Source organism: Urocitellus parryii (genome assembly GCF_045843805.1).
Source record: "Urocitellus parryii isolate mUroPar1 chromosome 13 unlocalized genomic scaffold, mUroPar1.hap1 SUPER_13_unloc_17, whole genome shotgun sequence".
Taxonomy (NCBI): domain Eukaryota; kingdom Metazoa; phylum Chordata; class Mammalia; order Rodentia; family Sciuridae; genus Urocitellus; species Urocitellus parryii.
In genome coordinates this window covers 61,736-638,451 of record NW_027551769.1, presented here as the reverse complement: position 1 = coordinate 638,451, position 576,716 = coordinate 61,736, and the positions used below count along the sequence as shown (strand labels likewise).

At 37.3% G+C, this 576,716-nt stretch overlaps 1 protein-coding gene across 1 annotated transcript; it reads left to right on the top strand.

Moving 5' to 3' along the window:
• Positions 1–87,677: 87,677 nt before the first annotated feature.
• On the top strand, positions 87,678–88,166 carry LOC144251396 (GTP-binding protein Di-Ras2-like). The gene has a single exon (XM_077794346.1). It carries the CDS (start codon positions 87,678–87,680, stop codon positions 88,164–88,166), a length of 489 nt encoding a protein of 162 aa, XP_077650472.1.
• The last annotated feature ends 488,550 nt before the right edge of the window (positions 88,167–576,716 follow it).

The window sequence follows — 576,716 nt, the reverse complement described above, 5'->3', positions numbered from 1 at the left end:
TCATATTGTTCATTATTTATTTTTAAGGGTTAGGCTCTTCATCTTTCCAACGTCCTGTCCCTTTACCTGTTCTCTTCCTTCCCAGATGGCTTCTAGGTAAGGTGCAGGTAGGGGTCAAAGGACCGGAGGGTATGGGAGATGTCCTTTGGATTCCTGCGGGTCTTGGCTGCAGGCTGACTGAGCTATTCTTGTATGGCCCATGGGTTGGATTCCATTGATGTGCTACTGATTCCCTCTTACCTTTAGATGCACTGGCCCTTCTTGCTGCTTGTTTTAGATGTGGAGTTCTGCACATCGCAACCCCAGTTCCCAATCATTATAGCATGCTCCACTCCTTTGTAGGTCCCCTAGGGAGTACCCACAAAATATGACTCTTTTTTCATGTGTAGATGGGTGATTGAGAACAAGGATCCCTGACTCTGGCTTACCTATTGGTATGGTTTGGATAAGTCCTCCAAATTTTATGGGCTGTTTGTTAGTTGTGTTTGGAGGTGGGACCCTTGAAGAGAGGTTGGGTCTTGAGAGCTCTGAACTCATGAATCCACTTATGGATTAATGGACTACTGGGTCATCACAGAAGTGACTTTTTTCCAAAAGTAAACTCTCTCTGGCCTCCTTGCTCTAACTCACCATAGGATACCCTGTGCCATGTTATGATGTAGCAAGAAAGTCCTCAGCAGATGCTGGTGCCACGTTCTTGGAGTTCCCAGCTTCTAGAACTATGAGTTAAGTAAACCTCCATTCTTTACAAACTACCTAGACTCAGATATTTTGTTATAGCAACAGAAGATGGACTAAGGCTCTTGCCTGGCCATTCCTTCTGCCATTGCTGCTCTTTTGACTTCATGGCATGTGGGTGTGATATCATATCGAGGACTCTGAAGATCTTCAGACCATTTGGATTATCCTTGGAGAATGTGGGTCTTTAGTTTCATGTCTCTCTAGAGGGTTCTCTAGATCAACCTCATCCTCATCTGATTGTCTTCAATGCAGTGGAGCAAGAAAGAATTCTGGCATCTCATTTCCTCACCCTTCCTTAGTCCTTCTCTGTCCCAAACTCCTTGATCTTGCAAGAGTGAGCTTTTTGTGGTCTCATTTTCACTGTGAGGGGATTTCCCTTTTCCTTGCTTGTTGAGAGCCATCCACGGGCTGTATGTGTGAGCTATGTGCATTTGAGCATATGAGGGGACTGGTCTTGTGTTATGTGCTTTGGGGGCTGTGTGATACGTGTGCCTTTTCTCTCGCTCTGCCTTTGATCTCATACAGCACCTGAGATGGGTGTGGCTTTCCAAGATGTCAATCAACCTGCTGACCAGAGGACATCACCAAGCAAGACTCCACCCCTCAAAACCCAATCCCTTGCCTTATTTGGGTAGAATATTCTATGAATGGCTTTCCCCCCATAAATAGGGGGATTTCAGGTGTGCTCTCTCTATTGACTCTTGCTTCCATTGCCCCCTTGCCTTCCAGGGTGGGAGCTGACACCTGAAGTCTCAGAGCCGTCCCTGACCCCCCATGTCTTTTCCTAGGCATGGCATGAGGTGTGATAAGCTTAGTTTTCACGGCCAAAAGGAATTTTCCTAGATGAACTGCATCAGGCTTGCAAGAATTTGGGAATGGAAATAATGAGATGATTAAGAACATAAGAGAAAATAGGATAAACATTTTCACATGCCTTAAAATAACCCCCAATGCATGGGATATTCCAGTAGCTGTGCATTATGATGAAACCAAGTGCATCTTATTAGTAAGGTGGTTGGGGATCATTTTGAGAGCAACTTGAATGTGGGTGAGTTATATAACTTCCCAAGTCCTGAGAAACATGTTTTATCCAACTGCACGATCTCTGCATTGTTTCCATTAGAAAACTCCTTTGATTTTATGTGGATGCTTATTTCTGGTTTCCAGGTGCCTTCACAGAGGTGAAAAGTGTTGCCCACTGATTCAGGTGTAGGGTGAGTATTGAATTTATCGTCCAAGCTGGGACTTTGGAGACTGAAAGTAAGAGGTGTGAATAATTCTTATGGGACTTGGGCATAAAGCAGAAGTGTTCTGGGTAATCTGTCATTTACTGTTGGGGTTTTTAGCCCCCCTCCCCCCCCCTTTCCTCCTGTCCTGTGGGAGAGATGGAGAAAGCACACGCTGATCAGGACAAGCCAAGAAAGAAAAAGGTGGACTTGCTGCCCACACCCAGCCCTCCCTCGCTGGAGGACAATCAGATGCGCCAGGGAGACCAGTCAAAGCAGGATCTCATTTATCCAGGAAGTACACACAGCTAATATAATGCCCAGGAACCAATAAGGATAAAGGTCAGAGGGGTGGTGCAAGTTCACGTGTACACCCATCCCATGGTAGGTAAGGGAAGGCACGAGCTGTCCACGAGGGTGAGGGTGGAAGTGTCCTGGACCTATCCTGGAGGTGGTGTGTTTTTTCCATCACCACCCACAGCACCGCCTCCTGGCTGATCATCTTAGCCACATGTGCGGTCCCTAGACCAGGAAGCAGGCAGCGAGTCAGCAAGCTAGGTTTCCTCTTTTCTGACGCAACATGCCCCACATGTCACATCATGCCCTACAATTTACCTATGACAATTTTTTTTCATTTTAAGTGCATTACTATTCATATATATTTTAAATGTTTTGTGCCAGCCACTAACATCTAATAGGATTTAGGCTCTGTTGATTCAGGAGAGGAGGTAATTTAGAGATGAGATGTTGAATTCCTAGTGTGGTGAAAATCAGGTTCTTGAATCTTATGTTTATGAAACATTATTTTGTAAGATAGGATTACTAGGAACTGCCATCTTAAACTCAATCCATTTTATTTTTATGGACCCATCTATACTTTAACTCACATTTTATACGATGTTTGGAAACATTGAGATTGTAAACAACCAGTCCTAAGAGGTCTCAAGAGGTTCAGCACCCAGCACTGTTTTAAGTGAGTCCCATCCTGGAGTGGACCCCAGTCTGGAGTTTTAGAGAGGCCGGTCGGCAAGGTCTGCACTTTTCTGGAGCCTGGGAGGTCTGCCTCCTCTGTATTATCTGACCTCTGGGCCAGTGGGCCAAGGGCAGCCATATCAGGGCATCTGGGTGGAGTTTGAATAAGTAGGCCCTGGTCTCCATGAGGCTATGAGCACCCCTTCAAGCCCATGGGGGTAGGGAGGGCAAGATGGGGTGGCGACAGGGCTTGTTCCAGGGAAGAACCTCAAAGAGTTAAACAGTCTAAATGTGAATTGTAAACTTATTATATAGCCGTATGTTTCAAGGAAGGAAGTCAGAATATGTTCTCTTTAATTGGTTGTAAGCTTGATTTATATCTTTTAAATATTTAAATACAAAAATATGGCATGAGGCTCCATCTGTGCTCCTGCCGACACGTGCTGCAGTGGGAGAGTCTGTCTTCAGCAGTCGGGATGGAGGGTGCATGAACGGATTTCAATCCATTTTTGAACACAGTTAAAGGTTAGAAGCTTTTTATAACAACTCAAGTACAACTTCTTCTCTTTTTTACACCATTTCTGGGTCTCCCAAACTATATTTACATGAAACTCTTCAATCATTTAAATTTCTCCTAACTTAGAATATCTTCCCTAGTTTTTCTCATACTAATGTTGATTTTCTGTCAAAAGTGTTTCCTCTGATTTTTAGTAAGAAAATTAAAGGGAAAAATGCAAGGCTTATAAATAAATTAATAAAAATAAAATCTTAGAGCATTATAGCACATAGCAATTAAAAATCATATTCCTTTACAAATTCCTTTTACTTATTTCATTAGATACGAATGGCAGATCTATTATTTTTCCTATTTTGTAGTTAGGAGAGGAGAATTTCAAATGAATTATGTAGTTCTCCTAAGGTTCTCAAACTATCAGGTCTTCAGACTAGCTGTACTTACAGGTGGTTTGGCTCCAGGAGAGTCACTAAGTTGAGGGTCCTTTATCGAAAATGCTTGGATTTCAGATTTTTCTAATTTTGATTTATTTGCATGTGTGTTATAGTTTAGATATGTGGTGTCCCCAAAATCTCACGTGAAACAATAAATAATGTTCAGAAGTGAAATGATTATGAGAGCTGTAACCTAATCAGTGCATGAATCCTCTGATATGCATTAACTGGGTGGTAACTGTAGGCAGGTAGGAGTGTGGCTGGAAGAAGTAGGTCACTTTAGGGTTTATGTTTTCTCTGTGCTTTTGGTCGCCGTGTCTGAGCTGCTTTCCTTTATACTGCTTTCTGTCATTATACTCTGCCTCATCTTGAGCCCAGGGCTATGGGCCCAATACTGGACTGAATCTCTGAAACTGTGAGACACACACACAAAAAAAAACATTGTTTCCCTCCTCTAAGTTGTTCTTGTTAGGTCTTTTGGTCACCTCGATGCAAAGCTGACTAAAATGAGCCGATAGAGTAGGATATTTTGGGGATCAGTCTGAACAGGAAATTCATTTATGTCTCATATACACCTCATACACATACTTTGTACAGTATTTTTAAATAATTTTGTGCATTCAAGAAAATTCCCTAGTGTGGAATTTTTCATTTGTGATGTCATGTTGGCTCTCAAAAAAAAATTATGCAACATTTTAAGTAACTTTGTGCACAAAATGAAGTTTCACAATATGGAATTTTCCGTTGGTGATGTCGTGTTGGAATTTAACAGTTTTAAATTCTGGAAGATTTTGTATTTCACATTTTTAGATTAGAGATGCTCAACCTGAGATTTCTCAATCTCAGTTTCTTTATGTACAGAAAGCAATGGCCTTGGGTCAAAGCTGCCTGTAAGGTTCAGGTGGCCCATGTAGTTGAGATCCAATAGATGGGGTGACATCCAAAATCTTGGTAGCTTAAGGCAATAATTTAGAGTTGTCCATGGGTCTCTGGTTTCTCAGTCTTTCATCTAGTAGTCTAGACCGGTCACTTATATGACTACAATTGGCTGGAGACTCACTGTGATGGCCTCACCTGGCTCCCCCCAATCCTTCATCCTATGTGGTCCCACGTGCTAGTAGAAGTACCTAATGTGGGGAGTGCAAAGCCTCTGAGGGACAGCCTCAGGAGCTACCCAGGGTCCCTTGGAGAATGCCAAGGACCCAGTTCACACAGATTCAGGGGGTATGGAAATAGCCTCCACCTCTTGAAGGGAACAGCAGCAAAGACTCTTTGCAAAAAGGTGTGGACCCAGGGAAGCCTGACACACTTGAAGCCATCAAGGCAACAATTCACTACCCACAACCTTCTAAATCTTCTACTCCAAGCCCTGCCAAGGTGCTCAAAGTTTCAACCCAGCGTTGGGTCTAAAGTCATGATCTTGTGATGCAGATTAGGGCTCTTTGGGTCCACCTCCTCTGGGCACAGCTTCCTGGGGAGTGACTCTCATGGTAGGAGAGACAGTGGAGAAGGGGTGGCTTGCTCATGGACTTTGCAGCCTGGGGTATCCATTTTCAATGACTCCAAATGCCAATGCATTTTGTTCCTCTAGCCTTCTCTCCTCCTCACTGGCAAAGTTAAAAATGAGGGCAAATACATGGTTGGTCACCTACTGGGGACCCCTGGATAGACCCTCTCTGGCTAGAAGGGATAGCCACTGAGCTGTAACACTCAAGGTGAAATCACCTGGCTCAGGTGGAGAGCAATTTTAACAAGCCTAAGATCGGATCTGACCATTCTCTTACCTTCTGGGTATAAAAGTTAAACCATCCACATCAAAATCTATCAAGGAAGGCTGCTATCTAATTTGGGAAGGGCCCTTAAAAATTATTTTACAGTTGTGCCCAGTGTCTCAGCTTTAATGCTCACATTAAATACGCAGCTGTATCCATTTGAAATCAGTGCAGAGCCTCATCTGCTTTCCAAGACAGCAGGACTTTCCCTGAGTAGTGCTCAATGGTCACCATTAAAATCTTTCTGTTTCCTTCTGACCCCAAAAACTTAGTGCCTAAGTGCTATGCATGTGGGGATCTCACCACTGAATTGTTTTCTTATCCTTTGGCATTATTTCCAAATGAATTGTATCCTGTAAGCAGAAACCTCAGGAAAAAAATACAAATAAGCAATAAGAGTCTCCTATCTTGATAATCTGAGAAAAGCCTCTATTCAGTTTTCAATTGCTTTAACATGCACAAAACTTCCTGTGTGTCAGAAAGACAATTCCTAGACTCATATGTGTACATATCACCTGCATGTATGCATATGTAATGATATAGAGATACATGATGATGCATACACATTCATGTACAATGATAGAAACAATGAATGATACACTTGTAGTAATGACTGATACACATACATAATGATACACATAAATACATAATTACACATGCAAATTCAGAATTATTAACACACAAATATACATACACAATGACATGCACACATACATACATATGATACATACATACACAGTACCATACTTACACACATGTATGCAAGTATAATACAGACACTTGTACATACATATATATTCAGAGTGATACACATCAACACGTTACAAATATGTAAAGTATATGGCCTCTAGTAGCTTTCAAAATTTTAGTTAGTCATTAGAATCCAACACATACATACTAACATATCCAAATAACTGTACTAATTTCATTTTTAGGATTTAAGACATACCATACTTCTGGTGACCAGCTATTCGGTGTCTAAGATGCACGTGTTTCCTACATGGATATTTGAAAAGGTTGCAACCATTTCAAAAAGGCTATAAAAATAAGTAGGAGTCATCCTTGTGGTAAAGCAATTTAGAGGTGAATTCTACGAGGACTATGCCAAGTTTGTTTCAAAGAGGAAAAGCAACCTTTACTGAGGTAGTTGCTACTGCTCAGGCCAGGGCATTTCCTTACTGTGTTACTGACACAAAATCCTGTGCACATTAGGGATTTTCAGCAGGGTGACAGGGCTCTCACCTGGTGGATCAGCCTCTCACCTGGTGGGTCACAGTTCACACAGATTCAGGGGGTATGGAAATAGCCCCTGAATACTGTGGGGAATACTGAGCCCCTCTGATGTGCCTCTTAATGTTGATCAACATGAATAATTAATTTTTACTGAAACTAAAGCTTAGTGATGTGTGGTTACACTGTAGGGTTAGTGATGTGTGGTGTGGGGTAAAAATATTGTTGTATTGGAGAAAACCCCTTTGGGGCATTTTTCAAATAAAATGCATTTTTAAAATTTGTAGTCCGTTGGCCCCAATACATGAATCCAAGGAGGCAGAGTTCCCCCTTCAAGTAATGAGTGGTGATAACCTAGAAAAAAAAAAGATGTTTTTGATTAACTTTAAACCTTGAAGCTGATTTTCTTGAGCTCCTGGGCAGACAGTCATTTCAAGATCCAGGTTTGGAAAGACAAGAAAGAGATTTCTAATTGGAAGAGCTGCCTTTACATCCTGAATGCAGAGCTGCAGACCTGAATTTGGGTTTTATTGTCCATCTAAGGAAGAAAGAGCTCAGACTATTATAAGGGAAGCCTTCAGAACAGAATTAAAAAAAAAAAAAAAACAAATGAGCCATGTAAAGGGAGGGAGAGAGAGAACTGGGGTGGAAAGAGGCAGATGGCTTCCTGACTGTAACCTGGGGTGGGTGGGCACTGCCTAGGGGATATGGCAAAATCCCATGTCGGTGGGCTCAGGGATTCTGGCTGCTCCTCCTTGTCGCTGAAAACTTGGTCCTTGTCCCTGCCACCCATCCAATAATGAGGACACAGTTTTGAGAATAAGATGCTTAATTGCTTTGCTAGCAAAAGGAGAAACACTGGGGACTTCTGTCCCAAAGGCTGTGATTCTGCCCATCAGCAGGCACCGGGGGCTTTTAAGGAAGTGATTCAAAGCTACAAGTCATTCCCTTGCAGTTGTCAGTCACTTGTTAATTTGGGAGATGACTGTCTGATATCTTCTGGTACCATCCTCGAGTTTGGATGACTTCCTTCCTGAGGTGGGTGTACACTCAGGGACCCATAACTCTGCCCAGAATGGGGAAGAAAGCTAATCCTGTTTCTCCTGAGATTAGGGAGTGGGAGAGATGAGGGAGGAGCAGAGGGAGAGGAAGTGAAAGAAACAGGTGCATTTTTAAATGAGTCGCCGTGGCAGAGCAGCAAGGGCTGTCTACACATTCAAACATAAAGTGGACCACTGTTACATTCGGAGTCCTCAGGGCTCGTTTCTTAGAAACTGAACACACCACTTGGCCATTTTCAGTAAGTCATGAGGGCAAGGTGTGGCCCCCTTTATGGTGGGGGAGCACCGGGGAGCTGCAGGTGGTGGGGAGTGGGCAGATGGGGGCCCTGAGGGGTGGCCACAAGAACAGAGGACACCAGCCTTGACGAGGACTGCTCCCCAGGCACCTGCTGCAGACTGGCTGCTCGCTAGCAAACAGGAAGGCACATTTAAAAGATGAGTGAGTTGTGGGCGATCACTCCAGGAGACTCTGGAAAATAAGGCAGTGTGTTAGCTTTTCACCGCTGTGACCAAAATACCTGATCAGAACAACTTAGTGGGAGGGAAAGGGAGGGGGCAGGGGGTCAGCCAGGATGGTGGGATGTGATGGACATCATTATCCAAAGGACATGAATGAAGACACAAATTGGGTGTCAGCATACTTTATATTCAGAGATTTGAAAAATCGTGAGCACTGGTCTCTGACTCCATTCTCTGTACCTCCATGAAGTAGTTCAACACCACATCCAGTATGCTGGAGGAGGGAACCTTATGTCCTGAATTCTCCCACTTGTCCAGGGGAGAGAAATCAGGAGGGGGTTTTCTTCTCTGTGATGTCGGGAGAGACCAGATGTACTCTGATGACTTTTATACCTCTCATCATGACTGTTTCCCAGGACCCAACAATAGACCAGTTCTTGTAGTAGAGAAGCTGCTTATGTGGTTTGCTTGTTCTTTTCTTTCATAATATAACCAGGAAACCACCAAATGCTCAATGCAAAAATTTAAGCAATAGAAATAACTATAAGTAAGTTATACATATCTGAAACACCTATGCCCCAAAATAAACACCATTGACATCACTCATATCCATTTACATATATATATATATATATATATATATATATATATATATTTATGTAAATGTGTATGCTATTTACATATAGGATATATATGATATTTATATGCATGGGTATCTATATTTATCTATATATATCCATTACAGATATGGACTATTAAGTTAGCTTAACTAACTTAAAATTTAAAAAAAAATAATTAAAAATTTCTTTGTTTCCAAATACTGTGTCCCTTCTATTGTTTGGAAATGTTCTATTTAAACAAGTTTTTGCTCATGGATCATAATGTCTACTCCTTCCACCTTCCTTCTCCTACTTACCCCAACCCATACTAAATTTCCAGTCTGGTAAATATCTTCTCAAAATGTTTGCTCTGCTTACATAATTATAGGCAAATGTATATTTAAATATTTCTTTAAAGAAGAAATTATATAAAAATAAAAAATATGCTTTTGTGTATTGTCTATATTTTTTTTAAGAAATAATAAATCGTGGCCATTGTTCCACTATTGGCTGATTGCCTCTCCCAGGTGCTAAAGTTCTTGACTCTTCCACCAGGAGTGAAAGGGAGCCCTGGTTTCTGTGAATTTACCGTCAGCCTTGATAATCACTCTACCTTCAATGCAGTTCTACCAACAGGACTAGGCAATGACCCACCATTATGATTTAGTTCTACCTCCTCGACTGTGGGTAAGGCTGAGCACCTCTCCAAGCTCACAAGATGACAGGGGTCCCCAGGGTTTGTCCTTTGGGGACCTGCTGGGCTGCTGGACTCTCAGACCTTCCCTCCCCACCTTTGCTCCCTGAGCTTCAGCACCCTGGTCTCAGATTGGAGGTTTTTAAACAGAGGAGGTATGCAATCTGATTGATAATTTCAAGAGTTCACACTTGCTGAGATGAACAGAATGAATTAATGGAGATGACTCACAGGTGTGCTGGTCTCTCGTGAACTGAAGGTGACTTAGGCTCCCTTGGTGAATTTTAATGGACCAATGTTAAGTATTTCATCAAATCTAGTATTTGCTGTTGTATTATTATTCCTGTTTTTCCTATGACTTCTAACCTGTACCTTTTAGCATCTATTGACACTATCACATGAATTTTCTCTCAATTTGACTATATAGTAAATGATGTCACTAGTTTACTAGCATTGAACCATTCATATTTTTCAGTACTGGGGATTGAACCTAGGACCTTGCATGCTCTACTACTGAAGTACATTACCAGCAATTTATTTATATCTCATTTTATTTTAGTTGCCTAGTCTGGCTTCAAACTTGCCATCCTCCTGTCTCAGCCTCCTCAGTAGCTGGCATGACAGGTATGTGTCGCCACACACGGCTCAACATTCTTATATAATTGTTTGTTCTTGCAATTTTGAACTGCTTTTTAAGATGATGGTGGATTATGTTTTTGAACGTTTCATTTATAATTGGAATGGACACATTTTCTTTTTCAGTTTTATTCATATAAGGTAACATAACAATAATTTCTGAAATAGGTTGAAGGACGTTATAATTTTTTTCAGTGATCTTAAATACTTTAAATACTAGTGGAATAATCAATTATTTAAAAGTTGGATAGAATTCAATTATGAAGCTGTATATTCATAATGTCTTTTAAAAATTCATGCACTCTAATTGTATCTCCACTCTTTCTATAAAGATCATTATATTTTCTTCTTCCAATTTACTCTTTTTTTAATAATTGGTAATTGAATTTATTTATTTATTTATTTATTTATTTATTTTTTATTTTTATTGTTGGTTGTTCAAAACATTATATAGTTCTTGGATAGGAAATTTTATTTGTGTTTATATGTAGTCATATATGGTATTCTCTTGTAAATATTTTAATCAACTGTGTCTCTGACAATATCTTTATTTTCATTTCTAAGTTTGTATAATATTTCCTCTTTCTTCTCTCCCTCCATCAGATTCAATTTTCCATTGTGTTGGTCTTTTTAAAAATAGACTTTTGGATTAATTGGTAATACCCACCCTCCCACTACTGGGGATTGAACCAAGAGGAGCTCTACCACGGAGCTACATCCCAGCCTTTTTATATTTTTATTTTGAGGCAAGGTCTTGCTGAGTTGTAGAGCCTAGAACTTGGGATCTTCCTGCATTGGCTTCCCAAGTACCTATTAAAAATATTTTTCATTTCAAATTTATTAATTTTTTACTCTTTATAAACTCCCTCTTCTTGACTTTCCCTTTTTCTTTTGTTTATCTTTGTATTCTTTAGCTTAGCATTGTGTTCTTTTGGGTCCTGCCCCCTTTTGCATTGAGGAAGTCTCGTAAGATTATACATTTGGCCTTGAGTGCAGTTTCATGAGTTATGATATGAAATTTCCTCCCTGTATTGTTTCCTGGTAACTTGTCAAACCCGAAGCCTCCAGGACCTTGGACCTGGTGTGAAACTCCTGCTGAGCCACAAGGGGAAGGCCTGTTTGCTGGTTCTGATTCCTGAGGAATCAGTGACACCCTTACCCCTGGGCTAGATGAGCATTTTGGCCCTGCTTTACCTCTGAGAGACACGCATCCATTTATCTTGAATCATAAATATCTCAGCTCAGTCGGTTTTACATACAAGTCTCACTCTTGCAAGTTTTGGAAGAGCCCTCGGCACAGAGCAACACTCCAAGTGTCATCCACGGGACTTGCCTGGGTGGACATCAAAGACAGACAACTTTCAGGTAATAAAACACATTAAATAGAAAGATAAGCCAATTTTTTTTTTGTATTTTATACACAAATAAAAATTGCTACCTACTTTAGTCCAAGGGGACTGGCCATCAGTTACAGATCCCTTTCCCTTTTCTTTCCCCTTCCAACTCAATGAATTAGTAAGCTCATTGTATTTTCTTCCCTCTCTTTTTTAAGGTTAATTCTGTACTTTTTAACCTTATCATCTTTATTTTTAAAAAGGCTTATTTCCAATTCCATTCCACATAATTAATATAATTAATTAAATCCCATACAATTTTAAAAAATACTGATGATACTAGAGATAATAGATTCATCCTTTTTTGTTTGTTTGATGATAATTGATATCATATGGGATTGAGTACTATATAATACCTTGTGAGGTTTAGTACTATATAATGTATGGCTTATAAAAATAGCTGTATTTTAAAAACACTGGATATTAAAACACCTCTGGAGAGACACACAGAGTTGATGCTTTGATTTTTTTTTAAATTGCAGTTTTACTCTCTCACCTAACTGTGAAAAATTCTAACCTGACTTGATACAGCAAAAAAATAGAAAGGGCCATCTTCCGTTCAGCAATCAAGGCTGTTGAACTAAGTTCCGGCTGTCATTAAAAAGTAATCACAGAACAAAGGAATGCTGAATTCCAGTTTCCATGGAGTTGTGCTCTTTCAAAAGGATAATAGCAAGAAGTTTCTAAGTCTTGCATGCAGGAGAGGCTTCTAAAGAACAAAGGAGCAACATAGCATGCCAGCAGACATTTATTTAAATGTCACTTACACTGGGTAAGGCGAATTGAAGGAGTTCCATTTGAGATAATAAACCAATTTTTGTGAGAGATGATGAAGTAATTAATTATTCAAGGGCGATGGCTTCTCCTTCAACTTCATTTTCAAAGACCACATTTACCCTTAGCTGTTTAAATAAGAAAGAGGGTGCACATTCCATTCACTTGCACTTGCTGAAATAAGAAACTAGCTGTCATTCAATTCAGGAACTCTCAATTCAAGTGTCTGTGATTCTCAAAGCACCTTGTCACCTCGGAGGAGGACCTCTGGGGAGGGGGCAAGGTTCCTGCTCTCCAACTGTAATGATGGTAGTGTTTGGACAGGCTGTAGTCTTGCAAGGTCAGGGAGACACACAGTGGGTGCCTCTTTCAGAAAGGTGCCTTTCCCTAAGCTGACTTGGGCTCTGTGGCCCTGACAGCAGCTCCGGTGTGTGGCTGCACAGAACAGTTCTAGATCAGGAGGCTGTGAGCCACTCACCCCCCACAAGCATCTCAGGCTTGCTTTCAAATGTTCTCCCAAGGACAATCTTGCTAGAGTGGAGTGTTCTTGGGATTGGACTTGATCAGCATTCACATTCCTTCTTGCAGTATCCTGGTAGCACTGCTAGCTGCTGGAGGCTGTGGAGAAGCCCCATGGTGCAGTGGAGAGCCTGCCAAGCTCCACCTTTGGCTTTGCCAGTTGGAATGCCATTGACATCTCCAGGGCTTTGCTCCTCCAAGAGTTATGCTAGATTATTTCTATGTTCTCTCTTAGCTCCAAACACAGGATTTATAGATGATGCGACCCAGGAGGCCTCCTGTTAAGCATGAAAGAACAGGTTGCATTTGTCTGTGTGTCTTTCTTCTAATAACCTTCTGTATTAGGGTCCTCCAGAGAAGTAGAATGAATAAGAGATTCATTCTTGTTTGTTTGTTTATTCATGAGCAGAATTGGCTGACATGATTGTAGAGTCTGACAAATTCCAAGATCTGCAGGATGATTTGGCAAGCCGGCGCCACAGAGGAGGTGATGATGTTGCTCCAGTGAGAAGGTTTTCAGGCTCCAGACCGAAGAAGAGCCCATGTTTCAGTTCAAGTCTAGAAGCAGGGAAACATCTCTAATGCTAGTTCAAAGGGACCCAGGCAGGATGCAAGGTTCTCTCTTACTCTGGGCAGGGTCAATTGCTGTTCTGTGGAGGTCCTCCACTGAATGAATGAGGCCCACCCACTGGGCAGAGCCCTCTGTTTGCTGGGCTACCTTTTCAAAGGCATATCTCACCCAAATACTCCCTTCAATTTTGGAGTGCTGCATCTTCATGCACACTTGATGCAGAAACACACTCAGAATGTTTGACCAAATCCCTGGGCACCCTGTGGCCCCGTCAATTCAGCACCTACAATTCACCAGCACTCCTACCAAAGGGATGACAAAAAAGGACAAACATGAGTGTCAGGTACAGGCTGGGGAGACGGGCAAGATGGCAGTGCATTTCTGGTTGACCCTTGGAGTAGTGAGGGTGGGAGAAACTACAGATCGTCCCTTTGTAGGATAAGGCAGAACAGATGGAGGAGAAGTTCTCTCTGGGGTGTCCCCTAGGAGTAAGAGGTTTGGAAAGGAGAAAACTAAGCAAAAAGAACTTGAAAAAACGTCGAAAGGGTCAGCTTTTTCCAGATTAACGTGGAACATGAGCTCAACTCCAGGAAAAAATCACTAAGAAAAATGGAATGATCTCCTGAGAAAGGGACCAGGAATCAGACCAGGGCTTTGCGCCCCAGAGGAGCTTCCTCCTGGATTCAGCATCTCATGGGGAGATCAGCCTTCTGGGGTCCTTGCTCAGGCTTCTGGGGATGAAGTCTGCCAATTATCTCTCTGCTCAGCATCCCAAGAGCAGTGGCCAGTTTCTTCATTCACAGAGGAAGCCAGGAGGGTCAGAGGAAAACCACAGGAAGGTCCTGTATTGATCAACCATGGCTTTCATTCATAAAAAGTGGTTTTCATAAAAAAAAAAATTCTAGTGACAAACCTGCGCCCCACAGACCCTGGAAGACATGCTGCTCTAGTTTTTATCTCCAACAGGGTGAAGTGCAATGGCATGTGTGAGCTGAAAATCTTTTGACCTCTACTCAAGGTGGCATGTTCGGTCTGGACACTTCTGTGAATTTGGAGGATTAGTTTTGGAAGAGCACGTTAGATTTGAGGAGTTCTGGCATTTGGATGACAGGTACAGAAACACTTGCTGACTTCTCATTACACTTTAATGAGCTTCTGTTTATTTTTCCATTTACTTTGAGACAAGAGCAGGCAATTTTTTTTCTTAAGTTCAACCTCTGTTCCACCTTCCGCTTGACCACCAAGGTCATTTCTATTCCTGCCCCTAAGTCTCTTTGTTCTCATTTTACCTTTTCCATTAATCCACATCCTTCTCATTCTTTAAAGCACTTTTCTCAGGATGCCATTTGTAAGCATGCTTATTCCAGAGTCACCTTTCTGCTTTCACTCCCAGCAGTCCTTGCAATCTCTGGCCCCCTTCCTTGCATCAAACCATCTCAGATGGCATCCCCAGACCACTAAGCCCTCCTGCCTCTACTGGGCAATCTCATCTTCAAGGCAAGAGAGATATCTGAGATTACTTTGTCTTTCCTGGAACTTACCTGATGGACACCAAGGACAACTAGAAACACAGGTGATGAAAACCAGCAAGATTTGTTGCAGAAAAACACTGAATTGATCAGTTTTGAGGTACCCCATCTTAGCCACAATTGACACACTCTGCTTCTCAAAGGAGGTCACATGTCTGCAGCCGGGTTTGTAAGGGTCCGGTGGAGCGTCGGAGGAAGAGACCACAAGAGACCAGCTTCATGCAATAAGCAGGGGGGAGTTTTATTGAACCAACATGCTGGGGCTCCGTGCCCACTCAAGAAAGTAGAGCAGCCCAGAGCCCAGAGCAGAGGCTAAGCAGAGCTTAAGTACACTTTTTGGAGAGGGCGGGGGGCTTTGCATACATTAGAACAAATCATCATGAGGCACGGGAAAATTGAACAACAACTCTGAGACATGATTAGTACATTCGTTGGCGGGAACAGGCTGGGCAGGGGTGATTGGTCACTCCTAAGCGGGGTACATATTCAAACTGATTGGTTTTGGAGCCTGGATGCCTACGTGCCAAGCTACTTAGAGCCCTTAGCTATTAAACAACCAGGGAATCAGTGGAAATATTTACTGGGCAGTTCGGGTATTGTCCTAACAGCTACAGGGATTACAGGTTCCTGGGGTAGCAGAGGAATTTTAACAATACCTGGTCTTTTACTTTTTAGCCCAGGCCTTGCAATTTAGAAACTTTACAATGCCCGGTCTTTTACACTTTAGCTCAGGCAGCTTAGAATCAGCTTAGAAATTTTACCTTTACAGGTTGTTTGGATTCATCTTATCCTGACGACTGGCCACGCAAACTGTGGCAAATTCCTTTACCTCTGAGTAACTTCTTTTTTTTTTTTTTTAAGAGAGAGAGAGAGAGAGAATTTTAATATTTATTTTTTAGTTTTCAGCGGACACAACATCTGTTTGTATGTGGTGCTGAGGATCGAACCCGGGCCGCACACATGCCAGGTGAGCGCGCTACCGCTTGAGCCACATCCCCAGCCCATATCTGGAACTTATTACTTGTAAAAAACAAAATAAGGAATGAACATACTACAGTTTGGACACTTAAATTTTATCGAGATTTTTCACTTTTTACAAAGAGTCGAAACATCATCCCTTTTTGGGAACAATTTAAATTTTGTGTACACAATTTAACGGGATATACTTCTAGCTGTGAAATTACTAGGTCACGGGGTGTGTCGCTTATGCAAAATTTTGCGTAAGTTGGACATGTATAAACCTTGATTCAGTCTGACATGGATAAACCTGCCAAACTCCCACTATAATCAAAGTCATAAACATTTCCATCATCCTCAAAATGGCCTTAGGCTCTTTCTTGATCTCCTCCTCCTGCACTCCCCAGTCCACCCCCGTCTCAGGCTACACTGGATTTGCTTAGCGTTACTGTAAATTAGCTTGTATTTTGTGGCATTTTATAGAAAAGGAATCCTATGGTACAGACACTGGTTTTTATTTTTTGACTGGTTTCTTTGATTCAGCCTCATTAATCTGAGGAACATCCAATCAATAGCCATTGCTTTTTATCTCAGGATGGTATTTCTTTATGTAGATGGAGCAGACTTTGTTTATCCCATTGTCTGCGGTTGGACATTTGGGTTGTTTCCAGTTTGGGCTGTTACACATGAAGTGGCCATGAACATGGACACACAAGTCTTTACATGGATATATGCCTTCATGGCTTTTACTGCATGGATGTTCATTTCCACACCTAGGAATATAGGTGTTGGTTTAAAATTTCAGTGTATCATTTTAGGCTCGGGGTTCCCGTTTTTCCAAAACTCCACATACAGTTAAATTGGCCAGTCTTTTTCATTTTAGCCTTTCTGTGAGGCACACAGTGATATCGCGTTGGGTTATCATTTTCATTTCCTTGAAGACCAATAATATGCAGCATCCTGACATGATCTTGTTTGCCATTCATTCTTTGGTGAGTGAGTAGCGGTTGGAAAAATTTCTGCCTGTGATTCATTGGATTGTTTGTTTTATCATTAGCTTTATTTCTAAACTTTAATTTTGGGGTAATTTGTAGAGGTAGACATAAAGATATTTCTAGTATATTCTTTATGGATGGCAAAATCTTGCCTATCAGACAGTATCACAACCAGGAAATTAATATAAGTATAATAAATCAATCATAATTCCGATGATATCAATTTTAAATATGTGTTAATTTGTGTGAGTTTGAGTGCATGTTTATTTGTATCCTAAGTGTAAATTCATATGACCTGGCCACAGCTAGGATCCAGAGTGGTTCCATCAGGAGGCTCTTCCTGCTACCTTTTCACACCATAACCAACTCCCTACCTTCATCTCTGGCAAGTATTAATTTGGTTTTCCTTCATTGGTCCTATAAAAATATTATATAAATGGAAGGCACACTTATGTAATCTTTCAGGATTGGCTTTGTTCCCTCAATATAATTCTTCTGATATCCTTTCAAATTGTTGTATTTATTGCTGAGCAACATTCCATAGTACTTTTGTCACTCTCAACACTGTTACATTGGGGTTGTTTACAATTTTGGGCTGTTAGAGATAAAACTTCTATGAACCTTTGTGTACTGATTTTAGTGTGAACATATGTTTTAATTTCTTGGGTTAAATGTAATTAAGTGTAATTTTTGGTCATATTACAGGCATATGCTTGATTTTGTAAGAAACTGCTGTACACTTTTTAGCACAGTAGCTCTAACAATTGACATACCGCCCCCTCCGCAGCAAGTTATGGGGGCACCAGTATTATGGATTTGAAGAGGTCTTTATGTATTTTGGACATAAATCCTTGACCAGATATGTGATTGGCAGAACGTTTCTCCCTGCCCGTGGCTTATCTTTGAATTCACTTAACAGTATCTTTCAAAGAGCAGGCATTGTTAATTTTGCAGTGGATCAGCTTGTCATATTTTTTTCTTCCATGGATTGGTTTTGGGTTTTGTATCTAAGAAATCTTGGCCTGACCCAAAGTCATGGAGGTTTCCTTTTCTTTCTTCTAGAAGTGCCATAGCTTTAGGTTTTACATTTATATGTATAAGGTTTTCACTTGATTTTTGTACATGGCGTGGATCAAAGTTCATTTTTCACATGTGTGTATCCAAATATTTTAGCACGTTTTCCTTCCTCCATTAAAATGTTTCTATAACTGTAAAAGTAAAGTGTGTGTATATGTGTGTTTTCTGGGTTCTTTTGTCTGATCCATAGATTTTTGTCTATTTTGCTACTAATACCACATTTACTTGATTAATGTACCTTTTAAATAATTTTTAAAAAATTACATAGTGTGAATATTCCAGCTTTGTGCTTTCCAAAAGCAAAATGGTTTCTCTAGGCCCTCTGAATTTCCATATGAATTTTATCATCAGGTTTGAGAGTTGGTGAAACAAAAAAAAGAAAGAAAAAATATTGTGCAATTTTGATTGGGCTCGACCGAATTTCTAGGTGAATTGAGGGAGAACCCGTCTTTTAACAGTTTGAGTCTTCTGATTCATAAACATGATTGGTTAGAGGTTAAATTTTATCAGGGTTCTATATTTCAGTTTCATTGATTTCTCTGTTGTTTTTCAGCTTGCATTCCCAATGATTTTCATTGATTTTTTTTTCCTTTCTTCTTGCTTTGGGTTTAAAATGCTTTTCTTTTTTCATTTCTTAAGGTAGAAACTGAGATCAGGGATTTGACAATTTTTTTTCTTTTACAAATAAGTCATTTACATATCTATACATATCTTCTTTAATGGCATTCCATGCATATGAATGTGTTTTCATTTTCATTTAATTAAAACATTTGTCATTTTAATTTTGACTTCTTCATTGATATATATTCAAGTTTTTAGGTTTTTTTTTTTTAGTTTTCAAATATTTCATTGCATTCGGATAGCATAACTAGGTATACGTTGAATTATTTTAAAATCAATTAAGACTTCTATGGTCCAAATTACAGTTTACCTTTCTAACCCAATGGTATCTACTTGATGTGGCTGTATCATTTGTACAGAGTTCCCTGGAGATTTAATTATAGGAATTTGGCTGATTATGATATAATTATATGATGATTGATTTCCTGTCCACTTTTTCTGTCAATTGTTGAGAGACAAGTGATAAACTATCTGACTCTAATTATAGATTTATCTGATTTTCCTTGTATTTGTGTCAGTTTTGTCTATGTATTTTGAAACTCTGATAATAGGTGCAATAATATTTAGGATTGTTACACCCTTATGAAGATTTGACCTTTTATCTTATGAAATATAAACCTTTTTATCCATGGTAATAATTTTGTTCTCAAATCTACTTAGATATTACACAGCACTTCAACTTTCTTTAAGATATTGTTAACATGGCATATCTTCTCTGAAAGGGAATATATATACACATACATACATATATATATACACATACTTATGTGTGTGTATATATATGTGTACACTATAAGATTACAGTTAAAGTATAATTACAGAGTGTACATATATTTTGACATTAAGAATTCATGTTTTAAATCACTTTCAGATTACCTTTTTTTTTGTTACTGGCGAGTGAATCCAGGGGCACTCAACTACTGAGCCACATCCCCAACCGTATTTTGTATTTTATTTAGAGACAGGGTCTCACTGAGTTGCTTAGCATCTTGCTTTTGCTGAGGCTGGCTTTGAGCTTATGATTCTCCTGCCTCAGCCTCACAAGCAGCTGGGATGACAGGTGTGTGCCACCGTGCACGGCCGTGATTGCCTGTTTTAAGGAAAACCAAATATTACCAGCTATTTTGGGGAAGAATTTATATGAAAAATATACTTTCTCTTTGAAGTGCTTTATATGCACATATTTATTTTGACTTTTAAACTAAAGAAGATGCATAATTATCTCCCATGGAAAAGCCAAGGGAGACATTGAACTCAATTAAAATAGTTTATAAAATGATGTGCATGGTTTGGAGGGTCTAGTGACTACCTTTTCCCTCCTGTGGTCTTATCGTCAGCAATCATTGTTATTACTGCCTTTTGAAAGCAGTCAGATGGGAAGAGAGAGCCTGCTGAAGATGCTTTTAAGAAGATGATCATACTTCTAAATCTAAAGCCTGTTTGGAGATGGCACTGGAGATTGGCTGCTACCTCTCCTTAAGAGAGATTTGCTGTCTACTCCACTCCCTGGGTATCCCAGAACGCTAGAACTTGTAGGAGGGACTTAGACGGGACCCTGTCTTTATGTGGTTTGTCCCCTCCAGAACTCACGTTGAGATTTGGTCCCAATGTACTAGTGTTGTAGTGGGACTTTAAGAAGAGTGTGCGTCACTGGGGCAGAGTCTTAATGCTGTGCTCCAGGGATGGGTTCATTCTCTCAGGTATGAGTGAGGTCTTACTCAAAGGTCTGCACTAGTTACCTCAAGAATGGTTTGTTATTAAGCAAGGCTGTCCCATATGTTTTGCCTGTTTTGCATGCTCTTGCTTGAACTCTTTTTCTGCCATGCTATGATGCAAAAAAAAGGCCCTCACCAGAAGCCAGGCAGATATTGGTAACAGGACCATGTTCTTATTAGACTTTCCAGCCTTCAAATTTGTGAGCTGAAAATCAACCTCTGTTCTTTATAATAATCTCAGATTCAGAGATTCTGTTATAGCAACAGAAAGTGGATTAAGATAGGTCCTAAGCTGCTGCAGTCTGGCTGGGCACAAAATCACGAGCCACTCACACCTTGTAGATTCAAATAGCAACTCTTTATTCTTGAACTGTCACCGGCACTCTACACACAGGTTCTGGGCAAAATTCATGCTCTCCACTGGGCTCTGAATCCCAAATACTCTCTGAATCCAGGGAGAACTCAACGGGAACTCAAGGAGCGGGTGCCTGGAGGCAGCAGGATATGCCCTATTCCCAGCAGGATACACCTTAAACCTGGAACCGCCCTAAACCCAAGGAGCGCCCTAAACCTGGATCCGCCCTGGTCCTTGGGCAAGGTCACTTTACATGTAATGTCACTGCAAATGACCTGGGTCATGCCATGCGTCATTCCTACTTTGCAATGACTCTCAGCATCTCTCCCCTTTTGATTAATTAAACAACAAGCAATGTGGCTTAAGGACCGTGTCTGGTAGGTTGTCCAATTTAACATATGGTTTTTACCTGTCATGGGAAAAACTGACCTCTAGGCGTCAGCCTCCTGTCTTAGGTTGATACCACTGCAATTGGATCTTACCCGTCACTGACTACCAGTCCAGCATACAGCCATACTTGTGGATAGGCCTATGTACCAGTGGGGGGGTGAGGTTTTTGCCTCACCTCTGTTGGCCCCCAAATTTGGCCTTGATGTCAGTTGGGGGGTGAGGTTCTTTGTCTCACCTCTGTTGCCCCCCAAATTTTAGACCATCACTAGCAGAAGGGAGGAGGATACAGAAATGTCATGACACCAAGCCAATTGATGGCTCCTTTGGAAAAATTGTATCTCTGGTGACACCATCAGCAAAGACATGTCAGCACTACCACAATTCGTTGTACCAAACGATAGTTCACAATGTATACAAGTGATACATAGTCTAGGCAAGTTTTGTAAGTAGTTCAAAGTGGAGGAGTCTATCAATATGTTCATTTCCTCCCTAAGTAAATCGAGTCCTTGATTGAGCATTACTTGTTGAGATATATTCATTGATGCATCAGTTTATAGAGTTTACTGTGATAGCTATCATAGAAGCTGTAGTTTGGTTTTATCTTTGTCTTCACCGGCACTGGGATGAAGTTAGGAATTCTGGCAATGATGTTAAAGAGACATTAACTTGAACAGAATTATTAAATATAATGAAAAGGAAAGGTGAAAGTAAACAAACAGATCTGTTAACCTCCTTTAAAAACAATCCTTAACAGCTGTTTACCTAATTTAAATAAAACCATTTAAATCACGTGAATAAAAAAAATTTGGATCCATTTTTTTATGAGCACTCCTCATATATGATCTATGGACATACACACATATAGACATACAACACAAACCAGAACTGTGTACACATGACATACAACACATAAGACAATAATAAAGGCCTTGTAGCTTTACCAAGGTGAAATCTCCATTGCAATGTTTAAAAACTCCACAGTTAAAAAATAAAACTGATCAGAAAAACATTAACCTAGGTTTGTATGAGCTCAAAAATAAAATAGAACTTTATAATGTGGGAAAATGCAATAATAAAATAGATATTGAAAAAAGTATCTTGGTTAATCACTGTCGAAGATGTAAGAATAGCCAAGCTGGAGCTCTGGATATCAGCTGTTATGGATTTGAGTCAAATCATCTTCTTTTTCTGTAGAAATTGCTTTAGTTAGTCTCTCTGGAATCCAAATCAGCTGCTGTTCTCCCTGTGGAAAAACACAGATGGAACCCCGACCCCAGACAATCACTGGGTCAGGACCTTTCCATTGTCCTGTTAGAATATCCTTCCAGAGTACCTTAGGCTTATGTACATTTTTTTGGATACAAATGTCTTTCTGCAGCACTAAGTCCTGATGAATCCAAATTTAAAAAGTTTAGAGTAAAAAGGGTTATATTAAGTTTATCTTTGGGGGATATATACCCCTTAAAGATTCTTTCAAATTTAACTTTTTTAAAAGCATTTTGCCTTAGTTTTTAGAATTACTTTAGTCCTTTTAATTTTTTGATGTGGTTTTAAACCAATTTTTTTTAGTTTAACATTTTCTAAATTGGCTCTTGTCTGTAAATTTTAACACCCTCATCTGAGACTTTTAATTTCTGCAACACCAGAAATTAAAGTTGATGGGCTTTTTGAAAAAAAAAATACTAATAATTTCCTTGTTTTTTTTATTTTATCCAAAATTTGACTTTAAACTTTTTTACCTTTTTTTATCTTGAATGTCTGTATCTAATAGTTGTCTTAGTTTTTTTGTATATTTTTTATCTGAAATACCTTTATTTGACATTTTTAACCATTTTTATCTTATTTTTATCTTTTAGTTTTTTTCCCCCTAAGGTTTGTACATTTACCCTTAGTTGTTTTTGTTTTCCTCTTAGTTTTTTTGTTTGTTTGTTTTTTATTTTGTGTGTTTAAAATTTTTGTCTTTTTACATCTTTTTTATCTTTTTTTAACTTTCTATACTTTTGTCTTTAAAGTTTTTTACTTCAAATTTTTAATCTTTTTTATCTAAGTATCTTTTATCCTATTATCTTCCCATTTTCATGTTTTTTTAAGTAATGTTTTTAAGATTAACTAGGCTTTGAATGATGCAATCTTTTCTCCTCATGAAGGCATCTTAACCACCTTCAATTTAACCTTTTAAAGCCTTTTGCAACGTACTTTGACATTTTATGACTTTTTACTTTACCACACAAAGATTATCTCATCTAGAAATATTTTTTTAACCTTTCATATTAAAATATATTTCCACATCTTGAATCTTTTTATATCTCTTTTTTCTTTTTTTCGCCATGAAGGTATTTCAACTACCTTCAATTTAACATTTTAAAGCCTTCCAATTATCATCTATACTGTACTTTTAAATGTACTTTTTTTACCATCTACAGCTTTACTCTTTTAAATGAGGCTTAGACTTTGTTTAAATCGCTTAATGTTAGTTTACATGGCTGCCCTTTAACTAAAGGCTTTTTTTTTCCATTAAGAAGCTTTGTCTCAATCTTCCATGAACAAATACCTTTTATTTTTCTTCCTTTCTCAAGCTTTTAAAGTAAGTCTAGTTTCCTCAAAATCTTTTTAAATGGCATTTACAACTTTTTACTTTACCACACAGAGACTATCTCATCTATAAACATTTCTTTTTCTTTTAACCTTCCATATTAAAATATATTTTCACATCTTCAATCTTTAATATCTCTTTTCTAGCTGTTAACCCTTTTTATAAATTTACATTCTGAAACAACTCTTATAAAATTTCTGATTCAGACAAATTACTCCACTTTAATAAGATGAAATACTTTCATTTTTTTATGGTACTAAAACTACACCTGATAGAATCTTAACACTTAGTAACCTTGTTTCAGCAAAGACACAGACACAAGCAATATTCTTTTTTTGAGAGAGAGTGAGAGAGGAGAGAGAAAGAGAGAGAGAGAGAGAGAGAGAGAGAGAGAGAGAGAGAGAGAGAATTTTTAATATTTATTTTGTAGTTCTCAGCAGACACAACATCTTTGTTGGTATGTGGTACTGAGGATCGAACCCGGGTCACACACATGCCAGGTGAGCGCTCTACTGCTTGAGCCACATCCCCAGCCCAGACACAAGCAATATTAAACTTTTTTTCCATTTACCAATTTATGAAAACACACATAATGTTTAAATATATTACCTTATGTAACTTAATAAGTAAAGAGTACTTGATTTTATATTTAGTGGTTGATATTTTAACACTTTAGCTTTGTAAATTAATCAGATGTCTGTAAAAACCAAGAATTTAGACAAATGCAGTAAACAGAACTAGCCATCTCTTTCTTGTTGAAGAAAAATCCTTCTACAGGATACCATGATGGTCCCATTGATATACTTAACAACTCGTCTTTAAAAAGCCATGGGCTGCATTTTTGTACTGTATCAAAATATGCCCTAACTGTTCTTGGTCTTACTGGGGTGCCTCCTTCCTCTAACAATTTCTCTTCCTCGGGGAGAACAACTTCAAACCTTGAGTCAACCATTTCCCCCAGTTTGCCTGAGAAAGTTCTAGGAACAGGCAACTTGAAATAAAAACAAAATAAATCAAAACAAGAACACATTGTTTTTTGAAATGGTCACCCATTCTTTCGCTCTTCCTCAGGGGAGAGCAATTTCACTTACCTCCAAGTTTCAGACGTTCCCTGTACAGGCCACCAAATGCCACAGTCTGGCTGGGCACAAAATCACGAGCCACTCACACCTTGTAGATTCAAACAGCAACTCTTTATTCTCGAACTGTCACCGGCACTTTACATACATGTTCTGGGGAAATCCACGCTTCCACTGGGCTCTGCATCCCAAATACTCTCTCAATCCTGTGAGAACTCAATGGGAACTTAAGGAGCGGGTGCCTGGAGGCAGCAGGATATGCCCTATTCCCAGCAGGATACACCTTAAACCTGGAACCACCCTAAACCCAAGGAGCGCCCTAAACCCTGATCTGCCCTAAACCTGGATCTGCCCTGGTCCTTGAGCAAGTTCACCTTACATGTAATGTCACTGCAAATGTCCTGGGTCATGCCATGTGTCATTCCTACTTGGCAATGGCTCTCAGCACTAAGCCAGTTACACCAGGGAGAGTTGTTCCTGATATCAGTTTTTCACTCCTTAAGAACATGTATTTATTAATTCATATAGAATTTAAAGGAAGTTTATGTATACAGGAAGCAAGGGCAAGTTCTGTTTCCAAGGTCATTGAGTCCTCTTTTCCACCAGGTTAGCCTTGACTGATTGGAGAATTCCTATATGTAAACATTTACATGATAAACAGGAGACACTGCTTTGCGTATATTGATTGATTCCTCCTAAGGAGCTTGGGCAATTGTAATTTTGTTTGCATCTCAAAGGTTAAAAAAAGAGTCTGAGGCTTAAGTAGACAAAGGCCTTGTCCAAACCACAGTACTTTCTAATGGCAGGGCTCATGACATTTTTCTTGAATCAGCCACACACCCAGCTTTGGGTTGGACAAAGCTCTTCAAGACATTGATCAAAGGGGCCGGGTGACACTGTCATGCACGATAAGGAAATAATACAGTCATTTATGAGCTTGCAGTAACAGGGACTTTGCTTTTAAATGGTTCTCAAGAGATCAAAGAGAAGGGTATTAATAGCTTTGCCACAGAGCGTGATGCCCTCGTGACCTCCAGGGCTCAGAGAGCAGCTCCGCACACAGTCAGCAGTGCCCTGTGTAGACAGGGCTCAGAGAGCAGCTCCGCACACAGTCAGCAGTGCCCTGTGTAGACAGCTCCACACACAGTCAGCAGTGCCCTGTGCAGACTGCTCCGGGTCTCTGGACAGTTAGTCTGTGGTTCCAGGAGCGCTCCCATCCAGCTTGCTGAATTCCACCTCAAGTCTGATTCTTCCTGTGAGAAAAAGAGAGGTCATAAGTGACTTGGAATTGTTTGAGAAACTCTGAGCTCTTCCAGGAGGGGTGGAGTTGGTGTGGGAAGGGTGGGGATGTGAGGAAGACGGCTTAAAGAGCACCCAAAGGTGTTTGTGGTCAGCTTTCCATCACTATAACAAATACCCGGGCTGGGGATGTGGCTCAAGCCGTAGCGTGCTCGCCTGGCATGCGTGCGGCCCGGGTTCGATCCTCAGCACCACATACCAACAAAGATATTGTGTCCGCCGAGAACTAAAAAAAAAATAAATATTAAAAATTCTCTCTCCTCCCTCACTCTCTCTTTAAAAAAAAAAAAAAAAACAAATACCCGAGTAATCAACTTAAAAAGAGGAATGGTTTATTCTGGCTCACAGTTCCAGAGGTGTCAGTCCCTGTGCCTGTGGTGGCACAGCACGTCATGGCAGGAGCCCATGGCAGAGGAAGCTGCTGGCTTCCTGGTGCCTGGGAAGGGAAAGAGGCTGGGAACTCAATATGCCCTTCAAGAGCACAGCCCAATTTCCTAACCTCCTCCCACTAGGCCCCACCCACTAAAGGGCCCACTGTCTCCTAGTAGCACCAGAGGTTGGGGATCAAATGTTCAACATGTGTACTTTTGTAGAAAATTCACAATCCAAACTATTGCAGTGAGTTCATGTTTTGGAGGTCCCTTGACTAAAAGCAGTAGAATTGTACCATCATGATTACTTTTTAAATTAAATTTTAACATTCACATATCTTAAATATTAAAAAAAAATCGATCAAGTTTAGACATATACATATCTGTATGGGTATTGATTGATTGTACCTATCATCTATCTCCCTGTTTATGTATTTGTTATGAATCCTAACATCTATTTTATCTGTCAATCATCTATTAGATCTATCATCTATTTTATCCATCATCTATCTTATTTAATGATCTATGCTTCAGGGCTGCTTTATCCCAAACCGTCAGCCCCCCTGGGATGGTCTGGTCCTGGGGCTAGGAACAGGGTGTGCTTGCGGTTTAGCAATTAGATTTGCTGGGGTCTGACATGGCCACACAGTTAGTAGCCAGGAGGTTTTGTAGTGCCTCATTGTGACTCACCTGCTCAGGATAAGAAAGACAGTGGCAGCACCTTCTAGGCCCATAAGTGACCTGAAGTGGCCACAACTGCTGGGACTGCAGAGGCAGCCTGGAGTCCAAGCCAGTGAAATACAACTCTTTTTGTCACTCCCCTTCCTCCTGGTTTTGACTTTTTCCCCCTTTATTACTTTTTCCCAGCTTTTATTTTTTGTTGATGATAATTAATATGTAATAAAAAGGACACAAAGTACAGAATTTAGTAAGCATGGACATGTGTATGTACCTGTGAAATCATCAGCACAAACAAGATAGTAGACAGACACCCTTTCCCCCAGAGTGTCCCAGAATCCCTTAGTAATCCCTTTCTCGAATCCCTTAGTCTCTGCTTCCTCTCTTCCTCCACATTTTTCCCTACTCACACCCTTCAAGCAACCACTGGTCTCCTTGTGTCACTACAAATTAATTTGTACTTTCCAGAGTTTTATATAAATGGGATCATACACTATGCACTATTCTTTGGCTGGTTTCTCTCATGGAGCCCAGTTATACTGAGACACATCCAGGGCTGTGGTTTGTAGCAAGAGCTTATCCCTCCTTACTGCTGGGAAGTATTCTGTTGTGTGTTCATAGCATAATTTCTTTATCCATTTACAGGGAACACACATCTGGGTTGTCCCCAACTTTTGACTGTTACAATAAAGCTACCATGGATGTTCAGGTACAAGTCTTTGTGTGGAAATGCTTTCGTTTCTCTTGGCCAAATAACTTTAGGAGTGGAATGGCTCCTAATGTGGTATGTTTTAATTTTTTTTTCTTTAACAAATTGTCCAACTGTTTCCTGAATTAGTTGTGCTATTTTCTGTTTTCATAAGTATCATATGAGGTTTGCAGATGCTCTACATCCTAACCAGCACATGGTTGGACAGTTTTGAAAATTTTAGTGCTCACTCTAATAGGATACAGGCATATCTCCTTGCAATTTTAATTTTTAATTTCCTAATGCTGTTAAACATCTTTTGTGGGCTATTTGACATCTGTGTATTTTATTTGATGAAATGTCTGTTCAAATTTTTTCTACATTTTTTAAAGAAGTTTTTTCTTATTATTGAGTTTTGAGAGTTTTTTAAATAGTTTTTCATTCCAGAATACCCAATAGATACCAAAATTTTGGAGTACTCAAGTCCCTCATATAAAATAGTGCAGTATTTGCATATAATATCTACATTTTCCTGCAGACATTAAATCATCTCTAGATTATTCAGAATACCTAGTACAATGCTAATGTTACATAAGTAGTTGATGTATTGTTCAAAGAATAATGATATGATGTCTGTACAAGTTATATACCGATGCAAAATTTTTCCCCAATATTTTTGATCTATGATTGGTTGAGTCAGTGGATATGGACCCGTGGGCATGGTAGGTCAACTGTATTTCTTTGTTAATTTTATGATTGACTAATAATCTTCAGCTTATCTTTTCATTCTCTTAACTGTCTTTTGAAAAAGATTCAAAATTTCACTTGGCTCATTAACTTTTAAAGGTTTCTCTTTAATAGAGAGAAGGAAGGAAAAGTCATCTGAGCAGTGGGTAGATCTCAGGGATTTGTGTGGTGGAGTCCTCTGCATGGTGATCTATAATGTCTGGCCCGAGTCTGAAAAGCAGAGAGCTTGAAATTTTGGTAACGTGATATATTGGAGAATGGGAAACTCCACAGTCTCCATCCCGATGCTCCAACACTGTGATTTTAATAGCCCAAATCTCTCCCCTTAAAAATAAATGTCCCAAGTCTCATTTCCTATGCTCAACTACATAAAGACCAGTGCATTAATTTTGGAAAGACAATGTTGGTTCATTTTCAAATCAGTAAACGCAGAGAAATGTTAAATATTCAAATGGCTGACATTAGAACTGATTTGAATTTAGTTGTTATTTGATATTTTGGAGGGAAATCATTGCCACCCAAGAGACTCATATACAAAAGGGGAACTTATTTTAGGACACCCAGAATCTGTCCTTGTGGAGATTTCTGGTAAGTGCTGATTGGTCTCCATGGCAGTCTTCAGACTTCAAGAAAAGGGGTCAATGGAAAAGGGACAGAATATTCCCAGGCTCCCTTTTTGAATGTGCTTTAATCCACTTTAACAGCCTCTCTCCAAGCTGTGCACAACCAGTGTCATTGATGGCTCGGGCCCTTTCATGCCGATTTACAGATGGGATATAAATTCTTTAGACCATGTGTGCACAGCTTACTTCAAAATCAAATCAAATGTGTCTATGTATGTATCCATATCTCATGAAAAAAATATGTGACTTAACTGGCAGTTATGAAAAACCAAAAGCAAATTTATGGAGTTCTAGGAGAATTTTAAAAAGCACATTTTTTTGAACTGCAGACTTCTTTTCCCAAGGATTAGGAGTGTAGCTCAGAGGCAGAGTGCTTACCTAGTATGAGAGAAGGCCTGGGTTTCATCTCCCACAAAGAAAAATAAAAATAAATAAAAAGCAATACTTCCTTTTTGCCTTAATTTTTTTTTTTTTTTTTTTTTTTTTTTTTTTTTTTTTTTTTTTTTTTTTTTTTTTTTGCTGTTCCTACTGAGGTGATCTCTTGACCTGCATTCAAGGAAAGTTAGAGAATAGCTGTTATTGTGCAACCCTCTGTTCATTTCTGTGGAATAAAATAATTCTGAATTTTCCCAGTTCCTCTGTTTCTGATGATGAATCAAGAAACTTTGAAAAATCCGTCTTTCTTTCTCAGAAACTTACTGAAGCCCTTCCAAAATTTCAACATTATTATCAGAGTAAAAACTTTTCTGCCTTTTTCTCTTTCCCTTCTTCTCTCCTCCTTCCTTTTTTACCTTTATTCTTTCTCTCTCCCTTGTTTCCTTCTCTTTCCTTTCTCCCTCCCTCATTTCCTTCCTTCCTTCCTTCCTTCCTTCCTTCCTTCCTTCCTTCCTTCCTTTCTTCCTTTCATCAGACATTTTCTAATCTATGTGTGACAATATGTGCTGAGTAGAGTTCACATAGTTGGACTCATGTTCCAGGTTACATGCAATCAATTACATTACTCCTCCTGGCATGTTCAGGTTCATTAGGAGTGTTTCCAGGATGTAAAAGCCTTGGTCATCAATGGGACAAGACCCTGCAAATGTACCAGCTCAGGCATACAAGTTGGCTAAGAAATGGTGCCAAGGCCATCAGGAAAGTCTGAGAATGAACTCCAGTCCAAGTTGAGGAATCTACTTGGGAAAATGACCAATAGGGTCAAGTTCATTTACCTTTTTATTCCTCAGAAGAGAGTAAAATTCTCAGTATCATGGAATATCTTGACATAGTCATCTTCAATGCCTGCAAATAGGGGAGAATTCATGCAACAGATTCTCTGGTAGAAAGGATAGCTAGGAAAGGAAGCAGGAAGTGGGCTTGGTGTGGAAAAGAACATGGTGGAGAGGAAGGTTGCCTGGAGTTGACCTTGCTTCTTCTCCTATGCCCTCTTTCTCTTCTTAAATCTTCTGTTTGTATCATTAGATCCACTCTCTTCTTTGTGCTCTAGGCCTGACCTTCAAGGAGTGCTTCGGTGGTCTCCCTGGTCCTCTGGAATATGCATATCCATAAAAGTGGAGTCCTGGCAAGACCTCAGAGGGAGAAGGGCCTGCAGAGAGGCAGGTCTGCCTTCCTACCCACTGCTATCCTTCCTGTACGGTCACTTCAAGCTGGCTGTGCCCCTTCTCAAAGGCCTCAACTAAGCCACAGTGGCCTTTCTCACACCACTCTCTTCTTCTGGGTCTGGTATCTCCTCCCTCTGGAGGTAGCACCAGATTTAGGGACGGTGAGGGCCCCACACTATCTTTCTGTAGTGTGCTGTGCTACACTTTGTGGTTTCCCTACATCTACTTGCCTTTTTGCAAATCATCTCTTTATTAAATTGTTTTCAAATTACTCAATTTGAGAGTACCCCGTTGCCCCTGTCAGGACCCTAACTATTATCTGTTAGGCTCCATTCTCGCTTTCTTCTGGGGTTTATCTATATCCCCAGTCCTGTAAAGCACCAACTGTACACACGGTGAGTGAATGGAAAGCCTGAAGAATGGTTTGGAGAAAGTGTTCAAAGTTCTAGTGGAAAAAAAACACGCCAGGTTTGACAATTTCACAAAACCTAAGTTGAATTTATAAGTCTGAAATTCTATCCATGCACCTGGAGCAAGTCACTTCCCAGTCCCTCAACTCTCAACAGTGGTTCTTGTTCTTTCTCTACCGCAGACATAGCCTAGAACTTGAAGGACTCTCAGTGTAAGAAGCCAGACAGAGTAGATGCTGACACAGAGAAAAGCAGGAAAGGGGAGGTGGCTGGGCCTGGCCAATCAGTAAAGTGAATCACTCAGGAGCAAGGGATTGGTGGAGAGGTGAACGCTTGATCCAATCAGAGCCAGGGATGCAAATAATTGGAGTCTCTGGAGCCACGGGGGGGGGGGGCGGAGCCATCAAAGATGTTAGAGTGGCTGAGGGGCCAGGATGGGCTACCACAGCAGTATCTGCTAGAGTGAGGCCAAGATAAACTGAGACGAGTGAAAGATATGGAAAAGGAGAAGGGGAAGAAGGTAGAGCAGAAAAGAATGAGTGTCAGTGAGAAACCAAAGTCCCAACAAACGTGTATCTGGCCCTTTTTCCTGCACCAGGCCATATTAGAGGAATCCACAGTTCTCTTTGTGATAAACATAGTGAAGGGTGTGTAACCTGTATGCCCAGATCGCACAGGAGATGTAAATACCAGTACCTGAGGATCTGTCTGACCTTACATATGATATTCTGCATGCACATAATAGGTGGGCAAAATGTCATTTATGGTTTTAAGTCAATTCTTGGTGGGAGTCCCAATACTCAGTTGACTAGGCTGGACAGCAACAGCATAGACTTAAATTTGGTGACACACTTCCATATTAGTTTAAAAATCATCCAATATGGCAGAAAATTGTACCAAAGCAATGGTGCCTATTTTCCTCTTCCCAGAAACCTTGCAGAATTTATGTCCTGCCATTTTAAAGCAAAATGGAAAGAAAATAATAGCAGTGCTTTTAACATTCAGGAAATTAACATTTCACTACTTCCTAGGTTAAAATTTGCTCCATTTTAAGCCTCACCTCAGGAAATTGTCCTACAATTTTGGCAAAAGGAATACAGAAGCACAGTTCCTAAAATCAACTCATGATGCATATGCCAATTCATTTGCTCCCAACTGTTTGATTCACCTTGGGCTGGGGGGTAAAGAAAACCCTATTCTAAATATTCCTATTAAAAACTTTTAAGGTCAACTCCTCAAATTCAGATTTATTTTTTCATTTGTAAAATGAGAAACTTAAATCATATGACCTCCTCAAGGATCCCACCAGCTTAGACATTTGAGGCTTTTGGGGTCACACCACTGAAGTGGAGCCTATTCCAGAGAGATATTCCAGACAGATACATCTGATATTGTCTTTTTCTCACTATGTTTAAGTAAATGAAAGGTGTACCTTGGATAAATGTCCCTCTTCGTACATTTGGAGGAACCACATTCTCAACTGCTGCCAGGTGTTCCATTGTACTACATGCCTGGTTTCGTTTTATTTATTTATTTATTTATCCATTTATTTATTTATTTATTTACATTTGTAGATGGACAGAATGCCTTTATTTTATTTGTTTATTTTTAATGTGGTCGTGAGGATAGAACCCAGGGCCTCATGCATGCTAGGTAAGCACTCTCCTACTGAGCTACAGCCCCAGTCCTCCATGCATATTTGAATAAGAAACCACCTTTGTTGGCTGTGGGATAAGAAATGGAAGTTTTTCAGTGGATGTGGAATTTCAGTTTGAAAAGATAAAAAATGTTCTGGAGAGCAATGCTAATGGTGATTGCATGATACTGTAAATGTACTTATGCCACTGAACTGAACACTTAAAAATAGTTAAAAGAATGTTTTTTTTTCTTTTCTTTTTTGTAGTACTGGAGATTGAACCCATGGGCACTCTCTCTCTCTCTGAGTTACTGTAACCACCCAAACTCAGCATGATGGCCCACACCTGTAATCCTAGTGATTTGGGAGATTGAGGCAGGAGGATCACAAGTTCAAAGCCAACCTCAGCAACTTAGCAAGGCCCTATCTCAAAATAAAACATAAAAAGTGCTGGTGAAGGGAGGTGGCTCAGTGGTTCAATAACTGGCACCAAAACCCCCCAAAACCTGTAACCTCCCTACTCTATACCTTTCTGAGGATTCTTGTTGCACATTTTCCTACAGCCATGTTCATTCAATACACTGTGCAGTTTACTTACTTATCAGTTTGATGTTGTGTTTTATCCACAAGAATATAAACTCCTGTTCTTTATTGTTCCAAAAGTTAAGCCAAGTGTGTGAATCAATACCTGTTCCATAGTAGGTGCTTATTAAATATTACATGCTCCTTCCTCGAGTTTTATGTATTTACTACCTCTTCTGTCCTCATAGCTTATTTTTATGTTCAGGACTATGTTTAGTGGCCTTAACAATCAGTTGACTGTGCTGGTTTTTGTTTTTGCTTTTTACGAAGAGAGTGAATGGACTGCAAACATTCTGAAATAAAAACGACCATGTTTGGTGAACATTATCATCTGCCTACAAATATGCTAGCAATTTTACAAAAAGTCCTTGATCCATGATCATCCATTCCAACTATCATTTTATTTCTCCAAACTTCTTTTGAACATAATTCTTTACTTTCTACAACTACCACTACTTCCTGGCCTCTAGTTACCTTCTGTTATGGTTTAGATGTGGTGTCCCTCAAAAGCTCACATATGAAACAGTGCAAGAAGATTTGGAGGAGAAATGATTGGGGTAGAGACTTAACCTAATCACTGAATTAACCCTTGATGGGATTAACTGGGTGGTGACTGGAGGCAAGTCGGGTGTGGCTGGAGGAAGTGGTTCACTGGGGGGCCAGGACATGGGGTATATATTTGTAACTGGTGAGTGTTAGCTCTCTTCTTTCTGATCATCATGTGTTCTTCTTCCCTCTGCCATACTCTTCCGCCATGTTGCAACTGGCTGTATATGGACTGATACCTCTGAAATCCTGAGCCCTTAAATAAACTTTTTCTCCTCTACAATTGTTCTGGTTGGGTCTTTAAGTCTCAGCAGCAGAAAAGCTAAAGAAAACACTTTATATGGGTATTTCTCATCTCCTGGCTCCCCTCCTCCCCGGCCCCAGCACTTCCAGGGAAGTCTGTCTTCTCTTGGTTCCCATGTGTGATGCTCCCCTGATTTTCCTTGCCAACTCACAGGCCACTCAGTTTCTGTTTTGCCTTATCTTCTCTCCCTAACCTCTTAGTGTTGGAGCTCCTGAGAGTGTGAATCTGGGTCTTCTAATAATTTCTCTATACCCCTTTTTTCATCAATCTCTATAGATTTAAATAACAACCTTGTATTACTGACTTTAAAGTATTCATCCACCTCTGAGCTGAAAACTGGAAACCACATCAGCAGAGTCAATGCATGCTTTGCCCTTCCATGTGGGCCTTGACACATAGCTGGATTGTCAGATATCTCTCACAGAACCTTTCAGTTTTGCATCTGAAATCTCATGTCCCATTTTTTCCTCCCATCAATAAAGGATCACCTCCTCTCAGTTCTAAAGAGAAAAACCTGGCATAGCCAGGCACAGTGGCACACACCTGTAATCCTAGCATCTCAGGAGGCTGAGGCAGGAGGATCATAAGTTCAAAGCCAATGTCAGCAATTTGGTGAGACCCTAAGCAACTTAGTGAGAACCGGTCTCTAAATAAAAAATAAAAAAGGATAAGATGTGGCTCAGAGGTTGAGAATTCCTAGGTTCAAACTCTGATACCAAAACCAAAACCAAGGAAACAAGCAAAAAACTGGCAGTAACACCCATTTCTACTGCTTGAATGAGGCATCTGTACTTCTAACAGATGTATGACTGTGCCCAGATTCCAGGCACCAGGACCTCTGCTGGATTCCATCTTCAGTATGATCAGTCCCTCTCATTACTTCTGTCCCTGTCATCATCAGTACTCAATGCTTCTGGCCTCTCTCCAATCCAGGCACCACCCAGCAGCAGAATGCTCATTTTATAGTAAAATTTAGTAGGTCATATTTTTTTCTGTTTGAAATACTTCTGAATGTTTCAAAGTAAACTCAGAGGGAAAAAAAAGAACTTTGGACCTAGATCTTCCAGGCCCCTCTCTCCATATCTCCCCAGTATTCTTGTGTTACTTTCCTCCTGGCTCATGACCATCCAGATACCGTAATTTCCATTTAGTTCCTTCACCATTTCTTTGTGGCTCATGGAATTCACACATACTTTTCCGTCTCTCAGAACCACTTGTATCTTTCTTTGCAATTCCAGTTTTTCCATAACTTCAGATCTTGGTTTCAATCTTCACCCATCTTCAGGATGCTCTCTCCTCTGGTTAGCACACCCCACCACACAGACCCCCAACATTAACCCTTCATTGTTCCTTCCTTTTATAACACATATGGTCACCTGCCATTGTTCCATTTTTCTATGGGGGTTTCACTGCTGGTCTTTGGCTCTGTAACACACATCATCTTTGAAGGGCTGTGGCTGAGTCTCTGTCCCTCTCTGAATCACCAGCGTCTAATGTAGAGAGGGCACCTACTCGATATTTATGCAATGAATAACAGTGGACAAACACGTTACTGTCAGAAAATGTGAATTGAACTCTCCGTTGAGTTTTGCATTTTAGAAACAGCAATAGTTTTTCGTAACTTAAATCTTTTAAAAGACAACAGTAGCACAAAAGCAGCAGTTATAATGTTCTCTCTTTACCCAGAAGAGCACCAAAGTTTTAGATTGTAAGAAACAATGAACATAATTTAAGGTAGGAAAGGGGGAAAAAAAGGGAAGAAACCCAGCAAAACACCCGGTAGGTTGAGTTATTTGTGAAGAGATTTTCAATAATTCTATTTGAAATTATAATGATCTCCTCCACTAGCCAGGATTGTAATGTTCATGATTATGTGAAGCATGCTTGATAGTTACTGACACTTGTATAAACATGGATGTTAAAGTGCATAATGTAAAAGAGACAGATTAATGTTTCTCTGATACATTCACTCAAAATGGTACTGCTACAAGAAGGATGGGTCTTGAAGATACTAGGCTAAATGGAAGAAAGTGGACACACAGGGGCAAATCCTGTGTGAGTCCCCTCAGCTGAGGCACTGAGAGTGTCAAAATCTTGAGATGGAAAGTAGAATTGAGAAGACAAGGGCTTGGGGGAGTAGGTGGGGGGATTAATGTCTAATGGGGACAGTTTCAGTTTTTGCAAGATGAAAAAAACTCTAGAGATGGATGGTAGTCATGATTGCACAGTGACATGGATGTTCTTTATTGCCACTGAATTGTCTACCAAAAGTAGTCAAGATGACAAATTTCCCGTTATGTAAATTCTGTAATAAAAAGTACCTGTCCCCAAATGATTCTGGCTTCATTCTTCATTCTTTAATCTTGCTTTCCTTTATTGCATTGTGGATATTCATGTAACTCAGCTTGAATCTTTTCTGGAACTAAATATGGAAGGTATTTTTTTAAAAGTCACATTTAAAGGAATGGAAAGGTAAATGAGACCTTTATGGATGAAAGTAGCCAGATGTCACACAGAGAAGCCTGTCATGCTTGGTTGGGACTCCTATTTCTGTGACAAAGGATGTTTTTGGCAAGAGTGCTGGGTTCTTTTCACAAAACGATGACCCAACTGTTCTATTATGTTAACGAGAAGCTACTAAAGCTGAAGGTCCCATGTGAGGTGGGAGGGCTGTAATTCAGGAAAGCTGGTTCTAACTGTTGGGTTGTGGGGGGGAGGGACATATTCTATTTATCTTTGTGTCATATCTGAGGCCTATCTCTGTGCTTTGCTTATAGTAAACCTCAATAAAATTTGTCACTTGATAAGCAGTTCTGTATCTCAATGGCACATATGCTGATTTTTGCAGACCAGGTGATAAAAGATTTAGTCAGCAGTTAATACAGCTAATGTCAATCAGAATTATTTTCCCATCTTGATTTGCTTAGATCTAAAATATCCCTCAAAGGCTTGGGTGTTTAAGGCTGGGTCCCTAGCTTGGTGATATGGGGGCAACTTTAGGAGGTGGGACTTAAAGGGAGGTCCTTAGGTCATTGGGGACATGTACTTGGTGGAGACAGTGGGGACCCAGCCCCTCCTCATCTCTCTCTTTTATTCCTGGTCAGGAGGTGGGTGGTTTTGTTCTGCCACATCCTCCCACCATGATGCACTGTCTCACCACAAACTCAAAAGCAACAGAGCTACATGTCCATGAACTGGAACCTCAAAATGGGGCCAAAATAAACCTTTTCTCTTTATAAGTTGATGGCCTCACATGTTTGTTACAGTCAAAAGGCTGATGAGTGCATCATCCTAGGCTGTCCTGTCTAGATGGCTTTAGGTACAGAGGGAGGGACTTTAAGGATGGAGAAATATGCTAGTGGTCACAATAGTGAGGCCTAAGGATGTGCACACACTCCCTGCCCTGCAGGGACACCCAGTCAAGCATCCTCCTCAGTCTGGTCTCTCCTCTCTGTGGGCCACACCCCAGCCAGTAGCAGAAAATCTAAGCACTGCAGTCAGTATCCATGTGGCTCCCACTCACATGCCTTAAAACCCTTGGACTCTGGCATCTTTGTGACAGTGTGTCCTCCTTGATGGCTTAGTCTCCTCTACCCCCATTTCTCCCTTTGGATTATTGCAAAGCTGTTTGGACAGCATTGCTCAGACATAAAATGGCTTTGACTCTGTGTAAATGCAAGATCCGTGCACAAAGACATCCTCTGCATTTTTATCATGAGTTCATAGCAATGAAGATTGTATTGCTTCCATGAAAATTCAATCCTTAAGGGAACATACGGTTGCTGATTAGCTCCAGGTTGATCCAGAGACCATGCATCTAACACTGCATGTTTAAGAAAAGCAAACACACAGCGTGGTGGAGACATGCTAGGGAGAGAATTTTCCCCCTTGTCCAGGTGCTTTTCCTAATGAATGTCACTCCTGGTGTCCCACAAGCTTCTTCTGAGAAGGATGTGAACTCCATGAATGGGTCACAGCCTGACTGTTGTGAAAGACAACACTGGGATGTTTTCCTTGGTTGAAAGTAAAATAGGGATTGTTTTGATGCCTTCTGATTTTCTTTTGGAAAATTGCTTAGGGACCAATGGCTGCTGGTTCTTTAAACCAGGTCTTGAACCACGATTGCTGGCATTTTTAAGTGGCTTCTTTGATTTCCTTTCCTCTCTGTTGGGCCATGCTGTGCCACCTGTGACCCTCACCATAGCTGCTTCCCCTCGGGAGGCAAGGGGCTTAAGAGGCTGCCAGGCTCAGGCCTCCAGGTAGCAGGAGGCTCCGTGGAGCCATCTGAAGATGCACAGCATCTTTGAAAAGTGCAATGTCCTCTTTAAAAGCCAGTGAGTGTGCAAATGGAAATTGAGATAATGAACATACAGGGGAAATAGCAAAACCTGAGGGGCAGCCACTCAGGGCTAGCGGAGCGGTGCTGATTCACATTGGAGAATCGACAGGCATCTTGCAAAGTTGAAATGTGAAAGAGAAGGAGGATTAACTGTCGGGTCCTAAAAGGGGATGAAAGGCTATCAGAAAATCAGAACCGCATTTGCAAAGGCCAATACCATGAAAGAAGGGCTGGGTGAACTCTGGGGAAGCAGTTTCCTGCACAGAGTGCCAAGAAGTGAAGCCTGAGGAACAATGATATTTGCTTTCATTTACTGAATTTTTACCAGGGGGCAGGTTTCTTGGATTGTGTCATGCAATCTTTACAAAATCCCTGGGGATTGTGATTATTATCTATTTCCATTTTACAGATAAGAAAAGTGAGACTCAGTGAGGTTAAGAAATACTCCCCAAGGTCACATAGCTGGTTAGTGGTTGTGCTTGGCCTCATTCCTGGGCACCACACTGCAGGTGATTAGCCACTAGCTATAGGGAGGGAAAGGGCAGAGCCTGCAGGTAGCATGAGCAGAAGGCAAGGAAGGGTTTCCATGTTCGTAAGATGGGACTTTGGAGCTATTAAGTAAAATGAGGGTTACTTGACAGCAGGTTACTTGAACCACGATAGTTGATCTAACAACCTAAATGTGATTAACAGGAAGGTAGCATATACAGTGTGGATACACTGAATGCATGTCCCAAGCAGGATGGAGCAGGATTAATCAAAATGTCATCATACTACTCAGGATAGCACACGATCTAAAACTTAAAAATTGCTTATTTCTGGATTTTTTCATTGAATATTTTCGGGTCAACGTCAAACACAGGTAAATGAAATCTCAGAAAGTAAACTGCAGATCAGGGAGATCCTTTATTTCCATTTTACAGTTGAGGAAAAAGAGGCACTAAGAGTCAGATTCCTGGCCCACATCAATAAAGACACGTACCACACACACACACCATAAAATTGTCACACACACAGCAAATACATATTACACACACACACACACACACCATGCAGATAACACCTGTGCAAACACTGCACACTTCCAATACAGACTGTACACACAACACAGGTCACACACACATCACATACCAATATGTCATACATATCACATACGTACATACCATACATCACACCCATATAGAGCCCATGGTGTGCACACCACATACATCACACCACATCCACATGATATGCATCGCATATCATCACATAAACATCACATACAAACCCTAAACATAACCCATATTACACAACCACACATACACACACACACTTCACACACATCACATGCACACTATTTACACACACCTCTCACACACCATACACATACATATAGATCACAGACACATCATATATATCCCCACACAGAGACTACACATATGTCATGTGCAGACCACACACATGATATACCCCAACCCACATACAAACCACATATATGTATACAAACCACACAACATCAGATATGTGTCACATGCCACACACAGTATTCACATACACACACACCATACATCACACCCATATATAGTCCATAGTGCATAGAACTTATACATCATATACATATACCATACATATCATATAACATTCATACCACACACATCACATACCCAAACTGCACAACTACACATCACATACTCCACACACATCACATGCACATTTTACACACAAACCCCTCACACTTCATAAATACACAGACCACAGAAACATCACATACCCACACAGACTACATATGTCACAAGCAGACCACACACACACCACATGCCACACACTCCACATACAAACCACACATGTGTATATAAACCACACACCATATACACACTACATACCATGCACTATACACACATACACAACACATATGTCATAATACGATGCACAAACACCACACACATCACATACACTGTAAACAACTATACACCACAAATCATAGATACATATACCACACACTCATCTTATATAGACAACACACGTACACCTCAACACAAAATGTGCACTATACATGTCCTCCACAAGTTTACCACACATATGTCATATTCATAGCATACATACACACAGAGTTGGATATACCACCCACATATACACACATACCCCACACACCTCACATAAACACCACACCCAACACTTACACATCAAATGCAGACCCCAAACACACACCACAGACTTTCCATACATGCACCACAGAATCCAAACTCATACACACACACCATGCCAACACTCATTATACACCACACATACCATATACACACCACATGCACATCACACACAAGCACATCACACATCACACCCACAACGAACATACCATAGCTATAGTTACCATACACCTATTGTGCAGGCCTCACACATACGGACACATGTACACACCAGACTATCACATACATAGTACACCATACATATACACCGAACACAGACTCATACCACACACACCACACACCACATATTCAAACACAAATCACACATGTCACATATACCCCACATACACAGAGCACACACATCACACCACTACACACACATGCCAAACACATATCACACACAGAGCACACTCAGAAACCTGCCATACATCACATCCACATCACACATCAGGCACACCATACGTATACCACATACACACACCACATACACACAGGCCACATGCAAACCACACACACACCACATATGCAGCACATCACAAATAACACACAGAGAGCACACACTCTCTATATACAACACACATAACCACATAATACACATCACACATGCCACGTACACACGTCACACAGACACCACATAACACACATAACACATACTACATACACATGACACACAGACACTAAACATGCATCACACACAGCCATTCGGCACGTGGTCTACCACGTGTCATTTGAGTGACCTCTGCCATCGCATTTCACAAGGAGCCCAGTCTTCTGCTTTCCTTCCCGTAAGTGTGTGGTTCAGGAAGTGGGTCTAGAGAGTCAGGGGATTCTCAACCCCCCCCCAATTTCTTTCTCTGAAATCCCAGCCCTTGAAGGTGACCTGAATGTAACCGACTTTCCTGTCTTCACAAAAGTGCCCGCTGATGGGTGGGTGCATCTACTTATTCTGGGAAACCCATGGGACCACAGAAAACACTTCTCTGTTCAGACAATAAAGGTTTGACCCTGCCATGTCACCCTGGGCAGAGGAAGGAGATCTATCCACTGCAGCCATAAGTCGATTGATTTAATATGAAAATTAGTTAAAGTGAGTTGCATCATAGTTCTTGGTGGTACAATATAGCTGTATAACTGAAGGGAATGAATTATGATTTAGAAAGGCATTTTATAGCACACAGGTAAAATAATTTACTGATACACACACATATGTATACATATATACACATATACACATATATGTAAATATATATATACACACACACACACATATATATATATATATATTTTTTCCCCCTATCAGAGATTGAACCCAGGGTTGCTTAACCACCAAGCCACATCCCTAGCCTTTTTCTTTTCTTTTTTTTTTTTTTTTAATTTAGTGACAGGGTCTCACTAAATTGCTGAGGCTGGTTTTGAACTTGAGTTCCTCCTGCCTCAGCCTCCTGAGCTGCTAGGATTACAGGTGTGCAACATGATGCCCAGCTTTAAATCAGACATGAAAAGTTTTGTTGTTTTTTTGAAGAAAGGCCTTGCATTATATGAGAGTGTACAATTCTAATAGAATGAAATCTACCCCTGCATAAATTTCTTAAAATGATAATCATATGTTAGGGCAATTTATGGTATAGCATGGTGACTATGGTTATTAAAAAATTGAAATTTTTGGAGGGTATATTTTCAGTATTCTTAACACACAAAAAAAGGTAATGATGTTAGGTGACAGATGCTAATTATTTTGATGGTGGAAATTGTTTTGCAATGTATAGTATATTAAAACATCATGTTTTTTTAAAGAGAGAGAGAGAATTTTAATATTTATTTTTTTAGTTTTTGGCGGACACAACATCTTTGTTTGTATGTGGTGCTGAGGATCGAACCTGGGCTACCGCTTGAGCCGCATCTCCAGCCTCCAAAACATCATGTTGTATGCCTTAAATATATAGAATATTTGTCAATTATACTGCTATAAAGCTGTAGAAAGTGATAATCTCAGCCGAGGTGACTGCTAATTTAAATTTTTTAACATTGTCATTTGTCTATGAAAATAGTCCAATTACATAAATTAATTGATTTATTCAATTTTTTTACTTTTACCAAATTACCATGTTTCAGTATGAAAATTGTCCATTTTACTGTTAGAAGCTGGTAAAAATTACAGCTTAGGTTTGACTTGAAGTAGAAACTCTTGGTTTTTAATATGACAAACATTTTCAACTCAGAAAAAAAAAATCTTGTTTTCTTAAGCTTAAGCAGGTTGCATGCCTAGTCCGAATTTGATAGCCTATTTCCATTGCAACAGTGGTTTAAAACCATGGGTCTCCTTTAATTCTTAGTCAAAAGCATTTATGATACATAGAATCTTTTCTTTTCATGTTGCATTTTTCTTATTGTTGGGTAATGGGAAAACCCAGGAAGTACTCTGTGCTCCCCTTTAGGATGAATGGTTTTCTTCCATCCTGGTCCTGAGGTGCTATTGGCTACACAGAAGAATCCATGTAGTCCTGGAAGAGAGTTGCTGTCACCATCTTGGAATCTGTGCCTTTGAAATGTGGCTTCTCACATCAACTAACATCTTCAATTTCAAAAATGAAAATGGTTCTATTTCTTAGCAGTTCAATTTGCTAGGGACCCAGAAGTGGGGACTGTGGCCTGAGACTTTCAGTATTAGCAGCATTTTAACATTATTTATGCCCTGTCAAGGAGATTTGTTCTTTTAAAGAGCCAATAATGAACAGAATTAATGAATAGAAATAGCTTATTCTTTACACAGGTCAATGTTCTAGTGTTTCTTTTGAAACCCTTGCCTCAGGGAAGAGGTCCTAAAAGAATAGTCATGGAAATGGAGAAGTAGGTCTCGTATTCCTGTATTTATAGAGTCTCTTAATAATCTCATGAAATCACCATAATATCCTCAATTTTATCTCAAGATCCTTTTGGCTGTACACATTACCCAGCTCTGCTCGACTACTTATAATAGCTCATTGGGTGGCAGAGGGGCTTAGAGAAATTGATATTTCTGAATATCATTTCTGCCAAAATAAGATCAAATGTAATTTGAGAGTTGTTTTCATGCAGTGAGTTAACTCTACCTCTTGGAAGCTGGGTGGCTTTGGGCAAGTCACTTAACTTCTCTGTACCTGATTTTCATAGAAGTAAAATTAGTTGCTAATGGTAGCTTCCTTGTAGAGCTTTTGTGACATGGGGGAGGGGGGGAGTACTCAGAACAATTCCTGTGCAAAGCAGGATTTAGAAGATGAGCTATTTCTCTTTTCATTGCACTCAGCTATTTCCATGAAAGGTTTTCTGAAGCAGCTACCAATACTGTGAGCTCTCCCTCTGGGGTCTTCATTAACTGCCCACAATGCCTTGTACTGAAGCCCAAAACTTGTGTAGGAATCAAAAGCAAGGCACACAGATGCCAGTCGGGGCTGGAGAGGAGGGAGACAGCCTGCTCATCTCCCAAATCCCCAAATCCTGACTCTGTCATCTGGACACTGGCTGAAGGCATTCTTGTAACCCTGGGATTTTTGCCTGCTGCTAATGTCAGCTAAGCCTTTCAAAGCCACCTATAACAAAGGAGACAGAGAAGGATAGAAATGCTTCAGAACTGAACATTCACTGAAGGGAAGTGCCAAAGGCTCATCTTTGCAAGTACACAACATCAAAATAACAATCTCAAAGAATCTCAGCGCTGGGCCGTGTTTCCAGGTCCTAGTACCGCTCACGGTGTGTATTAAACAACTCCATTCTTTCTGCTCAAGCAACCCTCCAGATCCACAGCATACCCCTGCCACTGGAAAGCATGCAGATGGCGATCGGGTTCTGTCATTCCAGTCATTTCCATTAGTGTGGATCTGGAATGCTAATTAGCTTTACAAAGATTCCTGTTTTTTCAAAGCAGAGTTTTTAAAAAAAGTGTTTAATGTGGCCTATTAGTAGGATGGTGATGGAGTGCTCTTTAAAACCTCTACTTATGCAAAATCATTGACAAAATTTCACAGGATAAGGCTCGGGAAGGAGGAGACACAGGGCAGATGTGTGTAGGGGGTCCAGCAGGCTGCAGGTGGGGGCAGGACAGACATGCCAAAAGGAGCCCACAGCTCAAATACCTGAGATGGTTGCTGCCAGCAAGACTTTGCCCTGCCTGGGCCCAGAGCTATGGACACTTCTGTTTCAATTGGTGAGCCTTGGCTTCTGATCTTTGATCATAAAGCAGCAGCAAACATTACCATAATTGCTGCTTATCCCCCTGAGATGTGTTTTCTTGTGACACACAAGACATTACTTAAATTTATTTTAGCGTGTTCTGTGGCAATTGCTATGTAACTGGAAGGTGGCATTATTGGCTTGTAGAGCAATACAATTGCTGTGTGTATTCTCTGTAAAGAAATCGTGAAGGAAATGGGTATGGGTGTCATGGGCCATTAATAATAAATGAGGCAAAAGGAATCTACTGTGTACATTTGCACATAATCACTAATGTGCCCTAGCAATTGTGTGTGTGTGTGTGTGTGTGTGTGTGTGTGTGTGTGATTGCCTTTCTATACTAGAAATTTCTGTGTAACAGTCCTTGCAAATCTGGATTCCAGAGCCTGTCTCAGTATAATAATCTTGACTTAGGACAAAATGTTTCTCTTCCCTGGATCTCACTTTTCTCATTGGTAAAGTAAGAACTAGATGGATTCTAAGGCCTTGGGAGGCCCAGAGCTAGTGCAGTAGGGGAGGTCCTGTCTGCCCACCCATCCATGCAGAAACCCAGACTCATTCCAACAGTCAGCAGGGTTCACAGCCTGCCTGCAATCGTAAAGGATTTCTTTATCAAAATCATAGCTTTAACACATTTCCTTTCTGAAAAAAAAAAAAAAAAAAACACTCTGAGTGGAAATTGCAGTGCATACATTCTAACAAATCATTCTAGAACCGAGGCTTTAATAAACAGAAGCAAATGTGCCCCAAGGCTAGATAGAGCCTGGATGATGTTGTTGAATGGCTCATATCCATAAATGGCAGTGGCTAGCTCCCTGTGCTTTGCTGCGGGCTTCTTACCTGGAAAAGGTGTAGGCGGTCTCCTGACCTCATCCAGTCAGTTGATCCCTTCTACTCTAAAAGAGATGGACTGGAGACCCTGAGTGCTTAGTGCATTGGCCCCCAGAATTCTTGGCTTTGCAGATCAGAAGGAGAGACCCAACCCTTTGCCTCCTGCTGAGTTGAGTCTCTTCTCTGACTTCCAGCTGTCCACCAGGCTTTAAGCATGACCACACTTTTTCCTAGAGCCTTAAGAAAAGGTGTAGAAAGCACCTGTTTCACCTCCTGATTTGGAGATCAGAGAGTAAGTCCTGAGCTGAACGACTAGATTAAGATGTCTTAAAGGATGGGGTTGGATGGTGCATGGATTCAGCTTGACCTGACTGCAGCCGTCTTGAGTTGCAACCACCGTGATTGTCCCTGCGTAGCACTAGTGGGTTTTGCCTACAGTTTCACAGCATCCTACAGACAAGCCATTGGAGTGGCTTATGGACCCTTGTACTGTAAGCACCCAGAATGTGCCTGACTCTGATTGTTGAGATAAACCAGTACATTCTGGTTCAGATGAAGTCATCTTTTGGCCTGATTTTTTTTATAGGACCCCTTCCTCTGCCCAAATAATAGGGATTCGCTAGTTTGGCTGTCACCCAAGACGACCATGCTTTTGTCAGTAAGTCCTTCATTATTGCACTCTGTGCAAATCCTGTCTCTTTCTGCCTCTCTGTTGATCTCACAGCATCTTGGATCCAGTTCTCATACGCCCCTGGTCATATAAGCCATTAGCTCAATGACGGGAAAAGCTGACTCAAACATGTGGCTTAGATGGGCAGCCGTTGCAACCATGATGCTCAGGTCTGCATGAGGCAGGTGGACTTGGTACACTGGGACACAATGTGAGCCCTCATGATTGCATGGCTGGGGTAGGGGGGGACCCAAAGGTGCAGAATCAAGGTTTCTCAGAGAACCTATGACACAGAATCTCTCTGGAGTCTACCAGAAGGGGCTGCAGCTGTGAGATGGGCAACAGTCCTCCGTGAAGAAATAGGAGCCCAGGAAAAGAGCTAAAGGTATTCTTCTGACCTCAGTACCACCCCAAGTCCTGTTGCGCCCACCTCTTGGATTTCCTCCAACCTGGTCCAGCTGCTCCTAGCTCTCCTGAAACAGGGGACTCTAGCGTCTGTACCTTGACGTTTGTGTGTGGCATCAATGTGATGCTCTGTGTTTGGTGCACAAAGATTCCCCGAGTGGTTTATCCTCCTTTCCCATCTGTCTTGCCTGGATCACCACCTTGCATGGCCTCTTGAACACACACCTGCTCTCTCGTGCATCTCTGGACCCTGTGCGTCTTGACTGACCCTGGTGGTCTTCACCTTGGGGTTGTGGACAGCAAATGACCGGTTTGCTTGAGCAATTATAAAAAAGGAATGAGTTAATCATTAGAGTTTATAGGTCATTAAACTTATTTACATTTATTGAAATAACAAGTATGTTTCATTTAACTTCTACCATTTATGATTTTTGTTGGAAATCATCTGTTTTTATATTTTTTGCTGTTTGTTTGTTTTATATGTGTGCTTGAACCTGTCCAAGTCCTTTCTGAACATTTGGAAGTCACCTGTACTTTTAACTTCTTTTGATTAATGGTTCTCTTTACAAAATCAAAGCAAGCTTCAATTTCTTGAGTTGTAACTCAAGACGTCTGGCAATGGTTTCTGACTCTATTAAGATTAAGAATAAGTTGGGTTCAGTGGCACACGCCTGTAATCCCAGCAGTTCAGGAGGCTGAGGCAGGAGGATGGCAAGGTCAAAGCCAGCCTCAGTAACTTAGCTAGGTCCTAAGCAACTCAGTGAGACCCTGTCTCTAAATAAAATACAAAATAGGGCTGGGTATGTGGCTCAGTGGTCAAGTGCCCCTGAATTCAATCCCACAAACAAAAACAAACAAAAAGATTATGAATAATTCCAAGAATTGTACCATTTGTTTCTCCCCACCATGCCTGCATTTTACTTAATTTATGAATTTTTATGTAACTTGAGATATTTTATCACCGTTTTTATGATATTATGTAATATCATTTCCCATACCCTTTATCTCCATCTCTAGTGCCTGGTATGAACCACAGTTTTCCTGTTTATATCCTAGTTCTTTGAAGTTCCTCCTTTCTCTCAGCCCCCTTCAAGAAGGATCCATGCTAGCTAGTATTTGAGTCTTTCTTGCATAAAAGTTTGATTTGTGTTATTCCCTTTGTGTGGATTTAGGGCATGTAATGTGGGGATAATATTCTGGGTTTAATTTTTTTCTTTTCCTAAAGCTCCTGTACCATGTGTTCCCATTTCCTTTGTGAAATGCTGCAAGTGGAGCCAGTCTGTGGCCCCGAGTGTTCACATTCCAGGTGGTATTATCCTTGCAGGAGCAGGTAGACCCAGGTACCCATCAGGTAAGCAGGCTTTTCATAGCTAAAGGGGTCTCACCTTTAACAGTGCCTGTTCCAGGTTGATTTTTCTGGATCTACCTTTCCTTGAACTTCTTGTGTCCTTTGTAGATAGAGATTTTGATTGTTTCAGATAAGAATTTTTTTCCATTATATTTTTAACAGCTGTTGTTTTCTGTTCTATTTTTCTAGAAACACTTATTACCTCTATGTTAGTGTTCCATGATCTTATCTTCCAGATTTATGATTTTTTTTTTTTTTTTTTATGTTGGCGGGCATGCTTTTAGTGTCAGGAAAAATAAAACCAATGAAAAAATGACTAAGTGCAGTCACACGTGTGACTCAAAAAGTTCTCTGAATTCTTCCAAATTCCATTCATGGTGCATCTTCTCTCCCTTTGCCTCTCTTCTGTAGGAGCAGGCCCAGTGGCTTTTATTCCTTGTACCCTGCTCAAGCGTGGTCCAGAGGAGAGCTGTCAGTGCTGAATTTAGATGGAGAAGGTGTCAGGTAAAGGGAGACCTGATCCTCCAGGGCTGGGCCCTTCCTTCTGTGTCTTCCAGTGCAGCCCTCTGTATCCTTACACCCACTGTAATTCAGAAGAGGACAAAGTGGGGCCCTCTATTTTTCTCTCCTGGACAACTTTGGAGAAGCAATTCCAATCATAATCACAAATTATTTAGTGGGTACGGTTTCAATTTTGGATAATGAAAAGGTTCTAGAGAAAGATAGTAGTGATGTTTTCATAGCAATGTGAATGTATTTAATTCTACTTAATTATATGCTTGCAACGTTTAAAAGAATAGACTTTGTATTTTGTAGGTTTGACTAGAGGAAAATTATTTTTAAAACTTCATGCTGAATTAAATACACAATCTCTGTAAACGTTGTCACTACAACAGATACCTCATCACAATCTCCAGAATGTTATTCAAGAAAAATGCATGTGTGGCGTTTTGTAGGAAAACTAATCTCACCTAATGCACTTTTTACTTCATCCAAGTAGCCTTAAACAAGTCAAGTCATGTACGACATAATGATGTTTCAGTTGACAATGGACCACACGTACAATGTTGGGTCCATGACATTGTATCAGGGCTAAAAACCTCCTTATCACCTAATGACATTGTAGCACAATGCATGGCTTCTGATTGTGGCAATGATGGTGCTGCCAGTCCACATAGAAGCCTAGCACATCCAAAATGTCCAGCACGTAATACTTGATAATGACAATAAATGACTGATACTGGATTGCATATTAATAATACACTTTTTATTGTTAAAGTGTTCTCATACTTACATAAAATAATCTACTTTCTTTTTATAAAAAATGATTGCTGTAAAATAGCATGTCACATGAAGCTGGCAGCAGCCCCAGACACCTCCTGTTTCCTAGGTCTCTTGATTTTGCATCAAGAGGCCATGTCGAGCCACTGACCTATACCATGTAGGTTTGTGTGAGTGACTCTGTGACATTCTCACAATGACACAATCACCTGACAAAGCCGTTCTCAGGCTGTATCCTTCAGGATGTGAAGAATAATCAAATCTCAGGATGTGATTAGGTGACACATGACCATATTTGGAGCTCTGATAATGGTAGCATATATATATGTATGTGTGTGTGTGTGTGTGTGTATATAAATTTATATAAATTATATTTTTATTGTGAATTGACTTTTATCATCATATTATGTCCTTCTTGATCTCTTGTAACAGTTTTTGATCCAAAGTTTACTTTCCTTACAATAGTGAAGCTTCTCCTGCTCTCTTGGCTACTATTTTCATGGAGTTTTATTTCACTTTGAATGTTCATTTGTCATTAAACCTGAAGTGAATATTTTGAAGAAACACATAAATTGAGTTTTGTGTTTTTGTTCATTCTGGAAATCTATGTTTTATTTTTGTTTGGTATGGGGAGTTTAAAAGTAAAATTGCTGATAAGACAGCACTCGCCACTACCATTGTGTTATTTTTTTCCTATTTATATTATAGTTTCCCTCCCCACCACCATTCATTTTCTTCCTGTTGCCATCTTTTTCTTTTAGTTGATTTTTAAAAGATTTTTTTTAGTTGTAGATGGACACATACCTTTATGTTATTTGTTTTCATTTTTTTTTAATGTGTGCCAGAGATAGAACCCAGTGCTCCTCTGCTACTGAGCCACAATCCCAGCCTCTGCTTTTTAGTTGATTATTTAGTTACAAAACTTGCCACTAATTTTCTTCTCATTTCCATTTGTGCATATTTTGAAAATATTTTCTTTGTGCTTACCATAAGGATTACATTTAATATCCTAAAGTTACACTAATCTCTTTCAAACCGATAACAATTCCAGCTGCATACAAAGAAAACTCCTCTTTTTTGCTCCCTCTGTTATTGATGTCATCAATTACAGCTTCACATATTTTACCCACTTCATGTTATACCTATTAATATTGATCTATAATTTAATTTCATGCCCTTATATTTTAAATGCTGTAAAAATAAGACGTGGAATTAAGAATCAAAATTACAATTATATATATTTAGTATTCTCAGGTATTTGTCTTACTGGGTATTTTTATATTTTTGTATATCATCTTCATTTCATCCTTTCATTTCAGTTTGAAGGATTACCATTTGTTATCTTTTTTCCTCCCTGTGGTATCAGGAATTGAACCTGGAGGAACTTAACCACTGAGTCACATACCCAGCCTGTTTATTTTTATTATTATTTTTTAAACATTTGGGGGGACAGGTACCAGGGATTGAACTCAGGGGCACTTGACCACTGAGCCACAGCCTCAGCTTTAGTTTGTATTTTATTCAGAGACAGGGTCTCACTGAGTTGCTTAGGGCTTCTCTAAGTTGCTGAGGCCATCCTCCTTCTTCAACCTCCCAAACTGCTGAGATTACAGATGTGCACCACCATGCCCGGCTACCTTTTTCTTCTTTTATTTGGATTCTCCCTAAATTGCTTAGGGTTTCTCATAGAGTGGTGTTTCAGTCAGTTTTGCACTCCTGTGACCAAAAGACATGGCAAGAACACTGTAGAGGATGAAACGTTTATTTGAGGCTCATGGTTTCAGAGGTCTCAGTCCATGGATGGCAGACTCCCTTGCTCTGTGACAGAGGTGAGGCAGAACATCATGATGGAAGGGCATGGCACAGGAAAGCAGCTCAGGACATGGCAATCAGGAAGCAGAGAGAGACTCTGGCTGGCACAAAATACATACCCAAAAGGCATGTCCCCTGTGATCCCCCTACTCCAGCCACACCCTGCCTGCCTACAGTTGCCCACCACTTAATCCCAGAGGATTAACAAACACTCTCTCTTCCTTCTGTAACTCCTAGATGCATAGATATTTCTGCTTGGGGAATACCCCATAAGTCTCTTAGGCTCTGTTTAGTTTTCATTATTTGTTTTCCTTTATGTTCCCAAGACTTTATAACTTCAAATGACCAGTGACCAGTCTTCAGGTTTGTTGGATCTTTCTTCCACCTCTTCTATTCTGTTAAGTCCTTCCAGTAAATTTTCCAATTTAGTTATTGTATTTTTTAGTTCCAGAATTTCTGTGTGGTTATATACTCTCTCTTGATTTGAGTCACAATTTTGTCCACAAGCCACTTTCTTGATTTCCTTTAATTCTGTGACCAAGTTTTGCTTTGACTCTTTGATTATGCATGAGACCATGTACTTAAAATTTTTGTACAATAAATCCTAAGCCTATGTTTCTTTAGTGTCTGTTTCTGGAGACAGCGTGTTCCACAGAATGGGTTTGTTTTTCTGTTTCATGGTGTGCTTTGTGATTTTTGCTGTCGTTGTTAAAAATTGGTGATTTGAAAACAACGATAAAAAAGAAAACCAGCCATCTTTCTCAATTTTTGCAGACTGTCTCTGTACAGGGAATATCTTCAATAATTAGCCTGGTAGGAAGGCTGAAGGTCGTCTCCAGTGCTTCTGGGCATACATTTCCCCTAGGACTGTCTGTGTGCTTTCCCCTCAATCCCCTCACGTATGTGACTGCTTGTAAATGTCTTCATTTCCCCAGAGTCTCTCTTGTGCCTCTTTCCTAACCTTAAATGTACTACTGTGGTCCTTTGCTTACAATTTCAGGCTGCCAATACCCACAAGTTTGATGTTCTCCTGAAATTTCCAGGTATTGAAGCACACAACACTCCTTTGAGCATCCCCTGACTTACTATTCAAACTTTCCACCATTCCTATGTCATCCCTGTCAGTCAAGACAGAAATCTGTTCTTTGGGTAGCTGCCAGACTAGGAAGAATCTTGCAAAGAAGTTCCATTCTTTTCTCCTGTCCCAGTGGAGGTGCCCAGAATTGACTGGCTTTCTGTAGACTGTATGGGGGAGAGGAGGGGAAAAATAAGCAGAAACATGCAATTTTGATCATTCTTTCTCTTGATGGACCTTTCCCTTGGTTGCTGCAGATCCTCGACTGTTTTCTGGAGCTCCCACAGAGCTATTTCACTCAGGGGTTGTTTGCTGAATGTTTCTGTAGAAAAGTGAGGACCTGGCCTTTCTCATTTGCTAACTTGCTCATGGTCTTTTGAAACTTACAGAGTTTTAAGTAGATTCTTAATTGGTTTAGGAGTTGGGCAGGTAGGAGGGTGATATCCATGTGCTCACCCCCCCTTAATTTTTAAAAACCTGACCTGCTGGTGATTGAGGCAGTCATGAAGCCTACTTTCATACAGCTTACAGGATACAGGCGAAGACAGAGGTAAAGGGCCATGGCTGGTAAACAGAATGGAGGCCTAACTGTGATCTGGACCACAAAGCTAGTAACTGGAAGCTAGTAACTGGAAGCTAGTAACTGGGCAATGGGTGGTGTCTTAGAGAGTCCAGGTTGAGATTCTAGAGTTCCGTAGGCTGTGTGACCTCAACAATAGCAATTTAATTCTCACAGTCCTCAAAGCTGGGAATTCCAAAAGTAAGGCTCCGTCCGGTGAGAGATCTCTTCCTGGTTAGTAGATGGCTGTCTTCCTATGCGGCCTCGGATGGTTGGGGAAAAGACCTCTGTTGTCTCTTTCTCTTCATTCTTGGGCGCTCATCTTATCATGGGGGTTCCATCCCTATGACCTATTTATCCCCTTCCCAAAGGCCCCTTGTCCAAATACCATCACATGGGGGATCCAGGCTTCAACATATGAATTTGAGGGGTGGATGGAAATACTCAGTCCATCCCAGGAGATGAATCAATTTCTAGGGATGCCATACCACAACAAAGCAGCACAAACTATGGGGCTTTAAGAAATAGTATCACAATCAGGCATAATGGTGCACACCTGTTAACCCAGAGGCTCGGGAGGCTGAGGCAGGAGAATTACAAGTTCAAAGCCAGCCTCAGCAACTTAGTGAGACCCTATCTCAAAATAAAAAAAAAATAAATAAAAAGGGGGTCTGGAGATGCGGCTCACTGGTCAATCACCCCTGGGTTCAATGCCGGGTACCCAAACAAATAACCAAACAAACCCCCAAACAAACCTGTTTCCAAATAAAGTCACATTTGAAGTTTCCAAGAGCTTGTACCTCACCCCTCTCTTCTGGATGACAACAATTCAAGCAGAAGCAGCAAGCAATACCTGACATAAGACAGTCACGGAAGGCCTCTCTGCAGACCTGGTACTTTGAGGTCTAAGCTAGAGGGGAAAGAACTCAGTGGAGCCACCGTGGCCAGGTAAACACACTCAGCTGAGGAGCAGCATGTTCAGCAGCCCCTGTGGGAGGGGCTGGGTAAGTCTGCAGATGTGAAAGGAAGCCAGAGGACCTAGATGAACGAGGAGACATGGCAAGCAGATGGATTAGGAGAGCCTTGGAAGCTAGATAAAGGTGTGGGCCTGATTCTGAAAATTCTGGGATGTCACTGTGCTCTGCTTTTCCTGGCTGCTTGGGGAAGAGGCTGAGATCAGTGGGTGAAGGGAGACCACTCAGGCTGATCCAGTGATAACCTCCAGTCTTTCTGATTCTTCTGGGGACGCAAATGAAAAGGAGAGAAAGCCTTTTTTTTTTTTAATTGTTGTTCCGGGTAATGCAGTTGGAAGTGATCTGACAGAGAGGGAGAGGAGACGACGCTGAGGAGACACAGACGCTTACAAAGAGGCAGCCACGTTGGCGTCTTGCCAAGGAGAGGTGTCTCCGTGGGAGTGGCAGAAGAGTGGGGCGCCTGAAGCCAGCATGCCTTGGTGATGTGGCCAACGGTGTGATGCAGCAAAGGGTCACCAGGGACGAGGAGACCATGGGGATAAGAGAAGTTGGGTGCATTGTTCCGGTGGCCCTGGATCCGGTGGAGAAGACCACCAGACCCAAGGATGGGCAGATGATGACAAGACAAAGAAGAGGTAGCACTTTCCTGCTGGGAGGGGAGGATATGACCCAGAAGAGACCATTCATGAGGGTGAAGGAGAGCTCTGCTGGAGATGCTGCAGGACAGGCAGGGACCTGGAGAACAGGCCACTTCTGATTAGGGAAAGTGTTTGGTGGACCCTTCAAATGTCAGAGGGATTTGATGAATAAGTAAAGCATTGCAGAGGGTACAGCGATGTCTTGGGGGAGTAAACAAGAGGGGTGTGTTGAGCTGGACCCAGGGGTGTGTAGGGCCTTGTAGGTATACAGAGTTGCATTTCATGTATATAATCATCAGTATGTTTGCTAATATTTTGAGTGGACCATGAGAACTAGGTCAACCTTACATAAGTCTACAATGAGAAACTCTGAGATTACAGAGAACAGATGTCAGCTTTAGCATCTGTGGAGCTTGGGTAAGCTGCAAAGATTAAGAACAGATAGCTAGCACATGGTGCCTCCTCGCTAATGGGATACACCAGGCACCAAAGGAGGAGAGGAAGAAGAGAACCGAGAAGCTCAATAGACTTAAAAGCAGTTAGTGTATGTAGAGAGCCTCAAAGGGTAATTAGAAATACAGAATCAAGATGAAAATCAGTGGAATAACAAAGAATCTTCTCTTCTTTGCAAAGAGACCTAGCTCTGAGGTTCTTCATTTGCAACAAACTGATCCATCTGCAAATCACTGTAGGTTTCTGTCTCCCACCCCCACGGCCATCAGTCAGGACTGAGCTCATTGCCCAGATTGGCTGGAGGAGTATTTCTACAGGAATCTTTCACTAACTTCTTCCCTGGGCATTGTCCTCTGCTGAAGATACTGTCCCTGATTGCAAACACACCTACAGTGAGAAATTCCGGGGGTGCTCCCAAGCTGTATCCGAAGAGAGCTCTTCTTTGAGGGACAGTGAATTCATGGACAAAACTCTAAGCAAAGCTTCATTTTTCTTCCTACTTTTTGGAAGAAGGCTCTATGGGTTTAGACCTGGGCTTCCTTTCTCCAAACTCTGCAAAGCTTTTTGCCATTGAAGGCTGAGATCTTAATTTGCAGGGTCTGGATCCTCTGGGGATTAAGCCAGAATGATCTTATGGGACAGAATATGGGAACTGGAGTTCAAGGCAAAGAGAGACCTGGGCCACCCCAGGGAAGGGAACATCTGGATTGCTGGAAATGGGGTGTCCCCAGGGGAGCAGAATCCTGAGCTCCACCCTTACATGGTAGCATCTTAGAAGAGATGGCTGCATAGACCGGTGAGGAATGATTGTGATACTGGAAGAATCTGCCACATCTTCACTACAAGAAACACTACCGGGGGTGGCCTGAATTACTCCCCTGAGCAAACTCTATCAAGATGGTATCTTTTTGATAACTTTAAAGGAAATATGTTAACATGGCATTTGTCAAAAATATAAGTCATACAAAGACACATCTTGGGCAATGGATTTCAAAACTGTACTGTGCATTAGAATCACAATTATTTGCAAAATATTGCAGAATGCTGGGCTCCACCTTCAGAATGTCTAAGTCAGTAGGTCCAGGGTAGAGGTGAAATGTGCATTTCTGCCAACTCTCTCCAGTTCTGATACTGCTGGTCCCCAGACCATTCATTGTCTTAGTGGAAGAAAGGCAGCAACACTCCTGGTGAACACAGTCCTGAGGTATCTTTTCATCCATTACATGTTCACTTGCTCAGAGGCCAAGGGGTGGGGCTCCCACTTTCTCCCTCAGTTTGTGCCCCTGACATCAGCATTTGGTTCTGACTGGTACTCTGTGGCCCCAGGACATAAATGGAACCGCCATCCCTGACATGGACTGATGGGGAAGCGGGGATGATATGGAAGTTTGGGGGTTGGGCAGTTTGTGCCATGCACAAAGATGTCTAGCAGAGGGCAGGGTTGGGACTGGGACTCAACCCATACCCCTTCCCCTAAAGCTGGGCACCTAGAGTGGGTTGCACCTGCCCAAGAAAGTTATTCGCACCAAAGGGCCCTCTGCCCCTCAAAGCATGCACTGTCTGGTGTGGTGAGGGATAGCCTCCATCCAGAGAGGGGGCCTCTTTTAATCTGATCAAAAGCCAAATGTAAGCTGGCATGGTTCTAAGAGCAAAGTGGGAACCTGGCTGAAGGAGGCTCTTCTCACAACCACCCAAAGGCCCTAGGGCAGGTGTAAGTCTGTGAAGGACAGGCCTGCTTCAAAACCAGTCACACAGGATTGACTGGCTGAGCCAGTTTTTATTTGCCTTAGAAAAGGGAGTAGTTATGCTTCTTCCATTTGGGCAGTGAGAATCCCATTACTATTTGCTACCAGGTTCCGCATCATCTCACCTGGGGCCTAGCTCACCTGGATCCTGCTCTCAGCAACGTTGCCTGGCACTGTGCCCCAGGCCTAGTGAATCCGAGAATCTGAACGTGTGGCCTAGCCCCCCTCCCAACCCAGGTGACTCAGTTGAGGCTAACATTTGAAAGACATTAGTATGGAGCTCTTCCCCATCTCACAGGCCTAGAAATCTCCTGAGAGTGTTGTTAAAGTCAGATTCCAAGATCCATTTCCATGGTGGGGTTTAAAAGTCTGTTGTCTTAATGAGTTTGGGGTAAGGTGATGCTGCAGACCCATAGCTCCGCTTTGAGTATAAGGTTCTACATTAGTGCAATGCTTCTGGGCCTTGACTTCTGTCTTCCTCCAGGCTGCTCTAACAAAAAACCATAGACTGGGTAGCTTATAAACAACAGAAATTCATTGCTCATAGTTCCAGAGGCTGGGACATACAAGAGCTAAGAACTTGAGACTCCATGTTTGGTGAAGGTTTATTTCCCAGTTCAAAGATAGTGCCTGATGGTTGTGCCCTCAAGTGGGGCAAGAAAGAGGTGGTTCCCTGGGCCCTCTTTTAGGAGGGCACTAATCTGTACCCTCCCAAAGGCTGTCATTGGTGATTAGGTTTCTCAGGGTCTGATTTTCAGTGTATGAATTCAGACCATGGCAACCTCACCTATAATCATGATCTTACATATGGATGCTTGGGTCCCACCCACAGGGGTTCTGATCCAATTGTGTCATGGACTGGGCTGGAAATTAATCCTGGCTTTAAAATTTATTTACAGCTCCCCTGCTGATCCTAATGTGTAGCCAGATGTTAGAGGCTCCTAGTCTACAAGCAAATGGGGCAGGCTCTTAGGAGGACATAAGTTAAGGGGAAGAGAAAGGAGGAATTTGGGAACAATCTGCTCCTCTGGCTGATGAAAGCTTAGGGCTCCCAGCAAATGACAAAGAGGCCAGGGACATCATTTCAAGTGAGTTGTTTCTTGTTTAAAGGGTCTCTGGGGGCCCTTGCTTCACATTCTCAGAACAAATCATGATGCTGTACAGCAAACGGCTGGATTCTTTTGCTTGTGGGATTTGCAGAACAGAAGGGCTCCCTTCAGCTCCAGGTCTTTGTTCTCCAGTTCGATGCTGGAAAGGCCTTCTTTGCTGCACCCCTCCCCTGACTCAGGCAATGGCAAGGCCCTACTGAGGTGGATGGCGCAAGGCGTCCATCCTCTGGAGGAGCGCAGTATGTTTCTGGGAATGGGCTGATTTGTTTTTGTATTCCTTTAATAAGTATAGTTGTGATTTCTCATATGACCATTAAGTATGAAGGAAAAATCATGACTTTCCCAATTAATGCAACTACTTCTAAAGCATAGATCTGTTTGCTCTAAATGCTATGATTCAGCTGTGGAGTGTAAATTGTTAATGTCTAATGAAAAACTCCCTGTATTCCTGTCAAGGAAGCTTTTGAGAAATTAAATTAAAATCTAGAGAAGATAAATTAGTGCTTAGTACTGGACAACTTGTTCTTGTTCCTGTGCACAATGGTTTGTGCTCTTACTTTTGTTTGATTAAAAGTAATAACAAATCAACCACTTGCCGTAACCATGGCACCGGTTCCAGTCAGTAAGTCAAGAAACAATAGTCAAGGTATAGGCCAATAGTTTGGGACATTTGTAACTATTATTAAAAGTTAACTAAGCAGAAACAGCTCAAAACAAAACGCGAACTGAAAGTACAAATGCTTGCTTATGCATAAGTCAAAATACATTCTTCTATTCTAATTGTAACTACGTAATATTTTGTTTCTTTGAATAATGATTACTGTTTTGTAACCACAAAGTACTGTAAGCCTGCCAAAATGAAAAGTATATATGATCAACTTCACAAGTAAAGATTGGGATCAACACCTTCACTTTGGTGTCTGTGTTGTTTCTCCACCCCCTCTTTCGCCGACTCCTCACCATCCGTTCGTCTCCTGAGACCCCCTGTTGGAGCTGGTCTCCGACACTTCTTGCCTTCAATATTTTCATCTTTTTAATCTTTTCACCCTCCTCTGTTTGGTCTTCAAATTCCATTTTATCATTTAACCCCATAACCTACATTTTGGTTGTCATGGAAAAACAACATCCTGCCTTGTTAGCTTGGATGTTGTTTCAGATCTCAGAAACAGTAGCAGGCAGTGTCCAGACCCATGGTCAGCATATGCAGACCGTCCCCTGGGAGGGCTTTCCTGAAGAGAGGGCACATGGCAGGGGGTGGGGGACCCTGTTTTCAGACATCATTAAAATAGGGGTAGATGTGTTGACAGTAGTCTTAAATGACTTTGGTAAAAAATGGTGTATCTTTATTTACATATTCCAGTGGCCATAAACCCAAGGCCAGAATTATGCTAACCTAGTGCACAAAATAAATCTTTTTTGAATGATAAATAGTAAAATGCACAATTCTTCAGCAAGATTTTTTTAAAAAACACGTACCTTTCTTGTGGATAGCAGGGCAGAAATTTACTTTGGAAATGCACTTCAAAGACTAATGCTGTTGGAAATTACAAAGGAAGTCAAAAGGGTGTCAGAACAGGTAAGTTAAACCGAATTGAAAGGACAAGAAAATGTGGATTTTGCTCAATTCTCCTAGTGCATTTGATATTTCAAAAGAACGAACAATATAAGTGGGAGAAGAAATCTTCATCTTTGAGGCTTAAATTTAATATGGATCGATGTTATTGTCAAACATTTTTAAAGATGCCTGTATAGAATTGTTAACCATAAATCTTTTTTTTTTTTTTTTTTTTTTTTTTTGCTGATTCACCTCTTTTTGATCAGTGTGGTTCTTTGACAAAATTGTTTATCAATGTCAGAAAAATAAATGTGCTTATTTCCTTGAAACGTTCATGTAAAAACCCCTCAGTGAAAAAGCAATTCTATTCCAAGATTGCAAATGGCGGTTTTGGACATCGGATCCTATTAAATTAGAGTCTATTAATCTGTGCTGTCTGGTTGGCTAGGGAGCAGGGTATTTCATCTGGCTCGAAAATGAGAAGGTTTTTAATTTAGTATCTGCAAACTGAAAGAAAGTCTTATGTGGTTAGCAGTGATTCTAGCTGGGCAGGCAAACAATCTAAAACAAAAGAATAGGGTGTCCTTTCAATGAAATTATTTTAATTCATTGAATTTTCAGAAAATTCCAGTCCTCGCCGTCGATTCCAGGAGCATGCAGTAGGTGGCACCTACAAGCTCTTTTGGAGGCGAGCAGGCGCCATTGAAGCAGGAGCAGCTGCCGCTGCAGCATTGGCACGACTCAAGAGATTGAGGAGGGAGAAGGAGGCAGGGAGGCCGGGAGGAGGAACGTGCAAGGGTGGTGACGCGCGAGCCGGCGGGCTCGGGCCAGCGCAGGTGCGGGGCTGCTGTAGCGGCGCAGGGCGCAGGGCGCAGGGCGCAGTGGGGAGAGCAGCTGGCAGCATCCTCAGGGCTGCGGGCGGGAGCGCAGGGCTCCAGCCTCGGAAGGAGCCGCACCGGCTCACCAGGCGCTGCCTGTCCTGCGCGAGCTGAGCCCGAGGAAGCTCTGAGCCGAGTTGTGCTCTTCTCCAGGTAACCGATGTCTCCCGTGGCTTCCCTGCACCCTCGCGGGGCTACCGGGGCTCGGGCGTTAGCCACTGAAGCGGGATCACCACTCTCCGGGTGGGCCAGTCAGTCTTTAAATACTGAAGTTGGGTAGTGGGGAAAGCAAGCTGCGTTTCTGCAAAAGTAAAAGGAAATTCTATATCTTGCACATTGTTGGGGATTCCTTGCAAAACAGGAGTTATCGTGTTTTGTTTTTTTTTTTTTTTTTTAAATTCTGTGGTTGCAGGTGTTTCTGTTGTTGGAAGTTGATTTTAATGCATTTACAGAAAGTCATCCAAAGATGCGATCCCAAGTGAGAAAAATGCAAAAGCACGTTAAAGGCGGGGCGTTGGATTCAGCATGTTTTCATTCTGGACCACTTCGTGTCCCTGGCTGGGACCTGTCTAAATATTTTATTATGTGTCTTTAAAAAGAAAATGCTCCAAGGTATCTACTGGTGTTTTTCCTTGTTGTAAGAGCTGAGGATAGGCAAGGCGCTGCATCTAGCCCTTAGTTGTAAGACTGTGATTTCCCCTCAGATGACGGTGACTGCCCACAGCTCCAGGCTCCCCTGCAAGTATTGCTGGCTCTTCCCAGCGTGGGCATCTCTACACATCATCCGCTTGGGAATACAGTGTCCCTTGGCTCCTTTAAAAACTCCAATTCGCATACTGGGGAGGTTTGAGAGACTTTTTGAGCTAGAAGCTTGGGAATCATCTGCTCCATCCTTGAACGGTGGAATTCAGGGCTTAAGGGACAGTGACACAGCTGGTCTTCCTTAGGAATTTGTTTCGCATACTGACCCCTATTATCTTTTAAATGGCCCCCTGTGCTTGTGAGAAGCTAGTCTAGCATATCAGAACTTTCCTGGTTTGACATTAAAAACAAAACACCCCCCACCCTCCAAAAAAAGCCCAACTTTTAAAAATATCACTTTAACGGATATTTTCTAGATAGCAATAAAAGGTTGGAGAGTTTTACATTCCAAATCAGTCCAAATGTACTTGGTTTCCAGCGGCATTTGGATTTGAAGAGGTGGAGTGGGAGGGAGAGAAAAGAGAAAGATAAAATTAGAATAAATGTAATGAATTTGTAGGGGAATCATACTATTTTTCCCCCCTGGTTGTTGCCTGAAATTGCAAATTGTCCACAATGCTGTCTATCCTATCTCTGGCTATGCAGGCAGCCCTGTGAGCTAAAGGAAGGCTTTCAGTTCATCTTAGAGAAATAGAAGACACAACGACAAGGAAATCTTTCCATCCTATTTAAAAGATGACATTTAATTTGGTAATGAGGGTGATGTTCCCTGGTGAACACAGGAAAGGAGGTGGGGAGGAGAAGGGAGTTTGCTTTCTCTGTACCAAAGCAAGCACAGAATTGCTGCTCAGCCCTGCTATCCTGCAGATGGGAGTTATATGTTCATGGTTCATACAGAAGCCTTCAGAATCTTTCCTCATTACTTCTTTAATAGAGTTGTTCCTAAGAAGAGATGCAACCACAGTGAACACTAAGCTCAAGGAGTACTCTTTAGCAACTGGCTAGAGACCCAGCATCTCAGCAAAGCCATTTCATCCTGAGAGACGGCTGTTTTCCCCATCCAGCAGTAAATGACACCCATCTCAATGAGCAATTAAAACCTTTGAAAAATCACACAAGTTATTAAGAAGAAATTATACTGGTTATGATAAAACTATCATATCATTCTTCTAATTTGGGGGCCATGATTGATCTATTAGAAATCAATCTATTGATTCAGGCAAAAATCATCATTTCCCCAAGATGAATGCAGTACATTTGTGCACCAAAGAATTTCTTTGTGACCAAGGGGAGCATTTGGTTGTCTTGGGTGAGAAGGTTGCCAGCCAGAGATTTTAAGAGAAAATTTTGCTCATGTTGGCCCGTAACTTAGAATTCATATAATCATTGTTGTCTATTTTCCCTTACAAGGTGGACTGGATCTTTCTATTGATCGTCTATCTTTCTGGTATGAGTATTAACTATGGATAGGTGTCTCTTTCAGGGATGAACTGATTTATATATTACTTGGTTTCGGTAATGATTTTTTTTTTTTTTTTTTTTTTTGCAGGAAACAGCTGCTCTAAGGGAGAAGATGATGGTTTTCATGTTGTCCAAATTGTTGATGTTCCTTTAAAAACTTAAGTTTATTAACAAGTGCATATATATTTGAGCATAATCTTAAAATTATTTAACTGCTTTCAAATAATGCTTTAGTTTTTATTGTGTGGCTTGCAAGTCTCCTCATTGATCAGGTAAGAAGAAGTCTTTAAAACAATCGTCAGAACAAATATACTCTCATTCTCTTGTTTGCTCTTGCCACTAGCAAATTCTGGAAATAGATTTCTTATATCCCTTTTCTCAGTGCAGTGAACTGTTTCCCTATAAACCAGTGCTGTCCAATAGAAAATGTGTGAGCCACGTGAATAACTGAATGAGTCCTGTTAGTTACATTAGAAAAGTAAAAAGAATAAGGTGAAATTAATTTAAACAATATATCTCCTTTAACCCAGTACATCAAAAATAACCATTTAAACATGTAGTCAAAGGCTGGGGCTGGGGCTCAGTGGTAGAGCGCTTGCCTAGCACTCCGGAGGCACTGGGTTTGATCCTCAACTCCACATAAAAATGAAAAAAAGATATTGTGTCCACCTACCCCTTTGTCCTTAAAAAAAAAATAAGATGTAGTCAATACAAAATACCTGTAAGATATTATCTTTTATTTTCTTCCTCCATGCTCAGTCTCATTGCTTAGGAAGTCTTGGTTTGGATTAGCCAGACTTGCTTCAAGTCCTCAATAGCCCGTGTGGTCGTGGCTGCTCTGTTGACCAGCTACAGACTGCTAACAGTTGACAAAGCAATTGAAAAGCTAAAATGTTAGGGCCATTGTCAATTAAACACCCTCAAATATACAGATGGTGTCCAATTAATGAGAGACTTGTGTCCTTTCCTTTGCACAAACTTGAGCCTCTTATTTTACTTCTTTACCGGTAAAACAAGAGGGCAAGGTCAAATACTTAGATTCTATGAAAAATATCCAGTGGACAGATTTGTGGTCCAATCTGCCTAAAGACTAGAGGGCTGTGTTATACACACAGAGGAGACAGGTGCACCTGATCATTGCCAATTTTTACCACGTGACACCCCCTCCCCCCCCACCCCCCCACCCCCCCACCCCCGTTAGCTCCGGGCCATCTCTGGTGACAGAGTTCAACAACCAAGCCCCAGCCCCATTAGGGATCACTCAATTTTCAATTTAAATTCTTTTACTGGGGAAGTAGCAGCAAACCTGTCGTAAAGCTAATAAAAAACTGGTGTGCTATCATGGACCTTGTGATTAGATCCACTTCACAGATCTTTTAGTAATGTCCTTACTGGCATGAGTATTTTCAATGCTTGCATCTATTTATTTTGACACCATGGAATAAAGACTAGTGAAATGTAACGGTTTATGATCGAGCCATGAATACTGCATTCTTGAAACACAGAAACTAATAACTTTCATGGAAAGATGTCAATTTCTTCTCGATTCTCTGGATAGCCACCATGATCAATGAGTGCTGGAGGGTGGACAGTGTTTCCATTACAGGGCTCTCTGTCTAAGAAATCATGATAGGAAATTAATGGAGAGCAGTACTTTGTGCAAAAGAATCTTGGTCAGAATTGTTCTAAAGTTAATTAATTAATGTCGGGAAAGTGATCTTATTTTTTGAGGAAATAAGAGAATGCAAGATCTTTCTCATAGGTCTTTCCACAGTAAACACACACAGTAAACACAGTAAACACACACACATGCACACTACATACCCCATGCACACTACATACCCCATGCACACTACATACCCCATGCACACTACATACCCCATGCACACTACATACCACATACACACTACCTATCACAAAAACACTACACACTACACATCACACACACCACATACACCTTACACACTACATACACCCACACGTACTACAGACCCACATGCACACATAAAAAAAACTAAGTTCTCTAAAAGGATCCAGGCCCTCATCAGTGTTCAGATGAAGTAGCTCTTGGAAGGGAAGTTTTTCTTCCTTGGTCACTCTTAGATTTCAGTTGTTTTATTGGAGCACCTCTGTGACTTTGGAGTCTGGGGACTTATCTGCAGATACAAACTAAATTATGTACTGAGCAAAGAGGGGAAAATGATCCCATTCCGAGTCTCTGCATCCAGGACAAATCCAGGTGGAATTCAATCAACTCTCTATTTCATTGAAAACCTACCCTCATTACAAGTCCACCTCAATGCCATTTTGCTGTTCTGAATAAACTTGAACTCATCTCGCTAGGCTCACCCCATACCCCCACTACCTCAGTATGCACACACTGGAGATCCATGGGTTGTCTCATTCCTTCCTTCCTACAAAATAGTTCCTGAGACTTAGAGGTGTCAATGGAAGAATCCCTTGGGACTTCTAGAATGCTCTTTACCTGTACCTATTGGGGCCTCTAAGGACTTCACTGGGTTCTTCATGAAGAATGAATGGTGCTTACAGCCGACTTAGAGGCGGGGGATGGGCAATGGTTGATCAATAGGAATGAGGTTACAGTTAGAAAGGAGCAAGAAGGCTTGGCTATGGTGTGCCGGTGCACAGTTTTCTTGACTAACGATAAGAGTCATGAACTGCACGTTTCAAGAAGTAGCAGAAAGTATTTTGAAAGTTTTTACCCTAGAGAAATGATGAATATTGAGGAGAGAGGGATGTATAACCTGATCTAAACATTAAATGATTTAGCAGAGCATCACATTACCCCGTTAATATGAATAATTTTAATCTTTGTATCAGTTAAAAAATTTATTAAAATCGGAAACAGAATGAATGGGAGGAGAAGACAAAGTGTAAAATATTACCACCATTTAGTAAGGTCTTTATGAATGTTTGCAAGTGAAGAGAAAGTTGGAACTGTTGGTTGATAGAAATGACTCAGTGACCTAGATTTGAAGAGAACCCAAATTTCCCAGAATATCATGACACTCAAGTGTGGCTTTTTGTTTTAATTTTTAAGATAAACTTACAGAGGACACCCTGTGAATCTCTTCTTTATTCTTCCATTCTTATAAATGTTTGTTTAAATGGACATGTACCACAATTTCAAGATGCAAAAATAAATCAGGTTGTTGAAGCAAATATTTAACATAATGCATGAAAATGATGTAAATATGGAAGAAACTTCAGTGATCTCAGGGTTGGGAAGAATTTTCTGAGGAGGATCCTAAACTAGGATACTAAAAAAGGGCAAATGTGTTAAATTGGAAGAAAATAACAACTAACATAAAAGTACAGATAATTGTAACATATTTGAGATGAGGTCTGATGGATCTCAAATTTTGTGGTCCTTGGAGTCACCTGAGACTAGGGGCTGGGATGTAGCTCAGTGGTAGAGCTCTTGCCTAGCATGCTTGAGGTCCTGGGTTTGATCCCCAGCACTGTGGAAAACCATACAAACCCCCGAAGCTCTGATTTGGCAGGTCTAATCCAGTGGGGCCCAGCATGTCTAACAAGGTTCCTGATGATGGTAATAATGCTGGGCTGCCGAGCATACTGTGTGAGCCACAGTCTTTAATACCATGTCAGATGAATATCATCCTTGCAGAATAATAGACAAGTGAGCAGGGTACAGGAACATGCAGGTTTCAAAGACACGGCTACTTTGAACATATGGAAAGATGCTTCATGTCCTAGTAGTAAGTGCAATTAAATCAGTAATGAGAAACAGACATCTTGTCACATGAGAAAGGATCAAAGAGTTTGATGTGTGCCAGGTCAGGTGTGAGGAGACAGACAGAACGCATGAACTATGGAGGGATAGGTGGTGGAGAAATCAGTGGTCGTTTTTGGAGTGCAAAGGGTAATCCATATTAGATTTAAAATGTAGGTCCACTCATAGGAATTTCTCCTGCAGACTCCAACACTTGATGAGATACTTGTGATAAGGCTGTTGGTTGAGCCAACGGTGTCCCTCCAGGAGTCCCAGTGCAGCTGACACAAAGCACAATATGGTCTAAATGCACTCAGGGAGAAATCTATATGCAACACTGTAGGTGAGATACTCCCATTGGTGGGTCTCTCTCTCTCTCTCTCTCTCTCTCTCTCTCTCTCTCTCTCTCTGACCAAATGGTTGTCAATAGATGTCATTCTGACCGTATGCCCTTGTGTTAATGCCTGATCACAATGCTGGTCCCTTCCAGTGGCCGCTCAATTTGTTATTCACACAGGACCTGTTTGACCTCAGCTTTCCTTTTTCTATCTGATTTATGGCTGGTTACTATTACTGGAGATTGAGAAAAAAAATCACTTTAAGTTGCCACTTTGGATTAATGTGAAGCCATGAGCCCATTATGTCAACATTAGAAAAACACTTTTTTTTTTCTTTTAACTTTTTCATTTCCAAACGTGAAGTAGTGTTGGTTTTTGCATTGGCAACCATTTTGTGATATTTTCTTTCTTACAGTGACATTCTGAGATCTTTCATGAGAGTTCCATCTCTGTCCTTTAGAACAATTCCAGATTTCATGGAAGCCATTCTGTTCTGGAAACAAACCATGTTTAGGGCTAAGGCTTCTTATGTTACTACCCCAGGACAGCCAGTGTGACCCAAACCTCTTAGTTGTGACTTGTACTAATAGAAACCATCCTATTTAGGAGAATTCTTGGCTCATTTTTATAATATACACACATTCACCTACATACCTACCTTCCTTAGAAAATGCTTGAATACTCATCAGCTCAGATGAAGGAGCCCTTGGAGGCCAAAGCTCTCCTTCCTCTGTCATCTACCTGGCAAGAATACTAAACATCAGTCCGACTTCAATCTCAGTCTCCTGTGGTCTGGCCTTTGTAAGATTTATCAGGACACTTTTGCCTCTGGTGTTAGGGCTACACTAAAATAATGATTTAGCATAACTCAAGTTTTCCTCCAAACGTGTTACTACATTTGCTGTGATTATTTGGAGTTTGGCTTTGGGTGTGGCCCTTTTATGAAGCATCTAAAATAGTTTTTTTGAAGGAGTCAGAAAAAATCCACAGTTATCCATTAGAAGCTGCTTAAAATCATCACTGCAGTTTTCAAATGAATAGGATGTAGACGTGAAAGTGGCAAAAGTATAAGTCAGTATGAAAAGCTTTCTCAGCATCTGGAACCCTCCCAGGGCTGCTTGTTTGGATTGGCATGTGGCCCTTCTCGGATCTGCCGTGCCTCTGTGTGATTATATGTTATTGAAGATTTTTCTGCAAATACCCTGCACGACGCATAGCATTCCTCCAATGGTTTTTCTGTTTCCGTCAAAACCGGCCTTGTTTTTCTACTCTCCTGAGCTTTTATGTCTTTCTCCTCCTTGTCGTCCTTCCGTGTTTGGCCTTGAACTTGAGCTGAAGGGCAGGTTCCATCACAGAATGGCTGTGCGATAACTGGCAGCTACTTTAACCATCCAGAATCTGTTTCCTCATTTGTAGAAGGGGGCTACCAGTCCCTAGGTCAAAAGGCATTTCCAAGATATGTTTATCTTGAAACTCAGGTTTTTGCTACTCAGGGAAGATTCTTGGTGGTTTGGGTGTTTGCTGTCTGGTCAGCATTTCAGTGGCTCCTTTCTGAATCTGAGATTTATCCTTCTCCTCTATGACCTGGCAGGAATCCCAGTGTCTAATAGGTGTACTCTGCATCTTCAGGGAATTCTGGACTCTAGCCTCGGCCCCTCTTAACCTGCCCAGTGCTCACACTTGCAAATTAATCTGAACATATTGATTTTTTCCCCTTACATTCTCTCTTTTAGTTGGACCCACAAGGACTCCGTTATCCATCTGGTTAACCCCTTATTCCTTTTCTTGCCAACGCCCTTGCTCTGGGCTTTGAGCGTCTCTCTCTCCGTGGTGGGTCCTGATTATCATTTTGAATAGGAAAGCCTAGGCCTCACTTGATATTTTTGTCTTTCTCACCTTGAGCTGTTCATCTCTGCAAAGTTTCCAGATGCCTCGGCCTCCCCTAGGAGGCTGCGGAGGAAGGCTACTCGGGGACCAAGGGCTGTAAGATGCTGTTGGTCAGTGGTCTAGACATATTGGTAGCTTGGCCACTTTGCAGCACATATTACAAAGCTGCATAATAACTACAGAGTGGACTGAAATATTCTCCCATTCCACCAGGCTCCTTCTTGGATTTTCTTCTCTACCCCTTGAGGACAGTTCAGCTTCCTGCCCAGTGGTGTGGTCCAAATACCTCTAGCTGGGTCCACCTGTCACTCACTGTTTCCCACCAATGAGTAATGACCAGTCACAGTGTCGCTGGTGTAGTTATTTACTATACTGTTCTTTTTATCATTATTTTAGATTATAGTCCTACTCCTTAGAAAAACTGCCGTACACAGTACCCCATGTCTTGCCAGCAGTGCCCTCTTGCATGCCCCTTGTTTACGTCGTCTTTGGATTTATCAAGAGGCCAAGTTGCATGATGGGCCCCTTCCATCCTGGTTTGCGTAACACGCTGTATGACATTCACATGAGGAGACTGCCTAAGGATGGCTTCTAAACTTCCCCCTTGTTAAGTGACACATGACAGTCTCATCCAACTTATTCAGCTCTATACGATGGAAACATTCCCTTTCCTTGATCCTTCTTCTCCATCCAGTTGCTGTTGATGTCTAAGCTGACTTACTTTTTCACTACATGGTGGCCAGAATACCCCACCCCCATGGTGGCTCATTGTCCTCTGAAGCCCCATGTGACATTAGCTAGGATTCTTTTGCAGCCTCACCTCGGGTCGCTACCCTTTCTCTGACCACTATGGTCACTTTCCTCTCCTTCCAGTGTCTGGAAGGTTCCCTACCATCTCCCTCCACGGGGCCTGCCCAGGGCATGGTCTGGCTTTGTTAATCCTTCCCCACCAGAGGCATGAAGGGACATCAGCAGGGGTGGCCCTGTCCTACTGTGGAAATGGCAGCAGGGTCTGCACTAGGACTCTGCGGTGACAGGTGAGCGCTCTCTCCCTGCCCACCAGGCATCCCCAACTCCCACAGGTGCATGAAGGATGTCACAGCAAAGAAGAGACAAAGCCAGAGATTAAAGCCAGAGTGACACATGACAATCTCATCAACCCCACCCCCCATAGTTTTTGCCCAAGGCAAGTGCATCAGAAATAAAATGCAGATTCAGTCAGACACTGAGCAATTATTTTGCATACTTCCTATGGGCCAGATAAGCCTGGGTGGGGGTGGGGGGGAGACGGCAATAGCCATCAATGGAATGGGTAAGAAACCCAATGGGTATGCTTTTACATAGTGGAAAGAAACACAAACCTTTTTTATTTTTTTTTTTAAGTAAATTTTCAAATGGTAGGTCAGAAAGGGGATTGTGTTCAGGAGAAAATAAAGTGAAGATAGCTATAAACGACCACACTTGGAGTTGGGGTTGTAAATGGAGACAGGCTGGTCAGGGGCATTCTACAGACAAGGTGGGTGTTCCAACACTGACCCGTGGACCTCGGTGGGAACAGTGATAGAAGGAGCAGTGCATGCAAAGATCCCTAGACAGGAGTGTGTTAGGTGTGTCCAGGAGGCAAGAGAAGTGTGGCTGGAATGAAGTGAGCTAGAGACCAAAGAGTGGGAATTTGGGGGTGTTTAGAGAGTGGGCAAAACCCTTTGGCTGTTATACCCAGGAAGACTGGACAGCTGGGGGGAGGATTTGAGCATATGTATGAGTGTTCTGAAACCTAGGGTGAGAGTTGATGGAGCTGCTCAGGGCTTGGGCAGATGCTGCAGGTAAGAGATGAGGAGTTTGGAGAGTCTGTGGATCATGCAAGAGGTGGGTGGTGATGTTAAGAGCTCAGTTTTGCAAGGTTACATTTGGAATATCTCTTCAGCACCCAGAGATGTCAAGGAGAGAGAAGGTGGTCAAGGGTCTGCAGTTTAGGGAGGAGGACATGGCCATAGGTGTAAGGTTGGGAGTTGTTGGCAGATGGGTGACATTTAAAGTAGTGGAACCAGATGGTACCACTGACCAACTGGACAGTAGAGAAGGGAGGTGTAACCAGGATGGAGATGCAAGACTATCTGGTGATGAATGGTGGTGTGGATCTCCCTCTCTGGCTGCCATCCTGGCACAAGTCAGTCTAGGTACACCTCAGAACTCGCTGCTGGGTCCTCAAACTGAAATTTCACAATGGAGGTCAAAATCCATCATTTCCCTGCGTGAAACCCTCTGGAACCTTCCCTTCTTTCTCAGAGGGAAAGCTGACTTCTGGCTCACGTTTCAAAGCTCTGCAGGGTCCACCTGTCCGTGCTCATCCCTGCTCCACCACATGGTTGACCTCATCTGTTTTGCTTCCATTGGAGAATGCCACCACAGGACTCAGCGTCTGGGACAGCACCTGTGTTTGCATTTGATGTTTCCTCTGCCAGGGGAGCTACCTCACAGATCCCCACAGGGCTCACATGCCACCTCTCTAAAATCTTTGCTGAAATATCACCTTCTCAGGGCGTCCTTTCCTGACTTCTCAATGCCTCGGAAGCTCACAACATATTCTTGAAATGTAATGGAATGATATTGCATTCATGTGTTTTAACCGGATGGATCCACTGAGAAATCTTGCATTTAGAAGACCTTTATGATGATTAAAATGTTTGATTTTCAAGCTTTTAATTGTGCTATAAGAAAGTTTCTTAAAAATACATTTGAATTATTTGAGGCAAAATCATGTAAAATTGCTCCCTTGGTATCTGAGAGGAGTTGTTTCAAGATGCCCCACAAATAGCAAATCTGCAGATTTTCAAATTCCTTATATAAAATTTAGTATTTGCATATAGCCTATGCATATCCTCTTCTGCTTTAAATCATCTCTAGATTACTTATAATACCTAGTACAACATAAATGCAGCATAATAGTTGTTATATTGTCTATTAAATAATGACAAGAAAATAAAAGTCAGAAAATAATGATAAGAAAATAAACTTGTTCAGAACAGATAATTTTTCTTCTAAAGATTTATTTTTGGGAGAGTACTGGGGATTGAACTCAGGGGCACTCAACCACTGAGCCACATCCCCAGCCCTACTTTGTATTTCATTTAGAGACAGGGTCTCACTGTTGCTTAGTGCCTTATTTTTGCTGAGGCTTCCCGAGCCCCTGGGATTACAGGCATGCGCCACCATGTTCACACTTTTCTAAAGATTTTTGATCAAAGATTGATTGACTCCATGCATATAGAACTCATGGACATAGAGCCAACTGTAATGGTGGAATCATTAGGCATCTGTCTTCAAAAATGCTCTATGGGATGATTGATTTTCTAAAGCAGGTACTGTGCCTGTCATGTTTAAAATGTTACCATTATATTGTAAGGATGGAGGAAGTATGCTTATTTTGCAAAATATCTGCTCTGTGGCATGCTACTAAAAGCCTCCTGTCAAATGGAAAATGCTAATAAATTTAGAACAGTTGTTCTTTCCATAAAAGCAAAATGTAGAACTTGATATCAGTTCTACAACTTTCATTTCTTTGCTGCAAAATAACTAGTGAACCTCCTAGGGTAGCAATTATTTCTATTATATCTTAAAGTTCTTATTTTTTATTTCAAAAACAAAATATGCAAATGCTTGATATCTAGTTGCTCCTGCCTACTTCGGCTTCAATTTCTTTGCTGCAATAATATACACACTTTGCTGAGTGATACAGCCAAGTATTCACCTTGATTCTGTGCCTCTCATGTTAATAGACGCCTTTGTGTAGTTTTGAATTTCAGTGGACGTTGCCATACTGGGAATATTTATTCTCAAATAATTTCTCAAAAGACTGTGTTTTTATTTTGCTTCTTTTATGGAGGGGGAGGAGCCCTGGGGACTGAACTCAGGGGTAGTCGATCACTGAACCACATCCCCAGCCCTATTTTGTATTTTATTTAGAGTCTCACTGAGTCGCTTAGGGCCTGGCTTTTGCTGAGGCTGGATTTGAATTCACGATCCTCCTGCCTCAGTCTCCTGAGCTGCTAGTATTTTGCTTCTTTAAAGAGTTCATTTACTCTTTCTGGCACAACTTTCCTCCTGTTAGCAAGTGTGTGTGTGTGTGCACACACACATGTGTATTTTTTGCAGCGAATCATATGTGCCAAATGTTTTCCATGAGTCCAGCTTTGGGTTGGAAGGCAGTGATGTGCTGATGACGGAGGCCAACAGTCCCTGCGGAGAGACTGCAGAAGTCTGTACACAAGTAAGTGCTGAGAGAAGGTTTTATAAACCAGAATATCGGTTACTGAAAGAGAATCATTCTAGTAAATAGCAGATGAGCTGAGATATGTTTAAAACATTTGTACTTCTACCCAACTGTCAAGCAATTCTCTCCCTTATTTTGGTTTCTTTGTACCTTCAGCATTTTGGTATTTTTTCCCTATACATTTTCCTGTAGCATTTTAAGAAAGGAATGAATTTGAGCTTGTCACAGTACATTCTGGCGTGTTATTTTATATATTTCACAGTAGCAGGAAAATATTTTTTCCCCCCAGTGGTTTGTGGCTTTTGGTTTTTCCTTATCGATAACAAAAATCAAAAAAGAAGATTCTGGGCATTCTTTAGAAACCTAGGTTAGTTTAAATTTTGTGGCACTTTGGATTAAGTGTTATGTGTTACTAAACCTTGTTGAAAGGCGTACAGGGCTTTGTATTCATGGTCTTGAACAGTGCACACCAAGAGGCATAAAATATGAGCAAGCTAGTAGTTTTATGTTTTCTAGCAAAATCACAATTTAAATGAGTAAATAGACACAGGTGAATTAATTTATATATTTCAATGAGACATATGCTGTATTATCATTTCGACGGGTAATGGCTTCACGTGATCATTCACACGATCAAATCAGAAAATTCATGCCAAGATGTAGTGTGCATTTTAATTGGTCTTCTTTAGTAACTAGATTTTGGTGGTGGAGGTGGGGGCTTGTCAGATCTGATTAGATCTTCATGGTTTTTCTGGGTGCTGTAGACAGAGGAGGAGCCATCTGCCGACAGTTACTGTTTGCTGTTACTGCCAACTGTGCTGACACTGAGCATCCTCTGTCATCCATAGTTCTGTCATGGCTAAAATGTGCTCACACACAGAATTTGCCATTTTAACCACTTTCAGGTGCACAGTCTGGTGTCATTAAGTATCTTCACAAAGTTGGGTGGCCATCACCATCATCCAGAATTCCTCATCCTCCAAAATGCAGACTCCACACTCAATAAGTAACAACTACCCTCCCCCTTCCCCTAGTCCCCAGCCACCTCATTCTGCTTTCTGTCTCTCTGAATTAGATCGCTACCTCCTATATGTGGACTCATATAGTACATGTCTTATGGCGACTGGCTTCTGTCACTTGACATTGATTTTAAGTTCCATTCATTGTGTAACTACATGTCAGAATTTCTTTCCAAGGCTGAATATGTATGTGCTGAATTTTATTCACCCATTCATCTGTCCATAGATATTTGGGCTGCGTCAACCTCCAGGCTATGGTGAACAATGCAGCTGTGTACACGGGTGTATGAATAATCCCTCAGAGTCCCTATTTTCAGTAATGTTGGGTTATACCCACAAGTGGAATTGCTAGAGCCTATGGTAATTATATGTTAAATTTTCCCACAGAGGTTGTGCCATTTTTGAGTTCCACCATCCATGCAAGAGGGTTTTGATTTCCATACTTTTGTTAACATTTGTGATTTTCTTTTTATTCTTTTTTTTTTTAAAGAGAGAGTGAGAGAGGAGAGAGAGAGAGAGAGAGAGAGAGAGAGAGAGAGAGAGAGAGAATTTTTAATGTTTATTTTTTAGTTCTCGGCAGACACAACATCTTTGTTGGTATGTGGTGCTGAGGATTGAACCCGGGCCGCACACATGCCAGGCGAGTGCATCACCGCTTGAGCCACATCCCCAGCCCCTCTTTTTATTCTTAATAGTCATTCTGAGTGGGTATGAAGCATATTTCATTATGATTTTAATTTGCATTTCCTTAATGATTAATGGTGTTGAATATCTTTTCATGTGCTTGTTGGCCATTTATGTATCTTCTTTAGAAAAAGCCTATGCAAGTTATTTGCCCCTGTTTTATTTGGTTTGTCTTTCTATGATGCATTTGCATGTGCCTTTATATATTATGGATACTAGATCCTTTTGAGATATATGATATTTTCGCCTGTAGATTCTCTTTTAACTTTTTTTGGGGGGTGGGTGGCAGTTCTGGGGATTGAACTCGGGGGCACTCAACCACTGAGCCACATCCTCAGCTCTATTTTCTATTTTATTTATAGACAGGGTCTCACCGTGTTGCTTATCACCTGGCTTTTGCTGAGGCGGGTTTTGAACTCATGATCCTCCTGCCTCAGCCCCCTGAGCTGCTGGGATTACGATTATGCACCACTGCAACTGGCTTATTTAACTTTTTTGATAATATTCTTTGTTGCACAAATGTTTTTAATTTGAAGAAGGTTGAATTTATCTACTCATATAGAATTGCAAGAGGTCTTGAATAGCTAAAACAATCTCAAAAAAGGACAAAGTTGGAGAACTTTGACTTCCAAATTTCAAAAACCTACTGCAAAGCAAAGCTACAACTAAAAAAACAAAAACAAAAAAGTGTATTTTGGCATATATGTAGAAATGTAGACCTGTGGGACAGAATTAAAAATCTGAAAGCAAACCTTCTTATTTACAGTTGATTGATTTTTAGCAAGGATCCTAGACCATTTAATGGGGAAAAAATTGTCTCTCGGAGAACAAATGAAAACCTGGGTATCCACAGTTAAGAATGAAGTTATTCACACAAGAATAACTCAAGGTGTATCAGTGACCTACATATAGAAACTAAAACCGTAAAACTCTTAGAAGAAACAGGTGTGAATCTTCACAACCTGGGATTTGGAAATGGATTTTTAACATGGTATTAAGAGAATGAGCAATACAATTTTTCATGATATTTTTTAAATTGTTTTTAGTCAATTGCCCATTTTGTAAGTCTTGTATTTTGCTGACACTAGAAATCAACCTATCCAGGCACACATACCGGTAGCCCTGTGTTCCAATCTGCTGGCCGTGAAGGGGGCACCTGAGCTGGGTACAGTGTCCTCCCAGTCACCATGACCAGGCTGTGTACCTCCTCCACAGGTGCAGAGGCTGGTGCCCAGGGAGACTTTACTCTTTAGTTTTCATTTCCCTCCAGGGATTAGCATGCTGCACTGGTATTGGTCCTTAACCAGAGCGACCTTAATATTTATTATGTACATGATTTTCATTCCCCATACCCACATGGAAATAAAAGCAATAAAACAGAAATCATCCCAACATAATTAGGCTCAGGGCAGTCTTAAAAATATCTCTAAGAACAATTTCTGTGGTCCCTGGCCATCCAGGGACCTAATTTCATCCTAAATGAAGTTGTTTCAAATAAACATCAGCGAATCTTAAGCTGTGAGCTTATTGGTCTCTTGGAAATGAAACTCCTAAAAATCATTTATTCCACTTCTTCTATTCCAAGAAGTAACCTGTTTCTTTCCACTTGATCATTCTTTCCAATATTATGCATCTTATAATGAGCACCTGAGACCCCCTGGCTATGTCCACCACTTCTTTACCTGGGGGTCAGGGGATGGGCTGTCTCCAAATATCATAAAACAAGATTCCTGAGAGAGGATTTTGCATTTCTGGAGAAAGATGAACCATAGGCATTGGCTTTTACTATTACATATCTTTTACTATCAGAAAGAGATCTCCCACTGTCAAACAAATCTTTCACGTTTAGGTTCAGCTAAGAAAGTAGATGAAACAAACTTTTATTTAAACTGAGCTTCTAAAAATATACAAAAGTGTATGCCTTACCTAGAGAGGTATATCTTACTAGAGAATTTAAACCCTTTTGAAAATTATTTCTTAATTACTTGGAAAGGTATCCTGCTTCATGTTGTAATATCAGAAATTGTCCTTTCTTTGACTTAACTGACTCATTCACTTTGTATTATTAATAGCTTAAATGACATTTCAATCTATTAAATAGTTTAGCTAGTTTAACTCTACCTGTGGAATTTGTTTCAAGTTAATAATTATTCAGTGTTATGATCTGGAGAAAGTATTATGGGCAACCAGGGTAATAGCTGATCAGAGATTATCTATGTACCCATGAAAACATGCTCCTCTAAGCTCAGGATACAGAGGGGTGTTTGGGGCAGGAAAGTACACCAAATTTTCAGGCATTTCCAAATGTTTACTTTTAAAGGGTGAATTCTTCTGCTCTTTAATTTTTCTCTGCTTTCAACTATAGTCATCATTGATATCTACGGGGTTCCAGGAAACACAACCTCCCACCACCAGCAGAACAAATCTTAAAGATGCTCAAGTCTGGGATAAGGAATAGTTTTGCATATAACTTATACTTCTACTTTAAATAATCACTAGACTGCTTACAATGCCTCAGGTAATGTGAACACTATAAGGCATCATTTAGGGAATACTCACAAGAAAATGTCTTTACGTGTTCAATAATGACAGCACTTCTTTTTCAGAATAATTTTGATCGTGGTTGGTTCAATCTGCAGGTGTGGAATGCACCAATACAGAGGACTGACTATATTTGCTTTTTATTAAACAGGTCTAATGCTGGGTACAATACAGAGAACAATGACTGTGGGTGTGTTTCACCTGAGGTCTTCCTTGTATCTTATTCACATGGACCTAAGTTTCTTCAAAGGATGTTTGAGTGAGAACCTTTCGTGACCCAGAAAATCAAGATATATTTTCCCTAGAATCTGAATCCTTAGTGTCCAGGATAGCCCCTCACCTGATTTTCATTATTAAAAAGTTCTGAATTCTTTATTGACATGCATTTTTATATCAGTTGATCGTGGGGATGGGTAGAGTATCTCCTTTCCTCGTTCCTTCCGTTCCTCTCCCTGTCTGTGCGTACGCTTTTTAGAAGTGCAAGGAACTGCAGTGACAGTCCCACCAAGTGTTAAGAAGAGAGAAATGAATCTCTGCATCTAAAGTTGTCCAGACAGCTTTCCTATGAGGGGGAGGGCTGTGGTCAACAGACCAGTGCACTCAAGAGAATTCATTGTCACACCTCCGTAGCTAGGATGGTGTTTTCCTAGATCCAGTTGAAATCCAGAGACCAACAGGCATTTGGGGAAACCAACAAAGTGATGGAGAAGAATCCCAATGAACAGAGCCAGAGAGATCTTAGATAAGGTAGGAGAACAGGAGCAGCCAATTTCAGTGAGCATTCTCATTCAAATTCAGTGTGGTATCACAGTTGTTCCTAAGATAAGAAAGTGCTTCTATGAAAAAGCAAAAAAAAAAAAATGGCACAAGAAAGGTTACTGAAAATATAAGGGAGAAGCTTCTAGAGGAATCAAGAATAGAAACCATCAACCTATCATCTAACAGAAGCTATAGAAAGAAAAGATACAGGGGTGGAAATGATGTCATGTTGAGAGAGAGAAGAAAATTTCCCTGAGATGCAGACGAAAACCAGGGTTTTTTTGCCCTTTCTGCCCCCTCCCCTCCAAACAAAGTTCAAAAGCAATTCTAGATATACGATTATTAAGTGGTATAACTTCAAGGTGAGATAAGTGAGGACCCTAACTTTTTTGAAGAGAAGGAAAAAAATTCATAATTTCTTGCAAAGGAAAGAGAATCATACTGACTCTGGATTTCATGATCAAAACGCTGGATGCTGAAGTCAAAAATAAAATAACCCTTAAAATCTGAAGAAGAAAGAATTTGAATTTAGTTTGGCTATATTTCTGAATTTTATCTATCCAGTGAGCGGGCACACACTCATATTTTAATAACATCTGTATTAGTTCATTATTCATTACTATAATGTAATACCTGAGGCAGACTACTTTATAAAGAAAAAGAAGTTTATTCCGGCTCATGGTTCTTGAGGAGCATGGTCAAGGGGGGCTGTATCTGGTCCATGTCCTAAGGTGGCACAGGGCAGAACATGGCAAGAGACAGGGAGCGGGTGATCGGGTGTGTGTTCACGTCTGTCTCCTTACAGATTCAATCCTGGGGTTCCACCTTAATGACTTTATCTAATACTAACAAATTTCTTAAAAAAAAAAGCCCCACCTCTAAACACTTAATCAGATTAGGTTTCTACTCTCTCAGTGACTCCGATCAGGGTGTAAATTTCAGTATATGAACCCTGGAGGGACACGGAAATCATACCCAAGTCATAGAACGTCTACAGTGATTTGCCAGAAATGTCTATACCAACACATTCAATGGATTCAAGGAAACAGACAAATTGAGGTTTTTAAAATTGCCAACAGAGAATTATTTTAGGGAAAAGATAATCCATAAAAAGTGTGAAATAAAGTGTTACAGACAGAAAATTGCCCTTCAATTAGAAAAGCTCGATGGAAGAAGTTTACCTTTTCTCTCCTGAGGACTCCAATCTGCTGTTCACTTTGTTAGTGAAAAATACTTTTAAGATTCGATGAAAGCCACTGCCGACAGGATTCAGAAACGACCTGCAGACAAAGCACAGGAGGCTGATCTCAGACTCTGGAACAGCCGTGCACAGTGGCACACACCTGTACTCCCAGTCGCTCAGGGAGGCTGAGGCCGGAGGACTGCACTTTCAAAAGGCAGCCTCGGCAATTCAACAAGGCCCTGAGCAGCTTAGCCAGACCCTGTCTCAAAATGAAAAATAAAAATGGGTTGGGGGATGCGGTTCAGTGGTTAAGTGATCCTGGATTCGATCCCTAGTACCATAAATAAATAAATATAAAATTTAGAATAAATTGCAATATTGTCTCTCAAAACTTAATGATTGGTATATACTTTAAAATATAGCATAACTACCAAAACATCAGATAATGAACCACAAAATAGTTTGGGTGTATCTCCTAGAACTCCTGTGTTGGAGGTTTGATCCCTAAGGTCATATGTTAATGGTATGTGGAGGTGACATTGGGAGGTAGTTAGGATTAGATTAGGTCAGGAGGATGAGGCCCCCATGATAACATCGGTGGCTTTAGAAGAAGAAAAGAGCCTAAGCCAGCACACTTACTGTGTGGCTATATGATGCTCTGAGCTCCCTCAGGGTGATGCAGAACCCTCACCAGCATGAAGGCCCTCCCCAGATACAGCCCCTTGGATCTCCAAGCTGAGTTAACTTTCTTTCTTTCTTTCTTTCTTTCTTTCTTTCTTTCTTTCTTTCTTTCTTTCTTTCTTTCTTTCTTTCTCTCTCTCTCTCTCTCTCTCTCTCTCTCTCTCTCTCTCTCTCTCTCTCTTTTTGTATTAGACATTGAACTCATGGTTGCTTAACCACTGAGCCATATCCCCAGCCTTTGTTTTTAAAATATATTTTACTTAGAGTCAGGGTCTTGCTGAGTTACTTTAGGGCCTCACTAGATTGCTGAGGCTGGCTTCAAACTCAAAATCCTCCTGCCTCAGCCTCCAAAACCACTGGTAATACAGGCATGCAACCATCATGCCTGGCTAACTTTTAAAAAAATATTTTTTTTTAATTTTATTGGCTTTTTAAATTTATACATGGCAGTAGAATCTATTTTGATATAATCATAACCATCTTGGAATAGATCTTATTTTAACTAGGACCCCTGTCTTGTGGATGTACACAATTGGTAAGATTCACTTTGGTATATTTATATGTGTACCTAGAAAAGTTGTGTCAGATTCATTCTACTGACCCCAGTTAACTTTTATTCTTTATAAATTATCCTGTCTCTGATATTCAGTTAAGGCCACAGAAAACAGAATAAGACATGAGGTAATGTAATTTGTTAATTTCATAAATATGGTCTCAAATCATTAAGTCAGGACATTAAGATTTATTCAAGTCATGAGCGCATGATTTAAAATCATAAGGTCAGATGCCAGAAAAGGAGAATGGTTTCAATCTTTCTAACAGCGGTTGTTTCTGAGAAGACAGAGTGGGGTCATCTAAAGAAAGGGCCTGGGTTTCGACAAAAGAACATTTTATAATTTCCTTACATATTGGTAATCAAGTGCATGCACTGTTATTTCTTGCTTGTTTTGAAGTTTACCAGTTGTCGGTGGTTATTAAACATAGATCACTGCGGCTTTCTCCTGCTCTGCTGGTAAGCTGAGTGGTCTGGGTGGGTCTGGGAAGGTTTAATGTAAGCATCCTGGGCTGCTGCCGCCACTCTCTCCTTCCTGCTGTCTTTGAGGACAGGCCTGCCAAGCACACCCTGGACCCCAGTGACCTGCCACCTTCCGGATGTGCTTCATGATTACCCACCACCAACTCTATATAGAACTTTCCTGCTCCTCTGGTCTCTACCTGACCCTTCACCCATTAATTGTCCTTCCCCCCGGTTCCTTAATCTCCAGGTCTCAAGAAAGAGAAATCTACATTTCTTATCTAGTTACTAGCAATCTCTTCAACTTTCATCATTGCCACACCCTGAGCAATAGGATTTACCTCTTCCCGACCCCACTGTATCATTTATAGGAAACCTTGCTCATCTTCCTTTAGCTCCTGTGTTTCCAACCCAAAACTTTGCTTCCCATTTCTTTCATTTTTTGATCCCTGACCTCATTTTCCTCAAATTGTGGGAGATGGAGAACAGATCCTATTTGACTCCTCAGTTTTTTATGATTTTTTTTCTTTCAAATTTTGAGATTTTGTTTCTGTGATCATTTTAAATGAATCACATCATTCAGGATCATCAAGGTAATGACCTTATATAAGAGCCCATAGTGGCATCTGTTGACCTCTCACCCGTGTGGAGGTGCTCAGCATATCTAGTGCCCGGAAGGTCAGGTTCAATAAGGGGTTGAGGTGGTGTCTTTTACATTGCCCTTGGGTATTTGTGGATGTTTTCATTCAGGGTTATCATTTCTCATGGCATGGATGTGATGGAGCCCATGCTTTCTATTGTGAATATTTGGGATGTTCCCAATATCTGGCTATTAGGAATAAAGCTAAGCCTCTTACTTTTAATATGTTATTTTTTCACACAGAGATCCTTGACCTGTTATTACAGGCAATAAACTCTTGCTTCTCTTTTAAATCAACAGCTATATGGCAATATAACTCTCCCAATTAAAATGTACACCTCAGTAGTTTTTAGCATATTCGCACAGTTTTGACATTATTGCCACAATTAATGTTGAGACATCTTCACTGCCAAAGAATCCCTGTACCCACTAATGATCACTTTCCATTTCTCCCCAGTGCCTGTCTACTGTATGTCTAGGCAGCCACAAATACACCTCTGTTTCTGTGTTAGCCAGCTTTCTGTCACTATAACAAAAATACCTGAGATACTTCACTTATCATGAGAAAAGGTTTATTTTGACTCACTGTTTTAGAGGTTTTCAGTCCAGGATTGACCCCTTTGCTTTGGGCCTTTGGTGGCATATTGTGGCAAGAGTAGCAAAACTTCAGCTCATGGCTGTGGAGTGAGACAGAAAGAGACCCGGGTCTCCTTTGAGAAAGCACCCCCAATGACCCAAAGGTCTCCCGTCAGGTTCCACCATCTCCCAGTGGCATCCCTCTGGGAAATAAGCCTTTCCCACATGGATCTTTGGAGAATACTTAGATTTAAGTCACAGCAGACTCTATAAATTTACAATTGTGCATATTTCATATAAGAGGGTTCAAATATGTGTGTGTGTTTTGGTTAACATTTCTTTCATCTGCACTAATGTTTTCAAGGTTTAGCCACGTTGTAGCCTGAATGAGAACTTCATTCCTTTTTATTTGCAGTGATATTTCCTTGTTATATTGTATTTCACTTATCCACCAAGTTGATGGATATTTGTATTGTTTCTACTTTTTGGCTACTGTGAATAACATTGCTGTGAGCATTCATGTATAAGTTCTTGCATAACCATATGTTTTCATTTCTTATGGGTGTGTACCTAGGACGGGGATTTCTGAGTTGCATGATAATTTTATGTTGACCTTTTTAAGGTACTGATAGAATGTCTTCCAAAGAAGCATGACTATTTTGCATCTTGACTAGCAATGCCACAGGGTTCCAGTTTCTTCACATCCCTACTAATATTTGATGGTGTCTGTTTTTGTTATTGTATATTGCAGCCATCTGAGTGGGTATGAGGTCGTATTTTGATAAGCTTTAAATTTGTTTATGTTGCATTTTCCTAATGACTAGTGATGTTGAGAATTTTGCCATATGCCTTCATATATTTTTTTTCTGAAGAAATGACTATTCAACTCTTTTCCCCACTTCTTAATTGGGTTCCTTGGTTGTTGAATTACAGAAATTGTACTGGAATTAATCCCATTTCAGATACATGATTCAAAAAACGTTCTCCCATCCTGTGGGTTTCCTTTCTTGATAGTGTTGTTTAATTCTGCCAAAGTCAAATTTGCCTGGTTTTAATCTTATTGCTCACCAATGTAGTGTCACATCTATAATATACTTTTTTTAAAAAGACAGTATGAGAGTTGTTATCATAGTAATGATATTTAGCGTTCACAGTTATGGGCTTGATTCAGTACCACCAGAAAAGTCACTTCATCCTTTTCCCATTTCCTGACGTTTGTAAAGGAGCATTCGTGTGTCTATCTGTAGGGCTGTTGTTAGTGTTAAAAGATACATGCAAGGCACAGTGAACCATTATTCCTGGAACATAGTGTGTGCGCAATAAAAATCACTATTGTTAATAATATCATCACCGAATATTTGGAAAGTTCACTTGGGAAGCGTGTAAGAAGCTGATTAGTTTTATGGGGCTGAAATATTAATGGTAGTTTAAGTTTAGCACAAAGAAGAAAAAAACATTATTTAATCCAACATCATAAAGATTTATGCCTGTGTTTTCTTCAAAGAGTTTTTTAGCTTAGGTATTTGATCCGTTTGGTGTCACTTCATTATATGGTGTGAGGGAGGGCTCCAGCATCATTCTTCTGCGTGCGGACATCCAGAACATTTGTTGAAAGGGCTATTCTTTCTCCATTGAGATTCCTTGGGAGCTTTGTCAAAATCAATTGATTATTTCTGGACTCTGGATTCTATTCTAGGCCTCTCTATATCAATACTGTGCCAGTACCACGCTGTGTTGACTATTTTAGCCTTGTAGTGAGTGAATTCAAAGCACAAATTCTCTAGCATTTTTCTTTCATTTGTCTCCAACACAAAACTTTTGGTTTTGTTGATTTTTCCCTATTCTTTAATGATTCTGTAAATCTAATCTAACTTAGACTGTAATCTAAGTGTTCCTTGGATTCGGTTTGCTCTTTCTTCCTTACAGTTTTAAGGTGGAGGGTCAGGATTCTGACTGGAGGTCTGTGTTCTTTCTCCATAAGGTGCTGGTAGCTGCGATTCCCCTCTGGAGGGTGTTCCTACCTCCTGCTCCCTTGACTTCTTGTCGTCTTCTTGCTCATTTTCCTCCCTTTCCATCTTCCTGCTCCTTGGTGACCCTTCTCTGCTTGATCCTTCCTGAAAGAAGCCAGATAACCTGTGGCTGGGGCTTGTACTGAGTGCCTAGTGGTACAGTCTCGCACACCCTCCCTCCACAGCAGCCCCTGTGAAGAAGGAGGGCTTATCATCTCCACTTTATCATTCATGCAACTCAAATGCAGAAAGTTTAAGTAACTCGATGAGTTCTTTTAATAGTACAAATCAGATTTGGCATTTGCTCTTCTCCTTCCACTCTCTCCCTGGGGGAGTTCTGTAGGTTTTAGTGCTATTTTTGTATGGATGACATCCCTGTATCTATCATTAGCTTGTAGATCTCTGCTGAGCTTCTAAACGAAAGCCCCATTACCTACCAGATGTCTCCCCCCCTGCCCTGCAAGCCGGACCCCTCTGCAGCTCCTTCCTGGCCACTACCTTGTCTGAAAACCTCCTTCCCATGTCTGCCCTTTGAGTAATAATGCTGGCTCCTTCAGACCGACTCCCAGATGCCAGTTTATGCCAACTTCCTGCCCTGAGATGAATGTCAGTGTTATTTCCTGTATTTGATCCTTTCCATAAAATCCTTTCTTCTGACGGACATGCTTCTCATTCCCCAGCCATCTGGTGAGTTGCCTCCTGGGCTCCAGGCAGAATTCGATGCCCCACTAAGTTCTTCTTGAGTCCTTGTTTGTAATTTCATGATAGCATCCTCCACATGGGGTGTAATGTTTCCATTCTTGAGGTTTTCTGCTATCTACTGCTAGAAGGTGAGCATTGAGGTTGCATAGTGTGTAGAAGGTATTGCAGAAAGCTTGTGAAATACATGAATAGTTCTAAGGTAAGGGAATATTATTTACAGCTGGAATAAGACTTGTTTGAGACAGAGGTCATTGCAGAGTTATTGCCCCAGATCTCCCTTGCACATTAAACATTAGTCCCACCAGGGACATTATTCCTGATATCCCAGGTCTGATCAGGTGGTTCCTTTAGATCTCTCTTTTGCAGAACTAGATATATATATATATATATATATATATATATATATATATATATATATATATATATATCACTCAGGATTGTGGTGCTCAGGATTGAACCCAAGACTTTGTGCATGCAAGGCAAGCACCCTACCAACTGAGCTATATCCCCAGCCTGTGATGTACGTTTTTAAATATTTGTGAAGTTATATTTTTTATTCCATCTGCTCCACTTGATTCTGAACTCTATAAGTAGTCACTGCATAGGTCTCGCTTCTGCACAGTTGTCTCCTGTTCCCTCATCCAGAGCCTGGCCTGTAGCCAAAGCTCAATTGATATTTATCTGGACAAATGAAAAACAGTCACCATGATTCTTTTTATGTTTAGTAGTTGCTATCTCTATTTTAGTTGCTAGTTTTATTATGGAGCTGCCTTAGCACAAAAAAGGAATGCTCACATATTCAGCAAACTCATAAAAAAAGCAAATCCCATGGACCCAGAGATCTTTGGGTGATATTGGGATTTGGGGCTTGTTAGGATGGGTTTTCTTCCAGCTAGATTCTTGGACTCAGTTCTGGAGTTAAATAAGCATAATACTAAACAAGTCTGAGAAAACCAGCTTCCAAGCCTCACTTGGAGAATACAGAGAGGACCTTCCAATCAGGTTCCATGTGACACTGATTTTTTTTTTTTAGATTTAACTTATATGACAATTTATTTCATTTGTCCCAACCCTACACTCTTGGGTTGATCTTGATTATTTCATGAGCATTGAATACACTTCATCAAACTCTTCAGCAGGCTCTCTTTTAGTCTTTTCTTGTTAATGAACTTCCTGACATTTTTCTATTTCTTCTTTTATCATAGATGCTTCTGCAGTTTCTTTGTAGGTCTAGGATTCCAAAGTATGCACAAGAACAACTGAGGATTTGATGGAGTTAATTTGTAGGCAGATGTGCGTGTTGAAAGCAGAAGAAGGGAGGTTGCAGTCTGGACTTTGATCTGACATTCTGTCTGCCAGGAGATTATATATATATTCATTGCCTAAACCCATTTCCTCCCATTGTTAATTATGTTTAATAATTTTTACTGGACTCTGAAAATGATTTTGCTCAGCAATGCTTATTATTATTCCATAATTACTCTAGGAATAGAAAGGGGAAAATGAGTACAATGCTTGTCTGCAGAAATGAATGGATTCCAGGATTCACATTAGGTTTACCTCTCTGTTTTAGTTTAAAAAATGTGAATATTGCTTATTTCTCTGTTTTTTGCATATTATGTCCTTCCTTGCCAAAGAGGAGACAGGATAAAAGATATTTGATGGTTTATAAATGAAAAAAACACATGTAAAATTCCCATGGACCAGGGGTCAGGTTTGTGATGGAAGGAACGTCCATTCTACTCAGTTTTAATGACTGCTAATAATTTTCATGACAGCGAGCCTGGTGATATTCCATTCCTTGTGATTCTTAAAAATAAAACACATCATTTTAGGTTTGATGAATAAAACGACTATCTAAGTTTCTTAGTTAACTTTTAAGTCTTTCTACATGGTGGTGATAGTCTCTGCTTGAGTAATGCCCAGGACACCATGACCAGCCCTTCTACAGACAGCCTGTGGCTAGCCTGGCATCCATAGTGCCTTGGTTGGTGGCCCAGTCTTGTTCCTCGCTGGCTGAATCACACTGTCGTCCTGAGCCCTTCTGTGTTTCCAGTTTCAACATTACACATCAGAAATAGTGACACCAGCTTCTTCAAGGTGGTAGGATTTCATGAGTTAACATGAACTTTAAATAAATATTAAAAGCTTCCTCATTCCTCCCTCCAAATATTAAAAAAAAATCACACATGCTGTGTGTGTGTGTGTGTGTGTGTGTGTGTGTGTGTGTGTCTTCAGGGTATTGGTGAATTTCTCATCTCCCCCCATTGCCTATCTTTGATTCTGTCCCTCTTGGGATGACTCTGCATCTTCTTCTTTTTTTTAATTTCTTACATATCTGACAATAGTGGAGTGCATTACAATCATAATTATCCATTCACAACACCATTTTTTGTAACTCTGTATATAAAATATGTTCACTCCAAATTATGCCATTATACATGAGCTCTTTATTATTATTATTATTATTATTATTATTATTATTATTATTATTATTTTGCATTACAATTCTTAATACACCTTTAGACCACATTTTACCATATCTCTGATTGTATATAAGGTATGTTGACACCAAACTCACATCTTCATACATGTATTTTGTATAATGATGAGGGTCTCTTTCCACCACCCATGCTATTCTCCTTCGCCCCCCTTCCCTCCCACCCCTCTTCCCGATCTAGAAGACTCTGCCTCTTCTCCTTGAGCAGAGGGTCTGTGTGTGATGAAAGTTGCTCAGAGTCAAGATCCAAGAAGGAGAAACAGACTGGTTCCAGTTTAGCTCCTGCACAGATGGGCTGCCCTCTGGGTGACTGAGGATTGGCCAGATTTATTGAATTTAGAATTGTGGATGTTTCTAAATTAAATATGTTCTTGGGCTGGGAGAGTGAAAGCAGAGTCAAAAAGAAAGCAAAGTCATACTTTTCAAAGTCGATTTTTTAAAAAAAATTCAAATAAATTCATTCTCTCCACATCTGGTTCCTTTGCCAGGTGTCCCCGGTTGGATGGTGGGAACCCTGCAGCAACATGCCTGAGCAGAGCAACGACTACCGGGTGGCCATGTTTGGGGCTGGGGGCGTTGGCAAGAGCTCCCTGGTCCTGCGGTTTGTGAAGGGCACCTTCCGGGAGAGCTACATCCCCATGGTGGAAGACACCTACTGGCAGGTGATCAGCTGCGACAAGAGCATCTGTACCCTGCAGATCACCGACACCACCGGGAGCCATGAGTTCCCAGCCATGCAGAGCCTGTCCATCTCCAAGGGGCACACCTTCATCCTGGTGTACTCCATCACCAGCCGGCAGTCCCTGGAGGAGCTCAAGCCCATCTACGAGCAGATCTGCGAGATCAAAGGGGACATGGAGAGCATCCCCATCATGCTGGTGGGCAACAAGTGTGACGAGAGCCCCAGCCGCGAGGTGCAGAGCAGCGAGTCGGAGGCCCTGGCACGCTCCTGGAAGTGCGCCTTCATGGAGACCTCTGCCAAGCTCAACCACAACGTCAAGGAGCTCTTCTAGGAGCTGCTCAACCTGGAGAAGCGCAGGACCATGAGCCTCCAGATCGACGGCAAAAAGAGCAAGCAGCAGAAGAGGAAAGAAAAGCTCAAGGGCAAGTGCGTGGTCATGTGAACGCCCTGGCCACGGAAGGAGCCTCTGCCGTCCCCCTGGCCTCGCCCCTTCCCCACACCACGTGAACCCATTGTCCGGGCAGCATGTCCGATGCCCACATGTTAGAACATGGCACCTGACCGAGGCCCGCCCTAGTGTCCTGAAGAAGGCATTCCATACCCCCCACAATAATAATAAGCCACCCTTCTGTGGAGTCACGGAGTTTGCCAGGTGGTGACATCGAAAGCCAGCACGCTCAGCATCCCAGGGAACTGAGAGAGGTGACGGTCATTTATGAGGGTGGCTTCTGCCATGAGGAGGTAGGAAGACTAAGACCCTTCAAAGCAGGAGAAGCTGGGAAGGCTGAATGTCATCTACCTGCACGAGAGAGAGCCAGAGCTACTGGCACCAACTCCAAACCAGCCATTTCTCTCTGCTCAGAAGTCAATTACATCTTTGGGGGGAGGAGGGAACCATCAGGCAGAGTTTGTGGGAAAACCAGTTGGTCCAAAGTGAACCACGGTGGCTCCCTTCCATAGATTTTTAACTGTATTAAAGATAAAGTAATCCAGCCTTCCTCAAAGGATGTGCATTCTCAGTTAATTCCCACCCGATCCTACCCTAAGGGGATGTATTCACCTCCTATAGACCTAGTGAGCAAGTGCCATGTTAACTTACTACTTATTATTTATTTTCACCTATCAGGATGAGTTCACTAATAGCACATTGCTGTGTCAGAAGTTCTTCAGTTTTTGAGTAAAGGTATTGTGACATTATTTTTCAAACATTGCAATAATGTTCCTGTGTTATACTTTGAGGGTTTTAGAATGTGAAGTTTCTTTCCTTTCGCCCATGAGGGCTATAACTTCTACCCCTCAGATTTTAAATTCAAGCAAATAAAGTAGCTATTTTTAGAATAAAAAATTCCCCTGGCCCCTCCAAGATTTTTGTTTTCCTCTTCAATAACTTGATCTGTACCCAGCTGGGTAACAGCCAACAAAGGCCATCCAGTGACCAGAAGCACATCATTTTTCTAAGTGACGTGAACATGTATATGCTACACTTTGCACATTCATGAAATATTTTGCAACAGAAGTTGTTCACTGCGTTTTGGATGACATATCCAAATCAGGACTGTATTCCTGGACAATGCATTTAATCAATAGCAAACTCTTGCATGTTCTATTACACACATCCTTAAAGACCTGTTCAATGCAGTGTCCACCCTAGAAACCATGGTCCTCTTCTCTTAATGATTGTGTGTGCATCCTTAATACTTCAAACCAAATTCCAGCCACTGTAGTTCCTGCAGGAGACATGGGAGGTGATGGTGTCTGTAGTCAGGCTAGCTGTTCTGTCCTGGGCAGAGCCTACTCAGCTTAACCGTTCTGCCATGGTGGTTGGGCTCTGCTTCTTGAGAAATTCCCACAAAGCCTGAGTTTTCCTGTTTTAGTTGGCAGAATGCATGCCTGCCCCAACTGATGGATCATCCTCTTGGACATCTGGGTAGGCAGCAGTGCACGCTTCTTGCAGACAGGGTCTTCCTGGATGTTGGGCATCAGTGCCAACCCCAGGCAGCACTTCCCAGCTGGAGATGTTACACAAACTACCTTCTGCACCTGCTATTTTGATGACCCTTTCTATGCAGGGTTTCCTGTCACAGCCACATAGACACCTTCATCCTCCAAAGCATGCTTGGGCTCTCAGTATTTCCTAGTTTCCTTTAGTCCTTTCTTATTCAGTTCTCTTATCTGGTCTCATCTGGGGCTCTACCAGTGAGTCTCCCTGGTGATGTATTTAGTGTGTAGGAGGTGCCTTCAAGAACCTCTTGGCTTCACGGTCTTACCATCTCTTTGGGATTCTAGAAAAGAATTCCCTTGTCTTTACCTGGGGAAATGATCATGCTGAGAAAGGAAGGGAGCCAGCAGGGAGCACAGATCATTGGGGCATTTCTAGGCCCTCTATAAATGCTTCATACAGGTGCCTTCCAAAGGCCATTCCATAGTATTCCATCACATTCCCAATGAGATCTCGTTGTTGGATATTCTGGAACATGTTTTTCAACATGTCCCTACATAGTTTTTCCTATTCTCAGAGATTATTAGTTTGTCACCCGAATGTGAAGGAAATGGAAGAAGTTACAGAACTTTATGGCCAACGGGGATTGTCTAGAGTTGGGTGTGTTCTTTCTAACAGTAAACCATGATCTTTGCCACCAGCTGTCATGTTAATAAGGCGTTTATTGTGAATGCTTCCTGCCAAGTGTCCCATTTCCAATTCCCACCCAAAATGAGTCAGGATTTCTTTCCTTGGAAGCCAATTTCTCCATGTTTGAGTGCTTGGGGCTTCATCAATTTGAGGAGCTTATAATTATTGACAATCTGACCTCATTCAAGATACACTCCATTCCTTTGTTCTTTGCCTGGGGGTCTATAGGGTAGGTAGGAAGGAAGCCTTCATCCTGGGGCTCCATTCTACCATCTTTTTTGTGAACCCAACTGAGGATGTTGATGGTTATATCATCCTTGTCTTTCAGGAGCTCCCCAACTGACTTGGAACTTGAGGGGTTAGTAGCACTGAGCAGGTGGATTTCAACATGTGTTTGTTCCCATCCTCAAATATGGAGTGGTGATTCCTGAGAATATGTCCTACACTGCACATGGGTACAAACGTTTTTTAACCCAGTCCTAGAAAGTTATAAAACTCAAAATATTGCTTTGAAGATGGCACTGTGGGATTATGCATGGGGCTCCATGAGTTCCCTTCTGTCTCCACTGGTCCCCTCTCCATCCAGTGACAAGCCATTGGCATGCATACAATGCAGCAAGACCAACACAAGAGCAATATTGAATTGTTCACTCTATCTAAAATTATGTATATTATATAGTTTATCTTCCTGCATTTTTGAAATATTAAAGTAGTAAACTGTACATATCTGTAAGCTAGTATATTTGTTTCACTGTTTGTCATATTTAAGAAAGGCTCATTCTTTGTAGAACCAAAAATGTACTCAATACTTTAAAAAATCACTCTGTGATACTTTTTTTCTCCCCCAAATTTGTAATGTGTTGCACCTACATAAGCTCTCTGGAAATATCCATAACGAATGGGACACATGTGAATTCCTGAAGATATCTTGGAATTCAGTAGCCCACAGATCGTCTGTAGACAAAGTATTTGCAGAGCATGACTTTTATAGGTGTGGGATATCAATATGTATATTTATATTAAGGTGTATCTATTGTTACAATTCCATTCTCTTATATTTTATTTACTCTGCAGGTCTAAAAATCACCCTTGCATACAAGTTTCTAGTTGCAGCAATGTTCTGAAAATCATGGAACATATTACAATAAAGTTTCAGATAATGACACCCTGGCTGGGAGGTGCTGATGTCTCTTGTCCGTGAGTGTGTGGTGGATGTGTGATGGTCTTCACTGGCTGCAGATATGTATGCTGGCCAGCTTTTGATGGGATGTCTTGGGAGACCTTGGGAATGGGGAAGTCCTGCTGATCCCTGTCACTGGGTGGAAATGAAGCTGATGTTCCAGGCACTCCAGGCTATGAAATGAGTTTGTGATAGAAAACCTACGTACCTTCTGCCAGGTGGGTGAGACTCAATCAAGAGGAGCTTAATGATCATAAAGCGTTTGAAGGGGTCTTGTCATATAGTGAGCTTTCAATGGTGACAAAGGAAACCAGTAGCTCACAGGACTCTACCTGGAAAGTTCACTGCAGTGTGAAAATCAATCTATGCAAGTAAAGAAACCACCAGCAACTTTCCATTTCTTGAGGCCTCTCGCCTGCCACTCCCTACTCCAGTCTGTGTCTCTTTTCAATTCTTATCCCCCCTCCCCCGTCAGTGTTGCTACATTATTCAGAGTTTCCTGTTTATGCAAGATAATTACAATTAGCAGGTCCCATTAGGCCCCATTAAAGGACATTCTGGTACTTATTAAACTTTAATGTGCAAATGAAGCACTCAGGGCTGGGATTCAGAAACCTCTGAGACAGGTGGGGGTGGGACCTGGGATTCTGCATTTCTGGCTCTTCTACAGGCCCACAGACTGCTCCTTTTCCTTTTTTTCCTTTTCCCAAATGAGAACATTTTTTCCATATTTTTATTGGTGTATTATAGTTGAACATGATGGTGAAATTTGTTGTTACATATTCGTACACACACTCCACATGTTAAAAGAATTTGGCCAATATCATTTCTCTTTCCTTCCCTTCGCTTCTCCCTTTCTTTCCTCTGCTGATCTTTGAATTTTTAGGGAGATGGCCCCCTGCAACACATGCACACATCTTTCTTTTTTTTTTTTTTCATTGATTTTAAAAAAATAAACCACAGTGGAATGCATTACAATTCTTATTACATATATACAGCACAATTTTTCATATCTCTGCTTGTATATGAAGTATGTTGATACCAATTTGTGTCTCCATACATGTACTTTGGATGATGATGTCCATCACATTCCACCATCCTTGCTAGCCCCCTGCCCCTTCCCTTCCCCACCCACCCCTCTACCCCATCTAGAATTCATCTATTCCTCCCATGTTTCCCCTCCCTACCCTCCTATGAGTCAGCCTCCTTAGATCAGAGAAAGCATTCAGCATTTGTTTTTGGGGTGGATTGGCTAACTTCACTTAGCATTACCTTCTCCAGTGCCATCCATTTACCTGTAAATGACATGATTTTATTCTCTTTTATTGCTGAGTAAAATCTGGTTGGGTATATATGCCACATTTTTTTATCCATTCATCCAATTGAAGGGCATGTAGGTTGGCTCCACAGTTTAGCTATTGTGAATTGTGCTGCTATAACCATTGATGTGGTGTGTCCCTGTAGTATGCTGTTTTAAAGGTCTTTGGGTATAGACCACAGAGAGGGATAGCTGGGTCAAATGGTGGTTCCATTCCCAGATTTCCAAGGATTCCTACCTAGCTTCCACATGAGAGAGACAATGTACACCCCTTAACCTTCTGGTTTGGCTTATTTCACTTTTATCTTCTCAAGTTCATCTATTTCCCTGCAAGTGATATAATTTTATTTTTCTTTATGGCTAAATAAAACTCCATGGTGTATCTATACCACCTTTTCTTCAACCATACATCTGTTGATGGACCCCTAGGCTGGTCCTATAGTTCAGCTATTGGGAATTATGTTTCTCTAAACAGGGGTATGCTTGGATTGCTTTAGTATGATGCCTTTAAACTCTTTAGGATAAATACTGAGTTTATTTTTGCTGGGCATAAACCTCTCTCTAGGAGCAAGGCTATAATCTACTTGTTTTCCAATTTTGCTGCACTTTGAAATCACCTGGAGAAGTTTGGCTGACTCCTGATTCTCAAACCCCTCTCCAGAAATTATGATAGAGCAGCTCAGAAATGTGGCATCTCTCAGGGTATTTAAAGGCCCCAGGTAATTATGGAATCAAGTTTAAGAACAGCTGCTATTAGCCCAAGTTAATTGGAAATGCTGGCCAACTCCCTAACCCTCCTGGGGTAGTGTGAGGGAGGGGTTGCTTGCAAACCAAGTTCCCTCTCAGTGAATATTTTCCAGGTAGCACATTGGTGGTATCTGTGTGAGGCTGTTGGTCTCCTCTATTACAGTAGGTCCCAATGTTGTCACTGAGAGAAAATGGTAATTCAGGCATAGAGTTGGCACCCACCTGTGTGTGCTACCTGGGAGGAACTACTTCAGTGTCTTGGATCGGAGCTGCCACAGCTGTCTACAGTGTCCAACCCTCACACTGACCTAGTCTCAGTCTGGTGCATGCACCATTCTTAGCAGGGACTCAAGTTCCTTTGGCTCCTGAGAATACAGAAGACCCAGCTGCAGTGCTACCTTGCAGCTGGGGACTATGTCTGCCTGGTTCCTTTGACTCAAGGTACTAGCTCTGCCCAGCCAATGTGCTTCCTCACACGGGGCCATGAACGTTCAGGCTTTAATATTTTCCCATTTCTGGATTGTTCTCACTTTACCTCTTCATTAACTTTTTCTTAAGTAAAAGAGGTTTTTATCCATCCTGTTCTATCCCAAGTCTCCACGGGCCCCAAAGAGGCAGGCATCTGTCTGACATTTTAGTACCACTTCCATTGCCAAAGTACCCTAGTTATCATAAGACTTCGGTCCTTATTGGTTTCCCTTTATAACTCCTTAGTCTCTTTGCCACAAGCAACATGGAAGGGGTTAGTTTACGTCACAGTGTACTATTACTCAGCCATAAATGGATGGATCTGGAGACTATCACACTAAGTGAAATAGACCAATCCCCCCAATCCAAAAGTGGATTGTTTTCTGTTAGGTAGAAGCTAACCCACAAAGTGTGTTTGTGTGGAGAATAGACTTTCAGTGCCTTAGATAAAGGGGAATGAAGGGAAGGGAGGAGGGACAGGAAAAGGACAGACAGGGGAATGAATCTGTTGTGACTTTCCTATGTTCATATATGAAGACCCCAGAGTGAATCTCACCCTCATGGGCATCCACAAGAAATGAACTTAAAAAATTCCTCTGGGTAAATGGTAGAAAGATCAATAGAGGAAGGAAGCAGAGGGTGAGAAAGGAAAGGAGACTGGAGAGGTACTGATGTCAGAAAAAGAATAATGTGTATTCCATGCTGGTATAATTACGTCCAAATGGATTCTCTTGTCATGTATAATTAAGCAATACAATAAGAAAAAAGGAAACCCACATTTTCCCACTGAACATCTGTAGGCACCATTCTATTTTTTTTTTTTTTTTTTGGTACTGGGGATTGAAATCAGGGGCACTCGACCACTGAACCACCTCCCCAGCCCCCCGTTTTTTGTATTTTATTTAGATGCAAAGTCTCTTTTTTGAGTTGCTTAGTGCTTTGCCATAGCTGAGGCTGGCTTTGAACTCCTGCGATCCTCCTGTCTCAGCCTCCCAACATGCTAGGATTATAGGCATGGGCCACTGCCCCCAGCAGCACCATTCTTAATGAGTGTAAGATAAAAGAGAAATAAAGTAGAAGTGAAATCTCTTCTTAATTCTAGCAAAAGTTCTAGACGGCCTTGTACATGCAAGGCAAGGACTCTTCCAACTGAGCTATATCCCAGCCCCTGCAATCTTGTTAACAACAAATACACACTGGCATTTAAGAAGTTCCTTTCAAAGTGCTCATCATGACTTAATGTGTTCTTGCTGTGCACACATGCTTCAGCACAACAAGAAAACAGCCCCAAAGTCGGGCACTACAGAATACCCGTCTCACTCCCATTACAATGTTAGGATACACATCAGGAACTCAGAGTCGGCTGGGAGATGGGCCTCCACACCTCTGGTTCATATTCTCAAAGACTGGTATTTCTCTTCTTGTCAACTTTCACCTTTTAAAATTCGAATAAGAAATGAATAAAGAAAATCTTTACAATATAAATAAATGAAGTACTGTAAAGGATGAACTTATCAAATGTTTGTAGTGTTTTTTTTACTCCTGTTTGACAGACATATTTTTTAAAAAATATTTTCCATTTTAATCCAACTTTATTTCTTTATTTGCAATGCTAGGGATCCACAGCCTTGCACATGATAGGCAAATGTCCTACCACTGAGCAACATTCTCTTTTTCTTTTATTGTGATGGAACAAGGCAGGGCAGGGCAGAGAGTTTGGGGTAATTCCAGTGGGCTCTGAGATTTGAGGGCTGTCCCTACTTGTTGTCTGTCAGCTGGCCCTTAGCTGATGGGGGCAGGGAGAATCTGGTTTAGGAGGTGGGTGGGCTAGATGGGAGGTGGGTAGGTTTTGGATTGTTCAGTTTGCATATGAAAGGTGCGCTTTTAGGGATGTCCTTAACTGTTCCTAGTAACTGACTCATCCTGAGAGGGGCATCCCTCCAAATTAGCAAAGTCCCAGGTGTCAAGACTCCTGAAATGCAGGAAATAGGGAGGCATGATTTATAGACTGTGGATCTCTCCCATGCCCAGGATGGCCACGTGTCATGAGAGGGTGGAGTGGCTCAGTCATCATTTCCCCAACATGTTACAATTTCCCAAACTTGTTGGAGAAATAAAGGAAGGTCATAGCATAAAGAATGCAAAATCGCAGGCAAACGCTGATAAACACAGGGGCTGGGAAACACCTTCTAAAGTCGAAGGAAGCTGCGCACAGTGGCACATGTCTGTAATCCCAGCTGCTTGGGAGGCTGAGGCAGGAGGATCACGAGTTCAAAGCCAGGCTCAGCAACTTAGTGAGGCCCTAAGCAACTCAGTGAGACCCTGTTTCTGAATAAAATATTAAAAAAGGGCTGGGGATGTGGCTCAGGGTTAAGAACCCCTGGGTTTAATTCCTGGCATCAAAATAAACACATAAATTTGAATGAAATAAATGACCATGTCTTGAGTCCCTTTTGAGTCTCTCAGGCTCTTTGGCTGGCATCACCGGAAACATGAAAACAGGGTCCACTGAGAAGCCCCATCCCCCATCTTAGTGTCCTGGAATGTGACAGAATAATCAACCTCTGACACAGTTCGCAGTTGGCTCTTATTCCTCTGAGTCAGAGTTTTCTGATAGGTAGAAATGGAGGACCAGTAAGAGACCCTGACCATTCAATGAAATCCAGTATGTTTGAGATAGATCAGGAGACTCCATGGTTCCTAGAATACACAGTGTCCTCCACACACAGGGCTTTCCCTGTTCAGCTGGACCATGCTTTTCTTGATCACAGGGCATCCCGGGGTCCCAGTCCTCCATGCAGGGGGTCTTTAAGTGTGCAGACTCTTGGCTGTCCAGTGTGAAGGGGGGTGGAGGCATTCCCACACCCAGAGATGCTCATCCTCACTTCTATTCACTCCCTTGGTCCCTGGCGGTCAGGGGCCAGTTCCCACTGGGTCACAAGAACTGATTTGTTTCCCAAGTCCTCAATCAGTAACTTGAAATGGGCCTTGGCCAGAATATTTCCATCTTGAAAAAGACTCTACGCCTGGGTCTTCTCTCTCATTCTGGGAGCTGTATGTTATAAACATACATCACACACTACTGCTCACAGTGGGTGCAGAGTGTTATTTCTCCTTCTCTCTGTGTCCTTCTCTGCATCCTTCCTTTTCTGGTTCATCGTGATCCACCTTCATTCTCCTGTCACCCAGAGTCTTCTTCCCTGGTCTCCCCAGGCATCTGTTACCACCATGGTGTTAAACTCATCATTAGGAAATTATGCATTTGCAAGCCATATAATGGTGTCTTAGTAGCAGACCACATATATGATCATTATCTTATGATTATGATAGGGAGACATAGAAGGGCTGGGGCCCTCAGGGCAAGATGGCCCATGGGGATATTGGGGTGGGGCCAGAACCAAGGAGCATGGAGAGAGTCTTCTGAGGAGGTCAACTTCCTGCTGGGTGAAATTGCTCATGGACACAGAGAGTCTTCTGAGGAGGTCAACTTCCTGCTGGGTGAAATTGCTCATGGACACAAGCAGGGGATCCCATCAGACAGACACTTTGGTGCTCCTAAGTGGGGAATCCAGAAGAAAAACTAAAACAGACTCATGGTCAGAGGGGGCACTGCTCAAGAATGGAGGACATAAGGAAAGGAGGAAATTCCAGAAACCATAAAAAGAACAGGCCAAACCCCCCACTGGACTCCCAGCTCTAGGCCCTTCTCTTTGGAGAAGTCTGTCTCTGTGGCTCTTGCAGAAACCCTGCTGCTTGCTTGCTAACTTTGTGTTTCAGTCAGCTTGTTCTTTTGCTGCTGTGATTAAAGACCTGCCCAGCACAATTGTAGAGGAGGAAAAGTTTATCTGAGGACCCACAGTTTCAGAAGTCTTAGTTCATAGAAGGCAGGCTCCATTCCTCAGGGCTCCAGGTGAGGCTGAACTTAAAGGCCAGAGAGTGTGGCAGAGGGAAGCAGCTCACATGATGATCAGGAAGTAGAGAGACTCCACTGTCCAGATACAAAAATGTATACCTACAAGCCACGCCCCAATTCCCACCCCCTGCAGCCACACCCACCACTTCAGTTACCTCTCAGTTAATCCCTATCTGGGAAACATGAAAACAGGGTCCACTGAGAAGCCCCATCCCCCATCTTAGTGTCCTGGAATGTGACAGAATAATCAACCTCTGACACAGTTCGCAGTTGGCTCTTATTCCTCTGAGTCAGAGTTTTCTGATAGGTAGAAATGGAGGACCAGTAAGAGACCCTGACCATTAAGACCAGTAAGAGACCCTGACCATTCAATGAAATCCAGTCATTTCGCTTCTGAACCTTCTTGCATAGTCTCACATGTGAGCTTTTGGGGACACCTCACACCCAAACCCTAACACTCTGTCCTGTTCTTTAATTTTTTGCTGAACAGATGCAATAAACCCAGCACCCCTAGATGGTAAAACAGAACTGAAAATTTCCTATTTCACAGTGACAGGGTAGCTGTCATAACATCATAGCACAACACACTTCTCATTGCTTGTGGTGATTCTGGTGTAACCAGTCTTACTGAGATGCCAGTTATATTAAGTACAGCACATGTGATTACATATGGTGCACACTTGACATGAGGACAACAGGCTTTGGGCTTGTGTAAGCATGCGCAGTGATGTGCAAATAAGGATGACGAGATCATTTAGCAAAGCCCTTCCTAGAAGTTATCCCCCTTTTTTTTTAAAGGCCACAGGACTGTAATTTTGAGAGCCAGTAACCACATGATGAATATTCATGGGCATTTTGGAAATATTCTTAGAAGTATTTAAAAGACACATAAAATATTGTTTAACCCAAATGGCCCCATGCCTAGAGATACCCTTTGCATCCTTAATTAGTAGAAGATTGGTAAAAATTTAAAAGTCTGACACAGCACAGAGCACTGTGTGCCACTGAACCATAAGTGATTTTTGCAAGAGCCATCCCGAGGCTCTGTCAGTGACTTAATTATCAAAGAAAACTTAAATTGGGTTCACAAAGTCAAGAAAGTGTGTTCTATAGACGATGCATTTTAATGGAAAAGTTTTTCTGGGTAGAGCTCAAATGAAGTCAGGAAATTAAATTACCTGGAACACTCAATTAATTGAAGACTCCTCTTAATTGAGATTTTTCTTTTGTCCATCACATTTAAAACAGAAAGCTTTGTAGTGTCTTTAGAGTAGGGCTGTTGGCTTCTGCTGTAGGTTTCAGGTAGAGAGAATGATGTCAAAGCCATCAAGAGCTATGATTGACAGCAGATTGCAATGCCACTTTCCTCACTTAACTGGGAGTGATGGTCATGTCACTAGGATTAAATGAGACTGCAGATAGGTAACAGATCTGGCATGGTGTTGGCTTGTAGTACACACTCCCTGCTCTGCAGCAGTGATCATATCCATTCAAGGAGAGTGGGGGCCTGGGCAGGATATGGGAGAGCGCCTTTAGTACCCTACCTCCTGCAAACCTCCACTCTTTCTTTCTTTTCTAATTGTAACGCCACACTTTCTACTAATTAAGGAGGATTGAACTAAAATATGGAGTTTAGGATTGCTGTGCTATAAACATTCTTTTTTCGGTTACATTTTTCACTGTTTCCTTCCACACTCTTTCAGAATCCACTGTCGCTTTCATTCACGCACACTCAGAATAGCTGCTTTCAGGAACTGCTAAATAGAGCCGGTTCAAAATTGCCATTTTTACCCTTCCTTTGACAGATTTTTTTTTTTTTTAACATTCTGAGTTCTTTGTGAGGGGTTGGCAGTGGGCTCCTGCTCCCTCTTCCTGAGGCAGATCTCGTGACTCCTCATGAAATCAGGAGGACTGCCAGGCTGGCTGGGGCCACTGGCCATCTTGCTGGGGGCCAGGGTCTCCATGAAAGGTAGGACCCCCTCCAAGAAGCATCCTGACAGTGATGGGCACTGGGCACCCACCTCCTGAAACCTGTGCTCATGGGCACATGACAGAAACCCACAGGCCAAGGGCTTCAGCAAGATTTTCTATGGGGGTGCCTGGTTTCTGTTTTCGCAACTAAAAGGCTCAGGGGTCACTCCGGTTGAACTGGGCTGACTGGGCTGCATGAAATAACCACACAGGAGACACAAAGACCGTTTTCTTTGGGGCCGCTGGGACGGCTCCTCTTAAGGGTCCGCAGGAAGAGAGAGCGCGAGAGCAGGCTCTGACCCCTTTTATTGAGAGAAGCTATTCAAATAAGGCCAGGGTTCAGGTTTCAGGGGGCTTAGTCTATCTTCATGATGTCCACTGTCAGCAGGTTGACTGACACCTGGGTAGGCCACACCCAAGGGCTCAGTAAGAGAAGGGGACACACACACAAGGCACTTCCATGGAAAATTCTTTCCTAAACAGGGCAAGGGGTTATATTACAAAGGAACAGGTACATGTGGCTTCACCCATGGGCTGCAGCAAGACACACCCATGCAGGAGACACCGACCCTCGGACCCAAGAAGGGTGGGGAGAGCTCTGCCACATTTCTACTACTGAGCGCCACAGCACCCAGCGGGGGAGGGGAGTGTGACTCAGTCACGTGTAAGGGTGGTCTCCCACAGGGGTTATTAGAAAGTCTTTGGGAAATATGCCAGGGATTTGGGGGATTTCTCTGGACTTTTCCACCTTGGTTACTTGCAAAGATGGTCGCTGTAGCACTGGCAGCTGAGCCACAGCAGGGGGAGAAAGAGCATCCGAGCTCCATTAGTCCTTTACAGAAGCCTTCTAGAAGCCCTGCCTGATAACTTGCATTTATGTTTCATTGCCTGGCTCTACGTGGCAGGACATCCTCTCTACAGCAAATGCAGAGAAGTGGGAACACCTCTTATAGCACTGGAAACACTGCTGTCCTCAATGAACCAGGATTCTGGAAGGACAGGAAAAAGGGGACGTGGGAGTGGTCTCTTTGTTATCCACGTTGTCCTGATGCAAAATGTGCATTCTCCATACCACAGGCTCTGCATTTCGGGATCAAACTTGTTAAAAAAAAAATTACATCTGAACCCAACATGAACAGACTATCATCATGATTCCCTTAAGAATACAGTACAACAACCATTTACATAGCATTTGTGTTGAATTAGGCATAAATTATCCAGAGATGATTTAAAGTATCGGGGCAGGTGTAGGTTATAAGCAAATACCATACCACTTCATGGAAGAGACTGGAGTATCCATGGAGCTTGGTGCCTGCCGGGGTCCTGGAGCCCACAGAAACCAAAAGATAACTGTCTTTTAATCACCTACCAAATAAAACTGAAGATCTGGGGCAACTAAAGATGATGGCATCATAGAAGGTGTCTCACCTCTTACACTGCCCCATTGCTAGCTGTTTAAATAGTCCCATCAATTCTTCAAGAAGCCCCACCCCTACGCACACGAAAGGGGTTTGACTTCTGAACTTTGCCCCCTTCTTCTCTCACCCATAGCAGTTACCCCAAACTCCACAATCCCCTCCAAACAGTACTTCTCTACCGCGAGCCATGAATGCGTAACTTTGAAAAAAAAAGAGATTGGGAAAACTGATTGGAGTTCGGCCCTATTTACAATTTAATGTTGCCTACTGTGTATACCTACAGAACTTGACTTCGTAAGCTCATGACGTTTCTGCAACTTAAAAGCCAAATTCCACAGTAGTTTTTAAAAAGCCATTGCACTATCCATTAATATCAAATTAGCATAATAAGTTCAATGGGACGCAGGTATTTTTTTTTCCCTCTATAGCTGCTCTCAGTGGAATGTAACTCTGATGGCTCAGAGTCTGAAAATGTGTGGTGTCTGTGGAAGACGATGCTATGCGCCGGCTCAATCTGTCATTCCATCTCTCTCTTTGGGTCATTGCAAAAATCATTATTTCACAGTACAGCAGATGCCACTTGGCCTCCATTTCTTTCTCCCTTAATGATAAATAAAGTTGATTTTGGTACCAGTGGTAACATAGATACAAAGGCAGCTTCAAGGCAAGATGTCATTCATGTCAGGTGACCGTCCTGTTGTTCCCCATAATGCTTAACTCCTCTATTTCCCCTCTACCTTCCCACCAAATTTTACTTCTAGGTGCCACCTGAAATAAGAAACTTCCAAAATTCCTGGAAACCTTAGAAACACAATTTTTGCCTGCTTTGGTTTAAGAATCTCAGGTACACCCTGTAATCAGCAAAGGGCAGGTGAGAGTGGGAGGTGAGTCCTTTCGGTAGCATAAAAATGTCTCTCATGCTATTAAGGTAACAGAACAGCTCAATTGGGCTGTGACCGTGTGTTTGGCCTTGAGCATTAGTTGATCACCTTTACTGAGTAGAAAGTATTTGCACAGCATTCACATAAAGGAAAGGAGAAAGGAAAAATCTGATTCTCTCTTCTCTAGAGCCAAGTCTAAGGACAGTTTAGGAGGGCAGATCTCACCTGAGTACCTGACCTTGTTATATCAGGTAGCAATGAATTCAAAGGTCTCTTAGTGCATTCTTATTATTTTGCCATATAATCTGACCCCAGAATCTCTCAACTCAAATTTCCTGAGAAACTTATTGCCACACATCATCCCAGCATCCTGTATGTGTTGAGGGTTTCTGCTAAAAAGTAAGAGAGGAAAGACAAAGAAATGTTATGGAGGTATTGTGGAATCACTTGTATTTGCTTGTGTTTTGGACAAATTGCATGTTTACTGCACTGATTCTGATAGGACCTTCTCTCACCCACCAGAAAGAAACAGGCCCCTGGCTAAGGGTCACTTACTGCATCCCTAAGTACCCCTGGCCATATGAGGCATTGATTGTCCACATTCATCTCGTTTACCTGTGGTGTAGAGTTGCTCTTATCCCTAGATACCTCTTGGATGAATTTCCTCTTCTGGCTACTCCTCTGTTCATTGAATCAAGGCAGCTCTTGGCTTAGCATCAGAAATAATCCTGGAAATAAGTCAGAAAATTGTTCTGCAGAAGCACACTTCTCACTTGTATTAGTGAGGATCTGCTATATTATGTGGTGATAACAAATAGCACCAGGATCTCAGTAACATAAAACAGCAAAATTTTACTTCCTATCCTGCTACTTGTCCTCTGTGCCCAAGTTAGGGTTCTCTGTCCAGCTGGAGTAAGGACATTAATATAGCTATTTCCCTCTGGAACGAAAGGGACACATTTTTTCTGCCTACAACTTGTTGGCCAGAATTAGTCATCGGTGTTCCCTCAAGCTCAAAGGAGTCAAGAAATATAGGTCTAACATATTCCCAGAGGGAGAAAGATAGTAAGGAAGGAATGTGCTGAAAATAGTCCATAAATCCAGCATTCTAGCTGGAGCGAGGGACCAGCAGGCTGCAAAAACTGCACAGCACTTGTGAAGTCAGTGGGTCAGCTTTCTCCCGAGAACAGAACTACTGGATTCTGAGATAGATAGACAGACAGACAGGGAGAGAGAGAGAGATTGATTAAGAAACTGACTCAAGCTGGGTGCAGTGGTGCACACCTGTAATCCCAGCAGCTAGGGAGGTTGAGGCAGGAGGATCACGAGTTCAAAGCCGGCCTCAAAATAAAATATTAAAAAGAAACCTCAGGATGTGGGTCAATGCTTTAGTGCTGCTGGGTCCAATCCCTGTCACAGAGGTTGAAAAGAGTCACCGTGGGATCAGGGTGACCAAAAATACAGCCTTCAGTAAGTCCTGATTGAACTGTTTTAGGCTCTCTGTGGGTCTATGGGTATAAAACCAGAGTCCAAAGAGCTGAAGAATCTGGATTCTGATGTTCAAGGGAAACCCACCCCACTCAGGAAGAAAGAAGACGGGGGGGGGGAGGAGAAGAAAGAGGAGGAGGAGGAGGAGGAGAAAAAGCTCTTTTCCTTCTGATTTTTTTTTTTTTGAGACAGGGTGTCACTAAGTCAACTAGGGCCTCACCAAGTTGCTGAGGCTGGCTTTGAACCTGCAGTCCTTCTTCCTCTGCCATTCAGAGGCTGGGATTGCAGGTGTGTGCCATTGTGTGGCACTGCAACTGGCTCATGCTTTTTATTTCACAGTTAATAGTAAATAATAAGGAATGTGGACCAAATGATCTGGCTCTAGGTAAGAGATGGGGGATCATGGACCTCTGTGCCATTAGACACTGGGTTTGATGGAGGACCCTCGAGGTTCACAGCAGATGATGTGTGTGTCTTATGAAGGAAATACAAGAGGGAGTATGTGACCACAAGATCAGAGGGCGGAGAGAGTCTTCGGGAGGGACTGTGGCCCCGAGGAATGACCAGGAACAAGAATTCCCAAACACACATCCAGGAACAAGAATTCCCAAACAACCTCTATATTAAAATGACAGGTGTCTTACATTAGGTTTTGTGCTCAACCCTCGAAAAACCAGGAGCCAATGGCGATTCTCCTTCACTTCCCAAGAAGAACCCCCACCAGGTTGTTCTTGTCCTTGGAGCCAGGATCCGTGAAGTAATGGGACCTTCCCCAGGTGGGTGGCCACCTACAGAGGGAAACATGGATGGCCTCACCAACATGGGGTCCTATTTGTGCCAAGTTGGTCTGGGACTGGTGGCCTCTCAGCCTCATTTCTGAACCATCTCTGTTGTGGAAGGAGGAAACTCTTTTTTCTCTTTGTAATCTTTCCTACCTCCCTGCAACAGCAGAGACCCTGTTAAAAAGGAGGGAAATACCCTCCGGGAGAGACAGTGGACAGAGACGGAGACCCCACGCTTCCTGCATGGGCGCCAACCTTCATGCTAAGCAAATCCATCCTTTTCATTGACATCTATCAGACTTTCAATGGCTTCACAAAGAAATGACTCCGTGAACACTTGACGTCAGCAATGAATAAGGAACATGTTTTAGAATCGAAAGACCTAGACCTAGAAATTGCACTTTTTGGCACTTATCCCAGACAAATGAAGTTATTTTCATGAAGAAACTTGTACATAAATATACAAAACAACTGTAACAGCTCCAAACTAAAACTCACCCGAATGTTCTTCAGTAGGCTACTGGTTATTGGAACCATCCTGCTCTCATCTCACGGAATATGACTCAGCAGTAAAAAGGGTGATCATTCCACACAATAAATGGGGCGCACCCTAAAGAAATAGTGCTACGTGATAAAAGTCAATCTCAGAAAGGCCTTGAAAGACCTAAGGTATATACTTCTAAGGTCATATGGCTGACCAATTTCAAAATCATTTTAGTATGCTAATTAATTAAACCAAAGTGCATCACCATGTTTTTGCAATGCCATGTTAATGGTAGGGCTCTGCTGTAGGTTCACAGATCCCAAGCGTCAGCTGTCAGTTCCCCCAAAAGAGATCACTAATACCATTCCTGTTGACCAAGCCAGGCTGCCTTTATGAACTGCATTGTAGCACAGGGGTAAGCCACCAAAATGGTGACAGGGTCAGAAAAAAGGGACCTACAGGGTTTTAGGAACCGGGATGGGTGGATTAAAGGTAGCATTTTAAAAGCAGAACTGGTGGGGGCTGAGGGTAGCCTCTGCCAATAACCTAGGTGGGCGTGTACAGTGAGATCAGGGTCCTAAAGAAAGCACTGACAGTCTAAGGTGTGGGTCTTGAGAAGCTATTTTACTAATGGCTTTTGCCTGGTTTCAGTATTGTTTAGCTCAAAAGTGGGAAATGTCTTTGTGCTATATGTGTTTAGCATAAGGACAAGAAAATAGCTTTGACCTGAAAGTGTCTGAGGACAAGAACAGCTAAGCGGTGGCTTTCATGAGTAGCAAGCAACTCCTTGCATCCTTCATTAGTAGGGGGCAGGCCTGGGCCTCTGTAGGCAACCAAGGTCCAAGAGGGACAGGGCACCGTGGTGTTCTGCTGCCCTGCGGGGATTACACATGCGCATCTGTCAGGAACCGGTACTGCGTCAGTCAAGCAGGGCGACTGGTCTTCAGAGTGCCCTCAACCCTTGCCCATCTGTGCTTTTACTTGGCTGTTTTGATGAGGCTGTTTTGATGGCTTTGTTAAAAAAAAATTGAGTGAAAGCACATCACAGTGGGGACTTCCTGCTTAGAATAAAAAAGAAAAATTTTATGGGCATCAAAAATAGAAAGTGTGAGAAGAATTGAGACAATATTTTGCATGAATCACCGATGACATCGACTACAGTTGCATGACCGTTTGGGGTTCCCTGGAGCATGACATTCACCCTCAGAGGAGACAGGATATGCCTGTTCTGGGGAGATACAGTGCTGCTCAGCACCCTGCTCCTAGGGCTCTCTAATGGCCACTGGTGAACTCTGCTCGTCACTGATGACCAAATGTGTGGCCACTAAGGCTTCTTACATTTGACTCTCACATCATGTCAAGACCCATTTTAGGTAAGTAGTGAACAGTGCTCACTGCGCAGGACCAAAGTACTCCAAGCCCAGGACCAAAGTAGAGATCTTTGGCCAGCTAGTATTTTTATCAATCATATGTTATTAATTTGTGCTATATTACTAAGATGCTTTATTTGGCTCTACGACTGCTTTTGGTTACTAAATGACTTTTAGAAAAAAAAAACACTTTAATGTTAGCACCCAGTAGCAATATAAAAAGCAGGAAATGTTGATTTTGCCATGATTGTTCTCAAGTCTGAAGATAATGATGGTATGGAAGGAAGATATTGACAGAAAGAGCTCACAGGAGTGTTTACTCATAAGGCTATGATTTGAACTTTTTTCCCTCTCCAAACTCATGTTGAAATTTTATTGCCAGCATAAAAATAAGAAGTATAGACACTGAAGAGGTGATTCAACCATGGAGGATCCACCCTCATAGGCAAGGTCTGTGCTATTTTAAAAGCTCAGATTTAGTTCTCTCTTGCCTTTCTGTCTTTCCTCATGTGATTATACGACCAGATGCTAAACTCTGGTGGACCTCCCAGTCTCCAGAACTGTGGGCCAATATATTTCTATTCATTGTAAATTACCCAGTCTCAGGCATTATGTTATAGCAGCACAAACAGACTAAGACATTCAATTTGAGAATTCCATTTCCTCTTAATGTGCCTGTTTTCCTTTCTGCTAAGCAATAGCTGGCAGCTTCTAAAATGGCTCCCGATGATCTCAACCTCCTGGTATTTGCACCCTGTGTATTCCTTTCCCTGTGAGTGAGACTTGGACCCAGTGACTTGCACAGTATGGGAAAAGTGATGGGTGTCACCTCTGAGAATAGTTATAGAAGATTCCAATTCCATCTTGCTCATACTCTCTCTATGGCTCTTTATTTGCTCACCCCGATTCACCCAGTCTGCCATATGTGGCTGCCCTATGGAGACACGAATGTAAGGAACCGAGGGCCACCTCACCCCAAGAGTAGGTAAGCGATGTAGGCCTCCAGTCCAACAGCCTGTGAGAAATAATCCAACCCACCACTCTGACGGTCAGCACAGAAGCAGAATTTGAGGCAACCTCAATCAGAGCTTTGTGAACAACCTTGACCCAAAGCTGAATCATGTCTGAGTTTCTGATCCACAGAAACTGTGAGATGATACACATTGTTTTGATCTTCTTGATTTTGTAGTTCTTGGTTATGCAGCAATGGATAACCAAATACTGGCTGATTGTTAACCGATTGCAGATTCTACCATCAATAAATACATTTTTAGCTTATGTACATTCTCCCCAAACGATAGTCCTTTTTCCCTGTCTGAAAAGGGAAGTCTTACTTGGGTACGATGGTATTTTCACAGCGTGGAAAATAATACAACTGCAAAAATATCTCTTTGTGTTTCACAGCCTTATTGAAGAGTATAAAATTATTAGCCTTGGAAAGACAGGTCTGTGATTTACGTCTGTAATTCAGAGAACATTTTGTCTTGCTTATTATGTTGGTTCTGGTTGATGGAGTTAGATTCCACATGGAATGTTCTGAAGGGTGGCAGAAAAGACCCTCTGTCCACTGGATTTAAAAATGGGACCGAAGACAAATATTCCCAGAATAGGTCATTTAAACGATTTCAATTTACACATGATCTATAGTGGAGAATTTTTTGGGTGAGTCTCATTTGGTACAAGAAGAGTCCATGGATACAATAAGATTCTAGAAAGGAAACAGAAAAGAGGGAAAGAAGAGTTGAGGGAAGAAAATGGACTCTAAAGAAAGCTGATTTCTCTTCTAGACTGCCTCAGGCTTGGCCACTGTTCAGGGGAGTCAATGCAGCCGTGTGTCTGGGCGCAGTGACCAGACTCTGTGTTGGGATTTCGAACTTACCAATCCGTGGCAAACTGCTCAATGAGCCTTTTTGCTTGAACATCCATTTGCTACCGATAGCAAAAGCCCCATTACAAACAAAAGGCCACATCATTTGAGAATGTTCTAAAAAGCTTTAGTAACCTTGCCTTGTATATGGCACAATATCCTCTGTACCCCTTGAGGGATCTACAGTGAAGACTGTAAGAAATCTAAGCATCGTGTTCAATGCATGCAGTGGGCTACCACCAGCTGTCACTCAAATTATAGCCTTATTACCCACCATTCAATCTGGTTCCTACAGAGTGTATCTTTCCTCAGGGAATACAAAAATGTACATTCTAATTAAAGAATAATTATCCATCATGTGAGGAAGGGCAGCCGCCATCTTGCTTCTATAGCCTCACCACACCCGAGGCTACCTTTGTACTCCCACCTGGTTGTCTCATAGGATGTATGGCATTTTGATGGAAATATAAGAAGTTTGCCAAACCTTTCCATTTTGAGTTAAAAAAAATAAAATCTAAAACATACAGAGTCATTGAAATATGGTCAAGTTTGATGTGTCAGCACTTCAATGTTTTACTGAAATGGATGCTTTTCAGGTCAAGCACATTTTGGTTGATGGTTTGCAACAATCTTAGGGTCACACAGCCATTAAGAGCCAGAGTTTAATACCAGTGATGTCACCCTTTGACTCCTGGTGACTAAGCTCTCCTTACCTCCTTCTGCTTTTCCTATGTCCTGCCCAACTCTCCTTTTGATAACCCAGTCCTAATACTCATTAAGGTATATATATATTTTTAATTGAGTGATGTTTGGAAGCTTCACTTCATTTTTAGCTTGGTGTTTGGTGTCTGATCAACAGGTAGATTGAGGTCCAAACGCACAGGATGATTGGTGTCAAGAAGTCAAGGCAGTGCTATCCTTTGAGCATGCAGTCGGGGCCTGAGGGTGCACTGATGTCTCTGAGTCCTTCTGTTTTCCATCTGGGTAATATACCTTCCATTTATAATTCATTTTTAATTTAAATGAAAATCATTTCCAACTGCTCAGATGTTAGTGTGAGAAAATGGTACACAACTGTCTGAAAGAGAAAAATTGCCTAGGAAATGGACTAGTATCCTCAGGGCCAGTTCTGCTTTTAGAGAAGGATGGAAATGTGGATGACCACGGCAGGGCACCCAGAGGCATTGGTGAGGATGGAGCATTTCCAGGCTTTTCTGCTATTTCACTCAACCTCGGTGGCTGCGTCCCTAAACCAACCCCATTCCTGTTTCTCTTGTGATTTTTCACTTCAACTGTTATCTAAGGGCTGAACTTGGGGAAAGAGCAGTTTGCAGGTTGCACAGACTCAACCCACAGCCAGAGACTGATTAACTCTAATGAGAGCATAAACAATGCAGTTAACCCAGGAGAGCAGGAACACATCTAAAAACAGAGCAAGAGATATCCTCAGGGTGTACTTCCTCCCTCCTTCTGGTTATTCCGGTGAAGGTGCACAGGGGGCCATGCATAAAACCGAGTAGGAGGAGAGAATGTGAAATGTGCCCCATGGTGTATGTAGTCTATATTGGGATAGGAATCTCTGACTAGAAGAATAGACAGTTTGTCATAAAACCAGCTCTAAGTAAATTACAAAGAAAGAGTCAAAACTATAGATCTGAAAGTTGACTAAATTCTAGGCAAAATCAATAAACTGTGAATTATCACTTAGAATATCTCTAATGGATTTCTTCATGAGCAAAAAATATACATGGAGAAGAAAAATGTTTACATATATTTTTATTCTGTTTCTTTTCTATAAAGAAACAGAAATGAGGTTTGTCTTGAAATTTATGGCATGAAAATACTGTTCAAAATATGGAACAGAGCTTATAAATAAGAGAAAAAAATAAGTATAAGGAGACACGTAAATTGTGTAAGCTCCATTAACTGTATCAGTCAATGATTTATTCTGTTTAGTGTTCTACTGTTCAACAAATAATGTCAGTAGAGAAATCAGCAATAGTGGAATTAGAATATAGAAAACTAATGATAAAGAGAAATGACATTCAATAAATATTGTTTCATTTTTTAAGTTTCTAATAGAAAATATTATAAAAATGTTCACATTAGAAAAAGCTCTTAGAAGAAAAAGTATCAAGTTCTTAATATAAAAAAAACATATCAATCAAAGTAGCTTCTTATTTACCAGCATAAACCAAGAGTCACCGAGCATTAAAGGAAAGAGAAAGACTATGATTTAATTTAATTTAAAAACATACATACATAAAAAAACATACAAAAAAAGTTTTTCTAGAAGAAAGAAAGAGTCATTTAGCTGGAAAATGGGAGAAATGCTTAACCTAATTCGAGTTAGCATCTTCAGAGAGATGTGAAAGGTCTGGTTTTATCACTAAAATGAAAAGAGACTACTACAGAAAAAAAAAAAAAAAAACTGTAGAGTAATGAAGTACTTTTAGAAATTAAAATGTTGCCCAACAGATAATGTTAATAAAAGTGCTGAGCTATTAAAAGAAAACAGCCAGAGATAGAATCAAGGATCTGGAAAATGTTGCAAAGCTCCCCAGAGTTGTTAAAGGAAAAAGAAAGAACGAAACAATGAAAAAGAAGAGTTTAGAGACATAGTTGCCTTCCTTCAGGAATGCAGTGTGACTGGCAGGGCCTCTGATAGAAGGTTCTAGAAGGAGAAATAATAACAAGAAGAACAAGTAAACAAGAAAAACAAAGGATAGCATCAAAGACTAACAGTGAGAGTGATAGCAATGTTAAATACAATAAAGCAAAATGTTTCGCATGTTATTGAGAAAGACAAATTAATAAAAACAGAAAAGACCCTCACCTGACCATTTCTAATACAATTTTAACTCAACATATAAAAAGGTAATCTAAAAGGTGACTTGAAAAGCAGTAAAAAAAAAATAGATATAGAAGACATAGAATCATTAGGATTCTATAAATTTCTTTTTCCTTTTTTGAACAGGGGATTGAACCCAGAGGTTTTGAACCACGAAACCACATCTCAGCCCTTTTTATAATTTTATTTTGAGGCAGGGTCTCACTAAGTTGCTTAGGGCCTTGCTAAGTGGCTGAGGCTGGCCTTGAACTCATGATCCTTCTGCCTCAGCCTCCTGAACCACTGGGGTTACAGGCATGTGCCACCATGACTGGCCTAAGATTTCTATTCAGCACAAATAGATGCTGAAAAATAAATGTATACACTTATCCATCAATTTAAAAATTTTAAATTAAAAAAATAACACAATGACTCTTCCTTCCTCCCTCCCTCCCTCCCTCCCTCCCTTCCTTCCTTCCTTCCTTCCTTCCTTCCTTTATCTCTCTCTCTCTCTCTTTCTCAGCTATGTATCTCTCATCTATCAATCTATCCATCATCTATCTCTCTTATCTTCTGTCTATAGCCACCCATCTATTTATTCAGTGTGAAAATTATAGATTCTCATTAATAGAATTAATTTTATAGTTTTTATTTTTTTAAGTTTTTTTTGGTTTGTCAAAACTTTTTTTTAATTATTGGTTGTTCAAAATATTTTTTTATTATTGGTTGTTCAAAGCTCTTGACATATCACATTTCATACATTTGATTCAAGTGGGTTATGAACTCCCATTTTTACCCCGTATAGTATACAGATTGCAGTATCACATCGATTACACATCCACGTTTTTACATATTGCCATACTAGTGTCTGTTGTATTCTGCTGCCTTTCCTATCCTCTACTATCATCTTCTCTCTCTACCCCATCTACTGTAATTCATTTCTCCCCCTTGTTTTTTTTTCCCTTTCCCCTCACATCCTCTTATATGTAATTTTGTATAACAATGAGGGTCTCCTTCCATTTCCATGCAATTTCCCAATGTGCTCCAAATAATGTCCATTGCAGCTCCCTCCTCCTATGTTTTCTTCTTTTATCGTTTAAAACTCATTTGTGGAAGAAACTGGGTTGACCGTAGATGGCCCTGGGTGTCATTTAATACGCTCCCCTGTCTCGTGCATTTCTTGTAATTAGGTAATGGTGTTCTGGATGACACAGCAGATCCAGGTTTGAGTCTGGGGAGGAGTATTTCCTCAGCGATGGTGCATCTTCCCTTCCTCTGTCCTTATTTCCTCCCGCCCTCCTCTGGGGGGTGCAGGTATATATCTTGTTCCAGTATCTACCTCCTGAGATACCAGTGTGGCTACATGTTCCAAAAACTGAGCACCGGTATCGCGAAAGAAACACTTTCAAATTGTCTTTCTAAAAACAAATGAAATTTAAAAGGCAAATTGATATGAAATGAGAGAATGACTTTCAAGGCAGCAGCACTGTAAACCACAGATCAAGGCCTCATGGTGACAAGAATCTCAGCCAGCGAGGCCACAAATGACTCCCACAGGCAACTGGGCCACAGGAAGCCTCACAGAGTTGAGCACAACTTCTCCTTTTCCTGGCCGAGGATCAAGGAACCAAGCATCTACACATGTGACAGAAGACGGACACCAGTTAAATTGACAACTACAGAATCAGCCCAAGAGAGGAAGGGGCTGAGGAGTAGGGACACTTCCTTTCCTGGTCCTCAAACTGCCTCACAGAACAGCAGGCAGTGAGGGCAAGGGCACTGGGGCCCGGAACCTGAGGACCCACATGATGGCTGGTGCCACGAGTGTTTGACAGAATCCAGGGCAGAGATGAAAAGGCCTTGGAGAGACTCGAGGGGGACATTCACCAAGCTGAATGTAAAATGACCTCACTACGGTGAGGCAAAATGGTCATCACTGATGTGTGGGTGACCTGGATTCTCCTCTGCCCAGATGGATCAATGTCCTGTGGCTGCTGTAACAACTCATCAGAAATCTCACAGCCTCAATAACGCCAATTTGGTTTTGGATCGGCAGGGAGAATGTTTCCTGCTCTTTTTCATCTTGGGAAAGTCTTCTGTGTTCCTGGGCTCGAGGTCTTCTCCTCTCATCCCTACAACCTGCGGATTCTGTTACTATTACTGTTGGGGTGGCCGGTGGAAGTCCAGGACCTTGGTGTCCTGAATAAAGGACTGAGCCAGACACACAGAGGTGACAGGTGAAGTACAGATTTATTGAAGGTGAAGACAGATAGCACTCTGTCAGCTAGAGCAGAGGGGGCCCAGCGAGAGAGAGGCTCGAGGTCCCTGTCCAGAAATGAGGGTCTTCCATCCTGAGCTGTGGGGCGGTCTCTTCCCTACATGGACCTGACCCTATTTGCTCCCATTGGTTGCTTTACAATATGTGATTAGAATATTTTCCTATCTCTCCCCCCATTGGCTACTTTATGAAACCTTATTAGAATACTGACCACTTTACCCTCATTAGTCATTTTAAAATCTGAACCTGTGGTGGGAGTTGCCATGGTGATAGTCCTCAGTGGTGGGAGTTGTCCTGGTCATGGATTTATTATCAACAGGGACAGGACTCCTCTCCTTGTCCTCCAGCAGCTTCTTTCTAATGTCCTATCTCTGCCATCTTGGTATCCTGAACTCCTACCTAATATTACCACCTCTTCTATCTCCACTCTGAGCCCCTGCCTCTCTCTTATAAGGCCCCAAGCGGTTCCCTAGGGCCCACCTGGATCATCTGGGATCATCGCTCCCTCTTGAGCTCTTTGATTTTAATCACATCTGCAAAATGGGCTTCTTCTTTACTTGTCCCCACGTGGCTGTCCAGGCTAACCTTGGTTCCAGGAGCAGTAGGAGATAAGCAGGAATATAGTCACTGTGAGGTGGCTTTGATAGCAGCAAAAAGTATGAGAGAGGACTGATGCTGGTTAGTAGTGGAATAGAGAAACAAAATGTGCTGTGTTCTTAAGGTGGAGAAACACAGAGCAATTAAAAGGAATAAGTAATACAAATGCACAAAAATCTACCCATACAGCTCAGAAGCTATAAAACCCAAAAAGGAAGTTACATATAGTATCATTTATTTAGATTACTTTATGAATAAAATTATATATATATATATATATATATATATATATATATATATATATATATGTGTGTGTGTGTGTGTGTGTGTGTGTGTGTGTGTGTGTGTGTTTAAACATATCATAGTGGATTAGGAGGATGAGGGCCAGGGTTAGCAAACTCATAGCCATTACTATGCGTACCACTAACTCATGCTGACTGCTGACGCCTGACTCTGGCTCATGTGTTTCCTGTGCATCCTTCTTGGTTCGTTGGGAGGATGCACAAAAATCCAAATATGAATTTCCCTGTGTGGAGAGAGTAAAATGGGTCTTGGAACAATTGACAAAGGTCTTAACAGCATTTTTTATGGTGTTTTATTTTTAACTTTAGAAATGTGGAAGTATAACATGGCTTTATAAAACAGGTACAATTTATTGAGTTAATCGCTCAATGGATCATTACAAAATTAACCAAACTGGTTACAACCAGATCAAGAAGTTAAACATTCCCAGATTCCAGGGCCTTCAGTGTACCCCTCCTCATCAGAACCATTTAGGCCTCCTTTCTAATGCTAGAAATTCCATTTGCTTGATTTCAAACAATTTGTAAATAGAATCATGGCACACATGTTCCTTGGTATCTGGGTTCTGTCGCTTAACATTGTGTTTGTAAGATTAGCTCATAGTGTCCTTGCAACTGTATTTCATACATTTTCAGTGCTAAGTAGTATTCCAACATAGAAACATTTTACAATCTATTTATTCATTTTGTTCCTGATAGATGTTTGGGCTGCTTCCAATTTTGGCTACCATAAAGATTCTCATATATGTCTTTTGGTGTACACATGCACATGTTTCTCTTTGATAAATACTTAAACTTGGAATATCTGGGTTCCAGGCTATAGTTAGGGTCAACGTTAATAGTTTCCAAAAGTAAATGTACCCATGAACATACCCATTATTAATGAGGATGTATTTTTTTCCCTTAAAGTGAAACAATTCAAATACATTAGATACATAAAATTTCTGAAATATTGTTGAAAATGAGGGCAGAGGAATTTGAGCAGGTAAATAACTAATTTTTATTTTTTTTCAGAGATATGTTTGAACAGAGGGAGAAAGATGTCCATGCAGGGTCACCTAAAATTCAAGGTCCTCCAATAGTTAATACATGAGATCCAGAATGTAAGTGCAAGGAATCAGCTCTGGTGGGAGGAAGGACACTTTTGTTATCCAACAGGCGTTTTTAGACCTAAAACAGACGCTCAGATTTTGAGGGGTGCAGGCAGGTGAGTGGCTGGATCCCACTTCTCTTTTCTCAATGAATTAGGAGGAGACATTGAGGATGGGAGGAAGCCAGTTTGAGGATAATGGGGCACAGAGCTGACTTAAATTAAAGCCACCCCAGCTCTGTGAGCGAAAATGCATGCAATGACAAAATAAGTGAGTAATATTCTTGTAACAAGGAAATAGACATTTGAAGTTCATGGTTTGCTCAGAGTGAATATGCCTGGCCACAGGGAGTCAGGAACCGGGGCTCTGCTCCTCTGTGACCCAGCATCATATCCTTCTGGGTCTCAGAAGAGCAAGGAGCATGACCACTCAGGAGCAGGTGTGGGTTAGGGTCCTAGTTCTCAGGTTTGTCCTGATGCTGAGAGAGGGGAGTGTGGATCCTCCATATGGATGCAGTAAAATGGAAAGGACCCTGTGCACGATTCATGTCTTCCTCGAATAGGCGGATCACACTCAAACCGTGTCCCAGGGACAGAACTAATGCCCCTTTGTGTCCCAAGCTCTCCAGCCTAAATTTCTGCTCTGACTGTTTGAGTAACCCAAGGGGCATTTTTAACTTAAGAAATGTGGAAGTACAACAGGCAGACTTTAACAGTCAGATGCATTTTAAATTTGGGCTCCCTTTGAGCTGTTTTCTTCCGGGCAGACCCATGTACCTGAAATATCAAGATGTCACCTCTGTGGAGCTCTCAGATCTTTTGTTTGTCTGTTTTCCTGAAGGACATGCAGACAATGGGCAGGAGTGGGGATGAGAGGCTCTTTCCCGGGTCTTGGTCCCAAAGTCAAGTCGCCTTACTTAACTGAAGAACATAATCGTCCTGTTTTCTTCAGTATATTTTATAGTTCCACCTTTTGAACTTGAAGTTGGAAAAATAGTTTGCTTTTTCAATGTTCTAAAGACCTGATTTTCTGGATTCTTTTGATTGCAACCTGGGTAATGCTTCCCTAAGTTTCTTTCTTTCTCCTTGGAACTCGATCAATGCAGAGAGTGAACGCCATTGCAGTCGGTTTAGGTGACATTTTCCAGACCCTTTTCGGAAGCCCCAAGCTTGGTGGTGACTGTGGAGGAGCCTTGTCTGCTCATAGCCCCTTATCTGGAACTCAGCTCCCTGCTGCATGGAGGTCCATGGGCAGCCCGGAATCTAGCCTGGCCATCTGTGCAAGGAGAAGAAACATTCTGCAAACCCCAAGCTGATTTCTGCCACAATATCATCTCAGCAAGCCCTTAGAGAAATACAGCAAGAAAGGCAGGCAGGGGCTGTGTGATTATGAATTTAAAAGGAAGTGGCTCAAACTGGCTGCAGGATGTTCTTCTCCAATTTCTGGTTACTGGGTTTCAGGACTGAAGAAACTAGAGAATTATTGTAACCAGAGTGAGGTATTTGGGCCAGATGATTAAAACAAGGGGAGAAAAGACAGTAGTGATGTTAGATGATTTAGGTGAGTGAAAATACTGATGAAGCAAGGAATCCAAATTGGAAAACCAGGGGAAAGGAGGTAGGAATGGTGGCTAGATAGATAGTGGGTCAACGAATTGGGGTTCTTGACATGTTGAAAAATTATCAGGGTTGTTTCAAAGGGGCCAGGTTGTGAGGTTTTGTAGTCACTGTGACCCACGGAGAATACAATGGAAAAGTAAATATTTGTTTTGTTCTAAGTGAAAATATCAACAAATAGGCAATGGTGTCAAATGCACTCACTCACCCCAGGGATGCTGAATATCTGCAAATTTGTTGGGATTAAGAGGATCCCGTGATTCTGATAGGGTGGAGGAATGGTGGAAATGGATACTACTGACTCAAGCAAACTGCAGAAGGGGTGGAAATTACTTCCACAGGAAGAGGGGTTCCAGTGAGCAGGTGGTTTTACCGTTTAGTTGTTCTTGCTCTTATTTTTGGTTTGTGTTTAGGGGGAAGGATAATCTGGAAGTATCAGTGGGACACTGACCAGAAACTCTACAGTGATAGCAGGTTCCTTCTTAGGTGAAAGGCAGGAGGGGAGAGAGACTTTTAGAGAAGATGTTGAGAAGGTAGTAGGGTCATTGCTTGAATGTGGATCAAAATTCTAATATGCATAGCAAGAAACACTAAGGAATGAGGGGAGGTGGAGGTTGGGGTCAGAAGAGGGGCTGGTAGGCCAGGTGGACAGAGCCTGGGTCACGCTGGCGTTCTGGTTTTGATCTGGAATGACCCTTACAAACTCATGTGTAACTAGTAATGCAGCATGTTCAGAGGTGATAGGATTGGACCGTGAGGACTCTGATTCCATAGTAGATTAATCCATTTGGTGGATTAATGATTTGAATGCATTGCTAGGACTTGGTGAAAACAATAGGCAAGTGGGACATGGCTGTAGAGACGACATGTATCCGTGGCTCCTTCCTGTCTCTCTCAGCTTCCCAACTGCAAGAGGCTAATAAGTTTTCCTCTTTTCCAAAGTACCACAATGTGTCCTGGGGAATTTTCCCTACCCATTGAAAGAAGATGTTCTACTCTGAGTTCAGTTAGATTCTCTTTTGTTTAAATTGCCTCTGTGGCGTCCACCCTCTAAGATGGACCTCAGTGATTCTTACCTACCTCTTAGGAATTCACATCCTGCATAATCTCTTCCCTTCCATTTGAGTTGGCCTGGTGGACACTGTTCTGATAGACAGAACTTGGCAGAAGTGATAGGTGATCACTTTGAGATTAGCATATAAAAGACTGCTTTTCACATGTGGTTGTGGTTCTTTCTCTCCTGTCTCTCTCTCTCTCTCTTTCTTTTTTCTTTTTCCCCCATGATACTATGGGGATTAAACCCAGGGGCACTTTACCACTGAGCTACATCCCTAGCTTTTATTTTTATTTTTTTTAAATTTGAGACAGAGTCTCACTAAAGTGCCAAGGCTGACCTTGAACTTGCAATCCTTCTGCCTCAGCCTCCTGCATCACTGGGATTTCAGGTGTGCTGGTGTATGTCTGACTTTCTCTCTCCCTTCCCTCATTCTGTCTGGGAAGTCCAGCTGCCACATCATGAGGCAATTGTTAGAGAGGCCTTACTGGTTAAGGAATGAGGTAAGCCATGACATGTAAATGAGCTAGGTAACTGCACCCTCATGAGAAATCTCAGACCAGAGGTCATGACCAGTCTATGTCATGACCAGTTTCCTTACCCTCAGAAATGAAGAGAAAATGAATGGCTGTTTAAGTTGCTCATTGTTGGGCAATTCGTTCTGTAGCAATAGAAAATTAGTATATGATAGTAGTCAGTTTTATGTCACTATGATGAAATACCTGAAACAGGTTATTTATAATATAAAGAGAGGTTGATTTTGGTTCATGAGTCTGGAGGGCCAAGTCCAAGATGAAGTGGTTCCTTCTGGTTTCAGCTTCCGGCAGAGGCCACACATTTTGGCATGAGTATGTCACAGCTAGTGTTCAGATCTCAAATCTCAAGCCAGAATTGAAGGAGAGAGTGAGAAGGAGGGCTGGGGTCCCACAATCCCCTTTGAAGACATGGACTCAGTAACTGAAAGACCTCTCCCAAGTCTGCACTTCCTAAAAGTTCTGTCACCTCTCAACAGAACTGTCCTGGGAACCTAGCTTTTAACACATGGGCCTTTGGGGATGCTTATCCAACCCAAAGCATTTACCAGACCTGATTCTAAGAATTTTGGTGGGGTGGGATGGAAAGGGAAGAAGGAAAGGCAGGGGGAGTGGCATATTTCATCCCAATACTAAGAAAATGAAATGATAAGTGGAAATCTGATTACAGTTCTACTTCTAATGGATAATGACAACTTTCTGTGTCTGCTAGTTTCTTCAGGGTTATAATAACACAGGATTCTTTGGGCCATGAAATGACTCTCTAGAAGATTCTATGAGACTTAAGAGGTCATCACATTTGCATTGTCTTAAAAGGCAGGGAGTTAGGCGTATGGAGCATGTGCAGAAGCCCGATCACAGTTGTATAACAGGGAAGGAACTGTTGGATTTCACGGTGACCCAGAAAGAAGAATGATTATTAGTTCTGCAGAATGAGACTGAAAATTGGAGTAGGAGCCACTCTGTGTTCAACCCCATAGTTTATAGTGTGGGTTCTGCGTTTGGCTGAGTCTACTGCAGAGTCAGGAGCAGGGAGTTCATTGGCCATATTTTTCATTTCAGAAATAATTGCTCTGGCATTTACATGGAGAGTGGATTTAAAGAGAGAAAATCAAGGCACGTTGTATCATAGAGAATCCCAAATCCTTGGTAGCATAGAAAAGCAACAATGCATTCTGAGGAGCAGGGGCTCAGGGAGAGGAGTAGTCCTGATAGAGAAAGGGACCCTCTTTCAGAAAGAGGGATGGCAAGTGGGGGTTAAGCATGATGGCCAACGGCAGGAGGTGCTGGAGTTCAACCCTCAAACATCCTCTTGAGCTACAAAGGCAGGACTGACCACACCTCACTGTAGTACGACCACCTGCCCCCCACTTCAGAGTTAGGTTCTTTAGATGTGGCCTCAGTGCCGATTGCCAATATCCTCATCTATGGTAGGTGGCTGGTCACGTGCTCCTGTCGTCGAATTCATAGAGATATTTGTTAGGCAGAGAATGAGTCTCCCGGAAAATCCATTCTGAAGAAGAATAAGCTTTGATTAATAATAATGTTACAGAGACGTGGCAGACTCCAAGGGGACCTCACCAATGGCTAGAGAAACTGCTGATAGGAGCTGGAGATACCAGGTCCATGTGCTCACCAAGGGAACTTGTTTGAGCTAAAAATAATAAACCTGAAGCATCATTTGTTTACAAGCAGTGTGAAGGATACCAGGGCATCCTAAGCCTCCAGACAATAAATAATATGGATCAGTAATCTAAGCTAAGAATGAGAAAGTTCTGTGACTCTGGAATTAGGAGATGGGAATCACAATTCAGCAGTTAATATTTTTAAAGAAATAGGAGTATACATGTGTACCCAGTTCTCAATCTGGTTTGGTACCAGGTGCATAGCCTTTATGGAAGTGAGGGATTTAGGAAATAGAGTAGAAATTTATGCTTGCTTTTCTGCTAGAGGCTGCCCAGATACCTTGGCTTACGAGCCCACTTCACTGTGATCTCTACTTTTATTGACAGATGCCTTCCAATGACTCTGACGCGCTCCTGCCTCTCTCTTGTGAGCGCCTTTGGATTGCACTGGGCCCAGCTGGGCAATCCAAGTATATTTGGTTTCTGATATTATGACAATCTACCTGAGAAAATTAACTTCAAGGAGAAAAGATTATTTGACTCCTGGGTTCAGAGGTTGCAGTTCCTAGTAGCTAATGCTTCTGGGCCCGTGGAAGCACAGTGCATCATGGTGGGAAGCATGTGGCAGGGGAAACATTTTTACTACGTGACAGCCAGGAAGCAAAGAGTGAGACAGGGATCCAAATAGTGCCACCAAGGACCTGCCCCCAGTAACCTGATTTCCTTCCATGAAGCCCCCCTTCTCCCAGTCGCACCCTAAGCCAGCAACCAAGCCTTAAGCTCATGGGCCTCTGAGAGGCCCTTCAGATCCAAACCCAAACACCAGGACCTTCCCTCTATCTCAAAATCCCTAATCACATCTGCAGAGTCTGTTTTACCACGTAGAATAACATATTCCAAGGATCCAGGAATTAGGGGACACCCTTAGGGATCATTATTTGCCCAACCACAGCAGGAATGCTTGGGATTCAACACTACAAAGTGAGTCTGAGGCCTGCCTCCCCTCTTATTATGCATTGGAACCTGGAAGGACTCTCACCTCCTGTTAGCCTCTGGTTTCCGACCTGTGAAACAGAGATGGCATTGATGCTTGTTCTACCTCCTTCCATGGGTTGAAATGACCTCATTAAGCGTTCATGAAACCTGTGTAAAACATGCTGCACAAAAAAATGGAAACCAGTATATAAAACTCCTTAGCACTCTGCCCGGAGTGTATGGTAGATCCATCAATAGCTGGGGCACAGCAGCCGGCTGGCCAGAAATGAACCTGATATTCAGATGAAACTGATCACGTGACATAATCATGGTCTCCTGAAGCCTGTGGTTGGCCTTCAGTTCAGGGAGAGGCCACAATGCTGACTTTGAAGAGTTAGAAAGGGGCTCTGACCCAAGGCATGTAACAGTCTCTAGCCACAATAAGTGGAGAGGAAATGGGTCCTCTCCAAAGTCTCCAGAGGGCACACCTGTTGACACTTTGTTTTGAGTCTGGGGAGGCCCTGGTCAGGTGTTTAAGTCACAGTGCTCTAAGATAGTAAATGTGAAGGTGTTCGCCCTCTTTGGTGGCAAATTGTTACAGAGTCAATAGAAACATATACAGGATGAATCCTTAGAGTTTGGTCCTATGGACCAACCATCCTTTCTCTGGGTAGGATTTCTTCTCTTTTCTTTTTTTATTTGATACTGAGGATTGAACTCAGGGGCACTTAGCCACTCAGCCACACTGGTAGCCCTTTTTTGCCTTTTAGTTACAGACAGGTTCTCAGTGAGTTGCTGAGGGCCTCACTAAGTTGGGGAGGCTGGCTTTGAACTCACAATTCTCCTGCCTCAGCTTCCCGAGCTGCTGGTATTACAAGTCCAATTTCTGGGTGAGATTTCTAACTGCCCTTCCTCCATCTCATTCCCCATCTACCCATCTATAGCAATGAAGTCTGAGTTCAACTTTACCCTAAGCACTTGTTGATCTTATTTTTACTTTTTAAAATTTATGACTGACACATAATAATTGTACATGTTTATGGGATTCAGTATGATATTTTAATATAATATTCATTATGTAATGATGAAATCAGAGTAATCAGCATACTCACAGCCTCAAACATTGATCATTTCTTTTTGGTGAGAACATTTGAGATGCTCTGTTTTAGCTGTTAGCTGTAGTCACTCCACACGTGGTAGAACACCAGACCTTATGGCTCCTGTCTAATGGTAGCATCATACCTGTTAGTCAATCTCTCCCTCCCATCCTCTCTTCCCCCATTCTCCCCAACCTCTGATGAGCAATATTCTGTTTATTATTTTTATGAGATCATCATTTTTAGATTCTGCATGGAAGTGAGATCCTGTCGCATGTGCCTGGATTATTTCACTTAATATAATGTCTCTGGGTTCAGCCATGCAGTTGCAGATGAAGATTTCTTTCATTTTTACAGTGGAACTGTATTTTGCTATGTATGTATACCACATTTTCCTCATCTGTTCATCCACCAGTGAACAGTTAGGCTGATCCATCTCTTAGTCAGTGCAGGAGTCCTGGAGTAAACATGAGAGGCAGCTATCTTTGTGACCTACTGTCAGTCTGAGTTCTCGACGTTTAGGTCTCTTGGTGGGGGCTTCCCATCCCCCACATCTCTCCATCTCTCTTCCCTATTCCAGTGAGCTCATCTTACAAAACTGTTCCCTGTGCTAAGTATATTATCACCCTGTCACTACAGTCTGTTCCTGTCTGGTGGAGGTTCCAATCACAAGACATGCTTGGCAATATGGAGCCAGGTGGGGGTCCTGGTGCCATACAAATGAAGACCAGAGCTGTTGGAGAATCTGGCACAGCTATACCATGACTGGAAGAGGTGGGGGGGTGACAGGTTCCTTCAGCCCAGGGATCTATGAGTTCCACAGCTGAGCTTTGCTAGCCAGGAGCCCCTTTTCCCAGCTCTATTCAGTCTCCTCTGGGCAGGTGCAGGGCTCCAGGCCACCTCTAACAGCCACCCTTCTTGCTTTCAATTCCCTGAGCATGGCCTGCCGCTGCCCACCTCCTGGCAGCACCCTGCAGAGGGACTGGCACCCCACCTGTGTGCATCCTCCCAGAGTCACACACGACACCATGTCCCATCACAGCCACCTTCCCCATGTGGCCTTTGGATTTCCCTGCCATCGCTGCCTTGCTCTTCCACCAAGACAGGAAGCCCACACTCCCCGGCTGGGACCTCGAACCTGTGATGCAACCTGACATCTCCCATTTCACAGCTTCTAGTGTTTCCTGGAAACCATCCAAGTGATGAGAAGCCTGTGGCTTCATCTTTGCCGCCCAGATCTGTCTCTTCTGAGGTTGATCTGTGCTCTCCCCTATTCCAGAGTTATTCAGGAAGAGACAGAAGTTTTAACTGTATGAGACAAAGTTCGATAAGACCTTAAAGTAAGAAGCTTGTAGCCCTGAGAGCCTCAGGGAGGAACAGCCTAACTTACCCATTATCTTGCCAGTTCTTTATCGTTCCTCTTGTCAAAATACTGAAATGATTGCCAGTTAAATGAAATGAAACTGTGACTATCATAAGAAAACTCTATAACACAAAACAGATTCATGTTCACTAATAGAAGTGACTCTAAATTATTTAAAGAATAGAATAGGCACTCCAAAGTATGACAACACTTTGTTAGAGCCAAATAGGTACTCAGATTGCATTATGACCAGGAAAATGAGAATTTATGGCTGTTCCATCTAGTTGTATTGCCAGGTAGACGCATTTAATGGGCATTAGTTTTCTGGAAACATATGTGTGTGTATGTGTGTGTGTGTGTGTGTGTGTGTGTGTGTGTGTGTGTATCCATAACATCTATTATCCATCGATCTATTTATTGTTTAGATATTAGATATCCTTCAAAAGTTGGGTGAGAAGAGACAATGCAGGAAGGTTAGAGGTGAAATGATTGGGTTGTGAGAGCCTTGACCCAAACATGAATTAATTCCCTGATGAAATTAACTGTAACTGAAGGCAGGTAGGGTGTGTGGAGGAGGTGAGTATTTGGGATGGTGCCTTTGTCATGGGGAGGAGAACTCTCTCTTTGATGCCTGGGTGCCATGTCTCCATCTGCTTTCTTCCACCAGACACTTCTGCCAGGATGAGCTGCCCCACTTTGAGCCCAGAGCAATGCAGTCGACCATCTATGGACGAAACCTCTGAAACTGTGAGCCCCCCAAATAAAGTTTTCCTCCTCTAATTGTCCTTGTGAGGTCTTTTGGTCACAGCATGAAAAAGCTGATACACACAAACACACACACATATTTATGTTACAGTATATGTGTGTGTGTATAATACAATATATTACACTATGTATATACACACACACATTTATGTTAGAATTTATGTTAGAGTATATTTACAGTGTGTGTGTGTGTGTGTGTGTGTGTGTGTGTGTGTGTGTATCTGGATTTCGCTGCTGTGACCAAAAGGCCTGATAAGGACTATACACACACAAACACACACACATACACACACACACACACTCTCTCTCTCTCTCTCTCTCTCTCTCTCTCTCTCTCTCTCTCTCTCTCTCTCCCTCTTGCCCTAATTAGAAGAACTCAGGGTTACAATCTTTGCAACTGGCTTATATTAAAATTTGGGTGGGCAAAGGGAAGGGCTACAGTTAAAATGTCTTCAATTCGATCTTACATTCCAATTAAGGCTTAAAATTATATTCTGAAAATGGACCACCACACTTTCTATTTCTTACACCTAGAGGATTTTTTCAGCAATTATTGTTCCAGAGCATGAACTTATTTGCATTTCTGAATGTTGGCAAAAAAATCGAATGAGATCTCTGTAGAAACCAACTGTGTAAAAATTTATATTGGAACTTAGCTTTCAATCCCTGTCACGAGTCAGAGGCAAAAATCAATGTGTTTTTATTAAGGTTGGGGTGATACAAAGACAAGGCAGTTGGAAGAGATAATTGATGTTATAAAGCAAAAGCTGGAAAATTTGCTTGGAGTAATTTTAAAGAACTGAAGGGCATCTAGGCTGGTTCCACAGTCTTGCTATCGTGAATTGAGCTGCTATGAACATCGATGTAGCAGTGTCCCTGTAGCATGCTCTTGTTAGGGCTTTAGGGAATAGACCGAGAAGTGGAATAGCTGGGTCGAATGGTGGTTCCATTCCCAGCTTTCCGAGAAATCTCCATACTGCTTTCCAAATTGGCTGCACCAATTTGCAGTCCCACCAGCAATGAACAAGAGTCCCCTTTTCCCCGCATCCTCTCCAGCACTTATTGTTGTTTGACTTCCTAATGGCTGCCAGTCTTACTGGAGTGAGATGGTATCTTAGGGTAGTTTTGATTTGCATTTCTCTGACTGCTAGCGATGGTGAGCATTTTTTCATGTACGTGTTGATTGATTGTATGTCCTCCTCTGAGAAGTGTCTGTTCAGGTCCTTGGCCCATTTATTGATTGGGTTATTTGTTATCTTATTGTCTAATTTTTTTGAGTTCTTTGTATATTCTGGTTATTAGGGCTCTATCTGAAGTGTGTGGAGTAAAGACCATACTATGGAGTATTATTCTGCATTAAAAAATGACAAAATCATAGAATTTGGAGGGAAATGGATGGCATTAGAGCAGATTATGCTAAGTGAAGCTAGTCAATCTTTAAAAAACAAATACCAAATGACTCCTTTGATATAAGGGGAGTAAACAAGGACAGGGTAGGGACGAAGAGCTTGAGAAGAATATTTACAGTAAACAGGGATGAGAGGTGGGAGGGAAAGGGAGTGAGAAGGGAAATTGCATGGAAATGGAAGGCGATCCTCAGGGATATACAAAATGTCATACAAGAGGAAAGGAGGGGTAAGACAAGATAATACAAATGGAAGAAATGATTTACAGTAGAAGGGGTAGAGAGAGAAAAGGGGAGGGGAGGGGAGGGGAGGGGGCATAGTAGAGAATAGGACAGACATCAGAATACATCAGACACTAGAAAGGCAATATGTCAATCAATGGAAGGGAAATTGATGTGATACAGCAATTTGTATAAGGGGTAAAAGGGGGAGTTCATAATCCACGTGAATCAAACCGTGTAATATGATGTATTAAGAACTATGTAATGTTATGAACGACCAAAAAAAAAAAAAAAAGAACTGAAGCTTTTTAATTTATCCTGTGAAAATGGGAAGACATCTACATGTAGGTGGAAAATGAATAGACATCATTATTGAAAAGGTTTAGGAAGATTAAATTAACAATGATCCCTACTGTGATAAGATATCTCCTTCTGCCAAGGCTTATTTGGAAAACATGATCTACTCTTTAATGCAATCACGGAAAAGGTATGGAGAGATGCTTTAGGAAAACTTTACTGCACTAATCCTACTACAGTTTTCGCTACAACATCAGCTGAGCAAATGGTCTCATCTTTGATGATGAATAGTCTCACGACCCTGGGAAAGTTAATTAACCTTTCAGAATCTAGAATTGTCTCTGGCACATTGCCACCTTTCAATAAGCAGAGCTCCTTCTCCTTTGCGGCCTCATTAATCTCAAAGAATTTCCACTTCTTTTGGAAAGAACAAGAAGCACCTGCAGTTCAAGAATGGCAAACCATCTTTATCACACGTCAGCTTCACCAGACAATGAACTGAGGGGGCGAGAACACGTTGCCAAGTCCGTCCTTTCTCTTGCTTCAGGAGGGACCAGTTGGCTTTAGCACTGTTTGTGCTCTGGTTAGGTGCTTCTCTGTGCTGATAGTGAAGTGTCTCTGAAGCCTGGGCTCCAGACACTGAGTTTAAGGCCTGCTGTTGCACATTAAGTCCTTTCCATGATAGACTAAAACAATAAATGAACTTCAGGGGGCAAAGATGGCCGAGAACCACAGAAAGGCTGAGCCATTTCACATTAGGGTTTTTTTCTTGGACAAAATCTTCTGAGTCTTCATGCTTTTGTATCTCCTTTTAATTAATATGGCTGAAAGGATGTTTCTCAAATTGATTTCTCTTACGTTAGTAAAGTTAGATTTTTTTTTTCGTGGTAAATAAAGTAGTGCTAATTTTCTTAATTTTAGAAGAAGCAGAAGTAGAAAAGAATATATCCAAGATTTCCACACTTTTTCCTGAACCATGGCAGACACCATGGAGAAGGAGGAAAGGGGTGCTCCTCTGCCTGATGATGGGATTTTCAGGCCAAGCACAGCTTCTTGGAGCACAGAGGCAAAATCAAGAGCAGAGGTGGGTGGGAGGGGCTGCCGCTCTCAGGGTTGGAACCTCAGCTCTCTTATAGGGCAGCTGGGATGCAGCTGGATGTAGCAGGCGCTCAGCAGGTGCTCTTGGAAAGAGGGGCTGCACAACCCATCTACTAGAGTTGGGATCTGGAATGTTCTCCAGAGGCCCCTGGGTTCAAAGCCTGGTCTTCATGGTGGCATTCACAGGAAGTAGTAGAACTTTTAAGGGCCTGGTGAGCCGTCTTAGGTTATTGGAGACATGCACTTTATAGGGACTGTAGGATGGGCATCTGCTCCTCTTTCTCTTTTGCTCGTGGCTGGTGATGAGGCAGGTGAGCAGTTCTGCTCCTGCCATGATCTGATGCGCTGGCTCATCACAGGCCTAATGCAAGAGGTTAATCAGTCATGGATTGGAAACTCCAACACTGTGAGCCCCAATAAACCTTTTCTCTTTATGGATTGATGATCTCAGGCCTTCTGTTATATCGACAAAAAGATGACCAACAACCAACCCTCAGAGATGGGAACTGCCAAGTCAGCCATGGACCCACAGGTGTTGAATTTTATGAATGTGTGTGAGATGATGAAAATCCATTGACAGAGACCTTGACCACTAAAGCCTCAGCTATTAAGGGGGCTTTAAGCAAGGTCCTGAGTATGATTTGAAGCTGGTTATTTCTTAGGCAAAGAGGAGAGGCAAGACGAGAGTCGGATCTGGGTGAGGGTCTGGACTGGTACAGTACATGGAAAGGAGATGTTCCAAAAGCAATCATAGGATTTGGTGATTGACAAGTGGGAGATATGAGGCTGTAAGGAAGAAGCAGGACTTTGGAGCCCTGGAGGGTATCTAGTGCTCAAGAGTACACAGCCTTTATAAAACAAGTCTCATTAACATCCATGCATTAGGTCAGCACAATTTAGGTTTGAGTTAGAGTATGATTGGCTGAGAGTTCTGTGCTCCTAAATCAACAATATGTATCCAATAAATGAGGCATTTTTAAAAAGAAATATAAATAAAACACAGCTATGTATTAATTGGTTAATGAAGATATAACTAGAACCACCCAGGAACCTAACCCTGAAGCTCCCCTTTGGGAACAGTGGCTCACCATTTGCTCAGTGCCCATGGAAACTCATGACTATTACAGATAATGAGAAGGAACTCTGTTACAGTTGTTTAATTCTTTGCTCATGATCATATATTTAGATGTGTTCAAAAATTGAGCCTGGTCGGCCTAGTGTTTGAGTGACAGTAAATTGCATCCAGACCATAAACAAATAAGGTCACAAAAACAGGTTTTGGGGTGCTCTGTTTTTGTCTATAAAAGACTGGGGATCAACCATGTGCAGTGGTACCTGCCTGTAATCCTAGCAAGTGGAGAGAGTGAGGCAAGAGGATGGTGAGTTCAAAGCCAGCTTCAGCAATGGCAAGGCACTAAGAAGCTCAGTGAGACACTGTGTCTAAATAAAATACAAACAGGGCTGTGGATGTGTCTCAGTGGTCATGTGCCCCTGAGTTCAATTCCCAGTAAGAAAAAAAAAATAAAAACATTGGGTATCAGACCCCTGGGTATTCACCATAGAGTCCCAGGAACACAGATGAATGAATTAATAAATGGATAAAAACATTATAAAAATATTTAGATGTGTTCACTGCAACTAAACAAACAAAGGAATACACTTATGTTTGTGCAATAATGAGCAAATATTTCCGTGGGATGAATACTGTCACGAGTTGTCCATGGGCTGTGTGTGTGAACTGTTGAACACAGTAGCCAAATGAGGGCACAGGCCTGGCACTGCAGGCTCCCTGTGAGGGAGTCATGGTGAGATGCAGGTTCACCTCCTCTCTAGCTCTGCCTAAGATCCTACACAGCACCTGAGATGACTTCGACTTGCCAAGCTGTGGATCATTCTGCTGACCACGAGACATCACCAAGAAAGACTCCACCCTTGAACCTTGAAACCTTATCCCTGCCTCTGATGCCCCCCACTATAAAATAATGGAAACTCAGGCTCATGTTCTCTTTCCAGCACTCTTTCCCTATTCTTTTACAAGCAAAACAGAGTGGACAGCGCCATGCCAAGTCTACCTATTTTCAAACTTTTGAATTTTTGCTAACCTGATGGACAGAATAGAGTGCTTTAAGTTTTCATTTTTTTGATAACTAGTGGCCATGAGTAGTTTTCCAATGTTATATTTAACTACTAGTTTTTTTTTTGTTTGAATATTTTGTTTTTTTGCTGCTGTCCATTTCTTCCTTTAGTTGATGACTTTCTAACTTCTTGATTTACAATACATTGTTTGCATGGTAGGAATACTAACACTTGTTAATTTGTTACCCAGATTCTTTGTCTTTGGACTATTTCTGAGTTTTATGTTGTGGTGTAAGTTCTATAGTTTGGATCTTAGCTGCTCCCCGAGGCCCGTGGCTTGGTCCCCAGGGAGGTGTTATCAGGAGATGGTGGTAGCATTAGGAGGTGGAGCATAATGGAAGAAGTTAGGTCACTGGGAGTGTGTCCTTAAAGGTGATATTGAGACTGTGACCCCTTCACCCCACCTTATAAGATGATAAGTTTTTTTCCATCACACACTACTACCATGACATTCTGCCTAACCTCAGGCCTCAAAGAGGCAAACTGACCATGAAATGAAACCTCTAAAACTGTGAGCCAAACCAAAACTTTCTTCCTTTTAAGTTGTTTTTCCCCCTTCAGGTATTTTGTTACAGTAACAGAAAGCTGACTAACAAGCACACACTACCATTAGTATCTGGCACACCCATGAGGAGCCTCTAATTCTCTAAAACCATGAGCCAAATGTAAACTTTCCTATTTGTATCTTAATCATCCCAGGTATTTTGTTATAATGATGGAAACTGACTCACACTGTGTGTGTGTGTGTGTGTGTGTGTGTGTGTGTGTGTGTGTATTTCACTTCTTCAACTCTGTTGTTGTTATCTTAATGGATTTATGCTTAGGAAAGCTACATGTCCCTAAGATTTTAAAAATATACATCCTCCTGCCTCAGCCTCCTGAGCCTCTGAGATTCCAGGAGATTCCAGGCGTGCACCACCGCACCCAGCTCATTTGATAACTTTAGTTTAACATTTAAATCTTTTAGCTATGGTTTAGGTCTCATACAAAGCAAGAATCTATTTTCTTTCAAACAGAATTTTATCCCAAAGTATAAACTCTCTGATTTTCATTGGTTTCCTAGTTACCATTTAAATCTCTGCTATTGAGTTTATCAGGGTGATTTAAATACTCTCTTATACTGCTCCTTTCTCATGTTGACAGTTTCCATGGCTCATCTTTACCTTGGCTTGCAATACCCTCTTCTTGAAAAAACAAAAACCCCAAAAAACAGTGTCAGTGATTAAGGTACTAAAACTCTCCCCAGTCGGCTTCACAAACAGAAAGACTTTAAGAGCCTGTTTGGGTTAATAGAGAACTACCTGGGATTCTGCATAAGGCTCTGCTGAATCTCTGGCAAACAGTGGCTTCAAGGCTGTCCTGAAGCAGATCCCCGGATTCCTCTTGGTCTCACATCCCTTATTCTCACCCAGTTCCCTGGCCTAGCACAAGCTGCGTGAAGGCTCGGGAAAACAGGATCATTGTCACCGTTGGCCATGGCGACTTGGTGCCCCACTGAACCAGAGGCCCCGAGTTCCAGCCTCACCGAGCTCACTGGTCCTGATGAAGGTCGAGAAGTCCCTCCATGCTCTCTTTTACTTAGCCCGGGCTCATTTGTGGGGCAGTTCACACAAGATGATGACAAATGTTTCTATCAATACCTACTTCCGTGATGAAGGGAGAGGAATAGCGGAGTGTCCTGGCCACTTGGGGAATTAAGGCACAGAGGGACAGGAATCATTGCTGGTGTCCGACACAGGTAAACACTGATAAAGGAAATATGAAAGGTGAATGTCCTTGCTGACCAGAAGAGAGGACCATTCTCCATTAGCATCCATCAGATCCTCATTACGAGTAGATAACATGAAAACAAAGGTGTGCAGAGCCCTGACCTTCACCCTGCACACACACCTGCAAGATCCAAGCCTGCTTCCTTCCACCTCACTTTCCTTTGCTCAGGACTCCTTATCTTGCCTCCACACACCGTCACCTCCTCTATGGGTCAGATGCCTCAGTGCCCAAAGCAGAGCATGGATTTCAGTCAACAGAAACAGAGAATTCAGGGTTGAAGAGAAAAGAATAGTGGTGGATAACCTACCGTGTGGAGCTCGGGCAAGAAAAAGAGAAGTCAGTTCGGAAACTTCCAGAACCTAGAATTAGACATGTCTTCAGAGACAAAGCAAGTGTTTGGGGGGAGTCTCAGGAAGGATAAAGCTGGTAAAGGTAACCAGCAGGCTTTGGAATCTGTATGCATTCTGGATTTGGGGGGATATCATTTCCAAGTCTGGGAGACAAGGACCCCAACTCTGGAGGAAGTTGGTTAGTTACTAGGAAGAAGGGGACACCCCTCCCATTTGAATAATAGCTGGGGTCATTTGTTGCCACCTATGTCAGAAAGCAACTCATGCCATGGTTAGGCAGGAGCTTCACTCCAGGGAAGGAAAGCTTGGAGCCTAAGACTGCAATTGAGGAAACAGAGGCCTCAAGCACCCTTCCATCACTTCGGAGAGGGATGTGCGAGTTCTATGGTTTGACCTTAGCAAGGTTGAATGAAACTGTCCCCTCCCTCCTTAGAGAACATCAGAGAAAAGGGCTCTAGCAAGCTGTGCTGATTTTATTTCTTCAAAATATAGACAACAGCATTCAACCCCAAATTCCACCCAGTTAGAGGGACTGATCAGCAACCTGTGAAAAAAACAGATGCAAATCCAAACGCCACATTACCCGCTCTGATGCACTCAGCTGTCACCAAGGTGCTGTGTGAAAATAATGATTTCCAAACACATCACAGAAAACATTTCTTGGCTCTGCAGAGCAGTGTCTGACACTTGCCATCAAGTACTTACTTGGCTAAATTTGGAGGAAGAAGGTCTTGGAATAGGAATAAAGTCCTTTTGGGTCCACAAATTAGAAATTAAGAACCACATTTGTGAAAAAAATAAAGAAAATTCTTCCCAATTTACATAAACTTGTAAATTCAGCATGTAGTTAGCATGTATGTAAATATGCATATGTGTAGCTATATGTTTTTAAGTATTTATAGTTTCATTGTCAGGATCATCTGGTCAACCTCATGAGCAGGTGGAGAGGAGGCATGAACATGGGGGACCAGGCCAGGAATACTCTCTCCAGGTTATGAAATCAAGTGTTATGGGTTGAGTTATCAGGTATCCCCAAAAAGCACATTTGGGAAATAATGCAAGAATGTTCAGAGATGAGATGATTAGGTCTCAGTAGCCTTGACCTAATTATCAAATTCATCCACTGATATAGATTCACTAAGGCATAACTGTAGCCAGGTAGAGTGTGACCGGAGGAGATAGGTCACTGGGGCGTGCCTTTGGGGGGTGTATTTTGTCCCTGCAGAGAGGCAATCTCTTTCTCCTTCCTGGCCACCATGTCCTGAGCTGCCTTCCTCTGCCACAGTCTTCTGCCATGATATTCTGCCTCACCTTGGGTCCAGAGCTATGGAGTCAGCCAATCATGGACTGAGCTAAAATAAACTTTTCCTCCTATATGTTGTTTTTCTCAGGTCTTCTGGTCACAGTGACAGGCAATTGGACTAAAACAACAAGTCTGGAAAACAAGAGTGACTCCTGAAGATACGCAGGTCCCAATGACTGGAACCTGTGAATGTTACATATACAGTCAAAGGGATTTTTGCAGATGTGAGTACATTATGGATTCTGATCTAGTGCTGGAGAGATTATCCTGATTCATCCTGATGGTGTTGGCATAATTCCAGCCATCGTCCTTTCCCCCACCCCCCACTTCATGAATACTGTTCTTATTCCCAAGAAAAAAGTAACTAGCCTGAGATAAAACCTCCCAACCTGGAGACATGTCAGTCTCCCCCTGTTCCCTCACTGAGAGAGAGGAGACAGCTTACCGGCCCCTGAGATGGGAACATGCTGGTTTCCCTGTTCTCTCCTTGAGAAGGTAAAGGTACATGCCAGTTTCTCTGTTTCCTCTCTGAGAAACAGGAAAACTGCCTGTCTCTGTTCTCAAGAAACAAACTTGTCTTCTACATCTAAGATCAGAGAATGCTTACTATGTCAGTCAAGACTAAACCCGCCCCTAACACAGGGCCCTGATTCTAGCCTATAAAGATGACATTCAAGGGGGAGTGGCTGCTGCTGTCCCCCTCTCTGTGCAGGGCAGCCTTGTCAGGCTTTTGAAAATAAACCCACTTCTTGTCCCAGGTGTGTGTTTGATCAGTCCTGTGCCACTCTTCTTTCAGATGGGACCACGTGTGATCACAAGCATCCGCATAAGAGAACGGTAAAGGGAAATTTGACTACGGAAGTAGAAGAGAGAAGCAAGAAGTTGGGAGGATGCAAAGAGAAGGTCAAAAGCCAGAGAATGCAGGTGGCCTCCAGGTGCAAGAAAGGGCAAGGAAACAGTCTCTAGAAGGAACCAATCTTGACGGCACCTTGATTTTTATACAGTGAAATAGATTTTGGAGTCCCCGGTTACAGATCGGCAGGAGAACGGGCAGTTGTTGAAAGCCACCAATTTTGTATGTGATGGTAACAGTCAAAGGAAACAACTATGCCAAAGAAGTCATAGAAATTGTTTTTTCTAAACGTGAATCTGATGCAAAAGCAGATAATATTCAGAATATCAGAGACTGGCAATTCATTTATAAGACTCACTTTTACAATCCAAACCTTTTGAGATTTAATAGGATGAAAACCCACCATGCATCATCATCACCATTATTATCATTGTCATTATTATTATTATAGTGAGCACTTGTGACTTGGCCTCTTCCAATCATGGGGAAGCATCCTCAAACCTAGCCCCCAGCTCTGCACTCACCAGGATGAGATCAAGTTTCTCCACCAGGCACAGAAAGGGAGGACCATGCAATTGTGCTCACAAGTAGGGTAACAAACCACTCAGGGCACCTAATGCAGCCCAAGACAAGGCATGGGAGATTGGTGACACAGGCTGAGCAGGCCTTGGGACTGGGGCCCAGCAATTCTGCTACCTGGCTTCACCTTCCTCACTGGTCAACATCTTTTTTCTTAGGTTTTTATTTTCTTCTGCAATAGCAGCTTTGTGATTGGTCCTTTTCCCAGGAGGCGATACCACTCCTAAAGTAGACGTGCATTTCAAGTGGAATTCCTCTTCTATTCTGACAACCATTTTCAGGAAAATTGAAAATTGATTAATATAGCTGCTTTGAGGAGAGAATTTTAAATAAACTACTCTTTTAAATCATTTGAGCGGGCTGGGGATGTGGCTCAAGCGGTAGCGCGCTCGCCTGGTATGCATGTGGGCCCGGGTTCGATCCTCAGCACCACATACCAACAAAGATGTTGTGTCTGCCGAGAACTAAAAAGTAAATGTTAAAAATTCTCTCTCTCTCCTCTCTCTCTCTCTAAAAAAAAAAAATTAAAAAAAAAATAAATAAATCATTTGAGCCTCTTTGGCTAATGTGCTTGTAAACCTACAGCCGCTGTCTCAGACCTGGGAGAAGATCAGACAACCCACAGGTCTTCAGAAGAGCGCCTCAGCTAGATCCCATCCCTCAGGGAGAGCACAGGTCAGTTCTCAGGACAAATTAGGAACTTGATACTGCAGTTCCTCAGAGGCACACAGACATATGGAGGGTCTAATAAGGCCCCCAGGTTCGACATTATCTCTAACATTTGGTTAGCGTTCTTCATAGTATAATTTAGAGTTGAATATTATTAAGTCACCTTAAAGTCATCTCAGTTACAGGAAATAAGCAATGTTTTCTAATCCACTAATCTTGAATCATCTCTCAATGTATCTGAGAATCAATCTGTCTACGCATCTGTCTGTCTATCTATCTACCTACCTACCTACCTACCTGTCCATCATCTCAGGTATCTACCAAAATACTATCTATCAGCTCTTCATCTTTCAAATATCTTTCTACTGGCCATCTGTCCATCTATTTGCTATTGGTTGTAGGACATGCCTATAACCATGGATGGATGCCACCCTGAGTTTATGATGGCAGGACTGAGGATAAGGTCATGATGATGTCCTGTTTCTCCCCTTTAGGCGTCAGTTAATGAATTTTAGAAGGATCTGCCTTCTTAACAGGTTATTTGGTTTCATCTGGTGGTCTAATATGTACTTTGCACCTATTCTTAATTAACTAATGCCCAGATTTTGTATTTGGTTTTCATTTCTGGGATTTATTGTTTTCTACATATTACAATGTGGTCATGATTTTTTTGTTTTCTTTTTAATTTCATTATTTTTATGTAGATGTACTATTGGCACATCTTTATGGAGCACAGTATACATGATTTAATATAGGTATACATTGTGTAATGATCCCATTAGGGTAATAAGCACTTCCATTCCCTCAAACACAAATCATTTCAATGTGGTGGGGATTTTTATACTCTTCTACATATTTTGAAATATAATGACTTCCAGTTCCATCCATATTGCTGCAAATGACAAGATTTCATTATTTTTTATGGCTGAATAATATTACACTGTGTCTATAAACCACATTTTAAAGAAAACATATAGGAAAATGTGGAATCCATAAAGGACATTTCAATAATGTGCAAGCCCTTGCAACTTTCACCTGGGTCATGAATACCTCTTATATTCTTGAACAACCTGTTTTTTCAAAAACCACCACTACCTTCCACTTTCATGTCTGTCACTGTCTTTCAGTTTTAGCTTTCTGGCCCAGGTAAGCACTGGGGACCCCAAAGCTTACTTTGCTTGTTTTCAGACTTTATGTAAGTGGAGACTGTGTGATTTCTTCCACTCAAGATTGATCCACATACTGTGCTGTGAGCATTGTAAGATCATTGCTTGCCACCACACACTCCAAGGCTAGCCCGTCAAAGGATTCGTTGTTCTAGTGCTGATGGGTATTTCTTTTGTTTCCATTTGGAACTACGAGGGATGATTCAGGTTGACATATTCTTGAATTTTTCTTTGGATCTTTGGTCCTACATTTTTTTTAAGTACATCTTTAGAAATGGAAGGGCAGTTTCAGATTTTCTAGGTGATGTTGACAGTTTTCCAAAGTCATTGTACCAACTCCAGTTTCTGAACATCTTTCCTGACAAGTGGTATGACTAGTCTCTTCCATTTGACTCATACTCTCAGTATAGAATGCTGTCATATTTTGGATTTTATTTGTAGTTCTTTATGTACTTTTATGTACTGCTTTATGTACTTTTTTATTTGTACTTCTTTAATGAACAATCAGTTTGAATCTATATATGCATATGGTGTGTGTGTGTGTGTGTGTGTGTGTGTGTGTGTGTGTATCAGGGACTGAATAATTCAGGATGCTTAACCACTGAGCCACATCCCCAGCCCTTTTAAGAAAAATTATTTAGAGACAGGGTCTAAGTTGCGTAGGCCTCACTAAGTTGCTGAAGCTGACTTTGAACTTGTGATCCTCCTACCTCAGCCTCCCAAGCCACTGGATTATAGGCATGTGCCAACACACTTGGCTTTGACTATTTTCTGAATATCTTCTTGTTTAACTCTTTATTTTATTGTATTGTATTTTTTCAATGGCAACACAGTAAAATTTACTTCCTGGAGTATGGTTCTGTGCATTCTGCATATGGATTTGTATAACCACCACCATAACCAGGATACAGATTGTCTCATATTGTGAAAACATTTCTACATATCACCCCTTTATAGTGACATCTGCCTCTCACAAATAACTCCTGGGAACCCTGGATCTACTTTCTATAAGAATAGTTTTTATCTTTTTCATAATGTTATATATTCAGCTATTCTTTTTTTTGCTGGATGCATCCAAGATTTTTCTTTGTCCATAATCCCCACCTATTTGTGTTCAGTATGTCTGAAATGTCTGAAATGGAAATTTTAAAAAAAAATTAAAAATTTTTTTTCAGCTCCTAAGTTCTTTAAGTGTGTGGTTTTTGACCAAATGCTCACAGGTAGCTACTCCTTATCCTCTGTTTTGTCTTTACTAAACATTAGTGTGACTTCCCATTTCCCATCAGGCCCTTGAGCACTTCTTGCCCTCAAACAAGCACAGAAATAAGGGGAATCCCCCCCCAAACATCATCTTCTCCTGATAATCAGTTGACTCTCTTCCCATCATCCCCCCTGGTTATTTCCTGTTGCTCATCCAATGTCATCTCCACAGATTCTGCTTACCTCTGCCTGCTCCCTCCTTTACGTCTTTTTCTATGTGATTTTGAGACATCACAGACTTCTGAGACTGGTGTGTTCTCCCTATTGCAATAATCTTTCTAATTAAAACCCTGCCTTACATGAATTCATGGCTTGCCTTTTCTTTCTTTTTTTTCCTACAAATTTGGGGAGTCTTTAAGTAATATTTCTTTAAGCATTTCCCTGCCCCCCATATGCATTGTTTGTTTTCTGTTTCTGAAATGCCTTTGTCTTGAACACTCAGCTTTTTGGTATGCACCATAAATCCTTAAGGTTCTGTCCCCTTCTTTTGTTTCATCCTTTGCTCTCTTTTGCACAGATTGGGTCATTTCTATCTTCATAATTCCCAATTGTTTCCTCTCATGTCCATTCTGCTGCTCTTGAGATCTTTTAGTGAATATTTTATTTTGCTATTGCATTTTTCATCTGTAAAATTTCCCTGTCTGTTTTTTTAACACTTTCTACTTTTTTCTTCCTGTGATTTTTCTAGCTGTCCATTCATTTCAAATGTGTTTGCTCTTCCATCTTGGAGCATGGTTATAAGGGTTGTCCACACAGTGTGATGAGAGCCTTCTCTTGACTTTCCTTCTCTCTGTGATTCCTGTGGTTCTCTCCGGTCCCTGAAGCCTTCTTTCCTTGTGTTGTCACCATTGGTTAGGCTTCCTCATTTTCCCACACTATTGCTGTGGCTTTCTTCATCCCAGGGCAGGCACTCAGAGGACAGAATGAGAAGAAAGAACAGGAAGGATTTGCCACACACTCTTGGGATTGCAATTCTCTAGTTATAGGAACAAATTTCTCCTCCCTCATTTTTGGGACCATGCCTGGTTGCCATGGCTATTAGTGCTGCTGCTGTGGCCATGGTGTAGCCTGAGGACTGGCTGCAGAGAAGGGAAAAATGAGAAGAGAGGCGTGTCTGTTCTTTGACCAGCGGTTGTCCATTCTCCTGCTTCCTAGAGCAGAAAGAGGGCTTCTCTTACAGCTCATCTGTCCACATCAAGTGCACATGTAAGGGTTTCAGTCTGTCTTTGGAGTCCCATTAAGGTGACACTGGAAGAAAAGAAAATGATAAAAAACACCCTTGGTTTGGTGGACATTTGAACATTCTCCCCTCCTGGAATCAGTACCAGATTTCATTCTTGGTGAAACATCTGTTCAAGTCTTTTGTATATGTTTTCCATTGGATTCTCTCTCTCTCTCTCTCTCTCTCTCATTTTTTAACTTAAAAATAATTCTGTAAGCTGAGTGTGGTGGCACATGCCTGAAATCCCAGTAGCTTTGGAGGCTGAGGCAAGAGAATGGCAAGTTCAAGCCAGCCTCAGCAACTTGGGCCCTAAGCAACTCAGCAAGACCCCCTCTCAAAATAAAAAAACAAAAAGGGCTGGAGCTGTGCCTAGTGGTTAAGCATCCTTGGGTTCAAGCCCTGCTACAAAAAGAAAAAAAATTCCATGTAAGATGGTTCCTGTTAATTTTTAATGACTCCTTGGAGTGCCACACTTCTCAAACACTCAGATTGATATCACAGGATTTTCTCCTTATATTCCTGAACCCCTTCCACTTTTAGAGGGATTATTTTTGAGATAGATCTGGTTTAAAAAAATGGAAATTATATATCTTTTAATATTGAAGCAGGAAAGTGAGAGTCCCCTTAAGGAGACAGAAGATAATGGTACCAGGAAATTGACACTGGCTTGTTACTACACTGATGCCCTACATCCAGGTTTTGCACAGCCTCTCGGGGAGTGGGGGGCAATGGAAATGTGGATCTCATCAGCTAGAGATGTTTATATGTCTCTATATAGTACTTATATCAAACTGCTTGACATGAAAACACTGTAAAATTAAAGTTCATACATCTATTACACTTTTATAATCTTAAGCAGATACATAGGTAGATAGAAGGACCCATGTTTTCATCATAGCTTGAAAAAATAATTTAAAATATCTCTGATGTTCAATTGGAGGCCAACAAAAATTATTGTGCTTGTTTATGTGATTGATGATTAAGATAGATCGTCATCTGATTCCTAGATATTTATGAGTTTATCATTTTTAGCAAAATTTAGAAAACAATAACCAAATACATGGTCCTTATCTAGTGTCTTCTCCAGTGGATTCAATAATATTTTTTCCATAGTATTGCTCCAGGGCAAACTGTATAAAAATTGCACCAGTTTCTCTCTTATTTGAAGGACATTATAACCTTAAAAGCATCATTTTTGTATGTCTCCAGCACTCAGGAAAAACTTCTTTTTTCTTGAGATTATAACATGTGTAATCAAGTTCATCAACTGTACTACTATATATATTATAAATCACATAAAATAACATGTCAGGAGGGTTATTATTTGTAATATCCAGTATTCTTAGGTCTAAATACCTACTTTTTATAGCAGTAGATAACACATGTGTGGTATATTCATGGTGATGATGTCAATACTAGATTAGTCACTTAAGAGTATTTTAATTCAGGACAAAATGTGGACATTTTCCTTCCTAATCTGCTTAAAGTGGACAGAGCAATTATGATGTATGATAGAATTCTCCACCTGGTAATCCTGGTTGCCATGGTGATGACCGTGTGGGCAAGAAGCACTGTGACTCACTTTATTTTCTCTGCTTGACTTCATTATCTCTGAGGGGAAGAATGTGCATCTGGCCAAGGATTGCCTTTCAGGCCCCTTTGTATCTCCAGACCTGCCAGTTAGGAGGGAGATATGAACAGTGTGAAGTTGCCTTATTAAACACGATTTCTGCACATAAAAGGAGGGGGTAATCTGTTTTGTTAAAACACAATCTGCAACAAAACAAAGAAAATCTGATTTTCCATCATGGAGACAACATGATTATTGTGGTCCAGCTACTGAGGCATGATTAATACTCTGCGCTTGATGATAAAAATCAAAACAAATGTGCACTATTTGGTTCTGCGCCATGTCTCAGCCACTACTGCAATTGTGAAGTGAAAGAAAAAAAAACGTTTCATTGATCAATCTAAAACCACTTTGATTCTCTGGAGGTGAGTTTTTAAAAAATATTTAAATGCTTTAATTTTTATTTATTTTTATTTATTTTTATTTATTTTTGGTACTAGGGGTTGAACTCAGGGGCACTCGACCACTGAGCCACATCCTCAGCCCTAATTTGTATTTTATTTAGAGACAGGGTCTCACTGAGTTGCTTAATGCCTCACTTCTGCTGAGGCTGCCTTTGAACTCTCAATCTTCCACAATAATCATGTTGTCTCCAAGCTGCTGGGATTGTAGGCATGCGCCTCTATGCCTGGCTGAGTTATATATTTCTAAAACATCATTATCAGTTAAGAGATGTGCAGATAATTTGAAGTTATGATTCAATGCCTGGATGCTTTATCTGACTGCTCTGAGACCTTCAGAATATTACTTAATGACTCAGTGGCTTGATTGTATCATAGTTAAAAAGAAAAATATGTAATATTAATATTATATTGTATTTAAAAAGAAAAATATATAAATATATAATAGTAAATATATAATAGTAAAAGTACATAATGGTAAAATTGGAATGAGAAATATATGTGAAAATATGTTAGTATATAGTAGTTTCCCTTTCTACAGGAATGCATTTCAAGACTCTCGTGGATACCTGAAATTAGTACCTACATATACTGCAGATAGTACCTATCTCTACACTATGGTTTTCTTCTTACGTGTGCACACCTATGATAAAGTTTAATTTACAAACTAAACAAGGAAATTCATGCTAAAATATAATAATAAAATATAATAATCATAAAATATATATTGTAGTAAAAGTTATTTCAAACTTATGAATAATATGCTTCTGGAAGTTTCCATTTAGTATTTTCAGACTGCAGTTGACCACAGGTAGCTGTGGAAAGTGAACCCACATGGGTATACAATTACAGTACTTCATAATCCTTCACTGAATATTTGCTATCGTCATCCTTATTGAGTATCTCAGCGCCCTGTGTAAGGCAGCTCCATTTCTCTAGGGTCCCGAAATGCTTGAGGTCTCCTAACTCTTGTCTGAATCTCCCCTTGGATTAAGAATGGGAATGACAGCAACAGGCCCCAAGTTTCTCACTTAGGTGGAGTTGCTGTGCTCAACACTGAGATGAGGGCTTTCTGGATTAATGATGACTGGAAATTTCCCCCTGGGGACTGTCCCCAAATCAGCTTGGCAGGCCCCTTGGCCTTAGGCTAAGCAGCCTTCCTATTCCAACTGATCAGCATGTGAGATGATTGGCTACTGCTTCTACTCTTTCACCTCTGATAAGAAGCAGGACTCACGTGGGAAGAAAGAAAACCATTTAAGGATCCTCTCAAAAGATCATCTTTGTTTTTTAAAAGACTTAACATTTAATTGATCTATCTTCTTGAATCCCTGCCGAAAGAAACAAAATGTAAAAATGTCCCAATAGACTCCTGGAATTCAGGGATCTGATTTCTATGTGAAAATGATAAAGGAGATGATTTTTTTTGGTAGTATGTGTTTTGTTATGAGATATTTTTCAATTCTAGGTGTTGGATTTTTACATTTCCACTTATCATGTGTTTTGTTATGAGATATTTTAAAATCACAGGTGTTGGATTCTTACATTTCCACTTCTAATATGGTTCAAGACCACCAAGGACTTTCTGAATCATACCTATTTAGTGTTTGAGCTGCATTTTCATGACACTGTGACTTTATCCTTCTGTGGTAATGAAATAAGAGAGGATAGAACATTCAGCTCAGATCCCCGGGATGTGCCCCAACAAAACAGAGAGCTGGGGCAGGGACATGGTGTTTCAGCTGACACAGACTGACTGGGAAATAGAGAAACACACTTGGTAAAATTTACCAGGTGAGTCTAATCCAATGACTCAGAAGATTCCAGAAAGGCCGAATTCATCAAAGTTTGATCATTCTTGAGGATTTCCCCGTGATGTTTTCTTTATTAGTCTCATGATGTTTTTCTTCTTTTTTTTTTTTTTTGGTGGGCCTTACCTTGTCAGTAAAGTCTTAGTTTGTGGAAGTTGTCAGACTCGCAATGGCAGATTGGAAGACAGCTGTCTGTCTGCATCAGTGGTCTCTGTGGAGTCGACCAAGCCCTTGAGTGGAAAAACTGGAAAAGAATGTTGTCCATACTCAATGTGTCCAGACTTTTCTTTCTTGTCATTATTCCCTAAATATTACAACTGTTTATGTGGCATTTGCATTATATTTAAGTGTTTTATAAGTAATCTGGAGAAGATTTAGAATGTATGGGAGGAGGTACATAGATTATATGTAAATACTGCATCATTTTATAAAAGAAAAGAGACTTAAAAGTCCACAGATTTGGATATCTGCAGGAGGTCCTAGAACTCTGTGCACACAGACACAGCTGTACTTCAAGATTCTAATTTTCATTTGAAAGCTCCAATGTCACTATTGGCAACAGAAAAAAGTCAATTATTTTTCCTGAGTTGACAGGTTCACTTTGTTCATTTTTAAGAAAATGTCTGAAAAATCCAAGTCTGTTTAACCATAGCTTGCCTGTCGGTAGCTCTAGCCAGCACAAATGGTGTTCCATGAGGAACATGACTAATTCGGCCACAAACTCCAATAAGAATTGCATGTGTGATTTCCTTGAGGTTATTCTCTTACCTACACAGGGCAGACCAGGCCTGTGGGCACCCCTCCTCCCATCACACACAAAATGGAAGAGATGTGTTCCTCTGGGTAACAATGTATGAAATTAATCCATTTTCCTGTTTCATCAAGAGCATTCCTTTTGTATATCAGGGATTGAACTCGGGGACACTAGACCACTGAGCCACATCCCCAGCCTTATTTTGTATTTTCTTTATAGACAGGGTCTCACTGAGTTTCTTAGCGCTTTGCTATTGCTGAGGCTGGCTTTGAACTTTAGATCCTCCTGCCTCAGCCTCCTGAGCTGCTGGGATTATAGGTATACACCACAGCACCTGGCTCATCAAGGGCTTTCTTAAGCATCAAGGCCACTTGTTTCCCTAGGAGCACGTGGGTGTGGTGAATGCAAAGAGCACTTAATACTTGTACCACTGATGTAAATATCAATGCAACAAGAAAAGCAATTGGCAATTGGTGTCATTGTAAAAATAGTCTGGACCCCATTAACTTCTTGAAAGGGTCTAGGGAACCTCTGGGGTCCACAGATCATACTTTCAGAACTGGAAATTTAGCTCATTTTCCCTATCCACTGAATATTAAGGCTCTAGCTACATAATTAAACAAATTTGCATATATGATGGTAATGTTTAAGATTAAGTTACTGAAGATCTTAAAGAGAAAATTATCATCATGTGCTGGGACACATCAAAATTGAAAGAGCAATATTTAATTACTTTTAAATAAGTAAATGATTTCAAATGAACACCTCATATAGATTGAGCTGTGTGAGACAGTGATGAATCTTCTAGATTAAAAAACTAGAACATCACAGGATGACCACAAAAATTTCCAGGATTCATGTTATAGCGTGACAGAATAATTATAAATATGACAAAAACAATTTTCCTCCCTCAAGCTTCTCAATGATTATTAGTGTATCCAAGGTAACAATATTATAATTATTCTTTAATGTCCAATTTGACAAATTATATTTTCAAAATATCCATGTCACGTCAGTATTCTTTTCCTATTGAAAGATTGCCCATTAAATTACTAAAGAAAATGCATGATTGTGATTGCAACTCCAAATTTGTCTAAGTCTCACAGGAGGAATCAAAGAATATGGGCTGATGGTCATGTTTTACAAAATAGCTCTGTTTATACTAGTGTCACAGAATTTCTTGAGCAACTTATCCTTCCTCTTTTTTGAAACAACTGTCTATTGGAAGCTTTCCTTGTTTTTCTTCAAAGACAATGAACACTTCTCTCTGAACTTCAGAGATCTAGAGCTTGAAAAGTCCTTAATTAAATTCAATTTCTTTGTTATTTGACTATGAATTTTAAAAAAAAATTCCTACCCTAGACAATTTTGTCATTTCATATTCTCTCAGAATATTATCCATCTCATCTAGGTTTGCTATATCTACTTGTTTAAAACATTCTTTTAAATGATATACCTGTGATTTCCCCTTTCACTCAGAAGTATGCTTCTTCAAGTCTACTTAATTGAGCAGTCTTTCTGGGGCTTTGTTTATATTTTCAAAGAAATAGTTTTAGCTTTTGGTAGTTTTTTCTATTAGGTGGTTGGTCTTCTTTTTCTTTTTCTTTTTTTTTTTTTAAGATGGACACATCTTTATTTATTTTTATGTGGTGCTGAAGATCGAACTTAGTGCCCCACATGCACAAGGCAAGTGCTCTACCCTGAGCCACAACCCCAGCCCCTACACGGTTGTTCTTTAATCCAGTGATTTATTTCTCTTTCTTTCTTATTTACTTTATGGTAAGCATTTTTCTTTTGTTTTCTTTCTTTCTTTTTCTTCTTTTTGGTACCAGGGATTGAACTCAGGGGCTCTTAATCACTGAGCCACATCTCCAGCCCATTTTATTTTTATTATTTCTTTTTACTTTTGAGACAGGTGTTTGCTAAGTTTCTTAGGGCCTTGCTTATTTGCTGAGTCTGGCTTTGAGCTTTAGATTCTCCTGCCTCGGTTTCCTGAGTTACTAAAATTATAGGCATGCACCACTACACCCAGCTTATGGTATGATTTTTGTTTAAATGAGTTCTTTTTCCTAACTTAAATTCTTGGTATTTGACATCTTTGCTCTTCTGAGTTAAAATCATGGACTTTCCCTTTACAATCACTCTGAATACTCATGGGTCCTGGTTTAACATACATATTGTCATTGAATTGTAGTCATATCAGAAGGTAACACTTTTATTTTCCACTAAACAGGTCATGCATATTTAAGTTTCAAACACATGATCACACAGAAATCGAATGCTAACACTTTTTCAGTCTTATTTAAGAAAGCTGCACCTAACTTAAGGTCAGGAAGCTATCTTATCTGAAAGTTTCACAGTTTTACCATTTTCCTTCATGCCTTTAATCCATGTGGAATTTGTCTGTGCATGCTTTAAGGTAGGAATCATTCAATTTCTTCCCCGTGGACACAGAGTTGTGTTGAAGAGACTGTGGTGTCTCCACTGTATCAACAGGAAGTGCCACTGTATGTGACATCAGTTTTTATGATGTTTATTAAGATTGACTTATTTGACTACCTCTGCCCAAATACTATGAAACCTTAATTATTATAATTTGTTATAATTATAAAATGAGTTTTGACATGTTAGAACTAGCCCCCCTAGATTGTTTTTATTAGGTAAACAGTTAATATTCCTGGTCCTTTGCATTTCCACATAAAATTTTTAGAATCAGTTTATCATATAACATGCACAAAAGTAGAATTTTTTTCATTGAAGCACAATTTGGGAAAAAATAATTTATTGAAATAGTATTCCAATCTATGAACTTTAGGTGCCTTCTGACTTAGTCTGTTGTACTATTTCTCAGTGAGACAGAGGCAGCCGTGAAACCCTCCACTATGAGAGAGCAGAGAAGCCACCCCAGTCCCATGTTCTAATGCGTTTTCTTTCACAAGGTGACCACTGCTCAGTGTCATTGCTGGCTGTTAACAATGCATTCCCCATGGATCCAATCTTCAGAACAGTTGGCAGTTTCTGACTTTGGGTGCATTGCAATGGGCTGAAGCTCTCAGGCTAAGAAGGCACATGTCCAATACACACCAGTGCTACATTAGCCCAGTGAGATGTCTCCAGAACAGATCTGTTGGTGAATTAGCCAAGCAGTCCTGGTGTTTGTGGTATGACAGAGTTTCCCTACTTCCACCATAATTAGACCTCGACTGGTCTCCCTACCACACACATACCTACTGAGATACACGTTGGTTTTGTGTTTCTGATCTGAACCCCAAAGAACAATTTGATGATTTTGCTCTGAACTGAAAATTCCAGATTAGTGAACTTTGGCAGTACATTACTGGGGCTGGTGGTCAGTTGGAACATCTCCAAACACCTTCAGACACCTTGAAACCATCCAAAGCCATTAGTATGAGATCAACTTACAAAGGATAGAGAACTTGGACTAGAACAAAAACTTGGCATTTTTTTCTTTTTTCTTTTTGATTTTTTTAAAAAATAAAAGCATAATGTATTACAATTCTTATTGCATGTATACAGCACAATTTTTTATATCTCTGTATATAAAGTATGTTGACTCCAATTCGAGTCTTCATACATATACTTTGGATGATAATGTTCATCACATTCCACCATCCTTGCTAATCCCCTGCCTCCTCCTTTTCCCTCCCACCCCTCTTCCCTATCTAGAATTCATCTATTCCTCCCATGTGCCCCCTCCCTACCCACTATGAGCCAGCCTCCTTATATCAGAGAAAACCTTCGGCATTTGTTTTAGGGGGATTGGCTACTTCACTTAGCATTATTTTCTCCAACACCACCCATTTACCAGCAAATTCCATGATTCTATTCTCTTATTGCTGAGTAAAATTCCATTGTATTACTGATTGCTGTCACGATAGACAGCATATTCAGGGACTGCTAGAGAGATGCTTAGAATTATGGCATTGAGTTTCTTATTTAAAACAAGATGCACAAGGCAGGTCTACCTACCAAACCTTCCAATTGGATTTATTGACTTTTGGGGTATAAAATTCTGAAAGGGAATCAACTGCTACAGAATTGCCATATTTGTCAACATTTCCCCCCCAGAGTGACTCATTACCATGAGAAGTCTGTTGCTTAATGCCATCTGGTGATGAACATTTTGGCAACATTTTCCAGAATATTCGATAAGGCCACTGTGAAGAAAGCAGTGTTCTGTGGCTGTCAGTAGGGTTGCTACAGTGCTTCACCTGATGGTGACATCACGGCATTGCTGCTTCTCTTATTATACAAAGGGTAGAACTTCAGAAAGGAAGTTGTCTCCTGTTTAAATTTGTCAGTTGAAGGGTAATGCACGGTGTTATGTTGGCATGGCAAAAGTTATGTTTGGTGGGTAATGTCTAGAATTTATTGATTTTGTGATTTAGTTCAACTTTTACATCTGTTAAATTTGACAATAATAAAGATTTGATAATTTGAAGGCAATTTGTTTTTGAATGAATCATACTAATATTTTTTTTCACTCCTATTCAGAGCAGCAAAAGCCATGTTCAGATCAAGGAAAGAATGAACCCATCATTTGAGGAAGATGAGCCCCGTACAATAGAGAACAAAGAAAGAAGATGCTCTTATACCTGCTTTTCTTCCTTACAAGAGCAAATGCACATTTCCTTTGGTGTTGAAAACAGCAAGCCCTAGTTCCCTAACACATGAATAACTTAGCATGTGGCAGAGACATTTGAATAGCTCCTAGCCAAAACTGCTTTGACATCCACAGGAGATTCAGTAAGATCACACTGCAGAGCAAAAATAAATAAATAAATAAATCTTACTGGCCGAGCTGACATTTACTGAAGATTTCCCTCATGGCTGCAACAGAAATTGACTGAGCCCTGTGCCAAAATCCAGAGTGAGTGCCCGGGGTGCTCACTGCTTTCTGCTCTTCGATTTTCTTCTTCTAAAAACACCAGAATGCTTCTTGCCCAATTTGTAACGTTAAAAGGATATCCAGAAATACTAATACTTGATCATAGTATAATGGCTGAAATTGATTGAGCATTGGACATATGTGTTTGAAGATCAATTAGGATAATTCATGTGATGATCTTAAGTACAGTAGAGCATATGTTGAATCAACATGAGGGCGTCTGTGCTTCTTGGCCCTCAGGGATGCTAACAATGAGTGTCCAGGGAAAAATGAAGTTATGTTTTATCACCTTCGTTTTATTTCCTTTAAAATGACCTCCACTTCAGGTACAGGCCCTCTTGACCATCTACAGTGGGACATTCTTGGGTCCACATATGGCTTTGTTTATGCTGGGCTCAGATTCCTGCTTCAGGTTCTACTCCCTGAGTCAGATCCATTCTGGATTCTTGTCCCACTTCCTTCTGACCATCAGCTTGACCTGGTGATTCCTGTTCATGTTGGCTCCTTTCCTAGCTTTGTCTGATTGACAGCATTCATGCTTTTCAGAATCTAGACTCTTTGTGTGACCCACAGGGACACATGGTACAGGAGTGGGGGACAACATTGCTTTTGCTCTTTCTTACAGGTTGGAGGCTAGGAAAAAGCCAGATATATAATTGACGATCAAACTCACTGAGTCATTACGGAATTTCAATTTTTAAAGTCTCCTTTTATCACAATTATGAACTTCATACATCTTTCAAATTAGCTGTCTTTGAAGTGACTATGTTATTTCACACATTTGGGAAAGAACCTTTTCAGGTTCCATTTTAAGTATTATTCATGTTTTCATCGGTTTTTCAGCCAGCTACCCTGAAAGTCACAGTATCTGAATCACAGTGAGGTGCTCAATTTCTTTCTTCTTTTTTTCCCCTAATACAACAACACAGAAGATTCACTTGGGGGAATCTTACAAAAAAAGAGGAAGGCTGGAGATGAAGCTCAGGGGCAGAGCACTTGCATAGCAGGCAAGGGTCCTGGGTCCCATCCTTAGTACCACGAAAAAATAAAGAAAATAAAATGAAATAAGATGCTTACTATTTAGCTCCATCCTCACCCAAGGGCTTTCTGTTGAGAGAAGCAAACGAGTTCATGAGAAATCAATGCACTGGTGGCTTAGGATTCCATTCCTGGAGGACACTTGTCAGAGTCTCCATATTTTAATTGTTATCTGCTTCATTAGCCAATGAAACAAGCAACTATTACACACTAGACACCAAAAAAAGATGCCAGCACATCTAGAAAAATCATCTGTGTCAATGTGAAGGATAGAGTCAACTTCCTGAAGAAATAGGAACTGCATTTCAGTATTGTAATCCATAGTAAAAATATAAACATCTCAACATAACGGTCAAAATATTTTAACTTCATAGAAGAGTGCATGTGAACGTATAGTGAGCAGGAAAAGGTATCAGAAAATGAAAATAAAAACCAAAGTGATATTATAATTTCAAACCAAACAGACTAGCTGAAACACAAAGAGGCTCACAGCATCAAATATTGTTGACCATATGGAACAACTAGAACTTTAAATGTAAGATATTCAACATTTTGGAAAATTCTTTCTAAAAATGTAAATCATACATCTGCCCTCAGATGCAGCAATTCTGCTAAGGTAGTTACCCAAGAGGGATAGAAATATATATTCTTGTACAAGGATGTTTATAGTTAGCTTCAAGCTGGAAAGAACACAAATGTCCATCAACTTGAGGGTGTTTAAATTACTTGTAATAGAATACTACCCAGTAATGCAAAAGTTGAACTACTGGGGCACACAATCATATGACTGAATCCCCCCTCCCAAAACTTTGTATTATGCAAAAAAAGTAGTAAAAATATATTTCTACTCATTTGAAGTTCAAAAGCACAAAACTTAATCTGTAGTAATCAGAATCCTTAGTGATTGTCTTGTAGAAAAAGGGTGGTTTGGGATTGAGTAAAAATGGGCTGATGGTAGCTTTAGAAGGTAATGGGAATATTCCTTATTTGGTGTGAGTTGGTTACATAAATAGATATTTTTTTAAAAAACTCATTGAATTGTACACACAAGTCTTCTGGATTTCCCTATACAATTTTTTCCCTCGATAAAATTATTTAAAACACATGAGCTAACATATGAAAAAGATGTATGCATCACACCTCACTTAGAAGATACACAGATATTATCTAGAGAAAGTACAAATTTTACACAGAAGTTACATAGAAGTCAGTTTTCTACTATCTTCCATAGTCTGCTTCACAGAATCATGACATTAATCTCTAGTCATTAAAACTAATTACATGTTTTTCACATTGTGCAAAAGTGAAGGTTACCATTACAACAAAATATTTGGACTCAAGTAGAATAATAATCTGTCTTCACTCATGTGATTCCCAAAGTGATACTTCTGATTGGCAGGTCAGCCTCTTCCAGGTGGTCTTTCAGGGACCCAGGCTCCTCCCGCTGTGGCACCATCATTTTTACCACTTGTAACATTACATGTTGGCTCTGTGCCAGCCACGGGAAGGGAAAGCAGCTTGGGGATTCATGCCTGGCAGGCTTTCAGGTGTCAGATTGGAAGGAGCACACACCACGTCTACTCACATTCTGTTTTCCAGAACACAGGCCCATGGCCACATCAAATTGCAAAGGAAAAATGGAATGCAATCTAGCTGTGCGATCGGAGAGAGAGTAAGTCTAATGAACAGCTAATCTGTCACATCTAAGAAGAGCTCTGTGCGCAGGAGAGATTTCTGTTTCTACCTCGTTTGCTTCCTCCTTCCTTTTTCAGTTTCCACTGGGGAAAATGTTCAAAGGATTTCTTGTGCAAATCTGAATACTGAGTGCTTATTATTTAATCCTAAATGCATTGAGAACCAAATTGCCGGGCATATGCATGAAGCCCTCGCATTCTACATTTTCTGGCTACAAGTGTTTGAGAAAATGACTTCCTGTCTATGGCCCAGAGAGTCCAGGGGGACCTCAGTGAAATAAAAAGATGCCCGTGAATCTACATGACATCTAAGTAAGCATTGTCTTGCAGATAATGTAAATGCCATGTTTCACACATTTGGGTTCTACTATTTTTCAGGAATGGTAGCACATGCTAGTTAATGCCCAAGTTAATTGATAGAGATGTTTTTGACTGTTTTTTGTCACTATTCATTCTTTCAATGGCACTTTAGTCTTTATTCTAGAATGGGATTCTTAGGTCCAAATATTTGGAAATCATTTTATTCTAGATTATTAGCAAAGCTAAAGCCAACACAACACAGTGTTTCAAGACATGGATTGGTTCAGATTTTAAAAAAGCCAATCAGATTAATCCTGATTATATGTGTAATTATAATGCAAAAATTATATAATTAAAATAATAACAGTAATGGAAGGAGAACAGTAGAGTAGAGAATGGGGGTCTGGGGAGGGAGGAAGGAGGGCAAAGGAAGGTACCCAGAATGAGATTGATCCAATTATGCCATGTGAATGTGTGAGTAGGGTGTAATGAATCCCAGTATTTTTTAGTTGTAATGTACCAATAAAAAAGGTGGGTCTTGGCCTGGGAATACAGTTCAGTTGGTAGAGTGCTTGCCTGGCATGATCAAGGCACCTGGGTTTGCATCCCCAGGAACACACACACACACACACACACACACACACACACACACAAAAGTGGATCTTAGGGAGACTTTTAAAAAAGAAGACAATCAGATTAGTTCCCAGCATTAAAATCTTTTGAATTTCTTAAACTCTTAACACAATTATTTTTCTAAAAAGCTTTTTTATTTTTTATTTATTTTTTTGTCCCAAGAATTAAAAGACATCAAAGCAAATCTCCTGCTGGGAAACAAACCTCCAGTCATTGAGCATGAAGTTCCAAGACAATGAGATCTCTGATATAGTCCCAGCCTTGTCCTGTGGCAAGGTCTCTTTTGAGGAATATGCCTCTCTGCTTATCCCTTACCACCCTGCATTTCTTTATCAACCTTTGAGCCTGTCACATGCACTATGCATCTGCCCCACTAGACTTCTCAAGATGACCTCTAAACCTCACTCTCCACCTGATTCTGCCTCCTCTTTTGCACAACATCAGCTCCACCCACTAGCTGGCAGATCTTTACAATTAGTGTCTAGAATTTTATCCTTCATCTTAGTAACTCTCTGTAGGAATACAGTTTCACGGGCCTTATTCGCCTCTGCAGAAGCAGAACCGTTTCTGCTCTACAAGTGAACAGGAGGCAAAGTCAGAAAGTCAAGAAGACTCATCTTGCTACCCAGGGTCCAGCCATTTCTTTACTTGAGTAGACAAGGAGATGGTGCCCAGCAGTTAGAATTAAAAAGGAAATGCCTATCTTCTTTTGTGTTTGGAAGAAAATAGGACAAATTGCTTTTGCTTTTTTAGTTGTAAATAAGTGCACTCTTAGAAGTCTGGCATCTTTATGGAATTAAAGAACCCGTTGACAAGGCAGAACAAAAGACATCATGAGGTAAGTAAATGAACTGAGAAGAGACATTCCAAGACCCTGGGTACCAGGCAGTGGAGGGACAGACTGCTCTCATGGCCAGTATATGATGCTCAGAGCCAGGTGGCAGCCTTGGAACAAAAGAGCAATATGGATGTCAAATGGACCTGTCTTGGGGTATGACATTATTGAACGGAGAGCTCAAGTTCTCCTTCAAAACATACTTCAAGACGGGCCTCCCACACAATTCCTGTTTATGTGAAATAAACGTAATTGAAATCACGTTCTAATTTTACGAAGTCCAAAATATAGTATATAATAAAAGTCACAAACTGTCTCATCATCCTTGGACATAAAGTCCCTTAAAAAGGGTTTAAAATGTTAAAAAGCCTTTCATGTCAGACTCTTGGCAGCTTATGGCCACCAACGTCATTAGCCTGTCTGTTTGACTCTAAATGAATTACTCCAGCATAGAAGCTGATTTTGTGGCCTGGGGTGGAAATGAGAAAATGCAAAAGCGTCAATAACAACGTTCAATAAACAAGATGCTGACATGAAATGGCTCCTCGCATCTTTGCTAAGTTACCTCCTAAAACTCAGGGCAGATCTCCTCTTCCAAGAGCTGGGTCCTCTTTTGCATCTACAAACAGATTTGGGGAGAACAAAACATGCTCATGTCTGTCACTTTAATTAGTGTCTCTGGAGTGTGGCTTCCTGCCTGAGGCGCTGGCCAGACCCTGCCAAGCCCTACAGGGACACTCAGAAAAACCTTGTTTACAACCCAGCGTGGCTCTTGTGCCTAGCTATTCTATGGTATTACAGAGAAGGACTCATCAGCTCCTTTCTGTGGGAGTGGGAATCATTTGATATGCAGTGAGAAATTCACCCAAACTAATCTTGGAGTGTGGAATCCTCATGTTTATGATTATGGTTGTTGAAATTCTTTCCCAGGGCAATCGCATGATCTCAAATTAATGTGCCACACTTACACATGCTTTCAGTCGTGGTTGTTAGATTATCTGTTGCTGGGTGTCCTCCTCAGTACATTTTCCTTCTCCTGGTGGCAGGATTCACCTCCCAGCCGTGGATGTGAGACCCACTGGGCCCTGGGACCTTTTCCAGAACTTCTCTGGTGCCGTGGGGAGAGAGGCAGGGTGTAACCCTGGCTGCAGCCCAGGATGGAAAGCCGGTGGAGCTGGGTCGTGGTCCTTCCTGAAGATAAAGGAAACTGGAAAGACAGAGCCAAAGGGGAGGGGGGGAGCAGAGCCAACAGGTGGGAGCACTGGGGCTTTGGTGGGATAGCGCTGTTGCCAAGGAAATGTTGGGGAACAGACAGATGAGGATGATGGGAACACGAGGTTAAGGGGACAATTCTATAAAATGGGCCCGCTGTGCTGACACCCACAGGCTTTGTTTTCCAAGAAGCCATTTATCTGCAGCCGTGCCTGGTCTAAGTGGACAGGATAAGTCACATTCCTCAGCAGACTGTGTTCGCTGCAGGAGAAATGTAGGCCCAAGATAATGTCCATGGGAAGAATCCAGAAGATTTTTGTGACCAGATCCTGAAACTCTGGGAGGAAAGGTAGTTCCTCCCAACGATAAAATCTGCAAGAACGTATGGTTAAGAATCCAAGTAGAACTGGTCAGCATGGGCAGCTGATCTAGAGTCGCCCTGTCATGGGGACTTGAGAGTCTGATGTCACCTGCTGTCCATCCAAAGTCAAGAGGTTGACTTGGGTAGGACTCCAGGACTCTCGGGTCACTTCTCTAGAATAAAACTGGGGTGTAGGAGGGGAACTTTCTCTCTCTCCTCTCTCAGAGGACCCACTCTATCTTGAGGGTGTCCCCTTCCCCTTTTCCTATCAATTCAATAAACCCATTCCTGTTACTCTGAGTGACGTGTCTGGAATCTTTCTGACTTAATCACAAGAAGAGGCATTTGAAGAGGGTCTTCATGGTGCTTCAGTTTCTCAGAAGGCCCTAGCTCCAGAACAGGAGGAATCCCCTTCCTGAAGTATGGTTTCTTCGGGGACCATCCCTCTCCATTTGGACTGGGTGTCCTTGTGTGCCATCTCCCTCGATTCAGGAGTCCAAAGCCGACTGGGGTTTAGAGAGGAAGTATCCTTACCAAGTCCTTTTTTATTTTTCTAGTTGAGAGATAATATTTGTACAGATTTAAAAGATACAGTATGATAACTTGAAAGAGGCCTATAATGTGTCATGTTCAAATTAGGGTGATAAGCATTTCTCTCTCCTTGAATAGCAATCATTTCTATGTGTCAGGAACTTTTGTTCTTTAATTTTCTGCTTATTTTGAAACATACCATGGACTGTTGTGGGCAATAGTTACCCTACAGGGCTATAGGAAAACAGTAGTAGTTTCTCCTGTTTGTGTTTTGAAGCCTCTTATCGAATCTCTTTCTTTTCCTTCACTCTTCTCAGTCTCCTGTGACAATTATTCCACTCTATCTATGAGATCAACTATTTAGGGTCCTTGAGTAAGTATAATATGGGTATTTCTGTACTTGGCTTCTTTCAGTTTGCTTAATGTCCTCTAGGTCTGTTCATGTTGCTGCAAACTAGAGGGCTTGTCTTCTTTATGACTGAAAAACACTCCTTTGTGAGTGTGTGCCACGTTTTCTTTATCCATCCGTCCATTGAGAGGTCCCTCAGTTGATTCTTGGCTACTGTGAATAACACTGTAATAAACATGGGCATGCAGGTGTCTCTTTGGTACGCTGATACCATTTCCTTTATATGTTTACCCCAGTAGTGAAACTGCTGGATCTTATGACAGTTCAGATTTTAGCTTTTCAATGAACCTCCAAACGGTTCTCCACAGTGGCTGGGCTAATTTACATGACTACCAGCAGTGCATAAGAGTTCCTCATTCTCTGATGCCCACCAGCATCTGTTATTTTCTTTCTTTTTGATAAAAGCCATCCTGACAAGTGTGACATTTTGATTTGCATTTCCCTGATGATGACTGATGTCGAGAATCTTCATATATTTGTTGGCTATTTATCTTTTGATAAATGTCTACCCGTATCATTAGCCCATTTTCTAATTGGATTTTTTTTTTGTGGTTGGGTTTTTTGAGTCCTTTATATATCCCTCAAAGTCTTTCTGTGTGTCTTATCTCCATAGTTTCTATCTCTACTTGTTTAATGATTATTAGAAAGAACCAGCTGCTCATAATAATGGAGTATTTGCATAAAGCTACTCCTGTCTCCATATCCATATCCATCTCACTCTTTTTGTTCTTTGATTTTATTGAGACAAAATCACTGTCAAATTGGATGGTGTTTGATTTGTTTCAATGCTTTTATTCATCACAAAATAAAATTTGGAATCTTTTCCTATGTGAGACCTAGAAAAAAATAACACTAATTTTTGAACACCATAGGCCAACTCTATTTTTCTTGGAAAACTACTGAGTAGTTATTGCTTTGCGGAATGGTCGGTTTATATTTTCCCTTAGGCTCAATGGTTCTGGGTATAGACATAAAGAAGTGATTCCTCACACACCCAGGAAACACCAGAACTGTTCTCTGCCTAGTGACTTCACAACACAACGCACTTTCACACTGCCACCCACTTCCGGATAGGGAGAAAGGAGAAGCTTTGTGAATGACAGCTATGAATTGAAGTGACTTGAAATTATCCTTTGGAGATCTGTGTTAGAAATCCCAAAGTCAGAAATTAGTTTTGCCAGACGGTTGGATTACCGGGCTGTGCTGTCTGGCCTCAGCAGATTTCTTTTGACTTTCTGAGCTTGTGTTTCTTTAGTCATAAGTTGGAGATCATAGAAATTGTCTGACTTTTGTGAGGGTTAAAGACTGTCATCAACATGCATCATGCCAGTGTGTTAGTAAATTGTCAATCTCTTTTCTGTTGCTAAAACTAGATTTCATAGACTGGGAAATTTGTGAAGAATAGAGGTTTATTGAACTCACATTATGGAGACTGGGAGGTTCAAGTTCATGGCTCCAGTACCTGCTTGACCTCTGGCGAGAGCCCTCTTGCTACAATGTGGCATCGCGAGGGCATCCCACAGTGAGTTGGAGCAGGTATGGTAGTTTGGGTGTCTCTTCCTCTTCTGGTAAAGCTACCTTGGGGATGACATTATTAACCATGAAATTTGGGGAACACATTCAAACTATAGCATTAGTGAGGAAATACAAAACACTGTTGCTATTATCTTCCTCCATTTGTTCACGGCCTCCAGGTCCTCCATATGCATTTCACCAGTTCTTTGATGATCCCATTCTTATGATGTTGGGATTAGAGACTGTGGACACTTTTCTAATCCTCCAAACAGGTGGGAAGCCATATCTATCAGGGAGATAGTAAAATGGAAAGGGACACAGGAGAATAGAGGTGCATGCTTAGGTCCTAAAAAGTAGTCATGGATGGCTAATTCAGAGAAGGGCACGGGGAACATCTCCAGGTGGGGCTTACCTGCCCCCAGGGAGGGCTGAATGGGCTGTATGAGGGTCACAAAGTCTTGCACGTGTTCAGAACTTCACTGAGACTTCCCCTTGCCAACTCCTCCTGCAGCATCAACAAATAGTTCATATCTCTGTAACGATTTGGCTCTGAAGTGTCCCCCACAGGCTCACATATTGAAGGCTAGGTTCCCAGTGCTGCTAGGTTCCGAGCTGGAGCTCTGGGGAAGTGGCTGGATCATGAGGGCTCTGACTCATTAGTGAATTAATCCACTGGTAGCTGAATGGACGCCAGGGAGGCAGTGGAAATGGGGAAGTTGTTGCAGAAAGCAGGTTGCTGTGGGCACTCCCCGGAAAGGTATTTCTTGTCCCCAGGCCTTTCTTGTTCTCCTCTCTCTGCTTCCTGTCTGCTAGGAGCTGAACAGCTTTCTTCCTCCAAGCCTTTCACCATGATGTGCTGCCTCACTCCGGGCCCAAAGCAATGGAGCCTGCCAACCATGAACTGAAACCTCTGAAATTGTGAGACAAAACAAATCTTTACTCCTCTAAGTTGTTTTTCTCAGGTATTTGTCATAGCAGCAAAACGCTGACTAACACAAGATGCTAACACTAAGATCTGGAAGTTATGCCATGTCATGAAGTCTTCAGGCCCCTGACATGCATGGTAGGCTGGCCAGTGCACTGCAGAACTTGTCCAGGAGGGGAACCAGGATCTCAGAGAGAACCAAGGGAATGTAGTAAAGGACTTAGACTAATGTATTTAGAGATCTAGGTGAAACTGCCATGTTTTCCAAAAAACAATATGACCAGAATTAACTTCAGGGGTTAGAAAATCTTAAGATAAATTCTAGAAGTGATTCAAGAACTCACCTGAAAACAATCAGGTACAGATAAGTGGGTGATTACTGGGAACTCTTTAGGAAACAGCAGCTTCGTAAGGGTTGGAGATGTTGTCATAGTTTGGAGAATTTGTATTCCATCCCCAGTAACACACACACACACACACACACACACACACACACACACTCACAAACACACGTACACGTATGTGTGCACATACACACACAAAATGTGCTGCTCCCTAATCTATAGCACGAAGAGAGTTGGTCATTTCAATTTCAAATAAGTTTGCCAAATGATAATAATGAGTTTATATTATATGAAAAAAGAGTAAAATCTTAATTAGGGATGTAAAAATGACATAAAGACATGAACATAATGATCATATTTCTGATACTTCCATTCAATCTGGCAATTCTCCCTGAATCAGTACATTGAATGTAATTCTGATCACGATTTCAATGACATTTTTACAGAACTTGACAAGCTCATTTTAAAGGTCATGTGAAGGAGGAACTATCATAGATCAGCGCTAACTCAGTGATTGGATAAAAGGCCTGAGGTGTACCAGGCCCAGCAGACATCTTAACAAATAATGAAATGAAGAAGACCAGAAATGCGAAGATAATTAATAAATGTATAACTCAGGGGACCACATGGAGAATTCAGACAGACAGACACATACACACCCACTGTGGCCAACCTATGGACATCAGGATGTGTTAATTTAAAGAGGAACACATGGGAAAGAATGGAGGGGTGCACATGCCCCTGACATGGGCTCCTGAGGGGATACGAAACTGGAATAACCCAAACATCTAAGTGTTTGGATCTCTCATACAGAGGCATTGTTTAATGGACTATGGAATTTCAGATGTTCTTTTGAACATTCTGAAAGTCTTGTGTGGTCTTCTGTTTTACTAATTTGTTTAGCTGTTAAATTTGTTTTGTGAAATGGAAGAAAGAACTTAGAATGCCAAGACTTTCCCCTTGGACTAAGACTTCCCCTTTGAACAACTGTGTTGGAATCCTGGCTGCAAACCTTCCTGACTTTGGGATCCTGGGTGAGTTATTTAAGCTCTTTGGATCCCAGGTTCCTCACCTGGGAAATTGGAGACAATACTACTCTAAGAAGGTGGAGATGAGACAGGCCGGGTGCAGGACAGGAGAAGCTCCTTAGGAATGTCAGTGTGACACAGAATGAGGTCCAGCATGTGTAGAAGGCATGGGGTTGGTGGCTGATGTCAAGAGGAATAGTTTAAATTTCAGATGATCCCTCAAACAATGAGAAGCATTGGAAAACTTCTGTGTCACAAAAATTTATCATCAAATTTATCCATTGAAAAGATTCCCTTGGCAGATCAAACTTATTGTGTTATAATTTATTACATTTTATAATTTAATTCTATGCTGTAAAATTAAATCTATTCCATACTACACCAAAAGTCTGAGTTAATAGTCAATATGAGCACTCATGTATAAAATGATATACACTTTTAAAAGCCTGCTTGTGAAGCATAATTGACAATTACCTTACCCAAGAATATATTTGGGGGCTCACTCAGTCAATTTAGAAGAGTTGAGTTTTGCAGCCCACCTAATTGCTTGTGAGACAGGATATCAAACAGAAATTCCGCTGTCAAACAGAAAAATCAGCTTCCCAGGCAGCTCAGAAAAATCTTTGGAATTCAAACTTATGACCTTGGGACACTTGAGTTTCCAAATTATATGTTTATTTTGTACTTTGTTACCATTATTATTTCTTAGTTCACTATTTTTATTATTCTAATTTTAATTTTTATTTTACTATATGAAGAATTATTTTAAGAAGCACCTCATCACTCCAGACAGAATGGCAAATATCAAGAATACAAGCAACAATAAATGTTGGTGAGGATGTGGGGTGAAGGTACTCTCATATATTGCTGTTAGGACTGCAAATTGGTATAATCACTATGGAAGCCTGTGTGGCGATTCCTCAGAAAACTTGGAATGGAACCACCATTTGACCCAGTTATCCCACTCTTCAGTTTATACACAAAGGACTTAAAATTAGCATACTGCAGTGACGCAGCCACACCAATGTTTATTGCAGCACAATTCACAATTTTTAGCTTATGGAACTATCCCAGGTGCCCTTCAACAGATGAATGGATAAAGAGAATGTGGTAGATATCACAATGCAATATTACTCAGCAAGAAGAAGAAGAAAATTATGACATTTGCAGGTAAATGGATGGAGCTGGAGCATACCATGCGGGGGGTGGGGAATAAGCCAATTCCCTAAAAACGATATGCATATGCTAATTCACAATAAGGGGTGGAGCTACGGAAAAATAAAGGTATTTTGGATTAGAGAGAGGGGAGTGGAGGGAGAGGAGGTGATATGAGGGTTGAAAGGATTATGGACTGAATGGGACATTATTATTTTATGTGTATATGTGACTATACGACCAGTGTGTTTCTACAATGTGTACAATTGGAAGAATGAGAAGTATACTCCATTTATGTATGATGTGTATGCATTCAACTGTCATGTATAACTAATTGGAAAAAATTAAAATAAAAAACAAGTACATATGTATACATATTTAATTTAGATATATAAGCACAAACCTAAGCTTCTGAATAGAATTAGAATAAGTGGTACTGAATTGCTTCCTATGGCATCAGAGAGTGAATAGAGAATTTTAATGCACATTTAAGATTTTGACAGCATATATATTTAAATTGCACATAAAGCTGGTCTCTGAATGCAGCGTAAAAGCTTTAAGAAGACACCCTTCCTAATGTGTCTGTTTTCTACTTATTTTAAATAAATATATGTAAGTCTTGTGACTTACAGGGTGTTATACAGGCTGCATTTATTTTCAGTGACTCTTACTTCCTCTGCCTTTGACATTTCAATCTTTCCAAAACATTTGTCAGATAGGTCGAGAAAAACAACTCTCTTTTACAATCCTAGGGAGAGAAAAATATCTGCTAAAAAAAATGTTGGTGGAATTGGATATTTGTCTTCAGAAAGTAAACAGAGATATATTAATGTAACTATTGAACTAAGGGAATCAATAAGGTGAGGTGAATTGAGTACTTTGCTCATAATTTTGATGCTAAGACAGAGAAAAACAGATGTCCATACCATAGAGAATTCTATAATTGTTTGAAAACACATTTTCCAGTTGTTTTCAAAGAGTGAATGGATACATTATAAAGAATATAATGCAAGTATTTATATTAGAGGAAACAAATATTTGTCTTAAATTAGAACTAAAATGTTCATTAAAACTCAGCTCATTTTCTGACACAAGTTATAATCTTGTGGGTGTGAAATAGCTTGGGCCAGAGACCTGGATGAAGAGATTTCTTCTGCCTAGAAAAAAAGTAAAAAAATATAGCTTTTTTTTTAAATTTTGTGAAATTGAATGATATTCAGGAATTACCAAATTCAGTCATTGAAGTTTTCCATTTCTGTGAAGTACTGGCTTTTAAATGACCATAACCATTACAGGATATTGGAAGTGATCGTTACATTTTTAATAGTTATTTTTAATCTTCCAACCATGAGTCTTATTAATGTACTTTAAATAGGGAAATTTAAACAATATTAATGGAATGTTTGCAAATTTACAGTTAATATATAGAATATTTTAAAAACTGGCCTGACCAAACCCCAGTGACTCCCACCCCTCTCTTCAAGTGCCCCCTTCCTCTTCCTAGCCCTCTTGCCTATTTGGGACTTCATACATGCTTTCTGTGTATAGAATGAGTGACAGAGAAGAGCTCTGTGGTTATTGGTTTAGCCCTCGGTTCCAGTGTCAAGTGAGATGGGAGCATCTGTGTTTTCCACCAATTAAAGATTACTACCACCCACATCCCCCCCAGCCAGGAGCTGGGAATGGGGTTCCCCTTGGTGGAATGGTGTCGCGACCCCTTGCCCGCAAGGAAGACGCAACTCAGGAATCTTCTTTCAGCAGTTTATTCAGGTCCTTGATACTTTTTCTTCTTTCAGCTGTTTATTTAGGCCTTTGTTTTGACATGTCTTTTAGCTTCTACTGCTACTCCTACTACTACTTCTACTGCTACTCCTACTGCCACTACTACTACTGCTACTCCTACTGCCACTACTACTACTGCTACTCCTACTGCCACTACTCCTACTCCCGTGTGCCCCAGCCTTAATAAAGCAGATAAAGCCCCAATGCACAACTGCCACGTGGACTTTTCTCATAGGGTGCCAAGTCACAGCGTGCCAACTCATTCTGATAAGGAGTTGTTTGTCACAGACTACAGGGGAAACCAGCGCCATCTTGTAATGGCGGCCACAGTTCACAGAAACGGCTCACCACAGTTCCCCCTTTTTTGTTTTATTACGACAATACAGGCGAGAGTAGAGGTCCTATCCCACTGTGCAGAAGTGGCTGCATAGTATGGCCCAGCCTTAAGGAGGGCCCTTCCCCAAACCTGAGGCCATATCAGCCGACGCCTTTTTTCGTGGGGCGGGGCGTGGACGTCAAACCCGCATGCAATAGGACATGCTCCCCTTGAGGTCCACTCAAGTGGATCACTCAAGTGCAGTGCCTTGCCTCGCATCCTGTATCGTGACGATGGTAGACGAAGGGGGACAGCTGAGGCTGAACTGTGGCTGTTTAGAAATACGATGACCAACAAGTTGGCAGCACCCTGAAAGAAAGGCATGGACAGCAGAAAGGGGGAGAAATTCGGTCGTGACATCTGCCATTGTTAGATAAAGGCCAAGACGTTCCCGTGGAATACATGTGTCTCAGGCGGAAAAACAGGAGGCCTAGTGAGCTGGCCACTTCGACATGCAGAACAAAGAATTGGGGGCTGGGCCCCCAGGGGCCAGGGAAGGCCTGCTACCAGCAAGTTCCCCTCTTTTGTTTATTGCATGTCAAAGGGAATCAAGTAGCCCCTGTCTTAGGTCGTCCACCGCCCCTGCACTGCTTACCCGTCTCTGGGGAGGCCCCATTCCCCTGTCTTAGGTTGCAGTGCAAGCGTGGAAGTTGCCCGTCACTGGGTACTACAAGATCAGCTCAGCGTGTTGTGGCCAACAGGACATTGTCATGGTAACCGCCTCCATAAACAGGACCCATGACCATCACCATCAAATGGCAGGTGTAGTTGAACCGTAAGATTAGTTAGTAAAGATCCTAGTGCAGAAAGGCAGGGAGGAGAGGTATGCACAGAGGAAAGATATAGTAGAAGTTCCAGCATTAGAAGAGTGACAAAAGAAGGACATGTCGATCCCAGTGCAATGTTATAATAACTTGGGGTGCAACGACGATGTCAAAGGTTTATTGTTTAAGATGCGCAAGCCAGACCTGTGGCGAGTTGCCATTTTCTAAAGCAGCAAGAGCTTGTATGATCATAGCCTTATTGTGAGCACTGCGGGCCTTGAGGCGACAGAGAAACCACAAGCAGAGAATCACACCAAAGCAACACATAGTACCAAAAATGTCTACTCCCACCCACTCCTTAAAAAAGGAAAAGGCAGAAGATATCCAAAATATCCAAGTGGTGAATTGACTCAAGGTCACTGGATCGACATGGGTGCTATTCAAAACAGCAATCTGAGTTAGTTGAGACTGGATCAAGTTTTCTGCTTCCATGGACCAGGTTCCGGATAGATACTCTCCAATGATGCATGAGGCATTTCTGGAATCATAAAATCTGACAGAGGTTATACATAAATGTGCTCCTTGATCAATACAACCCAAATGTACTAGGTCAGACAATTCCTCAACTTGAACTTGAAGTAACTCTATCCTTTGATTAGCAGCCAAAATCCCAGATAAAATGTGTTGATTAATTCTACTTTGAGATTTAGAAATTACTTGATTGTATTTTTACTTAAAAGCAAATTTATAGTAAACACATTTATCTCAAATATCTGTAACTGAAAAGGCAGAGTATCTGATAAATGTAAATATAAAACATAAATTATGGGTTTTCTGTTGAAGAAAAACAATTAGGCAAATATATATTATCTAATTAATTAGGCATGTACTAATTAATTTATAGATTAACAAATATAGGTTATCTAAATATCTAAAAAATATATATATATATTAAGAATAAGAACATGACTTATAATTGTATTAACTTTATGTAACCACGTGGTCTTAAAATATTTGGATCCATTTAAATTTATTTTTAACTAGGAGTGCACTCTTCTATGTGACGTCACTTGATGTAACTGAAATAAGATCCTTGAGTATACATTTTTATTTTTATAGTTAGCAATGAAAATAAGGATTTTTTGGTCATCACAGGAACTTTGCCGGCTTGTTCCTGTGGCGAGCAAATGCATCCTCATAACCTTCAAAATTAAAAGTAAAATATAAAGAAGCATATTTGATATCTCTCATCAATAGAACATTATTCAGTAACACAACTATAGAGAAAAAGTCAGGTTATTTAACTTAGAATTAGCTTAAATTTAGGACTGTAACATAGAAACCTGTGGAATTAAATTTTGTCTGAAAAAGATATCTTTCATTAGCATTTACAGGTAGGCATTTTTTTAAAAATACAGGCTCTGAGCAGCTCCGGTAGAAACCTGAAACACAGCAGTACAGGTTAGTGGCTGGAAAGCGGGACCAGAAGTCCTGTCTGAGTGACTGTGGAAGAACCAATCAGAAGCCCGCAAAAGTGTGGGAGGTGGGACCAGGAAGCAGCTATGCCGGCCAGGCACCCCATGGTTACCATGGTGATGCAAACAACATGGAGTCTGGTGCCCATTTTCAGGGCAAAAGTTCTCCAAGTTTTCTTAGCCGATTGTATTTTGTTTGATTTTGTCTGCATTTTCCCCCGCCTGGCCAAGATCTTACTGCGGTAGCAGCTTGTTCTGTCTCTGCGACCTGCGGTTGCAGTTGTACATCCTGTACTTCCTGGCATTCCCCTAGGGAGTCTACAGATAGAAAGGGGTTGGTCCGTGGGAGGTGACGAAGTCGCCCACTCCCCGGGGTACCATTCCGTCCCTGGATTGCCCCATACACCTAGGCTTCCGGGGCCCGGGCCGGGCCCCTGTTTCCGTTTTGAGGGCAGCAGCCAGAACCTGTCCTGTAATATGAGCTCCATCAATATCCTTACAAGCTCGAATCATGTCATCAACACTCTTTTCTCTGGTAGATTTAATGGCATTTTGGCAATAGGAATTTGCATATTTAAGAGCCAATTGCTTAATGACCGGCATGGCTTGTTCCAAGTTAGGGAATATTTTTTCTGCTACCTGTATCAATCAGGCAAGGAAGTCAGAATAAGGCTCAGAGGGTCCTTGAGCAATTTTTGAAATTTTTGTTTTAGCATTTGAAATAAGTAGAGCCTTCCAAGCCTAAATGGCTGCTGTAGCTATCTGAGCATAGACCCCAGGATTATAATTAATTTGTTGATTTATGATAGCATATTGTCCCAAGCCTGTTAACATTTCAAGGTTATGCCGTGGGAAGCCGGCGTCCTGATTGACTCGGGCTAGCTCGCGACACCTCTCTTGATTTTCACTTTTCCACAACAAAAAATCCCCTCCGGACAACACAGCCATGCAAAGCTGTTGCCAGTCACTAGGTGTCAGCTGATTGGCAGAGAAAGACTCGAAGAGAGTCAATGTAAAGGGGGCATGGGATCCGTAATTAGTAACTGCCTCCTTTAGTTGTTTAATATCCGTAAAGGCTAAAGGAACATGTACTCTGGCCGGCTGTCCATCGGCATCCAAGTTTTCAATTACTGGGAAGTTTGGGCCGTCTTAGGCTGCCACTGAACATCCCCCAGCCTTCTGGGGTTGTCCTTGTCCCAATCGGGGTTATAAGGAGGGAGCGTCACAGCATCAGGGCCGTAGGTGCTTTAAATCTTGACTTTTCCAATTGACCCTCCAGTTCCTCTATCTCCCTTTCCAGTTCTTTTTCCTGCCAGCTGTTACCATGGAGCCCAGTTAGTAACTCCCTTATCTTAAAAATGTAGTCAGCACTGTGAAGCCCAGCTCAAGGCCAGAGGCCTTGTTACATATTTTTGTGAAAAACTAGTAAGGGAGTGTCCAGTGCCTGGAATGCTGATTTTTTTCAGACAGTAGCCAAATAAAACAGGGCAACATGAAAATAGGAAGTTTTATCTATATTGAACTTTTTTGTAGAGATTCTTTTGCTGAAAGTCCTAAAATAAGCCATGGTGAATATTCTGGAGAAGGTCAATTAAGACTTTTCTGTGGGCCTGATAGGGAGGGGGAAGATGAGAAGGCGGGGTTGAGAGCTGCTAGGGTGGATCTAATTCCTCAGAACTGTCCGAGCTACTTGTGTCCTTGGGAGTTTTTAACTCAGTCAAGTCCGGATAGAGCCTTCTCCTCTGTTTAACTTCAGACTCCCTTATCTTTTCACCACTCTTACTCCTAATACTTTCTGCTACCTCGCTATGTGACCCCTCCGATTTTTCTTCATGCAATTGCTCAAGAACGGCCTGACCCTCGCTCACAGCTTTCTGGCATTTACCATCCATTATACATCCTCTAATTAACTTCCAAAGTAGTATAACACCATCCTTCAAGATACCCTGCTCACGAGCGAAATCCAGGTCCTTCCCTAATTTGTCCCAGCTGGGAATCGTCAGACTCCCTGAAAAAACAAACCAAAGAGCTACAGAGTCAGTCTCTTCTAAAAACCTCTGTAATGTGCTCTGCTTCACTTTAAGTTCCTTAGAATGCAGCAGCCCATCCAAGGCCAGCAAAATTGGGCTTGAGGAGTTAACACCCATAATGTTTTCAAAACTATGAAGAAAGTGAAAGTAGAAAGCCCTGCTCTCTCTTTATCTACAGAGGAGCGTACTATTTTATTTTATTTTTGCTCTCTCTTTATCTACCGAGGAGCTGCCCCGCTTTAATCGCGGATCCCATTTACCTGGGACTTATTCCCGCTCTCTCTTTATTTACAGAGGAGCGTCTTATTTATTTATTTATTTTTTCCCCGATCTCTCTTTATCTACAGAGGACACAACAACAAAAGAAACACAAAAAACAAAAGCGAAATGACACAACAAAAGAAACACAGAAAACAAAAGTGAAAGTACACAGTGCAGCTGCAATAAATATGAGGCTCTCTCTTTCTTTGTAGAGGAGCTGACCCCGCTTTGGACGCGGATCCCACTCACTGGGACTATCCCTGCTTTGATCGCAGATCCCACTTACCTGGGACTAACCGGTGCACCACCCCTGACTGACTGAAAGTTCTGGTTCCCGGGTCTCGGCGCCACTTGTCGCGACCCCTTGCCCGCAAGGAAGACGCAACTCAGGAATCTTCTTTCAGCAGTTTATTCAGGTCCTTGATACTTTTTCTTCTTTCAGCTGTTTATTTAGGCCTTTGTTTTGACATGTCTTTTAGCTTCTACTGCTACTCCTACTACTACTTCTACTGCTACTCCTACTGCCACTACTACTACTGCTACTCCTACTGCCACTACTACTACTGCTACTCCTACTGCCACTACTACTACTGCTACTCCTACTGCCACTACTACTACTGCTACTCCTACTGCCACTACTCCTACTCCCGTGTGCCCCAGCCTTAATAAAGCAGATAAAGCCCCAATGCACAACTGCCACGTGGACTTTTCTCATAGGGTGCCAAGTCACAGCGTGCCAACTCATTCTGATAAGGAGTTGTTTGTCACAGACTACAGGGGAAACCAGCGCCATCTTGTAATGGCGGCCACAGTTCACAGAAACGGCTCACCACAGAATGGGCTGAGAAATAAAATCCAGGAAAAATAGAACAGCAGAAAAAAAAATCAAAGAACACAGAAAGTAGTTTCAAAAGCAGGAGCCGGCCAGACAGCTTATGACACAAAGGATCCCGGACTGTTTTATTTATGTGGGAAGACATTAAAGAAATTCCCTGGAAAGTTCTTCCCCAAAACAGGTTAAAGGTGGGGCCAGGTGGGCTGCTCTGTTCCTCAGGAGTTATGCCCATCTCAGGTGCTATACAGGGGCCTCTCTAGCAGAGGGGAGGGGAAGGTCTGTCACCCTGGGAGAGTCACGGCAAGTTCCCAGGGCCAGACCTAGTCCCTCTCTGGCTACCACGCTGGGAGAAGGGCCTCCTGGAGTTCACGGATGGCTTCCTGCAGGTTACCTTCCCATCATGCTCCTGGAGCCCAGGTCAAGTGGGAGGATACGTGCTTGACTTCCCTGGAAGCGGTGAGGTGGCCCTGGGTCCCTGTGTTTCCCTGGCTTTGCCCTCCAGTGTCCAAGAGCTGAGGCCCAGGACAAGAGGAGCAGAGGTGCTAATCCACTCTCTGCCATTTTTCTTTGTGTCAGGGGAGTCACTTTATGAATGAATCTCATCAGTAGGTTCCTGTGCCCCCCTTGCTCTAGTTCCTGTGTGCGTTGGCCTAGTGGGAAGGGCTGGAGGGAGAATGGGGGGCAACAGGAAGGAGAAATCAGGGTACAGATTCTTCCAGCACTTTCTCTACAGGGATTCTGTGAAAGGAAGAGTATTCCAATGTTTGGTAAGATGGCGAGGAAGACTTTATTCAGAATAGAACCATTGCAGTGAGTGTCAAGGCTGTTGCAACAGGGAGAAGAGATCAGGGTCAAAGCTAAATACTGTAAACATGGGAGTCCAGGAGCAGGGTGGAGGAGTCCATGGGTGAAAAGTGACTAAGAGGAGCCCACTATGCTAAACTGGCACATCTGCATTCTCAGAATTAGGCAAGAATGACCAGACATCACTCAGGGAGAGGTATGGGTTGAGGATCCCAAAGGAATATGGGGATCAGAAAATGGGAGTGCGAGGCTTCTCTGTAAATTGGGTTCTTCTTAATACTAGACTCTCTAGAAAAGGACATGGAAGTCCAAGGACAAGGCCTAGTTGAGGAGGGGGCCCAGGAGCCAGGGCTGGTCAAGGCCATGTTTCTGTGGGTGTCCTCTCCTTCAACTACAAAATTTGTTTTATGTCAGAAGAACCCCCTGGGCAAGAGGTTTGGGGTGGCTCCCTGCTAGGATGCATACCTCCTATTTAATTTTCCATAAGTTTGACTAAAGCTTGGTAAAGAGTGTCCTTTGAGAGCACTATCAGTTTTCAACTGAGACTTGATAATGTGATTAGCTGATACCATTTCTTCCATGGGTCTCTCTCTCTCTCTCTCTCTCTCTCTCTCTCTCTCTCTCTCTCTCTCTCTCTCTCTCTCTCTTTCTCTCAAAGCTCCAACCAGGCAACCTCTGTCCCTTGCCCAATATACAAATATGCCTCACATTCATGGCTTGTAGTTCCTAAAACTATACCTCCCATTCTTCCCTCTCCACTCTCTTCTTTTTGTTCAGACATTAATTCTAATGCCATTTAACAAACGAACTCCCCTCCCAAATATTTTCTCAACCAACATTTCTTCTTTGCATTGATCACAATCTGAAACTCTATCCTTCAGACATGTGTTTACTGGAATGGTGAGGGTTCTGTTGCAGACAGCAAAGTTTACTGAACCACGTTTAATCAGAGAGAGTTTATTTTATTTATTTTTTATATCTTGCATGATTTGGATTACTGAATATCAAAGATTCTCAGATGATCTATGTACCACTGCATACTCCAGGCCTCCGGTGATAACTGCTATATTCTAAGTGTGCAACAACTTTTAGTGGCATAAGTGAATTCCAAAAATAGATTTTATTTTTTATTTACACAAAATGAACATGCCATATGTTCTGTATGTGCTTCTAGTGTTCTTTAATCATATGTCTTAGAAAAATTTTCCTATATCAGCATGGATAGATTTACTATACTACTTTTTAATGTGGCATGGAACAATCATTACATAATTATTCATGCTATTTAAAACCAGCTTCCTCTTATTAATTTGTCTTCAATGGTTTCAATTGTTTAATGTTGAATTCATGATATAATAATAATAATAATAAAAAAAAACTGGAACACATACACTGTCAAGCAGGACCCTAAGGTAAATTTCTGTCTGGGAAATCGATATCTTAGAGTATGTGGATACATAAAAATTTAGATAATATTGTCTAGTTTCTTTTAAAGAAACTGAACTCTCAGTGAAAATAACAGAGAGCCTAGTTCTCCACATTTTTTGTAGCAAAATACTATAAAAGCATAAAAAAATCACCATTTTATCTATTTATATTTTAACACCAATGGCAGTAAGTGCATTCAGAATACTGTGCAGCCCTCAGCTCCACGTGGTTTGAGGTTTTCATGACCCCAAGTGGAACCCCAATACTCATGAAGCAGTCCTGCATTCTCTGCAGCCTTTGGCAACCAGTGAACTTTCACAATCGGCTCCAGGTACAGTGGCAGGATCCATCAGCCTGGAAGAACCTTTTTCTCACAAGCCAATTTCCCCGCTAACCAGCAACATGAATTTTAATCCTAGAGACTGGTTCTGCCCACATTTCTGCTTTACACAAATGGAATCACAGAGAATCATGCACTTGAATGTCTGGCTTCTTTCATTCAAATTCATATTTGGAGATTCAACTTTAGTATGGTGAATCTTATGATTTTTGTACTTTTCCTTTCTGTATAGCATTCTACTGAGTGAACACCTCATGGATTATTTAGTTTAGACATTTGGATAGTTTCCAGAGCAGTGTTGCTATGTTGACTTTGTTTAGCATGGAATTACTAGGTTATAATGTATGCATATAATATGTTTTAATAGAGAATTCCAAAAAATTTTACAATGAGGCTGTACTAATTTATACACCCACCAGCTGTGTACATGAGTTCAATGAGCCTGCATCTTTGAAGATGCTTCATATTATCAGTCTTTCTATTTTAGTCATTATGTTGGTTAAGTTGTGATAACTATCAAGTTTTAATTTGCGTTTTCTTGATGAGATGTGAGATATTCACATTGTTACATATTTATTGGCCATTTAGATGTGACTATGTGAAAAGTACCTATTCAATTTTCTTGTCTATTTTTCCATGTGTCTTTTGTTCTTATTGATTTTAGGAACTCTTCCAATATTATTTCCCTTGTTAGATATTTTCTTTTTTTTTTTTTTTTTTTTAGTTTGCAAAATATTTATTTTTGTTTACACATTTTTTTTGGTTGTTCATAACATTACATAGTTCTTAATACATCATATTACACGGTTTGATTCAAGTGGATTATGAACTCCCGCATTTACCCCGCATACAAATTGCTGTATCACCTCAGTTACCCTTCCATTGATTGACATATTGCCTTTCTAGTGTCTGATGTATTCTGCTGTCTGTCCTATTGTCTACTATCCCCCCTCCCCTCCCCTCCCCTCCCCTTTTCTCTCTCTACCCCTTCTACTGTAAATCATTTCTTCCATTTGTATTCTCTTGTCTTACCCCTCCTTTCCTCTTATATGACATTTTGTATAAGCCTGAGGATCGCCTTCCATTTCCATGCAATTTCCCTTCTCACTCCCTTTCCCTCCCACCTCTCATCCCTGTTTACTGTAAATATTCTTCTCAAGCTCTTCGTCCCTACCCTGTCCTTGTTTACACCCCTTATATCAAAGGAGTCATTTGGTATTTGTTTTTTAAAGATTGACTAGCTTCACTTAGCATAATCTGCTCTAATGCCATCCATTTCCCTCCAAATTCTATGATTTTGTCATTTTTTAATGCAGAGTAATACTCCATAGTGTATAAATGCCACATTTTTTTTATCCATTCATCTATTGAAGGGCATCTAGGCTGGTTCCACAGTCTTGCTATCGTGAATTGAGCTGCTATGAACATCGATGTAGCAGTGTCCCTGTAGCATGCTCTTGTTAGGGTTTTAGGGAATAGACCGAGAAGGGGAATAGCAGGGTCAAATGGTGGTTCCATTCCCAGCTTTCCGAGAAATCTCCATACTGCTTTCCAAATTGGCTGCACCAATTTGCAGTCCCACCAGCAATGAACAAGAGTGCCCTTTTCCCCACATCCTCACCAGCACTTATTGTTGTCTGACTTCCTAATGGCTGCCAGTCTTACTGGAGTGAGATGGTATCTTAGGGTAGTTTTGATTTGCATTTCTCTGACTGCTAGCGATGGTGAGCATTTTTTCATGTACTTGTTGATTGATTGTATGTCCTCCTCTGAGAAGTGTCTGTTCAGGTCCTTGGCCCATTTATTGATTGGGTTATTTGTTATCTTATTGTCTAATTTTTTGAGTTCTTTGTATATTCTGGATATTAGGGCTCTATCTGAAGTGTGTGGAGTAAAGATTTGTTCCCAGGATGTAGGCTCCCTGTTTATCTCTCTTATTGTTTCTTTTGCTGAGAAAAAACTTTTTAGTTTGAGTAAGTCCCATTTGTTGATTCTATTTGTTAACTCTAGCGCTATGGGTGTCCTATTGAGGAATTAGATATTTTCAATGTAAATATTTTTTTTCACTGTTTTCACTGTTCTATGGTACTTTTTGATATAATCTTTGAGCTTACAATTCTCTCTCTCTCTCTCTCTCTCTCTCTCTCTCTCTATATATATATATATATATATATATATGTCATAAATAAAAGAATTGAAACTATATGTGTGTATATATAATATACATATAAATATCACCATAAATAAACAATATATTACATTCTGTTATCATATATAAAAAACCAGAATGAATTTTTAAAAAAGAAACAATATTTTGGTATATATGTATACATGGTGTACATATGTGTATATACATATATATATATATATGTGTGTGTGTGTGTGTATGTGTGTATATATATATGTGCCATATATATACACACACACATACGTGTATATATCCTATTAAGAAAGCCATTTACCTAATCTAAGGCATGGTGTTAATTTTTTCATGGCCTGTTATATTAAGATCCCCAGCCCTACATTCTCTAATTACCTTTTCATTATGGTGTGAGGGAGGAATGGAGAACTGATGTTTTCATGTTGATATCTGGTGGGATCAGCATCATTTGCTGGATAGGCCATTGCTCTCCACACCTCTGTGAGTTCATAAAGGTGACACTGTCACTGGTGATTCCAATGGAGTCGGCTTCAGAGACCACTCTGTCCTTTTGTCTAGTGTGTGAACTCTTGCATGAAACCACACTGATTTTGCTCACATTAACCTTATAAAAATCTAATTATCTCTATAAAAGTGCTTGATAAATCACTTGATGAACTTTGTTCTTCTTCGAGTAGAAACGAAACAGGATCTAGAGACAAACCATTATGAGTAATCAGAGGCTATACAGCAAGTTCTCTGTATATAAAGTCAAATATAAAAATTTAGTTTCAACTAAGCAAGAAGCTGGAAAAAAAATCTAACCTCTGCAATATCTCTACACTGAAAACTAAGCTAATTAGAGAAATTAGAGCAAACATACATATGAAGGGAAGTACCACATTAGAGCCTGAAAGTCTAAGGATCATAAAGGGGTGTCTTCTTCCATGTTGATCAATAGATTAAGTTCAATTCTATTAAAAAATTCTAAAAGTCGGTGCACATATATGTGGAATCAGACAAATTAAGACTAAAACTCATAGGAAATACAAATGAGGAATCAACAATTCAAGACAGTAAGATAATTTTTATTGCCCTTTTGAACTTATGTTTATTTTGAAGATTTATTTTATATCTTTAAGTTTTTGCTATTTCATGGTTTTGTATTGTTGTGGCCTTATTGTCATTAAACTATTTTACACAATAGTCCCACTGGGCACGTATCCATATTGTGAAAGACTAGAGACTTCAGTGGAAAGTATCTCCATCTGGTAACCATCCCCAACCTCAATATATATGTATATTTGAGGATTTGAGGGGGGAATAAGTAAAGGAATATCTGATGATTTTCTTAGGATCTTAAATTATTGCTTTGTCTTTTGGGGTCAATTGTGTTAATAATTATTTTTTTCTTTAGAATTTCATCCATTTTTATTTAGATTTTCATTGTGTTTATACCAAGATTCATAAATCATGATTCTTTCATTTTGTTGGTTTCTGTGATTGTGATTTGCTTTTACAAATTCTCACTTGGATTTGTTTGTTTCCTCTTAAATTAGATAAACTTGATTATCTTTTGGGGAAAAAATGACATTGTTCAAGATATGAGCTCTAGAGTAGGTAAGCCATTTTCTGTTTTGGGGAGACCTGCCTGTCTTGAAGTATTGACTACTCTTTGGCATTTCCCATGAATTTTAGTCTTTGCTTAGCCCAGCTGCCCGATACACAGTCACATTGGCACGTAATATGCCACAGCTGTCCTGAGTCTGGGAGGAACATCTTTGAAAGTTCAGGGAACCACAAGAAGCGTGTGAGTCGCCCCTGTAAGAACTCACTTCTGTTCCTGCCCACCGATGAGGACCGTGAGGGTCAATGTTTTACTGACACCTGTGCCACTGAAGCATCAGGCTTTCTTCTCTGCCCCCAGGGACCTCAGGATTCCCAAGGGGCCCCACCTGTGGAGATTGCACCACCTCCCAATGGTGCCGACATTCCAGATCCAAAGGACAGCATCCCGAAACCCATGCCCTCGTTTATAGGCCTGTCCTTGCCACAGTTGTGATTTTTGTGGTTTGAAATCAACCACAGTTTAATAATATTACTATAATGCCATGAAGAGTGAAGTGTTTTTTTTGGGGGGAGAGGTTACATTCAGTGACTTTTATTGCCATCTCTTTTTATATTTATTTTACTCTATTATCAGTTATTGTTAATCTTCTACTGTTTCCAATTCTAAAACTTCATCATAGGTTTGTCGATAGGGAAAAACATAGTATCTATTGTTGTGGCACCTTCTTTCTCTACAGAAAAAAGTCTTCACTGGGCTTCTCCAGAAACCTTCCCCAGGGCTGATTTTGGGACTGTCAGCAAAAGAGTCTCTGCAAAAGAGTTCAATGTAGATAAACTTCCTATTTTCGTGTCGCCCTGTTTTACTTGGCCACTGGCCGGGAAGGGAAGAAATCAGCACTCCAATGTGCTGGACACCCCTTAACTAGTTTTTCACAAACATGTATCCAGTATAGTAGTTTGTAGAAATGTGTAAACAAGGCCTCTGGCCTTGAGCTAGGCTTCACAGAGATGTCTACATTTCTAAGATGAGAGAAGTTACTAGTTGGACTCCATGGTAACAGCTGGCAGGGGAGGAAAGAAAGGGGAGGAGAAGCTCTCCCCTTCTCAGGTGCTGTCCTTGAAGGGTTAACTTGCCCAGAACAGCGAAAGAAAAAGCTGCTTTATGTGAACTTCTGCAGACTGTGAACTTCTGAGCCCTCCCCTGACATGCTGGGTATAAAACTCTGAAACTCCCTGAACTTGGGGTTCAGGGGATTAATTGATTACAGCAAAAGCCTTGCCCTCTGCACCTGGCTGCAGCCAAATTAAACTGTTTCCTGCTCTCTTCGGTGCCTTCCCTCGTTTGCCCCTACAACATCTATAGTATCTGGTGCTGATGTTTTAGGAATCCTTTGGGGGTCGGGGAGTACATCCCCCAGAGATTGGGGGTGGGGGACACTGTAGGTGACTCTAGAAAGAGCTTGAGTTTTCTTAACTGAGGGTGTCTGTCAAGTTTGGCTTTACCTTGTTTTGAACTCATTCTATACTTTTTAAAAACATTTTTACTTTCATTATCACTGCTGTGTATTTAAAAGTTTTAAATTAAAAGTCTATTTAATATTTAATTTTATTTCATTCATGAGAAAGGGATGATCTGAGGCAGGAGGGTCTCAAGTTCAAAGCCTGCTTCAGCAAAAGGGAGGAACTAAGCAATTCAGGGAGACCCTGTCTCTAAATAAAATACAGAATAGGGCTGGGGAGGTGGTTCAGTGGTTGAGTGACCCTGAGTTGAATCCCTGGTGAAAGAAAGAAAGAAAAAAAGAAAGAAAGAAAGAAAGAAAGAAAGAAAGAAAGAAAGAAAGAAAGAAAGAAAGAAAGAAAGAAAGGAAGGAAGGAAGGAAGGAAGGAAGATGACCTGTATGGTACCAGAATTTTCTTTGGATCACAGTTTGAACACAACTAGTAAGATTCCACATCTTATTTTCCTTGTATTTCCTCATTTTTTTTCTCCTTCACAACCATTTTGTACAGGTTTAACAAAATACTTCTTTTAACGATTACTTTTTATCATCTCCCATAGCCATCAGTGAATGTTGTTGCTGGTTTCAATTTTCTTTTTTAACTTGAGATTTTTTGCTCGTGGTCAACTTGGCTACATTTCTCAACATTTCACAGTTGCTTCAGACACACATATTACTGTGTGACTTCTCTGTCTTATCTGTGTCTGCCTGACATGTGGGCCCATGATGGCCAGGCTGTAAGTTCTCTCTCTGACACCATTTCTGTCCCTTGCCTGTTGGATCTCTTGGGCCTGTAGAGTTATCTCTGTATGGCTTTGTCGTTGAGGACAGCTTTTATCAGGGTTTCTTTCCCTCTTTGTTTGTCTAACAACCTTTGCTTTGAATCCAAGATTATCAGGTATAATTCAAACCCTACTTTTATTTAGCTGTGATTTCCTGTTTAATCTTTCTGGATCCTTTTACTTAAAAACTTTGTAAACTGTCTATTGGAAATAGCATACTCTTGCATATGGGTCATTTTTTCATTATTATATTATATATATTTTTAATATTATATTATATTCAAATTTAGTATTAACTAAATTTACATATATACTTTTATGTACAATTGTTTATATGTTGGTTTTTTGGTTCTTTTTTTCCCCCTAATGATCCTTCCTTTGCCAATCAAGTCCCTTCACCCATGAAGAGAAATCATGACAACTTGGTCTTCATCCTCCAGATTTCTCACACCTGCATTTACCTGTAACTGTTTCCATGTCTGAATCTATATCCACATCTCTCCCTACACCTGCCTCAACACCTGAGGGTGTCATGCAGCCCAGGGCCAGGCGCCTGAGTGTTGAGCACTGGGTCCTTCCAGATTCTCCTCATTAATTTCTCAAATATTTGAGGAAGTTCAATGCTCTCGAGACAAGTTGTAAAAAAGTCAAGTCTGCTTTAAAACTGGGTTTTAGTGGGATGGTTGACCTAAATGACTTGGTCTATTGTTATTAGATACTTGATGTTCATTTCATATTAATTTTTGTAAAATTAACATGTATGAAAAGCAGTCTTTATATCCTTCCTGCTTGTTTATTTCTTATTTTTTTGTCTTCTGAAACATTGTCTAGTTCTGCAGTGTATATGTATACATTTTTATCTATGATTGTGTTCTGTATATATGTATATGCATATGTGTGTAGGTATGTGTATGTGTGTATGTGTGTGTGCATGACAACATTCTATTTTAGGTATATTCTTGTACATTTTTAAAGTTTTGCTGTTCTTGTAAATATAATGTACAAATGCATACAGTAGTTTCCTCTTTATTTGCAGGGGATATGTTTCAAAACCCCAAGTGGATGTCTGAAATTCCAGATAGTGCCCAAGCACCTACACACACACACACACACACACACACAATATTTTTCCTATGAATATGTATTTAAGATAAAACCACATTTATAAATCAGATGTAGTTAAATATTAACAACAATAATTAGCAATAATTGATAAAATAGAACCATTACAGTATAGCAATATATGGTAGTGAAAGTTATATGACACTTAGAAATAATTTATTTCTGGAATATTTCATTTATTATCTTCAAATTTTAGCTGACTGTAACTGAAACTGTGGAAAGTGAAACTGAGATCAGGCAACTACTGTGTACACGTTTCTTTTTCTATTTGCTTATTGGGAGAAAGCACCATGCTATGGTGGAATAATATAAAACGTACACTTGGTCTTTGTCCTGATTTCCTGGTGTAGTACTGCTAAAACATGTGTAACTTCCTGGGTGATGGGGATGAGGGAAGCTTCATGGTTACTCAGGACTAGCCCCTTTAACCCCCTGGATAGTTTTAGAATGGGGGCTGGTTGCTGGAGGAATCCACCCTGCCAAGCCTCCTGGGAGGAGAGAGGGGCGGGACAATCCAGTCAATCACCATTTGCCAAAGGATTCGTCAGTCCTGTCTATATTATGAAACTGCCATGGAAACCGTAGGCCATGGGGTTCCGAGAGCTTTGGGGTTGGTGAACACATCCACTTGTCAGGAGTGTGGCACATCCCAGCTCCACAGAACAGATCCTTGGGACCCTTCTGGACCCAACTTGTCATCTGGCTCTTATGTACATCCTGACTAATAGACTTTATGGTTAAAGCAGCAAATGCAGGTAAAATGTTCCCCTGAGATAGGTAGGCCTTGACCCCACGTTATCAAACACCAAGAGAGAATTGGGAGAACCAGGTCAGGCAGAAGCTGTGGGTAACCGAGGACCTACTACTTGCAACTGGTATCTGAAGTGGGGTTAGTTCTGTGAGCCTGAGCTATGGGGTCTGTACCAGCTATGGGGAGTGTCAGAATTGAATCAGATTGTTCAGTTTGGATCTACAGAAAACTGGATGATTGCTTGGTGTGGAAAACTCACATCCTTGATGTCAGTTGTGCTTGGTGGATAGAAATTAGATTATAGTAGCATGGTGAGCACTTAGGGACCTTCATTTATGTTCACCAAACTTGTTTATTTTACCTGGAGTGTCTTGGCTTATCTGGGATACTCTCATATCAACAGCAAAGAGAATTAAGATTCCCCCTTGTATTCCAATGTTTGTATAAGCTCTATAATTTTGGTCTTGTATTATTAGAACTGCTCAATGTTGAAAACTGCTGGGTGCCCTGAGATTGAGTCAGTTTTGAAGAAATATTTAGGATACTATTGACTCCTGGCTTTTAAAACATATTATCGTCATTTTCATGTAAATTTCTTCAATTCTCAGTGCTAATGTTTTCTTTAGAATTTTTATAGCTGTATTTGTGATTTTTCTGTCCCACCTTTTTATTTTAGAATTATAGTTATGCTGACTTTTTAAAAAGAATTAGAAGTGTCCTGTGTCTTTCCTGTGCTAACATCCACAACTTGAGCTGGTGAGTGGAATCAGTGGGCTTCATCCTTTTGTTAAGGGAAATTCTCTCTCTCTCTTTCTATCTCTCTCTCTTTTTTTTTTTTTTTTTGGTACCAGGAATTGAACCTGGGGCACTTTACCACTGAGCCACATCCACAGCCCCCTTTTTATATTTTATCTAGGGACAGGGTCTCGCTGAGTTGCTTAGGGCCTTCCTAAGTTGAGCTTTGAACTAGAGATCTTCCTGACTCAGCCTCCCAAGCTTCTGGGATGACAGGCATGTGCTCCTGCGCCTTGCTCTTTATTTTTCCCTCAGTGAAAATTGGTCTTCCTTTTGGTTCACTTTCTGCAGTTTACATTTTTAGAGTAAGTCATCTCTTTCCTCCAATTTTGAAACATCGAAAAATATTGCCTCTGGAAAAAAGGAATCCCTTATGATTTTTCTTACCACCTTTTCCCCCCACCTCCTTTTTAAGATGAGGCCTCTTGTGCCTGATATTGTCATTTTTTACCAACTTCCTTTCTTGTCCATTTGGCTCAGGCAGGGTTAGCCTCTCCTACTCAACTTTATAAAATCCTTTTTTAAAGGACAAGATCATCTGTCACACAATATTGACGTAACATATGTTGTGTCTTAATAGATCACCTTATTTTAAGCCTCCCACCCCCCTTATTTTTCTATTTTTTGCTCTCTGGCTGATCTTTCTTTTTCGGTGTTGTTTTATGTATGAGGACCTGTCCATGTGGGTTGGCCTGTTGGTTATTTGGAAGTCGTATGTTCTGCTTTTGGTTTTCGTAGTTGTTCTTTTTTAACTTTTTCAAGATATACTTAACGCCCTGTTTCTGAATTTAGCACTCTTCCAGAGCCTGTGTTGACTCTGTTATGACTAAGAGAAAATTGCCACTCTTTTACTTCCTCTCTCCTCCCCCTCCACCTACAGACTTTCCTTGGTTCGAACCTTATTTTTAGTTCTGGGGTAGTTCCCTTTCCGCTCCAAGGAATACTCCAAAGGCCCCTTCTGGGCTCAACCTTTCACATCTGGCCACTACGGATGAGGAAATGACAGTCCTTGCATTTCCTGCTTCCTCCCTGATTCTTGCTGGTTTTATGTGGGTTTTCATTTCTTTATGTGAGAAACATAAAGTTGGGTGGCCCATTACCAGGATACAGTATTTAACCTTAAAGGTAAAATCGGGATGTCAGAAAGGCAGTCTGAGGGGAAATCGAGCAGGAGGGAAACTTACACAATAGCACTGCAGCCTACGGATGTGACAGATCCAAAGTCCATGCGCCTAAGAGCCCCTTGACCCTTCCCAGGTGGAGGAAAGAGTGGACCTGACCAATGGAGATGGGAAACTTTCTGTTAAGGAAGAGTAACTCAAAGAAGTAAAATCTGTGTACGTGACAGAATGTGTGCACCCCAAGAAGGCTTTCTTTCCCAGAGGGAGATGGGAACAAGTAAAGGTACATGTCTTTAAATAACCCAATAGGGGACAGTAAAGCCTAGGTGACATTTGGGTAGCCTCTGTACCCCATAGTACTCAGCCAATAAAGAACCAGGAGAAGGACCTTGCACACCAGGAATAAAATACTGGTTGCAACCATCCTGTGGGGCCCTGACTCCCAGGCACCCAATCTTGCAAGACTGTCATTAAGGTCAGTCTCTCTCTCTCTCTCTCTCTCTCTCTCTCTCTCTCTCTCTCTGTCTCTCTGTCTCTCTCTCTCTCTCTCTCTCTCCCTCGTGTCTCTAAGCCCACTCTTTGGGTTTGGGTACGTGAGCATGTTTCTCCAGATAAGTATGTTTCTCACATTTAGGTTCATAAAATGTACCTTCTGGAACTAAATTGTGCTTGGAAATTTTGTCTTCGTTTTATATTTACATGTTTCCCTGAGTGCTGAGACTCCTGTTACTGTCGAGGGGTGCTGGGTTCGTTGTCTCCATGCAGCAAAGAACATAGAGATAGCAAGCAAGAAGTAGGTTTATTGAAAGGAGACAGAGAAACAGAGAGAGATTTCTCTGGAGGAAGGGCCCTTGAGCTGGTCGAGGAGTTTCAGCCTGTTCTTTTTGTGATCTCTGGAATTTCCTCCTTTCCTTATCTTATCCCCTGTCTACACACTCCTCACTATTATTGATCGGTGTCCCCTCTGTCCATGCATCTGTTTTAGTTTTTCTACTGGGTCCTCCGTTTAGGAACATGAGGACAGAAGTATGTGTCTGATTGGGTCCCCCGATTGGGTCCCCCCTCTTGTGTCCACAAGTGCTTTCATTCAGCAGGAGGTTGACCTCCTCAGAAGACCCTCTCCCTGCTCCTTTGTTCTGGCCCTGACCCGAGACTCCTCACTCGCCCTCTTGCCCTGGCTGCCTGAGTCCATCTATATCTCCCTCACTTTGACTGGCAGCTCTTCCATCACTTGAACATCCACATTCAAGCTTTTTTTCTTTTCTTGCAAACATCACACAATGGCAATTGCTGTGGCCTGAATGTTGGCCACCCCTGCCCCTGCCACAAAGTTTAGAGGTTGAATTCCTAACCTCCCTGGTGAGGGTGGTAAACGTTGGCCTATGGGGATGATTAGATCCTGAGGGTAAAGCCCTGATACATGGACATCTCTTAAAGGAGGTCCCAGAGACCTGCCTTAGTCCTTCCACCATGTGAGTTCACAATAAGAAGACCCCATTTAAGAACAAGAGAACTTTTGACAGATGATAAATCTGCCAGTGCCACCGTCTTGGGCCTCCAGCCTTCACAACTGTGAGCAACAAACATCTGTTGTTTGTAAGCCACTGGATTTTGGGATTTTGTTAAGGCAGCCTGAATCACTTCCTGTGTGAGCTCCTGAATCATTTCCTGGGTGAGCTGCTCCATCTCATGACAGCTTTGAATTACAGTTGGCCTGCCCTGGAGGTCCTAAGTCCCCACATCTGTGCTGCAGCCTCTGTAGCCTGTAACCTGGAACACCACTGTTTCCTTGTGCTGATTAGGTGCAGGCTGTCGGCTGTCGTTTTGTTTCTACCCTTGCCCTTGATTGCATGATTGCTTTGTCCTAAGATGTCTGGTTTTTGAGAATTAAATTTAAAAACAAGTTGTCTTTGAAAATGATTTTTTTTTGCAGGTTTGGGGAGATGGTGGTTTACCCTCTAGACTTGCAGCTTTGGTTATTCCTGAGGTTTAGGAAAACCCTTTTATTGTATTTTGAGTACACTCCCCTTTCCTCTGTCGGACCCCAATGCACTGACCACACAGATCTTTGTGTTGGACGTACCTGTTCTTCATCAATGTCATCTCCTCTTTAAATGCCTTCTATCGGATTCCCTTCTTCCTTCTGCATGTGTAAGCTTTCTGGGTCATGAATGATTGGACTTATTATAGTTCCTGCTGTTACATTGATCAAGTACATATTGGAGACGTTTGGATTCAAATTGTTGATCTCAGATGATTTTTTTCTTTCTGGACTAGATCTTTCTGTGTGCAGTTTCATATTATATTTCTATCTGCTACCTTCCCTTCTTTCTTATTTTTTTTAAAATCATTGAAACATTCATTAATTTATGATGCCCAATGTCTGTGGGAACAAGGTTTTTTTTTTTCCATGTTGCTCATGCTTAATGTGGGTCATTCCATCTAAGAAACAGGTCCACCTTGATGCGATGTTAGGAGTCCCTTATGACTTCTCCCCTCCCCTCTGTAACAGTTCCTTAAATGCAGGTGGAGACCCCATGGTAGGACGTTGTGCCCACCAGAGGGAATTCCTGGAAAGTTCTGACTTTGTGATAGCACAGCAGTCCTTCCTTCCTTAAGGTGCTATTGTTAGGATTATTTTATACTGTCTGTACATGTTCAATCAGATGCTATTTTTTTCTGAATATTTTCAATCAGCAGTTGGTTCTATTTACAGATGTGTAACCCAAGGGTATGGCAGGCTTCCTGCATAATCACCAGTGTGGTGGGTATTTGAGTAGAGAAGGAGCACGGCCTCTCCACAATCATTTATTTAATAGTTTTGACAATGCATCTACTTGCTGATAGCCAGCTAGATTATGATATCATATATTATACCCATTCGTTTCTAACCACAAATTGATCCCTCTTACCCATGAATATTCTCTTATGCTTTGTATCTATTAATTATTTTCTAATGGAGAGATACTTTTCCAGCCACTTCTGGGAAAAGGTATTGTTTTCCACTTTGTTTTGAAATTCATATCAGGGATGATTCAAGGTTCTGGAAATGATTTATGGAGAAGATTCTGGCTGCAGCCTTTTCTTAGTGGACATCCCTCCATTTATCTTGTTACCAATGAGACTGCTAATGAGGTCAAAGTCATCCCTTGTCCACAGAGAATCCCATTACAACCTTGTAAAGAGCTCTATGAACAGATGGGCCAATTAATTTTAAAACTAGTGTGGTAGGAGGGTCTAGAGGGAGAAGTTAAGGGTTTTTCTTCAGAAGAGGTCTGTGAACCTGAAACCTCTGAGTTACCAGCTGGTTCTGTGCTCTCCTGGGGATTCTGCTTGACATGACTGCAACCATCTTGAATCATAACCGCCATATTTGCTCCAGAGTCACCCTGGTTGGATCCCCCTCAGTTTCTCAGTACAGTAGAAATAAAGAAAGCCATGACAGTGGTCCGTGGAGCTTTAGGAGAAGACCCAAAGGCTGGCAGTGTCAGGAATGTGCCCAAAGTCTTTGACATTAATCTTGAGTTAAGCCAAATACACTATGGCTTCAACAAGGTCACTTTTGTCCTAACCCATATACCTGCCCCTTCTTCTGACCCAAATCACAAGAATTCCAGTGGTCTTGCTGCTGCCTAGGACCACGATTCTGTCATTAAGTTCCTAATAAATTGTACTCCATGCAATTCTAGATCTGTTTGCCTCCTTCTTGAATCTAGAGGTTCCTTGGGGTCATTTCCATACAATGAGACCGGATTGCTCTGGTACACCTCGGCAAACAAAATGTCATAAAAGAGCTGTTACCCTTGACAAAGTGTTTACATTATCCACATTCATCATTTCATTTAATGCGTATCCCAGACCAGAAAAGAATGGGCTGTGATTGTGTGATGCTGCCCAGGGACACCTGAGGTTGAGGCTGGGTGAGCTCATTCTGTTGTGCCAGAGACAGGGTGTTGCTAACTGGCGTGTCGCTGATACCCACCTGGGTGGGACACACATTTGATCCTGACATGCAAACACTGGATTGAGGAATAAAATAGCTAGTAAGAAGCAGAACTGCTGTACAAAGCCAGGACAGTCTCATTCCAAAACTGGTGATCCCAAACCACTGTGACAGTGCCTGGATTGCTCATGGCTTTTTTTTTTTTTTTTTTTTTTTATCTTTCTTCAGGCTCCAACCTTGAACCACGATAGTTCATCAAAGTAATATTAATGTAATAGATCTGAACTTCGGGTTCTAGGAAAATTATGAGGTTATTTCTTGCAAACATTCACAAATGAGTCATTTTCTTTCTTTGATTAGGTATATATTTATATTTAAGGCCTATTTACAAACGACTTACACTAAGCCCTGTACATGCTCAGTTTTCAAACAGACTCTAAGAAGTGCATTTGCTCTTATTTGCAGAAATCTACTTATATCATAGACAAAGAGATTACGACACCATGTAACAAAGTGTACACTGTCTTGGTGGAGCATACCCTAGTCCTCCCTTGTCTGTGGGAGACATATTCCGAAACCCCTCAGAGCTACCTGAAACTTTAGAGAGTACCAAACCCTATAGATATTTTTTTCCTACAAATACACACTTTTGATTAAATTTAATTTATAAATCGGGCACCATAAGAGTTTGGCAACAATCACTAATGATAAAATAGGAAAGTTATACTGAGATAAAAGTTACATGAGTTTATTTCTCTTTCTCTCTCTCTCTCTCAGGGTTATGTGAACACAAGCTGCGTGGTACCTTCACAGTCTATACATGGGCTGCTAGGTAACTAACATACAGAGCGGATCATGGTTTAAGTGGCAAGTGACAGAGTGCTCGGAAGTCCTTGTCCTTGCCTCTCACAGCTGGAGCCAGTGAGTGTGCTGGCTCCAGGCATCTTCCATCTGGAGAAGGGCCCCTGATTCAAATTTCAACTTTGGTCATTGAATCACATCATTGGATCAGGAAGACTGGTGCTCCTGAGAGAACAGGAGAGAGGAAAGGGGGGGAGGGAGCAAGGTCACGGAGTAACCCAGGAGCCACAGACTGACCCTTCCACCCTCCCTGGGCCCCACCTCTCTCCCTTTGCATTTTGTTTTGTTGGAATGGGTTAGAAGAACACAGCACCATCTTTTGACTGGTGCATCTCTGGGTTTGTGCCCTGGGACAGGCTGCCTGATGGGTACGTAAAGGAAACCTTGGTACTTTCTCCATCCTTTTCAGATGTACCAAATGAAATTCCAGATGGCCCTCTGTCGCCATGGGTTCTGCATCTGTGGATTCAACCAACCATGGATCAAAAATATTTTTTAAAATTTGCATTTGCACTGAACACAATCAGATTTATTTTTCCTTGTCATCCTTCCTGACACAGTCAAACAGCTCTTCAGAAGTCATTTGCACTGTTAGGTATTATGAGGGATGCACAGGTGATTTAAAGTGTATGTACACAGGGTGTGTACAAATGACAGGCCATTTTATAGAAGGGACTTGAGCCTCTGTGGATTTTGGTATCCAGGGAGGCCCCTGGAACCAGGCCTCTGCAGATACCAAGGGATGACCATACTCTCTGCTGAGTATCAATGAGCCAGTGGAATATCACTTCTTCCTTCCCCTGCAGGCAGACATCACGACTTTAGTTGTAAAACTGTTTATTGAGCTTGTCACATGCAGTAGATATTGTGCTGGATTCTGAAAATTAGCAAGGCAGATTTCTTAGAGCTTATGGTCAAATGGTGGAGAAACATCAGACCTTCCCGTCATGCATGACACACACTCCATAGTCCTCCTGTGACATTCTGACCTGGTTCCTTCTGACCTGACCTCCACTCCTGCTGCTCTGAATCTCACTCCCTGCCACACCCACAGTCCTCCTTCTCCTCCTGGTCTGTCCAAGCTCCTTGCTGCCCAGGATGCTGGCTTGAGGCTTCTTCCTCCTGCTGTGTTTTGAGTAGGACCATTCCAGGACTCACACCTTGATCCTTCAGGTTCACCTCAAGAGGTCATTTCCCAAGAAGATAGTCCTCAGTTTCTAAGGTTTTCTGCTTATCTCTTTTAACAGATCCATTTGCCATCTGAGACTGCAATAGGATTTCATCTGTTTACTTGTTTTCTCTCTATCTTCTCCGTGGTTACCTTCCTGGGGAAGTCTCTTCATCTTGTAGTCCCAGTCCTGGAATAACTCATAAAGGAAGCACTTGATGTTGACTTGATAAATGGATTAAATAAATGAAAATATCTGTCCCAGTCTATTTTCTGTTGCTAAAACAGAATACTCGAGACTGGGTAAATTATAATCAAAAGAGGTTTATTCTGGCTCACAGTTCTGGAGGCTGGGAAGTTCAAAGTTGGGCAATCACATAGGATGCGGGTCTCGGGCTGCTTTGGTGAAAAAGTTGAAGGACTAGCAGGTGTGTCGGTGGGGACAGGCAAAATACAAGTGGCTGCTTTGTTTTATAAAACCTTCTCTTAGGGTAACTAATTCATACCTAGAAGAAGAGCACCAATCTCTCTTAATGACCTAATCACTTTAAAAAGTCCCACTATCCCTCATCTTTAAAGGCTATGTTGAAGACTAACTTTCAACATAAGTTTTGTTTTTGTTTTTTTTTTTTTCAGGTTTTTAAAATAATTTTTATTTTTAAAAGTAAATTGTACATTACAGGGGGAAAAAAAAAACACAAGCAAAGAACAAAGTCATCCAGTCACAAGAAGCTTAGTTGGACGTGTCCCTCTAGGTTGTGTGCATATATACACAATATCCCATTTTGTGTGATTGAGATTGTGGTGTGTATTATGCTTTTCCACACATTATGAATATTCACCAATTCAAAATCCTGAAGCTACATGAGTATTTTTTGATAACCAAGAATACACCAACTCAATCTGTTATCCTTTCTTGGGGACAAAAATTTCACTGAAGACAGAAATGGCAACAGGCCTCTAGATAGACATATTGGCAGAGTTACAACTAAAACAATTCATTCCCTTAATGCTCAATGTAAAATGAAACAGCAACAGAATACACCAAGCTTGTTAATCATTAACAGATTTCTACTACTAAAATATTAGCAAGAATGCATGTTCCCAGTGAATTAAAATATTCCTATAGTACAGCCAGAAGATGCACACACACCAGTGGCTCACATCAAAATGTAAATTTTTTGAGCACTTGCTTCCATCTTTCTGTGTGTCTCCCTGTGCCCCTCTGCTGCCAGCCTAATGAACAAGTCCTGATACACAATGCCCAGAGATAAAACAATTCCATGTCCAAGATGTATCTTTTCTATTAATTATAACAAAAAGATATTTACAAGTTGGCTAATTCACTAGCACTACTTTTTATGACTGTCACCTCAAGCATCTAGAAAGCTTAAATATTGTGAAATGAAGTATGAACTTTGTGCACAAAAACACAATTTACCAAAAACGTACATATAGATATATGGTTATAATCTAAACCTGTCTTCCAAATATGGAGACTTTAACAAAGAGCACTTCCCCTCCCCCTTCCTCTTCACCACTCCAGTGACTAAATTCAGGTCTATCCCTAGCTCCAAGAGCTGGATTAACAAGGGTCACTCTCAGAAGACGGTTCTTTCTAAAAGCTAACAAAAGGACATTTATATAGGGATTATTTTGCTATTGTTAACAAACTTTGGGCATTAGGACTTATCCTTTAATACCCAGCAAGATTAACTAAAATGCACATATAACAATGGCTAGACAATCTGAACTAATCTAAAGGGCACCCATTGCTTCTCTATGCATACTTTCTCCTTCCCCTACCCCAGACCCAGTGAACCTTCAACCTACCCTCCAAGACATCAAGTTCAACAATTCCATTCCCCTAAATGGCAACCATTCCTAAGTAGTAACAAAACATACTTAAAGGGCATTACTTTAGCTCTCTACTTTTCCCATGTGTTGTGCACTTTTCAACATCTAGAAACACTAGATGTTCCCAACAAGGACTTAAGTTTCCAACTATACATACAGTAGCACTGAATAAACTGCAACACTTACTTAACAAAGGCTATACTTTGAAGCAAAACTCCCCCCCCACACCCCATTTTTTAAAGGCTAGAATTTGAAAGTGTCTTCCAAACAGTTAACATTCTGGCCTAGAACCCTTCCCCTTCTAGTCTTATCAACCAATAGGTCAGTATATGCATCTGTAATGCTTAGAGATGACTTTTAACAAATTTCACTTTCTAAGTGGTTTTAATTAGTCTTTCCTATGAATTTAACAACATGTACTCGGTATGTTAGTTTACTAACTCTACTTTTGTCATACACTGGCAACCTCTTTAGCATCTAGATAGACTAGATGTAAATTAGGACTCATTTGTCCTTTATATACACTATTTACACAGAATAATAAAACAAAACCCACAAATATAAGGGACAATGGTCAATTCTACTTCACAGAAAATACACTGGTATAAAGCCCTTTATCTTTTCCTTCTTCCTCTCTGAACCAGCACAGATATAATATGTACTGTTCAGAGAAGTGTTTTGATCATTCCATTTCCAAAAGACAGTTATTTCCTCATGAATTTTTTAAAAAAAGATATATAACAAAATGTTTTATTTACTACCTCTACTTTTAACATACTTTGTGCACTTCTAAACATCTAGAAAGACTAGATGTTTCAAATAAGGACTTAAGTTTGTCCACTATGTACATAGTAGTGTTAAATAAACTACACACATGTAACAATGGTTATATCTGAAAGTGTCTTCTAAGTAGGATCATTCTGGCCTAGAATCCTTCATTTCTTCTACTTCTTTCTCCTGTTGTCACATGTGTCACATCTGAGTGCCACATGATATGTTACAATTTCACTTCCAAAAGTCCTTTTTAGAAGACTGCCTTTCTATGAATTTTAACACAAAGTGTACAAAATGTGTGAGTTTACTAACTCTACTTTTGTCATACATTGGCAACCTCTTTAATATCTAGAGACTAGATATTATAAAATTAGGACTCCTTTGTCCAGTATATATACAATATATACAGTACAGCAAAGTTAAATGAAATGCACGGTACAAGGCAATGGGTAAGCTGAAGTTTTCTAGCACACACTAACAATGTTAAACACCTTTTGCAACTTCTTCCCTCCCACCTCCCTCAACCCAATCAACAAGTACAACAGACAGTATTCTGTTAAGAGGTGGTTTAACAATTCCAAACACAATATTTCTCATCAGTTTTTAAAAGCTATTTACAAAAAGTTTCAATTCTACTACTTTTACTTTTAAATATATCAAGCACTTCTAAATATATAGAAGGACTAGATATTCCACATAAGACCCTGTCCACTTTTCACACAGCACTGGTAAATAAAATTGCACACGTAGCAATGGTTAAATATGAGGTATCTTCTAATATGACCATTTTGTCCTTGAACCTCTCCCTCCTCATTACCTTCTATTTTCAGTCCAGTGGACAAGTACAGGCATATGTAACACTTAGAGATGGTCGAACAAATCCATATCCAAAAGTCTTTTTACAGAGGACAAGCTTTCCTATGAATTTCAACAAAAAATGTACAAAATGTTCTAATTTTACTAACTACTTGGTCATACACTGGCAACCTCTTTAACATCTAGAGACAAGATGTTGCAAAATTGGGACTTATTTGTCCATTATATACACTATATACACAGCAAAAACAAAATGCACAAAACATAGAAAACTGATGTCTGAAAATGTCCAAATATGAACACACTAACCTTTTGCAATTGCTTCCCTCCCACCTCCTCCACATCACTGAGCAAATACAGACAGTACTATACCGCTCACAAAGGTGGTTTAATAGTTCCATTCCCAAAAGACTATTTCATATGAATTTTAGCAAAAAGATATTTACAAAGTGATATTTTACTACCTCTACGTTTAACATACATCGGGCACTTCTAAACATCTAGACAAGACTAGATGTTTCAAGTAAGGACTCAATTTGTCCACTATGTACATGACAGTCTTGAATACACTGGACATATGTAACAATAGTTCTAATTTGAAAATGTCTTCAAAATATGAGCATTCTGGCCCTTCACTGACCCAGTGGGCTATAATGCTCAAATTTTCAGAAGACAATCTTTCCTAGGAATTTTAACACAAAATATTCAAAACTGGTTTACTAATTCTACTTGTCATACACTGGCAACCTCTTTAACATCTAGAAAGGTTAGATGTAGATTAGGAGGACTCATTTGTCCTTTATATACACTATGTACACAGCAAAGTAAAACAAAACCCATAGACAACTCTTGGCTCTCAGTAAGCACACTGGCACGGTGCTCCCCAGGACCAGCACACAACTGTACTATTCAACAGGGGTTTGGCTATTGCACCCCCCCCCGGAAAAAAAGAAACCATTTCATAAGAATTTTAACAAAAGAAATTTACAAAATGTGTCATATATTTTAACACTTCTACTTTTAACATATATCAGGCACTTTAGAACATCTAGAAAACCTAGATTTTTTTTTTAAAAAGTATTTAGCATTTTCAACGATATATACACTAATGAGGAATAAAATGCACACACACGCAAAACAATGGTTATTATATGAAAAATGTCTTTTACGTAAAGCCAGTCTGGCACAGGACCTCCTTCTCATAGTCTCCTCCATGTCCAACAACCCACTGAACAAACGTGGACAAGTGTCGCTCCTAGAGGTGGTCTAACAAATTCATTTCAAAGTCACTTCCAGAAGACATTTCTGATTTTTTCAAACAAACGGACATTTACAAGGCGTTATTTTCTAACTCTATCATACGTCAGGCATCCTCTTTACAAATTTAGAATGTCCAGATGCAACACAAGTTTTAAAAGGTTGGGGGGCAAGTTGAGAGCAGCTTTTTCATATTATATACACAGGCCTTTTACAAAGGGCCAGGAAATCTTCCCAAAGGGTGGCGGCGTTTCCAACTGGGTAGATGCGGCTTGTGACTCTACCGTTTCTCTCTTTGGTAGAACGAACACCAACCGCCCGGGCCGCTAACCGTTCCACCCGTCGCCGTCTTCCGGGGCTTCGCTCACCTTCCAGGACGGTTCCGGTCTTTGTTGGCCGAGACAAGGTGCGGTCTCCAGGAGCCGGCACTGAGCGCTCACGGGGAGTCCTGGTCTGTGCGGCTCAGCTGTCCAACGCGTGGTCGAGCTTTCAGACGTCCATCCTCCTTCTTGGGATCTTTAAGCCCCTGCCGGCCTCCGCGGCGTTCGGGCGGCCGCCATTCTTCTCGCCACATGCCACGCCCGCCGCCACCCAAAGGCGCCACGTCCCGGGTGGCGGCTTCAGCTGGGACGGGCACGATTGAGCCAGGAGACCCGGTAGCCCTCAGGGTCCGGGGCCCGACAGGTCGCTGCCGCCATCAGGTCATCCATCTGGGTGGCAGGCTCACCGGTCCTTCACAGCCAGGGCCAGCCAGTGGGCACTCGCAGCAGGAGCTCCGGGGATCTGCAGGAGAGGCCGCGTCCTGTCCTCGGGCCCCCCAGCGCACCAGCCGGCCTGGGGCCGGGGGCCCCAAAGGGCCCGGGGGAGCAGGCCGCACTCCCCTTTCTCACCACGCTCTCTGCCGGAACTCTCAACATAAGTTTTGGATGGGACAAACCACATCCAGACCCAAGGCAGTGCTTCTTAGAAATGCACTTGACTGAAGTTTCAGAAAACACATTCTTAGACACCAAAAAAAAAAAAAAAAAAATGAAGGTTTATGTTTTTCATGACATAAAAGCTTAGGGATAGGTTTTTGTTAGAGCATGTAATTTCTGATATCTCTGCATATCTCTGATTTGTGATCAGATGCAATGTGAAATGATGCAATTTCTGATTGTTCAGCTTTTCTTTGTGATCTCAGCCTCCGTAGTTGTTCCTGTCATTTGTTTCTGCATGATAAGCCACTCCAAGAGTTATTCCTTCACACTAACAGCAATTTATTATTTTTATAATTGCTTTTTGTTTGTTGTAATGAGTTATACATGACAATAGAATGAACCTCATTCATAAATGGAGTATAACTTCTTATTCTTCTGGTTGTATGTGATGCAGAGTTACTCTGGTTGTATAATCATATATTCACCTAGGGTAATAATGTCTGAATCATTCTACTATCCTTCCTACCCTCTCACCCCCACCTCCCTTAACTCTCTTCTGCCTAATCCGAAGTACCTCTATTCTTAATTAGCCATCCCCCCATTTATTCTGTTTCTATTTCTTTGGGTTGAATTCAGTGGGGCCAAAGGACTTAAAATCAGCATACTACAGGGACACAGCCACCTCAATGTTTATAGAAGAACAATTCGCAATAGCTAAACTGTGGAGCCAACTTAGATGCCCGTCTGTGGATGAATGGATAAAAAATGTGGCATATATACACAATGGGATATTACTCAGCACTAAAAGATAATAAAATCATGGCATTTGCAGGTAAATGGATGGAGCTGGAGAAGATAATGCTAAGTGAATTCAGCCAATCCCCCAAAAAACAAATGCCCAATGTTTTCCTAATATAAGGAGACTGACTCATAGTGGGGCAGATAGGGGGAGCATGGGAGGAATAGATGAATTCTAGATAGGGCAGAGGGGTGGGAGGAGAAGGGAGGGGGCAGGGGATATGCAAGGATGGTGGATTGTGATGGACACCATTAACCAAAGTACATATATGAAGACTCGGATTGAGTGTCAACCTGCTTTATATACAACCAGAGATATGAAAAATTGTGGTATGTATGTGTAATAAGAATTGTAATGCAAAAAAAAACCCACAATGTACATGTATAACAACATGAATTGGCATGAACACACTTTATATACAAAGATATGAAAAATTGTGCTCTATATGTGTAATAAGAATTTTAATACATTCTGCTGTCATATATTTTAAAAAATAAAACCAATTAAAAAAAGAAAAAAAAGAATTCAATGGGGTTGCTCTCCTGTGGAATCTCTTAAATAGTGCAGTACTTGAAAGCAATGGATTCAATGTAAGAAGACACAACTCAGGGAGTTAAAAGGCCAGCTCAAGTCCTTTGATATTCTGCAAAAGCATGATTTATAGTATATGATTATAAAAATATCTTTTAAAATTTATCTTCTGGAACAAGTTTTTCTCTTGCTTTTGATGAAAATATGTGCGAATCCATAAGTTTGTTCTCTCTTGGTTAACACAAAATCTTTTGATCAATAATTAAGATTGTTAGTATTGTGGAACTCTAAGCACTGGTTCTGCTGTTGGTGGAACAATTCACATCTTTCTGTGAAAGAGGAAGGCTTTATTTTCTCTGCACTAATTTAGAACTTCTACTGCTCTATGGAAATACAGAAAAGAAAGAAAAGTTTTTATCTAATTGATATTGTCATAATTGGACCCCAGCTCTCTGGGAGATGTTTTAAACTAATTGCATCCCTCATAATTGTTTTTAATGGTTCTTCAAATCAGCATGGTTGCTGTATAACAAAACATCCAAGAACTTAATGTTTTAAAGTAACCATGATTTAATATATCTCATGACTGTCTGTTTCAGCAACTTGGGCAATAATCAACTTGGTAATTCTGCAGCTCATTTGGCATGGATTGTGGTCAGTCTTTATTTGCCACATCGCTGGTGATCTACCTGAGGTGGTGTCTGAGTCAGTTTAATGTGGCTATAACAAAATACCTGAGCCTGGATACATTGATTACAAAAAGAGGTTTATTTGATTCACGGTTTTGGAGGCTGAAAATTTAAGATCAGATGGGCCCCATATGTTCAGTTACTTTTGAGGGCTTTATGGCTACATTACCACAGTATGACAGCCAGGAGCATGCCAATGAGAGATCGTATCATGAAGAAGGAAACAGGCAAGCAAGTCAAGGAAGGCAAAGTCATTCCATGGCAGCCCACTCTCCAGTAACCAGCCCAGTCCTGGGATACCTGAGCCACTCCTGGAAGACTGGGGTTGATCTGCTCCGAGGGTGGAAGACCTAAATGAACACCAATGACTTAAGTTTCACACCAGACCCACCATCTCTCTGTCCTGCCCTTCTGGGGACCAAGGACCAACAAATGAGCCTTTGGGGGAAGTGCTTATACCCTATCAGACCCTAGCAGGTGGCCTCTCACTTGCAGCTCTTGGCTTGAGAAATGCGCACTATTGGGGCTCATCCTTCACTTCCTGGGCCCCAGACATCCTGCAGAATCTCTGCTACAATCTGACCGTTCTCTGCTGCACCTGGTGGGCAGCACCCGTGACAACCTGAGGTGGCCACTCACACAGAACAGGAGTCACACCTCGTACCCTCACTCCTTCCCCAAGGTGGCCATTCCCCCTGGCCTTCTCGCTGGTCACCCTCTGGGCCTTCTGGGACTCTTCCTGTTTCCCACGTTGGAGTCAAGGTACAGGCTACAAGGAAGACTTAGGCTGGAGTGTGGGGGCTCTTCCACCTTCCTCCTGGGTGGAGCAGGGGAAAGCTCAGCCTTGGCCTAGGTTTCTCTCCTCTCTCAGCCCATCCAGCCTCCTTCAGAGGCAGAAGTGGTAGGCTCAGTCTAGACACATCTGGTTCCCGTTAACCCAATTTTGCAGCTCATTTGTCTTGATCAGCTTTAAAATGATGCATCTATTGCTGTTGTGCCTTACCAAAAGCAAAGATTCCCATTGAGTTTTTATTAGTTTTTGTTGAAAAATTATGTATATGGCCGTTTTGCTAAAGTTAGAACTAATAAGAAAATGGTGTAGCTTGTTTGATAGTCACGATTTGATGAAGGCAGGAATATTTGGGCTACATACACACATGGCACTTTTTATAACCTCCTAAGCTAGTACTTAACACTCATGGTGGGTGGAGCACGATGCATGTTCTATAAATACACAGCGCAGGGTACGTTTCAGATAGGCCTTTGCAACATACTGAGATTGAATTATTGCATCTGACACTACTAGCTTCGTTATCTCAGATCTTGTCATTTATTTTAACTTTCTCTGCAATGTTTTAACTTTTCTCATACACAAAATTGGAAAAATAATGCACAGTAAGGTTTACATAAGACAGACATACAAAAAGTATTACAGTACTTGACACTTTCTCCTAAATGGGGCAAGAGTGATAATGACTGAACATATTGGATTCACTTTTTACACATTAACCGTTAGAAACGACTTTACATATCTTTCTCAGAAAATTATGCCCTGAGATGACATTCCATCATATTTCACGTGAAACCTTGTTGCTGAATTACCTTGCAGACTTAATTAGATGTTTTGTGTCGAGTTGCCCCAACTGTCCATCAAACTCTTGGCGTTTATATTTTAATTATATCATTTTGATAGTCAAACATTTGAGGAGAACTAATCTATGAGAGGAATGGTGCCGTTTTTGAACATTCAAAGGTCACATTAGCAAAATGAGTTCAAACTGTTTAATTTTCCAAAACCTTACAGCCAAAAAAAAATCACAGTTCTTCAGTAATAACGGTGCCTCATCATGGTTCACCAAGTGTAAGAAGCGATGAAGTCTTGTCTAATTTAAAACCAGCAGCAATTTTTGCCTCAAGTGACCCAACTCCATCCAAGAAGACACATTGAGTCCACAGGGTGTGAAGTCACATTGTAGTGTGGACATAGCTGCTCTACATTACAAAGAAAATCAGCTCATGTGGGTCTCAGGGGAGCATGGGGTTGCAGCACACCTGTAAGTCCAAATTATGAGTCATTTATTCATTTAAAAAATTCACCAATGGGTAGATTCACTCAGTCAAAAGAGATTGGCAGTAACATGTCTTGGTGGAAAGAGCTTGGGTTGGATGTAGGAAGATACGACTCTTCATCTCAACGCTACAATATATCAGTATGAAATTACAACATAGCCTGTTTTGTTTTTTTTTCAATTCTGAGGCTCAGTTTATTTTACTATAAATTGAGTCACTAATTATCTATGGTATTGCTAAGAGGACTCCGTGTATCAATCAGTGATTTCTACCAGAGGTAATTCCAACTCTTAGCAGAAGTTTGGAAATTGACTAGCAAAGGTGGCCTGGAATTGTACTTTCCCTTTGACATTAAGAATCCTTCAAAATCTGGCATATCTATTCCATACTCTAGAAAACCATCATCTGTCCAAATTACTGTGAAATGTTCTAGTGGAAATAATGGGATGAAACCATGAGTTTAGAGTTTTTGCCCCATTTCATATATAAAAATGATGCTTTGACATGATTATGATGTGCTGAACTTTCCAGAAATGAATCTACCATAAAAGTTAAGGGGAAGATCTTTCTGCTGGGTACTTGGAGTCATTCATTATTTTGGAAGAGCATTCTGCACTGAGAATGTTATTGCTGGTAATGTTATTGCTGGAATCATCAATAAATTCCATGTTATGAATATGCATTTGTAGCAGTCATGTTTACAGTGGTTCTTTGTAAACATATAAATATGCAAATTTAGCCCTCATTTAAAAATGTCAAATATAAGAATAAAATGCCCAATAATGCTCAGTTCGATATTTAATATTGACAGCACCCCAATATTTACCCTTCAAAAACAAAGTAAGTGCATAAACTAGGTAAATATCTTTCTCCAAAAAAATGCACAGAAAATGTCAAATATGTATCACTCTTCTAAGATGTCAATAAATTATTTGAAAAAGGTATTAACACAACTTGACATAGTGAAGCACTTTGGGATTTGAAAGCAAAATATTTTATTACATCTTGGGTGAAATCAATGCAAAAATAAAGTCAAATGTGGCAAACTATGTAGTACTAGAGAAAAATCATCCTATTTTCTGAGTAATTATTTACACAAAGATGGGAAGAATTCTAAGATAAGGCATTATTTTTCCCATTTCACGGAGCAATGCCAATGTTTGAGAAGAATTTTGAGGTAGAAAACATTTGAAATAGGACCCTAGAATGACCCTCTCGTAAGTAAAATTTCCATATAGGTAAATAAATATCTCAGGGGACAGTGAAGTTTTACAGCTTGCATATGTCAAACTTGTCAGGAATGAAAAGTCACAGATGAAATATTTTCAGAATCACTGGTGATGGATATAAAGGAGTTTCTAACTTCCTGAACCTTTTGGTATTTATAAAAATAGTCATTCCTCAGTGTTGTGGCCCCAGCTGCACAGGGAGCTGAGGGAGGCCCTCAGAAAAGCCACGCAGGTGTGTGAGCAATTGTTGGCCCCTGCTCAACAACACTCAGGTGCCAAGAATGGCAGCGAAAGAGCCTTCAGTTGGCATAGGGGTGCACCCATGGATGATAGATTATTTCAGGGACTTTGCAGTGATACCAAAGAGGTATTTAAAAGCCACATTCTAGAGCCCGGGAAGTCATTCCTTCGAGGAGAATGTATTTAAAAAGATCTTCTTCATCTTTGATGCTATTGAATAGCTTTCAAATTTATTAATGGAAAAATTATAGGGTGAAACTGAAATATTGAGAGCATGCAGGACACATTTTAAGATACTAAAAATATGAAGTGAGTGAATCCTCCCTAAATTGTAAGAAAATAGAGATAATTCAAAGAGGGTTATATTTAAATAAGTTTATTACCCATAATCTTGCTCATTCAAAATTTCTTAGGGGTACCCAGAATGGGTTTTCTTTTTTGTTTGGTACTGGGTACTGAACTCAGGGGCACTTGACCATTGAGCCACATCCCCAGCCCTATTTTGTATTGTATTTTGAGACAGGGTCTCACTGAGTTGCTTAGTGACTCGCTGTTGCTGAAGCTGGCTTTGAACTCCTTATGCTCCTGCCTCAGCCTCCCAAGCCACTGAGATTACAGGCATGCACCACCATGCCCCACCAGAAAGGTTTTAACTTGTGAATATATTCTTCATCATTAGAATATATTAGTTTAGAATATATAAAGAATTGTTTTAAAGCTCTCTCTCTCCATGTAATATGCCAGACCAGAGTACTAATCTATTTTAAAACCAAAAAATGTGTTAACCATTTGCAGGAAGCTATATAAATTTAAAAGACAAAAAAAAAAAAAGATTTCGAGACTAAAATATCTTTTGATTTATATAGTTAGAAAATATTTTGTATTTAAGATTTTCACATCCACTCGTTTGGAAAGAAACAAAATTACTTATTTAGTCCCATTCCAACTCTGTATAATACTAAAGATGGGTTTAGTGCAGTAGGTGGTTACTAAAGAAAAAAAAAGGCAATTGAATCAATTGTAACATGGTAATTGCAATATGGCAGACTATGCAATATGGTAAGAAGAGGGATTCGAGGGTCTTTATATCAGATGGAGAGTAAAATACTACCAATAATGAAAATGCATGGAACGTGGGTATCTTGGCGGATTTCACCAACAAGAAATCTTTAAAGGCATTTCCTTTAAAGGTATTTAAAGGCACACACACACAGTTCCATAGCGCGAGAATGGGAGTTATGTGTCTTGAAAAGGGAATATTGGCTCCAAGAGGTCACCATTATTCACGTGTCCTTCTCTTACCTGTCCTCCCAGGCTTCCCGTACCAGTTCTTCATACACTTTTCACTCTTTCTTTCTTTCTCCTTTTCTCTCTGTCACTCACAGAGGGATACAGTCCCCCAAATGTGAATATAAATCAAGATAAGTAAAAGGAGCACACCTCAGCCTATTTAGAGTACAGAAAACCAAAGACAACAAAACCTGGAAGAAAATAAAACACCTTGCACACATAGAAACAAGGAAGAAAACTGCAGCAAAGATAGGAGTAGGCTGAACTATAGAAGAGCTTTGAAATGTTTCCTTAGCAGCCTAAACCTCGAGGTTCAGAAATATCTCCTTCCAAAATGAAGGAGAGAGTATCAGTGTCTAGATGGTGGAAGAGAAGGTTCCCAGCCATAGTCTCTTGAAAACACCAATTTGGATGATGAAGCCTTTGCAAGAGCGAGGTGGAGGTACTCTGGTGGGGCACAAAAGGAAAAGATTCTGTATTTAAGAAGGGTAAGAGGAAGCAGTTTTACATTGGTTTTGTTTTTCTACTCCAATAGGAGAGAGAGAGTCCCACACTGAGAAGGATCCCTTTGGTGTCTGATTTATCAAGTGAAGTAAAGAGAGACAGAGGCAAATACACCTTCCCATCAACTCAGGGTGCTACCTGAGAGGACCACTTCTGTCTCACCTCATGTGGATCACAGGGGAATGGGCATCAGTATAAGGCCAGCTAGGAACAGGGCAAAGGAGAAGGAGCTCGCAGGGACTGCTACGCAAATCATGGTAGAAGGTCTACGCTCCCAGCAGTGGTCCTGATCAACCAAGACCCTTGTCAGGATTTGGCTACATTAAGGAGTCCAACCCACCTGACCTGGCCGAGGAGTGCCACCAACTAGCTGTGTCCAACAGCAGAGGCCAGCCAGTCGTCTCACCCAGCTAGAGAACACAGCAGGCTTCCCTGCCCAACTGCAGAGCTCAGCCACAAGTTCCTTCACCAGGTCCTCTGGTGCTACCAGGTGGTCTGCACAGCACCCAAGGTGGGGTCAATGCTGCGAGCCTCTCCCTGCTGAAGGCAGTTTGTAAAGACTGGAAGAGGTGACCACCTCCTCAAATCCACAAGGGCAAGGACACAAAGATCAGGAAGATTTGAGGATGATGTTATGGTTTAGATATGAGGTGTCCCACCAAAGCTCCTGTGGAAGACAATGCAAGAAAGCACAGAGATGAAATGATGAGGTTACAAGAGCTTTAATCTAGTCAGTGCATTAATCCTCCAAAAGTGATCAACTGGGTGGTAAGGATAGGCAGGTAGGGTGTGGCTGCGGAGGTGGGTCATCTGGGGTTGTGCATTTCAGGGTGTGCATTTTGTGAGCTGAGCTTAGTCTCTCTCTGCTTTCTCTTGTCCTGTCCTGAGCTGCTTTCATCTGCCACACCCTTCCACCATGCTGTTCTGTCTCATCTCTGGCCCAGAGCCATGGAATTGGCCATTATGGACTGAAACCATGAGCACCAAATCAACTTTTCCTCCTCTATGTTGTTCTCCCCAGTTCTTTAGGTTTCAGCAGCAAAAAGCTAACTAAACCCATCATTAGATTAGAAAAGGTTTTCATATATATATATATATATATATATATATATATATATATATATATATATATATGACAGTAGAATGTATTCTGGCAAATTATACATACATAGCATATAACTTATTCTATTTAGGATCCCACTCTATTGTTGTACATGATGTGACCTTACTCTGATTGTGTATTAAAATACAAGGCTGGGAAAGTTAGATCTGATTAATTCTACCGTCTTCTCTATTTGCCTCCCCCTTTTCTTCCCTTTGCTTTCCTTTGTCTACTCCAGTGGATTTCTATTATTCCCTTCCCCAACATCTCTTGTTTTGGATTAGCATCCAGAAATCAGAGAAAACTTTCAGGCTTTGATTTTGGGGGGGGGGGTTGGCTTATTCGCTTAGCGATGATATTTTCCAATTCCATCAATTTACCAGCAGATGCTATTATTTCATTCTTTATATGGCTGAATAATATTCCTTTGTTTATATATACCACATTTTCTTTATCCATTCATCTATTGAAGGGTACCTAGGTTGTTTCCATAGGTTGTCTACTGTGAGTTGAGCTGCTATAAACTACAATGTGGCTGCATCACTGTAGTATTCTATTTTTAAGTTCTTTTGGGTAGAAACCAAGGAGTGGGATAACTGGGTCAAACGGTGCTTCCATTCCAAGTTTTCTAAGACATCTCCATGTTGCTTTCCATAGTGATTGCACCAATATGCAGTCCCACCAAAAATGCATGAGAGTACCTTTATCCCACCATCCTTGCAAACATTTATTGTTGCTTTTACTCTTGATAATTGCCATTCTGACTGGAGTGAGATGAAATCTAAGTGTAGTTTTGATTTGCAATTCTCTAATTGCTGGAGATGGTGAACATTTTTTCATGTAAGTTTTGACCATTCGTTTTACTTCCGTGGAAGTGTTTGTTTAGTTCCTTTGCCCATTACTTGATTGAATTATTTATTTTTCTGGTATTAAGTTTTTTGAATTCTTTATATATCCTGGAAATTAATGACTTATCTGAGGTTCTGGTGGTAAAAGTTTTCTCCCATTCTGTGGGATATCTGTTCACATTCTTGATTGTTTCTTTTGCTGTAAAGAAGCTTTTTGGTTTGATACAATCCCATTTATTGAGTCTTGATTTTACTTCTTGCCCTTTAGGAGTCTGGTTGAGGAGGTCATTTCCTAAGCTGACATGTGGAGAGTTGGGCCTACTTTTTCCTCCAGTAAGTGCAGGGTCTCTGGTCTAATGCCTATGACGTCCTTGATCCACTTTGAGTTGACTTTTATGCAGGGTGAGAGATAGGGGTTCAATTTTGTTCTGTTACATATGGATTTCCAGTTTTCCCAGCACCATTTGTTAAAGAGGTTATCTTTTCTCAATGTATGTTTTTGGTGCTTTTGTCTATATGAAATAACTATGTGGGTGTGTCTCTGTGTCTTCTATTCTGTTCCATTGGTCTTCATGTCTGTTTTGTTGCAATGGCTCTATAGTATAATTTAACGTCTTGTGATGCCTCCTGCTTCACTCTTCTTGCTAAGGATTGAGTTGGCTATTCTCGCTCTCTTATTTTTCCAAATAAATTTCATGATTCCTTTTTCTATTTCTGAGAAGAACGTCATTGGGATCTCAATAGGAGCTGCATTAAATCTGAATAGCACTTTTGGTAGTATGGCCATTTGATAATATTAATTCTGCCTATCCAGGAACATGAAAAATCTTTCCATTTTCTAAGGGTTTTCTTTATACAGAATTTCACCTAATAAATGCAAAAGAAATAATGGAATTAGAAGATCAGCATTTTGCTAGGACTGGTTGATATAAAATTATATGTTGGGAAGATCAGATCAACACATCTCAATGTTCTGTTTAGCTTAGCATTAATAGAAGTAAGATGTTAAAAAGATTAAATTCCTCCTAATGAATCCTATGGGAGGTTCATAACACCATCTATAAAACATTTAACCTGGATTAATCATAACTCTGTGTCTGACCACCAACATATAGGACACACAAATCAGAAAGAAGAACACATTGAATGATTTCACAAAAAAACAACCCAAGATGCAGCATGTGAGGTTTCTCAGTAAAATTTTTTAGATTCTCCTCCAAACTCCCCCAAAAGCAAATGGAAAAAAAAAGAACATATAAGAACTAAGTCCAATTTATGGTCGTGGTTTATATTATAATTTAAACAATTTCACTATGAAAATGTTTTTAAGCTAATCAGGTAAGTTGAGTATGGAATGTGTATTCAGCAATGTGAAGGAATATTTAATCTTATCAGAGGTGATGGCAGCCTGGTGGCCCTCCAACAGGAAGCGTATGCCAGTTGTGTGTGGGGAAGTGTCTACCGCTCCATGGCACGATGCCTAGAGTTGGGTTTGAAATGTTCCACAACATTTTTACAATATCTTGAAACAAAAGGGAGAAGATCAATGAAAGGAAACCATCATGAGTGGATAATTGTTGAAGTCAGATCATGGATAGGAGAGGTTATCCCACCAAAGTATCCGTTTTTTGGTATGTTTGAAATTTTTAGCATGGGAGACTTACAAAGTAGCTTTGATGCTGCTGGACAGACACAGGAACTCTGACTTGGTGACAGTAGAAAGGAAATTGTCAGGTGAGAGAACACGTGGGCAAGGGTTTTATTAGGGCTTCTCCCAGGAGAAGGGAGATAGGGCACTGACCAATGTCAGGGTGGATGGCCCCCAGCAGAGGGAGAGCTTTGGTTTTATTCTTTTGAAAGGGATGTTTGCCAGGGGACGAAGGTTCAGGAAAGTAAAAATGTTTTAGGTGCATTTCACCAGTGTGTTTTCTTTTCCCATTGTGACACCTTAACTCTGAGGCTGTCAGTCATCCTGGAGCCAAATGTGAGTCTTTCCTACGCCACATTCTGTAGAGACTTTTGATGTGATAACCAAGGATAAGTCCCTGGGGGCTGAGGGCACGCAGAGGTGGGGAATCAAAGAGAACTCAATGATGGCAGGCAACAGGTCAAGAACCCTGGGAATTCACTATTTTGGGCTCTTCAGCAGCTTTTTATCCTTTACACTGTTGGTTCCTGGACAGTCAAGTAACAGCACCCTGGCCCTAAGGAGGGCCCTGGCTCTGAGGCTGAGGAGGTGGTGTAAAGGCGCTGGTAAGGGACAGGCTGGCTTTTAATACCCTATGGACTATGATTTATGGTGGGAGAGAAGAGGGGAAAAGACAGTTCTTTAATGGACGTAGGGTCATGAGGCGGGCAGTATATTTGCCCTTCTTTGGTGGTCTCTGTTTTAGCTTCTAAAATATGTTTGACTTTTTATAATGTGATATTTTCCAGAAACACAAAAATGAAAAACTACTTGTGTTTATGAAGTTAAATTAATACAAGGTATGTTCCTTTCCTAAGGCAGCATCTTTTTTCCCCAGAACCTTGGAGCAATGGAAATACCATGCTCAACCACAAAAGTTGCCCAGTGCTGATATGAGTAACATGAACACAAGAGGAAGACAAGGGAGGAAAATAACAAAGGAGAGGTATGAAGGAGAGAGAATCATTGATTACCATTTTTTATCTTTCAAAAATCATCATTCTAGTAATGTGAGAATGTAGCTATTTTAACATCTTCAAAATTGTTATGTTGTCCAGCAGTTATTATGTTGCCTATCAAAAACCTCTTGCAAAACAATTTTGAATTTGGTGATTATTTTATGAAACACTCTGCAACAAGCACTTGGATTGATGTTAACAACAAGACATGGTGTACCAGCCAGGTGTGGTGGCGCACATCTGTAATTTCAGCAGCTCAGGAGGCTGAGGCAGGAGGATTACATGTTCAAAGCCAGCCTCAGGATTGGTGAAGTGCCAAGCAGCTCAGTGAGAGCCTGTCTCTAAATAAAATACAAAATATGGCTGAGGATGTGGCTCAGTGGTGGAGTGCCCCTGAGTTCAATTCCCAGTACCAAAATAAAACAAAAAAGGTATTGTATACCACACAACTATCCAGGTCACAGAAGTACCCTCAGAGCTAGAAATTACTTACCACAACATTGACACTGACCTGAACAGAAAGATGGACATCCAAATGCACAGCAGGTCAGGTCCCTGGTGAGAACGGCAGGGTATTTGCATTTAACCTATGCCATCCTCCCATGCACTTTAGATCATCTCCAGATGACCTCGAATACCTAACAGAATGAAAAGATCCTGCTGATGACCGCCACACTGTGTGGTTTAGGGAGTAATCACAGGAGATGGCCATGCGCACACATTTCAGCACAGATGCAATCGTTTCTAAATGTTCTCTGTATGACATTGGCTAAATCCTGCCATGTTGCCGAAGCTGTGGATACAAAGGACCGGCTGTCTGCTGAGCCACTTAATCTGAGGATTCCTTAATTGGATTTCTCCAAAGCTGAGTTCCCATGTTTAAGACTGTTGCGAGGCCACCAGTGGGAACTGGCCCAGTCCCCTGCTGACTCACTGGGAGCGTGCCACACACTCTACAGCCCTGGGTGTGCCCCTTTTTTCTTTCTTTCTTTTTTTTATTGGTTGTTCAAAACATTACAAAGCTCTTGACACATCATATCATATTTCATACATTTGATTCAAGTGGGTTATGAACTTCATTTTTACCCCATATACAGATGGAAGCATCACATCGGTTACACATCCACATTTTTACACACTGCCATACTAGCGTCTGTTGGATTCTGTTGCCCTTCCTGTCCTCTACTATCCCCCCTCCCCTCCCAAGTACACACTCGTGTGTCGGGAAGGCTGCTGTGTTGAGTGGACCACTTCAGCCCTGGGCATGATCGACCAGGAAAGGTGGGCGGCAGGTCAAGGCCAGCTGCACCCCTGGGCTCCTCGTGGGCTGATGCCGTGGGCTCAAGTCCCACCTGGCATCCAGCAGACCTTGCTGCCACTATGGAAATGCTTGTCACCTATGTCTGACACAGAGCCACAAGTCACGTGTGGCCGCAGGCCCTGCACATGTGGCTGGCATGACTGGAGAACTTAATTTTCATATTTATTTAATTTTAAGTAATTGAAATATAAATGGCTCCATGTGGAATCTCCATGGGGGAAGTCAGAGAGAGGCCTTCTGTACACACCTGGGCAACAGGCAGTGCCCTCCCTGAGACCAGGGCGGTGGGGACTGCAGGTCATGAGGGTATCACATAAACATACCCCAGGAATAGTATCTGGGTGGCCCAGATACCTCTCCCTTCCAGAAATTTCTCCTACTTGGGCCAAATTTGGAGGCTCTACTGTTTTATTTATTTATTTTTTTAATTAAAAGGATGGTTACATTTTTCTCCAAATATCTAGTTTATTATATCCAAAGCTTCTCTAAAACTATTAGAAAGGAACTTTGAGAGGACCCAGAACATGCAAAGAAGGTATCCTTCTAGAAGTACAAATCTACAAAAATGTCCAGGGCATGGTCCCCAACTGGATGCTTTAAAAGTATACAATAGAGGTCAAAAATCATGTGACAAAGGTTTTAGGGCTTCAAAGTAAAAGTCATGGTATGGGGAAGGGTGTCCCTGTCCAAGGACTAGGGATGGGAGTGGGGAACATACACTCTCTCTCTTCCTCCTTCAACCTAACTTACTAATTCCCCAACACATGATCAGCTTACAGAAAGCTTGCTTCAAAGTCAGGAGACCCTGTTGGGCAACCGCCATTCTGTTGCTGTGACACTCCCATAACGTGTCTTAAATTCATGTGACTCATACACAACCCCTTTTTTCAAACCCCAGGTAACCCACAGCTATCTATCCCCGATTTTCTGCACTTGACCATGAACATTTTGCAGAGGGCCTGTTCTTCACAAGCTATTGGTCTCTGTGCTTTGCAGGGAGCTCCTCAGAGCCTGACAACAATCCCAGGGGCATTTATTTTTAGCCTCCTTTTGCAGGTGAGGTAGCAAGAGCTTAGGCAACTTCAAGCAAAGTCTGTGCCCCACGTCCAGGGACCTGGTCTGCTTGCGCCAACTACACTCCCTCAGAGAGGACTCTTGGAACTGCGCTTTTGGGACTGGACGTTTATGGGACAAAGCCATAGTCCTAGGGATTTCCTTACAAAGTGCATGGTGTGAGCTCTGGGTCTGTCCTGGGTGAGTGTGTACAGTGTGGATGGAGGCAGTCATGGCTGGGAGGTGACAGCACAGTTCAGATGGGCCACACAAGAGCAGCCTTCAGGTTACGTCTACGGTAGCCTGCAAGACCCAGATGCCAAGCCATAGCCACCAAGAGACCAAACATAGCCCAAATTCTCAACCAGAAGTGAGGCTGTTTGTATCCTTCTCATGGGAAAAAAAAAAAAACAGTTCACATTAGCAGGCACATGACACACGGTCTGATAGTGACTAATTGCAGTGGGTTACATAAATCCTGAGGATGGAGGCGATTCCAATCATCCTGTGCAGACAATGGCATGGAGGTGGGTGCACACATTCCTTCTCTGAGTTATTTGATGTGCATCCCCTCCTCCAAGTGTGCTATTCACTTGCCGGGAGGGCACTGATAACACTCGAAAGCCTTCCTCTCCAAATTCTGCAGACTGACAGACTTATAATGCAAGTTCCCGTGCAGTGAGACCTCCACAATAGTGCATGAGTTCTCTCTTTCTCTGTATCTCTGTCTCTCTCACACACACATGCATTAAATAGGGAGAGACTACTTCATTCTGTCCCATGATCAAAGGCACACACCATTGCCATTATACATGGCAACCAAGTTGATTCCAGTCTGGTGGGAACCTCCTTCCAAGATGTGCTTGTGTGCTATGAAATCCTACTAACTAGTTCTATCACGGGATGGGCTGGGAGGCTGTACCCTGGGCCGCCCCAGCATTATTGGTGGAGGGCCTCTGCATCAGGATTGAGACAGGCTCCTAGGGTCATGGTGTGTAAATATGTTTGAGAATCAGGGCTGCCACCTGAGCTCACTCCTCACTACAAGGCAGAATCGCCCCAACAGTCATGATGGGAGTTTCCAAATAAGTTTTCTTTCTTCTCTCTCATATTATTCATCCCCCACCCCCAAGCAAACCCTATTTTATTTTTTTCTAATTTGAAAAAGACACACACTCACCTTCTTTGCAAAGACACAGAGTAAAAATGCATATTTCACTTTTTTTTCTCCAGACCAAGTCTACTCCTCAGATGAATGCTGCTCTCTCTTAGGTACTCATGTTTCCAGATTGTTCTACGCACACACACACACACACACACACACACACACACACACACTGACTCTCATATTTGCATAGTTGGATATGCACTGTTATGTGGTAAATGAAAATCCAATGTCAATTGCATCATTATGTGCCGGCATGAGTTTTGAAATATATAGAGTGACATGTGACAACCTGCTTTTTCACTAATATAGTTTTAATATCATTATAATTTGGTGTCAAGATACAAATTAATATCTATATTTATAAAAAGACTGCAGAGATTATAATGCATGGACAGGTTATAATTTATTTAACCAGGTCCCTTCCTGATAGCTATTTTTTTCCTGTTTTTTTTTTTTTTGCTATTACAGAAGTAAATGTTGCAATGCATTACTGTATGCATACATAAAAATTTCCCCACTTTTGTTAATATGTATGTGCAATAAGTTCCCAAAGGTGAAATTGTTGAGTCAAAGTACTTGTGAACTTGTGAGTTTCATCCAAAGCTGTTACCAAGTGGCCCTGCGGATTCTCCCTTATGTTCTTTGTCCTATTGATTCAAAAGAACTTATTACATATTAAAGCTATTGGAGCTCTATCATAAGCACTGAAAATAAATGTATCTTACAGGGGTTTTTTTTACTGATTTTCTTTTTTCTTTTGCATAAGGGTTTTATTTTAGGAAGTCATTCTTATAAGTCTTTATCTATTGTGAATTCCTATGTCTATCATATGTAGAACGACCTCTTTACTCCACAATATGATTATACTGTTCACCTAAGTTTTAGTAGTTTTATGATTTCATTTAGATATACTTATTTTTTAATTCTATTTTATTGGTTCTTTAATTATATATGACAATAGAATCCATTTTGATAAAATTATGTAAGCATAGATACATTTTCTAATTAGGACCCCATTCTTGTGGGTGGGCATGGTGGTGGGGCTCATGTAGGTATTTTCATAGGTTTCATAGGAAAGTTAGGTTAGATGCTTTTCTACTGTCTTTCCTATTCCTATCTCCTCTCCCTTCTTTTCCTTCCCTTTTGTCTAATCTATGGAACTTCTCTTCTCCCCGCCCCCTTTTATTGTGGGTTAGCTTTCAAATATCAGTAAAAACATTTGACCTTTGTTTTGGGGGGACTGGCCTATTTCTCTTAGCATGATAGTCTCCGGATTCATCCATTTACTGGAAAATGTCATAAAGTCATTCTTCTGTATGGCTGAGTCATATTCCACTATGTCTATATAACCACAATTTCTTTATCTAATCATCTGTTCATGGACATCTAGATTGGTTCCATAAAATTCAGTTTAGAATGTATTGTAGTCTCAAGAGCAAAGTTTTATTTTACAAATGATTAGCCAGCTTTCCTTGTATCATTTATTCAAAACCCTGACCTCCCTCCCTGACAGATGTGGAATGATTCCCTGCTCTGTACTGATTTCTGCATGCAATTCGAGTCTCTTGCTCTTCTCTCCGTGACAGTTTTGACTTCTGCTCTTGTGCTCGCCCATCTACCATTCATCATGCTCCTGCCCCTGTCTCATTTTCTTTTTTAAAAAAGCTTTTCCAATCTACACACAGGAAGCACTGTACATGAAGTACTTCAGCCTGCTTGGCTGTGGTTTGGTTTTGACAGGTACCATGCTCTAGAACCCTCTGTGTATCGAGCCTATTCAGGTGGCTAGGGAGAGACTACTCTGGGGCCCTTGGTGGCACCACAGGAGAGACACCAAGAGAAAGGCCAGACTGATGGATCAAACTGTGTCCACCCCCAAGTTCCTTAAATTCAAATGTTGAAATCCTAAACCCCAGAACTTCATATTGGATTTTTACTTGGAGATGGGGTCTCCATAGAGGTGATTAAATTAGGATGAGGTCCCTAGGAGGAGCCCCAATCCAACATGAATAGTATCCTTATGCAAAAGGTAAACTTGGCCAGAGAGAGACACGCCTGGGAGAAAATGGCCTGTGAATATGAAAACAGCCATCTATAAGCCTGGCAAGAGAGGCCTGGGACAGACTCTTCCTCATACCTCTCAGAAGGAACCACCCTGCCAGCACCTTGATCTTGAACTTCTTGACCTCCAGAACACTGAGACCAACACATGCTGCTGCATAATCCAGCCAGCACGGGGTGCTTTGTTACAGCAGCCCTGAGCAAACTAATAAACCATTCCTCTATGAATGGGAACTGACCATTTCCAGAGTTTACTTAAAAGAATTAAACTAGAAAGAATTTCTTGCATATAAGTTTTTGCAGAAAATGTTGTTCCTTCAGGGAGACTGTCCTTCACAAATATTCACCTTCTGCTTCCCTTATAGAAGGTGTCCTTCTCCCCAAAAAACAAGATGTCCTTTCTTGCCTGGGTCATCAAAAACCCACCTGCATCACAAAAGTTTCCATAACTAAATGGAAATGAGTCTCAAATTTCTTTTTTCCTCCCATTTTATTCCAATGCTGCAGAAGACCTAGTTCTCCTTCCCAGCCCAAAAGGTAGTGATGAAGTCAGGCAGAACCAATTCTACCCCTTTGAGGGACAGCCACAGATACTACATTAGTCAGCTTTGCATCACTATACCAAAATACCTGACACAGCCTACCGAGGGGTTAAAAAAAAAAAAGGTTGACTTGGCTCAGTTTTGGAGATTCAAGGTCATGGTGCCTGAATCAGTTTGGTTCTGGAGAGGAACAATGGCCAGAGTTCACTGGAGAAAGCAGTCCCATCATGAGCCAGGAAGCAGAGAGAGGGAGGATCCAGGGTCACCCCCTTTGCAACAAGCCTCTTGTGAGAACTCATGAGAGAAATATCATCAGTCAGAATAGGGTACCAGCGACCCCAGCGCCTCCTACCAGTTTCCATTTCTTAAAGATTCCATGGCACCTCCACAAACCACCAAGCTCAGACTGGAACCTATCATCCCAGGGACCTCGGGGGGGCAACCAAGCCATCTCCCAACCAGAGTGGACATGAAGGTGTGCTGGAAAGTGACAGAGCGGGTGACTGCACAGTGTACCTTTCCAAGAGCTTCCCACAGGAGGCCAGTTCACTCTGACGGGGGTTTGGAAGTGAACTCAGTCTCTGTGGAAGGGGGACAGCTGTGCAAATGTATCCAATGTGCTCATATTTACCAGTCACAGGGCCAGAGGTTTTAACAATTTCTTATGAAATTTGCTTAATTGCTCAACACAAAGCTAGAGCAATCAGAGCAAGTTTTCTGTCACTAGTGTGTGAAGAGTGAGGCCGACATATCTTATGCCAAGCTCAGGTCATCCCTCTGCCCTTTCAAGATTCCTTTAGTTAGCAGGGCGCAGTGGTTATAATCCCAACAGCTTGGAAGGCTGAGGCGGGAGGATTGTGAGTTCAAAGCCAGCCTCAGCAAAAGGCTGGTGCTCAGCAAAAAGCTAGGTGCTCAACATCTCAGTGAGACCCTGCCTCTAAGAACTCTGGGGGTGAGGTTGGCCTCCCAGCAGCATGGCTTAGTGAGTCTCATTGCCTCTAAACAGGTCAAACTAGATGGTTCCCATGATCCCTGTCACCTCCCACATCCTCTGCATCTTTAGTTGAGCTTCTAGAAGTCTCGGACTTGCGCTGTCCTAATTAGCAACATGGCTGTCACGGGGACTTTCCTCTTAGACTTCCTGAGTGGGCTACAGGATCAAAGGGTGCCGGGTTAAGACCACAGAAGCCATCAGCATTTGGGGAACTCAACACCAAGGCCTGGGATGCACCCTCCCCTGCTCTAGCAAGTCTCTTCTCTTTCCTGCTCTCTGGGCCTACCCCCCACTCCCGCCAACAGCCATGGCCATCAGCTGACCAGAGTCACTAAGAAAAGGAAGTGGTGGACTTCTGCCTCCAGCCCAGGCAGCCACTGTAAATGCAGAGAAAGGAAAGAAATGACACCCAGAGCACTTGGCAGAAAATACAGCCATCAGTGTGCTGGGGTGCTAAGGACGCAGGCCGCCAGTGGCGGGGACACCCATGGAGAAGACAGGCTGCTGCTCAGGAGACCTCTACCCCCAGAGCAGGCAGGCAGCAGGGGGCACAGAGCAAGGAAGCAGAAGAGGGCCTGCAGGGAGAAGTGCCCTCAGGCAGCCAGGCCGTCCCCAGCTCCCTGGCTCCTAAAAGTTCCTCTAAAGGGAAGGATGTCAATCAAGTTCAGGTGGCTTAGACAGGAAGGGCCTGGTCTACAGGCTCACGCTGCCCCATGTGTGTCCATGTCTTATCCTGTTTCTGTCTCATGTGGGACAGGATGCAAGATGGTACTATCACAGATGCAGCCTCAAAATACCCAGGGTACCTTGAAAAACAGACCAGTGTGCAACCTGGAAATGCCAAACAGGACAGGTCAGGAAAGCTGGGGCCACCAGGGAGAGACACCCAATGGGCAAACAGATGGACAAGGAGATGGAGCTCATGGGCAGGAGAGAACGTCTGTACCGCCACGCATGACCAAAACCATGTGCATGTCCCGTGTCATTTAATAAAAACAAAGTCTTAACTGCATTCCTTGGAAAGGAACCGCCCACTTGCTAAAGAAAAAAAAAAAAAAAAAACAAACTCCAACAGTGGCCTGAATGAAGGACAGGACCAACAGCTGTCTGGGGATAAAGATGACCCAGATGGCGCATGCGGATAGCAAAGGAGAAGAAAAGAAAGAAAAGAAAACATGTATGACTTAAAACATCAAAAATTAGGACAGAGAATCTAAATGCCTCTCAATAAGCTACATATTTTTAACTTGGTGGAAAAAATTAAAATAATCCCAGGCATGGAGCTGTCAGTCAGAGAGCAGTGAAGGTATCATGAACACACCTAACATGGGAGCTGTTGCAAATCAATATATGTATCCACATATGTACATGAACACACAGAACAAGGCTTGGGAGGACAGGTACCAAACTGCTTTCCCACCGTGGGACTGGAGGGCAGAGGTCAGGGTGCCCCTGTTGTTGTTGGCATTTGAATTCTTCCCTTTCCACATGTACCAGTGTGTAGTTGAAAACTTTCCAGAATGAGAAATGCAGAGAGTTCTCCCCTCTTCGAGATCAAAGAAGCTCACTTTCAAAGTTGTGGCTGTTCCTCTGAAACCTTCTCTGGGAATACAGTTATTAGCCTCCATCCAAGACTGTGGGGGCAGATCCCCAAATTCCCTGCCTCCCCCACTAGGGCTGCAACAGGTCAGTCAATCCTGACCACAGCCAGGGACCAGGCACTGCCTCTGGTATCAGAACAAAACCCCCCTCTGGGAACATTCCATTCAAGAGTAGCTTAAAAATCTAGAATGGGGGATTTGAACACAATGAGACGTTGACCCCCAACTCTCAACCACCATCTGTAAAAGTCTTCAATAAACGTGAGTTTGAGACATGATGTTAATCAATGATCTCAAGCATTCTTAGCACTTAAGATAAAAACAGCCTCAGCATTCTTCCTCTGCCCAAGCAAATCCAAAAGACTTGTGAAGGAGCAGCAAGAGGTCACTCTGTGTTTCCAGAAGGGGCTGCAGAAGCCCCAGGCCCCCAAGATGCCCTAGGGCAGGTGCACTGCGTGATCTCAGAAGTCCTTCTGAAGGATCTATATACACATCACCTGCATGAATGCCCTGCAGGAGCTCACCACATGGCTCCCTGCTTGCTCAACTCCACTCCACCCAGTGTTGCTCACACGTGAGCAGAGACAGCTCACACTACACAGCATCCGCATTAGGAAGCAGGGAAATCGAGGCAAAGACCAAGTCTCTGGCTAAAGGCTCATGGTCTCCCTAGAAAAAATACAAATTCTCCTCATTCATATAATAAAACATCGGGGCAGGAACAAATACAGTGGTGAGAAGGATACTGATTTAAAATATAGATGTTTCACTGCTCCATGAGAAGTCAAAAAGATCTTTCATCAATCATAATTCAAAATATCTCCTGACAGCAGAAATCACAAAAACTCTACACAGTGAAAAATAAATAGGTGAACCAACAAATGCAGAAACACAGAGTTGAAGGAAATGTGTTCAACAATTATGGGAATGGATTTATAAGAGGTAAAATGTAAATGGAAGTTTTTAAGATGCATTTGAATACTCCAAAAGGCAAAACAAAGAGTGCAATAAACAACTGGCAGAAAATACATGCAGTCAACAAGTTTCCCAAGGTACTCATGTACAGCAAAACCAGAGCCACTGTCAGAATAGAGCAGAAGAATTTCCCAGAAAAAGAGAAAGAAAATAAAACTGAGAGATTACTTGGTTTATCTGATTATGGAAAACTCTGTCAAGAGGGATATCCACTTTTATTCTCAGAGAATTGAGAAGAAAATTATCATAGGAACAGTGCAAACTAAGAAAAACCCCAAACAGATCAAAGTTCTGATGCAGAAAAAAACAAAAACGGGTATAAGAAAGAAAATGTGATTATACTATATGCTGTATCCCTCTGTTTATTGTTGCTATAACAAAATTCTTGAATCTGGGTATTTGATGAAAAAAAAAGAAACTAGCTTAGCTTATGCTCTGGGGCTGAAAATACAAGATAAGGTGGCTCCATCTGTTTGGTTTCTGGTAAGGGCCCTAATGGCTACATCACAACATGGCAGATAGTATCATGGAGGGAAACCATGGAAGAAGAAGGGATCACATGATAAGACAGAAAGTCAGAAAACTTCAGGGGCCAGACTTGCTTTTTTACAACAACCCACTCTCTTGGGAAATAATGGGGGTTCCATAAGAGCTATATTAATCCCTTCTGAGGGTAGTGACCCCAAATACCTAACCACCTACTACTCACTATTCCCCTACCTCTCAACACTGCCACACTGGGGGGGGAGCCTCTAGCACATGAAGCTTTGTGGGACGCACTCAGGCCATATCCTAAGCACAACATACACCTGGTTGTTGAACTGCAGAAGCTGCTACCCCTCATGGCTGCAGCAGGGAACCTAGGTGTGAGAAGACAGTGGCTTCTGGCCTGGCATGCTGAGTGGATGATGCTGTTATCTGTGTGCAGACTGTACTACTAGAGGCATAATAAAGCAAACACCCAAAAGCTTTTAAACCTCAAATAATACAATACTTATCCTGGGACGATATGGGAAGAGGGTAGAAGGTGACAGGTGATCTAAGACCAGCGACTCCTCAATTCTCAGGCTGGAAAGTCAGCACACTGTTTGCACTTGACACATTAAAAAAATAACAATAGTAAAAATAACAAATACACTGAGTTTAAGGAAATAAGGAGAATTCTAGGAGAATTCTAGTTCAAAAAATTGAGAAGCTTGTTTTTGACAAGCCGAGCTCATGGATAGAAAGAATAAAAGAGGAAGTTATTAAATATCTAAATTAAACAAAAAAGGTAAATTAGCCCAGGGCACATCCAACATGTCCATGGAAAATCAATGGGAACTGATAGATGCCATAAAGTATCATATTGATGGAGATAGAATGAGGATTTATCAGTGAAGTCAAACAGATGGAGGGAGGCAAGATTCAGTCACATGTACATTCAATGATTTTATAGTTAGGCAGAGCCCAAATAAGTCAATCTCTCTTTAAATTGCCGATTTCTGTACATCTCTGCCCTGGGCCATCTATGTCCCCATTTACAGTACCTAGGGTTAGGGCCTCAGTCACCTGGACCCCAGTCTGACCCCCTCCTGCAGACCTGCTTCTGGCCTGCTTGGTCTTCACAGGAGTCACAGCATCTCTGAAGGCCCCACTGTGTCCCCACACCTGTGTTCCCTGCCCAGTCCTGGGGTACAGCTGTGGGGATCGCAGCCTCTCAGCCTCAGGATTCAGGACCAGCATCTGGGGGAAGCACCCTCCTTGTTCCCCCAGAGAATATCTATCAGAAAAGCTCAAGCACCTACCGGGTGAGGTGAGGAATAGTGCCATCACCAAGATTCCTAATTGTCTCCACCTTTACCTCCACCATCGGCTTTGGCCAACCTCCAGAAATAAAGACGTGATTTCCAAGAAATAAAAGAAGAACGAGAGCAACACTTCTGATTTGTTAAACACACTGTAACATAACTGAAATATTCTCTCTCTGGGTAGTTTTGGACTTTGGATAAATTTGATTGTATTTAACATTCCAACTCAAGGACCTTTCAAGTGATACAGGGTAAAAGTTACAAACTTGATTCTTAAAGTTAAAAAAAAAAGAAAGAAAAGAAAGAAAGAAAGAAAGAAAGAAGGAACAAAGAAAGAAAAAAAAGAAGGAAGGAAGGAAGGAAGGAAGGAAGGAAGGAAGGAAGGAAGGAAGGAAGGAAGGAAGGAAGATCAAATGGATAAAAGCTAACTTTTGTCAGTTATAAGCAAATAGAAAAATTTCCTGATAACAAAATATCAAAATTATGCACTTTACTAAAATTCAATTAGCCTAATTATTATTTTAATCTTTTCCAAATCTTTCAGTAGTAAAATTCCCATCTCCTGATGTTCAAATCCAACCTGTTCAACCTGCAATATTTATAATATATTTATAATAATATATATAGGTGAGATATATGTATGAAAACAGAAATCTAAGTAAGATTTGAAGGCCAGAAGGGCATTGGGCCCTTGATTGGGATACTTACCTTTGAATTACATTCTGCACAGATGTCTCAGAAAAATCCATATACAATGGCATAGGACCTTGTACCTTGGATGATTGAATGTACTAGAGAACATCCAGTCAAAAAGGGATAGTAGGTGGGACTAGGGAGATAGTGTGTAGGTTTAGGAAGAAGAGTGAGTATAAAATTTGGACCAAAAGTTCTTTAGCAATAGGGTGTCCGTTAGAGATTGAATGTAAGCATCAGCACATGTGAAGAGTCAGTCACAATGATGAACTGGGGAAAATATGTAGGAAAGCAGATATCAATAGAGACATGAGGAAATCAGGCAAAGTATAAAGTGAGTGATAGGATTAGACATTTTCAACAGGGTTGAGGTTGAATATATAATCTTAGGAAGAAACAAATGTGTAGTCAGCAATAGGATTGACATTTGAGAGCATTAGGCAACCTGGACAAGGATGTTTTTAGTAATCCATGCTCACTTTCCAATTAGGCTTTGGTGCAATCATAAGTGTGACCTTTGCATTTTGTGTCCAGAATATCACTGTGATAAAATGTATATGTACATCAGGAGACATGAGTATTTCTTCCACCATTTCTGGGAGCAATATGTTGAAGATGTATAAATTAGCATTTGGGGGTACAAATAGGTGTACCCTGGGCCTATGAATATAGAGATAATGCATGAATAGACCATACTGTGAATAAATAATATAACTGGTTCCAAATTAAAGAATGGATTGAATTGATATCTGAAAATATATAGGAAATCTTATATTGATACACAATCATTCATTCCAACCAGTTATACATCTCATGGTAATATTAGGGTTATGGTTTACCATGAAGGGTGTGTGAGTTTTGCTTCAAAAGTGATTATGGAAATCGAAAATAATGTGTTTGGAAAGAAGTCTCATGAAAAATCCACTCAAGAAACATGGAGGAATACATGTGTTCTGAAGCAGGAATTGATTGAAAGTGAACCAAATGCCTAGAAATTTGTGAACTTGAGGATGAAATATATATCCTATGATGTGCATCAATTGAAGAAATAGTAATGTACCAGCGTTGAATAAAAATGAACATCAAAATACACATCATGTCCCATAGGAATCTACTAGCATTGATGTTAAACTGGGTCAGTTACTGTAGAAATATTAAGATTTCTATGCACCATTCACTGAAGTTAGTTTTCAGTACTAGGAAACAAATATGTATTTCAGTGGATGAATATTTCTGAGAATAATCTTGTGAAAAGTTGATATAAATCCACATACATGAACATGAATGAATTTAGGGAGTGTATAATAAGACACACATATTTCATATATATATATATATATATATATATACATATATATGTACACAAAACACACACACACAGACATTCAAAAGTAGAAATATATATGCCAATCAAAATTCATCATGAAATATATATCATCCACAGATCCAAAAATATTTATTTTACTGAACATGGATTTATGTATCATGTTGTTCAAGTAGGAAGCTCACCCGTATGTTGAATTTTCAGTTCCAACAGCTTTTAGGAGCAGTGACCTCTTCTCACAATTTCTATCTGCCAAGTCAGCCACCTCACAAGAATGTACGTGGGATACCAGGTAGGATTCTATATGTGCATGTAAAAATACATGTGCTGAAGGGTCTACAGAGAAACGGAGACAGGAATTCACATATTTGTTAACTGTAAAAGCACATGGATAACTATTTCTATTAATTTGGACTAGATTTATAACACCTACCCTTTATAATGCAAAAGGCAAGTCCAACTATACACCATGCCTCCTCTGAACTGCTTGTATTTCTATTCTGTTTGGGTTATTTTTCTCCATCATATATATTATTTGTAGTCAGAGTCTAGTAGGGTATGTGTTAGTGTCAGGGATTCAGTATTTCGAATGGAAAATAGGAAAATGAATCCAATGTGTATGCAAATATGTGCTACACAAAACTCTTCCCACTCTCATCCAGAACAATGCCTCAATATTACCTTGGCCCCAAGTAAGACGCAATTCGAGGAGAAGAGTTAGAAAAGCTGTGAATACATATGTGGAATGGAAGATGCTCAGGAGTTCACAACCTTGGAGGTGGTAGAGGAGTTTCCATAAGTAAGGGACAGGGTCAACTCTCCACAAACATGGAGCTCTGATGTCCTAAAGACTTCTTGAGAAACTGTCTCTGAGTTTGGGCACTTGAAATATATGTTGTTGTCAGGAGTTTTAGCTTCCTTTGTAGTGAGACCATCAAAGCTGGGTCTGAATCTAAGTGACCTGGAGGACATGGTTTCTGATTTTCCAATGAACATGAGGCAGAAGTGCTGAATTCTCTCTTTGTAGGTAAACTGTGCCCACTGGGGGCTATGTGTCTCCCCGTGTGGACTGTGAAGCCATTTCGTCATCCTCCACTTTTTGTGGTGTTTCTTGCTGCTGCACTGGGAGTTTGGTTTTTGGTTCATGAAATGCAAGGAGTTCAACTGGGACACCGTGCTGGAGGGAGTTCTGTCACGTGTGGTGGGTCAGGGTCCTAGGAGAATGCACCAACCAGTCTTCTGTCCCACAGAGCTTGCCCCCTTGTCCATAGCAACCTGATCGGAACATTGCTCTGAAACCTTTCCATATGACAAGATGCCTTTACATATAAGGATCTGCTGGCTGCACCATGTCAGTCACAAGCCATTTGGAAGCCAATGTCAGATCCACATGGCCCCACCACAGATGTTTTATCACACACCTGCACACCACTGCTCTAGGCCCAGTACTCAGCAGGCCCCAACTTACTGGCATCTCTGTTCTACACCATTTTCATGAAACCCAGTCAATCAAGGCCCTGTCTGGTACACTCCTGATCAGCAGCAGGACATCCAAAGGTTCTCCAGTGCCACCTGGTGATGGGAACTTCAAAGATTTCATGGTATTTATCTAGCCATTTTTAAAGGATGAATTTGGAGGCACTGTGGGTTTCCATTCATTCAGGAACCATTAAATGGTAAGGAAGCTCATTTCAATGAAAGCTCTGGAGAACTCTCACAAACAAGGCTTCCCAAAGAGTGGCCAAAAGGTCACATGAAGCCAGGCCAATTGAAGTCTACCATGTGAGGTCCATGTGTGTTTTGACTCGCAACTACGGCTGCCAGGTCTTTAAGCATAAAATCAAGTGATAACCTGGCTGAGATTCCCAGTGCTCTGTGGAAAGCCACCCTGGGCCTAGATCTCAGTTTCCAAGGGCGACTCTCATGCGTGGCCTCCTAAAATCCCAACACAATTCATGGCAATACTTCTCTGAGGTCAGTTCCAGAACTCAGTCTCAAAGGGGAATCACACCAGACTTCAAGCCCAGATGGACCCAGTCATCTCTTCCAACCGCCACACAAATGACCACAATTCAAACCAAAACACTGCCACATGGCCCTCATCTTCTTCCATATAGACACTCCTCATAACCTCTGGCTGCAGGTTTCCATGAGGGGCGCAGCCCAAGACAGTGTCCACAATAAGCTCCCTTGCCCCTCATTTGCCTAATGTCAGGGTGGCCTGCACACCCTTCCTGTGAACCAGGAGTGATCAAATAGGCCTGCCTTGAATACTGCTCTGCTTCTCCATTTTGAGGCCTACTGACTGTCGGGTATAGATTCTTTGTGTGAATTGGAGTCATGAGAAAACCCAAGTACCTATGGGCGAGCCTCTGCAGGGCTTTGAAGAACTCACTTGACCCAAAGGATCCCTATTCTCACTTGATGGAGGTCAGGAACCTTACAGAGGGAGGCGAGAGACTTCATCCACAATGACTGCTTTTTTGCCATTTTGGCTTTGGATGCACACATGGGATCTTTCTTGAGATCCATCAGGTGCTGACACTGACAATCTAAGCCACAGCCTCACACAGGGCCAAGAGGCTGATTCAGACACATCCCTTTGCAAAGCAATTAAGCAAAGAGCCACAGGTGATGCCCCTTCATTTCCATTTGGAAACTGTTTTCTTCAGGCTTCACAAAGGGGTGCCCTGAGGCAAAGACCTTCCTGACATTCAGGGCAACATTGATGCGGCTGTGTCACTGTAGTGTGCTGATTTTAAGTCTTTGGGATATAAAGTGAGGAGTGGTATAGCTGGGTCAAATGGTGGTTCCATTTTGAGGGTAGGATGGATAGTAGAATGAATCTGACATTATTATCCTGTGTGCATATTAGGGTAATAATATGTGTGTGATTCTTCATCATAAACTAGCAGAAGAATGAGAATTTATACTCCATTTATGTATGATGTGTCAAAATGCATTCTACTGTCATGTATAACTAATCAGAACAAAAAAATTGCATTCTAAAATTTGAATTATCTTGATAATACTTTACATATCAAAATTTAGCCCATCTGAACTCATGGACAAAACAAGATGACTTTAAAAATTAAAATTTATGTTATTTTGTTCCTTTTACCTATAATTGGGACTTAAAAATGTGAAAGAATATTTTTAAAAAAACAAAGGCAGGTCTTCCTTCTGTACTTTTTATCATATAGATCAGTTTCTTAAATAGAGTAGGCATTCAAAAGTATTTATGTAATAAATGAATATCCTACAAGGTACAGTCTCTCTAACCACTCTCATATTTTTATTTATCTATGGATATAACAATCTCAAACACATTAAGGGAAACTGACCAATATTAGCAACACAAAAAGGAACATTAATGCTAACTTATAATTGTGCAAACTCAAAGTAATCCACAATTTAATTATAAAGCATTATTAAATGAGTCAAAGTCATTCTATAAATAAATTTTAAAATGCAGTGCTTTTCTAAAGCTTGTTGCTATCATGTGTAAAAACTGGGAAAAAGACGAAATCCTATTTTTAAAATTCTTCACATTAATTAATGAACATATAAACAATTCATGCCAGCACCTCAGACAAGTATTGCTCTTGGGAAACTGGGGCACATTTCAGTAACAAGAGTTAAAAGTAGGAAGCACTGTGTTGATATGGAAAACTTATTCTAAATTCTATTTCTCCAGAGAATAGTATTTAAGCAGAACCTGAAACAGAAGTGAACTTTGAAGCCAACTTTCCCTTGTAAGGTAAATATAATCCTTTCAGTATTGTGAGATGGTTTGGATCCTGGTCCCAAATTGTTCCCAGGCAACCTGCTCTTCCGGGTGCTGTCCTCACCTCCTTCCATACCATCCTCTACTGCAAAGGGAAGGACAGGTATCTTAATGCTCTCCCACTTCACAGTGAAGCTGCTCCAAATTCATTCTAAACAAGGAATCTAATCCCAGAACTCACAATCCTGTGTATCCAAAGCAGTATTTCACCTTTCCCTGAGGTTTTTGCTTTTGGGGTGGGGGGTCTCAACTTCTGTGTAAAACACCCCACAACAACAACAAAAACATTTTTTTTTCTTTTCCAAGAGAAGTCTTAAGCATTAGACATCAGGAAGATAGTATCCTTAGTTTGTTTAGTTTTGAGATAAAGGCCTTTCTCTGACACTGAAATTACATGTGCAGGCTAAACCTAACAATTTAGTTATATTATTATAGCAACTAAAAGGCACTGTGACACTCATTTATTGTTTTTGTTTTTGGCTCCATCAATGACATCCTTGCTACCTTTTCAGTGTCTTTGTATCTAACATATATTTCTGTTTAGAGATGGATGTCTCTAACCTGAAGACAAGTCTTCCATGGTGAAAACACAGTCCAAAACACACTCATTATTTTCTTCTACCAACTCCCTGTCCTTTCAGATGGCTGCAACCCAGTGGAGAGCTATCTATCACTGGACCTTCCATCTCCTCACCCCATTACAATACTGCAAATTTCAACTATGTGACATCTACACAATGTTTTTAGAAACTACCTTTTTTTTTCTATTTAACTTCTATGAATTTAGTTTATGATCTCATTACTTTTTTTCTCTTTTGTAATACTGGGAATTGATCCCAGGGGTACTGTACCAGTGAGCTACATTCCCAGCCATTTTTTATTTTATTTTGAGACAGTGTCTCATTAAATTGCCCAGGCTGGCCTTGAACTTGTGGTCCACCTGCTTGGGTCTCCAAAGTTTCTTGGATCAGACATGTGCAATGTGCCCAGCATGATCTCATTACTTTAACAAATAATAATAACAATTGTTCATTGTATTACTTTGCTAGTGTTGCCATAACAAAATACTAAAGACTGGAAGGCTCAAGTAACAGAAATGCATTTCCTCACAGTCCTGGAAGCTAGAAGTCTGAGATTAAGGTGCCAGTAGGGTTGATTTCTTCCTGAGTCTTTCCTTCCTTACTCAACACGTGGCCAACTTCTCCCTTTGTTATTATATGGTTATACGTGTGTGTGTGGGGGGGGGGGTGGTTGTAATCTACTTTTATTAAAAGTCACCAGTCATATTGGATCAGAGCCTATTCAATGACTTCATTTTATCTTAATTATCTGTATAAAGACTCCCATGTTCAAATACAGTTTGAGGAATTGGTACTGGGACTTCAACATATGAAATTTGTTGATACACAACTGAGTTCACAACACTCATGTTTTCTCTATAGCATGTTTTCAACTCAGAATACCCTTTTTTCCAGAAAATTTTGATAATTTGTAAAAATACCGTTCCACAGTCACAGATACATCCTTAAAGTATGTCTCTGCAGAATCCACAGCATGATTGTTCCATGTTAAGGTCCTGCTTCCAGGTCCTCTACAATTCATATTTCAGTTTTCAAGTCCCCCCCTCCACCCCCACAATTCCAGTGCAGTTAGTCATTTTGTATTGCTGTATTCGTAGGCATCTATTTCCAACTTCCATTGCTTCCACTTTGCTTTTTTTCTCTCCAAGAATGTCACTGTCCTTCAAAAATTGAATTACTTGTTAGTTTACTTGAGTGCCACCTTTCTTCAACCTCATACACACCCTTACAAACAATTCAGTTCCAGATTTGCAGAGCCACGTAGCTCATTTATCTAAGTCTCCTGTTTCATTTATCTTCTCTGCTAGCTTCCTAGATCACTAAATTCCAAGTGTCCCTCAAAGGAGGACCCCATCACTTCATGAATGCTGAAGAAGTCATTTGTTGAGTTAATTAAATTCAGTTGGTTTGACATCAATTATTTTGGAGATTAATATGATTAAAATATCATAAATAATTTAGCTTATTCTTGCTTTCAACTTATAGACATGGCAAAAATCACGGCTTAATGATTAAGATGTAGTAATCGTTATTTTGATTGATTTTTTTTTCTTCCCAAAATAGCATACAAGTTTCACTTGAAACAACTATTTTGTGTGTATGTGTGTGTGTGTGTGTGTGTGTGTGTGTGTCTGTAAAATGTCTTTATTTATTTTTGGTGACATTTGTGAAAACCTGGAGAAATAGTCTTATTATTATCCATCTTATGATTTGGAAAAATGTAGGGTCCATTTGCAGTGATTGGTTGGCCTAATATTTTGTAAGATCTGGTTTCAAGATATTTTTAAGTAATTTCTTACCTATTTTCCACTCTACCAACCCCAAAGCTTATTTTGTATTTGACATAAAAATCTTAGGATTTTCCTTTCATATATCCCTGTCCTTGAGCAACCTTAACTGACTTGAGTCTCTAAAAGCTGTATATTTACCTAGGCCAAATGTAGTCCATGATTTGATTAGAATGACTGGAAAGTCAACTAATCACTTTCTCATTTTTTCACATTAGAGACAGCCATGTGGCCTGGTTCTGGCCAGTGTCTGCAAGATGAAGCCTTCTATGGTGTTAGGGGTAAGTATTTTGGATACGTAGAAACAGTTAGGGGAGGCTCTACTCTTTTTCCCCTTCCAACTTCCCTCTCCCTGCATGATGTCTCAGCTGGGTTGCCATTTATCATCATGAGGAAAAGGCCAAGAAAACTTCATAGATGCTAGCCCTCCACAAATGTTGATGGCATCCTACAATGCCTGAAACACCTCCAGTGGCCACCCACTTGGAATTAATCTCTATTTGTTCAAGCAAATGTAAATTTGAGTTGCTTGTTACTTATAGTTGAGAGCATTTAAAACAGAAATAGAAAGCATATCAGCTGACAATTTTGAGTTTTCCACAAAAAAGAAACTCTCTGGCCATCAAACATCTTCGCAAATCAAAATTCAGTTATGAATTCACAAATCCATTTCCCGATGTCAAAAGGAGGCAAAGGAGAAAGAGCTGGCTGTTTTCACATAGATGAATCACCACAAGGGAATCTATGTAATGCCCATTCTTTATGGTTGAATGGCAGTATTTTTCTTTTACCCCAGGGATTAACTGTTTTATGTGCATTTAAAAAGGAGGAAAGCTACATTGCAAACAAGAATGAAAGGAGGGACTTTGTGATAGCCTTCACTTACATCTTCTTATAATCTGCTTCATATGGATGAAGCATAGAATGACAAAGAATGTGGAGGTCCAGCTGCATTTTTTTCTTTTCATTTGACCCTCCCTGGGCAAAAAAAAAAAAAAAAAAATAGTAAATGTGATCCATACTTGGTAGTAATCCCATTCATTTCCTACAGAAACTCAGGAAGCTTGGGCTGCCTCTCTTCAGCTCATTATCAGAGCAATTAAAATCAGCTGTTGCAATGCTGCTTTTAGGTTTTAGATTCTGTAATTTGTGTATCCCAAGGCATGATTCATTTTTATGAAGAGATTTTGATTCCAGTCCTGCTGAGTTTTTAAAGAGTTTTAATTAAACACTCTTTGGGGAGTTTTTCCTTGATCTGCTGGATTCAAGATTCTTTAGTAAATAACCTCCTAGGATTATTTTGGGTGGGGATAATTTATCTTTAATTTTAATGCCCTAATTTAATTTTAATGACCTATATTATACATATACTGAAACCCCAGGAGAGTAATCTCATTAAATAAATACAAAATTGCATATAGTATTGTAAAGGTAAAATTTCTAAGCTGATTCTAAGTTGCAAAAGTCTGAGTTAAAGTGTAAAAGACCGGGTATTGTAAGGTTTCTAAATTACAAGGCCTGGGCTAAAAAAGTAAAGACTAGGTATTGTTACAATTCCTCTGCTACCCCCGGAACCTGTAACCCCTGTAGCTGTGAGGACAATGCTGGAACTGCCCAGTAAATATCTCCATTGATTCCCTGGTTGTTTAATAGCTAAGGGTTCCAAGTAGCTTGGCACGTAAGCATCTATGCTCCAAAACCAATCAGTTTAAATGTGTACCCCGCTTAGGAGGGACCAATCACCCCTGCCCAGACTGTTCCGGCCAGTGAATGTACTAATCCTGTCTCGGAGTTGTTGTTCAATTTTCCCGTGCCTCATGATGATTTGTTCTGATGTATGCAAAGCCCACCGCCTTCTCCAAAAAGTGTACTTAAGCTCTGCTTAACCTCTGCTCTGGGCTCTGGGCTGTTCTCCCTTCTTGAGTGAGCACGGAGCCCCAGCGCGCTGGAATGGATCTCCAATAAATCCCCTTTTGCCAATTGCATGGAGCCAGTCTCTTGTGTGGTCTCTTTCTCCGACGCTCTGCTGGACCCTTACAGTATAATGAAAACAACAGATTGTTAAAATAGGTATGCAAATTATTAAACCTGCAGGCTTTATTTATATTCATCCAAAGCTAAAAAGTCCTTACATGGGATAATATTGCTGCTTTTTTGAGTAATAGACATCCCCAATGTTTAGGGCTAAATTAAAGGGTTCCATTTTACCTACAAAGTGTACTCATAAAATGCACAAAATAATTACATTTCCGGAGGGTGCCAAATTTAAGACAGAATGATCTTTCTACAGAAGCCTAAGGGCCTTTGCAGGATTAGCAATTTGTCTTGATAGAAAGCAGTCCAAGGGAAGGAATTAGGGGAAATAAGTTGGAGGAGATGAGCTTGAGAACTTTTTATATGAAATAAACACAGAGGTCCTACGGCATTTAGAGTTTGTGATATTTGTGTGGGAAAACCAGTGGATCCCAATCAAACTTTGGTATTGTAATTGTTTTACCAAGGTTTGCAAGGAAAGCAGAATAGTATTAACATGAAGTCATAATTTGAAGCAGGTCATCTCCTCACATCCCCATTCCTGAGTAGAAAAGCATTATTAACTAATTGAATTATATATTTATCTTTCATCAAAAAGATTAACCTATCAGTCAATTACTCCTTAGTAAGGATGACAGAAATCAGCTGGTTCTTCCTGTCTCTTCCTGAGTACATCTTTGGAAGTTCTGAAACATTATTCTGTCTGCTTTTCATGTCATTAATTTTTGTTCAGCTTAAAATTTTCAGCTTGTGTATTATTTTTTTCCCAGAAGCTTTGATAGCTTGCCCACATGTTAATTAGTTCTCTTTTTTCTTGGGACTCTTTCTTTTACATCAATGCACTTTATCTCACAATGCATTTAGTCATGGTCTGATGTGTATGTTTTCTCCCCTAAGAGAGAATATAGCAAGAACAAATACTATTTTTTTAAGGCTCATGAGGGCAGAACCATGTCTGTTGTGTTCACTGCTGGGTCCTCGGATCCCAGCCCAGTTTTGGCATTGTAGAAGTGTTCAAGAAATATCAGTAGTAAAGATCTCAGGTTGCCTTTCTCAGCATAGAGCCTGGGAACCAGCCCTGCTATTCTTCAAACAGTAAAACACGTATTTCACAGAGGAGACAAATGTGAAAATTGGAAAGCTTCCCAAACCTGAAAAAAAGGAGGATGGTAAAGAATTGCGTCTATTTCATAGTATTGCTGAGGGTCATACTGGTTGTTAATAATCTTTCCCACTGAAAATACGCATTTTTTTGTTGTTGTTGTTCCTACAGGTGGGCAATGCTAATCACTGCAATGGATTTGAACTCCATATACTACATTTATCATTTTAACCAAAGAACTAATCTAAAATGAATATAGATAAGTAAAACGATGAAAAGGGATATAGAGAGAAAAATAAATAGATATAGATATGTATGTGCATATACATATCTATACATATGTATTTAAATATTCTACAGTACCTTATAACTGTCTCTCTCTGAGTGATGAAAGAATTATTTCTTTAAAAACATACCTTATATATAATCCTAGATATGATAAATTGTGGTATAAAGGTGTATTAAGAATTGTAATACAAAAATAAATAAATAAATTTAAAAAATCTTTCTGTAACAAGGAAAGGAACTCTGGAAGAGGGAAGGAAACAGAATAGCTAGGTGGTGGCAGATGTCCTTGGTCTTATCACAAACTTTCTAGACCCCATCAATGAATAGAAATGATCTTGCTAACAGCCAGTTGCAACATTCATAGGAATAATATAATTAGTTCAAAAGACTTCTAGAAATATGTCTTTCAGTCACTATCAGCTCTTTGGTATAAGAATTGTTTGAAATTCCCCCACATCTTTGTAATTATGAGAAAAATGGTCTAGACTAGAGGTCTACCACTACCAAATGATTCCTATTCATAAGCTAAGCATACACAATAGGCTGGCTTCCTCAACAGCAATACTGCTGGGAGAACAAATTGGTTCAAGAAATTACAAGAACAACAAATAAGCCGGTCAGGCGCTTCAAGGTAATCAATTTAGTTGTATTGCTTTTTGCTGTGACTCTGAAGAAAGCTAATTTAATCTCTGAAAATAGTATCTTGCTGCCTGGAATTGGTACCCACCAGATTCAAATAAACTATTCCATGAACTTGAAGTTGCCCTTGACAGAAAGAAGGACACACTCAGCTCCAAGCCATTAGGGAAGGTATTGTTTCACACAGCCAGACAGCCAGGCAAAGTGATCCTCGGAGGAAACCTTTTACAAAAAAACATTTTGCATTTCCCTTTCCCCACACATCAGTAGCTTCAACATAGCTATATTTGGATTGTTTCTCTTTATTCCTTTTTAGCACTTTTATCATGCTTTTGGAAACAATATTTTGGGGTTTTTTAAGAAGCAGGAATAGTTAATGAAGATGTGGCTATAAAGCCAGGCAGCCCAGGGTTCAAACCTGTGTTTATTGGCTACTTCTTAAGTGTGTGTGTGTGTGTGTGTGTGTGTGTTTGAGAGAGAGAGAGAGAGAGAGAGAGAGAGAGACAGAGAGAGAGAGACAGAGAGAAATCTTCAGCCAACCACTTGTCCACATGACCTCTGTTTTCACAGCTGTTAAAAAAAGAAGAGGACTGAGCAGTAACAATAATGTCACCTCTCAGAACCATTGTGAGGATTGAGTGAGGTACAATGGAAAATGCCTAGCATAGGCCAGGCTTATCATATAGACTAAAGAAAATGATCTCGCTCCTTTCACTCTCTTTTCACCTTTTCCTTATCCCCTCCTTCTCTTCTCCATCTCCCAAGGACCAGACTTAGTGGGAGTTGGTTGCCCAGGACTCCTGGAAAGCCCTCTGCCTGTCAGGCACCTCTGCATGCTGCTGCCTGATACAAGACACAGCACCTTCAGCTATTGAGACCATTTACCCACCTTTCAGTTTATATTAGAATGTAAATGTTCCTGGAGGGGTGGGAAGCATTAATTCATGTCTAATTGCTTATTTATACTTTTGGCTCTTCTTCAATTTTAAGAATTTACTGTGAGCAGATTTTCTGAAGGAGAACATAGAAAGACTTTGGCTTTGAGGAGCAAAGATGTGTGAAGGAAACACAAGAAGGGAGGGGAGAAGGATAAAGGACGAAGAGATGAAGATTTCAAAAACCCAGGAATTGAATGGAGCAGATTAAATTCCATGCATATATGATTATGTCAAAATGAATTTAAGGCTTATGTATAACTATAATGTACTAATAAAAGCATTTTTTAAAAAGTTGCCTGCATCAGTCAGTCTACTGAGCCAATCTACCTGGAACTTGCCAATTCTTTGGTAAATCAAGTTGCATGCTTCATAAATTGCCAATTGTTAGCTTTTCATGTTTTTTTCCTAAGCTTTTGGCATGGTGGATTGAACCCAGTTGTATTCTACCACTGAGATACAGCCCCAATTCTCATTCTCCTCCTCCTCCTCCTCCTCCTCCTCCTCCTCCTCCTCCTCCTCCTCCTTCTTTTTCTTCATATTATTATTATTTTGAGACAGGATATTTCTAAATTTTCCAGGCTACCCATGAACTTGTAATCATTTTGCTTCAACCTCCCAAGTAGCTGGGATTATAGGCAAGTGCCACCATACCTAGCTCTAAACTTAAATAATAATAATAATAATAATAATAATAATAATAATAATAATAGAAATGGAAGGCATTCATAAATTTCCTTCTTTCATGAGGCTGACCATAAATAGTAGTAAATGGTTAACATTTATGGGATACCTGTATCTACCATCCACCAGACAGTTCCCATGTCTAATCTAAAGAAGCTGTCTGAGGGTGCTACCCTGAAGGACTGCATGATATGAGCTCTTGAAGCTCTTTACTATGGAGCTCATGTTCCTAAGTTATTGTGTTTGTCTGTCATCGTTTTTCTGTGAGGAAGGCAGAGTACTGTATTTGACTCCAACATAAGTGAAGTATAGTAGACACAAAGGGAGTGTGAGTAGGAAAGTAGTAGGGAAGTTCAGTGCAAATGAGTGGTTTCCAAGACCCCATGGAACAGGCTGAGGACAAAGTGCCCCCTGAGAGTTGCCAGACAGGAACAGAACAGCAAAATAGCACCCTTTAATTTTTTAATTTAAGTTCCTATAAATTCCTCATGGCAACAGTAACCATTAATAAAAGTATGTTGTCTGTTTTCATGATCTCCAATGGCACTTTTATCATAATTTGGGTGGAAATAAGAAAAAAGAATACAATAAACTAAGGGATACATTATGAAATTTTTGTACATTATGTAACTAGAGACAACTTCACAACCATTTAGGCATCTGATAGTGATGATGTATTTATCTTCTCATTATTTTTTTCTAATCTCAATTCATAAAACTGTAGCTTCAACTAGAAGGGAAGCCCTACTCTTTCTGTAATGCAAACAGAGTACTACAGAGTGATGAGCCTCAAAGCAGGGTACGTTGAATCCCTCTGGACCAAACCATATGGATATAAAAATAACTAAGAGTTGTATCCAAACATATTTTTAAATCCTTGGTTTGATTTATCTGCTTATGTTAAAACTGAGCTATATTAACATCAAATTAAATATTGTCCTGAATATTTTATGTTCTCTTGAAGACATTTTCCCTAGCAATTAATAATGAGCAATGGTAGAAGGCAACTGAATATATTTCAGCATTTCCCATCTTGCATCTAGTAGGTAATATATGATTTGTAGATGCATGGGAAGTGGGGACTTGTTCTGATAATATAAGTTTGAGAGAAAGACTTGACAAAGCCAAACAGCTTTTCAATAATACTCAATGTCTTTAGTATATGATGAGTGGAAATGTTCAAGAGGGAAACTGAACATACACTTTTTCTTAAAACTATGTGTAGAACCATTTTTCTGCAGAGAAGTTTTGCAGGGATTAGGGTTTCATGAGTACACTCTATGTCACATGAGCTTGGGATTCATATAGAAAGGAATATCTGTTACAGCTCAGAAGAGCTGTATGCCCTTGAGAGAATTATTGAAACACTTTAAGTTTCATTGTCCTAGCCCCAGTGTCCTGAAGTTGACAAAAAATCTTTAAGTTAAAAAACACCGGGGAAAACTGAATCATATTCTTGTCATTCAAATGCATCACAACAAGTGCAAAATTCACTGATATCACTGTAGCATCTATTCTTCCCTCAGAAAATTTAGTAAAACAAAGAAAAACATAATAAAATCTTTGGACACCTGCTACTTTACAGAAATGTGTGCAGTCTTTTGCCTTGTCTGGAATCTCATTTTCATCAACAGCTTTTGGTTGCTAAAATTTTAACTCTCACTTGATGAGCAATTTTGCACTGACTAGAACAGATTTTTTTTCTGGAAACAAACATAGGGTGGACTATTGTAGACTTGTTCATAGAATTTGATCTGACTTACCATTTTAAATTTCATGCTTTTCATCTTTTTTCTAAGAGCTAAGAGTTATCATTTTCTTGACTATTTTCTCTTATCTCTTCTACTATCTAGATCAGTATTGTCCAGTAGAAATAAAGTAGGAACCAGGAGTGGGTGCCACACATGGAATTTTAAATTTTCTAAAAACCAAATTATATTGACAGAATTATGTTATATGTATGCACAATATATCACAATGAATCTCAGTATTATACGTAATTATGAGACAGCAATAAAAAATCAGAAAAAGAAAAAAAAAACATAAAAAGTTTCTTTACAAAAACCAAAGTTAATTTTTGAACTTACTTTTAGCAATATATCTTATTTAAGTGAATATGTTTATAATATTACTACTTAGACACGTAATCAATATATAAAATTACTAATGAGATATTTTCTATTTTTTGTATATTTGGGTTGATTATACTTAATTCAAAAATTCCAAAATCTAAAGTGCTCCAAAATACAAAACTACTTGAGCACTAACCTGATGCTTAGAAAGTCTGAGGCTTGAAAGCCTTTGATTTTTGAATCAGAGATACTCAGCAAGGAAAATATAGACAAATATAACAAAAATATTTTAAAAACGTCAAAATCTGAAACATTTCCTTTCTTGAGGCATTACAGCAACAGTACACCCAGCTTGTACAAATATTTGAAACCAAAGGTTCATTTTCCACACCTGGCACACCTCATTTGGATAACCACATTTCAAGTGCTGTGGCTATTAGATAGCACAAGTCTAATTAGCAGTCAGAATTCTTTGGGGGACCATTTTTCTGCACAGGTACAATGCATTTATCACTTCAGAGCAATAGTATGTCCAAGTAAGAACAGAAAAAAAATTATGAGGTGGATACAGGGTGATCTATAGGCTCATTCAATAGCTAAATACCTTAAACTCACACAAGATCTGTGGCATACGGGATCAAATTATTATTACATGTCATGAAGCACCAGAACCAATCATGATAGTCAAACCACAAAATAAGGGGTCATTATAATTGTTCTGCAATTGAAAAAGCTATGAATGATTTGAAATTTTTACACGATTAAATTTCACACACACACACACACACACACACACCAATTGAGTACCTAAAACTTGGCCATACCTTAACATTCTAGAAAAAATGTGTGATATGAATGATCCAATTTTCTGCACAGTGTATCTATGTATGTTTGTTCATACATACATATATCTGTATTTATAACTATACTATATTTTTAACTATACAGTATATCCAACTACATATACATACACACACATGTGCTTGTATGTATGCTATAAATCCCCTATATTTTAAAGGGTGAGTTGGATGATGATTGTTATTTCTGTTCTGTTTATTTTATTTTATTTTTTTTTTTCAGAGTAGAAATTAGAAATTTATTAAAGGACAGAAGAAAAGACTTCTCCCGGAGGAAGAAGGGGACCCAAAAGGTGGAATCCAGTTAGCGGGCAATGTGTTCCCCTTTTTATAGGTTTGGTGATGGAATGTAGGTGGGAAGGGTTTGGGACAAAGAAGTAATCTGGTCATTTCCGAGTCAAGTTTGCTGTTCATTAACATTTCTTTGGGATGGGCTATCTCCCAATCTGTTGGGGGCTGTATCCTGGGCTTCATTAACACTTCTTTGGGATGGGCTGTCTTCAAATCTGTTGGGGGATGTTCATTAACATTTCTTCCAGGTGGACTTTGGCCTAGGGCCTTTTCGGAACTTTATTAACACTCCATGAGTTGTCCTGTTTTCCCTGAGTCATTCCCAGCATGGCCTCCATTTTAGATTTCACTCGATATTAGACCCGATTTACCTAACTACACTGACTACCTAACTTTAAATCTGGCTTCATTCCCCCCTCTAATTTGGGAAGCTCCTTACTGCTGTAAGGAATGGGGGCGAAGATCTTTCTGGCTTCTTCAGGCTGACAAAAGGGGCGATGTTGGGGCAAGCAGTTTGGAGTCCCCTTTTAAAAATCGGGTCTATCGAGTGGTCCATGATAGGCTGGAGGGCCATTTGAGTGATGGGCGGTCTATAAGAGAAACAAGAATTCATTAATATTGTAACCATATTGATGCAGCAATAAATACCACAGCACAGGAATATGCCAATAAGTATGATACCAAAGACAGAGACTAACAATGTTTTCCACCAGGAAGTACCAAGAACCAGAAGCTAAGATATTGACTCCATGACAAAGTTGCTGAGGACATGGCTTTTATCTGAGTATGTAAATTCTTAAGGATATTTGTCACATTGTCAGAAATGTCAGGGATATAAACACAACAACTAACATCTAGGGTTACAGATATCTTTTCCTTAAGATATAGTTTAATAATTTAATATCATCTGATCTTGCAAAATCCTTTTACTAGTTTGACCTCTGTGTCTAATAGAGAAATCTTTAATTCTGTTACTTAGGGCTGGATACTCATACTAGCAAACATCAAGCCTGCCTGTGTAGGTTAGGAATATCTGTGGGCCTTAAAGTAAAACTACTCTAACAGTCCCTTTGACAGTTATCAGGCATTTCTGTCTAAGAATCTTTTTTGTAGCCTCCAGTCTACTTATTTTTGGAAGTCACATTTAACTATTATTATCATTTAAAATGTCCAGGAATAGCTGTGTTTTGGCTCTTTAACTGTCTTTGCTAAGTGTTTAAGATGAAGTAAGTCAAACTGACTTCTGTTACTACCTATTTAACAGTCAGCTGAATCTCTCCTGGGAGTCCTCTGGAACTTCACAGCAGCTTCTCAGTTCTGCTAGTGCCATTTGCGCTAGGATGGGTTCAGGCCTTGCTTGACCATGTGGCTTCCCTCAGAAGCATCAGGGATGTCTCCCTCTTTGATGAACCTCCTCTTTACAGCAAATGCACTGATTGGCTTTCTGTCCTCCACTGGTCTCATTAATCTCCCTGATCAGGAGGTTATGTGGCCTAGAGTTGCAGAGCTCTTTGGAGAAGTACCCTATCCCTGATTCAGACTGACTCAGAGGGCAAGAGCCAAATATTGGTTTTCTTGGCCCTTTAATTTAACTTTTATTTTAAAACTTAATCTTAAACATCTAGCAAATAAGTTTCAGCAGCCTTATACTAAGTACTGGGCTTTAGTACCTATCTCTCTATCTTGTAGGTGATAACTTCTTATCTTAAGTTAACCCAGGGTGTGAGTCCTTAAAGCAGTACCTCTTTAAAACATTAACAGGCAATCTTTAGACCATCTAAAAGCAAACTACAAAACAAAACTAACTAGGATAAAAACATATTTAGTTTACATAATAGCTACCTTGAATTTTGGCAAAGTTATACATTATAATCCCCTGTTTGAGGTCCTGGCAATCGTGACAAAAAAACAACTTTTGGACACAACCTTAAATGCACTGAAATCTAGTCTACTTCTTTCATAGTCACTTTCACATGAAATGGGACATAGAGCCTTATCTCAAGTAAGGCAGGGCTCATCATAAGTCTTAAATGCTATAGCTCTGAAGCTGATCTTTGCTTTTTGGACATCATTTTACCAAGCCTACATAAATTGTTGTGAACTTGAGCAAACATAACATAATGTCACATCTAAAACAAGAATTAAAGAAAGGCTGAAAGCTTTTAACCTTTTGTAGAAAAGTAGCAAAGTACTTTTGTGTTTTGCAATAAAACCTTTACATAGATTAGGCTCTCATTAACTTAAAAATACATTTAAATTGTATCTCAGTGTAAGAAGTAACATGGAACTTTACATAACTTATTGATAACAAGTTCAGTTATAGAACACAAATGATATAAATAAACTTCCAACACGTTTTTTTAAGCCTAAAATTACCATACAATTTTAGAACACCAGTTTGATATAATGTTCTTTCTAAAGCTTCTACCTTACAGACTTGTATACCTGGAATATATGAACACAAAAAATGGCACCAATTACATTGATGTTTTTATATTAACCAAGTTTAACTTTTAAAGAAATAACCTAGCACAATTCTCTAAAACAACAGCACTTGTTCAACTAGCTGTTTAATTTTTGATTATTTGTTCAAAAACTTACAACTTGCATAGACCTTCTTTATATCACTTACTTAAACCCTCTTAATTGCTTAATCATATAGACTCTTATCCAGAAACACACTTTCCCTCTATTAAATCCATACCTAGAACCTTCTAGTTTTTCTTTTTATCTGTTAACCTCCTTCTGTTCATATTTTGAAACAATTCCTGCAAACCTTTGAATCTAAGCAGATTACTTCATAGACATCAACATTTTATTAGGGCCTTTTTGAACACCTAGAAAAACTTATAAGCTAAATTTAAGACCTCCTTTTTTATCTATTTACCAAATTTAAATTGAGCCATTTGAACCATGTGAATCAAAGATATTTGGATCCATTTTTAATTTTTTTTGTGAGCGCTCCTCATCTGTCATTTGTCAGTCACTGCATGATATATGGACATACACATAGACATATCGACATACAACATGTAACACAAGTGTAACACATAACACAATGGTGAAGGCCTTGTAGATTTCTCAGGTGAAATCTCATTGCAATGTTTTTTAAAAAAAACCCAGTTGATCAAAAATAGAACTTATCAGAAAAACATTAACTTGTCTGTAGGAACAAAATCATGAGCTCAAAAAAACATAGAATCTAAGAAAAGGCAAAAGTCCTTAAAAAATTGACCGGCCAGTAATTAGTAAATGTCATACAATTTACTTCTTGATTTGGTCTAGTTTGAGTTTAGGTAAAAAAGACACTTTTACCCCTTTTTTTTTCTTGGGCCTGAGCTCCTAGCTGCTTCTGTTTGCATACCAACTTAAGTCCTGGCTGAGGTCTGGAAGGACCTGGGGAAACTGGAATTCTGACCAGAAACCACATGCCTGAGGCACTTTAACCATAAGTCACAATTTATCTTCCTATGTTAGAAAAACTTGGTCACACAACTGAAAATAGGATCCTCCTTGATAATATAAAAGCCACTATCAGAAGAAGTTCCTTCAGGATCATTAAGCTGCTTTCTTTCTGAAGTTCCTAAAGTAGTATTAAGTTACATTAAATCACCTGGAAAAAATCCACACACTACCATGTATATCTAAATTAAGTTTTGAAAATTTCCAAGACTGTTGCTAATTAATGTCATTTCAATAAGCCAGACCAATGTTTTAATTTAACACTTTTTTCCTAAATCTTACACACAGAGAGAAACAGATACCAAATCATAATTTACTATCCTTGCCTAAATCAATGCACTGTATACCTAGTGAAATCTCCTTAGGCTACCCAGTTCAAAAAATGATGAAAAAAAATAAAACTGAATGATTGGGAGTTACTTGCTAACTTGGAAGTAGAGTTTTTTTTAATTTTCCATCCTAAGTATTTAAGTTCTCTGGCATGAATTATCTGATGTCACAAACTAAACAGTTACTTAACCCTAACTTTTAACTGTAAGATTATGCAATGCTTCAAACTCATTTAGATACCAGATGAAACATCATTTAGACACACATTTAACCTAGATTATCCCCAAGAAACAATCTATAATAACCTTTAAAATAGACCAGATAAGAAAATACCTCTCTAGGTTTTGAACTTCCATTTAATTATGACTCCTATCAGTGGCACCTTAGATTTCCCATGAGTGGACCAGATGTTCTCACATAGGGGCAACTATAGGTGTAAAATCAAGGGTCTCAGTGTGACTGATTTTACTGCATTTGGGTGGAGTAATCCTTACAGTGTAGAGAAAGAATGAGGAAATTTCCCCAAAGCGAAAAAGGCTCTGGCAGCTGCTGGGAATTCCTCAGTTTCCCTTTCACTTGCAAGATTAGCTCCTTTGGATAGATCCAATCCTAGGCAATCTGCATATCTCTTAACCTTCCAGTAGAGTCAGTTTTTATCTGCCTTAGGTCTTGAAGGGGGAAGGGTGTATGTACTTTGATCAGCCCAAATTTTCTGATTCTTTTCCTCAGTGAGTCCAAGATATCATAGCTAAGTATCACTTTTTGGTGATGGGCTATTGTAGGGCACTAAAAGTTTCTGTCTTTTGAGGTTCTGAATGATCTTCATTAAACCCTTTTTTGCCTCTGGGCGTAAGGGGTATTGTCTCTGATGTGGAAAGACAGAAGGGTCCTTTAAAACTATTTTGATAGGAACTGCACTTTTTGCCCGTCTAATTTTGCCTTCAGTAGCCCACACTTTAGGGTTTATATCACATTCTAATAAAGGCAGACATAATGGTCCTCTTGGTCTTAAATTCAGTTTGAAGTTTTGAAAGTATGTCTCTTCCCAATAAGGGGCTAGGACATTCTGGGACTATCAGAAATGCATGAGAAAACATCACCCCGTCCCACTCACAACTCAGTGGGGGAGTAAGCCTTCTGGTAAAAGGCCGTCCAGACACCCCTTGTATGGTTTAAGTATTAGAGGAAAGAGGTCCAGGATAAGAGGTGAGCACAGAATAACTGGCGCCAGTATCTAAAAGGAAGTTGACCTTTTGGCTCCCTATGAAGAAGCATGCCCAGCATGCCCAGGGCTCACATGCGGTGATAGGAGTCACGGGAGCCAAGGTTGAGCTTGGGCCCCGTCGTCAGGCATGTGTAGAGGGATCTGACTTCAAGGACTTACGTCCCTGGGGACAGTCATTCTTCCAGTGATTGCCTTGACATTTAGGGCAGGGCCGTGGAGGTGGACGCTTGGCCTTTGGGCAATTCCGTTTGAAATGTCCTTCCTCTCCACATTGGAAACAAGTCCCTCTTGTGGATTGAGGAGCATTTCGTCCTCCTGCACCCTGGGAGCTTACTCCTCTGCGAGCAAATACCAGCGTTTCAGTTTTCTTTCTGTCTCTAAGCTCTTTCTCCTTTTTTTCCTCTATATCTCTATTGTAGAAAACCAAAGTAGCAATTTGGAGGATGTTATCTAGAGATTGATCAGGGCCACATGCCAATTTTTGTAACTTCCTCCGGATGTCTGGGGCTGACTGAGTGATAAATTTGTCCTTTAAAAGTAGTTGGCCCTCTGTGGATTCAGGATCCACGGTGGTATGTTTTCTTATTGCCTCTTTGAGTTTCTCCATGAAAAGAGCAGGGCTTTCCTGGGGGCCCTGAATAATTTCTGAAATATTAGAATAGTTAATGGGCCTTTGTTTGATTCTCCTAAGGGCTTCAAGGATCAATACCTGAAAATATCTAATTTTCCAAGCGTCTTGCTCATCATTTGGGTCCCACTCAGGATCATTTCTGGGAACTGCCTGTGCTCCAGTTGGGTAATTAGGTTTTATGGCAGATACCATGGCTAAGTCTACTTTACACTGTTGGCATAATTTAGGATTTTCCCTTAGAGCAAAGAAAACCTGAACATATGGCACCTCACACCATTTTTCTTTCTTTTTGCAAAATTTATCAAGTTGTAAAATAGTATTAAAATTGATACTTCCCTCTGGTGGCCAGGTTTTTCCATCAGGGAGTTTGTATTGAGGCCAGACCTGGCGGCAGAAGAAAATGAGGCGCTTTTTCTTGAGTGTTTGAGGGTCAAATTTATCCCAATTTTTCAATACGCAGGCAAGTGGCGTACCTGACGTATTAGAGAGTGAGGCTCCCATCTGAGTGTGGAGAGAAAAAAACAGAACTCAGGCGCCCGAGCCGGAGAAAACTGTTGATCTCCCTAATACTTGAGCCTCCTAAACGGTCCAGAAAACCCGTCTCTCACCTGGCTTTGCCAAGGGGTTTCTGGTCCCCTTTAGCAAAGTGCTAGGGTCTCAGTTTTGCCCTGTGCCAGAGACCCTGGGAGGATTCAGACTTAAGGGCCTTACTGCTTTCCTCCCGACCACTAAAATCCTTTGTGTGCTCTTTTGTCATCCTTGCTCTGTAGATTAGCAGATTACCGGAGGAGTTGATTCTAAAAAAAAATGCCTCTCTTGGTAGCTTAAGGAACACAGCTCATTTTAAACATTGGGCGGTAAAACAGACTAGTGATAGTTACCTATGCACCTTAGGGAACCTGGGCAGATCTTACTAATTATTCTATGCCTTTCTCTCAGCCTTACAACCTGAATTGCTGACGTTTCTGACCCATGAAGGAAGGGGAGCATCCAGGAGGGATTGGATGCGGGGTTGGGAGTGTTGCATGGCCCATACGGAGGCAAATGTGATTGGGGCTTTCCCTCAATGCCGTTCATCTACCGATCACCTTAGATACCCCTGGGGGCTGTCGGAAGGGGGCTCAAGAGAAAGGAACCTTAAGAATTCGTCTGAGAGTAGCCCAGACCTGAATTCCTCAGTTGTTCCAAACTCCTTCCTCCACCTCCACGCATCCGAGGCAGATCGGGATTCCGGACACTGTGTACTCACGCCAATTGCTCTCCGGGCCTCAGACAGAAAAGTTGGAAGCGGCTTTGGCAGAACCCAACATGCCTGCTCTGTACCGAACAGGTGATTGAGAGCTGCCTAGGCCGAGAAACCTCTCACCCGAGTCTTGTAGAGTGGCGGCTGCACTAGTTGCGTTTAAGTAGCCGACGGGTGCCCACCTTACCCTCCAGAAAGAAAGAGAGAAAGATGCACCTCAAACAGACATGGGGTGCGTGTACTTACCTCGGTGTAGAATCTCGGTATGGGACCTCCAATATGTTACCGCTGTTGACCGGTGATGAGTTCTTGCTCCCCGATGTTGAAGAATAACACCAAAGAAGCACGCCGAGGCAAGGTCAGAGTAGAAATTAGAAATTTATTAAAGGACAGAAGAAAAGACTTCTCCCGGAGGAAGAAGGGGACCCAAAAGGTGGAATCCCTGTTCTGTTTATTTTTAAGTAATAGGCACAATTTATCTTTGATGAAAAGAAAGGTATAACATATTATTGTGAATGGTGATAGCTAAAATGAGCTATTCACTGTTTGAAAGACACTGGTCTACAAATGTATTATTTCACTCAATTCTTATAGTATTAAGTGTGTAGGAACATGGGCAACTGAAACAGAATACATTTAAGAAATTTAAGGGCTGGGGTTATGGCTCAGTGGGAGAGCATCTGCCTTGTACATGTGAAGCACTGGGTTCAATCCTCAGCAACACATAAAAATAAATAAATAAAATAAAGTTATTGTCTCCATCTACAACTAAAAAAAATTTTAAAAAAAGAAATTAGTAAATGTTATACAAACTAAAAATGGAAGAGTTATGATTTGTTTGTTTGAAATGGGGTTTTATTTTGTCAGCTGGTCTTGAGTAGGTAGGCTCAAGTGATCTTGCTCTAGCCTTCTGAGTAGCTGGGAGCACAACCGTTTGCCAACATTCCAAGCTTAGAAGAGTCATCATTTGAACTCAGGAATCACTGCTCAATCAAGAAGTAAACTCTTTAATTTAAGTGAATGATGTTCTAACATTCTTTTTTTAGATGACAATTTGTAGCTCACCAAAATCCCATACTGACTAGCAATGCCCATATTTCTTATTATTTTAAATGTCTAGAGATCTTAATAGAACTTTGTGAATATATAGTTTTATACTTTGCATAGACTTTCATTTTACTTTATTCCAAGATACATCAATGACAAAGCTCAACTACAGAATAGGGTGCCTCTTATCTGCATCATTCCACTGAGGGCTAGTATTCAGCTTTAATGTTGATATTTTGTGGTCTGGCAACTCTTGAGGCATGACAAATACCTTTCTCCTTTGAATTGCAAATAACTATATTTGGACTTGCTTCTTCATATAATTTTTATTAGTCCTCTTTATTTCTCTCTTGGATTGAAACTTTAAAATAATAAAATCTCTTTTTAATAATATCTAAATATTTGTTTTAGAAATACAAAAGAGTTTGAATTACTAGTAGTTGTACATAAACCAGTTGAATCAACTAGGCAAGTAAATAGCCCATAAATTTCTCATCAACCCAGTTGGGATTGATGCCGGGGAGATTTTTTTCCTTGGGACACCAGAATACACACTATAAAGTGAAAACTATCTTCATTTTTATACCTCTCCCTTTTCCCCTAAAATCTATTATAAAAATAATTGACAAATAATAACTGTGTGTGTATATGAATACTTATATGTGATACAATACGATGTTTTAAAATAAGTGCACATTGTATGATGGCTAAATCAAGCTGGTTCACATGTATCAGCTCACATATTTATCATTCTTTTATGGTGAGAATACTTTAAATCTGGTATCTTAATGATTTTTCAATTACATAATCCAATGTTATTAACTATACTCACCATATACAGTCCATCTTTGGACTTATTTTTTGTGACTGAAATTTTGTACCTTTTGACTATTATATTCTCAGTTCATGGTAACCACTCCCTACTCTCTGCTTCTATGACTTCAGTTTCTTTCGATTGCACAGGTAAATGAGATCACACACACACTCTCCTCTTGCTTATCCTTACTAGCATTCACCCTAAAGAGTAATGTAAGCAGTAGGATGACTTTTGAAATTCTGCCAGTTTGATTTAAATTGATTTAAATCAATTCACATGAGATATAAATCACATATGTTACAGTGTATTACATAAAGTTTGAGGCTTCATAAATCTATACATACCCGATGTGCATTTGTGGAATGTTTGTCTGAATTGCTTATAAGTTCATAGGGAGATTGAACCATCCTTTGATCTCTCCTGGGTTTGATCTTGATTTCATGAATGCATCCTTGATATATAGACAAATATTTAGGCACAAATCTTGAGTCATGTATAGTTTTTTTTATACTTCCAAAATACTATTTCTATAAATATTCAGTAATTTCATAGTCTATATGCTCAATTCTAAATGAGAAAGTTGAGGGTCTGAGAATTTATGTGACTTGATAGATGTTATATATTGAACCAAGGTAAAAGTGAACCTCATTTAGGAGGTTCCTGCTATTCCATGTAAAAATGGGTCGAGTTCCTATTACTATTACCATATGAATGAGACCTAAAGAAATATTGTGTGGTGGGAGATCATTTACAATAATAAAGAAAATTACTTTGAAAGTAAGAAATTATAATTTGCATGTTGAATTATACAACTGAACTTAAATAAAATCTGAAATTGTATTGAACCTTAAAAACTACAGTATGTCTTCATACAACATACAAAATAAGAAGGAATTTTTTGAAGCATAATAATGAAAATACTTTCTGTCTGTTTAGTCATTCCTTTGTAGTGATTACAAAATAAGGAAATCTAAAAGACAGACAGACCCATACCTTCCCAATTCTATATTCACTGTCACAATAATAAAGGATGAGCAAAAATGCTCAAAAGGGGCTCATGATCACTAAGTGATTCCACTTTTAGCACAAACTTCATGACTTCTCAAGTGGTGTAGGATGATAATCAGCTTTCTCAGAAGTATAGCAAGCTCTTCTCCAAGAATGGAAACAGTATTGGTGGATGGGCTAGGTTCCAGAGACTCCCTTTCTGAAGTTCTCACTTTAGCTGTCTCAGGGCTTTTCACTGGCCTAAATAATTTATGGAAAAGTATGGGTCATTGGCTAAAATTTTTACACAAAAGCAGATGTCCCAGAAACCTTATTATGAATCAGTCAGAAAAAGAAAAAATAATTTACATCTTCTTTTTTTCATATGCATCTTCCCCCCTCATCCAATCTCCTTTGAATGTTTTTGCCCAGGAGAGGCAGAATACCCATTTAAAAGAGTAGATATTTATTTTATGCATTCAGAAAAATTATACTTTAAATATCTAGATTGGGGGGGCATTAGTATATTATGGAGTTTCTACTGTACTAGTAAGCATTAGTATTACTTTTGGACTCCAGTTGAAGGATGCCAATTAATTTTTGAATGATTTCACATACACACAGTCATTTGTATTTTATTTGCAAAATTTAGTCCATCTGAAAATTACACTTTAACACCTGTATCCTAAACTCTTGTACTTTAATGGTGATCCAAGGATCAGAAGCATTAGCATTATCATGGAGCCTCTTATAGATGCAGAATCTCAGATGCCACCCCAGATTTATTTAATTAGAATCTGCATTTTAAAAATATCCTCAGGAGATCCATGTGTACATCATTCAAGTTTGAGGGGCACTGGCTAAAGCCTCAGAATTCAGTATTTGTTTATGAACTGTCTTGTTTTCTTTGGCAGTAGTTTAAGTTTTTCTTCAGCTTCTGAAGAATGGACTAGATATTCATTCAAATACATAAAATTATTGGGGAAAAAACAGAAGAAAAGAAACACCTTGTCAAGGTAAAAATAAAGCCTGAAAACACTATGTCTTTTGATTATTTCCTAACATTTTAATTTGCTGTCAGATTCCTCCAACAGGCACAGCCTTAGTATAACTTTCACCTGTGGAGACCAAACCCCATCATATCAGGTGGATTCATTTACATTCAATAAATACAAGAGGTAATTATCTGCTTGGAAAATGATCCATGATCTTGGTTATTCCTTTTCTCTCTAAATTTAGATATTTCATATCTTTTTGTCACTCTCAGCAGCAGGCAGGACAACAGGGAGTTGAAAATAATAAGCCATTCTGCTTTTCTTTAGTAATTTTGCTAAAGGATTTGTAAGTTGAGAACATTAGTTAAAAATAAAGTCTATAGATTTTATTTTACCATGCAACATTTATCACTGACAAATGATTAGCTGTTTTAAGTTTCTACTTGGTATACATATTAAAAATATTTTTGTGATTTGAAAGAATTAACAGGATTTCTAGCCGAATCAGGTGAATTATTTAGACACTGAGGAATGTTGGTTTTGAGGATTATATTTTTAGAAAAGCCTTATTTTTAAAGACTTTAAAAGTAAAATCAGATATAACAACAGCTTTCAGAGCCCACTAAGGTAGAAATTAAACTTTAAAAGAGTATATGAAGGGCTGGGGATGTGGCTCAAGTGGTATGGAGCTCACCTGGCATGCGTGTGGCCTGGGTTCCATCCTCAGCACCACATACAAATAAAGATGTTGTGTCCACCGAAAAATAAAAAATAAATATTAAAAAATTATCTCTTTAAAAAAAGACTATATGATTAACTTATAGCTACTTTATCAATTCATGAATCAGGTAAGCCTCATGTAGAAAATGTACTTTTCCAAAATGCATAAATTGAAACACATTGACACATAGACAATGGTAACATTATATATTGTCACAGGTCATGAAATTCCTAGAATGCATCTATACTGCCTTGCTGTTCTATTTTGTTCCTCAAGATTTCACAAATTAGCCATAGGACTAGATTTTGAAAGCTTTAAGAAGTAAGATTCACAGTTATAACACATGCCAAATTTCTCTGAACATCATGTAGAAGTTAATGATCACATTTCAATATGGAATAAGCTGAGCCTGGGTCAACTTACTTGATGTGCCAGAAGCCAGATTGATATCATCCATCAATTTATGATGAGCTTCAGGGAAGCTTACATACAAAGGAGAGTTATATATCATCAGAATCTTGACATTAAAAACAGTAGAGAAAAAAATGACAAAAGAAAGAGGAAGGATAATTAAGGGAGAAAACCTGTTCTATATACATAGATATTTTTTTTAAAAAAAGCAATATACATTTATTGTAACATGACTTAGCTTACCATGTATTTTCTAGTGCTTTAGAAACAGGTTAAGGTGGTTTAGGAAACATCAAAAAAAAACTGTTTTAAAAATAATTTATAAAAGAAAAAAACACTTCAGTTTAATATAGTGTTAGAAATTCTAGCCAGAGCAATTAGGTTAGAAAAGGAAATTAAAGGGATAAAAATAGGAAATGAGGAAGTCACTATTTGCAGATGATATGATCCTACACCTAGAAGACCCAATCACCTCCACCAAAAGTCTGCTAGAGCTAATGAAGAAATGTGACCAAGTATCAGGTTACAAAACCAATAGCTTTTCTATATACCAAGAAATCAGGAAAACAGTTCAATTCACAGTAGCCTCAGAAAACAAACAAACAAACAAACAAACAAACAAACCTAGGGATAAATCTAATCAAGGAGGTGAAAGACAATTAAAACTATAAAATATTGAATAAAGAAATTGAAGAAGACCTCAGACAATAGAAAGACATCCCATGTTCATGCATAGGTAGAATTAATATTGTCAAAATGGTCATACTACTAAAAGCAATATACAGGTTCATAACAAACCCCATCAAAATACCAATGACATTGTTTACAGAACTAAGAAAAAAAACAGTCTTCAAATTCATTTGGAAGAATAAAAGACCCAGAATAGCAAAAGCAATTCTAAGCCAGAAAAGTAATGCTGGTAGCATCACAATAGCTAACGATAGTATAATAGCAGATTATACTATAGGACTATAGTTACAAAAACTGTATATTACTGGCATAAAAACAGGCACATAGACCAGTGGTACAGAATAGAAGACATAGACAAACCCACACATCTACAGTCATCTGAACCTGGACAAAAGTTCCAAATACAAACATTGGAGAAAAAACAGCCTTTTTAAAAAGAGGTGCAGGGAAAACTAGTTATTCATATGTAGAAGAATGAAACTAGATTCTTATCTCTTGCTCTACCCAAAAGTCAACGCAAAATGGATCAAGGACCTAGGAATTATGCCACAACTATGTAACTTCTAGAAGAAAACATAAGATCAATACTCCAGCATAAGGATCCAGGCAATGACTTTCTCAATAGGAACCCTAAAGCTCAGGAAATAATGGCAATAGTTAATAAATGGAATGGCATGAAATTAAAAAGTTTCTGCACAGCAAAGGAAACAATTAGGAATGTAAAGACAGAACCTACAGAATGGGAGAAAATCTTTGCTAGCTACACTTTTGACAGAGGATTAATATCTAGAATACATGAACCACTTAAAAAATTTTACACCAAAAATCAAATCACCCAATTAATAAATGGGAAAATGAATTAAACAGGCACTTCTCAAAAGAAGGATTGCAAATGCCCAAAAATATATGAAAAGATTTTCAACATCATTAGCAATTAGGGAAATGCAAATCAAAGCTACACTGAGATTTCATCTCTACACCAGTCAAAATCAAGTATACAAATAATAATAATAATAATAAATGCTGGAGAGAATGAGAATGTGGGAGGAAAAGGAACACTTCTACACTGTTGGTGGGATTGTAAATTAGTACAACCACTATGGAAATCTGTATGGAGTTTCCTCAAAAGGGTAGACACAGAACCACCATATAACCCAGGTATACCAAAAGGGAGATAGAAAATAAACAAAAGACATAGTGTTTTTAGGCTTTATTTTTACCTTGGCAAGGTATTTATTTTCTTCTGTTTTTTTTTTCCAAGTAATTTTATGTATTTGAATGAATATCTAGGTCATTCACCAGAAGCTGGAGAAAAAACTTATGCTACTGCCAAAGAAAAGAAGACAGTTTAAAAATTTATACTACTGCCAAAGAAAACAAGGCAGTATATATGTTAAGTTATTAAAGTCAGCACATTATAGAAATACATGCGTGTCCACTTCTAGCAGCACAACTCACAATAGCCAAGCAATGGAACCAGCCTAGGTGTCCATCAATGGATGAATGAATAAAGAATATATGGTGTATATATACACAATAGAGTTTGAGTCAACTATAAAGAAAAGTAAAATTATGCCATTTGCAGAAAAATGGGTGATGAAACATGAGAGCATTATTAAGTGAAATAAGCCAAACTCAGCAGGTTTCTTACATATAGAAGTTAGAGAGGAAAAAGAAAAAAAATGGGAGGAAGTCTGATTTAAAGTAAAGCACAGGATATATAGCTAGAACTTAAAGTGGGAGATGGAAATTTTAAAATAGAAAGATTATTATGGGTTGGGCATGTGGTAATAATTGTTGGGTTGAAACAGGAACCTGGATAAAAATGTAAGGTTATGATGATATTTTTAAATGGAGTATGGGCCATATAGGGGAGATTCTATTTCTCTAATCAGACCAACATTTTCATTGTAGTTGCTTATTTCCCAGTTATGGACAATTCATCAGGAGGAAGGAGGGAGTGTGAATGATTCACTGTTACACACACTATTCCTGGAAAAACAGGTTTTATGGATCAAAAGATCCAACTACATGAATAAGAAAATCATAATGGCATTGCTGTTTATAGACAATAGTTTATTAATATGGTGTCATTGAAAATGTAATACCTCTATGACCTATACTTTGGCAACGATATAGCAAACTGGAACACTGCTTTGTGGGCTATATAAATGGTGCAACTCTTTTTGGAAACCTATTTTGCAGGATCAAAATACACATGCATAACATACAACCCAGAAATTCCACTCCTTATGATATACTGAACCTAATGTATGTATACAAAACTACAAATACTACATGAACATTTGTTTACTGAGTGGCATATTATCAAGTGTTCACTGCAGCTCTGTTCACAATACCCTCATACTGGAATATGCACATATCCATAAACAGTGAAATGAATAAGTATATTGTGATGTAGCTATTGAGTGCAATATTGTAACCATGAGAAGAAGAATCTACAACCACACAAAACTATATGGAGGAAGCTCAAAAATGAAAGAATCACTGAAAGAAGTTAAATCAAAGAAATTTACACTGTGTAATCCTATTCATACAAAGTTCAAAACTAAGCACACAGATCTTTGCTCTTGGAAATCAGGACAGTGGTTATCTTTGGGTGCCTTAGTGACTGAAAAGGAAGACGAAGATGTGTCCTTGGGAGTGGATAATGTCTTACATCTTGATCTGGGTGATGGCTAGATCAGTAAAAATTGTTGAGTGTATTCTTCTCATTTAGTACCACATTTACAATTCCCACCTGATAATAATTGATCTCATAGAGTGCTAAGGGTTAAATATAAATAACAAATCAAGGGAGTCCCTTACTTTTAACCAACACTGGGAAGACACGATACTTTAAAAAGTCATAAAATTAAAACAAACACAAAGCTTTTAAAAATATTCACTCCAAAATACAAAACAATTCGTCTCCCTAAGCCAGTAACTCTTTTTATCCTTTTCTGGTATTTCTGCATGATGTTTATTTACATCATCTCAGTTCACAGGGACGTATTGTCAGAAGAGAAACCTGATGTTTCTTATCCTAGATTATCTCAACCAAGGATTCAGTAGTCAGCACATACAACAGAAACTGTAAGGAGTCCCTCTTTCTCTTGGTAAGGGAGGGCAGAGGGCAAGAATGTGCCCACCAAAGGCAGTGCCCCTGGCAACTGCACCACCACCTTTGCTCAAGGCATCCTGAGCTTTCTAAGAAGGGGTGAAACACACTTATGGTGGAAAAATACCTCATCATTTTCCAGGAACCAGTCAGACATGAAATGAGAGTAATGAAATGTTGCTGTCTTTCAGTTCATTTGCACATCAGGGCAGCAATACCTCATAGAACCCACAGACGGGAGTGTTCCGTCTAGTAGAACCTAAAGATGGTGGATGAGGTTTCTTCCTTCCTTCCTTTCTTTCCTCTCTTCCTTCCTTTTCTTTCCGTCTTTCTTTTTTCTTTTTGTTATGTTTCTCCTCTCCTAAAGTGACTGCCCTTTCACTAGAGAATGCACTTACGTCATCAAATTAATTTGATTCTTAAACAGGATATAAATCTTCCCTTTGGATGAGAACACTAATCAGGTTCAGCTAATTTTTCATTGTCTATCCAAACACTGTATTGTGCAAAAAGAAAAAAGTTCCTGAAAACTAGGATATTTTACAGAGTTAAACTTCTCCTCCCAGCCAATCCACTTTGTTTCCCTACATAAACAAACCACATCATCATGTTCCTTGAACCATAGCAACTTGCAGTGCATAATCCACAAATCAATTAGAGACAAGTTAATTACCAAAAGGGATCAAGTGACAAGCATTTGAAGCATAATATTTACAGGCATCATGCTAAAAATGTATGTGTTGGAGAAAAGTGTGTTCTGGCTAGCTTTCCTTCTAATGCAGATTTAAAATTTTGTAAGATTCCTTTTGAAAATAAAAAAAATATGTGTTACATAATTACTCTTAGCTATGACATTTATGTTTTGAAGGCAGACATGGATAGATATATATCAAACAACAACAAAAAAGGAGCTACTATAGGGCATACTATTGCTACTGATTTTTAACTTCCAATTTGTTTTTTACTTTAATATATTCTAATACAAAACTGTAGAGAATTACATTAAATAATAAAATATGTATCAAAAATTTCCCCTTCTCTTGCTTTCTTTTGTTCTTCTTCATCCTCCCGTTTTTCCACCTAGTTACAGATTTACAATTTACAGCAGAGGCTAATTCACTCAATAAATTAAAACCTCATCTGACTAAAAATAAAACTAGCAATGAGGTCAATATTCATATGGTTCCACCATTTGGGTACAATTCTGAGTTACAGATGATCTACCTAGACCTGCAAATGTAGTTATTGATGCATTGAATGGATATGTACATAAATTGGTGTTTCCTTGATAAAGACTTCTCTGACTTTTCCAAGAAACACTCTCATCCCTATTTTTTTATGTCTATTGGTTGTAATTTCTTATTTTTTGCCATGATCCACTGGAAGGTAAGCTTTATGAGAGCAGAAACTTCATCCATTTATTTCATTCCTCACTGTGACCCTTATATGAAGAAAATGTTTTCAGGTAGCTAGTAAAGCATCAGTCACAATGATGCGGTAGAGTGGTCTCTAACAGTTGGTGAGCAAGGATGTTTATTATAAGTTGGTTGTTATACCAAATAAGTATTATAATTATACAAACTTAGAGCTAAGCAATTATATTCAAAACAATAGCAATTTATATTCAAAACTCCCTACTTTTTAATAATTTGACCACAGCAGACTATTATTTAAATTTTTGAGGTGATTTACTTGTATTTGATCTATATGTGAAAACACGACTTGTGCTATGTATCTCTTGCCCCAATTCCACACTTAAGTGACCTCTGCAACTTGAAATGGACTGGTGGAGATGTGGGATCATAAATTGGCAAATTCTACAGGCTTATCACAAGAATTGAACAATATATTGTCCACAGTCCACAGGCTATCTCATAGCATCAGTACTTACAAGACAACAGCACAAAGTTCTTTATCTTCCTGTCTAGGCTTGTTCCATGTGCTATCTTGATATTACAGAGCCTACATAATCTGTGTTTTCAGTCTTTCTCTGTTTCTTTTAAAAAATACTTTTTTAGTTGCCAATGGATCTTTTTTATCCATATGTGATGCTGGGAATTGAACCCAATGCCTCAGAAAACCTCCTGGCTGCTCTGATCAGCTGCCCCAGAGCAACATTTGGCAGTAAAACTCAACCATATGACCAATATTTTTGGCCAGATGAAATGAGCCAGATGGAAGTCCATGAAGCAAAATCCAAGGAGGAGACAGAAGCAAGCCACATAAAATCACGGATTAGACCGTAATTGTACCCTCTCCACTTTCCCTTTCCTTTTCTTTCTTTCCTTCTCTCCCTTCCATCCTTTATCCCTTCCTTCTTATTTTTACATAAGAAATATCTTGGAGGGTTGGGCATGTTGCTCACTTGCTAGCATGGCTGAGGCCCTGAGTTCAACAGCACTAACAATAACCCCAAAAGCACAGCTTGTATTCTGATGCTTAAAGGTACTTTCAGCTATTAGTAATTAGATTTGAAGATAATTTAGATAGTTTTAGTACATTTATATTTTAATTTATTACTTCACTGTATTTTCTATATTAAATTACAAGGTGTTCTTTCTTCAGAGAAAGATTTTGAGTGGAACAGAGGAAGGCAACGAGCCTATTAGAATCCAACCTCCCATCATGGAATCCTCTTTGTGGAGTGACAAGAGGGCCTTCTCAGGAAACCCGAGGTAGAAGAGGAACTATGCAGTGGTCCAGGATCTAGGGCAGTTTGCCAGGGTTCATCCTTGGGTACCTTTCTTATGCTCTGCCTAGCTTCCTCACTGGTAAATAGTGACACTGCTAGGCCCACCACCCAGGGCTGCTCTGGAAGATGGCCTGCAGGAGACAGTGTGTGCATAGCACCTGGAACACTGCTTGGTAACACAAAGAAGCTCTTCTTATTCTTTTTTTTTTTTTTTGAAATTTTTTTTATTGTTGGTCGTTCAAAACATTACATAGTTCTTAATACATCATATTTCACAGTTTGATTCAAGTGGGTTATGAACTCCCAATTTTACCCCATATACAGATTGCTGTATCACATCAGTTACCCTTCCATTGATTGACAAATTGCCTTTCTAGTGTCTGATGTATTCTGCTGTCTGTCCTATTCTCTACTATCCCCCCTCCCCTCCCCTCCCCTCCCCTTTTCTCTCTCTACCCCTTCGTGTAAAAAAAAGTGTATTGTAAAATTGCTAATACTAAGTAGAATCTAAATTCTCCTGAAAATATGTTTTCAATTAAAACCTTCTAATCAAAATAGGAATAGGAAAGACAGTAGAATGAATCTTACATAATTTTTCAATGAACACTTAGAAAATATCTAAGTGAACCCCACCATCATGCCCACCCACAAGAATGGAATCCTAATTAGAATAAGATACATCCTACACTTGACTGTAAAATCCATTTTGAAAAAAAATTATGCAAGTGTAGGATGTATAACTAAGAATCAATAAAATAAAATCTTTTAAAAAATGCACCAAAATGTCAATAGTGTTATTTCTGGGTCATGGAAACATTTTTTCCATTCTTTTCCATAATGTTCATATTTTCTACAACTAACAAAGATTACTTTTATAATCAGATAAAATTAAACACATGCTAAAAAAATATCTTGAGTAGTCAAGTTTCTTTTCTTCCACCAGGAATTTTAGGTAGATTAGATTTCAAAGGCCATGGATAAAGACTTTTGAATTCATATTAAATTAAACATGTCTCATAGATATATTTTACATGTTGCTGATATGTGTAAGGGGTAGAGAGAGAAATAAGTGCTGGGAAGCTAGAATGGCATCCACATCATTTAACACCTATGATGATATGATTTAAAATCAAATTAAAAGCAGCATGATATCATCTGCAGAAGCATAAATAGAAAAGCAGCCTGCCTTCCAGAATTGTACCAAAAGTCATGGCTAAGAAAAAGCAAAGCAGAGAAACAAATTAAGCTCTTTATAAATTAAAGAAATCCACTTTGTTCTTGTCTGCAGGGACACTGCCTTCTATGGAAAGAGCTAGATGTTTGCACAGTGTCCCCTGGTGAAGAGAGGGTTTCATAACTACACATTCACCCCAGGGAAGAGGCAAGACCTTCAACTAGCTACCCAGGGCACATGCTTTGCTTTGGTCATCTGAGACAGACATCTGAGCCTCTACAGGATGCAGATGCAACACATAGACTTGATGGCCGACATCTCCACTACTTAACGTTTTTACAGATAATACACAATTGTATTTCTCAACAATATTACTTTAAAGAGAACTCCACAAAATAGGAAATCACCATTTGTTTCTCCCCACTACTTGTGAAACTTTTGCTCTAAATGAACAGCTTTTGACATTTGACAAAAGAAAATTGAATATTAAAATTGAGGACCATAATGAAAAAATATTGTATATTCATCTTAAAAATAGGGAACCTTTTATACAAAATGTTAATATGCATAAAATACCATTTGGAAATGGATTGGTCACCTGCAATTTCACATGATAATCACTAAGAAATTACCATTTGAGTAATATGAGAATTAGGATCATTTTAAAAAAATAAATTTGTTCTTATTAGTTATAAATGGCCATAGAATGCATTTTGACACACCATACATAAATGGAGTATAACTTCTCATTCTTCTGGTTGTTCATGGTATAGAGTTACACAGGTCATGGAGTCATATATGCACATATATCCAGTACATTCTACTATCTTTGTTTTTATGTGTTTCAATTAGCTTCTTAATTAGAAAAAAATACAAATCTTAATTCTATTGATTTGAAATTATAGGGATAACTGATTGGCATGAAGAAACAAATTCTGGATGCTTTCTGCAAAGGGAAAATTTTTACTCTGGAATGTGATTCAATGTGCACAAGAGTAGTTCTGCTTTATTTGATAGGCTGGCTCAAAACAGAGGAGAAAATAGTTTATTCTCACATTTAGTTGAGCAACTGAGAAGTGAGTAGCCCTCCCATTGCCTGCTGTTAATTGCACAGCCTAGTTAATGAGGATATCCTTTATCTCTATTCACTTTCCCATTCAAGCCTGCATACAACAATTTCTGAACCAGGCAAGCAAAAAGTGTGGCTTAGTACAAACTATTATTAAAAAGCAACAACAATTGCCATTCTGATGTGAGTGAGATGGAATCTTGGTGCAGTTTTAATTTGCATTTCTCTAATTGCTAGCAATGTTGAACACTTTTTCATGTATTTGTTGACTGATCATATTTCTTTTTTGTGAAGTGCCTAGTTAGTTTTGCCCATTTATTGATTTTTTATGTTTAGATTTTTGAGTTCTTTATATATCCTGGATATTAATGCTATATCTGAGGTGCAGGTGGCAAAGATTTTCTCCCATTCTATAGATTTCATCTCACTCTAGTAAGAATGGCAATTATCAAGAATATAAGTAACAATAAATGTTTCCAAGGATGTAGGGAAAAAGGTTCACTCATACATTGATGGTGGGAATTCAAATTGGTGCAACCCTCTGGAAAGCAATATGAAAAGATTCCTCAGAAAACCTGAATGAAACCACCATTTGACCCAGTTATCCCTCTTCTCAGTATATACCCAAAAGATTTTAAATCAGCAAACTACAGTGATGGCAGCCACATCGATGTTTACAGCAGTTCAATTCACAATAGCTAATGCTATGGAAACAAGGTAGGTGGCCTTCAACAGATGAATGGATAAAGAAAATGTGGCATATTTATACAATTGAAAAGTAATTAGCCATTAAGAAGAATGAAATTATGGCAGTTGGACAGCAAATGGATGGAACTGGAGACCATCATGCTAAGTGAAATAAGCCAATTCCAAAAAACCAAAGGCTGAATAAGAAACATGGTAGAATGAATTGGACATAACTTTCTATGTTCATATATGAATATACCACCAGTAAAACTTCAACATAATGTAAAACCACAAAAATGGAAAGTTATGTTCTATATATGTATAATATGGCAAAATAAATTTTACTGTCATATATAACTAAAAATAACAAATAAAGAATTTTTTAAAAAATTAAAAATTTTTAAAAATCAATAATAATTCCAAAGCATAGCTGGGAGAGCCCTTCGAGTTTAATGCCCACTAATTTGTCCAAAACCAACCCAAATGTTATATATTGGAAGCTAAACTAATATGCTTCTTGTGCAAATACAGGTTCAAAACAAGTCCCCAAGCAAGGCAAGGTGGCTCACACCTGTAATCCCAGCAGCTCTGGAGGCTAATGAGGCAGGAGGATCATGATTTGAAAGCCAGTCTCTGCAAAAGCTAGACACTAAGTAACTTACTGAGACCTTGTCTCGTAATAAAATAAAATAGAGCTGGGGATATGACTCAGTGGCAAGTGCCTCTGAGTTCAATCCCCAGTACCAGCTCCTCCTCAAAAAAAAAAAAAAAAGTCCAAAAGTACCCAGGATCCTTCTCCTTCTAATCAGTTTGTCATCATGTTCAAATCTACTATTCTCTTGAAATTGTATTATGGCCTCTGCTGAAAGCTTACACTGTTCATTGATAAGCATCTTTGTGTTCATGTAGAAAAACCAACATAAGGCAGTTAAGGAAGGTTGTGTCTGTGTAGGAAGGTAGCCATATATAGAGCTTGGGAAATAGAATTTCACATAAGCAGCTGGGCATTGTGGCAAATGCCTGTAAGCACAGCAACTCAGAAGGCTGAGGCAGGAGGATCACAAGTTCAAATCCAGCCTTAGCAATTTATTGAGACCCTAAGCAACTTGGAAAAGCCCTGTCTCAAAACAAAACAAAATGGATTGGGGATGTGAATCAGTGGTTAAGCATCCCTAGGTTCAATCCTTGCTACAAAAACAAAAAAAAAAAAAAATCATGTAGGCTTGTAAGAGATTAATGTCATCCAATTATATATCTGTCTCAAACATTTTCCCTGGTTTGTGGAAGAGTAATCTATCTCTTTCTTGGAATGAAAATTTTAATCTTTAAAAGTAGGTTGATTAAAATCAGCATACTACTATGATGCAGCCATATCAATGTTTATAGCAGCTCAATTCACAGTAGTTAAACTATGAAAACAACCTACATACCCTTCAACAGATGAATGAACAAAGAAAATGTGGAAAATATATTCAATGGAATATTACTCAGCCATAAAGAAAAAATGAAATTATGGCATTTGCTGGTAAATGGATGAAACTGGAAATTATCATGCTATGTGAAATAAGCCAATCCCCCCAAACCAAAGGCTGAATATTTTCTCTGATATGTAGATGCTAATTCATAATAAGGGAGTTGGTTGGGAAAAAATAAATACTTTGATTTAGACAAAAGGAAATGAAGGGAAGAGAGAGAGAATGGGAATAAAAAAGATTGTAGAATGAATTGGACATTACAATTCTATGTGCATATATGATTACATGACCAATGTAATTCTACATCATGTACAACGAGAAGAATGACAAATTATACTCCAGATATGTAAAATATGTCAAAATACAGTCTTTTGTTGTATATAACTAATTAGAACAAATTAGAAAAATAAAGATACCGCCCCCCCAAAAAAAGTGTTATGTTGATTTCTACCCAGACAGATCTTATGAAGTGTTGCCATGAGTTGTTTGTTTGGGGAGGAGGAAGGGAGGCGACTGTAAGAGATACAAGTTATGCAGTGGGAAAGTGAGACAGTAAAGGAAGAAAAGTCAGTAGAGTTTGCCACAGATACAACTGGGTGGAAACAGATTCAGCAGACTCAGTCTCCCTGGAAATGCTTGGAAGGACCATATCCACATGCCTCGGGGGCTTGTCCACCAACACTCTTGTCCACACACTCTCCAGTGTGTGAAAGTCACCAAGAGGGTGAGATCTCCCACAAACCTGAACAAGCTCTGTCTACCAAAGAAAGCTGTCAGCTGCCTGAGATGGAAAGGTGGCCAAGCACAGAGGAACTATCCACTATGGTAGCTGCAGAGGAACTCTGGGGTGGGTCTAGGGGAAATGAGATGATACTTTGGCCACAAATAGGCTTCTAAAACTTCAGATGCCTGAACTAAACCACCCCACCATGAAGCCTACTCCTCCCTCATCTTCTCCTGTCTCAGCCAATAAAAAGCATAAATTTTCAATTTTCTAAGTTCATCATCAAATAGTATCAGTTCCATTTTCAAATTGTAGCCAGAATCTGGTCACTGAACTATGAAAATGCCCAAGTCAACCATTGTCTTTCACTGATCGACTTTCTCTGCTTGTACTTTTATTCCAAGATATCCTTCACAGAGCACTCAGAGGGACCAGTTAAAAATGTACATCACTGTTATACCACCATTTATCATATCTCTGTTTTAAGAATTGTATGCAAAAAAAAAAAAAAATAAGAGAGCTCATGTATAATGGCATAATGTGGCGTGAACATACTTTATATACAGAGTTAAGAAAAATTGTGCTGTGAATGAATAATTATGAATGTAATGCACTCCACTATTGTCATATATGTAAGAAATTTAAAAAAAAGACAGAGAAAAAAATAAAATGTACATCACCGGCTGGGGTTGTAACTCAGTGGTAGAGTGCTCGCCTCACATGAATGAGGCACTGGGTTCGATGCTCAGCACTACATAAAAATGAAATAAAGTTATTGTGTCCATCTACAACTAAAAACGTATTAAAAAGGAAAAGAAAATGTACATCACTCCTCTGCTTAAATCCTACTACTCATTTCCACTTCGCTTGGGATAAAAATCCAACCCCTTACTATTACAAATGCCCTCACTGTTCCTGCAACCCCCACCTCTTTGCCTTCTCTTCTCCCATTTGCTCACTCGCTATAGTCACACTGGTCTTCCTGTTCCTTGAACACAGTGTGCCTGTTCTTGCCCCAGGGCCTTTGCATTTTTCTATTGCTTCATTCTGAAACACTTTTCCTTTGGATATCTGCATGGATCCATCATTTTATTAAGCTTTACATGATCAATTTAACAATTACCTATTCTGATCATTTAATCTGAACTCAGAGTCTCATTATTATTTCTTTATCCTGCACTATTTTTTTCATAGAACTTATCATCTTCAAATACCATATGTTTTATATGTTTGCATATTTCATATATTTCCTACACTCTTCCTTATAAAAAACATGAAGAGCATTTAGTAGAGAGACTGCTTTGTTCATTGCTGTTTTACAAGCAACAAAAATAGGGCCTACACCTGGGAGAGGTTCAATTTATACATTTGCCATGTGACTGAATTTACTGGTCGGAGAGCCATGTTAAGTAAATATTGTTACTTGTTAATCAAACATTTACTAACTACTGTGATTAGTATTGTTCAATAAGAAGGTGAAGCATCGGCCACTCTTCAGAAGAATGAATATCCAAGGTGTGGTAAAATCAGCAGCCTTCAGAGGGAGATTATAAAACAGTTGGAGTCACAAAAAGGGAGGGTACTGCAGTTGATACCAGACTCCAAGGATCTTTGCTGCATTAGGAATGGGGACTTTAGTCCATTTAGAAGGAGGAGTCTAATGTTAGTGTAACAATTAGATATATGGTTGAAAGAATTCACCTATGAGCCTTCTAGGCCTAGAGATATCTTTGTGGGAAGTTTTTTGTTGTTGTTGTTTGGTATCAGGGATTGAGCCCAGGGTGTTTAACCAAATGAGCCACATATCCACCCCTTTTATTGTAATATTTTATTTTCAGACAGACTCTCCCTGAGTTGCTTAGGGCCTCACTAAGTTGCGAAGGCTGGCTTTGAACTTGTGATTCTCCTTCCTCAGTCTCTAGAGCCTCTGGAATTATAAGCATGTGCCACGTACCTACCTACAGAAAGGTTTTTAATTCTGTACAATCTGTATAATGGATACAGGTCCAGTATGATTTTCAACTTTTTCTGGGATCAGATTTATAATAAAAGACAGCATATAGGGCTGGGTTTATGGCTCAGAGGTGGAGTGCTTGCCTAGCATGGATGAGGCACTGAGTTTGGTCTCCAGCACCACATTAAAAAAAATGAAATAAACAAAATAAAGGTATTGTGTCCATCTAAAACTAAACGTACTTAAAAAAAAAGACAATATATGATAAGTAAGTTGAGTTCATTTCAGGAAGGCAAATCTGTTTTAACATTCAAAAAAGTAAATCTATGTAGTTCATCACACTTACAAGAATAAAGTAGAAAAATGCACATGCTTATCTTAAGATATGCAAAAAAATTACATAAAATACAACAATTCATTGGGAGGGTGAAGAAATGTTCTTGCCAACTGTGAATACGGGAAATACTTTCTTAATCCAATAAACAAAAAATATATACCAAAAAAAGTGGCATGTCATCAAGGTTTCTGAATAAGAGAATGTAATAATACTTTGATTATATTCAGAAGAACTTGAGAAGGAAAGATTGAAGACTGGGAGACAAGGTCTTTAAATTTTCCCTTTTCAAATCTTCATTTTCCATAATATCTAAGTCACTGGTGCATGTACTACTGGGTGCATCCTTTCAACATGAGCTTTCAACTACTGTTGTTTAGCTAGCTTTTTGTTGCTGCAACCAAAAGACCTGACAAGAACAATTGTAAGGAGCAAGTTTATTTGGCACTCATGGTTTCAGAAGTCTCAGTCCATAGAAAGCACCTCCATTTCTCGGGGCTTGAGGTGAATCAGAACATCATAGCGGAAGAGTGTGGTGGAGGATAGTGGCTCAAGACATCACACCAAGAGCAGAGAAAGACAGAATCCCCTCACTAGCTCCTCCAGCCACATCCTACCTGTCTATAGATACCATCCAGATGATCCGTATCAGTGGATCAATGCACTGATTGTGTTAAGGCTCTCACTCATTTCACCTCTAAACTTTCTTGCACTGTCTCACACATGAGCTTTTGGGGAACACCTCACATTCAAACCATGACAACTGTGTTATTATTTCTTTTTCATACTTAGTACAACTTTTGACCTCACTGTGGATGTTCCCTTCCATACTTTGCTTAGCTGAAACAAATATCTGCTCGTGGCATCTCTGGAGTCAAAGGTGAACCTACTACAGGTGTGTAAAGCTCTGATCTATTTTCCCTCATGTTGTCAGAGAACTAATAACAAAAGTACTGCGCAAAGATGAGGCTGGACATGACTATGCTGTGGGTTATCAGTGAGAACCAGGCCTGAATCAATGGGAATAAACTTGTTAAAGGCATCTGTGGAGATCAGCAAGGATTCACTAGCTGGTTTCTCATCTGGAGTATAGTGCATGTTGCAGTCTTCCTTTTCTCTGAAGGAAGGCTGTGGAGAAAAAGAGTGCTGTCCTCTCAATGTTCTACTGGGCTCTGAACTTCCTCAGACTGTGAATCCCTGGGGCTGTCCTGCTCAACAGGAGCTAAATAAAGGCATTAAATAAATCCCACAAATTTCTTAGAAGACAGACTCCTAGGAACTTTCCTTATTTTGCTCTAAATTCTGCTTTATTTCATGTAATGAATATTTAATTATGTTTTGTTCCAGAAAAGATTTAAAGCTTCTCTATTTCCTTTGGTAATTAACCTAGATAAGCCAAAATCATCCATTTCTTCACCTAACCAATGGATGATAATAGATAATGCTTGCATTTCTCACAGCTTTAATTGTACCTTGGTATGTTTGAAACCATTTCACATACATAAATTGGCAATTATCACTTGAGGATATAAACTATCAAGCTTTAGAATGTCCAATGTATACCTGTAAAAATTCCAAATGATAGATTGAATCTATCAGTTTACATTATAAACCAACTGAATCAAAATTTAAAAAGGAAAAGAAAAAGGTGTAGAGAGAAGTTCAAGTACTAAGAGTTGTTTGTTGGGATTATTAGTTGTGAAGTAAACACATGTATAAGATTCTTAATTTTCTTTTTTTTTATTTTTAATATTTATTTTTTAGTTCTCGGCGGACACAACATCTTTGTTGGTATGTGGTGCTGAGGATCGAACCCGGGCCGCACACACTCCAGGCGAGCGTGCTACCAGTTGAGCCACATCCCCAGCCCAAGATTCTCAATTTTCTAGTCACCAGGGATTAAAGCACTAAGGAACCCAGCAAGTACAAAGTGAATTAAGAAAAAAAAAAAAAACATTGCTTATAGCTCCAACTTTGTGCATTTGTTCATTCTATGTTGACAAACGCAAAAGGAAAAAGCTTTACATATTTAGAAGATAATTCATGCTGCTTAAAATATCACCAGAGAAGCTGATTTAGTGACAAATTTTTTCTTTGAGCCACATTTCTGTGGTATTTGTGCAGATATTATTTATGGGATTTCTTTTCATGTTTTATGCAGGTCATTTCTAAGGAATTCTGTGTTCAAAGCAAAAGCCAGCTTAGCATCCTTGGGTCTCCTGCTACATGTCTCTAGCTCCTCTTCACATAACTCCACAATAGGGAAAAGTAAGGTCAGATGGCAGATTTTAAAGAGAATGGGGGTGGGGTGGGGGCTAATATGTCCTGCTTTACCATCATCCTGGGAATGAGTGCACAGGGAAGTTCTATGTTAAATGTCAGTACATAGCCCTTTCCAGTACATTCTCACTCTCCTGTTCTTTCTTTGGGCCTTCTTATACCCCTGTGCTTAGCAACTCAGCCCAATGTAGAACTCAAGATAAGCACTCCATTCTGGGGCTCAAGGAAACCCTCATGATGTGTCTACTTAACAATCAAGAATTCATTAAATGGATTTTCTGATGCATAAAATAATTTTCCTATAACCTACTGACCTCTACTAGTACTTACCTAAGTATCATATCAGCACAAGTACTTTAAGAATGCTGAAAAAAATTTATGTTTAAATAATATTTATTTTTAGGACTATATAAATGATAAATATTCATAAAATGGAGAAATTGCAGAAAATTAAAATGAAGAAGAAAATTTTTAAAAAGTTACCAATACTTGAGGAAATGTCTTTATGCATCTAATTTTAACATTCTATTGATATTTTAGTACATACAATTTTGGATTTTGCTTTACACTTCATGTTTTACTACAAGCAGTTTCCCTATCATTCAATGTTTTAGAAAATACTATTTTTTGGTGGTTGATAAAATTATACTGGTTCAGCCTAATGATATATATTTAAACTCTAGTTTATATAGATGTTTATAACATATCTAGATTCTCAATATTATTTTGGGTGAATATCTTTGGACATAAATATTTTTTTAAAATTACAAGTTACTTCTGGAATCTAAATGCCTATAAGTAGAATTAGTAAAGAGAAAAAGTATTTTTGAGACTTCAGACTCCTGATGATTTTTTAATCATTTTTTCCTGAAATAAAAACCTATAATTAGTTAAAAAATAATGACAAGAGTACATTTATATGCCTGATTTTAACTTTTAAAAATTTTTAGCAAAAAATTCCAAATCTCTTGCTATGTACTACAAAAAGAACCTTCATTACATGAAAATTAGTCAGATCCTAGAGCAATATGAAAATAATTCTTCTCTTATAAGATGAAAAAAAATTCCCACCACTTAAAAACCTATTTTGACCATATTTTATGAAAAGGTCAAAAGCAATAAAAAAGAAAGACATGTGGTTATTATTATAGCAACACAAAGATGGTCAACCACTTCAAGTTCTTGTGGCCAGTGAGGTCACAGGAGGTGCAGGCCAGCATTTCAGACAAATTATTCCCATTAAGGTCACACTGCTCTACTTGAGATGTCATTTTTTAAAAAAAAATAATTGTAATACTCTGCAAATGATTCTTGAATTTAAAATATCCCTTTGTGCCCTCTAGTAATTCATGAAAACATTTGAAAAGTTTCTAACCTACTTTTAAACTTCAGAATTGAACACCCTTACACTCCTTTTTATACCAAATGCTTTATCTGTATCCAAAGGTGGTAAACATACACCTTGTTATAAAATATTTAAAGTTTACTTAAAATGTTTCACTTCAAAGAGAGCTAAAGCAAGTGTTTGGGAACTAACACAGGGCGAATCCTGCCCCCGCCCCCCCCAGGCCCCGCCTTTTCTAACAATTTTCTATTAGGACACACCGTGCTTATTCATTACATATTGCCTATGGGTAACTGAATTTCCTCTTCAACACCAGAGTCTAGTAGTTACTGTCAAGACCTTATGGCCTGAAAAGGCTAAAATATTTACTATATGGCTCTTCATAGAAAGAAATCTGCTGACTCCTAGAGAATCTTTTGATAATTTTAGAAGTCAGGACATTTTAGGATGCCCTTTAATTTCATTAATTTCCATCATCCACTAGGATACTAGTTAAAATAAAGATAGTTGTGGGTTAGTGAATTAACTTCATTTTAAAAGTACCAACTTTGTTCTTGCTTGATGAAACACATGTGATCCTTGATCCTTAATTTTTGTATTTCTACTCAGTGAGATAATATCCACCCCATACCCCACAGGTCTCCACACTGATCTGATTCTATTCAGGAAGATATAATAAGATCAAACCTTTTTATCCATGAAGAGCAGGACAGGAAGAGATTTTGTGTCTTGTGTGCTAACTCCCTGTGTTAGTTAGCTTTGCATTAAGATAATTAATAAAAAGAATAATAAAGACAAAATGTTTATTTTGGACTATAGCATTGGAGATTTGTGACTGGTTGGCCTCATTGTTTTGTGCAAGACAGCACATTATGGTGGGAATACATGGTAGAACACAATCACTCACCTCATCACTAGGAATTAAAAGAGAGAAAAAGAGAGGTGAAGGATCTGGTGTGGCACAATCCTTTTAAAACATGCACCTTCAATGATCTTCAATGACACCATCTCTTAGAGGTTTTACCACCTCCCAATCCCACCACTCTAGGTATCATGACCTTAACATATAAGGGAGACATTCCAGAGTCAAATGATAACACTCATCTATTTTTGATTAAGTAGAACTGGAATTATAAGATGATGAGTGCACCAAGCCCTCTTCCACTTCACACAATTACTAGTAAAGCATGCAATTACTTTTACAAACACATACAGTCTTTCTGGAATAAAGTAAACATGTCATTTATAATTAATATGACATTAGTGTTTATGCTTGAGTAAAATGTAACACAACCATTTCCTTTATGTACTAATGAAAGCACAGAGCACAATAACAAGGTCATAGCTCTATATGGGCAACTTGATAGGCTACCTTCCTTCCCCCAGTACAAGTCTCACACTTTCCTAAGCTCCTCTGATCTTATTCTCACTTTTGTATATCCAAGAGCTTTGTTGAAATTTCCTACTCCCTATTTGAAAAAGGTTGATATACAGTTCAAAAGAGCTTTTTCTCATATGGTTTCCAGGAAATGGATCTATTCCATTGCTAACTTAAAATTTGATTTCTGTTTTAAAATGGCTAAAGCATACTTTTTTTTCAAATATACACATCATCAATAACTTGGCGAGAAATCTTGCACAACAATTGGAGAAAACAGAAAACCTCAGCGTTAGAAAAATGAATGAACAGAGGTTTTGGTTCATTTATTTTTCCTCATGCAGAGGCATCTCTGTCCTGTGCCATGTACTCATGGCCATTGCAGATAGTACACTTGGAGTGGACAGTTGCTGCCCTGCTCAGATTTACAGTCTCTCAGCACATGCTCTGTTCTTTACTCTTCTCATTTTCCCTTCCCCCAATCCAATCCTCTCCCTTATACCAGATGCAGAAATCATTTAAACACAAGCCAAAATACTAGCACTGCAAAGATTTGTTCTACAGAATCCCATGCTTAAAACCTGGGACTCAAACAACTTAAACCCACAATGCTACTTTCCAAATACTTGCAATAACAACAAAAATTTGTACAGTGATTCACATAATCTTTGCATACTCAATTTTAGAAACAGTTGAAATAAAACTCAGGAAAAAGTGACACCATACCTCTTAGTATTTCATAAGAAAAAACAAATACTTCCAAACTTACCTGCAAAAGAAAAGAAAATAGAGCAATAAATTTCACATCAGAGTGCATTTATCATCAGAAATATAGCAATTATAAATCAATCCCTAATATTTTCTACAAATGAAGTTTTTTTGTTGTTGTTGTAGATATTAACAGGGATGGCAGTGATATTTTCCAATGGCCAATTTTTACTGTGTATATCTTCCTTTTACAAATGTAATCTGGTAATAGAAGAGTTTATAGAATAAAAATGTAAATGATTTTTAGACCCAGAAAATCTATGCATTACAAGTCATATTTTTGGAAGTTAAATAAAACTATGGAAAACAAAAGTGTTTGGAGTAGGCTGACTTGGGTTTAAATTTCAGTTCTTCCGTAGCCTTGGTAACTGAAATCAACTCATACCCAGTGAACCTCAGTATTCTCAGCTGTACAATGGAGACATTATATTTTCCTAACTGGAATATTGCCAGCCTAAAATGAGGTCATTAAGTGGCATGTTGTAGAAGTTACATTAATTTCCTTCTCGCCTTCCTGAAAGCTTTCTGCTGGAGGATAGATGTTTATAGTATGTTTACAAAGCATAGGAGAGCTTTAAGGAATTTAAAATTGATAGAAAAGACAGACAAGGTCCACATTTCCCTGTCTTTTTCATGGCTTGACGAGGTTGGTTTATACAAACTATTAGTCATATTCTAAATGCTGGGTGATTTATTTTCTGATGTAAGTTACAGCATTGCACTCAGAGGTCAGGCAATTAACTGAGAGCACAGCAATCTGTGACATGGCCTATAGCCCACATATTCACATTGTGTCCCCTATTAAGTCCCCTTCACTGTTTCACAGCACACTTCCTACCTTCTAGTCATTCCTGGAGAACAACAAGTGTGTTCTAGGGGAATTTGCATCCTCTGTTCCCTCTGGCCTTGGATTCACAATGATCACTCTGATCTTTTCAGATCTTGCTCAAACAGACCATTCTCAATAAGAGTTGTCCTGATATCTCTATTGAACCTCTGACTACACTTTTAGCCTTGACTTTTAACTCCCTTCCTTTGTACTACTTTCCCCTAGTACTTAGAGCACCCTAGCGTATTACACAGAGAAGCAGAAATCTCAGTGTTTTTATTTTTTTTTAATTAATGAGCACCAGGACCTGCAACAATGCCTAGCTAAGTAGAAAGTATTCAAATACTACCTGCTTAAGGAATGCATAAAATATATAGAAGAGAAAAAATAAACATAAAAAACTTACACATTACAAGTGTCTTATAAAATACATTTATTTATTTTTATATTTATATATTTATATTATACAAATAAATATTTACCTATTTATTACACATATGAGTATTTCATGTTGAACTAAAATCTTTTTTTTATTTTTTTTGAATGGGAAATAAAAGCAAGACTTTATTTTCATATTCTGCATTATGGACAAAAGTAAATACTTCAACTATAATCGCTCTTACCCTTTCTGGGCACAATTCCTATTTGTAAATCATCTCATCTACATTTTTATCATTCTTTTTTTTTTATTGGTCGTTCATAACATTACATAGTTCTTAATACATCATATTACACAGTTTGATTCACGTGGATTATGAACTCCCCCTTTTACCCCATATACAAATTGCTGTATCATCAGTTTCCCTTCCATTGCTTGACATATTGCCTTTCTAGTGTCTGATGTATTCTGCTGTCTGTCCTATTCTCTACTATACCCCCTCCCCTCCCCTCCCCTCCCCTCCCCTTTTCTTTCTCTACCCCTTCTACTGTAAATCATTTCTTCCATTTGTATTATCTTGTCTTGCCCCTCCTTTCCTCTTATATGACATTTTGTATAACCCTGAGGATCGCCTTCCATTTCCATGCAATTTCCCTTCTCACTCCCTTTCCCTCCCACCTCTCATCCCTGTTTAATGTAAATCTTCTTCTCAAGCTCTTCGTCCCTACCCTGTACTTGTTTACTCCCCTTATATCAAAGGAGTCATTTGGTATTTGTTTTTTAAAGATTGACTAGCTTCACTTAGCATAATCTGCTCTAATGCCATCCATTTCCCTCCAAATTCTATGATTTTGTCATTTTTTAATGCAGAATAATACTCCATAGTATATAAATGCCACATTTTTTTTTATCCATTCATCTATTGAAGGGCATCTAGGCTGGTTCCACAGTCTTGCTATCGTGAATTGAGCTGCTATGAACATCGATGTAGCAGTGTCCCTGTAGCATGCTCTTGTTAGGGCTTTAGGGAATAGACCGAGAAGGGGAATAGCTGGGTCGAATGGTGGTTCCATTCCCAGCTTTCCGAGAAATCTCCATACTGCTTTCCAAATTGGCTGCACCAATTTGCAGTCCCACCAGCAATGAACAAGAGTGCCCTTTTCCCCACATCCTCTCCAGCACTTATTGTTGTTTGACTTCCTAATGGCTGCCAGTCTTACTGGAGTGAGATGGTATCTTAGGGTAGTTTTGATTTGCATTTCTCTGACTGCTAGCGATGGTGAGCATTTTTTCATGTACTTGTTGATTGATTGTATGTCCTCCTCTGAGAAGTGTCTGTTCAGGTCCTTGGCCCATTTATTGATTGGGTTATTTGTTATCTTATTGTCTAATTTTTTGAGTTCTTTGTATATTCTGGTTATTAGGGCTCTATCTGAAGTGTGTGGAGTAAAGATTTGTTCCCAGGATGTAGGCTCCCTGTTTATCTCTCTTATTGTTTCTTTTGCTGAGAAAAAACTTTTTAGTTTGAGTAAGTCCCATTTGTTGATTCTATTTGTTAACTCTAGCGCTATGGGTGTCCTATTGAGGAATTTGGAGCCCGACCCCACAGCATGTAGGTCGTAGCCAACTTTTTCTTCTATCAGATGCCATGTCTCTGATTTAATATCAAGCTCCTTGATCCATTTTGAGTTAACTTTTGTGCATGGCGAGAGATAGGGATTCAGATTCATTTTGGTGCAAATGGATTTCCAGTTTTCCCAGCACCATTTGTTGAAGATGCTATCTTTCCTCCATTGCATGCTTTTAGCCCCTTTATCAAAAATAAGATAGTTGTAGTTTTGTGGATTGGTTACTGTGTCCTCAATTCTGTACCATTGGTCCACCCGCCTGTTTTGGTACCAGTACCATGCTGTTTTTGTTACTATTGCTCTGTAGTATAGTTTGAAGTCTGGTATCGCTATACCGCCTGATTCACACTTCCTGCTTAGTATTGTTTTTGCTATTCTGGGTCTTTTATTATTCCATATGAATTTCATGATTCTTTTATCGATTTCTACAAGATATGCTGTTGGGATTTTGATTGGCATTGCATTGAACTTATATAGGACTTTTGGTAATATCGCCATTTTGATGATGTTAGTTCTGCCTATCCATGAGCAGGGTATATTTTTCCATCTTCTAAGGTCTTCTTCTATGTCTTTCTTTAGGGTTCTGTAATTTTCATTGTATAAATCTTTCACCTCTTTTGTTAGGTTGATTCCCAAGTATTTTATTTTTTTTGGGGATATTGTGAATGGAGTAGTTGTCCTCATTTCCGTTTCAGAGCATTTGTCGCTCATATACAGGAATGCCTTTGATTTATGAGTGTTGATCTTATATCCTGCCACTTTGCTGAATTCATTTATTAGCTCTAATAGCTTCTTTGTAGACCCTTTTGGGTCTGCTAGGTATAGAATCATATCATCTGCAAATAGTGATAATTTAAGTTCTTCTTTTCCTATTTTTATGCCTTTAATTTCTTTCGTCTGCCTTATTGCTCTGGCCAGTGTTTCGAGGACTATGTTGAACAGAAGTGGTGAGAGAGGGCATCCCTGTCTTGTACCAGATCTTAGAGGGAATGCCTTCAATTTTTCTCCATTCAGAATGATGCTGGCCTGTGGCTTATCATAGATTGCTTTTACAATGTTGAGGTATGATCCAGTTATCCCTAATATTTCTAGAGTTTTGAACATAAAGGGATGCTGTACTTTGTCGAAAGCTTTTTCTGCATCTATCGAGATGATCATATGGTTCTTATTTTTAAGTCTATTGATGTGGTGGATAACATTTATTGATTTCCGTATAATGAACCAACCTTGCATACCAGGGATGAATCCTACTTGATCATGGTGTATAATTTTTTGATATGTATTTGAATCCGATTCGCCAGAATTTTATTGAGGATTTTTGCATCAAGGTTCATTAGAGATATTGGTCTGTAGTTTTCTTTCTTTGAAGTGTCTTTGTCTGGTTTCGGAATCAGGGTAATGTTGGCCTCGTAGAATGAATTTGGAAGTTCTCCCTCTTTTTCTATTTCCTGAAATAGCTTGAAAAGTATTGGTGTTAGTTCCTCTTTAAAGGTTTTGTAAAACTCTGCTGTATACCCATCCAGTCCTGGGCTTTTCTTAGTTGGTAGTCTTTTGATGGTTTCTTCTATTTCCTCTATTGTTATTGGTCTGTTTAGGTTGTCTATATCCTCCTGGCTCAATCTGGGCAGATCATAAGACTCAAGGAATTTATCTATGCCTTCACTATCTTCTATTTTATTGGAGTATAAGGATTCAAAGTAATTTCTGATTATCTTCTGTATTTCTGTAGTGTCTGTTGTGATATTGCCTTTTTCATCCCGTATGCTAGTAATTTGGGTTCTCTCTCTTCTTCTCTTCGTTAGCATGGCTAAGGGTCTGTCAATTTTATTTATTTTTTCAAAGAACCAGCTTTTAGTTTTGTCAATTTTTTCAATTGTTTCTTTTGTTTCAATTTCATTAATTTCAGCTCTGATTTTAATTATTTCTTGCCTTCTACTTCTTTTGCTGTTGTTTTGCTCTTCTTTTTCTAGGATTTTGAGATGAAGTATGAGATCATTTATTTGTTGGTTTTTTCTTTTTTTGAGGAATGAACTCCAAGCAATGAATTTTCCTCTTAGAACTGCTTTCAATGTGTCCCAAAGATTCCAATATGTTGTGTCTGTGTTTTCATTTAACTCTAGGAATTTTTTAATTTCCTCCTTGATGTCTTCTAATACCCATTGATCACTCAGCAACCTATTGTTCATTCTCCAGGTGATGCTTGATTTTTCCTTCCTTCTTTTATCATTGATTTTCAGTTTCATTCCATTATGATCAGACAAGATGCATGGTATTATCTCTACCTCTTTGTATTGTCTAAGAGTTGCCCTGTGACATAGTATATGGTCTATTTTTGAGAAGGTTCCATGTGCTGCTGAGAAAAAAGTGTAGCAACTTGATGTTGGGTGGTATAGTCTATATATGTCAATTAAGTCTAGGTTGTTAATTGTGTTATTGAGTTCTATAGTTTCCTTATTTAACTTTTGTTTGGAAGATCTGTCCAGTGGTGAGAGAGGTGTGTTGAAGTCTCCCATGATTATTGTATGGTGGTCTATTAGACTCTTGAACTTGAGAAGAGTTTGCTTGATGAACACGGCTGCACCATTATTTGGGGCATATATATTTATGATTGTTATGTCTTGTTGGTGTATGGTTCCCTTGAGCAGTATGAAGTGTCCTTCTTTATCCCTTTTGATTAGCTTTGGCTTGAAATCTATTTTATTAGATATGAGTATGGACACTCCTGCTTGTTTCCGTGGTCCATATGAGTGATATGATTTTTCCCAACCTTTCACCTTCAGTCTATGTACATCTTTTCCTATAAAATGCGTCTCCTGTAGACAGCATATTGTTGGGTCTTGTTTTGTGATCCATTCTACTAGCCTGTGTCTCTTAATTGGTGAGATTAAGCCATTAACATTTAGGGTTATTATTGAGATATGGTTTGTTCTTCTATCCATATTTGTTTATTGATGTTACTAAACCTGATTTTTTATCCTCTTTGACTACTTTCCCCCCTTTACTGTCCAACCTCCCATTGTTGGTTATCAATGTTATTTTCCATTTCCTCTTCCTGTAATGTTTTGCCAAGGATTTTTTGAAGAGATGGTTTTCTAGCTGCGAATTCTTTTAACTTTTGTTTATCATGGAAGGTTTTAATTTCATCTTCTAACCTGAAGCTTAATTTCGCCGGATACACGATTCTTGGTTGGAATCCATTTTCTTTAAGCGTTTGAAATATGTTATTCCAGGATCTTCTAGCTTTTAGAGTCTGTGTTGAGAGATCAGCTGTTATCCTGATTGGTTTACCCCTAAATGTAATCTGCTTCCTTTCCCTTGTAGCTTTTAAAATTCTCTCCTTATTCTGTATGTTGGACATCTTCATTATAATGTGTCTAGGTGTGGATCTCTTATGATTTTGCACATTCGGCGTCCTGTAGGCTTCTAGGATTTGGGATTCTGTCTCATTCTTCAAGTCTGGGAAGTTTTCTTGTATTATTTCACTGAATAGATTGCTTAATCCTTTGGTTTGGAGCTCTGTGCCTTCCTGTATCCCAATGACTCTTAAGTTTGGTCTTTTGATATTATCCCATAGCTCTTGAATGTGCTGCTCATGGTTTCTTAGTAGACTTGCTGAGCTATCTATGTTCTTTTCAAGTTGAAATACTCTGTCTTCATTGTCTGATGTTCTATCTTCTAAGTGATCCACTCTGCTGGTAGTATTCTCAATTGAGTTTTTAAGTTGGTTTATTGTTTCCTGCATTTCTAGTATTTCTATTTGTTTGTTTTTTATTACCTCTATCTCCCTGTGAAATTGATCTTTTACTTCCTGGATTTGTTTGTCGATGTGATCTTTCATTGTCTGATTTTGCTGTCTCATGTCTTCCTTGAGACTCCAGATCATCTGAAGCATGTATGTCCTGAGCTCTCTATCTGACATTCCATCTGTTGCAGCTATTACCTCTTCTAAAGTTGAGTTGACCTGCATTGCCTGTGGTCCTTTCTTTCCTTGTCGTTTCATGCCGCTGGCGTTTCTTTCTGCTTGGTGAAATTGTTGTGTCTTTGATATTTTCCCTCTATTTATTTATATTGCTCTTGTATAGTTGGAAAATCACTCTTGCAGGGCAGGTAGTGGTTGTGATCCTCCTCCAATTCGTGTGAACCATCTACCATGCTGGCAGGCCCTAGGTCTGCTTTGCTGGTCGGTCAAAGGTCCACCTACTCAGCAGGCGCCAGGGGCACCTATGTCACTCCATAGGTTGCTGGGCCTAACCTCCCGATGGGTTGCAGGTTCGCCTCATTTGCAGGCTCTGGGGGAGGGGCTGGTTCCGCCCCTCAGCAGGATTTGGGCCCCGCTCTGCTGTTGTTCACAGTCCCCCGCCTACCTGCAGACACTGGGGGAGGGGACGGGCCTAGCCCTCAGCCATCCGCCGGACCTGTCCTAGTGGGTCCGGGCCGAGATCCCTGCAGGCGCGTGTATCTGCTGTCACTTGGCTGGTTGCTGGGCCTGACCCGCCCGCCCGTGGCTTGCAGGTTCGCCTCGCTTGCAGGCACTGGGGGAGGGGCCGGTTCCGCCCCTCAGCAGGCTTTGGGCCCGCTCTGCTGTTGTTCACAGTCCCCCGCCTACCTGCAGACACTGGGGGAGGGGACGGGCCTAGCCCTCAGCTGTCCACCGGACCTGTCCTAGTGGGTCCGGTCTGCGTTCCCTGCAGGTGCGTGTATCTGCTGTCTCTTGGCTGGTTGCTGAGCCTGACCCGCCCGCCCGTGGCTTGCAGGTTCGCCTCGCTTGCAGGCACTGGGGGAGGGGCCGGTTCCGCCCCTCAGCAGGCTTTGGGCCCGCTCTGCTGTTGTTCACAGTCCCCCGCCTACCTGCAGACACTGGGGGAGGGGACGGGCCTAGCCCTCAGCCGTCCGCCGGACCTGTCCTAGTGGGTCCGAGCCGCGATCCTTGCAGGCGCGTGTATCTGCTGTCACTTGGCTGGTTGCTGGGCCTGACCCGCCCGCCCGTGGCTTGCAGGTTCGCCTCGCTTGCAGGCACTGGGGGAGGGGCCGGTTCCGCCCCTCAGCAGGCTTTGGGCCCGCTCTGCTGTTGTTCACAGTCCCCCGCCTACCTGCAGACACTGGGGGAGGGGACGGGCCTTGCCCTCAGCTGTCCACCGGACCTGTCCTAGTGGGTCCGGTCTGCGTTCCCCCCAGGCGCGTGTATCTGCTGTCTCTTGGCTAGTTGCTGGGCCTGACCCGCCCGCCCATGGCTTGCAGGTTCGCCTCGCTTGCAGGCACTGGGGGAGGGGCCGGTTCCGCCCCTCAGCAGGCTTTGGGCCCGCTCTGCTGTTGTTCACAGTCCCCCGCCTACCTGCAGACACTGGGGGAGGGGACGGGCCTTGCCCTCAGCTGTCCACCGGACCTGTCCTAGTGGGTCCGGTCTGCGTTCCCCCCAGGCGCGTGTATCTGCTGTCTCTTGGCTAGTTGCTGGGCCTGACCCGCCCGCCCATGGCTTGCAGGTTCGCCTCGCTTGCAGGCACTGGGGGAGGGGCCGGTTCCGCCCCTCAGCAGGCTTTGGGCCCGCTCTGCTGTTGTTCACAGTCCCCCGCCTACCTGCAGACACTGGGGGAGGGGACGGGCCTAGCCCTCAGCTGTCCACCGGACCTGTCCTAGTGGGTCCGGTCTGCGTTCCCCGCAGGTGCGTGTATCTGCTGTCTCTTGGCTGGTTGCTGAGCCTGACCCGCCCGCCCGTGGCTTGCAGGTTCGCCTCGCTTGCAGGCACTGGGGGAGGGGCCGGTTCCGCCCCTCAGCAGGCTTTGGGCCCCGCTCTGCTGTTGTTCACAGTCCCCCACCTACCTGCAGACACTGGGGGAGGGGACGGGCCTTGCCCTCAGCCGTCCACCGGACCTGTCCTAGTGGGTCCGGGCCGCGATCCCTGCAGGCGCGTGTATCTGCTGTCACTTGGCTGGTTGCTGGGCCTGACCCGCCCGCCCGTGGCTTGCAGGTTCGCCTCGCTTGCAGGCACTGGGGGAGGGGCCGGTTCCGCCCCTCAGCAGGCTTTGGGCCCGCTCTGCTGTTGTTCACGGTCCCCCGCCTACCTGCAGACACTGGGGGAGGGGACGGGCCTAGCCCTCAGCCGTCCGCCGGACCTGTCCTAGTGGGTCCGAGCCGCGATCCCTGCAGGCGCGTGTATCTGCTGTCACTTGGCTGGTTGCTGGGCCTGACCCGCCCGCCCGTGGCTTGCAGGTTCGCCTCGCTTGCAGGCACTGGGGGAGGGGCCGGTTCCGCCCCTCAGCAGGCTTTGGGCCCGCTCTGCTGTTGTTCACAGTCCCCCGCCTACCTGCAGTCACTGGGGGAGGGGACGGGCCTAGCCCTCAGCTGTCCGCCGGACCTGTCCTAGTGGGTCCGAGCCGCGATCCCTGCAGGCGCGTGTATCTGCTGTCACTTGGCTGGTTGCTGGGCCTGACCCGCCCGCCCGTGGCTTGCAGGTTCGCCTCGCTTGCAGGCACTGGGGGAGGGGCCGGTTCCGCCCCTCAGCAGGCTTTGGGCCCCGCTCTGCTGTTGTTCACAGTCCCCCACCTACCTGCAGACACTGGGGGAGGGGACGGGCCTTGCCCTCAGCCGTCCACCGGACCTGTCCTAGTGGGTCCGGGCCGCGATCCCTGCAGGCGCGTGTATCTGCTGTCACTTGGCTGGTTGCTGGGCCTGACCCGCCCGCCCGTGGCTTGCAGGTTCGCCTCGCTTGCAGGCACTGTGGGAGTGGCCGGTTCCGCCCCTCAGCAGGCTTTGGGCCCGCTCTGCTGTTGTTCACAGTCCCCCGCCTACCTGCAGACACTGGGGGAGGGGACGGGCCTAGCCCTCAGCCGTCCACCGGACCTGTCCTAGTGGGTCCGAGCCGCGATCCCTGCAGGCGCGTGTATCTGCTGTCACTTGGCTGGTTGCTCCTAAAATCTTAAGTATAAACAAGTCATTTTACTTTTACTTAAAAATTCTCATGAGGGAAATTGTGGTTGTCCTTAGAGCTGCTGGCTCCATCTTTTCAACTCTCCACCTGTTGGGTACCTGTAGGTACTTCCTAACCCTTTTGTGGTATAAGGGAGCCAAGAGACTGGTTCTGGCCAATGAGTCATGTGTGAACACACACTGAATGGCTGGGGTGAGACCTTCCACCTTTTCTCCTCTTTCCCTCTGCCAGAGGAACTAGCAAAGCCCACAATGGTAAACTCTTTCAGCCTCCTGACTGCAATAAAGAGACTGTAGAAATGCCACATTTTTTAATCCATTCATCCATTGAAGGGCATCTGGGTTGGTTCCACAGTCTAGCTATTGTGAATTGTGCTGCTATGAACATCGATGTGGCAGTATCCCTGGAGTACGCTCTTTTAAGGTCTTCAGGGAATAGACCAAGAAGGGCAATAACTGGGTCAAATGGTGGTTCCATTCCTAGCTTTCCCAGGAAACTCCATACTGGTTTCCAAATTGGCTGAACCAATTTGCAGAGTATTACGCAGCACTAAAAAATGACAAAATCATGGAATGTGCAGGGAAATGGATGGCACTAGAGCAGATTATGCTTAGTGAAGCTAGCCAATCCCTAAAAAACAAATACCAAATGTCTTCTTTGATATAATGAGAGCAACTAAGAATAGAGCAGGGAGGAAGAGCAGGAAGAAAAGATTGACATTAAACAGAGGCACGAGATGGGAGGGAAAGAGAGAGAAAAGGGGAATTGCATGGAAATGGAAAGAGACCCTCATTGTTATAAAAACTACATAAAAGAGGTTGTGAGGGGAATTGGAAGAAAAAATAAGGAGAGAAATGAATTACAGTAGATGGGATAGAAAGAGAAGATGGGGGGAGGGGGATAGTAGAGGACAGGAAAGGTAGCAGAATACAACAGTCACTAGTATGGCATTATGTAAAAATGTGAATGTGTAACCCATGTGATTCTGCAATCTGTATTTGGGGTAAAAATGGGAGTTCATAACTCACTTGAAACTAATGTTTGAAATATGATATGTCAAGAGCTTTGTAAGGTTTTGAACAACCAATAAAAGAAAATTAAAAAAAAGAGACTGTAGAACATAGCTCCCAGTTGAGTATGTATAACATGAGAAAACAAAAGCAAAAATACAACCAACAATCTTTGCTGGTGACAGATTTGGAAGTTGTTAGAACAACTCAATTCACCCATAATGATGGCTAGAGAAATTATGCACATAAAATTTAAAAACTGTAATGAAAGTGTTAAGAAAACACTAAACTAGATATGTGCCCATTATGAATATTCTTTCTCAAATCACTTTGTTTCTGCTGGTACTTAAGTTCTATAATTCTGAATAATTTGCTTATATTTTTTCCTTGATTTTTAAAATTCTTAGACATCTCTTTAGCTCTTGCTGTAATAGATAAACATTTAATTCTCTTATTCTCTGATCAACCTTTCCTTTCTTTCACCTTGTTACATGTCAATTTTAGTTAAATTTGCTGTTCATATATTATTACTCTTTATCATTACTATATAAACGGATATACTACACATGTAATATGGTAAAACTTTAATTTTTCCTTCAGTTAATCATTGCCTTCCCCCCAAAAAAAAATTTTGCTCTCATCTGCCATTCCCCTCGGATGTTTATCAATTTCATTTTCTCCCCTCAGAACTATACCTCAGGGCCTCTACTTTCTCTGTAATTCTGGGCTAGTTGCTTTCTAGGCTTCCTAAAAACCTAACATCCTAAACCTTCTCTCTGTCATCTTCTGTGTTGATTACTAGATCCTAGGACTTCCTCTTTTATCGCTTCCTATTTCTGATGGGTCACATTGTTCAGAAGCTAAAGTGACAAAAGATCAAATAGTATTTAAAACTTTTTTCAGATCTTTCATGACTACAGATGACTTTATTTTGCCTTCAACACTTGTTGATGGTTTGGCTTTCTCCATTGAAAATAAAATTCCCTCCAATTATCAGAAAATTGGATCCGTTTATTCCAGCATCTAAGGCTGTTTATTGTTTGGAAGTTGTTAGAGGCCTAAGACAGGTCCTTTTCATTTTAGATGCCTCCGTGGGTCTGGCTGAGGCCTCCCTGAGACTTCAGTCCTCCTCCTCCTCCCCTTTTGAGCCTGAAAGCACTTCCTCTAAGTGTTGCTCACCAATGTCTCATCTGAGAGCCTGTTCAGGGAACCAATCCTGCAACACAAGCATTGCCTATAGCCTTGTTTCAGCTCGACAGTGTACTAAATCTGTTCCCTCAGAGTTCTGAAGCTTTCTAATAACATTTCCCTACAAAATACATGTTAGGTTCTTCTGTGGTAAGGACTGTGTCACTAATGGGGGCCCCTGTGGGACAGGTGGGGAGGCATACTTCTCTCCTATTCCTGTGCCCTTCAATTTAATTAGAGATAATATGAACACATGTGGCCAATTCACTCCAATTAAATAGAAGAACACATTTTTAGATTATTGGTGCAATAGCTCTTCTCTATGAGCCTGTATGAAAAAACAATTTTACATTAAAAGCAGAAAAATTGATAAGAACATTTCCAAAACTGCTGAATAGAATTCTATTTTTTAAGAGTCCAGTTGAAGAATGAAAAATAATTTTAAAAGGAGCCAAATAATTTAGAAAACATTGACTTGAAAATTTTAAAGAAAAATGCTTTTTAATTATAGAACTTCTAAAAACTTTGAATATATAAATTGGAGTATGATTATCCTAGGAGTTGGGAGAGCATGTGCAGAATGACTGGTTTCCCCCTGCACACCAATAAATATGACAGCACGTCATTAGAAAATTGATGCACAAGCACCTAAAACCAAACTTTATACTACTCAAAGTGCTCCTATAATTCGTACAAGAATTTTTTTTTGCCTTAGCTGTAGAGGTAAAATGAATTGTTAATCACTTGAAGAACAGCATGATTGTACTGAGTAGTGAAATAGGTGAAAGCATGTGAGTGCTTTCTCCATTACATCAAATTGCCTGCTTAATTAAAATTCATCATAATATTTGAATTAAGATCATTTAATATAAAAAGAGAGGTTCTCTCCCAGAATATTCTACAAGTCAACTTCTCATCATCCTGAAATTTGTTCAAGTAATCTGCATATATCGTAGTAGAGAACCAACCCCAGTAGATATTCCGAAAACAAAATTCCATATATAATAATATTTATAGCACATGGTATTTCCTTCTCAGAGATTTAAACATTTTTACTTAGCTTGTTTAAAGATTCTTTGGAATTTTCTTACGATGTTTCAATTTACTTTTGTCAAGATCGGTTGTTCAACTATGGAACCCTTTTGCATGTAGCACCTGTGTATATATATGAACCTAACATTCCACAGAATTCACATTGGGAATTACTGACCTAGGTTACTAGGGTTCTTAATAACAGGAGATGATGAAAACAAACAAACTGCTGCAAATATTAAAGGGGGGGGCTCCAATAATTCTCACCAGAGGAGGTGAATTTTGTGAAGCCACTGATTCTTAATGGGACAGGAAAAGAGAACAAAGAACTTATAGTTCCACAGTATTTATGTAAATAGGGCTAAGCAATGGGTCACAACTTTTTTCCTAAATGTGTCAGTTTCATACTGTCATAGATTCATTTGCCCAAAGCTCTACTGTAATTCCAAAATTCATTTTTTTTAATTTGCAAAAGTTGATATGTTTATGGCATATAACATGATGTTTTGGTATATGCATATATTGTGAAATGATTACATCAAGCTAATTAACAAATGAATTACCTCAGTACCTATGTTTTTGTGATGGGGAACTGAAAATCAGCTATAGTCATCCTGATGTACCATAGATCTCTTTAATTTATTCCTTTTGTATAACTTTAATTTTGTATCTTCTGACCAACAACTCTGTCATCCCCTAGTGTCTGGTAACCTCTAATTTACTCTGTTTCTGTGCATTCAACTCTAGATTCCACATACAAGTGAGATTATGTAGTAGCTACCTTTCTGTACCTGGCTTATTTCATTTAACATAAGGCCTTCCAAGTTCATTTGTGTTGTTTACAACAACAGAATTTCCAATATACACAAAGAACACCAACAAGTTAGTAATAAGAAAACAATCCTAACAAATAATGGGCAAAATATCCCACTCATATGTGGAATCTAAAAATGTCAATTCCATAGAAGTAGAGAGAATCAGAGACTAGAAGATTAGGGAAGCTGGGACTAAGGGGAGCGTCAGTTAAAACACACACACACACACACACACACACAAATTGCAATCTAGAGAAATAAGTTCAAGACATCTATTATTCAAGGAATAAGTATATAAAAAATGAAAGGAAATGTTCAACATCACTAATTATTAGAGAAATGCAAACTAAAACAACACGAGGTACCACCTTATAACTGTTAGAATGACCATTACTTAAAAATGAAATATAACAAGTGTGAATGAGGATGTGGAGAAAAGAGAACTTTTGACCATTGTTGATGGGAATGCACAGTTGTACAGCCATTGTGAAAGATAGTCTGGAGGTTTCTCAAAAATTAAAAGCAGAATCACCATATTATCCAGCAGTCCCACTACTGGGCACATATTCAAAGGAAATGACATCTGTATTTGGAAGAGATACCTGCTCTTTTGTGTTCATTGCAGCCTCATTCACAATAGCCATGACATGAACTTTATCTAAGTCAGAAGATGACAAAAGATGAAAAAGGAAATGTAGTGTATATGTTTGAGTGGGATTAATGGGATCACATCTTAACTCTCACCCACAAATATTTTAGACCTTCACTGTATATTATGTAAAATATAAGAATTAAAACTATAAAGTCTAGAACGGGTTTGTGAATGAACTGCAGGGAAATTGGTAAAGCCCCTGAAATTACATGCAACATTCTATGCATATTTGCATTTTTCAAGAAAGTGGAATCACACATTTAATCAGATATTTAAACCAGCCTGAGAGAACTGCCACTAAAGCTCATTTAGGGAGATAATCTCTAAGGACTTTGCTTCCTTTCCAATTATAATTTTATAAGATTTCTTATGGATGGTGTTATAAGTCAAGTTTATGATATTGGATAACTTATTTTCAGAAACTTTCATTTTGACATATTCAATACATTTAAGAGGCATTGTAGAAGACAAAATTAACTTGTAAATATTATTTTAAACCTGTTTAACTGTATGAAATTTTAGTATACTTTTTCTATTCCACAGCTGGGTCATGGAGAACCACAGTATTCTGAAGACCTTATTTCAGTGCAGAACTCATTTGTCCACAAGATGGCTCTCTATAATTTTGAATATGCGAGTTTCCCAAACCAATTTCTCAAAACTATTTTTAATGTCTTCTCTTCTCTGAAATAATTCATATTAACAGTAGGTGATTCTCTATCATTATTTCACTTCTATGCTCAAATGTCTAGCAATGCTTGACAATGTGTATGCCAGTATTTTTTGAGTGAGTGATGAATGGATGGGCATTTTAGACATTCACAGATTATTTACCAAATTTCTGCTACATTCATAGCCCTACAATATGCATAGTGGTAGATTTAAGAACAAATAAAAGAAGTTAAATTCAAAGAGCAAATCATTATCCCTGTCTCTCAGGGAAGATAAAAATTTTTATATTAAAAATCTTTTGAGGGCTGGGGATGTGGCTCAAGCGGTAGCACGCTCACCTGGCATGCTTGCGGCCGGGGTTCGATCCTCAGCACCACATACCAACAAAGATGTTGTGTTCGCCGAGAACTAAAAAATAAATATTAAAAATTCTCTCTCTCTCTCTCTCTCTCCTCTCTCACTCTCTCTTTAAAAAATTATGTAAATGAAAATTGGTATCAACATATAATAGATATACAAAGAGAAAGAATGATATCAAAGTGGTATTTAATAAGAGAAAAGACTTTGAGTTGATTTGACCTGTAAAAACCTGCAAGGCTTATATGAGAAGAAAGTAAGGATAAGATAGTCTAGCAAGGGCAAATTGCACAAAAGGAGCTTGGAATTTTGTGGTCTCAGAACACAAGAAAATGGCTTCCCTATCTATGAGGCTAGGTGATTTAAAGAGTATGGAGAGTCATTCTGAGGGGAAGAAAAGGAAAGTAATATTTACTAAGGCCATCCTATGACTCATGCTGTGGTTTAATGATCCGCCCATCTTAAAAACATACCTATGTGCCTCCTATTAGAGTGTTGGAACTTGGTGGCATGTTTGGTTTCTTTAAGTAGGTTGACCTTCTCTAAATATTGTTCAAAGTCCCAGCATCAAACACCAGACCAAGTATAGTGTCCTCAGGGAGAAAATCAGAATTAAGAGGTGGGCCTTCAGTAGGTTTTAGAGAAGGCTTAGCTTCTCTGTCTTGAATCTCAGAGTCCTCTCTTGTAGGAAGGTTAACATAGCCCTGGCTGCCCAGTATAGAATAAGAACCAGAAGGAAAACTTCTCACAAGGGCCTGGATTTCAGCAGAGTATCTTGCATGCTAAGTCAATAAATCTAGTTGCATCTTGCTTTGATTTTACAAACAACTTCTTTTTGTCACTAACATCTTGGTTTAAAATTTCTGTTTTGTCTCAACTGTTACACTAAGAAAAGCATGCTTTTTTTAAACATTTGTTTGAATAAAATAGATTAAGTAAAGCAGTACCTGCATAGCTGCATCTACAAAGAATGATAAAGCTAGAAACAAAAGTTGGAAAGACTCCAAGAAAAACATGTGTCTTACATCCTGTCTTACAGTTTTCCATTCCTTTTTTCCTTCCTCACATTTATTTTTATAATTAGAAAAGCAATTTTCTTACTGTCAAAAAACACAGCCACGAATCCGTAAAAATAAACATAAATGCACTGTTTTAGATACATCTCAGATGAGTCATCATGAAAATGTAACCAGTTAATTTGGGTAGATTTTCGTGACTCTATGATGATGAAACACTGCCATTTCAGGTGTGCAATTTGCTCATCAAACTAAGAAGAAAAAGTTTAGATCTTAAGTTTTGTGATGTAGAAAATGAATTATACAATAAAAGACATAGTCTATAATTTGGTCTTCTTCCTGACTTGTCCTTCACTGTTAAACAGTGCTATCATCACAAATTTATATGCCCATGGAGAAGCTCTAGATAGAGTGATTTAAGTTTCACATCTTCTGCACACACAAAAGTCATTTAATGGATTCATTTGCTAAGTATAAGCAATGCAGCACACGGAAAGAAAAGTTAGATCTTGTATTTTTACAAATTCCCAGGTATGTGCTACAAAATACTTTCAAAATAATTTCCTTGTGAAATATATTGTGAATCTAAATTTTAAAACTAATTTGGAATAAGTATGAAATTTCCTCGGTATTTGCACTGTACATCAGCTTATATAAAAGTAAGTCAACTGACTTCTACAGTAAATGTAATTATTTTTAAATTGAAAAAATATATATGAAGAAACAGGTACATAGCATTTACACATGGATTTGGCAATTCATGAGGTTTTTATTATCATTTCCTCTAACTGAGCACCTGCATGTGGTCAATCCTCAATGGACTCTCATTCTACCCCAGGGTATCTTCAAAGTCCCTTTCAGCACAGGACCTTTCTCTTCCTCAAGAAGATCTTCATGCCATTTGCTAAGGGAATATAATTTTCTTTACCTGGACATGTATATATGTGACTAGGAATATCATACGCTTTTTTACTGTGCCCTTCCCTTATCTTCTGTAAGTTTTGCACATATATCTCTGTTGGCTGCCTGGGACATAGTAGGGTTTAACCAAATAAATAAATATGTTATCTCATAGAATCCTTACAACAAACCTGGTATCAAAAATCAAAATTATCTGATTTTATGAGCATCACTATCCTCATTCATAAAACAAAAGTACAATAGTACACCTGATTTTTACTATTGTACTTTTCTTTTATGAAATTAATAATTTTTGAGATTCATTTAATGCCTCCTTTTGAAAACAACTAAATTCAAACAAATAGCAAAATGAGAACCTAAGGAATAGTGACAAAGTCAAACTTCTAAGAAGACATTAGTACACCTGATTAGTACTATTGTACTTTTCTTTTATGAATGAGGATAGTGATGCTCATAAAATCAGATAATTTGCTCAGAATCAGCCATTTAACATCAGAGTTGAATATGAATTTAGTCTGATAGGGCTCCAAAGCCTGGGATGTTCCCTTGCCTAGTACCATCTATGACGCCACAAATGCTTTGTCAGAATATGTAGGACACCTCCTAGTCCCACCCAACCCTCCAAATCCATATTCTCTTCATTACTGGCATAGGAAGGTAAGAACTGACTCTTTTGCACTTGACATGTGCAAATATTTCTAATATATGATACAACTGCCTGCCCTAATGACAGTTTCTTCAACTCTCATCATTTCTACTCTAATAAGAATCAAAATTCTAGATTATTACACTAATGAAGATGAAGTTAATTTTCCACGTACACTCTGACAAAGAAATATATAAATATATAAAATAGTTATTGATACTCTTTGACAATGAAACTATATTCTAATGTATAAGGAGACCTAAGTTTTCAATGATCATATTAGCTAAAATTTGATATTTTAAATGAAATAAGAAAAAATATATCACCTTCTACTCAATTTCAAGCTCCCTAAAGAAAGTATTTTTTTCATAAAAGATCAATATTTCCAGTATTGCAAAATTAATAGTTTTTGAGATTCATTTAATGCCTCCTTTTGAAAACAACTAAATTCAAACCAATAGCAAAATGAGAACCTAAGGAATAGTGATAAAGTCAAACTTCTAAGAAGACATTGGTTACTTCAGAAGCAAAAGAATCAGGGTTGGGGATGTGGGGATGTAACAACGTTCTTGCCCAGCTTGTGTGAGGCAATAGGTTTAATCACCAGTACCATGAAAAAAAATCAAAAGAATCAAGTAGTAGGTTCCATTGACTGAACTCCTACTTCTTGAGAAGAACTGTGCTAAGCATTTTATATAAAATACCTCATTTAATCCTTACAGCAATATGATGGGGTTAGGGTAGGGATTTCAGCCATGGGGCAGTGATTGTTGCGGGGATTGAACTAAGGGGCACTTGTCAATGGAATTATAAGCTTGTGCCACTGTGCTCAGTTCAGCCTTACTTTTGAGGTGAGGAAAAATAGATGAAAGAAAGTTTTACAGCTGCCCAAGTGCTTATAACTTATCATGGAAGAATAGAAATGCAATCCTGGTTATCTACCTCCAAAGTCCATACAGTCCTCTCAGGATTTCGTAGTTTTTTTTTTTTTTTTTTTTTTTTTTACTGGGTATGATGTAGCAAAATATGTGAAAAAGGTGAAAAAGATGGGAAATTAAAAGACATGAATGTTTGTTCAGCTGATTATATGTGTCAGTTAGAGAAACTCACCAGGCAACAGTAAATCAATCACCATATTGCGCAGTCTTTTGTATTAATGGGACTTCAGAGAAGTAAGCTATCTAGGTCAAAGAACTTTTCATGGGGGTTGTTGTGGGGACTTGAAGAACAGGCAAAGCTTTGGATAGGAAGAGCTGAAGGCAGAAACATCTCATATAGGTAAAGTGGGAAAAAGTCACCTTATTGGGGAATCATAAGAATTATGCATTGGGAATTAAAGATAAGTTCAGATGCTTTTAGAAAGAACTTTGAAAGTTAAGAACCAATATGTTAGATCATTCACACATGCCACAAAATCTCTGAATGCATACTACATGGGCCAGGGAAATTTTTAAAAAAGAAAACCCAGAATGCAACAGTCCTTAGGAATTCAGGTCACAATTCTTGAAGCAATTATTGTCAGGGCCCTGCCCATATCCCCTCAGCATTGCTGTGCCTATGGTTTCCCAGTCTAAATGCACACATTATTCCTCTTAAGGCTTGGTTTGTATGCAAATCAGGCTGGAAAGGTAGAAATAAGTGAAGAACAGGAGATGAAGGATCAACTCCTGCTGGTGTTCTCATCCCTTGAGGTAGGACAACACTGAAACAAGTTCTTTATTATTTTCAAGAGGCCCTCAGCAGGACTGCCTGTTATCTGACTATGAATGCTCCCTATATTAGATTTTTTTTTTCTCTTTCTGATCTTACTTCCCTACTCCCCTACTGGTATTTCCTGGAATCACCTCCTAAACATAACCTTTATGTTCAAAACACTAGAAAAACTAGGGATAACAGGAACTTACCTCAACTTTGTAAAAGCTATATATGCTAAACCTCAGGCTAGCATCATCCTAAATGGAGAAAAACTGACAGCATTCCCTCTAAAATCTGGAACAAGACAGGGATGCCCTCTATCACCACTTCTATTCAATTTAGTTCTTGAAGTACTAGCCAGAGCAATTAGACAGACAAAAGAAATTAAAGGCATAAAAATAGGAAAAGAAGAAATTAAATTATCGCTATTTGCAGATGACATGATAATATACTTAACAGACCCAAAAGGGTCTATAAAGAAGCTGCTAGAGTTAATAAATGAATTCAGCAAAGTGGCAGGTTATAAAATCAACAGGCATAAATCAAAGGCATTCCTGTATATCAGCAACAAAACCTCTGAAATGGAAATAAGGAAAACCACTCCATTCACAGTATTCTGTATTCAGTATTTTCTTTAAGGTTGTGGCATTAACATTAACATTAATCTTAAAAACGAGCTGTTACATCAAATACATTGACTTTAGCCAACACACTAAGAACCATTTTTCTGTAATCTCTATCCCCACACACAGTTTATTTAAAATTTGGTGTGAAACGAAAAGCTAATAGGAGCAGGTGGAGACACATGTAATAGTAAAGAATTATGAAATAAAACTAGATTTTACTGTGTTTGCCTCTCCTGTGTGGCCTTGGCCTGGTCTGTGTCCTGGAACAGAGTTCTCCTCTGCTCTGCCCATGGACCATTTCCACAGGGATGCCTAGAAGCACCTCACACTCAGCATGTTCAATTTGAAATTCATTATCTCCTCCCCAGTTTTCTAAGCCACAAGGCTTAGGTCACCCCTGACTTCTTTTTCTCCTGGAATTTCTCCTTTCCCCCATACAGATCAATCTCCACATCCAATGGATTCTACTGTCTAAATAGCTTCTCTGCTGTCCCTTATCTGTACATCTATTATCTTTGCCTGAGTTTAGGTTATGGGCTTCTGAGTCCTCAGTCTCCTTTCACCTCCAATTAATCTGTCCCCCCAATTACCTTTCCAAAACACAAGATTTTATCTGTCCTTTAGAAATTTCACCGTATAGTATATTCAGATAAATTTTCCTTGTATGCTAAAAATGCTGTTCATTACAGCATTGTTTATAATGAAAGAGAACCACATATATTTCAAAAGAAAGGATTAATTATATCCAGAGTCTATAAAATAGTCATTGAAATGTTACTACAGATCTGTAGTGTTCAAACCCATTCTAACTCTTGGTGTTATAATATTGTTTAAGTCTTCGCCAAGAAGATAAATATAAATAAATACATGTTATTTTAATTGTCATTTCTTTGACGATCCGTTACATGTCAGTTTGCTTTCTCAGACATTTTAACTGGCTGGTCACTTTCTGCCTGTGGACTTTGCCTACTTTTACATTGACTTAGTCATCATTCTCTTACTTTTTTGTTTGAACCAGTTTACCTTAAAAGTTGTTTTTTTCCCGCATGGATAATTTTGTCACAGGGCTTAAACAATATTATAACACCAAGAGTTAGAATGGGTTTTGGAAAGCAGACATTAATGGATTGCCACAAAAAGTTGAACACATTTCTGTATAATTACTACAATTAAATATACATTATTTTTGACCTAGTGACTTGTCTAGAAATTAATACTAAGGAAATCTCCAAACAAGTGAACACGGGCAACAAGTTGTAAGCAATGTTAGTTGTTAGTATGCTGGTTGAATGTACTTATGGTTCATCATATTAAGAAATCACTAGTGGACATATAATTGGTGAAGTTTATCTGTATGCATTCGGTGGAAAGAAAAAGAGTAATAAAGTAAATGAAATATGTATACAAGAATTCTTTTTGCATAGAAAAAATATTTGAGTTCATTTTTAGATATATAGAAAGAACTCAGAAAAGGACAATATGACATTTCCCACAAGTTCCCTTTATGGATAAGAGTAAAAATGTAATTTCACATTCTTAAAAATTTTTTAATTAGTTTTAATTAGTTATATATGATAGTAGAATGCACTTCAATACATCATCTATAATGGAATATAATCTCTCATTCTTCTGGTTGCACATGATGTAGAATCACACTGGTCATATAGTTATATATGTCCATAGGGTAATAATGACTGATTCATTCTACTGTCCTTCCTCCCCCCAGACTGCTCCCCGGATTCACTCCCTTCTACTTAATGTAAAGTAACTCTGTTCTTCCCTAGACCCTGCCCCCATTGTAAATTAAAGAAGAACAAAATCATGGCATTTGCTAGTAAATGGAGTAGGAGAATATCATGCTAAGCAAAATAAGCCAATCCCAAAAAAACAAAAGACAAATTTTCACATTTTATTGTATTATACATTTGATTCCACTAAGAAATATTTACTATACTTATAATTAGAACATTGTTACAGAAATAAACAGTAGGCATATATTCTTACTAAAGTTATATAGTTTTCCACATATCTTTTAACACATCCACCAAGGAAAAACTCTAAAAAATACACACTACAAAATGTTAACAGTCATTCTACAATTACAGGTAATCTTTTAAAACATTGTTGTTAGTGTGAATTTTTTTTAATCTCTTTAATTTGTTATAGTCATACAATGAAATACAACTAACAAACCTCCTCTCCTTAAGTAAAAGTCAATATAATAAAAACTATTACTTAATAATAGAAAATAATCTCTAACAATGTTATTCTCAAATGCTGATCACCATAATCAAGTAAATATGGTCACTGTGAATCTTCTATTCCCTGCCATGATAGAGTAAAAGAAGCCTGGTTTATGTTCCCTTGTGGAAAAAAATACTGCAAAACTGGCCAAACATGTGAGACAAGTTTTTGACAGTAGGCGGCAGGTAGCTCTGCACATTGATAAAGAAGAAATGATATGAGGCCTGGGTACAGTGGCCCAGCTCACCACCTGAGAAGGTTTCATGGTCTCTGTACAGGGATGGGTAGGCAAGCCAGAGCCCAGAGTTTCATTGAGATGATGCTGGGAATATGAGGAAATTAATGTAGATAGTTTGCTGGGCCCAGAAAGTCAACTTTGGGAACATCTGCACAGGCTCCCAGTGGAGTCCTCAGCTGACCATTGATCAGCTAGGGGAGGGCAGGAGTTTTAGGAAAAGCCAGGATGACCAAGGGGAACAGTGAACATTTGGTGTGATATATATACATTTACCATCTTGATTTTTTGGACTTCACAAAGGTTATATACATACATCAAATTTACTAAATTGTGCACTTCAAATACATGTAGCTTATTACATGTCACTTTTAACTATTAGAATTTTAAAGAGATTTTGTAAAGAAACACTGGTGCAAATGGACTAATGGGGTAGGGTCTTGCTCAACTTAGTCCTTTTGGTACTAGCACAATGGACTACCATTTGATCCAGTCATCTCACTCCTCAGTTTATATGCAAAGGACTTATAAACAGCATACTACAGGGACACAGCCATATCAATGTTTATAATAGCACAATTCACAGTAGCTAGATTATGGAACCAACCTAGATGCCCTTCTGTAGATGAATGGAGAGGGAAACTTTGGTAGATATACACAATGGAACATCACTCAGTATTAAAAGAGAATAAAATCATGGCATTTGCAGGTAAATGAATGAAGTTGGAGAATACAATGCTAAATGCAGCAAGACAATCCCAAAAAATCAAAAGTCGAATGTTTTCTTTGATATGAGGATGCTGAAGCATAATGGTGATGGCAGAGGAGCATGAGAGGTATGGAGGAACTTTAGATAGGGCAAAGAGGAGGGAGGGGAAAGGAGGGTGAAGGCAGTAGAAATGATGGTGGAATGAGTTAGACATCATTACCCCAAGTACATGTATGGGCCCATGGTCATGCTGCAATGCTCACTCAAGTTTATGTAACAAGAGAGAATCTGAGTAACCTGCTTGTTTACACTGTAACTTAGGTTATTTCAGGGGTTACAGGAAAAATGTCTTACTATTGATATGAAAGCTGACTGAATTTTGGTTTCTTTGTTGATACATGTGCATAAGAGTGTGTGTTGAGTGTGTGTGTGTTAATCAATGAAATGGTGGGAGCTTATCTATCCTTAAAAATCTAAAAGATAATTCATGTTAGTGGCTTAGGAGGCTGAGGTGGGAGGATCAGAAGTTCAAAGCCAGTCTCAGCAACGTAGTGAGGCATCTAGCAACTCAGGAGATGCTGTCCCTAATAAAGTATTTAAAAAAAGGGGGGGGGGGGGCTGGGGATGTGGCTCAGTGGATAAGCACCTCTGGGTTCAATCCCTAGTACCAAAACAACACAAAACAACACAAATACCATATTCTCCCTGAATTGGGTTTTCATTCCATTATTATAAATGCCATTTGATGCTTTAAAATAAACCAAGGGGAACTTTCAAATGATGGGTATGACTTCTTCCTTTGCAGGGTACAATACTGGAAAACAAATGAACATTTAAAGCCTATTAGAGTCCAGCTAATTTCCCCCTCAAAGATTCAATGATTCAAAGAACGTGACAAAATTAATTGTTGGACTGTTTTTTTTTTTTTTTTTTGATGGACTGTATTTTTGGTACTAGGGATTGAACCCAGGGGTTCTTTGCCATTGAGGTACACCCTAATCTTCTTATTTTTATGTTAATACAAGCTTTTACTAAGTTGCTAAGGGTGTCTCTAAGACATTGAACTCCTGCCTCAGCCTCCTGAGTTGTTGAGATTATAGGTATTTGCCATTCTGCTTGGTTAAGAAATTGATATAAAGAAAGTAAGTAGTTTAATATGTGAAATGTTGCTATCAAAAAGAGAATGCATCAAAAAAATTTCCAAGCCAGTCATGGTGGTGCACACTCATAATCCCAGCTGTTCAGGAGGCTGAGGTAGGAGGATCACAAGTTCAAGGCCAGCCTCAGCAACTTAGCAAGACTCTCTCAAAATTGAAAAACAAAAATTTAAAAGGACTAGGGATGTAGTTCAGTGGTAGAGTCCTTGCCTAGCATGCACAAAGACATGGGTTCAATCCCTAGCACTACCTAACACAAAGAGTTCTAAGAAATACCCTCTGAGAAATGTTGCTAAACTCTAGGGATAATATAATATATAATATAATATAATAATATATATATATATATATATATATATATATATATATATATATATATATATATATATATTCTTTTAATAGCTGGAAGGTCAGAGCCCAGGTTCTTTGTTTCCTTGGTACTCAGATTTTCTGTGGTCTAGAAATTTTCCTGTCTACTACTGAAGTGGGTTTATTGTAGATAGAAAGGATGAGGCTCAGGGACCCTCACCTGTATGAGCCTCTTCAAAAGTCAATAGAAATGGTGGGATGACATGCTTATAGGTTTTGGGAAATCTGCAAGAGTGAAATACTTTAGTTGCAGAAGTTTAAGACCTATATCTATTTCCATTCTACTTCCCCTTCGGTCCAAGTGGTTTTAGAGTGATCACTCCAGGTCTTCTGGGGATCCAGCTAACTAGAAGTTGAGTTAAAGATTCATTTAGTTTGGGGTTTGCTGGAATTGCATATTTGTGTTTCTCAGTCTCTTTTAGGTATCTTTAGATTATTGTTAGGAGTTCTTTCATAGGAAAAACTCCCACAAACCCTACTAATGGCCACTGTGCTAGCATTGGGATGATGCAGGCCAAAGGTTATGCTTATACTCCTATGTCTAGTGTTCCAACCACAGGAGTCTATGTGGCATGGAGAAGAAACACTTAAAACATAAGGTAAAACACTGGTATTTGAAGTTCTTCCAAATCTTACAGTTCAAATATGAAAGACTTTTGGTAAAGAGTTTTATGCATTTGACCAAGATTCTAAGAAAGTTTATGAAATAAGCAATAACAAATTGAGAATCTTGATTTAATTTTTCTAAATCACCAGTAATAAAACTTTGGATTATAATTAATCATACTACAGGGAAAACAGCATTATCTTTTTATTCTCAACATAGAAAATATAACCATGGTCAAATGAAGAAGCAATCAGAGAATAAATAGCCCAAAACTATAGAGCTAATAAAACAATATCACAATCATTAAAGAGGTGCATTAAGAAAATTCGTTTCTAAAAGTTAATTTTATAAGTTTTGTGATGCTTGTAGAATCTGTCAGTACATTATATTTGCTATTTTATTTTTTCTGAACCTAGGATGTCATGAATGTTAAGAACAAGCTCTAGCAATGAGCTTATGTCCCTAGCTGACTTGTGATGTATGCGTATGTGTATTTGGCATTCTAAATCAATATTCATTTATTACCTAATATTGCCTCTGTTGCTCCTAAAGTGGGTTCTAATAGTTGTATAAAGCTTCAGGCATCATAAACCCCGGATTCACCCTCTGCCAATCATCATAGTCACCCTGAAATATGAAGAGGAAAATTCTTTCGTATTATAACTAAGTAATAAAAGACATATGAATCTATTATTAACTCCAAACTTTTCTATTCAGCATTGTTAAGGGACTGATTCTTAAAATTTCCCAAGAATATAAACTGGTCAAAATCTATTTCCAAACAATAAATCAACCAACTCTGTATCCTTTGTACTAGATTGCACTTAAATAAAAAATACTAAAATCTGCCTTACAATGCATCTGCTTGATATCATTTACAGGTATAGGAAATAATTGAAGGTAAGACTAAAAAAGTTTGGGTGTTGAGGGTTTACAGAGAAAAAGCATTGTTTTAATATTTTCAATTATGAAAAAAGTAGCATTCAAAAGAAATCAAGTGTAGCAAAATATTATATAAATGCTAGTACACTAAGAAAATTATTTGTTGTTATAAGCTTTGGGGGGACTTTTAATATCCAAATCATATGTTGAAGATTTTGTCCCCAGGGCATAGTGTTCAGAAGCCTGTGGGAGATTAGATCATGAGGACTCTAACTTCATGAATGGATCAATCCCTTTATAGATTCCTAGCTTAATGGGTTTAGGGGGAGGAGCTTTGTTATAAAAGTGAGCTCTCTCTGCTTTCCTGCTGCATGAGATGAACAGCTTTTCCCTACCATGTGCTCTGTGCCATGATATTGTGCCTGATCAGAGGTCTAAAAGCAAATGAGTTAGAAAATCATGGACTTAAACCTCTGAAGTTATGAGCCAAAAAAATTTCCTCCTTATAAATGAATTATTTCAGATATTTTGTCACAGTGATGGAAATCTATCACTGTTGTAGGTGCATAGTTCTCCAGAAATATTTTTAAAAATATTTATATATAACACCAGATTTTCTGTTCCCAGTGCAAAGCAATGTGTTTTGAACACTTGTTTGGCTGAATATTCAAACATATATAAGCTAGGAATGACACTGTAATAGGCTTTATATATTTCTTACAAAAATTGAATAAACTTGTAAATGATATATTCTGCAATTTGATCATTCTTATTTGATTTCATAACTCTCATTACAAAACGCACGCAATCTGACATAATCACAAACTTCAAATCAAAATGGGAGCTTTCATTAAATTTAGCAAGTTACATGAATCATATATGAGAGAAGATAGCTATTATAGAGCTGGTGTTATAGATAACTTCAAATAAGAATTAATTTTAATATTGGTGAATTAAGGACAAAATCAAAATCCAACAACACTTTATGATTTATAATTATAACCAAACCTGTATCCACTAAGGATAGGATTATTATTTTTAAAACTGTGAGCTTACATTCACTGAATATTTGCAGGATTCATGCATTAATTCCTATTTTATATATCTTATTTGTAGCTATATATTTTAAATTTAAATTTGAAATTGTGGACTCACAGATTTTTTTTAAGAAGAATGGTGATTTCAAATATACCTTCAGCTGTTTAAATATCCCTACAAAATGCACAGATTGTGAAACACTTGAAAGAATTAAAATCTGCCTTACAATGCATCTGCTTGAATATCATTTACAGGTATAGGAAATAATTGAAGGTAAGACTAAAGAAGTTTGGGTATTGAGAGTTTACAGAGAAAAAGCATTGTTTTAATATTTCAATTATGAAAAAGTAGTATTCAAAAGAAATCAAGTGTATCAAAATGTGTGTACACTAAGAAAATTATATGTTATACATAAAGATTTAAATTCAAATTAATTTAGAAAATAACATTGCCTTAAAATATTACTTAATGGAACTATTAAATGTAACTTTTTAGTATGATTTCATTTTTGCACATATTTATTTAAAAAAGATCATTATAAAATGAAGTGCAAGTAAACCAGCAATTCCCAACTTCAATCTCATATCTCATAATGCTAATGTAGATATTATTCAGTAGCACATGTGTACCTCTAAAATTAAATGCAAATTATCCATGTGATTATATGCATATATATGGTTCTTATGACAGTGCTGTTAGATGTTCTAGACCCTAAAAGACTTCCAGAATTTAAAAGAATAAAATACATAAACTGGACTATTTTATTTTCCAGATGGAATAGAGTACTTTCACCAAGAAAGAAAAAGAAAATGAGGTTCTAATTGTGTTGGTGATGACCCAACCCCACCCACGAATCACAAGATGGGAGGAAAAAAATATTCCAAGAAGAATTTGATAATTTCAAGAAACAAAGTGCCCAGGAGACATCTTTACTGAACAATTCCCAAAGAGCTCATGTGTGAGCAATGTGAAAATTCTAAAAATATAGCTCAGTGACATCTCAATAGTTCTTCAAAATACCAGACTAAAGAACAAAGTCTTATTCCAAGTCAGACTTTTAAATATGGGTACATGTTTTCATTACGTAATAATTTCTAGTAGTCTTTGAGCCTATGTACACTTTAATAACCAGAATACTATAAATATGAGCTTTTTCAGTCCTTAGAGGATAAACAGGATAATTAATTATTAATTTATTTTAAGTTTGTGAAAACTATCTTCAATGTTAATTACTAAACATGACAACTGATACCCAATATTTGGACCAACACTGACAGCAAGCTATCTGTGAATTCTGCTCAAGATACCATATCGGAGGTGCAGCAAGAGAATAGTGTGAAAATCCACAAAAACTCTGACACAAGAGGAATTATTGAAGCAGTTCTCAAACAGAAAAGGTTTAATGGAAGAAATTATGGTTGTGTTCAGTTGTATTATTGAAGTACAGAGAGATTATTAAGATTATTTTATATCTTTCTCATATCAAGGAAAGGAAGTAGCATGGAAACAAAAGTTAGCAAGAAGAATACTTTTCTCAAAATTAACTCTTTGAAACAGAGAAAGAGCTTGTTCTATGGGTTGATGCTCTTTCCTGAAAAGACAGCTGAAGCAGCAAGAACTTTATGAGCTGGGTTTCTACACCAAAGTAGGATGTTGAATTCCTACATTCCCTTAGGAAATCCCGGTGAGTCCATAAATTCTATGATCCTTATTTATGCAGAACAACTGCATGTTACCACAGAAGACACCACCTAAAAGCAGGAGAACTGCATGAGCACCTCCCTTAATAGTTCTAAGGAAGCACTGAAGGCGAGTGAGGTTAAGAAACAGGTCTTTCTTGACAGTTGTGCACAAACTCCTGGATTTTCCTGCCAGTTGATTTGATGAATTTTGAGCCACAGCCTTATGACTTCCTTCTCTGAGAAAATCTGAGGAGAGATTAAACCTCTTCAAGGCAACAGAATTATATAAATCCAAAGCATGTTCATACTTTGAAAATGTGCTCACAAGGAGAAGTGTGAGCAGAAGGAGGAATCTGAGGTGGTAAGGAAAAAGACATAAGCAGAGGCAGAGTGGTGAATGGCCTTCAAACAAGGATAATAATTGAAATTGGTTAGGAAAGCAAGAAGGAGCCAGTCAAAGGAACTGAAAGGATGAGTAATGGGAAGTTAGGTGAGAAAAGCTAGATAGATTACCTTGGAAGGCAAGATTTTGAAGTGATTAGAGATAATGGCCCTAGAGAAGATTATAGAATTGAGATAGAAAACCAAAAGACAAGGATGGATACAACAATTCCTGAACCAGGAATAAGACCTCATGGGCCCCAGTGGGGCAGTTATAAGTAACAAAAATGAGGCCTTTGCTGAAGCTTGGGCACTATGTAACATTGGGCCATTGGAAAATATTTATTGCATGAATGAAGAAAAATAGTGTCTATTCTTGTATAAAACACTCATTATGATCAGCACTTTAGAAAATAAAAAATAACTACTAGATCAAAAACTGTTGATAATTTCCACTCCAGAATTTCTTTTTTAAGAACCGCTTAGACTTCTGTCTACAAATTAAACAAGAACATTAGTTCTTAAGGTCTAAGATTAAAAAATGAAAATTCTTAATTATAAATTTATTCGCAATGTACAGGAGTGTTTAAATGAAAAGCATAGTCATGTAAACCACATATAATTTCTAAGAGGAAAATATAGAATACTTCCCTAGCTCATATGTACCTTTTAACTTATATTTGATAACACAATTAGTCTTTACAGACATTCGTCTTCAGAATCCAGATGAATGAATTAGAAGAATGGCTCAATTTAAAACACTTTTTTTCATTTAGTAAATCTAACATTTCAGTTGCCAATAAAATAATTGTTCTTTTAGCATAGAAAATCCTCAGGAGTTCTTCTAATTTCTTTCTTCTCTAAATTGGTCCAAATTATCTCTAGCAGGAATTAATTTCCATAGGAATAAGGAGACTGGAGTTAGAAATCAGTTCTTTGAGCTACATTTGTGTGTATGAAAGGGCTGAATTGGTATTCAATCTATAGCCAGCAATGACAGCTCTCTCAAGCTGACTAAAGAATAATCTGGAAAAATTTATGGAGATCTTAAAGGACTCAGCAGCATTCAGCTAATTTCCATTCTTAAGTACCATTTCAGCAACCCTAATGTGTCCTGTTTAAAATATGTATATATATATATATATATATATATATATATATATATATATATACACATATATATGTACATGTGTATATATATTTATATAAACATAAATGCATGTGTATACATACACATACACAGATAAAACAACTTTAAATACAAAGGAAGGTTTCTACTTTCTTTTTTTTTTAAGAGAGAGTGGAGAGAAAGAGAGAGAGAGAGAGAGAGAGAGAGAGAGAGAGAGAGAGAGAGAGAATTTTTTTTAATATTTATTTTTTAGTTTCGGTGGACACAACATCTTTGTTTGTATGTGGTGCTGAGGATGGAACCCGGGCCGCACGCATGCCAGGTGAGCACGCTACCGCTTGAGCCACATCCCCAGCCCGGTTTCTACTTTCTATACTATATGTAATTATATAATTCATTTCACTGTAATGAAAAAAATTACTACATAATAAACAAGATCATTCTGTTGTCAATTTGAAATACTGAGTTCATATATCTACGCACTAGCTTCTCCACAATTGATATTGTGTGGATGTTTCAAATACGATGCCACAATTAAATAAATAAAAAACAGAACAAACAAAAAAGTGCATATATAGCCAACCAAACAAAGGCCTAGCCCAAATGAACATGCTTCAGTTTTCATAAAGTATTTTTTTATGTATTGATTAATATATTTTCTGTTTTATATAAATAGTGGTTAAATGAGATCAAAACTTTTCAAATAAATACAATCTTTCATAGTTACCAGCTTCTCATATAGATAATAAAGACCTTTGACATCACCTTTAATGGACACTAAATAAATATTTTTATTTTTGTTTTCTTTAATATGAAAAAAAAATTTACTTGGATGCTAACATCACATCGACTTGGATGGTCACAGAGAGTACCCCTGCTAAGTGTGATAATAAATTTGTATCTTGACATTAAAAAAATAGACTTTATGAAAATTATCATTCCATTTTCTTTCCCACAAATAACATCCTACTTCTCCAAAACATGGAGGGAATGTAAGAAGGAAAGCATACACTCTCAAAGCCTTCCTCAATGTTCGCAGGTTCTAAAATACCTCCCTAACTGTAGTGGATGTTGTGATCATCTACCTTTAATTACATAACCCATTTCCCTTGGTTTGGAAAGTGCTCTTTGTTCTTGAAGTAGGACAGAGACCCCCATCCAAAAGACCCTTCTCATAATTAAGCTTTTTCTTTTCTCAGATCATCAGGATGTCTGCAGAGGTTATTGAGGTTGGAAGCTTTCTCTTTGTAAATGTCAGGTTTGTACACAATAAGGTATGGTAGAGTTGAGTCTGTAAGATTGTTGTATTAAATGATACTGTTTTTGTTTTCTTGCTTAAAAAACAAATGAAAAAAAAAAAAAAAAAAAAAAACTCCATGCCCTCACCCTGCACTGGGTATAAAGCTCAAAGAATTTCCAAAATCTTTGTTCAGAAGAAGAATTGTTAGGCAAGAGCTACTGCTGAACCCAATAGTCAATAAACCTGCTTTCTGAAAATTCCTAGAGTATCTGGCCTCTTCTGTCCTACTTCATTTGGCAGCCCAGATGGACAGTGAAGCTTTTCTGTCTCTCTTATCTCTGGGTCTAATTTTCCCAGGATGTGGAGGACAATACTTCTCCTTGGTGCACCATAGGCTATAGGCTTAGTTGACTTACCTGCCCCAAAGAACTGTCACCCCAGAGCACAATGGAACCCATGAAGAACAAGAACCAAGACTAGGTAACTTAGAGCACCATCCAATTGAACAAGAAAGACACAGATCCATTAAAGGCATCCCACCTGACTTCCCCCACAGAGGCCTAAGCTGGTGGAAGAGAAGCTCTATCAATCTCTAAGGGTCCCTGAGTAATCTCTGAAGAATGTGGAGCCACAAAGGACCCAGGGAGTCACCCAAATAGTCTCTGTTCAAAATCGGTAAACAGAAGAGAAACATGATTCCCTTTTTGTTTGTGGAATTTTGAGATTTAGACAATATAAAAATTTTGCTTTGACCATGTCTATGTAAAGTATGTAAATAAGACAAACAAGGGAAGAATTTTGACCCGACCCATGGGCCAAACAAATGCTGGACCCTTACTCAGTTCCATGGGATCTCATACAGTCAATGGTGGATTTTCACCATCCAATATCTAGGTGAAAGCTCCAGGTCAGGAGTTGATACGGGGCCACCAAGGAGGACACTAAGTTCCCACAAGGGAAAAGCACTGAGATGGATGAAGCAAATCTTGTCATAAGTGTGTGACACTGATAAAGCATGGAACATGGGAGGCACATACAAAACACAGAGTCTTCTAAAATGTTTGTTAAAAAAAAAAAAAAAAAAAAAACTTTTAGAAAGGTTTTAATAGTAAGTGTGGGATGAAGCTCACTCCATAAAAGTTATATACTTTACAAATTAAAATGACCAACCTTTGAGGTGGAACAGCCACCAGAAGGATCTATGGACAAAAGTTTCAAAACCTCTGGACACCAAGCCCTTATTGGTCGCTGGCAAGAGATAGTCTAGAAACAGCCCCTTTGTTTGAGAGCCTATTTGGAAAGACAATCCAAATTAATGTTAATTTAGATTATAATGGCCTCTAAGACCCAAAGAAAGAAAACTAAACAGAACAAAACCTGACAAAGAAAAAAACAAATAAACAAACAAACAAAAAGTCATTTTTCCTGTGAGTGCCAAAAGAGCATTCGCCATCTTATGTGCCTTTCAACCTGACTTTGTCAAGACCACTAAAACAAGAGGCTGACCGCTCAGCCCCCTCGTTCCCAGAGACAACAGACAGAGGCCCCTTAACACTGGCCACTCCTTCTTCCTTGATGCTCTCAGTGCCAGAGCCTTCCCCAGAGCCAAAAACTCCTCTATCTCTGGAAAACTTGTCCCAAAAACCACCTCTGAGCCCTGCAGTCAATAAACCTGCTTGCTAAAAATTCCTCGGGTATCCAACCTCTTCTGTTCAAATTCATTCTCATTTGCTTCAGCTTAAGAAGTCTGCCTTGTCCAAGCATCTAATATTGGGTCCACAGGATGGTATCAAAGTCCAGACTCCTCACCCACATGTAGGACAACTCTGAGGAGCAGGCCCACTCCCAAACTCCCTGAGGGCTTTACAAGACCTTCCCACACTACATTGCAGACCAACTTCCCTCTAGCTCCTGCTTCTGCTTTCTTTCCTCTTCCTCCCTTCCATAGATGGTGGTCCCATGAAAAATCTCTAAATAAGACTCTTTCTACCTGGTTGGTCACTCAGTCTGTTTTTCTGGAAACATAATCCATGAACTAATTGGATAAAAATGCTAAGGATGCCTCTGGCCATTCACGCTTTACAAGAGTAGGCTATTTAAAATAAGCCACTGGAAAAAATGAACCTTAGAACAAATTTCAGTTTTCCATATTTTCCCTAGTGAACATTAATGTGCACTGATGTGTCACATGAGTATTCACACACACTAGCTCCAATTCTTTGCATGCACAATGTTTATGCTGTGTGCTCAGGATATATCCTGGTAAACATGGAGAAAGATCCAAGAGAACTTCCCCTACAAAGTACACAGAACTCTCAATGACTGTTTAAAATAGATATCACTGTTAATATAATTAAGAAGAATGCATTTAACTGTACCCCTTTTTTCTGTTTCCTTATGATTGCATATTGTTCAATAGTAGAAATCTCAACTGTATTGTTTTATCTATTCTTTTTCCCTGAAGAACATTTATAAACTTTAACTCTTCATTGTCCAGATCTCAACTTTTGCATGAATTGGAGCTCAGAGAACATTCATTTTGATAGGCATTTAAATTTGATTGCCTGTGTTTTTTATTACATCATGGAAACTGTCAAAAAATTTAAATGCAGTTAATATAGGCTGAAAAATAAGAGATGCTGAATTCTTTTATCTGGTGAGTCAGTGATTCTTTCCCAACAAATAAGCCGGTTAGGTAGTATTGTATAGTACATAAATACTGCTTATCTGAATGTTAAGTTATTTCAAACAAATTCATTGATATTTAATAATAGTAATTAGTGTTGAAATGTCACATTACAAAAACATTTCAATAAACAATATGACACTTTATAGAAAGATTAATTTCTTAAACTGATATTATCCAACATTTCAAAACTAAAACTTGTAAAATACATCTATTGATTAGGTTCACACAGCTGCATATTGAACAGATTATTCTTCAATTATATGTTAAGGAAAAATGTCGCAACCCCTTGCCCGCAAGGAAGACGCAACTCGGGAATCTTCTCTCAGCAGTTTATTCAGGTCCTTGATACTTTTTCTTCTTCCAGCTGTTTATTTAGGCCTTTGTTTTGACATGTCTTTTAGTTTCTACTTCTACTCCTACTGCTACTTCTACTACTACTACTACTACTACTACTACTACTACTACTACGTGCCCCAGCCTTAATAAAGCAGATAAAGCCCCAATGCAGAACTGCCACGTGGATCTTTCTCATAGGGTGATTTACAGCTACGTGCCAACTCTCCCAAAATAAGGAGTTGTTTGTCACAGACTACAGGGGAAACCAGCGCCATCTTGTAATGGCGGCCACAGTTCACAGAAACGGCTCACCACAGTTCCCCCTTTTTTGTTTTATTACGACAATACAGGCGAGAGTAGAGGTCCTATCCCACTGTGCAGAAGTGGCTGCATAGTATGGCCCAGCCTTAAGGAGGGCCCTTCCCCAAACCTGAGGCCATATCAGCCGACACCTTTTTTCGTGGGGCGGGGCGTGGACGTCAAACCCGCATGCAATAGGACATGCTCCCCTTGAGGTCCACTCAAGTGGATCACTCAAGTGCAGTGCCTTGCCTCGCATCCTGTATCGTGACGATGGTAGACAAAGGGGGACAGCTGAGGCTGAACCGTGGCTGTTTAGAAATACAACGACAAACAAGTTGGCAGCACCCTGAAAGAAAGGCACGGACAGCAGAAAGGAGGAGAAATTCGGTCGTGACATCTGCCATTGTTAGATAAAGGTCAAGACGTTCCCGTGGAATCTCAGGCGGATAAACAGGAGGCCTAGTGAGCTGGCCACTTCAACATGCAGAACAAGGAATTGGGGGCTGGGCCCCCGGGGGCCAGGGAAGGCCTGCTATCAGCAAGTTCCCCTCTTTTGTTTATTGCATGTCAAAGGGAATCAAGTAGCCCCTGTCTTAGGTCGTCCACCGCCCCTGCACTGCTTACCCGTCTCTGGGGAGGCCCCACTCCCCTGTCTTAGGTTGCAGTGCAAGCGTGGAAGTTGCCCGTCACTGGGTACTACAAGATCAGCTCAGCATGTTGTGGCCAACAGGACATTGTTATGGTAACCGCCTCCATAAACAGGACCCATGACCATCACCATCAAATGGCAGGTGTAGTTGGACTGTAAGATTAGTTAGTAAAGATCCTAGTGCAGAAAGGCAGGGAGGAGAGGTATGCACAGAGGAAAGATATAGTAGAAGTTCCAACACTAGAAGAGTGACAAAAGAAGGACATGTCGATCCCAGTGCAACGACCATGTCAAAGGTTTACTGTTTAAGATGCACAAGCCAGACTTGTGGCGAGTTGCCAGTTTCTAAAGCAGCAAGAGCTTGTATGATCATAGCCCTATCGTGAGCACTGCGGGCCTTGAGGCGACAGAGAAACCACAAGTAGAGAAACATACCAAAGCAACACATAGTACCAAAAATGTCTACTCCCACCCACTCCTTAAAAAAGGAAAAGGCAGAAGATATCCAAAATATCCAAGTGGTGAATTGACTCAAGGTCACTGGATCGACATGGGTGCTATTCAAAACAGCAATCTGAGTTAGTGGAGACTGGATCAAGTTTTCTGCTTCCATGGACCAGGTTCCGGATAGATACTCTCCGATGATGTGGGAGGCATTTCTGGAATCATAAAATCTGACAGAGGTTATACATAAATGTGCTCCTTGATCAATACAACCCAAATGTACTAGGTCAGACAATCCCTCAACTTGAGCTTGAGGCAAATCTATCCTTTGATTAGCAGCCAAAATCCCAGATAAAATGTGTTGATTAATTCTAAATCACAGGACACCAAGGTTCTTCATCCAGGAGGAGGCATGTGTGCCCCCCTTTTTTTTTTTTTTTTTTTTTTTTATACTTTGGAACAATTTTTGAAAACCTTAGAATCTATAAACAAATTATTATATTTTGAGAAGAAATATCAATGAAAATAAAGTTAAAACCTTTAGATATTTTGGAAAAATAATTATAATAATTTATCATTTTATGAGTTTGAACAATAACCTTGAGAATTAGAAATTACTTGATTGTATTTTTACTTAAAAGCAAATTTATAGTAAACACATTTATCTCAAATATCTGTAACTGAAAAGGCAGAGTATCTGATAAATGTAAATATAAAACATAAATTATGGGTTTTCTGTTGAAGAAAAACAATTAGGCAAATATATATTAACTAATTAATTAGGCATGTGTTAATTAATTTATAGATTAACAAATATAGGTTATCTAAATATCTAAAATATATATAAAGAATAAGAACATAACTTATAATTGTATTAACTTTATGTAACCACGTGGTCTTAAAATATTTGGATCCATTTAAATTTATTTTTAGCTAGGAGTGCACTCTTCTATGTGACGTCACTTGATGTAACTGAAATAAGATCCTTGAGTATACATTTTTATTTTTATAGTTAGCAATGAAAATAAGGATTTTTTGGTCATCACAGGAACTTTGCCGGCTTGTTCCTGTGGCGAGCAAATGCATCCTCATAACCTTCAAAATTAAAAGTAAAATATAAAGAAGTATATTTGATATCTCTCATCAATAGAACATTATTTAGTAACACAACTATAGAGAAAAAGTCAGGTTATTTAACTTAGAATTAGCTTAAATTTAGGACTGTAACATAGAAACCTGTGGAATTAAATTTTGTCTGAAAAAGATATCTTTCATTAGCATTTACAGGTAGGCATTTTGTTGTAAAAAAAATACAGGCTCTGAGCAGCTCCGGTAGAGACCTGAAACACAGCAGTACAGGTTAGTGGCTGGAAAGCGGGACTATAAGTCCTGTCTGAGTGACTGTGGAAGAACCAATCAGAAGCCCGAAAAGGTGTGGGAGGTGGGACCAGGAAGCAGCTATTCCGGCCAGGCACCCCATGGTTACCATGGTGATGCAAACAACATGGAGTCAGCTGCCCATTTTCGGGGCAAAAATTCCCCAAGTTTTCCTAGCCGATTGCATTTTGTTTGATTTTGTTTGCATTTTCTTCCGCCTTCTGGGGTTGTCCTCATCCCAATCGAGGTTATAAAGAGGGAGCCTGACAGCGATCCAGTGATCGGGGCCGTAGGTGCTTTAAATCTTGACTTCCTTAATTGACCCTCCAGTTCTTCCTCCTGCCAGCTGTTACCATGGAGCCCAATTAGTAACTCCCTTATCTTAGAAATGTAGTCAGCACTGTGAAGCCCAGCTCAAGGCTAGAGGCCTTGTTTACATATTTTTGTGAAAAACTAGTAAGGGAGTGTCCAGCACCTGGAGTGCTGATTTTTTTAGACAGTGGCCAAATAAAACAGGGCAACATGAAAATAGCAAGTTTATCTACATTAAACGTTTTTGTAGAGATTCTTTTGCTGAAAGTCCTAAAATAAGCCATGGTGAATATTCTGGAGAAGGTCAATTAAGACTTTTCTGTGGGCCTGATAGGGAGGGGGAAGATGAGAAGGCGGGGTTGAGAGCGGCTAGGGTGGATCTAATTCCTCAGAACTGTCCGAGCTACTTGTGTTCTTGGGAGTTTTTAACTCAGTCAAGTCCGGATAGAGCCTTCTCCTCTGTTTAACTTCAGACTCCCTTATCTTTTCACCACTCTTACTCCTAATACTTTCTGCTACCTCACTATGTGACCCCTCCGATTTTTCTTCATGCAATTGCTCAAGAACGGCCTGACCCTCGCTCACAGCTTTCTGGCATTTACCATCCATTATATACCCCCTCACTAATTTCCAAAGCGGAATAGTACTGCCCCTTAAAGTTCCTTGTTTGTAAGCGAAATCCAGATCTTTCCCTAATTTGTCCCAGCTGGGAATCGTCAGACTCCCTGAAAAAACAAACCAAAGAGCTACAGAGTTAGTCTCTTCTAAAAACCTCTGTAATATGCTCTGCTTCACTTTAAGTTCCTTAGAACGCAGCAACCCATCCAAGGCCAGCAAAATTGGGCTTGAGGAGTTAACACCCATACTGTTCCAAGCAGTATAAAGAAAGTGAAAATACAAAACCCCGCTCTCTCTTTATCTACAGAGGAGCGTCTTATTTATTTATTTATTTTTTCCCCGCTCTCTCTTTATCTACAGAGGACACAACAACAAAAGAAACACAAAAAACAAAAGCGAAATGACACAACAAAAGAAACACAGAAAACAAAAGTGAAAGTACACAGTGCAGCTGCAATAAATATGAGGCTCTCTCTTTCTTTGTAGAGGAGCTGACCCCGCTTTGGACGCGGATCCCATTTACTGGGACTATCCCTGCTTTCATAGCAGATCCCACTCACCTGGGATTAACCGGTGCACCACCCCTGACTGACTGAAAGTTCTGGTTCCCGGGTCTCGGCACCACTTGTCGCGACCCTTGCCCGCAAGGAAGACGCAACTCCAACTCGGGAATCTTCTCTCAGCAGTTTATTCAGGTCCTTGATACTTTTTCTTCTTCCAGCTGTTTATTTAGGCCTTTGTTTTGACATGTCTTTTAGTTTCTACTTCTACTCCTACTGCTACTTCTACTACTACTACTACTACTACTACTACTACTACTACGTGCCCCAGCCTTAATAAAGCAGATAAAGCCCCAATGCACAACTGCCACGTGGATCTTTCTCATAGGGTGATTTACAGCTACGTGCCAACTCTCCCAAAATAAGGAGTTGTTTGTCACAGACTACAGGGGAAACCAGCGCCATCTTGTAATGGCTGCCACAGTTCACAGAAACGGCTCACCACAGAAAAAAAGTTTTAAAGGCAGTGATTATAGATAAGATGTAACAGAAATAAACATCACATTCCTAAGGGATCATCTGAAACCACAGTGAATGTGACACTTGCATGTGGAGGTGGAGTAGGTGGAAATCATAAGAAGATGAGCAAAGCATACTACTCCTAAGCAGAGCTGGAGGTGCTGCAGTTTCAAGCCACAGAAACGGGGAAAGGGAGGGAATATATACAAACAACAACAACAAAACCTTTGTATCTTTGTATCAGCTATTAAGCCACAGAGGATTTTCTCAGGTTCTGCACTTCTTGAATCCTGTCACAGGAAATACTTCAAAATCATGAAAATAAAGAAAACAGTTTCTTCCAATGAATACAAAACTCTAAATCCAAATAAACTGATCACATTGTCTACTTACAGAGGTAAAATAGGTAGAGAGGAGTGGAGGAGGGGAAGGACAGAAGGAAGAAAGAAGGAGAAAGAAGAGGAGAATAGTGGAGAAGGGAGAGGGCAGGGCAGGGAGGAGGGAATAAAAGAGAATGACTTTTCACTAGCTTTGCTGGTTCCAGACTAAACTGCCATAGATTAGAGAGTTACGGGCTGCTCATGTATTGCCTGGCGCTGGAGCCCTCATGAAAGCATCCGCTCACAAGTGGACTTGGTGGTTTGAGGTGCTTTTTTGTAGGAGTGCCTCCTCTCTTGTATGTGGGTATTGATTTGTATCAGGAGGGTCATCACTGGCTCCTCCCAGAACCCTTGGTTCAATAAATGGGAAGGGTTCACTACTTAGTGAAATTGCCCTGTAACTTGTTTTATTAGCATTATGGAGATATGATTAAAACACCACACAATCCACCCATTTAAAGGGCAACTAGTTGTGCATCCATTACTACTTTGTAGAACATTTTCATTATCCTATAAAGAAATTTTTATACCATTTAACTTTCAATTTTCAATCTTCAATCCCCTATTCCCCCCATCCCAACCGAAGTACTAAACTACTTTTTTTTTTCTCTATAGACCAATCTATTCTGGACACTTCATATAAATTGAATCACACAACATGTCATTTTGGCTTTTTTTATTTACTATAATGTTTTCAAGGTTCATATATGTAACAGAATGTATTAGTACCGGATTCTCTTTTTGTTGAATATATTCCTTGTGTGAAAATATCACATTTGTTTATTCATCAGTTGATGGAAATTTTTATTGTTTCTACTTTGAGGCTACTGTAAATAATTTCTGCTATGAACATATATGTACAGGATTTTGTGAGGATAAATGTTCTTAATTCTTCCTCACATATTACCTAAGAGTGAAGATGTGGTAACTGTTTAAGGAACTGCAGTATCTTGTATCTTGTCTATTAATTTTTCTTTGTCTTAAAATAATTATCTCAAAAAATCATTGCCAAATTCTTCTAATGTGGTTCAGTTTTCTGCCATGTGTTCAAGCCAAAGCTTGGCTTTGGTTATTTAATGGATTAAGACTACAATTACTTGATAATCAAAAAACATTTACTAAGTTAAGTGTGGAAGATCAGGTCTATAATCCTAGCTACTTGGGAGGCTGAAGGAGGAACATCATAAGTTTGAAGCTAGCCTGGGAAACTTAGTTGATACTCTATCTCAGTATAAAATAAGGACTCAGATGTAGTTCAGTGGCATAGTGCTTGTCTAGCATGCATGGATTTAATCCACAGCATACCAAACAATAAATAAACACACAAATAAATAGCATTTACTAAGCAGCATGTGCTTTTTTTTTTCCTTTTTGATACAATATACTATACATTGCCAATGAAAATTAACTTTAGAAACCCCTTGAAGGTAGAAGCACAAAGTAATAGTATCTCATTAAAATATCCTGTATGGCCAGACACTGTGGTGCATGCCTGTAATCCCAGCAGCTCAGGAGGCTGAGGCAGTAAGATCAGGAGTTCAAAGCCAGCCTCAGCAATGTCGAGGTGGTAAGCAACTCAGTGAGACCCTGTCTCTAAATAAAATACAAAATAGGGTTGGAGATGTGGCTCAGTGGTTGAGAGCCCCTGAGTTCAATCCTCAGTACCCCCCACAAAAAAAAAAAAAAAAAACCAAACCCTATATGTTATTTTGTTGTTCTGGAACTTTAATATTGAACGTGATATTGAAAAAATATGCCACTCTTAATAAAAATACGCAATATTTTACATCCATGCAAACACTTTATACTTTGTCAGTATTTCCAATCTGAGCAGTACTTATTTAACTATTCAAGCATTTAAGTTAAAAATCCTCTTCTTCCAGGGATGAGAAAACTAAGATGTAAACAGTCTAAGTTGCTTCCAAATATTTTCTTATAGTCACAGATCTGGGTGGGACTTCCCAAGATGCCAAAGTTCAAGTTTATAGCCTTTTCATCTGTTACTATTCTAGTGAACAGACAACTTATAGCCATGCCTGTTTTTCCAATTTCTACTCTCACTTTTCCATTCTACTTCTCCCACCCAAACACAACCCTCCTTCCACTTATGCACATGCATACATAGCATACAAACTACAGACAAGGGTATACACACTCACATACACACCTCACATATAGAACACACTCACATGTACATACTCCACACCCAAACATCTCACACCCACATTCAACTTGTAGGAACATAGGATATACTCACACATAACACACACATACATATATTTCTCATATATTCTACAGACACAGGTTGAAGTCACATTTATATACCTCACTCACAACCCCATCTCACACAGGTACCTCATGAATACAACAAACAAAGGACATATTCACACAAATATAACACACATATACCTACCCACATCTGCACAAAATCTCACACACATAACATTCATATATACATACACTGCACATAAACCTCATGCATGCATGCCATCAACTCACATACACATGCACATGCACACAAATATTCACACATAAGGAAAGAAAAGCTGTGAGTATGCACCAACAGATTAGGTGTTGGGCTAGATGCTCTAGGGAAATTCCTTCAGTAAAGTGCTAATGATCCTGTTACATTCTCTCTTAACCTTTCTTTACATTCTCTCTTAACCTTTCTTTACATTCTCTCTTAATCTTTCTTTCTCCAGTGCTGGCCGGGTAGGTGAAACCACAGTGTTCAATCTCTCTTGCTAGAAAGTATCTCTCAAGTCTGTGTGTCATGTGACTGACCTGTAAGTTATAGCCAAAGACAGGGATCTGGGCTTTGGGGAAAGTGGGTATCCCGGTGGCATACCTAAACCCTAAGTAGGGCATAGCAGGGGAGGAGCTGGGTGTTCTGGAGCCTTATCACCATTTCTAATTGTGAGAGCTTTAGGAGTTTTCTTAAACTCATAAACCTTTGTGTCTATGAGAATAGTAGAATCTACATCTAACAGCTGTTGCAAGGTCTGAGAGAAAATATACTACATAAAATATGAGGCACATGGTAAAAATTTAAAAAATGGTAGCTATTACTAGTACCACAATCATGTTTATCCCCACAAATATTTACTCAGAAATGTAGTTGCAACACAATCTTTGATTTTAGAGAACAAATTAGAAAAAAGAATTAAAAACAGACTACTTGGTAATGATCTCAATAAAGAATATTATAACCATTTGTTATTTTATGAATAATTGTTATGAATAATAATAACTCTTTGCTATTATAATAACTAAAATTGAAGAGTGTTTAGCATAGTTTAATTCTCAGAAATATTAGCCCCATTGTAATTCTAAGGAATCAAACAATTCATACAAGACTTGTCACTTCTTCCCCCCATCTCACCAATGAGGACTTTTTCACTACCAATAAACTAAGGATGTGATTTTATCTTACTCTCTGAATCTTCAAAGCACAAATGAATTTATACCACTGAATATTTGAGAGTAATAGATAAAATTTTAATGAAATAAAAATTTTATTATTTACTTCCTAAAAAAGACAGCATCTCTGTACTTGTCTCTCTGAGTTTATATTAATTATATAAATCCACACTATATATACATTTACATACACACAAATATACAATCTATGTATTTTAACTTGATAAGGAAGTGTTGCTCACATATTTAAATTCATACAGAATATTACTCAATAAAATGGGCTCACAAATTCATTTTATTAGCTAACTCAAATCAGATTTTAAAAATAAATACAGAGATAAATTAATCTTCTTCAATCCAAACAGTGCTAATGTATTTTGCATGTTACTATAAGGTTTTATTCTGTATCATATTTTATTGTATAATTACAGTTTAATATATAGAAATCTGAATTTAACCAATGCTTTAAGGGAACTCCTCTTTGCAAATTAATTCAAACTTATTATCACAGTTATAAAACTATTTTAAGCTATTAAATAAATTTCACATTGATTTTAAATCTCTTGAGTAATGTTATAAGAGGGTTTAGAGGAAAACTGAAATTATTCCTTGCTACATTACCATGAGGGTAAAGCTTAATAAATGCTTGTTGAAATAGAATCCATGCCAGTAGAGGAATGAGCAATTTTTACTTAATCAGTTTATCTAATGATGATATAAAAATCAGAGTGATATTGTTTTTTACAGCTTATAACTTCAACAATATTTTAAAAATCAGGAATTTATGAGTATTTTATTTACTCAACTCTTACACCTAAAAACTATTGGTACTGAGCCGATGAATTCAAATCCCAGGCTTTGAATCTGTATTCTGTTCTATCAACCTAAGGACCTAAAATGGGGAGCTAGATTTTATAATGGGCAACTTGGTATTTGGTGATGCTCAAATGATTCCAGTGGTCAGTAATCATAAATTACTAGTGTCAAAGACATTGTTATGTAAGGTTTAAAATTCTGGTTATTATTTTAACATATAGGCATAACACTTATAAGTATCTGTGTATGTGTGTGTATTCATATACACACAACCTTTTTAAGGTGTGAGACTTCAGTAAGTAACACATACACACACACACCATACACACACACACACACACACGCACACACACACTAAAAATATTATTGTGTCACACAAAGGAGAGGAAGGAAATAGAAAATACTTCTAAAGCTAAGCACTTAGGGACAGAGCACTAGTAACAGATGTGACTAATTGCATTTTTGTTTCTTTTACAAACAGCTGGGTGAGGAAAACTATGTCAAAAACCAAATCACAAGTGAGAAGTGCTTTTCTTTTCAAATGTGGCTTCCAGGCCTCTCCAGTAAGAATGCTATGACAGAAGAGATTAAGAGTCTTAACAGGTAAGGAGCCTTTAAGACAGTCTATTCAAAAAGATTGTTTTTACTTAGTAGTTTGTTCCAGCTAGGTCCTTTCTCTGACAGTGTTCAGCTGCACAAACCATCTATACGAACTGCCTAAAGAGTTTTAATCATACATAAATAAGTCATTTATTATAATAGCCTCTTTTACACATCCAAGAGCCAGCCTTCTGCTACGGCATACACAAGATGGTCAGAGCTGCGCTGTATGTAGTTGGCTTGGACTGATTCAAAATAGCATCAGTTAAAAGACTCCTAGACTCTGATGAGTCTATCAAAGCAAACTTGAAACATTATAAGGAAACACTGAATTAATAACTTTGCATTTTAACCCATTGTAATATATGCTTCTTATGATAGTATTTTACTCTAATATTTTATTTTAATATTTTCAAAGTTTAGTAAGAACTCATTTGTATTAGTTTAGGCCTTAGACAAAAATCATTATTTTTTTCAAACTTTTCATTTCTGTGTATGTGTGTGTGTGGGGGGTACCAGGGATTGAACCCAGGGTCATTTAACCACTGAACCACATCCCCAGCCCTTTTTAATATTTTATTTAGAGGCAGGGTCTCACTGAGTTGCTTAGGTACTTGCTAAGTTGCTGAGACTGACTGAACTCATGATCCTCCCGCCTCAGCCCCCCAAGCTGCTGGGATTACGGGTATGTGCCATTACACCAAGCACAAACTTGGTTTTCATGGAAACTGAATTTAAAGCCATTTACTTTTACTTATCTTCTCTTTCAAAAACAAATGGCCATGAAAACTATGTATTTTTTTCTTCCATTTTCTCTTCTATTTCTCCTTATCAAAAGCAATGTCTATTCTTTTTTTTTAAGAGAGAGAGAGAAAGAATTTTAATATTTATTTTTTTTAGTTATCGGCAAACACAACATCTTTGTTTGTATGTGATGCTGAGGATCCAACCCGGGCCGAACGCATGCCAGGCGAGCACGCTACCGCTTGAGACACATCCCCAGCCCCAAAAGCAATGTCTATTCTAAAATTGAGGAGCCATCTGAGAGCAGTTACTATAGAGCAACTAAAGAGGATTATATTTTAGCCTTTGTAAGAATGAGTAAAATCCTAGAATTCAGAAGTCAAGTATTGAGAATAATACACTGGGAAAATAATGCCAAATTGAACTAGAGGGCTACTTTACAATTTTGATCTGTGGACTATATTTAATCAAGAATAGACAACCAGCAAGGATAGCACAATACTTATTGAAATATGTCTCATAGATAGATAAATGGGATAAAAGCTTCTGTAAAAATGTTCAAAGCAAGTTATATAAATTCCAAATTCTGCCTAACTTAGCAGTGAAATGGCTATTTTAAAACATGCCATTCATCATTTCTTCTGACTATAATCCACCACCAAAATCACAACACCTAGAGTAGCCCCTACTGGCCAGTCTACTTTATGGCAAATGCTATAAGGACACAGAAATGTTATGGCTGCAACCCCAGAAACCCTTCCCAGCACTGCATTAACAGAAACATCATTAAACATATTTTAATCATTAACATCATTTAACATCATTAAGCCATCTAGCTCCTACAGTGACCCTCCTTAAGTCTGGCATGTTTTAATTTTATTTTGTGAAGTTTTTATAAACATTAAAAAATTTTAATTCCTAGAATGTAAATAATATTTTAAAATCAACAGCTAAAATTGCATTTGCTCAAATGAAATAGTGCTTTTCCCTTTACTCTTCTAAAAAGAGCAAATTATCAAATGATATTTTTTGTTCTTTTTTATTTTTTATTATTTTATTTTACTTTTAACATGCGACAGCAGTGGAAAGCATTACAATTACTATTACACAAATAGGGCACAATTTTTCCTATCTCTGTATATAAAGTATGTTCACACCAATTTATGCCTTTATACATGTACTTTGTTGTTTGTTTTGCATTACAATTCTTTTTTTATTGATTGTTCAAAACATCATAGAGCTCCTGATATATTATCTTTCATACATTTGACTCAATTGGGTTTTGAACTCCCTTTTTTACCCCAAATACAGATTGCAGAATCACATCTGTTACCTACTCACATTTTTACATGATGGCATATTAGTGACTGTTGTATTCTGCTACCTTTCCTATCCCCTACTATCCCCAATCCCCTCCCCTCCCCTCTCATCTTCCCTCTCTACCTCCTCTGCTGTTGTTCAATTCCATCCCTTTACCCCCCTCCCCCTTGCCCCTCATAACCTCTTATAATTTTGTGTATCCTTGAAGGTCTCCTACCATTTCCATATGCTTTCCATTCTCTCTCCCTTTCTCTCCCCCCATTCATCTTTGTTTACTGTTAGTCTTTTCCTCATGCTCTTCCTTCCTGTTCTTAGTGGCTCTCTTTATATCAAAGAAGACATTTGGCATTTGTTTTTTAGGGCTTGGCTAACTTCACTTAGCATAATATTGCTCTTAATACACATATATACACAATTTGTGTATCTCTGTTTGTATATAAAGTATGTTGACACCCAATTCAAGTCTTCATTCATGTAATTTGTATATCAACTGATTTTTGAAAGCACCTTTACAGGTTGCACATACTTATCCAAAATATTTAGGATCAAGAATGTATCAGATTTCAGATTTCTGCCAATTGTGGAATATTTGCATACACGTAATGAAGTATACTGGGGATAGGAGCCAGGTCTAAACAAAAAATTTATTCATGTTTCATATATACCTATACACATAAATTAGTCTGAAGGTAATTTTATACAGTATTTTTATTATTCCTGAATTTTGACTGCAATATATCCTATGAGATCAGGTGTGAAATTTTCTCTTCATGGTATCATCTTGGTACTCAAAGTGTTTTAGATTTTGAAGCACTTTATATTTCAAGTTATTTAAATAAAAATGTTCAACCTCTAGGAGCTGGGGTTGTGGCTCAGTGGTAGAGTGCTTGCCTAGCATGTGTGAGGCACTGGGTTTGATCCCCAGCACCACATATATATAAATGAATAAAATAAAGGTCCATCAACAGCTATAAAAAGAATATTTAAAAAAAATGTTCAACCTTTAACTCTGCCAAGTTAAGGATCTAAACAGGACACAGTATGAATCCAACAGGGGTGGTATCCTTAAGATGCTAATTTACATGACAAGTAAAATAATCAGCATGTTCCCCAAAACCCAAAAATCTCTTTGATATGGAGATACTAACATACAGTGGGGGGAGGAGAGTAGAAAGTCAGTGGATTAGACAAAAGGGAATAAAGAAAAGGGAGGGAATAGAAATAGAAAAGACAGTGGAATAAATCTGACATAATTTTCCTATGTGCATACATGAAAACACCATAGTGACTTTCACCTTTGTGTATATCCACAAGGTTGGTATCCTAATTAGAAGGAGATATAGTCCATAGTTGTTATATGTATTATCAAAATAGCCTCTACTGTCATGCATTACTAAAAAGAACATATAAAAATTATAAATAATTAAATATACTGAAAAAATAAAAATCCAACATGTTAGCAATTCAACCCACATGCCCTCCATTATTTCTGCTGATAAAGTGCCCCACAGGACTCTAGACTTTCACACAAACACACGCAGACTCCCCTTCTTATTGTTCAGGTAACCAGAAATCACTTAATATTCTCTGAGCTAAAAGTAGGTAAATAAACTTGTGCATAAGGAATTTACCATGTGATCCAATTAATTTTCATATATAGATATCTAATCAATACCTACACTGAGTTTAGAACATTTCACACACAGGGCAATGTTCTCACTGCTTTTTGGCCCACTGCATCCCTCTTGCCTCCTTTATTGGTTTATGAAAGTCAGGTTAAGATCATTGGGAGTGGTCCATGTCACCTGAGAAAGAAGATATAAATGAGCACTATAGCTCAGGAAAAAGCTAGGACCAAGGATAGATGCAGAAGGTGTTTTGCCTTTTTTTTTTTTTTGCCTGCTTGTCATATACTGCCATAGAATGCATTTATTTGTAGTGATTCATTCTTTACCCCCATGAGCATCATATGACTTTTAAAGCAGTCTGATATGGGAATATATTGCTCAGCCCCATTATCTGGTTGTTCACGAACACGCTTGGATCAATGGAAGGTGAATGGAAGTGACAATATGCCATTTCAAGGCAAAGACTTTAAGAAGAATCCTGGGCTTCCATTGACCACTTGCTCTTTTTATTCTGCCTCAAGTGCAGTAGTCTCAATCCCAACTGGCTATCCCTTACAGAAGGCTCAGCCATTTACTTCCACTTTCTTCTAGTGGATCTAAAGGTCCAACCTACTAGTTGACAGGGAAGCGAGAAAGTAATTTAACTGGAAAGAAACTCTTTTACATGAACTTAAGGAAACTGCTGAAGAATTTGGACTGCTCTTTGAAAACCTTACTTATCAATGACCAAGGCAAAGGAGAAAGACAAGGTATTCTGCAACATCTGGGACTCATTTTTGCCAACAGAACAGATGGAGTGATTATCATTAGCTTTATTTGTACAGATTCTGAATATGTTTTTGTCAAGACTATCTGAACGCCTTTAGTTTCAGCTTCCCACTCATAATTGCATTACTCATAAAGTTTACTTTTAATAAAGACTTAAAATATGAAAATTAAATACCTCTGGTACACCGAGGTTGTCATTCTTAAGTTAATTACATATTTTCAAAAGAAGAAAAAAGCTTTCTTTAAAGGAAACCAATTTTATCTTCTCTTCTTACTTGCTTGTAATAACCAAACAAGCCATTCAATGAAAACAACTTAAATCATTAGATACTTGTTATTTTACATTTTAATTTTGTAATATTTGATACATGAAAATGATGGCATAAAAATTAAGATCAGGGTGAGAAAGAATCCTAGACTGCAAAAAGACAACTTTAATTTCTGCTGTTAATTTTCTTCCTTTAAAAACATTTTTTAATTGCTGATATTACTAATTCTACCCAAACCTTTTTATGAAGAAAGAGATTTATGTACAGACCTCTAAGATTTTTTTATAAATAATTAAATTTTAACTTGGAAAGTATTAGTCCTAATTTAGAATGCCTTAATTTTAAAGAAAGTATTATTATGAGCCAATGTTTCATAAACTTTATGATTTGTCTCCCTGATACTTCTAGAGTAAAATTATTTCTTCATTGCTTATATAGAAAAAAGAAGATTTAGAAATTACCCAACTTTGCTTATTTTCACTGATAATTTTAAAATAGAAATCAATTTTAAGACTTTCCCATCTGAAAGAAATATTGACTAATCATTTAATTAAATGCCTGATGCTTGCTTGGTTATATTTTAATATTTCTCCCTATTTAGATTTTTTTCTGAAGAAATGGACTTTTTACCATATGTTCATCCTCCCACAGAACCTCATATAATTTCCCAAATAATGGCATCAATGCCGTAGGAGGATGTATTTACAACTCACTGCATTTTCTGTGTCATTATTGGCAACAGATTCCTAAGCAACTGCTGTGGAGAGAGGATCAAAATATACAGCAGAAATTTGAACCATATCAAGCCTGAAGGACCCAGTGAAGGTTAAAAGGACACCACAGCCTTCAGCTCTCTTCTTTTTCATACCCCCATCTCACATTCAGGAAATGTCTCCATTTCCCCCTCCTTTACATTCTAAATAAAATGGAGATTTTATTTCAAATTTGAAGTCACAGTAACAAGTTTGTCTATTTTAAAAAGAATTTCCTTATTTCTGATGTACTTTAGGAATGAAGAGTCATAATGCCGACAGGAAATTTTTAGTCATTAAAATTCCTGACACTAATATTTTATTATTATTTGACCAAGTTCCTAAAGACTGATGTATACAAAAATATAGAATCCCACATTTGCATTCTTTTCCCTTCATTTCCACCCTCCCCCCAACCAATAATCTTTATTTACTGATGTTTTGCAGTAAGAGTGATGTAGGTACATATTTCAAGTCATCTAGTCTAGCTGTCATGTTGGTCTAGTTGAAATTATAATACAGCATGATCTGGGATTGACCAAGGTGCTTGTTCTGCATGAATATATTTATTTATTTATTTCAAACTTTTTTTTAAATTAGACTTTTATGGTTATACATACTACTTGGGTTCATCCCAACAAACTTATTTGGAAATCAATTTCAGATAAAAATATTTCCTTTCCTCATCCCCTCTCCCCCCTTGAATATATTTGACAATTAAAAATCCTATTTGATATTTTGACAAGTATAAACCATTTAATAAGAGTGTTCATATATATTATTTCATTTTAAGTTTGATAAGTAGTCAACAGTTGATTCATGAGTAGCTTTGTCTTTTGTGCTAAATATTTAGAGTCCATGTAATAGTTAGTGAAAGCTATAGGAAGATTTCCAGGAAACAGTCATTTTCAGAAAAATTCTCTGTTGGACAGAGATTAACAGTATCCAAAGTGGGGTGTGCACACTCAATGGTTAACCAAGCTGTCCATAAGAGATGAGGAGGGAATATAAAAATGTGTATTTACAACCCCATATGATTTATATTTAATTTTTATATTCGTTTGTTTTTTACAAATTTTTTTAAATTTGTAGCTACCTAAACAAACATATAAACATCATATTCACTATTCCCCCCCCCCACCTTTGCTGATGCTATGTGAGATCAAAATGCTTAGAAACTATTAGCAAGTGAATCAGAAGCACAAAATCAGTGAAAGGTCAATAAAAATAGTCCAGATAAGAAAAAAAATAGAGCCTGAAGCAATATATTAGAAACAGAGAAAAGGGGAGAGACCTTGCATATTCTTGAGAAATCCTACAGATTAACCGTGAAGAAAGAGAAGGTCCAGAGAGAATATTTGGATGCAGGCTAGACTGATGGATCTCCCCATGAGGAAAGACCTATCCAATATATGCCATGGACTTGTGAATAAGAAGCTTTTTTTTTTTTTTTTTTTGGTAAAAATTTTGAGAGGAACTGTAGTGGAGAGGAGAAGGATGGAAGGAGAATGGTGAATAGGTCATTCTCCAGACCTCATTCCTGCCATTACTCAACCCAAATGCTTCTGCTCTATCCATTTTTATATCCTGGAGTTTCACACAAAGCTTTGTTTGTAAACAGGGGTTTTCTGACTTGCTTTTCCATGCTGGAGACTGAACTCAGGGCTTGGCACATGCTAAGCACATGCTTTATCACTGAGCTACAACCCCATACAGGATTTTTAAAATTTAAATAAATATTAAAGTTTAGCTGGGCATGTTGGTGCCTACCTGGAGTCTCAGCTGCTTGGAGGAGAAGGCAGGAGGATCCCTCCAGCCCACAAGCTAAAGACCAGCCTAGACAGAGTGAGACCATATCTCAAAAAAAAAAAAAAGTTGGAAAATGACTGGCTTAGAACTCAGTAACTAGTTCTCAAATAATACTTATGGTTGGGAGAAAACTTGCAAAAGATAAATATCTATAAATACAGCCAAAAAGCTAAATTATACATTTAAGAAAAACCTAACTTTATTTTGGTACCAGGGATTGAACTCAGGGGCACTTGACCACTGAGCCACATCCACAGCCCTATTTTGTGTTTCATTTAGAGACAGGGTCTCACTGAGTTTCTTACTGCCTAGCTTTTTGCTGAGGCTGGCTTTGAACTCATAATCCTCCTGCCTCAGCGTCCCAAGCCACTGGGATTACAGGTACATGCCATTGCTCCCAGCTCTGACTTCTTAAATAGGGGAAAATCAAAAACAAAAAACATTTTGTTTGCCAGACTGTGATGAATTATTCCTCCCATTATCACTATCTTTAGGTATCATGGTCTTTTTTGGAATTTTATTTCCTCTCCAAAATAAATATTACTAATGCCCAAAGGAATCCAAAGACCTTATAGTTGCTGACATTCCAAGCAACTTCAAGCTGATGGGGTCATTATCTTTCCTGTGAATAGACTTTGTCTGCTTCAGGCCACTGAAACTCTTATTCTTCCCAGTATAAAATTTCTATCCCCAAAGCAGTCCAACACAACTGAAGAAAAAGACCATGAATACATTATAGCCAGAAGAATTTCTCTTCAGACCCTCTAGCAAAATCTGATGATTCCTTAGTTTATAAATTATCTCTGCATAGAAGCACACTATCGTTGTGGCAAACATTATGCAAATAAGTTGAAGTTACCCACTGAGGTCTGAATGTTTGTGTCCCCCTCAAAACTTTTATTAAAATTTCTTGTATGATGGCATTAGGAGGTAGGGCCTTTGGAAGGTGGTTGATCATGAGAGCAAAGCCCCCATTAAATGAATGAAGGCCCTTGAAAGAGACACCCAGAGAACCCCCTGCCCTTTCCTTTATATAGGGACACAGCAAGAACATACCATTAATGAACCAGAAATCATACCCTCATCAGTTACCAAATCTGAAGCATCCTAATCTTGAACCATTCAGCCTCCAGAACTACGGGAAATAAACTTCTACTGTTTGCAAGCTGCTTGCTTCATGATATTTGCTATGGCATTCCCGTTTCTTATTCTTATTATTATTTCTAAGAAATGACTTAAGTTACCATAAATGCAAAAAAATGCTAATTCTTCTACCATTCCTAGAATCTGAAGAGAATTTAGTGAACCTTTCCTTGAAAATAATAATAACAATCCAAAGGCTATTTTAGGAAAAAAAAAAAGGTAGATGGATAGATGGAATTTGGTGTAGTCAATTGCAATACACTAAACATAAGCTCAAATCTTGGGAATTTATCAACAAGCAATAAAGTATCTCTCGATAAGTAGGATTTTTTTCTTTTATTCTGAGGCAAAACCAAACAGTTCTGTCACTGCATTTGGTTGCAGTTTTTGTGCATCTTATTCATAGGAATGCATAGCATGACTTACTGATACTGAAAAAGACTGCTGAGTAGCAGATTTTAAAAAGAGAAAGCAACAAATTTGTAAAAGGTCCTAGTGATGATAGATTTCACAATTCCTTAAGAATCTGTTCCTATAACCCTCCTGATTTTTAGATTCCAAGAAGAATGAGAACTGTGGCTTATAATTAGCCTGACTGTGTCAGGGGCATGACCAGTGAGGCTGGCTGACCTGATGTCAGAGTCAGATCTGTCTTCTTACTAATTCCAGCTCTTTTCCCACATGATGGACTACAGCACCCTTTTTCTGAGTGCAGGCGCTGGGTTTCCATGCATGTTGCAAACATGCTGCAGCATATATAAGGGTGGGGCCTAAGGGCTACGGAGATGAATAATGTATCTGTCTGGGTCAGGCAAGAGGAAGAAAATGCCAAATGAACAAAAACAACAGAGTAATTCTATGAAATGGAAAATGTAAGTGAATATTACATCACAATACCACTTTGTGTCCAATTCAAAAATCCAATTTGCCAATTGAAGCATGTTTAGCAGGACATACCTACTGTCAAGGTTAGCCTGAGAGTTGTCACTAGGTTTACCCAGTGTCTCTATCAGAGAATTTTATTATGCTTCTAAAGGCATTAATTTTTCATTCTGCTCTCCTCTGGGGCCTTTCCTATCTAGAGGTTTTGGCAATTTCACAATGATGAGAATAAAGTTAAAATGAAAACTTTATATCTTGTATCAGTTGGCATGCTTCTGGCTTCAAGCAATAAAAAACTACTACTCTGCTGGCTCTAAAAATGAGGAAAAATAAAATCTCAGCCAACAAAAATCCAGAGGCTGGTGACTGCAGGTTTGATTGAAGTGGCGTGACTGTTGCATCAAGAAACATGTCCTTTTTGTCTTTTCTGCTCCACAACCTCAGTGTGCCAGTATTCTTCTGGCAAGCTCCCTCAGAGCCAAAGACAGCTGTCCCAGGAATAAGACCAGTTAGCTAGCACAGAAGAATCAATGCTTCTCTCCTGAGCATCTCCATTTAAGTAGTCATTTTTTAAAAAAAATTTTTAAAGTTGTAGATGGGCACAAAATCTTTATTTTTATTTGTATAATTTTATGTGCTGAGGATTAAACCAAGGGCCTCACATGTGCAAGGCAAATGCTCCGCCACTGAGCTACAACCCCAGCCCTAAGAAGTGCTTTTAAAGAACTTCTCTCACAATCCTTGTTTAGAATTGTGTCATCTGCCTGTGTCAAAGAATTTCAGTTTTAAGGAAAAATGGGAACAGAGGATGACCCTGATCGACTCCCACAATGTACTCCCCCCAAGGTGAGGACAAGGTTGCCTTCCTTGAAGAGAATGGTATCAGAAGAAACAAATATTTTACTTAGCAAGGGAGGAGCAAGAGCAGAGTTGTCAGGAAGAGCAACCACCTGTGTCTACTACATTAGATTATACATGAATTTGATTTAATTCCAAGTCCCCATTTCTAGTTTTTGTTTTGTTTTGCTTTTTTATTTGTTTGTTTGGTTGGTTAGTTTGGGGATTAAATCCAGGGCCTCATGCATACTAGGCAATTGCTCTACCACAAGCTACATCCTAGCCCATTTTTTAAATTTTATTTTGAGACAGTCTTGCTATGTTGCTGAGATTGACCTGAAATTGGTGGTCCTCCTGCATCAGCCTCCTGAGTTGCAGGGATTACAGGTGTGCACCACCAGCCTGACTTCTGTGTTAGAAAAGAAAGGAGTCATTAAAATCACCCCTCTTTACTGATCCAAAACAGGGAGTGCCTGGATTTGTTAATCAGGTTGACTCTGAAGATCCAGTAGCTATCAGTTCTCCCCTCTTCCAGGAAACATTTTTGTAGCCTCCAGGATGTCCTGTTTGGGCCCTCCTCCTAGGAGGTCTGCTTGCCTTCCAGTCTCTGGCTTTAAATCTTCTTCCTAATCCTTTTTCAGAGCTTTCACTGGAAGTCTCCTCGACTCTCTTCTGAAGCTTCTCTGAAAAAATTCCATGACTTCAAATAGCACAATCATAGGAATGTTTTTTTTTTTTTTTTTCTAACTTCACTTCTGACTTGGGGATAATTACTTGCATGCTATGCTCACACTCAAACTCAACAAATCACACCCAGCATCTTCACCTAATGCAGCCTCTCCTCATGATTTCTCTGTTTCTGTTCCTGGTTCACCATTCTCCAAGTCATTGGATCTGAACCTGAGGATGACCTTAGGTGTCTCACTCTATCTCAACCAGCATATTAGCTACTCATACTGATGTCTTTGAAACATCTCTAGTGTTGACCTCTGAATCTTTCCATTTCATGTGATTTGACACCACACACCTCTTACCCAGTCTGACCCCTCAACATTAATTTTTCTTAGACCACACACGCAGTCAGCACTCCCATGAAAGCCTTCCAGATCTTCCTACAGCATTCCATGGACATCTGCCCACTCATTCTCTCCATCCTGTATTTGAGCTAACTAGCTCACTGGCATTTCACCAAAATTGTACCACATTTCCTGTGTTTGTGCCTTCCTCCAATGTCCTTTGCTCTGTCTGGAATTTTACTGTTCCCACTTCTGTGAAAACCCTACCTATCCTCAACTTTAAAAGCACTGAGAATAAATGCATCCTTAAGACCATATATGATGACTAGAGCAATTCAAATCTCCTTGTCATTTTTTAACTATGAGATTTGGGTACTCCTCTGTAATTGGAGAGAAGGAGGAAGAGGATAATACTTTCTCTGCCTCTGTTACTACAGGATCATTGAAATAAGCAAACATTTTAAATGAGGTGAATATGTAAAAGCAAGTACAAAGGCTAGCACACTCTGTACCATAGAAAGCACATTATTATCATCCTCTTCAATGCCACATATTCACAGTACATTTTGAAGCATTTTACTGGGATTCCACATATTTTCATTGTTTTAGTGGTCAACAATAAAAGTAGTTTTTCCACTTAAAAACAGGCCTGCTGGAGGTCATTAGCTCTTTTAGGATATACATTCATATTTAGAAGACATAATAGAATTTTATACCCGTTGACTCATTAGGGAATTAAAGAAATAAAAGGCATTAGTTGTAATATGATCATATGGATGATCCTCTTTGATCTAATTACATCAAATACTCTACATAAATGCATAATTTGAAATAAATATCAACATGAGCATTGACTGATGAAGTCACCTGGCTGTCTTCTGAAAGGCTAGTTTTAATCTATAAAATAGTTCAAATTCAACTGTTTCTGGAGATTTCTGTGGCATACTGGACATAATAGGAGCTATGGCTTGCTAAGAGTCCTGGGCTGGGGGATTTCTTTTTAACATTCCATGGAAAATTCTTAAGAACACATTTTTCATTTCAGATTTTCATGTTCCAATAGTGACCATAAGAATTTTATTTTATGTTTTTGCATGACTGAAGACTTCTCCTGTATTCTCAAAATTGTCTTCATCTTTCATTTGAGAATGTGGAAACACGAAATAAATTCAAATCTGTATTTTACTTATCAGTGCCACCACTGAAAACACAGAATTTGTTACTGTATAGTTCAACCCCTTAACTTTATAGTTATACATCCATAACAGGGTACGGTGTCCATTGCCTAAAACTAAGTTTCAGTTTTACATTATGCAAAATTAGTGCTACTCTACTTTGTCAAGTCCATGTCACCACATTCCCATCAACAAATACAGACAAGTTAGTGGTAGCTTAATGAACTGTGACAGCATTATGATAAAGAACGTGGATCAAATTACTTGTTTCTCAGTTTCCTCATGGGAAGAAATGAGATAACAAAAACACCTTTCTAGTGTACATTTTAAAGTGTATACACGCAGAATATATTCAGATAGTTTCCAGAGTTTCTTCAATTCTAAGAGAACTTGCATTTTTATGGTACAAAGTATGTACACAGAGTAGGATGAGGAATAAGTGCTGGCCATTTAATCTAACAACCATGACCAGAGTTAGACTATATCAGTGTCCCCATCTTGACTCTGATTTACCCACTCCAATTATCAACTATCAATCTAATTATCAATCTATAAATCAAGATCATATTCCTGTCTGGTTAGCCTGACCTCTGAGCTGGAGATCACAGGAAGAAATGATCAGAGATTCAAACAGCAATTCAGGCAGGCCGACTGCCATTTGGAAGAGCAGTAATGTCTGTAACTTAAGGAAGGGTAGCTTACTTGGCCAGCTTGACTCCTTTCTAATTGTCTTAGAGTGAACAGTGCAAGATAAACACACAAAATGTCATGTAGAGATTAATAAAGTCAACAACCATGTTAGTCATCTTTCCAAATAATGGAGAGAAATCAAAATTGCTTCATTATCTTTCTTCCTTAAAAGAAAAGTTTTTAAAAATCACTCATATTAAAATTTTAAAAATCAATCATCATCTAACACATTTAGCAAATGTTAGAATTTCTTGTCCTCAGATCCTTTATAAATGATTAAAACCTTCAATTCTAAGAGAATTTGCATGTAAGTATGTTGCTTCTAAGCTCAGGATCTTCAAAACATCCAAGTTGCTCAATATCTTTAAAGCACACTCTTGGAGATGTTTCGTATATCCATGGACTCTCCCTAACTCTTGGAAAATCTTTAGGCTAAAAGACAGGGCTGGAGCCCAAGTTGAAGTAGAACCTACTTTCTGCCAGCAACAGCATGCCTTGCCAGGCTAAAAAGTTTGGCAAGAACACACAAACAGAAAATAAATAGTAAATCACATTTATATTTATTTTTACAACTGGAAATCATTCTGAACTTCTTCCTAAAGTTGGAGAAAATGAAGAGGGGCCAAAAACAGAAACAATAAGGGCTCAGAGATAATTATTACAGAAAACCAACAAGCATTTACCTAATGATTCCCCAGGGCCACTCCTAGAAGAAGGAATGAAAGAAAAATGCTTACACCACCCACAACACAAAAATTCGATGCAGTCAGTGAACCAAAGAAAAATACAATTGTTAAATTTGAGAATAGCCTGATATCACTCCCTTCAAATTTCTAAATACTTTGCTATATTATAATGGGTTTTATACAAATATTTATAAAATACCAACACCCAATTAAATCTACCACCCTGAGAAATGATAGCATCAGCAATTCTTTGTGAATAATCTCTCTTAATCTTTATTACTGAAAATTTTTGGCTCCCAAGTACACAAGGGAATTGCTCAACAGGATGTAATATGCAAAGTCTAGGATCCATCACAAATTATTCTCTTTAGGAAGTAATCACTGCATGCATAAAATAAAAGGATTGTACAAGATATTTAAAATCCCATCCAGCTCCAGAGTTCTAGGATAGTTCTCTTCTCTCAAGTGCCAGAAGAGAAAACATTCTTCAGCTTCCCAAATAATAACCCTTGAGCCTACACATGTATTGACCAATAGCTTGAAATAATAACATGAAAGTGTACCACGAATATACTGTTTGGGCCTGGTAATGTCTTAATTATATGCAATAACTACATAGGTATTTTTCCATTTGTAAAATAGAGGTATTGGAAAAGGCCATCCTCTTTACTTACAACTTAACTTTCTAAGAATCTATAATTTCATACACATGAATAGTACTTACTAGAAAGAAGCCTTCTACTTCATTCAGCAAGTATATCCTTGATCAGGAAGGTAAGTAAGCATTCTTTATATATTCTGGTGCTTTTAGGGACCTGGCAATGCTTTTTTGAGGTGGGACAATAAAAGCCCAACTATTTGCCAAAGACTCAATAGAATGCAATTTATCTTTTCCTTGGTTTTGTAGAAAACAACTATGTAAGCTTTACAACATTCTCCAGTATTTATATTATTTAAAGATACAGCTCACTGATTACTAGGATTCAGTTTTCTGATAAGGTACTACATGTTTGCTTCTTTCTGAGTAGTTTATGAAGAGTGAAATGGACCCTTTGAATTACCTCTTAAAGGCATGATTCACGATACCAACCTAATCATTAACTCCTTTTTGAGTGCAAAACAACACATGCTAATAATTGCTTTGATGACTTTAATAAATAAAAACCCTATGGGAAGTACAATTGTGTCTTCTGGGCTTCTACATAAAATAGAAAATTTCTATTAGCAAATCCCTTAGTCACAGAGCTGGGATTATAGCTCAGTGGTAGAGCACTCACCTAGTACATGTGAGGCCACTGGGTTCGATCCTCAGCACCACATAAAAATAAATAAGTAAAGGTATTGTGTCCATCTATAACAAAAAAAAAAAAAAAAACAAAACAAAAAAAAAAAAAACTGACCTACTTCCATCTAAGGGAAGCATGTTGCCATCCAGTGATCAGAAAGGAGATTGCATCTGTGCATTTTCCACAAGCACGTATTCCAGGGTATTAATGGTTGGATCATATACTAGAATTTAGAGAAGTACAATAAGAATTCCTCAGGCAGAAACATTCCCTAGTTATTAGCTATGTACACCATTCTACATAGTCATTACTAAGAATGTATGGGTTTTAAAGTAATAACATGGCATTCTTTCTCTCGTGGTCACTTTTTAGCTTCAACTAACCACTGGTTTAGTCATATAATTTCCCAAACAAATGGCTTTCCATGGAACATTTAATTTAAATGAACCATTCTTTTGGTTAATTAAATGTTAATGTAGTTTTTGAAACATAATTCCAAACATTGCTTCTAAAATACATTTACTTTAAAATGCTTCATTTTATTGACTCTAAGTGATGTCCGGCTAAAAACGCTACCCAAATTGTTGGATATTTAAAACACTGAGGAAACACTTAGATTAAATAAGTGCATGCTATTTAAAGATTAAAATACTTCTCAACAGGAAACCAAAAGTATTCCACATCATCAGAAAAAAGCACCTGACTGTATTTCTAGCTTACAGTAATGTAGGTATCAATAGGATAAGATAATCCTGCCTAAACCAGGCTATGCGCTACACTGTCTCCAAAGATTTTATCCATTTTCCCCACTCTGGAAAGTTCTAGAAAGACAGGGAGGGATCATTTCAGACGCATCTTTTCATCTTCACATCCCCTTCTTCCCCAAACCTGTCACCATAAGCACAATACCTGACATGTTATAGGGACTTAGCATGTTTCAGCTTAAGGAATCAATAATACCTTATGTCTCTAAAATAAGAATCTTGAAGATTCTATTCACAATGGGAAAAAAAAGACACTCTTTTCTATGGTTCTCTGCTTATCTTCAAGATGTTCTCCCTAAAAGTGGTGTGTGGACTTGTTTGATGTTCAAAGTTGTACCTTCCTAAAATATTTAGAATTTTAAGTGTCCATGTCCAAATGGCTTCCCTCTAAGAGTCAGGCATTATAGTTAGTGCCCCACTTGATGAATGGAATCCAAAAGGCTGGGAATTAGGAACCCTTATTTTTTAGTATTTTCAATGGATAGGACTGGCATTCTACAATAAGGAGACTTCAATTCTTTAATAAGGAGGATATTTTCACAGTATAAAAACATACTTTTAGTATCATGGGCATTGGGTTACAATACACAGTTTAATACAGTGTAGTTCAAGAAAACCACCTCATCTTCAAATACTGAATAGAAAATATTTTAAAGAATACTCTCCACTGACTAGTGACTTCTAGGTAAGCTATGACATACACGTTAATACTGAATATAGATTTACCTGCATGACAAATAACTATGAGTAGGTTTCACAATGAGGCATAACAAATTTCAGTGAGAACATCCAGAACCCCATCCCTTAAATAAATATTCTAAAAATACATAGAATGTCTCTGTAGAATAAAATTTTAAAAAACAAGGAGATTTTCTATCTCTAGTAATGTTAAATTGGATTAAAGACAGTGATTTTTCTATATCAGTAGTAAACATCATATTACTTCTCTTGAAGTACAAAGATTATCATAGGGTAAAGTGGAACAATTGTGTTTTTAAATAATGTATACATCCAGATCAGCATGCTATTCCTACTTATAAAGTTTTTTTCTAAGGTAATCGTGTCCAAGAGTTATTAAATTATCATTATTCTTTAATTATATGAGGTTGAAGGATAGGAAATAACAGTGGACAAATAGCCACGATATTTGTCATAATGAATCAAAGAATGTTTTCAATAGAAAATGGTTTTTGAGACCTCTAATCTGAGTTAAAATCCTTATTCTTCCACTTTTTACTCAGAGCAAGTTACTGAATTTTTTTTTGTTTTTTTTTTTTTTCTTGTGCATATGGAGATGGTCTTTGTTCAACTTCACAAACCAAAGTTCTAATTTGGTCATGCATCAAATTTAAAGAGAGCAATAATTTTCAATGTAATTTTGAGATTTCTGTTAAGAAACACAATTATAATAAACACAGTTTTAAGAGCCTATAGTGTGAACTTGATTTTAAATTTAGGGGGATATGGGAGCTAACTCAGATTAGAGATCAAGTTGGATATTTAATAGCACAAGCGTGTTTTTTTTTTATTTTGTGAAATAGAAGACGTGACTTATGAGCATGAAGAATGCAAACTTCATTAAATTTATCAAATAAGGGAATCAGTTCTTTAATTACTAGTTTTAAGGCATAACATGAGGCATAACAATTTGGTTGTGCACCTAAAGGGATTCCTTAGGAATGAATTTTATATTTAGCATTGATCTTGAGCTATCTGATATATTTTTAGAGACTTCTCATGTATTTCAAAAGATGAAAAACATTTATTCATTTATATTTTATTTCAGACAACAGATATTTATTAAAGGCCTTCTCTGTGCCAAGCATATGTTTGGGAATAGTCTACTTGTGTTTTCTGATACAGATTAATTAAAGATGTCACATTAAATTTGTGATAAACTAATGAAATAGCAGAGAGCTGCTAATAGCTAAAGTGTTTTATAGTTGCACAGAGCACAAAGAACAATCTAATTGAAGTCTAAAACTATTGTATAATAGAAGTAAATAAAATTAGTTAAAGTATATATAAGGCACATGCATTAAATAATATATTTTTTTGAGTGAGAAAGCAGTAGGAAAATGAATGTAAGTGGATTTAAAAGGGACCAAAATAATGAGAATTATAGCTATATCTCCAAAATCACCTTGAATTGAAAAAGATTGTTTAAAGAATTAAAAAAAAAACAGTAGTTAACTATTTGCACCATTACCCATAGAGTCATAGTTAAAGTGTAGTGATTACCATTGTAAGACATATGTACAGACAGACAAATGCTGGATAGAGCATATCAAAAAGTGTCTCCATTATTTATCAGTCTCCTGCCAGTTATTTAATTTATAAACCATCAGCGTAGTAGTGATTTGTCCTCTCCTGATCCACTGAAATAATACACTACTTAGTAATCATCCAGCCTTCTCTAAGTGGAAGCTTAAGGTTTATTTTGAATGAATTATCTACCAGCCTGAGCCATGTGTGACCAAGGAGTGACAGAGACGTACACAAAGACAAGATGCACTGACAACAATTTTTTGATGTAGAATAATGAGAGAAGTGGATTTCTCAAAATTATGAACTATAAAGTTTGGCCAAATAACATTTTTGCACAGTGTATTCGGAGTTGACACTCAGAATGGCAGTTCTACATAAGACTCTCATTGATCAAAGACTAACTTAATATGAGCAGAAAGTCTACTGATGTTATTTTTTCTTTTCTTTCCTTCTTTCCCTTCCCTCCTCCTTCTTATTTTCTTCTCTGCCTCCCACCCCCACTGCCTCAGGAATAAACCCAGGGATGTTCCACACCAAGCAACATCCCTAGCCTTTTAATTAAATTTTAAATTTTTGTTGTTTTACAAAATGGGTCTCATCATGTTGCCTAGGCTGCCCTCAAACTTGTGATGTTCCTGCCTTAGCCTCATGAGGCCCTGGGATTACAGGTGTCTGCCCCAATATTGCTATAATGGCATTTAATAGAAAATTTAGAAATGGAATCTGAATTGGTCTTGAGTCAAACAAGCCATCTAGGGTGCCAGATCACTCCAATGTCCAACCATGTGTCCCCTCTGGCTCTTCCTAGGTTTGACTCATCCAAGAGTACTAAGCTCTTAAATTCTTAAATCCTCTATGTTCCTGGACCACATTGTTCACCCTCTAGCACAGCTTGACATTTGTTTTTGTGTATTTATGATTATCTACTCTAGTAAACTTTTAGTTTGGGGGAATTGGGAATCTTATTTTTCTCTGTACTTGTGAATCCTACTAAGCCCATAGTCAGTACTCCATGAATACTGAATAAGTAAACAAATGATACTATCATTGCTTAAAACTGAGGTGCCTGCACAAATAGTCACAACACTAAAATAATGTTAGTCGCCCAAGAATTCTTCAAACACCTTAAAGTCAATATCAAATGAGTGGGAAAAAAAGTCTCATTTTCTTCCAAGAAAAGTGTAATGTTAACTCTAATTTGTGCTGGATTATTTTTACTGCAATATTTTTTGTAACTTTTTATTGTAAAATAAATAACATAATTTTAAAATGTACTGAAGTTATAAATATGAATATAGAATATAATCCTATGACTCAGAGTTGGTATATTTCAGTCTGAATATTTAAAAATGTGTAAAGAATTGCACTGTTTAGTTTTGTGACAGGTTTTAATTCAAATGTCACTTTTTGTAAATATGTGGGGGTACCACAATTTTTAGTAGTCTATTATTAGTTCATATATCACCACCCCTGAAAATTTTTTAGCATCATCATAATGTTAATGAGAATCTTACTGACAATCATTTTGTCCATTTTTTCTAATTATATTATCTAATTATTTCCTGAGGACAAATGTCTAGAATTGCTATATCCAAAGAGTATGCACATTTTGACAAACAGTTTTAAAATTACTTTTGTAATTGTATCCCATAGTCTCTCTCATATGTGTGCACCTGTTTCCTTGCCCTTTCCTGACACTGGGTATTATCAATCTTTCTAATGTTCCCAGCCTATTTCCAGTAAATTTTCAAATTAATCTCAAAAAAATAGATTGGAAACAAACTGATTCCTTGATTCTTTTTAAATGGCAAAACACAACACTAGAAGTCAACATTTACTTTTTAGCCCATATATATTACTTGATTAGCCTCTCTTTTAATTATACAATTACTATCTGTATAATGCCATGGTAGAGCAAGAATAATAAAATTTCATTCCAAAGCTGCTAAAGCTGGAAATATTTCTTGTACTAAAGAGTTTAGGTATCATGGTACAAATGGCTTAAAGGCCTGAAATCTAACTGATTATCTGGATTCATTTATTACTTTTCCATTATAAAACAAACATAACGTTCTAAGTTTATTTTATTACTTTAGTCCATATCAGTAACAGTGAGAAATTTCCCTACACATACTACAAATAAGTAATCAGATACATCTGTGTTTGTCTTGCCTCCATAAACACTTCCTGGGGATTTGGTTAACTATAATCCTGTAACATGAACCCTCTGAATTTTACTCCAATACAAATCCCAGATTATTGGTACACCAGGCAAGGAGCTAAATGTCAAATTAAAAGCCGCCTTGCTTCTGTAATCAAGTTCCTGCCAACTTGGTTGAAAGGAGATACATGAGAGAGATAAGCTAAAAAGCCATTCTACTATGTGTACTGCTCATTTCCAATATCAAGTCACCAAACCTATAGTAATTTAAATTCCTATAGAAATACCTACATGGAATAACGGCTTGAATTCTTGACTTTTATAAAGGCTAAATGTAAGACCAATTTACATTTATCTATGATTAGTAATATGCATTTATGTAGCTTGCATAAAATAACTGTTAAACATATTGCTTTGCTTTACACAAATATTCTAATGAAAAGTCTTATAATTAATTTCTGGAAGAAAGTTTTTTCCCCCTAGGATAAAAAAAAATAATCATCACATTTCCCTTTTTTTGTATCTTTAATGAAGTTCAAAATCATACAAAATGTAATTTTATATTTATGTTTTATTAACTTTCCATAGTCCATGCATTTTTTAAAAATAGGATAGCTTAAATCAGTTTTTAAAAAGAAAGTATGAAAATAACATTGCTTCTATATCCAATTTTGACTGCTTACAATGATGAAAATAAGATGAGCCATAAATAACCAGATATCAACCCAAGAGACTCAGAAATGCATTTGGAATTTTCTCAGAAATTCAAATGTGTTTAGAAATACTTGTGCACTATCATTTGCTTCTTATTTTCATATTATACTTAAGTTTAATCCAAGATCACCATGTCAGTAGGTACTGTGACTTAGGTCATAGCTGTCTAACTAGAAAAAAATACCACAACAAACTTGGCTAAGTATTTAACAGTACTAGGCATTTCTCATTGTTGTGGAAATGAAATTATTTGCTCATATGTCAAATACAGAACAGAAAACACCAATACCCATATTGTTCAATTCTGTCTAGGTGAAAACAAGTTCACAAACTGAAACAAATGAACTAAGACATATTTCAAGTGAACAACACAACCACATTGGTGCGAGAGGGAGTGGAAATGAGGGAAGAGCTAGCCAAGTGGCTTTTGAACACAGGATCAGGCACACCAAACAAAAGGGATGCTAAAAAATTCTACTGCAAAGGCTTAAATCCCCCCGCCCTGCCCACACTTATGCGTTAACAATCCTGACATTGCTTTCTAAAGCTACATTCTAGGATTAAGCAAATATGTACTGTACTGTACTGTGAATAATGGGTGCCATGTTTCTTACTGTTGGAAAAGGAAGTTACAAATATGAAAATAGAAAAGGGCAGATGAACAGTGAGGAATTAGAATTGGAGGTATCATGTGAAATCACAGGCTAAATATGTAGAGGTATCTGGGCATACAGGTGGATACAGATATGCACATATTTATATATATGAATGTGTGTACACATATACACTTTACCCAGATCTCTCTGCTGGTAGGATCTGGCAGCAAAATCATCCTGCTAGCAACAAGTACATGTACTCCCCAATTCCAAATACCATTCTCAACTAATTACAACCAGCAATCCTTAGAAAAGTAGTTGATCCCAGGCTGGGGCAGGGAAAATAAATGAGTTTTAGATATCTTTTGGCAAAAAGTGAGAAAGTATCAAGGTATGACATAACAAAATAAGAAAGGAATCAACCTAAAAATATCCGTACTGTGTAAATCTGGGACAGGATGAGGATCAAAATGAATAATGACATTAATAAAATTAAAGGTTTATAATTTACTAAATAAAGCATCTATGGGCACATAGAGAAATAAGCAAATTAACAAGTGAGAACATTCTTATGCCTAGCAGAAAACCAATAAATGACCAGGCTAATAAAGAAAAAATGAGAGAATTATAAACCGACCCTTAGCAAATTCTAAGGTTTGAATGTGTACTTAAGATCATGTGTTGGAAACTTAATACCCAATAGAACAGTGTTGAGAGGTGGGATCTTCAAGAAGAGATTAGCTAATGAGGACTCTGACCTTGTGAAGGCCATTATGAGGGCAGTGCATTCCATATAATGGATGAGTTTAACCCCTTCTTTCTCATCCATGTGATGTCTTCTGCCATCTCCATAAGGCAAAAAGGCCATCAGATGTGGTCCCTAGATCTTGGACTTGTCAGTATACAAAACTGTGAGCCGAATAAATTTCAGTTCATCAAAAATTACTTAATCTGTGGTATTCCTTACAGAAGGCTACAACAGACTAAGACAACAGCCATCATAATAACAACTCAGTTCAACAAGACTCATCAATATATTATAAATCTTTTGAGGAATTACAAGACATTTAGGCAATCTCATATTATCATCCCATCAACGCTTTCCATTGAAAAGGGGGAAAACAGTAATTTTATAGTGAAAAAGCCTGTAACCAAAGGACAAAAGTTAAAATGTAATGAAATTCAACAACAACAAGTACCACTGAATACAAGCACTTAACATCATTCCTAAGGTATTTCAGCCAAAATTGTATAACCAACGTTCTCATAAGTGAAAGCTAAAAAATTGATCTGCTAGGAGTAGAGAGTATTATAGTGATTAGCAGTAGCTGGGAAGAGTTGTGGGAAAGGGAGCATGAGTGGAGGATGGCTAGCGTGGAAGAGGGCACAGTTGGATAGGAGGAATACTTGTAAGACTCTTAGGAGAACAATATGATAATTATGGTGGACACCATTAATTTTATATTTCAAAATAACTAATAAAAAAGTTTAATGTTCCCAACCCAAAGAAATGATAAATATATGAAGTGATGGATATGCAATTGCCTTGATATGATCACATTGCATATATGTATTGAAAAATTACACTACTCCATCAAAAAGTAAAATTATTTTATATCAATTAAAATTAATGAAACAACTTTTTAATGTATGATCTGCATCTCATCCCAAGGAAATACAAAAGAGGTCAGACTGAAGAATAACCTATGCATAGGTTTCTGGTCTCCTTCACTATTTTCTTCCTTAGAGAAAAACCATGCTTCCTGAGCCAGTAAAACCAGACACATCTTAAAAAGTCCTCAACAGCAGACAAGAATCCATACTGCAAATGACAGAATTGTTATATTTATTGAGAAGCCATATAATTTCTATAGCACTAACCTTGTGATTTAATTTTCCTCACTTTTAAGTTATTCATCCTAAAATCAAACTTAAAAATATTGACACCTTCTTGACTATCTTGACTCTTGGCATGTACTACAAAATGTGTAAAATGATAAGTAGCAGGCAAATATTTATTAAAAAATTAAGAAGCCATACACAAGGACTACTTTACACAGTGGAGTTATCTTGTGAGCATGTGCCTATGTAAAATATATTTAGACACATGTAAAATAACCTGAGTTTTCAGGATATGGAACTATTGATTTTTCTGTTCTTGTCACAATCAAACAGTCAATTTATTTTTTTTTTTAAAGAGAGAGTGAGAGAGGAGAGAGAGAGAATTTTTAATATTTATTTTTTAGTTCTCGGCGGACACAACATCTTTGTTGGTATGTGGTGCTGAGGATGGAACCTGGGCCGCACGCATGCCAGGCGAGTGTGCTACCGCTTGAGCCACATCCCCAGCCCCTCAAACAGTCAATTTAATTGCTTTCCTACCTGAAGCAACTTTGGCTTAAAATGTAATTTCTACACACACTATTTAGTGAAGAATGATACAATATTCTCCATTTCATTTTGTTTTCTTTAAAGTAAAAATGTTAAAGGGTGAGGGGTGTTTATTAGTTGTACAGTACATATATGCTTAGCATGTACAAGGTTCTGGGATCAATTTCTAGAACCTCAAAAATTAAATAAGTGAACAAAATAAAAATATACAACCTTAGAAATATGTACAGTTCTTATAAAGTGGAAAAATATGTTGACTATAGGACTTATGAAGATAAGTTACATTCTGATGAAATTCTGTAACTCCTTTCCCTAACGTTGCAAAGCATGCTCACCATAAAATCTTGCTTTTTGATATTTTAAGTATGTGGAGAGCAACTTAAGTTTTTTTTTTTTTTTTTAGTGAAGTCTTTATAACCACCAAAGTACAGAAAGTAAACATATGCAAAACAGGAAATTGTTACTTGCAACAAATTTGGCACCTAAAATAAAAGTCTGCTAAATCTTCCCATTATATCTGGGCCTTGTGCCCTATAATTTTCTTAATCTATCAAAGTGTAATTTTTTTTTCATTTTTGTTTATTTATTAGTAGTTTTTAAGTATACACAACATTCTTAGATATATAGAAATATTTTTATTTGGTAAAATCACCCCTTTTATATTGCATAAAAGAATTATATACATCCATACTATTGTGATTTGGCAAGGCCCGAAGGACTTGAAGATGTTCTAAATTAAATCAAACCCTGTAGGAAAAAGTCTGAACTATGGATCAAGATCAGAAACTCCAAATAATGAGACCTTAGGCCAGTTTTGCAGACTTACTCTCCACATAATCCCATGAATGCCCTATGGCATGTAGGCTTCTTTGTACTACACACGTATTCTGTTCTCTTTCATACCACTATGCAGTTGAACATGTTGTCCACTCAATCATCAACCCCTAACTAACTAAGCATCCTTCAAAACAAACCTCAGTGCCAACTCTTGCATAACATCCTCCATCTCTCCTAAAAGTCACCCTTCTTCTTCTGTTTCTTCAAATCCCTTTGCTCTTGCTTCTAACTCTTCTATGCTATATTTTAATCATTGGTAATTATTGGATTTTAAAGTGTTGTCTCTCCCATTAGACTGTCATTGTATCTTTCTTTTTTTTTTTTTTTGTATATGACTCTCTCCATAACGTTTTTTTTTTTTCCGAGCAAATAAATAACAAAAGGCAACAATTAGCCATAGGAAAATACAAATAATTATAAAATTCAAAAAGAAAGTGCATTGTCCAGAGTCATCTTCATGAAAGTTGTGATAACTGATTTGAACATAAAGAATGAGTGAGTGGTGGATCAAAAATAACAGTAGGAAGAGTGCTATAATTGAGAACAAGAAAGAGAAATAATTGAAAACAAGAAAGAAAAAAAAACAAGATCAAGGAGTCTCAGTGTAGTAGTTAAAGAAATGTGCTACAGAGCCCAATGACAGAGACCACAATTCTCCAAGGGCCTCAGCTGCTGCCTCTAAAACCCATTGCAGCAACAGAGCTAAGAGAGTACAGCCTGAGGTTGGCTCCCTGAAAATGAGTGAACACAGACAAGATATTGACCTATTTCCAGCAAAGTGGGACTCCTCTGATGTCCACAATCTCTCTGGCTTGAAGATTATGACATGGCTTTGCCCAACTTAACCTCAAATGCTCCCACACAGTTGCTTTTCCTCTCATCATTACTGAGAATTAAACCTGTATTGTGGTCTGAAGATTCGCTCCACCTATCTGGCTCCCTCACCCTTCTCTTTTACAAGGCATTTTCCATTATTCTTTTATTTCTAATCTCTTTTTAGCATCTGATTCTTGGAAAACTCAGCAACCACACAGAGAAAAGATGGTGTATGGAATAAATGGTGGTATTTTAAGCTGAAGGAGTTTGTTGAGACTTTATCATTGAGGACAACCAGTCAATTCAATACTTTGCCTCAAGGCAGGATAAATCTTAATTTCTTAACTGTGTAGTTTCAGTGACAAAGATTTCATAACTTCCTTTTGCAAATTGTTTCATAGCTTAATCTATCCTTCACATCTGCCTTAGATCTATACTAAATCCCTTATGATTTAAGGTCATTTTTTCCAGTTCACTCTTCTATGGTGAAAGATTACAGCCAAACATAGAAATGGTTATTTAACTAGGTCAAGTTTCACTAGTAACAGGAATTGCCTCTCCAACATCCTGCTCCAGGTTTTTGCAGGGCCACTGGCCACTTTTCTTATTGATATGAAATTATGTCTTATTAAAATAATATAATCGTGGAATACCTGTTCTCCATGCACAGAAAAAAAATATTTCCTATTTGTAAGCAGAAAAAAAAGGTCTGTGTATTTATTTGAGAGAGGTTTTCATGATTTCTATCAGAAAGAAAAAAAAAAAGTTCCTAATCTAGTCTTTTAAGTACTCTGCCTGCTTCTACTGATAGATTAAAAAAAAAAACCCAAGCTGAAATTATTTAGATGAAACATAACATTTTATGCAATTTAAAATAATGGATGCATTTTTTTCTGCCAAAGATTTGAAACAGAGATGGAAAGCACATGTGAAGCTCTGTCATCTTTCTAGATCCTGGCTTGAAAATCATAAAGGCATACATCTGACTGCAACAAGTACACTGTCCAGTCCAGATTCTCCAAGTATGAAAATCAACATGTAAAGCTCCAGCAGCAAGACTTACCCATCTGCAAAAGCTTCAAAAAATGGGATGTACTTACCTAAAATAGAAAGAGAGATGACATTAGTGACATTCATTGCAGTTAGACACAGTGACAAACACATTCTAGAAGGCATTTAAAGCATCTGCTCCCCTCACTATTGCCAGACCCATTTTCAGGGCTTTTGTTTATGACACACAGGCCAGATGGTGGTGTCTGTCACACTGTCCAAGTTTACTCTGAGTGTGCTTCCTAGGTATTTGCTCAATAAATGGCGAAAAAGAATATAATAATCAACTAACCAAGAACTGTGCTTTAATAACAACAGCAAACTACATCTACTGAGTGCTTTTTTGTTTGTTGAGTCCAGTGCAATACACAATGTATGCTTTTTTCTCATTTACCTGTCAGAAATGGAGGTTAAGTATGATTATTATCTGCATCATAAATATGAAGTGAGGCTTAGTGAAGTTTGTTAACTTGCCTAAAGTTACACAACTAGAAAGCGCTAGATTTGGGTATCACATAGGCTCTGATTCCATAGTCCAATCTCATAGTCATTATGCTACTCTGCTAAAACCCAATGGGAAAGAAAGGTAATACCAGTAGCAATACTTGGTTAAGTAAAAGATTATAAAAATAGAACTGATCACACGTTTAGAACATAGAAGAATGAATAAGCTACTCAATAATATCTGATGAACAAATAAAAGAATTAATAACGAACAAGTGTTATTTTTATTTAACTAATGTACACTAGTTGCATTCCAACATGGCCAGCATTTGACCAGCAAAGAGGTTCTTCCTTTCTTCCTCTAGATGGCAAGGTATCAGTGCTTTATTATGCTGATTACTGCAGAGGTGAGAACTTAGTATTCTTGAGTGAAAGGATGATAGCTCAATCTAGAACAAATGTCCAAGGAGCTACAAGAAAAGATGGAGTTGCCAAATTTTCAAATGACATGTTATACAACATAAAAGATGCTTCTATTGTTCAAGAACCAATTAGCAAAAACTATTTACTACCTCTGTTTTCTTCAGGATTTTTAGTGGCTCTTTTGTAGAGATTCTGATTAAAAACAAAACATTAAAGAAAGAAGTAGCTGAGGGAATAATAGAAATAAAGGGACTAGGTATTTGAAAGAATATTGTAAACTGAAAAACAAAATAAAAACCTGGGGCCTCAAGATCATGGACAGATAGCCATCAAGTTATCTCATATTTTAATATTGACAACATATTCAAATACTTACTTTAAAAATATTCAATACCAAGGCCAAATTGCTCCCTATGAATGCAAGTCTTTACTTGCATAAGCTGGTATTAGAGTAAAATAAACCAATTAAACAGTACTTCATCCAAATTTCCAAATGTTCTTTTACCAAAAACTCTGATTTTATTATATTTTATGTGTAAATATTCAGACTTGTGTTGTTTTCCTCAGCATTATTTATATATTCGGGTTATATGGTAGATGCTATTACTAATCTTTTTAAAAAAGAAAACTGATCAGGTTTTAAGCAGTTTTATTTATTGATTTTGAGTTCAAATTGAATGGATATAAAAAGGAAATTATAAATATTTGCAAATTTTAGTGACACGAGTGAAAGGAACTTTCATTCTGGATTCACTATTTATCCTTAGAATAACTGGGCTCAGTGATTCAAAATCATTAATTGAGTTAGTACAAAAAAATGCATTTCATCCCGTTTTGATAAATATTCTATAAAAATCCATGGAGCAAAGGCATTAGCACATAAATTAGGCAAGACATGATGGAATATGCTTGTTGAACAGAATGGCCAAAATTTATTTTTCTTTAGCCACTACCTTGTGATGATACCAAGGTTCCTGTTAATAGTAAATATGTCAGTGAACAGATAAAGGAAAAGAGCCTAAATAACATTCTGTTTCAAGAGGACCATTGTAGTCTTCAGATTTAGTTATGCCACTTTATCTCTGAATATTTGGAATCATCCTAAGAGATAAAGGGATATGAAAAGAAGACATCAAAGGCTGATGCCTTAAGAGTTGAAAGATGTAGGGGCAACTCAGAGATAGATGTCATTTGAATTTGTGCTTAGAGGGAAAAAGACTTCAAAGAACAGTCATAATAATTCAGCAGACTAAAGCAGAAATATTTCCAGCTCTAAGTCTGTGGCACAATTCTTTATGCCAACCTTACCATTCATTTACAAATATTTTGGTCAGACAGCACTTTCTTTTCACAAGACAATAAAAAATAAATCACTATCATCTCACTGGAAGTTTAACTGTTTCATTCACAAACTCCCAATAACTCAGTTTATCTATCTACTGTGAAGTAGGCAGATCAGAGCAATGGGATGCATAGATTCTTTTCTGGCAAGATGGTTAAATGAGTTTGAGATGAGGTCAATATCTGTGCTTTACCCCATTTCTATGCTTGATAGAGTGCAGTGAGTTCTTGATCTGAAAGGAATTTTATTTTAATCTTCTTGAGAAGGCAAGACAAGCATAAACAAACCAACTATTAAACCATGGAAACAACGTATAATTAAATGTAAATTACATGGTAGAAACATCAATTGCTTTAGGAATTAAAAGAAATGAAGAAAAGATGTTTCAGAAGTCATACAGGATTACAGTAATATGTAGTAACTGGATGGGAAGCCATCAGGAAAGCTCTGGACCTCTGAAAGGGAATGTGCAAGCAGGACATGCTCTTCTTGCCAGCATGCATAGAGACCAGCATAGAGATTTCTGGATTAGTGAAGGAGCCATTCAAAACTAAGGGAAAGGCTTGGAGGGAGCAGGAGACTGCAATGATTCTTTAAAGAAGCAAGACCAGAGTACTCTGCATGCATCCACGTTATCATTTATTTCTGCAAATCACAGACTGTGACTATAACAAGTAACATACACAGAGTCTGCTTTTAAAGAACATTTATGAAACATTACTATTAATAAAGTTTGCTCACAAGCTTTCATAATTCTCTCAATAACTAACCCCAGAGAGTCAGCTCTTGCCAAGGAGGCACTCCGAGATGCTCCTAATCACATTATTTTAAATTAGAGTGAAACCCCCCAGTATGCCTAACTGAATTCCATTGATTTATATGTAATCCACAGATAGCCATGTGGAAATATCCAATGTCTCTGGATCACCTTTTCCTTCAAACTTCAATGAACATCACATATTTATTGCAGAACTCAAGAACCCATGTTCCAATTCTGTTTCTGTATTTTTTAAAAGAGGAGGGCCAACTCAAAGATCATTATCCTATACACCCACCTCTCACTCATTGGCTCCTTTTCTATTCTTAGATCCTCATTGTTCATTAGAGTTGCTGCCTCACGGCAGGAGAAACTGCATCTACTACTAGCTATGTGACCAAATGTTGTCACTGTTGTTTAGCACACAGTTACATGGTAGATAGGCAACATGCTGATGGAATGAGTAAATGATTCCATTACTTATCTTATAGATTAGTTACTCTGGCCAATGGTCTATCCACTCTTCCTTATGCCATAGTGACTCTCTGCATGATATATATTGGATGTCAAAGTCTTTTCAGATGAATCACATATAATCAGGACATGATCAAAAATGATGGTATGTATTTGATTCTATTCTTGTTAAAGTGATTTAAACTCATATTTTTATTAATTTCTCAGCCATTTAAACTCAAAGTATGAAAGTATTATTTTAGAAACCATGATGTGCTAACACTCTAAGGTATTGTCTTTTGTAAAATGAGGAAATCAAGGATGATTTATGTGTACATAGGAAAGAAGGGCAGCAACTTAAAAAAAAAAGTCAACCTCACATTCTTCCTATACATTTTGACAGTTTACATGCATTGTACATTTGATCCTCCCAACAATCCTGGGAAGTAGGTAAATGAAAGGTTTAAATTAAACCATCAGAGTTCACATAGCCAAGAGTGCTAGAGCCAGTATTCAACACAGACCATTTGTCCAGAATCTTCATATATAACTGTTAATCCCTAATTCACTTAATAAACTCATTTAATGATTGCCCATCAAGTGAGTAATCAGGCGTTCGTTCTAGGAATAGTCATTGACCAACATATCATGGCCCACATGGAGTCACATTCTAGGGGAAGGACCAGCAATAAGCAATAATAGCTATATTACATAGTAAGAAAAAAAAAGGTTGAGTGCTGTGGAGTAAACTAAATGAGAAAGCAGAAGGTGAGGGAGTTGACAGTGGAGAGGAATGCTTTGCAATTGTAGATAGGGTGTTCAGTGTAGGCCTCGTTAAAAAAAGTATACCTGAACAATGATTCGAGTGATACTTGAACACATTTAAAAAAAATATTTTTAGTTGTGGAAGGGGACAATTCCTTTATTTTATTTATTTATTTTTATGTGGTGCTGAGGATAGAATCCAGTGCCTCACATATACTAGGCAAGCGCTCTACCACTGAGCTACAACCAAGCCCCACATTTTTTTTTTAATGAGAAACCAGTAAAATTGAATATACAATAGAGGAGAATAATAGAAAAAAATATACTAAAGCTCTTGGTTTTTATGTTTTTAAAGGCTTTTATCTCAATGTCTTATACTTTAGCTAACCTTGCAAATGTTTTATTTCTTCTATTATTTTGCAAGTTCCTTAGCTGGGATAATTGGACACCACACATCATTGATTGTGTGTGTGTCTATGTATGTATGTGTTTGGTACAGGGGATAAAACCCAAGGTGCTTTACCCCTGAACCACATCTTTAGATATATGTCAGAAAGCACTCATCCCAGTGGAAGAAGCTTCTAATTTTTCCTGAAGGCATCTTAGAGGAACTGGCCTTTACTCTGGAGATGGGAGCAGAGCAGCATTATGCTAGACAAAGGGAAGAAAGAGACAAAAGAAAGTCCACCATGTTTTCTACACAGCAGGTGGCTGGTTGGCTGAAGTGTGTCTGAGTGTGTGTTGGAGGAGAGGGAAATGGCCTAGTATTCCCTTAGGCGGATATGGCAGTCATCTTTGCATTGACATTTTATATTAGATGGATATTTGAAAATTTGACTATGCCATGTTCTGCTCTCTGGCATGGGTTCTATAAAACTATAAGCTTCATGAATACACAAGCAGAAGGAAAGAAATGGGAAGCACCACATACATTCCTACCCACATCCTATGGCAATGAACTCTACCTATAGCAGACCAGTCGTTGTTTGAGAACACTAACACTACAACCCTAAACACTAACCCTAAAAACTAAATGTAAAAAGAACTTCAACCCCCACATGTGGTGCTTAGGGGTATCCTGGATTTATTTGCTTCTTATTCATTTGTATTTGGAGGGTGAAGGATATCAAAAACATTAGGAAATGAGGTTTGCTTTATGGACCCAAAGAAATCTATCTGGATTAAACCATAATGACATATGCCACTCTTGTGATAGGAATGGCAGCATCAAGTCAACAGTCTTCTCTGAAAGACCTACATCAACAAGCGTTTGATTCAGAGAACATCCATCATTAGCATAGACGATCACTAGTGAGCACGGATTTATTTAAGGCTGAACAACCTGATTTATCTGTGTCTGAAAACTGCAAAACCACCTTAGCAGTTGCCTCATTTCCTTGAAAGTAGTGGCTTCACTTGGTAATTCACTTGGTAAACTTCTCAGTGTGAGAAGCCTCAAAGTGGGCAATCCACTGTGCTGGATACACAGTGTACTTTCCCTCTTCATTACTGCACCTTCCATCAGCTCAAGCAGAACAGAATAGATTTCAGTGTCAATGGCTTTGACCATTTGGGATCTCAAAGCAGAATTTCTCAATCCTTTTATTATTACTCTTCTCAACTTATCAATAGCTGGTAAAATATAAGTTTATAAATCTAGAAAAATATTATATTTTCTTAGAACATACAGAAAGAGGTATAGTCTATAATCAAAAAGAATTTTTAAAGGGAGAAGGGAGAAATAAGAATCAGAAATATATGTTATTTAACAACCCAGTGTGGCAGTAAACTCTAGTTTTATAGCTGGTAGTTACCAGTACAGTATTTCAAAAATTAATACACACACACACACACACACACACACACACACACACACATATTTAAAAGGTTAACACTTCTAGTGTCACCTTACAAGTTTTTATTTATAAAAGCACTAATAGAATCTTCCTGGATCCCAAATCCATTTTAAGAGTTTAACACTAACTTATTTTTTTCTAATCTGTGGAGTTTCTGGGCTATTAGAAAGGTGGTATGTATTAGAAATTTAAAATGCAGACTTTAGCCTCAGAATGCCTGGTTCCAACACAGGTAAATCCAAAGGACCAAGAGTAATGTCTCCATGATGTTGACAGTGGTGGTAGTGGTGACTGCAGTGACCTAAACAAAACCAAGGGAGAAGGGAAGGGTGGTTTGGTGATCCAAGTAAGGGGAAACTTGCCTATGGACACCGGATTCTGCAACTCTCCTGATAGGATCAGGTATATTTTGTACCTCTACTCTTTTCAGGTTGCATCAAAGAGCAATTTTTCCCCAAAATCTTTCGCAGGCTAGATAGATGCCAATTAAAGGTCAGTGTATCTCTCATTTGAATCACCCTCTACTAGTTCAATCCAATTCAGACAGACTACCTCCTGAGAGAATCTTAATAGCTTTTTCTGCACAAGAACTATAGAATATTGATCAGACAGCCTCAGGCAAGCCCTTGAGCTTGTGTAGGTAAATTTAATCCAATAGTGGGCTGAAATTCCAATTGCTCTCTGCAGGGATCCCTGGTCACAAATTTCAATACCCCGCTAGAAGAAGTTGCATAAATATTACCAAACCCTATCCAGTTGCCAACTGGGAATATCTAGAAAACTAATAAAGGGAGAACAAAACATTCAGAACTTCAGGGCTGAATGCTTATAATCTCTATGAGTTCTGATTTAAAGTAAAATCACCAAATAAATGCCAATGCAACTAATATAACTTTTCAGTAGTTGCCTAACTGTAAAAATATTTTGTGATATTATATCACTTTACCAATATCCCAAATTTGGGCAATAATATATTTGGTATTTTAATTTTCTTTCTATAAACCATGTCACTAAGGTTTAACAAAAACCAATTTATTCATTTTTTAACCAATTAAAATGAGATAGGAATACAACTTTGTAGAGATGAAATAGAAAGATATTTCTTCATGAAGATATCCAATAAATCAACAAATACATGAAAAATTGTTCAACATCTCTAGCAATTAGAGGAATGCAAATCAAAACAGAATATTTAATCTCATTCCAGTCAGAATGGCAATAATCAAGAATACTAACAACAATAAATGTTGGAAAGAACGTGGGGGAAAAGGTACATTCATACATTGCTAGTGGAACTGCAAATTGGTGCAACCACTCTGGAAAGCAGTATTGAGATTTCTTGGAAAACTTGGAATGGAACCACCATTTGACCCAGTTGTCCCAATACTTGGTCTATACCCAAAGGACTTAAAATCAGCATGCTCCAGTGCCACAGCCACATCAATGTTTATAGCAGGTCAATTCACAATAGCTAAACTGTGGAACCAACCTAGATGCCCTTCAAAGAAAAAAACTACATATACACAATGTAATATTACTCACCCTTAAAGAATGAAATTATGGCATTTGCAGGAAAAGGGATGGAGTTAGAGAATATCATGCTAAGCAAAATAAGTGAAACCTAAAAATGCAAAGGCCAAATGTTTTATCTGATATGTGGACGTTGATCCATAATGTGGTAGGGGAGGGGCAAAGGAAGAAAGAAGGAACTTTGGATTGGGCAGAGGGGGAGAGGGGGGAGGTACAGGAGCTGGGAGGATGATGGAATGAGATGGTAATTATTATCCTATGTACATGTAAGATTTCATGAATGGGGTGAATCTGCATCATGTACAACCAGAGAAATGAAAAGTTGTGCTCCATTCATGTATAATGAGTCGAAATGCATCTGCTGTCTTGCATGACTAACTGGAACAAATTAAAAAATAATAAAGTTGTTTAAAAAAGAAAGTTACTTCTTTATGACTCACATTTATTGCAAACCAAAATGTTATAGGAGGAAAAAATATAAGTTGATGTCACAGTTATTTTTATGTTTAAAACACCCAGTAAATTAAAAAAAAAGAAAATAAATATGTAGGAATATAAATGTATTAGTGTTTAGAGTTATTTATATCTAATAATTCAATAATAATGATTTGTACTTAATTAATCTATATTGCTAGATTTCCCCCACCACATTTGACAGAATGTCAATCCTCTTACTATCTTTAAAACCCATTCTACCTGCCTCCAAATATCACCTGCTTGGGTCTTACTTATCAATCACTGTAACTTCCCACATTGTCACTGACCACATAATGATGATCACTTCTTCATACATCCCATGGAATTCCCTGCCTCAGTGTGAGAGACACAGAGAGGTAGAGGCAGAAAGTGGCATGAGACATGAGGTGTGTTCCTGGCATGGAGGTCATGGCAAATGTTAATGGATTCTCTAAGGACAGGAGTCCTAATCACTGGAGATGAGATGTCAGAGAATGATGTGGAAGGTAGGGGACAGGTGCATTGATATCACAACAACAACTGCCTCTGGCAATGATTTTTTATTTGTTATGCTTTGATAACTACCACTCTTCCTTTAAAAAATATTGTGATGGGATCCAAGAATTCAAAGGGCATCATGCAGGTACCTGATTTAAAAGTGAGCTTCTTAGCATCTGGTATGAAAAGGGAACACAACACAATACAATTTGGAATTATTCAGAAAGTATCTATCCTTGTCACTAAAGTATCAAATAGAAATATCCTGATATCATTAGGAAAACACTCTGAAATAGTTCACCATAATGTTTGCAAATATGGTATAGTATTAAGAGCAAGAAAATATTTTGGAAAAACACTTGAGAATAATCATATACAAGTCTCCTTGAATAATCATCAACAAGTCACTTGAACATGAATGTGTATGGGTACATTATGTCATGTAAACCACAGAAACTGCCTATTTCACATCAAGTTTTATATCAATCATTGTACATCTCACTTCAGCTTTGATGCACAGCCATCAATGAAAGAAATATATCTTATTTTTAAATATTTTTATTGTCCATATCCTTGATGATTTTCAGACAATAATTAACACATGATTAGTTTCTCCCTCTGTAGAGGAAGTAACTTACACTTCAAATAACCCTTACCAAAAGAACAGATGATACATATAAACGTTCACAGCATTAGTTAGAAATGAGAGTCACCATGAGGCTTGTACTTGGAGAAGGAATTTTTCCTTTGCAACTGAAGGGGGATTTGGTGGTGTTTCCTTGTCCCCAGCAGTTAGTCAACAGCCGACTTCTCAATGAAATATTTCCACTTTGCACCCTTTGGGTTCAGTTGTTCAACAGGTTACAGTTAGTTAGATTAGTAACTGGTTGAACAACTGTAACCAAAGAGTACAGATTGAGGTTTTGGTTGTACTAGAGGGAGGTTTGCTAGTGGTGCTCAGCAGAGTTCTCAGTCCTCTTCAATGTTAGGATGAATGACTTGGAGCAAGATACATACATTCAAGAGAAATGCATTAAACATCAATTCACTATTCAGTATTTGCCTATTAATATGCTGGGGACTGAGTGAACCAACAGAAAACATTAGTTATATGTCCATAACACCAAATGAGGAGAAAGAGAGAGTGTCAAAGACGGAGAAAAAGGGTAAGGGGGAGAAGGAGAAGGAGGCAGAGAAAGAGACAAGTTATATTAGACAACAGGAAGTTTAATACATGGCCTGTGGCTAGAAAAATCTAAATGAAAAAAATATTTCAAGGAATGTGAGGAAGGTAGCTTTCATAATTTACAAACTTTCCATCAGAATGAATATTCAATCATTTTCGACACTATGGAACATAGATCTTGGATTTTACTTTCAGTTAATCAAACACACAATATTTTGTAGATGACATAGTGATAAGTCTTATTTAACAATACAAACAAGAAAATCCAAAAGTCCTATTTCATCCAACTGAGCACAGGGCTCTCATCTCACAAAGGCTTAGGCTTGATTTAGATTCTTTGGGAAACTCATTCAATCTGGGATGCCATTTCCTGTAATAATTATTTCATTTCCCTAAACACCTAATAATTCTGCAATGGACAGATTTATGCATCAGGATATATACCTTGCTTATTTTATCATCTGAATTCTGAAGATTTTCCTTTAATTTTGCAACAGTGACTGATAATTTGAAATGTTGCTTGCACAGTACTTGGAAATGAAAAAAAAGTAAAGAAAACAGTTATTCTCAGGGAACCCACTTATTCCTTGGATTGCTTTGCTATACTCCTAAATACAATGATATTATCTGGTGGGTATTTTTTTTTCTATTCAAAACCCTGATTTTTTCCCCACTTTTCATACAGATAAGCAATGAACATTTACAAGTATGTGTGTCTATGAATTGTATCCAGGAGGGTCCAATTCTGAGCTTACATGATGTCCCACCTTTTAAACTAAGTGACAATGTAGACACAAAAGGATCACAATCCAATTTACATATAAAATGGAAAAATGGGACCAAGATACTTCAAAATATTTTCTTTGAAATATATGTGTCTCTCCATCAGATTTATTTTGGTTTTCTGAAACTCTGTAGAACTAAATACTCCAACTGCTGATATTAGCCAAAGTTGTTTAAAACCAGGCTTCCCTTATTTACAAAAAGCAGTTTTTATAAGACAACCATCATGGATAAACACAAAAAGAAATGAAAACTTTTCCATTTCTAGCAATTCACCAGAGTAAACTAGCTGTATACTGAACACAGCTGTTTCTGAGAAAGATTTCTCTTTTTGGAGAATTTAATATTGACTGTGCTCTTGTGGCATGAATATAGTCAATGAAAGATTGTTCTGGGCTTGATAAGAAGAGAGGCCAGGAGTAATTTGCTCCCACAGGTCTTTCCCTTCTTTAATAACCAAACTGCTGTCTAGAGCCTCCTGAGTAAGAGTCTGTTGTTTGTCATGTCAATTACAAACAAACGAAACGTTCTAGGACTTCTCTTGCCACTTTCCTCAACCTGGGAAAGACACAAACCTAGCAGGCAAGCAGCTATAAAGATAAAATGGAAAATAAGAAGGCAATCCTCACATATAAACACAGAAAGAGCCTCTCACTCCCTATGCTTCTCACTTTCTACCAACCATTAAAGGCTCTTTCTCTGCAAATTGAATTCTTTAAAAAGAGAAACTAGGACATTTTTGTCCAGGATATAGTGTGTGTGTGCATTTATTTGCACAATATAATGATACTAATAATAAAATTAGATGATTTTAGCAACTCACTTAATAATTTAATGAGACTTTTCTGGCTAATTTGCTGAAGAACCCACTTGGGTTGCTAACATTAATAGTTATCAGGTACTTGACACTGGGAGAGGAATTGTCTACAGTGCTCTACACAAATTATAGTGTTTTTTCTTTTCCAACAGCAATCCAGTAATCACTTTTTAGACTCCTGCTTGTCCTATACAAAATGAGGGACAGTGGCACAATGTTAAAAGGAAGCACCGTGCGTTAGATTGGCTATATTTAAATTCTAGCTGTGAGGAGTTGGGGAAATTACAAAATGAAGATAATAGTATTACCAATTTCATAATATCATTCTAGAGAATAAGCAGACATTTGATTACTTGGTCCATTTTTCTAGATCTGTAGTTTAACCTCTAGTACTCTTCCAGAGTTATTTGATATTTTCAAAACTCCAGAAAAGAAATATGGATTTCCACATCCCCAAAGATAGCAGTGCCTTAAAAGCCAGCCAGTTCAAGCCCCATTTACTTGGTCATGAATGAATACTGCTTTCCAACCAAACGTATTCTTTCACTAGAGCTCATTTCTGTTCTTTACACTGCAGCTTCCCTCATAGGCAGAAAGGGTGGCCAGCAAGCATTTCAGTGTCACACATCCCCAATGTGGTTTGGCCACATTAGCTCAAGAAGAAAGCCTGGTTTTAATGCTGGGGTCAATAAAGAGTTTTTATTTTTGTTTTTTGTTTTTTTTTTTTTTTTTTTTTTTTTTTTTTTTTTTTTTTTTGCAGTTAGCTCAAGGTTAAACTGGCATAGACCTACCTTCATAAGCAACACTCGGAATCTGAATAATTAAATGCTAGGGTATCAAAAACAATGGGATTAAACCAAAGGGCTGGAATAACGGAAGCCTGACAGTCTATGCTCAAGTTATAAGGCTCTCCAGAATAAGAACTGGAATATCATCCTTTAGGCAAAAATGAAAACACAGGTATAACTGATCCAGGTTTTTCTCTCAATGTGGCTTAGAGGTTCCAGGGATTTGACTATGTTGCTTACATTGTTAGAAAGAAATAAATTCTACAATGTGCCATTGGTCAATAGGGTGTGATTCAGGTTTATAGAGATACTTCCAATACAGTAGGAAGGGCATAAAATTGACAGGAAACACAAGTCCCTTTTCTGGTTCTCATTCCTTAAACATACTTTCATATATTTGATTAAATAATTTTTTTAAAATATAAATTTGATATTTTAAAGTATCTAAACCTAAGTAAAAGCGCAATTGTAATAGTGATATTCCATTGTTGTTTTTATGAACAACAACAAAAATTGTATTCATATAATGAGAAACTTCAAGTGTAACCAGCAATATAACCATAACATCCAGGAAGATTTTCCAACAGAATATCATTGAAAAAAATCATAGGAATATAATGCAAGAAGTAGCATCTCTGCTTTGTTAGAGAATTTCTTTCACAATTCTTGACAACATAGTTTTTGTTATGAATAGTAACATCATAACTTTTAAACCTGTACACCTCCTTAGCTACACATATTAGAATGAGGCATGACTCACTAGAAATTATTACATAAATATCTTCAGAAAAAAACAGACTGACTCGTGTTTAAAGAAAGAAAATGGTAAAATAATGGAAAGACTTTGCACCTCTTTGTGAATTAATTCTTTAATTCAACAAACATAGATTTGTACAAGCACGGAAGGGAATCCAAGAGAAGATATGACCCTTGCCTTGAAAAAGCTCACAATCTGAGCAAACTCACCCACAAGATGGCAGCTTCCAGATGTTGGTCTGTTACTAGACTGGCTCCCTTGTCAAATTAAGCCTGTAGCCAATTGTTGAAAGAAGATTTTATGGAAACCCTACCCACTGATTAATTCACATATTATCTGTGGTTGCTTTTGGGCTATGATGGCAGATTTGAGTACTTGGGGCAGAATCATTATTTCTCCTAAAATATTTACAAATTTGGTTCATTACAGAAGAAATTGGTCCCATAATCTCACAAGTAACTTAACAGCTTAAAAAATGGAAATTTACATGATTACTATCACATAGTCTGATGCTGTGGTAAAAAAACAGACATTTATCCGATATGGATTTTTATATAAAATATGATATATTCATACAATGGGATGAATGAATGAAGCTGCTTTTGTAGATAGATACAAAAAGGTATCCAGGAGAATATATATGTGAAATAAAAACAAGACACATACATGGTTCTTATTTATACAAAAAAAGTTGTCCACACACACATTTCTACATTCCTTGTGTATTTTTAGAAAAGTACATAAAATTAATAATCTTCCTCCTACAAAGGGAATTACTAGATTTTTTTTACTAGAAATTTACATCATTTTGTTAAATAGACTAAAATATATCTAACAGTAATTCCACATAGTGTAGTGTGTGTGCAAACATATGTGCTCAGGCAAATGTGTGATAAGGATGCAGAGTTTTATTCTCTATTATAGGAACCATCTTTGATATGAAAAATATCTTAATATAAAGCCCACATTCTAAATATAACTACTTAACTAGAATATCTAGAACTGCTAAAATATGTTGCACTAAGAAAAATTAATTTGCATAATGAATATTAAAATAATTTTAATAGATGAATAGAAGATGTTTGAGTAAAGTTTATTAGTTCAAAAATTGTACTTTTATGACTGATGAACAGGAATGTAGAAATCTAAATGTGTCTTAAACCTGAGTTACCATGAATTCTTGTGTCCTCTCACTGTAAGTGGAATCCATCACCAAATTCTGCTGTTATTTCTCCTTTAAGAACACTGCACCATTGGCCTGAAGACATTTATAGTATTCCATAGTGGATAAGGAGGTAGGAGTCTAGGGAACTTTCCAGAATAGGCTGGATGGTTGATGGTCTGTGCCTCCTTAATAATAAAAGCCAACAGTTTGCCAGAATATAGTCCAAAATGTGCTTATCTTATTACATTACACATGATGGTTTGGCTGTAGGAGTGTAGACTCTTGTATCTTACCTCTTCTAATTAATGTTGGCTATGATATTCACTGGAAAGAATTGGATAACTATGAAGGGACAAGTTGCCTATGTCAGTTCACAATGACTAATTTTAAAATAAGTGTCTAATGTTGATAAAAGAGTATTGCCTAAGCATCAATTAATGAATGTTCCACTAATTTGCACTGAGGATATGAAAGTCACACTGGGTAAAGTCAGAAGCTTTGACTCAAAAGTCTGCATTTTTCATCTAGTGCATTAAAAAAATCAAGGATATACTGTCACTACACCCAAATGTATTTTAAGCAACACTAATGCTAAGTCTTATCTAGTGTTGAGAAGTTGTGAATCTGATGGTAGAATCATAAAATTTTAGATGTAAAAGGTGCTTTAAAGAGTATCTATTTCATCTGCCCTCCCTTTGCATCATTTTATATAGGAGAAAATGGAGTTATCATGAACATAAAGGAACCTGTCTACATTGACCCAGCTAGAGACATTAATGCCCAAGCTTTCCTCCTGCAGGCTCAGAAATAGAAACTCATATTGAAGAAGTGAGGAAAAATGTTTAATACTTTCAGCTAAGCACAAAATTCCTGAGAACTCCTCTATAAACACAAAATCTAAACTTCTCAGAAGAATGGCACCTCCTTAGCCATAACACATTCTCTGAAGTTACTTCACAGCTCAAAAACCTAATACTGACTCCTGGGAGGTTTTACTAAAATAGAATTTTCTAGAAAGCAAACAAACCTTCCAAGGCACAATATGGGATTTGAAAGAGGAAGAGAACTAATAGTGCCAAGAGCTTGCTGCTGAGAAATTTTTGGATAGCAAGAAACACAGCAGGGAGTAGCAAAAAATGAAAGTTACAAACGAAGCTGCTCTTCAGGCACAAACTCAGTTTCTGATGAATCTTGTTGAAAAATCTGGGAGCAGCTGAACAGAAACTTAGTCTAGATGCAGCCTTGGGGCTGGAGTGCTCAAGGATCTTCATCCAGTGTAAATAGGGCCACTTCCTCTCATCTTTACACTGCAAGAGGCGGAGGATGCAGGACAGCAGAATACTTGAAGGCTCTTATGATAGGAGACTCCATCACCAGGTGCAGTGCAGAAGAGAGCAAGGTTAACTTGGATGTTAACACAGTTTTTATAAAGAAAGGAAGTTACAGCCATAAAAATACAAATTCTAAGACTCTATTACTGTATACAAAGTTCTGCAGAGGAGGCCACCTAAGGGAAATATGGGGAAAGAGGCTCCAATCATTGTAGCAGGTTTACTGATTCCCTTCTGTGGGAGGGCACCTTGTTGTCTGGAGCTCTGTGATTGTTAGGGAAGGAGAAGTCCTTGTCTCTTTAGAACTTCTGATTCTGGATGAGACAGGATAAATACACACATATGCATATGTCACCAGGATATAAACAATTACACAATGAGGCAGAGCTGTGCTGGCTCAGGGCCCAGGGAAGGGGGAAACATTCAACTCTGGCCCTGAGTCTAAAATGAGGCATGAATGCCTTGATGGAAAGGTCAAATCATCAGCTCAGTTTCATACATGGGACCCAGTTTATCTGCAAAATGCTTTCTGCACTTCTACTAAGTGTGGGAGGCAGGTCAGTTAAAAATCCTTCCTTTCAGATATGGTAGCAACTGAGTATGTAGCTCAGTGGCAGAAGAGCCAACTTAACAGGTGCAAGCCCCTGGGTGTGACCCCCAAATCTGCTAAATAAATAATAAAATAAAATATGATAGAAGGGCCAACCAAAGCTTCTGAAGCCTACATATATGTAGGGAATTCAATCCTTATTCAAAATAAAATGTTGAGATTCATGCAAATGACAGAAGTCAGTATTCTGCACAGTAATAATTAAATAACCATGTCCACCCTAATCCCTCAAAGTTTCATTTGCTAAAATAATTATACTTCTTCCATAAAAGAGAAAAGAAAAACGTAACCTAAAGTAACAAAAGATATTTAACTTAATGTCAACATTAAAAATGAATAAATAAGACCCAATCTCATATTATATGTCATAGCTATAAGAAAAGGTAATGTAAATTTAATGTCATACTCAATTAACCTTTGGGAGGAAAAATATTTAATCTCTTTAGTTCTAATGCTGTTTCCTCATCCATAAAAGCAAAATATCTCATCCATAATAATTCTGACTATTTTATTATTTGGAAGTCATATACCCTATTTTGAATCCTATCACAAAGTAATAGGTTAACCATTAGCTACCACCTGTGGAGCACTGAGTACATGAGGCCTGTGGTGGACATGTTACAACCTTTTTAAATTGATACTAATAATAGACTAATAATGCATCACAACTCTATGTATATTTCACAGGGAAAAAAAGACTTGAAAAACTTGAAGTAATTTGCCCTTTGCTCACAGAAGAGACACCAATCAGAGTTTGGTAACCAATTTTATACATCACCTCTCAAGAGAGTTCCTGAGTGTCTTCTCAAATAAGAATTACTGACAAAACGTTACATGCTCAGGCAGTGAGTATGGAATGTGTCTCACACTGAGTATTTGCTATTAGCAATGTCTGAGCAATCTTTATATGTCTTAAGGGAATTCTTATAACCATATTTGGAAAGTTTTCTTCATTCTGATGCACCATACTCCCAGGAAATTTTTGTTGGTAAGAAATATTTATTTTTTCCCAAGAATTCTCATACGTACCCTTAGTTATCAACCCATAAATCTTTTTTACCCTGCAGCTTTTGTCCTCCATTAAAAATAAAGTAACTAATATGCCCATTCACATATTTAGCCAGGCTGAAAATCACACTCTGTTGCATAATCTTTCAGTTCTTTCATCATACTTTCTTCTGCTCTCCCCACTCCCTTCAAAGTGTTTGCATATTTTATTTGCTTCTAGGATTGAGTTGCTGTGGTTGAGGCTCTGCAAAAAGCTGGTTGGGACTGGCTCTCAGAATATAGTGGGAATCATTTGCCAGAGCTACATTTCCAACTTTTATCTAACAGGAGCCCTGCTTTTAACACCTTCATCCTTGTGGGTTCTGAGTTTCTGCAGGGATTTTTGAGAGATTATTATTAATACATGATACATCTTCCTTCTTTGGTATTTTACGAATATATTACTTCTTGTTGGTATCTAAACCCAGAAACATGGTTGAGAGAAATGCTTATAAACCTTTTGTAATGTTCAGGTTTTATTTGTTGGCAGTTCTCATTTTAAAATCTTTTTCAGTAAGGAAGGGGAAACAGCCAAATGACATTTGTGGTCCTTTGTGGATTTTACTTATCCCTGTGCTATTTCATTAGCTCTCATATTTGACTGCAATTTCCTTTGCCAATTGCATTATCAAAATCAAGTACATTTCCTTCAGGTCTTTTCAAAGTTTTCCCAAGTGTCTAAAAATTTGACTTCTGATACTTGAGCCTCATTTGCAAACATTCAGATAGTATAAAAACTGATAATTTGTCTACTACTTTTAAGGTATAAATTGATATCAGACAACTACAATAATATTAAATTAAGTCATCTTTGAGTAAACCATGAGTAAAGAAAAGTAATTCCTCATTACTTCCAGCTCCATCTCTCTCCATTATATTCATTCCCTTTCTATAGTACTAAAATATTTTTCTGCCCTTATGTTCTACATGATCTCACTCATTCTTTAGACATACTGGAGACTACATTAATGTAGACATAGAATTAACTTTTCTGTTGTTGAATAAATTTGTTTCTATGAAAAATTAAAATTTGTTATTTCTCATTAAAACCCCAACACTGTTGCCCTGGATTTATGACTCTACTGAAGTCATCTTGCAAAAAAGGTACTCACACACATTCTGTCCAATGACATTTAAGTTATTTTTTAAAAATAGATAGAGCATTATGATATATATGTTTTATGATTATTAATGAATCAAGTTTAATTCTCAAAGTATGGTATATAAAATTAATTTCATAATTATTGAAATTAGAAGGCAGAGATTCTGAATAAGTTTCTATGATTTTTACTCCAAGTATAATAAAATTGGTGGACACTTTTCATAGACATGGTTCACATAATCTGTACGAAGTTATTTATAAAGAGTCAAAAATGAGAATTTTAAGTGAATTTTTGAGTGAATAACTCAATATTCATGCTTTACTATAACACAGTGGGATATTTGATGGTTAAGTTACTTATCACCTATGAATTTAAATTTCAAGGGGCTCACCATGGGCATTGTTATTCTCTGGTTAGTACTTCTAAGACACAAGCATCTGCTTTAAGAATTTTGATAGTTTTAAAAAAAATCACATAGCATTGTTTAAATTGAATATAATAATTCACAGGAAAAAAGAACAAATGATTAATGAACATTTGAAAAGATAGAAAACTTTGCAGAAATCAGGAAGACAGTAATTAAAATAATGACACATATATCTAACACATAAGCAAATATTTAGAATCCAGTAAAATCAAATGTTACAACAATGTGATAAACAGGCAACTCTCATACCCAGATTGACAGAGAGTGAACTGGGGTAGCCACTTTGGAAAGCAAGTGAGGATTATATAGGAAGGTGGCAATCATATTTACTTTAATTCCCAGAAGATCCTCTTCTAGTCATGTACCTTAAAGAAACTCCCCCAATGTGCACCAGCAAACATGATAGGGCACATGATTTTTTCATTTCACAAATATTTATTGAGTGAACAGTGCTGTTTTCTTAAGATATGTCTGGGTCTGAAACAGAAATTCTCTCTAATTTGATTGGCATATTCCATATACTGTTTGTGATAACAAAACATTTAATATCATCTAAACAACCATCCTAAAGCAACAGATAAAGTAGCATGAAATCATAATGGAACCAAAAACAAAAAAAGAAAGACAAAGAAAAATACCCTCTATTGAAAGAAAAAGGCCAGCTCCACTACATTTACATGATATGTGATTTACAGGAAATCTAGAACCATGTAAAATATTATGTAATATTTTAGATATGTGATTTTGTGTGTGTGTATAAAATCAACATAACACTGAATAGGGAGTAGATAGCCTATTTGTATGATAGTAATTGACTGCATTTGAGAAGTGGGATTCAAATGCTGAATAAAGAAAATTTCAATTTTATCTATAACTTTAAAAATATAAGTATCATAATAAAAATCTAATTCTAATTGGTTTACCTGTATGATTATTAATCTCTGAACTTTTAATATTTTTAAAAACTGTCTACTATATCCACAAAAATAATTTTTCCCTTTTGGTAATGTCTAAAAGAGAAATTTGTAAAAATGATGTTTCTACCAATAACATGACCTAATTAGTTTATCAGAGGGTGACTGGTAACCTACAGGATAAACAGAGCATAATGGAAGAAGATAAATCTATAACACTAAACAATTAACACAATCAGGTCAACTCAATAGGAATTATTAATTTCTACTAGCATTTCCTTTGCCTTTTGTTTTTAATACTGCACTTCTGAAACAGGTCACCTGATTAGAGGAGCTGCTGTGAACATGAGTGGTAAAGACCCATTGGGTGTTTGCCAAGCTCCCTGCTTCATTTACCATTCAATACCCATGGAAATGAAAGGACAGGTTAAAGTCTCAGCCTTAGCCCTGCCTGTAAATTTATTGAATTAACTTATTCAACCACAATGAGATGTTCTGTTTATGATGTCTATACAGCTACATACCCAGATTTTAATGAACTCCTATGGAAAACCTTTACGGACTACACTTACTAGCCTCTGAGAACTTGGAAAAAGAACTTAAACTTTCTGTGCCTCAGCTCCCTCATTAGTAAATTGCAAATATTATTAATAATAGTTCCCTAAAATATTTCTGTTATTTGCTATATAGAGCACTTATGCTGCACTTTCTGTGTCTCATCCATTGACACAAACTTTGTGCCATTTTTAAAATAAGTAAACTGATCTAAAAGCCATTTTCATAGTTTTTAGATTAAGGTACTTTATACTTGTCCCAAATGTATTTTAATAATTTCAAAATAATATGGTTTAAGATTTTTTAAAATTCTGTCACAATTCATTCTGAGTATTGTGGAGCACATCAGAAAGGACTTATACCTCCATTTTTATGTAATCAGAGTAGATCTAATGAGTAATTACTTAAAATAAAAATATTTCTGTCTTCAATATATCATTAAAATATAGGAAAAATATTTAATTTAAAATTATCATTTATTACATTTCATCTAAAATACAAAACACTAATAAACAGCATGAATTTATTTATTCAAACACAATGCAACTCAACCCCGAAGCTACATGAAACCCCTACTAGCTCGACTCTAATTCTGTGCTTGTTTTTGCTTTAGTGTTCTGAAAGACTCATGGAAGCAATATATTACTAGTAGAAATTGCCAAAAGATTTAGCATGGGAAAAGAGTGACGAGAGTCTTGTTTCTTTGGGTTAAAACTCTTTGATTTGGGTTTCCATTAACCTCATTGCTAAGGATGCTAATGTTTGTCATTGACAGGGAATGCTCTCAGGCCTCCCTTCTATGCTAGTGGATCACATTAATTCATCCCAGGAAAGTTTCTCATTTTGCTGCCTTTCCCACATCAAGCCTTCACCTCCTTCAAGATCATCATGGACATCTCAAATCAGCATGGTCTTCATCTGCAAAAACTTGCCCACATTCCTGCAGAGAATATGCATTAATTCTTATTCTCAGAGATGATAGCATTTCCCCTGCTTCAGGGATCTATAATTCCAATGAAGAGCTGAACCACTGAAGGATTCATGTAAATTAGCATCTCATATTTTGACTCACTGTCACCCTATCATTATTTCTTATAAATACCATGGTAATAAAGAATTTAAGAATTGTATTCCACATGCAAGAAAGACAGCCACGATTCTAGAGCTATGCTTATTTCTGAACTGATTTTAAAAAAGATGTAATGCATTTGAAAAAATATTTAAGTGAAATAATTACATATGTGTAGGAGAATAGCAAAAAGTATCAAGGTGAATACCAACATCCCAAACGGCAATACATTGAGAACAGCACTTCAGGCTCATCATGTTGGCTTCATTTTGATATAGAAGGCATCTAATAGTCACAGTGATAAGGAACATTCTAGTTTGTTTCCATCCCAGCTAGAATTTTGTACTACTCACAAAAGTAAGAGAATTGATAATAGACAATCAGTAGCACCTGACACTAAAACACCACAATGTTCTATACACTTTCTGATCATGGTTCCTTCAGTTCTCCATCAGCTACTCTATGTCCACTTTACATTTTCCAGGTTAGGAAACAGGCAAATCTCAGTTATTATTTCTAAGTCATCAGATCTCAACATGCATAAAAATCTCATAAGCATGCTGTTAAAAAAAAAGACAAAGCAAAAACAAACTTTCTAACCATCCCCATACCCTACTCTAACTCAGCACAATTGGTTTGGGGTAGACAACCAGCATTCTAGTGTTGCAATCTCCATTCTCAAGTTGTCTGAGAACCAAGGTTTGGAAACAGGACTCTAGGTTATACGCTTTCCAACAAGATTCCCAGGGAGCATGAATGCCTCATTGATGGTGCATGGGTCATTATTTTCACAAGAAATGTCCAGAAAGGACATTACATCTCCTTCCATGTCTAAGTAAGAATATTTTGGTCTTAATAAATTTGATTCCCTATTTTCATCTAAAGCTTAACGAAAACCAACTATATGGATGTGCTTTTACTTTAGTTACATCACTTTGAATCAAAACCATGACACTGTCTTTGAGAAGACATTCTTCTTTTCACAATGCACCTGTCACAAGTTAGAGGACACCTCTCTTAAGTTTTGAGGCACTCAACGTGCAGATTCTCTAAATCTTTCTTCTGCACAAACACTGGCTTAAGTAAGGTTTATAACTCTTCAAGGCACATCTGAGAAAGTAAGAAATTTCTGAAGAATACTCAGGCATAGCACCCTTCACATCATGAGAAGAGTATGATTTCTTCAGAGCCCTCATAAGAGAAAGATGCTCTGAATTCTTCAGCAGAGCTAAAATCTCAGAATAACATTTGCATTGTAAGTACAGTTGTTAGGAAGATCCTTACATTGTGCTGGCATAGATACTATTTTCTTATTTCCAGTAAGATGTAGAATGAGTTTATGCAGACAAAGGAGAAACAAACCATTGCTTTCTTCATCCATGACTGCATTTTCCATGGCTTTCCCACAAGATGGAAAATGTCTTTTGAATTGCAGTAATTTGAAAAGCAGTAAATGATAAAAGAGAGGCATGCTTATCAGAACTGAAGTATGAGGGTGTTTAAAGTTCTGAAGCAGTGCTTAAAGGAGTCTAGAATGAAGAATTCTAAAAGCAACTGACCTTACAACTAAAGCCAGTTACTTGTGGAACTTAAAAAAAAAAGAGTGGCTTATTTCTCGTTGTGCATGGGAAGTCATAGGAGGGACTTTGTGCTGAACAGGGTAGAGGCATTAAATCCTGTCATAAACTAAAATGAAATTCACACCGAAAACAATGGGATCTTTCTGTATATGTAGACTGTGGTATCTTATTCATCAGTTGGCTCTCTAGGGGAAAGAAAGCCCTTATTTGTAGACTTTGTTGATTTCAAGCTGTCTGATTTCAAGCTACCAAAGTGATGGCACTAAAAGTGGAAGACTGGCATAGGACATTATATAGTGTCTCCATTCACAGACACAAGAAGCTAAATAACCTCAATGGCACAGATAATAGTAAAGTAATTAGATAGTAATGAATGTTCAGTATCCATTATTTTTATTGTTCATAAAACTGACTTAATTACAAGATTATATAATTTACTATAGATTATATAATTTACTATAGATTATATAATTTAATTTACTATAATATATAATTATATAATATAATTTACTATATATATAATATATAATATATATATTATATAATAATATATATAATATATATAATATTATATATAATAATATTATATATAATAATATTATATATAATAATATTATATATAATATTATTATATATATTATATATATTATATAATATATAATTATATATAATATATAATAATATATATATAATAATATTATATATAATAATATATATAATATATAATATATATAATAATATATATATAATATAATAATATATATAATATATAATATATATAATATATATATTATATATATAATATATATTATATATAATATATATATTTTATATATAATACATATATATATTATATATATAATATATATATAATATAATATAATTTACAATAGATTATATAATTTACTATAGATTATATAATTTACTATAGATTGTGCTTACCAAGGGTTCTAACATTCTCAAATAGATAGCAATTGGCTCCCATGAGCTGGTTCTATATGATTCCAGTCTACCAATTTCATGTATCTCACTCCAAGCACAACCTCACTTTCTAATCTGTTTTCAAACAAGACCATTTGTGAATTTATAAAATAATTTACTTAAGTAGAAAGACGTACCCCATGAATATACTAGATTTAAGAAAATTCAATATCTACATGATTTTATAGATTGACAGCACTATATAGTTTTACTAGTAAGAGATTTTATTTTTTATTAATTAATTTATTTACTTTAATTTGGTATATATGACAGCAGAATAAATTTTGATTCATTGTACATAATTTCAGCATAACTTTTCATTTCTCTGTATGTACACAATGTAATGTCACACCAAATATGCAGTTATACATGAACCTAGGGTAATGAGGTCCATCTAATTTCACCATCTTTCCGGTCCCCATGTCCCCTCCCCAGTTTTCCCATCCCTTTACCCCATCAATGTTCCTCCATTTTTCCCATGCCTTGCCTTCCCCATTATGGATCAGCATCCACTTATCAGAGAGAACATTCAGCTTTTGTTTTCTGGGGATTTGGCTTACTTCACTTAGCATGATATTCTCCAATTCCACCCATTTACCTATAAATGTCATAATTTTATTCTCTTTAAATACTGAGTAATATTCCACTGTGTATAAATACCACAACTTCTTTAGCCATTCATCTATTGAAGTGCATCTAGGTTGCTTCCACAGTTAAGCTATTGTGAATTGAGCTGCTATTGATGTGCATTGATGTGACTTCATTACTACAGAAAGCTCATTTTAAGTCCTTAGAATCATCTAATCCAACTCCTTTGAATATTTTCCATAAGAACTACTGGGGTTGCTGGTCATACTTCTCCAAAATTCCCAAATTGCCACTTTGTTCAAGGAACTACATTCAATTCAAACTCTTTTGGCTCTTCTTCAATAACTTCTACCAAATCTGTTTTGTTTGTTTTGTTTTGTTTTTCTATACCTTCACCCAGCAAATATCCAGCATACCCAGTCATCTTATTATCTTCTATTAATTCCAGGTTTATTCTTCCTTCTGAAGCTAATTAGCTTTCTCACATGTAAACTCATTTTCATTTTTTAGCTTTTTGAACAAGAATGGTAAATTACTTACATCCTTGTCACGAATGATTTCAGCTATACACTTAGCATATCTGAGTCACAATGATGAACTGGGGAAAATATGTAGGAAAGTAGATATCAATAGAGACATTAGGAAATTAGGCAGAGTATAAAGTGAGTGATAGGATTAGACATTTTCAACAGGGTTGAGGTTGAATATATAATCTTAAGAAGAAACAAATGTGTAGTCACCAATAGGATTGACATTTGAGAGCATTAGGCAACCTGGAAAAGGATGATTTTAGTAATCCATGCTCACTTTCCAATTAGGCTTTGGTACAATCATAAGTGTGACCTTTGCATTTTGTGTCCAGAATATCACTGTGATAAAATGTATATGTAGATCAGGTGACATGAGTATTTCTGGGAGCAATATGTTGAAGATGTATAAATTAGCATTTGGGGGTACAAATAGGTGTACCCTGAGTCTACGAATATAGAGATAATGCATGAATAGAACATACTGTGAATAAATAATATAACTGGTTCCAATTTAAAGAATGGATTGAATTGATATCTGAAAATATATAGGAAATCTTATATTGATACACAATCATTCATTCCAACCAGTTATACATCTAATGGTAATATTAGGGTTTTGGTTTACCATGAAGGGTGTGTGAGTTTTGCTTCAAAAGTGATTATGGAAATCGAAAATAATGTGTTTGGAAAGAAGTCTCATGAAAAAACCAGTCAAGAAACATGGAGGAATACATGTGTTCTGAAGCAGGAAGTGATTGAAAGTGAACCAAATGCCTAGAAATTTGTGAACTTGAGGATGAAATATATATCCTATGATGTGCATCAACTGAAGAAATAGTAATGTACCAGTGTTGAATAAAAATGAACATCAAAATACATATCATGTCCCATAGGAATCTACTTGCATTGATGTTAAACTGGGTCAGTTACTGGAGAAATATTAGGATTTCCATGCACCATTCACTGAAGTTAGTTTTCAGGACTAGGAAACAAATATGTATTTCAGGTTGATGAATATTTCTGAGAATAATCTTGTGAAAACTTGATTATTAATCCACATATATGAACATAAATGAATTTAGGGAGTGTATAATAAGACACATATATTTTGTATTTTGAAAAATCTGGAGAGTGTTTGTGTTTTGTGTGTGTATATATATATACACACACAAAACACACACACGGAGACATTAAAAAGTAGAAATATATATGCCAATCAAAATTCATCATAAATATATATCATCCACACATCCAAAAATACTAATTTTACTGAACATGGATTTATGTATCATGTTGTTCAAGTAGGAAGCTCAGCAGTGGGTTGAATTTTCAGTTCCAACAGTGTTTAGGAGGAGTGATCTCTTCTCACAATTTGTATCTGCCAAGTCAGCCACCTCACAAGAATGTACATGGGATACCAGGTAGGATTCTATATGTGCATTTAAAAATACATGTGCTGAATAGGCTACAGAGAAAGGGAGACAGGAATTCACATATGTTAACTTTAAAAACACATGGAGAACTATTTCTATTAAATTGGACTAGATTTATAACAGCTACCCTTTATAATGCAAAAGGCAAGTCCAACTATACACCATGCCTCCTCTGAACTACTTGTATTTCTATTCTGTTTGGCTTATTTTTCTCCATCATATTAGGATTCCTAGTCAGAGTCTAGTAGGGTATGGGTTAGTGTCAGGGATTCAGTATTTTGAATGGAAAATAGTCAAATGAATCCAATGTGTTGGCAAATATGTGCTACACAAAAATCTTCCCACTCTCATCCAGAACAATGCCTTGACATTACCTTCGCCCCAAGTAAGACGCAATTCAAGGAGAAGTGTTATAAAATCTGTGAAAACATATGTGGAATGGAAAATGCTCAGGAATTCACAACCTTAGAGGTGGTAGAGGAGTTTCCATAAGTAAGGGACAGGGTAAACACTCCACAAACATGGAGCTCTGCTGGCCTAAAGACTCCTTGAGAAACTGCCTCTGAGGTTGGGCACTTGAAATATATGTTGTTGTCAGGAGCTTTAGCTTCCTTTGTAGTGAGACCATCAAAGCTGGGTCTGCATCTATGTGACCTGGAGGAAATGGTTTCTGATTTTCCAATGAACATGGGGCAGAAGTTCTGAATTCTCTCTTTGTAGGTAAACTGTGGCCACTGGGGGCAAAGTGTCTCCCCGTGTGGACTGTGAAGCCATTTGGTCATCCTCCACTTTTTGTGGTGTTTCTTGCTGCTGCACTGGGAGTTTGGTATTTGCTTCACGAAATACAAGGAGTTCAACTGAGACACAGTGCTGGAGGGAGTCCTGTCATGTGTGGTGGGTCAGGGTCCTAGGAAAATGCACCAACCAGGCTTCTATCCCACAGAGCGTGACCCCTTGATCATAGCAACCTGATTCAGAACATTGCCCTGAAACCTCTCCATATAACAAGATGCCTTTACATATAAGGGTCTGTTGGCTGCACCATGTCAGTCACAAGCCATTTGGAAGCCAATGGCAGATCCACATGGCCGCACCACAGATGTTTTATCACACACCTGCACACCACTGCTCTAGGCCCACTACTCAGCAGGCCCCAACTTACTGGCATCTCTGTTCTACACCATTTTCATGAAACCCAGTCAATCAAGGCACTGTCTGGTACATTCATGATCAGCAACAGGACACCCAAAGGTTCTACAGTGCCACATGGTCATGGTAATTTCAATAATTTCATGGTATTTATCTAGCCATTTTTAAAGGATGAAGTTTGAGGCACTGTGGGTTTCCATTCATTCAGGAACCATTAAATGGTGAGGAAGCTCATTTCAATGAAAGCTCTGGAGAACTCTCACAAACAAGGCTTCCCAAAGAGTGGCCAAAAGGTCACATGAAACCAGGCCCATTGAGGTCTACAATGTGAGGTCCATGTGTGTTTTGACTCTCAACTATGGCTGCCAGGTCTTTAAGCATAAAATCAAGTGATAACCTGGCTGAGATTCCCAGTGCTCTGTGGAAAGCCACCCTGGGCCTAGATCTCAGTTTCCAAGGGCGACTCTCATGCGTGGCCTCCTAAAATCCCAACACAATTCATGGCAATACTTCTCTGAGGTCAGTTCCAGAACTCAGTCTCAAAGGGGAATCACACCAGAGTTCAAGCCCAGGTGGACCCAGTCATCTCTTCCAACCGCCACACAAATGACCACAATTCAAACCAAAACACTGCCACATGGCCCTCATCTTCTTCCATATAGACACTCCTCATAACCTCTGGCTGCAGGTTTCCATGAGGGGCGCAGCCCAAGACAGTGTCCACAATAAGCTCCCTTGCCCCTCATTTGCCTAATGTCAGGGTGGCCTGGACACCCTTCCTGTGAACCAGGAGTGATCAAATAGGCCTGCCATTAATACTGCTCCACTTCTCCATTTTGAGGCCTACTGACTGTCGGGTATAGATTCTTTGTGTGAATTGGAGTCATGAGAAAACCCAAGCACCTATGGCCTAGCCTCTGCAGGGCTTTGAAGAACTAATTTGACCCAAAGGATCCCTATTCTCACTTGATGGAGGTCAGGAACCTTACAGAGGAAGGCAAGAGACTTCATCCTCAATGACTGCTTTTTGACATTTTGGCTTTGGATGCACACATGGGATCTTTCTTTAGATCCATCAGGTGCTGACACTGACAATCTAAGCCACAGCCTCACACAGGGCCAAGAGGCTGATTCAGACACATCCCTTTGCAAAGCAATTAAGCAAAGAGCCACAGGTGATGCCCCTTCATTTCCATTTGAAAACTCTTTTCTTCAGGCTTCACAAAGTGGTGCCCTGAGGCAAAGGCCTTCCTGACATTCAGGGCAACACAACAATAGGTAAGCAAAAGGCCCAAAGCAGGGTTTCTCCACTGAGACTTTACTGGTCACACTGATATCTGAGTTTTCTGAGATGCTCACCATTCCTTTCAGCTATCCAGTACATGGCCATGTCACTGAGCTTGGAGGTGGTACATATCTTGGACACAAAACCATGAGCGTATTCTGGAGAGTGGCCAGAATTCAGGAAGAAAACAGGAACTTAGGAAGATAATAGGTGCTGCCCATCCATAAGGCAAGCAGCAGTCCATTCATAAATTGGGCAGGATGAATGCTGGGAAGCTTTCTACTAGACAGGACACATCCATTGATGCATTCTCTTTTCTAATGTCTACAACCACGGACACAGTGGGATACACAGACATAGAAACACTCGCCTTGTCAAAAGACTTACTAGAAACCGTCCACTCCAAACCAAACAAACCGCCTTTCCTACCTCTTCTCAGAACATGAGACAAAACCACAAACTCACACCCTGTCATCTCTTCCAACTGCCACACAAATGACCATTATTAAAACCAAAACACTCCCACAATGCTGTGAAAAGTTGATTATAAATCCTCATGCATGAACATGAATGAATTTAGGGAGTGTGTAATAAGACACATATATTTCATATTTTGAAAAATCTGGACAGTGTGTGTGTGTGTGTGTATATATATATATATATATATATATATATATATATATATATATATAAAACAAAACACACACACAGACATTAAAAAGTAGCAATGTATATGCCTATTGAAATTCATCATGAAATATATATTATCCATGGATCCATAAATATATATTTTACTGAACATGAATTTATGTATAGTGTTGTTTATCTAGGAAGCTCACCCATAAGTTGAATTTTCAATTCCAACTGCGTTTAGGAGGAGTGATCTCTTCTCACAATTTGTATCTCCCAAGATGAAATAGAAGACACCATCAGAAGACTACCAACCAAGAAACGACCAGGACAGGATGGATACACAGCCGAGTTCTATAAGACCTTTAAAGAAGAACTAACACCAATACTCTTCAATTTGTTTCAGAAAATAGAAAAAGAGGCAGCACTTGCAAACTCATTCTGAGGCCAATATCACTCTGATTCTCAAATCAGGCAATGATACACCAAAGAAAGAAAACTTCAGACCAATATTTCTATTGAACATAGATGCAAAAATTCTCAATAAAATTCTTGCAAATCGAACACAAAACATATCAAAAAGATCATGTATCACAAATAAGTGAGATTCATCCCAGGGATGCAACATTGGTTCAACAGACTGAAATTAATAAATGTAATTCAACAGATCAATAGACTCTAAGATAAGAATCATATGATCATCTCAATAGATGCAGAAAAAGCATTTGACAAAATACAGCACCCTTTCATGTTCAAAACACTAGAAAAACTAGGCATAACAGGATCATACGTCAATATTGTAAAGGCTATCTACACTAAGCCTCAGGCCAACAACATTCTAAATGGAAAAAAAAAAAAAATTAAAGGCATTCCCTCCAGAAACAGGAACAAGACAGGTATGCCCTCTTTCACCACTTCTATTCAACATAGTTCTTTAAACATAGGCTAAAGCAATTAGAGAGATGAAAGAAATTAAAGGGTTTTGTACAGGAAAAGAAAAACTTAAATTAGCAGTATTTGCTGATGACATTATTCTATACCTAGAAGACCCATAAAGCTCCACCACAAAACTTCTAGAATGAGTAAATGGATTCAGCGAAGTAGCAGAATATAAAATCAACACCCATAAATCAAAGGCATTTCTTTATATCAGTGACAAATCCTCAGAAAGGGAAGTGAGGGAAACTGCCCCATTTACAATAGCCTCAATAAATAAATAAATAAATGAAATACTTGTGTATCAACTTAATGAAGAGGTGAAAGATCTATACAATGAAAACTACAGAACCCTAAACAAAGAAATCAAAGAAGACCTAAGAATATGGAAAGGCCTATTTTGCTCTTGTATAGGCAGAATTAATATTATCAAAATGACCATACTACCAAAAGCACTATAGAGATTTAATGCAATTCTGATCAAAATCCCAATGACACTCCTCATAGAAATAGAAAAAGCAATCATTAATTTTTTCTGAAAAAAATAAGAGACCCCAAATAGGTAAAGCAATTCTTAGCAGGAAGAGTGAAGCAGGTGGCATTGCAATACCAGATCTTAAACTATACTAAATAGTAATAGTAACAAAAACAGCATGGTGATGGCACCAAAATAGACTGGTAGAACAATGGGGCAGAATAGAGGACACAGAGACTATCCCACAAAATTAAAATTATATTAGATAAAGGTGCCAAAATCATGCATTGGAGAAAAGATACCATCTTCAGCAAATGGTGCTAGGAAAACTGGAAATCCATATGTAACAAAATGAAATTAAACCCCTATCACTCACCATGCACAAAACTCAACTCAAAGTGGATCAAGAACCTAGGAATTAAACAAGAGATTCTGTGTCTAACAGAAGAAAATGTAGGCCCTAATATTTATCATGTTGGTTTATGCCTCAATTTCCTTAGTAAGACTACTATGGCACAAGAATTAAAACCAATCAATAAATGGGATGGAATCAAACTAAAAAAGTTTCTTCTCAGAAAGAAAAAAACAATTTGTGAGATGAACAGAGAGCCTTCAACCTGGGAGCAAATTTTTACCCCTCACAGCAGAGAGAGCACTAATCTCTAGGGTATATAAAGAACTCAAAATGCTAAGCACACACAAACACACAAAAAAATATAATAATAATAATAAATAAAAATAACCCAATCAATAAGGACCTAAACAGACATTTCCCAGAAGAGGATATACAACCGACCAACAAATATATGAAAACATGTTCATCATCTCTAGCCCTTAGAGAAATGCAAAAAGTAGTATCATAAGAGACACTGCAGAAATACAAAGGATAATTGGAAATTATTTTGAAAACTTCTACTACTCTAAGATATCATATCACTCCAGTCAGAATGGCAGCTATTATGAAGATAAACAACAATAAGTGTTGCTGAAAATGTGGGGGAAAAGGCACACTCATAGATTGCTGGTAGATCTGCAAATTGGTTCAGCCAATATGGAAAGCAGTATGGAGATTCCTTGGAAATCTGGGAATGGAACCACCATTTGAACCAGCCAACCTCTCCTCAGTCTATACTTAAAAGACTTAAAAACAGCATATGACAGGGACACAGCCACATCAATGTTTATAGCAGCAAAATTCACAATATCTTAACTGTGGAGCCAACCTAGATGCCCTTCAGTGGATGAATGGATAAAAAAAAAAATGTGGAAAATATACACAATAGAATTTTACTCAGCAATAAAAGAGAATAAAATCATGGCATTTGCAGGTGAATGGATGGATTTGGAGAAGATAATGTTAATTGAAGTTAGTGAATCTCCCCCCCCAAAAAAAAATACCCATTGTTTTTTTCTGAAATAAGGAGGTTTACTCACAGTGAAGTAGGGAGGGGGAGCATGGGAGGAATAGATAAATTCTAGATGGGGCACAGGGGTAAGAGGGAAAGGGAGGGGGCAGCGGATTACCAAGGACAGTGGAATGTGATAGACATCATTATCCAAAGTCCATGTATGAAGACACGAATTGGTGTCAACATACTTTATATACAACCAGAGATATAAACAATTGTGCTGTATACGTGTAATAATAATTGTAATGCTTTCCATTGTCATTTATTTTTTTAAAAAATCAAGGAAAAAAAAAGAATGGCAACCAAGAAAACAAATAATGTCAGCTGGGGTTGTGTCTCAGCAGTAGTGCTTGCCTAGCTCGTGCAAGGCACTGGGTTCAATCCTGAGCACCCATAAAAATACATAAATAAAATACAGGTATGGGGTGCAACTACAAAAAAAAAAGAAGAAAAAGACAAATAATGTTGCCAAGCATGGTGGCAAATGCCTGTTATCCCAGTGGCTCAGGAGGCTGATGCAGGAGGATCACAAGTAAAAAGCCAGCTTGAGCAAAAGCAATGCACTTAACAATGCAGAGAGAACCTATCTCTAAAAAATACAAAATAGGGATGGGGATGTGGTCAAGCTCAATCCCCATTAGACCCCCCACCCTAACTGCAAATAAAATAATGCCTTAATAGGAACCTATGTAGGTGAAGAAACAAGAATACTCCTCTAGCCCTTTGTTATGTGAAAACAACAAATAGAATTTCCTGAGGCATTACAATGACAGGCAATAGATGCAGTACATGATTCCTTCCACTGGGGAGACATGCTACAATGGGAGTGATCAGTCAGATGTTTATGGACTTTGGGACATCAAATGCCACCCACCAGCTCTCCTGCAACCACTCTCTCTACACCTCCAATAACTGCAGAAGAATGCTACCACCACCCATCTTACAACCTGATCAACATTGGAGATCATACCCAGGGGGAGACTGGACACAAGATTTTACCCATATGCCCTAGTACACAGGATATAATATCATAATAATCCATATATATATATATATATATATATATATATATATATATATATATATATATATTTACAGGGTGGCTACAGACTTTTCTTTTCGGGAGAAAAGGAATAGGAGGTGTCAAAGGTATTCCTAAAGAAAATCATCCCCAGTTTGGCTTCCAAAGATCTCTACAAGGTGACAATGGTCAAGATTTCAGGGCACAATTTACCCATCGAGTAGCAAAAGCACTGGAGATATAGTATTCTCTACATTCCAATAAGCACCATTTTCTTCCAGCAATATAAAAAGGGCCAATCATTCCCTTAAGAGGACTTCAGATAAGTTGTCAGGCAACATCCACAACTGAATAAATTTGTAACCCATTGGCCTTAAGAGAGTTAGAAATACTCTAAAAGTTAATCTGATGTTACATCCGTATGAGCTATCAGCAAATATAATCAAAAACCCAAAAGTGAATCAGATTCTGCACTACCTGATTGATCTGGGATGAGTTCAGGCCACAGTCCAAGAATGAGGAAATGCCTGTTGGTCATGCTCAGTAAATCCCATAGAGATCCACAAGAAAGGAAAGCCAGGAGACCAAGTTCTTATTGAGACCTGGAAAGATATGAAGCCATCAAAACAGCTACAACCTAGATTGAAGGTACCTTACACCATCATTTTAGCTCCCTCTATGGCCATAAAGGTACTCAGCATAACAAGTTGATCAATCTCTCTTGGGAAAAACCCCTCCCTCAGGATCCTAAAGATATTCAAAGCTCACACACAGCTTCACAGAATTCATCCTATGCCCTGTGAACTTCCTGAAGACCTCTACTCACTGTTCTGGCATTATAACTCCTCAAAATTATGTAATTCATAATTATTAAGTGATGTTTGCTTGCTCTCTTTGCTACTTCACTTCTGCCTTATTACAACTTCTACAAGTATTAGCAGTGACTAAAGCCTTTAATCTCTCCTCTTCTTGGCTGTGCCCTTCTGAAACCAGACCAAAAGTAGTTTTTACTGAGTCTCTGAAAACAATGAGTTGAGAAACAACTCTTCAACTTCCTCTCAAGTTATTAAAGTTCCCAAATGAAGCTACAGAAAAAAAAATTCTCTCAACATCCCTTGTTCTTATGGAGCAATATTCCATATCCCATCACTAACTTGAACATCCCAGATATGGTGTGTGTGTGTGTGTGTGTGTGTGTGTGTGTGTGTGTGTGTGTGTGTTTCTCACAGCCATATTCCCAGTCACTTCCTTGCACCCAGCCCTCCCATTCTTATGGATGAGCCCACTGGCCCTTTCTAAGGCAGTGTACTCTCACTTCAGTAACTCCCCCCTGCTGTCTACTGGGTGCCTCCTCCAATTCTCTGTTCCTAACAAGAACCTGTAACTACAAACAACCTGGCAAGAACACCGTTTCATGACTAGAAGTCCAAAACAATTATATAAATAGAAGGAAGAAAAATAGCTGGCTGTGCTGGAGCATACCAGTAATATCAATCTATTCAACAACTGAGGCAGAAAAATTACAAGTTATAGGCCACCCTGGATCCCTTAACCAGACCCTGTCTCAAAATAAAATTTACAAAAGACCCCAGATATAGTTCTGAAGTTGGTATAATTATGTCTAGCATATGTAAGGCCATGGGAACAACCCTTAATACTGAAAAAGAAAAAGAAAAAAGAACACAAAAGAATAAAATAAAGACAACAAATTGGAAAACACACAGCTACTATATTTAATCATCAGAGATTAAAATAAATCTTTTACCCCAAAAATGGAAAACAGACAAGATACATATTTTCGCTAGCTCTTTTTAACATACTGGAAGTTCTAACCAGATCAATCAGAAATAAGTAGAGATAAAGGGCATACTAAGAGGAAAAGAAGAAGTATAATTACCTTTGACTATAAGCTGATATAAATTCATATCTCAAGAACCTTAAGATCCCAAGAAAATAACTAGCAGAATGAATAAATGCAGTAAAGTTGCTGATACATAACCCACCCACACATAAGCTATGTTTGTATGTACTAAATTAATAATATGGGGAAAATCAAGAAAACAATTCAATCTATCATACTAAATAAAATATAATACTAGACCCTACGTAACCAAGGAGACCAAGGATTTATAAGATGAAAACTACATAACAATGAAGGAGACACAGAATGACACCCAAAAGTGAAAGACATCAAATACCATGGGCAAGAACACTTAAATGTGTTAACACAAATTTGTCTTTTTAGTGTCAACACTACCCACAGCAATCTATAGTTTCATTGCTATCCCTAAGAAAATCCTAACTTCTTTTATTTATTAATACCATATTCATATTATAGTTTCATATTATATTTTATTTTTTTCTTTTTAGCTCTACATGACAGGAAATTATATTTTGACATATTTATACAACTACAGACTACATCTTATTTTAATTAGAATCCCAGTTTTGTGGTTGTACATGAAGTGGAGATTCTTGGTTGCAAAAATTTTAAAATCCATCCTGAAATTAATGTGAAATATAAAAGCTACCAACTACCAAAACAATTTTGAACAAGAACAACATTGAAGATCTGACACTTTATAATTTCAATATTCCCTGCTGAAAAGCTATAGTCATAACAAATGGTGTAAAAATGAAAGACAGAAATGTAGGTTTATAAAAAAGAGTAGAAAATCCAGAAACAAACAAAACAACCCTCAGGTCTGGGGCTGTAGCTCTGTGGCAAAGCACTTGCCTAGGATATGTGAAGTACTGGGTTTTATCCTTAGCACCACATAAAAATAAACAAAAAAATAAAGGTATGTTGTCCATCTACAACTATAAAAAAATGTTGTTTAAAAAAAAAAAACATAAGTTCTCAAGTGATTTCTCACAACACCATTCCATAGAAATGGACAGTCTTCTCAACAAATGCTGTTAAGAAAACTGGATAGATCACCACACACTAAACAAGGAAGTTGGTCCCTTATCTGACACCATAGAAAAAAATTAACTCAACATGGATAGAAGACCTAAATGTAAGACCTTCAATTATAAAACTTATAACACACAACAGAGACAATGGATTTCACAGTGAGTTTTTGGACAGAACACCAAAAGTACAAGCACCAAAAGAAAGAACCAACTACATCAAGCCTGAAAACATGATTCATCAAGGGACACAAACATCAGTGAAAAGGCAATACCCTGAATGGAAGAAAACACTTGAAAATCACATTTCTGATAAGTTAAGATCTGTGATATAAAAAGCCCTTAAAGCTCAACAATAAGGAACAACAGCCCAGTATTAAAACAGGCAAAGTTCTTCCACAGATGTTTCTCCAAAGAAGACATGCAAATAGCTCAGGACACATGGGAAAATGTTCAACATCAATAATCCGTGGAGAAATCAAAATCACAATGAGATCCAGCTTCACACACATCATGAAGGCTACCATCAAAGAAACAGAAAACACCAGTGCTCCTGAGAATGTGAAGGAACCAGAACTCTCATGCACTATGGGTTAGAATGCAAGTGGTGCAGACTCTATGGAAAACTGATTGGTGGTTCCTCAAATTATCAAAAGTAGATTTACATGATCCCTCAATTCTCCTTTTCAGCAAACACCTGTAAAACATTACAAGAATGAGTTTGGAGAGATATTTATCACACACAATCACTCCAGTTTTGTTTATTATACTCAAGGGTCCATTGAGGAAGAATTTTTAAAATTTTTTAGCTGTGCATTATAGTTATATATATGCATTCAATACAGTTTGTTCCAATTCAGTCTCTAGAACTTGCCCATTCCCTCCCCTGATACCTAGCTCTGTTTCCTTTCTTCTTGTCTTCTGATCTTCCTTCCATGCACGTATAGTTTTCTTAACTAGTGCTTTACATACATAAAGGTGTCATTCACTATAGTCTCTTCATTTAAGTGCATTGGATAGTTTGATCAAATTCATTCCACTACTTCAGCCTTTTCTTAACCCAAGGAAGAATATTTTACATGTAGCATATGATGGAATATTATTTGGTCTGAAAAATGAAAGAAATTCTTGCCTATGCTAGAACAGGGATGAAACTTGAGAATACTAACTAAAGGAATATATACTGTATGATACTACTTATATGAGGCACAGCACACAGAGAGATTGAAATAAAACAGAGAGGAGAACATTGGTTTCATAGGGCATGAGGAAAATTGACAATTATAGTCTAATTAATAAGCTTCAGTTTGGCAAGATGAAAAAATTTCTATGGCTGCATGCTGGTATCAGAAGAATGGCAAAATAAGTGAAATGAACACTACTGATGTGCCTTCCTGGGCCATTCTCCCCCTGGCACTGCTCCCCCTGGCACTCTCCTCCATGGCTCTGCTCCCCCTGGCCATGCTCCCCTGGCCCTGCACCCCATGTGTCCTGCTCCCCCTGGCCCTGCTCCCCTGGGCCCTGTACCCCAAGTGTCCTGCTCCCCCTTGCCCTGCTCCCGTGGGCCATGCTCCCTCTGGTCCTGCTCCCCCTGGGCCCTGCTGCCCTAGGCCCTGCTCCACCCTGGGCTCCAATTTCCCTGGGCCCTGCTCCCCCTTAACCTTACTCCTCCTAGTTCTGCTTCCCTGTGCCCTGCTCCCTGTGGACCTGCTCCCCCTGGCCCTGCTCCCCTGGGCCCTGCTTCCCTGGGCCCTGCTCCCCCTGGATCTTCTCCCCCTGGTATTGCTGTCCCTGAGCCCTTCTCCGCTTGGCCCTTTTCCCCCTATCCCCAATCCCCCTGGCCCAGCTCCCCATGGGCCCTGCTCCCCTGGCCCTACTCCCTGTTGGCTCTGCTCCCCCTAGCCCTGCTCATCTGGGCCTGGCTCCCCTTGATCCTCCTATCCCTTGGTCCTGCTCCACGTTGTCCTGCTCCCCCCCGGGGCCCTGCTCCACTGGCCCTGATCCCCTGGGCCCTACTCCCTCAAGTCTTGCTCCCCTGGGCCCTGCTACCCTTGATTCTGCTCCTCCTGGGCCCTGGTCCCCCTAGACCTCGCTCTCCCTGAGTCCTGGTCCCCTCTGGCCCTGCTCCCCCTGGCTGTGTTCCCTCTAAGCCTGCTCCCCTGGTCCCTGCTCCCCTGGGCCCTGCTCCCTCTGGTCCAGATTTCTTGGTCCCTGATCCCCCTGTCACTGCTTCCCATGGGTCCTGATCCTCCTGGCCCTGATCATATGGTCCTGCTCTCCTTGGGCCCTGCTCCACCTGGTCCTGCTCCCCATGGCCCTGCTCCCCCTGGCCCTGCTCCCCAAGTCCCTGCTCTCCTGGTCCCTGCTTCCCCTGGTCCTGCACCAAAGAATCAAAACCTGTTCAGCACATGAATGCCACCAGCCACCAGGAGTTTTAAAGGCAGTCTGTCTTTAAACTGCCTATTTAAACCAACACTTACAGAAAACTTATCATGTGCCAAACACTGTTACAAATATTAACTCATTTTTTGTACATATAATAGGATCAGAAAGCAAAACAACTTAAATTTTTGCATCACTGTACTTCTCTAGGACAGAAAAATTTGTCATTAATTAAGAAGAAATTTTCCTTAGAAATGAGAGGATATTGAAGTTGTTTCAGATGCTTCCTTATCTAATTCATATAAATAAAATAGACATATTTTGGGCACTGGAGATTTAACCTATGAGTACTTTTACCAATAAGCTATATCCCAATTCCTTTTATTTTTTTGTTTTGAGACAGGCTCTCAATAAGTTGCTGAGGCTGGCCTAGGATTTGTTACCCTCTTGCCTCATCAACCTGACACACTAGGTCCAAAGTCATGTGCCACTGTGCCCATCATAAAAGATAGTTTCAACCAATATATCAGAATAACTGTAAACCAGGATGGATTTAATCTTTAGGTAACCACCATCGTACTGGGAAGATTATGCTTGATTTCTACTATAGGCAATGCACTGGGAAATGTAAAGCAATTTGAATTTCAAAGCTAATCTTCTTTTCTAAATGGTTATATTATTAGGAAAGAGTAGTAATAAAAATTTATTGTTAATTAATCTATTCATTCTTACAAAGTGGAAGGAGTAAATTTGTGTATGTTAAGTAAGTTTGATGTAAAGATTTATTTATGGTTTCATTTTTAAAGCAAATGTTTGTTTTTAGTAAACAGATAATTATATATGGTTCTAAGTGTAGATAAATAGCATACTAATTTTCAAATTCTCTTAAGAAATGGATGACAGATTATAAAAAGGAAAGTAAGGAAACAACATCAGTTTAAAGGAACTTCACAGACATTTGAAATTTTCTTGGGTTTCATTATTAATAGCCAAGTCATTCCAAACCCCAATCTTCTGTAAGCTAATAAGAATATTAGCTGTCTTTTTCTCACATTTCTCACATCCTTTTTCTGACAGAACTGTGACATATTACAGAGGTATGCTTTGACATACTCTTTAACAAGACATTGCAATTGATTGGCCTAGGATTTGCTATCATTTCAATTGATTGGTGTTCCTGAAACCTTGCTTATAGAATAGTTCCTCATATTTAAATAACAATGAAATAAAGTAAAAAAAGTAATAAAATTGTATTGAAATAAATAAATGGATGGATGTAGTAGAATGATCCCTGTGTATCTGAAATCATTGATAGATATTTGTATAAGGTTCAATAAAAACTACAAAGCAACAAGTGTGGACATGTATAAAGAGTGCTTTTCAAGTTTTTCAGAAATTTAAATAGCCTGGCAAGATGTTTTATCTCCTGATTTTTGAACTAAATGTTATTATATATCTCTGTATATGCATACTGCAACATTTTAAAATGGTCATAAACCTAAGAGTCTTGTTCTCTAAGAATCCCCATTATGAATTATTTTACTATACATTACAGATTTCACAATGTACTTTATAAAGATTAAATGTCTTAGGAACTGTTATTTAAGAACATACTGAAAGAGACTTTTTACCCCCAAATTAAGGCTATTCTATAATTTTTTTCTTTTTTACCTATTGCCACCACTACCACCATCAGTGGAATCATAACCATCACTTTTGTGTCAATCATCAAACATTGTCAATTCTATCTTTTATTATAACCACTTCCTAAACATTACTTCTTTTTACAAACATTATCTTTTAGGTATACCTGTGTATCAATGATTAACATGTTTTTTTCCACCACAGGTTGGACTATTTTTTTTCCTTTCAGTATTTTAAGAAATAGACCTTCATGATTTTTTTATATTTATTACTGTTTTCATCACCTCTTCTTCCAGTCCTGTTCATTTTTCACTACTTCCTTCATCCTTCATTTCTCAACAGTTTTGACTGTCAACATCTTTTCAGGAGATACAGTGTAGCAGGGAAAATAGGTATGTAAATAGGCAACAGCCTTACAACTTGACAATTGCTATATTAGAAATAGGAAGAAGTTACCAGGACAATATATGAAAGAGCTTGCACCCAGTCTTGAGGTATCAGGATGAGATTTTGCAAAAAATATATACCTGATTTTGGAATGACAGCTACAGGTCTATCTAACACTACCAAAATTAATGCTGGGTATTTGAATATAGATGCTTAGTTTTAAATTGGTTCCATAATTTTCCTTTTTTTGAAATATCAAACTGCAATATTAATTTCATTGGATTGAAGGTAACTTTTAGGACCTGGCTGATATAAGCTGAGCAGATCAATTTAAGGGTTAAATGAGAATCCCAACATAGATCATTACCTATAATCTGTAATAACAATTATAATGCACCTCTTTATCAGTGAGAAGTTAACTCATGAAAATGAGATGCTAAGTCTTTGTCCTTTTTTTTGCACATCTCAGAAAGAAAATGAAATTTCCTAAAATATTCAAAAAGTGTTTTCTCCTATCAGTAGGCAGTCTTCAGTTAATATTGAATATGGAATGGCAAATGTGAACCTTTATACTGTATTAAATAACATTTAACATGGAAATATGGATTGGCAAATGTGAACCTTTATACTGTATTAAATAACATTTTATGATCAGAAACAGAGCATACAATATATTAGGCACAGAGGTAGAACATGAGAATGAGGAATAAGAAGTAATTTATATTCTTAAAATGGCTCTTGTCTATTATATTTCAGTTTCATCTCTCTTCATAATAGATATTCTTATCAGACATTTATCTGCCATCATTTTCTGACATAATACTCATCTTATGATTTCAATTTTTATCACACAATAAACTTCCTTTATGTTCTCAAAAATAGCATGAGTTAGAATTGACTAAAAATAATCCATAGTATTACCATTGGTATGTCAAGCTAGAAAACGGATCTTTTTTGTACCTTAACTGACTATAAAGAAAGGATTTGGAAGGACTTTGAAGGATTTTACCAAAATATCCTCACAGGGTTTTATAGCCTTTATTTATACTTAAAGTACAAAGAGAATTTGTTCAAGTCATTACATGGAAACAAAACAAGCCAATAAAAAAGTTTTCCTTTATATTTATTTCAGCCTGTTGGTAGTTGTGTTCATATTAATAACTGTGATTTAAATACTGTTTATATTGTAGCAGTTTCTTAGGTTTCATCTTTTTTTTCCTTGTGGCACACCTTTAGTTAAAGCTCAACAATTATTTTCCCATACATTTCTATAAAAAAAGAATAAATTTCAACATATAATGAAGAACAATCTGCTGCCCTAACATGCCAAATTCAAAAAAGTTTGCCTCATATGGTAAATGTCTTTCTTTAATTTTTATTTACAATCATCTTTATTAGAGCTTCCAAATCCTTGTGGATTTTTTTTTGTTTTTTTGTTTTGTTTTGTTGTTGTTTCTAAAATGTTTTACCAAGAAACAATCAGATTGGGCTCAATCCCCTAAATTAATTCTGACATGCCCATGAATTCTTCCTTCAAATTTTCCAATGGAGGTGAAATTGTATATTTTATTTCTTTTGACATGTTTGAATATTTTTCATTTGTGATATAACAAGTAATGATTATTTTGTTTGCAGTGATCTATCTAATTAAAGACAGAATGAATCTACTTCAGTTTAATGAATAATTAGGAATATTACGCATGTAGACCTTGTACCCATTCTTCTGTCAATCAAAAGAAAAATATATTTACTTAAGTGATAGACAATATATTAACTTTCAAAATTATAAAACCATATCTTATTATCAACTTTTTATTTTTCCTCTTGTCTCTGAATGATCTCAAGTCAAAAGCAGCTTAGTATCTTTAGTCACAGATCTGCTGCAAATGACCTGGCACTTCAGAAAACTTTTGAGTGACTATATTTTTGCCTCTATACTGAAGTCCACTTGCATGAAAACTAGAACTCTGTTGTAAGACAATTGGGATTGGAAATCTGATCCAAACACTAGTGGCTCTGTTACCTTAAATAACACTTTACAAAATGAGAACCAAGATATTTAATTTATAAGATAAATAGAATATTTAATGAATTTAAATAAAGCATGGCACATAATAAACATTTAAATATTAAAATGTTTGCAGGGTACAGGGACTTCAGCCTGTAAACCCAGCAACTTTGAAGGGTGAGGCTGGAGTATCACAAATTGAAGGCTAGCATCAAGATGTAGAAAGGTGCTATCTTAAAATAAAAATTAAAAAGAACTGAGGATGCAAGATAGTGGTAGTGTGCTTTCCTAAACACATGCAACATCCTGAGTTCAATCTCCAGTACTTCTTTTCTCTACCTCCAAAAAGTCACTATCATTTTGAACTAAAAACTCCTACAAATCAGAAATGAATCTTAAACTCTTCTTAGGAAACATTTCATGAACGATATTTGCATTTAAATATTTGCAGTAGCCTTTATAGGTTATGGTATAAACAAATATGGATTTTCCAGCAATTTTACTCCAAGAACTTATAATTATAGTCCATGAAAACAAGCTTTTGTGAACTTCTTTAAAAGACAGTGTTTTGGATGCTTTTCAAAGGAACACGAATCACCTGACAATACTATGGGACTTGCTTCTAGTATTTATAGTTACTCAATGCTATTATTATAATCCTACATTCAATGTCATTGACTCAAATATTTTATTCAAAATCTTTAGAAGTATTTTCACTGAATATAAAGTTTTAAAAAAGTTCTAAGTAAAAAGAAAAATAGTTGCATGCAAACACTTAAGATTTTCATTAAACATTGCAATGAAAACTGGTGTAAATTTTACGAATTCTGGCTGGCATCCAAATTGTTTGCAATAACAATGAGCTTTCGTTAATTAAAACATCAAATTGCCAGTCTTTTGGAATTTACTTATGCTTTAAGTGAAATATATTGCTTCACATTGTTTGAAATGCAATAAACCTAAAAAACAAACTTCACAAAGTTTATTATATATAATTAAATGCCAGTAGAAGATGTTTTAATGAAATTTATTGGAAACCAAACAATACCAAGATTTTCCATTAGATAGATCCTAAAATATATTATATGGTTCTAAATAGTTTGATTTTTATGATATATCTCTAATTTTTTGGATCCCTTGTATAGACTTAAAAGAATATACCTCAATTTTAAAAATCCAAGATATAAACTAATCACCATTTATTGGATAGCTATTTTAATATATTTTGAGAGATTTAAAGAGATTTGAGAAGTTGTTGAAGAACTATCATTTTTTGCTTAGTATCCAAAATAGAAATATAAAACTAAATGACTAAAACATTAGTGGTTTGGGGAATTTATTTGGAATATATGAAAGCTTTTCCTCTCAATTATATAAATAAAATCTTATTAATACAGATTCATGGAAGCGGTATATTTGAACTATTAAAGAGAACCAAAGTATAAACCAAACAGTATTTGTAATGACTGTATATTATTAAAAATACTGAAAAATACTTTAAAATGCCACTAAAGTGATGTTAAAGTTTTCAAAGACAAGAAAGGTTAAACTTTTATGAAAATTTTATTAAAATGTGTATCAATTAGAATAAAATAAGCAATAAAAATACTTAAATGTTGTATAATTAAAATTTGAGTTACATTACCTTATATTTTAAGGTTTTAGAGATGTTAAAACCTGGTAGCAATTTTGTTTACAGGAGAACAATGTGAACACCAACATCACAGAGTGTTATCTCTGTACTTAATATTCTCGGGACTTTTGTTGCAAAATAAATCACTCTAAACTTAGTGGTTTATGAAAAGAACCATTTATTGAGCTCACAATTATGAAAGGTTTTGTAGGGAAGTTCAAAGTTCCTTTTTGACAGTTTGAATTGAGTTTGCCAAAATGAACCAACATGAGACAGATGAAGGTTAACAGAAGAAATAGGGTACAAATATTATTAACATGCATAAGCACAGGAGCTATCCAAACCATAAATAAAACTTGAAGAAAGAATCAAATATTTGAAACTTCAGCATCCTCTTCCTTGGGGAACAGGCAGGAGGTAGTGGCTTTAGACAACTGTGGAGTGATAGCAAATGATTTCTAGAGAAAAGACAACCTTGTGGTACATGGTTCTCTGTGTTGTAGGGGTGGGGACTGATTGTTTGATTTTCATTTTTTTTCTCATTGATATGAGTTTAATTTTACTTGGCCAATGAAATCTTACTAAGAAAATTAGTTAATCTTGGTTATAACTTCATCTTTAGTTTTCTGGTGTTTGCTAAGTAAAACTGAGGCTGGGTGACACATTTTACACCCCTGCCTTCTTATTTTCCTGCACTTTAGCTGGACCTTATCAACCTGGTTAAGCAATCCCAGTGAGGAATCCCTTTCTTAAACCTACTTCTATCACTTTTGCTACTATTTCCTTGATCAAAGAAAATAACTTGTCAAGATGGGCCAGTGTGGCAAGGTTCTTCCTAAAGATTAGGTAGAAAATAGCATGAATAGATTTCAGTCATTGCTGCAACAATCTACCCCAGGCATTTGAGCACTTTAGTCTAAAACGCTAAAAAGCAAACAACAACATTACAAAATCAAGATTCAGCCCCACAAAGACTCTTGCATAATGAAGTGTTCCTACTGGATGACTGATAAATGCTTATTGAAATAAGTTTTTATTTGAAGGGATAAATTAATCAAACAATCAAGAAGGATTAAAGTACTGTTCATTGGAGTGGTGAGTAAAATTTTAAAATATATAAAGAAAAAATAGCTAATGAAGAATCATGAAATCTAAGTGAAAGGTTTAAATTAATTGAGAAAAGTTATTGAAGTAATTACTGAAAATATTGTTTACAAAGATGATTATTGGTTTAAAAATACGATAATAAATTTGGAATTTGGGTGATTAGGGCCACTGGATGAAAATAAATTTTAGGGATAGAAACTATTTAATGAACTCCATAAGAATCTGTCTGTGTATATTTTGTTTAGCATTGTATCCCATGGAACACTCTATGTTTTAGAAGAGTGCCCTGTCTAAGTAATGCATTACTTTATTTTTAAATTGACTTGGCCAATCAATTATTTTTATTTTACTTTATTTTTATTTTATTTTATTTTATATTGTATTAAAACATTATGCTCAGTTTCCATTTACCAGGTTTGGTGAGAAATTCAGTACTGAATTTCAGAAATTCAGTACTACTTAGAGTTCTGTCTCCATTTGTGGAATTGCATGCAACTCAGAAGAACCAGATGTGGTTCTTAACCCTGGATGGAACCCTTGTTACTATAGCTCCCATAGTAAAACTATTATAAGCACTGCCCTTTCACCCACTGTTCTGTATCATTTCTCAGGGAAGGCAACTGTGACAAATCACTAGGAATCTTTCTGACTATGGGATCTGTCCATGAGTCATTGACCAGTTTTCAATGCAAGAATCTTGGTGTGGATGCATTTCTACACACACTTCCCATGAGAATAATATTTATTAGTGGAAAGTAGTTCACATGTTGGTTTTGGACTCATTCTCCTTTTCTTTTCAAAGTGTCAAACTGTGGTATTTTCTTTAAGGGACTTTTAAATACAAAAAGTTTTTAGTCATCCTTCTATACTTCTGAGCCAGCCCCTCCGACAGCATGCATGCCATATGCATGTGTTGACATATCACACTGCACCCCATTAATATGTACAATTAATGACTGCTAATTAAATTTTTTTAAAAAATTAAATATAGTAGTCCACATGATACTAGAACCCTTCTTTTAAAAATAGAATGGTTGTTCTTTGAAAAGAACACATCATGCTTTTAGACAGAACAAGGAGAAAAATAAATTGCAATAAAATATCCTACAGTATAGGAGTGATCATGCCCATTTTCAGAGGAGCAGTTTAAGCAAAAGATTTTTTGAAGATTAACAATTTACTAACGGTTAGAAATATTTGAGCAAAATCAGAATTAGAGTCCAAGTTTTGATATTGTTGCAACATGTACTCTACTGGTTGATTCTATTCTTTCTGAAACACTGTTCAACACTGTTAACATTTTAGGTGGAAAATGTATATAGATTAAAAAAAACAATGTTGATATAAAAAGAAATATATGATAGTCCCTGAGTATTTAAATGATTTATCATATTTCAATAAAGAAGTTATTTTAATCTAATATATATTTCATATTGACATGTAAGTGCTGAGCATGTTTTCACCAATAAGAGATCCATCACCCATATTATAATTATTTGGCTCCTGGTTTCCTTTTCTGTCTTCCCAGATCTCATTTTCTCTTAGGGGTAGAAATATAGCAATGAATAAATCCAAAATCCTCTTCATGTGGAGTCCACAGATGGTAACTGTAATAAAGAATAGGCAAATGTGTGAAGAAATCATTGCAAATTGTGATGACTAATGTGGAGAGTTTGGGGACCACTTCAGATGTTCCCAGATGTAGGGTTGAGAGATTTCACACTGAAGTATGGTCTGAGTTCACAATCCCAGAAAGAAAAAAGAGCCAGAGAGGCTAATTTAGAGATAAAAGCATTTCACATAAAGGAAACAACAAGTGCCATGTTTCTTAGGCCAAATGAGCTTTACACTATGGAGTGATAGAAAGAAAGTTGGTCTAGTCAAGACTGTCTCAAGCCCAGATGCCCAATAAAGATTAAGAAGGTCCAGAAGAGTCAGAAAGTATGAGAGGTCTTCTGATATAAGGTCAGGAGTTTGGATTTTCTTTTAAATTGAATAATTGTTTATTTTGCTTAAATACTTTAATCAGCAAATATTTTTAAGTATTATTTCTTTCTAATAGATAATGAATGGATTCTATTAGTATAAAAATGGAAGCAGATAGTCTCACTGTGAGTTGACATTGGTTTGGGCAGGATAATGTTGGTGGAGATGGTGGAAACTAGACAAAGTATTGTCATGAAAATGCAGAAATTAATATTTTCCAATGTTCCTCCAAAGTAAGGATAGTTTGTATGCTTTTGTTGCTGATGATAACTATAATCAAGGTGATTGATGATAATGATGAGCACAATGAAACCAGCAAAGATCTTGTGCAAACTGCAGCCAATTTGTAATCTCAGACAGATAATCTGTAACTGCATGTGGCACAATAGGTTTTATGGTCTATGTAGAGATGTGTCAAATCATGTCTCAGGAGTTGTAAACTAGTGCTCATAGTCTTTGCATACTCCATGAGGAATAGAATACATAGTGAATCTTGCTTCACATAAGGTAGTCCATTTGATCCTACTACCTCTTCCTTAAGAGGCTATGGAGGTAGGACAAAAGATATAAACATATTGAAAGGAGACATAAAAAAGGAAAAATAAAAAAATAATAATTCATAACCTCCTCATAGTGTTCCAGTCTTGTCAATTCCTAAGCCAGTCTTATCTCCCAGTCCTGTTGTTAGTGTCTGTAAACAAGTCAAGATGGTGCCTGGCATTTTGCCAGAGGGATTGGTTTGTGAAGTAACGCCAGGGAGCCATTAAGATGATAGAGATTCCTTAATGACTCGCTGCTGTGTCTAGATTATGTCAATTAAGTTAAACTGTGTGTAATCATTAAGATGATGAGGATTCCTTATTGGTTGACTGCTGTATCTCGATTATGTTAATTAAGATAAGCTGCGTGTAATTAGTTAAGTATATATACCTCTGCTGTCCTGCAATAAAGCCGCTCCCGCTCCCACTGCATCAACCTTCACAAGTTGCTAGTCATTCACCCAGCTATTTTGCCCAGCCAGCTGGGCTGTGGCACCTGTCTTTCCCAGATTTCTGGGAAATCTATAAATTCTAAAGTGAAACATAAATTACTTATGAAAATTACTTTGAACACTTTTAATAAATCCCTCAATAAATATATTGAAATAGATATGATGAGAAAGGGTTAATTTAGCAGAACTTTCTGGAGCTGTCAATCCATCCAATTTTAAAAACCACACTAGCCTATGCATACTGAGATCAACCAGATCAACCAGATCAAGCTGTCCTGAGAGCTCCAGCTGATATCATTACTACATAAATTTCTATACCAAGTCCTCACCACTTTCCTTTTAAAGATGATCCAGGAAACCTAAATTTCCATCTCTCTCTCTTTCTCTCAAAAAGGCCTGCATTCTCCCTTGAATTCATATTTCTTGCTTTACCCCCAAAATGTATCCTTCTTAAAATAGTCCATATTTTCCTGTGAATATGTGTTCACCTTCCTAGGTAAATCTCTTTCTGTGTCTCTGACTGATGTGTCCCGAAATTCTGTTCTGGTGTATAAGCCAAAGACACTGCTAGTCCTGAGTCAATTCCCTTTTCACTCTGGGAACTCCCTGGACTAGTCTTCTGAGACACTATGATCATCACCATTCACAAGTGAGGAAACTTGAACTTTCTAGGAAGAAAAAAAAACTTGCCTAAGTCATCTAGAGAGTAAAGGGTAGAACTAGGATTAGTAATTCTCCTGTTGATCACATGGAAGAATTTTGAATACAACTACCACAGAGAAAAGATTTTGTGTTTCTCTCTCTCTCTCTCTTTCTTTCTCTCTCTCTCTCTCTCTTGCTCTTTCTTTCTTTCTCTCTCTCTTTCTTTCTTTCTTTTTCAGTACTATCACCTGGACTCAAGGTCACTGTATCAGTGAGCTACATCTGCAACCATATTTATTTCTTGGTTTATTTGTTTGTTCTCACTAATTTGTTCAGATTGGCCTCAAACTTGCAATCCTCCCACTTCAGCCTTCTTAGTAGGTGTGGTTATAGGTATGAGTCAACTTGAGAGGGTAAGAACTATTTATTGGGGAGAGTGAGTAGAGAGAGGATGTAAGTGAAAACTGAAGGGACAGAAATCATTAGAAGACACTCTGCATAAGAAAGTTTCCCATCCTTAGCCTACCCTGCCAACTTTCTGTTTGGTTCTACCCTTTAATTTATTCCTGTGTAAGTTTTGTAAATTTTTAGATCGATAAACACTGTCCTCTCTAAACATTATCTCCCTTTTTTGAGGACCATAAATGTGACTGGAGACGTATTATTGCTCAGGAGAAAGTGTTTTTTATCATTTGAAATTGAAATATGTTAATATTTCATTATTTTAATGTAAATGCTATGATAATTTATTACTTAATAACAAGGAAGAATTAATATGCTCCTGAGTGAAAACCTATGCTATAAATTGCTAAATAATTTTTTCTGAACTCACCACTTTGCAAGGATACTTGGCCTGAGATTCATGGACTTTAAGAGTACAGTCCTTCTGAGCTTCATGCCACACATTTGTAATTGGAGTGACTGAGGAGGATAAGGCAGAAGGATAGAAAATTTGAGGGTACCCTTGGTAACTTAGCAAGGCCCTAAGCAAATCAGTGAGATGATATCTCCAAATAAAGAAGAGGGCTGTGAATATGGCTCAATTGGTTAAGCACCCCTGCATTCAATATCCAAGAGAAAGAAAGAAAGAAAGAAAGAAAGAAAGAAAGAAAGAAAGAAAGAAAGAAAGAAAGAAAGGAGGGAGGGAGGAGGGAGTGAGGAGAAAGACAGAAAGCATTTCATTAAATGATGAAGTAGAAAATATGTACAAAGTGTGCAGAGTTGTACAAGGGAAATACATTTATTCCTGAGAAAAGGATGGAGCAAACATCAAGTTTTCCTTCTACTTATGAGTTAAGTAATATTTGAAATCAGAGGTCCACAAATGTGATCAGCTAGAAACCTAGACTGCCAGTTACCATATTGGTGGTTAGTGAGAAACGCGGCATGCTGAAGAGCTTTAAAAGAGAATGGAACACAAAATGTAAAGGCCATGTAAATAAGTGGATAACTTCTCTGACATTCTCTTGCATTTCATGCATGCACTCAGTGCAGCGAATAGATTAGCACATTTACTTTTCAATTCAGTAGCTGAGGTTTGTTATGTCAAGCGATACAGATGGTATGTAATTATTCATGCTGCATCAGAAAATCACTATGAAGACACTATTAAAATCATTGTTGATTAGTAATCATCATGGTTTCTGGAAAAAAAAGTTCAATAAAATTAAACCCCTAGTGGCTTTAGCTTCTTGTTAATGTGTCAAGCTAAGGCAAGGTTAAGATGTCAATGTCATTAACTGTACGATCAAAGGGCTTAGACCATCACTTCCTCCTTCAAAGTCTGCCAATTTAAACCATTGACATTATTATTATTATCACCAATGTACCTTTCTAATGAATCTCGTATAGATTTGTAGTCACTGTGTGTTATTTCTCCTAAATAAACACTATGTTAATATTTTCCCATTTTTAAAATAATTTTACTTAATTGGATTTTGCTTTTTAATGGTGTTTGCAAATACACTAACACATAACTTTCCAATTGGTAAACAGCCATCACATATTGTAATAATTGACTGCAGAACCAATAAGAATAACTTACTGACAGTTCAATATATGGTAAATGCTATGTGACATGCTTCTTATAGATTAACTTTTCACAATGATGTTCCTAGGTGTTATGGTCTGAATCATGTCCCCTGCAAAATTCAAATGGAAGCAATAATTCCCAAAGTAATTTGTTAAGAGATAGAACATTTAAGGAGGAAATTAAGGTTAAATGAGGTCATCATGATAACACTCCAATCCAATGAGATTGGTGTGTTTATGAGAAGAGACAGGGAGAGGAGGGTGCATGTAGAGAGAGAAAAGGTCAAAAGGGTCAAATGAATATATGGTGAAACACAACTATCTCAGGCAAAAAGAAAGAGCTCAGGAGAAGCCAAATATACTGATACTTGATCTTGAACATGCATACTGTAACAATATAAACTTCTGTTGTTTAAGCCACCCTGTGGTGTTATAGAAATTTTAGAACTAGAACTAGAGATACAAGGTAAGTATCAATGTGCCCATTTGAAAGAAAAGGGCACTGGTCTATCAGAGATCAAGCTAGAGCATGTCTAATTAGAGTGCTTATTTTGAAAATTAGTCCAAATTTTGCCAATCTATGGCCTTTCTGTTTTCATAGGCTGGGTTGACCCATTCAACTTAAAAATGGTCTTTCAAAGCTGAATATTACTCTAATTTCAGGTATTCCCAATTATATGGAATTTTGGAAGGTACAGTAATTTTTTCTATTATTGGCATTTTTATAATACCATGATGCTTGATTTTACATTTCTGACTTTCCCAATACAGTATAAGATTCTTGGGTATTTTGTAAGGAGTTTGATCACTTAATTTATACATTCAATGAACATTTATCTATCTCTTACTATGTTGCAGCCAGTACTTTGTTATTATTCATAAAACAAATAAGACACAAATTTTCATTAAATATTTCCAAAATATAATAGTTGTAAGGGAGTGATCAACATGAAAACAAATAATCACAATAATCTCTGGCAGTGTTTATAACAGTGTTGTGTGTGGAATTCTCATTTCCACAGTATATTACTGGTTTTCTCTGAGATTAATACAGAATTTGACAGGAACCATTTAGGAACTTCTAGAATAACTTGACATAAATGCAAATCCAACTTGCCCTTTTTTAAAATCAAAGTATTATATGTTCTAAGATCAATTGGGAATGAAAAAAAAACAATAAAAAAATCTTTTACATCAATTATCCATTAGATTAAGAATTGTTCTATGTAAGGTCAGCATTTTCTTGAAGGTGAGGAGAAAAAAACTGGGAAAAAAATAAAACTGGAAATCTCTTTACTAGCACTTTGGCACTTCCACTTATACCAAAAGTAAATGTAACTGTCTCGTAGGAGACAGGAGAGAAATTTCTTAAAGTTTGGCTTCTTCAGTCGATGCACATGTGATTCTTTTCTAATTTTTCCAAGGCAAGAATATTGGAATTCATAAGCCCAGCCCCAAACTAATGTCACATCAGTCATCATACAGGCCTCCAGAAAGAGCCAATGTTACATGATAATATCCTGAGATCCATCTCAGTTGACCAGGGCTTGGAAAAGTGGTTGGGGTCAACATCATTTGCCTGACTTTTAAGTGATCTGATTGAATTAATTTAAAATGACAAATTTCACCTGGTGTTGAAAAGGTCTATGTAAACTACTCTAGAAGTTTTTTGTCAACCAACACAGTAAGCAGTACACAGCCAGACAGTTATAAACCTTATGGTATTGCAGCAAAGGGGGATTGCTGTGCATACAACCCTATGTAATACAAAGTTCAAAACATCAGACTTTTGGTAAGTTTACAGAAAACAGTACTTTGTGTATATCTAAACAGCATTTCCAAAACATCCAATTACTGATATTCTTTTCTTTTTCCCCCAGTTTTAAGCAGAGTTATACTAGAATATGAAGTGCTCTTATGATGTAAAATTTGTGTTCAATCTACTCTAATCTTGACAGGCAATGAGATTTTGCCAGTTCTATTTAAAAAAAAAAGAAGAAGAAGAAGAAGAAGAAGAAGAAAAAAAACAAACAAAAAACAACAAAATCCAGCTCCTTTTCATGGGTGAAATGGACTCTTCTTCTGTTTTATTTTTCCACAGTGGAGTACTTATTTCATTTTTTTATGTCTTAGCAAAATCTGGATAGATTGTAGCATAAGCTCTGTGTACCTAGAATGTAAGCTTTCCAGAGTATTCATTTCTATTAGAAATAAATCATTTCTAGGACCTGTTCTTCTTTTCCTATTTTTCCCACTGAAGAGTTTATAAAGTTCAATTTAAATTTAGTATGTAAGTGGTTTCTTCATTAGTTTATATAGGCTTTGCAGTACAATTGCAGATATTTTTCTAAGAGAATAGCCTTTCCTTTAACTATTAAGATTCATTTGACTTTAAAATGTCAGAATGCTTGTCAAGAACTTGACATACTTAATGTGGATATATGAATAGTTTCTTCGAGCAAAACATCATCCATTATTTTCTTCTTTCTATTCCTAGCTGAAAAAAAATTAAATATCTATGTGACTCAAATCCTGAAGATATTGGACACCATTGTGTAAGATTAAATATAAATCTACCAAATTTATACCATCTTAAATTATATAAATCATATTAAAATGTATTAAATATGACCATTATTAAACATGATAGTTTCTTCCCCTCCACTTCATATTTTTAACATACAAAGGAAGACAGATCATGGCATAGCGGCATGCTGATGGAGATAAAGAGCACAGTTCTTCTCCATTTAGAAAGAACTGTTTTATTTGAATCATTGTAAGAGCTGAAGTTTTTCTGTAGTTGGACTAAATTCTGCATCTAGGACTTATCATATACTATTTTCTGAAAACTGGATTAACTTCTCTGAATCTCAAATTTGGGCTATTCTGTCAGTATGGTTATAATGAGACAAAACGGTAAACTTATACATTGTAAATTGTAAGGTTTTACATGAATAAATAATGTCTTCGGCTTTTTTGATAATTTCTATTTCTTCTCCATTTAGTGCTTAAAATACATAGTTACATATGACAAGGAGGATATTTGCACATTTTATTTTTAGACTATTGATAATATAGAATGTACTTGAAGTAAACTGTCATTGGAATGTTTTATTTTTTTTTTAAATTGATCAATGAAATAATAAATGTGTGCCCTCTGCCATTTTTCTTTGTAGCTCAGAATATATGCATTTTCCATTGATTCATCAGGTATAGTCATATTCCATATTCATATTTTAATTCTTAAATTAGTAGGTTATCTCATAAATTATATTTTGCAGACTGTTTGATTAGTACTGCCATGTGAGGCATAAGATTTAGTTATATCTAAAGGGTTAAAAAATTCAGATCATCTCCAAATCCAGGGGAGGACATTTTCAGAGCAATGTCCTTTCTCTCCCCAGTTCTGGCATTCTCTGGTACCTAGGGTAATCCAGAAAAGACAAGCATCTGTCTAGCTGCTGAGAACTCAAAAGATTTCATTGCCCTCATTTAGCAAGAGGACTCCACAGAGAGCAGTGTGATGTATCACAATCTTTTCAAAGAAGTGCATTTTGACCCAAGATTACATATGTCACAGAAACATTTTCTCATCTAATGTAACACAGCAGGAGGCAAGATTTTGTTTTCCTTCTTCTGCTGTGCCTTATCAGCTTTCTGATTGCCATGCCTTACAACATGCTGATATTGAATGCTCAGTGTGTTTAACCGTCTCAAACTGCCAGAGTCATGGTTAACATCATGCTTCTGAAGATCACTAGTTTATGATAATGTTCTTAAATATGTACTTGTGGAATTTGGTGCATAAATTTGTCAATACCAGAGGTGACCTTTATTAACATAAAAGTCTATAGCCTAGGGGCTGGGGTTGTAGCTTAGTGGTTGAGTGCTTGCCTCACCTGTGGGAGGCACTGGGTTTGATCCTCAGTACCACATAAAAAAAAATAAAGATTTTAAAAAATCTATAAGCCAGAAAGATGTGAATGGTTATAGATTATGTAAAAGTAATTAACAGCAAATAAGTGTGAGTTTGTATTTATCTATTCTAACTAATACAACTTCCTTCTGTTTTAGAAACTTTTCACTTGCTGGTCTCTGCCTGAAAAGTCCTCCTGTCTTCCTCCCCACTCCCCCTGCAGTGTTGTCTTATACTCCCCCAATCCCCTTCCAGGTCCATTCCTGCATCCAGTTTCTTAAGACTTGGTCACAAGCTTATCTAGACCACTGACCCTCACTCAATATCTCACCACAACTTAAAAATTTCATCTGAAATTGTTCCCTATTAGTTTTGCAGCTATAGAATATGCTTTGTGAAGGTTGCATCTTATTCACAACTGAATTATCAACATCTAGAAGTGTGTCCAGTTTCTTAATATATATGATCATTGCCCAAATGAACAAATTCAAATTTCTTGGACTTTCAAGGAAAATATCATACATTGTCTCTCATAAAAGGAAGGGGGGTTATTAAGAAGTATTTCCTCTTGACATTATAAATGAGTTGTTTCATTTTGAATACCCAGTCTTCATAACTTACACCATGATGAAAGTAAAGACAATGGTTTAGCTGTACAACTTACAACTTAGCTATAAAAAAATACACAAAACTTTTGTAGATAACAATTTTGACATCTGAATGTTGGTAAGAATAATATTTTCCAATATCAAATTTTGAGGCTTAATTTATAGCCATACTGTAGCTCTGGCATCATTCCAATTCAAGATTCTTAGTCCAACTGCCTTTTCAAAACTTCTTTTCTTTTGGGATATCTAATTGACACCGAAACCTTTCTCAAATTTATCTCAATGACTCATTCATAGGTTTTCTCTATAAACCTCCCCATCTTAGCACATGGCATTTTACCATTGTTTTGAGACCAATAACCTTGCAATCATTATTGAGTAAAATATTTAAATCTCACAATCCAAATATAGCCTTTAAATTACCTTTTCAACTTTATAGTATATCAGCAATCAAGCTCATATTTACCAATGAAAATCCTTTACCCTGGACTGTACAACCATAGGTGTTTGGGCACTCTCAAAACCATGTCTACTACTACTGTCAATCTTCACCTCACTTAATCCATTTCTTGCCACTGCTTGGACATGATGACCTCCTGATAACACAATTTTCCAGAAAAATCTTCAGTATATACCTATAAGACTGGTTCTTCTATGTATCTACTTAAAGGTGACCTTAATAAACAGACATATTATGACTACCTTATATTAAATAGAATCTTTCTGAACATTAGCCTCTTTGACTTTTCCTATTTTATTCTTTTACTCAGAACTTGTCACACACTGACATATTCAATATGTAGCTATTATTTATTCATCATCTGTTTTCTTCCTCTAGAATGTGGACTTCTTGAACATGGAATATATTTTATTAACTTCTTAGGATTTTACTAGCACACAAGTACTCAATTTTATTTTAAATGAATAAATAAATAAATAAATAAATAATTTTGGTGCTTAGAAGATTCTTAGTAAATAACAGATTTTATTAATATTATCTTCAAATGAAAGGGAATTATGAGTTTCTATTTTAAACATATGTCAGTGATATTGTTCAATTTCTAAAATAAAGCTAATTTTCAGTTATAATTTTAATTCATCTTTTATCTTCTTGATAAATACTGTATTAGTCAGCTTTTCCTTGCTGTAACCAAATCCCCAAGAAAAGCAAATTATAGCAAGAAAGGTTTATTTGGATCACAATAAAATTGTGATCCAAATATAATATATATATATATATATATATATATATATATATATATATATATATAGAGAGAGAGAGAGAGAGAGAGAGAGAGGGAGAGAGAGAGAGAGTGTGTGTCAGCTGACTTCATTGTTTTTAGACTTGTACTCAGAATCATCAAGGTGGAAGGATGAGTCAAAGGAAAACTGTTCACCTCATATACCCAAGAAGGGTTCCAGGACAATATGTACCCTTCTAGGGCACACAATCAGTGACCCAATTCCTCCAATTAGGCCTCACCTTCTATAGTACCAACTACCTCTTAGTAATGCCATCAAATTATAAATCTGTCAATGGATTAATCCACTGATCATGTCAAGGTCCTCATGATCCAGTTAATTGACAAAAGTCTCACCTCTGATAATGGGTGCACTGGGGATCAGGTTTTCAACACCTAAGTCTTTGGGAGACATTTAATATCCAAACCAAGGCAAGTATTAATTTGCATGTGAGTATCCTCTGGGATCACACAGATTTAACACATATAAGGGGCACATAAAAAGTATCAAATTTCTCAAATTTGATGATTGCTAAGTTCTTTAGCTGTGATTAAATGTATAGTCAGCTTTCACAGAAGAGTAAATCCTTAACAGCTCATTTCTGCTTTGGCATTTCTCTGTATTTATCAGACATGGAACTCAAGTGGAATTTGTGTGATATTAAATATACCAAATTCAAGCTTCTTTCAGATGTTTCCTAAAATAAGGAAATCTGTCAATGGTACTTTTTTCTTCAAAATTCAAATTGAGGACTGGGGATGTGGCTCAAGCGGTAGCTCGCTCGCCTGCCATGCATGCGAGCCGGGTTTGATCCTCAGCACCACATACCAACAAAGATGTTGTGTCCGCCAAGAACTAAAAAATAAATAAAAATTCTCTCTCTCTCTCTCTCTCTCTCCTCTCTCACTCTCTCTTTTAAAAAAAAAATTCAAATTGAATTCTATCACCTCAAGCCTAAGTATATCATAACTTCCCTTTTTTTTGAAAGGCGCCTTGAAGCATCTCAGATAATATTTCATAATCTAATGGAAAATTGCTGAGAGCATGCTAAACCTTGTAATTCCAATAATATTACAAAATATCCTTTGGATTTCATTTAAAAATCTACATATTTCATAATTTAATTGAGAGTCATACAAATGCTGTAATTTCTTTGTTTCTTATTCTCCTTATTTTATAATAAGTACATCTTTAATATACATTTTCTGCATTGGTCAATATTCCAATACAAATACACATAACTTAAGACATGAGTACACATTATTGGAATAATGCATATTTGTGATTGTATTCCAGATGTTGTTTCAAAACAAGAAATAACTTGATAGTTCCAAGATTCAAGCAATTTTAAGTGAAATAGAAAGAATATTGGAGATCCTGTTTTGCAAATAAAGTGTACCTGACAATATGGTAAAATTCACTTAAATGTAAGTTCAATTCAAACATTTTCTAGAAATACATCATATTCAAAGTTTTATGCTTCTATAAATGGTTCCTTCGAATCACTTATCTTACAAATGAAGAAGTTGTCCATGTTCTTAGAATTATATACTCACATTACTAATGGTAATATCCAGTGTTATTGACATCAAAACAACTTTGAAATTTCAGTATTTGTGTGCTTGAAACTATTCTTCTACTTCTTGAAAAGAAAAACCTTTCTGGAACAAGACAGGGATGCCCTCTCTCACCACTTCTGTTCAACATAGTTCTCCAAACACTGGCCAGAGCAATTAGACAGACGAAAGAAATTAAAGGCATAAAAATAGGAAAAGAAGAACTTAAATTATCACTATTTGCAGATGACATGATTCTATACCTAGCAAACCCGAAAGGGTCTACAAAGAAACTATTAGAGCTAATAAATGAATTCAGCAAAGTGGCAGGATATAAAATCAACACGCATAAATCAAAGGCATTCCTGTATATCAGCGACAAATCCTCTGAAATGGAAATGAGGACAACCACTCCATTCACAATATCCTCCAAAATAATAAAATACTTGGGAATCAACCTAACAAAAGAGGTGAAAGTCTTATACAATGAAAACTACAGAACCCTAAAGAGAGAAATTGAAGAATATCTTAGAAGATGGAAAAATATACCATGTTCATGGATAGGCAGAACTAACATCATCAAAATGATGATATTACCAAAAGTTCTCTATAGGTTTAATGCAATGCCAATCAAAATCCCAAAGGCATTTCTTGTAGAAATAGACAAAGCAATCATGAAATTCATATGGAAAAATAGAAGACCCAGAATAGCAAAAACAATGCTAAGCAGGAAGTGTGAATCAGGTGGTATAGCGATACCAGACTTCAAACTATACTACAGAGCAATAGTAACAAAAACAGCATGGTACTGGTACCAAAAGAGGCAGGTGGAGCAATGGTATAGAATAGAGGGCACAGAAACCAACCCACAAAACTACAACTTTCTTATATTTGATAAAGGGGCTAAAAGCATGCAATGGAAGAAGGATAGCATCTTCAACAAATGGTGCTGGGAAAACTGGAAATCCATATGCAACAAAATGAAACTGAATCCCTTTCTCTCGCCATGCACAAAAGTTAACTCAAAATGGATCAAGGAGCTTGATATCAAATAAGAGACACGGCATCTGATAGAAGAAAAAGTTGGCTACGACCTACCTACTGTGGGGTCGGGCTCCAAATTCCTCAATAGGACACCCATAGCACAAGAGTTAATATCTAGAATCAACAAATGGGACTTACTCAAACTAAAAAGTTTTTTCTCAGCAAAAGAAACAATAAGAGAGGTAAAGAGGGAGCCTACATCATGGGAACAAATCTTTACTCCTCACACTTCAGATAGAGCCCTAATATCCAGAGTATATAAAGAACTCAAAAATTAGACAATAAGATAACAAATAACCCAATCAACAAATGGGCCAAGGACCTGAACAGACACTTCTCAGAGGAGGACATACAATCAATCAACAATTACATGAAAAAATGCTCACCATCTCTAGCAGTCAGAGAAATGCAAATCAAAACCACCCTACGATACCATCTCACTCCAGTAAGATTGGCAGCCATTATGAAGTCAAACAACAACAAGTGCTGGCAAGATTGTGGGGATAAGGGTACACTTGTACATTGTTGGTGGGACTGCAAATGGGTGCAGCCAATTTGGAAAACAGTATGGAAATTTCTTGGAAAGCTGGGAATGGAACCACCATTTGACCCAGCTATTCCCCTTCTGGGTCTATTCCCTAAAGACCTAAAAAGAACATGCTACAGGGACACTGCCACATCGATGTTCATAGCAGCACAATTCACAATAGCAAGATTGTGGAAGCAACCTAGATGCCCTTCAATAGACGAATGGATAAAAAAAAGTGGCATTTATACACAATGGAGTACTACTCTGCATTAAAAAATGACAAAATCATAGAATTTGGAGGGAAATGGATGGCATTAGAGCAGATTATGTTAAGTGAAGCTAGCCAATCCCTAAAAAACAAATGCCAAATGTCTTCTTTGATATAAGGAGAGTAACTAAGAACAGAGTAGGGAAGAAGAGCATGAGAAGAAGACTAACATTAAACAGGGATGAGAGGTGGGAGGGAAAGGGAGAGAGAAGGGAAATTGCATGGAAATGGAAGGAGACCCTCAGGGTTATACAAAATTACATACAAGAGGAAGTGAGGGGAAAGGGAAAAATAATACAAGGGGGAGAAATGAATTACAGTAGAGGGGGTAGAGAGAGAAGAGGGGAGGGGAGGGGAGGGGGTTAGTAGAGGATAGGAAAGGCAGCAGAATACAACAGACATGAGTATTTCAATATGTAAATCAATGTAAGTGTAACTGATGTGATTCTGCAATCTGTATACGGGGTAAAAATGGGAGTTCATAACCCACTTGAACCAAAGTGTGAAATATGATATATCAAGAACTATGTAATGTTTTGAACAACCAATAAAAAAAGAAAAAGAAAGAAAGAAAAACCTTTGTTTCAAATGAAGTTCATATTAGCAGTCACAATGAATGCTTCTTTTTTTTGGAATTTAATTAGGGTATAATTGACAAATTAAAATTGTGAACACTGAAGATGTAAAATATGATTATATATATGTAAATTTGCCTATGTCTTCAAGATTTTCTATTTTATTGGAGTATAAATTTTCAAAATAGTTTCTGATTATCTTCTGTATTTCAGTAGTGTCCATTGTAAAATTTTCTGTTACATCATGAATTTTAGTAGTTTGAGTTATTCAAGGAACAAACTTTTTTTTTGTAATTTTTTTGAATTATTACTTTTGTTTTAATTTTACAGATTTTTGCTCTGATTTTAATTATTTTCTGCTTCTGTTTTTGGTATTAATTTCTTCTTCTTTTTCAAGGGCTTTGAGATGTAATGCTCAGCTATTTATTTCTATTCTTTTAATGAATGAGCTCAATACAATGAACTTTTCTCTTATAACTAACTTCATAGTGTCCCAGAGACTTTTTAAAAAACTTTTATTTGTTTTAATTAGTTACACATAACAGTAGAATATATTTATGCACTTTGATATATCATACATAGATGATATATAATTTCTGGTTTTTCTGAGTGTCATAGAATCACATTGATCATGCAGTCACACACACACACACACACACACACACACACACACATATATATATATATATATATATATATATATATATATATATATATATATATAAATGTCTATTTCGTTCTACTATCCTTCCTATCCTCACATTCCTTCCCTTCACTTCCCTTGACATAATCTAAGGTAATACTGTTCTTTTCTAGTGCCCCTCCCCACCTTATTGTGAATTAGCATCCACATACTAGAGAAAACATTTGGCCTTTGGTATTTGGGGATTAGCTTATTTTGATATATGGTGTCACCATTATCATTTATCTCTAACTATTTTTTTTTATTCCATCTCTGTCCTTCTGCTATCCGTTGGTCATTCAATAGCATATTATTTACTCTCTGAGTGTTAAGAGTATTTTCTATTTTTTATTTTACTTTCAATTTCTAATTTCATTCCAATGTGATCTGATATAATGCAAGGTATTATTTATATTATTTTTTATTTGCTTAGGGTTGCTCTGTGGCCTAAGATATGCTCTATTTTAGAAAAAGATCCATGTGCTGCTAATAAAGTGTAGTCACTCACTGATGGATGAAATATTATATATTTGCCTGCTAAATCCAAATAATGGATTGTTTTATTTACTTCTATTGTTTCTTTGTTTAGTTTTTGTTTGGAAGATCTATCTAGTAGTGAGAGAGATATCTTAAAGACATTGAATACTCTTTTGTTGTGGTCTATTTGATTCTTGAAATTGAAAGGATGTTTTTGATGTACATAGAAGCTCCATTGTTTGTGGTAAAAATTTGTAAATTGTTATGTCTTGTTGGTATATAATTCTCTTAAGTAGTATGAGATGTCCTTTTCTATCCCTTCTTAATAACTTTGACTTAAGTCCACTTTATATGATATGAGAATAGAAACACTGCTTGTTTATAAGATCCATGTGAATGATATTTTTTTTCTAATCCTTTTACCATCAGTATGTGGATGTTTTTACTAGTGGAGTGAGTCTCTTGGAGATACTGTTGAGTCTTATTTTTTAATCCAATCTGTCAGTGTGTTTCTTTTGATTCAATGCATTTGGGCCATTTACTTTCAATGTTATTACTGAGAAATAATTTTTATTCCCTGTCTTTATAAAATTTATTTCTTTTTTAATTTGAATTATTTTTTTTCTTTGAATGGCTATTCTTCTAGTGTAATGCCTTTCTGCTGTTTTTCACTTTTATTTTTCATTTTGAAATGAAATATTTTGCTAAGAATGTTACATAGTACAAGATTTCTAGTTGTGAACTCTTTTAATTTTTGTCTATCTTGAGGGTTTTTATTTCATTGTCAATTTTGAAGCTTAATTTTGCTGAGTATAGTATTCTTGGATGGCACCCATTTTCTTTGAGAGCTTGGTATATATTATTCTAAGACCTCTTATCTTGGGATCTGGGTTAATAAATCAGCTGAGATCTGGATTGGTTTCCTTCTAAAAACAATCATCATTTTGATCCAGCAGCTTTTAATATTCTGTTCATATTCTGTATGTTAGGCATTTTCATAATAATATGCATTGTTTAGGATCTGTTGCAATTTGTGTTTTTGGAATCCTGTAAGCCTCATGTTTTTTATTTGACATTTCATTCTTAAGGTTTGGGAAATTTTCTGAAATTATTTCATTGAAAAGATTGTGCATTTCTTTGATTTTTATCTCTGAAACTTCATCTATCCTGATAAATCTTAAATTTTGTCTTTTCATGTCATACCTTATTTCCTGGTCTCTTAACATCTACTTTCCATGTTCAACTTTATTTTCAAGATTATAGATTTTGTCTTCAGTTATTCTTTCATTTATACCTGGGATTGAACTCAGGGACACTCAACCACTGAGCCACATCTAAGCCCTATTTTGTATTTTATTTAGAGACAGGCTCTCAATGAGTTGCTTAGCCCCTCACTTTTTGCTAAGGCTGACTTTGATCTTGCAAGTCTCCTATCTTAGCCTCCCAAGTCACTGGAATTACAGATGTGTAGCACCAAGCCTGGCAGATTTTGTTTTCATTGACTAAAACTCCATCTTCCAAGTGGACTATTCTGATGGTGATGCTTTTCATTGTTTTGTTGTTTTTGTTGTTCTTGTTATTGTTTATTAGTTCTTTGTTTTGAGGTGTTCTGTTTTTGGAGGGTTTTTTTGTTTGTCTGTTTGTTTTTTCAGTACCCCTATCTCTTTATTGAAGTGATATTTAACATCCTGTATTTTCTCACTGACTTCACTTCTTATATAATCATTTACCATGCAGATCAGATTAACTATGGACATTCTAAACTCCTTCTCTGACATTTCTTCTACTGTGATGTGGGTAGATTCTGTTTTTGAAGTATCTTCGTTTGTTTGGGGTGATTTGTTTCCTTGCTTTACCATGTTATTTGTGTGTCTACTCACTTAACAGTATGGATATGAAGGAATAGAGTTTCTACCCTGTGGACTTATAGTATCCCTGAAGGTTTCTAGTACCTCACCTTTTAGGGTGTAGGTACTGGTACAACCAATGCAAATAATGTGCAGCATTAAAGCAAATACTTCCTGCTATGACATCTGTAGTGTTAATTGTCAAAATAAACAGAAATGATATGATCAGTTATTGCCCACAGCAAAACAGTAAATTTGAATAAGAGTTACAATTTGGAATGGTGAAAATGGAGAAAACAGAAGTGATGTATAAAGTGATGATTATATGGAAGAAAGAGAGAAAATAAAAGTAAAAACGTTAAAGGAAGAATGCGAGAGAGAACAATAGATACTGGCTGTTAGTGGAAGAAAAGAGAGGAAAATAATTAGAGGAAAAATAAATGAGAGAAGAAAATACATAAATTTAATAATATAAAAAATTAAAATAAATTAATAATACAAAACACAACCAAAATTTACTAATAAAACATTGTACTTCTCAAAATAATGATTCATGAAAAGTAACTGACTTCAAAAATTCTAGAAATGAGAAAAATATATGAATATGTATAAGTGTCCATGAACCATTTGGGTCACAATTAAACAGAGAAATTTTTTTTAAAAAGTAGAAAATCTTGATGAAAAGTTAAAGAATTGTTTCTGTTGGAGTTCAAAATACTCTCAGCTTTCCTTCTCAGCAATGTAAGCTGTGGTAGCCTGGAGTGCCATGCCTGGTCTTTCCTCAGGTTGGGTTGCTGAAGTGTAAGAGGAAACCCCATAGGCAGAGTTCCTGAAGGCAAGGTTTCGGCCTAGGTAGGAGCCAGGTTGAATGGACATTGGTCTGAGGATTTTAAATAAGCTTACTTCCAGGGCCAAGCAGCTACTAGTCCATGATGGAAGATTATACCCCAGGGTTCTCCCCTAGGTTCTACTCAAGTAGTGAAGGAGCCAATTCTTAGTCCCCTCTGTCACCTATAGGCTTTATATTTCCTGGTTTCTTGTGTTCACTCTTCAAACTCAATTTCTCCTGCCCTTTCCTTTGAATTCCAAGCAGGCATGTCTCTCCCAGCTGGTCTTGTGCATGGCCAGATTGGAGGGTAAAGGGGGAGCCAGGTTGGTTCCCACAACCAGTATTAACCTGTGTAAATCTCAAGTTTGATTTTCTCCTGGTCACTTAGGAACACTCTATGTCATGCAGTGTGTGTTTTCCAGGCCTATATTTTGGGTAAAATTCACATTTTCCAAGAATTGGCTTCTCCAGCTGCCAGGCATTGTGCTGTGGATACAAAATAGGTCCTTCCTCTACTGCACAGGCAGCTGGGAGAGATGCAGTTTCTTTGTCATTCAAGGATATAGTGCAGCATGCTTTTTTTAGTTGGGTAGTATCTTTGATCTCTGATTTTTCCATACTGAGACACTCCTCAGGCCTCCCCAAAATGCATTTCCTTTTACTCCCTTATAGTTCCACTTTCCTTGGGGCACTACTCTGTCTGGTGTCTCTGAGTAGCAGTGGCACTGGCACTGGGATTTCTCTTTTATATTTTTTATATTCAACCTCCTGAGTCACCAATATGCTTTGAATGTCCAGTATTAAATCCCAACCATCCACCTTGCTGAGAAGCTGCCTATTTTCTTGGTTTCATGCCATAAAGTAGCAAGGAAAGCAACTTTCTCTATTCTACCATCTTGAAAAACCTCCTAGAAAGTTTTTATCATGAAATAATGTTCAATAGTCAAATACTGTCTCACTATCTATTGAGATGGTCTTTTATTTTATTTTTATTCATCATTCTGTTAATATGATTCATCCTGATTTATGATCATCATATGTTGAAAAATCTTTGTATTACAGAAAAAAAACAACTTGATCATGGTGTGTGATTTATTTTAATGTGCACCAGAATTTTGTTTAATTGTGTTATTTAAAGATTTTTGCATTTGTGTTCATCAAGGTTATTGGCCTGTGATTTTCTTTTTTTTGGGAGGGTCCTTATCCAACTGTAGTATGATACTGACTGATTTGGGCTTGTGAAAGGAATAACTTTTCTAAGAGAATTACATTGCTTGTGCCCTACTAACTGAACACACACACACACACACACACACCCCTACACACACACACACACACACACACACACACACACTACAATAAACAGAACAAAGCACTGTAGTTGCCAAAAACCTTTCAGAACATTTTTCCTGGCCTTGCCTCTGCTCTGCATCATTTTCAGCATCAGTTGTGGGTCAGACTCATCTTTTTAACTTACCCATTCTTCTGGATTTGTTGTTGTATACTTGCTCATTATTGAAATGCCGTTGAGATCTCATGGAACCTCCAAGGTGAAGTGCATGAGTGCAGCCCCATTCAGATTATTCCAGGCAGGTTTTAAGATCATAATACTTTAAGTATTTTCTACATCAAGACTTTTCTCTGAGAATTGGAAAGCACAAACAGAAGATATTTTTGTCTTCCAAGAAACTAATAATTATCCAGTTGCTTAGTTTGGCTTTTAAGCTTATCTCCAAATTAGTCCCAAGCTATATTTTCAATCTTATCTACTGCATGGTGCTCATTTTATGTTATGATTACATTATTTCAAAACTGACCTTAGAGTAAGCTGATGGCTACAAATAATTATTATTGAGACATATATTGTTATTCATATAAAAATAATTACTGATTTCTTGTGAGGTCCTTATTGGGCTGTATTAAAATACCCTGGATATATATATTAAATTTCATTTAATTTTCTAATTTTCATTAGTTCTATAAGATAGAACCATTTGTTTATTTTGCTTTTTTTTTCTAATTCCTATCAGGATTTACAGAAGGTCCTCATATAAAGCAGCACTCAGTAATTATGGTTAAGTATTTGGAAAAATAATAGTATAACTAGTTTCTTATTATGCACTTATAAATACACTTTCTATATATTATTCATCATTATTACTCTATTTCTATACATAATTTTTATTATTCTATTTTTAGACTTTATTTTAACTGATAAAAAGAAGATAACTTATATGAGAAAGGTTTTCCTTGAGTAAGGTCCCATGGCAATATACTAGTCTTACAGTGATTTTTGAGTGATATGAAAATACTCTTTATATAATTAGAAAAATTTAATCTTCATTAATATAAGTATGTACAAATTAATTTAACATTTTAAATTCATGTCTCTTTGGAAACTTCCTGATATCTTAGTACCCAGTGTAACATCCAGAGAAGATTTGTTTTCATCTTTTTGACAACAGAAATAATTTTTCAAACACTCTGTGAATTCATTTTACAGGTCAGCACTCTTACTCCAATACAGATCTACATCTTAGATGAGATCATAATTTGTTTTCTACTTTACCTTCACCATGACATGCTATATTATGTTATTAAAAAATAAGAATCAATAGGGTCTTTGAGGGTGGGATTCCATAAAGAAAACAACCTGTATTCTGCTTAATTATAAAATCATTAAAATAAGAACATGACATTTCCAAAACATTGGTTTGTCCTTACATATTAAATTTTACTGAAACATGAGTGTCAGGCTTGCTGTCCTAAGAAAAATCTTGGTTAATAAAAAGCATACACAAGCAAAGCCACCACTCATCTTGTTAGAACTAAAGAGCTCACTGAGTTGTCTTCAAAATGAATAGGTATGTTAGGTAAATCCCAGATATTGAATTGGCCATATGATAACTGAAATTACCCATAGTACAGAACTCTAAAAAACTAGAGAATATTTTTCAAGCAAAATTCTTTTTTAAATATACTTTCTGAGTGATTCATTATTTACAATTCAATGGCAAAACACTAGGCTAGATATTATTGAAAAAATTGTGAGTAAATATCCAAGGATCCTGATATTCACAAATAAATAGCTAATTCTTAATTTAACTATGTATACACTACACACTTCAATTTGCTTCTATTCATTGTTATTTTTGTTTTATTTCTCCATATAAGTGAGTGATTTATTATTTGGAGAAGGGAATCATGACTCTGTAAGGCTAAGGTGATTGAGCCAAAGCGAAATAAATAGCAGGACAGTAAATGACAGAAGAAAAAAATTCAAGACTGCTTTAATATATATAACAATATATAATATATCTGAATATATTATATATTTATAGATAGATACAATTTGTACATATTTATTGAGCAAAATATAATGTTATTACACATGCATAGACTATGGAATAATTAAATCATGATAAAGCCTTACATACTTACCATTTCTTGGAGGAGAGATCATTTAATATCTACTCTTAGCAATTTTTAAATATGCAATACATTTTTATTACCTATGGGCAATATGCTGTGCAGTGATAGCTGGAATTCATTGATCTTGTCTAAATGAAATGATGAATCTTTTTACTAATACATCCACATTCCCTGCCACACATTTCCATATTCTTCTTTTGCATCAGAAATCTACAATTGTACTATTTATTTCTATGAGTTCCACTTTTTTAGATCTTGCATACATAGTGCAATATATATCTTTCTATGTTTGGCTTATTTCAGCTAAGTTCCTGTCCTCTACATTTATCTGGATTGTTGCAAATAGTGGGATTTCCTTTTGGATAGTATTCTATTTTGCACTTATACACTGCAATATTTTGTCTATTCATCTTTTGATGGACATTCATGTTAATTTTATATCTTGGGTACTATGAATAATGAACATGGATGTGCAGATGTCTCTATAGCATACTGTCTTTAGCTCCTTTAACCATAACTAAAAAGTGACATCACTGGATCATATTTAAAACTCTTAATTTATTTTTAGAAAAAGAGATTACCCTGTGCCTGCAAACATTTGGACACATATGGCATAGTTTCTCAGAACATATTACCTGTCCTGTCTATGATTGCCCTGATTCAATCCTATTGAGAGTCTTCAGAAGATTAACTCTCCTAGAAACCTTCTTGGGATTTTGAGGTCATCCTCTACCTACCATTGTAGTGTTCCCCTTTCAAGAATTGCATTCTAAATGCAAGATAACCTTGCAGCATCCAGTAGACTCTCTGCATCAAAGACGTCTCCATCCACAGATCCTATCATTGGTCAAAAATATTCCAAAAATATTGCATCTCTACTGGACATACACAGACTTTTTAATTGTCATTTTTCTCTAAACAATGAATATCAACTGTTTACATAAAATTTATCTAAACTGAATTAGGGATTGTAAGTAATCTAGACACAATTTAGAGTACACAGAAGTTTTTAAGTAGGTTATATGCATCTAATACACCATTTTACATTTTGAGTTGAGTCTCTGCAGATTTTAGCATCCTCAAGCATCCTAGGAAATCCTTCTCAGATCCTGAGTGACAAGAGAGTTTAAAAGTCATATCAACATGTTGATAAATATTTTAAAAAGGCTAAACAAACAAAATTCATGAATCCTATTACTCTCCCTCCTAATCAATTTTTTTGTTACTTATTTCCTTCATAGTTAGGACATTGAAAAATTTAAAAATATTATGATGTGATTTTATTTTATGTCAGAATATGATTCTGGGTTTTAATAGTTGTCAGTTAATGAAAGCATATGAAATATTACTGTCATGATCTTTGGAAAGGATTTGTTGAAGAATTAATGAACCATTGTTAACTTGTGGGTTGCCCCATTGCACTGAAAGATTTATGTGTTTAAAGAATATGAGATTAATTCCTTGGATAGAAATACACATTTCATATCATCCTCGATGTCTGATGTTTTTCCCCTGGTATCTGGGTAGTAACTACTCCCAGAAAAACAAGCTATTGTTTTTCCACATAACTAGTCTCTAACTCACCAAATCTGTCTCACCCCAGGCAACAAGGTAAAGAATATAATCAATAAAATGTACTTTGTTCATTAATGTAATTGAATTGGATATATTTATGTTTTTATAGACTATGGGCAGATACTTGGATTAAATATGAAATTACATTTCCTAGCTTAAAAAAGAAAATTGGAAGAAATGATTCCTGTGAAACTGCTAGTTAAAAGTTGAGCCAACTAAATTTGCTGAAGATTTGTCTTTGAAATATACTCTCTGAAGGGAATAAAGGAATCTTCATTTCCTCCTCACTGCAGGTTGTTGAAAACAAACAAACAAAAAATATATGAGATGAAGAAGAATATTTTTAAGAAGTCTGACTTCTCCATGCCTTCTTTATATTAGAAGTAAAGAGGCATGCCACTTGTGTATGAAGTAATTACTTATGATTTATTATATAATCTGAAGTATATCCTGTATAAGTTGTATTTTATACTTTTTGTGGTGGCTTGAAGGTATAGTTGGAAAGGCAATACACATATAACTATATATTAAATGTGTGTAACAATATATTTAAATAGACTTGGAAGTCTCTTATAAATAAGGTATCTATAGAAAGACACAGAAAAACTGAAACAAATTACAGGCGACTTTTGACCAAAGGATTGTACATTTGGATGTACACATATACATAGACAAACTCAATATTAAAATCAATGATTTAATCAGAAACGTGTTATTAAATGGTATATACCAAGATACAACATTTTGGAAATTCAGATATATAGATTTAGACATTTTTTTAAATAATTTGTTTCCCATCTGACTTTAGCTACTACAGCTTCTATCACAATTCCACAGAACATGGAATGTTGATTAGGCAAGATTTCATTCTTTCTGTAGAACTACAACATGGTTATTAGTTTAGTAAACTGTAGAAGTTTCAAATTATGATGGTCTAAAACATCATCCAAATGATTCATTCCTTTTTACGTATCAAGACTTCATGTTGTGGAGAGCACCTAAATGTTTATCTGCAATCACGTGGCACCAAGAGGCATCCTGAAATAGAAAGAAAGAATCAGAAAACCTACAACACATTAATGAACTGAGCACCATTTTCACTTAGGATGCATGGAAGAACACTCCAAAGTATTTGCATTTAAGAAGCAGAGAGTATACTTTTGAGATCAGAGTTTGATTTTTAATTAGAATGAACTGTTTGATATGTATTACCCTCCATCGTGGGGTCAAGTTTTTCTGTGTCTTCCAGTTATAATAGTTGCTTCTGTGCCACTGAGTTTCAAAGTATTTTGCTAATCACTCCTTACTTATCTTTAGACTCTCTAGTATTTAGTAAATATACTTCACTATAGGACAAATTCTGTCAATACTAATTAAAAAATCATTATGCAAAATCTTATCTTCCTAGATTAAAAATCATGATGAACATATATAAGTCAAATATCTAGCACAATTGTTCAAATACCTAGCATAATCCCTGGCATATATTTAGAAAAAACATGAAATAGTTGAGTAAAGTAGATAATTATAAATATATTTCCAGGAATTTTATGCACCCAAGTAAGATGTTAATATTTATTGAATAATGTGTTAATTGTATTCCTTTTGTGTCCTTTATCAGTGTTCTATAGGAAAAGATCCTAATTTTCTTTCCCAGTATCAAGGATCATAGACGAAACATTATGGTGAACATGAAAGTCCAAGTGGAATTTGTGAATTCACTTAACTTGACTTATTTTCTTCTGGGATCTTCAAATATTTCTCAGCAGTCAAGAGGAATACATGGTATGTGTGGATCAGGTAATAAGTTCACAAATCACATATGAGGCATTTAAACAAAAGATTTTCAGAATCATATCTATTCCAAGAGGGTTCAATTCTATCTCGTTATCAATGTATTGTTTTTCTCAATCAGATTTTATGCCTTATGTATACCTTATTAGACTGTGACTCATTTTCGACCTGTTATCCAGTTGGGTACTGTCTACTCTTTCTTTTTGGAGAATTCATAAAACTTCTCACAGGTATATTTCTAGCAAATGTGACTCAAGGTTAATGCGCCTAAACTCAATGAAGATTCCCTTGACTAAACAACTATAACATGTTATAAACAAATCCCAACCTTAATAAGTTTTTTACTAAAATCAGTAAACTGTTAAGAAGTTCTATGTGAGTCAGCTTCTTTTCTATCTCAACTCCTAGGCTTCTTTGAATCACAGTACATGTACATATTCTTAAAGTCCCAACATTACTTAAAAGCACAAATGGTTAATTATGGAGGTATTCTAATATATGAATAAAAAATGCTTTCTCATTATGAAACAGAATTCAGATAGCTCTTATTCCAGTAGTTTATATAATCTAAGATCAACAAAGTATTCTGAAAAGTACATATATTCAATAGACATTCAATAAAAAATAAAATGGATTCTTATCACCAACAAGGAAATATTACAATAATTATGTCAGAGTAGATAAGAGAATTTTGAAAAAATATATATGGTATTTTAAATCTAAATGTCAGATGCATGTTCCAGGATAATGTTTCTTTCCTTTTGGAATGAACTTTATGTAATACTGAAGAAAATATAAAATACTATATACTGAGGAGAGTGCCTTTTTATTTCCTCTAGCCATTTCTTTACAATTGAATGATGTCCTTTGAATCTGAAATCCAATTATCTTCATTTTGGGAAAGATTCTGACTACCAATTTAATATAATTATTTTTTTAGAAGACTGCAATTATACATGGAGGGAATGTGACTGTGTTCTTATTTAGTGTTAAATGATCTACTTCATGTAATAAGCAAATGTTGGAAAAGAGGAAAGGATGTTCTGTACAATTTTTCTCAAATGACATAGATTGGAAGTCTAGTTATTGGCCCAAAGTCCTGATTTCTGGTCAATTACTTAAATTTCAGACCACATTTTATATTATGCTTAGCTTCCCTTTCTTGAGATTTTTTCCATTTAATAGAGTGCCTATCTCCAAGGAATTTAATGTAATTTTAAGGGCTGTCTTATTAATCTTGATAATATGACTACAAATTAGGCAATTATTCCTGCATACTGATGGAAACTGAGGCAGAGTTAATTTTAGTGGCTTTCTTAAGTTCCACCATCTCCCATCTCTGACAATGCGCCATCTAGAAGAAACTGTCATCTCATGTGCATTCAGTACTAGTAGGTCACCCTATTCAAAAGTTTCCATAGAGACTGCCCCCAAACTTTTATATTTGCAGCTCATTAACTGAAAAACATGCTTCATTTTTTTTGAAACTGCATGTATATCTTGTGGGAAAAATCTACTCTGTAATCACTAAAGCAGAGTGAGCAGAAAATAGAGAACATTCAATAGCCTCAGTAGCAAAAAACAGGACACATTTCTGTTCCTCAGTGGTAATTCATTACATCAGGTGATGAAGCAAGTGTATGCATCATATAGGTCTAGAAACTTAATGTCTCAAGACAATAACACAGCATGCAAACAATGAAGTTTAGAATTGAGGTCCAAGAGGTAGGGTTCTGGTAATTCCATTAAGGGGTTCCAATTTATGGTGCATCCAATGTATTCAGCAAAACAAAGCCTTCAAGGCTTTAGTGGAAAGAGCATAGATGACAGCACCACTGCCTTATAACTATGTGTGAGTGAGTCTATATTTTTTTTTTACTTTATGAAATTAAAATTACAAACAGAATCACAGATATCACCTATTTTGAATTATAATCTTGAGGGATAAATCAGACCTCTGTACTGCTGCTATTTGTCTCTAAAAGAAACATCATTATTAAAAGAAGGTGAGAGATATTGTATGAGAAGATGAAAATATTAGTATCGGAACACATGTAGGAATCATGTTGAATATTGATAATCACAATGATCACTAAATGGTACCAAATAAGTCATATATGAGAACATTAAATTTAACTTACAATTGCAGATCTGTAATAGCAGGTTTCCAAATACCTGCTATTAAGATTTTAAAGATTGTTTAGGAAATGCCATTTCTGAGGATTCCTTTAGTGACATAATTTTACCCGCCTTTTGCTAGAAGTCTAAATTTAAACTAAGTCTCTAATGTAGTATTAGAATGCCTTTCTTAATTCTAATATTTTTTTAGAAAATAAGCAGTATTAACATTATACCTCTAAAGTTGTTACAAACTCTGTGATACAATTTCATATATATATGAAATGATACCTGGAAGGTATTACTCAAATCACCCTCTGTGAAAGTACAATGCTATTTCATAACATTTATTTAATAAATGTTATTTCAGGTTTTAGGGGATTCTTATTTGAACATCACTGAGGACGCATTATATTTTGTCTACCTTACCAAGTTTTGGTGAAACTTGATCCCACCAAATAATTAAATTCCATAATTCTACATGTTAATCAACATTTTTGTTGCTACATATATTCCTTCATCCATTAATGTACTCATTCATAAATGAACAATCACTTATTTTACACCTGTTGGGTGTGAGAAACAGAGGCAGTTCATGGACACACAAAAAGGAATGATAAACAATGCTTAACATCATAAAATTGTATTTTTCAACAGAGTTTTTAAATTGAACCCATATATGTATTTATTACCTAGAATGTGCAAGGTGTCAACAGAGCATGTAATTCATTGTTATCTTTAAAATTAAAGCTTTAATTTCAGAAGTAGATTGTCAGATAACATAGACATCCTTGAAAATGTATCATAGAACTGCTACATTCAACAAAATAAAACTATAGCCCTGGGAGATAATATTGAGCAAGTGACATACTGTTAGGGTGTCAATAAAATCAAATTTTGCCAGTTAGAAGAATAATGAGCTCTTTTCTCTTTGCCCTCAAAGGACATTAATTTAAGAACATGTATTTTATGCCTGTTCCTCACCTCTCCTGATAAAATAAAATTGCTAAAATTGGTCATCTGGGAGTAATATTGAATTTATTTTTTATTCTCTATATAGAGAAGAAACACTTTGCATAACTTTTATTATACACAAAAACCATAATAGACATTTTCTTATTTGGATTTCTGGCCAAGTGACTTAATGAATGTTCAGTTAAAGAATATGTGTTTTTTAAATTGTTCTATCAGAGCTGACACAAAACTTCCGATAGTATTAAAAATGTACAAAGCTAGGAAACATTGTGTTAATGCCATGGACACACAGAAAATGGTAACCAGCCATCATGAGAAAAAAGTAGTAGCTCTCAATTCCCATAGTCAGAATTTTCTTAAATTCAGACCCAGGACCCGTGTCTTGCTTTGAGCTCATCCTATCTCCTTCAGGCTTTTGTTTCCCCTGGAGTTACTGTGCAATTTTACTGTAAATATTGTCCCCTCTTCTCCCAGGACAGCAGCAACATGCACAGTAGCCCTATCCTGCCCAAGCATTTCTTTTCACTTCTGCTATTTCAGCTTCAGTTATTCTATGCTTTGAAGCTGATCTCTAGCTTTTTTTTCTTTTTCCACATTTCTTTATCCATGCATTATAGTTTTACATAGTGACGGGATTTGATGCTACATACTTGTTCAGGCAAACAATCTGATCCTGAGATATTTAGATATCCTTTTGAATTTGCTTCATGCTTTGAAGTTCTCTTTCCCTTTCTTCAAATCTCTTTCCTGTTTTCCTTTCTCTACACATTTAAATGAATAAAGTCTAAGAACAAAATTCTAGCTTTAGGTTAATATGTATTTCTAATTTCTGTATGATTACAATCTCAGAAAGCATGTTTTATTTTAACTGTAGCTGTCAATACCAAAAGCCTCTGCTTCTTGGTTCAAAATCAAATGTCTGTTGTACAGTACCCACAGCATATCAGAAGCTAACATCATGCATTTATGTGAAGCATGAATTTTCTTTATTCTAAGTAAATTAAAGCACTACTTTTGTAATACTGAATATAATATATAAATTTTGTTCAGTGCCTTTATGCTAAGTCTTCAAATAATTGTTGTCCTTGAAATAGGATGTTTTCAGTTCACAGTGATCAGAATCCTCTTCCTACAGAACCCCACAGCAAACATATCTTTTCTAAATATTTTTTAGTTGTTCATGGACCTTTATTTCAATTATATACAGTGCTAAGAATCAAAACCAGTGCCTCACACATGCTAGGCAGGTGCTCCACCAGTGAGCTACAACCCCAGCCCCAGAAAATATATTTAACTCTTCTTCTATTATGGATATTTCAATCTAAAAGTTTAGTAATAATTTCCTAAATGGTTTGGGGTTTATCTTTGTTAGATCTTTCAGAGGTCCCGTTTGAATGACTCTTAAACTTGGGCCTGGAATGGAAAGAGTAGAGGTTTTGAATTCCATGTTTGTAGTAATTTTTTAGTAGCAAGTTCTTCAATGACAATATCAACAATTGAGGAGTAGAAATCTCAGAGTAAGAAACAACTACATCAAAAATTTTGCACAGTAGCCAGTATTTATCACACTTTTGACACCCACAGGTGTTGTGAAAAGATAAATAATTCATGATCAGAGATGAAATCAGACTTGGAGAGGTAGATGGGCATTTCAGATTATCTAGAGCCACCTCACCAGATGAGAAGCCACTAGAAGAACTGAGTAGTGTGCAAATGCGTGGGTCAGAAAAACTACCTGGTAAAATTTAAAACCCCTGCCCTCCATCAACCTAAGATTTGGTTGACCTGGATTCACCATTACAGAAATCACTTTTGAAAGGATAGTTAAATACATGTGGGTCAGAAGGATCAACTTTTCTTTAAATTGTCATCTGCCCCCAATTTCTCATATTATGTGTCAGAATGGCTCTATGTTGTGTGAAGCAATATGTACATGTGGGCCCAATAAATTTCCCATTGTATTGAATTGCCCATATACTTTTCAGAAATGACTTTTTTATTATTATTTTTTTATTTTTTTAGGATTCTCCCGGAAATGTTATTTTTTTTGCTGCAAAACCATGTTTAATGTTGACTTTCTTCAAAAAGACTTTCTTCTTTGCTTTGAAACATAAATTAAGATAACATATAAATGGCCTGAGCCTGCATGTACTATTCACATACAATTTTTTCTTCTTGTACTAAAAACTGTATAGTCCTTTAGTTTTGAGAACAACCAGTGTTATTGCTTCAAATAGGCATGGGCCAAATATCTATAGGAACTTTTTTAGTACTATTAATTGGATAGCAAATTAATAAGAACAATTCAAACATTACTGTTTTCTAACTACTATAATCAATTCACTATTATTTAGAACATATTTTGAATTTCTGAAAGAAAATAAAAATTATTATGCTATGTTGACTATATATGAAATTAAGAAGAATGAATATTTATATATATATATGTGTATATATGTGTGTATGTGTGTGTGTGTGTGTATATATATATATATATATATATATATATATATATATATATATATCTTTTTCACATATTTACAAAATCCAGCTTCAGACAAAATTAATAAACTCTGGTGATCCACCACAAACAGTGGTAATTATGATATCTATTTAGGGAACAAAAAGTCACTGAGTTGAAGAGAATGTGCTTTGTGGGTGTAATCAGGGTATCGGCTTCAACCTTACTATACCTGTGATGTTAAGACTCATAATGTCATGAATACAGGACTTTTCCTCCTCATAGTCCTTTTGTATGGTAGGGTAACATAAAGGAAAAAAGAAAAAAAATCAACAAAAATTAATTTTGGGAGATTTTACTAGGCAAATTCAGTTTACCATGTCAGGGGAAAGTGCCACTCTTCCACCCACTGCATCTCAGAGAGTGAAACCTTCAGTAACATTTTACAAAGTAAAATATTAGAGTGGCTTCTTCAGTCCACTATCAGTTCAGCCCCAGTGTAACCATAGCAACCCCAGTGTATGAAGGAGCAAGGCAAGTTGCCCCTGACCTTGTCTTGCCCATATGTCTCATCTAATACTCAATATTCTATGATTTATAGCTACAGTAGCAAATTAAGCATGTTCTATCATTATTTTCAGATTCTCTAGTTATTTTCTTTCTGCCTTCTAACCCATAATGAGGAGCTATGAAGACAACAGATTATCTATTGTAACTTTGCTTGAATTTTTCCATATTGAACATTGTTTTAGCTAGGTAAGATTCACCCTTGAAAGACCAGAGCCTTCATCCCTATAGATTTTTGAAATTCTAATTTGGTTTTCTCACATAGACATAGTAGAAAAGAATAAGAATTAAGTAGACCATGAACTTTGTTGGTTAGGGACTGGTGCGTTTCTAATCCCAACCCTGCACAAATCCTACCTAAAAGAGTTGAGGCAAGTCATTTCCATCTCTGTCTCTGTTTCTGCATTTTCCAAACTGGGACATTAACAAACATTTTTTCAAATCCTCAGAGATGATTTAATGAGATTGTATCTGAAATTCCCCTGGCATAGCATGAGCAGAACTACAATTAATTGTAGCAAATGATTTTAACCAAAGGCTTTGTTTCCTTTCTGCAACCACAACACAAAGTAGAAAATGAGAACTGCAAAATAATTTGGGGCAACTGACAAAAATGAAGCAAAATTTTAGAAATAAATAAAAGAACCTGCAATTTGCTGGTGCCTTGGCATCGGTTCCAATGTAACAAATTTGAGATGTTGCTACTATTAGCATGTGTGACACTTCCTCAAACAGGCCATAAATACCCTAGGTTTTACAGCGGACTCAGTGTGCTCCTCTTTTCAAGGCACTTGCAGAGGGAAGCTTGATAAAGTAGCTTCCCTGAGCTTTCTGAAGTGACTTTGATGTCATGAACCCTTACAACAGACACTAGTATGGCAATATGTGAATCAATGGAAGTGTAACTGATGTGATTCTGCAATCTGTATACGGGGTAAAAATGGGAGTTCATAACCCACTTGAATCAAAGTGTGAAATATGATATGTCAAGAACTATGTAATGTTTTGAACAACCAACAATAAAAAAAAAGAATCAAAGTTTTTTTTTTAAAAAAAAGAAAGGAGGTCTGGGTCTTTGGGATCATTGTACACTGAGCTGTTCCCACAATATTTTTTGATGTCCCACAAAACAGAAACAACCCAAGTGACAGGAGCTCTTGTAGTTGACATTGTTGATTGAATAGAATATCAATGCAAAAAAGCCATCAGTGTCTCTCAGGAATTTCTCTCCTTAGTATCTACGGGACTTGGAAAAAAAAAATCACCAATGCCGCGTCACATTTCTGTTTCCTAAGAACAGAACTGGAGACTTCTAAAGTCCCAAAGGCTAGATGTGCAAAAACAACTTTAGAGCAGACTCTGGATCAGTATTTCAATGGTCATGTTACATTGTGAGAAGTGAATTTTAAGACATCAAGGTCATGCAGACATATTAGTTGTCATTTTCTAGCTGTCACAGGGAGAGGAAGCAGAGAAAAGGCCCCTCATTCTGTGTCAGATGACAAGGGTTCTAATCCCAGCTCTGTCACTAGGCAATTATGTGAATTTATGTAAATCATTCAATAGCTCTGGACCTAAGGGCCCTCCTCTATGCAGAGTAAATTATTTCTGAGCTCCCATCCAGGACTAAGATTCTACAATCTATACCTTCAATTTGCTTCTGCTGGTAGAGAAGACAGATTGAATGCACTTTCAGAAGTGCTAACCATCTTTCCTGAGAGCACTTGCACACAAGGTTATTAGGTAAATAAAAAGGGTTTCTATTTGCCAGAAAAAAATCTCTTGGTACTTTGGCTTCATATAAATATTTAATACTTTAATATTATAAAGTCCATGCATATAACATTTTCAATTCCTTTCAGTTTATTTAGCAAGTGTGAATTGTTTAAACATGAAATGCCAGACCCCTAATCATCTCTTAATTACTGACACTCTTCAAATACCCCCAAACTGGAACTGTTTTAGAATTTTTTTAATAATTATTCAACAGTGATTTTTTTTTGATGCACAAATAATACTTATTTACTTTATTTTCAAATTCTGTATCTATTGCAACAGCATCTATGTTGAATCATATATTCACCAATTAAATTACCAATGAATAATATGATGATTTTGGCTTGCCATAAATGTAGCCATTCATCATGAGTGATTTTCCTCATTGACATAGATCCAATAATGTTCATGTTTTATGATGCCAGCAATTACAGAAAACGACATTGATGCCTTTCATCCCTGTGTACTACATGATATTGTAGCTTAAATTCACATCCATCAACCATCAGATAGGATTTTCACAAGATTTCATTGGAGCACATTGCTGGATATGGTAAAATAAAATCTGCAAACTTCTTTCATCCTGGCCTCAAGATGAATCACAACAGACCTAAAGCTAATCACTTCCAGAATTCTATCTTAAATGAGCTATGAAAATATTAAACCAAAAATATTCCAATGACACAGTTGTAAAGGATATTTTTATATATGCAATCACTGACACAACTAAACTGTGGACATTCAGATTGCATTTTCTGTTTTTTTTTTTCACTTCATTATTTAATGTCTTAAAATTATTGAGCCTCTTTATAAAACAAAGCATTATCAATAATAATAAATGATTCAGAACACATTTATAATTAAGGAAGCTGAACAAATCATCTTATTAAACAACAGATATATATTCAATATTAATTGGTAAAGTTTGTTTTCCTATATATGAATTGCCCATGGGAAGAGATAATCCAAAGGTTAAGGAAATTTAGCTTATACTCTCGGGGATCATGTAGGAGTACAAGATACATCATAAATAACATCTGAGAAAGAGAGAGTGAAAGAAATGATTCTTCGGTTTGTGCTCAATAAAATAAATAGATATCAATACTATTGTTTGTAAAGTTCCTGTGACAAGTCCGCTCACCCCTCTATTGGATATTTTTATGGTTTAGATGTCAGGTGGCCCAAAAAGCTCGTGTATGACACAATGCATGAAGGTTTGGGGAAGAAATCATTGAGTTATAGGGGCCTTAAGCAATTAAGCAAATTAATCAGTTGATGGAATTAATTGAGTGGTAACTGGAGGCAGGAAGGGTGTGGCTAGAGTAAGTGGGGCATGGGGTTGTGTGGTTTGGGGATATATATGTATGTATGTGTGTGTGTGTGTGTGTGTGTGTATATATATATATATATATATATATATATATATATATATATATATATATATATCTTCCTCTTTCTTCTTTCTTCTTCTTCTTCTTCTTCTTCTTCTTCTTCTTCTTCTTCTTTTCCTTCTCCTCCTCCTCCTCCTCCTCCTTCTCCTCCTCCTCCTCCTCCTCCTCCTTCTTCTTCTTCCTGATCATGATGTGAGTCACTTCCCTCTGCCACGTGCTTCCACCTCATCATTCTGTCTTACCTGGAGCCATGAGGAATAAAGCCAACTGTCTATAGATGGAGATCTTTGACACTGTGAATCCCCCCAATAAACTGTTTCTCCTCTACAGTTGTTGTGGTCAGGTCTTTAAGTCACAGCAGCAAAAAAGCTGACTAAAACAGACATTGTAGATATAAAGGAGGCTGAGTCCAGGCTCTGGTCTCAAAGGCCTCAGTGAGTGGTTAAAACCAGAAAACAGCTAGATGTCAATAGATTTGATGCTCTTTTAGATTCATGTGCTACTCCACATGAGGAGGGCAGGAGAGTCTTCACAAAAGAAGGCTGCTAGATGGACAAAAGCATGTCTTCATACAGGCAAAGGTAAATTAATAAATTTGCATTTTGACATCTATATACACACTTTAGTGGTAGTGAATTTGATCAATACGACTCAGCCAATCAATGTTTTTCTTAGATAAGTAATTTTTCTCATCAGTAGACAATAACATATGATGTATGGTTAAGGTTGACTTAGCACTGAAGTGCAGTAATAAAATCTGTCTGATTTCTTTTTGCAACTTTTTAAATGTCTTGACAACTATAACATATATGAGTCTAGTATGTAATAAGGAAATCACTCAATAACAACAGTAAAATATATGTATGAATTATACACCATTGAGCTGGGTATACTCACTTTGTAAATCTAGAGGGTCATAGACAGAAAGAAATTAATGCTAACAAAAATGTCCTCTGCTTTGTGACATATGATTTAATAGACACACATATAAGGTACTTTAAGAGCACAAAAGAAGAGATACCTATATGGTCTGTTATGTCCTTTTTGTACAGAGATTCTTAACTGTATGAACTTTGTTCATGATTTCCCTCCAGTCAATGATAGAATACAATGGACAACTGACTTATAATGTATAATATATCTGGCTGGAGTTATCTAGGCACCATTCAAAGTGCAAAGTAACATTCATGCAATAAACCAAATGAAGCATTTCTAAAGCAACTGGTTGCGGAATCATGCCCATGATATATACCCTACATATCTTTTTGAATACATCCATTAGCATCACTGATCATGCAGAATGCATATAAGCAAATCCAAAATCTCTACCAGAGTGTTAGTAGAATAAGCTAAATTGTATTGACTGAAACAATGCCAATCCAGTAAAATTCACTGGAGTTTGAAAAAGTCTGAATTTTGTTTCTTTGTAGAGTTAAATATGGGTTTCCAAAAATAGAAGTCAGAAAAGAAAAACTTGTTTTCAAAAACAAAATAAAAAAAAAATCATGCAAAGATGTAAAGCTGCAGCCTTTAAAGAGGGAACATTGAAATTGAGAAAAAAATATACTTTCATTATAAGAAAGATTGCGAATCCATGAAAAAGATATCCAGATAAAGAATGGACTCACACAGAGTAATGTGTATAATATGCAACATTAAGGATGTTTGAAACTGAAGGTCTATTTCTTTAATTCACATATATTTCAACATTACCATCCTTTACTGTCATTCATTGATCCATTCAGCAGCCTGAATTAGGACCATTTTCTGCATAATCCTTCAACATTAATTGTTTATTAATACTGACTACACTGTTACATACTGGAAATGTTGAGTTTCCTTCTGTGTATGACTGGAAAGCAATAGAAATAAAGGGGAAATTTCCATGTAAGGGATATGTTCTCATTGGAGCAAAATCTCACTTTTCATCTGGCTTTTTTGTTTTATTTTAAACCAGAGTATGTGGATATGATTTCAGAATATACAGAAGCTGCAAGGAGTTCCTAGTTGAATGTACATGCTAGAAGGGAAAAGGATCTATATGAGCATTGTTAATTAGAACTATACTTAATCACTAGAAAATGCAATTATGTGTCCATCTACTCATTATGTTGAGAGTTCTCAAAACTCAAAATTCTGAAATTAGTGTCTGTTTTCTAAGGACTAGATTGTATTTTTTCAAAGGTTACAAAAAGAGACAGAGTCAACATCATTTTTATCTATCTGCTTCAAAGAAAGTTGAAATGCTGTTATTTAAAAACGTGCCCAGCTTAAACACTACCCACAAACCATCTGATATTCTTATCTTTTAAATTCACTCTTCATGCTGATGTTAAAACTCAAGTACATTTTTCACAAAGGCAAATTTCTGAGGTTTTTAACCTCAAGAGCCTGAAAGAAAAAATACACACAGTCTCCTAAGCACTTCAAGTACATTTCTGCAAAGTGTACTTGACATGAGGAAAAAGACAATCACATTCCAATGACAATAAGAACTGAGAAAATAAACATGCCATCACATATTTGGTTAAATGAATCAATCAATAAATAAACATTTAAAACCTCATGTGCCTTTAAGTTCTTACTAACAATATTACAGATATTTAAAACAGGCAGGTTACTTGACTTATCACTTTCTTACTTACATATTTTACAACTAAGGATAACTTCCTCCATTTTTATGTTACCTCCATGTGAGGTAGACAAGTTATCTGCCTAACTCCGAGCTACATTTCCAGACTGTAAAAATAGATTTAAATAGATAATCCATGCTGGTTAGTTTTGGTGAAATGTCCTTTCAATATCTTACCCTTTGATCTCATGTATACAACCGATTATTTCTGCTGAGGTGACATTGCTTTTTGTGCTACAGTGGAGAACAAGATGTATGAGATACCATTTCTGCTATATACTAATTACTTAACTGGAGAGTCAAATATAGACAAAGCATGTATAAAGGATGACTATATGTCATAAAAGACATGATTATTTCAGTTGTTTAAAAAATCTTTTCTGAATACTAGTGTTCAATGCTCAGTTATTTTTCAGTTCTATACAAGCTATTATATTGTTTAAAAGGTTTTGCTCAGAGTAAAAGTTTGCTCCTTATATTATTAAACAGTCATTAGAAGTTGTCGCATAGGGAACAAATAACAAAGCAGAAGAAAAGAGGAGAAATATCTTTAAGAAGACACGTTTGAGAGAAGAAAGTGATGGTAGAAGAAGCCTTCACAGAGAAAACAGTGACTACCACTGCCAGAGGTTCCTGGGCTCTGGGAGGACTGAATATGACGTAAGTGCAAACCTGATCCTATAGAATGAGTCAAACCATGGACTTACAAATATGCTCTCCCACTAAAGGAAACATTGCCATATGTTAGGACCACTTGCTAACAAACATGGAAATATCAATCATTCCAGAGATTCAAAAGTATATAACTTGGATTTGATCCACAGGTTTGGAATATAGACAGGATTCTCTAAAATCTGAGTAAGTTTGGATACAGGCTGATTTCATTTTACAGAAACTATTTAAGAGTCCCTTTGGGATTAGAAGGAAAAAAAAGAGAGACTGGTACTTACATGGTGCAGCAGTCCAGACTCTAGTACTAGGAAGATTTGAAAACTTCATGTTTTGGGTGTTTTTCCCCCTTAGAGGAAGAAGAAGATTACTATTCTTAGGATAGTTCTCTTCATACTCAATAAAACTGACAAAAGAGTGAAAAAGAGGGACAGATTGATAGGTCTACACATACAGAGGAAAACAGACATGTAAGGAGAGAGAGAGAGAGAGAGAGAGAGAGAGAGAGAGAGAGAGAGAGAGAGAGAGAGAGAGAAACACTTTAAGACACTGTGTGACTCTTTTAATTCAAATATGCTGGTTTTCTCTACCCTAGTGCAAGTTTAAGTGTAGCCAGATAGATTATGAATAATATAGAAAAAAATTAAATGCTACGCTTTTCAACCATTATTAAACTTTAGAATGACCCAGAAGAGACTTATTATAATAATAAAATACTGGGTCCCAACTCTGACAAATTAAGTTATAATTTCTTAAGATACGTATCTCCATAAGTAATTCTAACAAACAGTAAGTACTAGAAATTACTGCCCCAAGGTATACAAAGAGAACGAGATATATTTTCATAAAGTTGAGAATTTATCATGTTATTTGAATTTGTACACATTTATGGTGAAAAATATCGTCCATGATTCAAGCACTAAGAACAGGTATAATAAATAATAGTAAGATTATTCATTGAACTTAAGGAATTTCAGATTAATATAGTAAGTTTTCCTTCAGATGTCCAATATTCTTCACATGCTCCAAGTGCTACATAGCTTAATGTCCACATTCACAACTTTTTTCTTATGTAGATGGATGGATGGATAGATGGATAGATATTAGATAGATAGTAGATAGATAGATGGATAGCACCAGTTATTAGACTTTGTTGTTGCATTTTTGTTAGTGCTGATGGAAAGACAGATGTTAAACTAACGAGAAATTTCTTTTTGGCATGCCTGCTGAGGTCCTGCAGTAACTGCCCATAGACTTGACTTGTATACTAGTTATGTGACAAATTGACCTATCTGTATATTAATACCTCATCTCTAGAATTTGGATGATAATATTTACCACAATCGTAAATAGTCTAAATCACTTTTAAAAGATAAATAAAAATATAATGATAATACATTATGTCAATGAAAATGATAATAAGCTATAGGTAGTAAAATCCTCTTTTAACATACCACTCAGCATAGGTTTTTCTTAATGTTTCCCTTATATTCACACATATATACTTAGTTTTAAAAACTGAGAACCAGGTATAAGACTACAAAGATTTGAATGAATATATTATGAGAATGAGATTATTTTCCTCACTATTAGAGTAGCAAGTAAGTATTGAGCTTGAAGCCAAGAGTAATAAAGAAAAAGCAAAACATCTATATACTAGAATCTTTCTGAATATTAGTGCTCCAAATAATACAAACTCAAGGGAATGGAAGGATTAAAAACACAAACAAACAACAACAACAGTAACATAACAAAATTAAGGTAGGTTTTAGAGAAGCTGAAGATGAGAGGGCACTAATCTTCATTTTGGGAATGTATTCCCCAGGATATTAAAATTTTGCTCCAAAAAAGGCAAAGGAGAAACAGGGTTAGAAACTAAGATTGATGTCTGTCAATAGAGAGTAACTGAGGTTACTTCAGGGAGCTTAAGAGGCATCATCATGGTTGCCATAGAGTAACAGGAGAGTTTTCCTAGATCCAGAGAGACTCTTTGGGCGAAGAAGGTATTACATAGCTACACCTTTATGTAAAAATGGATGGGGACAGTACAAAGTAGCATCAGCAACACCAGAACACACAGATGGCCAGTAAAGGCAACTTGTTCCCACACCCATTATATAAGCATCATCACAACCCCTTTACACCTTAGGAAAAATCAACCAAATGGTAGAAAGACATTCCCTTTCCTTCCATTCATCAAAATTCATTTTAAATTGGAAGTAGTTTTCTTATGCCTGAATTCGTGGCCTAGATTGGTGCCTACTATGGAATTTATTTCAATAGCATCAATAAAACAAAACAGAACACTCAAATCTACCATAGTGTGAACTTCTCTGAATTTCTCTAGTTTGTTGATCATCGACACTTCAAACTTATTATCTTAAACTGGCCCTATCAGATCTCTTTGGTTTTGTGCCCTGGTTTTATATTACCTCTTGTTTCACAATTCACCTCATTTCTTTCTTTCTTTCTTTCTTTCTTTCTTTCTTTCTTTCTTTCTTTCTTTCTTTCTTTCTTTCTTTCTTTCTTTTTGTTTATTTATTTATTTACTCACTTATTTTTCAGTGTTAGTCTTGGCTTGAATCTCAGGCACATGCTACAGCTTCCCAGTGAAGCAGGTTACCAACTGAATCCATGTAGCTCAAGTCTTTAGAAAAATTGATATTGAACTTTACTGTTTACACAGGATTAGTTAGTTAAACAAATGATATGAAATATGCAATTCCACTACATATAGGTAAGAATTACAATACTTCAAACTAGCATGAGAAAATTATGTCTTCAATATATTAATTGATTGCCCTACTGGATTTTCCCAAAGGTAAGGTAATAAAACTGGGTCTGGAAAGAAGAGTAATGAGAAGGTCAATTGGTAACTAAAATTAAATGGTGAAGAAGAGCGAACTGGCCCAGGAGAAAACTGGATCCTTCCATTACAGAAAAACCAGGAGCATAACACAGACCCTCAAGGGATATTCTGTCTCATAACAACAATCCTGCCATCCAGCAACAAATCTCTGGGCTCATAGCCCCTCCTCCAGCCCACGTTCCATTCAAACATGCAGGCAACAAATTGTTCAAAAAGTTCAGGTTCCCTGTGAAGGTTATGCCTTGACTCCCATTTCTGAAAGTAAAGTCGGCTTGTAAATTCTGACCACACTTTCTACTGACAACTGTTTTTATCTGAGATGAAAAGTAAGATGCTGCAACAAAGACTTAGAATGATAGTGGCTAAAGAAAACCGAGATATGCAAGTCACTTTCTCTCATATAATAGTACTTAAAGCCCAGGTTTCTGTACTGCACACATGCCTAAGAACTGAGGGAGAAAGGGAGAGGACAGGAGGACACCATGGAGTGGGGATGGAGGGAGGGGGCCAGGACAGGGTAGGAGTAGTGAAGGGAGCCTTGATGCTCTCTGGAGGCAGAACTGAAGGGGAAGGACCATATGGATATCTATAGGTGGGGCTGTTGTACCACCACCGCTAAAACTAAACTAAACCAAACCAAAACCAGAACTCACAGAAGGTTGCACTTCAGATTGTCAGACCCAGTGCTTTGTTTTATAATGTAGAGTGGCCAATTGCAAAGAGTAAGATCATATTCACAAGCAAGTTAGAATCTGTTTTATGTTAACCTCCAGGCAGGGGGATAAAGGTGGACATTTGCTCCGTCATGTCATTCCAGTTTGGTAGTAGAACAAACAAATCTGTGAAGAGCTCTGAGATAAGTTTCAGAAAAGGAGAGGACTGTGGTGGAAAGGTGGGGGGTGGGGAGCTACAGATACCGAGTGCTGTCTTTATTAGCATTAATGATTTAGACCCAACTATATATGCATGTGCCACTAGTTATGGTTGGGGACTAATTGAACATATTTTTCATTCTTTATACATTTATGTAAGTAAAATGCATTTTCTTTGAAAGTGACTTTCATCAATTTATGTGTAGATATAACTACAGAATTTATTCTGAATGTTTACACTTTTTTCTCACTCTGCAATCCTAAGCTAGTCTGACTATATTAAAGTCTTTGCAATATTATAAATACATTGGAACACCTCAAAGACTGGCATGCCTGCATCAAATTTGAAAAGTGCAAATGCCTTGAGAGTATAAGTCTCATTATCCATAGATAAGTAACCAAAATCTTTGTGTAGATATTTAAGTATAAATAGTTCCTGGTATCTGGGCTGTGAAAGACTTAAGGCACATTATCACTTCTAAATTATCATTACTAATTGTGTTCATTCTTTTTGGCTTTAAGAGGACCTTTTGTAAAGCTCATGAGGCTCAAATATTTGGGGTGAAGAAAAATACACACTTTTCCATGGGCACATGGCTCTGGTTTTGTTGAGGCACATCACACTCCAACCCCAGGTTATGCAAATGAGTGACGGAAATGATCTGTGGGGAGCTATTGTTAGATATGCGCTCCCTCAGCAACCCAAGAGCCTTCAGTCAGCCCTTCCTATCATAATTTCCAGTCTCTCTCTGTTCATAGTATTTTGTCTTCTAGAGCACATGGAGCTGTGTTCTATTTTGATGTCCATTTTTTTTCTTTTCTCAGATAATGCATAGATTTTATCATCAACATTTTTCTCCTACCAATAAGAAACAATTTTTTTTTCAGCAAAATGTCTATAGTGTCATTCTATGTCATCCACTAATATTAAAACCTCCTCAGAAATATAGAAAATTAAAAAGATTGAATTGTAAATACAAGATAACATTACCTTGGTTTCTGAAAAAAAATAAGACAATTAGCTCTGTTTTATATATGTACTTTTGGAAAGTATTTTGTTGGTGGTTTGTATTTTTCTCTGGAGCTTTCCAGTCTGATTATCAGTTGGTAATCTTCAAGTCCCTTTGCCCTTTTCTTTTTTGTGCACATATTTAAGCTCCTTCATTTATAGGTTTATGTTATAAATTCACTGTTTGTCAGAGCTGTATCTTTTTTTTTTTCAGAATCATTCCAGGGTAATTGCTAACTGAATTTTATACTTGCATTGAAAGAGACTTAATCTATGTTGAAACTGTGTCAAAACAGCTCTTAGAAAGTAAAATCTTCCCGTTATCTCTTTTGAATTTCACAAGGTATTATTTCAAAGGCACTTACTGAGGTAGTAAATGTAGTAGACAATGTGCTAGGCTTTAGTTAACTAGTGCTCTCTGGCCCCTATTTGGAGAGGTTGAAGAACAACACTAGCAAAATAAGAAAATGCATTTATGGAGAATGTTAAATTTTAATCTGAAGTATTCTCCAAAAGCATATGTGTTGAAAGCAGGGTCCCAGTTTGGCAAGTTCAAGAGGTGGGAATTTTAGGCAATGATGGGATCATGAAGACTCTGACTTCTTCAGTAAACAAATCCATTTTTGTGGATTCATTCATTAGTAGTTGATTGCCCTACTGAGAGTTGGGTCTTAGTAAGAAAAAGTAGTCACTTGGGATTTGCCCCGGAAGAGTTAATCTTCTTTTCACTTTCTTTCTCCCTCTCTTCCTCCTTCTTTCTCTCTTTTTTTTCTTAATGGGCTGCCAGGCCATGAGATGATCATATTTCCTCCACCATGATTATGCTGCCTTAGCACCATCCTCACCATGGACTGAATCCTCTGAACTCATGAGTTAAAATAAATCTTTCCTCCTCTAAGATTTTTTTGTCAGGTATTTTGCTCACTGTGAAAAAAAAAGATGATTAACAAAGGACATGACGTTACATTAAAAAGAGTGACATTTGAATCAAGTTCTGGTTTTCTCATACTACCAGTGAAACCTTAGATTTGGGGCTTTCAACTTAATTTCCTCATTTATATAATAAGATAATAATAATAATAATAATAATAATAATAATAATAATAATAATTTCTGATCTGAGGAAGAAATAGAAAATAAACATTCAATTCTAAGAATAATGTTGCTGAACAGTAAACACAAAATAAATATCAGTCATTTTTTATTATTTTTCTTAAAACTGTGAAAATAAAGGACTCTGCTTAGAGCTTTCGAATCCAAGAAGAAGGAGAAAATATCTCCTGAATAAATTTAGAAAATGTGTGTGGCCACATATGTTATAGCTTAACTGGATGGATCATTATTGATTAGTAGAGATTTTTTTTGGCTTAGCCACATGGTTAAAATGTGTGTGTGTGTGTGTGTGTGTGTGTGTGTGCTCATGTGCATGCATGTGCACATGTGCCTGTGAGAGCTTATGCAAATGTTGTGTGGGAGGTATTCACAGATATGTCAAATTTGCATCACGTTTCTTGTTTCATGAAATAAAGGAGCAATCTCAATAAACCCATTATATCATATGTAATCCTTTGTTTGCCACACAATCTTACTTTTACTTATTATTAAGAAAATTTGCTGGAAGTTAAAGGCATTACACATCATCAAGCAGAATGGAATAGAGAAGTAAGAATCCTAACAATCATGGCAAGGAAGACTACTCAAGAGTGTCATTTGGATGCTTTTTATAGAAGGAACAATCTACAATTATTTTTTTTTTATGAGTTCTCTTGAGAGTCAAGTTTTCTGCTATCCTCCTATTTCTACTGTCAGGTTCTGATCAACACCTCATTTTAAAAATGGTACTCTCAATACATACCATGCTACTTAGAGTGACAATTTACGAAATGGTTCATTATTCAGGGATATGAAAGCAAAAAGACTCCCTGGATAAGGGGCCCCTAGTAGAAGGAGAGGACCAAACAGTCCTGGGTCAGCCAGCGCATAGGATGTTTGAATTACTTTAGCAGCAAATTTGCATGGAAGAAAGATCAGAGCTTCAGGGTGAGTTGTCTTGTATGAGACTAATGGTGCCTAGCAAAAATGAGTAGGTTGGGGCATCTGACAATGTTCATGATGGCAACTGTCAATAGTTTAGCCAAATGTAATTTTATAAATAATATGTTGTGACTTATTTTTTTCTAATCTATTTCTTCAAAGTCCTCATGAGAAAGACAGAAAGACTGATAGTTCATGCTTTAGTATAATAACCATTACCTACTAATGGCAGTGACTTTCACCTTGACTTGCATTCCCACCAGGACTGCATACCATGTGGTATGGCTATTCCCCAAGAGGACAGGAAATGAGTGTAGGGCAGATGAGCAGAGGGAGCATCAACTAGCCCGTGGCATATTGAAATCTTTGAAATCTTTTGAAATTTTTTTTCTTATGATACTTTATAATAAAAGCAAGAAAGATAAAGAATACAATTTTAGAAAGAGAAATGTTACCTTGGAAGAGATAGGAAAATGGAGGGAGAAGAAAGGGAGAAATATTCAATGCACATGAAAGTCAACATGAAGAAATAATTCAGATCATAAATTCAATTCTTTGAAATATGTACTATACACCAATCTGTTCAAACTACAAATACCCTAAAACTGCCTTTATGTTTGTTATAGAACATACTGAGTTATGCCAAGTCTCCAAATAATTCTTCAGTTATAGTGCTCACCATTGCATAAGAAACGATATTCAACTAATATTAAGTTTTGTTAATGAACTTTCACAATCAAGTTCGTATAACTGCTTGCTGCAAGATTTTTAGTAGTTGCAACTGTTTTATAGTATATCTATCACAAAATATTTGGAAATAATTTTAAAAAGGTATTAAAACTCCCATAATTCAAAGTAAATAATTAAAATATTTACTCCATTTATGTAATTCTGTACAAATTAGTTGACCATAATTTTCATTCACCATGAGGCAGTCACTAGAATTGGCACAAAGAAAGATAACCACCATTCTAAAGATCATTGACTTAAAAATAGGGCAATAAACAGTATTAAGTGCTGGTGTTTAAAAATAGAAGAATTCCACCAAAATATACAGATATAATTTAATAAAATTAGTAATTTTGAATGATGATCAAAGTTGATTCAAACCTATATGAACTTGTTTTGTGCTTCACTGAATGGAATTATTTTGCAAAAGTTCTTCTTATTCATATGGAAAAAATAATCACTATGGCTTTTAATTCCATAAGATTATGTTAATACCTCTACTGTAACATAAATAACAGTCTATACTCTTTGGTCACAGGTCACTTGCATTTATCTTTGGCTCATGTCTGACATGGACAGACACTCTTCTCTATCTTTGTGGTTTTGGCTTTCAGCAGGAAACCTACCTTCCAGAATAGAAACAGTGTGATCCACCTCCCTGACAGCTAGTAAAATGACTGCAACAGAGTTTAAGAAGATTCAGACAGAAGTAGTCATAGAACATCATTTCTCCCACTCCCAGGTCCACTGTCAATAAGCTTCACAACCTTAGGAAAAACTGCCTTTTTTATTTGTTTGTTTTAAGAATGAAAAATGATAAAGTGCATTCTAGCAGACATGTAAAATGTTACTGTTATTGAATTCATCAGGCTCCACATTCCCTGGAGAATTTCTATTTTGTGTTCAATAGGCAAGAAACAGGAAGAATGGCCTGGGAATTAAAGGAGAGAAAGGTCTATATCAGGTTTGAGATTTTTCTTAAAATATTGAGGAATGCTGAGAACATGATGTGCATGTGATTAAGTTCCACTGGGGCTCCTGTCTGTTATTTTAGGGGATCATTAAATTAAATAGTACAGGTAAATTCTTATAGTAGTATTGAGCATTTATTCTGTCTAAGGATTTTGCTAGTTATTGTGGCTATCAGTGAACAAAAGAGAAAGTCATTGTAGTAAAGCATGCAAGCAAATAAATAAAAAGAACAATATATACTAATATGGTGACTCTAAGGAAGAAAATGCACTATAGAAGACATTTGGATCATTTTTTTCAGGGTATTTGCACTTGAATTCTTATAACAATGGAATAAAACCAGAGATGTGTTGGAACCTGCTCCTGTAGGCTCAGGTGGGTGGAATGGGTGCAACCCTTCTCAGTGTTCAGTGATGTCACCTTGACAGCTAGAAATTGGCTGTGATGAAAATATTTACACCCTGAAAATAGATAAAGGCTATAATACAAATCAGGCCTCTATCAACCACACCATTCTACAGCCATTTAAAAAGTGTTTATGCAATAGTGTTTATACACTGCTATGTAAAATTCTAAAAGGAAAGAGCTAAAAAGAAAAAGAAAATATTTGTGTTTCTTTAGGTTAGGACAACTTGACATTTTACATTTTGTTTTCTTATTTCTGTGAAGGCGTGGTTAGCATCCTTTTAGAGATCTTAGAGTAATTGTTTTCCTATTTTATACTTTTCTGAGAGCCTGCAAAACAAATAGCAATAATTAATTCAAATCTCCTGTGGAATGATTGTTTTTTTTTTCTAATCAGGGTGTAAGATAAATACAACTGGATAGTAATTTTAATAGAGGATTACATAGTTTTTAAGAATATTTTACTCAACCGATGGACTCCTCACTATACCTCACAGGTAATTATAACTGTCTTCACATGTTATAGATCAATGCTTAGCAAAAATGAAATATCTGACTGGAACAATATTGCAAAAACTGACCAAGTCCTGGCTGTAGTGTTGAAAGGATCTGAGGCGATAATAACTTGCCTAAATACCAGTTGAAATTCAAAGAACTGCTCTGCTGGATTGAATGCAGTTTTGCTTCTTACAAATTAATTTCACAGTTTCCTTTTTCACTGGTGATCACCAAGGATCCATGTCCTACTGCCAATAAATAAGGCTTCATTTGTTTCTTGAAATAATTATCTGTGTGCAGTAGAACTTGCAGAAGCTAGTTTTTGTAGCCTGCAGCTGTCTCTTCTCCACTAGAGCCCTCTAAATTCGTTAACTTTTAGCAATTACTTCCATACCAGACGATTATCTTTCTAACCCAGTCAATTTGCCCACATTTTCATCACAGCAAAGTCTTTAATCTGGGGAAAAATAGGCCTGCTTGGATACCTTTAAGCAGACCAATTTCCATTTTAGAGTTGTTCTTCTGGGCTTATGAAATTGTAAATCCTGATGAATTCTTTAGTGGTGTTCTTTTCTAGTAACATTCTCCTCTCTCTCTCATGGTTCATTTTTCACGTAAAAGTTTTTGAAATAGTTTTAGATGAATACATACCATAGTTTCCCTGAAGAGTTAGGTACAGGTGTGAACAGTTGCATGATATTGTGAATGTCTCTCAGAGATGCAAGCCCTGAGAACTGAATGGCTTGCTGCAAGCAGGTGCTGTTCATACCTGAGGGTGAGATTTTAAGGCCTAACACTACCTAAAGGCAAGTGAAGGTAAACTTGTGGGAGAAAGGAAGAAAATCGTGAACATAGAATAGCACTTTTCTTTTCTCCAGTGTTATGGCAGACAAATGTATAAAACAGATTTCCATTATGTTTTTCAGAGAATGTTTCAAAGGACTTTTTTTTTTTTTTTGAAACCCCGGGGTTCTAAGAATGTGAGAAATAGGAAATGGACCTGAATTTCTCATGTACTTTGACCCAGATCTCCTCTATATTTGTGAGATGTTTTGTCCACAATTGGTAAGGTTAGCTGTCACTTAAGTGAGAAACTGACAGAGCCTAAAGACAGGTGTGCAAGGCTATTCCGAGGGGTAGGCTGCAGGCAGAGAGGTGAATTCAGTAGGCTAAGTGCAGAGACTTGACAGCCAGACAAATAGGAATGGGAAGCCTGGCTCACAGTTTAGTAGGTTTTCAATCTTGACTCAGTCTCTTTCCTTCTCAAAATCCCTGAGTGTTGTACATTATGACATAACTGTTCAAATGAAAGGTGGCTTATGTGGAACACTTAAATCAAAGTTTAGAAACTTTGCATCCTTTACCAGTTTATATTATTTTAACAGTTCTATGAGTATGTCCTGTCATTATTTCTATTTCCAAATGAGGACATGGAAATTAATAGTGATTGTGTAGTTTGCCCTAAGTCAAAATGCCATAGAGTTAGAATTCAAACCCAGAGAGTTTCATTCCAAAGCTTTTATTCTAACCATTAGTTTTACTAACCACCATGTTTCTCACTGAGTTGATATCTGTGTGAAGTACAGATGAGGAGTTTTTTACAATTTTTGTGTAACAAAATGCCTCACAATTAGTAGGTCAGCACAACACCCAGTTATTAGCTGTTAGTTCAGTGAGGCAGAAGTGCATCAGAAGGTGTTTTGGTTTTCAGATTTTGGTATAAAGAACTCAGAGTACGAGGAATGAAGTCCATTGTTTAACTGGGCTAGTTTTACATTCAGAAGCTCCGCAAGAGAAAAAATTGAATTTCAATCTTGTTTTTTTCTTTATTTGGTACCAGGGATTGAACCCAGGATACTTAACCACTGAGCCATATCCCTAGGCCATTTTTATTTTTTATTTTGAGACAAGGTCTTGCCCATTTGCTAAGTTGTCTTGCTAAGTTGTTAAGGCTGGCTTTGAAAAAGCTCTTACTTGACAGTTCCTTGTACTGGAGCTGAAGAACATTTTCATAAGGTCTGTCAGCCAGAGACTGTCTTCAACTTCCAGAGCTAAGACATGAATGTTTGCTTTTCTCACCCCCCCCACCCAGAATGGATACTTCTCACACCCTCCTCTTAAATAGAGCAATCTTTCTGCCTTTCAAGAGCTCATATGATCAAAGACACTTGGATAATCTCCCTTTCTTAAACACACAAATGTGTCATATAACATAACTTGATCATAGAATTATTCTATTCACAACTTCAGGTATTATGCAGGAGATGTCACCTTGGGGCAGAAAATCTTGATCATCATATTAGGAGTCAGCTTACCTGTAAGTATTAGTACCAATCTCAAATGGTTGTGTTAATCAACAACTATACTCTTATACATCTATACAGTAAACTTAGTACCTTGACATTTGATACCTGGTAATAATGATCCTCATTATGATAATGATGGCTATGGTTTTAATGTTCGTGTTCACCTAAAATTCATGTGTTGAAACCTCATCAAGAATGTGTTTGTTAGCCAGATTTCTTTTTCTGTAAAAAAAAATATATATATATACTTGAGATAACAAATTAAAAGGAGAAAAAAGACTTATTTTGCACATGATTTCAAAGTTTCCAGTCCATGGATGCTTGACCCCACCACTCTGGGGTGTTTGTGAGGCAGAACTTTATGGCAGAAGTCACATGGTGGAGCAAGACTGCTCACCTTGTGGTGGCCAAGAAGTAAAGCAGAGAGATGGAGGGGTTGGGGTCCCAATAGTCCTTTCAAGGGCATGGTGCCAATCATCTAATTTCTTTCAATAGGCTCTGTTTCCTAAAATGTTCTGCCAGCTCCAAATAGTGTTATCATCTGGGGACCAGGTCATTAAAACATGAGCCTTTGAGGGACACCTAAGATCGAAATAATATTGGCTGCACCAATTTGCAGTCCCACCAGCAATGTACGAGTGTACATTTTCCCCCACATCCTCGCCAACACTTACTATTTTTTGTATGCATAATAGCTGCCATTCTGACTGGAGTGAGACGATATCTTAGAGTAGTTTTGATTTGCATTTCTCTAATTGCTAGAGATGATGAACATTTTTCATATATTTGTTAATTGATTGTATATCCTCTTCTGATAAGTCTCTGTTCATATCCTTGGCCAATTTTTGATTGAATCATTTGGGTTTTTTTTGGTGCTTAGGTTTTGGAGTTCTTTATATATCCTAGAGATTACTACTCTATCTGATGTGTGAGGGATAAAAATTTGTTCCCAAGATGTAGGCTCTCTGTTCACCTCACAGATTGTTTATTTTGCTGAGAAGAAACTTTTCAGCTTGAGGCCATCCCATTTGGAAAACAGCGATTGGAACCACCATTTTATCCAGCTATCCCTCTCCTCAGTCTATAACCAAAGGATTTAAAAACAGCATATGACAGGGACACAGCCACATCAATGTTTATAGCAGCACAATTCACAATAGCTAAACTGTGGAGCCAACCTAGATGCCCCTTAGTAGATGAATGAATTAAAAAATGTGGCATATATACACAATGGATAATTACTCAGCAATAAAAGAGAATAAAATCATGACATTTGTAGGTAAATGAATGGCGTTAGAGAAAATAATGCTAAGTGAAATTAGCCAATCCCCCTAAAAAAACAAATGTCAAATGTTTTCTCTGATATAAGCTGACTGACCCATAATGGGGTAGGGAGGGGGAGCATGGGAGCAATAGATGAACTCTAGATAGGGCAGAGGGGTGGGAGGGGAAGGGAGGGGGCTCAAGGTTAGCAATGATGGTGGAATGTGATAGACATCATTATCCAAAGTACATGTTTGAAAACATGAATTGGTGTAAATATACTTCATATACAAAGAGAGATATGAAAAATAGTGCTCTATATGTGTAATAAAATTGTAATGCATTCCACTGTCATGTATTTTAAAAATAAAATCAATTAAATATGAAAAAAGATGTAAATCATACCCATGATGATATAAAAAATTGGAACCTTTCTGTGTAATTAGGTTATGAGATTGGAGTATCATGAATGGGACTAGGTATCATTATAATGGAGTTCCAGAAGAAATCTTTTATTTCTTTTGCTGTGTGAGGTTAGAGTGAGAAGATGTCATCCCTGAGGAAGGGGACTCTGAGCAGACTCCAAATCCTCTAGCATCTGGGTTTGGGACTTTCCAGCTCTCCAAACTGTTACAAATGAATTTCTGTTGTAAATATACCACCAGAACTATGATATTCTGTCACAGTAGTCTGACAGATAACACAGGAAGAAACACATCCTATATTTTATGGGGCAAGAATAGTGCCCATAACAAGAGGCACATAGATGATCCAAATTAAGATGCAGAAAGAGTATTCAGATTTTTATTGGGGAACTTTTTTTTTTTAATCGGAGAACTCTTGAATCCTAGTAGATTGTCAGATAAGGGCTAGCACAAGTTTTATTCATGGAAACAATGCCAATATCATCATTATTTATTTCTAGACTTTGTGTTGCTGGTCTAGTTGCACCTGAGGCATGAATCTTCTCTACAATTCCACCTAACAATCATGGATAAACCACTGCCTTCCCTGAAAGTAAATGATTTTATCAGTTCCTTTCATATATTTCCAAACTTCTTAGTACTAGTTCATGATCTACCCTGTGCTATTATGAATTAAAACATTTACCAATTGGAGTTATAGAACATGGATATGATACATTATTTTAGACACTAGTAAATTGTGAGTGTATGTACACGCATGTGTGCACTCTTGTATGTGTATGTGTGTGTGTGCACGCGCGTGCCCTGGAAGGGGATATTGGGGATATTGGACCCTGGCCCTTCTTCCCCCATCACGGCTTCTTGACTGTGATAAGGTAAACAGTTTTGCCTCACCACCCTTCCATGGTATTCTGCCTTGCCTCAGGTCCAAAGTGAAGGAGCCAAGAAACCACAGATTGAAAACTCTGAAACCAGGAGACAAAATAAACATTTTCTCTTTTTAAGTTGTTTATCTCAGGAATTTTGTCACAAGAAAAGAAAGTTGGCCTTAATATGCACAAGTGATATAAAGGCACCGTTGTTGGCCAAAATTAATTATTGTTATGTCCAGTGAAGCTTCAGGTTAAGACAACCATATGGGAGCTCATAATTCTTTCTCCTCCACATTTTATCACATCTTATATAAAATGAAACTGTAAACAAGAGTGTAAGATAAGGTATGTTACCATAAATCATCAGTTTTTCCAACAAAGCAATAATTATGAAGAGATAGAGATTTTATATCAAGACTCCATGACATTAATGAGAATGATAATTATTGAATTAAAAAGACCTTCCTTCTTCTATAAAACAAAGCTACTTTGTGCTAGGCACTAGTGATATGTATCAGGAATAAATAATACCTGCTCTTAAGGAGATTATGATGCATTTAGTGGTGAAACAGAGAAATAAATCAACTATTACATAGTGTGATAAAAATCATGCTGGTGTTGTGCTAAAAAAGCTTTAGGAGCAAATGTTGCCTTAAAATAAGTAACTTGGACTATAGCTTGGATTGTGGACTGTGATTGTAGACTGTTATGTTCCATTATGTCAGGGAATACTGACTTATTTCACACATTCCTCTTTTTCTAGTTCTTATTATACACTTTGTGGGGTTATTATTCATATATATATATATATATATATATATATATATATATATATATACAGTAAGTAAATGAGAAAATGGATTAAAGCAGATAATTTATTTTTGTATGTATCTAATGGTATCTGACCCTTTCTCTTAATTATTCTAATTTAAAAATTATGGCTTATCCTATTATTTTCTTTCTAGCTCTCAATTTGAAGGAATCCTACTCCACTCCTAGTTTAAAATTTAGACATGACTCTATCAGATTAATCTAATGGTTTTCATCTGGAGAATGTTCCCCTCCAGAGGATATTTGGCCATGTCTAGAGGTACTTTTGCAATGAAAAAGGGGCATAGATCACTCTGGCCTCTAGAGATTGGAGGACAGGGATGTTATTATGTACCCTATAATGAAGAGGATAGTACTGATTTCAACAAAGGATTATCCAGCCCAAAATGACAATGATGTTGAAAACTTTGATCTATTATTATTTCTCTAGCCCCAGGAGTTAGTTCAGAAAAAAACGTGCCTGATCTAAATTGGTCTAATAAGACCAAAGGTTGGAGACTTTTCTTGATGGAGAGGAGAAATGAGGCTTTTAGAAGCAGCCACTGAATGAGAAGGAATGTAGAACTGAGACCTAGATAAACATTTTAAGAAAGAAAGGACAATTTTCTGTGCTTGTGGCCCAACTCAAGGAAGTAAGCCAAGGAAGACAGAGAGATTAGCATGATTTTCACAATCAAATTAAACATATTCTAAAGCCTTCTCAATCTCTCAATGTTTTAATGATATAATCTAATGGATTCCTTTAAATTATTTAAGTACCATGGTTGTGATGACTTCTAAGGAATAAAAATCTTTACTCTGACGAAGAATAAATTATAAAAAGTAAGGCTTTTAACAAAATCAAATCAAATAAAAAACTATTTACTGAATTAAATTATGCTGTCTTTATAAAATAAAAATATGAATTTTGATGCATTTTTTGGCAGAACTTTTCTTTAAAATCTCAAAGTGAAAGCTGACTTTCTATACCCTGTGACACAGCTCACTATCCTAATTACCAAAAGGGAAAGAGAAAGCGGTTTGGTTTTAAAAATAGGATTTAGAATTTCTTGTGGATGATGTTTCCTCCAAGATAGAGCCCTCCCTTGCACCCACCCACACCAAGTCAGTATCTAAAGATAAAATAAGGGCTCATGAAGAGTGTCTCTAAAAACACAATTATCCTTTCTCCTTGACTGAGAATGCAATTGTGCTGGAACTCACATAGTAAAGAAAGCTAGCATTGGAATGTATTTGCTCTTATTTGATGAGCCCTAGCCTGACTATGTAATGTTAGAGATGAAGATATTCCATCTTCAATTGCCTTTGGTCTTGAAATTTTCTTCACACTCCCATAACCATAAACACTTAATATTTTGAAGCATGGAAACATAACAGTATCAGAGAATACTGCAATTGTTCTTAGAAGAGAGCCACAGGACATAGCTCTTAACCAAAGTCATTATGATATATTTCTCTCAAACAAGCAGAGTAGTAACAAATAGAGGTACAACATCTATTCTTCTGTGTTAATTGAAGACAATTATGATTAGAATCATCATGGGAACAGCACACTTGGTCAGGTACACAGCACTGCTCTTCTTTGCTATCTCATATTACCAGGATGACATCTCTAGAAATCTGTTCAGATCCTGAATTATCTGCTACCTTTAAAATCCCTCAGCGGCTACACAAATGTCAAAGATGCAAGCCAGAATCTTTTGTGTGGCCCAGTAGACTCCTATATATTGAATCCATGTGGGACAGCCCTGTCCACATACACATATACTATTACCCATTACTAAAATATTTGCAACATGATATACTTTTTCCTGGATTAATATTTTTGTATATGTGTTTGCTTGCTGTCTTGCACATCATTATCTTCTCCATGAACACATGACATGTATCTACCCATGTTGTTGAGTTCAACTCTGAACCTTACTGATTTTTCTACCACCCCACTGTGGGTCAAGGTGACTTCTTCCTCCTCTCTGCGGCATCAACATCCTGTGAAATATTTCTTTTTTGCTTATTGCTGTTTTTTGTTTGTCTCTCCAAAGAACTTCTGAGTTCCTTTAGAGAAGGAACTCTTTTATATTAATGATTTCATATCTTGAAATTTTTGAAAGAGTAATTCACAGTAAGACATATAGTTTATGGAGTGGCTCAGAACACAAACATATGGTCATGAATCTGTGTATAATAGACTGCTCTTACCAACCAAATTTTATTTTTCTCTTCTCTTCTTTTCATGCCTTGTCTATTTCATATTTGGATAAATCTACCCTCCCCTCAACTATTCTGCCTGTAAAGAGCATCACCAGCTACCCAACTGTTTCAATAAACCTTCTGAAAAATCTTATTAATCTTACATTTTTCTTTACCTTTCTCATGTACTGTACATGCATTGGTTCTCTCCCAACTCAAACACTTGTCCAGTCTGTAACCATCTCCCATTGGGTTAATGTAAATAAAGACCACCTGATTTTCCCAATTCCAGAGTTATTTTTTCATGACATGTTAAAAATAGAAATCATGTTGTTCTATATTAGTTTTCTAGGGCTTCCATAACATAGACATAACAAAGTCTAAAGTAACAGAGATTTATTCAGAGGCCAGAATCATGAAATGCCAAAGGGCAACAGGACCAGACTCTCCTGAGGGCTCTAGGAGAGGATCCCACCTGGTCTCACCCAGGTTCTGGTTTCTCCATGGGGTTCTTGCCTTATGACTGCCTTACTCCACTCTCTGCCTTGTCTGAAGATGGCTTCTTCCCTGCATGTCTGTGTCTTGCTTTCTCTTGAGAGGGCACTATCATTAGATTTTGGGCCCACCTTGAAGTTAACATAGACTCATCTTGAAATAATTAATTCTATCAACCAAAATGCTTTTATCAAATAAAGTCATAATAATAGCTTTCTAGTCATATCTCATTTCAGGGACCACAATTCCTTCCACTACATAGTCTTGAATCCTTAGTGTCTGAGTCTATTATATATTAAATTTCTATTATATATTAATTAGTTAAGAAATCAAAGGGAAAGGATCTCACCCATGAGAATTTACTATTTACTAGATTAAATTTGCCTTTTGTAACTTCTGTTGTATTGATTTATATGTTTTCTTTATGCTCCAGACTAGATGACCATGAGAACAGGAGATGTATATTTATTTAGCATTGTAAGCCCTTATGTGTAGAACACCACCATTATTCAAACAATATGTTTGACAAGTAAATTAAGAAATTATTAAAGAAAATAAGGGATGGATAGATAAGGGGAGATTCTCACTGGCCCACTGCAAAATGCAAAATATTTATTATGTGTCCTGCTACTACTGTCCCATGTCCAGTCAATAATCCTTTTGGATCATTCTTCTAAAGTTAATATTAACAAATTCTCCTCCTTTGTAAATCCTCAAAATAGAGGGTTTCTAATCAGGAAAGCAAACTGAAAGACACTTAAAGTAGTAATCAAACTTGACACAAATGCAGGCTTAGCTAGCCTCTATTTTCTTTCTTAACCAAACAATAGACTATTTTGTGAGGATATGCACTTTATATCATTTTGTTTTAATTGCATAATTTGATATTTTAATATTATATGTACAACATCTGTTATATGGTTCAAAAGAAATTATGAAGCATGCCTAAAAATGTACAAACAATATGTCATTAATCTTTTAAAAACAAAGGGATGTAGACTTATATAGATGCTGATTAATCCATGCAAAAACATCCAAGTGACAAAACAACTAATCCTTTTATATTGCTTAGTAAGAACTTCCTACCTGATTGCATATAGCAATATTCACAGATATTTAATGAAAAACAAAACAAGTCATCTTTATCTAAACCTTATAGCAAGAAAAACTAAGTCCATTTAAGCATAAACTATATTTCTGATTTTAAATTAAATTCATGAAGAAATGGCTCTTGGTCTCTAGAAATGCTATGCTTATTCTAAGAAGAATAAATTGATATGTCAGAGTTCATTAATTGCAAATATTTTTGAGTTATTACAATATTCAAATGTTGTATACTTATTTAAGATGCTAACATTGACATTGAAATAGGAAATAGGAGAAAATTATGATTAAAATTACATTGTGTTCAACTTTCACACTTTAAATAAAATAGTTTTAAAAATAAATATAACAGCTTTAAGTCTATAGGAGCTAGAGATAAGTCAACAGGGAATATAGAGTAGTAACTAGATATTTATAATTCTGGATGATAAAAATATGATTATGATGAGGGTAGGGTACAGTTTATAACAATCAGTAATATAATTGGTAAACATAATCCAATTCCTAAATTTCCATATTAAATATAAAAGCACATATAAAAGGCTACAAGACACCAGTCATTCACAGCTGAAAGCTTGTGGATTGAAAACAGAAGAGTTATTTCCCAAAGAGGAATGCATCCATTGAGAAGTCAATGATAAGTAGTGAGATCAAGAAGAAATAATTGAAGAGATGAACATGGATGGGATCATGAAGGACTCTGCAATCTATTTGAAGAAACTTATTCTTAATCCTGGAGAAAACATGCGGCTATTGGATGTAATTACTTACCAGTATCTTCAGGCGGAGACTGAGGTGGAGAAGTGCAGAATTACTTTGCCATTGCTGCCATAACAAATTACCATGAACTTTACCACTTAAAACAGACCAAGTAATTATCTCATGGTTTGTTTGGGTCAGGAGTCAATGTGCAGTGTGGATAGGTTGGCTGTATGCTTAGAATTTACAAAACTGAAATTAAAATGTTAGCAGGCCTAGTTTTTGTGCTTGAGACTCCTGGAAAGAGCCTATTTCCAGGCTTATTCAGTGAAAGACATAATTCACTTGCATGATGTAAAAATGAGGTCAAGGTTACTATACTGAAATCAACCAGGGATTGCTCTCAGTGTATAGTCCTACCCGTATTCCTAGGCTTTTGGCTCCCTTCAAAGCCAGCAACACCTGGTTAGGTGCTTCTTACATTGAAATTTCTCTCTCATTTTTTAAAATACTTCTTCTGTCATCCTATTGTGCTTTAAGGGGTCATATGATATAATTGTACCCATTTGTATAATCCAGGGTATTTTCTCTCTCTTTAAAGATCATTTGATTTGTAACTTAAAATATATCTGCAAGGTACCTTTTCAGAAACTAGCTTAGTATTTCATTGAAGAATCAAGGGATAGAAATTTTGAGGGACACCTTTAGAATTCTGTGTACCAAATGCAGCAAGGAGAGCAGCTAAGAAATTGTTAACTGGTATAAATGGAAGGTCATGTTTCAGAAATATTGAGTGTAGTGAAACTAAAAATATTGTTTTAATATTATGTTCTTATAATAGAAAACCATAGCAACAATTTAAATTTATTGATTACTTACTATGAACCAAGCACAAGCTTTCTCACCTAATTCTTATAGCTACTATATCAGTCGTAGGCTGTTGATTTCTACTAGAAAATCAATATTTAAATAATTATGTTTCTTTTCTATTGCTCATGCCTGTACTAGTGCTTGCACTATAGTAGATGTTCAATAAATATTTGCTTAATGAGAGGGAAAAGAAAATCACTGAAGAAATTAGTTTGGTTCCACTTTTAAAAAAGCATGACTTAAATTTAAAATTAGAAAATTGCCATTACTTTTCCTTGGTTGATTTATTAATTTCAATTTTTTTTCACTGAATTTTAAAATATTCTTGAGATTTATATTATCACCAAATTGAAATGATGGTTGATTTTTCTTCTGTTTGATCACCAATAACCAATTGTATAGATTAAATCACTCATTTGTTAAAAGCTTTAATTGTTTTTGTGGAAATTAGTTTTTCTTAATGTCTCCCACTGCTAAAGCATTCTAATTTGCATTTTTTAAAACACAAAATGTGTATATATCATGAATTTATAAAAAACTTGTGAGCAAGATATTATATCACTAATCACATAATAAGTATAAACGTTCTTGATGTGCAAAGGTATCCCTGGTGATGTTTGATTCACTTGAAAAGAAGCAAAAATTTTAGAAGGAAATGAAAAAATTGAGCAGAAAGATGAAGAGGACTCGAGATGAGCAAAAATATATATTCCTCTGCCTTTGACTTAAAGGCATCAAGCATCAAGGAGACACAGGAAATGGAAGATAAAATATGATCTGGTTAAACTGTTTTCTCTGTGTGACACAGAATATATATATATGCACTATATATGGACAGAGGAAAAATTTATATGAAATTCTCAAGAAGTATGGTACTCTTTGCTCTCCTTCAATATGTGTCAAAGCATGTAAGTATATTGCTAGGTTTTTAATGCACCTAGAGCATCTGCTGCTGAGGTTAAATTTTGGTGTGTGATTGTAAATAATGGTATCAATTCCCTTAAGCAATAATACTCAACTTTGCTGGAATATTATAATTAGTTGGGGAGCATTTAAAAATCCCAATGCCCTGGCCATGCCCCAGAGCAATTATGTTGGAATCTCTGGTGTAGGAATCCAGACATCAGTACTTTAAAAAATTCCCTAGGTGACTATAATGTGCAGTAAAGGCTGAGAATTACCACTTTGGAGTGATAGTTTACTTTCTTTATTAAATCCTATATGTGTTCATGAATGTATTTGCATGTGTGTGCATACTTTCTGTTTAGTGGTTTGTTTTCTGATATCGTAATTAAATTATTGCTTATTTATTTATATGCAGATTCCATGCAGATACATTTTTATGTTTTTCTTAACTATTATTTTTTTTAATTGTTCAAAAAAGTGTTAGTTTAGTTTAAATAAGAATACATGTAATCTACTCTTGTATAATCTTGATTTTTTATATTCTATTTACCATCAAAAGCAATTCTATTTCCTACATTTTTATGTCATTGTTATTCCTAGAATACAGAGATATATTGATCTTAAATGAGAAAATTATTTTATACCACTCATCCCAATGTATTCACAGACACATATTGAAACTAAAATTTTGTGCATTTAACTTTAGTTTGTGAGAAAACCTGTGCTATATTCTCTCCTAGTCCAATTTATCTCATTTTTACATGCATGTCTTGATACACAAAACTGTTTTCACCACCCAGTTGTGCTGAAACATGCCTGAGAACTAATTTTAGTCCAACACCTTCATTTATACATAAACTGAGAACTACAGTCAAGGAGGAGTTTTCCCATGGTCATAAAACTAGATGGTAGTGACATTCTACCTGGCCAGAACTAGTAATAAAAGTTTTATCACACTGGAGCTTCTTAAACTTGGTTATTCATAAATATTACATTGGGTAGACATTGACAAATAGATTTTCAGGCCCCTCTCCCTGGAATTATTGACTAAACTAGTTCTTCCTAGATCTGATATTGTGTATTTTTTAACTTAATGCTCACCTGGGCTAACACAGGCTTATTAGAAAAATTGAACTTCTGAAGAGACAATGAAACTAGATAGATCTTTCCATGCTCTGTATTATAATTCCTCCTATTAATTAATAACCTCTGTGATTTTTTAAATGCTCAGAGTTTATAAAAAGTATAACAAAATATAATTTCTAATTGAAAAGTATTTATTAAATTATTTATTACACATGAGTGTCCTATGAATCAATATTGTGCTTTCTAAGTGAGGTTACCTGAGAATGAAATACATGCATCTGGTCCTTAATTGCATGTTTTAATAAAAAGATGCGGAGGTTGGTTTTAATGCATACCTCATGGAAAATTGTGTCCAAGTATCTTACAACCTTTTGTGTAAACTTTGTGAGTACATAACCTGTTCATTATCTCTGTGTGTATATTCATGAGGATATATGAAATATGTATTATATATACACCTTAGTACACTTATTTATAAATAATATACATGTACCACTATGTAAATACATTACATACATTAAACACATCTATCCAAAAGAGAAAGTAAAAAGAAAAATGAGATGCAAATTAAATAGGAACTGAATTTTTATTTCTGCTCCCAGATGTAGGATTATGTCTACCTTGTTTTAGATTTCTTCGACTATGAAGCTATATCTGAAAAGTTTCTCAATAGTATTAGGAATACAAAGATCAGAACCTTATCCAAAGTTATTGGGCAATAATCACTATAGTGAATAGCTAGTACTCTGATTCTTAATCAGTGTTCTAATCAGGTAAGTTTCAACCAGGCACATTGATTGACAGGTTGTCTACATTTTGAAATATAACTACTTCCATGCTAGTGTTTAGAAACCTATTTTCCCCTTTGAATTGCTAAGATTTCATTGTTTTCAAGAGTAAAATTATACAATAGGTATGTTTGCCGATTATTTTCAACTCAATTTAGAAAATTTAATTTGGATACCACTGGATGTTAATCACAGAAATTTGTTACTTGATGTTTTAAAGATTTATTCTTTCATTCTAATCTTCACGTTTTGTTGGAGTAAGTGCATTGTTAGCACTAAAAAGCTGCTTATGTGAAGAACATAGTTATTGTAATAATTATTTTCCTGGATATTATATTACATCTTTTGTTCAAGAAGTATAAAATAATTTGCATATATTATCAAACTCATTTTTATGTTAGTCAAGTAATCATCAAGTCATGGGTTAAATAAAAATTGTAAATATTTTAATGAATTTATTGCCTCTAATTTTCATTCTCAGATTAGTTTATAAGCACATGCACACAAACACTTGTACTCCAACATATATCTGTATTGTAATGTAGATGCTGACACATTCAACCAGTCAAAAATGATTTATTATTAGATTTAAGACATCAAACAAGGTATTCTACTTGACTGTATATAGTAAATATATATACACATTCTCCTTGATGAGATCTTACCACATTTATGATATATTGTATCAATATCATAGGCATTCCAGATTTCTACTGAGTTCTTCTATTTATTAAAATAATAAGAAAAATGGGATTTATCTTTAATTTTTAGCTTTGTTAAGAAGGATTCTAATCTAGAATCAGGGTCTGTCAGAGAAAAATATGATAATTTTCTTGAAGAAGATAATTTGTTTCCTTTTCAATTGTTGGGGTCTGAGAGGGAATTATGAATATCTAGTTGCTGCAGAATGGACAGGTGGCCTTAGTAATCTTTCTTAGAATTCTTGGCAAAATAAAGCCATCAAAAATGTTTTACAGTGGTGCTAATGTCAAGTTTTATAAATCAGTAATCCATTACAGTGAATGGAATTTCAAAAATACTTCTCTTTTAGGAAAGTCTGCTGCCTTTAAACAATACTGTCTAAACTTTTTAAATTGTTTAAAAAAAATCTTTGTAACATTCAAAGGGAATTCTGCATGCTTCTTTGATATATTTTCCAGTTATTTCATATCAAATGAATCTGTTTTAAAAAATCCACTATTGCTTATCAGTGTTCAGTATGTAGTCAGATACATGACACTGAGTTAGAATTAACACAGTATTTTCCCCTTCTCCTCATGGATAATTCCCACGTGCTCCAGTGATATCTGAAACCCTGGATTATACTGAACCCTTCATGTCCTATGGATTTTCCCATATAAATTGTCCTCAACTGAAGATGTTCCAGTTCATAATTTTCTTTTGAATTTACAATAGTGTGAAAGTTATACACATTGATGGTTTTGAATTTGGATCTTTTCCCAGGCTAGGATAAGCGTTTTGAGATGCTGAGCTGGGTGGTGAACCATAGCTCCCAAACTCATGATCACAAGGGGAAACTGCTGATACCCTACAGGACTGTATTGTTGAACCATGATATTTAATGCACTAGATGTATTAAATACATTTCCAACACATGGTATTTTCAACTTAGAGTGGGTTTTTATGATCATCATCTCACTGACAATTGAAGAAGCATCTGTAAATACATATCTATGATCAAGTTTAATTTATATATTAAGCACAGGAGAACATTGACAACAATAATAATGAAAACAAACACTTGTAACAATATACTATAATTACTTACAACTGAAATTTTTGTTTCTGGAATTTTCCACTTAATATTTTAGAGTCAGAGTTGATCCCTGGCAACGAAAACCACAAAAAAAGAAACCACACTGAAGGGGAACTACCATATTATTCACTTCACAAAAGAGTCAAGTTAGGTGGATGGTGCATTTGTTTGTTCATTGAATGGAAGACGTCACAACTATTAATACTCCATGATAGCTGCTGAGTTGTTTTAAATAATAACTGATTATTATTTATAAATGTCAACCACCCTGTGAGATAGGGTTATTATCTGTAGTAGTTAGCAAATGCCTGCATGTTTCACATTCAATTAGGTTAGATTACATAACTGACTGACCAAACAAATATTTTCCTGATCAGATGAATGAATAAAATAGTGGGACTCACCCTCATGAATCCATTTTGATTTCTAACATTGCTTCTTTTAACAGACTTCTTTAGTCTCTTCCAGTTTTCCTAATCTAGATATTTTCTTTGAATTTACACGTTGTCAGTGAATCTAACACCACAGTTTATCTCACTTTCTCTTCCAGAAGTTGATGCTAAAAGTAGCAGAGTTAAAAAGTGATCAGAATTTTAAAAAGGAAAGTGTTACCTGTTGAGGCAGTGTTCACCCATCTCTTTCATTGCTAGTGTGTGTTCTAAGTCTATTTTAATTATGCAATAGTCAGAAGAATATGAAAGCCAAATTGGAATTCATTCTTCTGAGGTACTTAGTTCATAAGTTTGTATAAACCACTGATCATATTTCTTGCGTAAATGTTCTTCAACCACATTCTTAAAAAAAAAAAAAAAAAAAAGCTAATTATTGCTCAGCATTTCCCATTATAGGGCATTTAACTTCAGTTGTAAGCATTTAGTTATATGACATATTCTTATTCTTGATTAAGAATAGTAAAGAAAATAGGGGAAAATAATGAAATTAGAAATTAATAGGGAAAAGTTTTGCAGACCTGTCATAACGTAGCAGCGTAGGGATATAAAATGAAACAATAGTTGCCGTGCGGAGTTGTAACTGTACAATGGATTGGTCCTGTGGCTTACTAAAAACACAACTGTTCCTGCCTTTGATGACTGACTTAAAATTTAAAATTTATGTATGGTTTTAATCTCCTTGGCACACAAACTTGAACATAATAATAATTATTAACACGTATTACACATACACATCATGCTAGCTGCTGCACTGTTTTAAATAATAACTGATTATTATTTATAAATGTCAACAACCCTATGAGGTAGGGCTATTATCATTTCCATTTTTCATGTGAGGAAATTGAAGCTCAAAAAAATGAAGTAGCTTTTTCAACTAGAATTTGGCAGATCAAGGACTTAAAACATTTCTCTCTGATTGCAAAATCCACCCTAATAATAACTTCCCTATTCACTCATTTGTTCAGCCATTGGAAAAAGATTTATTGAAGGTCTATTCCTACCAAGCCCTAGGCTTGGACACTAGATGCAGTCAGGCAAACAAAATAATGTTCCCACCCTCACATAGTGATTAATTATGCATTGTGTGATTAATAGATATGTGTTAAATCCTGTAAGTTAATATATTGAATCTTCCAAGGACATTCTTGTCTGAAATCAGTGCAATGTTTTTCATGCATTTTTAAATTTATTTCACAGGATCTTTGGCCCCTTCGAATATATAGTGAGTTGATATATTCTTCATTGCTATCACTCTGAGAATTTTTGAAATGTTAACAATTTGTCCTTGTGTACACTCAGTAAGAAAACACATTTATTAAAAAAAGTGAATAGTTTTTTGCATTTTTGAATTAACAATTTGCCCCATTCCTTCCCCAGACAACTTTCCATGGCTGAAAATGCCAAAAATATTCCAAGTTGAAATTTCTCTTTGTGGTGTCCTCCTGATGCATTTGTCTGGTCACTGGATTTTTATTTGTTCCTTTCGTGCTCTTCTTCATATTGATGAAGCAGTGGGTGCCTCAGTGATGAGCATACTTAATTCACTGATTCTCAAACCCATGCTTTGCTATAAGTAAATTACTTACTCACAATTATCTGCTCTGTTCCTATTACATGATCTCTCCCTGCTTTCCTATTACCATAATCAATGACCTTAGCTTAGGCACACGTCTTCTATCACTTGATTTTCATGCGAGGTTTGTTGTTGTTGTTGTTTTAATTGGTGCATTATAATTTTAGAATATAGTGAAATTCACTGTGACATATTCATACATATTACATGAGACTTCAATATGGTCACCGTGTCTGCAATTTTGTTTTTCACAAAGCACCTAGCCACTGTTTTATCTAAAAGCAAGTAGGTCAAGTTAAAGTGCAAGTATACCACACATTTCCAAAACACAATATTCCACTGCATTTTATGGAGTTGGTTGTGTTTCCAAATCATTAAAACTTTTCTTCAACTGAGGATGCACATTTCATTTATCTATTCTAACGCTTAGTAGCGCCTCAATTATGGTGAACTCAGCAAATTCTTGTTGAACTGAACTGAAATTAATATTCATTGACTGTTGAGAAAGGAAAACATTTTTTGGCATGTTTGCTCTCCTTATTCCTTCTCTTCATTCCCTCTTCCCTCCCTTCTTTCCTTCCTTCCTTTCCTGTCTTCTTTTTCTCCTTCCTTTAATTCCTTCAAAATGTATTTTTCAAGTGTCGACTATTATCAGATTCGGGGAGTTTTGGTGCAAAACAAAAATCTTTATTGTGTTTAAGATTTATACTGAAGAATTCAAAATAATATAGTCAAAATAAAATAATAAATAGAATACATAGTTTTTTTGTAAATGATCAAATGTTTATGTCAGAAAAATTTAAAAACGTAGAGCATATTAAGTATAAGCAGCAGACTAGAAGAAACAGCTTGATCGGATTGAAATATAAAACAGGGCAGTCTGATTAGGTGTCATTGAAAAGGTGATATTTGAGCAAACACTTGAAATAGATGAAGAAGTGAGGCAAGCAGTTATCTCAGGAACAATCATTCCAGATTGAGAAAAGATCCACAGAAAAAGCCATCTTTTATGTGATATCTGCCTTTATCTGATGTTCATGTACTGAGTATGTTGAGAGCCACAGCCAAAGGGGCCCCAGCAAACTTCCAGCTGCCAGCAAACTTCCAGCTGCCTGCTGATGATTGGCTCACAGTGGCCCCAGCAACATCTAGCTGATTGGCTCCTCTGCGGTGATGTTCATTGGGCTGTTTCCCTGCCCTTCAGACTGCCAGCTGATGATTGACTCACAGCGGCCCCAGCAACATCTAACTGATTGGCTCCTCTGCGGTAATGTTCATTGGGCTGTTTCCCTGCCCTTCAGACTGCCAGCTGATGATTGGCTCACAGAGGCCCCAGCAACATCTAGCTGATTGGCTCCTCCACGGAGCTGCTCATTGGGCTGTTTCCCTGCCCTTTCAGACCATAGAGCTGCTCATTGGGGGACTTCTTTGGCTCTACCCACACGACCCAGCCAATCGGCCTCAAGAGCAGAAGGATTGTGGGAGGTGGTGAGGTTTGTGTGGGTGAGAGGCTTGTGGAAGCCGGTGGTGGCAGTTGGGCTCTGAGGGTTTTTTTTTTTTTTTTTTTTTTTTTTTTTTTTTTTTTTTTTTTTTTTCCTGAGGAGCTGTTTTGCTTGGCATTTGTAGTTCTAAAAATAAAGTTAGTTTCTTTTGACAAGTGGCTCCTGAATTGTGCCCAGCCAGACTGTGGCATTCTATCTCTTCTGAGGACACAGAAAAAGGAAAGACTTTTTGCATATGACTTTTGGATATGTTCTGTAATGAATGACTATAGGATTTGTATTTTAATTTTCACTTGCACTAGCTTCTGTTCCTAAGCAGCAGTACTCAAATAATGTGCCAGGAGGTGGCTGTGAATAGGAGGAGGGAGAAAAGCTGTGTGTTACTCAGTGGAAGCTAGGTATAGTCAAGCCAGGGGGTCACGTAGGGTAATAGCTGACCTTGATGAACACAGAGTGGCCTGAAGTGAGGGCAAATGCTGATACGGGCAAGACAGCCTAGGGAGAAGGGACATCTTGACAGTAAAGCAGGGCAGATCGACTATGCATCAGACAAAATCTCAGGCAGAAGGAAAAGTACCAGAGGAAGAACACAGACCAGATTCTTCTGTTATACCAAGTCAAAAACCAGATTCACTAGATATTGCATTTATGTGAACAAAAACTTAATTATGCATTTATAAAACTAATAAAATAGGTACAAATTATGGAGCAATGAAGGGTTCCCTTTAGAGTAAGGAGCATAACTGCTGCAAGCATTAAGTACATCTATATCTGATTTCTTTTGAAAATATTTACTTTCACTTATGGTGGATAGTAGAGTTTATTTTAACCCCTTAAAGACAGTATCTTTGGGGGCAATTTGCACAGATAAAATGTCACAGAAATCATAATGAGTAGTTGCTTCTTATTCTTACACTTTTACAAAACATGCAAAAACGTACTCCAGAGCATTCAGAGGACAGATCATATGATTCTTCTTGTACAGAGAGCTTTCTATCATTTTCTTTCTTATTTACTGACTTTTTTCCTCTCCACTCTTTTCTTCTTTCTATCTCTGATTGGGTGGCTCAGGAATTCCTTTACCCAAAGAATTTTATTTTTCAGTTATACAGATGATATGGAATTAGATGATGAGGGATAAAAAAATGAGTGAACAAATACCTCACCAGACATACTCCTCAATTAAATAAGGAGAATGTTCAAGAGGGTGTGATGTGGGTCATTTTCAAGTTGAGGAAAGGATGGAGTTATTTCTCCTGATGATTGTACAGGCAGAAATACTTCCAGGAGACACCAGACAAGGGAAAGTAACCCGTGGAAGGGGAAGTGAACTCAGAGAAGTAGATGCATTAGAACATAATCTGCTCTTGGAAAACTTGCGTATGGACGATTTCCATGACTCAGTGGTCAAGGCCGTTAAATGTTACATAATGATAACCAGGATATGGAAAGGCACCATTAATGGAGAGACTATGAAATTATGACTGAGCAGAGAAAAATGGAGAAGTGAGGGAATCATGGGAGGTGAGGTTGTGAGTGGATTGAGAAAGTACTAGGCTTTCAGGATTTGGCAGTTCAAGAAAAGATGGAAGAGATGATATATAACTGGGGAGTGGTATTGGCAAGAAAATGATTTATGAAGAATTAGAGGGCTTTATTTTTCTTTTTGAATAATGTTAAGTTAGTTGAAGGACAGTCACTTATTTATAAAAGGAAAAATAGAATAATAAATATTGAAATACTTACCTATCAACAATTATCATACTATCTGTTTCAATAGTCTTTACACTATTTTTTTACGTGTTGAATTACTGTCTTCCTAATTGTAATATAAGCTATGGTAGAACAGAGACCATAATAAATGCTTTTCCTATGATCATTATACTCAGCAAAAAAATTTGAAGTATCTCATATTGAATCATGAAAATATAATATCTCCCTTATTAATATTTTCTTGTGAATATTGTTGTAGTCTGTTCTAAAGGATGAGCCAAGTATCCAAAGTAAGCATTTCAAGATAATTATCAATTACACAAATTTGTGGCAAGCTGTGTCTAAGTACTTTTGTATAAGTACCTTTAAGTCCTAACAAATGTCATTACTTCAGCACAGATGTATTAACTTCCTATGACCTGTCAAGTGCCACTCAATTGCCTGAAGATACAGTAGTTAACTAAATAGACCACTTATGTAATCTCATGGAGATTATATTGTAATAGAATTCCAGTGGCCTACTGAAGGAAGTATCACAGCTTCAACTACAAAAGAAACTACAATTGGCCCTGCAATATGGTAGAATAGGCATTGGTATGTGGTTCTTAGCTGGTTTGCATAGGAAAATGTCTCAGGCAACTTAAATATTACAGGCTTCGATGAACTGCTTTAGTAACAACAGCTTTACAGGATTGTTCTAGATATTGGCCCACTGAGGAGAAAAACCTGACCTGTCATTTATGCCTACTGAGGATCATGATGTTGGACTTTTGGTGTTCCAATAATAGGTTTGGTTTATTCCATAAAATTAAATAATCTTTCTCCAGTTTTTCAGTGCAGGTATTTATTTGGTTGTTTATGTATCTTGTTTCTTCATACAAAGGATTATTCTCAGCAACATCTGTATCCCACATATTGTTTACCCTTATACAACAGGGAGCAGAGGTACCTGTACCTAGTACTCTTTATCTTTGTCAGCACCTGGGAAAGGACAGAGTTGAGATATACATTCTGAAAAAGGAGTATATGATGTAGTGGGTAGAATTCTGGGTACTGGGTAATGTGGATATTCCTTTTGCCCATTGTGAGGCAATAGTTCATTTAGACAATTGTGACAGCCATTTGAGATTAATATCATACAAATTAGGATTTAGAAGTATGCAACCACCATAGAAGTATCACTTACTTACCTGACAGGGCAGACAAATAAGATTTACAGTAGACAGGGGAAAAATGGAGCTTAAAGCTGCAGTGTGAGCAAAAGCATAAGGTAAAAGCATTACTTTCAAAACCCTCTACCCTGGGAATGCCTTCAGGAGTCTGAGCCAACCCTCCTGGGAGAAGCTGAAGTACTCTGAGCATCTGCACATCTGTGGTTTTTGTCCCAGGAGAAGAAAATTTCCACATGCAAACAAATAATCTTTATGTGTTTGCAGAGTTCTTTTCACTGTGACTTCAGTCATGTTAAAGCCATGTGAGTTAGTGCAGTGCAAAAGCAGAGAATCATACCCAAGAGTCTTCAAAAAAGAGAAGGTGAATTGCTATGAGGGAGGTAATCATTCCTGGCAACGGAATAAGTGTCACCTGAGCTCAACTTGTGCAGATCCTTTGCACATGTTATTTCACCCACTTATGCCTGAGAAGGTATCAGTGAGGATATTATTTATCACTGTATAAATTCATCACGATGATGATGATTATTTAATAATTTAACTTCAGCCTGAAACTTATACTGTATTTGGAACAATCATCTCCTATTGTTAATGTTGTCAGTTTTGTGTGGGTGATGCGAATTGTTCACTTCTCTTGAGACAGACTTGTGGACTACTAGTGGGAATCTAAAAAGCAAAGTATTAGTAAAATGTACTGTTCTGCAGGATTTTGATTAATATTTATTTTTGTGTTTTTACTATGGCCAGTTTTCAACAACATTCTCCAACGACACAGGAACATACAAGGCATTCTTTAAAATTATAAAATATGTTCTCCATTGTTTTCTTCCTTTTTCTCCTCCTTTATTCTTACTTATTTCTTTTTATTTTTCCTTACTTCCTCCCTCTTTTTCTTCTTTGTTTCAACAAGCATTGGTTAACTAATATCATGTGTAAGACATTCTAGGAGACTCTGTTTAAGGTATAGTTTTTTTTTTTACTTTCTGTTGTTTTTTTTTTAGGATTTTGTGGTCTGAACAATGAAATTTCGCTTCTGTCACGGATTTGAGATTAATGGTTTTCTCCTCTATGCAAAGCTTAATTTCTCAAAATCAAGAGTCAACAGACTATTTTATAGCAGACAAAAAGCTACTTTAAATTTTCAAATATGTAAATTATAGAATAATTATTTTTGTAGTCTAATACGTTCAAGTTTAATGTTGGGAAAGAAACTTATTTTCCATGATAAGATTCAATTATTTTACCAATTTTTTTTTTTTTTTTGTCCTTAGACTTATGGATAATTGCTGCCCTCTGTATAAGATTTCTGTTAGTTTCCTAAGACTGCCATAACAAATTGCTATGGAGTTGGCCACTTAGAACAACAGAAATTTATTCTCTCCAAAGTTTGCAGAAGAATGACCAGACTCCAGGTGTGGCAGGCTCAGTCCCTCCCTCCAGGAGCTCTTGGGGAAAACCCTCCCTGGCCTCCTGTAGTTCTGGAGACTGACTGCAGGCTTTCCTTGGCTGTTGGTGTCACTTATGTCTCTGCCTTGTCACCACAAAAACTTCCTCCTTGTGTCTCTGTGTGTCATTTCCTGTCTCTTATGAGATTGTCCTCACTAGATTTAGAGTCATAGAGATTTAGACTCTAAATCTTTATCTTAACCTCGTGTGAATTAAGATCACATTATGTGGAGTCAGGCAGACATGAAGTTTCAGGCAACACTCTTCAATATGTGACATATACAAATCTGAAAAGTGAATATTTTAGAATTGTCACAGGATGAGATGAATGTTATGATAGACCACTAAGATCTCCCTTCAGGAATGAAGCGCCTCCTGGGTGTGCTGCAAGCAGACCAATATCAAATATCTGTACTCCTTAAATACATGGCACAAGCAAGTTAAAAGGTGGACAGATTTATTTTAGCTCATGATTTCAAAGATTTTAGTCCATGGCTGCTGGGCTCCATTGTTTGAGGCCCATCGTGAGGCAGGTCATGATAGTGTAGGGCACATGGTAGAGCTAAACTGCTCACCTCGTGGTACCTGGGAGGTGAAAGGAAGTAGGGGGATGGACCAGCACCCCAACCTCCCCTTGTGGGCACACCTAAATGACCTGATTTCTTTCCATTAATCCCCACTTCCTAAAGATTCCACCAGCTCTCAACAGAAACACAGTCTGGCAGCCAGACATTTAACACAAGGAGTTTGGGGGATATTTTAAATGTAAGCCATAGCAGCATCCTGTATCCAGAAACTGATTAATATAGAGCACAGGGAGTATCATGACCCAATTCCCTTTCCAGTGCTCAGGACTGTCCCTCGAGAAACATCAAATCTTCAGTGCTGGATGCTAGATAGGTCCAGGTTTTTGTTGAGATTTCACTGCACCTTGAAATCTCCACCTTCCTTCTGATGCACCTTGTTTTCCCTTTCTTCTTCTTCTTTCCCCTGCCAGGTACTTTCCCCCAAAGAGCAGGCTTTAACAAACTAGTTGCTCACTAACCTTTATTCTAAGTTCTACTTAGTTGAAGAACTCATACCACTTTAAAAATATGGATATGCATCTCATTGGAATGTTTCATAAACTCATACTAGCCTTTATTATCTGATATACTCTCATTTATTTTCATTATATTTTTATTGTCATATATCTGTTATATTAATTTTTGTTGTAATATGTTCAATTCTATTCTCTTCCTTTGTCTCTTCTATCCATAATTATTCACATGAGCATTAATCTAATGCACAACATGAGCTAAAATTGGAAAAGAAAAAAAAATGTTCCTGCATGCTTGTTCAAAATTTAAATACATCCTTTAATCGCAAAGTTATTTTGAATCTATAAAGACAAATTTTTTATATACATTAAAAATATTCCTATAGACCATATAAATGTTAATTTGGATTACTAAGTTTTTCCAAAGTATAATTATAATATCTGAAAATTCATATAAAACACATGTTATAATACAATCAATTATTTCCTAGATTTCACTTGATAAAATTTATAAAATATGAAATATAAACTAAAATGATTATTATGTAAAATATTTGGTATGGCTTGTTCTAAATTAGGAATTCAGGGAAGTTCAGTCAATTAACAAACAGATAAGCAAATGTATATTTTATATCCAAATGAGAATTTGATCAAGTACCTTCTAAAGATCTACAACAAATTTTCTGATGAAAGCAACCTCTGATAAAAATTTTCATCATAGTTATCTGCTTTTTAACTGCTACAGTTTTAGAATGAATCACACATACTCCAAAGTGGTGAAAATTGAATTCACAAAACCATACTAAGTACCCCATTCTCTTTCATCTCTGTTCTTATCTATTCAAATACATTTTTCTCCTCTATTTAAAATAATAAAAATACTAAAGGAAATAAATTGCATAATCCTTGTTTTGACATGGTAGTTTGTTGGATTTTAAAACTAAATAATTGGAAAAACATTTATGAATAGCATAGTGGGGGTAAAACTCTAATATAGACTCAAATATGCTAGTTTTGAATGCTATTATATGATGTTAAAAACACATTTTGGGAACTTTATGTCATCCTTCTAAATAGCAACTTCTTTAATCTGTTCCTGCTGCTATAACAAAGTACTACAAACTAGAAAATTTATAAACAACATAAATTTAATTTCTTACCATTTTTGAGCTTGGGGAGTTTAAGATTAAATGCTGGCAAATTTGGTACCTTGTAAAGACTGACTTTCTGCTGCCAAGTTGGCACATTGTTACTGTGTCCTCACATGGTAGAAGGCAGAAGGACAAAAGAGACAAGGGCTATGTGAAGCTTCTTTCTTCTTTCTTTTTTTTTTCTTTTTCTACTGGGGATTGAACTCAGGGGCACTCAACCACTGAGCCCCATCCCCAGCCCTTTTTGGTGTTTTATGTAGAGACATGGTCTCACTGAGTTGCTTAGTGTCTTGATAAGTTGTTGTGGCTGGCATTGAATTCCTGGATTTCCTTCACCAGTCTCCAGAACCATTGAGATTATAGGAATATGCCATGGCACCTGGCTCTTTTTTGTTTTGTTTTGTTTAAGGGCATTAGTATAATTCACAATGACCTAATCACTTCCCAAAGCCTTCACATATAAATAATGTCACATGGGCAATTGAGTTTTGATATATAAATTTGGGGGGGACATATTCAGGCCACAGGAATGATAAGAAGACTTACAAAAGCATTCAAAGTAACTGAAAGGAAAAATAATTATTAAAGAAAAGATTGTGAAAGTATTCTTGAGTTCTAGATACATTATAAATGTTTGGGAGTTTATAATACAAATTTTACAATGAATTGAAAGATAAATTAAGTAGATATTTCAATTGACATTTTTTGCCTTAACATTAAAATATTTCAGGAATAAAGCAAATTTTAGAGAACTGCTTTCTTACCATATTAAAATCTTAAAAATTTAGGACATACAATTAAAAATTCATACAATCAAAAGGTGATTTAGCCATGTTTCAGTGCCATAAACATAAGAAGAAACGGAAGATGTAGGATAAAGCTCAATATGAATTTGGCACTATTAAAATCCCAATACTTTCATAAAGAGGCATGTTTGTTTCCTCTTCTAAGATTTTTTTCCAGGTAAATTGATCACAGTTAAGCAAAGATAACTAAAACAGATTAATGAATCAATAAACACTGTGCACACAGATAACAAGATATTATTCAATCTGTAACAGAAATGAGCTATCAATTCAAAAAAAGAGAGGAACCTAAAATCCATATTACCGAGTTAAAGAAATCAGTGTGAAGAAGACATAACCCTGCATGATTCCAACTACAGGACATTCCAGAAAAAAGAACAACTTTTAGGCTGCAAAGATGTTTGGTTGTTAGGTTTTGGAGTGGTAGAAGGGATGCATAGAGCATAGAGAAGTTTTAGGACATGAAACTATTCTGTACGATACTGTAACAGTAGATACATGCCATTATACAGTTTTCCCTATCTACAGAATGTACAGCACACAAAAAAGATAAGTTCTAAGGCACTTTGGTAGTGACACATCAATGAAGATCAATGGATTATAATAAATGTGTCACTCTGGGAAAGGTTGTTCACAAGAGGGTGTTTGGGAGAGGTTCTTATGGGAACTCTGAGTATTTTCTGTGAAATTTCATTATGAACTTCAAGCTGCTTTGAAAATTATTTTTATAACAAATTTTAGACTCAAAGAGATTTAAAGTGTATACTTAAAAAAAACACACTAGACTTTAAGACATTGCAAATAAAAAAATAATCCTTAGGAAAAAAGTTTTTATAAATAAAATCAATTTCATTTATTAGAAATTATCATAATAAACTAATTATAGACATATGCAAAGATCATTCTGTAAAATTATGTTTCACAGTTATATTTGTCTAAGGAAAAAGCATAATGTGTCCTAAATATTAAACAGCATAACATGACTTAATTTATGCTTTGGCTCACATGACAGGACACTTTTCAATCATAAAATGAAAATGTAGAACACAATTGATGAAGGGATAAGCAAAAAAACCCAAAATGAGTAAATTACCTCACAGGATACTTACAAGTTTGCTCATCAGCATTTAGAAAGTCAATCCTTTCTAAGACACTAACAGAAGAATCAAGCCCTAGAACTGCTGGAAATTTAGTTAAGTTGAAAACAAATGTTGGAAATGTCATATATTTTTCTGGTAGAGTCACATTTTCTCCCTTTAATTTTCTCTTTAATTTTGAAAGCAGTGATCAAAATTAAACATTAATAAGCTATCGGTCCATAATTGGCAAAAGAAAAAAAAAAGAAAGAAATTGTAGAAAGAGTTTAACAGTGGAACCATATGAATATGTTTCCTTGCATTGCTCTAAAAGAAAAATACACACACACACACACACACACACACACACACACAAACACACCAGTGGGCATCCAAAGACTCAACATCTACTATAAAAGTAAAATAAAGAATAATTTAATCACAGATTGGTTCAACCAAAATATTAGGAAAGAAAAGGAACCTTGGGACTAGGCTGTAGCTCAGTGGCAGAGCGCTTGCCTAGCACTCATGAGGCACTGGGTTCTATCCTTAGCATGACATATAAATAAACAAATAAAATAAAGGCTTGAACTCCATCTAGAGCAAAAAAAACAATAAATATTTTTATAAAAGAAAAGTAACCTTATTAATGTTCCCCAAACCAGTGGCTAGAATTGGAACTCTGAATTAGATTGGATAAAAGCAAAAGTAGCAAAGTCTGAAGAGTGCATTTCCTTTGTTGTTAAGAATTCTTCTTTTAAGTTTCCACATATTTTCTTGAAATCTTGATTGAAAGGCTCTGTTTTAAATCACAGGGTTGAATATATGACTACTGGTACAAAGAGCTGAGACAGATAGCCAAATGTCACATTCTCCAAATAAGCTGCAAAGCAAAAGGGGATCAAAACCAAATCCAATTTTTATTGTAGAGCCTGTCTTATTTATGACATGTAATGTTTTCCCATTGTTTTATGCTACATGTTAGTACATAATATTCTTTTCTGTGTCTAGAATCACCCCATATTCCTGGTCCCCTTTTCTACACAGATAAGAAATGAGATTAAATATTGTTCCTAAGATTTGTGAGTTTATATATGGCAAAATCATATGGTCCTATATGTAGGGAAAAGAGAAAGAAACCCAGGAACTATAAGACAACAATAAAAAAAATGTGTATTACTTTGCCTTAAGAGTCATCAAACCTCTAGCAGCACTCAAAATGGTAATTATATGATTCTACTTCTGGTAACAACGTGATTTCCAAAATAACTTCTCCTAGAGCCTGGGCATAATCTGCTTTAAGGACAAAGCCCACCTTCCCATTCTATCCCCTCATGCTTAATAAGTTAGCACAAGAAATGTTCAATTTTAGATTCATAATTATTAAAATATTAAAAAAGCTTTTAAAAACCCTAATGATTTTACACAAAGATATAGAAAACAACTCTAAAGTAAAGCATCTAGATCACACACAAAATATCAACAAGATAAAGTAAATGAATTTACTCTAAGGCATACTCTAAAAATGGGAATTTTCCTATCCTCAATTCAAAGTATCGAGCCTTCAATAATTCTTATTAAATCTCCTGTGTGATATTTGTTATCCCAGCACAGCATTCAAGCTGTGGCAGTCCCTCTCTTGCAGAGACACAGAGCTCAGAAAGGTCATAGTGCTCTGATAAACACCTCTGAGAAAACAGCACGTATGTCCAAGATTTCACTTCTCTTGAAATCAATAAACTTCCTAGCATCTCTGGGAAGCCATGCCTCTTGCGAGGCAGATTGTTCTTTCCAGATGTACAGCTGCCTTACCTTGGGTGCTTCAGCACTTAGCTGTCGATTAACTGTTACAAGAACTGATTCCCCCAAGGAAATGGGTCCTTATCTTTTCAGCCCAGTGAGCTGAGGGATGGTGAACTGGACAGAGGAGAGTCAGTGAGGGAACTTGGTGGTTCAGCACGTAGGGGAAACAGAGACGGATGTGGGATATACATGGGATTTGGTCAGATGCCTGTCTTTTTTCTTTTCTTTTCTGTGCACAGACCTCAATATTTTCCAGTCCTATTTATTCATATTTTTTCATAGCATGAAAATATTATATGCCCAGCTAAAATCCTTCATGATAGCAAAAATAGTAAAACTCTCTGCAAAACAAAAGCTCCCCCCACTCAAATATATTAAATGCCAGATAAAAATTGGTTAATATTTCTCCAGAAGCTGTTTTGCTCAGCGCTGCTTGTGAACTCTTCCCAGGGAGGTCATAATACTTACTGTAAGTACATTTGCACTCCATGAAATCAGAGTCAACTGAGCAAGCTATAAATCAATTAATACTTTGCATAAGCTTGTGCTTTATTTCAAATGTAAAATCAGCGAAATTCCCATGTTTAAATTGTGCATTCAAAATATATTTATAGTGTTTTTAAAACAAACCATTCCTGATTTAAAGAAATGGTTCATGGATAATTTACAAAGAAGATCATTTTTTTTCCTCAAAGAATTGATTTTATTCAGACTTGTATAAGATAGAAATAATGCTATAAATTAAAACTTTCCTCATGTTTTCTTTTTATTCAATTATTTTACTTAACATTCAGTACCATCTACTTTAATCGGACAATAATGACTTTATAAAGTTGATGAAAAATAATTACTTATAGTCTCTACAGTATTTTCTAATATACTCCCTTACCCACCAGTAGGAATAAGAGTAGATTTTGGTATCATGGTGCTTTCTCTAACCCAAACAAGTATTGATTTTATTCCTGTAATATGTAAAAAAAAAGTTGCATATTTCTAATATGGAAAAATAAGATAAAAATTTAAAAAAAACAATTTATATAATCCTATTTTCTAATGCATGTGTTATTTTATCAATTTATAATTTGAAAGAGTAGATAACAAATGCAATGATTTTATTCTATTTTATTGCTGAGTAATATTCCATTGTGTATATATGCCACTATTTTTTATCCATTCATCTACTGAAGGGCATCCAGATTGGTTCCACAGTTTCGGTATTGTGAATTGTGCTGCTGTAAACATTGATGTGGCTGTGTCCCTGTAGCATGCTGTTTTTAATTTCTTTGAGTATAGACTGAGGAAAGGGATAGCTGGATCAAATGGTGGTTCTATTCCCAGTTTTCCAAGTAATCTCCATACTGCTTTCCATATTGGCTGCACCAATTTACAGTCCTACCAGCAATTTATGAGTGTACCTTTTTCCTCACATCCTCACCAACACTTATTGTTATTTTGTCTTCATAATAGCTGCCATTCTGACTGGAGTGAGATGATATCTTAGGATAGTTTTTATTTGCATTTTCTCTAATTGCTGCAGATGATGAACATTTTTTTCATATATTTGTTGATTGAATGGTTGTATATCCTCTTCTGAAAATTGTCTATTCAGGTCCTTGGCCCATTTATTGATTGACTTATAAAATCATGGCATTTGCAGGTAAATGTATGGCGTTGGAGAAGATAATGCTAAGTGAAGTTAGCCAATCCCAAAGAAACAAATGCCGAATGTTTTCTCTGATATAAGGAGGCTGATTCATAGTGGGGTAGGGAGGGGAAGCATGGGAGGATTATACAAATTCTATATAGGGGCGGAGGTTAGCAAGGATGGTGGAATGTGATCAACATCATTATCCAAAGTACATGTTTGAAGACACAAATTGGTCTGAACATACTTTATATACAACCAGAGATATGAAAAATTGTTCTGTATATGTGTAATAAGAATTGAAGTGCATTTTGCTGTCATTCAGTTTTAAAAATTTAGTTGAAAAAAGGTCTGGGGTTGTGGCTAAGTGGTAGAGCACTCACCTCTCATGTGTGAGACCTGGGTTCGATTCTCAGCTCCACATAAAAATAAATAAACAAATATATATATTGTGTCCATGTACAATTAAAACTTTTTAAAAAAAAAATTAATTGAAAAAGAAAAGAGTAGATAACAGTAAAAGCAAAGACACTGGAATCAGACCACTTGGGTTTATATCCTGTGTCCTTCACTATATCCTTTAGAATTAAATAAATACCCACATATGTGCACACTGACAGAATTCTCCTTGGAAAGATAGATGATAGATAGATAGATAGATAGATAGATAGATGTCAGTAGTCAATATATTAGCACCCCAATTCCCAAATACATTGACATATTATCTGCTCCATCAAACTTTGAGATTATTTTAAAACTGAACAGATACCTTTTACTGGTAAAATCTGTTTCCATATTCTTAGAAGAAAGTCACATGCACACACATGCATTGCAAATATTGACTGTTCTAATCACATAATAATACTACAAGCAGACACAGAATGAAGGATCTAAAATCAATATACACAGTCCCTGGAACAAAACAGATACTCAGAAAAAAAAACTCTCTGACTTGAGTTGAAGTGAAACAGGAGGAAAAGGGATTCTCATTTGAAGCTTATTTTTTAGTCTTTTTGTGGAAATACTCTTTCATTTTTTTTTCATGTCAGTTAAGCAACTGCTGTGGATCAATGAGTCACCAAGGTTAGGTCAGTTCCCAGGAATACAAAAGTGAATGAAAACTACAAGTGTGCCTATGTGTGTGTTTAAGTTACAAAAGTATTTTATGGGTAGTAATAGAAGTTCTATTTATAAGACAAGTTCTATTTGTTTATAAGGAAAGGAATATATCTGAAAGAACTTGTGATGGTTTGCCAGATGAATTTTACAGTGGAATTTTAGACACACTGTGCATTTGGAACTTGCAAAATAAGTACTGAAGGAAGAAAAAATATTTGGGACTACATGAAAAAAAAATGAATCTGAGAGAGTTGAAAATTACTCAGTAGGACTGTCATTTGGATATCTGATACATTGGGGAGAAGATTTCGGGAGACCACAAAGACACAAATAACTATCCCCAATATGTTTAGGAATTTACTTTTTACATTCCAGTATTTTGGAGTTTCTGCAAATATCAGATAGAATTCTATGATCAGATTTTAATTATACAATTGATCACATTGGTAACACTGTTGCAGAAACATTCCAGGAAAGAACAGGTAAAAAATTTAAGAAATTTATTTAAATGATGCATCTTCAATATAAATGGTACATCAGAATGAAAAGAATAAAAAGACATAAATTGAACTCTTTAAAATCAGACATCTTTACAATGAATTTGAAAAGAAGAATGAGTACCCTGGAGAGTGCCCCTGACAGCAATGTAACTGGCCATTTGAAAAATAAGAAAGAAATCCAAAAGGGTCAAATTATAGCACTTACTAATTTATGTGATATAAATATTCCTAGGAGATAAGTTTTCCTGGTACTACTATGATGTCACTGAATATAAAATTGAGAAGAGAAAACAATTGGCTCTCTAGAATCAGTAAAAAAGATGACAGGGATGAAGTCCTGATGGATCATAGAGAAACAAATAGAGTTTAATAAGGAGAGAAAACTAACCTGTGGTATTACACTTAGCTATTTGTCTTGAAATGTTGTTTCTATTCTTCATTGTGTAGTCATACTTAGTATTTTGCTATACAATTTTTTTAAATACATCAACTTTGAGATAACTTTGTATTCTCTCCTAGACTTCATGATTTTTTGATATCTCTTATATTTGATTATTTCATCTTTCTGAAAAATCATTGGATAATCAGTACTGAAGATTTTTGTTATTTATATAGACTATTTAAAAATAAACACCTATTAACATGTTGATTCTTTTGGTTGTTGTTTAGTTTTGTAGGATAAAAATATATGTATTTTCTCTTAATTATTTTAGTAATTACTCTTATAAATAATCAGTCAGACAGCCAGATGTTAAGTCCAATATTATAACCATGACTTCATATTAAAACCAAGTCTTAGTTGAGAATAATATTGGTTAAAGTCATAAATATATTGCATGCAGTTGACATCATTCCTTTTTACTTTTTCTGCATATCTACTCAAAAATCCTTGAGTATTATGATTTTTTTGTTGCAAACACTTTTAGATTTTTCTAATTCAATTGCAGTTTAAAATGTCTCTGCTCAGAACCTTTTCCAATTGCCATTCTTCTTGGCTCATACCATATTCCTGACTCTATTTTAGAGGCTCACTCCCCCACAGTTCTCATTAGCACCTTTACTTATAGATTCAGGAAGAGAAAAAGCAGTATTTGATCAATCATTTCCCTTTTGCTAGAATCTTTCCTTTAAAAAAAGCAAGCAGAAACAAAAAATTGGAGACTCATACATGTATATATAAGTTCCCATCATCGATATTAACCCATTTAACATTTATGTGGGTAGTTGAAAATTGGTGTCATCAGTAATGTTATTATAAGATCTCACTCAAAAATCCAAAGTAACATAATATTCATCCAGCTCCTACCAAAAAATAATATTCCTACCATGCAAAAGTGGAGAGCTTTCCAAGTTGCAAAGGATGGATAATTCAACTGGACTATAAATAAATTATGATAGAAAATAAAGTGGAAAAAAAGTTAAATTTCTACTGCGGATTCAAATAGATTTTTATAAAAGTACCAACATGAAATTTTATTTCTTAACTTAGGCTCATCAAACATTTCCATTTCATTTCCATCCTATTTCTAAATGAAAAGTTATAATTTAGATAATATTTGATTTAGATTTAAGGACACTGAAAGAGTTTCCTGATATTTGCATTAAATATTTACATATATATTTTAGTCATGGAGTAGGTGTGATATACTGAATGGCTGATAAATTAATAATAAGTTTTTAATAGAGATATCCTGGTAGGTATGTGAAACACCAGCTGACTTGCATTTATACTGTGTATAAGTCTCAAGGGAAAAAATCATAACCTGTCACAGAGGATGAAGAGTTTGAGAAGTTGTCAATGATATTCACTAGAGCTGGTGTCAGGTGAGAATGTGGGAAATCTTGCTCAAATTGGAACCATCTTGGATACAATTTTAGAACAATTATAGGTTCAAAATGCACTGTGTCTTTTTCTTTATAAAAACCATCAGGTTTATATTAATTTACAGTTTATAAAGAGTTTACAGGATTTCTACCTTAGTTCACCTTCACTCCTCCAAGTCAGAGGACAGTAGTTAAAGCTGGGTTTATTAAGTAGTATTACCACTATTTAGAAAAAAAAGTACTTAAACTCAGGAGTATTTAGTGATTAAGCCACTATTTAATTGGCCTCCAAATTCTCATACATTTTTTTCAAAAAAGGAGAATGAAAAAAGACATTCTATGACCTGTTTAGATTAGATTTTCAAATCAAATCTACAAAAAGGAGATATGAAGTCTGATTTTTAAAAAAAATTGCAAATAAGGGAATATCTGATTCTATTAGGACGTAAACAGTTGCAAAACACCACTGCTTTCATTCTAAAAGCAATAAACAACCACAAAAGCTAAAAACAACACAATATATTTCAAATCTATAACAAAGCTGAAGATACAAGGAAAGCTAACTAAACTCATTCAGAGGAAAAACACACTGTTTACAAGAGGAAAGTGGCTCTCAGTTGTTCTCATGCATGGAAAATAAAATAAAGAACTTACTAAAAACTGGGATAAGGAGTAGTCAAAATAAGTATTAATAAACCTTTACTATCTGGGTTTGTACTAATATGATAGATGAGAATTCCAAGGAGCCTCAGACATAAGATAAGTTTTAACCACTCTTTTAATTACTTTTCAGGGGAATTTATTAAGAAGAGTATGCCAAAAACTAGAGACAAGTAAGGTAAGTCAATAAAAATCCATAACAGACACCTTTGGATCCCAAGAAGTAAAGAGTGGGAGAGTTGCAGGCAGGAAAGTAGAGTAGACATATTAACTTCCATTTTGAATGATATTTCATTTTATTTGGATATAGAGTTTGAGGATTTGACACATTTCTGTTGTTATTGTTTCCTTTTAGCACTTTAAAGACCTTATTCCATTGTCATTTCAGGTCCATTCTCTGGAGTATAAAATCAACCATCATATTTAACTGTCACCAAGACAGCACGTGATATGTTTGTTTTTGTCTCTAGTTGCTTTTAAGATTTTTCTTTTAAATTTTGATTTTAGAAGTATGACTATGATATTTCCAAGTCATGTTTTCATTACAGTATTCCAATTTTAGATTTTATGATTTTGATATGTATATTATGATTTTTGTAGAAATTTTGAAAGTTCTAAATCATTATATTTTTGTATTATTTATTCTGTTCTATTAGTTTTCTTGTGATTTTCAAAGCATTCTTCTACGAACATAAACTGTAACAAATTAGATACATAATCCCAAGAGAAACTACTAAGAGAATACAGACCAGTACTGTACCTTCGTGGGTGCCAGTAATGTCAGCCTCTGAAATACATATTTGAATATAGGATCCAGCCCCATTTAACTTATGTTGGGCATAGGGCTTCCTGCTGTAGTGCTGGTTAGGGATGACATTCTTCTCTAGAACATTATGCATAGACACCTTATGTACAAATGCTTGACAGTACCACTCTATTGACTTACTACCACAAAGCTTCCTTTAATATTTTTTTTTAATTTTCTAATTGATGCACATGTATTTATGTTTAAAGAAAAAACAGCAATTTTAAAATATCTTAATATAATTAATTTCCTTCTTTTCCAAATATAATCAAGTGGTATAAAAATAAAAATAGTTCCATCTGCTAAATTCAAATTAAGGTATTACTAAATCGCAAATGTTCTGATTCTGAATTTTGTTGCCAAATAATCAATTTTTAAAAGTATTTTTCAATTTTTAATACAAGGATAATAAGAGAAAACTGTAAAATAGAAAATAATGCATTTTCTTGGGCTGGGGTTATGGCTCAGTGGTAGAATGTTTGCATAGCACATGTGAGGCCCTGGATTCAATCCTCAGCACCACATAAAAATAAATATAAAGGTATTGTGTTCACCTACAATTAAAAAAAATGAAACAGAGAAAATAATGCATTTTCTCTCAAATTGAAGTATGAAAAGCTAATAATAGCATGGACTCCAAACTTTAAAGACAGTATAGTTTGATAGTCCATTTCATAAGAATGATGGCATTTTTGCAAAAGTTATAATATTTAAAGATGCTTTGCTATATTGCTGCTCATAGGACTTATATTTAAACACCTATTGCTCCAATACTTTGCTAAGTACATTCAAAAACTAAAAATGAAAGAAATTGTGGAAAGACCTTTTGCCATAAGAATAAATGATCTTTGTTTCTTTAATTCTCTAACCTAACTTTGGTTAAGTTATTTTTACATTTTTTTTCCTTTTGTATGTATTTTGGCTATTATATACTTCAAAAAGTCATTTTTGAAAAATTAGTGGTAAAAATGCTCTGGTTGCACAGTCAGCATTTTGGTGATATTGGATTATTTAGAATCCAAATATCATTTGAATTAGAATCTGAAAATAAGATGAGCATTAAAGAAATTCTCATAAACCATTGACTGCTGTGTTGTTAGTACATCGTTGAGAAATCTGAATCTATAAATCTATCTATCTGTTAACTGTTATCTTTTATCCTCTATTTATTTCCCACATCCTGAATTCCTTGAACATGTGACACTCTAATATTCACTGAATCAGAGTGGATACAAACTTTCAATTTTTGCATTGAGATTATACAAATGCTTTTAATATATGACAGATTTTCACATTGTCTATACTACAATCTAACCATCACTTTCAAATCTAAAGAACACAGTAAGTTCTACCAATTAAAAATCTGAAAAGTATATGAGTATAAATGAATTTTGAAATAAATGGACATAAAAAAGAAATGAAAGTTATCTCCAAGATAGACATCCTAGGACATTGAGTAGATTCCTCCTTTCATAAATACAGAAGCTGTTTCACAGTTACAAAATAAGGAAATTTCTTATCTTTTTTCTTTTTTTTACAATCATAGACATCATTATATTACTGTAGCCATTCCCTACAATAAATTTCAACAATGACCTTGGGTTTATGTCATTGTTCTCTGCCATTAAAACACACACACACACACACAAAAAAAAAAAAAAAAAACCTTGTAAGTAACAGAAACTGGTAGAAAAATAGTTAATCAAGGCTCTAAGGAAGACAAAAACAAATCTATCAGCTATCACTATCTATTAGGAGGTACCTCATAAAGAATTCCTATTACTATCAAGTACAAAGTTTTTAAAATAGTTTTAAGGTAATGGAAAAAGAGAACTTATAAAAAGTGCTAAGTATGCTATTATCATCATTTTCTAAGATTCTTAGGTTTCCATTTGCAGCCAATCTTTTCTTTCTCCTAGAGTGAAAAACTAACAGAGTTGGTATATATTTATTTTTCCTCCATGATTCATACATTGTGGGGTAATGTTTACAATTTATTAAGTACTTTCACTGTTAAATTTGTAATAATTGAGGAAATTTTAAGGCTTAATTTATGAGAAAACTATCAGAAAGTAAAACTTCTGACTTGGCTAAAACGCCTGAGATTAAGCTCTTACAAAGTAATTATAATGACATATATAAATAACACTGTTTTCTACTGCAAAAAGCTAAATATCCTCCCAAAATGTGTTTTTAAATAATATCATTTAAGATTATTTTATCCTCAAAAAATGTTTAAATAAGGCTAGGCAATATTTATATATCTATTCTTCTCTTTCCTTCTCTCCTATGCACAGACAAGGGACTTTGGTTTTGCGATTGATTTTTAATGAAGCAAATCCCTCAATTAGAAGGTAGAATCCCTAAGGCCTTCTATCAATTCCTTATTATTAAGCTATTTTTAATGAAATATTTCAGGGAAAACAACTAATAGGATTCCAACTATTGTTTTCATCTTGGTTTCATCCTAGTTGAAAAGTCTGTGGGCAATATATACTTTATGAAAAGGATATAGGTTTTTTTATGTAAGATAAGGGCTTTTTATTATTATTATTTTTTTTACAGAGAGAGAGAATTTTTTAATATTTATTTTTTAGTTTTAGGCGGATACAACATCTTTTTTTGTATGTAGTGTTGAGGATCGAACCCAGGCCACACGCATGCCAGGCGAGCGTGCTACCGCTTGAGTCACATCCCTAGCCCAGATAAGTGCTTTTTAATTATTAAAAAATAAAATAAAAATAACTAGGGGCTAAGAGCAATTTCTTTGGGTCTTAATATTCTTCAATTTGCTTTTCTTCAACTAAAAATGGAAAATGCATTTTATTTATTTTTAAATTTTTATTTGAGGGACAGCTCAGGCACAAAGAGGGCTGGAGATTACTAAAGTTGAATGACATGTTAGGCTGAATAGAATTCAGACTCCTCTTTCCACCATGTCTGTAGTGCCTACTAAAATTCAACTGGCATCAAATGTTTACCTTATGTATTCCACACACTTTACTTAATATCTATTCCTCCCAAATATTTATTGAATATATAGGATGAGTAACACTATTTGAGACCTTAGTAGACACAGACATATCTCTAGAAAAAATGATGAATAAAGAAAGAAAAATAAATGTTCATACTATTTCATATAAGGGGACCACTACTGAGACAGAAGGAATAACAGGGTCAAATCCCTGAGGCTGGTGCAGGGTTTCCACAATGAGATTAAAGGTGAGATGTGAAGACCAGGGCTTTGATCTTTGTAGGGATTTGTAGACCAATGATGGATGGATATTGGTCTGTACTGAGATCTAGACTGACACCACTGGGTCATTTTAAGAAGAGTAACATGATCAATTTTACTTGTTAAATAACTGTTGTGCTGACTGTGTGACCACTGACTGAGCTGTGAGGATCATAAAGTGGGTCCAGAGTGGAGGGTTGGACAATATATAAATAATCAAATAAAAGACAATATAGTGTATTGAATTACTATATAGCAGGAAATATAGAAGGTGCTAAGAAGCTACATATGTTTTATAGGCACAGTAAAAGATTTGATTAATGAATGGATGTGAAGTATTAGAGACAGAGGGAAATTAAAAACAGTGAGGTGGTTTGGGGGTCATGCACACTGAAATGAAATTAGGAGGAATGTGTATGTTTGTGGGATGGATAGAGCATCAGGGATTTGGTAATAGAGCTATAAGTTGCCTATTAGCCACTCAACTGGAGACGAATAGTGGGAAAATGGATATAGAAATATTGATTTCAGAGTAGATAAATATTTCAGTATTGTAATCTTGTATATGTTATTTGATGCTATTTAAAAATGTAATCTTAGATGCAGTCACCTAGGAAATGAATAGACAGAAAGCAAGAGACTCAGGCTCAGCTCATGGGCAATTTGGAGAAATATGGAGAAACCAGTAAAGGAAACTGAAAAGAAGCAAGTGAAATAGTAAAATAATTTATTTTTAAAAAATCAAATTAAGAAAGCTACATGATTAAGAGGTTAAGTGGTTGTATTAAGTTTAAATAAACAAATGGCAAAGCTGAAATTTAAACAGTTGCATTTTATTTTCAAGCCAGTTAATGTATGACTATCTGAACAGTTTTATTTTATTTTTTAGAATACTGTCTGTTCATTGTATCTGAAGTCATATTATATAATCATTAATAGAATAGAGTCTATTGTAAAGTAATGCTAAGACAGGTTTTGCATACTTTAAATTATGACAGATTTTATGTACTTTCTCAATGTTGTTAAATAAATTACTAAGGATTTAAGGGCGATTTTTCAAAATATTTTTATGATAAATAATCATTTAATATTATTGCAATTTAAGTTAAAGATTATTACTGTCCCCAAATTTCTCTTTTTATATTTTCCATGTATTTACTTCTCATTTTCCTTTTTTTGTGGCTGTTTTAAAATATGAATGTTTCATCTCATTTCTTTTCTTAGTTTTTTGGACATTACTTCTTTTGGTCATTATTATTTCCTCTAGTTTTCTATAATTGTTCTTCTTTTTCTCTTTTGATATTTCAATGTTTAGATTGTTCTTTCTTTAATTTAATAGTAGGGATATTAATAATCTGCTATGATTACATTAATATGCAACTCCTTTTTTATGGTCAATGTTAATATATAATCACAACACAGCATCTATTCCCATAATATTCCTGGATTTTTCATAAACTCTTATAATCTAAGTCTCACATATCATTGTTACCTCTGTTTACTGTGACAAGTCCTTGCTTCTCTGAATGCTGAAGTATATACCAAAGGAGCATGTGAAGTCCAGTGTAGAGTGGAAAGTGGAAGGCTTTATTAAAGGATGGCAGAAAAGACTTCCCCCTGGAGGAAGAAGGAGACCCAAAAGGCTGAATCCATGGAAAGGGGAGGTCTTTCCTTTTTTATATCTAAGATCTTCTTTGGTACTCCCACATTCCTGTCCTTTATTTCCCCAGATGTTGTTCTGGTTTTCCAGGGCTCAGATGGGACTCCATTTTCTTTATGGACTTCATTTTCGATATGGTCTCCATTTTCTTTACTGGACTCAATATTAGACCTGATTTACCAAACTACACTAACTACCTATCTTTAAATCTGGCTTCATTATGAGCTCCAGTATTTGTTGATACCTTTATATGTGTAACCTTAAGGAGTTCTCTAGGGAATGCTGAAGAAGCACATAGCAACATGGTAGAGTTTTAGAGAACAAGCTTGGTCAATAGTCCTGTTGTTTACGAAATGACACTCACTAAATATTTCCAAGCAACAGCTTCAGCAAGTGCTTTTTCATTTATTTATGTATTTATTGCAAAGTTCTGGGATCTAATCCAGATCCCTATGCAAACACTCTACTGCTGAACTACACAAAGAGAACTAGACAATGTGTTATAAGCCAGAGTTTTAAAATGTATTTCTAGAAAATAATTGTTTGTTGTTCTTGTTGTTGTTTTATCTGTTGTTCATCAATACTTTGTAAAATAAAATAAAATGAATTAGTAGTCTATGAAAATTTTAAAAATAGATATAACATGCAGCCCTGATTTTTTAAATTAGATTCGATAGGCATTTTTTTTGCATAAATAATGTTCTTTATAATGCTCTTGTTTATTTATACTGACCCCAGGTAGAAAGTTAGGCTAATGCTGGTAATCCCATGGTGTTGGAGATTTCTTGGGAAAATTCCAGTGCTGAGACTATACTACATGAATACAGGACTTCATATAAAAGTGTATCTTTTGGATTGTAACATTAGATTTGCTTAGCAATTCTAGGAACAGCCACTGTTTTTTGGATTTCCATTATTGGAATAAATTTCTAGAAATGTTTATTTTACTAAGTTCTATTTGGGTGAAGGTATATACTGGAATATATATTAACAACACCCTAGTCATTCACCAAGGAAATGTTTTAACGTTATTTTGTGTGTGTGTGTTTAACTGAAACTTAAGGTGAGCAGAAGGGTTTTGAGAGAAAGCAGATCACTAACTAAAACTGGTACTGGCTGATCTTAGTGATTTGTTGACAGAACTGGAATTAAGATATTGGTTGGGATAGGTGTGTGTGCAAGTGCATTTGTATTATTTGCTATGTGTGTGAAAGTGATGAGTTAGCTCAGTTAGAGAGGAGTTGCACCTATTACATCATGCCCCATGAACATTGGATAAGAGACATTACCTTACCTAACAAATAAATGCAACTTGAAAGGTAGTCAGCTCCACAGCATGTTATTTTCTTTATGCTTTGTGTTGTAAACAGATACTCACTACCCTGAATCAAGTATCATAAGTAGATTTGAGGAGTAAAGTTTAAAAAACAATTAATCAATTAAGGAAGAAAAAAAACTAAAAAGGAATATTTCACAAATTGTTTCATCTTAAATGTTTCTTTACAATAATTTCCATTTTCTCTCCACAATTTACATTTAATTATACAAGTAACTACTTATGCAGGGCTACACCCCTCAGGTGATTAGAAATGCATAATATCTTCTGTACATATGACAAAAGAGTAGACCACAACTAACCAACCTGTAGTTTGTGAAGTATTATCCATTTGTCTACAATTTATTGTATTCAAAATTATATTGCTTTTGTGAGCAAATCATGTCAAATTCTTATTGTAATATAAAGCTACCAAATTTTGTATATATGAACATTATCCAACAACAAAAAATTTCATAAAATCATATCTCAGAAGTGTAAAGAAGTTAGAGACATGCCTAAGCTAACAAAATTGATATACTCCAGAGCTCAGAGAACAAAATTAAAAGAAGATTTTATTGTTTTATTTATTCCATACTTTTAGTGTTAAATGTTGTCACAAATATAACAGATTTACATTTCTTATATACTTTTGGTTCTTTTTTCCCTGGTCAATATTTTATCATTCAATCTTTTTTTCAGTGTTTACAAATGGAAATAGAAGCAACTTATTAACATCACTATTCCCAGGTTTATTTGTGAATATAGTAAAACTCATCTGTGAGGTACTAAAGCTGTTCTGTTTCTCAAACAGTCATTAAATTCTAGGACAAGAGGGATCATGGCAGATTATCTCATCTTGTCAACCATAAGATTCAGCCCTTCTGAGGGTTATATGAAATACAAAATGACAGTATTTTATTTTGTTGTTCAGAGATATATAAATATCTATATATTATACTGAGAAGATGACATTGGATAGGATAATTGTGCACATAATAGCATTGATTTATTTTCATGTGTGAGTTTATTGAAATGATATAAATTAAACGAAATTTTGGATGTGAAAGACAAGCATTAAAGTAGCATAACTATATACAAATGTATGTGTGTATAAATGTGTGGATGTATTCATATAGATATATTTTTACAGCTGAAGGAAGAGTTGAAAAGAGAGAGAAAACAGATCTTTAAGACATTACAAATCACCTCATAAAAGTTTTTATTTTTAAAATGAGGACATTTGGGCTCCATGGAATAAAATACTTGTCCAAGGTTGAAAATAACAGTCTGTGTTTAATTGACACAATTTTAAGTATACCTAATTAATGAGAATGAGGTACAGAGAGAAAAAGGGAAATGTGGAGGGAAGATATGGGGGTTCTGGAGTTTGGTAGTTAGGAGAATTTAATCATGGTTGTAAAATATACTGGGCATAAATATCCTTTTGTAGACATTATTCAATATTATTTTTGTGATATACAATATCAATATATAATATTGGCAAGTTAAGAAATTTCTAAGGTTAGTTTTTACTAAGCCATCTTTTTTATTCCAGTGTATTCTATAGGTAATTTTTTTTCAAATATCCTTTTGAAAATCATGTATGAGTTCATTCTAAGAAAAATTTTAGTCCCAAATACTCTTCCTCAAAATTATGAATTTCACTCATGCTTTTATTAGTATGTCAAAATGCTCTTCAATAATGCACTAGTTAAACTATAATGTATTAATAAAAAATGTTAACTTTATTTAAATATAGTAACAGCAGCATTATTGGACCAATTTTTTTTTTATCTGATGATCTAGGGCATCTTTAAAAGAAATATCTCAAAATCACTAGCAGGAATTGGCCTCATATTTATGAGAAGTTGTGAAGTAGCGGATTATGTTGATCTATGGTTATTTCCTTCATTGACCTTTCTCTTTCATGCCATTCTTCTCCCAATTCCCCTTAGCAGGTCATTTTTCAAAAAGCAGTCCCCCAACAAAATATTGGTACTTTTGTTAATTTGTAGATTTCTTTCACATGTAACAAAGTATACACTCCCCGGTTATGCAGTTTGAATTTTTAATAATTATTCCTCAGATGATACATATGCAGGAAAAAGCTTTTTAATACTTTAATCTTAGTAGATATAAATGGCATCAATTTTGTTATTTACATTAAATGTTTAAGGAAAGAGATAAAGGAAGGAGGGAGTGAGGGGTAAAGGGCTACTATTTCCAATTTTCAAAAAAGAAAGCTGGAAATAAAAAATAAATGCACAAGTTAGTGCTTTTGCTTAGGAGAATTCACTATTTTGGAAATATAAATTAGGCCCAGATAATTATTTCTGGAAGATTTGGAAGTTCTTGATATTAAGAATCCCTGATTGATAGAATGACAGATAAGTCAGTTGTTTCTAAGGAGAGTTGTACAGCATCTTTTTTTATTTTACAATTTTAAAGATTTTGTAAAATGTCAATTAATGTTCAAATCCCATTAGTAAATTAATTAGAATGTAGTTAAAATCTGCCACAGAGATTATAAAGAAAACAAATCAAATAATGCATGATTATCCACCCATGACAATAAATGAATTTTCTTTTGGCTCAAGGGAATTGCTACATTTTATTAATTAGAGTTAATTTAGTTGTCCCTTTGTTGTTTAATAATGAATTTATTATGACTTATATCAAATAAACAGGAATTCAATAGCCTTATCATTCCTTCTTTTAGTGATTCTCACTCTCCTTTACCTAACTATAAAATTTTAGATTATAAACCAGAACGAATTTGTCCAGATTGACTTCCAAATCCTGACATGATTTTGTGTCAGCATGGTATAAATAGAACTGTTGAAGCAAATTAAAATGGAGACCACGCTTGAAAAACCTGAGTAGACAAACCAGTTAGGCTTTGAAAATAACCTTAACCTTGTTTAAATTGAAAGCATAAGCAAAACTTAACTTTGACATGTCTTGTAAATACTTGTTTTAGAGACGAACTAAACATGACCTCCATCAATCAGAATCCCAAACTAGAGTCACTAGTGACTTTTCAGTGGATAGACCAAAAGAGGCAACTTTATAACCATAATCAATTAATTTTTTTACTTTCCCATTCACTCTATAAAAACATGTCTCTTGCCAAGTTTGGTGACACACACCTATAATCCCAGAGACTCAGGAGACAGAGGCAGGAGGACTCCAAGTTTGAAATCAGCCTGGGTAACTTAGGGAGACTGTGCAAAAAGCAAAAAAGAATGGGGAATGTAGCTCAGTGATAGAGCACCACGGATTCAATCCCTAGTATAACAAAAAGGAAAATGAACAACCAAATCTGTCTTTTATATTTCCCCCCTGGAGTTTTTGAATCATTTCTGGTTCAAATAAAGTCTTTTTAATATTTTTATTATGCTTCAATTACCTTTTAAGCACAACTAATATCTCAATGACAGTGTACTTTAAAAGTTAGTAAATTTTTCTCTGCATGTAAGGGGAAGGCCATTTATAATTAAATTTTCAGGGTAGGTTGACTGGGTCCTGGGTGGTTGTTTTCAATAACCTAGGTTCTTCTCGCCTTTCAGCTTGAAACCCACTAGATTAAATTCATCTTAAAGTTTGCTCTTCTTTTGTTTGCAAGATAGCTGGTCATGTCCATCACAGATACAGGTTCTTATCCATTGTGCAATGTTAAAGATTTTACAAATAATTTGGTTCTCTTTTCATCTGTGGAAAGGAAGTTGTGATGAAGTCAATGGTCCATTACCTTTAATCTTGGTAAATTCTCTTGACCACTTGAAAAATGAGATGGGGCAGAGTGATGCTGTTCTTACTTCTAGGTTCAGGCATTAAAACATTTTTCCTCTCATTTTGAGTACTTGCTTTAGGAATTGAGTTCCCATACCGTGAAAAGCATAACCAGTTCCAAACCAGGTTAGCAGGAATAGCAACTGAATCTTCCAACTGAGTCCCCAGAGAACCACTATCACCATCTTAAGAGCCATGTAATGAACTCTCCTGGTGGTGAGTCCTTCCTCACTGCTCCAGTTACCCCACTGAGGGCACATACAACAGGTATGAGTTATACGTATCTGGTCTTGCCCAAATTGCAGATTCATGAACAAAATAAATGATTTTATTTAAATCACTATGTTTAGGAACACATGTACAAAGCAGTGATAGATAATGAAAAGAGTCATATATATTCCTCAGTAGATAGAGAAATATGTCTGTGTCAAGTGTGATGGTACCAAACTAAGCTTACTAGTCTAAATTAGCTTACTAGTTACACAGAGATAGGTTAATTTCCATAAATATACATGGGTGTAGAGCAGGGATAGGTTCATGAGGGAAGGAAAAAGAACTGGTGTCTGGAAAGTAATCTGAAGTGTCCCAGGCTAACTCTACACTTTCTTTTAGAAAGAATGAGCTCTTAGACACCATTATTTAAGATAGAGATGTTGAAACTTTAAAAATTACCCAGACAGAAGAAAGGTCTCATACCCCAAATCCTGTGAAAAGATATGTTCACTGAGTAATTCCTAGTGTGAGTTCTGGGACCATAATGGTCCCATCAAACTAAGCACAGGACTTATATTTCTCTTTGTACTGAGAAATATGACTTTTATGTTCTATACACAATATGGGAATTTGAAGGAAAGTAGTTGATCTTGCCTTTATTCATAAGAAAAATGGTCTGAGATACCAACAGGCAAATTTCATTACCTTGAGCTCTGAGGGACTGTGTTTTAAGTTATAACAAAATTATTATTGAGTCAAATATTTTAAAAAACTAGAGAGTCAACTGAGACTTGAAGCACTTTATACTTCTGTGATTTTAAACCAACATTGCTGGACTAAAGTAAAAGCCAGGCCTACAGTTTTTACAAATAATTTTTCACAGGTTTCATTTGTGAAATCAATCTCAGTTCTTCTCCAGATGACTCAGATACGTAGGATTGAAATGGAAACGGGGGAGTGATCCTTTCATTTTTGATGACAGTTTCATTTTCATTATACTTTCTTAAATGATTTTGATAATTTGCTCACCCCCTTTTTTAATCTATTTATATATTTCACACCTACTCGTAAGCACCGTACTACAAGGGGAAGAATTTTTGTTAGTAATAAATCAGCTTATTTTATCAGCATTTTATGGAAGGGGAGATATAATTTTAGCAATATATTAAGGAGTTAAATAAATTCATGGTCCATACAGGTTTTGCTTATATCCATATCTTGATTCCTTGATTTCACAATTTAGTCTGAATGAATGCTTTAAGTAGAAGTTTTAAGTATCATTAGAGCTATTGCATGGACACACACACACACACACACAAATGTGTATACAATTTTCATCTATCTTTATTGTAAACAAGAAAATTAAACAAATCATTTTCTTTGTCATAATCTTCTACATGATAGCCTAAATTGTTTTTGAAGGTAAACATAAATTTAATTTTATTTGACAATACCTATATTTTTCTCTGCTACTGAGAAAACAAGGCTGTGGCTTCCCAGAAAATCTGTTCTTACACAGTTGCTGCAGTTTTTTTCATTCCTAAGTAATTTGGACTCCAACAATAGCAACTGGCTTTGAAGAGCTGCGGTAGGAAGTAAAAGGTTAATTCTCGAAATGGAAATCTCCAGCTGTCCTTTGATAATTGAGAGGGCTACAGGAATAAGTGATTCCACGGCAATGAAAAGAATATCCTGAAGGTTAAATAACAGTTTTGATAGGCTTATTTGTGGCCATGTCTACTTGTATTGATAGTATAAGCCAAGTGAAGAAAAATGATTTTACTGAACTGATTGGCAGCATGCTCTAACTAAAGGTGAGACTTCGGATTTCAAACTGTGTGCTTAGCCACTGCTGCTCCCATAAAGAATAACTAATCCAAAGAAAAGTTTTGCTTAGTCCGGGGTGAATTTTGGAAGCATACAGGGACCAGTAGTTAGAAGAGGAAGGTCACCTCTGTTACAAGCCTGTGCTTTAAACATAGGGGATGCCCATTCAAGTCCCTTACTCATCTTATTAACTGAGAATTTGAGCAAGTCATTTTGAAACTCAGTGTTGTTACCTGGGTATACTAGTAAGCAACTGAGAGAGAGCTCCTCCCCCCAAAATGCTGATCAACATGAGAGCAAGACTTTCCTATCATAAAGAAAAAAAAAGTCATTGAGAGTCAAGTTTTTAAGTTTACGTTCAAACACACCTGTGAATGTGATAAACCTATATCTTACTAACTACATCAAATCAATTCTGTTAATTTGCTGGTCTAAAATTCAGTTTTCTAACCTATAACATTTTTGGATATTGGCATTATTGTTTAGAGGGTTAAAGAAGATCTTTGACATAAAGTCTTAGAACAGTTTTTAGTACATTGTAAAGGCTTAAAATACATAATGACAATAATAGCTCTTTTATTTTCTTTGAAATTAATAAAATATTTAATTAAAAAGTTGGCTGTAATTCAAGAATGAATGAAAGAGAAGAAACAATTAGAAATATCAGTGTTATGTTTTGATCTGGAAATGTCCCTTACTGTCTCATGATACAGAGAGACAGATGGGCTTTTAAGCAAAGATTAGATCATGAAGTCCCTGTCCTCATGGTTTTTATGTGTTAGCGCATTGAGCTGAATAGAGGACTAGAAGAAAGGACCCAGTCGGGGTAAATAGGTGATGGGGGACTGTCTTAAGGGTTTATCTAATGTCAGATCCCTTCCTCTTCTCTCTTTCTCCCCCTTCCTCCTCCTTCTCTCTCACTCTCTCCCTGCCTTCCTCACTCCTTCCTGGTTGCCATGATCTGAGTAGCTTTCCTCTGCCACACCTTTCACCATGATGTTCTGTCTTACCTTGAGCCCAAAGAAATGGAGCCAGCTGACCATTTCTTGAAAGGTCTGAAACCATCAACCAAAATAAAAATTCCCTTCTCTAAGGTGCTCTTATCAGATATTTTCGTCACAGAGTTGAAAAGTTGACTAACCAGTGCTATCAGTGTTGTTAAGGAAGAAAAGTTTCTGCTACCCCAACTCTCCAAACTTCCTGACAGCTGGACCCAATAATGAAGATTGTATATCAGGTTACGTAATTCTGATGTTGTTAGACATTTGAATACTATACACAATACCCCTTTCTTTTGATGTCATTATCTCCAAACAACACCTATAATCTGTCTTCTTCATTGGTTTTCCTACAGGAGAAAAAAATCAATGATTGTTTCTTCAGGATCAAATAAAGCCATGATCTTGTAACTAGTTATAATTTTCATCAAATAAATACACATATTTTATATTTTATACATTATGCAAAAATTAGCCATTTTATGATTTGTTTGGATATGCAATAAAATTTCTAAATCTCCCAATTGACTGCAGATGGGCTGAACACCTTACCATATAACTTCTACTCACAGATACATTTAGGAAAACATGGCAATCTTCCATACCACTGAATGACTCTGAAACTAGAAACCTGCTTTTCCATGAACACTAGTGTAATTAAGACTCCAATGAGTGAGAACTAACATGAAATATATTGAGTTCAGATGTAAAGCAGGAAAACAAAAAGTCTCATTGTGTTTAGAAGAACTGTGAGGTTGCATCCATGACCTTTAATAAAGGATCTAAGATGTGTTGTGCTTATGAGGTAGACTAGGTTGCATACGAGATTATATGTCATTACTGTATTATGCATATTACCTTTTCTGATAAGCAAGTTTTAGAAATAAAAATTAAAAATAAGATAAGTATTTGCATTTTTGAAAATAATGTAACACAAGATATATTGCTATATCTTTCTGAATTTGACTATTTGGAGTGAGGCCACTTCAAATTGTAAAGTGCTTTCAAAATTGCATATTCCTTAGGAATTCTCCATCAATTTACTTTAATAAGTAATAACTTGTAACTAGCATATCAATATTATAGCACATATATGATTGCTTCCAAATTATTTTTGTGTCAATCAAAATAACCTGTTATGCTAAATATTTTAAATACTCCTCCTGGATATTATTTGTAAAACTGCCTCATTCTATTAATAAATGATTTTATGAAAGGATAAACTTCTAATAATCTCTCATTTAAATATTTATAAATTTAGTTTAACATAGTCTGTAATGAATTAAATTTAACTGTACTAACTCAAGTGAAAAGTATACTAGTTATAGAGGAAGAGGTTAACACCTCTGAAGTTTGGTATAGAATTAGTGTAAGGTTGCTAATTTAGCAATATGCTAATAAATGATAGAAACATGAATTGAGAGCCTATGTAATGGATATTATCCATACTGAAATATTATCCATACTGAAATATATTATTTGTCACTTATGGAAATTAATGAATTTAAAACATTCAAAGTTTCAAATACTCTAAGTAGAAAAGTTAAGAAAAATTACCAAACAAAAAATGTTAAAACTATTCACAATATGGAACTTATTTTTAGCATATTCAATGATATAATAAGTATATAATATAGAGCATTAGCAAATAATAAACCTTCCTATTCCTTTAACAAAAGAATTTCTAGTTATATCTACTTTAAATAAGAATTGTTGATATTTTGTGTTTACAGAACTTAGAACATTGAATCTAAATGTTGTTTTCCTTTTAAATTAAGGAAATAGTATTTTTCTTTAATTTTCAGGAAGAGAATATTCAATTTGTCTTAATATACAGCATATTCATTTATTTGCATATATAAAATTTATAAATATTTAAATAATCAAGTTTTAATCATTACTTTAGTAGATTTAATCTATGCTATTAATGTCCTAAATGTCAAATATTTAATTAAAAAAATTTTAAAATGTCTTAAAATTTTGAAAAAAATTCTTCCTTGTTATTTGTCATTCATAATAACCCTGGAAGATGCAATGAACAGATGTTATTATTCCCACTTTAAATTTGAGAATATTGAAACTCTGAAAGATCAGGCAGCTTATCCAAGGTGATTTGGAAAATGTTCAGAGATACAGATGAGCCAATTTTGGTTGTATTTTATGCTTGTTAATATTATAAAATTAAGAAATAATGTGATGAAATCTGACAAAATATATATTTCTATAACATAAAGACCACCTCAAATTAACATATAAAGTAATTTAATAAGATATAGTAATGGTCTATATTTATCATGCCAGTCAAAATTTAATAGACGACCCATGTATACATTGCTATAACTTTATGTATATACTGCAATCTGGTGTTGTTTTACCATTTGAAATGTGTTTTGTAAGGGATGCAGTAGCTTTTATGTCATTTTACTTCAATCAAAGAAGTAAAGGAAATTATTAATTATTTTAAAAGAAGCAAGCATTTCTGTAGTTTTTCCATATCATTAGTTATTATAGGGATAAATTCAAATATACCGATACTCCTTTCCTCATTGTGGAGTTCCATTTCAATAAACCACTGGACATTGAAAATACCTTACATTCAAAGTGAACTTATTCTACCTAATTTACAGGATGGTATAGCTTATCCTATGCTTCCTTAAACATTCTGAGAACACTTAGAACTAGCTTATAGTTGGGAAAAATTATTTAACACAGATCCATTTTTTTTAATAAACTGTTAAACAGCTCATGTAATCAGTGAATACCGTATCCAGTTAAACACACAACACACACACACACACACACACACACACACATTCCCACATATAAAACTGGTGCATCAGTGTCCTCTGTAGGTTATCAGTTGCTTATACCCACAATCAAGTGGCTCATTGGCAGCTATGACTCACTTCTGCTGTCCAGCATCAGGAAAGAGAGTCAAATGTGTATCACATAGTCAGAATATTGTAGTGGACCATCCAAGTCAGGGACTGTCTTTATATGTATAGCATAATGTTTGTTAAAACAAAAAAAAAAAAAAGAAAAAGAAAGAAAGAAAGAAGGAAAAGAAAGAAAGGAAAAAGAAACACTGCAAAACTTTGCAAACTGTGTTTTGTTGTCCTAATCATTTTAGAGTCTTCTAAGCAGAGACATCTTCCCTTCCTTAGCAACCACAGACTCTGCTTGTCTGGGCCTGAAAACTTAATCTAGGCTCTGAAACAACCACCACAGCCCAACACCCTCCAGGGGTTCCATCCAAATCTTTAGAATGTCTCCAGTCTCAACACTCACATCTCATTAAAAAGCTCTTGTCTCTCCTCAATTTAAAACACAACAGGAGAAAATATCAAGAAAAAGAGAATTCTCTATCTCAGTCTTAAAATAATGACTCAGAAAATTAGCCTTAATCCTCTGAGCTTTAAAAAGAGTGAGAGAGAAATAAAAAAGAAAGATAAATAACCCAGCCTATTCTCTTTCTCTTAGCTATGTGCGTGATACAGATACATTACAGATATGTTAAGGAAAAGTAACACTATTATTTGGCCTAAGAAAGAAAATAAAATGTATATTATCCTTTCTGGATCATCTTGATTAAAAAGTGAGTATAATTGTGTACAAAGCAGTTTTAACATATAAGAACTTTCTCATTCCACTTTCACAGAGGTTATTTTCTTTGTAAACCCCCCAGTCAAGACTGACTTTGTAGAGACAGTTGCTTTAATCCCTTCACATCGAATTAAGTAGAGCTACCCACTCCACAGAATCTTTGCAAACTAAAGTTCAGTAATGACACAAAGAAGACATAACAAGAGAGGTTGTGAAAATCGCTTGTTAAGAAATGTTCACAAGGCAAAGCAGGTGGAGTTGACCTAGATGTGAGCAACATCTGAAGCAAGTTCCAAGTTTCTCTGTAATGAGTTATTCTGCTCCATAACATCTGGCATTGAGTATTTACAAGGAAGGCATGAGAAATGAAGTTTCTCACCTTTTAGTTTTATTTAAGCAAGGGATACATTGCTGTCCCTATTGTTATTTTATCATCTCTTAGGAGGGGATAAAAACAAAAAGTGATAAATAATGTGGACTTCATCATCTAAAAATATTAAGTCAGCTATTACTTCTGTTTTCTCACATAAATTGGCACAAGTTGATCTATAAGTCATTTTTCTAATATTCTTCCCTTCTTCCCTCTTTCCATTCCATTTTCCCAATCTTCCTCTATTCCATTATTCCTTTTTATTCATTTATTCTTCAATTCATCATTGCTATTTTTTAGAAGTAAGAGAAATTTGTCTTAAAATAAACACTAAAACTTAATATTGAAGGGAGGGAAGAGTATCATTGTTTTAATGATTTTGACAGTTTTTAGGAGTGCTACTCAAGTATTTGAAAGAATATACCTATACTGAAAATTTTAAGATGCTTTCTTTTATTTAATTTTTTTAAAATTTTTATTGTTGGTTGTTCAAAACATTACATAGTTCTGGACATATCATATCTCACACTTTGATTCACTTAAGATGCTTTCTTACAGACTGAATTGCAGATTTTTCAAGGATAGTACAGAAACAAAGTGTATTTTAACCACATCCCTGCAAAAACACATATTTGTCTACCTGACTGGGGCCATTGATGTCAAATTGGACCATTTGTCTGAAAACTCACTTTTCCCCCAGACTCACTCCCTACTCTACCCTATAATGTGCTCTTGGGAGAGAAGTCACTGTGCACAGCACACAGGCATAGGGAACATTCCTCCATCTCTTGAGTAACATAGAGCTATGTTAAATTATTGGAATTCTTCTGCACAAAAGATGTATCTCTCCTCTAACATTTATTTATTTAAGTTATCAGTATGATTCCTATGCATTTATTTTATGTTTTGATTTTATTGTGTGGCTGAAATCTTCCTATCTATCTGGGTTCTCTGTGAACTCTTTCATTTTGACTGTATGTCCCGTTTTCATCAATGTGTACAGGTTTTAGTTATCTCTTTTCTTTCTTCCTTCCTCTCTCTCTCTCACTCTTCTTTTTTAAAATTTGCTTATAGGAAACTTTACATTTTTTTTCTGAAAAGGCTTTAAATTTTTACAAATGTATAGTGTCATATGTAAAGAATCTCTCAAAGATAGATTCATTACCCTAAAATTTCTGTGCTTCACTTATTCCAGCTTTCCCTTCTTCCCTGACCTCCTAGTCACTGCTTATTTTGTAACATTCAACTTACTTTTTCTTTTTTCCTCAGAATGTCACATATTTTAAATTGCATAGCAAGTAGCCTCTCTTCTTTTTTTTTTTTTAACGGATTCTCAGCTCTCTTTTATTTATTTATTTATTTTTTTTATTGTTGGTCGTTCAAAACATTACATAGTTCTTAATACATCATATTTCACAATTTGATTCAAGTGGGTTATGAACTCCCAATTATACCCCGTATACAGATTGCTGAATCACATCAGTTACCCTTCCATTGATTGACAAATTGCCTTTCTAGTGTCTGATGTATTCTGCTGTCTGTCCTATTCTCTACTATCCCCCCTCCCCTCCCCTCCCCTCCCCTAAGGACATATAAGAGGAAAGGAGGGGTAAGACAAGATAATACAAATCGAAGAAATTATTTACAGTAGAAGGGGTAGAGAGAGAAAAGCCTCTCTTCTTTTACTTTATGTATCTTGCATCTTCATCTATGATTTCGTGCCTCAGTACTTTATTTCTCTTAAACATTGTATAATATCCTATTGAATTGATGAATCACAATTTATTTATCTGTTTACTTATTGAAGAACACTTTGATTTCTAGAGAAAAACAATAAGATTTTAAGATGGCAATTTTCTATTTTTTTTTCTTTAAGAGAAATCACTTCATTTTTTTCTTAGAGAAAATAAATTTGATTGCTTTTCTATTGACCTTGCTGAAATATACATTCCCATACATATTCCAATCTCCCATTTTCCAAACTATATCTTTATCAAAGATTTTACCTTCATCAATGTTAAACTGTGACTGCATTGTGAAATCAAGTTTGTTTACATCAAACACAAGTGATAAAATATAGAATTCATTCTTTTTCTTTTGTATAAAACTGAATCTTCTTTATCTTGCATACTTTAATTGTGGCGCAAAATGAAGTACAGCAAAAACAAAATACAACATCTTATGCAAGTTAGTTTTGTTGTTCTTGCTGTTGTCCTTGAAGCTAGTGATTGCTTTTCTTAGTAGCTTTGTTTTGAAAGCTTAATCTTAAGAAAAAACTTAAAAAATAACAAAGGAAGGCAAGAAGTAAATAAAGAAGAACCCTTGCAAAAATTCTCACAATGTAGTTGTGAATCATAAATCTTTTCTAAATCTCGTCACTACCCTCCAAAGTATACCCAAAGCCATTAGTTCTACTGCTGTACTTTCAGTCAAACACAAAGCTCTATTCCATAACCAAGGTTGATGTTGAGCATCCAAATGACTTTTCCTTTTTCCTGTTTTCTACATGATCTTTTTTTATTTGTTTGATTTTTGTTTTGTTTTGTTTTGTTTTTCTCTATGGAAGCTCTTGGATCATGTCCTTTGGCATCTGAAACCAAAATTTCAAAATTACAGTATCCAATATTATCTACCATATCAAATTATTTTGATTAAATAAAATGATAGATAATGCCTTAGTGTGCTATAAAACTAATATTGAGCACAAAGATAAGAGCTGTCAAAAAATGAGTTGATGATCATAATATCACTTGTTTTAGTGATATTATGGTATATCTAAATATAATCTAACTAAAATTATGAAGAATGATTTATGATACCTTCTAGGTGAGTAGAATTATTTTTATTTAATATGGAGATATCTCTTTGTGTATATGATAAGTAAACACATGATTCAGGATAAGAATACTATTGAAACCAAATATTAAAATATTATATCAAGAAAAATATTGAGTCATTCAATAATCAATTTCCTGCTTTATGTGTTTAGTGCTTAATTATATAAATGATGAATGTTATGAAGTTGAGTGATTACAGTCACACAGAAGATTTTCAAAAATGTTAGCTTCCTCTTAATTTTTTTTCCTTCTGCTTATACTCCCGTAACTTGGGAGGCTGAGGGAGGAGGATTCCAAGTTCATAGACAGTCTCAGCAACTTAGTGAGGCCCTAGGCAACTCACTTGGAGAGATCTGTCTCAAAATACAAAATAAATTAAAAAATAAATAAAATGGGCTGGGAATGTGGCTCAGTATTTAAATGGCCCTGGAGTTTAATCCCTGGTACAAAATATTTTTTTCCTATCTTTCTTTCTTTCTCCCCTTTTTCCTCCCTCTTTCCTTCTTCCTTCCCTTCCTTTCTACTCCTTCCTTCCTGCCTGCTGGCCTACATTATGACTTCTACACTTTCCTTTAACTTTTGGGGACCATCCTACCATCCAAAAGATTATATTTGTTTCTGTACACTGTGCATTAAGAGGAATATAATCCAAAGAAAGTTTATTAGGATAATATTTATAAGTTCATGTCTGGCAATAGAGTTGGGAAGCTTCTAACTGCATAATATAAAAAGTGATGAAAGTGTCTAAAGAGAGTAACATGAGGACGTAACTGATTTTTGTTACATAACTTGTCTAATTCCATTACATAACTTGTTAAAGTGTGTTTGAATTTTTAGACGTTTTCTGTATAGTAAGCTGAAATAGTTGTTTAGAAACAACAAAATTGACAAAAAATAAAGTATTTTATATTTATAATAGAATTGCTAAGATTATGAGTAGTATTTGAATTTAGAATGTTATCATTTTCATTTCCCTCTTAAAACATTCAACCATTGGAAAAGTTGTCAAAAAAGGATTTCAAGCCCTTCTGGAATAGTCATTTGACAATTTTATAATGAATAACAATCACTTGGAGTGTCACTTCAAATTCAGATTTCTGGATTTTATCCTTCTAAGACTATGATTTTTGTGGGTGATTTTGAAATGTGGTGCTTATGCAAAGTTGTTGGGAAGCATTTGAGAATTGCTTGTCTAGATATAAGATGTAATGAGTTATAAGGCTTATTCCAAACTTTGTATCTCAGGAATTTAACAAGATAAATGCCCTTAGCAGAGAGGAGATTCAGTCTGTGGCTCAAATGATGAGTATAATTTCAGTGAATCTCAGTATTGTGCAAAATGATATTGCCCTCACTAATATTAACTAAATCAAAGGACGGATAATTTTTTACATTAACTTTTTTTAAAAATATTAGCAAGTCCATAACAGAAATTAAAACGATTTTTCCTAATGGTAGCATCTTTCCAGTCCTATCTTAAACACAATGAAGCAGAATAGGTTGTGTTTATTGTTTCTGAGACAATAAATAAATGTGTACTTAATATATTCTACATTAATAAAAGTTGATCTCATTTTACCATTGCTGAGAAAACTGCAATATTTATTTCAAAATACAATTGCTTCTTTGTGTAAGAAAAGCCCAGCATACATTAACAAAAGTATAAGCTGCTTCAGAATCCAGTGCAAACTCAGCACTGTACTTTATAAAATTGACAGTAGTTTAAGCCCAAATGGTTGGAATGAATAACAATAACATTTCATTCTCATAAAAGCCTGTTACTTATTAAGTCTGCATAGTAAGTAGAGGCATAAGAGTCTTATAATTCTATGATTTTCATCCTGGGAATATCATTTTCTTGTTTGAATAACTTTCCCTTGAATGCATTTAAAATAGGGAGAACAAGGAGTTTATGTGCAATTACAATATTTTAGAATGTGGAGTGGTAATTCATATATATTAAATATTTAAAACACATTACTATTCAAATATTTTTGAAGGTGTTACCAACCTAATCTCCCCCTTCCTTTCTCATTCTATTATCTTTATTTTTTATTTTATTTTATTTTTTATTTATTTATTTATTTTTTTTATTGTTGGTCGTTCAAAACATTACATCTATTATCTTTAAATAATCATAACCTAGAAGTCGTAAAGTCAGAATATAGCAGGGTGTGGCTACTTTTGTAACTAAAAAAAAGAACCTTCCTACAGAGATTTTTTATGGTAGTTTAAATATTTGAGATATTAAAATTATATGATTTTCAAAAAAAAACATAACTAATAAATCTCTAGGCTTAGTTTTCAGGGTATTGCTATGAACCTTTGGGAAGGGCCTTGTAAGAGGTGCTTAGGTCACTGCGGGTATGCCCTAAAGGCAGTGTGGAACTTCTCTGCTTCTTGGCTTATGACATGTGCTTTTGTTCCACTGCATACTCCCCTTCCTTGCCATCAATCATGCTCACCAGAGGCGCAAAGCAATGGGTCTATCTGATCTTGGTTAGGAACCTCAAAAACTGTGATCCAGAGTAAGCCTTTTCTTTCTGTAAGTTAATTATCCCAGGTATTTCACTATGATAATGGAAAGCTAATGCAGTTATTTTTCCATTGTAAATTAGAAAATGCTGACATTTTAACCTTAATATGTCATTATTAGTCAATGTATCCTAAGTATTACTTTACAGTGCAAGAAAATCAATATTAACAAGAGAACACATGTATATGAAGAAGCAGTTACTTTTATGTTTTGTTACTCTGATAGGCATAGAAACCTACTTCATTATCCTATAGCAGGTATCATTGCCAGTGCTATTGTCCTGGGACTGTTACATCTTCTTTTAAAACAATGTCATCAATCAGAGCCTTATAATAAGCAGGGATTCTTCTTGCTTTATGAGTATATATACCTCTCAATATGGTACCTGAGTGTTTTGTAACCTTCATTTAATTATTAAAAATTATTTGGTCAGAACTGTTAATTTCAATCACAAGGCAGAGTACAACTCCAGGATTTCCCCCATTCATTATAATGCCAAATGTTTCTAGAGGTAAACTTTCTATTCCTTGCTCAACTCTAGAGGTCTATCACACACCAATGGGAAGAAACAGAAGCTCTAATGTGGAAATTAAACTTTCCCTTTGAAGCTATTAGTTGGGGAAGCATTGTGATCCATCATCTATGATTAGAGAAGAAGAAAACATTGGACAATGAATCCTAGTAAAAGGCAAAACTGTGGAATTAATTTGTTACAGAGGTAAAGGAATGCATCCATAAAAAGGAATACCTTTGTGTACATTGAGGTGTTTTCAATGGAGGCTATTTCTACTCAGTTGACAAAGTAACCAGGGATTTTCTTGTTAAACATATTTTAGGCCTAATGATATTAGTTTCTGTTTTTCTTAAAATTTGCTGTTTTACTCTTAGGTAACTCCAAAATAGTAACTGAAGACATTGATGTACTTTGTATCCTTTTTTTTTTTCATTATTAGCAATATAAAGTGTCTCGGAGAACTGTTTTTTTAATATGTTCTTCCATTTCTGAAGTCAGCAATCACATTGGTAGCTTTAAATTGGCCAAAATGTATTTATACCACAGAAGTACCTGCCTTGGCTTCTCTTTTATTTAGCATTTACTGTCACAGGCTATATTCTAATGCATGGTTTTAGTCTGCTAATGCTTCACGTGTAGTCTCTCTGCATTAACAGTTTTGTTTTATGCTTTTCCTCTCAAACAATAATATCTCCTTTCTTTTAGTAAATTAATATTATTTTATATTTTCTTTTATACTACTCCCATAATCATGATTTTGCTACTATTATCTGATCTTATGATAGTTGAAATTACATATCCCATACGTACTTTTAATTATTATATATACATTTTTAACAAAACCAATTAAAATTCTGTTTTCAAGAGTAGTATATGTTGGGGCTCTATACACTATGCTTTAAAATAAAGCTCCCTCACAATTGAGAAAGCTGTGGGATCAAGGTTATCCAGCCTACACCCACTTTTGTGTTTGAATCATTGTAAAAGAAATTCTCTTCTTGTCAGAAAGTAGATCATAAAGCCCTCATTGATCTTGCCCCATGACTGATGGAAAGAAATGCCTTACAGAGCACGAAACCAAAAAAGAATCAGAAGAGGTCATGTTGAGCCACCATATTTGATATCATGAGATCATACCCTTGCTTAAATAATGCTTCTCCTCAACTATCTAATTCTTTCATCAGACTAAGCATAAAAAGTATAGACAGTTTTCCCTGGGTCTTTGGATTTTCATTTCTGAAGGTTTCTACAGCACTTAAAATTTGTTAAATAAAACATGCTACATAAAGTTTGTTGTGCTTGTATTTTGTTAATCTGTCTTTTGAAAAATGAATTTTTTCTTTATTTTTTATTTTTTTTCCTTTGTTTGGGATTAAACCCAAGGCCTCCTGATAGAATGTATGTGTTACCACTGAGCCTAATCTGTGTTTTGTTGTATAGGGGTCAACCATGACCGATGCAGTGGCTGAGAATAGTCACTTTTTCTTAGGTGTGTATTTTAGGTTTTAAGAAACAACCTAACTTTTGAGTGGTTGCACCAGTTTGTATCTTTACTATTAATATATAGAAGTTCTTTGTCAATGTTTTGTACTGTCAATTTTTTGTTCCAATTTTTATCATTTTAGTAAGTATAGAAGAATGGTTGTTTCTCATGGTTTTCATTTGAATTTTCTGATGTTGACCTCTAGCATGTACTTATTGATGACTTATTTTCTTATACCTCACTTGTGAAACATCAAAGTATTTTTTTCTTATTTATTTTAAATTAGGTGGTCTTTCTCTTCATTATTATCTTTTATTTTCTAGATTTAAATTCTTATAAATATACGTATGTTGGGAATATTTTATCTCTGCCTGGGACTTGCATATATATTGTAAACTTTTTGGTGGTCAGAATATTTGAATTTTTAAAGAACATTCAGCAATTTATATTATGATTATTAATTTCTGTAACTTCTCTAAAAATTAAAGAACAAAAGTTTTTATGTTGTAGGAGTTTTATGATTTTTACTTTAAGGTATAAAGTTACTTGGATTTAATTGACTTATTTATTTGCTGAATTCTCCACACATTACTCTTTATTTTAGTGTCTCTGGTTTGAAATGCATTATTAAATATTCTGTGAGAATTTATGGGTAGAAAATGTATTTTCTTTGTGCATCTTAAGACTCCCTCATAACATTCTTGTCTTTAAATAGTGTGTTCACTGGCTACAGAGCCCTAAGTTAAAAATTGTTTTACTTTAATTTTTCTGTAATAAGAAGTTTGTTATCAAAACAATATTTTCTTTAAATTTATATATCTTTTCTCTCTGGTTGATATGTGGACTTGTTTTATTACCCATAATATTTTATTTTTGCATTCTGTACTCAGCATATATCCTATATCATATGAGATATCCATACATTTCTTTAATTCAAGAATAGTTGCAGCCATTACTCATTTGTTGCTGTCTCTGTGACATTTTCCATCTTTAATTTGAGAATATTATAAGAAACATATTAGAACTCTCTTTTGTTATTTATGGTTTGTAATTTATCCAATATTTTTGATTTTTTATATTGCTATACTTTCCTTTTTCTTGATACCTTCTTTGGTGCTTTTTATCCATTAACAGCTTCATGCTATATCTACCCTTGTTGTTATTCAGATTTTTGAGTGTACTTTCTATGTTACACTTTGTTGTGTTATTCTATGTTAATGATTGTATATATTTTATTTCCAAATTTCTCTACCAGTTCCTCTTTGTATCCGTCAGTTCTCTCCCCCGATGATACTCTTTACTCATTTATTATTTTTAGATATTGATAACATAGCATGGCAGAAAGATTATATCACTAATGTAATATAATACAAAATTTTCACTGAAGTCTTATATCTTACTATACTCTAGGCTATCTGGAGAGTTCTTCCTTGCACTAAAGTACAACTGAGATGCTTCTACTACTTCTCCCAGCAGATAGAAAAATATTGCACTACATTCAAGGTATATTTTACAAATGTCATAAGCAGCATTACTGAGCTTTCCATAATTGTGGTTCTAAAGAGTTAAGTACTTTAAAACATGAGTAGATTCTTATAATACCAAAGTTTTGCATTATTTCCATTGCATCAGCTTCAGGGGCATGCTTGTGCATGGTTTAATCTATAAACACCAACCACTTAGATACTCCATCTTCCTGGTTAGCATTGATAAGTTATTTTCCAATAGGAAACATGGATATACATTGAACAAACAGGTTCACACATATGGTGTAGAACATTTTAGCTTTCAGGGGGTTTGGTACGGAAAGTCTACTGTAGCAGTGTTCTTTTAAAATCTGAGCATGCATAAACAATGAAAAAGGGAATACACAGACATTCTTGTTATAAACCTGGCCAAGAAAGATATTTGTTGTCCTAATATTTTCCTTAGTAAAATAGTGTACTGATTTTAAAAGTGGAATGACTTTTCTACCCTCAAAACTGTTTTTCTCAAATAAATAATATCTTCTATCTGTATAGCTTTTTGTTCTTCAAAGCGCTTTTGTAGTTATGCTACTATTTTCCTCACAACAACTCTGTGAGATAGTTAGAGTAAGTAGTATTATCCTAGCTTTAGAGATGAGAAATGGCTACACTGAGCCCTTCTGTGATTTGCTTATGGCTGACAGCTCATTAATGGAAGAGCTTGAACTTAAACTCTATATAAAGTCCTGGACTATAGACTGAGCCACAGTCCTAACTGTGCCTTTTTTTTTTTTTTTGCCCACCATGAAAGCTGTTTCATCTCATTTTAAACTCATGTTGAATATGTATGAATATGTATCAACTTATTGGAGTAGTTACCTATAAAGGAATGGTGATCATTCTGAATATTTCTGTAGTGCAGACTGTCATTCATTCTTTTAGAAAGAGATAACAATAGACCATATACATAGGAATTGGAACCAGTTCTCTGAAAATGAAAATATACTCTGATATTGGTCCACTTATTGATTTAAGTAACATGTCTGAGGGAAAATGTGTAAACTTGACCTCTGTTTGTATGCTTTAATTATTTGGGCCTATTATATGCCTAAAAATAAATATATGTATGTTTTCGCCTTTTTAAGTAACTACTCCAATAAGTTAATATATCAGTTCTTGATATTTGTCATTTTGTTATTTTGTTCCATTACTTCCGTTTTATGGATACTACTGTTCCTTCAAATCTTGAGGACCTTAAATGCAATAAGCATGTGTCAAATTTAAGTTGTGCTGTCCATTTCCACTATGGTATTTTGCTTTACTTTGGTGACTTTGACACAAATGAATTGAAATGTCCATCAAAAGACACTTGTATCAATAATAGCTAGTAGATGAGTCAATATGGTAAAGGTTTCTCAGCATTCAAATCTTATAATGGCAAAGTAACTCTATGGAGAATCTGCAAGAGGAAGTAATTAACAACACTAAGAAAAACAGCAAACAAACTAAGTTCTGAATCATGGGACTCAGGAGAAATAAATTCTAATAAGGCAATGACTTCATAGAAAAGTGTCATGTTTTCATATTTAATTTTATTGACACATAATTATTGTTCACATTCTTGGGGTACCAGATGCATTGTATATTTTAACTAGCTAGAAGAGAGGATTTCAAATGTTTTCACAACAAAGAAGTGATAAATTTTAAGCTGATAGAAAGATGCTTTAACTTATGATACTCACTACATATAAAAGTGTATAAGTATGCTTGTTCAAAAATATCTGGAGTGTCAAAATCCATTATCATCCAGCAAGTTACCCCAAATGAAAGATAGATAGATAGATAAATAAATAAATAAATAAATAAATAAATAAATAAATAAATAAATAAATAAAAACATTGAAGTGCAGAGGAAAGGGGATAGACTTGGGAAATACAGGTCATTTAAGTCATTTATTTACAAATTTTATAATTTGGGCTATGTAACTGTCTGAATTTTAACATTTGTAAAATGAAAATTATATTACCTAAATTCTAAGAGTGTTATATAAATCTTACTCATTGTAGCTTTGCAATTTTTTTGGAAACTGTAATGCCATACAAATATACATTGTTATTCAAGTATAGGAGGCAGCTATAACTAATGATAATATTTATATATTTTAAAATTGTTAAAAGAATGGATTTTAAATACTTTCATTAAAAAGCAATGGTAAATATGTGAGATAATTGATATATAATCACTTTGATCTAATTATTCCACAATGTATGTACACCACATCATACTGAACCTATAGGTATGCACAGTTTTTTAAATTAAAATTTTAGAAAATGTAGGAAAAAATGTTGTACTATCCTGTGGAAAACCCTGAGTCAGAAGTGGCTAAATAATACAGATCCACTAGAAATCAAAGAGTATAAATTAATATGCTTTATGAAAGCATATGCCTATTAAACATGAATAATAATACCTATAAACTGGTCTCCTGGTAGCTTGTTAATTATTCACAGGTCCTGCAGATATAATACAGAAGAGATTTAAATCTATTAAACTTAGGATCTATTGTAGCTTTGTCAATTCACAAACTTATGATCTCTAAAATATGACATCATCACAAATTTCATAGGATGGTTGTGAATACTGTTGTGAAGAAATAGGTACAATTCCTACTACAAGGCTAGCACTTAAAAATATTATCGTGAAAACAAAGGAAACCCTCCTTAAAGGGAATTTGCTTGTTCACCTCACTCACCTTCAATCAAAACCTCACTTACATTCGGTGGGCAAAGTGAGTCATCGGCCTCCCTAGACTCAAGGATGACATTCCTACAGTCATCCCTGTAATGAGGACACCAGCATGGAAACCCATCAAGGCAATAGCCCAGCACAGGACAGAGTTTCAATTACTTACAGGACAGATGTCTTGCTAGTGGTCATGGGTGTGTGCTCCCCTTTAGTGTCTCCCTAAGAATCTTATTGTGGCTTAAGTTTGCATCACATTCCAGAATGAGGAAAGTAAGTTGTGCGGGAATCCCTTTCCTGATGAAAATGGCAATAATATGTGAGACGGAGCCTCCTGTTGTTTAGGTTGTTGCTGCTGTTTCCAGAGCCTAATGAATCACTGTGCAACATCTCACTGCATGAGAATTTATGCAAATTGACAATTAAACAAGGGGGTTATTTTAGTCAAATCAATCAGATACTGTGTCTATTTGAAATGATAATGCAAGCATAATTGATGGTGCATAATTAATGATTAGCCAAGGCTGTTAATAATTAAATGCTAAGAAAGTATGGGAGGAGGGAGGCTCCACTAACTTGGGCTCTAAGCCAGAAACTGAAGAGTACATTTGCCACATTTCCTCAAATCATTGGAACCTTATTTTGCTGTGTTCCTAACCATATGCACATACTGGGAGCCTGAACATTTGCTCATTTTCATCCGGAAACTTTCTCGGTGGTGTGATGTAAATAACAATCTTGGTATTATAAAATCCTAATGGATTTGAATCCTAGATCTGCTTTTGAATTGTTTCTCTAATAGTAACCAGTTATATGACCTTGATTTATACGTATGCTATATACATATATGCTATGCAATCATTCCACACCTTTATTTTCTTAATTTATAAAATTATTTCTATGACCTAGAACCATCATTATGCTTATAGTAAGGATTAAACAAAGTATTAAATATAAATGCCTTGGTAGTTGCAAAATTTTAATACCTACTAAATAAACATTCATTATATCTATGATCATCATTTCTCTTGAATTTTCCTTGACTTTACTTTTGCCACTCAAAGATCATTTTATGATAAACATAGAAATCTTGTGGTTTCAACTTTCCACTTAATCCTTGGCTAAAAGTCAGCTATTAAAATATGAAGAGTCACAACACCAAAGGCATTGCCCCTGAAAAAAGGAATTATTGATATACTGGATTTGATAAGAAAAAATTCTGTTCTTTAAAAGCAATGTCTTGTAAATTAATAGACAGTTCACAGACCAAGATATTTGCAAAATACATAGCTGAGCATTATCCAAAATATGCGAAATTTGTAAAGTTTAACAAGAAAAAATACAATTATAAGTTTGACCAATGACCTAAACAGACACTTCAACAAAAAATATATTGGTAGCAAATAAATCAATAAAAATGTTCTATTTCATATGTAATTAGGGAAATGAAAATTAAAGAGCAAAGAGATATCCTTGCCCACCTATTAGAATGTTAAAATCCTGAACACCGACAGCTGCACATGTTGGTGAGAAGGTGGAATAACATAACCTACGCAGCGTCTGTGGGGATGTGAATGAAATAGCTACTTTGGAAGATAGTTCGGCGACCTCATTACAAAATTAAACCTAATCCTACCACAGGACCCAGTAATCATGCTAGCTAGAATTGAGCCAAATAAACTGAAAACTTGTACAAAAACTTGCACAAGATGTATATAGCAACTTATTTTTAATTGCCAAAATTTGAAAGCAACTGAGATGTTTTTTAGTATGTGAATGGAAAGATAAACTGTGGTATATCCAGACAAGGGAAGAGTTTTCAGCTCTAAAATAAAATCAGCCTTCAAGCCATGAAAATACACAGAAAGAACATAAATGTATTATTAGTAACTAAAAGAAGCTAATCCAAAATCAGGTACTGTGGCACATACCCATAATCCCAGCTACTCTGGAGGTTGAGGGAAAAGAATTGGAAATTTAAGGCCAGGCTGAGTAACTTAGCAAAACTCAGTCTCAAAATAAAATTTAGAAAGGGGTGGGGTCAGAGTCAGTTTAAAATTTCCCTAGTTTCAATTCCCAGTGCGTACACTCCACACACACACACACACACACACACACAAAGAAAAAGAAAAGCCAAGATTTTTGTGATTCCAACTTTTATATCCTGGAAAAAGAAAAACTATGGACACAGTAAAAACATAAGGGATCATTAAAGGAAAGGAGGTTAAGTATGGCATGCCAAGTTTTTTTATAGCAGTAAAACTATTCTGTGCGAAACAATGATGTATGCATGTTATTATACTTTTGGCAAAAGAAATAGAATATACAACAGGAAGAGTGTAATTTTCTTCCTTAATGTAATGTTAAAACCATTTATTAAAAATTTAATAAATACTATGCTCATTTTATGAGTGTTGCTTAATAACAATGCCAACTCTTAGCAGCTTTACACAATAAACTTTTAATTACTTCCTAAGTCTGAGAGCAAGAAATTTACATTTTTTCTGGTTGGCTGTCACTTTCATTCTCTGCCACACTCAGCCCTGTGTCTGGGGTTAACTGAGTGTCAAGGCATTTAGGCTGTCCCTGCTTAGAGTAAGGTGTTCACTGGTACATTGAACTGTACTATACATAGCTCTAACACTCCAATATGTAACCTAAACACATTTTCATTGGGATGACTGGTACCAGATAATACGTGAAATATGAAAACATGTTTTTAAGCTTCTTAGTGCTTTCAATTCTGCTAACACCTATTGATCACAAGACCCAAGGCCAAGTTCAGATACTAATCTTGAAATAGATCTGATTCATTCCACTGTTTTTCCTTTTTTTTCATCATTTATATCCACAAGAATGGGGTCCTAACTAGAATATGATATATTCTATGCTTGTAAAATTATATTGAATCGGATTCCACTGTCATATTACCAGAAAGAACCAATAAATTAATATATAAATAAAAGAAATAGTTTTTTTTTCTATCAAAAATAACTTGACCTGAAAAGTTGCACAGCAAAGGGTGTGAAATGGAAAAGAAGACAGATTAGAACCAAATGACTAGATTTGCCATAATCACCCTTTTTTTTCATATTAACCAATTATAACCAATAGAGCACAAATGTTTTTAAAAAGCTGATGAGCATGTAAATAAATACACTGACCAGTGTGGGCAATGTGAGCAGATGTTGATCAAAGGGTTCCATGTTTCAGCTAGGGAAGAGGAATAAATCATAAGTATTTCAGTTGATGGGTATATTAATTAGCTAAATTTAATCATTCCACATTGCTAAATATTTCTATGTTTCATAGCATCACTTTGTACTTCATCAATGCAGAGAGAATTATAGTTTGTCAATATTCAATTGAATGAACAAAGATTTTCTATAAATAAAAACAAAAGTATAAGGAAATAAAAGAATAAAGGAAACAAATAAATGATTGATAGACTTTTATCCAGAACAACTATGTCAAGACTGGAAAGCAGATATTAATCTTCTACATCTGATTTTTTTCTATTGTTAAGAAAAAGCATTTACTCAGAGGAACATTGGAAGTGTTCTGGATATACCAGTTCTTAGAATGTGTGCACATACACCTGTGTCTAATGTATTTCCATAACATGCCACATGAGTTATTTTTTGACTTACACCTCTGTATTTAAGTTAGTATGGCTGCATAATAACAAAACACCACAAATATTAATAGCTTGTAATAACTTCTTTATTTTGCTCACTAATCAGCAATTTGGACATCAATCCATGGCAACTCATCTCTTCTCCAAGTGACAGAGCCAGGCACTTGGGAAATTGGAGGATGATTTATTCACTTGAGTATGATACTGAAACTCAAACATCTGTCGACTGAAATAGTTGGGGCTGGATAGGCATCTCTATCTTCTTGCAGCTTTTCAGTTGGGATGCTTCAGGACAGACAGACTTCTGTATGTCAGTTCAAGGATTCCATAGTCATACTACAAGATGGAGGAGGAACCAGGTAGAAGCTATGTAAGATTGTAGTGTCATTTTCACCACATGATGCCTGTAGCCATATAGAATCTGCTTTAGGAAAGACCTCTGTCTTCAACTTTTCATGGAAAGAGTATCAAAGTTCTGGAAGGATAACAGGTACATTGTGGTTATCTTTGGAAGGTGCATTCAGCCAGGAATGCCCCAAGACTATAGACCCTAATAGCACCCATCCAGATAGCCAAAGGAGGTTCCTTAATCTCAGTACCAGTCCATGAAATCTATCATTTAAGCTGATAGTTCGTACCTTTTATGCCCTATAAAGCATTCTCCATGTGCTCCATTTCTTGAAGATCCTATGCCCTTCTAGAAAGAAAACTCTAGTAAGGAATAATCAAATAAACCCAGTCTTTCTGAAAATAATTAATTTATTGTTTACAATTTCTCCCCAAATCTCCCCTTTAACACCCAAATGTTTGATCCATGAAAAAAGAAACCAAAATGTGATTTTATGTTTTACTACTATTTACTCAGCATATAAAGTCATTAATTAAAAACAAAATTAAAATGAAATTCTACTATGTCTGTAAGCAAATAAGGATGCTATTAAGGAAGTACAGCTAGATTTTCATAGATAATGTATAAGAAGTCTCTCTGTTTTGTCAACAACTTTGACAGAACATAGAGTTAGAGGTCCCAGCTCTTAGTCTGCTTTCGTTGCTATAACAAAATGCCATAGAATGAGTGGCTTATAAACAACAGATATTTATTCCTCACAGTTTAGGAAGCTGTAAAGTGTAGGATACAGATTCCTGTAGATTTGGTGCCTGGTGATAGCCCACTTTCTGGTTCATGCATAGCTGTTTTTTCTTTGAGCCCTCATGTGTCAGCAAGGTGAGAAGCCCTCTCTGGCCTGTGTTAGAGAGACCCTGGTCCCATCCTTCAGGGATCTGCTCTCACCACACAGTCACTTCCTTCCTCCCAAGGCAAGCACCAAGGGAGTCATGATTTCAACGGGTAAGTCAGAAAGGACGCAAAAGTTCAGTCCACAGCACTTCACCTGGAGTGGTTTTCTTCTCTGTTTGAATTCAAGAGAAGTGGGGTTATTTTATTCAGATTCTTCATGAGTTAGGAGTTGTGCTGTAGAAAACAATGACCTGGTCCTTTTCAATGTATTCTCGTTAACTAAAAAGATACTACAGAAACTTCTAGGATGATCATAAAAACATATTTAACTAGGCAGGAATTCAAAAGCTCTTCAATATTTCTTAAAGCTCTTAAAGACTGAATAAGCTGTTCTCATTTCTGTAAGGAGTTTTACCAGCTCTGTTTATGAACAGGGCCAAGAATGATGTGGCAGGGGACTCCATTGAAAGAGAAAGCCCTAAACAACTGTTTCTCAGAGATTGTTCTAAATAGAGCAATGAAAGTAAAATTTACAAAACTGAAGTATTTATAAGAATACCATTTCTCTTTCCCAAACTAGAGGGGATTTTTAAAATCTAACATAGATTCCTGTCATTTTAGACTAAGACATTAATTTCTATAAGACAACAAGTTGACACTGAAGTGAAGAAGACATTTACTGCTGTCTTCTAGCACTAGCACAACAGGGGGAAAAGAGTATAAATGTCAGAGAAACACAGTCTCAAATTTATATTCCATCTTAACAACTATTAGCCAATTTCTTTGGACAAATTAACTCAATTTCATGAATTTCAATGCCTTCCTCTTCTTTTAATTGAACATAGAAATATTTAACCCATAGCTGGACTTTTAATATTCAATAAATAACATATTTATCCACCAAGCATACACTCAATAAGTAGTAGCTGATTCCAGTTTCCTATTAAAGTATATTCTTAAAATAAAGTAATTGAACTGGAGATATAGCTCAGTTGTTGGAGTGGTTGCCTCACATTCACAAGGCCATGGGTTCAATCCCCAGCAGCACAAAAAAATAAATAAAGAAAGAAAGAAAGAAAGAAAGAAAGAAAGAAAGAAATACAGTAATTGATACATTTTCCTAACAAAGAAGTAAAAAGACAGTGAGTGAACATAGACCTTAACAGAGGGAATAAGAAATTGCATAGATGACCATCTCCCCCCCCTGCATGATAACTTAGGAAACTATTAAATTTTATAAGAATTCAAGAAGACACTTGACAATGTAAAATGTGCCAGGAATTGTAACAGAAAAGGTAAAGTGCTCAGAACAGAACTTTCTAGAATTGACCATCACATTTTAACAAATATCCTAACAGTCCCTTCTGCTATAATGTAAGTCTGTTATGATGTAAGATCTCTCTTGATAACTACAGGGTTGACTTTAATATAGTGGAGAAGTCATAGTTCAAAGGTATTTTTTTCCCAGAGAGTTACTTTTCTCTTAACACCAGTTGGGCCCAACAAGCTATGAAGCAAAGTAAGTTTATATACCTAACCATGTTCCTCTTGTGGCTCAGATGGACCACCTGTTCTGCACAGGGACTCATTCTCCTAATTTCTGTTCATTCTGACCTTATCTCCAAAACTTAGCAGGCCCAGGTCTTTTTCAACCTGATAATTCAATTACTTTTCTCTTTTCTTGTTAAAGACATATTTTACAGAGCAGTTTTTTGGTTTGTCTATTTATTTCTGCAGGATTTAACATGTCTTCTTTAACTATGCTAATGTTTTTATTTGTCGTGTAATTATTTTATTAGATTTCTGCTAATATTAAGTTTGGAGTGATCTCTCCTAATCTTATTTTTCCTGTCAGCCTCAGTTTTCATGCACATTTATTCCAGAATAGAAAGTGTTTGAGAATGCTTTTTAAAAGTCACATTACAGAGTAAACTTGGTTATTACCATCTGCAGTAACCACAAATGGAGGTTTTACGTGAATCCTTGCTTATCCAACTTTCTCTAAGAATTGTACCCTGATGTCTAACACTGATTTCTAACATCACTCTAAAAACCCATCCCTTCTACTGAAAGATTTCCTTCTGGAAATCAGAACACAGTTCTTCCTATGTGGTCCCCAAGCCTGTGTTGTTTTATATCACAACACTGATCACATGTAATATAATTCCTCATTGATTTTTCAATGTCAAACAGATTCTGTCTATAACAGTAGGAGTGTAATCGTTCACTATTATATTGCACAGCATTTAGCCCAGTGCCTGGTTCATAATAGGGGTTTTTAAAGTAGCTCCTGGATGGTGATATGCACTGATGTTTCACAGTGTGTGCCATCAGCAGAGACAGGGAAAGCCTCCATCAAGAGTGTCCACATGCACAGATATTGTAAGCACACCAGCATCGTCATTATCAAATTCAGTTGGTGATTGCATCTTATATATTTTAGCTGTCATATTTTACTAAGACATCACCATTTCCACTGTCTTCTTCAATTTTGCAGTAATCATTCTTAATGTAAGTTTTTATCACCACAATCATAGGTAGAGAAAAAAAGGGGTCAGGGCAGGATGCCCACAGTTACACAGGCATGTCATAGTGGGTTCTCTTAAAACCCATGGACTATATTTCTCAGGCCAGATCTTCCAGAATGACAAAAACTATTTCCAGGGATTCCTAAGCAATAAGACTCAGGAAAGCAATATTTAAAATGGAAGCTTGTGATGGCTTTCTGTGTTTCTTTCATTTTTCCTTTCTGTTCCTGTGGTCTAAGTAGACAAGAAATTAACATATTTCATATGGATTAATGCTTTTATTTAATATCTCTATGGAGAAGTGTTTAGAGCATTGTGTAATGTTCTGTACATGCTGAGTTGAGAAGGCAGGAGAGGGAATGCTTATTTGTTGACATTTTGGTTTTCGTAAATAAAGTGACCTTTCGCTTTCAGTTTTACACTTGAATTTAAGTAAGATAAATGAAAATCTGGAAACTGTGGCTAAAAACCAAGTATAGTTGAAATGAAGTGTGCCTTTACTCAGAGGAAAAAACTCATTACTCCTTCGTTCAGGTCAGGTTTCCTTTAAAATATCCAGATGTCTGCGAAAGATAAATTAGATGAATAATTCCTGACCAAATAGTTTCATTTTTCTTTGAAAAAACATTAATAATATAATTTATTTTAAATAGCAAACTCCTTCAATAAATGTAAAATATCATTGCCCCTGGCACAGAACCCTTGTGTACTTCTTCAAGGAAGATTTATTCAGTGTATTTTATGGTATTGGCACTATCCTGAATGTTGAGGCTACACAGGGGAATAGAAAACACAATAATAGTCTGTGTCTTCTAAAAAAAGGAAGGACTTGGGGTGTTATTTTTATATCTGTATTTTGGAAGTATACATACTATGTAGATAGAAATAAAATCACAGATCATTGTTATCTAGAGCATTTGTTTGATGTCAGAAAAGTTTGTGAATGACCCAAGGATGAGTTATTTTTCAGAGAAAGCATTGAACTTTGCAAAGGAATTCAAATGCCTCTTTTCTAATCCCAACCTTCATAGACTACACAAGACTAGTTTGAATTACCATTTCATTCTTATATTTGTGAAGGAAAGATTTGCCTTATAGTTGCTTCAGGGAGAATTCAGAGCGCTTTTGGTTTCTTCACTCAATTTTATCTTTTATGTCTGCTTTGATTTCTCTCACTAGTTCTAGTGTCTGTCCAGGAACCATCCCACTTTGACAAGATGAAATATTTGAAGGCAATACATTCCTAGACCTAGGTCTCATGGTTTTCTACCACACCACTAATATATGACTGATGAGTGACAAGAATGGGTGGCAGGAGGAACTAGGAAGAGAGATGAGAGGGGAGAACAAGCCCTTCTTCTTTAGGTAACTTTACACTGGGGTCTCAATACAAGATGCATATGTGTGGGTGGCAGGAAGATAGAAACAGAGAGACAGAGAGTACAATGGGAGCTAGCATGCACACTTTAACCCTTTACACTGCAAAGCTCCACCTTTTGGAGCAATAATCCCTTTACACACAGAACCTGATATTTCTTTAGGAACATGACCATACCCCTCATTTGTACTATCACAAATAATGGTCCATGGGGACAGTTTCTGATTCCTGGAAAATTATTTTTGAATATTCCAAAGAGTTTTGTCAGAAAAATGCAGGAGTGGGTCCGTTATGAGTAGTTTCCGGGGGTCATTTTACTGGCTTAAAATGTACCCAGGCATTGAGCCAAACACTATTCTGGGTGTATATGGGAGGGGTTTCTGGATGAGCTAACATTTGAATAAACAGAGGAGTAAGGTCGATTTTCTTCCCAAGGTGGGTGGGTCTCATTAAGCCAATTGAGAGAATGAATGAAACAAAAAGGCTACAGTCCTTCCTAAGAACATGGGCTAGAATATAGGTCTTTTCTGGTCTGTGAGCTCAGACCTCACTATCAGCTCTTTTATAGGCTTTCATACCTGGGGAGCTTCCCCTATTAGCTTTCCTGAGTCTTAACCCTTCAAATTCAGCCTGTGCTCTTCTGTATATATATATATATATCCATTCTCATTCTCTCTCTCCTTCTTCTTCTTCTTCCTCTCCCTTTCCATCTCTGTGTATCTCTATCTCTTTGTATACATAGTATGTGTGTGTGTGTGTGTGTGTGTGTGTGTGTGAGAGAGAGAGAGAGAGAGAGAGAGAGAGATTTCACTGTATGACCTCACTGGAGGTCACTGATTAATACAGGACCTAGTCCCATTTGAGTTCTGTGGTGGCCAGATGAATGCATGTATTTTTTTCCTAATTATTTCAGTTACCTGTCATTTATTGGGCAAAGCAGCACACGTATACAAACAAAAACACTCACTTATATTATGTGCAGACTCCAAATACCCTGTAAAACATATAAAGAAGACCATTATTTTCCCAAATGTCATACAACCCACAGATATTATGATGGATAGATCATAAATTCAGTGCATTTTACTCTACTTTCCAGAGTAGTTTTAATTCCTTTATTTATCTCTCTTTTTAGTCTATATTTTTGAGGCCAGCCTGTGCAATAACTCATACAGATTTCTAAATTTTATATGTAGTTATTTACCCTCAATGTTGAGTCATCTGTAACTCCTACCCCAGGATATCAGCACCCAACACTTAATTCTGCACACATCGGGTAAAGGCTTTTTGTTTCCAACTTTTTTTACCTTTGGATATCTAAATTGAATTATTTAGCATTGTGCTTTTTGATACAGAATCCTCTGTATGTGGAAGAGGAACAATTTAATCAGGATTTATTTTGTTCATTCAGGAGGTAACTAACGCCCAGGGTTCCAGGCATCTCAGAGCTTCGTAAGAGACTTTGTCTGACACCAGTGACACCCAGACCTGTGAATCCCACTTCTGGTGGATGGCACATGGAAGCTTAAACACAGCAATTCTATCAACATGACCCCATAGGCACACTGAGGGCAGGGAATTCCCTGCTTTGTTTTTTGTTTTACGCCCACTTTGAAAACATCATTTGAATAAATAAGATTAAATTGACCGTAATAATTTATGTTTTCCAAATACTTTTCCTGCAGGTCTACTAATGCCAGAAACTGAGAGAGAGAGAGAGAGAGAGTGTGTGTGGTGTGTTGGTCTTGTTTTGAAGCTTATTCTATTTAAAGGCATACAGAATTTTCTTTTTCAGTTAATCTTCATTGTATTTACTGTTAAACAATGAGGGAAAACATTTTATCTTATACTGATAAAAATTTTTGAATTCTACAGCTTTCAGTGAATAGAAACATAAAAAATTAATTTTAAGAGAAATACATCCCCCTGTAGCAGCACTACAAATATTTCAGAGTAACTTTTAAACATGATATACTTTAAAATTTAACCATACTGATTTTTGTCATGTTGTTATTAATCTGTTTGATATTCATCTGAAAATATTATTTTTTAATGGCAAGATATATTGTTTCAGCTATTTGGCAATATTGGTTATAATGATGTTTTACTCTCAGTTTGTATAAAATCAACTCTTAAACAATATATTGTAAAAAGGATATTAAATATATCAAAGTATTAAAGTGGATAAGAGAAAGGCATGTTTAATTTTGGCCAAAGTTCTGTATTATATCCTAGGAATAATGTAAAATTAACCATTAGAGTTTAAAACTTAATCCTAATCAGTTTTTCTGAGTTCAAAGAGTAGCTGAATGGGAAATTTAAGAAATATACAGAATCAAAGATTAATTCCCATATGAAATCTAACTTTAAAAAGTTTAAGTATTTGCTTTTAAAGTCAATATAGAATTTTACCCTGTCAAACAGTGTAAAAGTAACAAAAATAACTAGCATTTACTCAGTATTGGAATTATCACATTCTGTGCTGACTATAAGCCATCAAATTTTGGTTTCAAAATAAAAATAAGGTATTAACTCTTAGTATATCTATTTAATGTATGGCTGAACATGGAGGAGCCAGTTCTGGCTATGTAACTGTGGAGGATGGATTACAATTTTCTTAATTCACCAATTCACGCCTTCAACAAAGACTAAAGGGGAAAGAGGAAGAAAGAGTAGGGGGAAAAAGAATATATGGTAAGTGCAAGGCTCTGGGAGACATCTGAGGGCTCTATCAGTTCAGATGATAATTTATATGCAAAACTTGTCTGTCTTCTAGCACCTTCTATTCACAAATTCCTTGCTTAAAATTTGGCTTCTACCTCTTGCCCTCCCAACTGGGACTTTTGTCCACATCTTCAGTGACTCATTTTTCTATGCCTCTCCCTAGTTCTGAGCACTGATATTTCATAAGTATTTAGGTCACATATCTCATTACCATATGGCAATCCCAGAACATTGCTACCCTCCTGCCCAGCTTCCAGAACTGTAACTTTAGACAGTCCCAGGCCTTTACATGCACCTAGGACAAAAGTGCAGGACATTTTCTCCTTGAACAGAAACTTCTTCAAACGGATGTTGCCTTAATTAATTCTTGATTGTGCAACATATACACTAACCACAACAACAAAAAACAACACACAAAATCAAAAGAGAGAAAATATAGTTATCAGTGCATCTTAAAAATATGGAATAGACTCAGTTTATTATTTTTTTTTTACTTATTCATTACAGCTGTGGATGAAGATGGGCCAGCCTATTTTAATCATTCAAAATTTTTTTGGCTCACTTTGCAATATAAAACAGACTTGGCATTGCCATTTCATTTTTCAAACTGGTGCTGTTGCCCATCAATCCCTTTCAAGCTCCTCAGGGTAAGTGAGATACAGGATTGCCAGTCCTCTGGAGTGTTGGATTTGTCTACTGTGTTAGATTGTCACAATATGGTTCATTTATGCAATTATTTCCTTTGATAGTTATTATTTCCAACTTTAAATCCTGCAAAGATAATATCAAAGAATTTCATAAAAGAGAAATAAAAACATTGGTTTATGAAGTAAGAATCTATGGCTGGCTTTTCTTCCATTTCCCTTGTGTTTAATATGAAAAGTTTAACAGTTAAATAGTTGTGATACAGAGTTAGTAGACAAATATTCAGAAAGCAAGCTTACTGTTTTTCTCAGTAAAGACAGAAGGTATGATTGAATATTTAAAGCTTCAGATCTCTGATGATGTGCAGCTGGATGACTTGAAACAAGAGAATGAACCAACAATCCCAGCAAGGAGCCTGGAGGATGGGCATAGCCCAGCCTGACCATTTGGCATCACTATGACTTTCCGGGTTCCATGTATTTTTACCCTTGTGGACTCCTCCTTTCAGTAAATTCATAAATGATATAAATTGTATTTTATAATTGTTTTGGCATAAAGATGAATGTAATCCAGGCTAATTATAGTAATTTTTTTCTGGTTTTATAGTAACTTTTAGCGCTGTTGTGCACCCCCCAAATTATCATGGGCACTAAAAGTCTGTGACTTCTGTGTTTACATACAGTCAGGACTGCTGGTTCTGCTGAAGGTCCAGGTGAATGAGAACATGCATGGTATGACTCAAGCATATTTTGAGATTTGGTTTTCTTAAATGACCCAGCCTGTTGTACCATTCTCACTTTCCTTTCTCAATGAAATCAGTAGTGTTTGCCTCCTTAACATCTTCCACAGTTTCTCTCTCTCCCCCAGATATAGGTATAGCATTTTAATATCTTAATGTTCCACTTCATTATCCCCTGCTTATTGGTTACTCTCCTCTGTCTTACCAGGGACTGAGATCATTGTCCTTTTTTTTAAAATGTCTGATATATCTGTTGAGTCTACAACTATTCTTGGCACTTGATATGTATTTACTAAATTAATGGGGCAAGTGAATGAAGGGCTTAGAAGACTAGGCTGTAGATGAAGGACAGCAGAATGTAGGCAGGTGCAGAGCCAACTGGCACCTCCAAAATTGTACATTGTTTCCTGAAAGAATTCTCTGTGCCACATTCAATATTTTATCCAGGGATGATGGTGAAAAAATTACATGCTGAAAATTTTTGTCATTAGTTTTCGTTTGTTTTTTAATTTTTTAAATTTGTTTTAATTAGTTGCACATGAAAGTAGGATGCATTTATTCACGTTGATATATCATACATAGACGGGATATAATTTATCATTTTTCTGAGTGTACATGTTCTAGAATCACAATAGTTATATAGTCATATATATACATAAAGTAATAATGTCTGTTTCTTTCTACTATCCTTCCCATTCTCATATCCCTTCCACTCCCCTCCATTCACTTCCCTCTACCTAATCTAAAGTAACTCTATTCTTCTCTAGTGCCCACCTCCCAACACCTTATTGTGAATTAGCATACCCATAGTAGAGAAAATATTTGGCCTTTGTTTTTTGGGATTGGCTTATCTCGCTTAGCATGATATTCTCCAACTCCATCCATTTACCTGCCTTAATTTCATTCTTCTATAAAGCTGAGTAAATTTCATCGTCTATATATACCACATTTTCTTTATCCTTCATCTACTGAAGGACACCTAGGTTGGTTCCACAGTTCAGCTATTGTGAATTGAGTTGCTGTACACATTGATGTGGCTGCATCACTGTAATGTGCTGATTTTAAGTCCTTTGGTTATAATCCAATGAGTGGGATAGCTGGGTAATTGGTGTTTCCATTCCAAGTTTTCTGAGGAATCTCCATACTACTTTCCATAGTTGTTGCATCAATTTGCAGTTCCACCAGTAATGTATGAGTGTACCTTTTCCCACACGTCCTCATCAGCATTTATTGTTGCCTGTGCTCTTAATGATTGCCATTCTGACAGGATTGACATGAAATCTTAGTGTAGTTTTGATTTGCATTTTCTTAATTGCTAGAGCGTTGAACACTTTTTCATATATTTGTTGGTAGATTGTATTTCTTCTTCCATGAATTGTCTATTCAGTGCCTTAGCCCATTTGTTAATTGAGTTATTTGTTTTTTTGGTGTTAAGTTTTTTGAGTTCTTTATATACCATAAATATTAATGCTTTATCAGAAGTGCATGTGGTAAATAAAGATTTTCTCCCAATCTGTAGGCTCTCTCCTCACATTATTCATTGTTTACCTTGCTGAGAAGAAGCCATTTAATTTGAATCTATCCCATTTACTGACTCTTGATTTTACTCCTTATTCTTTAGGGGTCTTGTTAGGGAGTCAGATCCTGGGCCCACATGGTGAAGATTTAGGCACAGAGACTCTATTCTAGTGCATAAGTCTTTGATCCACTTTGAGGTGACTTTTTGTGCAGGGTTAGATATAGAGGTTTAATTTCATTTTGCTACATATGGATTTCCAGTTTTACCAGTACCATTTCAGGAATAGGCTATGTTTTCTCCAGTAAATGTTTTTGGCAACTTTGTCTAGTAAGACATAATTGCATTTGTGTGGGTTTGTTTCTGTGTCTTCTATTATCTGCCATTGGTCTGCATGTCTATTTTGGCACCAATACCATGCCATTTTTGTTACTTTAACTCTGTAGTATAGTTTAAGGTCTGGTGTTGTGATGCTTTTTTTCTTGCTAAGAATTGCTTTAACTATTCTGGGTCTCTTATTTTTCCAGATAAATTTCATGATTGCATTTTCTATTTCTATGAAGAATGTCATTGAGATTTTAATAGGAATTGCATTAAGTCTGTTTAATACTTTTGGTAGTATGGCCATTTTGACAACATCAATTCTGCCTATCCAGGAGCATGGGAGATCTTTCTATCTTCTGAGGTTTTCTTCAATTTCTCTCTTTATTGTTCTGTAGTTTTCATTATAGAGGTGTTTCACCTCTTTTGTTGAATTGATTCCCAGGTGGGTTTTTTTGTCTTTCTTTCTTTCTTTTTTTTTTTTTTTTTGGTTTTAAGGCTATTGTGAATGGGGTAGTTTTCCTAATTTATCTTTCAGTGAATTCATCAGTGATGTACAATAATGCATTTGATTTATGGGTGTTGATTTTATATTCTGCTAGTTTGATGAATGCATTTATTATTTCTATAAGTTTTCTGGTAGAATTTTTTGGGTCTTCAAGATATAGAATCATGTAATCAGCAAATAGTGCTATTTTGAGTTTTTCTTTACTGATTTGCATCCCTTTAATTTTTTTCTTCTAATTGTTCTGGCTAAAGTTTCAATGATGTTGAATAGAAGTGGGAAAAGAGGACATCTTTATCTTGTTCCAGTTTTTAGAGGGAATGCTTTCAATTTCTCTCCATTTAGAATGATGCTGGCCTCGGTTTTAGCATATACAGCTTTTACAATGTTGAGGTATTTTCCTGTATTTATAGTGTTTTGAACCTGAATGTGTGTTGTATTTTGTCAAATGCTTTTTATGCATCTATTGAGATGATCGTATGATTCTTGTTTTAAGTCTATTAACATGATGAATTATGTTTATTGATTTCCATATGTTGAAACAGTCCTTCATCCCTCAGATGAACCTCACTTGATTGTGGTGCACTATCTTTTTAATACGTTTGTGTATGTGATTTTCCAGAATTTGTTGAGAATTATACATCTATCTTCACCAGGAATATTGGTCTCATGTTTTCTTTCCTTGATGTGTCTTTGTCTAGTTTTGGTATGAATGTAATATTAGCCTCATAGAATGAGTTTGAAAGGTTTCCCTCCTTTTCTATCTCATAGAGTACTTTATGGAGTATTGGTGTTAATTCTTCTTTGAAAGTTTTGTATAATTGGCTGACAATACCCTGTATTCTATCAGATCACAATACTATGAAATTAGAGGCTAAATAATATACTATTGAATAATAAATGTATAGTAGAACAAATCAAGGGAAAAATAAAAAAAATTCTTAGAAATAAATGAGAACTACTATGAAGGTAGTACTAAGAGAAAAGTGTATTGCACTGAGTGTATTCATTAAAAGAATAAAAAGTCAACAAATAAATGAGTTAACACTATACCTTAATGCCCTAGTAAAAGAAGAGCAAATCAACAGCAAATGCAGTAGAAGACAGGAAAAAATTAAAATCAGCACTGAAATCAATGAAATTTAAACAAAAAAAAATGAAAAAAATTTGGTTCTTTGAAACACATAAATAAAATAAATAATGTAGGGCTTGTGGCCAGGGGTCACTGATGCCAGAGGAGATGAATATTTTGGTTACTATTTGCCCTCTTCTGTGAAGCTGCCTTAAAACATTATATCATTATCCTAACCACTGAACTGAAATCTATGATGTCACTATATCTTGAATATGAGTATTTGCAAATATACAAATGCAGAATTGGAAATTTTTATTGTTTTCTAAATGTTTTAACTATTTTGGTAGTTCTTTAAAAATCAAACTGTTTTTAAGAATACCTCAAAAGCTTTACTAGGCTCTTTACAAAGAAACTCTGGGATTTGGTGAGCAGGTCAGAATGATACAGGATAAACTGAGAGTAGTACAAGGGTTAAAGTCTAAAGCCTACTTTACAAAACCAACTCACAAAGAAGCATTTTATTAGAATAGATCAATTGGTCAGCACTGATCTACTCTATAAAATGTCTAGGAGGAATGTTTGATATCAATTATACATTTCAGTGCACTGTGTTCTCCCAATACCTTGTTGGAAATTTGTGATATTTTTTCATGAATATCTTGACAAAGTTCTTCAGCAAGCTCTTTACAAATTGTAGGGTACTTATTTTGTATTATTTCTATCATAAGTAAACAAATATTATTTTTCATAAACATAAAAATGTTTCTTTCACATGCATTTCTACTGATGTCATTTTGATCACCTATTTCTTTTAGCAATTTAAAATAATTGGTAGTATGAGACAGCAAGGACCTATTTCTCTCCTGAATATTTACATGTTGCTGGGGCAGGCAGCTTTCATACTAATGCTCATGGTGAGGCTTGGTGCACGTGGCTTTTCCTCCTTGTGGTGGCTGTAGGGATGGCTGGGTCCACTATTTTCATGGTAAAGATGTAAATAGAAAGACATCAGTTGCGGGGTTCAAGATCTCCTAAGGATTGAGTTAGGAATTTGTGCTGTCATTTCACCTTTGTTCACTTAATTAACTGAGTTCTATGACAGAATTTAAAGTACATACAGTATATTATATTTCATCTTTTTTAGGATTTAATTCAAAATAATGTCTATCTTGGAAAAAAAGTAAAAACTAAACTATAAAGATCCCTTACCTCTATTCCTATTTCTCCTTTGTTTGTTTAATATCTAAAATCAGTTTTAGTTTTAGTTTTGACAATAGGTCAAGCCTTACAAGAGTAAGCTGATATCCCAAAGTCTCATTTTTAAAATTTGTTTTTAGTTGTAGTTGGACATAAATACCATTATTTTTAATTACTTATTTTTATGTGGTGCTGAGGATCAAACCCAAGGTCCCATGCATGCAAAGCAAGAGCTCTACCACTAAATTTCAACCTAGCCCCCAAAGTGTTTTGATCTGAATTTTCTGGATGGATAATGATATTGTACTTATATTTATTTATTGAAAAATTATGTTAGGTCCTATATCCATATATTGATGTTATTATTTATTCTTTTATCTATTGAATTATATAAACTTATTATGTTTTTGAAAATTAATCCACTATTATATATATATATATATATATATATATATTATATATATATATTATATATATATATATATATATATATATATTTTTTTTTTTTTTTTGCAAATATTTTTCTTTCATCCTATAAATGGCCTTTTAATTCATTGATTGTTTCCTTTAAGGTGCAGAAACTTTTTTTTGGTGGGGGAAGTACCAGGGATTGAACTCGACCACTGAGCCACATCCCCAGCCCTATTTTGTATTTTATTTATAGACAGGGTCTCATTGAATTTCTCTTACTGCCTCAGACTCCCAAGCTGCTGGGATTACAGGCATGTTTCACTGTGCCCAGCAGAAACTTTTAAGTCTGATATAGTTCCACTGATTTTTTTTATTTTCCTACCTTTCTTTGGATATTGTATTCAAAATATTGCTAAGATCAATATAAAATAAAATTTACCTTGTTTTCTTCTACAAGATTTAGAAAAGGCTTACTTTTAACTACTTAATCTTTTTCAATTAATTTTTCAATGATGAACAATAGGGTCTAATTTTAGTTTTGCATGTGGATATCTAGTTTTCCCAGAATCATCTATTGATGAGACTATTTATTCCTCATTGTGTGTTTTCATGTGTCTTTATCAAAGTCTAGTTCATTGCATATGCACAAGTATATTTTTGGAAAATCTATTCTGTACCATTGGACTGTGTGTCTTATGTTATACAATATAATATAATTTTCATCACTATAATTTTATAGTATAGTTTAAAATCAGGAAGTATGATGCCTCCAGTATTTTCTCAAGATGCTTTAGTTATTCAGGGTCTTTTGGGATTCTGTACAAATTTTATGTTTCTTTTTTTTTCTCCTTCTGTGAAAAATATCATAGGAAATTAATGTGGAATGTATTGAAACTATAAATCACTGTGGGTATTTTGGACATTTTAACAATATTGATTTCCAATCCTTGAACATAAGAAATATATTTCTACTTGTTTTCTTCAATTTATTTCAGAAATGTTTCATACTTTTCATTATAAACTTATTTCATTTCCTTCTAAAAATTTATTGCAAATGTTATTCCTTTGGATATTAATAAAGGTAGGATTATTTTCTGAGATTTTGTTGCTAGTGTATGGAAGTTCAACTGATTTTAGAGTGTCAAATTACTGAGTTTGGTTACTGGTTCTAAAAGTTCTTTAATGGTGTCATGATGCTTTTCAATATATAAGATCTGTCTTCTATATACAGAGACACTTTATCCTCCTCATTTCTAATTTAGACATTTTTTTTTCTATGTAGTTACTCCACCCAGGACTCTCATTGATATACGGAATAAAAGGATTGAGAAACTTTGTTTTGTTCCTGATTTTAGTGGAAAAGCTTTTGGTTTTTCACTATTGAGTATAATGTTAGCTGTTAACTTGCTATATATGGCCTTTATTTTAAATGTTTGTTTTAAAGAAGATCTAGTCTCAATTTTGTAGTTCAGAAAGTAATACTTAGGTATATGGATGGAAATTTAAGAAAAAATTTTACAATATTAAAATTACTAAACAAATGGAGTAAATTTTCTTGAAAGAACAGTGGATGTATTTTAATTTATATTTATAAATGAGGATTTGTCTGAAGAATTGAAAAGTGAAATAAGGCATCATACATTTGGTTACTTTAAGGTCCCTCTCAAATCTGATATTCTTTGATTCTGTAATTCATACTTTAATATGATGAGATATAATCATACTTAGATTCATTTGAAAAAGAAAATTACATAATCTATGGAAAAAATATATAATTATATCTGCACATTATAACAAATTATTTCCATGCTTAAAAGAAGCAATATAATATTTAAAGCAAAAAAAGTTTTAGAATTATTATGCAATCACAAATCAATATTTTGTTATTATAAAATATGTTAAAATGACTCAGAATGAAAAAAAGTTTTTTTGTGCTAGATGTGTTAAAGCAAGCGTTGTATCAATGGATATAGTGTGGTAAGACAAAACTTCAGTTCCATATGTTCAACAGTGTGGTAGATATCTATATCTGAAAGCCTGGAAACACTCTAAAATTATCCATAGCAGATAAGAAATCCCCCTGCTCCATAAAACCTTCCCCTTATGTTCTCTAATTTTAAGGTTGGAACAATAATCTATTCAGTTGCCTAAAATTTGTTTGCAATATTGATTTATCACTCATTCTTTCTTTTTGGTTATTTGAGGTTTTCAAAGAGGCATCAAATCATCAAATTTTATATATATATATATATATATATATATATATATATATATATGCCGTGTGCTTTTTGAAAATAGAAAATTAAAAGGAATGCTAGATTATAGTAGCCAAAATATCATATTTACTAATATTAAGTTACAGGCATAGTTTGCCTTAAATCCAAATATGTCAGTTGTTTAATACCAGAATGAGGCAATTTTATCCACCCTCTTAGTCTCAGAAAGAATTGGATGGAGGTAGGTCTCTCAGGTTTGAGTTTTCAAGATAAGTCTTAGAGTTGTAATTTCCAGTGTGGTAAACACTAGCAACATGTAATTAACAACTGAAATGTGCTATATCTAACTCATATGTATAAAAAGCCTAAAATGCACATTGAATTTCAAAAACCTAATTCTTTCAATATATAGTATTAACCCACATCATTCTTTTCCTTTTTCATTCCTTACAAGTTTTCTTGCTTAATATTCTTTTTTTTTAATTTCTTTTTTTTTTTGGAGTATTACTCTGCATTAAGAAATGACAAAATCATAGAATTTGGAGGGAAATGGATGGCATTAGAGCAGATTATGCTAAGTGAAGCTAGTCAATCTTTAAAAAATAAATACCAAATGACCCCTTTGATATAAGGGGAGTAAACAAGGACAGGGTAGGGACGAAAGTTTAAGAAGAAGATTTACATTAAACAGGGATGAGAGGTGGGAGGGAAAGGGAGTGAGAAGGGAAACTGCATGGAAATGGAAGGCGATCCTCAGGGTTATACAAAATGACATATAAGAGGAAAGGAGGGGTAAGACAAGATAATACAAATTGAAGAAATGATTTACAGTAGAAGGGGTAGAGAGAGAAAAGGGGAGGGGAGGGGAGGGGAGGGGGGATAGTAGAGAATAGGACAGACAGCAGAATGCATCAGACACTAGAAAGGCAATTTGTCAATCAATGGAAGGGTAACTGATGTGATACAGCAATCTGTATACGGGGTAAAATTGGGAGTTCATAACCCACTTGAATCAAACTGTGAAATATGATGTATTAAGAACTATGTAATGTTTTGAACGACCAACAATTAAAAAAAAGCTTAATATTCTTTACTATGACTTTATAACTGTTTTTAATTAAGTAAACTTCATTATCAGTATGTCAGCTATTCTTCATGGTATTATTCTTCCTTTATTTCATCTTTATATTTTGAATTCCAGCAACAAAAAATCTCTTTAAGATTAGAACCTGAGTGAGTTTTCTCTTGAAACTAGTTCCTTGTGCCTACTCATTATCTGGAGTAGCTTAGAGACTTGTAGTTCTGACTATAACCTCTTAATCTTCTGTCTCTTAGGTCAAAAATCATGTCATATATGAAACCTTCTAAGATCCCAGACTGGGTGAGCCTCCCTCTTATTTCCTCCCACAGCACCCTATAAATGCTATTACCCAATTTCTTCACACGGTATGGAACTGTCTGCTTCACTCCAGTCCTTGAAGGTCACCTTGTGTGTCTTATAAATTTGTACCCTGAGAGTCTCACATCTTCCCTTATTTAATAAAGGTCTAAAATATGTGTTTAATGTACAAATAAATGAAAAAGTCTCTTGAATTAATTGCTAGAACAAAATTCCTTTATGAAGATGAGAAAATATTTGGTAAATTTCAGCTTGCAATTTGATCATGGTTGCAAATCCTTTACTTTATGATCTTTGTACCCACTATTTCCCCTATACATTGTTTATATGGGATAAAGGTGTTTGAATAAGTAAAAGAGTGACTAAAATAGTCCTATAGTTTGAAGAAGTAATATAAAGAAAGTTATCAGAGCATAAAAATACCTTATTTTGATGTTGTTCTTTTTGAGCTGAATTAGCTTTTTAAGTGGTTCTGAAAATTCATTTCTAAACTCAGCTGAAAATAGGCAGTCTGGAAGTTTTCAAATGGCTATTCCTTTCTCTTTGTCTTTTCCTTCTCATGAATTAGGCCAGAACACATCGTTTCTACACTACCCAAAGCCAAACTCTTGAGCCGTTTCTATTATACATTCATTCCAATGGAAATAATGGATTCCATTTGCCACAGTGTCAGAGGCCAGTGAAGCCAAATTGGTTGCAGCTGCATTGTTTTATAACAGAAGATAATGTTATCCCCACTGTAGTTACAAATGTGATTTCCTCAGAGTTCAAATACTCTTGGAGCTAAACTGTGATTTCATGTCTAATGGTCAACTCATGTTCTGGGGATTAAGTTAATTAAAACAGTTGCCCTACTCTATTAGAGCTCCCTGTAGACTAATTATTAAAGTGCCAAGCACCATTACAAACCTACAGCAATTGAAAGTCACAAAGGGAGTTGCTTATATTATGGGAACTCCAGAACTCAGTAGATTATTGCCCATAGTAAAAGAACATGCACACTGAGAAGTAGATTACCTTCTCCACAGCCACTGAGCTATTATAAAGTGTACAAAAGGAAAGCCAAATGCACAAGCTTTTGGATTCACAACCTTTAGAATCAGCAATTTCCAAAGCTAGTCAAATATCTGAAAAGCAGCTTGGTAAAATGCAAAAGACTCCACTCAGGGTATCAGGAGGCACACCTTCCAGTCTTGATGCTCCTTCTCACTGTTTGTGTAAAGTCGTATAATTCCCTTTTCCTTAGGCATCAAAAGTCTCACCTAGGGCTGGGGCTGGGGCTCAGCAGTGGTGCACTTACCTTGCATGTGTGAGGCACTAGGTTCGATCCTCAGCACCACATATAAGTAAATAGAATAAAGATCTATCAACAACTATAAAATAATTAAATGTTTTTTAAAAAGTCTCACCTATAAAATGAAGAGTTTACACACAGTCTGTGGATACGTGTTGACATCTATGTTAATCAGGGGTTTATGTCAATAAAATCTTTGGATGAAAAAGTACAACCAGGTGTCAAGGGATGGTAAATGTTGTATCTAAACCACTAGACCTCATCATCTTCAGAAAACACAAGTGAGTTTTGCTACACAGACGACTATTTAAATGTTTTAGAATCTTTTATCAGTGCAGAAAATATATGCTTGAATTTAATTTCCTTAATGAATTCCACAGAAATCAACATAAAATAGTTTTTCTTAACATGCTTTTTCTTAACAAGTTCATTTTTTTACCACAATGAGTCAATTGGAATAATAAATAGAAATTGTTGATACCTGTATTAAAATAATAGGAAAAATATCAGTTATATGGCTGACCCTGCATTTAATTCTAAATTTAATAGAACTGTAGATTTAAGAAAAATTGCTTTTCTTCTTGGTATCTCGTCTATATGCACAAAAGTATATATTACCCCCACCTCAGAGCTCTATTGCCAGAATTAAGTAGGACACACTGACCCACACACACCATGCAGTGGGCACCTAAACATATTTTTATTCCCTGTTACGAAGCAGAAATAAAATATCTTTTTTAGAACATGCTTAAGATGATCAGAATTAATTTTATTTCTGAAGACTTGGCTGTGGTTCAAGACATTTAGTACAAGGGTAAATGGCATTTCATGTTGTTCCTATAAAAATATCATTATCACAGGTATAGGAACACAAATTTCAGAGTCTGTTGGGATGAAGAAAAATCAAGGCAAGAAACAGAATAGTCCTGAAGATAATTATTCTTTCAAGGTTATCTGTGAGCCATCACAACCTTCAGGATTTCGGCTACTCATAGTACATGCAGTTGATTTTCAAGCCTGCAGTCCATTAAGATAGCACAGAGATCTTTTCATTTTAGATATGTCAGCATGAACATATTTTAAAAAATCAGTTTTCCTATATTAACTTTCCATTTATGTAGGTTTAATATCAACTGGTAATATTATTGTTACTTGTCAGCCAGAAAATCAGTTTGGGAATCGTGTTGTGTAGTCAATAAATCATCTTGTAAAATCCCTTTTGTCTCTCTAGAGTTAACAGCAATACCTATTAGGAAGCAGCAGTTCTCATTATTACTCCAAGAGGTGCTAGGGCATCAAAGTATATAAGCTCTGGCAGAGCTCATTCATCAAGGTAGGAAATCTATTTCCAGCATTAAAACTGAAGTTGGGGAGTAAAAAAGACCAATGTTTAGGTGAAATAAGTAGAGATTTAAAAGAAGGAAAGAAAAAGAAAATTAGGATACTAAAAGAAAAGAAAGATAATGTGGTTTTCCTAAAGCTATATGCATGAATTTAAATGTATAATTCTTGACATAACATTGCCCTTTACAAATATTCAAAACTGTATAACTTAATTCACAGTTTCATATCTGAAGAAAGAAAAAGAAGTTTACCTTTGAATAAAATTTATTTTTAAAGAAATGCTTCATCTATCCTGTTAGTAAATATAGATATTCAGATATTATGTCCAATTATACTAACGATTTTTGTTAGTTGATGGGTTATAAAATTCAATAAAAATACTGGTTAATTTGTATGCATAAACATGTAGCCAGAAAAACATCAAGAAATCCATTCTGACTGGGTCATTCAATTGAGTCCAGCAACAAGGTACATAATTCTTAAAAGACACAGGTGACAGATACACAAAAGATTAGTCTTCAGCTTCCAAGTGGATATGAATGGGGATGCTGGTTCCCAAATGTGAAAAACTACTAGAGAACCTGATTATTATCTGTAAGCTTCAAACAAACAAAACCATTGGAATAAGATCAGTTATTTTCATAACTTTCAAATTTTCTCTAATTATGCAAATTGCTCAATTTTGGTCATTTTTTAAATATGTAAAAGAAATAGATTCAACCTAACTTCAGTTAATCCAGTTGAGTAAACAAAACAATTGCTCACTAATATTACATAACCAATCTGACAATCATTATCAATTAATAATAACATTTCAATCAACCATGATCTATTATATACTTAGATTGATCATATTAACTGAGTAATCACTGTCTTTTTAATATTGCCATTATAAACATGCAGAATTTTTGATGCTACATATACTATATGCTGGTTTAAAAACTAACATTTTATCATCTGAATTTCCTAAAATATTAAATAAAACCTAACATATTAGCTATACACTAGAGAAATAAAGCCAATAAGATATATAAAAACTACAGTGAGATGAAACATGACCACATTTTACTCAAAGATGAAGCACATTACAACATTAGTTCCTAAAAATTATATTGCCTAGTGACACAATTATTGTCTTCATTTTTGCCTGTACATTATGTATTATTTACACAAACATAAAATTGCCCAGTAATGCAGTTCTCACAAAATTACATTCCTGACATTAAATGATATATGACTGTACACAGAAAAATATTTCTTAAAGGATTGAAAAATCCCTTGCTAGTGGAGCTTATGAGGTCCCACCATATGCCACCTGTAAACAAAAGCCCAAGAAATTTCATGGTGTCATTCCTCTTACACCCAAAGGCCTAGGACCCAGAAGAACAATGTCCCAGAGCAGGCAGAGATGAGTGATCTAGCTGAAGGTGACAACTCATTCACCATTCTACTTTTTCTTTCTATTCAGGGACTCAAGGGGTAGGATCATGCCAATCCACATTGGTGAGGGAAACTTTTTATTCAGTCTACCAATTCAAGTATTAATTTAATCATTATCACAGACATCCCCAGAAACCAGGTTTTAGCAGTTATCTGGACATTCATTAATTCAGTCAGATTGACACTTAAAATTAACCATTATGCATATCAGGTGAATATGTTCTTTTAAACCTAGAAGATTTATTGTATGGTACGATTGAATGACTACAAGAAAACAAGAAAATATCAACTTGATTTATTACCTACTATGGATCCATTTCGTTTTCCCCAAAATTGGTCATGGCTATCAAAATGAATGGAAATTCATTGAGGTTTCAAGGTGATCCTGGCTACAGTATATGGATGGGATCTGACAATTGTGGAGACCAATAATTTCACACATTGTCCTCATCTATGCCTGTTGGCATTATAGCTCCTGTTCATTGACTAGACTGCTTCTATTGAAAGATATCTACTCATAAAATATATTTTTATATCAAAGCATCTCATCTTCAGTCTGACATCATAAATCAGAGTCAGCATTGGGAACCACAGGGAAGAGAAGATTTATTTAGAGAGCTATGTTAAATCACCATCCAGAATTTTACATAAAGCACTTGGTAAATCACAAAGCTACAACAGAGTTATTTCATGATCATATAGTAAATAACCAACAGTACCACCATAAATCAGCCTGTAGCACAGATATATTTTTAGGCCCAGAATTTCCAACACAAAAAGACTCTCAATTTACCAAAAATGGTTTCCTGGTTTTTTTTCCTAGTTGCTGACTGGATAGTGAAAAAATTACAGATTGTAGAGAAAATAAATTTGGAATAAATGTGCATGGAAGCACCATTTAAGTGTCTGATAGTAGTTACAATCAAAATGTGCTAAATTTTCTCATTGTCAAATATGAGTTAGAGCATCTTTAATACTGCTATTTTATTATCATTTAAATGTTTTTCCACTATATAAGACATTGGCAGTATTGGGCAATTGTTTTTCAGCACAATAGCAAAAATCTAGTTCTCATCTCTGGGCCATTGATTTTTTTTCTTAAAAGAACTCTGTAAAGAATAAAGTAATAATAAGAAAAGCATGCTCAGTGCATTTGTCTCCAGCTTCTCATTCTCCCTTCTTTCTCTGCCTCTTCTTCACTCTCTCTTCCTCCCTTTCTTTCATTTTTCTCAGATTTCTGAGATTTCATTTTTTTATTCATTCTTACAACATTTAAATTTTTAAAATATTTCTTTAAATAATTTACAATTTAAATTACATACAAACAATTTTTATTGCTAAACCAATGTCCTTTGCTAAATCTGTATTCGGCCTTCCAGCCAGATAATCAGTTGCTAAACTAGTGAGCAAACTAAGAAACTATGAAAAACAAGTGGACTCTTTAGAGGTATCCCACATTGTGAATTTTAAAACTTCATGTGTTATCCAATGCACATAGTTTGGGTGTTCATAAAGTAGTTTCTGTAAGCATAATGAAAGTCCTGAATCTATTGGATGCAAATTTGCAAGTCACTTTTTTTTAAAGTACCTGGAAAGGCAGATATAACTTTTCCCATCAGAGCTCTATTTTAAAATATTTAATAGTATTGTGTTCTGATCACCGAAGATGAATTTTCTAATTGAGAATATTCCAAAACAGCATAAATATGTAAGTTAGAAAGTAAAATTGTTATTCCTATCTTGTCTGAGGGGTAATGGTTATGGTGAACTGCATGTCATAGAAGCCCCTAATGTGCTGTGATGGCGGAAATTACTGGAATCTGCTCTTTAAGTTGCTTTTCTCAGTTATGTCAGGAGGAGTTTCTTTATGCTGCTGACATGACCATGATGTTCTGCAGGATCCCAGTGGCAGAGAAAAACATTGTGCGGCCAGAATCTGGCACTGAATGCTACAGGGGAAGACACTGGAAAAAATCCCTTGTCTTGTGATGTCTCTCTAGTGCCTCTTCCTGACAAGGGTTAATACAAGCCAGTCAGCAAAGGAAAAATATTTTCTGAACAGTTTGCCTCTTTTTCCTACAGCCAGCCATGAAGGGTGGATTAGTAACTACAAGGAAGTAAATGGAAAAAGCCTACAACATCATAAAAACTGAAAATGTTTTTGCAAAAATACTACATGAGGAAATATTTGAAGAAGGGGATTAGCAATCAGGAAACATTTGCTGGCAAAAGAGAACCCGTGGAAATATACCTGGTGTTGCTTAATAGCAAAAAGATCAGGACAGCTGGAATACAGTAGGGATAGTTAAAATGGCAAGAATATACAGGGCAAAGAGGGTCTGTATTATATAGATCATTTGGGACCTTGGTAAGGTGACAATTTATTGAAGTGAAGAACCAATGCAAACATTTGAACAGAGGAGGGCTATCGTTGCACTTTTACATATAAAAGTTCTGATTGCTGTTTTGAGAAAAATCTACTGACAGTAGTGGAAAGTATAGTGGGGGGATCTATTAGAAATTCATCACACTAATCCAAAAATAGAAATCCATGATGGATGTATTAGCAATATAGTTTATGTGTAATGGCCTGCTTCTGAATATACTGTTTTAAAAGAGCAGGTTTTCCTGATGGATTGAAGATGGTGTCAGCTTTGGCTTTCAAAGTTGTTGTACTGTGCAGCTGGAATTATGGAATAGTCATCAAGAAAGATGAAAACTTTGCCTTTGGAAAGAATGCAGAATATTCAGATTTTGTTTTAGATATACAAATGTACTTACCTACTAAATGTCCATTTTGAGATAACAAGTTAATGTGAAGCATGGAGTTGAAGATCAACAGAAAGTTTAAACCAGTGACAAAAGTTTTAGATTTATGGATACATGGGTTTATTTAACGGAGTGCAACTGGAAAAGTCCATCAGGGGACTGCTGGCAAGGAGAGATGAGTTGAAGTCCAAGAATGAAACCCAGACCATTCTGATGTTTAGTGTTTTGAATGAAATGAAAGGAAGGCAAATGAAGATGAGAAGCAGCATCAAGTGAGATCACACAAAGTCTAAAATGCATTCTGGAAGTCAGGAGAAATGGTGAATCAAAGAATGGCATCTTTTCATAGCAAAATTAGAATTTATGTAAGCAGTTATATTCAGCAACTGGAAGGTCATTGGTGACCTTGAAGGAAGCAATTTCTGTGTACCAGTTGAAGCAAAATCCTAATTGATATGAGATTAAAGAAGCATGAGATAAGAGGAGTTGACAGGTGTTGATGATTCTATTTAGGACTTTTGCTATAAAAGGTGCAACAAAAATATATATGGACAAAAAAGAAAATCCAGTTTTTGTTTTCACACACTTTTTCATATGTAGTCTTATTTTTAACTGAGCAGTAATTTTAGAATTGTGCACATTTTAAGAGAAATGTTAGGCATAATATTATTTGTTACAGATAATACTTTTTGTTTGTTCTATATTGTTTGGTCATGACTAGTTTGATTTAAGGAAAGTTTAATCTACCAAATTATTTTTATATATCGTTGGATGATGTTTCCCTTGAATCATTACTATATTGAATTATGTTTATCATTCATCGTATGAACTTGATCAAATGAACTCCAATGTTTCAGAATGTACTATTTTTTTGTATTTCAGTTTTTCTCTTTTCTACAAATATAATTTAGCCAATGCTTTATACATAAAATTTATTTTTTGTTTGTGGTGATCTGACAATATCAGCGCTATAAAATCATGAAAAATCCTTTACATTTTTTCTTATTTGGAGAATATTATAATTTTCAAAGAATAAGTGGGTGTGTATATGATATGGATTACAGGCACATAACAATTCATTCATGTAATTTCTGTGTGACATATTTGTCAATAAGTATGATGATTTTTCATAATAACTGTTCCCTAAAAGTTCATGGGTTAAATGGTTTCGTTCCCAGTTCAGCGGTGCTCAGAGAGAGAGGCTTTGGGAATTGATTGGTTCTGAGGGTTCTGATCTCATTAATGGATTCATCCATTTATAGATTCATAACTTAATTGCTATTGGGGAGTGGTAGGAACCTTAGGAGACATGGTCTAGTTGGAAGGTATAGGTCACTGGGGTATGACCTTGAAAGGTATACTTGGTTTCTGGTCCCTTCTTCCCTCTCTCTCTCTGCTTCCTCGCTGCTATAGGATGAGCTGCTTTGCTCTATCATGTCCCTCCATGGCCTAAAACACAGGCTTAAAACAATGGTGTCATTCAGGCATGGACCAAACCTTCTGAAAGGTGAACCCAAATAAATTTGTCCTCCTTTTAAGTTATATTCTCAGATATTTTGTCACACTGATAGAAAGCGAACACAAAATATTTTCATTGAAGTCCAACTAATTCTTCTGAAAAGGTAAAAGAAATTCCCAAGGTATAACTAACATCTAATATGATTTGCCCAATACTAACAACAAGTGATTTTTGAACAGTTATTATGCATTATATCATATCCTGTGTTCTTTACATATATTACTTTATGAGTCCTTATATTAACTCAATGAGTTGTGTAGAGTCATCATTTTGTATATGAGTAAATTAGACTATACAAATTGCCTGACTTGCTCATATTCATTCATATTCCTAGTAAGTGTTAGAACCCTGCTTTAAACTTAAGCCCAACTGTTTCCAAAGCTGATTTTTTTTATTGGTGTACATTAATTATATGGAATAATGGGTTTCATTGTGTGATAGTCTTGCATGCATGTAAATAATTTGATCAAGTCAAATGTTTTTATCCTCCAAGATATTTTCCTTGAAATCCTTCTTGAATATATAATTGTCATACTAGAGATTTTTGTGTGTTGTCATGGCTATGTACCTTGAATGAACACATCACACTTTCTATTTTAACACAAGCATGTTTGCCTTTTAAAAATTCCCCTCGATCATGGAGCAGAGCCCTTTCATACATTCATTGTGCAGCTACATCTTCTTCAGAATTTGCAGACCTATGTGAGTGGAAGTTAGATATTTTAATTAGTTTGGGAATTGCTGCTAAATTTAAGGAGATTTAAAAAAGAACTCTAGTGTCCTGGATTGTAATGCATTAACCTTCATATTAAAAAGTGTTTGAAAAACACTGTAACCTACACTTTCATTTTTAAAACAGTAATTCATTGTAGACTTGAAAGGTTTACTTCATTTATTTGTTTGGTTTTTTTGTTTGTTTGTTTTTAAACTGTACACTGTTTCTGGGGAAATTTTAACTTTTTCTAGCAAAATAAAATTACGATAAATGAAAATGTAAGATGCTTAACTATCCGTGGTCTTCAAATAATGTGAAATCAAGAGTTCATTGTGCATTGATATCACAGGATCCTAAACTGATTTTATGCCCTATCCAATGTGTAAGTTGAAAACTGATAAAATAATGTAAGCTCTTTATTGAATCCAAGTCATTTTTAAAATGATCACAACAGTTATGATATTAACTCTAGTTTTAATTTAAGGATTCTACTGCAATTAAAGAATATTTAGCCATAAAGATAAAGTGATTGTGTTCCAAATATAATATTTAAATATGTGTATTTCATATAAATGTAATAAAAATCCTCTTATATATTGGAAGAAGAGAAACAGAGAAAGAAGTAAAAGGTCTACAAATTGTGAGAGAAGGACAGATAGATGATAAACCACTTTTCAGTTTGGATTATTATATTTTTCTATTCTCCCCAAATGCAAACTTTTTTTTTCCTAGAACAAATTCAGGAGAGCTTATTCAAATATTTCAAAATATGTACGCTAGCTGCAATCTTAGAGATGATGGACCCATTTAATTTGGGAAATAACTGAGGCAAAAATGAAAACCATATCTTCGTGTGTGTATGTGTGTACAGGTGATTAAACTCAGGGGTATTAACTACTCAGCCACATCCCCAGCCCTATTTTGGTTTTACTTAGAGATAGGGTCTCACTGAGTTGCTTAGAGCCTCACTTTTGCTGAGGCTGCTCTGAACTCACAATCCTCCTGCCTCAGTCTCCTAAACTGCTGAGATTACAGGCATTTCCCATTGTGCCCAGCCAGACCACACCTTTTACAAGAATAATAAGCTAAATTTTGCAGTTAGTAGTTACAAACATGCAGAAATCCTGGTTATTCATCCATGGCTTTTCACACTGTATTTCATTCCATAGATTTAAAAGAATTTGTAAATCCAACTATAATAACAATACTAAAATAACATAAAGTAATCATAGAATGTGCAAAAAGTTAGTCCTTCAAAGAATTCAGAGATCCATTCTTAAATAAATGTTGAACAAAAGTTCTCCAGGTAAAGGGTGAGGGAAATCTGGAAATGAGCCTGAGAGGAAGAAAGAATGGCACATGCAGAGGCATGCAGGAGAGAAAGGGAACTAGAATTATCTTAGCAGGGTCACTGCTTTTCAGGGTAATGCCCGCCAGTCCTTCTTAGGTAAAGTCAGATCAGGGAAGGGTTGTTTACCAGGCAAAAGTTTTTGGAGGAACGATATGCAGAGTCATTGAAGGGAGTGAACCTGATCACAGAATACAAGGTCATGTGAAGGAAAATACCAGGTTTATAGTGCTTTGTGTTGTGTTTATGTATATTTGTGTTTTAAAATTCAAAGCAACCTAATTTAAAATCCCGACTGTTCTACTTAACATCTGTGGGAATTTAGCAAGTACTTATTTTCTCAATTTCTAGGAAGTGCTAACTGTAGAAAATACTATCTGTCTTAGGGATTCAGAGTAAGACGTATTCCAATATTATCTTTGAATATAATGGACTGTATGCTAAGTACAAAAAGATTCTCCACAAAAATAGCTACTTGTTAAATGTAGACTATGTTCTCTGTGTGTCATTTATATTAACATTTCTAGCAATTCTATAAAATATGCATTGTTTTTATCAGTTTGTAGACCAAGAGATTAAAGTTAGAAAGTTTAATTAATTTTCCCTAAACATAGGGCTATTAAGTAGAGCTAGAAATTATCTTAAACTTTGACACTTAACAATGACTCTTTGATCTCTACTGATCGACAGGAACTTGAAGATCATGTTGTACAAGAATTAAATGGGTAACCGTTTAAGTAAATGGTAATAATTTTCATAGAATATTATAAGCACGATGATAAAAAATATGGTTATTTTCATAAAAGCAATAATGCTGGGAACCAATTTGTTTTTTCCATCTTAGTCAACTCTCCCTGTCTATAAAAGGACTTGGGATTTGAGGAGTTAGAAGATACTTTTGTTGTCTTCAGTCACTAGACTAAAAGCAACTTAAATTAATATGATATTTTATTCATTTTTCACTGATGGGAAACATAGCGGAGATGATCCCATCTGAGATAAAATGGGAAGGGGAGGCTTTGATAAATTAATTCATAAAGGTAAGAGTTGCCTTAAAGGAATGAAGTCCAGTATCCAACTCTGTGTGATTTTTTTTTTGATAGCAAGTCTATTAAGTTATTTTCTAAGGTAAAACAGGATGTGTAAGAGAGAGCAGGAGAGAGAAGAATGCTAGAAAATAGCTCCCATTCTCATGATCAATTAAAAAATGTGCGTGCATTTCACAATTCGTGGCTGAAGAATGAAGAAGGAGGGTGGGCTACAGACAACTTCATGATGTCCCATCCTATGAAGATCAGCACTGACTCTATGCATGAGGGTGAAGAAAAGCATAGAATTGTGTTTGAAGATTAAGCCTGAGAAAATTTCCCACATAATTATGTCAAGAAGGTATAACCCTGCCAAGACCCTGAAATTCTCAAGATGTTTTCTACTAGAATGCAACCATTTGGATATCTGGCACACAGTGATGGGTGGCATCAGTATTCACCAAAAGAGAAGCAACAACCAGAAAGGCATAAAAAATGTTAGTAAGACATGTAAGGAAATCTGCATATCCTCTTCTAAAATGATTAACACAAAAAGAGAGGAGAAGAGGAATGAAAAAGCAGAGTTTGTTACAATCTCTCTCTCTCTCTCTCTCTCTCTCTCTCTCTCTTCTCTCTCTCTCTCTCTCTCTCTCTCTCTCTCTCTCTCTCTCTCTCTCACACACACACACACACACACACAGCATTGAGCTGAAAAAAAATGAAAAAGAATGTGTATACAAAATTGGAATTTTAAATTGATCAAAACATATTTGTTTGCAATGAAATCCTCTTTATTATTCAAAGAGAGGAGAGAGATCTATAAAGCATTATCCAAAGAAATGAATTGAGTTTTTTGCACATTTCACTGAGCAAAATTAATATCATTAAATAACTGGGCTGCATCTTTAAGAGCGTACTATGTGCAGGGGTTTTTGAGGGCATTATTGAATGGTCTTGTAGAGCAATCCCTTTATTTTTCCAGAATACGGTTAAAAATGAATGTGAGAACCTCCCAAAATACACTTCTGGAAATTTCAAGGACACTTAGGTTCTTCAGGCAGGTGTCATGTATTCCATGGGCACAATTTCTGTAGGTTGGATTTTTGTTTTGCTGTAGTTTTGGCATCCCTAAAAACCTCCAGCTTCCCCATGAATGCTTAGTTTAGCACAACTTAGTTACTTTCCCATCTGTTCTTCCACATTTTTCTTTTGCTTTTCTCTCTCTCCTTCTCTCTCTCTCTCTCTGTGTGTGTGTGTGTGTGTGTGTGTGTGTGTGTGTATGTGTTTCAAATTCAACAATGCATCTTGGAGAAAACACTGGTAAAACCAACATACACAGGCCCTTAAGATATTTTTAATATTCTTGGTACTGAGGAATTTGAAATGTGTGTGTGTGTGTGTGTGTGTGTGTGTGTGTGTAAGAATCAAGGTTGCAAAGTTCTAAAATTTAAACAAAATAGATTATCTCATTAATGAACCTTGAATACAACATATATTGAGTCAACAATGAAATATTGAATTTTACTCTAATTATCTCCTCTTTGCTTAATAACCAATTGAAGGCTTAAGCAGTGGAAGCACAAGAAATTTATCCTTCAATGGTTATAAATCTTGAAGAGTTGATATAATTGTCTGTGAAAATCAGATTAAATTTTGACATGTTTTGAACCTTGGTGCAATTGCAGAATCTTACTTATTTTTATTTGCTTAAAAAGCTTTCTCTACCTACTTATAAGTTGTTTTTTTTTTTTTTTTTTTTTTTAATGTTCTGTTTTGTACCAGTTTTGGCATCATATATCATTTGATGTGCCAGCTACTAATTAACTGAGTAAGTAAAATTTGAGTTTTCAGTTATTAAAAATCCTAACACTTTATTCAAATAATATTTTCTAGTTTAATGTTTTTCTTTGATTTAAAAACGCAGCTGGAAGTCAGTGTTCTTGGTACACAGATTTTTTCTTTTGACCTTGAAAAACTGTATTTCATTATAAGGTTTATGGCTATCTAGGACTTTCAAAACCGGTAATTCCTAAGTTTAAGAATTTTTGTGGGTTGTGAAAAAAAATATATCACTAAGTAATTCTCAGGCCAACAGAATGAGCACAGCGTCCAGGAGACCACATTCTCTGGTGCATCTCGGTGCTGCCTTCAATTTTGAATTCTACCTACCACTTCAGTGTGATTATTGACTGAATTATGCTATTCTGTTAAAGGCCCATCTCTACTACAGTCCTGTGGGAAGGAAGACTTAATATTCAGTTAATTACATTTGTCCTATTAAGCCTGAAAATCTCATGGCCTCTGCAAGTTCTCAATTCCTATTGCTCATAGGTGAGCTTATTGATGTGCCTCACCACACTCCGCAATCCCCACCGCAGTGCACGCTGTCATTCAATTGTCCCTAATTTAAAAGGAGTCTTCTGTTGAGCTCTGGGGTCATAAGTTGGGAGCTCATTCCTGCTGCTTCTTCCATTCTACATTTTATTTTGTAACCTGTGTCTCAAAAAACATCAGTCATGGGAATTTGCTTCTCTTAAAAATAAATAGTATTCATATCATTTAGGTGTTTGCAAATTGCTTACACATATATTGTCATTTAATCCTCTAAGTATCATTATTAACCTAACTTTAAAGAAAAACAAATGGAGGCCCAGAGAGTCAAAGGACTAAAGATCCTCAGTTTACAATGTGTTCCCCAAAGGCAAATACATGCGCCTAATTTCACAGCTTTTCATTTTTCCTGAGAGGCACTTTGAGGGCACAGTACTAGAGCCAGAGTGCCTAGGTGTGAATCCTAAAGTGGCCCTTACTAGTTGTGTGGCCTTAATGAAGTTGCTTAATCCTCAGTATCTTCAGGTGTAATGTGACAAAGATAATAATAGAGTTACTCTGTAGAGTTGTCATGAGGCTAAAATCAGTTAAAATGTGTATAGCACTTCAAACTGTCCATGGCATATCCTCATTCAAAATTAGTTTTAATATTATCACATTGAATTCCCCTTCGGTTTAAACTAGAATCATTCTGGTATAATACAGGATAGCTAGATAGCATGGACATTTCCATATAAACATTTTTTTCTAGGATGATGACTCCCCAGCATTGCTGCCCTCAGGAAAGAGTAAAAAAATTTTCAAATAAAAGAGCTAAATATGTATGTATGTGTGTGTGTGTGTATATATATATATATATATATATATATATATATATATATATATATATGAGTGTGTGTATATTATATATATATTTGGTATTTGTTTTGGAGTTTAATTTAATGACATTCATTACATGGCAGTTACTTTAAGACTTTAGTTGTGACAAAAGAAATTGATCGAATTAGCACAGCATGACATAATTAATTAAGTCATGAAACATGCCTCAAAAAGCACTCACAGACAATTAACCTGCAAGACAATGACTGTTGTGCTTTTAACTGATGGTCAAAACTCTGGTAGTAAAGGAGGATTAGAAAGTCATATTTGCATTAGTTGATTTATCTTATTATTTCTTTGATATTGAAGAACACAACCTATGTTGGATGTGAATTTAAATGACTATATTAAGTTTTAAAGAACTATAAAAATAATAATTTGTTAACCCCGTCTATGGTTTATTGTTCTACTTTCTTGATTTATGAGAATAAATTTGCTAGTTAATGATCTTCTACTATGGCTGGGCCTTGGCCCAAAGTCGGAGCTTCTTGTTCAAGGTAAAAGTAAATTTCAGGGAGAACCACTAAGCTGTATGTTCATTCAATCATCAACATATATAACTCTAATTTCTTCCTAAATTTGATTTATATTAAGGCTTATTGTTCCCTGGATGTAGCTTCTGGCACTTGAAAGATGTTTGAGCTGTGAAAAATTGATTAGTTCAATTTAATTGTCTACAGAGTAGAAACCGTAATACCTGACTCATCTGAGTACTATCATGAAAGTTAAAAAATGAGATAATTTATATAAAGAAATGGACTTGGACTCCCTACCTAATACATAATTAGGTAAATATTTAAGTAAATTTACTTATTATTATTATCTTGTTTTTAATATCATGTTTACCTATCTTTATAACATGCAACACTGTTACTAAATATTATTTTTAATTAATTTTAATTTAATTTTCTTAAATCAATATTACAACTTATATAGTGCTGGACATTTCAAAATGTTTTGCAAGATTTATTTAAAAAAAAAAAAACAGACTCTTCATTATTGCTCCAACTCCAGTTTCCTCATTTAAGTCATCTAGTTTCAAAGAGTTCAATTTCTTCTTCTGGTCTTTATGTTATTACCGATTGCTCTTAACTATGAATTTTTGATTTCTTGGTCTTTGTGATTAGTTTAAAACTCAGCTTTGTGCACAAATCCCAATTTTTCCCTTTTTATCAAGATTATTTGTTAAGTGATTTTTGAGTGACCATGTAATCTTTTAATATTAGCCATGTAGAATACTTGATTACATTTAGGTTTTAACATTTCCTCATGACCATGCAGGACAGTTCTCTGGATAACTTTGAACCAACACAATACTTTTCCTCTTTTCTTGCTTGTATTCCTCAAGTTTGTAGAATATTCCAGGAATGTAACATCCTGAGCCAGGTAGGGACTACCTAAAATAGCCTAGGCCTTGTTCTTGACCTTTCTAGGGAATGTAACATTTTGAGTTAGTAAGGAACTGCCTGAGAAAACAGAGGCCTAGTTCTTCTCTCCTCTTGAATCACCATGTAAGTCCAATCTTCACCAGTGGCTCACATAGCACTGAAGTGTGTAACTCAGGGTGGCTATTTTTCAGAGATCCTCAGCTGCAATGCAAAAAGGCATTTAAGACATCATCTTCTCTGGGAGCTTCCTAAGCCATGGGGACTAGCACAATGAATCTCAGTTCTGTTTCTTGCAGATTATTTGCAAGTATTAAACCACATTTGTAAAATATGTTGTGTGTGTGTGTGTGTGTTCTGTCTCATCAGAGTCAGGCATTCTGGTGACCCGTACTTGGTGTACCCAAACAGTAACCTAAACATGATGCAATGGAGATAAGCACATGGACACCTGTTTCTGGTGGTTGGCATAGTGATGGTCTTGCTATGCTCAGTGCAATGGGAATACTCTCCTGAGAATGATCATTAGCAAACATGCTTCACACATTTATACTTGATTTTATTGAGACATCTTTGTTAGACATCTTTATCTCTTGTTCTAGCCTCCAGTAGTTGTTTTTCCTGATTCAAAACTCTCACCTTGTGGAATTCTTTCCATTATCATTCTGAGGAATTCCCTATATGTTCTCTCTGTGTTGGAAAATATCTTGCCTGAGTCTCCCTTCTTTTTTCCTTTATCATTCTCTCATCAGAGGGAAGCAACTGATTTCATATTATCTTCATAAGTAAAAGTAATTAAAAAAAAACACTTAGAATTTATAGAGATGAAAATGCTATTTGTCTGACTCTAAACTTGTGGTCTAAAATTATTTGAATTGATCTGTAGCCAACATTGTTTTTATATTATAGTGCAATTGAGAAATTCAATTCTACTATGGTAACCAAACATTTTAAGTGAAATGTTATCTGTCCACAAATATATAGATGGATGCTTGGTGGACCTTGGAGGTCTTTTATCATCATTGGGTTGTATACAGTTTGAGTCATGAAAAATCTATAATCTCATGAAACTGAGCTATAGGAAAGTTTTTTGATAAGCTTTTCAACTCTATTTCCTTTCTTACTTGTCTAAGTGTCTATTATTTTTTTCAGTATCTATAATTTAGATATCAATTATTCTAGACTAACACTTTAAGTTTCTTATTTTTATATTCCTTTTTCCATTTCTTTCTAGATTTTTTTTTTTGGTTTCTGGGCAATATCATTAACTTTTATCATTATCTTTTAGGTCTTTTATTGATATATAACTTAGACTTATGCATATCACCAGAAAGTCCTTGATGGAAGTGTCTAATGGAATACCATTATTCAATATAGGATTTCAGTTATTTCCCAATTTTATTTGTAATGTCTCCAACCTCAAATACTCTTTTTTTTTCACTCAGCAACTTGAATGAAAGTCAGTAGAAGTAGAAGCCATTCATATCCAAGTATGATTAATATTTTTTCCAGTGTAACAGAAAAAGAAAGTTTGAGGAATTAGCATTTCAAACTCACCTTTATCATACTATGGAACCCTAAAGTAAATATTTAGATGTTCTTTATACCTGTAGTAGTCAGTTTTCTGTTGCTGTGAAAAAGTACCTAAGATAAACAAGTTAAAGGAGAAAAAAATAGGGATGTGGGTCATAGTTTCAGAGATTTCAGTCCAAGGTCAACAGATTCTTTTGCTTTTGGTGTGAGGTGAAACTGAGCAACATGGTAGTAGAATTGTGTTGTAGAGTAGGCTTTTCATCACAAGGCTGCTGGGAAGAAAATAATGAGAGAGAAAGAAAGACAGGCAAGGGAGAAGATTTAGCCTTTGTAGACACTCCCTCAGTGACTTACATCATTTAACTAGACCAAACCTCCTAAGGTTTCCACCATATCCCAATAGCACCTACAGGTGAAGTCCTTCAACACCTAAGGCTTTGGGGGAATGTTCCAGATCCGAACTTTAACATTATGTTTAATTCCAAGCAAATGTTCCATTGTTACAAAATCATAATCATTGAATTTTAGAACATTCATAATCATTGAATGGCCATCAAGAAGTTAGATCATTAAATGAGTAAAATACCGAATTGCTGATGTAACAGTGACAAATGGTATCAAAAAATATTCTCCCAAAATTCATTAATTAGAATTATCTTCGCATAATGAGACAGACAGACCACCCCTGAACTGTTAGAACGTCCATGAATTCACTTGTAACTTGTAAAACAGTGCAAGGAAGATTACACCTAGAAATTAAAACACCTGTCTTAGCTATCCACTATAACTTAACACTTCTGATAATGAAAATCAGGATATGATAATATTCTTGAGAGTTTGTGAAAACTGACTGATATGTTATGTGTGAACACACAATATTCTACTCATGAAACTCTTTCACATTAAAAAACGGCCCATCATTGCTACCCTTCTTTTGTCTTCTTCCATTTTTTTTTTTTTTTAGTAATGTATGAAGTAATGTACTTCCCCTGAAACAACAGTCCCTGGGCTTAACTTCAATATAAAATCTCACTGTGTTCATGATATTGAACTAACTAGGAAGGCAGCAAGAGAAAGTGACAATTTCATATGAAACTCAATGTGTGGAGATAAAGTGCCTGTCAGAATCCTATTCCCTCTGGGAAGAGCAGAGCCTGCACATCAGAAAATGAACAGTGGGACATGTTGCCCTGCACTGTGAACTGGAAGGAGATGGGCCAACTTCTGCCTCGGGGTGCTGAGGTGCTCATACATGAGACTTAAGGCCAAATACTTAGGTCAGACTGGAAAAGGCAATCCATCAGGGCCTAGCCAGCACCCTGTCGTGCTTGGTTATGGTAATTAAATTGATCTGTCTTAATATTTTTATGGATAAAATAAGAAGATAATTATTTATCAAAATTTTGCACTATAGCAGATTATTCAGTCTAGAAATAGATCCTAACATTTCACATGGTAGGAATTAGATTGAAAAATTACTTGGAGAACAAGGAACATGGCGGCGGGCGCAGAGAGATCAAGTCTCTGACCTCTTCAGCTGTGCAGGCATAGCGAGTTGTAAACAGCCTAAATCTGTTTGCTCAGGATCACTAGGCAAGGCTGAGCTGACTTGGATCTGGGGCGAACAGTCTGGGCCTCTCAGAACACACACCGAGCCCAGATCGGCTGAATTCAAGCTCCCATTCGCCTGCTTCCCGCAGACAAACAGCTGCGACTCAGCACTGATCCATCCGGCTGAAACAACTGGTCAGCCCTTCTGATCCTATGGAGGTAAATGCCAACCGAGCCTTCATAGGTAGCGGCCACAGGTTTGAAACGGGGCTTGGGAGAGACAGTAATGACCCACCCGTTGCATTGGTCACCCGGCAAAGGGAAAAGAACTGTCGCCATTTGCAAGAAATACCACCATGGCAGAGAACTGATGTCATCAGACTGCAGCGGAGGAGATAACTTCATTGAATCCTGTGGCTACAGGTGTGTAATCCCCTAGCCTTCCCTCTCCACACATCGGGGAAAACTTAAGGGCCCCTCCCAGCTCTCCCGTGAGCGCGGTAGCCAGACCGAGGGAATTAGAGGTGGCGCAGGACCCGTGGCGCGGAACTACCGCTCCCACTAGAGCTGACAGCTGAGGTCTCTTGCACCAGCTACTGGGGGCATGGCTACCAGAGGGGCAGTAAAATTCGCTGAGGATTCTCAGCCCCAAGCTCTACAAACTTAGGGTCTGAGGGAATGGCAAACAGGGAGAGTGTGCCCAGTCATTCATGACAACAGGGCTCCCGGGAGCAGCAGACCTGGCGTGTACCCAGTATTGTGGTAAGCGGCACCCATGAGAGGGGCCTGGCTAGAGGAAAAGTGGGGAAGTGACTAGACACAAGAGGAGGCCCTAGGCACTCAGGATTGGAGACTCGCCCAGTCTGGGAGGAGGAGCTGCTGCACAGTGATTGGTTCCCAAGTATTGACAGGAGAAACTTGGCCTGGTGGGCACAGCGCCACCTACTGGAAGAGAAGTTAATCAAACTCTAAGACTGCATTTATTAGTTTTTTTTTCTTTTTTCTTTTCTCTTTTTTTTAATTTTTTTATTTTTTTATTTTGATTTGGGTTTTTCTTTCATTTTCATTTTTCTTTCTTGTTTTTTATTTTTTTATTTTTTTTATTTTTTTCTTCCAAGTTTAATTTTAATTTTTTTAAAATTTTTTTTATTTTTTTTTTCTTTTTTTATTTCCTATTTATTTTCTTCTTTTGTCTTTTCATTTCTTTTCAATTATCTTATCCCCCCTTCCTTGAATTCTACCTGCTTAATCTCATTCTCTTTAGTGACTTCTTCCCTTCCCTTCTAATACCTTTCCACCCAAGCATCAAATAAATTTATAGGAGTAAACAGTAACTCAGCAGTCAAACAGAACAAGAAGTAACATGAGCAGCTTCAAAAAGCAAGGAAGAAAAGGAGTACAAACAATGCAGGACAGCCTAAATATTCAGGAGGACCTAGAGTCATCAGAAAAAAGGTCATATAAAGAACTCATGGAACACCTTAGACAGATGGAATGGAACCTTAAAGAGGATACGAGACAGCAAATTCAAGCAGCGAAAGAACACATTGAGAATGAGTTACATAAACAGATAAAAGAAGAAGTTAAGCATCTTTATCAGGAGATAGAGATTATAAAAAATAATCAAACAGTAATTCTAGAAATGAAGGAAATGATAAACCAAATTAAAAACTCAATTGAGAGTATCACTAACAGAGTGGATCAAGTAGAAGCCAGAACGTCAGATAATGAAGACGAAATATATCATCTTGAAAAGAGTCTAGCCAACTCAGAAAGGCTGGTAAAAAATCACGAGAAAAACATCCAAGAGTTATGGGATAACATAAAAAAACCAAACTTACGAGTCATTGGGATAGAAGAAGGTACAGAGATTCAAACCAAGGGAATGAGAAACCTGCTGAATGAAATAATAACTGAAAACTTTCCAGAAATAAAAAAGGAAACAGATATACAAATTGAAGATGCATACAGGACACTGAGCACACAAAATCACAGTAGACCAACGCCAAGACACATTGTTATGAAGATATCCAATATACAGAACAAAGAGAAAATATTAAAAGCTACAAGAGAAAGGAGGCAGATTACATTCAGGGGTAAACCAATTAGTTTAACAACGGATTTTTCATCACAGACGCTGAAAGCAAGAAGGTCATGGAACAATGTTTTTCAAACACTGAAAGACAATGGATGCCAACCAAGAATTCTGTATCCAGCAAAATTAAGCTTCAGGTATGACAACGAAATAAAAATCTTTCATGATAAACAAAAGTTAAAAGAATATGCAGCCAGAAAACCAGCATTGCAAAGCATTTTGAGCAAAACACTACACGAGGAAGAAATGAAAAACAATAACCAAAACCATCAGAGGGAAGAGCCTCGGTAAAGACAGAGGGCGAGGGGAAAGATAATTATGGAGAAACAAACTAAATTTTTTTAAAAAAGGATAAATAATCAAACATGGTTGGAAGTACAAACTATATATCAATAGTAACTCTGAATGTTAATGGCTTAAACTCACCAATAAAGCGACATAGGCTGGTATCATGGATTAAAAAAACAAATCCAACAATATGCTGCCTCCAGGAGACACATCTGATTGGAAAAGACATACACAGGCTGAAGGTGAAAGGATGGGAAAAAATATACCACGCACACGGTCCTCGTAAGCAAGCAGGGGTGGCCATTCTCATATCGAATAAAATCGACTTCAAGACTAAGTTAATCAAAAGGGATAAAGAAGGACATTATATACTGTTAAAAGGAACCATTCACCAACAAGACATAACAATTATCAATATCTATGCACCAAATAATGGTGCCGCAGCATTCATAAAACAAATACTCCTCAAGTTCAAGAATCAAATAGACCACAACACAATAATTATGGGTGACTTCAACACACCTCTCTCACCAATGGACATATCCTCCAAACAAAAGTTGAATAAAGAAACTATAGAACTCAATACCACAATCAATAACCTAGACTTAACTGACATATATAGAATATATCAACCATCATCAAATGGATATACTTTTTTCTCGGCAGCACATGGATCCTTCTCAAAAATAGACCATATATTATGCCATAGGGCAACCCTCCGTAAATATAAAGGGGTGGAGATAATACCATGCATTTTATCTGATTATAATGGAATGAAACTGGAAATCAATGATAAAAGAAGGAAGGAAAATTCCTACGTCACATGGAAAATGAACAATATGTTACTGAATGATCAATGGGTTACAGAAGACATAAAGGAGGAAATCAAAAAATTCTTAGAGATAAATGAAACTACAGACACAACATATCGGAATCTATGGGACACAATGAAAGCAGTTTTAAGAGGGAAATTCATTGCCTGGAGTTCATTCCTCAAAAAAAGGAAAAACCAACAAATAAATGAGCTCACACTTCATCTCAAACCCCTAGAAAAGGAAGTGCAAAACAACAGCAAATGTAGCAGAAGGCAACAAATAATTAAAATCAGAGCAGATATCAATGAAATTGAAACAAAAGAAACTATTGAAAAAATTAACAAATCTAAAAGTTGGTTCTTCGAAAAAATAAATAAGATCGACAGACCTTTAGCCATGCTAACGAAGAGAAGAAGACAGAGAACTCAAATTACTAACATAAGGGAAGAAAAAGGCAATATCACAACAGATGCTACAGAAATACAGAAGACAATTAGAAATTATTTTGAAAACCTATATTCCAATAAAATAGAAGATAGTGAAGACATCGATAAATTTCTTAAGTCTTATGATTTGCCCAGACTGAGTCAGGAGGATACACACAATTTGAACAGACCAAAATCAATGGATGAAATTGAAGAAGCCATCAAAAGACTACCAACCAAGAAAAGCCCAGGACCGGATGGGTATACAGCAGAATTTTACAAAACCTTTAAAGAAGAATTAATACCAATACTTTTCAAGTTATTTCAGGAAATAGAAAAAGAGGGAGCTCTTCCAAATTCATTCTATGAGGCCAACATCACCCTGATTCCGAAACCAGACAAAGACACCTCAGAGAAAGAAAACTACAGACCAATATCTCTAATGAACCTAGATGCAAAAATCCTCAATAAAATTCTGGCAAATCAAATACAAAAACACATCAAACAATTGTGCACCATGATCAAGTAGGATTCATCCCTGGGATGCAAGGATGGTTCAATATACGGAAATCAATAAATGTTATTCACCACATCAATAGACTTAAAGATAAGAACCATATGATCATCTCGATAGATGCAGAGAAAGCATTCGACAAAGTACAGCATCCCTTTATGTTCAAAACATTAGAAAAACTAGGGATAACAGGAACTTACCTTGACATTGTAAAAGCTATCTATGCTAAGCCTCAGGCTAGCATCATTCTGAATGGACAAAAGTTAAAGGCATTCCCTCTAAAATCTGGAACAAGACAGGGATGCCCTCTATCACCACTTCTATTCAATATAGTTCTCGAAATACTGGCCAGAGCAATTAGACAGACAAAAGAAATTAAAGGCATAAAAATAGGAAAAGAAGAACTTAAATTATCACTATTTGCAGATGACATGATTCTATACCTAGAAAACCCAAAAGGGTGTACAAAGAAACTACTAGAACTAATAAATGAATTCAGCAAAGTGGCAGGATATAAAATCAACACGCATAAATCAAAGGCATTTCTGTATATCAGCGACAAAGCTTCTGAAATGGAAATGAGGAAAAACACTCCATTCACAATATCCTCCAAAAAAATAAAATACTTGGGAATCAACCTAACAAAAGAGGTGAAAGATTTATACAATGAAAACTACAGAACCCTAAAGAGAGAAGTAGAAGAAGATCTTAGAAGATGGAAAAATATACCCTGTTCATGGATAGGCAGAACTAACATTATCAAAATGACGATATTACCAAAAGTTCTCTATAGGTTTAATGCAATGCCAATCAAAATCCCAACAGCATTTCTTGTAGAAATAGATAAAGCAATCATGAAATTCATATGGAAAAATAAAAGACCCAGAATAGCAAAAGCAATTCTAAGCAGGAAGTGTGAATCAGGCGGTATAGCGATACCAGATTTCAAACTATATTACAGAGCAATAGTGACAAAAACAGCATGGTACTGGTACCAAAACAGGTGGGTGGACCAATGGTATAGAATAGAGGACACAGAGACTAATCTGCAAAGTTACAACTATCTTATATTTGATAAAGGGCTAAAAGCATGCAATGGAGGAAGGATAGCATCATCAACAAATGGTGTTGGGAAAACTGGAAATCCATATGCAACAAAATGAAACTGAATCCCTTTCTCTCGCCATGCACAAAAGTTAACTCAAAATGGATCAAGGAGCTTGATATCAAATCAGAGACTCTGCGTCTGATAGAAGAAAAAGTTTGCTCCGATCTACATGTTGTGGGGTCAGGCTCCAAATTCCTTAATAGGACACCCATAGCACAAGAGTTAATAACAAGAATCAACAAATGGGACTTACTTAAACTAAAAAGTTTTTTCTCAGCAAGAGAAACAATAAGAGAGGTAAATAGGGAGCCTACATCCTGGGAACAAATTTTTAATCCTCACACTTCAGATAGAGCCCTAATATCCAGAGTATACAAAGAACTCAAAAAATTAGACAATAAGATAACAAATAACCCAATCAACAAATGGGCCAAGGACCTGAACAGACACTTCTCAGAGGAGGATATACAATCAATCAACAAGTACATGAAAAAATGCTCACCATCTCTAGCAGTCAGAGAAATGCAAATCAAAACCACCCTAAGATACCATCTCACTCCAGTAAGATTGGCAGCCACTATGAAGTCAAACAACAACAAGTGCTGGCGAGGATGTGGAGAAAAGGGTACTCTTGTACATTGCTGGTGGGACTGCAAATTGGTGCGGCCAATTTGGAAAACAGTTTGGAGATTCCTGGGAAAGCTGGGAATGGAACCACCATTTGACCCAGCTATTGCCCTTCTCGGACTATTCCCTGAAGACCTTAAAAGAGCATGCTACAGGGATGCTGCCACATCGATGTTCATAGCAGCACAATTCACAATAGCTAGACTGTGGAACCAACCCAGATGTCCTTCAATAGATGAATGGATAAAAAAAATGTGGCATCTATACACAATGGAGTACTATGCAGCAGTAAAAAATGACAAAATCATAGAATTTGCAGGGAAATGGATGGCACTAGAGCAGATTATGCTTAGTGAAGCTAGTCAATCCCTAAAAAACAAATACCAAATGTTGTCTTTGATATAATGAGAGCAACTATGAACAGAGAGGGAGGAAGAGCAGGAAGAAAAGATTAACATTAAACAGAGACATGTGATGGGAGGGAAAGGGAGAGAAAAGGGAAATTGCATGGAAATGAAGGGAGACCCTCATTGCTATACAAAATTACATATAAGAGGTTGTGAAGGGAATGGGAAAATAAACAAGGAGAGAAATGAATTACAGTAGATGGGGTAGAGAGAGAAGATGGGAGGGGAGAGGAGGAGGGATAGTAGGGGATAGGAAAGGTAGCAGAATACAACAATTACTAATTGGGCATTATGTAAAATTGTGGATGTGTAACCGACGTGATTCTGCAATCTACATTTGGGGTAAAATTGGGAGTTCATAACCCACTTCAATCTAATGTATGAAATATGATATGTCAAGAGCTTTGTAATGTTGTGAACAACCAATAAAAATTAAAAAAAGAAAAAAAAATAAAAGATGCCCTGACAATGAGACCCACAAAAAAAAAATTACTTGGAAAAAAATGAAACCTTTTAATCATGGCAGCTAATTATCTCGAGTTTTCTTCTCTGCCCTCCTGGATTTCTCTCACTTTGCCCCCGCTCCCTATTTCCTAGTCTTTCCCTTGCTCTCTGCCTCCCACCCCCACCCCCTCAAATCTGGCTTTCCAGGCATCTTTTGCGAACTGCCATGTGTGACAGTTCTTAACTACTTTGATTCAGATTTTTCCTCTTTTGTGTGTTAGACTTAAGTTCAGACCTTATGAAGAACACAATGCCAACTCTGTATCTACTAGAAGGCTTCTCAGACCCATAATTAAATTATACAAAGAATCGGACAGTGGAAAGTGTTTTATTTTATTTTCTCCAAATGTGTTATTTTTTACATTACTGGAGGAGGCAATTGATGGAATCAGGGTCTACCCATGTCCCATGACTGTCCTTCTTCAGTCAGTGTCTCATTTATTCATTCTTGACTAGGTGACAGGAACCAGTTATCACAGGCATTGTTTCTGACTTTAAGAAGTGTATTGGTGAAGTCAGGATTTAAATACACAATTTTTACACTAATATATGTGCTCAAAAACAATCAGTATATGGTTCTATATTTGCAAATAGAAAAATAAGATTTGATTGCTGTGCTCAGAAAGGTCATAAAAAAGATGTGGCCTGACCTGAATTTCTAAGTGAAAGTAATAGTTCACTAGATGAATCCAGGCAAAAGCAAGAAAACTATAAAGTTTGTAAATATAAAGCAACTTAAACACACACACACACACACACACACACACACACACACACACATACACACACACACAAAAAAAAAACCTCTACATTTAGAGCATCTCTGAGATGCTTTTTAATCCATAATGGAACAGAAAAAAGTGATACTAGAAATTAGCTATAAGTACTTTCAGGCCAAAGGAAGGAATTCAAAACTGGATTCTGTAGGTTTTGAGAAGCATGTGATGAACCTATCCTAATTCCATTTTAAGATTGGGAGCCATCTGTCACAACGTCATGAAAAGTTAATTTCTGTTTTACTACAAATTACTGCAATATCTAAACTTGTTTGGAATTCCTGCCTGTGCCTTGAACTCACTCGTCCCTGACTCCCCCTGACCAGAAAACAACCCTCTCTGAAGTCTCAGTGGCACCTTATAAATTCTGACATTGGGATCTAAATTTATTTCCTACCTTGAAATCTTGGAATTTTAAGCCATGTAGATCATTAACCTACTATATGTCTTTGATTATGCTTGTCAAAATCCTGTTATCTGTAAGATTTCAAGATACTCTCCTTTGCAACTTTTTGTGCTATAAAACTATGCTCCTGGGTACTGATCTCTAGCCTGGGAGAGACAGTCCTGACCAGCTTCTGTGTACACAAATATAAGCTTTCTTTAATTTGATTCATAATTGGAGTCTATTGCAGTCTGGCTGCAGCAAAATAACCACAGGGGGTGACTTGTGTACATTGATACAGCAGGAGTGGGAGCCGTTTATTGTAGGACAGGAGTGGTATATATACATTCCACACAGCTTATCTTAATTAACATAAACTAGATACAGCAGTCAACCAATAAGAAATCTCCACACTTAAAGGCTTGCTGGTGCCACCTCACAAACATTTCCCCCTGGCAAAATGCCAGGCGCCATCTAGACTTGTTTACAGACCTTAACAGGAGTCAGTGGTCTTTTCTTTGCATTGTGGTTTAACACATGAATCAGGTCTTTCTGCAGGAAATGGACATGCTGACAGACACTTGGCCGACATAATGGTAGATAGTTTAGGGACATGAGTAACAATTTGAAGTAGAGATATGAGTAATATATCAGTCACAATACATCAGACAAGAAGTGTTACTCAGGGACCTAGTGAGCTTGTCACAGATAATATCAAAAAATTATTAAATAATTTCAAAGTGTAGAATGCATGTACCATGAGAATGAGGCAAACTGAGGAGTAAATGGTTGTTCTTAGTTTTTTCACTGATATTTGAATGACAAAGAGAACAAGGAAAATTAGTGACTTGTTTCTATTTGGGTCCTGTTGTTTTCTCTCACATTTTTTCGCTCTGTATTTCTTTCCATCCTTTTAAAAATATCAAAGAGATTGGAATATCATCTTTTAAATCTTGGTTTTATGAGCTTGAAGCTCTGTTATTTTGAGCAAACTGAATAGTATCTCAGTGCTTCAAATTATTCACCTATAATTTGGATCAATTTTAGTATTTGGTGTATAATTTTTTAATAGTTTTTCTGCAGGCCTTACATAGAGTAACCACTAAAACCTTTATATGTTTGCTGTCATGTTGATGTTGTTATCATTATCATTATAATGGTTGGCTGAATAACGGGGAACACCAAACTGAAATAACTTACAATTCAAATGTCTCGATTGTTATGAGATTTCACTCTCCACATTACAGTTCAAGATTAACCTCTATAAATTCTGTTTATACACCTACAAAATAAGTTGTTAAAAACTTATTGTTTCCATTTTCTTAAACTTCATCCATTTTCATAAGATCTTCCTTGCCTGGAATTAGGGCATAACCAAATTTTTATCTACTCATACCCTCTAATCATTATCTTTATGAATTCTATTCTCAGAGGTCAAAATAAAATACTCCCTCCTAAAGTATATTCTAGGCTATCTACTTAAATATTTTCACGATTTTGTAGTCAATAATTATGTTTGTTTCAATCATTCATAATTTCATTTGATATTGCCAGTCATCATATACTGATGTGCACATAGAAAATTTACACCCATTACTCACCTCTTCTTGGTTTCTTGAGGCAGATCCATGCTTTTGAATCTCTGTTCAAACAATTCAAGTACTGTGGATTGTATGTTCTTTATAATAAGATTTGAGAAGTACTAAAAAATAAATAAAGTAACCAATGAGAGGAATAACCAACAACTTTAACTAGACTTAGTATGTATTACTACATTTTTGAACAAGTTTGAATTAAGTGTTGTTGTTTGGTTTTTAGAAATGTTTAGTGTTAAGGGAATCAGGATCCAAATCAAGTCTTTATGTTGTAATATTCTAATTTTTTCCCTGCCTTTTATCAAGATTAACTTCAGGCATGGTCTTATTATTTTGCTTCTGATTTTGATTATTGAGCACAAAATATTTTAATTACTATAAGTCTTTAAGAAGCTTTTCCCCCCATGTATACATAAAAGTAAAGAGAAAGAAGGAATTAGAAATAACAGGAAAAAAGAAAAACAAGAAAACAGAACACAGAGAAAAACCATAAGGAATTTGAAGATTAAAGAGAATGAATAAACCAACAGTAATACTGAAGACCATTCCTAAACAATCCATACACAAAACAGTAAATGCAATAATAATGTTATATTTATATGACTTTTCCTCACAAATGGTAGCTCAAAAATCATAAACAATGGATTTAATGATGCTTGACACTACTCTTCATTAACCTGGATACCCTTGATGTGTAGAAAGAAGTAGTTTAATGTTTTTGTTCTTCTGTCATTAATAAGCAGAAGTAATTCCAATTCATAAAACTAGGCCAAGAAGCAATTGACCTAGCCAGACTCTTGGATTCCCCCATGTCATTTTTTAATTAGAAGTTTTTCAGATTCTCTCTAGTTCTGAATTCTGAAGATCTCCTATATGGAAAATGTCTATTATCTTAGGCAAACAAAATTCTGTGCGATGCACTTCATGTGACAATCTTGGAAATGCAGTTTCTCCTCTGTTAAAACTGGACTCATTTTTGGTTGCACTGAAATAACATCACATTGTTTTTTTCTCAGATGATTTTCATGGATGACAGTTGGCAGATTAATTTCTACAATGCCATCTTGACTGTTACTTTTTAAATTCAGAGCATATAATTGCATTCTGAAAATATTAGCATATATCTACTAAGCAATAGAATACGTCAGTTTCACGCCACAAATAAGTCATGTTATTTTACTGGAAATCACAAATTTCAAAGGAATGAATTCCCAAGAATACAGAAGAAGAGGAGTCTGAGAAGAAGTAAAAGAGGAAGGGGACCAAGAAATATCTGCAATCCTGAAGAAGTCATTAGAATATGTGAGAAGTGAAGGGAAGAAAGGCAAAGGAAGGGAATGGGAGGGAATATGAGGAAAGAAACTCAAATATCATTCTTCGTTTTGTATTAGAAATCTTAAGGAAAATTAAAAGAATGGAAAAACATTAAAAATGATGTATTTTTTTCTACCTGCCTTCTACCTGGTGTCTATGACACGCTTATGTGTATACTTTCATCCGTATAATGGTGTGATGATAATGATGATAATTTTACCAAATGAAATTCTTGAAGAAAAAAAAAACTTTTTCCAATTAAAAAAATTTAAAATAAATTTCTCAAATTAAATAGGCTCATGGAACTCATCAAATAAAGTGTAAATATTTTATTATAAATATATTTTAAAAGCTCTAGAAGCATCTGCACAAAAACTCAGGGTACTATAGAGGTTACGTAAATGATTCCAGCCAATTTAAAATTTACTAATACTTATTACTGAGCAGAGGATCCATCCAAGCAGGAAAGTAGACAATCCTTCTTTGTCCCTTTTTTAAATCAAGTCCTCTTCCATAATTCTCCACATTGCTTAATAACCCTTTGTGTTAGTCTATTTTCTATTACTGTAACAAAATACCTAAGGCTAGGTACTTTGTATAGGGAATAGACTTACTTAGTTCACAGTGTTAAAGCTCCAAAGCATGGTGCTTCTATCTGCTTGACTTGGGTAAGGGTTTTATAGCTTCATTATAACATTATGGATGACATCATCACATGAAAAACTGAAAGGGAGAGATCACATGATAAATAGGAAGCAAGAAAAAATCTGGCACCCAGTTACCAATCAGATTTTTTTTTAATAAAATTCAGCTGTTGTCGGAACTAACAAGAGCCCCAGAAGATATACATTACTCCCTTGTGAAGGCAGAACCCCCAATGACTTAATGACATTCTACTAAACCCTAACTCTTAAAGGTCTTGCTACCTCAACACAGAATATAGGGACCAAGCTTCCAGTGCCCTGAAGGTTTAGGGGAACACAATCAAACCATACCAAATCCATAGCATTCCATATTACTTTAATTCGCAAAAACTTAAAATATTTATTCTTGCCTCCTTTCCTCACAGAGTTGATGTCACTAAATTTTGATATATTTCCACTCATTCAACAAATATCTGAATACTATTTGGTACATATTAAAATCTTATGAATCACTGTTAAATTGTGCCTATCAAATATTTTTAAGTCCCTTTTCTTGTCTTCAAATAAATCAATGGTAAATGCAATGTGTCAGTAAACTAAGTACCCTTGGACCACATCTAGTTTATCACCTGTTTTTTGTTTGGCCATTTTACAGAGAAACTAAAAATAGTATTATTTGACAAATGAAAATAATAATATTATGTGACATATGAAGTTCTCCTTTTGGTTGCCCTAATTGAAGTTTTATTGGACTCTAGCTCATTCACTTGCATTTGGTGTACATGTTGAACTACAGAGGCAGAGTGAATTTGTTGTGACAGAGATTATCATATGCGCCATAAAGACTAAAATATGTAGTATTTAGTCCCCTATGAAATGTTTGCTAACTCCAGATGTAGTATTAATAAACAAGTCTGTAGTGCTTAATACCTTTATCACTTATTTGTCCATTTCCTCCCATTTTCTTCTCAAATCCATCTTCTGAAGAACCAGCAGAGTGATCTATCTGAAAAAGAATCTAGCCTTTTCACTTCCTTAATTAAAAACTTCCATTGACTTTCCAAATACTATAAGGGAGTTCAGGCTTTGTAAATCAACTGGAATCAGTGAACTTCACTCACCTACTATAGTGCCTTCTCACACTGGGAACAGTGAGAAATTCCTATTTTGGAGAAAAAAGCAGCCAGTGTTGCTCTCTGAAATTACCTGTCCTAGTATAAACAGAGTGAAAAAGGGAAAGCTAAGACAGTTTATAGAGTAAGGGACCAGGATGAGACAGGGCCCCAACTGTCATGGGAACTATATCTAGGCTTAGTATCAGGGGATCTCTAAGGTAGTGTAACAGCATGTAACAGAAGTGGGGATAATCATGGAGTGTCACCTTTGGAGAAAAGGAAGACAATAAAGCACATGTCTCTGAAGTGCCCCTCTCTATTTCCAAGGACTTGGCTAAGTTAAGGGAACAATAAGAATGAGTCTGGGCCAGAATGCAAATTAATATTTTCTTGAAGGACATTGATTTTCTTTCATGTATCCTGGGAAATAGGTCAAGTTAGTGTTATCTGCACAAAGATACTTTCTCACAGGAATGCCAAATTCCATGGGATGCTGGGATAAAGCAAGATAAGCTAAAGGTGTCACAGATTCTATAACCTAACCTATGAGAACCCTGTCCCTGTGGTGACTGACATGGAACCTAACACTGTGGAGAGGATAAGTGCTGATCCAGCCACTACCAGTTAAAGTGCCATGAGGTTCAGAGGTGCTATTTTGTGACTAAAGACCAGAGTCACCATGAGAAATGGAGATGCTATTTGTCAAGCCTGTCACCATAGGACCTTTCCCTTATGTACCACATTCAGGTGTCTTTTTTGGTCTTGCAACTACCTTTCCCACTACTTTGGATGGAGGAATATACATCTGGAAACTTAATAAAATTAACTACTCTGTTTGCTTGAAATACACTACCACAGACACAACACTACCTGGGGGAAATCAGAGAAGTGGGGAAGCATAGGAAAATTAGCAAAAATATTCATAAGCCTAGGAGAATCCCATTGATGCTATAAGTTCAGGGCCCCATGGAAAGAACAAAGAAAGGTTCCCAATCAGTGTGTGAAGTACTATGGAACATATTCTGGAAGAAGTAAGCAGAAAAACAAGTACATAATAGTTAACTGAGAAAAAAATCATTTTTCAAACTGTGTAAAGAATATTTGCAAAAGCCTAGTAGTAGAATAGAGTATAGGAATTAAACATCTTCTTGGAGATACATTTGAACACTGTCTGAGGTCTGAATCTATGCTTTATTTACCACACCACTATATTTTCTTGAATTTTGTTTTTTTTTTTTTTTTTGGCCATTGACTCATGCTACAAATATCACTGTTCTTCATTGATGTAAAACAGAGAAAAGCTGTGAGCATTTCTCCACCTGAAACATTGCTGACAGTTAAAAGCAAAGAAGAGTTAATGTTGACAAGAAAGACCGATGAAAAGAAAGTGAGCACCAAAAATTCATTAGGGAAACGTGAATATAGAAGAGTTTGGAGTTACCTTTAGGAAGTATTTTTCTGGGTCTTCTGGGAAAGTATGGGAGGACTTACAAGTTTTAATTGCTTTTCTGCACTTTCTAAAACCACTGAGCTATTTTTGATAAAGTGCTCCAAGAGATGATTACGGTATCAATACACTAAATGATGAATAAAAATCTGTGAAGGTTAGGCAAGATATTCTAGAACTTCCATGACATATCTCATGAGTTTATGATTGTCTTTTCAGGAAAGAATAATGGATTAATGAAAAATTAATTAATTTTTCTTCTGTTGTTCCAATGAGAAAGCCACACCATGTTAATGCCTCATTTATCCTGTTTGGTTTCTGTGTATTTTTGATCAATTGCAATATTATGCAGTCATTTCTGCTTTTTTTTTGGGTAACATTTCATTTGTTATACACAATTGTCTGAAACTTGAGAAAGAAAGAGCATGCAGCATAAAAACTATATAAAGTAAAAGTCTACTGCAAGCACATTGTTCAGGAAAACCAGTCTTTGTGTTCTGATCCTTATTTCTATTAATTAAAAGAAAATATTTATGAAAAAGTGTGAGCACAGCATCTGGCACACAGTAATGATTCAAATAGGTAATTGCTTGTTTACGCAATGGTCCATTTGATTTGTTCTTATTATTTTTTAACTATTATACCTATTACTGCCTTTTTAAACTTAGTGTTCTGGAGTTTTCACTTTCTATATGATATAATGGTCTCTACTGTGTTTGTATATATAATTAACTTAAAAAATAACAATCTGAAACAAGATTTTATAGAAGTAGAAGACATTTTATGCTCATTGGTTTATCAAATTCAGCTATTTTTGCAAGATATTTTGAGTCAAATTATCTTGTTCTGTCCACTTTAATTGCTTGAGTATGCCAAGATGTTTCAGTTCACAACTACTCTACCTATATTTCTGCCAAAGCCAAAACACTATAATGAAAACAGATATTTTGAAGTCAGAAAAATTTGAGTTTAAACCCACCATTTTCCAAGCTACCAAAACTTGGATAATCGTTCTGTGATTCATACACCTCTTCTATGAAATGGAAATGCCATCAAACTCACAGAATTGCTCTAAGAATTTGTATCTACCAAGTGTGGAGAGCAGGGCATAGCGCCATGTTTGGTACAGAACCTGTACTCCAAAATGGCAATGTTGTATATTTTATCATTCTCTTCCTTAACATCATAACTATACACTCTGTCCTTAAATGCTTGAGAAGATACAGTGAAAAACCAGCAGAGAGAGCTTTAAGGGGAATTTTAACTCAAGGATTAAGAAAAGTGGGCAGTTTAAAAGGGAGAAGGTGATGAAATGTTATTCTCTGTAGAATACAGAGTAACTTTGAGACACTAATATTAAAGTTAAAAAAAATATACAATTATATAAATAGTTTCTCAGGGAGGTCAAAATCCTTCCAGAATGGAATAGTGTGTTCTATGGTAGAAGGGTTCACTCAGCTTCCATTTCCAGTATCACAAAAGGAAAAATAAAATGTATCTACTTTGTTCTGATTTTTAGGGCATAATTCAAGTGGTATTTTAACAAGTAATTCAACCATTGTATGTGTCAAATAATCTTTTACAATGTGCCCTGGGGATGTAACAGTTCTGTGAAATATTATTCCTGAGGAGCATAACTGCCAAGTTTCAACCAATTGACTTTTACACAAATGTTAACTCTTAAGCATTTTACTAGTTGGAGAGGATATGATCTAATATTAACATATCCGAATAATTAGACATTTCAAACTCCAGACCACTCAATTTGATGTCTCCTTAAAAGGCTCACTAACATCTAATTCCCAAATTCACTGTCTCTCCTCTACCAACAGAGGGTAACATTGCAATAAACTTAATTTAAGAAGACCGACAGGCAAATACTGACTTAAATATGTGAGTTATGACATCTTGGCAAGTGCTTTACATGCAATGTTTCCAAATTCATATGACTATGTCCTATGAAGAATGTGTTAAATTTTGAAACTTCTTTATATTGCAAGATACATTGTCTATGTGTTTGTCTCTTATAACACATTTATATAACATGTAGGCAAACATGTATACACTTATACATATGTGTGCATGTACATAAACATAGAGGTCATTCATACCATCTGCTTGTGTCCATCTATATGAACATGTATGCATATATCATCAAATAATATATATGTATACATACATACACAGGCATATACTGAAGTAGGACAAATGAGGCCTGACACAGAGGAATTGGCTGGAAGGAGGTTTATTAGCTGCAGCTGTAAAGGGTAGGGGTGCTTTCCCCAAGATCAATCCATCCCTCTGCAACCTGAGTTCAGGAAATTTTAGAACTTTATACCCAGTGTGTAGTAGGAGGGGCTCAGAGGCTCATAATCTGCAGAAATACACATAAAAGTAGGATTTTTTCTACTGTTCTGGGCAATCAACTCAGTTCAGATTAAAAAAAAAATAACCCAAGGGCACTGTCTGTGTGGAAGTCAGTGCCTGGGAAAGGGAGAGTTCCCCTCCCCCTTTCCCGCCAGGTGATTTCCAAGGACATAATTCACTATTTACTTTTTTCCCCCCATTTTTAAAAATTTATTCTAACTAGTTATACCTGACAGCAGAATTCAATTTGATTCATTGTATACAAATGGAGCACAACTTTTCATGTCTCTGGTTGTACACAGTGTAGAGTCACATCACATATACAGGGTAATGACTTTCATCTCCTTCCACCATATTTCTTGCCCCCATGGCCTCTCTCCTTCCCTCCTTCCCCTGTGCTCAATAAAAGTTCCTACATTTTCCCCACCTGCCTTCCCCCCATTATGGATCAGCATCCACTTATCAGAGAGAACATTTAACCTGTGGTGTTGTGGGATTGGCTTATTTTGCTTAGCATGATGTTCTCCAACTTCATCCATTTACCTGCAAATGCCATAATTTTTTTCTGTTATAATGCTGAGTAAATATTCTATTGTGTATATATACCATAGTTTCTTTACCCAATCATCTGTTGAAGGGAATCTAGTTTGATTCCACAGTTTAGCTATTGTGAATTTCGTTGCTGTGAACATTGGTGTGGCTGCATCTCTTTAGTGTGCTTATTTTAAGTCCTTTGGGTGTAGACTGAGGAGTGGGATAGTCGGTTCAAATAGTGGTTCCATTCCAATTTTTCTGAAGAATTTCCACACTGCTTTTCAAAGTAGCTGCACTGATTTGCAGTCCCACCAGCAATGTATGAGTGTACCTTTTTCCCCACATCGTCTCCAACAGGTATTATTACTTTTATTCTTGATAACTGTTATTCTGACTGGCATGAGATGAAATCTTAGAGTACTTTTATTTGTATTTCTCTCATTATTACATAAGTTGAACATTTTTTTTCATATATTTGTTGATTGATGATATATCTTATTCTGGGAGGCATCTGTTCAGATCCTTAGCCCAATGATTGATTGGGTCATTTAATTTTTTGTTGTTAAGTTTTTGAGTTCTTTATATATCCTGGAAATTAGTGTTCTATCTGATGTGTAAAATGTTATCACACCTTGCAGTCTCTCTCTTCACGTTATTGATTGTTTCCTTTGCTGAGAAGAAGGTTTTTAGTTTGAGTCCATCACATTTATTAACTCTTGATTTTATTTTTTTGTGCCTTAGGAGTCTGGTTAAAGAAGACAGGAGTTAATTTGAAATGATGAAGGTTTGGGCTTACTTTTTCTTCTATTAGGTGCAGGGTCTTTGCTCTAAATGCTAGGTTCTTGATCCACATTAAGTTGAGTTTTGTGTATGTCACAATAGGCTCAAAAAATGGAAATCAATCTAACAAAAGAGGTGAAAGACCTATACAATTAAAACTACAGAACACTAAACAAAGACATTAAAGAAAATATCAGAAAATGGAAAGATCTCCCATGTTTTTGGCTAGGAAGAATTAATATTGTCAAAGTGGACATACTACCAAAAACATCACAGATTCAATGCAATTTCTTTAAAAATCCCAACAAGATTCCTCATAGAAATAGAAAACACAATCATAAAATTCATTTGGAAAAATAAGAGACCCAGAATAGCCAAAGCAATTCTTAGCAAGAAGAGTGAAGCAGGATGCATCACAATACCAGACCTTAAACTATACTACAGAGCTATAGAAATTAAAATGGCTTTGTTTTGGCACGGGAACAGACATGGCACAGATTAGAAGACAGAAAAAACCCACAGGAATTCAGTTATCTCATACCATTTACTCTTATCTTTGGAATTGTAAAGGACTTTCCCTAGGATCTAAGTACTGTCCTTGAAATGCAAACACTTCTGTGAAGGCCTTGAGTTAGTCTCCCTTATTGTATTCTGCTTCTTCAAACATAACCCCTGCTTAAAAACTCTCTTGCAGAAATTTTTTTTCTGATAGTCTAAAAACAATTAGACTCTAGGAGAAGCCTAATCAAGATTTTCTGTGGAGGAGGGAGTGCCACCACAATCACCACAATATCTTTTATTGTACTATCTAGTGTTTTCTGATAACATTTTATACACAAAATGTGTTGAGTTTTTTTGACAATGTCATTTTTCCACATCAAACAATTAAAATCTCTGACCTCTACTCTGTGCTGACCCATTCAATTCAATCAGGACACTAAATCCCAGAATTAGTGCACACCCCACAAGTTGTGGGCTCAGTCCTAGAATACTGACCAAACTTCACAGACCAGTCACAAACAGGACCTCCCCCTCAGGTTCAGTAATTACTAGAATGACTCACAGAACTCAAGAAAGAACTTTCTTCATACTCAAAAACTTCATAATTACTGGTTTTTATAATAGACAGAACTCAGAAATAACCAAATGGAAGACATACACCATAGGTGGTGGGGAGGTGTCCAGTTACTTTTTCATCTTATAAATGAGTAAACCAACCTAGAAGTTCTTAATTCTTGTTAAAGAGCTTTTATCATTCAATCTATAGCCCACTCTCCACTGGTGATGAAATTTTCCATTTTCCATTCATTTTGGGGTCTTTTTGGTGAGCAACCCTGAAACTAAAGCTACCTGCTCCCCCGCCCAGATTGTCCAGTTACCTCAGTAACATAAATCCAGGTGTGAGAAAAAGGGGCTCATTATGAATAAAAAACATTGTTCTTATCACTCTGTAAATTCCAAGGATTTTAGGAGCTCCATACTAGGAACTTGGGACAAAGACTACATGTATTCTTCTGTATATAATTATATATATATATATATTCATATAAACTTAAACTTTTACTAAAGCACTACCTGAGTCATAAATGTGTAAATTACATAAATAAATTAATTTATTTTAAATACATTACAATTCATGAGAAGATGTAGCTTTAGTTCACCTTTGCACTAGATTTAGGAATGAAGATGCAAATTAACCGTTAAGTAACTGAAAAATAGTCACAAATATTTTAGCAGATGAGGATTGTAAATTCAGTTCAAAACAGTGTGACATGGGCACAAAAACTTTTAGATGAATAGAATAATATAGAAGGTCCAAAAATAATAGTTATTTAGGATATCCAAATATATATTGTCCTGCACTTCAAACTGAGAGCATCTGGGGAGCAGAAAATAAAGGGGAGGGAACTTTCTAACATCCCCTTATCTATTTAAAGACCAGATCTGCTGAAAGGATGCACAATTGCCTTTTATCCCTTTTGTAAAATTTCATTACCAAGAAAGCTCAAACTCATATTTTGGAGAGAAAGAGACTGAAAAATCAAACACCACACCCAAAAACCTAGAAAAATTTTATCCCAGACCATCCTCTGATGTTTGGACCTATTAATTTCCCATAAGACTCAATTAGACTCCCAGTAAAATTACTAATACCCCCTCAACTCTGTTCCCTTTGAAGAGATTTTAAAGCCTCAACCATATGGCCCTTCTTTGAATTTCATATTTTATCATTTAAATAAATTGTATGCTTTTTCTTCTGTTGATGTCTATCATAGTGTATTTCCACAGACCTAAATACTCAGACCTACAGAGGGACAGGAAGAAATTCTCTTGGCTGGTACATGGTTAACTTATCTTCAAAAAAAAAAAAAAATATATATATATATATATATATATATATATATATATATATATATTAAGAACACTCACTAGGGAAAAATTGTCTAGTTAAACCTGGAAAACTGAGTGTCCACATCTAGAAAAATGAATTTCAATGATTATTTAACTCCTAATACCAAAATCTACTAAAAATGAATTAAACACTTGGACACAACACCTGCAACAGAAAAGCTACTAGGAAAAAATAGTAACATCAAGAAATGCTTCTTGATGTTGGTTTTGGCAAACCCACTTTGGATTTGACCCTGAAAGTATAGTCAAAAACAGAAAAAAAATAAGTAAGAGTGCATTAAACTAAAATGTTTGTACATCAAAGGAAAAAATCAACAGAGTAAAAAAGACAACCTAGAGAGTATGAGAAAATATTTGTAAGTCATACATATGAAAAAGAGTTAATGTTTAAGGTAATAAGTATTAAAGAAAACCATGTGTTATAGTTTGGATGTGAGGTATCAAAAGCTCAAGTGTGAAACAATGCAAGAAGGCTCAGAGAAGAACTGAGTGGTAACTGAAGTGGCAGGATGTGGCTGGAAGAGGTGGTGATTAGGGCATGGCTTTTAGTGTGTATATTTGTATCTGGAAAGTGGAGTTTCTCTCTGCTTTTTGATCACCATGATGTGAGCTGCTTCCCTCTGCCACACACTCCGCCATCATATTCAGCCGAATCACAAGCTTCAAGAAATGAAGCCAGCTTTCTAAGACCTCTGAAACTGTGAGCCCTCAAATAAACTTTTCCTCCTCTATAGTTGTCCTGGTCAGATCTTTAGTCCCAGCAGGAAAAATGCTGACTAAACCACCATGTAATGAAGGAAACAATCATAGTGAGATGAAAGACTGTTCATTTGTTTAAAATGTCTATCTTTAACCTCACTTGCATTTCCAATGCATGGTCATCCTTCATATAAGAAAAGATGGAAGTAATTTAGTATTTCTGAGTCATAACACATGTACACAAACATAAGAGGAGGCAATTCACAGAAGATGAAGAGAGATAAAATCATGAAGGTAGAAGGGGTCCAATTATGATGACTTTGTTGACCATAAAAAGAAATTTCATTTGACACTATTGGTTTTAAGACCAACTGAATAATTCAAGCAATGAGTGACATGACCAATTTGAAATTTTAGAAAAATCACAGGGCATCGAAGAGCAATTAAAGAGGGATGGTATTAGAATTGAGGATTCCAATGCAGAGTTCATAAAATGTTTAATATTTTATTGGAAGTCTTACTGCCTACCAGTTCTTCATTTTTCTTCAGTCAGCTCTGCTGCCCCATGAAAGCCACCACCATGGCTGCAGGATGAGGATCTTCAGAGAGAAACTGGGAGTGCGGGCTCTGGAACCTCTGGCATGAACATTAGCTGGTTCACTTACGACCTGCTTGAACCTAAGGGTTACAAAAACTCTTTGTGCCTGAGTTTTATCATGTGTAATTGAAAACAGTAAAAGACCTACCAGGTGAAGGTCAAAGAATCAAATAAATTATTGATTTAAAGTGTTAAATAGAATTTTCAGATTTAATATAGAATGTTCAGTTGGATTTGAATTTCAGATAAGCAACAAACAATTTTCCAATGACAGATATCCAAACAATTGAATGGTAATGATAAGTATTGTAGCATATTTTTAAAAAATAAAATAAACAGCTTTTTGTTTGTCTGAAATACAAATTTTAATGAGTATTTTTAGTTTTTATTCATTAAATGTGCTTCAAAGATTTCTATGCATCATATAGACATTAATTCTTATTAGAATATGCTTCTTTCACTAATTTAGTTATATCTTAGGCACCCAGAAGGACTGGAATCTGAAGTCTCTTTTGTCTGAAGTCTCTTTTGAGCATCTCCAATATTTCTCCTTTTATTAGGCACACTTTATCTGAAAGTGGACAATATTTTGATTTCTGTGAATGTACTTGTGAGTTCTGACAGTTCAATTGTCATTTTGAATTTCTCAAAATAATTTCATACATGCCTTTAGAGGGAATGTTTCTAATTTTTCTGTAGAGTTGCTATCAAAAGCAACATTCAACAGAGAGCTCAGTATTCTTTATATAATTAATCACATAGGTGAGTTGGTTCAGAAAATATTTCTGTCTTAAATAACCAACTTCATACTTTTTACTGGATGGAACAGTGCTGTTCTGTTTCTGTGAAGTTCAGAATTAATTTTTTTTCTTGCTTTCTTTTAATCAAGTATCCATTTCAATTGAAAAGTTAGCAAACTATTTAGCTACATTGTTCCCCAAAAGTCAAAATTTGGATACTGACTGAAACTGTAGGTAATATATTCAAATGTGAGAGTGTTAAAAATTAAAAAAAAATCAGCTTCATTTACTTAACTCTGCTAATGTAGGCTCCTCATCACCAGTGGTACCGATTGACTCCCTGAGTTTAGCAAGCTGAAAGACATCTTAATACCTTCACTTAGAACCTACATTTCTAGTTGCCTTTTTCTAGTTTCCAAATGAATAAGGAGTATCTTGTTAATTATGTTTCAGAAAACTCTTTGAAAGTTCTTTTTTATTTTTATTTGTTTGTATTTACAACGGTAACTTCTAAAAGCTCATAAACTTTGCTGACAATAATCTAGGCAGATATTGATTTATAAACAGACAGAAAGCCCAAAATGCCACTTAATAAAGATAACCCACATTTCAGTTTTAATCAGAGTAAAGAACAAAAGAAACTTACACTCATGAGAAAAAAGTCCATAGTTTAGAATCTGTGCTTAAAGGGGCACCCACTTTTTCTTTGTTCTCATCATCCTCAGAAGTTAGAGGGTAATCCTTGTTTGGTGGATGTATCATTTAATGACTTTTTTTTAATGTTGCTTCATTAACATATAATAGGGGAACAGGGTCAATATCTCCTTCATTATCTATTCCCAAATCTTCCAACATGGCAATATTTACATCAACTTCAAATATTTCTCCATCAGAACTCTGCAGCTGAAGAGTTGAAGGCATGGTGTTGGGTCCCAAGAATATTCTGGGAAGAACACTATTGGGAGCAGGAGCTGTTTCCTCACAAGGTGAAATAAAAGGCAAAAGACAGGGCCACTTCTGTTTTCTCTTATCATTAGTATTCTCACTCTTCCCTCAGCTTCACACTTTTCCCTCTTGCTCTCATTGTAATTTTTTTTTTTGCTTTTATGACATTAAATGCTGATACTGGGATCAATAAAAAATTACCTGGGGAAATGGGCCAGATAAATAGATAAATAGATAGATAGATAGATAGATAGATAGATAGATAGATAGATAATGTTCAAAGTGTGATTTAAATCTTAAAATTCTAAGCTCATTTGCACTTTAAACGTTCTATTTGCCTACTAAATTTCCAAAAGTGTTCCATTACTGTATGCCCCTGCTGGGCAATTATAACAGCAGAAATGACAGTTAATGAACATAACAAAGAATCAAAGAAAGCCATTGTTCTATTTCCTCTACTTCTATAGCAAAAATTGTTGCAAGAATTATGCATATTAGATAAATTAACCTATGAAAAAAGAAGAAACTCTATCTACCTTTTTATCTATCTATTTGTCACCTATCTATTTGTGTTGGTCAGTTTTTCATCACTGTGACCAAAACACATGACAATAACAAGTTAGAAGAGGAGAAGTTTATTTTGGCTCATGGTTTCAGAAGTTCAGTCCACGGTCGGCTAAATCCATTACTCTGGACTCAAGGTAAGAATGAAGAATCATGGGGGAGGGGCGTGGGAGAGGGGCACTGCTCCACTCATGGTAGCCAGGAAGCAGAAGGAGGGAGGATATTGCCACAGCAAAGATACTCTGGAAGGCATAGGCCCCTGATCCACCTTGTCCAGCTATGACCCACTTGTCCATAGTCAAAACCCAGTTAGACCATTCAAAGTGGTACAGACTGAGTAGTATTCAGCTCTTACTGTTTAATTATTTTAGTCCTGAATTTTTTTTTTGCATAATCAGAAAATATTTTACTGAGCATCACATATTCAATCCATAACTATCCATGCCTATCTGTCTATCTATCTAATCTGTCTTTGTCTCTCTACTTAGCTAGGGCTGGAATGTGTAAAAACAAAATGTGTTATAACCCATATGTGTGCACCCTTTCCTTCACATCTCTCACCCATGCTCCATGTTCTGGTCATAGAGGATCTAATAAATTTGTTTACATCAATGTGCTATCGTTGTCTGTCTCACCCCACATAAGCATGTTTTGTTTTGCAACAAAAGATTGATGGGTAAGTGCACTTCTTAGTAAAGATGCTCTGATACACAGTGTAGAATTCCAGGAACTGTGGCTCCCATGCCAGACTGAAGCTTCAGGGCATGAGAGATTACCTGATGTCTCTTAAATCAAACCACACTGCTGGCATTTCTCCAATGAACTCAGCAAGTCTTCAGACTTAAAAGAAAACTTTTTATGTAGGTGTCAGAAAGAAACCAAGAATTTGTTTCTCTCTCACTAGGAAAGAGAACAAAATCTCAAAGATCATTATCTAATAATTCAGGCAAATTAATGGTGCTTTTTTTTTATAAATAACATTATTTGCTTAATAGTAGAGAACACACAGAGAACAATGTTTGTACTAAGGAATGCACAGCAATTATAGAAAGAAATCACAAAGCTTTTTAAACAAAGGAAAATATATTCCTTCATTCCTTTTAGAATGTGATGTTTTAAAAACCTCTGTTAACACATTATGAATATTAAAGAATAGCATGCAAACTTTTAGAGAAGTAATTTATTATTTAATGTTTATTTTCTTTTCATTATTGTTGCCAGGCAAGCAACTTCTTAGTGGTCAAATAAGAATGTTTTCATGTTTTAGTGCTACAGCATTAGCTCATCTATTATTAATACAACTCATAAATACACTCACCATCAAAAATAGCCTCAAACAACCTTATCTGGGCAGACTCAGACTTCACTTCTTCCCCAGGGGATTCCAGTTTCTGGACTTAATTAGTTGTCATCTACTCTGACAGAGAAGATTTTACCAACCTTCCCCGATGTCTCAATAATGTTCTTGACAGATTTTATATCCTGAGGCAAACTAAACAGTTTACTAAGTGGGACCCACCAGAAGAGAGAGAAAAGGTAAAATGCAAAGAAACTTTATTATCGTTAGCCAGAAGTTAATTAGGTATTTTTTATGAATTTATTTTCCCCAAAGCATTCATTCTTTTCCACATGTGGGATTCATGCTATACCACCCTTTGAAGTAATTTTAATCACCTGTTTTCACCTCCTAATTGTACATTTCTATAAAAATGAAGTATTTTCTTGCTAATTAAGTCTGTCCATTAAGGATTTTAGATGTAATCCTAATATATTCCGGAAAATATTTCAACTGTCATTTAATTCCGTAAACAATTCACTGAGAGCATAAAGGGCCATATGAAAATGTCAGAAGATTGCACTTCTGATAAATAACACCACTTCCCTGCAACAGTTAACAGGAAGAACCTGATTTTTTTTCATGACTATTTTATCATGTATATGAGCCCATCATGCTTTGCCAAACACTTTCTTAAGGCTAAAGATAATCATAGCATGGTTCAAACCAGCATTCACTATCACAGAGATGACAAAGGTGGAGGCTATTTTTGTTTTTAAAGGAAGGTCCTGGATAGCTTCAAAGGCAGGTTTTAATTGGCTGTGTTTTTGTCTTCTTGGTTGTACAAGCCATGCACATAAAAATGATAATAAAGCTGTTTAATTAATTCAATATTTTTTAGGCCGTGTTCACTATTCTTGAAATAAAGTACAAGGTCCAGCTTTCAAGGACATTTTGTGGTCTAGAGTGCACAGGTAACCAAGAAAAGGGATATTTACAGCCCAGTGGTATGAGTACTATGATAAAATTTGCAACTCATAGAAAAAGGCTCTCCCATCCATTCTGGAAGGGAGAGGTAGCATTTATCGAAGTTTTCCTAGAAGGGAAGTCTAAACCAAGTCCTAACATATAACTAATAGCTCCTTAATGCAGAGTTTAGGGTTGGAGTAGAAATAACTATTAAAGTAATAATTCAGACAATATGCTCTTTCCTGGAAATTATTGTTGCTTCTAAGAGTCCCCTTGTCTGAGATTCTAACTTTATTTGTGCTCTTCACCTTTTCTCTTTTGTTTTAATCCAATTTTATGAGGCAGTGAAGTTGAATGGAATGATATGGCTAGAAGGAGAAAAGCAGGTTCTTGGAGACCATAAGGGAACTAGTTGGTCTCTTAGGTGGTAATGCACTAGGTAGGAGTGTGAACTGGGGGTGTTTCTATTAGGTTCCCAATTCCACCACATCTTTCATATATGATTTTAGGTAAATAAATCATTCCCTAAGTCCCCTCACATAAAGTATTATTAATTTCACAAGGTTAATATGAACAATGAGTGGATTTAAAAAGTGGAAGATGTGTAAACATATGCTATGTCAAATGCCTAAGGGTGACAAGGATATTGATATTTTTAGCCCCCAAATCCAAGGTGATTATTTAAATGCAGTTCTCTTTATGGGATTATTTTAGTTTCTTGCAAGTTCAGCTAAGTCAAGATAAATATTTCTTCAGAGTGAGACAAGGAGGAATGCATTGTCCTCAAAAGTGCTATTTTGATATAAATAGAGCAAAGCAGATACCTATGTTTTTTTTAAATCTGTTGAAAATAAAATATATTTAGGACTTCTAATCATAGCACAGTTCCCATATCATTCCCCACATCACCATTTGAATCCAACAGGAAAAAAATTGATTCACCTTTGCAACACTTCATTTAAATCCTACATCTGACCCATCAGCAAAATTGACATCATTTTATCATTTTTCATTTCACAAAATATACCTAGAACTGAAAATTTCCCACCACCTTCTATATTCCCACCCTTCTCCAAGGAACCCAGCCTCTTATCCCTATGTCCACGATGCCCTAATGGGGTCTTTTTGAAACAGCAGTCACAGTAATTCTTTCATATCAGGGAGATCAAGTGTCTGATCTGTTGTATACCCATAGGTGGTGCCTCTACTAATTCAGAACAAAGCAGAGGCTTCCATATGCAAGATTTTTCCAAATAGTCTAAGTCCCAGTCAAAACTTTGAGCTCACAGTTCATACCTGTCTTACTTGCCACACTACCCTACTCCCTGCTATTCAAATATGCCAGATGTGCTCATGTCTCAGGGCATGCAAGTGTTCCCTGTATTTACAACATTGTGCCAAAGTGTAACTTTTTCCTTGATTCCTATCCTGGTTCCATAAAATTAAAAGGGGGGGGGAGCAATCATCCTCATATTCTTCCAAACCCCTTATCATGTTTTAGTTTCCCCTATCATGGTTCACTTTTAATAGGCTATTAATACAGTGAAATATCTATGATTTTTTTTCTCTTTCTTCTCCCAACAACAGGTAATGAGTCCATGAGCTCACGATTCTTCTCAGTTCTTACTTACTTAGGTAAGTGCATCACATAATATCTGTGGCCCATAAGGATTTGGTAAATATTGATTGAATTTATTAATTAATAAAAGAAAAAAAGTAGCCTGGAACCCTGAAATCTTCCACAGAGGCAAGAAAAATACACATTCTTAGGCTTTTAAATATTTTAGTTTTAAGTATTAATTTAAGATAGTTTAATAATATAATAAGGGAATACCTTTGTGTTTCTAACTAGTCATGACTGAGGTAATGCTGCTTCCCAAATGGGAAACATCCTCCTTTGCAAGAATAAGAAAATGATGAAAGAAAAAGTCACATAGGAACTCTAAAATCATAAAACACAGAGATAACATAATCAATTTTTAGGCAATATTCATATATATATATATATATATATATATATATATATATATATATTACATGCCAGTAAACTGACATGACCTTCAAAATGTTAAAAGAGAAAATAACTCAGACCTGAACTTCATTTGATGAGTAACAAGGCTGGCCTCTAAAAAGTCATCTTTATTATGAGAAGAGCAATTGAAATATCTCAGCAAAAAAAGTCTCAGGGGATTCTTCCACCAGAGATAGCTGAAACAGCCTGGCTGGGCTGGGGATTAGACATGACTAGTTAAAAGTCAGTGAACTGTGGTTGGCATGCCAAGAATAGAGACTTTTTTGAGAGAAGGTTATAAAAGTTATTCCAAAGAGACATGTACCTGTCATTGATTTCTTATACTTGAGTACAACAGAAATAAGAGTTCAGTTCCTCTCTAGAAGATTAAAAACAGGAGTTTTCCAGCTGGCCCTTTAACCATTTCTAAAATCCTTTGTAACTGTAACTGTTCATGTATATCTCCTATTAAACAGTATTCAGTGGGAATTTTTTTTGTTTAATTACAAGAATTAATGGTACTATTACCTTAATTTTTTTCCACTTAGAATAGATAAAGATCTTTAAAACCAAAATACAAGATCTGGAACTCACATTACATATGCTTTAAACTTAAACCTTTGCCAATTCCAACAGTGACATGGTATCATCAAATTTAATAGGAATAAATTACTTCCAGGTAGGCTGTGAAATGTTAAGGACATATAAAATTAAACACCAGTACCAACTCCAACTCTAATTCATTTGAACATATTTATTATTTATAAATGCAACCTATTCACAAAGATTTCTACTGTTATAATAAAAAATAAAATATCTTAATTTACTCTATGCATTAAAACAAATGAACCATTTTTATACCTCTTTTATATTGGATTGTAATAAAAATACTAGTTCTACAAGAAGGTAAAATAACCTCAAAATTTTAGATATTTAAAGATAGCATTTACATATTTTGATTCAGTATGCTTCAATTCTTGCCTAGGTATTGCTAAGCTATATAAATAAATTATGGTGATAATTCCATCACTGTTTTATAAGTCATCACACATGCATAATACAAAACAGGATATACTACCAAAAATTCTGTGACCATTCTATTGTTGATTCCAATAATCAAAAGTGCACTCAGAAGAAAATATAATAAATATTGGCAGGGAAATAACAAAGTTAATTTTTATTTGTTACAACTATATCTAAAAGTAGTTGGAATAATTAAATCTATTTCAAAAGATATGCTTTAGATAGAGTGCCAGGGATCCCAGCAGCCTGCAGCAGGGCCCGGAGAGCCAGGCCAAATGATTCGCGTGGCCTGCCCTGCGGCTACAGAAGGCGTGGCGCCTCAGTGAAGCCATTAATTGGCAAGCAGGGAGGTTAGGGAAGGCCATTAGGTGGAATCCCACCAGCCAAGCCCACACGGACCCTTGGGCCGAGCACGGGTTCTCAGAAGGGGAAGGAAGCGGTACAGTCCCATCCCCCACAGCGGACACTCCGCCGAGCCAGTCAGCGGCCACCATCCGGGAAAGCTGAAGGATACACCGCCACTCTCCTTCAGAGTGCGACATCAAAACAGGTCGGTGTCATTCAGCTCACCCCCCAGACAGCGGGAATTCGCATAAAATCTCTCCTAGGCTTGCTGGGAGAGGGAGTATCAAGCTGAGCCTCCATACAGGCTAGGGGGAAACCAGAGACACCTGACCTCCAACCCCTCCTCCCAGTAGCAGCCAAAAGGAAACCTGGCTAGCCAGCGCTGGGGGAGGGGCAAGCAGAAAAAATCAAAGTGATAGAGTGCCAGGGATCCCAGCAGCCTGCAGCAGGGCCCGGAGAGCCAGGCCAACTGATTCGCGTGGCCTGCCCTGCGGCTACAGAAGGCGTGGCGCCTCAGTGAAGCCATTAATTGGCAAGCAGGGAGGTTAGGGAAGGCCATTAGGTGGAATCCCACCAGCCAAGCCCACACGGACCCTTGGGCCGAGCACGGGTTCTCAGAAGGGGAAGGAAGCGGTACAGTCCCATCCCCCACAGCGGACACTCTGCCGAGCCAGTCAGCGGCCACCATCCGGGAAAGCTGAAGGATACACCGCCACTCTCCTTCAGAGTGCGACATCAAAACAGGTCGGTGTCATTCAGCTCACCCCCCAGACAGCGGGAATTCGCATAAAATCTCTCCTAGGCTTGCCGGGAGAGGGAGTATCAAGCTGAGCCTCCATACAGGCTAGGGGGAAACCAGAGACACCTGACCTCCAACCCCTCCTCCCAGTAGCAGCCAAAAGGAAACCTGGCTAGCCAGCGCTGGGGGAGGGGCAAGCAGAAAAAATCAAAGTGATAGAGTGCCAGGGATCCCAGCAGCCTGCAGCAGGGCCCGGAGAGCCAGGCCAACTGATTCGCGTGGCCTGCCCTGCAGCTACAGAAGGCGTGGGGCCTCAGTGAAGCCATTAATTGGCAAGCAGGGAGGTTAGGGAAGGCCATTAGGTGGAATCCCACCAGCCAAGCCCACACGGACCCTTGGGCCGAGCACGGGTTCTCAGAAAGGGAAGGAAGCGGTACAGTCCCATCCCCCACAGCGGACACTCCGCCGAGCCAGTCAGCGGCCACCATCCCGGAAAGCTGAAGGATACACCGCCACTCTCCTTCAGAGTGCGACATCAAAACAGGTCGGTGTCATTCAGCTCACCCCCCAGACAGCGGGAATTCACATAAAATCTCTCCTAGGCTTGCCGGGAGAGGGAGTATCAAGCTGAGCCTCCATACAGGCTAGGGGGAAACCAGAGACACCTGACCTCCAACCCCTCCTCCCAGTAGCAGCCAAAAGGAAACCTGGCTAGCCAGCGCTGGGGGAGGGGCAAGCAGAAAGAATCAAAGTGATAGAGTGCCAGGGATCCCAGCAGCCTGCAACAGGGCCCGGAGAGCCAGGCCAACTGATTCGCATGGCCTGCCCTGCGGCTACAGAAGGCGTGGCGCCTCAGTGAAGCCATTAATTGGCAAGCAGGGAGGTTAGGGAAGGCCATTAGGTGGAATCCCACCAGCCAAGCCCACACGGACCCTTGGGCCGAGCTCGGGTTCTCAGAAGGGGAAGAAAGCGGTACAGTCCCATCCCCCACAGCGGACACTCCACCGAGGCAGTCAGCGGCCACCATCCGGGAAAGCTGAAGGATACACCGCCACTCTCCTTCAGAGTGCAACATCAAAACAGTGGACACTCCATCCAGGCAGTCAGTGGCCACCATCCGGGAAAGCTGAAGAATACACCACCACTCTCCAACAGCTTGTAACATCAAAACAGCCAGCAGCAGGACCCCGGAGATCCAGGCCAACTGATTCGCGCGGCCTGCCCCGCAGCTACAGAAGGCGTGGCGCCTCAGAGAAGCCATTAATTAGCAAGCAGGGAGGTTAGGGACTGCCATTAGGTGGAATCCCACCAGCCAAGCCCACCGCCCACGCCCGGAAGAGGCCCAGCGATCTGCCAGCATTGTAGTCACGACACCCCAATTGGAATTTGGACAGAGCAGAGCCGCCTTCCACTCCCGGAACAGGCCCAGAGAGCCGCCAGCGTGATAGACACGTCACCCCAATTGGAGTAGGGGCACAGCCGCCGCCCGAACCTGCAAGGGAGACTTTTCAAGTATACAAGAGCAACATAAATAAATAGGGGGTAAATTTCAAAACACAACAGTTGCACCAAGCAGAAAGAAACGCGGGCAGTATGAAAAGACAAGGAAAGAAAGGACCACAAGCAATGCAGGTCAACTCAACTTTAGAAGAGGTAATAGCTGCAACAGATGGAATATCAGATAAAGAGTTCAGGATATATATGCTTCAGATGATCTGGAGTCTCAAGGAAGACATGAGACAGCAAAATCAGACAATGAAAGATCACATTGACAAACAAATCCAGGAAGTCAAAGATCAATTTCACAGGGAGATAGAGGTAATAAAAAACAAACAAATTGAAATTCTAGAAATGCAGGAAACAATAAACCAACTTAAAAACTCAATTGAGAATACTACCAGCAGAGTAGATCACTTAGAAGAGAGAACATCAGACAATGAAGACAAAGTATTTCAACTGGAAAAGAACATAGACAGCTCAGCAAGTCTGCTAAGAAACCATGAGCAGAACATCCAAGAATTATGGGACAATATCAAAAGACCAAATTTAAGAGTCATTGGGATACAGGAAGGCACAGAGCTCCATTCCAAAGGAATAAACAGTCTATTCAGTGAAATAATACGAGAAAACTTCCCAGAATTGAAGATTGAGACAGAATCCCAAATCCTAGAAGCCTACAGGACGCCGAATGTGCAAAATCATAAGAGATCCACACCTAGACACATTATAATGAAGATGTCCAACATACAGAATAAGGAGAGAATTTTAAAAGCTGCAAGAGAAAGAAAGCAGATTACATTTAGGGGTAAACCAATCAGGATAACAGCTGATCTCTCAACACAGACTCTGAAAGCTAGAAGATCCTGGAATAACATATTTCAAACACTGAAAGACAATGGGCTCCAACCAAGAATCGTGTATCCGGCGAAATTAAGCTTCTGGTTAGAAGATGAAATTAAAACCTTCCACAATAAACAAAAGTTAAAAGAATTTGCAGCTAGAAAACCATCTCTTCAAAAAATCCTTGGCAAAACATTACAGGAAGAGGAAATGGAAAACAACATTGAAAACCAACAATGGGAGGTAGGACAGTAAAGGGGGGAAAGTAGTCATAGAGGATAACAAATCAGGTTTAGTAACATCAATAAACAAATATGGATAGAAGAACAAACCATATCTCAATAATAACTCTAAATGTTAATGGCTTAAACTCACCAATTAAGAGACACAGGCTAGTAGAATGGATCAAAAAACAAGACCCAACAATATGCTGTCTACAGGAGACGCATTTGATAGGAAAAGATATACATAGACTGAAGGTGAAAGGTTGGGAAAAATCATATCACTCATATGGACCGCGGAAACAAGCAGGAGTGTCCATACTCATATCTAATAAAATAGATTTCAAGCCAAAGCTAATCAAAAGGGATATAGAAGGACACTTCATACTGCTCAAGGGAACCATACACCAACAAGACATAACAATCATAAATATATATGCCCCAAATAATGGTGCAGCGGTATTCATCAAGCAAACTCTTCTCAAGTTCAAGAGTCTAATCGACCAACATACAATAATCATGGGAGACCTCAACACACCTCTCTCACCACTGGACAGATCTTCCAAACAAAAGTTAAATAAGGAAACTATAGAACTCAATAACACAATTAACAACCTAGACTTAATTGACATATATAGACTATACCACCCAACATCAAGTAGCTACACTTTTTTCTCAGCAGCACATGGAACCTTCTCAAAAATAGACCATATACTATGTCACAGGGCAACTCTTAGACAATACAAAGGGGTAGAGATAATACCATGCATCTTATCTGATCATAATGGAATGAAACTGAAAATCAATGATAAAAGAAGAAAGGAAAAAGCAAGCATCACCTGGAGAATGAACAATAGGTTGCTGAGTGATCAATGGGTTTTAGAAGACATCAAGGAGGAAATTAAAAAATTCCTAGAGTTAAATGAAAACACAGACACAACATATCGGAATCTATGGGACACATTGAAAGCAGTTCTAAGAGGAAAATTCATTGCTTGGAGTTCATTCCTCAAAAAAAGAAAAAACCAACAAATAAATGATCTCATACTTCATCTCAAAATCCTAGAAAAAGAAGAGCAAAACAACAGCAAAAGAAGTAGAAGGCAAGAAATAATTAAAATCAGAGCTGAAATTAATGAAATTGAAACAAAAGAAACAATTGAAAAAATTGACAAAACTAAAAGCTGGTTCTTTGAAAAAATAAATAAAATTGACAGACCCTTAGCCATGCTAACGAAGAGAAGAAGAGAGAGAACCCAAATTACTAGCATACGGGATGAAAAAGGCAATATCACAACAGACACTTCAGAAATACAGAAGATAATCAGAAATTACTTTGAATCCTTATACTCCAATAAAATAGAAGATAGTGAAGGCATAGATAAATTCCTTGAGTCCTATGATCTGCCCAGATTGAGCCAGGAGGATATAGACAACCTAAACAGACCAATAACAATAGAGGAAATAGAAGAAACCATCAAAAGACTACCAACTAAGAAAAGCCCAGGACCGGATGGGTATACAGCAGAGTTTTACAAAACCTTTAAAGAGGAACTAACACCAATACTTTTCAAGCTATTTCAGGAAATAGAAAAAGAGGGAGAACTTCCAAATTCATTCTACGAGGCCAACATCACCCTGATTCCGAAACCAGACAAAGACACATCAAAGAAGGAAAACTACAGACCAATATCTCTAATGAACCTTGACGCAAAAATCCTCAATAAAATTCTGGCGAATCGGATTCAAATACATATCAAAAAAATTATACATCATGATCAAGTAGGATTCATCCCTGGGATGCAAGGCTGGTTTAATATACGGAAATCAATAAATGTTATTCACCACATCAATAGACTTAAAAATAAGAACCATATGATCATCTCAATAGATGCAGAAAAAGCATTCGACAAAGTACAGCATCCCTTTATGTTCAAAACGCTAGAAAAATTAGGGATAACAGGATCATACCTCAACATTGTAAAAGCAATCTATGATAAGCCACAGGCCAGCATCATTCTGAATGGAGAAAAATTGAAGGCATTCCCTCTAAGATCTGGTACAAGACAGGGATGCCCTCTCTCACCACTTCTGTTCAACATAGTCCTCGAAACACTGGCCAGAGCAATTAGACAGTCAAAAGAAATTAAAGGCATAAAAATAGGAAAAGAAGAACTTAAATTATCACTATTTGCAGATGATATGATTCTATACCTAGCAGACCCAAAAGGGTCTACAAAGAAGCTATTAGAGCTAATAAATGAATTCAGCAAAGTGGCAGGATATAAGATCAACACGCATAAATCAAAGGCGTTCCTGTATATGAGCGACAAATCCTCTGAAACAGAAATGAGGACAAGTACTCCATTCACAATATCCCCCCAAAAAATAAAATACTTGGGAATCAACCTAACAAAAGAGGTGAAAGATTTATACAATGAAAATTACAGAACCCTAAAGAAAGACATAGAAGAAGACCTTAGAAGATGGAAAAACATACCCTGCTCATGGATAGGCAGAACTAACATCATCAAAATGGCGATATTACCAAAAGTTCTCTATAAGTTCAATGCAATGCCAATCAAAATCCCAACAGCATATCTTGTAGAAATAGATAAAAGAATCATGAAATTCATATGGAATAATAAAAGACCCAGAATAGCAAAAACAATACTAAGCAGGAAGTGTGAATCAGGCGGTATAGCGATACCAGACTTCAAGCTATACTACAGAGCAATAGTAACAAAAACAGCATGGTACTGGTACCAAAACAGGCGGGTGGACCAATGGTACAGAATAGAGGACACAGTAACTAATCCACAAAACTACAACTATCTTATTTTTGATAAAGGGGCTAAAAGCATGCAATGGAGGAAGGATAGCATCTTCAACAAATGGTGCTGGGAAAACTGGAAATCCATTTGCACCAAAATGAATCTGAATCCCTATCTCTCGCCGTGCACAAAAGTTAACTCAAAATGGATCAAGGAGCTTGATATTAAATCAGAGACACGGCATCTGATAGAAGAAAAAGTTGGTTATGATCTACACGCTGTGGGATCGGGCTCCAAATTCCTCAATAGGACACCCATAGCGCTAGAGTTAACAAATAGAATCAACAAATGGGACTTACTCAAACTAAAAAGTTTTTTCTCAGCAAAAGAAACAATAAGAGAGATAAATAGGGAGCCTACATCCTGGGAACAAATCTTTACTCCACACACTTCAGATAGAGCCCTAATAACCAGAATATACAAAGAACTCAAAAAATTAGACAATAAGATAACAAATAACCCAATCAATAAATGGGCCAAGGACCTGAACAGACACTTCTCAGAGGAGGACATACAATCAATCAACAAGTACATGAAAAAATGCTCACCATCGCTAGCAGTCAGAGAAATGCAAATCAAAACTACCCTAAGATACCATCTCACTCCAGTAAGACTGGCAGCCATTAGGAAGTCAAACAACAATAAGTGCTGGAGAGGATGCGGGGAAAAGGGCACTCTTGTTCATTGCTGGTGGGACTGCAAATTGGTGCAGCCAATTTGGAAAGCAGTATGGAGATTTCTCGGAACGCTGGGAATGGAACCACCATTTGACCCAGCTATTCCCCTTCTCGGTCTATTCCCTAAAGCCCTAACAAGAGCATGCTACAGGGACACTGCTACATCGATGTTCATAGCAGCTCAATTCACGATAGCAAGACTGTGGAACCAGCCTAGATGCCCTTCAATAGATGAATGGATAAAAAAAATGTGGCATTTATACACTATGGAGTATTACTCTGCATTAAAAAATGACAAAATTATAGAATTTGGAGGGAAATGGATGGCATTAGAGCAGATTATGCTAAGTGAAGCTAGTCAATCTTTAAAAAACAAATACCAAATGACTCCTTTGATATAAGGGGTGTAAACAAGGACAGGGTAGGGACGAAGAGCTTGAGAAGAATATTTACAGTAAACAGGGATGAGAGGTGGGAGGGAAAGGGAGTGAGAAGGGAAATTGCATGGAAATGGAAGGCGATCCTCAGGGTTATACAAAATGTCATATAAGAGGTAAGGAGGGGTAAGTCAAGAGAATACAAATGGAAGACATGATTTACATTAGAAGGGGTAGAGAGAGAAAAGGGGAGGGGAGGGAAGGGGAGGGGAGGGGGGATAGTAGACAATAGGACAGACAGCAGAATACATCAGACACTAGAAAGGCAATATGTCAATCAATGGAAGGGTAACTGATGTGATACAGCAATTTGTATACGGGGTAAAAGCGGGAGTTCATAATCCACTTGAATCAAACCGTGTAATATGATGTATTAAGAACTATGTAATGTTATGAACGACCAATAAAAAAAAAAAAAAAAAAAGATATGCTTTAGATACCTAAATTGACATCTATTCTTTGTAGTGGATATAAAATTATTTGGGTAGGTCCCTGGGATACCTAAATGTCATACAGAAACCTGAATATGAATATTTTAACAATAAGCTACTATCACTGTGAATCAGGAGAAGTATTATATTTATTATTATAGAGAGGAATTTTAAACAAAACTCCATATTTAGGATGTAAAGGTACATGTCCTAAAGAACAAGTTCTGTTCTGTGAATAATCTACTTTTCATCTGGACAAGTTTTATACAAAGCCCTCATGTACCAGACTCAGAGCTATATGCAATTACACCTCATGAGTCATAAGAAAATAGAGAGTTTAAGTAGCTATAAAATGCAATTTTAAATATGGATGTCTATTTAAATACATGATTTCAAGCTGGGCTCAGTGGTGCTCCCTGTAATCCCAGGGCCTTGGGAAGCTAAGGCAGGAGGATCAAGAGTTCAAAGCCAACCTCAGCAAATGTCGAGGCATTAAGCAACTCAGTGAGACCCTGTCTGTAAATAAAATACAAAAAATGAGACTGGGGATGTGGCTCAGTGGACCAGTGTCCCTGAGTTCAATCCCTTATACACCACTCCCCCCTCCCCTGCAAAAAAAAAGATACATGATCTCAATGCAAAATGATTTCTTTAAAACTTCTAGAAAAGAGGTATTTCTAAAAGGTTCAATTTCCCCATGTCTTCAATGGTCATCATTTTAAGTAAGCTCTAAGTTGTTCTACCTAGCATCTTATTTTTGCAGGGCTCTTCTGAATTTTGATACAAACAGATATCTATTTTAAGTATTCATAGACTAAAGTTAATTAGTATGTAGTATCTTTAAATCTTCTAAGTTAATTTGTGCTGATAAGTTATTGCTTTTTTTTCCATTAGTCAGTAATTTACAACAATACTAATTTAATCTTTTCTATATTATTTTCTTATGGTGTCCCTGACTGATTTTCTTTCTTCCCTTCATATTTCAAAATGCCATGTTTTAATTGAAATAATAAAATTATATTGTTTTATTGTGTGCGTACATAAATATATAACAGCAAATTCCATAAATATATACAATTCTAATGAACCAATAAAATGTGGATAAAATCAAAAAGTTGTTTTTATCTGAAAGAAAACTAAAAAGAAAAAATTCTATGATAAGAGAACAAGAACAATGGAAAAGTTCAGTTCAGTTTCCAGGTATGCAAATCAATGCTTAGAACCACTTCTTCAAACTGCCCTTTAAATCAAATAAGGAGAATGTTTACAGCAATAAGTACATAGCAAGTGTATATATATATATATATATATATATATATATATATATATATAATTGCTAAAATGAAAGTAAAAATTATATTTGGAATCAATTAAAGTAGATTCTAATGAAATCAAAGGATTTCATGCCAGCTATATCAGTATACTTGACATGCCAAACCATAATCCTAGTGACTAGGTGATTTAAAAAAAGATTTCATCAAGATTCTAGAGGCTAGAAGACAGATATGAAGGTTTGGTGGTTGCTTTCTTCTTAATTCAGATGTCCATCTTCTTCCTGTGTCTTCACATGATCTTCTCTCTCTATCTGTGTATATCCAAATATCCTTTTATATGAGCCAATCCTAACAACTCCGTTGTAACTTGTATGCTTCTTTATAGACTTTATCTCTAAGTACAGTCCCATTCTGAAGTACTGGAAGCTAGAACATCAACATATGATTTCTGAGGGGATACGATTCAGCTCACAACATATGTATCAATCCACTTTTCCCTAGATTTCACCTTGATTTTCAATCACCTTGTGTGAGTTAAATCTGAATTTTGTAATAAAATACAAGTCTTTAATTAGATAAGCAATTGTCACTCCTATGAAAAATTAAGACATTAGGAAAGATAAGTAAATTGAACAGTTGTGGAAACATAAAAGCCATAAGTATATTTCATGACACAAAATAGCTAAGTAGGCATGAGACTGATTGTTAAGAGTAATCAAGGCAGCCAAATCAAAATTGGATAAGAAAGAGTTTAATGATGTAGGAGCATTCTCCTAAAGAGCTAGCTATAAAACTCTGGAAAGGATCATAAAAATATTGCAATCTCCTCACTACATTTGGTTACTGAAATATTGGGAAAAGGAAAAGCATCCAGAACAAAATTGAAATACCAAATTTCCCATTAAAGAAGATGGAAAATGGATTTAAATTTTTGGGGAAAATGATGTGCTATAAATGAAAAGCTATGCACATTTTAAACATTCGCCAAATTGTTATGTTTCATGGAGAGGACAAGGCTTCCTTTTGGGCAATAGAATACAAAATCAAGAGGTCACAATTATTGCAGTGAGGATCAAACCTCACTAAGATACATTAACTTCAAAGGATAGAAGTTAAGCCATGTGAAAATTTAGGAGCCTACCACAAACATAAGATATTTATAATTGTAGTAGCTGGGAACAATTCAGGATTTGCTTCCAAGTCAATAAACTATTACAAGAGGCATTTGAACATGAAAGTGGAGGGGGGGGGGCAGAAAAGAAATGAAACTCAGATATTTCCACCTATTACTAGGTCTCTGATTAGAAAAAGGCTTGTAGTTGGTTAAGACTGTGACACAAGTGGTTATGCCACCAGTGTCAGAACACCTGGAAAATCCTGTTCATCCTAAGGTGTAAGTTATAAAAGGTGCAGAAAGGTGCTTTTTGGAATTTGTAGTGGGCCCCAGTGGGAAAACCACAACATAAACCCCTGGCCTGGGGTTTAGGAACAAAACAATGTCATCTTCAGTACAAGAAAATAATCCTTTAAAAAACACCTTCTGTATACTGTGGGAGGCCATCCTCCCACGTGATTTAAGTTACCTCCCTGAGTGGGTGAGAGGCACTTAGACACAGCTGTGTCAGAGCTTTCCCACCTTCTCCAGGTCCGAGTGCTTGTCCATGCAGAGGCGTGTCTGGCCACTGACCGAACCCAATCAATCGTCACCCCTGATCTTGTGTTGCTGCCCCCCTTAATCTTCATTGGATGGGATTTTCCCCAGAATTTCTTGTTTCGTCACCCCTGATCTTGTGTTGCTGCCCCCCTTAATCTTCATTGGATGGGATTTTCCCCAGAATTTCTTGTTCCCCAATAAAAGTCCACTCCCTGGCGAGTTCTCTCTCTCGATAGCGTCTTCAGTAAACCTCGCTACCACATTAGGTGGCTGGAGGCTGGAGCTAGTAGAAGCTGCCCTGGAGCTGGTTTTAAAGGTAATTAGAGTCTTCTCTCTTTAATTTAAAACTCCCTAGCATTTTCTCATGGTTTGAACCTTCTTTCATGAAGCCAGCTCAGGTCGCAGGCTAGAGTATACTGCTGGATTCTTGCAAAGACAGAACATATAGGACACAACTAGACCATAGAGCCAAAATTGCTCTTTATAATCTGTCCTTATGATAGGAAGAACAATCCCTTTATCCCCAAGGATGCCCATACTCTAACTCTAGATCCAATGGTGAAAGAAGCTTCAAACATGGTTATGATGATAGATCTTGAAATGAGAAGATTATTCTTGATTTTCTGAGTGGGTCCAACTTAATCACATGAAGCCTTAAAAGAGTAGAACATTTTCAGGCTACAGTTGGAATGAATGGCTATGGTGGTCAGGGAGATGGGACCTGATTGTGCTGAAGATAGAGGAAGGAGGTCAGTAGAGAAGAGATGTGGACAGCTTCTAAAGGCTGGGAAAGGCCAGAAAGCAGTTTTTTCTCTAGAGCTTTTGGCCTGAGTACAGCCCTGCTCTCACCTTTCTTTTAGCCCAGTGACAACTTGTCAGATTTCTGACCTACTGAAGCATAAAATAATAAATTTATTTGTTTAATACGACTGAATTTATACTAATTTATATAACAGCAATGATACACAAATACAGATTTTGGCTCTGGGAGTGAAATGCTGCTACACCAAATACATAAAAACTTGGAAATGATTTTGGAATTGAAGTGAGCAGAGGCTCGGCAAATTTTGAGGAGCATGATAGAAACAGTCTAGGTTGCCTCAGGTAGCCTGTTAGAAGAAATATAGACATTAACAATTTTGACAGTGGTCACTCAGATACAAGGGGTAGAGTTTGAGTGGGAATCATAAATCTTTTTCTAGCATATGAAAATTGTTGTGAACAAACTGTTAATAGAAGTACACACATTAAAAACCCTGTTAGTAGGGAAACTGAAGAAGGTGAGCTAGAAAACTGAGCAAAGCAGATTTTTGTCATACAATGGCAGAAAGCTTTCTAAAATTGTGCCCTGCAGTCATTTACAAACCAGAACTTAAATGTGATGAAATGAACATTTAGCTGTGGAGATTTCCTGATAATGTGTTGAAGATGTGGCATGACATTTTTTTTTCTATTTGTAGTAAAATGCAGTAACAAATAGATAAATTAAGGAAGAAATATTTGATCAAAAGGAACCAGAACTAGATGACTCTGGAAATTCTCAACCAAGATTGAAAAATATGCTAAAATAAAATGGTTAAGAAAATGAGCTTTACAAGAAAAGTCAGAGGATGAAGCCATAAAATCCTTTGCTAATGCTTCAGAAAGATCAAATATTAAATGTTAAATTCAGACATACCAAGGCTCTCTGAAATGATTAAAGGTGCAACTCACAGATCCCCTAAATATAGCTAGAGAGCTGCTAGGAACCTTAAGGAGTTGTTCTTCAACCATCTCTGCAAAAATCAAAGTAGAGATGGAATTCTCAAAGTATTAAAATATGTGTTGCTAAATCACTAAGTCTCATAATATTTTTGACACCAATTGAAAGCTTATACACCCATTCTGTCAGAAGTTTGGGTAAGACTAGTAATGCCCCAACTCACCAAGGCTGATATAGTTTCCTGAGGTGTAAGAAGTACATCCCCCTGAGATTAAACCTTGCAGGACCACGTGTACAGGCAAGCTGCATGAGTAGGTATTCTTCATCTCTGGGACACACCTCTATTCTTAGCTGACCACTGTTACTCTATAGGGAATCTTGTTCAGTTTATTGGAAGAGAAGTTTGTGTGGAATAAGCTGAAACTTGAAATGCATCTGCACCATAGAAGTTCTACAGAGATGACCTGTAAACTCGGTCATTTGAGAAAATGCTTTCAGGAGCTATAGCATCAGGCAGTGCCTCTGACCTTTCATTTTGTACAAAAAAAAATAAAAAATAAAAAAAGAAGTTGATTGGGGTGTAATGTACAGTCTGACATAGTGTTGAATCCCCTGACCAACTGGTCAAATGTAACCAATACAAGTTATAAGGTAGAAGTAGTGCTTTATGGTGATAGAGATATGTGAATGCTCATGTGAGAATATGGTGATTTTGTATCCCATACTAATACCCGTCACAGAATATCCTCTATGGAAAAAGTACTGAAAGACCAAATAGCTAAAAAGATCTGGCCTGTTTTCTTTAGCCTGTTTTTAATAATAACCCTCATTGATCTGGCTCCTTGATGCATTAACAGAATATCTATTATGGTAGAGGCAGAGGCTATTCATGGAGCAACATGATTGATTCCAATGTGCCAAGGCTTGTCTAGTTATTGTCACATTCAAATGTCTATCCTGTCAGATAAAAACATCAAAAATGATTGCATTACAAGACACCACTTGTTAAGAAGACCCAGCTAGCTACTTGTTTTCAAGTTGATTATATGCTATCTGGAGGGGCTACCTGTTACATAAATTTTTCATCTATAACATAGTTTTGTCTCATGAACATAATATTCATGAAAGAGTTAAACAAAATGAGTTCTGAATCACAATTCTATAAAGATGAGTTCAATTTACTTACACAAATCATAAAAATGCAGGTTTAACATTAACATAATAAAATGTATCTGCATTTTGCCTAAAGGAAGAATTGAAGGAAAAAATGTGGAGATAAGAT

Bases quoted from the DNA above. Each gene is read 5' to 3' on its own strand.
- LOC144251396 (XM_077794346.1), top strand. From the start codon at position 87,678: ATGCCTGAGCAGAGCAACGACTACCGGGTGGCCATGTTTGGGGCTGGG.